The 576,716-nt window shown below is 35.1% G+C and overlaps 5 protein-coding genes and 1 long non-coding RNA gene across 25 annotated transcripts in view; 3 read left to right on the forward strand and 3 right to left on the reverse strand.

The window, feature by feature from the left end:
- Positions 1 to 6,932: 6,932 nt before the first annotated feature.
- Positions 6,933 to 142,664, reverse strand: LOC138707365 (sodium-coupled neutral amino acid transporter 9 homolog). 6 transcript variants are annotated; one of them, XM_069836659.1, is made up of 12 exons: positions 142,483 to 142,664; positions 118,762 to 118,863; positions 107,491 to 107,626; positions 96,923 to 97,020; positions 53,681 to 53,838; positions 53,124 to 53,291; positions 52,638 to 52,697; positions 48,992 to 49,177; positions 42,343 to 42,554; positions 36,570 to 36,674; positions 36,245 to 36,483; positions 18,674 to 21,868 (listed from the first exon to the last, which is right to left on the reverse strand). In XM_069836659.1, the coding sequence occupies exons 1-12, from the start codon at positions 142,647 to 142,649 to the stop codon at positions 21,703 to 21,705; spliced, it is 1,797 nt and encodes a 598-aa protein (XP_069692760.1). In that variant the 5' UTR covers positions 142,650 to 142,664; the 3' UTR covers positions 18,674 to 21,702. The 6 variants fall into 6 exon arrangements, with proteins under 6 accessions (XP_069692764.1, XP_069692760.1, XP_069692759.1 ...); XM_069836658.1 differs by having other exon boundaries at positions 53,109 to 53,291; XM_069836660.1 differs by lacking the exon at positions 53,124 to 53,291.
- Positions 142,665 to 151,189: 8,525 nt separating this feature from the next.
- On the forward strand, positions 151,190 to 299,250 carry Pgm1 (phosphoglucose mutase 1). Of its 4 annotated transcripts, none has more exons than XM_069836685.1 (12): positions 151,190 to 151,611; positions 178,139 to 178,304; positions 180,993 to 181,111; positions 190,905 to 191,061; positions 198,761 to 198,951; positions 214,284 to 214,438; positions 217,351 to 217,461; positions 232,278 to 232,418; positions 236,394 to 236,577; positions 239,890 to 240,024; positions 246,647 to 246,738; positions 299,232 to 299,250. In XM_069836685.1, exons 1-11 carry the CDS (start codon positions 151,369 to 151,371, stop codon positions 246,734 to 246,736), a joined length of 1,692 nt encoding a protein of 563 aa, XP_069692786.1. In that variant the 5' UTR covers positions 151,190 to 151,368; the 3' UTR covers positions 246,737 to 246,738; positions 299,232 to 299,250. The 4 variants fall into 4 exon arrangements, with proteins under 4 accessions (XP_069692786.1, XP_069692783.1, XP_069692785.1 ...); XM_069836682.1 differs by lacking the exon at positions 299,232 to 299,250 and adding an exon at positions 265,158 to 293,592; XM_069836684.1 differs by lacking the exon at positions 299,232 to 299,250 and adding an exon at positions 266,218 to 293,592.
- Positions 296,940 to 311,198, reverse strand: Drep4 (DNA fragmentation factor-related protein 4). 2 transcript variants are annotated; one of them, XM_069836686.1, is made up of 2 exons: positions 310,976 to 311,198; positions 296,940 to 303,781 (listed from the first exon to the last, which is right to left on the reverse strand). In XM_069836686.1, the coding sequence occupies exon 2, from the start codon at positions 303,393 to 303,395 to the stop codon at positions 302,397 to 302,399; it is 999 nt and encodes a 332-aa protein (XP_069692787.1). In that variant the 5' UTR covers positions 303,396 to 303,781; positions 310,976 to 311,198; the 3' UTR covers positions 296,940 to 302,396. The 2 variants fall into 2 exon arrangements, with proteins under 2 accessions (XP_069692787.1, XP_069692788.1); XM_069836687.1 differs by having other exon boundaries at positions 310,698 to 311,198.
- Positions 311,199 to 311,289: 91 nt separating this feature from the next.
- Positions 311,290 to 380,471, forward strand: LOC138707368 (zinc finger protein OZF-like). 6 transcript variants are annotated; one of them, XM_069836676.1, is made up of 5 exons: positions 311,290 to 311,378; positions 327,179 to 327,326; positions 330,993 to 331,255; positions 357,223 to 357,297; positions 377,660 to 380,436. In XM_069836676.1, the coding sequence occupies exons 2-5, from the start codon at positions 327,206 to 327,208 to the stop codon at positions 378,905 to 378,907; spliced, it is 1,707 nt and encodes a 568-aa protein (XP_069692777.1). In that variant the 5' UTR covers positions 311,290 to 311,378; positions 327,179 to 327,205; the 3' UTR covers positions 378,908 to 380,436. The 6 variants fall into 6 exon arrangements, with proteins under 6 accessions (XP_069692777.1, XP_069692779.1, XP_069692776.1 ...); XM_069836675.1 differs by lacking the exon at positions 311,290 to 311,378 and adding an exon at positions 316,979 to 317,678 and having other exon boundaries at positions 377,660 to 380,431; XM_069836679.1 differs by lacking the exons at positions 311,290 to 311,378; positions 377,660 to 380,436 and adding exons at positions 317,023 to 317,678; positions 362,752 to 375,790.
- LOC138707372 (uncharacterized) lies at positions 358,802 to 361,689 on the reverse strand. Its single transcript, XR_011334203.1, has 2 exons — positions 361,477 to 361,689; positions 358,802 to 359,319 (listed from the first exon to the last, which is right to left on the reverse strand). It is a non-coding gene; the product is annotated as an uncharacterized lncRNA (long non-coding RNA).
- A 24,001-nt stretch (positions 380,472 to 404,472) lies between the features above and the next one.
- LOC138707373 (exportin-T-like) overlaps positions 404,473 to 576,716 on the forward strand; it is a 222,958-nt gene continuing 50,714 nt past the window's right edge. The window contains exons 1-15 of one of the 6 annotated variants that reach the window (XM_069836688.1): positions 404,473 to 404,607; positions 424,702 to 424,778; positions 437,794 to 438,003; positions 452,845 to 453,033; positions 473,971 to 474,087; positions 514,956 to 515,225; positions 519,335 to 519,414; positions 525,115 to 525,259; positions 531,460 to 531,605; positions 535,866 to 536,067; positions 554,435 to 554,685; positions 566,416 to 566,578; positions 570,703 to 570,945; positions 572,260 to 572,445; positions 573,037 to 573,312. In XM_069836688.1, the coding sequence (XP_069692789.1) occupies position 404,607; positions 424,702 to 424,778; positions 437,794 to 438,003; positions 452,845 to 453,033; positions 473,971 to 474,087; positions 514,956 to 515,225; positions 519,335 to 519,414; positions 525,115 to 525,259; positions 531,460 to 531,605; positions 535,866 to 536,067; positions 554,435 to 554,685; positions 566,416 to 566,578; positions 570,703 to 570,945; positions 572,260 to 572,445; positions 573,037 to 573,312 (2,556 nt within the window). In that variant the 5' untranslated portion in view covers positions 404,473 to 404,606. Of the gene's footprint in view, positions 404,705 to 424,701; positions 424,779 to 437,793; positions 438,004 to 452,844; positions 453,034 to 462,596; positions 462,855 to 473,970; positions 474,088 to 479,469; positions 479,684 to 514,955; positions 515,226 to 519,334; positions 519,415 to 525,114; positions 525,260 to 531,459; positions 531,606 to 535,865; positions 536,068 to 554,434; positions 554,686 to 566,415; positions 566,579 to 570,702; positions 570,946 to 572,259; positions 572,446 to 573,036; positions 573,313 to 576,716 lie in introns of those variants that run through there. The other 5 variants (XM_069836689.1, XM_069836690.1, XM_069836691.1 and 2 more) reach the window with 5 other exon arrangements.

A 576,716-nucleotide genomic window follows, 5' to 3' on the forward strand; every position in this document is an offset into this window, starting at 1 on the left:
TTTGAAGATATTCCTATGTCTAAGTTATGATTTAGAGGCACGACACTGAGATCACTTAATCAAACTGGTCGTGGAGTGTCTTCATTTCTCAGGTTGATAATCAGATTTTCTACCTGCTGCTCTGCTACATCTTTCTCAGCTTTATTTTTCTCATGTGTTACATCTTGGTCACAGTTTCTTTGATCAGTTGCAGCACTTTAGCTGGTGTGAAAGGTGGTAGTGTGCGTTTTTCCTTGCAACTAATTCTTTGACATGTTTCCACAGTAATGCAATAGCATTATAGTAGCAATGATAAGGTGGAATGCGAACCACAGTGTTGTCTGCTTCCTGCACTATACTGTCCATTTCATATACTGGAAATTTCTGTTTTGAGATGTTAACCAGGAGAAATGTACTGCCTTTTATGTACAGGGCATATCTTGTCATTGGAGCCTACTGATAATGTCCATTTTTCTTGGTGACAATCTCAGTAGTTTGTGAATTTGGGTGGAATGATAACTGACATTGCCTATTAAAATTACACTGGGGAACAGAGTTTTCGTTGAGTTAGATCTGACACTTATTTATTACTAACTTTTGCATTGGGAATCCAAATATGACCTCAGTTTTTTTCTATCACGTCAGCTTTTTAAGATACAGGGTGTCCTCCAAAAAACGTAAAAATTATATACTTAGAATGAAAATGAAGAAATATAATTACCTAAATGTACTTTATTCACTATTTTGTTCATACAAAGGATATATTGCTTCTGTACTTCAAATCTTGTGCACGTCATCCCAGTTAAGGCGTAAATTTGTGCTTATAACTTTTCCTGGAGTGTGGCAGCTGTGGACAATCCCGCCGAATGTTCCAGCAATAGTCGGCGTGCATATGTTGATCCCATCTACCATAATACCGTGTTCTCATAACCTTCAAATCTTGGTGGAATTGTTCGCCTTGTTGATCACTGATGGCACCAAGATTTTCCAGAAACTTGTCTAGATGGCTATGCAGAAAATGCACTTTGATGCTCATGTGACAACCAAGCCCTTTATCTGAGTCCAAGAGTTTCTGGACTATTTCGGTGTAATTCTCTGCTCGTACATTTCCAAGAAAGTCTTTGACAATGGCCTTGAATGATATCCAAGCATTCTTTTCCAGTTCTGACATTGTCCCGATGAAATGTTGATCTCTGATGAGCTGTCGAATCTGTGGACCATCAAACACACCGACCTTTATTTTTTTAAATGACAGACTAGGAAGTGCTGTAAGGAGGTATTTGAAACAGTCTCCTACAATTGCCAAAGCTTTCACCAACTGCTTCATGAGACCCAGTTTCAAGTGCAAAGGTGGGGAATATTATGTTTTTTCTATCAACAAGTGGGTCATTTATAATGTTTGGATCACCTGGTTTGAGGGTAGATCGTGGAGGCCAATTACTTTCTACCCAATGCTTCTCACGTGCTCTGCTGTCCCACAGGGATATTTAGTGTACCTGCGTTGCTGCCTAAGAAGAAACACACCACTTTAAGATCAACACATATGACCCAATTGTGTTCGTGATATTTCAATAACTCTATGACTCTATGTCTCCATATTCGTCACAAAGAGAAATTGAATGACCAATTGGGACTGGTCCTAATAAATTGCCATTGTGAAGGAGGACACACTTTAAGCTCCACTTTGAGCTATCGATGAACAGTTGCCATTCAGTTGCGTTATACATTTCAATTCCCAATTCCTCCATTAAACCTCGTATGTTATGGCAATATACAAAACCACTAACACTTCTAAAGTACTGCAGAAATTCACATTCTCAGGTTCGAAAGTATGATACCTTAGTTCCTTTTTCAAGCAGGTTTTCCTCATGCAGTCTGGATGCTAGGAGTTCAGAAGCCTTTCTCGATAGTCCCAAATCACTCAACTCGTGCCGATCAAATCTTCAATAACAAAATCGCTATCACTGTTATCAGACACTTCATCACCATGTTCACTGTGTTCAAGAGAGGGTAGTGTAACGAAAACTGGCACTGGGATTTCAGCTGAATGAGGCACTGGGCGTACTGCTGATGGTAGACTAGGATACTCCATGTTGCATTTATTTTTCTTGTTATATTCTGATGTTTTCACAGTGCAAAAATAAGTCATCTGAATGATCTCTTGCCTCTCGCCAAACCATTGGTATTCCAAATGACATCTTATCACGTGTTCCTTTTGTCCACATCAGTAAACCCTCCTACACTGCTTGCACAAGTAATGAGGTGCTCATGGCTTATCCTGATCACCAATTTTAACTTTGAAATATGCAAAATATGTTTGCTTAACAAATGCACTGATGTTCGTCTTCTAACTGGGAATGGTGAAACTTCCACAGATATAACAAAAGAATCAGGGTTGTTTCTGCACTTCCGACGAGAAACAGAAGAGGCAGCCATGATCTGAAGGAATGGAAATATGTGTTTAAATAAAGCAAGATATTGACAGTCATCTTCTCACCACGCTGCCCTGTGGACTCATTTCTCTACAAGGTCTTCCTCCCTCCATTCCCCCTCCAGGCTGCTTCGTTATCGGCCAATAGGAGAACACTAGTACTCTCCTCCATCAAGGATACAGTAAATTTACTTGGAGATAACCGATAATGAGGGGAAAAGGAACTGGCCACCCTATGCCATTATCTCCTGGTTTAGTTGCCTCATAAGTGGTGCCTTGTTGGTATCATTTGTGAGGTTCAACCCTGTCTTCGGACAGTTGACTAAACAACAAATAACAACCGATAGTGAAAAAACCTGATGTGATAGAATAAAACTAACAGCAGTTTCAAAATCAGCATATAATCACTTGGAGGTAGGCTATAGAGAAAAAACCTGACGTGATAGAAGAAAACTAACTGCAGTTTCAAAATCAGCATGCCTATTTTAGTCAAAATCAGCTGAAAAGTCGAAGTCAACAAAAAAAAAAGTTCAAAATTGTTCCCCAGTGTTATTAGTTGTGGCATGATATTCGGAAGCAGTTTCTCTTAGAACCAATTAATATAATTAACTGCATCCATTTCTTCCCAATAATTTTTCATTTTTTAGACTGGAACATCCATAATGCACCATCCACAAATCCAGCATGACAGTTGATTATTCTTCCTCTCTTTCCCATGGGTTGTGTAGAGTATAAACTGCTGTGTTTCCGATCCATAGTTTTCATTTATCCAAGTTTCACCCATAAAATTAAACATTTTTCGAAGTCCACACTTACAATTTTTCAAAGGAACCTACAACACCATATTACAATATTTTGTCTTCTCATTAGAACTTTTCCACCACTATACTTCTTATAATTAAAGTTAAAAGGGTGTAAAATAGTGGAGAGCGACGTCTTTTTTCCCCATGAAGAGAGAAGCTTCCTTCAGTGAAAACATTAATTTATTTATCGTTGGGATTTCTCCTCAAGCGTAATACTGGTATATGTGTGCACATATCTCATCAGAATTAAAAGAATACATCCCTGTTACTGGTTTTGCTTTCTTTCTGTATTTGCCATTGTTCGAAGTTTATTTTCTTCTTTACTGTCTTTTCCCTTGTAATATGCAGCAGGTAGATTTGTTTACTTTCTTCTGTTCACAACTTGTGTAACTGGTAGAATAATACCACTATTTTCTCTTTCAGTTTTAAAAGTAATCAAAATTATCTCTATGCTCTGTGTTCTATGTCTGCTGTTACTACCACCATTATGTCTATCACTAAAATAAAACATTAACTAGTTACATCAACTTTTATCAGAGCACAACATGCTGTGCGCATACACACTACCCTAGCTATGATGGCTCCTGCACAAATTCGACAACCGTGCCTGTACATGACACCAGCGGTGGATGAAGCTACAGCAGTTGTACTACTACTACTACTACTACTACTACTACTACTACTACTACTACTACTACTACTACTACTACTACTACTACTACTACTACTACTCCTGCTGCTGCTGCTGCTGCTGCTGCTACCAGAGACGTATATTCCAACTGCATACCCAGTGGAAATAGGATACTTTAATGACTTACTCTTTTAGTTGATACATTTCAGTACTCTCGTATGCAGGCCATTCTGTATGTTACTCACCTTAGAAGCAGGAATGTGTATGAGGGAAGTGGGAGTGCTTTGATATCTTCTGCAATATATTTACAAACTGGGTGAACATAGCACTTTGTGAGGGCATTCAGTATGATGACTGCTGAGCTGAAAACCAGTCAGATGGCAGCCGGGCTAGTGTGAGGTTTTTAATTGTGTGTGTTCAACACTTCCATAGTATGATAGCATTGTAGTTTATTCAATGCTATGACGAAATATTACTGTAAGAGAACTGTTAGGAAAACCATTTTCGTTATCACCACTTCACGAGAAATTAGATATGCCATTAGTGGGAAAAGATCGATTGTCCTACCATTACCCAATTTAGAAATCCAGCACATAAGCAAAAACAAGCAATATACTAGGTATTTTTTTTTTTTTTTAATTTTAAAATATGATGTGCAGTAGTTGATGGGATGTGAAATTTCAAACAGATTGTTTTGTTGGCTGGAAAAAGCAAAGTTTGGAATAAACAAGGTTCTGCAGATTCCAGTATTCAGCAAAGTCATTCTAAGTCGCAAACTCACGTCCATTGTTTTCTACAGAGAGCACTTCGGAAAACAGCAATCAGCAGAGAAGTGGCATAACAAGGTGGTTACAACATTCCTATTTCGAATTGGGTCGTTTACAGAGTGCTTTTTGAAGCTCATTCTGTTTCCAAGTTCACTCTTGATTTGATGAAGTCATTAAAAATTCCTAGTTTCGACATAAATAAAATTCTGAAGCAGATACTAAAAGATTCTGTACAAACAGTTTGTAATTAACTTCGCATTACATACGTTATTTTATTATTATTCATCTTGTTATTTATAATTCTTTTCATGTTCTACTTATTTTTCTAATTTGTGAGTCGACTTGGTCAACAGAGGGTTTTAGTATATCAATAATATAAAAGCTGTTAAAAACAATATTCCATATTTGAGAGAAGGTAGTGTGCACCAAAACAAGAAAAAAATGTCTAACAAACATGGGTCCTAAAACTCATACCTTAAGAGCTATGAGCACCTGTTCACCATCACTAAAGAAGGTGCTCAGTGTTATGGCCATTCATATTAATGCATTCTTCTGTACTGCTTCTTAGAGAATCAATCACGCTTTGAAACACTCCTGGTTGGTCTGAGATGTGTTGGTAGACATTGGTGATGCGATCCTGTATTGCTTGTACATCATTGATGGGGGTTGCATACACCAAACCCTTCAAGTGCTCCCACAAACGAAAACTCAAGGGATTAAGATCAGGGGAACAAGCAGGCCAATGTACTGGACCTCCCTGATCAATCCACTGCCCATTGAATGTCTGTCTTAGATGTTCTCGGACATTTCGGTGAAAATGGGCCAGTGCTCCATCATGCATGAACCACATCTCTAGCCTTTGAAGGTAAGACACTTCCTCCAGCAAGACAAGCAATTCGTTTGCTATGAAATTATGATATCACGCCCGATATGGAGAAGTGAGTATTGCAACGTTGACCCCCATCAATGATTCTCCTGATTGTGGGCTTACTTATCATTTCATTGTTGCAACTAAAGTTATTGCTATGTGTAAGTGCTTATGACAGTACTCAGTTTTTGAAGAACAGGACGTTGAAAGTTTCTGTGCCACATTACATCAAATATATTGTGAGGTCAGTGATAGGCTAATATCAATTCATGCCTGTAACTTAAGACCAACCAGTTTAAACCTCTTGTTGTTGTTTAGTCAACTGTCCAAAGACAGGTCTGAACCTCACAAATGATACCAAGAAGGCACCAATTATGAAGCAACTAGAAGAAGATAATGGGATAGGGTGGCCAGTTCCTTTCTCCCTCCTTTGTATACATCGCCGACTAGCTACATATTACACTATTAAACCCCTTACTGTTAAATAGGTTGAGGAAATGAAAGCTGGACGGTTTATATCCAAATGTTTGTATAGTTAATAGGATATTCTACACAATTCTAGTGGCAGTTGCTGACTAAAAGATCTTTCAGCAAAATGAAGGAAATAAAATACAGATCAACATTGTGTCAAGAAAGACTGAATGACCATGGTTTGCCCACTTGGAGAGTGAACTTTAAATTACGAACACATAGTCGACGATTTTGCATGAAAGGAGTCAAAGAGAGTTGTATTGCAACTATAGTATTCAGAAATATCGCCGAACTTTGAGGAATTGTGGGAAGAACAAGCCCAAACCATTGTTTAAAGAACAAAATACGTGATCAGTGATTGATGCTACACAACGTCAAACTTCCCATTGTGATGTCTGGTTTGTTGGCAAGAGTCTTTGTGTTCTTATAATGTACAGTATTTGACTGTAACGTGTTCTGTTCCATTTCATGACACCTTTACTGATATAAACATATGTAGCTGATCAAGTAAATTGCAATATTTTTTTTTTTAATTGTGATTCATTACATCGGCGATGACATGATGCCTGAATTTCTAACAAAAATTACATTGTTTGATTATTCTCTCGAATTCCTCAAAATTTGATAATACACATCATTACACCCTGCATAATTTAAATAGTTAATTTATTATTTTATGCTATATTGAGTTTTACTAATCTTACTTTTTATATTGCTGATAATAAAAATGAAGATTAGGCCTGGGCAATTCAGTAATTTTTCACTATTATTTTATATGAAATTTATTCCGTATCTCTGGTTAGGCCCAAATGTTTTCTATATAATGAAAACTGTATAATATAATTAAAAGTGGTGAAACCTGACTCGACACCTAGCCCAACTGAACATCAATTTATACCAAAATCCAGTGGAACAACTCAACACCAGTGAAAGTAAACAAGTGTCTTACTTTATTTTCCCCTTCAAGCACATACAGTATAGCTGATAGTTTAGACACACCTTTCTGTCCAACACTCTTAACAAAATCTGTGTTATTTTTCCAATTTCTAACAGAACATTTATTGAATCACTTATCTTAAAGAAACTGCTGCATCCATTCACCTTAATGCACGTTTCCACCTGTACTTCTTTTAAGGCCTCCAGAACTCCCCATATGTTAGGATGAGGCAAATAAAATTGTGTGTTATAATGTATGTGAAAGGCTTCAGGGTCATTTTTTGTGGTTCGCGTGTCTCGTGAGTGGTGACCGATCCATACTTTGGGAGGGAACGGATCGTCGTCCTGAATATAATTTTCAACCGCATAGTCCATGAACTTTTCAACTCCAGAAGGGACTTCAGACATTAATTGTACAAATAAATCGCCCACTTCTGTTGGCGCAACGTAAGAAAGTCCAAATAAACTTTTCAACCAACGACCTACTTCAGTTCCACCATTGTATTCCTTAAACAGCTCACTACATGTTTGCAATTTACAATACCATGCCTGTCCGAAGTGGGATTTACAGCCCAGTACATCACATTCTGGAAACATGGTTCTTAGTGTATTGTGGGATGCCATTTCAAAATCCACTCTGAAGCTTGATGGTTGAAATGGAAACTGTTTGAACCTGACAGAACATGTGCAACACAAAAAAGTCAAAGCTTAGATGTAGATTTCTGTGCACTTCGAAAAAGAAAGTATACAAGGGGCATGTACAACTCGTTCTTCAAACCGTAAAGTGTGTACATTTGCTAAAATACTTTGGAGCATATGTAAATGCATCACATAAAATGCAGAGATTTGCATCACATATTATCATGACAATATTTTCATCTACGAACATGAAACGCTCTTCTTTAATGTAAGCGTGTCAATTGTTTTTTCTCCAGCATTTCAATAGTCTCCTCCCGTGACTTCAGTTTAACTGGCAAGACAGACTGATGTTTCTGATTAATTGTTTTTCTTACATATATCATATTCCGCTACAGTTCATCTTATTATTTTGTTTGGCCGACAAGTCAAGTCTTCACTGGCTTTACGTTTCACAGCAGTCAGGTCAGTAATTGTTCCTGAAATAAAACAGAATTAAACAAAGTTGACAACAATAATAAAATATTTAATTCTAATTTTCCAATCTCATCCACAGTCAATGGACTATGGTTGTGCTCTCTGCGAAACTAGTAACTTGCGTAATTTCACTGTTAGTATTAATGATCACTGAACAAATTTTTAATGTGGTCACAACACCAAACAATGTCACAACTTTTCAATACTTTACATTTTATATACAGTTGTCAAAAGAAAAGTGGCCGCTCTCTAGAAGCAAAGTTCCCTTCGGGTATCTTCACTACTATTCGGAGACAGGCGATGTTACATGTTGTTGGACCATGTTGCCTTATATTTACAGTTATAATTAAAGTATTCCTTGTGTTACTTTATAGTGTAATGGTAGCGTTCTGGCCTGGTATTCATGAGGTCCTGTGTTTAAACACAACCTAGTGATTTTATGTTCTTTTTTGTTTTAATTGCTCCTGTTTCTTTTATGATTATTTTAGTAATTAACATCAGGTTCATGAATGTATTATGCCGTGACATTATCATTATTTATTATGACATAATGGCTGCAAATTGAAAGAAAAAAAAAAAGATTTTATTCTCAACAAAAAATATCTTTCGTGGCATAAACAAAACAAACTTACTGGCGTCTACCTTACAACATTCAAACAATTAAGCATTCAAAAAACAAAAGAAAAAATCACGATTCAATATTTAGTCTATTTTCCACATAACTCGATCACATCTTGCAGTCGAGTAGACATGGATGGAATCGATGGGACTTCACCAAAATTCACCACAAGGGTTAAATATTGGTTCCATCAGGATTTTTGACCCGATCAGAGACCGGGAAATCCCAATAAATTAGCCTTGTCCTCCCTGCATCATGGACGAGTTTCTACATATCATCAGAAAATCTTGGATGGGGATTGGGCCAATTTTTCCAGTGTTTCTATACTTGTGCCCTCATAGCTCAGTTGGAAGAATGTCGGAATTTAGATGTCAACGTCTCAGATTCAATTCCTCATCACTTGTTTTCATTTTATTGTGTTTCAAGATAGTGTAATATAATAATATAAAAAGATAAAACTAACACCAGTATTATGCAACTGTGTTGTTCCAAATCTAATATTATATTTATATTATTTATATTGCTAAAGAACGATAACAATATAAATAATAACTTGAATATTATTTATATTACTAAAGAACAATAACAGAATATAAATAATAAATATCGGTTTGTTTAATTGATGCAAGAAGTTATATAATATATAATTAATTATTTAAATAAAATAACCTATTTTACAAAGAAAAATGGTTATTTATGTTATAATAATTACTTATATAAAATATAGATTATTTATATCGCGAAAAAACTAAACAGCATATAAATAACTTGAATATTATTTATAACATTTGAAGACCACAGGAAAAGAACGTGCTTTGTCCACATTTTTTTTTTTAAATGAGTTGTGCATGCTGTGTGGAGTAGAATTCTATGTAGTTTATTGCTATGAATAAAAAACACTGTTAATGTGAACAGTCCAATTGCTATGACAGATGGTATACATGGAAAGAACGTACTGAAGTCAAACTTTAAGTAGCTCTCCTGAATAATTTGCTAACGTGGGCAGAGCACATACTTTTCCTATACTCTTCAATTTACGTGACCTGAAAAATATTTATTTAGCATTTCAGACAAAAATGTTCCTCAAAGATGTTATATCCAATGAACCCAATGGCCAGAAATAGAGATTAGAATGCCACATTACTTTAATTAGAATGACTGAGAAGACAGTGGAAGGAAGTCGTTTGAAGTGTAAGGCTGTTCCTTCAGCCAGAACAAGAGCGACTAAAGTTCAACATGCAGTCTATTCAAACAGATTGTGTTGCAGAGAAAGCAGAAGTGCAATATGTTTTGCTTCCTAATGAATTTCATTCTACTTTAGAAATGAACTTCAAAGTATTCTTAGTAAATGGATGCATTTCTAAAAGAATTTACTTCTTTCCTTCAATACTGCTTAGGAGTCAATCATATTCAGAATTTCATCAGGTTATCACGCTATGTATTATATTTTCCCATGGAAATGCAACAGTAGAAAGTGGTTTATCTATAAATAAGGGCCTCTTGGTAGAAAATTTACTCGCACAAATTCTCACTGCACAGAGAAGAGTATAAAATGCAATCAAGCACTATGAAAACATTCAACAGGTTTCAATAACCCATGCAATGTTTGATAAATTAATGTTATAGCTGCCAGGAGAAGATACGAAGAATCAGAAAAGGAAGAAAGGAAAAAAACAGAAAAAAGAAAACTTACTTTGCAGATAAAAAAAACTAGAAGAGGAGAGGAAGATATTAAAACTGCAAACTATGAAAGAGGAGGAGGCTATAAAACAGAAATTCAGATGTTTAAACGAAAAACATCAACAAGAATTAACTTCTGGATTAAAATTTTCTTGTATTAGTTTATTGTGGTATGTGGTGACTTGTAATTGCTTTATATAACTTAAAATTCCTTTTATACTGAAAACAATATTTTGTATAGCTCTTTTAAGATGCTTTTTTATGTTGTTTGTTGTTATTATTTCAATATCTGATATGATTTTTTAAAATAAATAATAAAAAAAAGTGTTAAGGACAGTGTTGCACAGCTATTGGGATAGTGGAGGCCGATAAAAAATATGTTACATTTATATATATATATATATATATATATATATATATATATATATATATATATATATATATATATATATATATTTTAAATCTATTCGCTACTTACCCTTTAGAGTTTTGTGTAATGTTTTTCAGCCCTTTTTCAGTGTATTTTTCAATATGGCATTATTGTTTGGGGTGCAAATACAAATATTAATCTTAATCCAGTAAATTTACTACAAAAACGAATAATTAATATTTGTTTAAAAGGTAGTGCGTCTGCCTCCAGACTAGCCAGCGTGGGTTTGATTCCCAGTGGGGACAGAAATTTTCATATAAAATTTCTACTTCGAGACTAGGAAAGATGGTGGTGCACAACCTCTAATAACTAATATTATTATGATGTACCGAAGTACATATGATATTTCCGTGCAGATATCCTGCGTCATCATATGATGAAAGATGAGTGGAACAGAGAAAAATTCTCTCCGGCACCGGGATTTGAACTCGGGTTTCCAGCTCTATGTGCTGATGCTCTATCCACTAAGCCACACCGAATTCCCATCCTGATGCCGGATTGAATCCTCTCAGTTTAAGTTCCACCTCTTGGGTTCCCCTTAGTGGCCTACCCTCATGCACTGCGTCATAGACGTATGACAATGGCACAATGTCCATACATGTGCAGAGGTGCACTCATTATGAGTGACTAAGTGGCCGGGATCCAACGGATTAGAGCGCCGTCTTTAAATCACAAAGTGATTATTTTTTCGCATATCATATATTATTACTATATTTATTTATTTATTTATTTATTTATTTATTCTGGTGTAGTTAAGGCCATCAAGCCTTCTCTTCCACAACACCAATTATTGTGATGTACCAAAGTACATATGATATTTCCGTGCAGCACATAGAGCTGGAAACCCAGGTTCAAATCCTGGTGCCAGAGAGAATTTTTTCCGTTCCACTCATCGTTCATCATATGATGATGCAGAATATCTGCACGGAAATATCATATGTACTTCGGTACATCATAATAATATATGTTATAAGAAAAAAAAAATCACTTTGTGATTTAAAAACGGTGCTTATTCCGTCGGATCCCGGCCACTTAGTCACTCATAACGAGTGCACCTCTGCACATGTATAGACACTGTGCCATTGTCATATGTCTATGAAGCAGTGCATGAGGGTAGGCCACTAGAGGGAACCCAAGAGGTGGAACTTAAACTGAGAGGATTCGATCTGACATCGGGATGGGAATCCAGTGTGGCTTAGTGGATAGAGCATCGGCACGTAGAGGTGGAAACCCGGGTTCAAATCCTGGTGCCAAAGAGAATTTTTCTCCGTTCCACTCATCTTTCATCTAATAACTAAATTGTGTATCAATATGCCAGGATTAAATCTCAAATCTCTCCGCAGTGCATATGAAGAGAAGGCATGTGTCACTACTGATAGTAATTCGTCTGTCAGATGGGGACGTTAAGCCTGGCGGCCCCCTTGGTGCTATTTGACAGGAGTAGGCTACTTCCCCTTCTTCCTTTCTCATCTTCATCATCATCCTCACTCATTCCCTACACATACACTCTCCCCAGTACACGACATAACTCTTCACAACATGCCGAAGTGGTGTGCAACTTGAAAATGAGTCACAGTCCTGTCCCCTATTCACAGAATGCGGAATCCGAATCACACAAGTGAAGTGGATAGGGATTAGATACATACATACATACATACATACATGTTTGTTTAAAGAAACGTTTTGGTTACCCAAATAAATTAATTTATTCTGAATTTAATGTATAAAAATTGAACAAATTATAAATATACGCTGTTAAATTTTATCATAAAAATTTTAATAAGTTTATATTAAAGGCCATTCCAGGTCAGTTTGCCCACAGTCATATAGTCCATCTTCATTTGGCACACAGACATTTCGTCCACTTTTTTTTTTTTCTCTGTAAAAGATTCATCCATTTTCAGTATTGTCCGTTAATATTATAGGTCCACATATTTTGTCCATTTTCTTTTGTCATTTTTTCTAAAGTCCATATAAAATTTTCTCTATACAACTAAGTACAAGACAAGTTTAATTACAGTTAATAGAAAACAATTTCATCATTATTAATGTACTTTTTTATGGTTTTAATGGTACTGTACTGAAATCCAATTCAATCTATGCACCAGAACTCTTAACGAGGAATCAAATTTATACAATATAATTTCAAAGACGTCATAATGGCATATTTACTTTCTTGGTCTAAAGGCAAGGATAAAATAACTTATAACAATTACATATCAGTTCCACTCATTCAGTCGTATTGACAGTGCGAAAGTCGTGATATATGCAATTCCTGTTGTGTCACAAATAGGAACGTACCGGTACATGTTCGTATCCAGGTGAGCACACACATGTTGGGAATAGAGCTGAAGTTGGTGTGAAAAACGTTATGGCAGGAATCAAAAGAAGGGGCGAACAACACCCAAGTGAGACTCCCTCAGCTGTAATAAGGGAAGAAATTCAGGCCATTGAAGATCAGAAAATGCTACTGAATTTACCAGAAAGAAATTCATTGTTACGAACTCTCAACAGAACACAAAATGTGCTCGATTTATATTTTCATACCATCAGCTACAGATTAAAATTATACAATACCGAAGAGAGGGATGAAGAGGAAAGTAGAAACTAATTAATATGTTATTTAAATTTTCTTTTTTTTTTTTCCTTCTAAAATTAAATTTGTAGTTGAATTCATTGTATACGATTCAAATAAAGTAGCCGAATATAATTCTTAAATAATATATTACTCCTAGAATGGACCATAAATATTGTATACTAAGCAAAATGGACTAAAGGTATATAAAATGGACATTTCAGTGTGGTGGACGAAATTATACAATGGACGATTTTTATAAGTTGACATAAATAGGTGGACAAAATTGTTATGGACATAAAATTACTGTGGATTAAAATTTATGGTGGACATAAATACTATGGACGAAATATCACTGGACAATCAGTGTGGGAATAATTAAAGGCATGTAAATATGGTACCGGTACAAGACGAATTAATAATTTAACATCAGTAGAACCAAAATATTTCACATCTGCTGGTCTAAACATGACATTAATTCTGTAGCAAAATTACATCCAGAACTTCTAATAATCTGACCCATTAAAGTATAATAAGACAATTAAAAGCAAGTTAATGTCTTCAGTTTAATTAAGTAATTTATATGTGTACAAATCAATATTCAGTCTGTAATATATTTGTGGTCTATAATTTCGGATTTCTTATAAACATATATACTGTACATATATCTTATTTATTTCATTTCTCTTATCATAATTTTCCTGGTTGATTGACTTCAAAATTATGTAAATTCTTCTATGTGTTAATATCATATTATGTCATTTCATTATCGGTATTTTGTATTTATGTGAATTTTTTTGTACATATTTACAACGTGTAAGTTTGTATTTACACAATGTAAATAAATAAGAGAATTAAAAAAAAATAATTAATTATAGATATATCATATTATTCAAGCACATTGAATACAGTTTTTATCAAACTTACTGACTTATATTCTTATTAATAGAAACATGGTAGATTGGATTATTTTAATATTACACACTGCAAATAAGAAAAATCATATCATTAATTGCTGTGAAAAATGAAATCAGACATATGAAATAGACTTACCACAAGATTTTCAGTGGGATGTTTGATATCTTTGTTGTGAAAAATGAAACCAGTTTTTTTTACACTTACCATAAGGTTATCAGTGGGATGGTTGATGTTGTTTTGCGAAATCTGGCTCATTTGTAGATACTGTTAAGTCGCAAGTCTACCTCAACATTAAGTTTACTTCTGTATTTGTTCTTCAAGAAGATGAGAGCAGAGATTTACTCTCACACAAGTATAATGATGCAAATGGCATTAAGTGTTTTATTGCAATTCGAGATATCCTGATCAAGATTGCAACAGGGACGTAGTAGGAAACACGATTTTTAAGCTCGAATTCTAAGTTAATTCTAACAGCCCCTCTTTGTTTTTGATGGATAAACTATTACTCGCCACAAAGTAGGATCGTTCTATGGATCCCTACACAGAGACAGAGGTTACTGCATGTTGAGCAGTTGCCTTTTGAAGTAACACAGTCCTCGAACTTTTTTCTGTCCACGCGAGGGATGGGGTAATCTCTGTTTCAAGTTTCAGTATATGTTGCCAATTCTCCCCTGAATGCTAACACTGACTGCAGTCTTTCTTGAAGATTCAAACTCACATGTGTTTTTATTTGCTGTTTGAAATTCTTCTATAATTGTAAATTACTTAGTTTTTTAACAACTCAATTTTAATAATTGCAAAACATATGAAAAACTACACTCTGGAAGCTTCTAATAAAACTCGGGTTTTGTTTCCACACTTAAAAGAAAGAAACAAGCTGTAATGGAATTTGCATGGATAGTCACTTGGTGTTAAAATTCATAAAATGTCTCCATTAGTTGCGTTTTGAGGGCTGCAGGATCGTATACTTAGACGAAATATGGTTCGATATCCATAATATGAAGAAAGGATGGGATGATGGAACTCACAATTGCATCATGAAGACACCAAGTGCATCCAGTGAGGGTTGGGTAGAACATTGAGGACTGCAAAGCTGATAGCCATGATGAAATGACAGCTCAGGTTTTCAAAAACTGGTTCAAAAATCAGCCAAGAGATCGAAAATGTGTAATTGTGATGGACAATGCAAGTTATCATTCACGGTAGCTGATTCGATTTCCTACAAGCAACAACAATATTAGACATAATTAACTTTATGAGGCACAGTACCCACCAAGGCAATTATGTTGCAGGAAATCAAATCAGCCCATATTAGTAAGAAATATGTAGTGGAGGAGCTCACAGCCTCATATGGAGACGAAGTGTTGCGACTTCCTCAATACCGGTACCACTATATTCTAAATTCTTTAGAAATGATCTGGACACAACTAAAGTCTTATGCTAGGAAAAACACCGAAATTATTACCCCGACACCGAGTGCTAGTGTGGTGGAGCTGCAACAATCGGCCCTCTTGTATTCATGCAATTAAAACGGAAGAGAATTACATGAAGCACGACAGGGAAAGTGACAGTTGTGGTTCACTTAGGAGAGAATGACGAGGAATAGAGGTAAGAGAAGCAAAATGCTATTATATTGTATTACGTCACTTAAGTTCTGCTGCGGATTTGGACATGAAATACAAATTCATATTATCTTCTTTCGGTGTTATTATTTTTTTTTAAATTGATACAGGTCTGGAAATATTGTATGTTAGTTTGAATAAATTGGCCGTATAATGGCTCCTTATACACACAGTTACTCAAAATTTCCTAGTCATTAATTCACGATTGAATGAATGAACAGTATGTTGTATAGAAATAAATATACGACTGTTTTATACCCACATAACGAAGTCGATGTAAAATGTGACATCTGCACCCCTAGAAATTTTCGCATGCATCCCTTAATCACCGGAATGGTCAGTGCGGCAAAGTTCTTCTAGCAAAAAAAAAGAGACCAACTGGGAGTCCTTTGAAAGAATTGTTTTTTCCATTGCAGAAACGATAATAGTCCCTTAATTTTAATGTCCATCAAGGAAGGTGTTTCTTTATGTTTTCAAATATATCGAACGAAAGTTCGTCATATGTTGCTAGAAAGGCAATGATCAGTTCTCTAGTGATAACTCAACGAGACCACAAGTTTATTTTTTTTATTGTTTCACTTTTATCCTGAATGGTGGACACAGTTAGAAAGTCGGACCCTGAAGATTAGAATAGGATAGGTAAACCGGACTTGCAAGCCAAGAAAAGTCCGCCATAGGAACTCGTACTGGCACCTGTTAAACCCTTTGTCTAAAATTCTGATATGAAAAAAAAAAAAAATTATTCCAGCAAGCTGATGAAATCAAAGAGCATTATAAGGTAAAAGCTTAGTTGAAATACCATTTTAAAACATTCCCCTCCAGGTTGGCAACCGCTGCTATAGCATACTGTGTTGGGGAGGGGATGGTAGGTAAGTGAACCGATCGGGGCTATGGGTGGAAGTTAACAGGAAGAAAAAAAATTATATTCTGTTGTATAAAAGTCGAAAATGTTGAGGAATAACTGGTTGAAGTATAATGTATTAATATGTCATATACAGTAATTATGCTCAAATCATATAAAAAATGTTGTTACACTGTGGCAGTCATGGTCCCGTATGCATTTGCCTTCTTGGCGACTCTGGTTGAAGATTGTTCATCTTTCGGTGGTTAAAAAAGAAAAGACAAACCAGCTACACTTTTTGTTAAATCGTGTATTTTTTATAACATTTTTTAAATTTATATTTTATAATAATGATAATTTTCGATAAATAGTTTTCTATGAGCATAATGGCCCAGTAATTTCTTACAGTTTATGAAGTTGGCATTACCTCGGCTGCCACTGATCAAAAGTAGATGTGCTGCAATTCATATCAAGTGTGTTCACACCAGGTGTGGTGGTGGTGTAGAAAGAGTTGTTTCAGTTTATTAATTCTGTCATCTGTAAACTTCGATTGGTCCAGAGATTAAATTAATGTGGTCAATTCCAGGAACATAATCATCAGAAATGTAGTTTTCTCATCTTTCTCATTCTAGTGGTGGAGGACCATCTCAGTCATTCTTACTCCTGATCTTTCTGCCATTTGCCATTTTAAAGAATAGAAAAAGAAAAATGATCGGAAAATTCATCACTGTAAACATCATTTCTGTTAGATTTTGGGATGACATTTTGAGATTCGAAACAGAAATATTAGCAACACATAACTTCAAACTGAAAAATTAAATATACTGTATTTTACATTAATGTCGATGTCACATGGACAAGAACTTACCTTTAAGAAATGTTTGCCATGAGGATATGTGTCTTACAAGTATTAATTTATTCCATTACATATAAAATGTACCTACAGCAGCAAACTCGTGCCTTGGCCACAAAGCAGCTGCTGATGGATGTTAACGTTTGAGGGCTAAATTAATTCACTTCATGAAATATTCACATTCCACTCAAAAATTCGTTCTTAAAACACACAAATCACAATAATGCTGAACTAAATACACACAGTTACTGAAATGTCCAGGGCTTGAAACACATTTGCTGAATATTTGATCACTATATAATCTACTTGGAGGATTTGGTGAAGAACTGTTTTCAGAACATGGGAGGGATAGAAGTAGGAGGAAGAGGAATAAAGTGCATAAGATTTGCTGATGATATGGCATTGTTAGCAGAAGAGGCGATGATACTAAGGGATATGCTACTGGAGTTAAATGACAGCTGTGAGCAGTATGGGATGAAGATAAATGCAAATAAAACGAAGACCATGGTTGCCACAAGAAAAATAAAGAAGGTAAACTTACGAATTCTAAATGAGGCAGTAGAGTAAGTGAATAGCTTCAAATACTTTGGATGTACTATAAGCAGTAATATGAGCTGCAGCCAGGAAGTCAAAAGGAGGATAGCAATGGCAAAGGAAGCTTTTAATAGAAAAAGGACCATCTTCTGTGGACCTCTGGAGAAAGAACTCAGGAAGAGACTAGTGAAGTGCTTTGTGTGGATTGTGGCATTGTACAGGGCAAAAACATGGACATTATGACGAAGTGAAGAGAAGCGACTAGAAGCATTTGAAATGTGGATAAGGGGAAGAATGGAGCGTGTGAAGTGGACAGAGGCAATAAGAAATGAAGTTGGAAAGAGTGGATGAAGAAAGAATGATGTTGAAACTGATCAGAAAAAGGAATTGGTTGGGTCACTGGCTGAGAAGAAACTGCGTACTGAAGGATGCACTGGAAAGAATGGTGAACGGGAGAAGAGTTCGGGGGCAGAAGAAGATATCAGATGATAGACGACATTAAGATATGTTGAGCATATGCGGAGACAAAGAGGAAGGCAGGAAATAGGAAAGATTGGAGAATGCTGGGTTTGCAGTGAAAGATCTGCTCATGGGCAGAACACGTATGTATGTAATTTTTTATTTGCAAGATAATAATAGTACACTTTTGGTTGGCACTCCCGATTAAACAAAAGCTTAACATGAATCTTCATTTTTCTGTATACACTTTTAACACTTATACAGGGTGATAGTTTTACGAACACAGAAACTCTGACTCTTCTCATCCCAATATTAACAGATTTGTTTCATGGTATGTTTGAAAAAAAAAATAGAATATCCTTGAATATACAGGGTGATTCACGAGGATTTATCGTCCCTTACGGAGCTTATTTCTGAAGACATTCTTAGCAATAAATGTCATATAAACATATGTCCTAACCTCAATATTTTCAGAGTGCTACTAATTTGAAGTTGTTAGTAAAATACCTCTTTTCTTTAGTTTTAAGGGTAAAAGAATATTACGAATAGAGAATGAACTATTCAGGAGTATCATTTCTTTAATTGGCTAATATTCTGAAGCTAAAAATGTGTTGTTAATTGCTTTGTACAGATTTTGTTTTTCAATTTTTAACTAAAAATTACATTATTCTTATGCGCTTATTACAAAAATTGTTACAAATCATATTACTTTAGGAACTTGATTCTTTACAGTTTAATTATGTCTCCTAATGTACAGTGTTGAAGAATTTACAAGAGTGGCGTGATTTGTAACAATTGGGTGACAAATGCGTAAGAAAAATATAATTTTGTAACAATTAGGCTAATATTAGAGGAGAAAAATTTGCTCCGGCACCGGGAATCGAACCCAGGTCCTTGGTTCTATGTACCAAGCGCTCTTAACATTGAACTATGCCGAAGTTCAATCCACAGCACCGGGTCAAACCCCCCCTCCAATGTTTTCCCTTTTGTGGCCTGACTACAAGTTGGGCATGTATGTTGATATTTTATATTAAGTCAACTGCCATTATACAAGGAGATGTATTTTGTAGGACCAAAAAAATTAATAATCTTTACCTAGATTCTTCGAGGAATATTGCACATTACTGTACAGATTCTGGTGCATGTTACTGTGGAATCCCAGCCACCAAGTCACTCAACTGAGTGCGCTCCTTGTATAATGGCAGTTGACTTAATATAAAATGTCAACATACATGCCCAACTTGGAGTCAGGCCACAAAAGGGAAAACACTAGAGGAGGGCGGGTTCGATCCAGTGCTGTGGATTGAACTTCGGCGTAGCTGAATGGTGAGAGCGCTTGGAGAACCCGGGTTCGATCCCCGGCGCCAGAGCGAATTTTTCTCCTCTAATATTAATTGTTACCATAACAGATGTATTCTGTAGGACCCAAAAAATAATCATCTTTACGTGGATAATTTTGTAGTTAAAAATTGAAAAAAAAAAAAATTCTGTATGAAGCAGCTATTGAATTTACAACACAGTTTTATCTTCAGAATAATAGATAATTAAAGAAATGATATTTCTGAATAGTTCATTCTTTTCCTGTAATATTTTTTACCCTTAAAACTAAAGAATAATGGTACTTTACAAACAACTTCAAACTAATGTAACTCTGAAAATATTTCAAATGGGACACGTGTTTATATGACTTTTTTACTCAGAATGTCTTCGGAAATAAGCTCCGCAAGTGACGGTAAATCCTCGTGAATCACCCTGTATATCACTGATTAAATTTCCAACTTCTTTACTGTCGTTATCTATGTTGCTGTAGCTGTGATTGGAGTTTGCCATGTGTTGAAATCAAACACTTTACAAAGAATATATCACAGCCATAACCAAACTACACAACAATTCAACCTAAGCAAAACACATCACAAACTCCAATCACAGCTACAGCAACATAGACAATGACATGAAAATACTACACATTCAGCCAAAAAAACCAGAAACTTGACACACTAGAACAATATGAAATTTACGAACATACAAAAAAACACTCACATCACATCATGAACACTCAACTCAATTTCAAAACACGCACACTTTTCGACACAATCACGAACACACCCCACCACAACAGGAAACCAGAAGATAGCGCGGGATCTCCACTAGGCTTTTGAATCCTAAATATTAACACATAAAGAAGTTGGAAATTTAATCAGTACTTAACATGAGTTGTAATATGTTTCAGTATGCAGCAAATTTTAAATACCAATACTTAAATGTGAATTAAGTTATTCTCCAATTCTTTTTTTTTTCCCCCTGTAGAAAACATCAGAACAAAGACCTGGAGCCCCCAAGAGAAAAATATCTTGACAATATGTAGGTTAGTCCTCGACTTCAATTGCATTCAGATTGCTTATAAGTTGTTGTACTTAGTGTCATCAAGGTGAAGAATGGGTAGAACGGAGAAAAATTCTCTCCGGCACTGGGATTCGAACCCGGGTTTTTAGCTCTACGTACTGATGCTTTATCCTCTAAGCCACACCAGATTGAATCCTTCTCAGTTTAAGTACTGGTACATGAGGGTAGCCACCAAAGGGGAACTTACACTGAGAAGGATTCAATCCGGTGTGGCTTAATGGATAAAATGTCAGCATGTAGAGCTGTAAACCCAGGTTCGAATCCCGGTGCCAGAGAGAATTTTTCTCCTTTCTACCCATTCTTCACCATATGGAAATGCAGAATTCCTGCACGGAAATATCATGCACTTCGGTACATCACAGTAACAGTGCATCAACCTTAAATAAAGTAAATGAAACTCTCGACTGAGTCACATGTCTTCAGAAGGATAATTAAAGCATACGTGTTGTTACTTGTGCGGTATATTTTAACTGAAACGAAAAGGAACCATTTTAAATTACACAAGTTTATTAATTTATTTTCCTAAATGTTACTTAAAATATGGCATACTTGACTGATAAGGAATTGTAGCATTGTAAACAAAATAAAGAAATCTTTCTCACTTTATGTGCAAGCTTTTATAAAATTAAAATATGTGAAAGAACTGGAAATGGTGAGTAATATTTGAGTTTAACAGAGTAAATAAATTCCTTTATTTGAAAAACTGATCACAGGGAAAGTTTAAACGTTACAGTTTGCAAAGAAACATACATAGCTACATATTTTTCTGTCATACAAAGAACTGTGCTAAAAGATTTATGGCTCCTATAACTGGGATTATAAGATGTAAAACAGTAGATATCAATGATGCCTTCCCACTTGCACGTTTTGATGCGAGATGTAATAAGATGGGTAGAGTAAAAATGTAAAGGAGCCCACAGAGTGCACCAGTGTACCTGAAAGGAAAGACCATGTAGGAGTTAAAATGAATTAAAATGAATCTCAATTCAGAAGACCCAAGATTTTATCATTTTAGTTTCTTGAAAGAGGGAGAATACTTAAAAGAAAAAGTACAAGTTAATAAAATTAACAGTCATCTTTACTATACATATCACAGCATTGAGAGTGAAGTTTATTAATTTTAGAGATATATTATTGGAATTATCTCAATTGTCTTTTGGAGGGGGGGATGTTCAATGTTCCGAATAATTACTATTTTCGATTGTAGTAAATTTGAATAAACAAGTTTCTTTCATACATCTTTGTTTAAAAGAATGAGACCTTGATGAATGCTAAGCCTAAGTTGAAGTGAGGTAGTGATTACTCTTTCAAGCTGACATACTCTTTTGAAATTCACTTCAGACATGATTTTCATGTTCCACTTTGTATGGAAGCCTGATGTATGAAGCATTCAAAGCCAAAATAATTAACTCCATTAAGATTCAAAGAAAATACCGGTATGGATGTTGAAAGTCTCTGCAAATATCTATACAATGATCAGTGTAAAGAAAGGTTTCTGCAATTTTGCGCAACTATAGTTGAGCTAATCGCTTTCAGAATAGATATATTTTGTCTTTATGATGCATTCTAACTATGTAATTTGCATAAAATTCGATTTCCTACTTAATAAAAATCTACTGATTTCCAAATAGCATGCTATATAGTTTTTTTTTTCGAACTAAATTCTGTTTCCTTAAATCACTGGTGGAATCAACAGGTACATCAGTGTTCAAATTAACATTGTCAAAATAAACCATAGTATGATGTGTATCAAATTTAAACTTTTTAGTTAGGTTGATGACTTCTAGACAATTTTTTTCTACGCTACTTTAGCAAAAGTTGGTTTTGCTGCTATAAAAGCATCTGACAACACATGGGTAAAATTTATGGTATAAAGTTTAGCTTTGTGTTGCAGTAACTTGTTAATTTTGTTTGTTTGTTTATTTTATCAATACCGTACTAATAAAAATATATTCCCTCATAGCTGGTGAATACCTTCCAATTTTAATTATGTAGGCCTACACTGTTTTTTCATTGTCGTTGCTGAGTTTCTTTCAGAATCTAACTCAAGTGTCTTGTTGTGAAAATGGAGACTTAAACAAAAAAAGAAAAGAAAATGAGGCAAAAAAGTCTAAGGGCTTAGACTAGTGAAAAAAGTAGTGTGGACAAACAGGGTGTGACGAGCTTGCCAGCTTACCTGCTGCATTCCCTGCCTGTAGCTAAATTTGACGTACCAGTAGATTTTTAATTGACCTAAGATGGACACCAAGATGAACGTTCGCTTGAAATCAAAGGCCAGCTCATATCCAAATGCATGTGCAATCGGAATATCGCAACTGGCCGATAACTTCCTAAAAGTAATTAATATCTTTGCAGATTTCTTCAGTCATTGAGAAAGGAACAGCAAGAGGAAAATCAAAAGAAAATAATATCTATCATAAAAGGAATTACTTTTGTTACAAGCAAGAATTCATTTTCGAGGCATAACCGACTCTGGAACTGCTTGTAAATTATGGTAATTTCCAGGTTCTGAGTCCAGAGATAGCCTATATATCTTTCGGAGCATTGGAGCTACTTTCCAGAAGAATGCCCTCTGCATTAACTCTCAGATCCAAATGAAATAATTGACGTCTGTGGTGAATTAATTCAACGTAAGATAATCAACAAAGTAAAGAAAACTCGATTATTTGCTATTTTCGCTGATGGAATAACAATGTGGAGTAAGTCTTGTTTTGCCCATGATAATTAACTCGGATAATTCTAAGCACCACAGATTTAAGGAGATGATCCTTCAGTAGATTGCAACTATTAACATCATAAGGTAAGGGCTCACTCTAAACATGGACTATAGTGTTCCTATGTGGTTATGTATTTTCGCCAAGAATTTTTCCCTTGCCCTTTACGTGCACTACAATGCCAACTCGTGATCATGCAGTCTGCTGGCACTCTGCTCAATGCATTGCCATTTTTAAAAATAAGATTCGAGAATTGTTGCCCACTGACCACCAAAAGAAGTTTACCTACAATGTGCGAAACAAAATGGATCCATAAACATAAAAGAGTCATATGTTTCAAGGAGATTTACTCAGCCATCGTGGAAACATAGCAACAAGCTCTCCAAATGATACACAAGTTCACTCTTCGAACTCTATTATATGTTTAATAATTGAAGGGTGTAAACAACAAAGGTTGCAAGTGTACAGAAGAAAATTTTTCAGGAGAGACATTTTTCTCCATCCAAATCATATATTATTGGTGACATCTGTGACTGCATACATTAACTAGGGCCTTCTTCCACTTCCAGTTTCAACATACGACTTTTGTAGGTTATCAGACTTCACACATACAACTAATTAGTGTTAGTTGGGAGGCCGAGATGTAGATGGGAGGATAATATTAAAATGGATTTGAGGGAGGTGGGATATAATGATAGAGACTGGATTAATTTTGCACAGGATGAAGACCGATGGCGGGCTTATGTGAGGGCAGCAATGAAGCTGCGGGTTCCTTAAAAGCCATTTGTAAGTAAGTTACACATTATCACTATCAAAACAGCTGCAAGCAACTAATACCAATCTAATCGCAGCATCAGTCATGTGGATGCCATTTATATCATTCATCAGTCATTCCCATATTTCTGTTTTCTTGGTAAAGTCATATAAATCCCCGCATGAAAAGTCTGAGTTTTATCTTATACTAAGGAAAGAGCTGGAGGTGTAGGTAGACATTGTTCCATTGTAGTTGAACCATAACCTTCGATGCGCTGTGGACGAAAATGCGTCTGCCCCAGGAGTGGGGGTTGATTTGCACGTGCTGCCACTCTATGCTGTATGTACTCTTTAGTATATAGATATTTCCTGTTGGTGTACGAGTGAATAATTGCATACGTTTGTGTAAGATTGAAATGCCGCCAATTAGTAATAAAGTAGGTAAAGGCACAGTGCTACACAGTTAAACTAGGGAAATGATATGAAATGTTCACAACTTTATGAAGAAAGAAGCGGAAGAAGCAGAACCAAAAAACTTAAAACAAGTGCAGTTAAAAGTAAGTGAGGCGACAGATATTTCCAGGAGCTCCTCGCAGAGAATTCTAAATGAGTGCAAGAAACATAATAATGAAGTACCTGCTACTGAGGATGTGAATAATGAGGTGGGCCCATCTTTTACTACTCCCAGTAAAAAGAGGTCTCATAAGAAACCAGTTTCAAACCCAGATGGTTTTGATCAGGATTTATTACGGCATAGAACAGAGAATAAATGGGTGACATTAAAAAAGCTAAGAGCAAAGTTAGAGAAGAGTAAAACTACACTCTAGAGGATAACTTCGTAAAATGGGATTCCGATGGCTTAAATCTGGGGACAATATAAAGGTACTGGGGAAGAAAAGTGATATCAGATCAAAGAGAACTCCATATTTACTACAGAGAAAAGAGCAGGCCAATATATACACTGATGAAACATATTGCACCAATTTCTAAAGGCCAGAGAGCAGTGATGGTTCACACATGAGGAGAGGGAGGGTTTGTTGAAAACGCACCTTATTTAAGTCTGGTCGAAAAACTGGAGACTATCACGACGACATAAATTTTTATAATTATTATAAATGGATGACGGAAAAATTAATTCCAAACCTGCCAGAAAACTCTGTCGTCGTTAAGGACAATGCATCCTATCATAATGTTGAACAGCAGTGGTTGTCAGCTATAGGGATATCATTTTCATTGTTTTCTTTCAAGCCAGAACCATATGAATTAATAAAAACTTCACAAGCCTCAATATAAGGAATACGTATTAGATTCAGTTCTAGGAGATACGGTAATGGACACTGTGCTTTGCGACTTCCCCATATCATCCTCAACTGAATCCCATCAAAAAAATTTGGAGTCTTATTAAGGGATGGGTCGCTGAGAAGAATGTGGCATTTAAGTTGGACGATGCAATTAAACTAGTTGAGGAGAAGTGCAATAGTATCGCTACAGATGCGAGGTTGTCGCAATGCCAAAATGCTAGGGACTGCGAAGCAGAATATATGGCAATAGAAGTGTTAATAGATATGCAGACTGAGAATATTATTATTAATTTGCGAGAAAGTGACAGTGAAGACAGTGAAAAAGGTGAAAGTGCCACTTCCAGTGTGCAGGAAGGAGCAGAAATGCAGAACAACGTCCACATCTGTGGAGTAACGGTCAGCGCGTCTGGCTACGAAACCAGGTGGCCCGGGTTCGAATCCTGGTCGGGGCTAGTTACCTGGTTGAGGTTTTTTCCGGGGTTTTCCCTCAACCCAAAACGAGCAAATGCTGGGTAACTTTCGGTGCTGGACCCCGGACTCATTTCACCAGTATTATCACCTTCATATCATTCAGACGCTAAATAACCTAGATGTTGATACAGCGTCGTAAAATAACCCAATAAAAAAAATGCAGAACAACATCAAGGACAATTGTCAACTACATATATCAAAATAATTTTCCATTAACTTTTTTAAAACTATTATTAGTTTAAAAATTCACTCTAATGATAAAGTGTCTGCATTCCGTAAAATGCATTGTATTTTGCATAAAGTTTTTCTTTATCCTATGGCATTAAAATTCATGTATGAGTCAGGACTAATGTTTTCAGTACAGTTAGTAGAAGCTTGCCTGAAGTCACCACGCAAAATAAGTAGGCTTCAACTATGGTGCAACAGCTTCTATCAAGGCTTAAATTTGAAGTGTGTTTTATATATATATCAGTGGCGGCTCCTGCATATTTCTTAAGGGGAGGAAAGAAGTTAACAGCGCAAAATTACAGTAGCATGCAAATTAATCCGAACAACGTAATTACTTATTCAAAAACACTCAAACGGGATAAAAAAAAAAGATCTAAGACATACCTCAGTAATCTATGTGGCCTCCCTTGTTCCTAATAACAGCTCTGAGACGATTTGGCATGGATTCCACTAATTTCCCACAAATATTCTTCATCGCGAAACCATACACCAATGAGAGCAGAAATCATGTATGTATGTATGTATTTATTTACACTGCAAGTGGGCATGCACCCTGTGGCAGTGATATACACAATATAAACAATACACAATACAATTATACAATACACAATAGGCCTATAATTTTATACACAATACAAAAAGAATACACAATATAATTTAACACAATAATAATAAAACATCAATAAAATACCTAATTTTACATTACAACCTACATTATTATGTATAAGTCCTACATAAGTTTCAATAGTCTTTCACTTTACTCTCATCTCACTCACTGTAGTGGCACTATGACGCATTTCACTGACACTTTAGCACACATTTCACTGACACTATAGAACACATTTCATTGACGCTATAAATTATCACTGATCAGAACTATTCACTGCACTGTAAAACCATAACTTCACTGACTCACATCGCTTCACTGATACAATAGTTCAAATAAATGAAATAATTACACTCTTATGCATACTGTACTTATAAACAGAACTACATTTAAACTAAACATTTCTAGTCTAAGATCCTCTTACACGCTATTTTTAAATAATTTACAATTCAAACCAAGGAAGTAACTCGTCAGGCTAAATAAATACATGTCACCTTAAAAAATTAAATGTTAAATGTCGCCTTAATTTTAATTTGCACTTTATACAAAACTTTTTAAATTATTCTTGAATCTCCTTAAGGAAGGACAGCCCTCAAAGACCGCTGCAGGTAGGTCATTCCAACCATTTATAGTTCTATTTAAAAATGAGAATTTACCTACATCCGTTTTCTGTTTCCTGCATTTGATTTTAAAATCATGATCTTTCCTACCATAGTACGTTGGCTTTTCTAACCGAGCCGTTATGTCTACCCATGCTTTCTGACCTAGATGTGCTCTATACAATGATGTTAGTCTAGTTTTCCTACGTCTGTTTTCCATCGTTTCCCATTTAAGTTCTTTTATCGTATCGTTTCCATCTTCTCTTTTACCTTTAACAAATTTAGCTGCCCTATACTGGATTCTTTCTAAGGAATTTATCTGATATATTCTATAGGGATCCCAACATGTAGTTCCGTATTCCATTAACGGTCGCACTAATGTTAGATATGCTATTTCCCTCGATTTGGGGCTAGCCTTTCTCAAGATTCTCATAATAAAGTGAAGTGCCCTCCATGCTTTACCCGTAACATTATCAACATGCTCTCCCCAAGAAAGTTTGGAGTTTAAATACACTCCTAGGTATTTACAACATTGTACTTGCGGAATTACAACACCACTGAATTCGTAATTAAGACTAGTTTCCTCTAGGGTTTTACAAAATATTATAGATTTACTTTTAGAACCATTTACTTTCATCCTATGCATTAACGCCCAGTTATAAATTTTATTCAAGTCTGTTTGAATAGCATCTACATCTGAATTATTTCTAATCTTTCTATAGATAATGCAGTCATCTGCAAATAGCCTCACATTTGATGTAATATTCTGGCATAGGTCATTTACGTATATTATAAAGAGTAATAGACCCAGAACGCTGCCCTGTGGCACCCCTGAACTTATATTTCCAATTTCGGATATTTCATTACCTACTCTAACTCTCTGGGTTCTACCTTTTAAGAATTCTTGGATCCATAGCACCACTCTTTTATCTATTCCTAGCCTACTTAACTTATATATTAATATGTCATGTGGCACCAAATCAAATGCTTTCGAAAAATCAATCACAACTGCATCGATTCTTCCGCCTCTATCTACCTCTTCAGCTAGATCCTGAACCAGCGATGTAATTTGACTATCACATGAGAAGCCTTCCCTAAAACCATGCTGGCGGTTATAAAACCAGTCTTTCGCATTTAGAACATGACGAATATAATCCGATATCAAATGCTCCATGACTTTACATATGACAGATGTAAGGCTAATCGGTCTGTAGTTTCCGACATCTAATTTATTTCCACCTTTATGTATGGGTACCACTATAGCTGATTTCCAGTCACATGGAATAGCTGCATTGTTTATGGAAACATGAAATATATGCATTAAGTATGGAATTATGGCCTCGGAATCTAATTTAAGAATCTCTGTAGCAATACCATCTGGTCCTCTAAACTTCCGACTTTTTAATTTCGTTAGTCTCTCTCTAACCCCTTTGGAAGTTATTTTGAATGTCGAATTTGGTTCATATTCACGGTCTGTGACACAATCACTCCTATCAGCGGGATTATTATTATTATTATTATTATTATTATTATTATTATTATTATTATTATTATTATTATTATTATTATTATTATCATTGAAAACCGAAATGAAATAGGAATTTAACAAGTCGGCCTTTTCTTTGTCATCAGTTATACTTTCTCCGTTTTGATTTCGTAAAAGCACTACTCCATTTTTTCCTTTTCTCCTGCGTACATAATTATAAAACTGTCTCCAATTGCTACTTTCATCTTCTTTTAAAATGGTTTTTAGAAAATTTTCCTGAGTATCCTTTTTTCACACTCAAGTTTCTTAATTAATTCGACATATTTTTCCCAACGCTCATGGCTTCGTTTACGTTTACTAAATGCGCGCCTTGTCTTTTTCTTTAAGTAGCGAATATAATTAGTGTAATATTCAGGGTCCGGATTTTTCTTAATTATTTTAGAAGGTACACATTTTACTAATGCCTCGAAAATTATGCTCTTAAATTTATGCTATACATTTTCCACATTTCCTTCAGTCCTTAGAAAGTCATCATGCTTTTGTCGTAGAAACGTTTGTAATTCATGGACGTCGGTTTTGTTGAAGTTCCAGACAGACACTGGACTTGACCTCGGATTTACTGTGTTTTCCCAGAAGATTTCTAATAAGACGCTATTGTGATCACTTATTTTATGAAGACTTTCAGAGTTGACAAAGAGAGAGACAGGTCTTAGTAGGTAAACATCTAAGATGGCATTGTCACGCGTCGGACCATTTACTACCTGCGTGAAATCTTTACGCCAGATCAATTCATTAACAAGGGTCTGTGCATCTGAATTTGTACCTGAAATCCCGTTCCAGTTAATTTTCGGGAGGTTTAGATCCCCAGCAATTACTACGTTTCGGTCTTCTGACACTGTATTAAGATATTCATTTAGTTTGTGCAAAGTTAAATTGTTTAATTCACTGGGTGGTCTGTAACATGCTATTACATCTAAGGTTTCCCGCCCATTTCTTATCTGAACATTCAATATTTCAACTTCCTCATGTATCCACAGAAGATTGCTACTTATTTCTATCTTAGTACAAACGAAAACTCCCCCTCCCTTTTCACTTTTATCCTTTCTGAAGACTATAATCCGGCCTAAAAATTTCCGAGTCATTTATGTCTTCCCTAAGCCATGATTCCGTCCCAATTATTACATCTGGATTATAAACATCGACCAAGTTCCAAAACGGAATAAGTTTATTTCTAATACTTCGGCAATTTACCTGCAGTAGTCTTAATAGGCCTGTCCTTACTTGAACATTCGGAATCCCCGTGGCACCTGTTCGTCACTGCTGGTCTTCGCCGCCCGCTGATAGGTCTTCGACCGCACCGCCCGCTGGTAGTCCCTCGACCCCTCCGACCGCTGGTAGACTCTCACCCCCGCCCGGTAGTCGCTCTCCCCCGCCGTCCGCTGATGGTCCTTTGGTCCTACTGCCTGCTGAGTCCACGATCCCGCCGCTCCATGTTGTAGTGACTACCCGCGCGAAGAGGGAGCCCATGTCTGCAGCCCCCCTCCGATTCTTCTTCTTTGTAGAACAATCCATTTTTTGCATTCTTCTTTTGCAAATTGACCACAAGTTCTCAGTGGGGTTGATGTCGGGTGAGTTGCCTGGCCAGGGGAGTACCTGAATATTCTTCTTGTTGAAGAATTCTGTAGTTTTTCGAGACGTATGGCATGGTTCCAGGTCTTGTTGGAACACACCTCTGCCATCCGGAAATGATTTTTGCAGCTGGGGTACGATTCTGGTTTCCAATAAGTGAATATATTTGTCAGAATTCATCATTCCCTTGATAGGTATTAATGCTCCAGGCCCTTCATGTGTAAAACAACCCCAAAACATTACTTAAGGGGGGTATTTTGATGCTTGTTGGAGATGAGCTGCTGTTACTTTTTCGGATCCTTTCCGTACGTAAGAAACACGGTGGCCATGGACCTCGAAATGAGACTCATCGGAAAAAAGTACATTCTTCCAGTCATTCACTGTCCAGTGTTGATGTAATTTTGCCCACATTAAGCGTTTTTTTTTTTGCACATAACAGGGGTTAGCAGTTGCTTCTTAATAGGCTTACGAGCCCTTCGTCCAGCTTCCAAAAGCCTACGCCGCACTGTTGTGACGTGAACATTCGCCCCAGTGGTAGCCAGTAACTCGCGGGTTAAGTCGACAGCAGTTAGTCTAGGATTTAATTTACTTTTCCTGACAATTAAACGATCATCTGCAGGTGAAGTCTTCCTTTTCCGGGCACAGTTTCCTTTTTCTCTGGGGTGTGATGGATCCAGTCTCCCTGTATCGTTTTATGATCGAATTAACAGTAGCCAAACCGATGTGACATTCTGCAGCAATTTGCCTCTGTGTCATAGAAGAATGCTCTGCTAATGTTATAATTTTAGACCGTTTTCGTGTAGTTGTATCCATTTGTGAAGACGACAGAATGTACACAGGATTGCAGTATTAAGTCTTCAACACAACTGAAATGCTTATAAGTACAAAACGACAGGCAAAATGTCACATATCATAAAAAAAAAATAATGACAGACCTTCAACAATGGAATTACACGTACTACAGATGTCAATTAAAGTGGTATGAGCAGCTGTGAGGCCAACAATGACAGAAAATGTAAAAATATGTCGTGTTCGGATTAATTTGCACGCTACTGTACACATTCTTGAGAGAAACATGCTACTTATTAGCCTACATGCATACATGTAAGACCAGGTAGTGTTGGGGTTGGCCTTCCTCCCTTTTGTATAGCAATAATCTGTTTTCGTAAACTGAGTTTCCAAAATTGTCAAAAATATAATATGTTTTCACTTCCATTCATTGTTGAATAATTGCACAAATTAACAATTACAAGGAAATTTACAACCTCACAGTATTTTTCACGCACACTACAGCATCACACGTGTTGGAAGAGACCAGCTACTAACACGTAACCGGAACCGTTTTACGGAAATGAGAATGAGAAATAATCTGTTAGAAAAGCGAGAAAACTGCACCCACCCACGTGGTCCGTGTTGTCACATGTACATTTTACAAGTTCAGTATCACATGCTTTTGAAGAATGTCAGTTCTTGTAAAGTTATACTACCATTATTGTTCAAAGCTGCCGGTAGCCGATTAATTTTTTTATGTTAAAAATAATGTATTTTGCAGTACTTTCAATTTCAAAGATATTTGTGCAAAACTGACAACTTGGCTGTTGTCCTGTCTAGTAGGCAATGAATGGAAGTGAATTTCAGGGGCCAAAAAGATCTGCGATAGGCCTACTAATGTAGAACTACTTCCTCTTTGTTTTAAATAAATCCAACTTCAACTTTCAGATATCCTCGAAAGTTTCAAACCATGAATAGTAGCTTTTATGAAGTGCAATGAATAATATATTTTGATATATAATTTAAATATATAATATGGAGTCTTTCATAGCTTTGCGTTAAAACTGCTTTTATTGTGTCTCCTCCTAGATGTGTTATAGTCTGGTTGAATGCAGCATCGTTAGATGGCAGCGGTAGCGAGTTTGCTGCCAGAGTCCGTGCAAGACCAGTCGGTTTCTATTTCCCGCCCATGCGCTGATTCAGAGGAGGATCTCCTCCCTCTCCGTTCATTTTCTTGCTTTAAAACTCTGCTTCTTTCTTTGGCCGCTAGCGCGCTGTTGTCTATGTGTATTAACTGCAGTAAAGGAGGAATGGATTGACATTCCTCCACACAACAATCTCTCATCCTTCTCACAGTTTTCTAGTAGCACATGAGTGCGCGTCGTTAAAAACTCGATCAACCGAGGTTTTCTTATAGCTGTGAACTTAAAAATTATCGGATCTTCCTCGAATTTCAAAGCATATTTTTCATTTGGTATTTACATTCAACAGAAGAAAAATGTGAGAAGGACGTTCCTCCCTTCCCCCCCCTGAGGAACCGCCACTGATATATATATATATATATATATATATATATATATATATATATATATATATACACACACACAAAAATGAAACATTAGTGAAGGTGGAGCTAACATAGTAGTAGTAAAAGTATAAGCCCTCCTTACTTTCAACATAAAATACTCAGAAGAAAGAAGAAACACAAATAATCGGGTGGAAGACGTGACGGATCCAATAAATAATCAATAAACTGCACTGCACTGCACTGCACTGAATTTCACGAAAGAAAAACGCAATCACTTCCACGTAATATTTTATCTAACTTTGTGCGCCACTTTATTATTAATGCTGCCAACAGACTTGTGATTAAATCTTGGGTGCGATAGTCGCAACAATGAAGACGGAGGTATGGAAGAAGGCACTGTCCACATATGCAACAAAAATGAAGTAATAACAAAAAAAAAAATTAAAATTGTTAGATTCTATCTAACAGCGCGAGCGATCACCAGTTAAACTACCCTAACCTGTCACAGATTCGTATATGCAGGAGATATGAAAGGCGGTCATCGTGATATTAACACTTATAAAAATTCGAGTGTACACTAGCGTGAAACTTTCGTAATGTCACCTAAGTTATGTTGGTATGACTGAGCTCTAAAACAGTCGTTTGTGATATGTGGTCGAAGGTTTCTCGGCACACATTTCACATTACACATTTCTCGGTATAGTGTGTAACTGGCCTAAGGGGAGTACGAAGGAAGAACCTATTTCCTAGTTTAGCCCAGTTAAATTTGTTTCTAAATTTAGAAGTAACCATTATCAACATTATTTCAGTGATCGTTTTTGTGATGATCAGTGACGTCGCCAGGATCAGGGCAAGGGGGGTGCGGATGAGGTACGAGATTTAAAAATGGGGTGCGAGTTGTAAAAATGTGGTACATAAAAAAATCCAAAATATTCTCTCATGCACTTGCGCGCATACCATACAGCTGTTTATTAATATTACTATGTATTATTATTATTATTATTATTATTATTATTATTATTATTATTATTAGTAGTAGTAGTAGTAGTAGTAGTAGTAGTATTACGAGGGGGATCCAGGAAATAACGACCGGTTTTTTTTGTAATAATTAAAAGTATATATTTATTTGAAAAAACAAAGTCTGTTACATAACTGAAGCTTCCTTTACTTCTCTACATATCACCACCTACATTTAAACATTTGTCGTATCTGTTCACTAGCTTTAGATTTCCCGTGTTATACTCCTCCGCCGCCAGTTCATTAAGCCAGGTGTTCACTGTCTTCTTCAACTCTTCATCACTTCCAAAACGCGTACCACCCAGAAAGTCTTTCAGCTTAGTGAAAAGGTGAAAATCGCTAGGAGCAAGGTCTGGACTATAGGGCGGATGATCAAAGATTTCCCAACCGAATTGATCCAGCAATTCTCGAGTTGAAGCAGCAGTGTGCGAGCGGGCGTTGTCGTGAAGAAGCACAACTCCTCTCGAAAGCATTCCTCGCCTCTTGTTTTGGATGGCTCGCCGTAGTTTTCGTAAAGTCTCACAATAACGATTTGCATTGATCGTAGTGCCTTTTGGCATGAAATCCAGCAAAAGAACACCTTTGCGATCCCAAAAGACAGTAGCCATGACTTTTTGTGTTGAGAGATTCTGTTTGAATTTTCTCGGTTTCTTGGGTGATGAGGGATGATGCCACTGACGTGATTGGCGCTTGGTCTCTGGGGTGTTGTGAGACACCCAGGTCTCATCACCAGTCACAATTTGATCAAGAAAGGCGTCTCCATCTGTGTGATATCGCATCAAGAATGTCAATGCTGAGGCCATTCTCTGAGTTTTGTGTTGGTCACTCAGTTGCCGTGGAACCCATCGTGCACAGATTTTGTGGTAGCCAAGATGTTGCGACAAAATTTCACCAAGCAAAGAACGAGAAATGTTAGGAAAGGCAATATGCAATTCGTCGAGTGATGTGCACCTGTCTTGCAAGATTCTGTCGTTCACTTTAGTCTTCAGGTCTTCTGTGATGAGTGATGGGCGTCCGGGTCGAGTTTCATCGTGGACATTTGTTCGCCCATTGTTGAACATTTCGCACCATTTTCAAACATTTCTTTCATTCATTACAGTATCACCATACACTTCTTTCAATTGCCGGTAAATTTCTGCAGGTTTCAAATGTCGGGCATTCAAAAATCAAATCACACTCCTCACCTCACAGTCGGCGGGATTATCAATCACGTTGTTCATTTTGAAGTAACACAAAATGCACAATGGCGACTTGTTGCAACCAGTACTCACAACATTATGAGAACACATGTTAAGGAAGCCAGTTGACCTTCAAACAAGGAAGGGGAGTCAGCTGCGCGGCGGGTATGCGCGAACGGTCGTTATTTCCTGGATCCCCCTCGTATTATTGTTCATCATGTCCATAACGATACATTAAGGGACGTAGTTTTTTTCACATTCAAGAAATTGTTTATTTTTTGTTCTTCAAAATAACTTATGCCTAGTATTTTTTTTATAAATTGCCCTTTGTAGTGCGGAAAGGGGTGCTCCGATTTTTATGAGGTGCTTGCGCACCCTTTCGCACCCCCTAGCGACGTCCCTGGTGATGATCGTCACTGTGGATGTGTGCTTGTTAAGTGATCAACGATTGCAATGTAGGCCTATTAATATTGGATACATTTTTAATAAATACAACTGCAGTGAACGGAAACAGAATAATAAACTGAGTTGTAATAGTGGTAGTAAAACTAATATCTTATCTTCATTGTCGCTGCAAGGACTGACGAAGAGTGAGCAAAGCAGTGAAAGAGAAATATAGTGTGCAGGGGCTGTAGTTTTCAACCATCATAGGTTTAGTAATTTCCATGCGTATTATATGAAAATCAGACGGTTATTTTATGAAAAATATGTAAGGAAATTTTTTAGAAACAGCAGGCCTAATTAAACTTTCTCAGACTTTCGTGCAGAGTCCTGTCCCCTCTCAAAGAATTTGGCATCTATGATTCGGTACTGAAAATCTTGCACTCGTCTCCCAAAATTCTTAAGGTAGTATAACTACTTTGTCTCTATACTGTGTATGACTAAAAAGTAAAACATAAAATCTAATATTCTTTATGAATAATATTCTGCTTAGAAAAGTGTGCATAAGCAAGGAGAGTCCATAATGTACAGTATATTCTTTACGGTACGGGTACTGTAAAGGTTACAAGGAGAGTGTTGTACCCTTACCTGATTATGGTACCAATGCTAGGTAGAAATACGGCAAAAAGAACGCATATTGTGACAATAATAGCGTTAAAACCCATCACATGGGAAAACCCTGGATATACGTCTCTCGTAACAGCCATGAAGAATTGTGATCGCAACATAAAAGCAATGAGTGGATAAACCGTGATCAGTTGGAAAAAGAGGAAAGCTCTTGCTATCACAGTCATTGGATCCCAGTTCTGAAAGTTGTTTAGTAAATTCTGTGAACAGTAAGAAAGTAGATATTAGGAAACTGTCAGTGTGGTTCATTTCTGGTGAGTCAATTTACTGTATCTAAGTTACTTACGTCAGAAATACAATTCTTCCGAAGAGGAAAGCAGATGTAAAAAATTATTCCAATGAAAGCATAGGTTGCAGTCACTAGCATGTATGCTATGGATAGATCTCGTGTCTGAAAATCAACAACAATTTATTCATAAGATATTGACACATTTGTGGGAACCGCCAGGGTTAAATTAGCTCGATTTGGACAGGGTACCATACAGGGGTAATGGAAAATTCGCATTTTGGTATTTTGTATTCAATAGTGACAATATTGATGAACGTATTTTTTATGTGGCGAGAGAGGTTTTGATATGCTATGTATAATATTGTACTAAGCTATGTTATGGCACTGAGTTGTGAAAATACGATGATCTAAGTGCTGCGCCATTTTTGTATTGGGAATATAATAGCACAGTCTAGTATACACAGTCAATTAAGCTTGAGTTGTTGAGGGTACTAGGAACAATAGACTGTGCCGGTACTATTTCGCATTGTCTGTAAGGAGGCAATAGTAGCGATCCTAGTGGTTAGCAACTATCTAAGGATGCATATAGGATATATATATATATATATATATATATATATATATATATATATATATATATATATATATATAACTACAACGTCTTTGCATATTTCCTACGTATTGAGCTTTGTGACTGTATATACTACTGGGTGTTCATTTCAATGTGTGTCATGACGTCACTGTTGTGAGTCAACGATTTGAAGCGAGTTTCAGCTTATATGTCAGAGAAGTTGCCTATTAATCAAGGCGTTCAATCTAAAGTTGAGAACGTGTATGGTATAATTTGAACGTCGTAGCAACAGATGGCGGTCTGTACGGTCTGTGTGCTACCATAACCTCTTTCGAACTGTGTTTTGCGCGGGCAAGTCGTACGCAGGGTATAGGCTCATTCACAATGAAAATTAAACATAACGTAAGCGTTAACTTAAAAATGTAAACGTAACGGTAAAATCAAGAACATTCACGATGGGAAAATAACATAACCGTTAAGATACTTGGTAATCATGAAAACATAACAACGACGCCATTTACTCATTATTCTGTCGTATACATCAGCGCTCCACGATTGTGTACTGTTTGCAAATCACGTAAGCATAAGCATGAAAGTTTGGAGTTTTCAAACTTTCATGTTAACGTCTAGCTGCAATATTTATGTCAATGTTTACATGAACCATTGCGAACGATCTCATTTGATAACCTGGCAGCAAACTTCTATGTTTGTGTTACGGTTATGTTTAATTTTCATTGTGAATGGGCCTTATTTGTTATCATTGGTTGCGTACGGCAACATTCCACAGTACAAGTCAAATGCTCCGTGTCTATGTTGACCCTCGAAGTTAATATCAACAAATACGTAAGTAATCGTCTTAATCCTCTCCCCATATCCCGACAGTAACAAAAAAACATCTCAGTACGTGTTTCCAAACAGTTCACATTCCTGCCACTACTGGCGTTACCATACGTATCGGTAAGTACTCTTCAGAATGAATGCCGTACTTGCTAGGCAACTTCTCTGGCACATAGGTAATACGCCTCTAAGTGTAGGAAGATTGAATTCTCTAGGCTCATTGGCTAGCCACATGGCGACATACAGTGAGCCATGACACACTTTGACCTGAACACGCAGTAGACTGTGAAGCCCAGTTCAGACGGTGCTATAATCTTTTCGCTGTAAGAAAAATCCTAATGTAAACAATGCACGTGACTGAAGTGAGGCTTCATTGGCCGCTGTTTGGCGCCATAGATTCTCAGTACGTGTTCCCGCCTACTATAGTACATTCTGTTTCATGTTAAACATTTCCCGTTACTCGTCAAGTAGATCTAACCTCACTACTATGCATTCGTTTGCTTAGGAAACATTTATTTTATAATTACTGTAATTAAATTACTTTTAAGTCTTATGTCTTCACAATGAACAGTTGAGGATGCAAAAGCCATACTACAGTACCACGTGCTTACGTAAACAACTACGAGCTCAAGATTCAGTAGCTGTTCTTCCAGACCAATTGGAGATCGATAACGCAATATGTGACGTCACTCACGATGATTATTTGAAAATATGAATGAAATTGGGGGCTCCCCCCACTTTCTTTCTCTCATCCTACACCACTTCACTCTCTTTCTCACACATTTTTCTCCATTTCATTCTCTATTTACTTCATTCTACAACTACTTCATGTTAAATTGGAATACATGATTTACCTTTGAACACGCCGGGATTCGATCCTAGGACCTTTCGTTTAGTGAATCACCATCATAGCCATTATTCGACGAATTTGTTGAAGAACAAACCCTTAAATATTATATTTAGACACAATTAACATGAAATAATTCCAAAGGTATTAAATATACAAGGTCATCATTATATAACAACTGAATTCATTAGTTTGCTAGTACCCTAATTACATCTAACCTCGCAAATAAATTACAAATTAATTAACTTTTTCTTTAGTTTTAAGATTTTTATTATTATTATTATTATTATTATTATTATTATTATTATTATTATTATTATTATTTATTTTTTTTTTTTTGCCTTTTACAAAATAGATTATACAAATTGAAATATAAATAGTGTGACAGCCGAGAGTCGATCGCGCGTCCCGCAGAGGGCAGGGAGTGTGAGAGACGTGCAGCGCGGTGAGGAAGGTTGCACGCGCATCTGGTGTGGTGTGGTACGAAGCAAAGGGGACGCAAAGCTGCTGGTGCTTCGCTGTGCGAGGTGAAGGGGGACGAAACCTCCCGAACAGAATCGTCCAGGAAGAAGCAGCGAGAACAGAAGTCTGTAGAAGTAGAAATTTTGAGCATCATAGTTTCTGGAAACTATGGTTTAGTGATAAAAAGGAGACGCGAAGAAGGAGCCAGCGAGTAGTTGTTAGTTTTGGACAGCGAGTTCAGCAGCACCCAGGAGTCTAGGGTTCGACACCTGAGTGAACTTGAGCAGCGTCCAGGCGGAAGCAACGCGGTTGGAAGTCTTGAGTTCGAAATTCGGTGGACTGTCTCTGCAAGTCTTGGGTTCTATATATGGTGAACTTGAGAGAATGAGCTAGAAGAAGTAGCTAAGGCAAACGAACTGTGAACTGAGAACTGACAGTTTTATGTTATAAATAGTGCTTTGTGAACATTAGTTGAGATTAGGAGTACATTATTGTTCTCAATAATTCAAGTGAACTGTCGTCTTTGGAGTGCAATAATGAATACTGTGTTGATGTGTGGAGTGAAATACCCATTGTTGACGGGAGTGTTTAAATTCAATTATAAAAAATTATTATTGTTGTGACAATAAAAGTTACATTATTGTTTGAATTAAAGTTACAATAGGTTACCATATATTAAAGAAAATTGATTAATAAGACTGTCAAAGACGGAGGTATAATTAACCTGTATTATACAAGCAGGACCTCCTATAGATACAAGTAAACTAATATGATAAATATCGAAAAGGTGGCGCTACTTCACTTATCTACTATCAATTGTCTTATTTACGTACAGTATATTAAATCGATTCAATACACTACTGAAGGCTAAAGGCCACAGACTGTAAAGGCTTTATGTATTATATTTGCTTCTCTTACATATTCCATGCGGTATAGTTAACACTATGTTGTGTAATCAAAATGTATAAAGGCTTTAGTATTCTAGTAATCTTACGATGTCTCGTGTATCTCTCTCTCTCTTTCTCTCTCTGTCTCTCTCTCACACTCTCTCTCTCTTCCTCTCTCTCTCTCTCTCTCTCTCTCTCTACCTGGCCACATTATTATAATCACTCACATTTTTACTATACTTTACATATTACTTCCTCATTTGAACTCTGGTTTCCTTTCTTAAGCAGAATTCACATTACATATTTAATTTTTAAACATTATTAAGTAAAATTACAATTATAACATTGTTAATTCAAGAAATATTGATAAATAACTAACCACACCTCATTTTTACAGAAATTTCAGTATTTCGTACGACCTCTTTTGGTTTTAATTACAGCTTCAATTCTCTTTGGCATGCTTACAATACACTTCTGTATTATTTCCTGGAGGCTCTCATTGTGATTCCAAACATGTATCAGCCTTTCAATAAGTCGAACTCTGGTAGTAATAAATTCCTTTGCCATCTCTCTTTTTACGAGTTTCTAGTCCAGTGAGTTTCCTGGCCCTGGCAAAAGTGGAATGTTTTTGGAAGCCAGAAACGTTTTGACTCTCCTAGCAGTGTGGCAAGGTGCACCATCTTGCATAAAAATATATTTCTTCCCATTTGGGAACCATTCGTTCAGCTGAGGGATAAGCCTGTTTTCCAATACCTGGATATATTGACCTTGTTTCATTGTTCCCTGAACAATGTAGAGTCGTCCTGAACCTTTGCCTGATATCACAGACCATATCATGACTGATATTGGGTGTTTAACTGTGTTAACCAGGCATCCAGGAGCAAAATTTTCTCCCTTTCGTCGTCGAACAAACATTGCTTTGTCCATCAAAGACTGAAAGGTTGATTCATTGGAGAAGCAAACCTGAAAATTGTCAAAGAAACTGATAAAAACTCTAAATTTTGTCTTTAAGTATTAAATAGTTCATTACTGGTTAATATTAAGAAATTGCATACCCTTTTCCAATCCTCCACGGTGAAATGTTTGTGTTGTTTTGCCCAGAGAAAGCGTTTCTTCTTCATAGCATCGGTCAGTAAGGGTTTCAAAGCAGCCGTTGGCACTTGCACCCCATTTCAGATACTGTATCTTTTCCTTTATCTTAGCCAAATTCCAGGAAGTTGGCTCCTCTCTCCGAGATTTGCAGGGCAGTCATTGAAACAAGGTGACTAATTTTTAAGAAGTTGTGGTGCGAGTACGGTGAATAATATTTAAATGTCATTTTCTTTTAATTTCCATGTCATTTCTCCATTAGTTTAAGGGCATTTTAATGATCATTTAAGTAGAGTTTTAGGTCATCAACATCCGCCCCCTATTAATAACATTTACAGGATTAACACAATCCATGTCTTTTATTTCAGTAAGTGAGAGCAAAAGTTAATGTTTAGGAAATATAGAGTAAAAGGAAAAAAACAACCCTGCATAATGGCAACACTTTACAGCAAAACAGAACATTAATAAAACTCGATCACACAAATACTGTAAATAGATATAATCAATCTCCAGCAACAATTGCGAATCAACTGTCCTTGGGATGAAACTTCGCACTTCAAGCACACTGATCAGCTCAAGAATCATATTTAAGGTCATTTTATTTCGTAAATGAGGAAAAGTGAAACATATGACTATTATCACATTTCTTAACAATCCAAAATCAGCTTAAATATCCATTTTCATAATCGAATTACTTTAACCCTAGATGGTTCACTTATATGTGAAATGTAATGGGAGAAAACAAGGAATGTCCATTTTCAGCGATTTTAAGGTACAGCACATTATATAGGTACCGGTAGCAACTGGGACTACAGAACTGTCAAATTACAAAAAGTTTAAAAGTGAAAATGTTCGTATAAGGTAACGTTAAACTTGTGGCACACTGGTTAAAAACCAGGAATGTTTGGGTATTAAAACTTGTTTTTCTCAATAACGCTGTTTTGTGAAATTCACTGTTTTTTCCCGACACCCTTCATGTGTGTAGATACATACACATAATATACTTGCACATGGTGCAAAAAAAGTGGATGAGTGATAGACTTCTTGCTGTAGTCGATGAGATTGAGGTAAATAATAATTTGTAACAAATGTTTATCATCATGTACTGACTAATTATAAACTTCGTGGTAAACTTACATTTTTCTCCTGGTGCCTGTTGTTCCTCATAATTGTAATGATAATATTATGGATGAAGAATGATAGAGAAGCCATGCCAGACAAGGCTGGAAATGATGCTTGAAACACTGGTGTAAAGTGAATACTTGCTATATTCCTGAAGTCAACATTGACACCAAAACTTGCAGACTTGATTATCACAAACACCAGTATATACATTACTGAAAGAGTACCTAGGGACAAAATAATGATAACTTAATCAATATTAATAGACATAATTTCTGTGAAGAAACATGTTACACATCTTGGAAATCACCAAAATCATTAATATTTAATCAGAATCTGATATATAAACTATTCTTATTGAATTACTTGACAGTTTCGAATACGAGTGGCACATGTTAAAAAGGGTCATATGCAACAATAATGTAGGCTGACCAGACATCCCCGATTTCCGGGGACAATCCCCGGTTTTGAGTTGCTGTGCCCGGGGAGCAAATGTCCCTGTTTTTGCCCCCAGAAGCTTTGATTTTGTTTCAATAACATTTTACACGTAAATATTTAAATGTCGTGATGGAACTGCTGCAATTCATGCACATTTCTGAACGGATCTCAGTATAAGATATTCTGTACTCTTTGAGAAGAACATAGCACCTCTGTCTTCATTCGCATTGCATGGAAGCGTTAGAATTGCTGCTGCATCCATTTTTAAGTAATGCAAAAAATGAGGAATTTTGTGACAAACCAACAAGTGAAAAATGGTATAATTTTTAACATAAAAAAATCCATTCCATTTGAAAATCTTCTCAAAATAGTGTCATTAATCATGTGTCTTCCATGCAGTAATTCATCACTTGAAAGACTTTTCTCCACAATGAACTCAATCTGGACTGATGAAAAGTCAAAAATGAAAGTTGAAACAATGAATATTTGTTAAAAGTGAAAACAAACTTTCATTTCTCATGTGAAAAATTTAGTGTGAGGCTGTATGGGAATAAAGAGATCATTAAAAAGATAAATTCTTCAGACAAGTACTTGTAAAATGTGTGTGTTAGAGTTCAGTGTGTACAATATTATGTGAAAGACTTCCATGCATGGATCAGTACTGAAACTGAATTCCTAGTGGCTATAATTATGTATAGGAGTTATGTGTGTGTATGATTTAATTCAAAAAGTTAAGATACTCTACAAATTTAGTGTGCAAAGTTCTATCATTATATATAGTGTTACATGTATTTTCTGCAACAATTCAACAGAGAGTGGTTTTTCTTGAAATTGCCGAGGTCCCTGCTGGATCATAAAAAACCTGGTCAGCCTACAATAATGCATCTCATCACATTCTACTAGCTAAAAAATAGAAATATTCGTTGGAATAAAGATCTCTGTTACAGTCACACAGTGTAAAACACGTGGCCATTAGCCCTGTATCTACTACCTTCAGAGCTGTACTGTACAGTGTAGAGAATAATTATGGAGTCTTTCGGAACAAATGTCGATTCCCTGGGAAGTAACAGTGGTGTAAACATAAAAACAAGCAGGGCACGATTTCAGTTTTTGCTCATGGGGACAAGATTTTTTAGGGAAGAGCTTATAGAGTTATTACTTGGCATAAAACCTTCCTCTCTATTCCTCCGAAGTGAAGTAGGTATTTTCCATGCCATAAACTGGGTAAACATGAACATAAAAAAAAGAGATTTAAATCATGATATCAGATGCTCTGACCGTATTTTTAAAGCTCATTATTTTTTCTCTGTTCTTAAGTATTTTTTATTATTTTAATTCACAGACAGGCTGATATGGTTTAGTTTCTTTTTCGTGGTCAAGTTTGTCCCACATTGCAGTATGTTTCCAGTTTCCACATATAGGTCTAGTTTTAATTTCTTATTTATTTGTACTTATTAAGTATGCACTTCCTGTTAATATGATGTAGGCGTGAACAAATAAATGCACACAATTTTATTGATAAAGACATTTTAAATATAATAGGCTAATTGTGCTTTCATTTAGCATAGATTACAACCACTAATGTAGCAAAGGGTAATGCCTTGGTTTCGTTTAAATAAAGTAATTAAGCTCGACTTTTATTTCTTAAGATTTTGTAAAACCAGAAATTCTATTTCACTAATGTTAGCTTCACCAAAATTTGAACGGAGCCATCATTTTCAGTTCATGTCTATGCTGTAAACAAATGACGATTGCAAAGTATGTTTTATATTACCTTGAAGAATTTGCAGTTTGAAATGTTGACAAACTAAGAAACAAATTGTAGGGAGGTGATAAAAACAGACGAAAGTATATAAAGATTAGAAGAAATAAAGCACTCAAATACAGTAAAATAGATATTAATTGACTTACTGAAATTCTATTTCACTAATGTTAGCTTCATCCATTGAGCTCTATACTAATGTTGTGATCACTGGCTTCACCAAAACGTTTGAACAGAGCCGCCATTTTCAGTCGACTGTCTATGCGGGAAACAAATGACGATCGCAAAGAATGTTTTACAGTACCGTAAAAATTTTACAGTTGAAATGCTGGCAAACATAGAAACAAATGCTAGGGTAGGGATAAAAACAAACAAATGCTAGGTAAGTGATAAAATTAAACAAATGCTAGGGAAATGATAAAATTGTGTGATAAGCAGCCATGACTGGTTGAAAGATGTCCTTTCGTACCGTTTTATTGGTCAAAAATAGTATGACGTAGTAAAAGTGTAATAGTAATTTCTATACAACTGGTATTCATTTTGTTATGAACTTTGAAAGTTGTTGAGGTCAAAACTCTTAATATACTGGTAGAGTTGTAGTGTCTAGTGAAGAAGGAGAAGAACTTTGAACGTTATGTTCGGTACATTTAACGAAAGTTAAAAAAAAATAATATGAAATAAACCCATAAGGAGCTGCACTGAAATTGTATGTGATTTATAGCTGCTATCATAGAGTGAATTCATCTACACACTGAAAACTTTGATATTCCATGCATATCTGCTATGCCATGATATTGACTACCAGCACCCAACCAATGAAGTGTATTTAGTACCGGTAACTGATGCTTAACTGATAATGATTTACTTAGATTCGTTAGATGTTTTAATCTACATATCGTCTCTTGCAAGGCAAAGTAGGTATTGTAAGCACCACTTTTACCGAAAAATGTGTTAAACTGCATCTACACGATTCAGTTTTCCATGTGCGCATGCATGCAATCTGGGATGAATAATGAAAGAATCCAGTTTAAAACATTCGTTCAATGAAGATGCATGAAGATTTTGTGTCTACATGATGCGACATTTTGAACGTCATTTTCACTGCTTCATATATAAATTAATATTAAATACAAATCTTGCAGTCAGCCTGGTTGGCGGAATTGGTATAACGCTGGCCTTCTATGTCTGAGGTTGCGGGTTCGATCCCGGGAAAGTTAGAAAACAATCCAGTAGCGACAAAAAAGTAGAAGGAAACTGTAATTCACAAGCATCGGAAGAAGAGATCATATCCGATGAAACTGAGGATGCAACTGTTTCAGGTATTGCTATTGATCTGTTCAATAGTAGTCTGCAGGTTGCATGAGTCACCTATTAAGAAAAAGCGACTAACAGAGAAAATATATCCCAAGAAGAAGATAATGGATATAGTTCAAATGCAAATGTTAAATTATGAGTTCAGTATTAGTGAATATGAGGAGGCACCTGAGAGTGATGATTCAAAAAAATTACAGGACATACTTTTTTTTTTTAACTAAAGATAATACTACGTTGCTAACATAATTTAAAGTGGCATGTGGACTTTTGAAAAATATAAGTGGAAATTTTTGTTTTTTTAAATAGATAACGCATAGTGGATAAAGCATCAGCACGTAGATATTCCAAAAATCTGAAAGTTAGAATTTATAAAACAATTATATTACCGGTTGTTCTGTATGGTTGTGAAACTTGGACTCTCACTCTGAGAGAGGAACATAGGTTCAGGGTGTTTGAGAATAAGGTGCTTAGGAAAATATTTGGGGCTAAGCGGGATGAAGTTACAGGAGAATGGAGAAAGTTACACAACATAGAACTGCACGCATTGTATTCTTCACCTGACATAATTAGGAACATTAAATCCAGACGTTTGAGATGGGCAGGGCATGTAGCATGTATGGGCGAATCCAGAAATGCATATAGAGTGTTAGTTGGGAGACCGGAGGGAAAAAGACCTTTAGGGAGGCCGAGACGTAGATGGGAGGATAATATTAAAATGTATTTGAGGGAGGTGGGGTATGATGATAGAGACTGGATTAATCTTGCACAGGATAGGGACCGCTGGCGGGCTTATGTGAGGGCGGCAATGAACCTTCGGGTTCCTTAAAAGCCATTTGTAAGTAAAGATAATACTATGTCAACGTTCATAGTTATTTAACAGTCTAGTTCCGAAAATAGAGTCAAGTTGATTCTTAATCCAGATTATTATATTGTGCTGTGTGATTTTGCAGGAAATTATTCCTTTATTCTAGAAAATGAGGTTCAGGCATATCATTGGAACAATGGGCAAGTTACAGTTCATCCCTTTGTTATCTATTTAAAAAAACAAAAATTTCCACTTATATTTTTCAAAAGTCCACATGCCACTTTAAATTATGTTAGCAACGTAGTCATATCGGACTATTTAAATCATGATACTTTTATCATGTGATTGTGCAGCACAATATAAAAATAAAATGAATTTTATAAACGTCAGCTCTCATCAGAAATATATATTATTTTAATGTACCGAAGTACATATGATATTTCCATGCAGATATTCTGCGTTATCATACGATGTAAGAGTAATGGAATGGAGAAAAATTCTCTCCGGCACCGGGATTTGAACCCGGGCTCCGATTCTCTCCGACGCCGGGGTGGTATCCGGTGTGGCTTAGTGGATAAAGCATCAGCACATAGAGCTGAAAACCCGGGTTCAAATCCTGGTGCCGGAGAGAATTTTTCTCCGTTCCATTACTCTTACATCGTATGATAACGCAGAATATCTGCATGGAAATATCATATGTACTTCGGTACATTAAAATAATATATATGATATGCGTAAATCACTTCGTGATTTAAGACGGCGCTTATTCCGTCGGATCCCGGCCAGTCACTCATAATGAGTGCACCTCAGCACATGTGTGGACTTCGGTCATACGTTCATAGACATCTATGACGTAGTGCAGAGGGCGGCCATTAGAGGGAACCCAAGAGTTGGAGCTTAATCTGAGACGATTCTGTCCGACGCCGGGGTGGTATCCGGTGTGGCTTAGTGGATAAAGCATCAGCACGTAGAGCTGAAAACCCGGGTTCAAATCCCGGTGCCAGAGAGAATTTTTCTCCGTTCCATTACTCTTACATCGTCTCATCAGAAAGATTTTGAAGCGTATTCTGAATGGCATTATTATGCTACATCCCATGAAAAAGATCCATGTGATGGTATTGCTGGAACGATTTAATGTTCAGCAGCACGAGCTAGTCTACAAAGATCATTTAGGGCCATATTCATAGACATTCTTAGCGCAGGCTTCCAGTGGATGATAAGCTAACTAACGTTTTTCGTATTCATAAATCAGTGTTAGCGATATGATATGATATATGAATCCTGTACAAGTAATCAGTCGATAGCCAGGCCTAGTTTAGCACGCTGTAGCGCAGGCTAGCAAAATGTCTATGAATAGCACCCATAGTGACCAAATTATGACAATCCTTCAGCTGTATGTCTGGTGTCTAGGAAATGTAAAATCACGTGACTTTGAATATTCGAATACCTCGCAAAACAATGAAGAACAGCAACTTCTGCAAAAAATATTAAGCAAATTACGTACAATATCAGGAACTCAAAGGTTTTATGCTTTCATTTCCAACAATGCAAAGAGTTTGAGAACTAACATTTTTTTAAATTAAAACTTTCATAGATGAAGCGTTAAGAGTGTTATAATTTTAAAGAGGTTATGTACAGTTACCACAAAAAAGAATGAGACGACTCTTGGTTGTCGAAAGTTAAAGTTCTAGAGTGCGGTTCACACGATATCGACATAGCCAGGAAGATACCTGGTCTTGCATATGTAGACCTATTTTCATTCTACTCAAAAGTACACACGAGTGCAAAATGTTATCAGTTGTCTGTCTGTTTCTGGTGTAGGTCTCTTTTTACGTCCTTGATGGTTTACCTTTTATGAAAGTTTGAAATATACTGGGTAACACGAAAGTCGTTTTGGCGAGATTTTTCAGTTCTTCACATACATGATAACGGCCTTGCAACTCACTGACCCCAACAGAAGGTTTGCAGCTGATCTCTTTGTCCCAGGGGGTTGCAGTTGGGAATGCAGCTTTAGGAAAACCCCCTTCCCTCAACCACTAGCAGTAGTAGATAGCTAGCGCATTCAGTTTTTTCAGGGGTGACCTCGTCTTGAAACTTTTTGACCAGACCTCATATCACCTTACAGCTCATCGATAACGAGGTGATAATATGCCCAGACCCCACTACTGCGTATCCACTTAAAATTCAATAAAGTTTAATTTCCTGTAAGACAAGAGGATTCATTCAAATTCGATGTGAAAATGTGAAGACATTAGAATTTTATTTGAAAATTCCTCATACTTTAAAGAAATCTTAAAAGAGAGATATCAGTAATAAGTAGGATGTAAATTTGTAGTGCTACTTACCTAGAGAATTGAACTTCGTAAAAAAGGTGACACTTCTGAAGTTGATGAGTGGACCAATTACAAATACAAGGAATATCGGAACTGTTGTTGTTAGATTCCATACTCTGTCAAAGGTTGTTCTTTGCCCTTCTGAGACAGATGTATTGTATGGTACCTCATTGTAAAATTGGTAAAGGGGGCACAACACTGCAACAAAAGCATTAAAATGTTATATTATTATATAGTTTAGACTAAATAAATAAATAACTAAATAAATAACTGATAATAGATCTGTAATAAGGATGTAGGGGAAGGTGCTGTATCTAAGGACACATTCCCACTTTTATTTAACCTTCTCTACATATACAGGGTGGATGGTAATCGCTGCACCAAAATTTAAGAGGTGATTCAACATGTTAAATATAACAAAACATTTATTACACTTTCCCTTTGATGAAGCATCATTAAGCAGGAAAAAAATAATCTTTGCCCAATGCTTGCAGTGCTCTATTGCAGTAATGGCCCGAGAGAAATGGCTACTTGCTATACAAGCAGATAGGTAGAAATAATCTGAACAGTTAATGTCTTGAATCTATTTTTGCGAATGAAATTGTGTCACCATAAATTTAAATTGAATAATAGAGAAAATCGTTTAAATAAATCCTGCAACACAGAGCACGTCGCATATTATCCACTGAGTACAGTAGAGGGGAAGGGGAAGGTATGGAGTGCAGATTGTGCTTGCTTAGAGTCATTGTAGCAGCTGTGGTATTGCCAAATGCTTCATAGAAACATAACAATTTCCTCTAAAACAGTGAATGTTAGAGAAAAAACTTACTCAGATTATTCAAATCTCTCCTCATTATCTATCACCAGTTTCATTTTGGTGCAGAAGTTACCATCCAACTTGTGTCTATATATATATATATATATATATATATGAACAGGTTATTTGAGAAACCCCTCATGTCCATTTTTTTTTTCAAAATTGAGATATGGATCATATAATATCTTTAAGAATCGATACATCGTTTTATGGAGAAACCCCTCAAGTTTAGTCATTCTTGTAGCATATAGAGCCCATTGAAAAATGCATATATTTGAGAAACCCCTCAAGTTTAGTCATTCTTGTAGCATATAGAGCCCGTTGAAAAATGCATATATTTGAGAAACCCCTCAAGTTTAAATAATTTCGAGGGAAAAATTGTTCCGGGGCCGGGTATCGAACCCGGGACCTTTGGTTAAACGTACCAACGCTCTACCAACTGAGCTACCCGGGAACTCTACCCAACACCGATCCAATTTTTCCCTCTATATCCACAGACCTCAAAGTGGGCTGATAACCGTCAAGCAACCAACATTGAGTGCACACTAACTCTGTGTGACTTTGCATAGCGTCCTAAAAATGGGACGTGCGTAAAATAATGATTTCTATGGAACTTTTTCTTGTTTAGTACAGTTGGAGGCATTGTTTAAAGGTAAATTATTACATTGTATTATGGTGTTGCAGTATTTGAATTCCGCGCGAACATTTGTTCACACCAGCTAATTTTTTACAAGATGGCAGAATAACAATATTTTGTGCCGCACCACGTGTAAGTTCATTCTTAGTTACTCTGTAATGGTGGTACAGAAATCTGATTTTTATTTTCACATAATGAGTTGAATACTTCAGTTTTCATGTGGTATATAACAACAATAAAATTTTCTTGTATGTTGCTAGGTACAAGGTGAAATAAAGTGCCGTCCTAAAAATAGGACGCCATGCAGTGTGCACTCCTGTAGTATTCTATAATATGTACAGTATATGGTTTCCATTACATTGTTTTATTTCCAGTCTAACCGTGAGTGAAATTCTGGGGTTAATGGAAAATCAAAATAATAATAATAATAATGAGAGTCTAATATATGGACCCCTCCAGAAGATTTCCATTATACAAATAAATACAGTGATAAATCGGACGACGAGCATGAGGCTTATTTGAATAATCTTGGTGGTAAAATGCTACTTAGTAAAGCGGAATTAAAAAAAAAAAATATATATATGTAATGATGATAATGAAGATGACATTGTTGATGAAAGTATGCCAGAGTCTTCTAACATAAAAGCTGCAACAAATGATTTTGAAAGTACATTAGACAAAAAATGGAGCTGAGGTTTCTCGCAAAAGTTATTGCCGTCCGAAAAGAAGGAAGCTAATATATGAACATTTCCAAGACAGGGAAGGTAATTCCAGGTAGAAGGCCATCATACTACTACAACTACAAGTACTATTATTACTACTATAACCACCAACGTACCGTGCCGTGGCATCGTAGTATAAGGCATCCTGCCTCGGACTCGCATTACGGAATGCACGCTGGTTCGAGTCCTCATGGGGGAAGAAATTTTCTCATGAAATTTCGGCCAGTGTATGGGACCGGTGCCCACCCAGCATCATCATGCATTTGTGGAGCTATGATAGGTAGCGAAAATCCGGTTTAGGAAACCAGCTATAACGGCTAGGGGGGAATCATCGTGCTAACTACACGATACCTCTATTCTGGTTGGAGGATAGTCCACCTCTGTTTCGGCATGTGGACGTGAGACCAGCAGCAGGCTGGTCGGTCTTGGCCCTTCATGGGCTGTAGAGCTACGAATTTTTTTACAATCACCACCATCAACACCAGCGCTAGCAGCAGCAATAGCAGCACCATCACTAGCAGCAACAGCAGTACCAGCGCTAGCACAGAAACAGCAGCACCAGCGTTTGCAGTACCGATATTAGCAACAGCGGCAACAACAGAGTGGTGGTCCATCTTCGCTTATTTTCTTGATGTTGCCGTAGTAAATGCTTTGTTTCTGTACAGAAAAATGAAGCCTCAAAACTCTTCAGAACCGCTCCTCAACTTTTGCCGTCTCCTGGCTTTTACAGTACTGAAAAGACATGGGGTGAGTTCCCACTAAGGAAAAATTGTTCCCATTCCATCAGGAGACATAAGATTTGATGGTCAACACCACTGACCAGTTGAAAATGAAACTCAGCGAAGGTGTGCTAATTGTACAGGGAAAGCAAAGTTCATCTGCAGCAAGTGTCAAATTGGACTCCACCCTAAATATTTCTACCCTTACCACACAAAACAGTGTTGTGCAATGCGCAGGCTTGTGTGAGGAGGGCAGTTGAACGACTGATTCTAATATGTGTATATGTATTTGCTACATAATAAATACATAAATACTATTTGAACTAAGAGAGGGGTTATTCTATTCAGCTACTGTGTCACTGACCACTATGCATAGCGTCCTATTTATGGGACGGTCTTTAATTTTTATCCCAGAAAGTAAATAAAGATAAAAATGGTAAGAAAGCATTCTTAAGTCACCAACTAGCAAACCTAAACTCAGAAACGCATTTTTCAAGTCATTAATAACTTTATGCAGTAATGGGTTAAATTGTGGTTTTCTGTTAACGAACAGTGACGTATATTATGCAAATCAAGCTTTCAGGTATAACTCCATGTGAAGTTGATTTGATACACGCAGTGTCATTTCAGGTGTCAGTAAAACACCTTTCACAAGTTCACTTGTTGCAACGTTTAAAATGGCTGACGTAATATTGTTGAAGCACTGATTCAGTAGACAACTAGTGGGTTATTATTTTGTTCTAAAGTCTCTGAGATAACTCACCAGAAGGCGGGGCCTCAGAACCGTTTTGTGGGCTGAAATCTGCAGTGTCTGTTACAGTCTCTGTAAGACAATAATAACATAACATGTTTAATACATTGCTGTATTCTTTCAAAGTGAAAGTATTGCCAGACAAGAGCATGCCATCATGTGTGTTCGTGTATTATGTCAGAGAAACTCTAGGAGGAGGAGAGCTTTACACGAGGGAGTGAAGTCCTATCGAAGCTATATTTTCAATGAATTTTCTGAATTTGTCACTCCTGTTGTATATTTCTGAATTTTATATTGCACAGACTTTTGATTTAACTGTCCTTCCTCATTCCTGTACCCCTTTGTGATTCCCCTATGACCTTGTGAACTTCTTTTTATTTCATCCTTTCAAAGTCTAAAGCCTAACTACGAGTTAGAACAACATTAAATTTATCCTTATAAAGCTGGATTAATAACTTGTTAATTTTATAATACATGGTTTACCATGTTGTACTTTACCATATATGTAGTCTACAGAATGGTACAAGAAGTTACTCATGAGGACCCAATACACTATTACAGCTCCAAGCAGTACTAACAGTGAGAAAAGCTTGGCAATATATCCAGCCCACTTTCCGAGCAACTGTGTTGCCAATTCTGCAACCTCTCCATCAGGGTTTCCTTCCCCTGGAAAAAAAAATCACATGATAATTAAGGAGATAGACTGTGAAAGGTAGAAAATAGCAAGAGTTGTGATTACTTCTTTTTTTCTAGATCATTGATTCAGCTATTGAAATAATTTTCACCATTTCAGATATTTTGGTGTTGAACATTGCCACATCACAGGAATAATTTCCAATGTTTGTCTTTCCCAGAAAGTGAAACCAATAAAAAAAATAATTATAAAATGTTTGGTCATCAAAAGTAGTACAATTTCATAAATTCGCATTTTTAAAACAGAACAGGTCTAACTATTAAATTAATGCCAAACTAGAAATAATTCTCTATGTAAGAACTAGGAATATGTGTACCATCTCTCATGGTGAAGCAAACCCAAATATCATAATGAAGCCTACCATGATGCATTTGAACCTGAAGAATCTTGTGAGCTGTGTAAAGGCACAACCCGCCCATAGCAACAATAGTGATGATGCCCATTAGCAAGCCAGCATTTTGCATGCCCCATGGCATTGTTAAGAGAGATGAGCCCATAATGGTGTTCCACACAGCAAAACTATAAAAAAAAAAAAAAAAAAAAAGTGAAATCAGTCATCAGATTAAATTTCAGATTTGCGCAACTAGCAATAAATTCTTTGTTGTATCAAGTCGAATGTATTCTTTGACAAAACAACGCATTATATCTGAGTCACTGCGTCAGTAATGGATATAAAATCAATCCTTCTTAACAATCCATTCTAATTTTGGTTGGTTATGTAGTGCAACCATCGAATTTATTGATTTCCAGGTATTTTTTTGCTTTTAGAAGATAACCACCACTGATATACAGATAATTTATGTGCCAACCTTAGTTGAACCTAATGAATATTTTTCAAATTCCTGTTGTGATTTTGGTTGCATTAAATTGATCAGATTAATGCTGTGTTGAACATACAGGCTTACTTTTAAATCATAGTAAAGATATATTTGATAATTAGTTAGTTATGGTAAAAATACTTTGTGCGAGATCGTGCGTATTTGCTTGCTTTCCGCACAAAACCAATACACGGTAAGTGTGAAATACCATATTCAGTATTCCCAACGTAACACACATAACAATTTCCCTCTTCTTACCGCTTAAGCGCCATATTCATTTTACTGCTTTAGGCTTTTAACATATTATTTTCAGAGACGTTTAACATAGTAATAATTATAAATTGGAAACTTACCACTGCAATTTCACCTAAATTGCACTGTTAATTATTGTTTTTAAATATTTGCAAAAATTAAGTAAACTCTACAACACCACAAAAGTTACTGCATTTGTAATGCAAGTAACATTAAGGAAGCCGTGAAAAAATCAACAAGATTCTAGATGCCGATGTTATTACTGCAATATGTTATATAACTAATATTGTTAAAATATTAAAATGAAAAATAAATCATTACATAAACTTACCGTTTGTTTTAAGTTCGCATTTATAGACTGGGGGAAAAAAAAAGACAGACGTATATCACGGCCTGCTGGAATATAGTAAACACAGAAAACATTTTATAGCAACAATGTTGAAGATAGATATTTTAGTTTTTAAAAGTTGCCGTCATTGAACAGAAACCAAGATGGAGATTTCATTGCAACTAATTAGAAATTCCTCTTTCAGATATGTAATAAACGATCTTCGCACAAAATAGTGTACGGTACACGAGCGGTATGTTTGTTTTCATGTTCTCGGAAATTAAAAAAGCTCAACTACGTTTCGCTTTTTCAATCTTTTCCTCGAATATGAAAACATCAACATACCGCTCTTGTAACGCATATTACTATTCCATTGTATTTCTTGGAACAGAAGTCGAAATGTAGAACCTTGGAAAGCTGGTATAAACTTGAATCTTATAAAAATGTAAAGTTTTGTCAAAATGTATAGGCCTAATAATAATAGTAATAATAATAATAATAATAATAATAACGTAATATTTCTCTAAATTATTATAATTACTGGGGTAACTATACTTACTTACTTACTTACTGGCTTTAAAGGAACCCGGAGGTTCATTGCCGCACTCACATAAGCCCGCCATTGATCCCTATCCTGAGCAAGATTAATCCAGTCTCTACCATTATATACCACCTCCCTCAAAGCCATTTTAATATTATCTTCCCATCTACGTCTCGGCCTCCCCAAAGGTCTTTTTCCCTCCGAACTTCCAACTAACACTCTATATGCATTTCTGTATTCGCCAGTGGCGTAGCATGAAATTTTGAGCAGGGGAAGCTAATTCAAGTTGTCTTTCATGCAATATGAGAAAACGTATTACAAAAATACAGTCTTAAAATAAATAGTAGTCAATGTCAAGTCAGCAGTCGAAGATTGGTTGGAATCTCGTAAGTAACACCAATAAGGCATGACCTCAAATGGTGCGTAGTAAAATATGATTTCACGGTTTACACATCAAATAGACACGTATAGTATAACACTAGCTGACTCCCTGTCATAGTTAGAGGAATCACAATATTAACGGTCAATGGATACAGTACGTAAGTATGCGTCTGTCTTTTGGTTGTGTCCTTCATTGACAGCAAGGGAGTCGGTCATTTGTTTTTTAGATCACACTTTTGTTCGTAAGTCAATCTTGATAATACAATTGTCCTAAAAAATTCAAGTAAATTGGTGTCAGGAACTGTTATGTCACTCATTATTTATTATGTCAGCCACAATGCACACTAACACTTCAACTGAACACAACTGACGAAAAGGGATAACTCGGAAACTACTTATTTTGAATGTTAAGGCTAGCTTCTTGCTACCCTTGCGACCAGGACAGTTAAGTTAGAAAGGGATGGAAAATCTGCGGGGTGGGTTACACAGAAGAATGAGTGTAAGAAACCAGTCTGCTTGGAAGCTGGTGTGTGCAGGCTTCTTGTTTACTGCTGCATCACAAATCATCCTGAGCTGCCGCATCACAATATTTAACGCGTAAATGTAAATTCTATTAAAATTAATAAATAATTTTGTCCATAGATTGCAGGTTTATTATGAAATTATTATTAACTGGGGAAGCTGAGCTTTTTGGCTTAAAATGACGCTACGCCACTGGTATTCGCCCATACGTGTTACATGCCCTGCCCATCTCAAACGTCTGAATTTAATGTTCCTAATTATGTCAGGTAAAGAATACAATGCGTGCAGCTCTGCGTTGTGTAAACTTTCTCCATTCTCCTGTAACCTCATCCCTCTAACGGTACGTTTTCCTCGGTGCGACTGTTGCGATGATCGTTCAACGATTATTGTTGAACGATAATCGTTGGTTACCATTTTGCTGCGATTTGCTCATTTTTCACTAGTCGTGTGTTTTATTCGCAATCGCATCGTTCTGGAGCAGCCGCGGCGAAAATGTGATCGTGCGCCTAGCCACTGTGTAACCTGCAACGTGCATAACACCTATGGAGGGAGGCGGACACCCGAAGGGGAAGTGAAGCAATTGTCTGACTTATTAACGGATTTTCATTTTCCTTAGTCAAGCACTCAAATATAATTTTATACAGTACAAGGCTACAAGCTGATGTTTAGTACGTGTAACGAAGAAAGAAATGAATAAGAAAACAGGCCACATTATCACAACCTAAAATTAACTATCTTCAGAATGTCTCCGCGACTAGAGTTTCAAAATCAGGAATTATGTCACTTACTGCCAGTCGTAGTTGATCACGAAGGTATTTGTCTGTCAGTCGTGATCTAAATTTGGTTTTTACTGTTTTCATTGTTGAAAATAATTTTTCACAAAGGTAAGTTATAGCGAACATGGTTTCAACAGAGCAAAAGAATGAACGAAGCTTCGGATATTTATATTTTTTTGGCAAAGATTTGAAACGTTTAACATTTTTCAAGTCCTTACATGTAACTTTTATTTAACGTTACGTTGTAAATCTATGAGTTTAAATTGGAGATCTAACCGTATTATTCGTACATCTGCTGAAAAATGATCGACGTACAGAGGTAATAATAATAATAATAATAATAATAATAATAATAATAATAATAATAATAATAATAATAATAACAACACTTAACCTTTTAATGTTTCATGAGTAACATGTAGTATAATGCCGTTTTATGTTACATAACCGTTTTCCTCGTAATACTTGTGAACAAATCATACATTTAATATTCTCATCATATTGGCAGCAAAAAATTCGTCCTCCCACCCTACTTTGAAACTTTCGTCTTTGTAGAGGTACATGGTTTCGAAAGAGTCATTGCGACGATACGCCACTCGCAGGTCAGAGACAAATGCAAATGGAACGGAGTTTGACTCCAGTGAGTGAGAGGGTGGGGGTTGGAAAAGGTAGAAATCAAGAGAAATGCATAGCTATCATTGCGAGCCACAATGTGCTCGTGAGTCACATTTTCGCCACGGCTGTTCTAAAGGAAGACTGTGTTTAGCAGAATAAGTTTAATAAGTAGACGTAAAAGATTACTTAAATGTCTTTGATTGAGGAGATGGAAGACGACGAAATATTTCTCCATACGCATGGGATGAAAAGAGCCAAAAAAACACCGTCTGCTTGAGCTCAATAGGTAATGAAGAGAGACTGTATCAAAATTTAAACAACTTAATTTTTCAACTTTATTGACAAACTCAGCCCATATATTGTCCTTGACCCTTTGTAGGACGCATGTGACAGCTGCCACAGTGACGGATGATTCGCCACTTCCTCGAGAAGAATTTCATCATCAGCGTCAGAAAACGAAGGAGCCATGATACACGTCTTTCTCACAATAAACGTTAGCGACTGACGATTATATTCAACCTTTCCCTGAACGACTATTCAAGACGTGCGATCGTCGTTAACGACTCCAGCGGCATCGCTCGGAGGAAAACAGCTCCATAGGAAATACAAAGAAATAGTTCTCAACGATTATCGTTGCGCGATCATCGCAATAGTCGTACCGAGGAAAACGTACCTTTAGCCCCAAATATTTTCCTAAGAACCTTATTCTCAAACACCCTTAATCTCTGTTCCTCTCTCAAAGTGAGAGTTCAAGTTTCGCAGCCATACAGAGCAACCGGTAATGTAACTGCTTTATAAATTCTAACTTTCAGAATTTTTGACAGCAGACTAGATGACAAAAGCTTCTCAACCGAATAATAACAGGCATTTCCCATATTTAAGTGTTCGCGTAGGCTTCCGCGGCTGGTGTACATGGTCTGTGGATAAGTTTCGGGGCTTCTACCGCGTTGTCTTGGTGTTGGTGGCTGACGTTTCGACCGCTGTGTTGTGGTCATCTTCAGAGCAGTTGGATAACGACCATATGAGGGCCAGTATTTAATATGAATACTCCCCTCCATACAGACCTCAACCGGATTGGACAACGAAGGACCAATCAGATGCCAGAAGGAGAACCTACGACCTATCACCGAAAGTACTTCCCCCAATCGAGACTACGATATATATATATATATATATATATATATATATATATATATATATATATATATATACACGAACTCGCAGACTATTTCCTTATCCACAGACCATTTCTCATATTTATTCTGCGTTTAATTTCGTCCTGAGTGTCATTTATATTCTGGGGTAACTATAGACCTACAAAATTACATTATTTATTGCAGCTTGGAAATAGAGACACAGTGAAAACCACGTACGTTTTATACAAGGTGGGGCGGTAATATCTTCCCCTTTTCAAACAAATAAAAACAAAAATATTAGAATCAGGTATGATATTGCGATACAGATACTTACGCAGCATGCTGATGGACTGCGCATGTGCACTGACCTATAGTTTGTTACTCACGAGATGAAGAGCAGGTCAGGCGGCAGAGAGAGGAATGTTACTGATATGAATACATTACATCAGCCGTGGCGAAAATGTAATCGTGCGCCGAGCCACTGTGTAATCTACAACGTGCATAGCACCTATGGAGGGAGGCGGACACCCGAAGGGGAAGTGAAGCAACTGTCTGACTTATTAACGGATTTTCATTTTCCTAACGTCAAGCACATAAATATAATTTTATACAGTATAAGGTTACGAACTGTTTAGTACGTGTAACGAAGAAAGAAATGAATAAGACAACATAGGACACATCACAACCTAACATTAACGATCTTCAGAATGTCACTGCGACAGAGTTTCAGAATCAGGAATTATGTCACTTACTGACAGTCGTAGTTGATCACGAAGGCATTTGTCTGTCAGTCGTGATCTAAATTTCGTTTTTACTGTTTTCATTGTTGAAAATAATTTTTCACAAACGTATGTAAGTTGCAGCGAACATGGCTTCAACGGAGCTTCGGATATTTATTTTTTGACAAAGATTTGAAAAGTTCAACATTTCTCAAGTCCTTACAATCATCTAGCTTTCTTCTAACATTACATTGTAAGTAAATCTGTGAGTTTAAATTGAAGATCTAACCGCATTATTCGTACATCTGCTGAAAAAGGATCGACGTACATAGGTAATATAATAATAATAATAATAATAATAATAATAATAATAATAATAATAATAATAATAATAATAACAACACTTAACCTTTTAATCTTTCATGAGTGACATGTACAGTAGTATAATGTCGTTTTATGTTATACAACCGTTTCCTCGTAATACTTGTGAACAAATCATACATTTAATATTCTCATCATATTGGCAGAAAAAAAGTGCGTCCTCCCATCCTACTTGAAACTTTCGTTTTTTAGAGAGAGACACTGCGACGATACGCCACTCGCAGGTCAGAGACAAATACAAATGGAACGGAGTTTGACTCCAGTGAGTGAGAGGGTGGGGGATAGGGGTGGTAGGAAGCAAGAGAAAAGCACAGCTATCATTGCGAGCCACAATATGCTCCCGAGTCGCATTTTCGCCACGGCTGCATTACATTATATGATACAGTAGCGATACTTCTCATTAAAAAATATACGGACTTACGAGTGTCCGGTGATTGCTCTTGTGCTTAGGAAATGAGAAGTTAAGCTATTAATTGCAATTCGTACTACATTAAGCAATTATGAATAGTTACTTTATTCAAATAATTTCCATAACCTTACGCATATTACGTATTACTAATGTTTGCGGCATGAGTAATAACCTGGCTACTGGAATGCTTATCATACATCATTACTGTGTTGTATACACTCGCAAGGTCATAATGCTTGAATTTAATTAAAATGCATATTTAAGCTAATTTTCGTTCATTAAGAAATGTGGTGATAGTCTTTTGTTTCCCTATTTCCTCGTTTGCGAAATATGACGACTTGAAAATCGATACTAATTATGCTGCTTCTTGCGCACACTCAGATCCTCTTAGTTCCGCGACACCGTATCACAGCTCTCGCATTAATGATTTAGGCTATTTTCTTTTTCTCTTAACTCACATTAATACAGTACTCTTGCTGCAATACAAATTCAATTTGAATTTAAAATATGAACTGTACACGGCAAAAAGGATGAATAGAGTTGCCGGAACATTCAGCGTCATAAGACGTTGTTGTATGAAGCTTAGAAGGCAGACCGGTACATAAACACAGAAACAAAGCGAATACAGTGTCATTCATTCTACGAGTATACCAGTGGCGTAGCGTCAATGTAAGCTAAAAAGCTTAGCTTCCCCAGTTAATAATAATTTAATAATAAACCTGCAGTTTATGGACAAAATTATTTATTAATTTTAATAGAATTTATATTTACGCGTTACATATTGTGATACGGCAGCTCAGGATGATTTGTGATGCAGCAGTAAACAAGAAGCCTCCACACACCAGCTTCCAAGCAGACTGGTTTTTTCTGTGTAATCCACCCTGCAGATATTCCATCCCTTTCTAACTAAACTATCCTAGTCGCAAGGCTCGCAAGAAGCTAGCTTTAACATTTAAAATAAGTAGTTTCCGAGTTATCCCTTTTCGTCAGTTGTGTTCAGTTGAAGTGTTAGTGTGCATTGTGGCTGATATAATAAATAATGAGCGAAATAACAGTTCCTGACACTAATTTACTTGAATTTTTTAGGACAATTGTATTATCAAGACTAACTTACGAACAAAAGTGTGACTTAAAAACAAATGACCTACTCCCTTGCTGTCAATGAAGGACACAACCAAAAGACAGACGAGTACTTACGCAATGATACTAATATTGTGATTTCTCTAAGTATACAGGGAGTGAGCTAATGTTATACGTATACGTGTCTATTTGTTAGAGATATGTGTAAACCGTGAAATCATATTTTACTACGTATCATTTGAGGTCATGCCTTATTGGTGTTACGATGTTCCAACCAATCTTCGACTGCTGACTTGAAATTGACTACTTTTTATTTTAAGGCTGTATTTTTGTAATACGTTTTCTCATATTGCATGAAAGACAACTTGAGTTACCTTCCCCTGCTCAAAATTTCATGCTACGAGACTGGAGTATACGAGTGTATGGTATACGTTCACGTGCAGGAAGAAAAGACACAAAATTATCAGAAAGTTTATTTTCAAGGCGTGGATATTCAAATAATGTTAAATCTTTAGTATTCATAAGACACATTTCATAATTATTTTTTTTGTGCTGAGAATGTCGAGAAGATGGCGGCCAACTGAGCGTTGGTAGAGCAGCTGACTACGGACTGGAAGGTCCGGGGTTCGATCCCGGGTGGTGACGGGACTTTTTCTCGTTGCCAAATTTTCAGAACGGCCCCGAGGTTCACTTAGCCTCCTATAAAATTGAGTATCGGGTCTTTCCCGGGGGTAAAAGGAGGTCAGAGCGTGGTGCCGACCACACCACCTCATTCTAGTGCCGAGGTCATGGAAAGCATGGGGCTCTACCTCCAAGTGTCTTCATGGCATGTGACGGGGGTACCATATATGTATATATATATATATATATATATATATATATATATATATATATTCTATCACATTTGACTGACCAGAATGCACTTAAGACTTGGGAACAGACAACATTGTGTTGATTATCTTGCCACTTGTACTTAAATTGTCCTTTTTCTTCTACAACATGATGTCTTTCTGGTTCTTCCATTTTGGTACTAACTGTTAGAAATAACACAACTTTAAGCAAGTACCTCTGTCTTTGACGGTCTTATTAATCAATTTTGTTTTAAATATTATCTACTTTTTTTTTTTTTTTTTTTTTTTGTAAAAGGCAAGGGTCCAAATAGACCTGGTTCTTACAAAACAATATCTTAAAGCTCAAATTGAGTGAAATACCAATTAACGGGAACTACAAAACATGAATGTAAAATTTTGCACTGAAATCTAACTTGCAATTTCCCTTATTGGTTTATACATTATAATTATAATATAATTAAAAATGTATAAAAGAGTCAGTACGAGGGCCGCGTGTTGGACACGCTGTTTTGTAATATGACGTTCCATATTCTGCCTGCCACTAGTGACAGTTTTCCAGGAGCACTACAATATCAAACGCAGCCATAACAAAAAAAACTAAGAAAATGAAATTCACCGACAACAATATACAACACGTGGTCGCGTTTAATTCATTGTCACGGCAGGACTGTTGCAAAGCTCTTCTTGTGTGTGACGGAAGCGCTAGTGACGGTGGCATCACGTGATGACACTACTGCGCCATTATAATATGCATTACGTGGTGATCTACATGCCAATTTTGTTTTGAGTTGTCACTGAGACATTTAATATCTGTTTATCATACAATTTATGTTCGTGTGTTTAAAACATTCTAAACATTATACATAACACTTTAATAAAATGTTAGAACGAAACATGTTCTATAATATAATTTTTTACTAAACTCAAAAGAACTATGTAATTGCAATGAACACTAGAAATAGTATGTATTTTTCACTAAATCTATAACTTAATATTACAAGGATTATATTGTTATGCGCGAATATAATTATTTCAATAATATTAGCTTGTGAGGACCAAGATTTATTACTTGAAGACGGATTATCACTAAATATTTTCTTCTGTAGGTATTGCATCGAACTTTTACTCTCCACATTTTTGCGCTGGATATTTTAAAATAATTTTCTGCATGCTCTTCTCATAAACTTCGGCACTGAAATGTTACGAACATTGTCTTGCTGAAAATGAAGATACTGAAACCGGCACTCATATACAAGGAGAGTAAAAATATTCTAAAATGTAATTAATTGAATCCTACTTTACCCTGTGAAAGAATATGTTATTAAAATTTCAAGTAATTTCTGAATCTGTCAAGGGTACTTGGATGTAGCTAACTGAACGTTAAATAGCTTGCAATAGAAATACTACTATTCACATATTGCTGTTACATAATAGTATAACAATTTATTATTTAATAGTGAAGTATAAAATTCTTACAGGTTTTATTCGTTGGAAACATAACCCATTTCATGTTAACTGTAGTCGTGTTGATTGCATCCCTTCTTTTGCATGCAGATGGCCATTTGGATAAAACTTTCCATTTTTCGGGAACCTGAAATATTTTATATCACTCTCTTTCGTTTTTCTATAGTGATTTTGGCAACCGTAAACGGTACAATGTGACATAGTGACATACAATACTGTGTATCAATACAATGCAATGTTAAGGTCTCACTTCGTAGGCCTAATGAATCAGCAAGAAATGCAAAACAAACGTCCGCCGCTTAAGTTACAGTCCAAATGACGTAATAGCTAGTGGAAAGAGATGAACATGCGCATAGGTTCATCTGTTTGTCTTCCTGCCATGGTCGTGATCCTTATTGCGGTGCTCATATTCGTTGTTGTCTTTGTCGTGCACATTATTGTGGTCCTTGTTGCCTTTCTCACAGTCTTCATCGTAGTCACTGTTATTGTTCTTCTAGTAATCCATGGTTATCAAACTCGTTACGACATTCAAATCGTAAATAACTACTAGAAGCTAGCTTCTTCTATAGATGTGCTAAATGTGTGATATTGCGTTACCGGTACCAGTTCACAAGAGAGACCTGCTTTCTACGGGTTTTTTATTTGGAACTTATAACCTTTTTTCATGTCCAGTCTTTAAATTTATCATCCGTGACAGGAATAAGCAGAGTTCGAATTGTTCATCACCTTCATCGCATCTTAAACATTTCCTTCTAAATTTTCGCCTTCTTCAGAATTGCGCAGCCCATAAATTGAACGGTATTAAGCTTAAGCTTGAGATTGGCTCCAAAAATATTCTATATATAGGAGTATAAACACTCAAAACTTCAGATATCCAACCAAATTTGAAAATAATGCAATAAAATTATTTTGATTCCAGAGTTCCTTATAATGTTTGAAGTAATATATAATTAAGTCCAACGCCATACATGGACAGGAAATCAAGTATGAAAAGAGGCGAAGTGGGTTTCTCCGTGGGTATCCCTGTATCAGTTTTTACATTACATAAGAATTCTTCTTTCGTATCGTGGCCTGAATATACTGTATTTTATCTGTTCTATTGTTAATTTTTGATTAATTTTAATGGTGCGCTGTCGGAGTATAGGAGAGAGAGATTATGAGGAAGTTGAACCGTCTCGCTGTCAGATGTCCGTAGCGCGGTCAGTTTCCATAGCAACCGTCTGGTTACTCGTCGAGGTGAATGACCCAGTGTTTTGTACTATTCTCTAAAATATAGAACGACTCTTCCCTAACGAAGCCGTTTGTTTAGAATTTTCCTGGAAAACGGTACAAACAGAAAGGGAAGAACTTATTGCTGTATAAATACGTAAAGATCTAATTACGAACCTAATGATAAAGTAGAAAACGTGAAATACCAACTGCACCGTAAGTTTCTGGCATTAAAATTTATACCATATTAATTACGTCACCATAAAGTTGATACAAACTGTATGGGGAAGAGGTCTGGAAGACTGTATGATAATGAAATTTATGAATGCAGACGTATAATACCATATAATGTTGTGACTAAGTTACTTGAAGGATTTTTAAATTCAAGTTTCGAGTATTTCGTTGTCAGTATCCATATGGATAATGCAAGTATGTGAAGGATGTGTTCAGTAGCAAAGCATGTATGCAGTGTATTTAAGTAAGATTCATGACAGTTTAGGAATATTACATACAGCGCTTCCATTCAGTGGCAGGAAAAAAAAAAAAAGTACTTAATATAGGCTAATCAAAATTAATTTTGTTTGTCATAACTAAATATTTCGCTCTGGAAGATACATATTCGTCAACTTGTCGACCTGGTTGGCGAGTTGGTGTAGCGCTGACCTTCTATGCCCAAGGTTGCGGGTTCGATCCCGGGCCAGGTCGATGGCATTTAAGTGTGCTTAAATGCGACAGGCTCATGCCAGTAGATTTACTGGCATGTAAAAGAACTCCTGCGGAACAGAATTCCGGCACATCCGGCGACGCTGATATAACCTCTGCAGTTGCGAGCGTCGTTAAATAAAACATAACATTATTCGTCAACTTTTTTTTCATTCGTATAAACAGAGATTTTCGATGTCAATTATTTAAAAAAAATAAACGTGGATTTATTTGCATCGAACAAGTAGGCCTACATAATCGAATTGTAGAAGATACTGAACTGAACTCTGTTCCTGAATAATTGTTAACATTGATAGTACATTTGTGTCCTATTTCTGAACGTGTTGCTTTTTGAGGATGGATAAACGAAGGCACAGAAATCAGTTATTTGTAATCGTCTCTAAAGTATTGTTTTTTTTTTACAAATATTCTGCGACTCTCAATTTCTGAAAAAGGGATGTGACTGAAAGATTATGATAAACTCGAAATCTATCCATTTCTCATCATCTCAATCTGAAACCTGTCAAATCAGATATAATTTTTAATGAATGGTTGGCACACTAGTAATTGAAAGTATTTTAAATGTCTCCTTTAATAATGCTAAACAAAAAGTTATGAATTTCGCTCAGATAGCGACACTGAAGCACACTGTGGGAACAGAGCTGCTGCAAATAATAATGAAAGTTCGTCTCGCAGGCTGTCATTGTTGGTCCTTCTATAGTAAGTAATTGTTCGACATTTCATCGTAGAATCACACGTCCTTACTTTCCCCACAGTCACCACATGGAGAGGGTTGACTTCACATTGCAGAGGATGATGTACGGCTAATGCCGAAGTGTTTAAATAATCTGAGTGGAAACTGGAGTACCCTGAAAATTTCTGGACTGAAACTTTTTTTTATTACAAAAATTCTTTTAGACTCGTTGGTATCTACATTCATATTTCCGATGTAGAAAACTGTTCTGCTGACTATCCGTAATACTGTTTTTTGTTCGTTTGTATTTGTCTCGGGGTTCATGAAAACGGGATTAGGACAGGCAGACAAAACGACACATGGTAACTGTATACATCTGTAAAAAAAAAAGTGGCTGCTCTCGTGAACAGCGAATATTTTCTAAGTCCAATTTGAATCACGGTGATGTTACACGATGCATGCGCCTGTAGAAGCAGTTTCGGAACTATGGAGTCATTCGAGATTTGCATCTCATAGAGCAGCGGTAGAGTGCTCGCTTAATGATTCGAAGGTTGTGACTTCGAGCCTTGTTCAAGTTATAATTTTATTTTATCGTTCTTTAGCAATATAAATAATATTCAAGTTATCATTTATATTCTGCTATAGTTCTTTAGCGATATAAATAATATTGAAGTTATCATTTATATTCTGTTATCGTTCTTTAGCGTAAATAATATTCAAGTCATCATTTATATTCTGCTATAGTTCTTTAGCGACATAAATAATATAAAAGTTATCATTAATATTCTCTTATCGGTTTTTAGCGTTATAAATAATATTCAAGTTATCATTTTATTTTGTTATCGTTCTTTAGCGATATAAATAATATTCAAGATATCATTTATATTCCTTTATCGTTCTTTAGCGTTATAAATAATATTCAAGTTATTTTATTTTGTTATCGTTCGATACCGATATAAATAATATTCAAGTTGTCATTTGTACTTTGTTATCATTCTTTAGCGCTATAATAATATTCAAGTTATCATTTGTATTCTGCTATCGTTTTTTAGCGTTATAAATAATATTGATGGTATCATTTCATTTTGTTATCGTTCTTTAGCGATATAAATAATATTCAAGTTATCATTTCATTTTGTTATCGTTCGAGAGCAATATAAATAATAATCAAGTTATAATTTTATTTTTTATCGTTCTTTAGCCATATAAATAACATTCAAGTTATCATTTATATTCTGTTATCGTACTTTAGCGATATAAATAATATAAATTTAATCTTAAATTTGGAACAATACAGTTGCATATTACTAGTATTTGTTTTTTCTTTTTATATTATTACATTGTACTATCCTGTAACACAATAAAATGAAAAGGAGTGAAGAGGATATGAACCTGAGACGTTGACATCTAAATTCCAACTTTCTTCCGACTGAGCTACGGGGGCAAAAGTAAATAAGCATACACGGAAAAATTGACTGAATCCCCCTCCAAGACGTCGTGATGATTTGTGGAAGCTCGTCCAGGTTGCCTGGGATGCCGTGGCTGGGAACTGTCGCTATTTGAAAAGACTAGTCGATTTCATGCCCACTCGACTGCAAGATGTGATCGAGATTGGAGGAAGATGGACTAAATATTGAATTGTGGCTTTTTGTTTTGTTTATTGTTCTTAACTTTTAATTGTTTGAATTTTCTAGGGCAGACACCAGTATGTTTGTTTTCTTTATGCCACGAAATGTATTTTTGTTAAGAATAAAATCTTTCTTTCCATTTGCAGCCATAATGTAATAATAAATAATTATAAAGTAACGGCATAATACATTCATGAACCTCATGTTAATTACTAAAACAGTCATAAAAGGAACAGGAGCAATTATATTTTCTCTCTCTCTTAAAAAAAACATAAAAAGCAGTAGGTTGTGTTCGAACGCACGACCTCACGAATACCAGCCCGAATCGGTACCGTTACGCTATAACAGTAGCACGAAGAACACTTTAATTATAACTGTAGATATCAGGTAAAGTTGTCCGACAACTTGTAACATCGCCTGTCTCCGAATTGTAGGAAAGATAGCCTACGCGAAAGGAACTTGGCTTCTAGAGAATGACCAATTTTTCTTTTGACACCTGCACAATTTGATATCTATAGAATTCAAAACTACAAAGGAAATTTTGCAGGATGTTTTTCGAATGGAGAATAACAGAATCCCTCTGCAAATAATGTATTACATACAATCCTACATGTTGGAGACATTCCGGAAGACCTATGAAAAGACCTTTAAGTTGAGGCCGGCATAGGTTTGTTTGGCCCTAGTTCGTAAGGGTTGCTGCTGCTAATGATAATGATGTTGATGATGTGTTTGAACGACTGCAAGGAGTATTAAGTCATGAGGATGCAACATCTGTACGAGTATAGCCTATCTAATTTGTGAATGACAGTTTGATTATGTCTTTGTTAACGACGATAACAAAATGGAATGTGACATGTCACGACGCGTTCTGTGGCATGAAATGCTTTATGACTTAGTATGCGATATTTTAAAGTGCAATTTTTGTATGCGTAGGAATGTACTGTCAGTGTAGACTTTTTGACTAGAACGATGCTGCGTCCCGCGCCGTGGCGTCGCGGTCTAAGGCATCCTGCCTAGGACTCGCGTTACGGAATGCGCGCTGGTTCGAGTCCTCATAGGGGAAGAAATTTTCTCATGAACTTTCGTCCAGTGTATGGGACCGGTGCCCACCCAGCATCGTGATGCACTTGGGGAGCTACGATAGGTAGCGAAATCCGGTTTCGAATGCCAGCTATACTACACTAACCACACGATACCTCCATTCTGGTTGGATGATCGTCCACCTCTGCTTCGACATGTGGGCGTGAGGCCAGTAGCCGGCTGTAGCGCCACGGAATTTAATTTAGAACGATGCTGCTCTTTGAAGTGTGCTTCGACGATATTTCTTATTGTCAGACATTTGAAGTGAATCTGCAACTCAAATATTGTATCCTCATTGCTGTCAGGCCTTTGTGTAAATATAGATCATATTAGGTACCTACTTCGAAAATATATTGATGACCTAGTGTTTTGGAAAATTATAATAGTACGATCAAACGGTTTGAAGTTTCATACTGATAGAGGGAGAAAGGGATGTCGAATGTCAGTATTTGTGATAGTAATGACAATGTGAAGTGCAGCACTAATAGAATTGCTTGAGGAAGTAGAAGCTGCGGGACAATGTTAGGCGTCGTGAGTATAGGTTAGATCAGTGGTTCATATTCAAGCCCGTACGGGCCAGTGCGCGCTGGATACTTTTCTTCCCCTACTACAATGCATCGATATCGGTAGCGGTGCAAAGGTTGTCCATGCATAGTCTAAGTAGAGCAACGATGTATAGAACAAGGAGATATGCAGCTCTTAATATGTGAAAAACATTACATTGTTAATAAAAGCACCATTCAGAGTTAAGTGTAAATAATTTAATTCAAATATTAGAGCTCTTCTGTCACTCCCATGCCTTTAGAGCTGCAGCGAAAATTAGCCTATTATGATTTTGAGCAGCACAGATGTATCGGTATCGGTAGGTTTTCATGAACCTAACGAAGCCAGTATTGAGAACTAAGCTATTCGATGATGGCTAGCTCTCTATTCTGAGATTTTCTTCTTTGAAATAATATTTTATGAGACGTAATAAGGCTGGTGGGAGGCGGAAATCGAATAAGAAATTCTGGCTAATTTTCATCTTAAAAGGTTTATTTTCGCATAACGGCATTGATATTAAAATGATGCGACACTCCAACAGTTTTGGACGTTGCTTACATGGACACAGTTATTGTTAAGTTATTCGTTCCATATTGTAATGTACAACTAATTTTTTAGTTAAAAATCGTACATATAATATCTGTTATGAAATAATTTTATTGCATTTATTAAAAATCCGTAAAGAAAAATGTAAAGAGTTACTGCATCTCTCCTTCATAATGATAATTTTTTCACCCTTGTCTTTTCGTTGCTGCCATCTGTGTAGCAATATAGCAACCAGGTAGCACGCGAAGAAATCGAAGGTGGTTCACACGCTACTTGTTTATACATTCTTGGGTTAGAGCATTACTTAGTCTCTCGTGACCTCACTGTAGGCCTAGTGGATATCCGCCGGTTAGGTTGGTCGAGAGTCTAGCCGGCCAAAAATCATTTCTCGAAAACTAATAGCTCAGTTTTCATAACATTTGGTATGTACCATCAATTATTGAAGCGAATAAGTTTTTAATAATGAAAATGAAAATAGCTACTAATTTTACAAAATAAAATAAAATAAAATCAGCAATATTGTAAAAAAAATGTTCATAATGTGGAATGCGCTCAAAATTGAAACGATGATACGAAGAAATATTGATACATATCATACTCGTTCAGAAGTCAGATGCATCTGGCTAGGAGAGTAACTGCAGCACTTCTCTTGAAATCGATCGCGATTTTCTCTCCTTAATATCTTAAGCTGGTGATGTAAAGGTCCAAAGAAATAAGTAGCCTGAGCATAAGATCGGTATTGTTTTTCTTGATGCTTTTCTTGTGAAGACTTCTCTGAAAAGTCTGTTATCTTGTTCCTCAGATAGTTTACCAGTAGGTATGATAGTGTCCTGTGACCTGTCCATGAGCAAGAGTTTGTGAATGTTTGTAGGCGTATAACATAATTCCCTTGTCTCCCTCGCATACATGCCAAATTCTCGTTTATCAATATTGCAAACCCACAAATAAAAGTTTCTAATATTATATATATATATATATATATATATATATATATATATATATATATATATATATATATACGACTTATGAGATTTCTATCTATTCCCGTAACATATGCAGAAGTGGAAACATCCCTGAAAAATCTTCTTGCTCATTTTCATCGTTTTTATTGCGATTGCTTTGTTTTGTCATGTTAACAAGTAAGTCCCTTTTCCTGACTGAACCTATCCTATCTCTAATGTTTCGCACATAATAATATGGTGGATATAAATGAACTGTTAGAAGATTTTGCATTTCCCTTAATTCTTTGTATTGATTAGAGGTCAACACTAAATCAGTAATCAAAACGAGATCCTTATTACGTGACATTGTTGGTCGTTCCTGCAAAACCAATTTTCACGTTTATTTTTTACTTTTTATTATTTTTTTACTTGTTTTATTAATTTTTTCCGCACGTTGAAGTAATGCAAGTGAAAGCTTTCCTGGCCGCATATATTTTCTTAGAAGTTCTGAAACTCATCTGGGCAGCAGAAAGCTTTTCTTTTGGCGACCTTTCTTCAAGAAGTGTACTATTTTTTTCTCCGTGAACGTCCTCGAATGCTTATACTGGCAGACTCAAATTGGAATCGTTTTGTAGTAGATAGCATTATATATTTCATTCTCAGACTTTGCATCTTGGTTCAAACATAGCGCATTCTATATTTTCAAAAAATGTTTCCCATTATTCCCATCGTAATCGAATTTTCGAGCATAGAAATCTAATTCATTTCTTCATTGACTGTAAAATGTCTTCAGAGCAATCTTTGAGTCCAGAATGTTCAATTATATAATTGAGATTTTCACTTTTCTCTTGCCCTTACTCCACACCTCGAAAACAGCTTTCTGGGTTACGGAGCGCATGGTGTCAAACATAATTAATAGTTATTCTGTATGATTCTGGTTGCAGAAAAAAATCACGACGTCTTGTTCAGAAAGGCATAATGAATATCTGCACAAAATTTGATCGAGGTAATAGAGGGCTACACATTTAAAAATTCAACTCAAAATAATGTAGTAAGATAGAACTTCGACTCTTTGCACATGTTTATTCACACACTTATCCTAGACAATAAGATATAATTTTTAGCAAAAGAATTACTTTATTAATTGTAAGTATATACCTTCTTATAATATATCCACACTGTGTATTAGAGAAAAATATTATATTAACTTCCTCATTTTGTATCATCCAAACATAAACTGCGCGCCTGCTTCTTATCGGAGACATGCAACCTTCTATCTTTTGTACTGTAAGCATCTGTATACACTTGGATATTATATTCTGTAGTGTTATAAACACGTCCATATAAGAATTTAGCATTAAATACAGGTGTGTGGAAAATGATTTTTGGCCAGCTAGCTGCTTGAAATTACACACTGTGCGACGTAGTCAAGATCTGCTAGCTAACCGGTTTCATACGCAGTTTCACTCATTTATAGCTCTGTGCGTTGATTGTGTAATATTGTGAGCATTTCATATACGTTAGAACAAAGAATATTCGTTGTGAAAAAAAAAATCTTACAAACCCTGCAAGAGGAAATTTCGTGCATTACGCAAAGTGTTCGATGACAGAATAATTCGAAAGTGTTTGTGGCCTCCTAAGTCCCTTCGACTGTTATTTGCGGGCTAACCTTAAAAAAATGTACACAGGTAATCCGCGTAATTTGAAAGATTTGAAGGAAAATATTCAAGTTATTTTTGTAATATAGTAAAATTAATTCACGCAATTTACGACAAGATTGAAGCTTGTTTAAGAGCAGCGATTGTCTGATGTAATGGGGTTATTCCTAATAAGCGCAGGCAGGAAGATTTGCATATTCACATAAACAGCGCATAGTGGCATTCTGTGGAGTCATGAATAATTTGAAGAATATTGTTATTTATATTATATTTTAGGTTCTGAACAAAGTGAGCTATTCTGTTATTATTGTATTATTTACGTAATGTTAATATTATGCATGATTTCAAAAAATAATCTCATCTGTTATTAAATAATTATGCAAACAGGAGTGTGTAACACGTTTATTTTTTCCCGGATTATTCTTCGTTAAATGTTGACGTCTCGTGCTGCCATGCATTCGGTTGCGTTACAGTCCAAGTTCAACATCGGAATTACAATAGGAACTTCCTGTCATTATAATATAAATGAAAAATTTTCTTGAAACCAGTTATGGGTATAATACTGTGTGCCACGTACGAGATACACTATTAGATTCACAAAGTAGTTGTTCACCTGATGATAGTAAGAAATACTGTATCATATTTCAAATTTGCTCCAGTAACGTTTTGTGACGTAGAAGGAATATGTTCAGTGTACAAATGTTTCTTTTATGAACATAAAAGGAATATTTCTTTTTATAAAATGAAAATGTTCATTGTTATTTGTTATGTGAGGCTAGAATCAAAATTGTATATTTTGTATGTTTTTTTTATATGTATGGGTAAATTATTTTAGTTTGGGAATTACGAAATTTATAATTACAAATTATTGTTTTTTATATTATTTTCTTGTTTTAAGACTGCGGACGATTGAAGCACATGTTTGTCGTTCTGGTTCACTGACATTGAGAGATACGCTATTACTTTTCATTGTGTAGAGATATAGTCCAAGCTCACACAACTTAACAGTTTTGGTACCAACTTCCATAGCTCGAGTACCGGTAAGTTAGCAATAACAGCGCTTTGCCGGAATAAAGTGTTAGACATACACACGTTACAGAATGCCAATATTCTCACGTTTATAGATTTGTGATGAATTAGTGACAGTCTAGTACGCCAATATTACTGATATATGATGCCATTTCAAGGACACAGATTACTGCACTATGTATTTACGCAATCAGCAACACTTATGTAGGCCTATATGTTACGTCGAAATCTATAAAATGCCTATTTCACGTAATAGGAAAATTATTGTTATGAATAGGCCCTATTGCAACTCTGTTGCAGATTTTATGAAATAGTCTGGTTTATTGTTGAATTCATGAATTCGACATTTCTGTTCATGAAATAAGAAACTGCACGACTGGCGGGTATTTGTACTACAGTTGTACAGCCGCGTCGCTTCGACCCCGCTATGCACCACGTAGTACTTCAGTAGTTCAAAATTGTAGCAGACCGGTCCACAGCCACTGATCAGTTCATAGGCAGGATGCCACAATGTTAACACTATAGTCCAAGTCAAACCTATCAGTCAGGAAGCGTATATGCAAGGCATATCAAAACCGTGAACAAACCAAATCTAACCTGTCATTGATCCTCGACCTTACGAATACTCACTTTCTATCTATCCACCTACCTACCAAAATGCGTATATACAACTCATACCAAAACCTAAACTAACCAAGTCTAACATGTCACTGATCCTCGACCTTACGAAAACAAGCTTTCTCTTTACGTAGGGCTTACTTATCAAAAAGCGTAGCCCTATGTTTAAGGTCTACGAAAACCTGAGCAAAACAAATCGTTAATTTTTATAAAAAAAGACTGACAGAAAAAGGAAAAAAATGCCCCAGAAAATAGCCTACAGAAACTATGACAAATTTGGTGAGGTTATCTTCTGTTATTAGCGGCCAACGGTGAGATTTTCCTGCAAAAAGGATTGTAGAACCAAAAATTGTGTTTCAAATACGGTGCAATTCAACATGTCATACTGTACTGACATCACTTGTGTGAAAGTGATAAATACTGTCGTATGAAACATTTCTTTGAGGAATAGCGATAGAAATAAAATTATTTTGCTTTCTCATTTCAACAATAAAATACAGTAATAATAATAATAATAATAATAATAATAATAATAATAATAATAATAATAATAATAATAATGAAAGTAGTAATTGAAGAGTAAGCGGGAAAAACGATGAATGTCACAGTTTTCTTAAAGTTGATGTCATTATCTAATTCAATGGATCGCTGCGAAATTTAATGTTGTTCTTATGAAAAATGGTAAAAAGGAGAATTATCACCACGAATACAGTAATCCTTTCCTTTATTTTCTATAGAAACAGCACTACATCTTGCAGTTATAGACTCAGTTAGATCATTATCGAATCCTTAACAGAAATGTGACATTCATCGTTTTTCCCGCGAACTCTTCAATTGTTTAACATAAGTAAGTTACTGTACAATATTCGTAAGACATTCTTCAGATTATCAGGAGATTGTTAGTTTATAACTTCTTATATTGTGACATCATAAATCACCTTACTCTTACCTTCTCTTCCACACTGTGTTCTTTGTTCTTAATATAACAATAATACTAGTCAGTAATTTCATATGTTATCGTTTATAATTATTTACCTCATACGATATCATATTCTTAGCACTCAATCCAACATAAGGGAGAATGGCTCACTTCTGAAATAGTCAAAAAAATAAATTACAAATTGCCAATTTCATTAATTCGGCAATCGTTGTGCTGACTTCGTGAAATGAGTAATTTTTTTTTTTTCACGAAATAGAACTTTCATATATTCGGCGTAACCTAATATATACAGGGACATCATTTTATTTTTACTTCAATTTTTATTGTACCTGAGTTTTTTAATGTACTTCACTCCCACTCCCTCTACTAGTGAACTTCCAACTGTCCTCCTCATAGAACCAAGCGTATACAGTCAAAGTCGCCTTAAGTTCGCAGTAAACACAAACAGTATTGAGTTAGTATAGTACGTTCCAGAAATATGTTCGTGTTTTCCAGTGACGAAAGAGCTTTCAATATTGAATCATATTTTCGCACAGGTACTGTCGTCCGTTTGCCTACGTCGCATCCCGATTTCCCTCGCCCGCAACTGTTTAAAATAACTTAAATAAAAGTAATTAACTGTCACGCGATTTCTCCCCTTTCTACGATTCTGCGACATAACCACTTGGACGGACAGTAAATAGCATGTCTGAGTAATGTTATCTTTTCGGATCGGGCAGAAGTGAAGATTGAATTTACAGTACGCAAGGTACTCTTTTATATAATAGGTGTAGAATTATTTCAACATGAGTTACTAGTACGAAGGACGAAACTGGTAATTGGAATTAGATGCAATAGTCTATAGTGCGATAATATGCACGAAAGAACTGAAGCCTGTATCTAAATGAACGGCCACCATTTTCAAAAAGTGTTTAAATATCCGTATTATGATTATTTTTCAATTTAACTTCATTCTCTATATTGTACGCTAATGTGCTGTAGACAGTATAATATACACTGCATAATGAATACGTTCACATGGATAACTCAGTTCGTGAGTAAAAACATTTACTGTTAATACTGTACTGTATTTTGATTCAACAAAAACCTAATGAAAATTATAAAATTCAAAATTACGATATCTCCTAGTTTACGTAAATGGATGAACTACTTTTCTTCCCTCCTATACTTAGTGAAGTGATTTGTTTGTATTTTACGCCAGAATCATCGAACTTCAATCGTGGAAGGGGGTAGCGAACGGTTTTTCCGGCTCTGAACCTTTAATCCAAAGGTATAGCCGCTTAATATTAAAAATGTTAGTAAAAATAAAATGATGTCCCTGTATATATATATATATATATATATATATATATATATATATATATACACACACACACATAGCATGTTTCCAAAATTATCAAACAATAATGATAATAATAATAATAATAATAATAATAATAATACCGGTAATAATAATAATAATAATAATACCGGTAATAATAATAATAATAATAATAATAATAATAATAATAATAATAATAATAGGTCTATTACAGGAAATAGTATTTAGTATGTTATTTAACGACACTGTGGCAACTACTAGCTTATATAGCGAGATGGAGCTGACAAGTGAAGTTAGAAGTTTGATGGCGAAGTGTATCAACATCGGTTAAAAACGCAGTAATCGTAGATTATGAAACGACGGTTAAACAGGAACAGTAGTTAAAATGTAATTTGTGTGCACCATAAATAATCGCCGATTACTTAAACATGGCTAGCTGACACCTCATTTAACCAGAGTAAAGTCTATGATGGTACACTGTTTCTACAAAATGACTAAAGAAAAGCATCCATACCGCTGCAAAGATAATAGTCAACGTCTAAAAATGACTGCGCTCACTCCGTTCTACATCGAAATGAACGTGTCCTACATTTTCGCTTTGCATTTGTTTGCCTTTGGGCGCTGTTATACTTGCGAGTTGCATTTCCTTGCTGTTAGGTTAAAATCGTACAAAATAGAAAATTGAATGCAAAAATGATTATATCCCATTGTGTGGTTGAAGTATCGCTAGACTTAATTACTAGAATTTAAATATATTATATAAACAGATGGAATATCTATAAAGGAAAAGGACGCAGAAGATTAACAGGAATGTGTATACGATCCAGGACCCTGTTTACACGAGGGAACTGTTCATTATCCTATGATCCATCCATAACCTCTCTTTGTTCAGCCAGTGACATAGAGAAAGAGCTATTAGAGTGTTGCCTCTTAAAATACAGAAAATAACAGTTACATAGAATCGTAATATAAGCAGGCGAACCATAGGAGAAATATGACTTTTTGTGTTATTTCAAGTGATCCATTTGTAGATTTTGATAAACGAAATTCCTCCTGAAATTTTCTGTCACTTAATTCCTCCTAAGAATTCTCTCTTTCCACTAAAGAACCTTCACGCTCACGCTCTATCAAGTAATTCAAGTACTGTATTATAATAATAATCGTCTTCGAAATAAACATCTGTGGCTCTGGCCGCCATTTTGCTTTATTTGCTCTACTAATCACTGGTTATCTCCTTTAACCGCTTGAATATGGCCGGTTAGAGATTACTGTGGTTAACCTCCTATTTAAGTCGTAACAGAGGTCGATCCACTGTAAAAATGCTTAACCAGAGGTTAGGTGACAATTTTAACCGGTGTTTACACTAACCGACGTTGATACACGTGGGCATGAGACGATTGAAGTCCTTCAGGTGCTTGAACAGTCAGCCAGGCATTCGCTCCATCACATAGGTATACAGTATTTCAGCAACGATAATCGACCTAATGGGAATTGTTAGTAGAATTTGTTTAATGCAACGAACACAAAACCCTGTTTTTCTCAAAACAAGGTTTATTCACTTACACCACTCGACGACCAAACTCACATAACAGTTTAGATAATCAGCCCAAGCCGCAAGCAATAAGTACACTGTGCTACTGTTTATCAAAATATGTATAAAGTTTATTATAGAAATCTGAGAAAAATGTGGCCGCTTTTATTGACGGAACCGCTGGTGCGCATTAATGCTAGACATTAACATTAATAACATGTTCATAGAATGTTTTAGGCCTTATCCCTTATCTTGTCATTTCATAACGTCTCCTCCAATTCAGAACAGACTGCAATTTATTTATGAATACTTTCAGATCGTGCAGACTGAGTTCGTAAATGAGCCGGCGATGCGCTGTTGCCAAACTACGCATAATAGATTTTCATTTTAATGTATTCTATGAGTTATTTCACTTCCACCCATTGTATGGTGTGTGGGTTGCCAAATTATGCAATCCCTGTAAAAACAATACATCGCATTTCTACTTAAATGACTAGCTTCCAGTTCCAACTGTTGATAATCGTTTTTAAAATTCACGTTGTTTTCTAAAGATCTGATACAAAATTTCAAGACAGCATATTATCGTAGTGTGCGTCTAGACCCGAGGTCGCAGTTTGAGATTCTCTCATGTCCCATTGTTAGACATAAATATGGCGGAGCTGGTCAACGAATTTCAGCTCAGTCTGATGGTGTGGTATCAAATGTAGTCAGCAATAAAAGCGATTCTTGCTGCGAAATGACAGGTTTAGCTAATAAAGCGTTTTCTAATTAACGCTTGACATATTACCATTCGATATAAAATATTTATTGTAATCCTTAAAATCCAGTTAGATAAACGTAAATGTAAGCAACGCCGCGTCAAGGGATGATGTTTTATGCACGGGGTGTAGAGCGAGACTGGGGGCGGTGCTGCACATTGCCCGACTGTCTGCCTGAACCGAAAGGGTTGCAAAAATGATCGTAGTCTCAACTCACATTCGCTTGGGAGAGGCTGTGGCTGTCTTTGCGAGACGTAAGTACATTGCAGTGCTTGCTGTTCCATGTTGAGGTGTTTTCTTACTGATCACATGCATTTAGCTGCCTTCCGCCATTGACCTCTACTGACCCAAAGCTCTACTTTACGATATTCACTTTTTTCTTACAATCGATAATTTCTTAAAGTGGATCTGTTCATGCTTACATAAATTTGCTGTTTTCTTCTTGTCCGGCATGTCTTTACTTAATGATCTATAAATCAGTGTCACAATTGAAATTCTGAAACTGGAGTAGTGGTAGCTTACGTCAAAAATGTGTAGTGTTCAACAATATCGTTTTGTAAATATTATTTATTTTATAAGCCAATAAAGTTTCTAAAATAAAAATTATTAGGATTCTGGAATACATAATAATATGTAATACGTATTACGCTCTGATGTCGATGCACTAAATTAAAATAATATTTTAATTAATAAATGTGACAGAAATCTAAAACACAATATATATGTTTACTGTCTGTCTTTATGTAACAATTACTAGAGGGGTCACTTGTTCATTAATTATTTGTATACCTGACGCATCATTCGAATTTTAAGTTATTGGAAATAGCCTAGTAATTTACAGTACAGGAGAGGAAAATTATATTTTATTCGCGAGTGGAAAGTTTAGCACCCGAGGCGAAGCTGAGCGCATAAAATCTGTTTAGGCCTACTCTCGTGTGCCATTCAATATTTGAGTCGTCCAGTTGTGAAACCCGTTTTGTCAATGAAAAAAGAATTAAAAAAAAAATCAGGAAAAACTGTCATTTGCTTATGCCGAGTGTTACAAGGATGAGTCTTCTACCGTTAACAGCAGAATATGGTTCTTGTATGCCAACAAATCTCTGACTCGTACATTCTGAGATTTTAAATAAAATAATTTGGACATAACGTGCAACAGTATCATGGATAGGCTCCGTGTTCCAGCTACCGAAAGACATGTTGGGTATATAGTACGCCGAACAGGGGTAATGGAAAGGATAAGGATATAATTAGTCCCGTCGAGTACAGTTCTGAAGCTATACTAGTAAACACATGGTTGAGCCGTGAAGTTCATTTTCGTCGTGATCTTTGCAATGAATAATAACGTGCATTCGTAAGTTACGGAGCTTGAAGATATGCGGATGTCACTTGAAATGACTTTATATTGCAAGAAATTCTTTCAAAAGCACATGACGTTATTGGTGCATGATGTAGTACAAAATAATCATTTTGTCTGATATTTTTTCATGTTTTTTATTTTATTTTATTGGGTTATTTTACGACGCTGTATCAACATCTAGGTTATTTAGCGTCTGAATGAAATGAAGGTGATAATGCCGGTGAAAAGAGTCCGGGGTCCAGCACCGAAAGTTACCCAGCATTTGCTCGTATTGGGTTGAGGGAAACCCCAGGAAAAAACCTCAACCAGGTAACTTGCTCCGACCGGGATTCGAACCCGGGCCACCTGGTTTCGCGGCCAGACGCGCTGACCGTTACTCCACTTTTTTCATGTTCCATTAGGATATTGCATATGTCGCTCATCACTGAAAATCCACTAATTTTCTGTGTAATTTTCTAGAAATTCTCTAAAATGTTGATTGTTTAATTTATTTATTGGCATATTGACACTGAACATCATGGTAGACTACACAAATCCATGCTAAACTTCGAGTTAATATCTTCATAATTTTCATATTGTGATGCTACTGGTTCTTTTAGATTACGCTCAATACACTTTCTGTGTCTTTTGGTATTGCAGTGTCTTTCAGTACTTTCAGTAGGCTACACTGTTTTTGTCACTTTTATGTTTATTTCACACAATTTATATGTAATGTTGTCAATATTGACAGTGAAAATACTAGTTTAAATATCCTCAACTATGCCCTGCAATATTACACGCTTGAGCGTCTTACCTAAGACATTTTACCTGTGCAATGAACCTTCAATCAACCACAAAGATGTAGTTATTTAAATAATAGGACTAGTAAGAGCAGTGATCGATAAGACTACTCACTATGACTGCGTCCCGATTTTGACTTACGAGAGCAGTGGTGTCAAAGCAAGCGCATTTTTCTGACCTTGACGTCGTGCGCGGGCATCAACCGCTAGGTATGGAAGGAGAAAGGATTATGTATATGAATAAGTAGCCTGTTGGATTAAGAAAACAGTGGTGCACAAACTTCAAACGGAACGTGAAATTTTATGTTGTTATTTTTATATGTCGTCTTTCTGTTTGATATTTTATTTATTGTCTGTAAAACAAAAGTACTAACACCAATTTCTTAATATTGCAGTTGTGTTTTAAATGTTAATAACATAATAAAGAGTTAAGAAGGAAAATTCACCTAAATTATATAGTAGTACATTCATACTAGACTAAGTGAATGAAACACATCATTCATAAAGAAAGTGATATCCCAAAGAAGGATATTGAGAATGACATGGTAAGTTGGAATTTATATGATGGTATCTTTAGCCTTATAAAAGTAAACAATAAACTAATCAAAACAATATTATAGTACAAAGCAAAGTTACCTAGGTATATGTTTTAACTGTAACTAATATTACGTAACAAAACTCTTATCGCATTATGCTTTTAAGGTGATATAAAAAAGGTCGCGCCAGGGATTTTGGCAGATGGATTTTCTTAATGTGAACTGGAGAGCGAGTTCCTCCCCGCTGCAAGATCGGCTGTTATCTCTGTCGCAGTGGAATGGGTAGGACATAAGAGTAAACATGCACGCCCAAGTATTTGTGCACTCTGGACAGTCACCTCCAAAAACTAAACAAATATTACAGTAGTCTATATGTATTTGGTATTCCCAAGAAACTTGTTCGATTAATTAAAATGTCTCTCAATGAAACTTACAGCAGAGTCCGTATAGGCCAGTTTCTATCTGATGCTTTTCCAATTCACTGCGGGCTAAAGCAAGGAGATGCACTATCACCTTTACTTTTTAACTTAGCTCTAGAATATGCTATTAGGAAAGTTCAGGATAACAGAGAGGGTTTGGAATTGAACGGGTTACATCAGCTTTTAGTCTATGCGGATGACGTGAATAAGTTAGGAAAAACTCCACAAACGTTTAGGGAAAACACGGAAATTTTACTTGAAGCAAATAAAGCGATAGGTTTGGTAGTAAATCCCGAAAAGACAAAGTATATGATTAAGTCTCGTGACCGGAATATTGTACGAAATGGAAATATAATCTGTTATATATATGGAAATATATATGTATATGGAAATATGTTAATCCTTAGTAAATAGATAAGACTGAGTTTTACGAAATACAAACATTAAGGGATGGAAAATGGGAGGCAGTAATGATCAAAATAATTATACCGATTTATTTTTTTTAAACAGCAGACGTGTAACCTTTAAATTTAAAACAAAGATTCACTCACAAAACTGGGTTAGACTATTCATCTCATCTCTCAGAATTGTTTCTAAAATGTATAAGGAAAGTAAAAAAATTCAATTTCATGTAGGCTACTCCCTTGAAATAACTTCAGTTTTTTTTTTTTACTTCCGAGCAGAGAGGAGAGAGAAAGAAGTCGACGATTTTAAAAATTCACTAAACTATATTTAACTAGAGACGTAAAATTTAAAATGAAGGTTACTCTCTACAATATTGGTTTAACATTCTTAGATTTTTTAAATACCATATCCTAAGGTACTGATGAAAAGGCAGAAGGGAGTGAGAAATCTCATGTCATCCGATCTCGATGAAAGTCGATATCTGGGGATCTTTGCGATCACAGAATACGAATAAGGTATTATTTAGTCCGACTTTGTCACTAAAGTGGTGGAGTGGGACAAAAATGGGTGAAAAATTAAATTAGATATCTTAGGGGTTTTCGAGACGAAAATTACGAATAATACAATTTGTGCGAATTCAATATGGCAGTTTCAGTACTACGAATTATATTTAAAAAAATTAAACATCGGATATCGCACACGTAACACATGTACAGTATTTAAGGGGGTATGTAACACCTTTTGATAGTAGGCCTATACATTTAGTAAAATCCAAAGTGTAATTTCTACATATTCTGAATGAATGTTGTGCTAGAATTTAGTATAATCATCAGCCAATACCTCTAGATTAATAAACAACTTTTTGGAATCCATAAAATACAGTATTTATTGTGAATGGTAATTATATTTTTCAGTTGGTGCCATTTGTGCAGGGAAAATTGGTTTCTCCGATATTTTGTACGATTTAGAATATTTTAAAATGCTTTCTTCTCTGTTCTATTAACAATGTGCGTGTGAAGAAATTATTGCCCTTGTAATATCCATTACAATCCTATTTATTATACTCTTATATAAACCTAACTTCCGCAGCATGCAATTTTACCCAATTAACCAAATTATATTTTGATTATTAAGAAGAATCGTAATTTTATTAACTTGAATTGTTGCACCACCAGTAGACGACCCCTTGATTATTGCTGGACAAATCTTGTATATTGATCTGGTAAGGGTAGGATTATATGCTTTTTCCTTTTAATTAAGAGTTAATTTAATTTAGAAAATGTAGGAGACGTATTGTAAAATCATTGCGAACGGAAGTCATTTACATTTATTAAAGGTATTCTTTGAGTAGGACTGTACCGTGGTGTGTTTCATAATAAGGATAATTGATATGAGCTGCTGTTATGAAAATATGAACGACACAGAATGTTATCGCATCTCATTCTCGCAGCTTACACAAACAATATTGGCTCGCCTACTGGAAATGTCATCGAGGTCATCTGCCAAAATCGGTGCCTCCGACTATACTGGTGCGCAACTTCCTATCATCAGAATATTAAATTATTTTCTCGAAATCTGCTAAGCTATAGAGCTGACGTTTTTACAACACATTGGCACATAACTTTTGTTTATGATGTAACAGTAGTTGCTTTGTTAATCCATTTCCTTACAAACATTTTCCATGTGAATATTTTCAAAAATTTCAATACACTATCTTCAATATTACGTATTTACGATAGATTATAATTACGAAAACATGGTTTCAGTACCTCTAAAGCTACTAAATAAACATATCTGAAAATTTTACTTTTTCTGTAAAAGAAAAGTTGAGAAAATATTCATTTTGAATAAAAAAGCAAACTTGCGAAAAATGAGCATTAAAATTAAAACTTGCATCCTTATAATGCACTTATACTTCTCAGACAAATATAAAAAATTAACATGGATACAGTTTTAATAAGTTCTCTTCCCATTATCTATTGAATCAGTGCTGGCCATTCCCTGAGCTCGACCAAGCGGCATATACTACCTCTTTTGTCTGTCTCTTTCCTTTCCGTTGTAAAGCTCGCGCTTGCGCTTATGGGCAATAGTTGACATGACTGTTCTAGAGTCAAGAGAGCAGAGGATGCGTAACTATTTTGTATACGAACGTACCTGTACCTGCGCTGTGACGTCACATATACTGGAATACGGAGCCTAATCATGGAGATAACGAATTTTGCAACAGTTCAGATTAGCGAGTTATGATTTCAAGTTCTAGCAGTGGCGGCTCGTGAACTTGTGGATTGGGAGAGCTGCAGTAGATTTTGGTATATACAAATTTAACTTTTTGATATCATTATTAATAAGTATAGGACAAAAATAAATGCAGTACATATCGAGAAACCAAATTTCCTGACTTAGTTGGGAGATGTCTGTGGCATCATTTGCCATGATCGCTAAAAAACTAATATACCATCCATCGATTTCAGTCTGAATTTCAGATCGGCAGATAACATGCAATCGACCAATTCAATCTAAATTGTTTTAGAATTACCTTTAAACAGTGGCATGTTCCAAATGATTTTTGAGGGGCTCGTTTAGATTACTCGCGAACTGTAGCAACCCACGAAATACACCAGGGTTCTTCGAATAATTTTTTTCATCAAGTCCCCTAAGGGGAAGTTCATATTGGCCACAAAATTTGATACAGTTAATATATATTTTTAACAATTTTACGATTTTTTTCTCACTTCGTTATGTTTGAGAATGTTTGTTCTGTACGCTTCACTTAATTGCGCAGCAATATTAGTTTTGCCTAACATAGCCAATGAAACAACATTTTCAGGTGAGATTGCGAAGATTCGTGCTTTTTAATTTTTAGGGGCAAATGTCCTAAATCTGTCACACCACTCCTAGTCCATGCAGGATCACCACCGAAGAGGAGGCAAGGAAAACAAAATACAGCATTTTTTTTGTTCACATCCACGTAACCACAAATGCTTAGCGTAAATTTCATTGTTAAACTTCCTTACATATATGCACTATTTCGGCTGGATGAAGCTTGAGTAAGATTTAAGTCGGGTAACGGACGACCCTTTAAATTCACATCAATCTCCTCCGCAAGAGAAAGTTGAGAAAAATAAAATTAATATTCTGTAATTCACACACACTCATGCTTGCACATTTGCACTGGTTAAGTTACGGTACTACTGTCACACCAAAGCAACATTCAGATATACTGATGGTCAACAATTTTCTGAAACTGGAAAAGAAGTCTCTTTCGTATTTTACGTGCTATATCAAAGGGATTCTACTCGTGCAATCATTTTGAGTTAAGGCAAATATTAGGTTCTGCTGGAGGCTGGATATATACGTAATAATAAGGCAAAAGAGAATATTAATTTCGTTATATTAACTCTATAAGATTCTACAACAATAAGTATATGAAGAGAAAATAAAAATTTTACCATTTAGTTTAAAGGGAATATAGAATCCATTTTATGCAGCATTATAATAGCGATGTGAGAGGGGAGGAAAGATCTTCCCTTGTGGCCTGGCTCTGCAAGTCACTGCAGCGAAATATGAGTTTTAAACAGCGGCAGTTTACCTCTGCCTCCCTTCACCTCTCTACCTCCCTCCTGACCGTGCAAGAAACACTCACTATGAGATGTTCCACCCTGCAGATCCCAAGACGGCTTTGAATGCAGTGTCAATTCCAAAAAGATTATGCATAAGATAATAGTACACATTCCCGGCCAGAGGAAATATAAAACAATTTACCAATAAAAGTTGTAACAATTCTTCTACTAATTAAAATAAATAGGTATTATTTTTATTTATAATGTTTTTTACAAAGTTCCCAAAATTTCTGAAGACTGTCTTTCTCTTATTTGCACAACTTGGTACAAAATCCTATCAGCAACTGGAAACCATGTTAGTTTAGGTTTGTGGATGTCATCTGAACCACCGTCAGATTTTATGGTTCTTGTTATTTTTTCCTTATCTCCAGAGTGTACGCATCTCGTATGAATTTTATTTTTGCTTTCACTTCTGCAATTCCGAATCCATCAATTTTCATTGTCCTTGCCATGTTTTTGTAAGCCTCTATTCTGGCATATCTATTTTTTTTTATGAAGATTAGAGTTCAGATCCCACAAACACTCGTGTTTTTCATATACGTAAAGAAACTTTGTGACTATTTCAGAATTTCACTTACTCATTCTTATAAATCAAATTTATACAAAACTTGATGCAAAGACATCAACGGACTACGTACTGTACAATAAACTCCATGTTTACACGTGCAACAGAAATGTCCGCTTGCGCATGCGTCGCCACTGGCGCATTGAAAAGTTAGAATGCCACTAACTTTTCGAAACATTGCATGCAGTGTCTAAACTTGCACGCCAATAAAGGTTTACACGTGAAAGTTGTTGTTTTTACTTGCGCGCCAATAGCTATTGGCGCCAGGGAATCCATGCACGTGTAAACCCACCATAATGGAATGTCAGTCGAAAAAACGTGGGTCTGAATCTAGATAAACAGGTTGAGTCTGTGGAGTAGAATAAAATATGACTTTCTATAAATCCAAAATTTCAGGATGATATGAATATCAGAAAAGTGCCCTGGCCCCGCGGGCCTTGAAAAATGGTACCTTGGCACTGCCAGGGCCACCAGACTTGCTTTGTGTGATGGGCCTATTATCAATTACGAAGTGAATACTACAGATTCCTTTCATATTCTTTCACCTTTGACGTTGATGCTTTCTGGCGACAAAGCTGCAGAGTTCACGTTTGTTGACCTGTAACATAGAAATTTATCCTTCTTTCTGCAATCGTCTACCGATTCATGGCGTCACTGTTCTAGAGGTCTGCTATCTGCATTGACCTTACCCTAGTTGATCGTTCCGCAGTGTTTATGTTTTCTTACAAAACAGACTGGACTCTTCAGCATTTCCGGAAGCCTCGGTCGCTAAGAATAATAGTAGACTAGTAGTAATGATTAGGGCCCGGATTTTTATGTGCTAAAAACTTACAAATATTTACTTTTATGAGCTAAATTTTGAAAAATATGTGCTAAAGCTGAAAAAATATTTTCTGAAAATGAAAACAAAAACATCAGGATGTTCGTAACTTACAAGAAAAAATCATATTGAAACTCACCAATTGAAGCTAAACATCAGATGTAAATTGCTGACTGCAGTCAGAGTGCACAAGAATTTATTAATATCAACTCCAGATTGCGGATCACAAATCCTTGCCTATTATCCGAGAACAATGCCTTATATTGAGAAAAGGAACGTTCTACATTACTTAGTCTTAACATTGCATATTTGAAGAAGAGTATATCACTAACACACATGATCAAGTTAAATAAATACTACTACTACTACTACTACTACTACTACTGCTGCTGCTGCTGCTGCTGCTGCTGCTGCTTTCCAATTCTTCTTGATTCTTAGACTCGCCTTCCTTGCTGATATACGAATATTTTCCGAACACTTAAACACTTTGGATAGTAGTTTGCAAGACCATTATATTAACATAATAGGCAGAGATAAAGTCCACGAATTTATAAAGAGACGTGATTTTTGATCGACATCACTTGACAAAAAAAAAAGAGATTAATTCCAGGTTATTAAAGAGCTTATGGAAAATTTACCTATGTACCATATGCTACGACACATAGTGTTTGTATTCGCGGACATGCAGTAACATTTTGCACAATCTTAAATAACAATTTTTTAGAATTTTCCGAAATAATCTCAAAACAATAATATGACAGTAACAGAAGGATACTGAATCCGTTTTTAGACAATTGCGCCCAACTGGCTCAGATGCCAAAAATATAAAAGAAAGACTAATTAAAATAGGTATAGTCTTAGAAAAAATATTGTAGCATAGATGAGTCCCAGAAAAGAGACAGTGCGCATGATCAGAGGTCGAGCGACCTGGTTCACAAGAGAACGGCTAGTTGAGGTAATAAAATTAGTTTCGTTTCGTTGTATGTCTGATCATGCGCAATGCCTCCTTTGTGAGTCTTACAAAGTATTTGTGGAACAAAACTTTTTTCTAAGGCTGTACCTACTGTTGGAATCTTGAAACTGTTTTTTTTTTTTCGTAGAGCATATACCAGTTTGGATCAAAAGAATGCAAGAATATCTCGAGTTTACAAGAGAACCTCTTAAATTTTTTATAACTTTTGCAACCTCGTAATTTATGAAAAATAAGTTTCTCGATTATGGCTGCGATCAAAACAAAAGCGAGAAATGTCCTTGAAATTTATATATATATATATATATATATAATATCTCTATCTCTCTCTGGCTCTCTCTGTCTCTGTCTATCTCTCCGTGTCTCTGTCTCTCTCTGTCTCTGTCTATCTCTCTATGTCTCTCTCTGGCTCTCTGTCTCTATCTTTCTCTGTCTCTGTCTATCTCTCTGTGTCTCTGTCTCTCTCTCTGTCTGTCTATCTCTCTGTCTGTCTATCTCTCTGTCTGTCTATCTCTCTGTCTGTCTATCTCTCTGTCTCTCTGTCTCTCTCTCTTTGTCGCTCTCTATCTCTATCTCTCTCTGTCTCTCTCTCTCTCTCTCTCTCTCTCTATATATATATATATATATATATATATATATATATATATATATCATATTTGATAAGCTACTTTCTGAAAAAACAGGCATAGGCTATTGTGGCATTATTATGTTTACCTTATAATTTCTGAAACACTTTTTGATTTTTATTCTCAACATTGTTTGTTTATGTTTCTAAATACAACATGGACCACATTCTGCAGAAAAGAACCAACCCTCAGTTAATGCTATAGTATTACTCCTGACCTAGTCCTCCATGTTCTACAGAAAGAACCAACCCTGTTTCTGCCTTTGAATGCTGCTTATGGACTGACCAAGAAATCACTGGCACCAGTTTCTGAAATCTCTATTCTGAGGAATGGAACCACGTGGGTTGGTTTCTTTTAGCAGAATGAACGAAGCATTCATCGTGGGATCAACTGTTTGCTAAATTTTATAGTATTGAGAGATTATGTCTTTGTTGCGTATTCTTGTGCGAATAGAGTTTCAGAATACCTTATTTGAGTAGAGGAGAAAGGCTTGTACATGAAAATAATGCATTATTGTGTTCAACAATGAAGACACGCAGACAAAAATTCCCCTATAGTGACAGAGATAAACAGTTTCTTGGAATATCCCAATTGGAACTCACAACGTATAACAAGAAGGTTGATAAAAAAAAAACAAACAAATGGTTTCGTGAGTAGAAGCTAGGGAAATAATGTTAGACAAAACTAAATTATTTTAAATTTTTAAGAGATGATCTTTTGAAGGAGAATATGCTGAAATTGATATTATGAGAAGCAAAATTTATCGACCATCATTAATAGATCTACGTGATAAGCTAATTCCTTAGTAACTCAATGGTAAATCAATAGCTTCGCAATCTACAATCAATCTGATACTGTAGAGTATGATGTTGATGGGTTATCAGGAGAGCTAGGCTTTGAAGTTGAGTAAATTATTAATTTTGTAATAAGGACAGAACTGTTATCCTTCTTTATTATGTTGTTTTCTTCTATTGTTATGATGATTCTGATGATATTATTATTATTATTATTATTATTATTATTATTATTATTATTATTATTATTATTATTGTTATTATTACTCTATTTTTCTGTGAAGTATTGTATTATTTTTGTCGTTTTTAAGAAACATATGTGAAAATTTGCTATGTATACAATTAATTCATGTAATTTGCCTACATTAATACTAAACAAATTACATAATTATGAATGTAGAAAGGCATTTGTAAGTAAATACGATCTTTGTCACAAAAAATATTCTAACAATACTGCGTCAATGGAAATATATGAGTTGGATAATTTCTGTAGAATATCATTTGCACCATACGTCATTTTGCAGAATAGAGCCAAGCTACAAAACCATATTATATATTTAAAAATATAAAGTTCATGAATTCAGTACTTGGGTAAAATATATTCTGCATAATACGACTTTGATAAATACGAGAACCAACTGAATAAATTTATTTATGAATTTTTTTATTCCATTTTAATTTCAATCAATTTCACTCAGCGTTAGCACTGTGTATGCTAAGAAGGCGCTTCTTGTTTCATCACCTCGCGATCCCTCTCAGCACTAATCTGATTTATTATTGTGCTGCCAGGCAATCAGTCCAAGCTGGAAAAGCAACTACACGCGCTACCGCCTAAGCTACGCCGGTGGCAGCCTAGTGTAGGCGCTACCGGTGTTAAGCCCGGTCTAGACGCAACAACTTGCTTGACGTTTTACTTGCACATGCAAAACGTTGCGAGTAAGAAGGAGCGTGTGGACCGTAAAACTGAGCGATTTGTAGAACTCAACGAAGACTGAACACTGAGCTCCAGAGCATCACAAGCAAGCCGCTCTCATGCCTCGCTCAGTTGTAAAAAGAGGAACAATTAAATAGACAGTAAAATTGATGTTTGAAATCTCCGTACACGCATAAAAGTAGACATAACTACTAGTGCCCTGCAGTGAGGCAACAAAGACATCACAAACTTCGTCTTATTTCATATGAAAAACTAATCGCAAATCTGTGCTAAAATCCTTAAGAGGTTAAAATATGAAGAGTTGAGAGTGGAATACAATTAACAATGTGGAACACAAACGACGGCCTCCTCCTGCAGAACGAACATCGGTGAATATCCAACTTCAACATACTCGACAAACCTGAGCCTGTAATGCACGACGCTAATGGCTGCACTGAAGAAACTTCCACTGAATTCGAAAGAATGAGCAAAGATGGAATGGAAACCACTTACTTAGTTTTGGCTTTTCGAATTTTTTGACGCAACGAATTCAATGATTTTAAAGAAGAATTTGGAGATTTCTTTTGCCATTAGGAATCTCGGAATATTGGTAGAAAGGATGAGTTAGGATTTTCAAGAATTATTGAAAAACGTCTTTATTGTTTCCTTATACTGCCAGGTTTAGTGGTTTTTGTAGAAATATTAACATGAGGGGGAAAAAATCCTGCAATGTGCGAAAAAATATTAAAGCTTTTATGAAATATGAACATTTCACCAAAATATTAAAAAATATGGAACATTTTTGGAATGGTTTAGATTGTTTAGAATACGAAAACCCTTGTCATACCGCTAGCAGGAATGGTTCAGATTGTTTAGAATATGAAAATCCTTGTTGTCATACCGCTAGCAGGAATGGTTTAGATTGTTTAGAATATGAAAATCCTTGTTGTCATACCGCTAGCAGGAATACCGCTAGCAGGAATTATTTAGATTGTTCAGAATATGAAAATCCTTGTTCCCATACCGCTAACAGAAATGGTTTAGAATATGAGAACCCTTGTTCCCATACCGCTAGCAGGAATGGTTTAGAATATGAGAACCCTTGTTCCCATACCGCTAGCAGAAATGGTTTAGAATATGAAAACTCTTGTTCCCATACCGCTAACAGAAATGGTTTAGAATATGAGAACCCTTGTTCTCATACCGCTAACAGAAATGGTTTAGAATATGAGAACCCTTGTTCCCATACCGCTAACAGAAATGGGTTAGAATATGAGAACCCTTGTTCCCATACCTCTAGCAGGAATGGTTTAGAATATGAAAACCCTTGTTCCCATACCGCTAGCAGGAATGGTTTAGAATATGAGAATCCTTGTTCCCATATCGCTAGCAGGAATGGTTTAGAATATGAAAACCCTTGTTCCCATACCGCTAGCAGGAATGGTTTAGAATATGAGAACCCTTGTTCCCATACCGCTAGCAGGAATGGTTTAGAATATGAGAATCCTTGTTCCCATACCGCTAACAGAAATGGGTTAGAATATGAGAACCCTTGTTCCCATACCGCTAGCAGGAATGGTTTAGAATATGAAAACCCTTGTTCCCATACCGCTAGCAGGAATGGTTTAGAATATGAGAATCCTTGTTCCCATACCGCTAACAGAAATAGGCTAGAATATGAGAACCCTTGTTCCCATACCGCTAGCAGGAATGGTTTAGAATATGAAAACCTTTGTTCCCATACCGCTAGCAGGAATGGTTTAGAATATGAGAATCCTTGTTCCCATACCGCTAGCAGAAATGGTTTGAATATGAAAATCTTTGTTCCAATACCGCTAGCAGGAATGAAATTCCATATTTTGCTCGTCTCTATGGCGACTCTGCATAAGCCATTTCCTGGGCGAACTAGATCAGTGTATGCGCTTTATAGATGTACTTCGCCTTTTTACAGTGAGAGAAGACGCTAAAATACGAAGCAACATTGCTTCTTCCAAAGTGGATTCGTCAAAACTGAAGAGGTAGTCTGTGCGGGCACTGAGCTGTGTGGCCCGATCTTTATTTGATGTAGTCATGTGGCATGGTGAATTAAGGTTAACGGTTAACGGGTGTACTAAGAGTGTTTTTCTCTTAGTCTCGTGTCGTAGCTTGAAGTAAAGGTCATGTAATGACATCACTATCGGCGCCATAGTAGTTGTTTGTTCGTGCAATACATAAGGAGCCTTATCGTATTATTCACGAAGTATGATTTTTATAATATTATGTAAATACGATATGGCCCGTAATGAAGTATTCCGAAACTAAACTGAAGCCTAATTCTGAATCCTATTAGCTAATATTCATTCTTTATACCGTATGTAATGCATGTGATGTCAGTGAATGGGCCTACTGCATCTCTTATCTGTGTAGAAGCGCGTTCAGGATAATCCACATAGGCCTACACGCACCATGAGGTATGAGATCAGAAGAGTTTTCAGAAAAGAGATATTCTACAGGATGTAAGGGGTATAAATGCCGTTCTTTTCACAGTCTTCGGGGACGGTCTACAGGATCAAAAAATGTTCATACAACATAGGGCCAAAACTTTATAGTTTTCCCAGAAAAAATAATCGTTTTTTATTTTATTTTAGTTATACTCCTTATATCGTTAGTAAAATTACGTAAACAATTACATCAGTAGGTATATGTAGCAAAGAGTTAATATTAGTTTAAATAAATATTTGTGTTCTGTTACGTTTTCGTGAAATTAAATACGGTAATAATAATGCATGCTTAAATTTGTTAATATTCTGGCGTGAGAGACGTGGCAACATGTTCAGCAGAATTCATGCAGCTGAAGTACTCTGCACAGATGTACAGCTCAGCTGAGTTCAAGCTCCCTGTCCATAAGGTTCCTGAGCGGATGGCAGATCAGTACAGGTATTCGATCAATAACTTACAATGTCATTCACAGTTCAGGAACATAATATGTTAATATTAATTATGGAGAAAGTCGTCGTAATTCAAGTGCGGCAAGAAGGATGTACCGTTAACGTTTTCCGCAAAGAAGGTTACCTAATCGATGAACTTTGTAGCAGTTTCTCAACGAATATTAGAAACTGGGAGTATCTTACCCCGTTTCAACAATCACACAATCAGAAAATTCTTAAAAATTACGTTGCTTTAAAATTCTGCATTAGGGAAAAAGTTCGTGTGATTTTATCCAGTATATCATTATTATTTATTTTTTTATACGTACAATAAAAAAGTGGAGCAATATTGTTAAGTAAAATGGAAATTTACCATAATATTCTATTAATGAGAATGAAAGTTTGTATTTGCTGCTCGTTTTAAACAAACAATTATTCTGGTCCGCCCCTGCATTAGAACAGAGCATCTGTCTTGTACCTGTATCTCTGTACCCGCTTGACCTGCACTGTGTACTTGTAAACCCTCTCCTCCCATTTTTGTCAAACGTTTAATATTGTAAACTTTAATAATTAGTTAAATATTGCAATTATAAAAAAAATGTGATGACATTTTTTCTTCCTTATGACATGAATAATCATCAATTTAAAATAATGGCACTTATACCCCTTACACCCTGTATATTTGAAAACCTTCCCGGGATAAGGATGTAACCAAATAAATTTTAATTCATATTTCAGGAGAAAGAAAAATAATTTCTGGGACATATTTCATTACGCCTATATTTACTATTATAGCCATTTGACTAAACAAGGATATTTTATTATTATTCAGCAAATTAAACGCAGTAATTATTTATTGTTATAACTGAATGCTTTAAAATTACTTTTTCCACTTACACCATGTTTCAAGAATTTTATGTTACATCCTTCTTCATTTGTGAAAAGCAGCCGTCCTGGATAGTCTAAGTGTTGTAATTCTCTTGCAATATGTAGGGTATCACCACTGCAGGTGGAAGGAATATGTCTACTGCGATAAATTTGGCTGAAAAGTCAATTCGTAATACCTTTCCTGGTCCACAGTTACACGATTTCTATGCTCATGTCGAATGAAGTTAGGGCGAAAGAAACCATGTCCTGAAATAGCGTTGTTGCGTAACGTGCTCGACTGTCCTGCCCATCTAAAGAAAGCCTGCACAACTTTATTATCTTTGGGGTCAAAACCAATTTGGCCGCTTGGCCAAGGTCCAGATAGCTTCGGACCTTGAATCTTAGACTAGTCCAGTCCGGTTGTACTTACAATGGATACCATTTAAAATACCGAACATATTTCAACGTATCTGAATATAAAATGCGACAGGCCCATGCCATTAGATTTACAGGCATGTAAAAGAACTCCAGCGGGACAAAATTCCGGCAAACCGGCGACATTGATATAACCTCTGCAGTTGCGAGCGTCGTTAAATAAAACATAATTTAAATTTAAGATCACGTCCGCAAAAAATATCCTAAATATGATTTTAAAAGGTAAAAATATGCACAATATGGCCAATATTGAGAAAATTTCCTAAATATGCAAATATATGACACATCAAACATCTCTGAAAGTAACCATAAACGTTTAATTCATGTTTAATTCAACACTAAGAATGAAATGAAAGCCAAGAAAAAAAATGGCATGTCATAAACATCCGAACCCTACTCATTACCAAATTGCCTCTTCTTACAACATGCAAACTATTAGTCTATCAGTTTTAGTATTAGATAATTCGGGGGAAGATGCCAGATGGGGGAAGACAACTTTGTTTGCAGTTCTTTTATGTGTCAGTAATTGAGAGCGCGGATCCTCTAGTTTGAAGAGTGTTGACGGGGTGGACACGTAGCGTGTGCATTTGTCTCACTTTATCGTCTTTCATCGCCGTTATTTTGGATCTTGTGAGCATATAGTCTGGTGAGTACACACTTTATAATATTTCGTTGCTTATATTTAAGGTTCATAGACTGATGCTTTATTTTAAATGGAACAGGCTATCTGCTATATACGTGAGTTGTGCATTTTGTTACGGACACTAGACATACAGCTACGGCAACAACCTTGCGGCAGTAGGCAAGTAAGTGTGAGTAGCGTCTTCCCCCTGTAACTGGGTTAACATGGTTAAGAAATACATTACTTAACCCATAAATTATGTTGTGGAAAGGTTATTATTTGATCATATTTTACATTATATTATTTTACATATTCTCTGATACTTTACAAAAGGTATCAATGATTAAAAATGTAATTCACATTTATTTTCATTTCTATGCAGACGATGACTTGAGACTGGAAAATAAAAACAGATCGGACATCTTAGTCAAAATAAAATTTAATTTGAGCTGCTGAAGATGTAAAGTATGGACAAAAATCGTCATGGGCTGCAGCGAGGATGTGTGGCATTCCATACAGAACTCTGAAATGACGAATGGAATCTTCAAACCTTACTAAATGTTCACCAGGTCCTTCCACTAGCGGAGCATGTGGCAGTTGACCTACATCAATAGTTGGTTCCATCAGAACGGATAACGGGATTTCAACTCTGGAAACAATCAGCCCTATTCCTCAAGTAAAGAAACCTGAACCCTCTGGGCGTAAAAAAACAAACAGCGGAGGTCTCAACTACACCGCAGAGAAGAGAAACTATGCGGGAAAAGGCCAGAAAAAAAGAAACCTTCCCAACCAAGAAAGAAAAAAGAGATTTGTAAGTTCATCTTCCTCTTTCTGGTGACGAAATTAGTCACGATGATAGTGGTAATAGTTTTGATGAGGAAGATGATTTTTGTTGTTTGTTCTGGACACTTTTACGCTAAGAAAGGTTCCAAGTGTGACTGGATTCAGTGCATCGCATGCAAGAAATGGTTGCACGAAGATTGCAGTGGTGATAATTCGCAGTGTATGAAATTTAGTGCAGGCTCGTAATAACATTCAGAATTGTGTCCTAATTAATCAATTTTTGCAAAATTATCATGAAACAATTTTATAACTAATTTCATAGATGTTTCTCTGTAGTTGTAATAAAATACACATAAAATATTCCAATGTTTATTTTATGTATGCCATTTACTGTGTTGTTGCATCTTACCCCATACCAAGTGGCATCTTCCCCGTATATATGGGGGAAGATGCCACCCTGACACGAGTTCTTTTAACATGAAAAATTGTTAACAATATACGCACTTGGAAGGGAACCAATCATTATACAGAGCCAATTATAATTGTATTGCCTTATCACTTCAGGTTTGAGTTGTATAGCCAAGAAATACCTTACAACGAAGTATGAGAAAAATTATGAAATAAGAGGTGATCAGGTAAACTTCTGAAGTTCTACAAGATGCAAAAAAAAAAAAAAAAAAGAAAAAAAAAAGAACAAATTGAAATCTTTACTTACATAGTGACAAGACTCCCCTGTTTTCCGTCTCCTCTTGACTCTGTTCCAGAAATGTACGGCACAAAGTAAGTGAAAGGCACTACATGGTTAGGGATGATCTGAAAATTTTAAAGATTGACATTAGTTTAGGAAAAATATAGCATTTGTTGCGTTAAACCAGGGATATCGCCAAGATGAAGGGATACGAGTTTGTATGGACCAAGGATTGTAATATGTTTGTACGTGAAAATGAAAGTAGAATTAATTCAATCTCTGACTTAGAAAGATTATGAATTCATTACCTCATCATTATTACATTTAAAATAATGTTATTCTTATTGTTCCTTTTTAATACTTTCAACAATGGAAGTAAGCGGCTATTTGGAACAACTTAATTTATATTGTGACAATAATAATATAAAAACAGCCGTCTTTAACGATTTGTAACTCGCTTCATGATTTCAGATTTACTTATTAATTTAAACGTACTCAGTATAAACAGACTTCCTGGAATGGTGTGCATTATTACAAAGCTTCATTAATGATTTTTAATATTATAACTTGAACGGAAACTTGGTTGTCATGACTTTGGCTATGATATTAATGGATATAATATATTAGTAACATTTAATAAGTATAATAATTTCTTTTAAAAGTAGCATTGATATCATTGTAATAGAAACTGACATTAAGCACTTTAATTCATTTCTTTTTAAGATTAAGCTTCATAAAGCCATTTTTACCTAAAAACAATGAACATGATTTTATAGACAATTTAGAGCACTATTCATCCAATTTAAGCTATAACAATCATATTATTGTTGGAAACATAAACATAGACATATTAGAAAATAATAGGCCTATAGACTTAATCGGCAGTATATATATGAAAGCCCTGCATGAATATGACTTTGTAAAATATTTAAATGTCATCACTAGGACTTCTGGAACATGCATTGACCATATATTTTTAAAAGCTCAAAATAATTGGAGCTTCATACCTACCGATCACTATATTGTTTTAGTATATTAAGAATTTCGAACAATTGATACAACTCCAGGCTGCATGTTACTCTTTCATCACAAAATACGTAACAAATTAATTATTCTGATTTGTAAAAAGGAAACCTTGAAATCGGTTTAAAATTTTAACAATGCTATTGCCTGTTTTCACATTTTCTACAATTTAATAATCAATTATATAGATAAATGTACGTTTATTAACAGTAATCGGAAGATTTCAAGTAAATCCAAGAAAATTAAATCCTGGATCTCGACCGGCATTATTAATTCTACAAGACACAACATTGCTTTAAAGTTTAAAAAATAATAAGTTTAAGTAAAGTACAAATAAAAAATACTTTAGAGTATATAGAAATACGCTAACGCTTGTCATTAGAAAAACGAAAATTAAATATTATGAATCCAAATTTTATAGATACAAAGTGACCCTAAGAAATTCTGGCAAGTTATAAATGAAAATAGAGATATAAATGCACCAAGCAAACATTCAATCTCGGACGAAAAGAGTGAAATATTAAATTACCGAAAAAATATTGCAAACGAATTTAATAATTATTTTTCGGAGATAGGACACAAGGTTACTTCTAACATTAACACGTCGAAATTTAACTCTTCTATACAGAGCAATTCGCGTAGTTTTCCGATACCAATGGAGCATTTTCCTGAAGTGGTTCGGTACATATTTTCCTAATAAAGTTTTTTCCTATCTTACATAATTCAGGAATAATCATTGATTTTCTAAATATGTTTGTGTGAACAGAGCTCTCAAATGTCAGCACATGCGATTACTTTGCAATGCATCGAGAGTCATTTGTCGCATGTTCAGTTGACGGTCATACATTGTTAAGTTAGCAGCTTGTTAGTTGTCTCAAGATGCCGTATAAATTTACAACTGATGAATATGCCGATATGGTGTGTGTGTGAGGGAAATGCAACAGCTACGGCCGAATATCACCGCCGTTATCCTAATTGTAGGATTCCCTTAAGACTTAGACTAGAACATTTAATACACTAAGGCAAAGTGGTTCACTCCCCAGTATTCATATCTAGTATGAAAAACGAGAAGAACATGATGTAGCAGAAGAAGAAAACAATCAACTTACCAGCGTCCCCCAGTTCAGGTACTCCTACTTTCAATCATGGACGTAACTGCAGCAGTCTATATTTATTTGAATTTTGCGTGCAAAAATAAACGGAAACAGAGGAAATGGTGGCAAACACAGTTCCATATTATATACAAGTAGAAATAAATGTGAAATGTGGTGATTCAAATTTGCTGGCTGACTTGAAGTTCAGAACAGTTGGTGGACATTATAAAAATTTTACCAGATTGTCACCTACAGACTTTGAATATTTGGTAGGGCCTAAGATTGCAAAGAAGAATACCACATTCCGTTCAAGAAAGAGTGGCAGTGACGGTGCGATTTCTGGCAACCGTACAATAATATGCAATAACATTGCTGAATCAACACACCAGACTAAAATTAGGTTAGGAGTCATAAATGAAGAATCTTTAAAGTACTTTGAAGATAAATTAAAAAATGAAACCTGGAAATCATTATATGTTAATGAAGATATGAATAGTAAATTTAATGCGTTTCATAATACATTCTTAAATATCATTGACTTCAGTTTTCTTGTAAAGCACAAAAATTCTCAAACATCTAAAAATAATTGGATTACACAAGACATAACAATCTCATGCAAAACAAAGAGAACTCAATATATTTAAAGTAGAAATAGTAATGACTGCAAATTAATAGGTCTAATTTCTGTAGTACAATTTTATGATTAATACAGATGAAGGCTTTGGAGAGATCCAGAATGCCCCTCCTACTTGTAATTTATTATTAATTGCTTCCAGAATTTTATCAGTTAAATTAAACACAAAGTAATCTTAAAAGCCAAATAACTTTACTTTAAGAATTTATTCTAAACTTGAATAATAAAATCAAAACAACTAGGAACATTACTTACTTACTTACTTACTTACTGGCTTTTAAGGAACCCGGAGGTTCATTGCCGCTCTCACATAAGCCTGCCATTGGTCCCTATCCTGAGCAAGATTAATCCAGTCTGTACCATCATATCCCACCTCCCTCAAATCCATTTTAATATTATCTGTGTATCTAATGCTTACTCACTTCACTTGCGTGATTCGGGTTCCGCATACTGTACATAGATGGCAGGACTGTGACCCATTTTCAAATTGCGCACCACTTCGGCGGGCCACGTTATGCATGATGTGTATCTATGAAGAATTATGTCGTGTACTAGGGTGAGTGTATGTGTAAGTGTAATGTAGGGAATGGGTGAGGATGATGATGAATGTGAGGAAGGAAGAAGGGGAAACCCGGTGCCGGCACGTAGCCTACTCCTGTCGAGTAGCACCAAGGGGGCCGCCAGGCTTAACGTCCCCATCCGACGGACGAATCACTATCAATAGGGACATATGCCTTCTCTTCATATGCAATGCGGAGAGATTTGTCATTTAACCCAGGCATGTTGGTGCACAATTTAGTGATTAGAAGTTGTGCACCACCATGACTCCTAATCCCGAGGTAGAAATTTTACATGAAAATTTCTGACCCCGCCAGGAATCGAACCCGGACCGGATAGTCTGGAGGTAGACTTGCTACCACAGAACTAACTCGGCGGGTAAAATTTGTATGCATTCAAGCATAAAATTTAAAGGAGAATCGGAATATGTAAATTTTAATATAGGGTATCATTAAAAATAGTTAAGTTTACTGTCACACCCTTTATGTCTGAATATCTAACTTTTTTCGAACACTGGTATAATATTTTTTTGTATAAAACTTTTTTTTGTAAAATTTAAGAAGTTATTAACAATATTCCGTACTTATTGTTCACTCTGTTTATAAAAGCGTATATCAACATCTTGATTGCTACAATATTCTTATTTCAGAACAATAATATGGATTCAGAAAGAATAAATCAAGTGAGCAAGCTTCGTTTAATTTAACTGATAAAATTCTGGAAGCAATTAATAGGAAATTACAAGTAGGAGGGATATTTTGTGATCTCTCCAAAGCTTTCGATTGTATTAATCATAAAATTCTACTTTAGAAATTAGAATACCATGTTATTAAAGGCATAGCATATCAGTGGTTTGAATCATATCTCCACATTAGAAAACAAAAGTTGAAATCAACGTATTCAGTGACACCTTTAAACCTACTTCAACATGGGGAAATGTTCATACAAGGGTCTCGCAAAGATATCTATTAGGGTCTCTTCTTTTTTTAATTTGTATAAATGATCTTGGCCTCTTAATAAATGGAACAGATTATCCTATACTATTTATACGTGACACAAGTATCATAATTATAGACAGCAACTTTGCCACAGTCAAATATAAAACAGAAACATTTCTCCTTAAAATTTATGACTCGTGTACAACCAATAAACTAGCTTTAAACATTAATAACACTAACATAATTCAATTTAAAACCTCTTCAAATTTAATCTCTGAAACATGAGACACAACTATCAACAATATAATTCTACCAGAAACATCAACAACCAAATTTATTGGTTTTAATATTAATAATAGGTCTACATTAAACTGGAAACATCATATTAATGAAATAACCCCGAAAATTAGCTCAGTATACTTCGCAATTAGGTCGTTACAACAGTTTGTAAATAGTAGTATCTTAAAGACAATATATTTGCCTATATTCATTTCATTATGTTCTACGAAATAATATTCTGGGGAAATTCTGCTGATAGTAAAAATTACAAAAAGAGAAATTAGAATAATAGTTGGAGCAAAGGCTATAGAATCGTGTAGACCATTTTTTTTTTAATTAGAGATTCTGACATTAACAAATCAGCATATTATACTCTTCAATAAATTTCCTCTACTGTAATAAAGAAAAATTTCCAACTAATTTAGCCATACATGTAAAAATACCCACAGAAAGAATGATTTTCAAACGCCATCATGAAACTTATCATGCTATCAAAGGGAGTACCTTGCATGACAATAAAAGTTTTCAGTAGTCTTCAAGACATTGGCCATAATCAAAATCCTGCATTATTTAAAGTAGAACTAAAAATTACTTAATATCTCACACTTTATATTCTGTAGATGAATTCTTGACATTTCACATATTGGTAGTGTAAATATTTTAATACCATGAAACGGTAAAAAATATTCTATTGTATAATATGTTATTGTCATTGAGGTATTAATTCTGTATATATTTCATATTTGCATTTTTATATTTTAAACGAAAGAATTTGACATGTTGTTTATTCTGTACTCTAAAGCAACTGTAAGAATATTATGGAACGAATAAATCTGTATGTCTGTCTGTCCGTCCATCTATCAATTTTAATAATTGTTACATTACATCTGTGGATAATATTAGGTTTCTTGAATTTTTTTGTCGACAACACTTTACAATGGTAGACCTATATTGATTTTATTTAAAAAAAAAAAGCTAAATACCGTCAACTTAGCTATTTTTACAGCTTAGGTCTCTTATCTATATATTATTCTCATTTTAACTTTGGTACCTTTTAAGGAGAAATTCTGTAAATATTAGCAGAGTCTTTATTGCTCATAAACGAGTTATTAGAACGATTTTGTTATTTAAAGTACAAAACCTTGTATTTTGTTTCTTAGGAATATAGAATATTGCTATTTCTTTGTATAACCTATACTTCTATTTATAAATGTTTAATGCTGTTTACGCATGACGAAACTGAATATAATAAAATATTACGAGTGAATTGTCATGATTATAATACACGTAATGCAGAACTGGAAGAATAGAAAGTCACAGACAGAAGAAATATGATATGCCTCATTATTGTAGTACTTCTTTGTTTAATAAGTTAAAATCTAGGGAGTTGACCACAGTAATTGGCGGTGATTTAAACTCATTTCCTGTCGGTATATTGAATTACAGTATGTTCAATTAACAATTGAGAAATTGAGAGTGACTTCAATTTTGTATTCCTAAGAAGTGTTAATTACTTTTTAGTGTTTGTGTGTATTTAATTTTTGATAAGTAATTCATTATGGCGTGTGTTTGAGTGAAGTGTAGACATCAGCAGTATGTATACAAATAATTGGGCTATTATTTATACTTGCTAGTATAATAACATTATTGAGATATTTTTACATGCCAATAACGTTATACTTACTGATTATTCGTATTATTGACAGTAATATTTTGTGTATTGACAGTGATTTTGGTTTCCGAATGTGAATTAACATAGATGTTAAAATTTTGGATCGTATTGATTGAATAGGACGTCTCTAAATAAATTAAACCACACTAAACTTGAAAAAATAATTATCCTGTGAGAAGGATTACAATATGAATTATTATATCCTTATTGACTGCATTAGAACAGTCATTTTCTACGGGTTATTGCATAACCAATATAAATTATGAAAAACTTCGAATCAAGAAATAATACTACAATAAATCAGGAAATAATAAGTGTCAATAAAATAGTCGTACTAATATAAATGATGGTGATAATGATGATGCTAATAATAATAATAATAAAGTTAAACATAAAATAATCATAAATAAATATAAAAAGTATAAAGCATGAACATGGTACTGGTGCAGCATGGTTTGCTGAATTTAATAATAATTCGGAAACAATAAAATTCAAATTGCAATCATTAACATCCCAGTGAGACGTCAGCATGAGCAGAACAACGTATTTGTGTCAGCGTCCACACATACTGCGACTTGAGAGCTCTGGATCCTTTGAATGTTAAGCAGAAAAACCGACAAGCCATGGATCGCAGCGCGCCTCGGTCCGCAACGTTCGGTCGTAACATCGTAACATCAAGGTCGCCAGCTGCCCCCAAGCATCGTTCCTTAAACTTCTGTTAAAATTCCTTGTGGTGTTTGGGATTTCACAAAATTTCTTTACCTCTGTATAATTTCATAAAGTGCAACGTGTTTTGCTCGGTCCATTCCATGTTCACTGCACACACAGACAGACGAATGGGTGTTGATTGATTTGTTGACTAATTTACAGGTGGACTATCCTTCCTTGGCCCTGCAGGTAAGGTTTCATCATCTACTGAGGAGCCCGAATAGAACCTGGAGTCTCAAGCCCTTAGAACCTAGATTAACATCGGAAACCCGTACTTGCCATAAGTGTAGGGGTTGAATCATTTTGCAACGCAACTTATTTGCGTACATATTGCGAGTTAAAAGGTTTCATGGGTTAGATGAGGGGATAGATAAGCGACATAAGGCCGAGGAATGCGACAATGTTGGAGTGGATTAGATGAGGGGATAAATAATGTGAGAGGAGACATACTACGTACGAACTAAAACCCCGCTCGCATTTTCTTTTGTTTCAATATGGTCGAATGTGCTTTTCGCTTCGCTAGTGATGTATTTTTGTAGTAGGTTATTTTACGACGTTTTATCAACATTTATTTATTTATTGGGTTATTTTACGACGCTGTATCAACGTCTAGGTTATTTAGCGTCTGAATGAAATGAAGGTGATAATGCCGGTGAAATGAGTCCGGGATCCAGCACCGAAAGTTACCCAGAATTTGCTCTATTAGGTTGGGGGAAAACCCCGGAAAAAATCTCAACCATGTAACTTGCCCCTACCGGGATTCGAACCTGGTTTCGCGGCCAGACGATCGACATTATGGTTATCTAGCGTCTGAATTCTATGAAGGTGATAATGACAGCGAAATGAGTCCAGGGTCCAGTGCCGAAAGTTACAAAGCAATTGCTCTTAATGGCTTGACGTAAACTCCCGGAAAAAACCTCAACCAGGATTTGAACCCGTGCCCGCTCGTTTCACGGTCAGGCAAGCTAACCGTTACTCCACAGCGGTGGAGGCTAGTGATGTTTCTAGTCGCCCACGGTTCTGATGATAATTTTTTAGTAAAATTGATAAGCAGTGTTATCAAAGCAATAATTAATTTTATGGCACCTGAACGTTTCTTTCGTAAAGACGAGCTATTTTCTCTGAACCAAAAATACAACGCCAATGCGGTAATAATTACGTAGCCTAGATAGCGCTTGACGACGATTGCCACGAAATTTGATTTCGTCGATTTCAGTAATATTTCCTAAATCACATCATATTCACATCATAATCAGTTTGGTTTCCGCAATAATATTTCTACTGATGATGCTCTTATTAATGTTACTGGAAAAATTATCAATGAACTAGATATCGGAAACAAATGTTTGGGTATTTTCTTGGATCTACGGAAAGCTTTTGACACTATCAATCATAATTTACTTTTGGACAAACTACATACTATTGGAGTTAGAGGTATAGTTTTAAAATTATTCCAATCATATTTTAGTAACAGAAGGCAAATGACCAAAATTGAAGATCAATTTAGTGAATATAAATATATTGATATAGGTGTACCGCAAGGAACAATTTTGGGACCTATTTTATTTCTAATATATGTTAATGATCTGCTAAATATAAATTTAGAAAAATTTAATGGATCTATATATTCATATGCGGATGATACAGTAGTTATTTTCAGTGGTTTTTCTTGGCAGGAAGCATATAGAAATGCTAATATAGGTGCTAACATTGTTAAAAAATGGCTTAATTCCAACTTCCTTTCTTTAAATATATCTAAATCAACTTTAGTTCCTTTTTCGTTAACAGCTGCCAGTGTTCGAAATTTAAAATTTAGCGATAAATATAGACTAATAATACACAGTGAAAATTGTTTAGATCCCAAAAGTTGTAAATGTCCACCTTTGAAAGAAGCCACGTATGTCAAATATCTGGGTATCATTATTGATCAGAATTTAAAATGGCCTCATCACATTACTTATCTTTGTAAGAGGCTTCGTAAAACAATTTATAAATTCGTTAATCTTCGATGCTACTTACCTATTAGAGTTCTACGAAATGTTTATTTGGCCATTATTCAGTCTATCATTCAATATGGTATAATTTTTTGGGGTGGAAGTACAAAAATTAATCTTAGTCCGTTAAATTTACTACAAAAACGAATAATTAAAATTTGTTTGAAGAAACGTTTCGATTATCCAACTAAATTAATTTATTCTGTATGTAATATATTTAATATTGAACAAATTTATAAGTATACGCTGTTAAAAATTTATCATAAAAATCGTAATAAGTTTGTATTACAGACACACAATTATGACACAAGACGAAATATTAATTCAACATTAGTAGAACCTAAATGTCTCACATCTGCTGGTCTAAAGCATAGCATAAATTTTGGCCCTCGGTTGTACAATGCTTTAACTAAATTACACCCAGAACTTCTAACATGTAACCCACTAACATATAACAAGAAAATTAGAAACGTGTTAATATCTTCAATTTGATTAAATAAATTTATAGCCTATGTGTATGAATTAATCAACCTATATTATATTTGTATTCTATAATTTTGAAATATATATTAGTCCTACTTTTCACGTGCGATATTATTCTTCTATAGTGTTAATATTATATTATATAATTCCATTGCCGCTGTAGTTATATTTTAGTTCCTATTTTATTTTACTTATTTATTTATATTATTATTTTTTATTTTAATATTATATCTGAACTGCGACCGAGCACGAGCGCTGCTCATTCGGTCTCAAATTTTTTTAAATACTACTGTATCTTCTTTTTATATTGCTTGTATTATTTTATTTGTATTTCTCTTTGTTTGTTTTGTAATTATATTTCTTTATTCTGTATATTTGAAATAAATAAATTGAAATTGAAATTGAAATTTCTCCTCCTGATATAATATCTCACTAAATCTGTATTTTCTTCTAGTGCATTCAAAAGACCGCCGTTATACTCCGTAAACTTTGCATTTAAATAAGCTTAAAGAATATAGTCGCGAATTTATTAGCGAAATTTCGATTGTCTTATTTCGGTACGACCAGGTCACTAGTGGCGAGCTTTATCTAGTTGTTCCGAGAGATGAAATGAAGGAGAAGTGAATTGTTGGAATGAAAGAGGGAAACAGAATACCCCGAGAAAACCCTTATGCAACGTCTATTTTTCCATCATACATTCCACGCAGACCGAACCCGGACCGTCTTCATGGAAGGCCAGTGCACTAGCACTGTAGCCACACATGCGGCACGATTGGATGTTACACGTCCAGCTTCCATGCACGTCCACACTTACTGCAACTTCAACGCTCTAGATCCTTTGATTTTTCCTTGGAATAAACGACAAGTGGTGGAACACAGCGCATCTCGGTCCGTAACGCTCAGGTTGCGGGCTCAGGTTACGCGCCGAAGTTACGAAGTACCGTTCACTGTCCAGATAGGAACGCAGCGCGGTTGCGTTACGATGTTCTGTTGCAAGTCTGGACGCGGCTTAACGCTCAGGATGCGGGCTCAGGTTACGCGCCGAAGTTACGAAGTACCGTTCACTGTCCAGATAGGAACGCAGCGCGGTTGCGTTACGAGGTTCGGTTGCAGGTCTGGACGCAGCTTAAAGTACTGTAACAGCAAACCTGTTTCATCGGGCAACAAGTTTCGCTCTCTGTTGATAGATACATGATATCTTGTTGAACTCACAAGTGCGTTGTCGTCCAGAGCGTAAGCGCGCAGTTTGCTGTAGTACTGAAACCGGTTGTATGTGATGGCAGACATCTGGTCCTCCCAGCTGCTGTCGTTCTTGCGAAAATTGTCGACGGGATATAGGAACGGTCTCCTGCAGAAGAAAGTCCGGATTAAATATGGGCTCTCAGATACCGGTATTAGAATTAGAGAAAAACAGAAAATAAGGCCTAATGTAACAGAAATAACTGGCGTTGGTAAAAGAATAATGATAGTATGGTGGTGGGTTAAATGGGAAAACTTGTTGAAACACCGTCTATTCCACCCAGTGATCTCAACATTATAAACTGGATACACAACTCCAGAACTCCTGTAGACAAATGCTGAAAAATCGTGACGTGTAACTTCCGTACTATTGGCCGTTGCTTACGAGATGATATACAAGCTGGCGCATAGGATGATCAAGAGTGAGTCTCTGAGCGTCATGGCAATTTCTGCCGCTAGGTTCGCCTCTCGTTCTATTAAATGATGAATAGTTCCATTACTAAGCATTGTGTATCGTGAAAATTATTTGATTAATTTTGCATTACTGATGGAGTACGAAGATTACAAACATGCCAAGCATATTACAGTCTTATTTGAGAGTTACTGATGACTAGTTAAATAACAGTATACAGATTTTCAGCGTCATTTAATGGAATTTACAATTTTGTTTCCCGAAAGTCTGAATTTGTTCACATAAAAAAAATTTGCTTTCAAACCACATTCTTCATCTGGTTCATTTACTTTGGCAAGTTGATTGTTTTCACTTCCGTGTTTTTCCTTCATATTTCTTTCCCTCTAATTTTTTATAATAATTATAATTATTGCTGAAAATGAACCACCGGTGTCTTCTACTTTCAAACATTATTATTATTATTATTATTATTATTATTATTATTATTATTATTATTATTATTATTATTATCATCATCATCATAATCATCATTAAACTACTATAGTTCTTAGTTTGTCTTGGCTTAAGACAATCAGTAGCGTTATTCGAGGGAAAGAATATGATTAAAATCATTTATAATGGCGAAATATTCCACGACAATTTTTAATTATTACTGCTGAATATTGACACATATACGATTTGCATTATTTAGGCTACAACATACGCAGCAATGCGATACAGTGCTGCGCGTGCCGAGTTTAGTGTATCGTACTCCCCTCATCCTCCAAGCCAAATCAAATATTATTACGACATTACGAGTAATAAATAAATAATAATTACTAAAATCATTCGTTGTGATAAAGTACAACTATCACTGCATAGTGTACCGAAGATTGTACTCTATGTTTTCATTAAAGTGACATGTCATGAGTGACGACAGAAAACAGCTCAGGGGAGCGAGATGCAGACATTACTTAAAAAAAAAATGGGGATCGGGGAGAGCAGATGCGCATGTGCCTATGGGCGAGAAAATTCTTTTAAAAAATCGTCCCTGAGATTCCTGAGATATTTCTTTATGTTTTGGGAAATCGTCAAATGCGGAAAACATTTCTAATCACATATATTGCAGACTAACTTCCTAATTAATTTAATTCTAACTCCTAATTTAAAAACTGTTTACACACTAAAATATCATAGCATTTGAAGGGCTATTAGCAATAAGGGGGAATGTCCACTTTTGTCAAAAATTGAGATATTAGCACCATCCGTTTCTTTATTCGACGTATTTTGTTTCACTAACGTTTCCAAGCAATAACTTGCACGGTTACAAATATATCAGGTCATGTTGTTTTTTCTACTTTTTTAAAAGAAGGGGGAATGTCCAAAGGTTTATACTGAAGAAGGGGGAATGTCCATTGATATACGATATGTTGTAAATGTTGCAATCTTGTAATTATAATTAAGCTAATTATTCTTTCCAGATGCTTCAACAATGTACACATTATTTTGTTTCGTTTAAATGACTGTGGAGTTTGGCTTAATGTTTAAATGTGAGTTAGTTACACATTATTACAGAGCTATTAAATTTCAACGTAGAAGTTTGTGAAAAATGTCTTCCAGTAGTGAGGAAAGCCAGGCAAAATCTACACAGGCCAAGAAACAACCTAGACTGGGTAGATTAACTGATGTTAAAAAAAACTCCTAGCTCAGAGTAATGAGACTGGTGAGGATTGTAAATGTGTAAGATATAAGTGCTTTCAAGTTATACCGAAAGTTAACAGAGACCAGATTATTAAAAATTTCAACAAGTTAACACACAATGAACAAAATTCGTATCTTAGTGGACTTATTACAGTAAACTCAATAAAACGCAGAAGACCTAGGAAACCTGAGGAAGATGCTATATTTCACGACAATTCTTATGGTTACAAGGTACGGGTTAAGAGGGAGGATGCAGTGATTGAAGTCCCTGTATGCAGCAAAGCTTTTGTGTCGGTGCATGGAATTACCAAGAAGAGGTGAGAAGTAATTCAGAGGTACTTGAAAGAAGGAGTCTCACCCAAAGATCGCCGAGGTAGCCACAAAAACAGAAAAAATCGTCAAAGTGAGGATACGTTGAAAGCTGTGTGTGATCATATTTCGTCATATAAAGGGAGACAGAGTCATTATAGTTTACATGATTCCAAACGCATATATCTTCCAGAAGATTTGAATGTCACTAAGATGCATAATCACTTCAGAGAGCGGTATCCAAATCTGAATGTTTCTTATCAGAAGTTTATTGCAATATTTAATGAAAAATTTAACATAAAGTTTGGTTATCCCAGAACTGACACCTGTAGTGTATGTGATGAGTTTGTAACAGAAGTTGAATCTCTGAAGAAAAAATTACTTAATGTTCCAGTGTCTCATAATGAACATAAATTAGTTGAGAAGAAAATACAGGATCTTACCACAGCCAACAGAATCCATAAATTGAAGGCCGATGTTTTCTATACAAGGAAACGAGCAGCTCGAATAAACAGTGAAAAATGTTCGGAACGGGAGGCAATAGCTATGGATTATCAAAAAAATTTGAATCTACCTAATGTTACGTCGAATGATGCATATTATCGCAGACAGCTTGGATTTTACAGTTTTAACATTCACGTTCTATCGACTAAAGAGTCATTTTTTTATGCTTATGACGAAACCATTGCTAATAAAGGTGCAAATGAAGTATGTTCATTTTTGCATCACTTCATCATGTGCCATATGAATCAAAATGTTCGATATCTTGAGATATTTTGTGATTCAGCTTGTGGCCAGAACAAGAATTGGACTGTTTTTAGACTAATGCATTACATTGTGCATCACACTCACAGATTGCACTCAATCAAAATAACTTTCCCAATACGTGGTCACTCGTACTTAGAGTGCGATAAAAATTTTGGGCTAGTTAATCAGCATAAAAGAGCTGAACTGCCAGACGACTGGATCCAGGAACTACAATGAGCAAGACAAAAACCTTGCCCTTTCACAGTAACACAGGTGGACCAAAGCCTTGTTCGATACTGGTCAGCACTTCTGGAGAAGAAATATCTTCGCAAGTGTCCCTTCGCAACACGACCAGTGAAGGAAATTGTTGCAGACCGATTACATCCTAGATTTCTGAAGTATAGGATCACCTATAAAGGAGCATGGGAGGAGAGTGTAGTGAACACCCCTGGATCGCGATCACAAGTTGCTTCTTCAAATTGCAGAGAGTTCATCTTACCAGAAAAAACATACAAAGGTAAGTGAAAGTTTTTTACTGAAATAAAAACGAGAATAGTTATTGCAAACATTTCATGCTCTTAATATTTCGTTCTGTTCTTTTTTTTTAGGTCCATTGCCAGTTTCAAAGGAGAAGTACAAGGATCTTCAACAACTCAAAAAATTCTGTGGAGAGGAAGCAAGAGGATTCTATGAGAAATTGCCGAGAAAGGATTGATCGGTGTGAAAATGTGATATTAATTCTGTAGTGCTCGGGAAAAGTGGCACAAGTCAAAAATGTTAATTTTACATTAGAGGGAAAAAAACTGTCTTCACACTGGTTAATGTCAATTTGATTTTTTTCTGTATGAATTATTCTAATGGGAGAAATACTTATGTCTCTTTTCCCAAGAGATCAGATGTTCCGTAAGTTGTCAATAAACTAATTAAAAAACTTGTGGAAATTGACTTATGCCACTTTTCCCAAGCATTGCAGAATTGATAAGAAAATTAATTTCATTCCATGCTAAGTTTATATAGTTAACATGATTTCTAACAATTAAACAATATTCACTCTTCAATAATGCAGTATATACGGACATTCCCCATTTTTAACATAACAAAATGTGAGTTTGGGTTCTATTTTTTATTTAACTAATAAGGAATGTGTATCAAGACTATAATATACTGTTCCAGATATGTACATTTGATAAAGGTATAAGCTGAAAATAAATTCAAAAATAAAAACTCATTTTATAAAAAAGTATAAAAGATTTAAACTTTAAAATCTTAATATCTCAAAAGTAATAAAAATGGACATTCCCCCTTTTTGCTAATAGCCATTCATTTGCTATTACTATCCACTACAGCTTAATCAGCAGGCCTATTAGATATTTATTTCACCACTGCAAGGCGTGCAAGAAAAATCGCACAAATGTACTAATCGTGTATTGTGACTGCAATTTCTTTTAGTAAAAATCATAACAATTCAATGTCAATATATTTTTAAAAAAGAAAGGCAAAAGTTAGGCCCACTTACAAATGATTAAATTATGAAGTCAGGGGACTAGTAGATAATAGAGTACCTTAATTCACTGGAACTTAATAATAATAATAATAATAATAATAATAATAATAATAAATACGTGAAAAGGGTAGACTACAGTATTCATGTAAAATGTATTAAGTTTCTTTATTTCCGAAAAGGTTCGGTGTATGAATTGAACAATAGGAAGGTAGTACCTTATTTTATAATATTGTGACAACTGCGTCGGGATTCGAACGCGTGTCCGACAGGGCGCGCGGGAGACGAAACGTTGGTCGCTGCGGTGTGGCGCGACGTAAGGGGAACGACGGCACGCTGGGCCGCGGCAGAGGGAGGGAAGTAAAGCAGCCGCGACGTCTGGGAGAAATCCAGAGAAGTTTCGGGAAGCGCCGTCCTCTCGGCATCAGTAGATTGTTCGCGAAATCGTAATTTCTCGAAACTATGGTTTAGTAATAAATACAGGACGCGAGGAGAAGAGAGTTCAGTTTTTGGTCAGCAAGCCAGTCAGTCTTGTGTAGCAGTGAAGCCAGCTTCGAGATCGGAGTTCGACTTGAGTGTGTGTCCGCAACTGTGCGAGCGTCCAGGCGAGTTCGAAGTTCAGTGGACTGTCTCTGAAAGTCTTGGGTTCGAGATACTGTGAACTTGAGTCAATGAGCTAGAATAACTAGCCAAGGCAAACGAACTGAGAACTGACAGTTTTGTTTTGTGAACATTAATTGAGATTAGCAGTACATTGTTGTTTTCAATAATCCAAGTGAATTGTCATTGTCGTCTGTGGAGTACAATAACGAATACTGTGTTGCTGTGTGGAGTGCAAATCCCATTGTTGACGGGAGTGTTTAAATTAAATTATAGAAGGTGATTATTGTTGTGACAATAAAGTTACATTCTTGTTTTGAATAAAAGTTACAATATGTAATAGTCTATCTTTTAATATCAAGAATGACAGCCATTCATTTTAATATAATTGAGACGTAAAAGTTTTGAAATTACGTCCATTGACCATGAAATATTGTACGAAGCATTTAATAAGCAACGGTGAGTCCTTTAAATGTCCCAAATGTCAATATCATTTAAGTGTTCTGCTATGAATATCTAGAACCGAACAGCGCTCCGAGAGGCGGAATTGGCATTACGCGGGGAACCACTTCAGACCCGTATTTAAGCGCTATGCGCCAGCTTGTATAATTTCGTAAGCAACGCTATTGCACACCTGAAGCATATCTCTCTCTCTTTCTAACTCACAAGGGAATGGTTCTTTTGTTGAAATAAGCGCATATTTTAATTATATTTCTTTAATTGTGCTGTTATAATGGTGAATACTGTGCATCATACGGCTGTAAACAGTTACAAACACCACGAAGTGGAATTCAGTTTCACAGATAGGCTAAGCTATTTGCATCAAAATATGAATTCGAAATTATAGTATTGGCCACCTCTCTAGTCAATGATCTGATCACGATATGATATTATATCATTATTACATTGCGGTATATTATCCTATTTATAGGTGAAACGTCGATATTTCCCCACGCTACATAGATAACAGTGCAAATAAATCATCAAAAGTCTCCAGCCAATGAGTCCACTCTTTGTTAGCTGAATCAGAATGATGATCAACATCAAACTTTTCTGGTACAAGATATTTATGCATTGTGAATATATTCATTTAGTTGATTAAATTGTAATGAAAATACCTAGGTGTTTAAGTGTTAATCAAAATTGTTCTTTTTTTTTTACACCAAGTGTTGATAATTCGTTCTTCTACTTGGTCACAAAAAATGCTAACTCAGTTCTGAACAGTTTTGTACAGGGACATCATTTTATTTTTGCTAACATTTTTAATATTAACCTGGCTATACCTTTAGAGAACCGGAACACCGTTCGCTACCCCCTTCCACAACTGGAGTTCGATGATATTGGCGTAAAACACAAATCACTTTACTAGGTACAGGAGGGAAGAAAAGTAGTTCATCCATTTACGTAAACTAGGAAATATCACGATTTTGAGTTCGGTAACTTTCATTAGGTTTTTGTTTAATCAAAATGCAGTACTGTATTAACAATGAGTGTTTTTACTCACGAATTGAGTTATCTATGCGAACGTATTCATTATGCAGCGTATATTGTACTGTTACAGCACATTAACGTACAATATAGAGAATGACGTTAAAATGAAAAACAATCGTAATATGGATATTTAAATATTTTTCAAAATGGTGGCCGTTCATTTCGATACAGGCTTCAGTTCTTTTGTGCATATTATAGCACTATAGACTATTGCATCTAATTCCCATTACCAGTTTCGTCCTTCGTACTAGTGACTCATGTTGAAATAATTCTGTACCTACTCTATGAAAGAGTACCTTACGTACTGTAAATTCAACCTTCACTTCTGCCCGACCCGCACAGATAAAATTACTCAGACATGCTATCTACTGTCCGTCCAAGTGGTTATGCCGTAAGATCGTAGAAAGGGGGGAATCACGTGATAGTTAATTACTTAACGAGGCCCTTTTATTTAAGTTAGGGCCTATTTTAAACAGTTGTATAATATTACGTAAACGTCCAATTCCTAACAGAAATTAATGTTTTCAGAAAAGAGCTAAGAGAGCCCAGCTTTTACAGAGGGGTGTGCAGAAGCAGGTGGGGGAAATCGGGATGCGACGTAGGCAAACGGACAGTACCTGTGCGAAAATATGATTCAATATTGAAAGCTCTCTCGTCACTGGAAAACGCGAACATATTTCTGGAACGTACTATACTCACTAACTCAGTGCTCTTTACTTTACGCAGCCTTGATTCTGTCTGGAGAACAGTTGGAGCTTCATTAGTAGAAGGGGTGGGAGTAAAGTACATTCAAAAACTCAGGTACAATAAAAATTGAAGTAAAAATTAAATGATGTCCCTGTATATAATACAATTTGTAACTACAAAACATGATGGTATAGTTCATGTGAAATAAGCGTATTGTCTGTTAAGGATTTTGTTGTGAATAAAATATCGATTATAGTTACGTTAGTTTCATATTAAGCCCTCGAATTTGAGTATTGGTAGTATAAGCAAACTGTTCCTAACAGTAGGCCTGTCTAAGACAAGTACCGGTAACTAAATAGGCCAAACAAATCCGGACATAGAGACCAGGGCCTCTAGGCAGTTAACGGAGTAGGGTTTATTTAACATAGTTTGAAAAGCAGACTTAGAAATGAAGTAAACAAGTACCAACTATACTTTTTTACATTTATAATTACAAGATTACTTCTGATTGAGGTTCTGGCTGACCCCCTGATCACAAATACGTAATGAGGGCTGATACGTACAGTATATACAGGGACATCATTTTATTTTTACTAACATTTTTAATATTAACCTGTCTATACCTTTAGAGAACCGGAAACACCGCTTGCTCCCCCCTCCAAGACTGGAGTTCGATGATACTGGCGTGAAACACAAATCACTCTACTAGGTATAGGATGGAAGAAAAGTAGTTCATCCATCTACGTAAACTAGGAAATATCGCGATTTTGAGTTTGATAATTTTCATTAGGTTTTTCTTTAATCAAAGTACAGTGCTGTATTAAGAATAAATGTTTTTACTCACGAAGTGAGTTATCCATGCGAACGTATTCATTATGCAGTGTATACTGTCTACAGCACATTAGCGTACAATATAGAGAAAGAAGTTAAATTGAAAAATAATCATAATATGAATATTTAAACACAATTTTGAAAATGGTGGCCGTTCATTTCGATACAGGCTTCAGTTCTTTTGTGCATATTATCGCACTATAGACTATTGCATCTAATTCCAATTGCCAGTTTCGTCCTTCGTACTAGTAACTCATGTTGAAATAATTCTGTACCTACTCTACGTAATGTGAATTCAATCTTCACTTCTGCCCGACCCGAAAATATAAAATTACTCAGACATGCTATCTACTGTCCGTCCAAGTGGTTATGCCGCAGGATTGTAGAAAGGGAGGAAATCACGTGACAGTTAATTACTTAACGAGGCCCTTTTATTTAAGTTAAATTAAACAGCTGTATAATATTACGTAAACGTCCAATTCCTAAGAGAAATTAATATTTTCAAAAAAGAGCTAAGAGAGCCCAGCTTTTACAGAGGGGCGAGCAGAAGCAGGTGGGGGAAATCGGGATGCGACGTAGGCAAACGGACAGTACCTGTGCGAAAATATGATTCAGTATTGAAAGCTCTTTCGTCACTGGAAAACGCGAACATATTTCTGGAACATACTATACTCAGTAACTCAGTACTGCTTACTATCTGCGGTCTTGGTTCTGTGTGGAGTTGGAACTTCCTTAGTAGAAGGGGTGGGAGTGAAGTACATTCAAAAACTCAGGTACAATAAAAATTGAAGTAAAAATAAAATGATGTCCCTGTATTTATTATAAGGCAGTACATTCTACTTGACGAAATGTATCAGAGGAAGAACAATTGTTTGTATACATCTGAAGTTTGATTAGTGAAATATGTTATTAGTTAGCGATGTATGCAATAGAGAGGTAAAGGAGATGGACACCCTATCCCATTATCTCCTGGCTTACTTGCTTCATGAGTGATGCCTCATTGGTGTCACTTTTGAGGTTCAAACCTGTCTTTGGACTAAACAAGAACAATTTATTACAAGATTATATTGCCACGCGAATGTTATAGTGTCCAACAAATAGCACTATTATTATTATAACTAATTATTATTATTATTATTATTATTATTATTATTATTATTATTATTTTCCCTCGCCGGGGTCCCCTCCAAACTTGGGGCCCTAGGCCGCTGGTAGTATGCTTAGGCAGAAGTTCGCCGCTGTCCCAACATAATGTTTGTATATTTCGTATTTTTCAAGTGCAGTATACTCATTTAACTTTTGACCTTTTGATGCAATACCGGTATGATGTAATATTTCGTGTGTATTGTTATTTTGATAAATTTGAATTTTGAATGTAGGGCCTACCGTTATTTAGTATTTACTATGTTTATACTTGGCTTTTTACTGATATGTATTTCTGTTCATAAGAGAATACATTTTAACAGGAAACTCAGCTCTTATATCACATACAATTAAGTATAACTGGTTTTATATTGTAAGGTCAAAGTATAGATACCTATACAAATCGGTAAATTTAGTTAGGTTATTTATAGTAATTAAACTCGTGACAAAGCCAAAAATTATACAATTTTAATGGCAAATAAGTCATTCTAATTCAAAATATAACTTTCGGTTTACTACAGTACCGGTAGGCCTATGTTTAAAATCTCTATGAATATAATTGTGTGTTTTTCTTGTACCGTATTTAACTTTTATTTTAACTTAATCTTCACTATTCCTAACCCATATTTATCCGTCTGATCGGGAGTAGTGCATGTAAATATGTGGCCTGGAACAGCGTAATAGATTGTTATGTTATATTTAACGACGCTCGCAACTTCAGAGGTTATATCAGTGTCGCCGGATGTGCCGGAATTTTGTCCCGGAGGAGTTCTTTTACATGCCAGTAATCTACTGACATGATCCTGTCGCATTTAAGTACACTTAAATGTCATCGACCTGGCCCGGGATCGAACCCGCAACCTTGGGCATAGAAGGCCAGCGCTATACCACCTCGCCAACCAGGTCGACCGCGTATTAGATTTCTTGTATATATGTGTCTTTAGTTTTGATATGTTTACATTGGTATGTATTTTTTTTTAGTTAGAAATAATGTGGACCACTGTGGTAACTTCACAGTCTAGTATATACAGTCGCGAAGGTCAATACGTAGTAAATATGCAAACATTAGATAGTTGCTCACCACTAGGATCGCTAATATCGCCTCATTACAGGCAACGCAAAATAGTACCGTCACAGTCGGTTGTTTCTAGCACCCTCAAAACTCAAGCTTCGTGACTGTATGTAGTAGACTGTGGTAACATCGTGCAGCAACTGTGTTAGAAAGAGACAGAGATTCCCTCACCAAAATGGCGGCGTGCGAACCCAGTGGCACGATATTTTAAAGTACGGTGTTTGTTTACTCCATTTTAGTATAGAGCGCAATGATTCCACCACCAAGTTCTGTTTGCGCTTGCCGGAACCGTAATTCTGGTTCCCATTGTGGAAGGTCAGTCCTCTAATATGCATATGGAATAGCAGTGTAACTTATGTTAGCATTAAACGTGATTCTGCGTGATTCTGCTGAAATTCTGTATTATATCTAAATAATGAAGATACGTTTTATAATAATATAAACGTTGAGTGAAAATTGTTTTTATGTGGAAATACATTTTTTTTTTCATTTTACATATTATTTTCAAGGTCACCTAATAATGAGATGTATAGGAACAACCATTTATATTATCAACAGATACTTTCTGCGTGTTCTTTGTTGGAAAAATCCATATTTACACAGCATTATTGGAAACGTAAATATTATGTATTTTATTTATAATTGCTGTGAATTATTTCTTCACTTCGCTGTGTTTTATGATAAAGAACCTTTCGTGTGTTTGATGATTTGTCGTGTTGCTAGCTAATAAACATGGAGGAAATGACATAATCCTCACTCTGCACTACAGACCTAGCCGTGTTGTAGAATTCTGGAGACCTCGGACGTGGCCTGACAGGTGCCGCCGACTCCAAGTCGCTGGTTTCGGAATCAGGGAACATGAAGGCAGTAGCTCTGTGGAAGAGAACAGTTTTCGTTAGTCTTCAATTGATGTAAGTCCATGTTAACATAATAATTAACTTTATGACATTGACGCAACCAGAATTTGGTTCTGGAGGGGTTGAAGAATGTAAAAAAATGATTTTAATAGGTCTATAAACCGGTACCAGTACCGTAAGAAAGCTTTAATGTGTCATTACTTCATAATTAGAAGTCTGAACGAAACAGAACGTCTCATTGGACTAAATAGGTTACCCACTAAAGCAAACAAATCCATTTGCTGTTGAGTTCACATGGCCACAGATGGAGCATATTCTTTGCCGGCAACAATGCGTTATCACGGCATGCCAGTACCGTAAAAATCCTTTTCGAATTTAACTTTCACACCAAGTATCACTTATTGTGCTAATGTGTAAACATGAAATGTTTTTTTTTTCTCGCTGTAGTTCATTTCGTCGCATTTTACCCTTAGGACATAGGTTTTATTTCATCTGCACTTCATTTAATGTAGCCACTTTTAGAATTCAACATGCTTGGTTTGGCAACGCAGTACAGTGTGCACTACTGTAGCCTGTCTCGTAAGGCAGGGTAAGAGTGTCTTTGCTTACAAGTAAACCTTCAGGTGGGATAAAAAAACAGACTTACCTTTATCACCATTCGATTAAGCATTAAAAGCAATGAAAAATACGTAAATTTTACAACTCGAACGCAATGAACACCAGAGATCTCGACCAATCAAGATCAAGTTGACATGGGCTATTTAGATTGCAAACAACTATACCACGCTGCAATGCTAGCCGCGAGAGCGAAGACTACTGCTATAGACGCGCTGTCAGCTAGTTTGTACCTTGCAGTTCATTGTGTAATGTTATGTGCAGTGAGCTGAAGAAGATGAACCCAGTGAATATAGTGATTAAAATTTTGGATAAACTAAATGAAGAGGGTTATGAGACAGTGAAATGTCGCGGAAGGAACTTGGAATTGTTGATGATATATATGACTTATTAAAGAGTCATGAATCGGAAGCAGTTGAAGAAAGTCATACTCTGGACACTGATGAAAATGAACCACGAAATGATGACAATGCCATGCCTCATGTACGAGAATAGGAGACTGAAAAAACAAATACTACGTCAGAAGAGGAATTAAGTACTTCACAAAGTTCCGGTTCTCAATACACTCCTTCCCCTCCCAAAACATCCCGAGTCATTGACTTTGAAAAAAAATGTGAAGTAACAGAGTATTGGATTCTGTCAGATGTACCGACAAACAAAAAGAAAAAGTTTAACCATAGGTCATGGAGCAGTATGAAGCATAAATTCACGTGGTTAACACACGAAAGTCAACTGTCAAAAGATTGCAACTCATAAGTCGTATTTGGTGGCATGATTTTGGACAGTTTGGACATGTACAATGTTTAAGTGTTCAAGTGTTTAATACAGACAAATGTGGGTTCCATAAGGAAATGCCTTTCGGCAGAACATTAGAACGTCAAGGAACCAGTAAAGTGTACGGTGTCGTTAAATCCAAGGGGGCAACTACACATTCCTACACTATAACGCAGGTGGTTTCTAAAGCTGGAAAACTGATGCCAAAGTTGCTACTTATTCTCCAAGAACCGAAAGGTATAAGTAAAAGATATACGGAACGCATTTTCCAGAGTGACAACCTTGTAGTAAAATGGACTTCGTCGGGAAAAATGACCAAAAAAATATGGATACAATTCTTACGAGAAATATTTCTTCCTAATTCTGTAACTTGCAATCTTTTGCTGTTGGACTCGTATGGTGTCCACTGCGACGAAAATACAATTAAGCAACTGTTAGAAGAAGGGACTATGGTCTTGAAAAACTAGTAGTTAAAATCATACCGCCAAATACGACTTATGAGTTGCAATCTTTGGACAGGTACTTTTTTCGAATGTGTAAGCATATGATTTGACACATTTCTCATAATGTAGATTTTGATGATTCATCTGATACATTACAAAAACGCAACAATATACTGAAACTACAGTCACTTGTTTACCAGAAGTTTCCTTTTCCACGATTCCAACAGGCGCATGAGTATGGTTGGGTGTTAGCTGAATTGGGATCCAGAAGTGAACAACGTTTTTAAAACACTACAGAGTACTGTAACCGAAATGCACAAGGAATATGTACGATTTGTGCAAAATTCAGCCTGTATAAAGTGCGGGTGGTGTACTGAATATTTGTGTTTCCAACATTTTGCATTAGCTATCACTGTTGTGCGAAATATGTTTCTGGATAAAAACAAATCAGATTCTGGAATACGATGCGTTAAGTAACATGATGACCACATCATCGTTTTCCTTCTTATGCATTAATCGGTAGTTGAAAGTTTGTTTTCTTGCTGCTTGAAGCCTCGTGTTCTGCGCTCTGTATCGCACTTGATAATTGCAGTCGAGTTACGAAATTTTAGGATTATTCATATTTTATTATGCCGATTCCAAAAATATAAGTTTCATTTCCATTGTTTTTTACCTCAGGTGAAGCTTTACTTGTTAGTTTTGGTGATAGTGTACATTTTGTATAGCAGTTAGGGAATTAATGTGGCTTCAATAGAGGCCCAAAGCATGTTAGCGAATTTATTTTTATTTATTTTCAGGGATTTAAATAATTGTGTATTTGAACGTGTTAATGTTTTTATAAACAAAAGTATTTTTAATACTTTTGGAGTTTTATATAAGTTGTGTATTTTAACGTGTTAAGATTTTATGAACATGGACTTTGAAATAATGAAACGTATCAGAGGACAAGACATGGAATTATACAGTGAAATATACCGTGAGAAATATAACATTTTAAACGTTGATACAACAGGGTTTCATGACTTGAAAATATTTCATCATATTTAATTTTAAAAAAATCGTACGGCATTGAAATGAAATGCAACATATGATTTGAAAACCCATGAAGAAAATAATAATATTAATTTTGAGATTTATTTTTTTATGAAATTGATCAGTTCAGGCAGGTTTCCTCCTGTTCCTTCTTCCATGGATGAAGCAATAAGGCCGCTTCACATTATCTGTACGTTCCGTGCAACTATAGAGGATTTCGCGTCAAGAAAAAAGCATTGAATATATAGGGGGCTGTTCCATCAACTATTTATAAATATTTTCTTGAGAATTTGGAATTAATTAGTTCCCTTTAATTCATTGAACACAATTTAATTGAAAACTATAGCGATTTCGTGTGCTAAAATATTGTTACGCCTCTAAAATTACCATATATTTAATTTCCTAATAACGGGGTAACAGCTAAAAAAGGTGGAATAGCCTACCGATTTCTTGCCAAACCATCCCTCTGTCGACTTTAACAGACAAGTACAGTTGAGGCCAAGATTTCATACTGTTAAAACACGTACAACATTGTCTGCGATGTTTAGAAATACAGCATGTAATCCGCAGGAATAAAGTAACACTGCTGAAGTAGCTGCACGTTTTATATAAAATGTTAATATTTGTAATGGGCTTTATGGTGTGTAATGCCTATTTCCCCCCCATTATGAGTTATTTTAAGGTTTAGAGTAAAAAATATCTATTTCTATTTTGCTAGTTTGTGTGTGTAATTTTTCGTATATCACTAATAGCATTTATTAAACATAAAATGTGTACAACTATCACCCATTTTGTATTTGCTTTTGTGGGCTGGCTCGGGACTCTTAGAATGTGGATGTTGAGGAGTATTGGTTGAATGGTGATGAGAGGAAACGGGAGAACCCCGAGAAAAATCCCGCGCGCTCGCTTTGTCCACCACAAATTTCTTCCTGATTCAGATGGAATCGAACCCTGTTCGCCACGGTGGCTAACCACTCCAACACGAGCGAAGTATTTTTAGTGCAGCAATGAAAGAGAAAGTCTTGGCTCAAAGGCATTGTAATAGTTTGGTAGTAGGAATGAAAAAATTCCTGGAAAGTAACAGGTTTTTGGAGTACTTGAGCGGCCAGTAGGAATAGTGGAAAAATAGAACCATTTTATAAGCGCAAAACTAACAAAAAGCAAAGTCTCACAACAGAAAATTAGCCTATATGATCATTATGTCCTGTAAAGCCAATTATGAATAATGTGTTAATAAAATTTAATTAGTTTAATTGTATTATTGAGACGTACCAGCAGCCATACAGAGCAGTGAGGCCAATGAATTCATTAATAATAAGTGAATTATTCATAATTTAAGACATAATAAAATGAAGTTTCTAACCATAATATTTTTTACTCTTTTTATCACGGTATAGCGTAATACTTAATATTCACTAATTATTTGCATCGTTATATTATTGTAGTTTCAGCGAGTAAAAAATACTTAGGTGCCTAAAATCATATTTCTAGCTGCCTGGCATTGTATTTTTATGTGCCTAAACTGTATTTTAATGCCTATTTTTTATTACTTTATAGCCTACTTCAGGTGCCTAAAAGTTGATTAATGGCGTAAATGTCTGAAGTCTAGTTATAATGTATACAGATATAATGTATGTTTTTCGGAATCATTATGGCATTAATAGGTATTTAAAAATCATTTGGGCGGATTCGACGTGCGATAAACTTGTGATAAAGCTGTACGTTTAGTAAGAGAATGAGACAGAAATACTATACCACATTCTTTCTTGTAACGCAGATATCTTGTGGCAACAGTGTACTAGGCAAGGCCCATAAGACAGTGCTTTTTTCTTAACGTGGAATCCTCTATAAACCATTAGTATTGTACGTGGCAGCGTTGCAGTCCCCTCTACCACCCTCTCTGCCCCGAATCAGTTTAATCAACAACCGATGTACATACAGTTCCCCAAAAAAGGAATGAGACGACTCTTGGTTGTCGAAAGTTATAGAGCTACAGCGCGGTTCACGCAAGATCGACGAAGCCAGGAAGACATCTGATCTTGTATGCGTAGGTCTATTTTCATCTCACTCTAAGTGCACACCTTGCAAAATGTTATCAGTTGTCAGTCTATTTCTGTTAATCGTTTACATTTTATGAAAGTTTGAAATATACTGTGTAACACGAAAGCAATTCGCAGAGTGGGAGAACAATATTAATTTTGAAATGACAAATGTGGACCCACGGCAAAAACAGCAAAGAACATTGTAAGGACCATGACAAACAAAACAAGGACCATGATAAGGACAAAGATCAGGACCACGATAACATATTACAAGAAACACGAAAAACACCACGAGAAGGATTATGATAAATACTATGGTATATTTCACGATAAGGATTACAAGGACCAGAACTACGAGAAGAATTATTAGAAAGACAACAAGAACCACGATAAGGACAAAGGTCACGACAATATACTACGACAAGAAACACGACAAACACCACGATAAGGATTACTATAAATACCACGACATAGATCATGATAAGGGTTACGACAAGGACCAGGACCACGAAAAGGACTATTAGAAAGACAACAAGGATAACGATAAGAATCACGACAAAGATATCAATGATCTGCATAAGGGCCACGAAAAGGACAAAGATATGAACTACAAGGACCACAATAACGATCACGACATGAACCACAGTAAGGGTCCACACCTGTGGAGTAACGGCTAGTGCGTCTGGCCGCGAAACCAGGTAGCCCGGGTTCGATTCCCGGTCGGGGCAAGTTACCTGGTTGGAGCTTTTCCGGGGTTTTCCCTCAACCCAATATGAGCAAATGCTGGGTGCTGGACCTCGGACTCATTTCACCGGCATTATCACCTTCATCTCATTCAAACGCTATATAACCTAAGATGTTGATAAAGCGTCGTAAAATAACCTACTAAAATAAAATAAAACCACGGTAAGGAAAACGATACGGATCACAACATGGACCACGACAAGAAGCACGATAAGGACAACGACAGAGATCATGGTAAGGATCACGACATAAAACACGACAAGCTTCGAAATAAGAATCACAATAAGGACCTCAATATGGACCACATAATGTTCACGACAAGGACGACGATAAGGATCACAACATGGACCATGATAACAATCACGATAAGGACCAGAATAAGGACCACGACATGAATCGCGACAAGAACCATGACAAGGATCACAGTAAGGACTCCGACATAGGTTGCGATAAGGATCACAGATATGGACCACGATTAACACCACGATAAAAATCACAACATGAACAACGACAAACAAAACAAAGATCACGGTACGAACCACGATATGGACCACGATGAAGACTTCCAAATTTACTAAGATAAGGACCATGACAAAAAAAAACAAATACTATGAAGACCATAACAAGGCTAACAAGTGGAACGATAAAGACCATTACAATGGCAACAAGGACCATGGAGAAAACAACAGGGACAACTCTAACGGCTGCGATAAAGACAAGGATCACGATAACGATCACGTAACATGGACCATGATAAGCACCACGACAGCTATAACGATAAGGACACGACATGGAGAATGGTAAGTATCACGATAAGGATCATGTCAAGAACCATGAAAGAATCACGAAAGACTAAGGAAAGGATCGCGATAAGGACTGCGTCAAGATAACAAGGACCACGACAAGGACAAAGCAAAGACAAGGATCACGGTAAGGATGACGATATGGGCCACGAAAAGGACTTTGATAGGGATCGCTATAAGGACCACGACAATGATCACAAGGAGGGCCACAACAAGTACAAAGACAAGGATAACGATAAAGGCAAAGACAAGAACCACGATGAGGGTCATGACATGCGCCACGACGAGCACCACGAGAATGAACATGGAAGGGACCATGACATTGGGCCATGATAAAGATTGCGATAAGAACTATAAAATTGGCAAGGACGACTATAAGACCAGACAATAACAAAGACAGGGATCACAATAAAGATGCCAACATAGAACACGACAAACACCACGAGAATGGTCACGATAGGAACCACGACATGAGCCACTATAAGGATCACAAGAACCATGGTAGAGACCAAGACCACGATAAGGACAATGACAAAGATTTTTTTTTATTTTAGTAGGTTATTTTACGACGCTTTATCAACATCTTTGGTTATTTAGCGTCTGAATGAGATGAAGGTGATAATGCCGGTGAAATGAGTCCGGGGTCCAGCACCGAAAGTTACCCAGCATTTGCTCATATTGGGTTGAGGGAAAACCCGGAAAAAACCTCAACCAGGTAACTTGCCCCTACCGGGAATCGAACCTGGGCCACCTGGTTTCGCGGCCAGACGCGCTGACCGTTACTCCACAGGTATGGACCAATGACAAAGACATCTAATACCTAATAAGAACCATGACAATAGCAGCAGGGAAGACGATAAGGACTATTACAATGCCAACAAGTCCCACGATGAAGACAACAAAGATCACGATAAGGGACATTTCAAAAAAGAACCACGACAAAAAATAAAGACCGTGACAAAAAGGACCAATATAAGAAACGCTACATGGACAAAGACAAAGGCCACGATAGTAATTACGAAATGGATCACTATAGCGACAAAGTTCATGATAAGGATCACGACATGAACCACGATAAGGACCAAGACCACTATAAGAATCATACCAAATACAACAAATACCACGATAAGTATCATGATAAAGGCAACGAGAACGATAAGGGTCATCGCAGTGACAAGGATCTTGGTAAGGAACACAACAATGACCACGATAAGAAACATGACAAAGACAAGAGTGTTCATGATAAGGACCGTGGCAAAGACAACAAGGATCATTATAAGATCTACGACAACGATCACGATAAGGACAATGACATGGATCACGATAAGGATCACAAGTACCAAGATACGGATCATGACAAGGACATCGACAAGGACCGTGATTCACGTCGTGATACTTAGGCCTATCATGTTTCTTGTCGTTGACCTTGTCGTAGTCCTTATCATGGTCTTTATTGTCTTTGTCAGGGCCCTTATGCTGATCCTTGTTGTCTTTGTCGTGGTCCTTACTGTGATCCTTGTCTTTGTCATGGTCCTTATCGCGACGATTGTCTTTATTGTGGTCCTTATCATGGTCCTTATTTTCTTTGTCAGGGTCGTTATCGTGACCTTGTTCATTATGTGATCCTTATTGTGGTTCATTTCGTGGTACTTATCGTGATCTTTATTGTTTTGCTTGTCGCAGCTCATGTTGTGATCCTTGTCGTCATCCTCGACTTTGTCTTTGTCGTGGTCCTTGTTTTTGTCATGCTCTTACAATTGTCAATTCAGATAAAAATGTTTCTCCCCATTGACAAGTGACTATTGTTTCACATGTTAGATAATGTCGTCCTCAAAGCGGGGTCTTAAGATGCCGTACGACACCCTGACCGTTCACAGATTTACTCAGGATATTTTCTACCAAGCGCCAAGTAACTAATTTTGAGGTAAGTTATAGCATAGAAGAGGAGGCAAGACTTGTCCTGTGACCTTGTCATGTGCCGTGGCTATATCACCTGTTATGCCCCAGGACTTAACACGCCCTGTGCACGATTTCTGGTTAGGTATTAAATTCGAGACAATCCAGGAAAAATGTCAGCAGAATACATCGCCTTAAGCAGAAACGCAATGCAATCCCAGCTTGCGAAGTAGATGCCTAGCCAGCATTATGAAGTTAAGTCGCGCGTGCGGTTGATCACCGACTACGATAGAAGTATTCTTACGCCACGAATCACAGCTGGACTAATCACATTGGTCTAGTGGAATAAAGCATGCATTTTAATTGGTTAAATTAAAACACGCATTGTTTGAACTCTTTTCTTGCGCGTAGTCTCATTAAAGCGACTTATTACTGTATTACACTAAATCGAACTAATTGTAACAGATTTTTGATTAAGACAACATCCTCAAGCATGTATAAGCAAAAAGGAAAGCCCAACTCAACTGTTGGATAGCGTGAGGACGTCTCCGTTGGGAAGCCGGGGAGAAAACATAAAAAGCAAGCGTTCGGTTGGGAGATGTGGGCAGTCATAGTCAGAGTCTTGGTGAAGAATAAGTCGAAGGAAATACACATCGTGATGGCGTCAGCTCCGACAAGAAATATACCATGTGAGTAATTCATTATGTAAATTTGTATATATTTAATAAATCAAGTATATTTACGTTCATAATTAATTCAGTCTAGAACCTAAGTTCAGTAACCATGTGGTTTTCCTATATTATCCTGAGAGCCTTTTCCATTATACAGTACGTATAATGGTGGTGTCAGAAATCCAGATACATGTGAGCGGGAGTCGAACGCAGTAGTCATCCACCTAAGTTGTCGGGCACATCACCATTGGGAAGGTAGATGAACTTTCGTGTCAGTAGATTCGTATAATATTAACCATCATGAAACAATCTGATACCTCATTCTTTCCCCTGACACACAGTTCATAATATGCAATATCTCGCCTCCTCATCTATATATACTACAAAAATTTGTACAATTGTAATCTTACAAAATTGTGACTCACTCCACATCTTAAAGCTTCAGTGCTAATGTAAGCTCTATGGAATATAGTAAATGAAATGAAATGAAAAGAAGAACTTGATTTAAAGCCTTCTCGAGGAGGGGAAGTTAGCATCTCACGCGCATGTTTCCCTCTTGGGACTATTATAACGTCTTTGCTTGGGACGTGTTCCTAAATGGCACGGCCTATAATATTCTTTGTCAGTATTTTGTATGCTATCCTGCCTGCGGTGAGACTAAAAGCTGGATAAATGTCTGTCTCTCCATCTTGTATCGGTGGCTGATACGGTTAATATTTAAATGTAGTTATTTAAAATCAATTTCTTAATGCTTGTTGTTAAATCATTTTACATATTCCAATTTCATTGCAATTGTTAGTTTTTAATATATATGAATTTACACTGTATATATGTGTGTATGTATAATATATAAATGGTGTAAATGAATTCATTAGATTAACGGTTATAATATTATAATTTGTAATTTTGTATTGTCTGTGATCATTAACACTTAATCTCAGGACTCTGTAAAACTCCATTTCAACCTTATTCAGACAGAAAAAACCGTTGGTGTATACTAAGAATCGAACTCACTTTCTTTTGCACAATACGCAGAAGACGTAGCATCTGAGCTATTGACACGACACGAAAGTTTTCATTTTTGCGCGGAGTGTCGATGTAGTCATGAAGGTTCAAATGTCGATTTAACTACACGATTTATCTATATATTTGTCTGTTATTACGTCATATTACCATATTCTTTTTGCAGTTTTTGAAGAGAATTTCGAAACGATACCAACAAGGAACCAAATAGTCTGAATTTAAGTAACTCAAATATTCGTTATCTTGTGTATCAGTACTCTGGTCTCTGATCATGCGCAGTGTCTTATATCTGAGACAAGAATATTCTATCGTCTCATTCATTTTTTGGGGAACTGTATATCGCACACTGAATTAATTTAGCCTAACTCTAGTTACTCTAGCAGTAACGCGAGCAACGTGAACAAGAGTAGTGCAAGTACGAGACGGCAATAATTAGGGCTTTACTTTACTTTACGTCTATAGAGCAATCCAGCTTAAGAAAAAAGCATTGGTCTTGGCTAATACACTGTTGCAGCAAGATGCTCCGTTAGAAGAAAGAGTGAGATACAGAATTTCTATCTCACTCTCTTCCTAATACGTACAGCAGCCGTGGCGAAAATATGACTCACGAGCACATTGTGACTCGCAATGTTAGCTGTACATTTCTCTTACCTCCTGCCTTCCCCAACCCCCACCCTCTCACTCACTGGAATCAAACCCCTTTCCATTTGCTTATTTGTCTCTGACCTGCGTGTGGCGTATCGTCCACTGTTTCTCTCGAACCAATGTACCTACAAAAACTAAAGTTTCAAGGAAGATGGGAGGACGCATTTTTTGCTGCCAATGTGATGAGGATGTTAAATGTATGATTTGTTCACAAGTATTACGAGGAAAAGGTTGTATAATATAAAACAGCATTATACTACATGTCACTATGAAACATTAAAAGGTGAAGTATTATTATTATTATTATTATTATTATTATTATTATTATTATTATTATTATCTCTGTACGTCGATCCTTTTCCAGCAGATGTACGAATAATGCGGTTAGATCTTCAATTTAATTAAACTCGCAGATTTACAATGTGATGTTAAATGAAAGCTAGATGTCAGGACTTGACAAATGTTGAACTTTTCAAATCTTTGCCAAAAAATAAATATCCGAAGCTTCGTTCATTCGCTTGCTCTGTTAAAGCCATGTTCGCTACAACTTACGTTTCTGAAAAATTATTTTCAACAACGAAAATAGTAAAAACCAAATTTAGATCACGACTGACAGACAAATACCTTCGTGATCAACTACGACCGGCAGTAAGTGACATAATTCCTGATTTTGAAACTCTGTCGCAGAGACATTCTGAAGACAATTAATAGGTTTTGATAATGTGTCTTATGTTTTTTTGTTCATTTCTTTCTTCGTTACACGTACTAAACATTAGTTTGTAACCTTATACAGTATAAAACTATATTTAAGTGCTTGACGTAAGGAAAATGAAATCCGTTAATAAGTTAGAAAATCGCTTCACTTCCCCTTCGGTTTATCAAGTTTATCAAGTTTTATTACCATTTAGTAGCCGTGTAGTATTCAATGAGGTGGGCGAGACCTCATACAAAATTAATATGTGATTTATCAAGTTTATCGCACAAGATAGGTACGTTGAATCCGTTGAAATGATAAAACAAAAATTTTAATGCCATAATGATGTGTGAAAAACATTGTATATTATATTTTATATATTATAACTGGACTTCGGACATTTAGGCCATTAACCGACTTTTAGACACCTCGACTAGGCTTCATAATGATCGAAAGTAGATATTGAAATATAGTTTCAGGCACCTAAAGTTACTGCAATCACAAATAATAATACCAGTAATAATAATAATAATAATAATAATAATAATAATAATAATTCATTTGTTCATACTGTTCTGCCCAAGTGCAAGTCTTTCACTGCAAACCCAGCGATCTCCAGCTGTACCTATTTTCTCCCTTCCTCTTTGTCTCTGCATATGATCCATATATCTAAATGTCGTCTATCATCTGATATCTTCTTCCGCCCGAACTCTTCTCCCGTTCACCATTCCCTCCGGGGCATCTTTCAGAAGGCAGTTTCTTCTCAACCAGTGACCCAGCCAATTCCTTTTCGTCTTTCTGATCAGTTTCAGCATCATTCTTTTTTCATCCACTCTTTCCAACACAGCTTCGTTTCTTAATCTGTCTGTTCATTTCACACGCTCCATTCATCTCCATTTCCACATTTCAAATGCTTCTATTCGCTCCTCTTCACTTCGTCGTAATGTCCATACTTCTGTCCTCATAAAATGCTACACTCCACACAAAGCAGTTTACTAGTTCTTTCTCCAGAGGTCCGTAGAAGATGCTCCTTTTTCTATTAAAAGCTTCGTTTGTCATTGCTATTCTCCTTTTGACTTCTTGACAGCAGTTCATGTTACTGTTTATAGTGCACTCCAAGTATTTGAATAATAATAATAATAATAATAATAATAATAATAATAATAATAATAATAATAATAATAATAATGGTACTTGGCACATAACTGGCCTTTATAGAACAGGAGGGGTAACATTAGTAGCAAAAGAACTAGCTAGATATAGAATAGACTTCGTGGGAGTACAAGAGGTTAGGTTAGATGGGAATGGCATATCAAAAATAGGAGATTACTTGTATTGTGGGGAAGAAAACAATAATCACCAATTAGGAACAGGATTCTTTGTTCATAAAAGAATAAAATCAACAGTAAAAAAGGCCAAATTTATCAGTGACAGGTTATAGTAGTTAGTACTTAAGGGTAGAAGGTGCGATATGGTAGTTATAAATGCTCACGCTCCTACAGAAGAGAAAGATGACCATATAAAGAATAGATTCTATGAGGAATTGGAATACACTTTTGATCAGCTATCTAGATACCACAAGAAAGTTTTATTGGGGGATTTCAACGCTAAAGTAGGAAGGGAGGATATATTTAAACCGATTATTGTAAAAGAGAGCCTACACGTAAATAGTAATAACAATGGAGTTAGATCAGTCAACTTTGCGACATCAAAAAATTTAATTGTCAAAACTACATCTACCCATAAGGATATACATAAATATACTTAGACTTCCCTAGATGGATTGACACACAACCAAATAGATAACATCTTGATAGATAAACGGAGAATTACTAGTATAGTAGATATTCGAACGTTTAGGGGGGCAGACTGTAATTTTGACCATTATTTGGTAATTGGAGAATTTAGAGGAAGACTACCAGTAGCCAAGCGAGTAGAGCAACAAGTTAATATTAGTAAATTCAATATTCTGAAAGGACGAGGAAACTAAAAACATTATCAGACGAAATTTCAATTAGACTTGCCGCATTAGGATGTTCCGACGGAGTTGGGGAAGAATTAGATGTTAATAGCGTGTGGTAAAATATCATGGATAGTATCAAAACTGCAGCTGAGCAGAGCATAGGTTATTATGAAACTAAGAAGAAGAAACCGTGGTTTGATGAAGATTGATCCATGGTAGCAGAAAGAAGGAAACAAGCAAAAATTGAAATTCTTACAGGATCCAGTTGAGGAGAATAGAGATAATTATTTCAATGAAAAACGGGAAACAAGTCGTACACTTAGGAATAAAAAAGAGAGTACTTGAAGAAAAAACTGAATGAGGTAGAAACAAATAGTAAGAATAAAGACATTCGAGATTTATATAAAGGTATAAAGGAATTCAAGAACGGATATCAGGCAAGAGTAAACGTGATCAAGGATGAGAATGATGACTTTCCTCCAGATTCCCATTCAATGATGGACAGATGACAAAACAATTTTAGACAACTACAGTACTAAATGTACAGTTTCCCTGGAAAAGGATGAGACGATTGAATATTCCTAAGTCTCAGATGTAAGACACTGCGCATGATCGGAGACCAGAGCACTGATACACAAGATAACGAATATTGAGTTAATTAAATTCAGGCTATTTGGTTTGTTACTAGCATCGTTTCGAAATTCACTTCAAAAACTGCAAAAAATATGATAATATTACGTAAATAAAAGATAAATATATACATAAATCGTGTAGTTAAATCGAAAATGGACCTTCATGACTAGATCGACACTCCGCACAGAAAGGAAAACTTTCATGTCGTTTCAATAGCTCAGACGGTAAGATTTCTGTGTGTTGTGTAGAAGAGTGCGAGTTCGATTCTTAGTCTACACAACGATTTTTTTTTGTCTAAATAAAGTTGAAATAGCTAAGTAACGTTGAAATAGAGTTTTACAAAGTCCTGAGATTAAGTGTTAATGATCGCAAACAATACAAAATTACAAGTTATAATATTATAAACGTTAATCTAATGAATGCATTTATACACACATATACAATGTAAATGCATATATATTAAAAACTAACAATTACAGTAAAATGATATTTAAATATATATATATATATATATATATATATATATATATATATATATATATATAATAGACAAACTTTTACAAAGGTTTAGAGTCCTTAGGCTATGTCATTTGTTGAGTAATTATTACAATATTTTATTAATAGCTTTCCCATATGTGTAAGAAATGCACTCGCACAAAACAATTTTTGTTAAAAGTATGGCTTTGGATTATTTTATTCTCACACCTTCAGTTAATTTTAACTATTTTATCTACGTGTTTACAATAGTGTTTAATTTAATGTGCATTCAATTTTATTCATGTTATGATTGAATGAAAAGCACTGTTGCAGTTATTGACTAATTACATATATTAATACTAATTATTAAATGCATCTGTTAAGTAACCAATTGCAGTATCTTTTGCAAAATCTTGAATGTTTAAGTTGTCAATAATATTTCTGTACTATACACTATAATACGTTAAAAGAATTTGCAATAGATTTGGGATCCTCTACTTTATAATCATTGGTTTTAATGAAAAAATATTTGCTTTCTTAGGATATCTACAAGTTTAAATTTAATAATATTCCGAATAGGTTTAATTGCATTATCTGAATTTTGTACTTTTCTATTCAAATATATTCTATTTCCCTCTTTCATAATTTTTTATAAATTACACTGTACTTCTTGCAGTATTTAAGAACATGAGGATCATTACATTGCAACTCATTACATATAGATTCTTCTTTTTAATACATGAGATTTAGAAGTCCCTGCGTTATCTACATGTTTTTACTTTTGAATTTTTTCACAACATTGAGTGGAGAACATCCACTGAAGTGATTATGATATTAAGTGAAAAATTCAATACATTTACTCTTAATATCAGTAGTACCAGTATCATATATGTTTTTCCAAGATTCATTTTGTAGACATAAATGTAAATAATCACTAGATACAGCATTTACGATCCTTTCTTAGTTTTTCAATTAATATTTTGAAATTGTTCAGTGGCATTGGAAACACTTAGGATTTGTTTATCATGTTCAGATAAGCCATTGATTATAGGTTCTGTCGAATAGGAATTCAGTCTAATTCTGTTGTACAAAACATTTATCAATGGCTATGCTACTTCAGCTTAGATTTAATTCGATTAGTTTCGCAACAATTGGACTTCCTGTTATATCCTGTCATTTAGATATTTAATTTAGGGTTGATTTATTAACTTTTACTATGCAGGATGCCTGTTATTTCAATAATTCTATATCACGTTAAATAGTCATTGTCTACACAAAAGTATTATCGCCATCCCTCATTTCTCATCGTAATGGCGAACTGACGTGACATGAGACAGCGAGTTATAGCTCTAGTTGAGGCTGGATATGGGGTTAGATCTGCTGGCCGTTTCGTCGGTGTTCCTGGAAGTACAGCCGCGAGGTGGGTTCATCGTTACCAAAATTTAGGGGATGTCGAAAATCGTCCTATTCCTGGACGTCCGCGGATTTCTTCATTGGAAGAGGATGCTCTCTTATTCGATACAGTTCGACAGGACCCCTTTCTGACTGCTAACGAAATAAGAGCAGCATCTAACTTTCCTGGCTCTTCACAGACTGTGATCAACAGGTTGAGGAACCCCGGTATTGGGAGCCGGAGGGCTGCGCAAATGGAAATATTGGGGGAAGCACAAGCTATCGACCGTCTTGCCTTCGCTACCAATCGAGTGGATTTCGATTAGAGAAATGTAATTTTCTCCGACGAAACAACCATCTCGAGTGATTACGAAGGTTCTGTCCGTGTCTATCGTGAGGATGGTCTCCGACATGACCAGCTCTATGTGCACCGACGTGAAAGATCGGGGCGCTTTAGCATATCGTGTTGGGGGTGGATGTCTTACGATGTACCTGGCGTTATAGAACGCATCGATGGCCGGTTTAATGCGGGAACTTACGAGCACATTCTGGAAAATATATTCCTTCCCTCCACCCGAGAACGTTTTCCCGAAGGAACATTGCTGTTCCAGCAGGATAACCATCCCGTGCACTATGCTGCAAGCATTCAAAGATGGTTTCAAAGGAGATCCGAGATCGAAATCATTAATTGGCCTCCGAAGTCACCTGATTTGAATGTCATCGAAAATTTATGGGCGGAATTGAAAAAGAGAAGGATAGCCACCTATGCCCACCGACGCCCTCGAAATCGAGACGAATTGTGGGATCAAGTTGTTGACACCTGGGTAGATCTCGCCGGGTATCAGAACCTATTCCACAATCTCGTGACATCCAAGTCGGATCGACTTAGAGCTGTAATAGAAGCTGATGGCATGTGGACAAGATTTTAAGTTAACAGGTCTCTTTTTGTTTCTTATGATTTTTGTTTGAGGAAGAATACTCTTAACTTCCAAGTAAGATTTATTTTTTTGACGAGGTTCAGCCCACTTGTAAGACCCAGAAATTGGACATAAATTATTCCATATTTTTCGACAAATTAGACAGTCGAGGAACTCTGAACAAATTAATTACACCTCAATAAAAAAAAGTTTTACCCGGGATCGAACACGAGACGTTTCGGTTATACAGTTGAACCGACACGCTACTATATGAGCTACCGAGACAAGACAGTGACAGCAGCAGTCCAGAATGTAGATCCCTTAGCAGGCATTTACCATTCGGTACAGTGAAGCAATGATATTTTGTGACTCGAGCTATGTTGTGAAATCCTGGCCTTGAATGGCTGTCTTTTTCGTGATCCTTATTCTGGTCCTTGTCCTTGATGTGGTCCTTGTAACAATTCTTGTACTATTTGTCATGGCATGTATCGTTACGTCGATATCAAGTGAACAGCGCTGCAGAACTTTAACTTCCGACGACCAAGAATCGTCTCATTCTTTTTAAGGGTAACTGTACATTTAACGGCAAAAAGAATGGGCCGACTCTTGGTCGATAGAAATGCTAAGTTCTGTCGCGCTTTCACTCGTGTAAACGAACTGTACTTCAAAACACTGCTGTGGTGTCTCTTCATTGAAAGTCGTCCGTCTACAATGTAAATAACCTCACTAGCTGTGTGTGGTTCAGTTGTATGATGTCTGACATCTGTAGCAGAGGTTGTGAATTCGCTTCCCAGTACGGTAAAATAATATATTTTTTATTTTAGTTTTTAATTAATTTATTAGTTTAAATGTGAAATGGCATTTGCTCATAAACTTCGTTATGCCTGCCTTGTAAATATATATTATTGCCCATAACTTTTGCGGTATATTAATAGGCGGGACCTGGCCTGTATAAACAAAAATACTTGTTTCACTTCCTAAAAAAACCGGACGCATATCAAACATAAATAAATAATTAAATAACCAAAAAACAAAATAATTTGTTAATAGATTAACAAAAAAAGACATGTGATGGGGACTAGTATCTCGTCCACAAACCACCTACGTCAACAAGTGCCCTCATTCTGCGCGGCGTGGAGTCCACAAGATTATGCAACATGTTAAATTCATTGCCACCTCTTCCCACGCATCTAGAACTTTGTCCCACAATTCGTCAGCTGTCCGAACGGGTGGTTGTTCTGCCCAATTAGAGCGTAGGATCCGTTTGACTTTAGCCCACAAGTGTGCAATCGGATTAATATCTGGCGATTTTGGCGAACAGTCGACCGCCACCTCGTAAACCATCTTTGAATCCGGTTGATGGTGTGTACCAGGTGATTATCCTGCTGGAAGAAAAGTGTTCCTTCTGGATATCGTTCTCGGGCGGAAGGAATCATTACATTTGTCTATATGTGTTGGTAAACTTCTGCCGTAAACTGACCGTGGATGCGTTCCAGAAGTTCTGCCTCATCGTATGACATCCACCCCCAACACGCGACGCTCACGCGACCTGACCTGTTAAGTCGTCTCACGAAGCGTTCATCGTATCGGTGGCCATCCATACGATAAACTAGGCCAGGACTATCGTTGCCACTGGAGACAATTACCTCGTCGGAGAAAATGACATTTCTCCAATCGAAGTCCTGTCGGAGAGTAACATACGCTAGAAGGTCCACGGCATGCTCCATCGTCAAATTTTATCTTCTCACAGCTCGACGATATCGTATGATACGCTCTGTAAAACGTCTCACGGTGTGTGAGAAACCTGGAAATTTGGACGCCATCTTGAGTTGAAAGGCAGTTCTAAAGGGTAAGTTCTCAACTTCTCTCAATAACATGGCGTCATCTTCCCTATGCGCGGCCGACCAGGAATGGGACGATTTACAACTTCATCATTCTCAATAAGAAATTTAGCCCACCCCTTAACAGTTGACAATGGGACTTCAATTTCTCTGGCCGCCATCAATGCAGAATAACCTACGAGAACCAGGGCCTTGTTGACGGAGTTGTCTCTCTGCCATCTTCAAGCGTAATGACGGAACAGAACGTTTTATTAACAGACAGGAGTATATTGCTTGACAGAGGGAGGGAGAATTATTATTTATTAGAGTTTGGGCATCTTTTAGGAGATATCGCGACATAAATATAGCTTTGCGAGACATTTATGTCAAATTTGTAATTTAAAAAAAAAGGAAGATTGTAGGAAATTCGAATCTTGAGCTATTTCTTTTAACTCACTCAAGAGGCCAATGCCGTAACGACTTACGCTACTGAGACTGGTAATACACTTTCGGTATAATACGTTCTTTTCCTGTTCATATTCGCTTCGGTTGACTTTGAATTTATCAATGTTATTATTATTATTATTATTATTATTATTATTATTATTATTATTATTATTATTATTATTTTACTCTTCAGAGGCCCTGATGTATTTAGAATTAACTCTCTATTCGATTTTATAACATATTTTAGACTCTTGAACAAAATGCAGCAAATTGAAAAGGTTTAATTATGTGTTATCTGGTGAACTACGGCTTTCACAAGACTAGCATGCGCAATGTTATGTGTCTGGAACTTGAGAAATTGTCGGCGGCCCATTCTTTTTGCCGTTAAGTGTACATAGGCCAAATGGAAATCATCGGGCCGAAATTGAAATACAAATTGATGAGCCATTTCAACCCGAACCCACACTTTCTGAAGTCGAAATTGCAATAGAAAATCTTTAAAAGTACAAGTTTCCAGGTATCGACCAAATTCCTGCAGAATTAATACAAGAGGGTCGAAACGCATTATCTAACGAAATTTAAAAGCTTGTACTTGCTATTTGCGAATAGGAAATTGTACCAGAACAATGGAAGGAGCCCATAATTGTACCTATTTTTAAGAAGGGAGAAAAGACCAACTGTATTAACTTTCGAGGAATATCACTTTTATTGACGTCGTACAAAATTTTGTCCAATATTCTTTTGAGAAGATTAACTCCATATGTAGATGAAATTATTGGGGATCATCAGTGCGGTTTTAGGGGTAATAGATCGATTATTAATCAGATTTCTTGTATTCAACAAATAATGTAGAAAAAATGGGAGTATAAGGGTACAATACATCAGTTATTCATAGATTTCAAGAAGGCATATGACTCGGTTAAGAGAAAAGTTTTATAGAATATTATTATTGAATTTGGTATTCTGAAGAAACTAGTTCGATTAATTAAAATGTGTCTCAGTGAAACTTACAGCAGAGTCCGTATAGGCCAACTTCTATCTGATGCTTTTCCAAATCACTACGAGCTAAAGCAAGGAGATGCACCATCACCTTTACTTTTCAACTTCGGTCTAGAATACGCCACTGGGAAAGCTCATGATAACAGAGCGGGTTTGGAATTGAACGGGTTACATCAGCTTCTTGTCTATGCGGATGACCTGAATATGTTAGGAGAAAATCGACGAACGATTAGGGAAAAGACGGAAATTTTACTTGAAGCAACTAAAGCGATAGGTTTGGAAGTGATCCCCGAAAAGACACAGTATATGAACACTACGTACTGAGTTTTGCACGAATGAACATTACATAATTATAACTATAATATTATGCTACTTATATAGACATAGCCTAAGTACTGAGTTTTGCACAAATGGACATTACATAACTATAACTATAATATTATGCTACTTATATAGACATAGCCTAAGTACTGAGTTTTGCACAAATGGACATTACATAACTATAACTATAATATTATGCTACTTATATAGACATAGCCTAAGTACTGAGTTTTGCACAAATGGACATTACATAACTATAACTGTAATATTATGCTACTTATATAGACATAGCCTAAGTACTGAGTTTTGCACAAATGGACATTACATAACTATAACTATAATATTATGCTACTTATATAGACATAGCCTAAGTACTGAGTTTTGCACAAATGGACATTACATAACTATAACTGTAATATTATGCTACTTATATAGACATAGCCTAAGTACTGAGTTTTGCACAAATGGACATTACATAACTATAACTATAATATTATGCTACTTTTATAGACATAGCCTAAGTACTGAGTTTTGCACAAATGGACATTACATAACTATAACTGTAATATTATGCTACTTATATAGACATAGCCTAAGTACTGAGTTTTGCACAAATGGACATTACATAACTATAACTATAATATTATGCTACTTATATAGACATAGCCTAAGTACTGAGTTTTGCACAAATGGACATTACATAACTATAACCGTAATATTATGCTACTTATATAGACATAGCCTACGTACTGAGTTTTGCACAAATGGACATTACATAACTATAACTGTAATATTATGCTACTTACATAGACATAGCCTAAGTACTGAGTTTTGCACAAATGGACATTACATAACTATAACTATAATATTATGCTACTTATATAGACATAGCCTAAGTACTGAGTTTTGCACAAATGGACATTACATAACTATAACTATAATATTATGCTACTTATATAGACATAGCCTAAGTACTGAGTTTTGCACAAATGGACATTACATAACTATAACTGTAATATTATGCTACTTATATAGACATAGCCTAAGTACTGAGTTTTGCACAAATGGACATTACATAACTATAACTGTAATATTATGCTACTTATATAGACATAGCCTAAGTACTGAGTTTTGCACAAATGGACATTACATAACTATAACTATAATATTATGCTACTTATATAGACATAGCCTAAGTACTGAGTTTTGCACAAATGGACATTACATAACTATAACTGTAATATTATGCTACTTATATAGACATAGCCTAAGTACTGAGTTTTGCACAAATGGACATTACATAACTATAACTATAATATTATGCTACTTATATAGACATAGCCTAAGTACTGAGTTTTGCACAAATGGACATTACATAACTATAACTATAATATTATGCTACTTATATAGACATAGCCTACGTACTGAGTTTTGCACAAATGGACATTACATAACTATAACTATAATATTATGCTACTTATATAGACATAGCCTAAGTACTGAGTTTTGCACAAATGGACATTACATAACTATAACTATAATATTATGCTACTTGTATAGACATAGCCTAGGTACTGAGTTTTGCACATATGAATATTACATAACTATAACTATAATATTATGCTACTTATATAGGCATAGCCTACGTACTGAGTTTTGCACAAATGGACATTAAATAACTATAACTGTAATACTATGCTATTTAAAACTGATATTAATATTGAGAGTGTATTGCTTGTGAAATAACCAGAAGCACTGTGAAATCTAGCCGTTGATGATGAAGTTGTAAATTTGTAGGCGTATTATAATTTATATAAGTTATCCGCTTTTATGTGCAATAATTAGTGATGGAGGATGCTCTGTCTTGCTGCCTCACTCAGTAGCGGCTCGTCCCTGAAAAAGTAGGTGAAGCACAAAATTGTTGCAAGGTTTTCAAAGCCCATGCAGACTAGTTGCATTGATAATCGGAACTCTATGTAACTAAAGTAATTCTCTCCCATAAATTCCCACGATCTTCAATAGTGAAAGCGATTTCACTGTGCAAATCGTAAATAGTTGCCGTGGAATAACTTTCGTTAAGTTTCTACAGTATGTGTAGCCTACTCCAAGAAGACGTTATTGGCATGTTCGCAGCCCTGAAGGAATGGAGGATGAACTTAGTATACAAAAGATAGGTAAACAATAAGCATATCTAAATTTACATATACCGGTAAGTGCATTGATAGCTGGCAGAAATAAATACAATGAAATCATGAATAATTTCGAGGGAAAAAGTTCCAGGGCCGGGTATCCTGCTTGCTTAAATACAAAGCATAACATGTATTGTATATATTCAATATATTGCACTAACAATAGCCTGGCATTTTCTTTCAGAATATTCCCAATAGTGTTCATATTCTTCTGTAAATGTTTGAACTGCAGCACGCACTTTAAATGTTCCGCCTAATTTTCATGTTTTTGTAGAGCACGACTAACATTATTTTAGAAAATCACTGAATCCAGTTTCATTCCACACATTTTTTTTAACTCCAAGTAGTAGGCATGACTAACAAAATAGTATTTCAATGTAGCGGCTCCCACACAACCTCTCACTGATGCTTGCAGTACCATGAAGTCTTAAAATTAAGTTCGTATGGTTTACCAGCTTGTGAGTTTAACATTTTACAGTTTATGTCTAGAAACATTAGGTAGCGATTAAACGAGGTTTGACTTAATGTATACGCTGTGTCATTTTCACATTGCAACATGATGATACAAAAGCTTATATAGTAGGTCCTAACACACTTATTAGAAATTCAGCCGACTTCGAGTAGGCAGGCTACACAGCCATTTAATTCTTGTATTTGACGTGCATCATTCACCATAAATTCATCCTTAGACATTGAAATGAACAAAATAATCCAGTCGCTTATGAGAAATGTTATACTTAAGAGCATGCGGAAAAACCACTTTTTTGTTTCCCGAATTGCTGGAAATTTGTATTTTAGTGAAAATCATGAAACCGATGTTGGCAACATAACAATAATTTTCCCTTATACTTCATATAAACACAAACATGAAATACCAAGTAAGTCAGTGTATTGAAATAGGCCACGACGCCTTTCTCTTTGTCAAGCCATAGTCTCATCAAAGAGATCTGGGCTCGATTTTCTGCGATTTGAGACCGATGCGCTTTTATTTACTCATATCAGAGTGAAGCTGCATTATACGTAAAATGCAATGTTAAAGAAAACATTGATCTGCCATATAACCTCTTCTCCTCGGTACAGAGGACATGCACTTACCCGAAACTTGTGTGGCTCGTTTGGCTGGTGTCGGATGACATCAAGGGGTGCGACTCGCTGCCAGAGTCATAGTCTGAATAGTTATGGGGCTTCCAACCCCGGTACTTCTGGCCGGCTCTGTCGAACATCTTCTGACGGACTGGCGGGGCATCCGTCCCTGGACCCATCTTATAATCCGCATGGCAGTGGGCCAAACGGTTTGATTGACTGATACTGAGAAAAACTCACCGATAAGAAATACGAAATATTTTTAAGAGAATATCTCACAAAGATAGTTATTTATAGGCCTGCTCTAGCCATGTTTCATAATAAAGTCTTCAGATCGTTACAACTTATGAATGCCAGTGCCATCGCCGTCCTCTTGTCAACTGGGCAAAGGGCGATTTCGCAAATGTTTTAAATCTGCAGTTTTACTAATTTTCAACGACAATGAAAGAATGTATCATGTAAGCCATATATTAAATTGGATTAGAAAAGTGTGATTATGTTCGTAGCCTATTCCAGAACTTGGTAATTGTTACAATTTCACATCTCAAAATAAATAAAGACTGTTTTACGAATTCCAAGGATATTTTCAGTTTCATGCTTACACTTACTACTGAACTAGAAATTTTATAACCATATTACATTCGAATGGGTTTATAAGCAATACAAAGACATTTACATAATAATTGAAATACAAATAAAACTAAATGTTCGACTATTCCAGTTTGTCTGGAACTGCTTTTGATATGTTGCCTATTGTCACCTGGAATGAAATGAACAAGTGAATCACACTTCCAAAATAAATAATATTTTTGATTATCCACTCATTAAAGCGACTGAAGCACTTTCTTCCTGGCAAACTAAAATTAATACTTGTATAAACACTCGTGATGCCACACTTCGACAACTGAGATGTTATATTAAGTAACCTAAATGCAACTTTGAGCAGCAGGCTACAACGTGTGCATAATGCGTGCGTCCGTTACATTTTTAATATTCGTAAGTATGATCATGTTTCCCCGTCTTTCCAAACTCTATCTTGGTTAAAGCTAAGGGATCGACGAGTCCTGCATTCTCTTATTCTCTTATTTCAAATTCTGCGTACGGCTAACCCAATCTACTTGGCTTCTCGTTTTTTTTTAAATTTAATTTAATTTCTTTTTTATTTTTCCGCATATCATCAGCTAAGTACCAGGTCTCGTGATAACAATTTACTCATTATACCTCACCACAAAACATATTTATATTCTTCATCCTATACAGTTTCAGTGGCTAGAAATTGGAACTCGCTTCCGAGTGATGTAAGGGTTGTTGGACAATAACTTCATTTAAGTCAAAATTACATAAATTCTTGCTTAACAGATTAATTACTAATTAATATTTGTTCCTTATAATGAAACTAACGTCTGTCCATTCTCATTATTACCATTGATTTCTCTAAATCGAATACAAAAACCTTTTAAGGAAAAACCTCACTACATTAATATTATTATAATTATATCAATATATTTTAGATTTATATTTTGCTCCCTATAACATAGTTATAGTAACCTTCTATTAAATTAATTATCATCATTTAACCAACTATCTATTTCAACTTAATTATAATTCTTTACATATTGCTTATAGGCTGAATTGAATTACATTAGCTCATGCATTAAATTATTACTTTTTCTTCAACGTTTTATCTCAGATCAAATCTGCAGTGCCTGGGAAAATTGACATAAGTCAGTGCACGTTTTCCGTCATTAACTGTTCTGTTAAGAAGATTATAATACAGATTTAAGTTTATGTGCAGCACAAGTTTCCCGTCATTAATTATTCTGTTAAGAAGATTATAATACAGATTTAAGATTATGTGCAGCACACGTTTTCCATCATTGACTGTTCTGTTAAGAAGATTATAATACAGATTTAAGATTATGTGCAGCACACGTTTTCCGTCATTGACTGTTCTGTTGAGAAGATTATAATACAGATTTAAGATTATGTGCAGCACACGTTTTCCGTCATTAACTGTTCTGTTGAGAAGATTATAATACAGATTTAAGATTATGTGCAGCACACGTTTTCCGTCATTAACTGTTCTGTTGAGAAGATTATAATACAGATTTAAGATTATGTGCAGCACACGTTTTCCGTCATTAACTGTTCTGTTGAGATTATAATACAGATTTAAGATTATGTGCAGCACACGTTTTCCGTCATTAACTGTTGAGAAGATTATAATACAGATTTAAGATTATGTGCAGCACACGTTTTCCGTCATTAACTGTTCTGTTAAGAAGATTACAACAGAGATTTAAGATTATGTGCAGCACATCTTTTCCGTCACTAACTCTTGAGAAGATTATAATACAGATTTAAGATTATGTGCAGCACACGTTTTCCGTCATTAATTGTTCTGTTGAGAAGATTATAATACAGATTTAAAATTATGTGCAGCACACGTTTTCCGTCATTAACTGTTCTGTTAAGAAGATTAAAATACAGATTTAAGATTATGTGCAGCACACCTTTTCCGTCATTAACTGTTGAGAAGATTATAATACAGATTTAGGATTATGTGCAGCACACGTTTTCCGTCATTAACTGTTGAGAAGATTATAAAACAGATTTAAGATTATGTGCAGCACACGTTTTCCGTCATTAACTGTTGAGAAGATTATAATACAGATTTAAGATTATGTGCAGCACATCTTTTCCTTCATTAACTGTTGAGAAGATTATAATACAGATTTAAGATTATGTGCAGCACACGTTTTCCGTCATTAACTGTTGAGAAGATTATAAAACAGATTTAAGATTATGTGCAGCACACGTTTTCCGTCATTAACTGTTGAGAAGATTATAATACAGATTTAAGATTATGTGCAGCACACCTTTTCCGTCATTAACTGTTGATAAGATTATAATACAGATTTAAGATTATGTGCAGCACACGTTTTCCGTCATTAACTGTTGAGAAGATTATAATACAGATTTAAGATTATGTGCAGCACACGTTTTCCGCCATTAACTGTTCTGTTGAGAAGATTATAATAGAGATTTAAGATTATGAGCAGCACACGTTTTCCGCCATTAACTGTTGAGAAGATTATAATACAGATTTAAGATTATGTGCAGCACACGTTTTTCGTCATTAACTGTTGTGTTGAGAAGATTATAATACAGATTTAAGATTATGTGCAGCACACGTTTTCCGTCATTAACTGTTCTGTTGAGAAGATTATAATACAGATTTAAGATTATGAGCAGCGCACGTTTTCCGTCATTAACTGTTCTGTTGAGAAGATTATAATACAGATTTAAGATTATGTGCAGCACACGGTTTCCGTCAGTAACTCTTCTGTTAAGAAGATTATAATAGCCTACAGATTTAAGATTATGTGCAACACACGTTTTCCGTCATTGACTGTTCTGTTGAGAAGATTATAATACAGATTTAAGATTATGTGCAGCACACGTTTTCCGTCATTAACTGTTCTGTTGAGAAGATTATAATAGAGTTTTAAGATTATGAGCGGCACACGTTTTCCGCCATTAACTGTTGAGAAGATTATAATACAGATTTAAGATTATGTGCAGCACACGTTTTCCGTCATTAACTGTTCTGTTGAGAAGATTATAATACAGATTTAAGATTATGAGCAGCGCACGTTTTCCGTCAGTAACTCTTCTGTTAAGAAGATTATAATAGCCTACAGATTTAAGATTATGTGCAGCACACGTTTTCCGTCATTGACTGTTCTGTTGAGAAGATTATAATACAGATTTAAGATTATGTGCAGCACACGTTTTTCGTCATTAACTGTTCTGTTAAGAAGATTATAATAGCCTACAGATTTAATATTATGTGCAGCACATTTTTTTCATGATTAACTTCACACTATAATCAAACAAGGACTTAAGTTACATATCTAATAGCCTACATTAGTTGTTTTGCTGACAGTTAAATTTTGTGTGCTTTATATAATAAACGCATTCAATATTGTACGTGTTTTAACAGTGTGAAATCTTAGTATCAACTGCACCACCCCTATTTATCTGTTAAATTCCTCAGCGGGGATGTTTGGCAAGAAAGCGGAAGGTTATTCCACCAATTAGCTGTTACCCCATTATTCGTAAATGAAATATATGGTAATTTTAGAGGTGTAACGATATTTTAGCAAATGAATTCGCTCTAGTTCCATGATTTAAACGAAACTAATTAATTCTCAGCCCTCGAAAAAAAACATAAATTGTTGATGGAACAGCCCTCATATGTTCAGTGCTTTTTTCTTACGTGGAATTCTATAGTAACAAGTTGTATGTTTAAAAGTGGCCATCTGCGATTGTTAAATTATGAAATCTTAAGTTATTAGTATTATTAAGTTCGAATGCGAAAAGGATTAAGTGAGACTGAAAAACAGAAAACAATCAAAACTTAAAATAACTAGAAAAGAATGAAAAAGAGCTTAGGTAGTAAGAGACGTAAAATCGAGTTGCAAAATGAAACTGAAATATTCTTTAAAACCGATGTGAGTGTATCTTCAGTGTTGTGTGGTACGACTACTAAACTAACAATAAATAGTATGATAGTGAAATTGAAATTAATGGCAATATCTATCAGCACTCATGTAATGAAATTAATGACTGTGATGAGTGTGGAAATGAGACCTAAATAAAATTTATTAGTGATGATCCAGCATTCTGGGCAATAAACGAAGCAACTAGAGACTATTTCATCAGTCAAGAAGTGAGACATCTAGAAGATTTCCAATCCAAAAAAAAAAAAAGCAGGACTGTATTCGTTGAAGGTACTGTAGCTATAGTAGGCCTACTACATTATTGATATTTAAAGTTGTATTTAATTATATTTCTTGTGTATCATTTCCTCTTTTTTACTAATTAATTCCATTTGAATATTGATTATTCAATTCTCTCTTCGTTTAGACTAAATTTTCGTGTATCGTTATATATGTAGAGGGCGGCATTCTTTTAGTTGTTCGTGGCGGCAAAAATTATAAATACGGTACAGTCCTGCTTAAGGCACTGAATTGTATCGGGACCAGGATTTTTTTTTTTTTTTTTTTTGAAAAAATTCATGGAACTCAGCCGTTTCGAAACTTCGAATAATAAATTATACTAAACTTGTATACGAATCATCTGTTACCAGACGTGAAAGTGTTAATACTAGTCTTTCATGAATAGGTATTGCTTCTCGCCAGTCATTGTTTTTCTTGCAATTTTTTTTGCCTATTTTGCATAGTAGATTAACATTTCAAAGTCTGTTCCTCAAATTCGACAGAAGCCCTAAAACTATCAATTGAATTTAACGTAAATCATTAAACAAGTCAATGCCTCTATTCCATACCGATCGTGACTTTCGCATAGTGACTTTTGTCACCATCGCCTTTTATTTTCCAACTTCATTTTTGTTAGGCTGCCTATAACAACTGCTGCACTTGCTATAATAAATTTTCCTCTGCCATTATTGCGGATAACCAGCTAACGCGAATGTTTTCTGACCATTTGTTGGTTATTTGTATGTTGCTTCAAACAACGGAGATTCGCTTCGTCATTCGTTCGCTACGTGTGTACGCACCTTTACTATTGATATGACAAAATAATAGATCACGCATTAATTAACTTAATAATGTACAAGGAACTGATATGATATTGTATTGTACAGTATTTATTTACATTCCATGGTATTCATAGGCTACATTGCTTCACAGCTAGGATAATTATGGAATATAGATAAATATCCGAATGATGGCGTTACTACACTTATCCACTATCAATTGTGTTACTATACGTATATTAAAGCGATTCTTTACACTTCTTCCTTTAGGATTCTATTAATCTTATTGAGGTAAGTTAAATTGCCACATTTTTATTAAAATAGTTTTTCATACTTGCAATGTAATGTGCGAACACACGTGACGTCATAGAGGCCTATTACGTCATCAAACTTATTGATCGAGGAAATAGCGACTCTCCCTTGGATTCTATCAAAAATTGTAGTGAATGAATTGATATTTGATGTATATTTACTTTACGAAATCTTTCATGATCTTCACGAACTTTTTTGTTCATATTGAAATATCTTGAAGCAACAGTATTTGTAAAAGCGTAATGTAGTCCAATTCTAAATTTCAGTTTGCTTAGATAATGCAAATGTTGGAAGAAATTCCTTATTTTACTCCTCTTTTGCGTCAAATTATAAAAATAAATATTTCATTATTAAATGTGAAGCACAGGAACGCCATTTCATAATTTCAATTAAGAAACACGCCAAACGAATTATCTTTGCACCAAAAAATGGATGCTCCCTGGACCAAATTATCATCGTATTTTATAATTGTTTGAATGCAACAGAAGTCAGAAGTCTTGCTAAACATGTTAATGCTAAAGCACTACGAAATGCCACTGAACGAATATTTCACACTTTTATCACTGCCAATGTTGCACTATAAACCAATTTTCGGCAATCTAATGTAAAAGACTGCCTACAAATATTTGGAAAGTTTAAGAGAAAATACACAAATTCAATCTTCTGACACGATTTTTTATTTTTAAATTAAGTAATTTGCTGGGAGACATCGTTAGTTATAGGCCACTCTTACACTAAACCTGGAGTAATTTAAGCTTATTAATCAAATAATATGATTCTACTTAGGCCTACTGTTTTTCTTATATGCTCACCTGTATGTAATTTCTATTTTATACATATTTCATTGTTATTTTCCATCCGAAGATCATTAAGAACGCTGAATATTACTTAATATCTCCTATCTTTCTTCAAATAGTGTTTATATGTTATGTCTTTCGATTTATTTAAAACATACATATAAATATGTGAATAAAACATATTCAAACAGTTTTTAAGAATAATTATAGTACAACGCAAATTGTCAATTACAACAACATATTTGACTAATCATAAACTTATTTAAATATATATTAGGTTAATTCAAAAATACGTCAGCATACATAGGTCTATATGTACATTTTTAATACACAGTAATAAAAGTAAATAGGTATATTGTATTCAAATAGTTTGTGCATGTATAATGCCTTCAGTATAATACAACTAGCACAAAATAGCAACCATATTGAATCATACAATATACATCCATATCCAAAATTATTTACTTTTTATTACTTTGTTTACATTTTGCGAATATACAAAATAAACTTTAATTCAATTTTGAAATTAAATTAAACAATTGAGTAAGGAACAAACTAGAAATTAGCAACAAAACTAAAGGATGCGAAAAACTGTCTACAGCTCTACACGAAATAAAATATTTCTTCCATCGATTTAGATTGTGGAAAGGTCCCCATAACACTTATAGCGTTCCCTCGTTGAATGGCAATACTAATTCTTTGGCGGAGGAAAGCCGTAGAGCGAGAGTCACCGTTAAGTGCATTCATCCGTCTGTTTCCGTGAAGTGCAGACGTGTTCATCATCATCAAGCATCATCCATTATTCACCTAAGTTAATAATTTGTTAGTCACCTCAGGGTGCGTTACTTCGGTACTACGAACACAATAGAATTGAATTTGAAGTAACTTAATTACGAAAACGAATGTAAAACGCGAATATACATTCAACGTTTTGACAAGATTACTACTTGAAAACGAACTTTTTTCAAACGACACACTGCGACGCAGAGGTTCGACCGGATTGGTTAGCAGTAGCGTCATTAAATAAAAACGCAGTGAAGTGAAGTGACCGTTAAGTGCTGATAAATACTTGCCGATATCAGAAGTTAACAACTTCGCCTCGGAACACCATGGGCCCATAGATTCTACGGCGAATAATTTTCATTTGTTTTCATAAGTTAACAATGATGCACATTGGGAGCAACATATGAGAAATTATTTTCCTACACAATCCACGCTATATTCACGTAGTTTTGAAATGATTAATCGAAGATGGTTTGTTTATTGTTTGTTACACGCACATTTGTATGTAATTTCTATTCCATACGTTTTTTTTCTATCCCAAGATCGTTAAGAATGGTGAATAATATTCATGCTTGTTTTCTGTATTTCTTAAAATAATGTTATGTGGCATGTTAGTTTTTATTTGTCGTTATTTACGTAAAAATGATGCGCCAAAAAATAAAAAATAATAATAATTTCGTACTCACTCCACAGCCTATATATTCACATTTGTTTTTCAGTGATTTATTAAAGAATGTACCGGTATTTAAAAGACTAATAATTTAGAAACATGTTACATAAATCATCCTTGTGCCAAAAGAGAATGCTCCCTGGACCAAAATATCGTATTTTGCAGTGGTCGTCAGTACTCTTTGAAATGGGTAATAATATAATATAATTACGTTGTACGTAGCAAGCGGGGGTATCGGGGCTGCAAGCCCCGATGATGATCCGACGTGTAGCACATGATGTAAAAAGCGGGGTATCGGGGCTACAAGCCCCGATGATGACCCGACGTGTAGCACATGATGTAAAAAGCGACAAGTTATACTAAATATGTTTAAGATTGGTGTAAAACTGGCCCGCGTCTCTCACCCGAAATGGCGTGCCTGTGTTTCACAATTACCATTTTATTTTGGGTTCGACAACTTACACCAATTTTCATCTATGAATAAATATAGTTGAAACTTCCCGCTGCTTTTATAGGGAATTTGTGTTAGCCAGGGAAATTATTTTGGTATTGGCTGCCCTGTGCTCTCCTCAGTTTGTCCTTGGGAATTATGGGTAGATCATAGGAGTTGAAAGGACAGTGTATATGTGGTTGTGGTTACTCTGTGATCATTAAGGGTTATTTTGTAATTTTAATTACATATTCCAAGAGACGACGGGTCTATCACTGCAAAAGACACTAACATTGTACTCAGTCACAGTTATACTGTAATTTAACGTCATATTTATATAAAAATGAATTTATTCGTGATAAGGGTTGCTACATGCCCGTTTGAAGATCAAAAGCCGGGTACAAGTGGGCTTCGAAAAGAAGTGAAAGTTTTTCAACAGGCGAATTATGTTGAAAATTTTGTTCAGTCAATTCTTCGAGCCGTAGAAAAGGATTTTAAAGATGCGGTTCTTGTTTTGGGTGGCGATGGCCGTTACTACGGAAAACACGTTACGAAACTTATTATAAAAATGTGTGCAGCGAATCAGGTTTGTATCAAACACTACCTACAGGTACAAATTCCAGTAGGTAATTCTTTCATCATTAATAATTTTTGTCAGTAGTTCCTCTTTATATGCATGAGGACCTATACGACTTTACAATCTTAATCTTATTTCAAACAAAGTGCGCTTTATTGACCGTTTAATGTACTACGTTAGTTTTCATACCACATCTCAAGTTCGGATACATAGGCTACACAATTCGGGTTACATATTCCCTCCAGTGATGAACTGTGTATTGCTTTGATATGCGTTAATATTGCACTTTGTTGAGAAAAGTGTCGAATGTAGAATTACATTTGTGATAAAGTAAGGCTAATGATGTAGACGAGTCTAGACTTTGGGGTAGGTTTCTTATATTCAGCTATTCTTTCATTGATAGTAAAGTTGTAGATTAATTTGTGCATTATATTTTAGTTATTGCATATTGTCATGTAGCCTACAATATAGATGCTTTGTTTACTGATGACTAATTACATCATTACGATTACAAATAGGCCTTTTGGGTACAGTTTAATGTTTCATGTATTTTGTGAATTAAAAACAAATTCTTATCACAAGGTTTTTTCTCCTTGTTAAGCTTATTTATCACAGTTCTGAAGAAGGTAAAACACGTATGTAAACTGTCCTGCCTTCATATTGTCTTCACTTCTTTTGCTTATGCATATTTATAAATTACGTCGTTGTAAACACTTGAAATGAAATGAGAGCTGAAACTTAATATCTGTTGCTGCCACCAGTTCCCCTATAGTCGCTTACTAGTAATGCACATTCGACAGCCCGTAAAATAACACAGAAGCAACAGGTAGTAAGTTTTTTTTAAGAAAAACATCCACACACCTGTTGCTAGGGTGAAATAGAAGAAAACTTAATTGTAGAGTTAACAAGACAGTTTAACAGTGTCCGTACGTAGAAAATCTAAACTTTGATTTTTTGTCTCTCCCCATTGCATATGTCTGATATGTGACCTAGTCCGTAATTATTAAGTGGTAGTGAAAGCATTGTAATAAAAAAAACCCTTGCGTGTAACGTAGATAATGGTAGGAAATAAGGTAGTAGCCTAAAGTAATTTGTACAGACCACTTCACAGAGACTAGTGTTGCAGAAGTGATAGGCTGTGTTAAACGTGTGACGTTTGGATGATGCAGTCCCATCAGTCCCCAGATTTGAATTCAGTACAAAAGCAAGGCTCCTTTTTCTCATCTACGTCTTGTTTACAAATTGTGTAAGTAAAACGTTGTTGCAGATGTAATGGTTGTGATTATGACAAAAGGTTAAATGTCATTATGGTAGTGAAATAGGACTTTCAGATGATGTTCTTGTAATAATATATACAGTGAGGTTATTTAAAGTGATTGTGAATGTTTGGCATTTCGTTTTAAAGTCACTCACTTGTTGACATATGCTTCAGGTACTCCTTTAATAACCCATAGGTAAATGTACAAGTTAATAAATCTAGTAAACTACAATGCAGCTTGCAAGTTGTTAAAACAGAATCCTGCTAAGTTTGATGGATCACATATCACACCTTTGCGAGTCTATTTTATTATTGCATATCGACACTGAGTTTGAGAATTTATGTTGGCCAGATTGGAGAATGGATGATGTCATAAGATTGACGTCATCGATTACTGTGATTAGTTTTTTGTGTTTGCCTGAAAATACTGAACATTTTATAATGCTGGTTAGTTTATTAGGTTATTTAGGTGTCTGTGAGATTACACTGGTTAGGTTGATACATGTGTAATTTTTGTCGATGAGTAGGCCTGTTAATGTAGTAGTTTGAATTATATACCAGTATTGGTAAGTCATATTATTTCTTGTTATAATTTTATTTATTGTTTCCTTGATTGATTATGAATTCCATTGCTGGTACTGGTGGAGTGAGCATTGAATTCCTGATTCGCCTTTTCATTCCAATTCAGAATCGTCTTTGACTAACATGAACCTGGTGTATTTGCAGAGGTGAATTTCAAAGTGTCCTGAGTAATTTTTTTTTTTACTTTCTTTTTTAGATTTTAACAGAATGTAGCTTGAGAATTATTGTTTCACTTTCTGTCAAAGGGACATAAACATACATACTTACTTTCTTACTTACAAGCAGCTTTTAAGGAAACTGCAGGTTCATTGCCGCCCTCACATAAGCCCGCCATCGGTCCCTATCCTCTGCCAGATTAATCCATTCTCTATCATCATATCCTACCTCCCTCAAATCCATTTTAATATCATCCTCCCATCTATGTCTCGGCTCCCCAAAGGTCTTTTTCCCAACTAACACACTATATGCATTTCTGGATTCACCCATACATGCTACATGCTCTGCCCATCTCAAAGGTCTGGATTTAATGTTCCTAATTATGTTAGGTGAAGAAAATAATCCGTGCAGTTCTGCGATGTGTAACTTTCTCCATTCTCTGTAACTTCATCCCTCTTAGCCTCAAATATTTTCCTAAGAACCTTAATCTCTTTCTTCTCTCAAAGTGAGAGTCCAAGTTTCACAACCTTACAGAACAACCAGTAATATAACTATTTTATAAATTCTAACTTTCAGATTTTTTTTGACAGCAGACTAGATGACAAAAGCTTCTCAACCAAATAATAACAGGCATTTCCCATATTTATTTTGTGTTTAATTTCTTCCCGAGTATCATTTATATTTGTTACTGTTGCTCCAAGATATTTGAATTTTTCCACCTCTTCAAAGGATAAATCTCCAATTTGTATGTTTCCATTTCGTACAATATTCTGGTCACGAGACAATCATATACTTTGTCTTTTCGCGATTTACTTCCAAACCTATAGCTTTACTTGCTTCAAGTAAAATTCCCGTGTTTTCCCTAATCGTTTGTGAATTTTCTCCTAACATATTCACGTCACCCGCGTAGACAAGAAGCTGATGTAACCCATTCAATTCCAAACCCTGTCTGTTATCCTGAACTTTCCTAATGGCATATTCTAGAGCGAAGTTAAAAAGTTAAGGTGATGGTGCATCTCCTTGCTTTAGCCCACAGTGAATTGGAGAAGCATCAGATAGAAATTGGCCTATATGGACTTTGCTGTAAGTTTCACTGAGACACATTTTAATTAATCGAACTAGTTTCTTGGGAATACCAAATTCAATAAGAATATTATATAAAACTTCTCTCTTAACTGAGTCTTATGCCTTTTTGAAATCTATGAATAACTGATGTACTGTACCCTTATACTCCCATTTTTTCTCCAATATCTGTCGAATACAAAAAATCTGATCAATAGTCGATCTATTACGCCTAAAACCTCACTGATGATCTCCAATAATTTCATCGACATATGGAGTTAATCTTCTCAAAAGAATATTGGACAAAATTTTGTACGACGTCAACAAAAGTGATATTCCTTGAAAGTTACCACAATTGTTCCCCTTCTTAAAAATGGGTACAATTATGGACTCCTTCCATTGTTCAGGTACAATTTCTTTTTCTCAAATAGCAAGTACAAGTTTATAAATTTTTCTAGATAATGCACTTCCAGCCTCTTGTATTAAATCTGCTGGAATTTGATCGGTACCTGGGGCTTGTACTTTTCAGATTTTCTATCGCAATTTCGACTTCTGAAAGTATGGGTTCGGGTACAAATGGCTCAGCAGTTTGTATTTGAATTTCGTCCTGATCATTTCTATTTGGCCTATGTACATTTAGTAGTTGCCCAAAATAGATTTTCCATCTGTTAACGATTGAATGAGAATCTGCAAGCAAGTCATCATTCTCATCCTTGATCATGTTTACCCTTGCCTGATATCCATTCTTAAATTCCTTTATACCCTTATATAAATGTCGTATGTTTTTATTCTTACTATTTGTTTCTACCTCATTCAGTTTTTCCTTCAAGTAACCTCTGTTTATTCCTAAGTGTACAACTTGCTTCCCATCTTTCATTGAAATAATTATCTCTATTCTCAAATGAATCCTATAAGAATTTCAATTTTGCTTGTTTCCTTCTTTTTGCTACCATGGAACAATCTTATCAAACCAAGGTTTCTTCTTCTTAGTTTTATAATAACCTATGCTCTGCTCAGATGCAATTTTGATATTATCTCTTTCCACATGCTATTAACATCTAACTCTTTCTCAACTTTATTGGAACTTTCTAAAGTGGCAAACCTATTCGAAATTTCGACTGATAATGTTGCTTAGTTTCCTCTTCCTTTAATTTAGAACATTGAATTTACTAAATTAACTTGTTGCTCTGCTCGCTTGGCTACTGATAGACTTTTTCTTAATTCTCCAATTACCAAATAATGGTCAGAATTACAGTCTGCCCCCCCCCCCCCCTGAATGTTCCAATATCTACTACACCGTTTATCTATCAAGATGTGATCTATTTGGTTGTGTGTCAATCCATCTAGGGAAGTCCAAGTATATTTATGTATATCCTTATGGGGGAATGTTGTACTTTTGACAATTAAATTTTTTGACATCGCAAAGTTGACTAACCTAACTCCATTGTCATTACTAATTACAGGTAGGCTCTCTTTTCCAATAGTTGGTTTAAAATTATCCTCCCATCCTACTTTAGCGTTGAAATCCCCAATAAAATTTTCATGTGATATCTAGATAACTGATTAAAATATGTTCCAAATCCTCATAGAAGCTATCCTTTATATGGTCGTCCTTCTATTCTGTAGGGGCGTGAGCATTTATAACTATGATATCGCACCATCTACCCTCAAGTACTAAATATGATAAACTGTCACTGATAAATTCGACCTTTTTCACTGCTGATTTTATTCTTTTATGAACAAAGAACCCTGTTCCTAAATGGTGATTATTGTTTCCTTCCCCTTAATACAACAAGAAGGCCTAATCTCCTGTTTCTGATATGCTATTCCCATCTAACCTAATCTCTTGTACTCCCACGAAGTCTGTTCTATATCTAGCTAGTTCTTTTGCTATTAATGTTAGCCCTCCTGTTCTATAAAGACTAGTTACGTTCCACGTACCAAATCTCATAAACATACTATATTACATAATATAGTGATGCTGTTTTACAGTCTCAAAGAGAACATAAGAGAATAAGAATTTGACTGGTGTGCAGATTGCCTAAGTAGGGTATGCGAGAAACAGTTCAGTTTCAGATGTAAGGTGGAAACCTATCATAACCTGTTCTCTTAAAGAAACGAGATGGTTGTAATGTCAGTAATTTGAAAAATGATGACGTAAAATATTTTTAAAATAAATCTATAGAACAATGTGTGAACAGAATAACTGTTTGATGAAGTTTATACTGTATGTCCTTCTGAAACCAAGACAAACAGCAAGAGCTCGTATTGCAGTCAAGTATTCTGTTTGATAAGTTAATGCGTTAATAATCACGGAAGAAAATGAATGCTTTGTGTAGTTATTTTATGAACTAAGGTCGCAGGAGACCAGAAGGAAGGGGTGGTAGCAGACAAACTACAATGGATGTGCACGTCTCAGATTCGATCATTGCTTTTATTTCGAAACTTAAATGTTTGGAGAGCCATTATAGCAGGGGAAATAGTGTAAGAAGCTATCTTTCTCCCACAAGTTCAGTGTTAACCCTTAGAAGCCAGGAGACTTATGTCACTGTTGCAAGAAAATGTCTAACCCTTAAACCAGGGGTTTGTATGCCTGCAAAATCGGGTAAATTCGTGTTGGGTTCATTAGCCGAGCGGTTTAAGGCATACAAGATATGTCTAGCCAGCATATTGTGCCTAAGATCGCAGGTTCACATCCCGGCCACTGCAGTCAATTGAGTCTGTTGCAAAGTATGGGGAAGGCCCATGTAAAGCAATCGGTGCAATGGTACACGTGGAAGCTGACAGGGTTTCAGTTGACTGCAGTTGAAATCATTTTGCTCCTTTAAAAAAAATATATTGCTTTAATCAAGTGCAATGTCCTTAATGTTATATGAAATTAAAGAATACCAAAGTATTTTATATATAATATACAATTTATAACATATATCACGTCATGACCATAATACTAGCTGGCCACTATAATGGATGCATGGCTTCTGAAGGTTAAGGAACTATGACCTATGTGGGGATGTGAAGGGAATGATTCAGGACATAAAATTTGCTCCTAAAAATTTTTGAGCCGTTTCATTCACATTTTAATTTATCTGTTGCAAGTCCTGAGTGAGTTTATTTTCCAGACACTCCAAAGTCTTCACTTGATCCGTTTAAAAAACACTAAGTTCATTAAATCTATGTAACAGGAGGAGTGACACAAAATACTTCAGAGAAGAATGAAAATAATGGAATAAAATAAGCGGACACTAGAAGTGTCAGATTTTTAAAATCGGTTTTTGTCATATATCTTAGAACTTGCCAGTTTGGAATCCACGTCTTCATTATACAATTACGATTTCTTTTTGTTTTTTGGAGGGTAATACTTATGCATAACGGTTATTTTATTTATTAATTTGTAGGTTTTTATTTTTTTGGTGCTTACATGTATGAGCATGTATGTGGATATATTTATTGTACCTTTTTATTCATATTTAATTTGGGGTTTTAAATTTGTAAGAGGACTGCGGTAGGAATTATTTTTGCGAAGGATTGAAGGTTAGCATTTTATTTGTTTTATTTTTGTTTCCATTATTTTGTTATGTATTTCTGTGATTACTCAGAAGAAAGAAGTTAGATTTGGTTTATTGAAGTTTTTGGCATGCAATATATATATATATATATATATATATATATATATATATATATATAATACGGTCTCTGATATATAAGTAGGCCATATAGGCACCGTGCACACTCCTCTGGTGGCGACTGTTGTTACTAACTGCAGGACAGCAGCGGTAGAGTTGTGCTTGAAGCGTATGATATACTTAACTTTTCAGGTTAAACGATTAGAAAAAAAAAAGCGGAAAGGTAACGCAAATTGCTGTGTTTTTGGGTGTAGTAATGCTTATAGGAACACACCAACCGATATTGTTTTTATTCATTCCCAAAATAGAAACCTGAAACGGAACGACGCTAATAATTGTGGATCCAAGCAGTACGCAGACGAAAGTAAGTAGGGCTACACTGCTTGCAATCATAGTATTATATACTAATGTAAAAAGCAGAATGTATAGGCCTACTGTATATTATATTTTGTTTATAAATAACAATTTAGTTAACAACGACAGGAATTTATAATTTAAATTCCAATGCTGTATGTGCTATTATATTTAAAAGTAAAACACAGTACATAATTACAGAGTTCTTTACATATATATTATGCAAAATATTAGCAACAATAAATAATACATTTATTTTAAAATGTATTTTTGGAGTTAATCGTACAACTATAATTATGATGTATTTTTACCATCACTTTAATGTTGTTAACATCCACAATGGTTACTGTAATTTTGGGTTTTGGCCTAGCAGAGAAAGTATTCAGGAAACAATGCCCGCAATATTGAAAAGAAAGTAGACTACCCAAAATTCAGAGTGACAATTAATTGTACTGAAGTTAAAGCGTAACAGCCACCATCGTGGATCAAATGGTGACCTTCAAATCTAAATGCTACGGTGGCAGATCGAGTGACACATTCATAACAACTGATTTCGGATTATTGACTCTATTAGAAGGTGGTGATGAAGTCAGGTTTTCCCGGAATAAAAACAAACCTCTCCGATAAAGGGATCATTGTTGTTACTTCACCTCATGATTGCAAATTAAGAGCTGAAGAAGTCGAAACTACTTCCAGCGTTGCCAGTGTTAGAATTCATGTTGAAAGATGCATTTAGCGAAAATATATAACATTTTACACAAACTATCAATTGAACTGCTTCCGTATGTTGGTTTGTTGTTTAGTCAACTGTCCAAAGATAAGTCTGAATCTCACAAGTAATACCAACAAGGCACCAATTACGAGGCAACTAGGCCCGAATATCATGGGGTAGGGTGGCCAGTTCCTTTTCCCCTCCATTACATACATCGCCGACTAGCTAAATATTACACTAGTTAGACTTCATATGCATACAAACAATATTGTTCTTCCTCTGACACATCGTCAAGTGAGATGTACAGCCTGATAATAGATGTACATATCAGCCAGAACCTCGATCAGGGGTAGTATGTTGAAATGTTATACATGTTATGGTTTATTTAACGACGCTCGCAACTGCAGAGGTTATATCAGCATCGCCGGATGTGCCGGAATTTTGTCCCGCAGGAGTTCTTTTACATGCCAATAAATCTACTGACATGAGCCTGTCGCATTTAAGCACACTTAAATGCCATCGACCTGGCCCGGGATCAAACCCGCAATCTGGGGCATAGAAGGCCAGCGCTACCAACTTGCCAACCAGGTCGACGAGTATGTTGATGATATATGTGTTGTGTTTTAGCGAATTTGCAGTCGCCCATTAGTCAGGAAGTGTAATTAGGACTACTTTTAGAATTAAATCACATTAAAATACGTAATTTATAGAGACACTATACACATAAATATTACACACGTCATGACATCAAATATAAGTATATCAATTTTTCGTAATATGACTGTTTCCCTTCATTCAATGGTCTGAAATCTGATTTAAATGTCAAACTACTACACTGATATTTTAGGAACTCTGTAGTTACATTTTTACACTTCTCTAGCAGTACTGGACTTTCCACTGCGTCTGTTAAATAATTAAAGACTGGAGAGTGCTGGATTTGCAATAAAAGACCTCCCTTGGGCAGAACACTATGAATCCATTCTTACTAATATTACAACTTTTTATCGGCAGAAAGCCGCATGTAATTCCTATATCACACATGACTAGTGAATGACTGTGAGCCTGTAGTTAACTAGAAATTGAGACACTGCGCGGCTCCACCAGTACGATTTTCAGACCCATGCACGGTGCCTATATGAGTCATTCCACGTCAAATCGCACAAAATTATACAAATTTTGACCTTCATGTTTCTGATTGAGTTTATATTTTTTTTTACCAACTCTATGGGTCTAATAAACCAAGTGTATTTTTATTTCCTCCTAAGTCCACATGTTTTTAAAATATTATTTGTTAAAATTCGTTAAAAATGTCGCACAATGCAACATTTAAAGCGTCATGTTTCTGACGATATTGATGTTAAAAATTTTTTGAAAAATGCGTTTAAAAGCTTAAAGTACTGTCTTTTATTAAATATTTACTATCTAATTTTAATATAATTATTACAAATATTTTTTTATAATTCAATTTTTAAAAGTTATATATCAATGTGAAATAGCCCTATTAAAAATCTAAAACAATTCGTACTAGATGCACTGAAGTATTCTTAATAATTCCAGAAAAAATCAGAATGGGAAATTTAATTATTTACGACACAATGTGTAGCGGTCGGTGCAGCAGCAGTGGACGGGAAGCGTTAAAGCACTCTGGGAGGTTTATCGGCGCTGGATGATTGACTGAACGTTCCAACATTACATCCAGTATGGATTAAGTCACTCGAGGAAACTCTGTTAATTTACTTATTATGATATATTCAAATATTTGTACATTATGCTTTTTAAACATTTCTTTTCATTCACACTTTAAATTTTCATTCACCTACTTTCTTTCTTGAAAGAAAATTGTTTTACTAAATCTTCAGTTTTTGACAATGGAATGAAAGAATGTAATTTTAATGTACCAGTTATTGGTTTTAGATTGTATCTGGCCTGCAAATTTTTCAGTGTTGTTTTTGTGCTTATTCAATGGACAAAATATAAATGACACGTTAGAAATATTTTTTGTGACCAATGAAACAGTTTTTTTTTTTTGGTGTTGTTATAGGATCTTGTATAGGCTGGCTCTCGTGGCAAGCCTTTTAACAGTTTCTCCAATGCCATCACATGGACCTTTACCATGCGACGTTGCAAAGAAGTGTCATTCAGCATTAATTCCATAACTGTCTTCATGTAAGCAATTATTTTTTTTTTTATTTATTTTTTTTTTTTTGTATTGTGAACTTGATCCATTGGAAAAGTAGAGGATTTTTTTCACATCGTTGAATTCTTGCTTTAAGTAATTGATTGCTTCAGATTGAAAAAAGTGAAAGGGATCGGTGTCATGTTTCATGGTTTCTGAGATGACAATACTTTTGTGATGAATTTCTGTATCTGCTTTGAAATATACTACGAAAGGATGTATCGTGGCTTGGCATATGTTCCAATGCACACCTTGTATTGAATCTTGTATTACAAATGAATAATTTTCAGAAAAGTCTGCAATAACTATGTAATTTTCAGGTTGTACATTTCTTTGCATTCTGTCAAAAATTAAATATGGCTGACTTTTGAAGGGATGACAATGCATCTTCTACATGAAAAACTTTACATGCTAGGGAGCCTTTTACTTTTTGAAACTTTTCACAGGGGTATTGTTTTTGTTGTAGCTTTCTTTTCTTGATAGGGGATTCTACTGACATCAAACTCTTGTTTAATTCCTCAATATTAGTGATTTCTAGTACTGTATCCATAGAACTGCTAGAAGAAGAACTGGGATAATCACTTTCTCTGTCCGCACTTTCATTTGGTTCATGTTTATTAATATCACAAGAACTACCGGCTTCACATATAATTTCACCTGACCTATCCGGAAATTGATTGATTTTTACGGAACGAATCACATATTTGCACATTCAAAGACTCCTTTAAATTGAGCTTTATCAATAAGTCGCGACTTACGCGTCTTAGCGTACTTTTCTTTTTAAAAGCGTGATTAGGAATGTAAATGTATTTAAACACTTGTTATATATTACGCGATCTTTACCATCACTCATGTTGTATAGAAGTCACTTCACTCCGTGAAATTCAAACCCAAACTGATTATTTTTCTCTTCTATATTTTGTCTCCTGCCATCTGTTTACTGTCATAAAGTTTACTGCCTTACCCAGCCTTGCTATCATCAAACACTTGGCTATATTACAGCATAAACATGCAGCACTGTAAAGGGCTTCCCCTCTTAGCTGAGCTGACAATAATAGTACATTATGCAACGAGCCTATAATGATAGTAATTAAGAATGGAGTATGGATATTTATGAAATGAGCGCAAGCGAGTTTCATAATTTTCATATGAGCTTCTTAATTAACATTATAGGCGAGTTTCATACGACTTTTTATGCTCGACCATATTTCTAACTTGAAATTACCGGTATTCAGATTATACATTTTATTTGTAACTGACAAGATCGGAAGTGACCTTGTTCTAGGTCGTGAATTGTGAGATGTGCGCAGACGCGAAAGTATTGATTTTTTCCGAGGAACAATAATGTCATTGACCTTGATGTAGTCCCGTTAAACTTGATAATATTATAACCTTGATTATTGAATTCGACATTGAAAAACGAGATGACAAATTGAATTTATTTGAATATTATTTACAATTAACGCTAATTATTATAGTAACAGAACATAACCTTCTGCGACAGTATTGGATTTCCAGCCTCCGTGACTTTTCGCTAATTCTCTTTCGTTTGCATATCCGAGAATAATCGATACTTGCGGTTTTATAACGGTACAAAGCTGACTTGTCATTGGCTGAACACATGTAAGCTGAGTTATCATGGCTGAAGACCTGTACTTTAATGAGTAGGTGTACTTTAATGACTGCATTAATGGACTGCTACTAGATGTATAATTAGTACATTTCGGCATGGTCGAGCATAAAATAACTTTAGATAAGATATTTACTGTTCCTTAAGGTATTAATCATATGATGATTAAAGTGGTGACATCAGATGCAACGGGAAATTTCATAAAACTTTCCCCGATCAGCCTTCTAGCCTATGGCTGCAAGCGGTTCATTAGCTGGGTATCGCGAGCACGTGCATGCCTCCGGAAAATAAATTGTTACAAATGTATGGATGCCGATACCACATTTATAAATGCAGTAGTTTACAGATAATACATCAGCGAACAATTCTATATTTTTTTCAGATTTTTAACTTGGCTATTTAATATAGTAATTTTGCTTTGAAAAAGAAATGATTAAGAAAATAGGCCAAATTTTAAATGTATTTGTGATAGGCCTAAAGTAATAAAAAGTGTATTTAGTCTTTCATATGCGCCAAACCACAAATCTCAATTATATGTAGACACAGAGTTCCAAGTGAGTTTATGTAACAGTGCGTGCATAATTTGCGTAATTTCAAATAGTCATAACTACACAAAGAATTAATAATTGTGAAAATAAAACAATACGGGTCTCCTTATTTGATGTCTGGAATTCATGAAAAAAAAATTCGACCATTTCCGAGAAGGTCGTGTTTTATTGCTGTGCGATTTGACGTGGAATGACTCATATAGATAGTGTTTTCGTAAGGTCTGAGATCATAGAGAGGTTAGATTTGATTTGGCCAGGTTCTTTTTATGCATTTTATATATGAAGGGTACACGGGAATAACGAACAAGGTCCATTCAGAATAATTTTGAGATAAATGAAATTTAAAGTTTGAGGACTTGAAACAACTAGTTTATTGTTAACTTATTGTTATTTTTTATCACACAAGAATGTAGCATTATAAAGCAAATATGTGACAAAATATTGTTTTGATTTTATGAATTACAACAATGAAAAACTGCAAAAAGTCTAGTTTGCTACGTTTTATAAATGGGAAGAACGAACAATGTCACAGTTTAATTGAATTTTGTTGGAAATAGAATCAGGCATATTATTTTCAAACAATGTAGCACATTTTTACTTTCGTGTAGCTTATTGTTGTTAAAAGTTATAAATGTTGTTGATCCATTATAAATATTATCTTTGAGTGTTCATTGTTCCAAACAATTATTGAAATCAAATCTACACACTAATCTAATTGCACTGAAATTGTCACTATGAATGAATAGATTGAACTATAAATTCGTCTCATTCACAGTCACTGACTTCTTGTGACTCGTCATTGATAGGAAGAAGACTGAAATATTCTCTATCACTTGGAGAACGAAAGTTTTTCAAAATTTGTAAGTCCTTGTACTTTGCCTTGTAGCTGTTTACAGTTTACAATGATGAATGGTTCTGGTTTTCTCCTAGAATTCGCAGTCTCTTGCCTCCAGTCATCAGGTACTTCACACCTTGCTCTCTGATTGACAAGTCCCATGTTTTTGTCACATTCCAAGTACGAGTGGCCTCGAGTAGGAAATGTGATCCACTGAGCATCAAACCTCTTCTTAATATGTAGCTACTAAATAATGACAAAATCTAAATACCGTATAGTTCCTATTTTGTCCAGAACAAGAATCGCAGAAGATATCGAGTTCACCAGTGCAGCTTGGTACAATATATATACAGTGGTGCCATAACATAGAAGAAAATTCATCAGGGCCTTTACTTTGAAATACTTTGATCATACATCTAGAAAATAGATCTTCTTGTTGACAGCATATGTATGTTAAAAGAGTAAAAGGGCAAATGTCGACCTCATTAGTTGAAGTGTTTGGAACTGGCAATTTTTTTGGAAATCCATGCACATAGCCTCTTTACACTCTGACTTCCTGGATTTTAGACGTGCAGCCCGTTTTACTTCATAAAGCTTCTGTCCTTTTCTCTTGTGCAATTCATTCTTCAAAATCAAATTTTGTTTCTCCTTCTCAAAATTACCTAATTTACTTGCGTCTTTTTCATTGGAAAGTTCTGATTTAGTGTGTGAAATGTCAGCCGATGTTGTATTTAGTGACAAAAATTAGTCTGTATTGCTCGTAAGGCACAGGGTTCACAGGAAATTTTTCTAAGTGTAACTTATGCAGCTTAGAAATATTCAAGTCCTCTGGAAGATACAACCTTCGACTATCGTGAAAAGATTAGTGAACTTTCCGACCTCTAAGTGATTGAATGTGCTGATGAATTTTAGATAAAAGCTCTCCCTTCATTTGGTCAGACCTTTTTCCATGTTTCTCTTGTTTCTGTATGGGATTTTCCAGTAGTAGCCAATGACCTTTTTAAAGTGAATAAACGTCTGCCTGTTATTCCACGTAGAACAATAAATGCTTTATAGTAAACGGGAACATCAATATTTTGCCCATGTCTCTTCATTTGCATTTTATATCGGTAAGAAAAATTATGAAAATCAGTTTCATCTTGTGTTTTTCTGGATCTTCTTCTTTGCACATTAAGTACTGAAATCAGTCCTGAAAGGTGAACATTTTGAGTGTCATATGATGCTAATTCATTGAAATGTTTAATAGGATCGCTTCTTTCACTTAGGCTTATTTTCTGAAAACACTCAAAACGAGAACATTTACAATCTTCTCCCATAATATGACTCATAGCACGAATTATTTTATGCATCTGTAACACGTCCTGTAACTTTTCTCTTCTTTGAATTGACAGAACACGGTATGGGTCCGGATAATTCATCTTATCTAACATCAGACATTTTTAAAATAAATTGCACTAACTACAAACACTACAATATGCACTATAACAGTATAATAATGAAAATAATTAACACCCTATCACAGACATCTGAACACTGAAATAGTACAGTTGTTTGTATTATGATCACAAATTCTAATGAAAATTAATATAATTTATTATGACATGGAATAACAGCTAAACACCCTACAGCCATTTAATAATATTATTATTGTATAATATGAAACTTTTATTGACATATTATCTAAAAATAAACTAACCAACAATGTACTATGACTGTAAGATCAAGACTGTAATAAGTGCCTGTATTGGTTTCTGTGTTTAAAATGGACACTGTTCGTTCTTTCTTGGGATGGATGTGACATTGTTCATTCTTCCGAAGTATACAGAAACTTCAACGCATAATACTGAGGACAATTTTCGTTCTTACATAATACCAATGCAGCCACATGAAAGTACTCCCCTTCTACTATCAGATGGCACTATTAACTCGATTTCGATTTTTGATGGACCTTGTTCGTTATTCCCGTGTACCCTTCATATAGGCCTACGATTTTTGATATGTAGGTGTATAGATAGTTTTCTTAAGGTCTGAGATCAGTGAGAGGTTAGATTTCATTTGATCAGGTTTTTGGTATGCATTATATATACGAGTTTTCGATATGTACACTGCAGGCCAAGTTTCGAGACACCTGGAAATGTCTCGTTTTTTAAGGAATCGTGGGAAAGGAGTACAATTCTAAGAATATTTCACATTCCGTTTATTGTATTAATAAAAAACACACTTCCAAGTAACATAGATCACATTTATCCAGGAAAAATAGGAAATAAACTTCATAATTTCTTTACATAAAAAATCCACCCTTTACTGCAGTTATACTTCTATCATTGGCATTTGTTTCACTAATTTTTTTTAAAATTGTGGAGGGAATTTCACTCCAGACAGTTTCAAGAGTATTCCACAACCTTTCTTCTGGAAGTTGGACATACTCTCTGCACCCTGAGATCCAGTTCTTCTCAAAGAATCTCGATTGGGTTCAAATCGGGAGACTGAGGTGGCGAATCCATGTTTAGGAGTTCTCCTTCTTCCTCTTTCTTCTTTAAATAAGTTTTGCCAAGTTTTGACGTGTATTTGGGGACGTTATCTTCCTGTAAAACAAACTCACGTTCAATCAGATGGTAGCATAGACAAATAACAGAAAGATCTGCAGCTCAATGCTAAAACGATGCCAACATAGGCTGCCAGGACGACCGTAGAGCCATCTGTAGTCTTGTGTAAACAAAATCGGTAACAGAATTTTTACCACCCTCCTCTACTGCTCTGTCGGTAACTACATTTATTACTATACCAGCCCATTCTATTTACTAGTAGGTACAGAATGAATTATTTCTTTTAAAACACTTCACTTTCGGTGAAAATGTTTGTATGCAAATTTTATTGTTTTTCATTTTTTATGATATACAATATTGCATATATACCTTGTAAAAGGCAGAGGTCCATTTGAAAAAAAAAATCACAACAATGTACAGCACTATTTATATTGCATTTTGATTATAACTTTATCCTCCTTTCTCAGCCCACCCACCTGTAACAATAATCAAAGTTCTCAGCTTGGTATTTCAGTTTGGGAAGGAATGGAAAGGAACCTTTAGGGATTTAAATTTCCTTCTTCTACTTTTTTTAAGCTAGCGACTTAACTTCTGCATACAGGAACCTCTTGTTATTAGTATTGATGTCCCTAAGTTCCATCAGTACCAGTTGAAAAGTTTAGAGTTCATTATTTTATTTTCACCTATTTTAAAACATATCTATTGCCACAAAATAGAAGTTACTGGTCTGACAAAAAATTGACATGCATATAATTTAACAGCAGAACCATAATTTGAGTTTCGAATATATGGGTGACCAGAATGCAGTGAGTTAAAAATCTTTAATTCAATTTTTGTGTCTGACTATATATTTCACTTATTAATTTTGAAAATATTTACTTTACCCAAAAAAGTCTCAGCAGTGTTGTTAACCATACTTGGCAGAATATGCCGTAAAAATGTCAACATTTTAGCATGAAATCTGTTGAAGCCTGTATTATTTGAATCAGGAAATGGAGTAAAAGTAAAATGCGAGAATGACTACCATCACAAAAATCTGTTTGTAATTGTGAAACTACAAATTGTATTTTTTCTCGAAATTTGACCAAAATTTCACCCATCTCCCTCCACAGATCCATACTACTCTCATATTTCTCACAGCCGCCTCCTCCTCTACAGCACAATATGTATCGAGCTGAGCAAGCGTAGGTACAAATGAATACAATAGTCACAATACTGTTACAGAAATATTTATTTGTAAAGTAACATAAAAGAATGTGTGTGGAAGAAGCACAAAGAACACAAAATATATTGTACAGGTATTATTACTAAATTATCAAAATAATAAGGAACAACTCTCAGTGATCATTATTACTATTATTATGCATTCGTCTGGCTTTTAAAAGCCACTTTATTCATGCACTAATAGGGCCATTTTTGAATAGAACATACTTAAAATGTGGATCACAGCATCTGCACACTCTGTGAGTCTCTGTAGTGATTCTTTTACGTTTACATACTTCTATTAATATCAGAAATACACAGTACATTGTCGATTACACAGATCAATTAGGGATTTTATTGCTAGAAAAATGATTTATCTAGCCTATGTATGAATTGCTATTTTCTTACAATTATATATACGAGGTAGAGCAGAAAGTAACGCACAATAATTTTTTTCTGCATTGGTATTGCAGCTGGGATGTTGACATTTCACCGAGATATTGTTTGAAGTTTTTGCTACAGACACAATTTGTTTTGCATGTGCAGCTCTAGCAAGAGAAGCATGAACTACGCAATAAAGATGGCGCGCATGTTACTGTCGTCAACTTGTGAAGAGCAGTGAAGTGTTGTGGGATTTTTGTGAGCTAAAGGACATAACCTGAGTGAAATTCACAGGGACATGTGTGGCATGTACAGGGAAGACTGTATGGACCGTAGCAACATCTCTTCATAGACGGCCGCGAGAACCTGTGTGATTCGCCACATTCCGGGTGGCCGGGAACAGCTGCAACCCAGTGATATGTTGAAATGTCACAGGCATTGAGGCATCAATTTTGAACAACCGGCGGATCCATACACCTATACTTTCTGCTCAATGTACAGCCCTGTAAAATGTAGAAATATTAATTAGAATTACCAGTAAATAGAATTGGCCTACTCTAGTATCGCACAAGCTTGGGTCTACATATATTCTGGGGTATTTAAGAACTACGAATTTTATGATACTGTTCGAAACTCTAAATTCATGTATCATACAGATCGACTCTTTCTAGGTCTATGATTATGTTACTAGCAAAGTATGCAATTAGGTAGTTACTTTGTAGAATTTCTAGGCATTTTTGACAATGCCTGAAAGTCCTAGGCAAAGTACGAAGTAACACACTGCTTAGAAATTTTACACACACAATGCCGGCTTTGTTTTAAACAACAATTTGTGAAATGGGAGTAGTCCAAGTTTGAACATGCAAATGCAAAATAACTGTTGCGCATTCTCAGATACTTTCATTTGAAGTAGGGTTGTCTACCGACAGTGACCCTTTTTTATATTAAATATGGTATTTTTCCTGAAAAGCTACACCAAAGGAGGCACAGTTTCCTCTTGTTTCACTGGATTCTGTGTGATTTTAGTTTCCACTCACAAATAGTTTCAAAATAAAAATCCTATGATATCTCTTTATACTTATGTATTGTTGTAGCTCCCACCCCTGTATTTGTTACAATGTTACTAATTTATTAGCAACATAACATGCGAGAGGCCAGACTTAATATGTTACTAGGGAAATTGTCTATTTCTCTAGCATTGCGTCCTTAAACTCTCTAGTGTTATATTTGTAAGAAATGGAGAGAGGGGCTACAACAATGCATTAGAATATACCGTACAGGTAAGCATTAAACGATTTTTATACTGAAAGTATTTGTGGCTGCAAACTAAAACCAAGTGTTTTACATTATATAAATAAATATAAAATATAATTATAAACCTCACGGAAACCTGTGAAGCAATAGAAGATTGCACTTTATTTGGTGTAGCTGATCTGGACAACTACTATTGATATTATTATCATAAAACATGTTTGAATATTGCACAGCTAAGCATATGTTTAAATGTTAGGTTAGGTTTTTGCATATAAAAAAACTCACCCAAAAACATTGCGATATTACTCTCTGTAGGTACAAATACAGGAGTAATTCACAGAAATATAAATTAAGTAAACAATATTACTCACAGATCACAAACTTACCTCTCAACGTTTTTCGGGAAGCAGAAAAATGATAAGTTCGGATCCCTTCTATTTGACCCCAGAGAACCAGGCACAGAGCAAGTTTTTACACTGGCTGGGGTGGTTTTCTGTGACATGCTGGAATGATAGACAATACTACAGTGATTTTTCTTACATCCCTAATAAGTAATTAAGTAATAAATACATATTATGTATTTAATTCTTGCATTGTTTGCTTGAAATGTATCAATCATGTCACTTCACAAGAACTTCGATCACAATGTGTTAAAACTACATTACAATAATTATTCATTTATATTTATAATTTCAGTAAATAAATCTCCATTTGTAAAATAATAAGTAAATAAATATAAATTCCTTCCCCGAGTACAATAGATGAACACGTGTAACACACGTTAACAAAAGACACGAATAATACATAAAAACAACACAATAATTCTCATTATGTTTCACTTATAATCTCAGATAATACATTTCCATTTGCAAAATAGTTACATAAATATCATCTTACCTCAAGAGAAGAAAACGTGTGTAGCACAAAACTTCTGAGTGATATTAACCAAACCACATTGAAATAGGAATGAAAACATATGCAAAACATATAAACGCAGAACTCGACTCACAGATCGATTTGTTGATTTGTTTGCCATCTATTGAGTAGTTATTGAAGGAACGAGGAAATTTTGCTTACACCCCTCGGTAGATGTCTCTCATTGCAAGTTGTAAGTACTCCTATAAGAGCTGCACCCCCCTGGATAGTAGTGCACACCTGAAGAGGATGCTGTGGTACCTGTTCTGATTCCCTTTATGCCCTGAAGTGTTCCAACACCATTAAACGCAAAAAATCTCCAAACCATTATGGAGCTACGTCCATGTTTGACTGTTGGAATAATACAGTCCAAAGCACACGTTTCTAGTTTTTAAGTGTCCACATTCTGTGTTCTGCAGCTCATTTCAGTCTCTTCTGTTCATTGGCAGGCCTCAGTAAAGGTTTCTTCACTGTGATCCTTCGATATAGGTTTGCTTCTCTTAGACGGTGTGTGACAGTATTGAGAGAAATTTTGGTGCCGTGAGCTTCCTGTTCCTTTTGCTGCACAATATGACTGACTGATCCTCAGCTTTGGTAGTGATGTGAGGTGTCCCACTTTGCTTCCTGTCCTTGATAGATCCAGTTCCTTCAGTCTCTGAACTGTATCATGAACAGTGAAGGGTAGTTATAAATTTATAAATTTATTTCAAGGTTTCTCAATCATATGGTTTATCATTTATTGCAAATTATTATTTGCTAATACATCTTACAGAAGAAAATTTATGAACGTTTTCACCTATGCAGCATCATCAGATATTCAGAGTGTTACAACTATATCTAAAAAGTAAGTCCAATAAGGTATTCACAGTAATAAGCATAACAATGATTTAAGTAATTGATCATGAGTTATATGTAATAAGAATCTGATATTGGTGAAAAAATGCTCAATTTGACTGATCTGTGTATAGTTTTGCCAACTTGCCAAAAAGTGAAATATAAAAAATATAAAATATGAATGTAAATTACATAGAACTCGTGTTACACAGACATAAGTACAAATATTTTACATTTTATCAATTTAACAATTTTTATACATATAATAACTTAGTGACATTCAACAAACACAAAATATGTAACATGAGTTCTATGTAATTTACATTCATATTTTATATTTTTCATATTTCACTTTTCGGCAGGTCAGCGAAACTATACACAAATCAGTCAAATTGAGCATTTTTACACCAATATATGAGATTCTTATTACACATAACTCATGATCAATTATTTAAATCATTGTTATGCTTATTATTGTGAATACATTATTGGACTTATGTGTTTATCGTATAGCCTGCAAAAATAATTTAAGGAAATTCACTACTCTTATCAGATAATGCTAGATCCCAAAATTCATTGTAATGATATTGCTAATAGAGCTACATGTATTATTTTGCATCAATATGGCTTGCTACTAATAAGATTATTCCGTTACGCAAGGTGATTCAGTTACCAAGCTTTATTGTCTAAGCTGTCATTAAATTGTCTGTTTTAAATTTACAGTAGTGTTCAGTTAGAAAACTTAGTTTTGTACACAAATTTGGAAAATTAAACTCGCAATAACAGAACCTGTACAATAAAAAACCTAAAAAAATGTAATGGAATCACCCATACAATCACATGGTTTTTAAGTGCATCTGTTTCTGATATCTCTTACTTTCCATGGATATTAATGCAATGTATTTATTTCTCATACATTGTGGATACTTAAGCTATAGTCAAGACCAATATTATTACACAAATAATGGAGTTATTTGATCTACAAGATGAAAATACTGTCTGTACAATTTACACTGGCAGCCATCTCCATTTCTCCACTCCTGTCAACTTAATAACTGCTTTCTGTTTATGAAATATTTAGTTTCATGAAGTTTGGATTCCAATATAACAATCAATAAAGAAATTTGAGCTCTGCAGAGAGATTTATTTTTTAGGGTGTAGGTTGACATTTTCATGGAATTGCCCATATGGGTATGTTTTGTTTAGTCAACTGAACTGACTAAAGACAGGTCCGAACCTCATAAGTGACATCATAAGGGACCACTCATGAGGCAACTAAGCCAGGAGATAATGGGTACGATGGCCAGTTTTTTTTTTCCCTCGCCATTGCATACATCACTAACTATTTAGATATTGCACTACTCAGACTTCAGATGTATACAGACAATTATTCTTCCTTTGACACATTGTCAAGTGAGATGTACTGCCTGATAATAGATGTACATATCAGTCAGAACCTCAATCAGAGGTAATATAGGTATATAGATGTTAGGTTTGGTTTGGTATGCATTATACGCCTATATACTGGTACTGTTTTTGATATATAGGTGTGTGAATAGAATTTGGTTTGATCAGGTTTTTTTTTTTTTTTTTTTTTTTGTGCATTATATATAGGCCTTTCCCGTGTGGTGACCGGGAAAGAGAATAGTTCCACTGTGAGCTCATACAGATCGTAAAAGGCGACCAAATGAGCACCCAGAGCCTGGGGTATAGCTGGGTCACTCTATCTTCTGGGGACATAAATACAGAGACCTGGTCCTCCAGGTTGGGGGTTGGTTCGTGGGGCTGACACCCCCACAACTGTAAAAAAACTACTTGTTGAGAAGCCTCAATTGAAGCCTCGGAATTGGTTGAAACATGGGCAGCGAATTAAGCGACTGAACATGGTCTTTGAGTTAGGACATTATACAGAACAGGAGACGTACAGTCAGTTTTAGCACAAATTAAAAGATACGAATTACCTGTAACTGCTGTTCAGGAGGTTAGATGGCATGGTAATGGAATCCAAGATATAAAAGGATACACCATTTTGCATAGCTGGAAGAAAGAAGGAGTACATGAACATGGTGTGGCATTTATTGTTAATCCAAGATTTAAAAACAGCATAATAGGATACCAAGCTATCAATGAAAGAATTTGTGTTTTGAGATTGAGAATGATAAGTGTATATGCGCCAATGGAGGAGAAAGATCCTATTGAGAAGGATGAATTCTATAGAGTATTGGATATGATACCATCCAATGATGTTAAAGTAATCTTAGGCAACTTCAATGCCCAGATAGGGAAAGAGGAAGAGTTCAGAAACATCACAGGCAGGAATAGCTTACATGACATATCTAATGACAATGGAAGGAGATTGATTGATATAGCGGAAAGCAGAAATATGATCATAAGTTCAACTCAATTTGAGCATAAAGATATCCATAAACAAACATGGAGATCACCAGATGGAGAGACCACCACACAAATAGACCATATATTAATAGACAAGAGAAGAGCCTCTGGAGTTCAAGATGTGAGATCATTTAGAGGATCTGATGCAGACTCGGATCATTACCTTGTTAAGGTGAAATATTTAAGCAGGATAGACAGTACATTTAATCAGAAAGCAGAAAGACCTCTTAAAATAAAAGTCGAGGCACTTAAAGAAGAAGAAGAAATAAATAAATATCAACAAGCTCTAAGTAGAGAATGTGTAATTCGGAAAGAGAGATTTGAGCAAGGAATAGAGATCTGCTGGGAGGAACTAAAGGAAACCTGCAGAATAGCAAGTGAGGAAGCAGTAGGATATAATGAAAGGACTATGAAAAACGATTGGTTTGACAGTGACTGTCAAAAAGCACTAGAGGAAAGGAACAAAGCAAGGAAAATTTATTTAGACCGTCCAACAAAGAACAAGTACAATGAATATCAAAAGAAACGGGAGGAAGCAAATTATATATGCAGACGTAAAAAGAGAGAATTGTGGAATAAACGCATTATAGAAACGGAAAACAACTTCAAAGAGAACAACCTCAAAAGTGCTTATAGAGAAGTGAAATATAACAGAAAACGATATGTACCGAGAACAAATTTACTTAGAAATGGAGAGGAAATTGTCAGCACACCACAAGGAGTTCTACAAAAAGGGAAAGAACATTTCCAACAATTACTGAACACAGAGGTAAATGAAGAATCAAATGAAGTTAATCTTTCAGAGGAAGAGGAAGAAGAATTAGAGCCACCAGATGAGTTGGATGTAGCCCTTGCAATTGACTCGCTGAAAAATGGTAAAGCTCCGGGTATTGATAAAATACCAGCAGAGCTAATCAAAGCAGGAGGGAAAGTTATGGTAGAGACAATATACAAACTGGTGAAACAGATATGGCAAGAAGAAATGCCTACTGAGTGGAAAGTTGGAATAATCTGCCGAATTTATAAAAAAGGAGACAAATTAGACTGCCAAAATTAGAGGCATAACTCTCCTATGTACAATGTACAAAATATTCACTTACATTCTCCGGAAAAGATTGGAGAAATACTACGAGAATATCATAGGCGAGTACCAAACCGGCTTCCGTGCAGGAAGGTCGACCATAGATCAAATTTACACTATTAAAGGCATGACAGAAAAGTTCTAGGAGTATAAGCTCAACTTATACCATTTGTTTGTAGATTTCAAAACAGCTTATGACAGCATTAATAGACAAGGATTATACAAAATATTATGATTCATCAAGGGATACATCCAAAGATAATCAGACTCGTCAAGATGACCATGGCAGAAACCATGGCTCAAGTGAAGATATATGGTGGTTCAACAGAACAATTTAATATTGATAATGGGCTGAAACAAGGGGATGCTCTAGCACCAATGCTCTTCAATCTTGCTTTACATTGGGTGATAACACAGACAGGTATAGATCTTAACAGCACTTTAGTTTACAAAAGCGTTCAAATAGTAGGATACGCAGATGACTTGGATGTTATGGGACAGTCGTTGACAGCAATAGAAGAAGTGTATAAAGACCTGGAACAAGGAGTCGCTAAAATCGGGTTGCAGATTAATGCAAGTAAAACCAAACGGATTACACAAATAAGAAATGAACAGAATATATACAACCCTCCTAATCTGACGATAAACATGTTTGAAGAAACTGAGAAGTTTAAATATCTTGGAACAGTAATGACAAGTAACAATAACGAATTAATTGAAGTACAGAGTCGAATCACTGCAGCCAATAAGGCCTATTTTGCATTAAGCGCAATATTGAAATCTGTGTGCACAAGGAAACAAAACTTAAAATATACAAAACAATTATTAGAAGTATTCTCTGTTATGCAAGCGAAACTTGGACATTTTCTAAGGAGACAGAAGCTAAACTAGGTATATTTGAACGCAAAATACTCAGAAGAATTTTTGGGCCGGTGCAAGAAAATATGCAGTGGAGAATACGTTACAATAACGAGCTATATAAATTATATAGAAGTTTTGATATTGTTACTTTCATCAAATTAAGGAGGCTTGAATGGGCCGGACAAGTCTATCGGATGGAAGGGAACAGAATACCAAAGAAGATCTTAGAAGGGAAAATACATGGTAAAAGACCAATTGAAAGACCCAAACATAGATGGATAGATGCAGTAACGATTGATTCTCAGGACTATCTCGGAACAACTGCCTGGACGAGATTAGCACAGGACAGGGACAGTTGGAGGAAGAAAATTGAGGAGGCTAAGGCTCGACTTTGGGCTGTGATGCCATCGTAGTAGTAGTAGTATATATATAGGCCTACGATTTTGATATGTAGGTGTATAGATAATTTTCGTAAGGTCTGAGATCAGTGAGAGGTTAGGTTTGATTTGGTCAGGGTTTTGGTATACTTTGTATATGTGTATTTTGGTAGAGATGTATTTTGTTGGTGATTCATTCATAGTGCTCTGCCTTTATGTCTTTCACTGCAAATCCAGCATTCTCCAATCTTCCCTATTTTCTGCCTTCCTTTTTGTCTTTTCATATGATCCATATATCGATAGCTGAGAACCAGACTGTTCTAAGTCCAACTTTTTATAAGAAAGAAATCTGTGTTTCATTGTGTTCCAGTTCTTGTCTGCATATATGAATGGAACAAAATTATAAATATTCCTCTCTATAAGGTTCCTATGAAGTGTATTCCAAATTTTTTCATGGAGCTTTGAATGTTAGGAGCTTAAAATAACTCTCCTGAAAAAAAAAAATAGTAAAATGGACTTGGAACAGTCTGGTTCTGGGCCATCGATATATTAATGTCCTCTATCATCTGATATCTTTTTCTGTGCTGAACTCTTCTCCTGTTAACCATTACTTTCGGTGCATCCTTCAGTAGGCAGTTTGTTCTCAGTCAGTGACCCAATCAATTCCTTTTCCTCTTCCTGATCAGTTTCAGCATCATTCTTTCTTCATCCACTCTTTTCAACACAGCTTCATTTCTTGTTCTGTCTGTCCACTTCACACTGATATGTTTTAAATAAGAATGGATGGGTTCTTTTTTAGAATGGGATGTGGTTAAAGTGTTGCTGATATCCATTATCAATAAGAGTGGTTGTGTTCTGTTTTGTAATGAGATATTGTGAAATTGTGTTGATATTTTATTGTCAATGAGAGCAGATTGGTTCTGTTCTGGTTATGTAATAAAGAAAATTTTCCAACTAATTCAGCCATACATAGTATAAATATCAGCAGAAAGAATGATTTTCATACGCAATCAACAAATTTATCATGCTATTAATACATGGCAATAAAAATGTTCAATAGTCTTCCTGAAGACATTAAGAATCATAAGCAAAACCCACCATTATTTAAGGTAAAACTAAAAAAATTGCTTAATATCTCACAGTTTCTATTCTGTAGAGAATTCTTGACGTTTCACAGTACTGTGTAAATATTTTAATATTGTTAAATGGTAAATATCTGCATTGTATAATATGTTATTGTTATTAAAGTATTAATTCTGTATATAGTGTAGTTCATATTTGCATTTTTATATATTAAACATAAGAATTTGATATGTTCTTTATTCTATGCTATAAAGCAACTGTAAGAATATAATAAAATGAATAAATCTGTATGTTTTAAAATGAAATATTCTGAAATTGTGTTGATATCCTATTGTCAGTAATAGTGGATGGTTTTTTTTTTTCAAAATGGGATATCGTAAAAGTAAGTGTAATTATAGTTTTTTTCTTTTTATTTTTTGATAATTTTATTTACTTGTATTGTTTTACATTGGCCATGTTGTCTCTAGAATATGGAAAAGTTTCTTGTATGTCAATTCATTGGTGCTGTTTAAAAATACTGACAGTTTTTATTTTATATCATTTTATTATTTTATTGTAACAGGATTTTAAAGTTGCAAGTATCATTACAAAATATATGACATGCACAAATATTTACAGATTAGGTATAATTTTAATCTTTTTAAAATGTTCAATGCATGTTTTTGTTGCAGAAAGTGAAGGGGCTGATTGTTGGACAGAATGGTATCTTGTCGACTCCTGCAATTTCAAACCTGATAAGACGACGTAAGGCTGATGGCGGGATTATTTTGACTGCCAGTCATAACCCCGGTGGTCCAGACAAGGATTTTGGAATCAAATACAATATAAAAAATGGAGGTAAGAACCATTGTATGATGACCTGTTTTGCATGATACCAGGGAGTCAAATGAAAACTGTAAATTTTTATTTTCATGTAATTCGAGTTGGTGGTAGTGTACCCAAGTTTCGTCTCCAGTAACGATTCTCGCAAGGAAGCCATCACCTTCTGCTTCAAAGTGCCGCAAATGTTCTTCACAGGTGTCAATACGTCACTGTTTGAGTTCTGGAGTGAGCTGCCGTGGCACCCACCTTGCAGACACTTCGTGAAACTTAAGCACATCATGAATAATGTGCTGAACCATGACTAATGTTCAGATTTGTGGCTATTGAATCCATCGTTACATGTCGATTTTCCATCACTGTGGCTTCAAATGCTGTAATTGACTATGGTGTCACAACGCGGGGATCATGTCACAGAAGTCACGCCGTTACTGAACTTTCTACTCCACTCATACACTTGCTGCTGTGATAAACATGCATCACCATATTGGACCTTCATTCTCTGATGGATTTCAAGGTTTCACACCTTCACTGCTCAGAAAACGTATGACAGAACATGGTTCTTCGTTAATGCATGTCGCAAGAGGGGCAGCCATTTTTAAACTCATATTGTGACAGTGTTGCGCTTGTCTGCACTACACTGCCATCTGTAGGGCATTGTTAATAGCAGTGGTAACAGTACTGCCAATTTGCAGGACAATGGCGCGAAATTTCGAATGTTTGTTACATTTTAAAGGTTTTTATTTGATTCCCCTTTGTGTAATGAATATAAACTGGTAATAAAAAAAATGTAATTGAAATGAAAGACGTATAATTCACATTCTGGTAATTTACCAAAAAGTGTCTGTGACATCACTGCCCGTCTCATATGTGAGTGATGTCAGAAATATTACTATGAAATACCAATGATTTTTTAACGACTAATGTCGGATACTTGACTGTTCGTCATTCAGCAGTATGAAGTCAGTTGTGTAGACCTATTTACCAACAGTCATTGTGAAGGGTGTGCCATAGTAGGCTGATTTACGTTACACATGCGATGAGAAAAGTTTAGAAATTTGATTTGAAAACTCCTGTGTTACCTGGACCAACACATATCCAGTGATATAGTAGCGGATATTTGCATTATTTGCCAAATGGTACTCGAATCTAATGCATACCTCAATTGTTGAAGGCCTGAAATAAGAAAATGTTTTCTGGCAAATGTAATGTGCAGCTGGCGCGAAATTTAATTTTACTTTACCCATCTACCTATCTACACTTACTAGTCACAAGGAGCCCATTTTTCCTCCTTTTCTTTATGAATTTCAGGATGCCTTCCTTTTCATTGGCCAGTGAACTACTTTCTCATCACTTTAGAGCAAATATCGCCATTCTGTGTTAGCGCCATAAGTGAATGTTGGTATCTGCTACACCGAATTCTCTTGCAGCCTGCCTTTTTTCATAATTTTCAGCATAAAGTATAACCTTTCGTTTGAAGCTTGCTTCATACGACACCCTTTGCTTTTTGTCTTCTATTTCCTGATCAAGTCGCCCTGGGTAGCACAGGCGGTATAGCGCTGGCCTTCTGTGCCCGAGGACCAAATTCCGGCACATTGGCGATGCTGATATAACCTCGGCAGTTGTGAGTGTCGTTAAATAAAGCATGACTTTAATTTCCTGATCAAGTACAACTCACTTTGGAGTTTTTACCGGTATTAACAACAATGAAGTGTGCAAAGTGAGGAACATTGAGGAATGATGAGTAATGAAAGCCGAAGCAGAATTTTCGAGTTTGCATACAAATCTAGTGCGCCATCGATTCTAATGCGCACCCGAATTTTGGAGACTAAATTCAGCTGAACAAAGTGCGCATCAGATTCGAGTAAATACGGTAGTTATGGCATTATTGTGTGAAAATAATGAGTACTCAAATGTTATTCTAGAAGGTCCAATTTGTGAATTTTCTGATTCACCAAATCCTGTATTCCTTTGGTTTGAAACCTATTTTCACAATCTCTGATGCTGCGATGTATGTTGTATTCATTAACCAGAATTTGTGTAATAATGAATTCAGTATTATGGAATATTTGGTTCTACAATTCTTACAATTATTTCTGATTTTAGTTAGCCACTTGACTATTTTGAGCACTACTACACTCTACACACATTTTTGTCTGTCTTGAAGTCAGTAATTTGTTTTTAATACAAAATTCGAAACTTCGATTCATTTCATTTCACTGAGAGATACATCACTACTTGGTTCATATATTACTACCACTATCTATTGCATAATTTGGCGGCATCTACATTATAATTGTTTTAAGTTACCTTCAAATATAACATTTCTCCCTTCACTTTTTAACTTCGTTTGATAGGTTAGATGATAAAGGCAACAGCAGTGGAACCAGATCAGATCAATTCAAGCTACACGTAAGTAATTTAGTACAGTATCAGAATATGTATTAAAATAATAAAATAAGAAGAGAAAAAAGAAAAAGAGAAATAGGAAAATGAGCATAGAAGTGGAAAAAAGAAAACATACAAAAATGAGGGAAGTAGGAGAAAAAGAAATTGAAGTTATTACATCATCCATGATTTAAGAATTTCTCCACCCAAAAGTGACATCAGAGACACTTTCTAGGAAATTACCCACATTCTTATGCAATTATCACTTCATTACATATTTTAGCAGAATTAAAAATGCAATAAATTGTTATGTTTTAGGACCAGCACCAGACAGTGTAACGAATGCAATTTTCCAGAACAGTCTCAACTTGACAGAGTATAGTCTTGTTCCTGATCTCGATTGTGACATTGAAAGACTTGGAATGCAGTCATTTGTTGTGAGTAGGCTATATCTAATTTATGGCAAAATAAAATTTTCTTGTTATCATTTAAAATGTACCAAAATGCAGAGTTGTTAGTTATCATCCTGATCTCGTTTGATTACCATGAAATTACTTAGTATGTAGACACTATACAAATATGAATTTGTGCAACATTTCAGCTCTCTGTACAGAGTGTTTCAAAAGTGATGGTCAATAGTTTACAGACGAAAAATACAAACTGAAAGAAGCAAAAAAAAAAAAAAAACTCTAATAAACATTGTCTGGAAATTAACCATTCATGTGATATTCCATTGGCAGAGGAGGACCTGTACCATTGCCTCCTAGGTCACCAGATTTAAATCCGATTGGATTTCTGTGTTTGGGGTCATGTAAAAAGCCAGGTTTACACTTCTGAGATCAACACACTTCAGGAATTGAATGTGCCTTTCAGCGAATGATTCACAGCTCACTACAGAGAATAGCACAGTGTTGCATGGACACCTTCTCTAGGTGAAATTCAGTTAGGGATATCTGTACTTATGCTCTTAGTCAGCTAGGAATCTCAACACAAGATGTACATTATCTCGACAATGGTTAATTTGTGGACCAATGTGTATTGGAGCATATTATTTTGCTTGACTTAGTTTGTACTTTACATCTGTAAATTATTGACCTTCACTTTAGAAACAATCTGTATATTTTATTTTGAGCAACAGGGAATCGAATTGTTGACCTTTTTTTTAGACAAAATCTCTTCCATTAACTAGTATAACATTTTTGCTGATTATCTCGCTGTATTGTGAGTGGTGTTAATCAAATCTACGAGAGTACCTTTCAATTGACATGCAATAAAACTATGTTTATGATTTAGTATTCAAGTTGGTATAATTTTATCTTAGACCTGGATTTACTCTAAACAAATGATGTAATTGTTGTTTATTAACCCTACAGTGTCTGAGTCTGCACATGAATAAAAGTGTATTTATGAGTAATGATGTATAAATTTTGACTTACAAAGACAAAAACACTTTCTAACTCTCATTTCAAGGTACATGTAATGATTATAAACAAGATGAATAATAAGAAGAAACAAGATTACACATTTCAGCCAACATATTTGTTTTCCAGTACTTGCATGTTCCAGTATTTGCTACATTTCTATTTTTTTTTTTGTGTCACAGTACGCAAATCAACCTTTCTCCTTCTTGTTTTCATTTGGAATTGGTAGTTTCCGTGCTTCAATTTTGAATATTTCATAGTTTCTTGATTGAATGTTAGCTGGTAAGCTGCTTATGCCATCTTGGCCTTCCACATGTTCTGAAACAAGTTCATAAGGCAACTGGTGAATGAATTCTCTCCATGCATTGCAGTGATTGTGTTGTTAGTTCTATCACCAGAGAATTTATATCCCCAATCTCAGATATGGAGTAGAATATGAACCACAGGCCATTGGCAAGTGTATCCCGCACAGTTACGGTGAACCATGTTTTATTGTATGTAACTATAATTTCTGCCTTAGGTCCACTGTTTTGAAGTAGTGGTCAGCATGTCTGACTGCTTTCGAATTCACTGCGGGCTAAAGCAAGGAAATGCACTATCACCTTCACTTTTTAACTTTGCTCTAGGATATACTATTAGGAAAGTTCAGGATAACAGACGGGGTTTAGAATTGAATGGGTTACATCAGCTTCTCGTCTATGCAGATGACGTGAATATATTAGGAGAAAATTCACAAACGATTAGGGAAAATACGGGAATTTTACTTGAAGCAAGTAAAGCTATAGGTTTGGAAGTAAATCCCAAAAAGACAAAGTATATGATTATGTCTCGTGACCAGAATATTGTACAAAATGGAAACAAAAAATTGGAGATTTATCCTTTGAAGGGGTGAAAAAATTCAAATATCTTGGAGCAACAGTAACAAATATAAATGACACTCAGGAGGAAATTAAACGCACAATAAATATAGAAAATGCGTGTTATTATTCGGTTGAGAAGCTTTTGTCATCTAGTCTGCTGTTAAAAAATCTGAAAGTTAGGATTTATAAAACAGTTAATTTATCGGTTGTTCTGTATGGTTGTGAAACTTGAACTCTCAATTTGAGGAACAGAGATTAAGGGTGTTTGAGAATAAGGTTCTTAGGAAAATATTAGGGGCTAAGAGGGATGAAGTTACAGGAGAATGGAGAAAGTTACACAATGGAGAACTGCACATATTGTATTCTTCACCTGACATAATTAGGAACATTAAATCCAGACGTTTGAGATGGGCAGGGCATGTAGCACATATGGGCGAATCCGGAAATGCATATAGAGTGTTAGTTGGGAGACCGGAGGAAAAAAGACCTTTGAGAAGGCTGAGAAGTAGATGGGAGGATAATATTAATATGGATTTGAGGGAGATGAGATATGATAGAGTGGATAAATCTTGCACAGGATAGGGACGGATGACAGGGTTAAGTGAGGGCGGCAATGAACCTGCGTGTTCCTTAAAAGCCATTTGTAAGTAAGTTACTTCATTTCATGTTACATTCTTTTTCCGAGGAGGCCTTCAATTTTTTTTCACTATAAAGCTCTTGCACAAATTGTTGCGTAAGGTGCAAATACTCGTAACTCTCAAAATGTTCGAAATTGAGTTCTTGGTACCATTGAATTAGTCTTAGTGATGTGCATCTGCCTGTAAAATCTCATAAAATTTCTGTACCATGTAAGCCGGCAATTAATGGTGACAAAGATATTTTTTTTTTTGCTCTCCTGTAAAATTATGATGTTGTGGGATAGAAGCATTTGCACCTTAAGCAACGAAATTGTAATTACTGAGTAATCATTTAGACCAGGGATGACACGATATTAGCTTGCAATCACAGTAGAAGAGCTTGGACTTGATTATGAGCACACAATGTATGCACTACATAGTGTCTGGAATAGACCCATATATACATTAAATGAAGGCAGTAACTTTCAATACCTGCAGAATTTCTGAATATGTATTATTTAGTATAGAAATCCATGTAAACATCTCAAAGGAAGGGGTTTTTAAGAACCAAAAAGAGAAGGAGGGATAAATTAATTATTTGTAAACCATTTATTTTACTTTGAGAATAAACTTTCTTTTTAAAAGATTTAAAATTAATATGTATTATGTCATAATTTTGGTGCATTCTACAAATCAATTTGAGAAAACTCGGAATACAACCTGATGCAGAAAATAACAACATTAAATTATGCTATTAAAGAACCATCACTAGAATTTTGTCTGGTTCTGTTTGAAACTATTTTTTTCAGTACTCGGAATTATAGAATTTTTGGTTAAAAGTCTCAAAACTCATGTCAAATTACCATCAGGGCTCGTTTCACAATGTTTACAAATTAACAATGTAAAAATCACAAGTGAAAGATTACAAAATCTTGCAAACTGTGTTTCACAATGCAGTCTTATTAACTTGTAAAGTTTAACGAACTTTACAAAATCAGCTAAAGAAATTTACAAATAAGCAATATTGCCAACGACAGTTTACAAAAATTGCTAAGGACCAGAGCTAAAGTGGCTGTGTTTTTATCACTATTGATAGACATGTTTATATTAAAAAAAAAAATTGATTATTATAAGCTTGTTGAGTCATATTTCACCAACAGAAAATATAAAATATTGTTAAGAAAATTTAAAAGTATCTAGATTTTGATATATTGGCGACAATGGAGTTTAGTGTTATGTGATCTGTAGAGTATATCAATGCGTTCTTGACCATAGAAAGTGCCAAATTCAGTCAGATAAGTAAATAACGGATTTGGTCCACGTGCAAACATACAATTGATAGAATGGTTGACCTGTCAATTTACAAGATCAGTTTCCTTTTGTGTTGGTTCATCAATATTTAGGCTATTGATATTCCATCCACAACCCACAATCATTAAGGAACCCAGCAGCAGCATAAAAATCTTGTGCCATAGTAAGTACGTACATTTGGTGATCAATAACCTCCCTCAAATTTTAAACTGTGTACAGCATCACTTCTGCATGCTGAATCCTTAGAAATTCCGTGCATATCTGCTGCTGCATAGAGATGACAGGCAGTATCCAACCAATGCAGAGCTTTGAGGTTTGGGCACCCCTGATAGTCTGTTTCCCAGAGTGTTCTTTGCATCGAGGAAAAAAAGCCTTTATTATTCACATCTGTACATGCTGTCAAACATTGTAACTATTTCTGAAATGAACTTAATTAAATGTGGATACTTTGATGGCTGTAACATCTTATAGAATGATATTATATCTACTTTATTATAGATTTGTTTTAGTTGCCTCCTGCCAGGTCGTGTCTATTAGTTCAAGTTGCAAATGTGGTGGCACATTCAGAGGTTTAGTTTCAAGGGGAAGACTAAAGATGTCGAAGTTGGAATTCATCAAAATGAAATCACTTCATCTTGTATTGAAGTTCTCTTAGAGATTATTAGAGGAAAATAAAGAAATTCTTGACAAGCAATTTGAAACTTCTGTCTTAAAATTCTGAACTGTATCAACCATCTCAAAGATAAGTTTAAATTATATTTATCGTAATTAAAAAGAAGAAATAATATTTATAAGACTAGTTTGAAATACATTTATTTCTATCTACATTCGCATTTGTGTTGTCTCATACTGATGTTTGACATGCACAGAACTACATAAAAACTAAACTTGCCATTCCTCCTTGATTACATACACCCTTTAAATAGCATTGTGCCTCGGGTAGGAAAGTGCCGCTTGTATCACATCCCAACTAAACAATAATATTATATTCTTATACATTCTTTTTACGATTAATCACAGTAAAATTTATTGAAAGCCAGTTATATGAATCCAACTATATCTTCCTACACTCACTACCGGTTATTGCAAATCTGATCACCAGTAATGTAATAAATTGAAGTGTATGTTGCGAAAGCTTGGAAAGTAATATTAGATATTGTCAGTTTGTGATAAATACACATGAAATAACACTTAAGTATGTTAATGAGGAAGCAGTTACTGGTATTCATAAGTTGGATTTTTGTTACTGTATTCTGACACAAGTGTCAACTCGAAGTTCATCCAAAGATGAAGTGAGCACAAAACTAGGCCATCTAGTTCCTATTAGTTAACATCGTGTAAGAGGAATTCAGAAGACTTATTCCTCTGTAGTTTTCGTGGTTTCTTCTATCTCCCTTTTTAAATATGGGAATTACTATGGAGGCCATAGTAATTCCCATTCGTCTATTTGGAATATAGTGTCTCCAACACATTTTCAAACATTAGAACAAATTTAATAGAAATGTTTCAGATGCATGTCTGAACAGGGCAACATTGATATTGTCTGTTCCTACAGGTTTTTTATTTTTACTACTACTTTCAGCTCTTCTAAAGTGATGAGATCTACAGTTGGGTCTTTTCCTGTCAGAATCGAAGGCGAGTTTTATTTATCTCTTCATAGCTCTTTATAGTATTCTTCCTATTTATTCAGTGATACTGGGTTTAATTGGGGGTATTTTTTTTATTCAAACAATGGTTCAGCATCTATCCACATAGGACAGCTGACAATCTACAAAACAACGTGGAGCGGAACCAGCAGCCCTCGCTGAAGGGTTGATACTCGGTGAAGCTTAGCACTTAGTTGATGAAGACAAGAAGGAAATTCTACCACTATGCAAAGAAATATATGAGAAAGACGAATTGCCTGAAGATTTCACAGAGACAGAGTTGTTGTCAATAGCGAAGAAAATTAATTAAAAGAAAATAATGTAATGACTTCAGAGCTTTCAGCCTGATATCCCACTCGGTGAAGATTCTTCTTCATATACTGAAGCGATGTCTATATTCTGAGATGGAAGAAGAGCAGTTTGGCTTCAGGAAGGGAAGAGGTACAAAAGATGAAATTGGACTGCTGCGAACAACCAACAAAAGATAGTTAGAGAAAAATGAAGAAGTGTATCAGCAATTTCATTATTACTGATGGGACAGTTTTACAGAATTAGCTTTATGTATCTGGCTTGACTAACATTTAAAAAATTTGAAGGTTAGAGCAAAACTGTTTCGATGAAATCTTCACCCTCTATTTAACTGTGACATAAGTAATGAACTTATATACTGATTTGTTAATGGTAATTATGTAAAACTAATTTTATTATGGGTGGGTCAAACTTCTGACCTGTGTTTCTTTGCAACTATAAACATATAGAAAGTTCTGCTCTGTTTGAGCTTCAACATTAGACTTTTTTGATTAAACAGTCATATTAAAAAATCGCATTTGTATATTATATAATGAATTAACATAAAAGTATTTTGTCACCATTACAGGTGGGACAATTACGGATGGGACATAAAGATTTCTTAAACATATCTGTCTGTTATTTATTTTATTACGAAATCAAGATTTAGTTTTCAAATCTTACACTTTTAAATAAGTTCACAAAGAATACAGATTCAAGATAACATGCCATGAATACTGAATATAGATCTATTAATTTTGAAACTATCGATATAAGAAGCAACAAAAAGTATAAGCAACAGGATTATGAATATTACCCTGACAACCTATAATTAAGTACTGTTTACACATTGAGAGAAATGTACATATCTTAAACTCATTGATGAGCGGTTGGGGAAAGGGGTGTAAACGTGCCAAAAATTAAATTTCCGCTTTTTCCTTTCAAAAGTGATATTAGGCCTCATGCCTACACAGTGTCATCAGTGCAAGAATTTGACTACACAGTTGATAAAACTCCATCAGCTGCGTCCATGGAGAATGATTCAAGTAGCAGTTGTTGATGTTAACTTTTTGGCACTTACACGCTTTTCTGCATATTCCTACATACTAAGCATACCAACTAAATAAAATGACAAGAATTAAATAAAGCTGGATTGTATTTCATTTCGCATTGACCTGTAACATATATGACAACTGAGCTCAAACATCAGATCTAACTATCTAAAAGCTCCTTGAAAAGCATGTGTTCCCTGTTGTTCACTATTTTAGTTTCTGACAGGATCTTTGTTATTACTTTATAATCTTCTGTTATTCTTTCAATATCTTCCTTATTTTGAGGCCACACTTCCACTTTTCTTCATATACTTCACAACCACCCGAGAATGTTGAGAAACAGTTTCTTCCAATATTCGTGTTCATCTGCACACACTGTGTAGCATTTTAGCACAATTTAATACGAGTGGGGATTTGAGTTTAAAAAAATTGTGAATTTTACGTTAATTTCAGGGTATTCTTGTATAAAAAGGTCATATCATTCTTTTATTGTCATGAGCATGATACACTTCTGTTTAGAGCTATTTTCACCGATTACATTATCATGCACAGAAATCGCATCTCTTTTACATGAATCTTTTCTATTGTATAATTTGTTATTGAAGGTCTTCCAGATTTTAATTGTCAAAATTCATTTAATGCTAGTTTTTTATGACTTTGTGTTAATGGCTTTTTGTTTTACGTACAGCCTTGCTAAATGTGTTATTTGAACTGTAACCTCCTTTCTCTGGAGATATGTTTGTATTTGGTTCAGTGTTTTAGGACTTCATTGTTTCAGTTTCTCCCTGCATTTCCTTTTATGCTCTGTTTCAGACAGTTTCCTCATTTTTAGCATGATGGTACTGCTTGAACATTTCGATGTCACGTTCACTCTCTTTGCCAAGATGTGCAGTATAAGACTCAGGATCTGTTTTTAATTACTCTCGAAATTTCTTCGCCCCTTCTCGGTTCAGAGATGCTGAAGATGGCATCTAGAAAAAATATTGTGGTTAAAAATCATAATGAATGGATTTAAAGAAATAATAATGCCAATCAAATGATTCTCAATCAGATTGCATAAGAACGCAATGAATTGTGCAATATCATTATACCTCGTCTTTACCCATTTATCATTTATTATAATGTCCCACCTGTAAGGGCCCTGACCCACTGACGCGGCTAGCCGGGTGCATTTACATATGTGACTACGCATGGCAAGAATTCTTAATGGAGTTGAAGAGATAGCAACCTTACTATTCCATCATGTTTGTCGTCACAATAAACATAGTCGAGGGTGTTGCATATGTCCCATGTTCCACAAAGGTGCATTCCGTGTGCCCTATTATTTATGCAAACATGACAATAATTTTTTCAACTACTCAAGAATGAGTGTGAAATATTTCGACCAACTGTTACATGTACAATACAGAAAATAAACGCCCATCTTGTTATTTGAGTGCTCAGTAAATTAATTAATTTATACACATAATACATAAGATAGATCGAGATAATAAATTGCTAACAGGTAAATCACTGATAACATTGTAAGGCACGAAATTGTTGAAAAAAACTCGTCACTTAGAAGTAAGAGAAGCACCACGCTTTTCTCACATAGGGTCATTTAAATGGCCGGAAAATATGGAAAACAGTGACACGTGAAAGTTAAACAAATAAACGTGTCAGACATACATAAAACCAAATTTTGCGTTTTTCATCATATTTTTTAACATTTCGTATGTGCACTGCCTGTAATCTTTAACACATTTATTATTATTATTATTATTATTATTATTATTATTATTATTATTATTTATTATTATTATTATTATTATTATTATTATTATTATTTATTATTTATTTTTTTTTCGCATTAAAATTTTTTAAACAATCAAAGGACATTATGGAGCATGTTGATTTCACAAAACGCTTCCACTCTGTTCTGTCGTTTGATAGTTCCTCCCAGTTTGTAATTCCCATTTCCATGCATTCCTTCTGAATTTCATCTTTCCATCTACTTCGAGGTCTTTCCAGTAGCCTTGTGTTGTTAAAGGTGTTCATATATATTTGTTTCGCGCTGCTGCAGTCATCCATACATATAACATGCCCTGCCCAATTAAATCTTTTGGTCCGTATTACATCTAAAATTGATGGTTGATTATAAAGTTCGTGAATATAAGGCTTTTAATGTTATTTGAAAATCAAGCAAATGACCGTTCAGACACTTAAATATTCGCATTTTTGCAGCCTGCTTGGCAATATGTGCAATAACATTGCTATGCGCCTCCTTCTGTCCTTCATGCTCACAACTTTGTTGCTCACTGCTTTGTAGGACTACGTAAGTTGGTCATCACTGGTTTACGATGTACTGTAGAAATGGTTGAATCCGATATGGTATTGTGAAACTGACCATTTACGTTTTTTTTTTTTTTTTTTTTTTTTAACAAACAATGGTGAACAGATGTGGCTAGTAATTTGAAAACATTGTTGACACACATGTTTCTAGGAAAGATAATTTGTCAACAACAATTGATATTTAAATCATATGCAACTCACTGTGTTCAGTAGCGAGGATTCCAAGGTGCCCAACATTTTTGTGTTGGAAAATTCTTGTAGAAAATTTGTACTGCACTTCACTACATATTTTGCTAATAGGCTAAGCAGCACAATATTTAATTTCATAGGAGTCTCTTAAGGTTTAGAGTAAAGTGTTAGAAATAAAATCGTATTCGTTTTTATTTTATGCCCTTTTCAATGTAATGTGGCTTGTATGTAAGGAAAAAGCTCGTAATTCATAATTTTGCTCCTTTACTTAATTTTTGCTGCATCATAGGTTAAATTAAAAAATTTGGGTAAGTGCATGCAAAGAAGCTAGGACCAACAAAGTGAAATTATCTTTGTAATGCGGTGAAAGCTTTAATGTTAGGGAAATTGTGCATTAAAAGACTTTGGACGATCTGTGGCATCTGTGTAACACCCTCTTCATGTGTCGACTTTACTTCTCAGTAGGCTCTAGTTTCCCTTATTGAAGTCTCTGAATTATTCTGTTCATTTATCAGGTGGGAGATCGAACATTTACAGTGGAAGTAATAGATCCAGTGTGCGATTATGTACGTCTGATGAAGGACATATTTGATTTTGAGAGTATCCGGAGTCTTATAACAGGTGCTGGTGGTAATCAGCCATTCAGAATCCTCATTGACTGCTTGAATGGAGGTAAGGTGAAACTTGATAATCAGATAAGTATTGTAATGCTTAACATTAGCTATTATAACATATGTATTTTCACTTCATTAATATCGACAAGTGCCCTTGTAACATTTTTTAAGAGAGAGAGAGAGAGAGAGAGGGAGATTTTTTTTTCAAGGTCAGGGTACCAACCTTGCTGCAAATAATACCCACACCCCAATTTTCAGCTGCCAATTTTTGGAAAAATGATATGGGAATTGTGAGAGTATATATGATATGTTTGATATGTAGTAGAAGACTATTACACCAAGGGACAATGTTTTGTATGAATTACTTTTCAGATAGTTTGGCATCTGTTATTATGCGTGTTTATTTTTTTGTAATATAACTGTGTTGTTTTAATTCATAACTATTAAAATTTGACATTAAAGAAATATTTAAATTTAACACAGTAAAGATATTGAATATACAGAGTGTAAAAAATATGTTACAATGCTCAGCGGTAGATATTACACCCCCAAGTTAAACTTGCATCCCGTGAATGCAAGAGATGAGCGCTAGTAACTCTAATTACTCCAGCTGTTAGTGTACAACCTACTGTTTCGTTTGCGAGTGAGGTCATGTTACAAGAGATGATGCAATGAGTAAGGTAATATATGTAATGTGTGTAAGAAATACAGTGCATAATATTAACACTTTCGCAATATTTGTACGGGTACAACACTTTCAGCACCTCCTATACACTGTATTCACCATTATCTCATACGTCTCGCTGGCACCTCTTTATCAGCTCATAGGTCATAGGGAGAGGGAATGGTGATTCACATTCTTTTCAGACGCAGATTTAACTTGGGCATGTAGTAGATGGTACCATGTGATCATATTTTGTTAATAAACCCATGTCCAGAAATGCTTCATGTGCTTGCGTCTCTGAAATGTGGAGGAGGACGTAGGCAGTGCGGATCACAAAAGCTAGGAAAGAAGTAAAAAAGGCAATTAAATACTGTAAGTAAACAGCATTTTAATCAACTACAGAAGGTGCTCCAAATGGCTTCCACCAACTTCGATACATTTTGTTCATTGCCTGGTTATATCATGTCTAACTCATCAAAAGATTCGCGGCATATCTCGGATGACTCCAGCTGCTACTTGAATTCGTGCTACAAGATCTTGTTGTGTCTCCACGGCACTCTCTTACATCACACTTTTCATGTATCCCCAGAAAAAGAAATTCAGTGGTGTCAGATCAGGTGAGCCTCCATGTCCAAGCCATCTGTTGCGAAAGATGTCATTCAAGTGGCAATGTACCTCAGGATCGAAGTGTGTTGAAGTGCCATCATGCTGGAACCACATTGCATGACGGATTTCCAAAGGCAACTCTTCCAGCAACTCAGGTAAGACTTGGACCATTAAGACCCAGAGGTATGAGGTATAGACCTATTAGATGGTCATCAATGATACCTGCTCACACGTTTACAGCTTTTGTGAAAGCACGTAAACAAAGCGTTTCTGGACATGGATTTATTAAAAAAAAAATAAGCTCACATGGTACCTATCTACCTACCACTGAGTCTTGTAACATATATTTTTTTACACTCTGTATAGAGATTAAGACTACAGAAGATGTGGAATATATTGAAATAAATGCGAACATAAACTGAGAATGTTAGATATTTGAAATAAAATGCAAGGGAATGGGTTTCTGGAGAGAAAGATAAAATTGAAATGCAACTGGAGTTGTATTGTCATGCTATTTGAAAGAAATGCACTTAGTGGAAACAAGGAAAACTAGATTCGTTGAGTGAGTAATAAGTAATATAGTAAGTTCATAGATAAAATTAAAAAAGAAATCGTGAACGGAGTGGCTTTGTAGTATAAATTAATACTGGCACTGGAAGCTTTGAATGAATTGATAGGCAAGAAATATATATAGTTTTAGTGACCATGTTGCAGACTTTTGGAGCTGGCAAAGAAAATCAATTTTAAAACATAAACCCCCAACCAGAAATAAATTTTTTGTTTGTTGTAACACAAAATAGTTATCAGAGCCCATATGTTTGGCAAAATGCCTTTTTACTGGGTGGAAGTAAATCATTATTTTCATAGATATAAATGTGATTTAGAGTAAATCAAAGTGCTAGGGCCAATTTTTATTTTGCCTATTTAAGGTAAGAAACACTAATAAATGCCTTTTTTGTCATTTTAAAGCAGTATTTCTTGTTTAATTGCAATTTTCTAATTAATTGTAATGTAATGTGTATGAAATTTAAATATTTGACACAACTTTAGTAACAATAGTAAATAAAAGTAATTTATTTCGGTGCTTAATCTGCTAATTATCGTCCTTTAATACTATTGATGTAATATGAATAATGATTGACAGTTCACAGTTACAAATATAATATTGTGATGTCCTCACGATACCAACAATCAGCTTTATAATTTTAAATATTAAGCTCATTCTCATAGAAGTTGTCATGTAGCATTTCCAATTGTTTGCTTTCATATTTTCAAATCTTAATGTTACAATTTTGTGCTACACGTGTTTATTATTGTAGGAGAAAGAAATTTGAATGAGGAACAGTCAGTTATTATTGAGTAACAGAAGGTATAAGATCGGTTAGCTAGAATGCCTAAATTCAGTAAACCATTTAAAAGTAAACTTCATGCTTACGTTAGTGAATTTGGTGCCCATGTGTTTTCAACCAATGGAACAATTTTGTTATGTAAGGTTTGTGAAAAGACAGTTAATCACGAAAAAAAGTCTTAAAGTCAACATGTGTCTCCTACGAAGTAAATATGTGAGTTATGTTAATATTATTGAAATGTATTGCTAAAATACATTATGCCTTTTTAAAATTTATAATGTCTTTTTCAAAGATTATTGTGCCTTTTTTTACGTTTTTATTGCCTTTTCGCCTTTCTATTTTAACTGTTATAAATGCCTACACATCCAGGCTGTAGTTATCATAGTTAATAGTACAAGAGGTTTTGAGGTTATCACTACACAACAGAGGGGCACTCAAAAGATCGAGTGCTATTTATTAGACTGAATGTAATAAAGTGCGCTAACAAATATAAATATTAATTACAGTGGTGCAATTGATGTTACATGACTTAGCTTATCATTGTTATTATTAGATGGGACAAAATGTAGTAGCAATGGGGTAAACAGATTTTATAACCGAAACATGAACTATACATTGAAATTCATTTAATACATAGGTTGGATAAAAAGTAATGGCAACACTGCTGTCACGTGACGATGGTGTATTCGAGAGCTGTCAGCTGTGTGGACATGAACAAGGACTGTTAGATGAGTTAGTGCAGCAAGCGGCGACAGTACTCTCAATCTACTGCAGTGTGTAGAACGTTCACTTTCATAGGGATAGTGCGAGTGCCCTAAGACTACGTTGACAAAACTAGAGCAACGTTCCTGGATCAAAATTGAAGTGACAAGAGGTCGTAGTGCACAAGAATGTTTTCAGGGAGTGCATGAAGCATATGCCGATGCAGCGTTGCCATATCGCACAGTGGCATGATGGGTTAAAGCGTTCCGGGAAGGCAGGGATGTGAAAGTGATGTTCATTGTGGCATATGACATTGATGGGGTAATACTGCACCACGCTGTACCTCCAAGGCAGACAGAAAACGCGGACTACTGGAACATCCACCGTACTCACCCGATATGAGTTCATGCGATTATGATCTTTTCACCAAAGTGAAAGAACCACTGCGAGGGACCCGGTACAATACCAGAGATGAACTTATCCGTGCTTTAGTGCGGTCAATACGGAACATCAACAAAGATGGATGTGCTGATGGTGTACCACGCCTTCCAAACATTTGGCAAAAGGTAATAAATAAGGGGGGCGACTATATAGAAGGTACGTAAATGTTGTACCCCTGTGAATAAAGCCATGTCAGAAATATCGAACTGTTGCCATTACTTTTTATCCAACCCATGTATGCAGTTGAAGTGTAAGCATGAACAAAGTCAGTGATGTCTCCTTCTTTTCGTTCATTCACTTCTAGCTTCTGATAATAGACGTCATTGAAATTCAGAAAATTCTCAAGTGAAGTGAACTGTGATATAATTATTTGTTTTACAGCTGATCTATTTCCAACTACACTTTATTGTCGAGAAACAGTAGTGTACAATCTAGTTTTGAAATTTATTTCACTTTAGTTATACATTGTGATAAAATATTTAGCAATTTCATCTGTGGAACAAGGATCTGTTGTCTCACAGTGCATATCCCACAGTTCTGCACGTAACAGTGTACTTCAATGTGCCTTTCCTCAAAATGTGTGGAATGTAACCTAAGCTCTTGTTTGCAGTTATGCCAAAATTTTCAGAATTGAGTTGTGAGGGAATTGAGAGTAATTGAGCATATCGCCTAACGAGGTGGTGTTAATATCAAAATGACAAATACTTTTGAGGATCATGGCTATGATTGGTTTATATAAATCAGATTCTTAAACGTTAATGGACTACATCAAATGATTGTAATAGTAACTAAAAACCAACGAAGCCAGGCAAACCTTCATGCAAGGAAGCAAAATTTGGGTACCTATCACACAGGAAAAGTGAAATTCTGAATTTTCAATAAAGTACTGGAGTAAAATCCCTCTTATCCAGCACCAAATGGGCCAGGCTAGTTCCGGATACGAGATTTTGCTGGATAATTGAATAAATACCGGTATATACAAAAAAGGTTCGTATTGGGCTATTCCATGTCAAATCCCCACAAAAAAGTGGACTTTTCAACCCGACCACCTCAGATTTTCATTAAATTTGTTGGGATGGTAAATAACCTTAAGTTAATTAATTATGTAAAATTTTAGCCCTCAATAATGCACGATATCCATACAGCAATTCTGTCAATACGAGAAAAAATGTACAAATGTCGCATACTATGTCAACAAAAATAATTCATAACTTCTCTTCTAATTAAGGTAGAATCTTAAACTTGGGCTTATTTTAAAGCTAACGGATCATACTTTTCATTAAAAATAGGTTTGCATCAAAGTAATTAATTCTTTATTGAATGGTCACGTGAAACACATTTTAACGTTGAATATCTATAAATTCGGGACATAAATTATTTCGCGATAAATGTGTGTTATAGAGGTAAGAGTATTCTCCCCTTGGTGTAAGTTTCATTTTGGAAACGTTTCAGGAATATCAGTAAAAAAATATATCAATGTATTGGTTTGTAGCACTTAAACCCATCTTACACCAACACTGCACGCACGCGAGTTTGTACTTGATCTGCGTCATCGTTCTGTCAGGCCGTCATGAGTCACAGTTGATATAGGTCTCGCAAGTATGGATTACCACCTTATTGTGTTATACGACTTTGCTGAAAACTATTCTTTCGTAATCCAAGATGAAATTCAGTCATACCACTGGAGTAATGTGCAGGCAACCATTCATCCTTTCGTAATATATTATAACGAGTCATCATCCGATACAGTATCTATTAAAAATCTGGTAATCATTTCTGACTGTCCGAAACATGACACTACAGCTGTACATCTGTTTCAAAAATATCTAATAGAATTTATTAAAACAAACATCTGTAATTCACCACAAAAAATTATGTATTTCTCCGATGGATCGGCTGCTCAGTATAAAAATAGAAAAAATTTCCTGAACCTTATATTTCACGAAGAAGATTTTGGATTTCCAGCAGAAGGGCATTATTTTGGCACATCGCATGGCAAGAGCGCATGCGACGGTGTAGGTGGGACACTTAAAAGGTATGCAGCTCGTGCTAGTTTGCAGAGACCATCCGATAAACAAATAACTACACCCAGGGAATTGTACGACTGGACAAGGGACAATCTCCCAAACATTAATACTGTTTATTTGTCTGAAAAAAAAACTATGCTGAAGAGGAAAAAATGCTTGCTCCTCGATTTACGAAATCTACCATAGTGCCTGGAACACGCAAGTTTCATACAGTTCTGCCATTTAGGATGGGTATTATACTTGCTAAGCAGTTTTCAAATGCAGCTGAAACAACGCAGCATCCTGTCTGGAAAGATGATCAGGTGATTTCATCTCAACAATGAAAGGTAAGCATTTCTTACAAAACTTCAGGTTTAACAAAATCCATGTGACAATAATTTATTTGAGGTAATAACTGAAAAAATTCTAATTATGTACTACATGTTAAATTACATAGCGACATTCAAGAGTATGATCAAATATAATGAAATAACGAATGTGTGGGACATAATTATCGCAAGCTGTACGGTTAACGTACGCTTGCAGTAACATAATAATTTTTATCTTTGTAACCTACGATGTTTCCAAGTTGAAACTTATCAGTTCATTATATGACTATCTGAGGCGTACTATATATTTTTTTCTTTAAAATAGAAGATCCGCATTTTTAAATATGAATATATGAAAACTGTTTTACCATGTTTTTTTGAGTATACTTGAATACTTGCAGAAAACTATATAAGCAATAGAAATAATCACATATTAAAAATATATCACCTAATTTTTGTAAATTTATCTGAAAACGTTGTTGAGAGATATAATTTTAATTGATGCGGCGTGCTTACAAAAATATGATTTTTCTTCATGTTTGAAACGCCACTGACAGAAAACGAAAAGGACAGGAGATGTGAAACTAGGCAGTTTTAGTTAGCTCAGCAGGTAAAACAAACCCTCAAATTTTGAAAGAAATCTGAGTCTGTCGGGTGAGCGCCTTGGTGATTTGATATGGAATGACCCTATTTCATGGTGCCAAATGTTGAAACTGCGGCCATGTGAAGCTTATTTCTCTATCACTTGCTCATAACTGAATAAACCTAAAAACTGCGGATTTTCCTTAATAAAACACATCACACAACACAAATAATACACTAATTCCAGAGTTATATATTCACTAAAAATTAAAGTTTGTGCGATCTTCCTAATGTGGCAACACTGACGGTCCGAACATAACTAAATGAACTGTGTGGATTTTCTTTATTGAAACACAACACAATTTTAGGTTTGGATATTCACTGAAAATGAAAGTTCGTGTGAACTTCCAAATGTGGCAAAACTGATGGCTCAGATTGTGACAATGTAGAAGATTCAATCTTTTTTTGCCCCAGCCATAAGTGCCGTTGTTTTGGTATTGCCGGTTATTTGGGTGCTGGTTACAAGGGATTTTACTGTAGTTGTACTGTTAAGATATTTTCGATGAATTATTAATTTTGGAAGATTAATTACTGATATGCTGGTAAAGTTGTCATGGGCGATTTTCTTCCCAATTTGCATGCATTTATTATGGTTTGGCTGAATTCATTATTATCAATTATTTTCAGTTACGTGTCACAACTGAGCATTTCTCGGTATGAGGTCCTGGTCTGAAATTGCTTCAAATAAAATTTGTGTTGTAGTTGGTGAAACATTCTATACATGAAGGGATGAATAAGAGGGATTTCAAGTTAGGTTGTAAGTAGAGTATAATATACAGAATTTGGTAATATATCCTTTTACAATGCAAGTTCGTAACTGTGTTGTACTTGTGAATGTTGTAAACTATATTCTTTCTTACCTAAAGCTGATATGTTGGAAAAAGATTTGTACGGATACGTGTTTCCAAGGAACAGTATATTGCGAAACTGTTACTTTTTTAAAGTAAAATTTGAGTTGTCATAATAAATGTGAAATAAGTTTCCATTACATATTGTATCTAATGTGCATTATGTACAGTTACTGGTCCATATGCGAAGCAGATTTTTGTGAATGAACTTGGAGCACCAGAGAATAGTGTTGAACATTGTGTACCTCTTGAAGACTTTGGTGGCTTGCATCCAGACCCAAACCTGACATATGCAGCTGGACTAGTGGAGAAGTTAGCCAAAGGAGAACATGACTTTGGGGCAGCATTTGATGGAGATGGCGTAAGTGTCGCATGCGTGTAGGAGCTTCCACATGTAATGAATGAAATTCTTTTTCATTTTCACCTGTGGCTTTCTTGTTAAATTGTGTGTGGTCCATGTTTGTGATTTTTGTAGTATGAAATATTTTATTTTTCTGTTCTATTCTCTTTTATTTTACTTTCTTTGCCATATTGTACTTTGATTGTGCAGGATTTTATTAAATAGTGCAGTACTGTTTACTTGACTCAGTGTAGCATTGTTGTTAGTACTTTAGTTCATACTTTGAATATGTTAAGTTTATCATTTATTAATGCTTTATTTGTTATGAAAGAATTTTGGACATTTAAAAAAATTGCATTTTATGTAAATTGCAATTTCATTGTAGCTGTATTCCATGGTACTCTGTGAAGTGTAATTTATAATTACATTATAGTTTCTAAACAGTGACAAATTGAGCTGATAACAATCCACTTGATTTGTACGACTGGTAATATTTTATCATCAACTTTTATCATGTCAGTAAAATATTGGCCATCATCAGTTACTGTCATGTATTCAAACAAATGTTGAGCCTAATTATACACCATGTAATGTTTTTAAAATTGAATTATCTATTTAATCTGACAGGATTAAGACCATAGGGCCTTCTCTTCCATCCTACTAGTTAGCACATACAAATATCACAAATACAAACTGACAAAAATTATAAAATTAGTTTTAAGTGCAGTAGGTCAACACTTTAGAGCACTTGTTAAGCTAATACAAGGAAAAGAAAAAGATAGTTGAAATAAGTGATAGCAATGATGATAGTGATAATGAATACATTGCACATTAAGGGTAAAACTGACAATATGAGTTTTTAGTATAGTTACAATATTGTGTCTTATGGGTTAAGCCGAAGTTGCGAAACCTGACAGGTGTTTAACAATTTAATTTTCTTTAATTCTTTAATTTGGATTTGAATTTTGATATTTCCGACAGTCTCTGACATGGTCAGGGAGAGAATTCCAGAGGCGTGGAATCGATATGCTGAGAAATGAGTAGAAGGATGTTCTGTACAGAGAAATAGAGAGAAGGTACATGTTCTGAGTTCGAGGTAGTGAAAGGCAAACAAAACGAGATGCTAAGTAAGAGGGTGTGGATGATTTTAAATAGTAAGAAGTGGAAATTTAATATTCTTCTTTCTTTAAGTGGATTCCAAGACAACAGTTCTAGTTACAGTGTTACATGATCTAGTTTTCTAATGTTACAAACAAAACGAACTTAGATATTGTGAACAAGCTGTTGTTTGTGGACAAGAGAATCGTGTATAGAGAATCTCAATAATCGAAATGGAGCATCACTAAAGTTCGAATCTTTTTGAGGCTAAGAGGTAGAACATTGGTAAAGTGTTTGAAGGAATTAATTATGGAAAACGTTTTCTTACATATTAGGTCACTTGACTTCGAAAAGTTAAATTTGCATCTAAATATACTCCTAAATTGTTGACTGTTTTGCTGTATACTGGTATTATTACTTACAATTGAGGGGCTGGGTGCAAGAAGGGCATTTTAGAGGATGTGCCCTTTTTGAATAGAACGCTTTATTGTGTTCTCTGATCTGTCATGCATATGATCACCAAATTGTAGTTCAGTACTGTGATCATAGAGATCAGGAGTACCCAAAATGTAAAGGCGTGCATATGTAACATTATGACAGTTTGAATTTTCAACATCAATTTTCTCAAAACTTGCATTTGAGAGAAGTGCCTTTCTTGCACCCAACCCCTCAATTGACTCTTAAGGAACCTACAGGTTCATTGCTGCCCTGGCATAAGCCCGCCATCAGTCCCTATCCTGTGCAAGATTAATCCACTCTCTATCATCATATCCCACCTCCCTCAAATTCATTTTAATATTATCTTCCCATCTACGTCTTGGCCTCCCCAAAGGTCTTTTTCCCTCTGGTCTCCCAACTAACACACTGTATGCATTTCTGGATTTCCCCATACGTGCTACATGCCCTGCCCATCTCAAACGTCTGGGGTATTATTTGATATAGTGGCTAGATCTATTTTGTTTAATGCTCGTTGGTGTAATCACATCTCTGCAGATATGGTTAGTTAACAAATTTTTGCGTGTGTTTATATCAGTCAGTATGTAGTTAGCTGTTTTTATTGAAGTTTAAGGGTACTTTTAAATGTTCTGTGTCTTATTTTATGTTGATCTATCTGCAATTAATAGTAAAATTTGATCTTTAGGTTAGTGTTATATCTATACACATTGTAGTTATCTCAAGCTGGTATAAAATAATGAATTTGAACCAGCAAGAGCTATGACACCTTAAGCGAAATATGAAAGATTTTGATCGCTTGTGGGTGTCAGTATTTGTCTCTAAGGAATTTAAGGGAGAACACTAACGTTTAACTTGACAGGAAGTATTTTGAAGAAATCTTGATCAAAAATCGACCTATCAAATGTACTCTAAAGTGCTAACAGTATGTTTGTACCCTAGACTGCAAACTTTCGACTTAACAATGAACACTTCATGACCACTTCTTAATTGGATCATGGTTTTTTTCCTCTTTCATCACTGTTAATAAGAAATATTTTGTGTTTATATGCCATTTTATATTAAAAAGAAAGAAAAGAAAATAAAAATTGCAGATGAATCTTTAAGCTTGCCATGGGATTTATGAAATTGTGTTCTTGGACATGACCTCTGTCTTCTTATTAAACTCATATCTCTGATATTAGATGCAGTTAATCAATCAAAGGACAAAGGATGCTTCACTCTGTTCTGTCTTTTGCTAGTTCCTCCCAGTTGGTAATTCCCATTTCCTTGCAGTCAACTCCCAGAAATGTTCATAGTAACCATGGATTGTTTTCATTTCAAGTTGTGTAATCGCATAATATTACATGTGTGTGGAAATGAAGTATTGTCTTGAAAGAGGTATTTCTATTTTGTGAGACCTTCATCAAGCCATGCTCAGAGAGGAAGTGTTGCAAAAAATTTTGTAGGAATTTTCCAAATTTTACATTTCCTGATATAACAGTACACAGATTCAAGGAGAATGGTACTGCATAGCACAGCAGACAGACAGGAGTGTCATATTTAACTTCTTAGAATGAAAAAAATATATGCTTCACGAGAAGAAATCTGCTTGGCTTCAAGGAACACCCAAGAAATGCAAGGCATTTGTATGAAGTATGGCCATCACCTACTTTAAATAATACAGAGATGAGTCTAGCCAGTGGAGAGCCGATGTGTGAAGTATGTTAGTGTCTGTGATATATGCAGTAGAACCTGATTATCTGTCACCCTATTAACCGATTGTCGGATTATCCGATTTTTTCTAGCTGCTATTTTTCTTTCCTTTGCTGCAGAAAAAATATGACATACTGTATGTTTCTATATAGTTTCTCTACAGAGGGTTATTACAAGCCTTTACCCTTACACAGTATGTCGTAGGAATGGTTCACTGTCAGCAACCAAAATAGTTACTTGTAAAATATTCACTAACTATTTGCAAAGAAATTACCCCAAAAACTTCCACGAACTTGTACCATTATGTCCTTATCTTTACCGTTCGGATGATCATACTGTTTAACTTTATGCAAAATATCTTTCTCAGTTGTCAAAAGAAAGCTACAAATAATTGAGAGGTTTCGGAAAGGAGAATCTGTGGTTAATGTTGCTTCAGAGTAAAAGATTGGCATTACAAGTGTACACAATAAAGTGTGTGAAGTATGCAAATCTACAGCGTAAGACTTTTACTATTCCTATCTTTCTGCAGACAATCTTTAACCATCTACCCTTGGCCATTAAGAACTCATCATTGACAACCAACTACATAGCACATTAAACACAATACCACGAAGAAAATTACGAAATTGTAGGCCAAAGTATTATGCACTTAATTTATGAAAATCTTTTATGCTATGGATGTTGGTTAACCATTCAGTTCAGCCCCTTCATTGCCACAGATAATAGAGATTCTAATGTAGTGAAATTTGTAGTTGACAAAGAGAGTATCGAATATGACTTTTTTAAGGACTTCATTTTTTCTGCCAATTGCATGCCAATACGGCCTTGTTTGCATCATAAAAGCACACTTAAATGAAGATCTGATTGTTATCGTGAAACATATGCTTAAATTAAATCTATATGATTTTTCTAGTTTCCTACAGTGATGTTGAATCTCATATCAGTAATCGATACTACTAACAAAATTGATTTTTCTGCGATCTATTATGAATTACGAGTGATACAACTAGTTAGTGCCCAGTAAGGAAATGTCATCGGAACAATATCATTTAACTATCATTGAGAATACTGCTGAAACCATGTGCCACAATTTTAAATACATTCTTCATTCTGCTTAAATGGATTGAAGAATGATGCAGCTCATCAGATATGTTTAGTCTGCCTGTGTGCAGCATTGTGCCATGTGGTAATGTGTGGTTTATCATCATAACTGTCATTGAGTGCAGTTGCGTTGTCCTGATGAAATGTTTAATCATTTGGTTGTTGAAGATGGGTTCTGCAATTATTTTATCTCGAACATATAAAAATTCCAATTTTAAACCTCGTAGTGGCACCTTGTGAATTTAATGAGAATTGTCTTCACATCTCTAGTCATGAAGGTGGAGTCAAACTTCATCTAGGGAGAAGGGGTTAATATCAGGGTCAACAGCACCGTTCCTTACAGATTGGATAAATCAATACCTGAATTATATTCTTGTTAGCACAGTTACTTGAAAGAACTTTGTGAATCAAATCTGGCACTAAGTTATAAATTATTATATTTCACTTCTGTAGCACAGACTGTCAATTGTGCCTCATAAAAAATAAGCCCAATAATTTGGTGTCAATTAACAGCATAGCCTATCCCGAACTTTTTCATTGTGCAATTCAAAATCAATTCAATTACAAGATCTGTTTCCCCTCCCCCCCGTCTTTCACCTGTTATTTAAGGGAACATGTCTCTGTAAAGAAAACCATGCTCCATAAGAAAAAAAATAATTTTGGAAGAGCCATTTGATAGTGTGTTCTAGTCCACACCTGTGGAGTAACAGTCAGCGCGTCTGGCTGCAAAACCAGGTGGCCCGGGTTCGAATCCCGGTCGGGACAAGTTACCTGGTTGACGTATTTTCTGGGGTTTTCCCTCAACCCAATACGAGCAAATGCTGGGTAGAGCCTGGACGAGAAGTTATGGCATCGGCGCGAGGGACGCATTTTAGTTCGTTTGCTTGGACTCGCCCTCACAGTAAACTGGAGGGGTGTTGGGTTAGTTGGTTACTAGCATTCTGGGTGTTCAGATCGTTCTGCTACTACCACTATTGCTAATACTGAAAACATTGTCCTTCAGAGCGCCCTCATTATGGCATTGTCTAGGATGTGAAATCATGGAGTAGTTCATAGTCAAGGACATGAAATAGTATACAATGTATGGAAATTCATGTCAGAAGAGGCTGTAAACGGAATACCAATTCCATTGAAAAGCGTGTGTGCAAGAGTACTGGCTGCCACTGGTATTTCAAAGCGAACCTTGGCAAGAATCAGGAAAGAAGGAAAAAATATTGAGGCAGGAACAGCAGATTCTTTCTCCAGTCTGGAAAAATCACAGCCGAAGAAGAAGATTGTTGCGGCTGTAGACAGTTTTGATGAGGAAGTCATAAGAAGACTCATCTATAATTTCTACGCTACACATAAGCAGAGGCCGACTCTGCAATCGCTTCTTCCAAGAATGGATATCAGTGTATGATTATGTGAAGAAAGTAGAGAACAATTACATTGAAAGTGAGCACGTGATGGACAGTATTTTGGAGAATATTACCGTAAACTTAGGGACATCTGATTCCAGCACAGACCAGTCGTCTGATTCTGTCGGAGAATAAGAATATAAAGATGGAATAGCGGGCGTAATTTCATTAGGTACCTTCGAACTCTGAGTAGGAAAGTGGTGATACTAAGATAAGACTAATGTTTTTGGAAAGAGAAGAAACGGATATGCCTGCCGCTCTGAGCTTGAGAACCGTAACCCAAACAACCCCCACTCCTCTACCCTGCTGGCCGGCAATTTAAAACTTCGCGCAGGTTGGTGCCATAACATCTCGTCTCAGCTCTTTCGGTGCTGGACCCCGGACTCATTTCACTGGCATTATCACCTTCATTTCATTCAGACATTAAATAACCTAGATGTTGTTACAGCATCGTAAAATAACCCAATAAAATAAAAAAAAGTGTGTTCTATTCTTTTTGCCAGTCTCTCGTAATTTTTTTGTAACAGTGTGCCATCTTTTATGTTTTTTGCGACCATTTATTGAACCTGTCTGAATTTTTTTTAGCAAGTTGTCTTATTGTACTGCCACTAAGCACGGATCTGTTTGGGAATTTTTCTCGAAATTTTTCTTGTACAGGATTTTCTGTGTCTTATGTATGTATTCTACAAATACTTTCATGTAATGAATATGGATCCCCAGGCGTTATCACAAAACACACATAAACTGCACACTAAACACTTAAGAATTACTTAAAGTTTAAACTTCCACCATTAATCAACATTTAACTCACAACTGATTTGAAAACTGCCATGCATCGAAGTGAAAGTACCTATCCTCTCTACCACCAGATGGGAGTCTGGCAACTAGGAACATGATAATTGTTTCTACTTGTCTGTGTCTGTATGTGCGTACACATACTTTAAACCACTGTGACACAGTGATGGAAAATTTGTACTTCCTTAGTACACCCCATCAAATAAACAATAGCTAGAGACCACAGAAGTTCGCATTAATTTCGAAAAGAAATCGTGATAAAAATATATTTTGCATTTTATCGCTAATTAGGTGTAAGATTATCAACAGTAATCTCACTAGAGGTTTTGATTTATCTAGCGAAAATCAAAACTCGAGTGTGATTTAATTGAATATTACACGATTAGAAGAAAGTATATAAAGATTAGAAGTTATGAAGTACTCTAGTACAAAAAATATTGACTTACGAAAATACTGAACTGTCTTCAAATGCATTGTACCATTGTATTCCACTAGATGGCAATAGTGTGTTATGATTAGCTGTTTTCTTGTTATCAGTTGTGTCAACTATAGAATCTTCATTGAACATTGAATTCTGTGGAGGTTACTAGTCAAGAAGGCTTTGTTGATTCAGTTTCATTTTTATTAAAGAGTCATTCAACCTCAAATCTCACAGCAATAAAACACGACCTTCTCAGAAATGGTCGAATTTTTTTTCATGAATTCCAGACTTCAAATAAGGAGACCCGTATTGTTTTATTTTCACAATTATTAATTCTTTGTGTAGTTATGACTATTTGAAATTACGCAAATTATGCATGCACTGTTACATAAACTCACTTGGAACTCTGTGTCTACATATAATTGAGATTTGCGGTTTGGCGCATTTGAAAGACTAAATACAACACTTTTTATTACTTTAGGCCTATCACAAATAAATTTAAGATTTGGCCTATTTTTTTAATCATTTCTTTTTCAAAGCAAAATTACTATATTAAATAGCCAAGTTAAAAATCTGAAAAAAATATAGAATTGTTCGCTGATGTATTATCTGTAAAGTACTGCATTTATAAATGTGGGATCGGCACCCATACATTTGTAACAATTTATTTTCCGGAGGCATGCTCGTGCTTGCGATGCCCAGCTAATGAACTGCTTGCAGCCATAGGCTAGAAGGCTGCCTGGGGAAAGTTTTACGAAATTCCCCGTTGCATCTAATGTCACCATAGTAATCATCAAATGATTAATACCTTAAGGAACAGTAAATATCTTATCTAAAGTTATTTTGTTATTGTCAGCTCAGCTAAGAGGGGAAGTCCTTCACAGTTCTATATGTTTATACTGTAATATAGCCAAGTGTTTAATGATAGCAAGGCTGGTTAATGCAGTTAACTTTATGACAGTAAACAGATGGCAGGAGACAAAATATAGAAGAGAAAAATAATCAGTTTGGGTTTGAATTTCACGGAGTGACATGACTTCTATACAACAGGAGTGATGGTAAAGATCGCATAATATATAACAAGTGTTTAAATCCATTTACATTCCTAATCACGCTTTTAAAAAGAAAAGTACGCTAAGACGCGTAAGTCGCGACTTATTGATAAAGCTCAATTTAAAGGAGTCTTTGAATGTGCAAATATGTGATTCGTTCCGTAAAAATCAATCAATTTCCGGATAGGTCAGGTGAAATTATATGTGAAGCCGGTAGTTCTTGTGATATTAATAAACATGAACCAAATGAAAGTGCGGACAGAGAAAGTGATTATCCCAGTTCTTCTTCTAGCAGTTCTATGGATACAGTACTAGAAATCACTAATATTGAGGAATTAAACAAGAGTTTGATGTCAGTAGAATCCCCTATCAAGAAAAGAAAGCTACAACAAAAACAATACCCCTGTGAAAAGTTTCAAAAAGTAAAAGGCTCCCTAGCATGTAAAGTTTTTCATGTAGAAGATGCATTGTCATCCCTTCAAAAGTCAGCCATATTTAATTTTTGACGGAATGCAAAGAAATGTACAACCTGAAAATTACATAGTTATTGCAGACTTTTCTGAAAATTATTCATTTGTAATACAAGATTCAATACAAGGTGTGCATTGGAACATATGCCAAGCCACGATACATCCTTTCGTAGTATATTTCAAAGGAGATACAGAAATTCGTCACAAAAGTATTGTCATCTCAGAAACCATGAAACATGACACCGATCCCTTTCACTTTTTTCAATCCGAAGCAATCAATTACTTAAAGCAAAAATTCAATGATATGAAAAAAATCCTTTACTTTTCCAATGGATCAAGTTCACAATACAAAAAAAAAAATTTTTAAATAATTGCTTACAGGAAGACGATTATGGAATTAGTGCTGAATGACACTTCTTTGCAACATCGCATGGTAAAGGTCCATGTGATGGCATTGGAGAAAGTGTTAAAAGACTTGCCATGAGAGCCAGCCTATACAAGATCCTATAACACCACCAAAAAAAAAAAAAAAAATCTGTTTGATTGGTCACAAAAAATATTTCTAACGTGTCATTTATATTTTGTCCATTGAATAAGCACAAAAACCACACTGAAAAATTTGCAGGCCAGATACAATCTAAAACCAATAACTGGTACATTAAAATTATATTCTTTCATTCCGTTGTCAAAAACTGAAGATTTAGTAAAACAATTTTCTTTCAAGAAAGAAGGTAGGTGAATGAAAATTTAAAGTGTGAATGAAAAGAAACGTTTAAAAAGCATAATGTACAAATATTTGAAGATATCATAATAAGTGCAGCGTTTCCTCGAGTGACTTGATCCGTACTGGGTGTAATGTTGCAACGTTCAGACAATCATCCAGCGCCCATAAACCTCCCAGCGCGCTTTAACGCTTCCCATCCACTGCTGCTGCACTGACCACTACACATTGTGTCGTAAGTAATTAAATTTCCATTAAACTATTGGAGATCCCATTTTGATTTTTTCTGGAATTATTAAGAATACTTCAGTACACCTAGTAGGAATTTTTTTAGATTTTTAATAGGGCTATTTCACATTGATATATAACTTTTAAAAATTGAATTATATAAAAATATTTGTAATAATTATATTAAAATTAGTTACTAAATATTTAATAAAAGACAGTACTTTAAGCTTTTAAATGCATTTAAAAAAAAAATGTTAACATCAATATCGTCAGAAATATGACGCTTTAAATGTTGCATTGTGCGACATTTTTAACGAATTTTAACAAGTAATATTTTAAAAACATGTGGACTTAGGAGGAAATAAAAATACACTTGTTGGTTTATTAGACCCATAGAGTTGGTAAAAAAATATAAACGCAATTAGAAATGTGAAGGTCAAAATTTGTATTAATTCTTGTTCTTGAATGCCAATGCAAGTCATATTTGAAACTGCTGTGCATCGACTGGAGTGGTTTGTAATTTTCTGTATTTTGACGTCCAGACCAGCTTTTTGTGCAGATAACTTAGTCCATTTTGAAATTTCATTTTGCCCAGCAGAACAGTTTTTATACCAAACCCCAGAAATGTTATATGTAGGGTTGGGAGTAAGGAAAAAAGATCAGTTTTTAATATTGCAGTGGACTTACGTTTCTCTGTTAATAATTCATAAAGTCTTACAGGACATCTGTCTGTGTTTTCCTTATTGGGAATAAGCCACTTCGTGTCTGCTAACTTGTGGTCACCACCTTGACAAGTTTTTGAAAATATAGAGTTGTAAGCGATTCTTCCTGTTGGAGTGCCATCTTCCTGGAAATGATGTGTAAGACACTTCACCGCTTCTCCTCCATGCCAAGCTAATTCCAGTGATGCAATGTGAAAAAATTTCTTTTCCAAACCCAATGGAGTATTTTCGTCACAAGTTTCTACAGCACTTTTCTTTCTTTTTTCGGGTAGGTTCTGAAGCTGTCTTCTTTTGGTATTTTTGGCATCTCTGGCACGCTTAAATTCTGTGTCAGAAAATGGGTTGAACTTACGTTTATATCGTTCATAGTAAGTTTTGCTGTAATGTTTCATATGGTTTTTACAGAGTATTCCTTATACTCTTGTCCATCTCCCTTTCGCATATTGATGGCCCAGTCTTTCATAATTGTAGCGATCTGTTCAACTGGAGTGTCACCTAGCAGTTTATGTCCCTGCTGAATACAAAATTGATTAAACTGGTTCCAAATACTGTTTCTGTTTCTCTTTGTGTTGTTCGGTGTCGTGCTGTCTATCATTTGATCTATTTCACTAATGTTAGCTTCACCAAAACATTTGAATGGAACCGCCATTTTCAGTTGACTGTCTATGCTGTAAACAAATGGCGATCACAAAGCATGTTTTATAGTACCGTAAAGAATTTGCTGTTTGAAATGTTGGCAAACAAAGAAACAAATGCTAGGGTAGTGATAAAAATAAATAAATGCTAGTGAAGTGATAAAATTGAGTGATAAGCAACCATGATTGGTTGAAAGACGTCCTTTCATACTGTTCCATTGGTCAAAAGGAGTATGACGTAAAAGTGTAATAGTCACAATAATTTTGTCTAAATTGGAAAGCGTTTTTTACGTGAAAAAAAATAACACTATATTATGTATTGGGGGTCAAAATAATGATAGAAATGGTTTTATACATAATTTATTCTACAGTAGACTACACATTAAAATTAAAGATAACTTTACAACACAGAAGAGAAAACATTATTTTTATTATGTAACATCTCCTGGTTTTATTTGTGGAATGAAAGCATAGCAGAAGTCACAACATTATTTTCTTTCATTCTGTCCTACGGTCACTAACAATTAAATTATACTTGGAGAAAAATCGTTCTGCATCAACAGATGCACAAGGAACCCAGACACATTTCAGCACAGCAGATGTAAATTCAGGGTAATGCCTCAATCACGTCAACTTTAACTTTGGAAGTATTGGATGATTGTTTCAAAACTATTTCTTTCAAAGTAAGAAATGCAATACTGCAATCAGTATTTTTTATATCCTTGAAATAACTGATTGTTTTGACCCTTTCTGTGAGTGCTTTAAGATTGTGGACATTTATCTGTACAATATTTGCTGGATTGAATAATTCATTTAAATTTACAAATAATGAATATGAATAATGTAACTCATATTTTTCAATATTCTCGATCACTAGTTTACTGACATGCTGAAACAATTGTTGTATTTCAGTCTTTATGTCCAAACTAAAATGGTCAATTAATTCGGCTACAGATTCCCCTACATTGCCAGAAATTACTATAACGTGACTGTAGGGATATTCACTGCCTTCTAATGTCTGAAACTACATTTGCAATAAATTCACAATTTTCATGTACAAAAGCAGCCTGTGCTTTTACTAAGCTACAAAATCTTTCAGAATCTACCTTTTTAAACCAATTTGCCACAGGTGCACTTTTGAAAGTCGACTGAGCAAAAAATGTTTCGACAACATACTGTACAGATTTAAATCAACTGCCCCATCTAATTAGAACTGGTTCTGGCTACAAAGGAATTGATTCTTCACCATGGTTTTCATCTAGATGTGAATCGTTTCGTTTCTTTCGTTTATTTTATTCCATAGATCTTACATGAGCAATGAAGCTTTAAGATGTGGAACATGTCAACATTTTACAATATTACAATTACAATTTTTACAAATTTTTATAGTTTTACAATTTAGTAATTTTCTACAATTTTTACAATGTTGTACAATTTTTTTACATTTTGGCGAGATGTAGTGAGAATGGTACAAGTGTTTTATTTTCCTCGACAAGTGAAAACAGTTTTTGGTTTGGGATACTTTTGAATTAAACTCACTTAAATTCTGTTGTAAAATATCACCAAAAATACTAAATTTGTGAGCCCAACAAGTCACATGTACCAGGTGATCCCCCATGATTCCTTTCAACAATTCAAAACATTTTATCATGTAGGAAGTAGAATCTGTTACAGAATATTTCACGTTTTCGTAGTCACTTGAAAATGTCTCTAATGTCTTGAGGATAGTCTATGAACAGGTCCAACTATTTGCAGAGTCTAAAAATGCACAGTCTAAAAGATGGATTTCTTGATAAATGAAGCATCTTGGGTTTTAACTAAAACAGCAAATATGCAACGACTTGCTGAATCTGTTTCATCACAAATTATGGCTAAATCTTGCTTTCCATTTAAAGATTTTTTTATTTTTGCAACCATCTCTTCACTGCAGCGAGGAACATACTCCTGTTTGAATTGATTAGTCGAGGGCAGGTCCCCCGACCCTATGCAAATTTTAAATAATTTTTATTAATATACAATAATTTGAAAAAATACTGAAAATTAGCTTTAAGTATGAAATTAACGTGATTTTGTAGGTAGATGCGCTGAATAGTTTAGTATGATGGAACAGTTATTTTAATGGGATTACCAGTATTTGCTTTATGAAAAAGCATGTAAAATAAAAGTAGTACTATTTTAATACTAACAGTACAATACGTGTGCAATAATAATTATGATTATGCATATCCTAATTATACTGTATATATTAAGATAAATACTCACCCGGAACAAACCAAGTTCTAACTGCTGGGTCATCCACCTTTTCAATAGGTATATTTGCACTCAAAAACATTTTCATAGTATCCATTACAACCTCCTTTTTTTCTTGTTTGGCTTTCTTCTGACGATCGAACAAACCTTAGATTGATTCTCGTCTTTTAGGAGCTACACTTTTTTCTTTAAGATGCACATGCTCTTTATTTTTTAAACAATGTTTAGACACTGTGTCTCATTTCTCCCAGTCTATTCGCATATTACAAAATTTAAACATTAAAATGTTAGTCTCGGATACATAAAGACCCTCACTATCAAATTCTTTAGCTCTGGAATGAACTGTAACTGTTGACGTTCGACCCATCTTTACAACTTAATATTGAAAAAAGGCTTTGGCCTCACTATTTTGTATAACACCAGAAAAAAAAGTACCTTTCAAATAGACAGTAAGCTACCTTCTTTTCCCTTTGTCAATTGTCAATGACCAGGTTTGGCAGTAGGGGCAATCTCTTAATCTCCTTTGGAATGTATGTTTTTCCAGTTCCAATTTTCAGCTCATAAGAAGACTGGATGTTATGTTCACAAGTTAGAAGTGTTTAACCCATGAAGCTAATTAAGTCACCCAGCTGTGAGACTAACGTAGATGTTCATTGTTACACTGGTATTCTAGTTCAGAGTTAACTTTCAAAGTTCTCGCGTGGTTTGTGTGACTGACTGCACCTGGGTACTAATGTTACAGTAATGTTTATAAAAGTAATGAAATTCAAATGTTTAATCAATTTCACCTTTTTTCGCCCAAAATAATTTATTTCACTCTAAAAACATATCTATCACGAAAATTCGCTATAAAAATATTGCCATTTTCGCTGTTGTTAGAGGCATATTTGTAAAGAAAAACAACTTTCTTTATAATCAATGACTTGTCGCTTTTATCACTAGTGCGAAAATCTGTGGTCTCTAAAAATAACTCTGTTTGTCAGGTAGTGGTTTAGACATTTATAGACAAACCAAGAATTAACTTGCTTCCATTGAGAATTTCAAGCATAGGTGGCTGCTAATCTTATCTTTTATTAAACCAATATTATTGCCAGCACAATTAAATGCCCAGTGACAATGTAAGGTAATGCTCTTATTATAATTACATGGTAGGCTTCAAGAAATATTTTTACCTAACTTGTCAGCTGTAATATTAACTGGAACTAATATAGTATGTGTGTGTTTTGTTGCGTATATTTAGGGAAATGCAAGGACATTTATGTAACTCTTAAATTACTTCTGACTCGTGTAGTTGGAGTTGATTTGATTTAGATATTAGAACTTGTTTATTGGAAGTCTAATTTGACATTTGACCACAAAAGGAATTTTAACCCATATTATATACAGCAGCGAAGTGTGTCAGAATTTCAGAAGTATTAATGTATGTGCACACTGGCATATCCACTTGTGTGTCAGTCCATCTTATGTTTATTTCACATTTTAAATGCAGTCAAATATAAGAATGACAAATTGTGCAACAGACGACATTAATTTATTGTAAGTAAATTTGGTTAACATTGACACTCTTTAGTTGAAGACTTGCAGTTCTCAAACACAGTCTTAGTTACTGAATCCCTAAACGATTCACTGTCAGTAATCAGTTTATTACATGACAGTAGTAACTTAGAAGGCTCGTGTTGCATGTGCAGGAGCTCAACAGTTTATAAGAATCTTCGATCATTTCCTTCAATCACAGGCTGCGAAAATTGTTGGGTTTGAACAACAGTTAATAATTGTGGTACCAAGCATTTTTTTTTTTTTTGTGTAAATTTTACATGAAAGGTTTTCCAAGAAAGTTCTGTCGTCACTATTGTTCATCATTTATTAGCAACTTTTTCTTTCCTATTTTAATGCGCACTCATAGAGTGGTATGAATGTTGTTAGAATAGCATTTATTACAGCATTATTTCACTGTAGTGTAACTGTTTTGGTTAATATTAATTAACTCCAACATTAATGCAAATGACAGAATTAAAATCTATGGCAGTACGTCTGTTATAGTTCACAGAAGAAATCTAGACAGATGGGACTGTTGCCCTTCAATGCTACCACAATCCATGATTTATCTCTTGATATCCTATAAAGTCATTCAAAGGTTCCATTTGAACATCTTTCGATCCTCAAGCTGAGTGCGTACAGTGCACTGAAAATAAACAGAAGGATTACTTGCTTTATCTGTCTATGTTAACGGTACATTGATGAGGAAGTATACTATGTACAGTTTGTATATATTATTAGTCTAAAATCTTTGTACCAATGCTAAAAATAAATTACAGGACAGAAATATGATTTTGGGAAAAAAGGCCTTCTTTGTTACTCCGTCTGATTCGTTGGCTGTTCTTGGCGCACACCTGGATGAAATACCGTACTTCAGAATTACTGGAGTGAAGGGTTACGCAAGGAGCATGCCAACAGCTGGAGCTATAGACAGGTAAATACCATGTAAGAATTCTCATGGTGTTGAGCTTAACTTGCTTTATCATTATAAGCCACTAAAAATGGAACTTGATCACATGTATTTAATTAATAATGGCTCCTGCACATATTATTTGCCTTTGGATTACGAAGTTCCTCAAACACGAGATGCGGTCTCTGAGACCAGAAATAAACCGGTTTTAACCACTTTACAATTGTGAATTCTTGTGTACTTTCTGACAGGAAGCCGGTGGCGCAGTTCACTTAGTGGTATTCAGTTGTTTCGTTAGTACTGGAGATATTATTACATATACTGGGTGTTCAGTTCAAAGTGTGTCGTGGCTCGCTGTATGCCGTCATGTGGCTAGTCGATGAGCCTAGAGAATTCAATCTTCCTACACTTCCGCAAAGGCGAATTACCTATGTGGCAGAGAAGTTGCCTAGCAAGTGCGGTGTTCATTCTGAATAGTATGTACCGATATGTACAGTAACGCCGGTAGTGGCAGGAATGTGAACTGTTTAGAAACACATAGTCTACTGAGGTGAGTTTTTTTCTTACTGTCGGGATATGGGGAGAGAGTCAAGACGATTACTTACGTATTCATTGACATTAACTTCGACGGCCAACATTGACACGGAGCATTTGATTTGTATTGTGGAATGTTGCCGTACACAACCAATGATAACAAATACCCTATGTACGACTTGCCCTTGCAAAACACAGTTCGAAAGAGGTTATGGTAGCACACAGACCGTACAGACCGCCATCTGTTGCTACGACGTTCAAGTTATGCCGTACACATTCTCAAATTCAGATTGAACGCCTTGAATATAGGCAACTTCTCTGACATATAAGCTGAAACTCCAAATCGCTGACTCACAACAGTGTCGTCATGACACACTTTGAAATGAACACCCAGTAGTATACTGCTAGCATTTGCATAAGTTGGTGTTAGTGATGAAAACTTTGACGAGACAGAGCTTGAGTGGATGGATTATGAAATTGACTGCAGGTGAACAAGATATCGTCCTTGAGAGTAATAAAAAATGATTGCTTGTTGATAGTGTACCGTATATAAAGTAGATAGTTTTTTGAATATTTCAATTTTTCGCTTTAAGCATATATTATTTCAGTTAATCCCTGTAATCATTAAATGTATATTATTCTGCTAATTTCATTCAAAACTGAACATTAATACGTATTGAGTTTTGATAGATGCGTCTATATGTGTACTCATGTATTTCGAAGCAGTATTTGTCATGATATTGAGCATTTATGATATTATAAATACAATATGGCAGTGTATTACATCTCTGCTTTTTTAATTAAGGGAAGGGTTGTAAAAGAACACCACCCAAGTTATTTCACAACCATTGCTTTATTCTTTTGCCAAAAACAATATTAATACAATAGCAGTATTGGAGACCACATGTGTTGACAGCTTACATTATGCACGTCTGTTGTTGAGGGTAAATGAGAGTAGAATTTTAAATAAATTTATTAAGAAACACAAATTTATCGCAATGAGATTGTGAGAGTCTAAGCCAGGTTTGAACTATTGATAATCTTGGCAGAACAGATGTCTCACTCGGACACTGTTGCCATGCGCATTTCTTTGAGCTATTGTTTATCATCTTAAAGTTACTGGCTTTTTTAATTGTTTGGGTGAAGTAAAATTAAAAGAAGAGAAAACAAAACAAAAAAAAAAAATCCTGGCAGGCATTTCTATTCTCAACAGAACAAAGATACTAACAAAAAGTAGCAGAATGGGTGCTGATTGGAATAAAGTTAGATGAAATTAGAAATTTCTTCACTGATTTTCAGGCCAACTGGCTTTTTATAATTATGGGATAATTGAGAGAACAAATATAAAATTTACTCCTGGTTGCTGATGAACTGTACTTGATTTTGGCTCAATAATTAATTAAAAGAAAATAAAAAGACTTGCAACCATACTGCCTGATTTGTTGCTGGACATATGCAACACTTCAAAGGAACGAATGAACTGAATTGCTTCTAATTGGAAACATGATCCTTGTAAATATCTACAGTGAAAATAGGATTTTTTAATTATCTGCACCTATTCTCTCGATCATTAGCCCAGATAATCAGGAATACACTCTATGCCATATGAGTACATTTTGCACACATTAGAAGAAAGTTTCTTTTAACCTCCCCACAACTCCCTCATATCAGTTACGCTTAGGTGCAACTGATGAGTACATTTGTTAATTCGACCTTTGATATCTTCTTTTGATTACTGTTGTTAATCCAATGATCTCTTTAATATCTTTTTTTTTTACCAAAAGTTAAATAGTATGTTTCATCATTGCTGCTTGCATGTTATTGCATAGCTAAAAGAATGTCAGAAGCTATAATTAGGTACCATCACAATCAGATAACAAATGAACTGAATTTGAAAGTGTTGTTATATAATTTCGATTTTTTTATGTCAGACGATTTCCACTTTCTAGATTTTACTTAGAACCTTTGAGTTTGATTGTATCTGTTGAAACAAGACTGTTGAGCTCTGTTACTCCCCTAATCAGCACATCCAAAGTGACAGGAAAGTGTTGCAGAAATGAGGGATTTTCACTGGGTAGTCCTGATATTGGTCATTACATATAAAATATGTTCATATGATCACATTGTTCAAAAATCGTTTCTGGTTAGTTGGTTTACATTGTATTCTATCATCACTGTGCCTCCAAAATCTGCTATATTTTAAAATGATTTTGCAGGAGACAGGAAAAAGCATTGTCGCTGTTAATTCTCTTAATTTCATGATTTTTCTTGTTATGATTGAAAGTAGCTTTGAAAATGAAGGGAATTAAAATTGACAATGCTTTTTTCTTTCTCCTGCAAAATCTAGCCGATTTTGGAGGTGCAGCAACCATATGCTGATTTCTCTTTATTTTAATTTTCAGAGTTGCTTCCTCAACAGACACTCCATTAAGAGAAGTACCAACTGGTTGGAAGTATTTTGGAAATTTAATGGATGCCAATTTATTGTCACTATGTGGTGAAGAAAGTTTCGGGTAAGTAAGCACTTCAGTTTTCAATGACATGTCGTATACCGTAGGTATGTGCCGGTGGCTGGTGGTATTTGGACATTCTGGCCATGTCTGTGGCCCAGGTTCGATCCTTAGTTAGATCATTAAGGAATTTTTTTGTGAGGAGAAAACTTGCTAGGCTTTCCTCAGGATACTCCTGTTTCCATCTATCATTCTATCAACACACACTTTATGTACTTGTCTGGTTCTGCCATTGCATATATATAAGCTAATGGAAGCTTAAGTGCACGCCCAAATTAGTGTCCATTAAAAACAGAAATAATGGGAATTATATCCTTTTTAAAACAAAATTGGGATGTTCCATTTCCTCCTCCTCCTCTTCCTCCACACACAAAAAAAGCACACGTACACACACAACACACACACACACACACACGTGCACATGCGGAATTATCCATAAGTTTCTGATTAGGCTAAAGTTAAAGAAACTAAATAACCTGTCAAATTACGACCAGAAGTTCAGATAATGTGTTGCAGAGACAACTAACAATGCAAAGGGGAAAGGATGTTCGTCATCTGATAACCAAATAACATAGAAGAAAATGAGGGGCCCGCATTCTCAGATCTGTGCAACGAAAATCTTTGAAGGCAGAAGGCCGACCAGCCATCATCCAACCAGTCAACATCATGATCCTAACCCAACTGTTACAGCTGGTACCCAGTGTATCTCCTGGGTAGGCACCAGTCTCATACACTGGCTGAAATATCATAAGAAAATTCTTTCCCCTTGAAGACTTGAAGGAGCACTCATTCCATAACACAAGTCAAAGCCTATGATCATCAGCAAATGGGCATTACCTCATCCTCGGCATTAAGCATCCCTATCTCTTCTTCAGTAGCGACTCTTGGCAGAAGCTAGCTGCAATGTTAAATAGAAATAGTATATCTCAATGGTCGTTTCCTTCAGGAGGAATTTCATTCACGGTTTCAAGATTTGGACATATGGAGTCAGATTTTAAGATTAATAAAACTAGTGTTGGGAAAAGTCTTTTTTTTTTTTCTGGAACTTTTCTAGTGTTCCAGTTTCAAGAAAGTACTAGTTCCAAAATAACAAGCGTCTGACACAACATAATAATCACGAAAATATTATATTGTTTCGGAACTAGTTCTGTTTCTAAAATCTCTGATCATAATGCAATTTGAACAACTACAGCAGTCGTATGTAAGTGCACTATAAAACATTGCAATGGTTTGATCATTCCTTCTATTAAATAAAGGATTTTACTACTATGTTATATTATTAATCTGTATTAAAGCTTCATTATTTTATTTGTGACAAACATTGTGATTAGTTGGGCTACATTTGCACTGTTATGTTGCCATAAATACAAAATTTATAACAGAATACAATACAGTATATAATTTTTTATAATGTTTTTCTTCATTGGATGTAATAAAACAATGACTTTGGAAAAATAATAATAGACATAATCTTACAATCTGATTTTTTTTCTTGTTGCTATATTAATGGCAAATTATGTAACTGAAGCTGATTGGCCAATCAGAATAATAGTGTAATATTGAAACGTCCCCTGTGAATTCATTGGAGTTAAAAATTTCGTTTTTCCCCCCCATCATACTCACCTGTGAAGGAACTACTGTACATTCAAGAACACTTTGGCTGAAACTGTTATGATCTCTTAGAAAGTACCTATAGTGTTCCAGAAAAGATATGTTATGCAGTACTCCAGTTCCCATGAGGAACAGTCCACCAGAAACTCCTACTGCTGTTTTGGAACAGTGTGTTTCGACCTATTATTATTTTTTTTTGGAACTGTTCTTTTCACGAAACTGTTCCGAAGGTACAGTTATTTTCCTCATCATAGACCCATTCACTGTGGATATAGATAATACAGACTTACAGTGTGACAGTGAAGGGTCATTCCACAATAAGTTTCATTAGTCACAGGACATTCAGAATGTTATGTATCTAAAACTAATAAATATATTCATGTCCGGTTTTTTTAGTTTTATCCAGCTCAAAATCTGCTACTAATTTCATGTTAGCTCAGTGCAATATTATTATATTAAGATACAGTGTTAATCACTGACCCTGAACTGAAGGCGAAGTATAAAACTAGGAAAATGTTCATGTAATTTTTTATTCTTCCATAAGTCAGATTTCTCAAGTTCATCAGCACGCTTTCGACATACTGTGCACATACATAAGCTTTTCATTTGACTCCCCCTCATACATCCCCATCAATGTACCGAACATAGGAAAGAAGTTGTGCGCGACCACTAATGTCGGTGGACTCGTCAATCTGAAGTGAGAACTTCTGACTGCTCTTTATTTTCTCCTACATAATGTCTTCAATGTCACTAGACATGTCACTAACTCAGCGGCTGATTGTATCAGCAGAGAGAGGAATTTTTTTAATTTCACTTGCAGCTACTGAACCCAGGATTATTTTGACCATTTCTTTACAGGCAGGCATTAACGTTTCAGCTATTGTGTGTGTGTTTTTTTGGCCTTCACGATAAGTTCGGCTTCCTGTACTTTTGCAAAATACATACTGACGTCGTCACGAGCGTCACTTGTTTTTTATTTTGTTCCAACAACCGACAAAAATAATTCGCATCTTTGTTTGACAGAAAGGAATGTTTTGTTAACAAATGTCGTTTCATAACAGCATTACTGAGTTTTTCACCGCACAGTACTCTCGGGGATTGGGCATGTTTTGTCATCACAAGAAGAAAACTTGCAAGATAAATAATTAGCACTATATTGCCGGTGCACTACTTGCATTTGCAGATCGAACACTCCATTTGAAGAACTTGTCCATGTTGAAAGTATAAAATAGTTTAATAGTAAAAAAAAATAGTAAGACTGTCTAACAATCACAATTTTACGACTACTTCAGAGTACAACTGTGATAGAAATGAAATAATTGTAATTATTGCTTTGAGACATAAAATAATTGGTGTCTTGTGATTGGCCATCCAAATGACCAAATCCTATTTGTCCAAAAATTTTCTTGTGCCGCTTTCTAGCAAAATTTTAAATTTGAAAAAATCATGCCGAAACATTTCTTGAAAAATCCTCTGCTAAGGGTAATCTGACAGGTTTTATTGAACCCGTACATGACATTAAGAGAGTTTAGTGACTCAGACATACTGTCTGCAAAATTGTAAATGTTTTTAAAAATGTCAGAGAGGGGTCGGTTATTATAACAAATATCTAAAGGTTGTGAAGTTGTCAGTTATTATAAGAAATGGGAAATTTCAAACCTGAGTCAGGTCAGTCATAAACACATGTTATGCTCCCAGCAGCGGCAGGCAATAAAGCAATAAAGGCCTGGGTATGGTACACAAAACGTACGAGAAGTATTACAAAGAAACCGCTCCATAGCTGGCACAGCAGTAGAGGCAAGAATACAAAGATTAATATATCAAAGCAAACAACAATACAACAACAATGTTGAGTAAATAAATTATATTTAATTTCTTTGACGACATAAAATTCGTGGCATGTAATAAAGAATAGACATGTACCATCTTACTTAAATTTGATTAATTTCTCACTATAATAGGTAAAAGTTCGCGTCACACCTTTCACCTTGTGGAGGCACACTCACACTGGTTGTGGAGCAGTGCTCTACTCATCCCTGCAGTTTGTACGTAACTATAATGATGAAACATTCTGTATAATGGGTGATTTAGTAAAACATGATAGTGTTTAAGCAGTGAGAAACAGTGTACGAAATTAGTTCCATAATTTTCACAGAATGACTACCAGTGACTTTTAAGAACTTGTTTGTCTGATCGGCTCCATAATTTCAAAACTAAACACTAACTTCCCCTGACAATACATACAATAAACCCGGATAAGACGCTGTTCAAGGGACTGGGTGTAAACCGCGTATTAGGCGGGTATACTAATTTTGACTTATATGTCCACACCTGTGGAGTAACGGCTAGCACGTCTGGCCGCAAAACCAGGTGGCCCAGGTTCGATTCCCGGTCGGGGCAAGTTACCTGGTTGTGGTTTTTTCCGGGGTTTTCCCTCAACCCAATATGAACAAATGCTGGGTAGCTTTCGGTGCTGGACCCCGGACTCATTTCACCGGCATTATCACCTTCATCTCATTCAGATGCTAAATAACCTAAGCTGTTGATAAAGCGTCGTAAAATAACCTACTAAAGTTGACTTATATACAGTATCTATTAGCATTTTTCTTTATTGAAATACATGATTCATGAAAGATAATACAGTATTATTCCATTATGTAATTACTGTACTGTACGTCAAAGGCGTTTACAATATATACTGTACTAAATTCTTTCGAAAAAAAAAAAGTTATTTATAGTTGTTTGCTATGTGCGTGTACTCCAAGTCCTCATGTTTACCACACTTCAGTTTCTGTGGTTATATCCTCCCGACATCGCAGCTGTAGTGATTGAGTCGCGATTTTTTTATTATCGTTCTTAATGTCGATGATGCGATTTCTCATGAATCAGAGAGTTGTTTCTGATTAAGGATACTGTTCTCATCATACTTTCGTAAGATTTCCAATTTTTTCGACACAGAAAGCGCTTTTTGTTTAACACTCATTGTAATCACATTCACAGACACTTCAATACACTAAAGGACAACAAACTGCCCAGCAAAAATTTCCAGAATTTTATTACGGCTGAGTGAGGAATGCTGTTTGAGAGAGGGGGTTAGCAGGAGGGTGAGGTATTGTAACTGTATGTAGGCTTTAACCACGCAGATGAGTCGAATAAGAGAGTGTAACAAGAGGGTGGGGTATACTAAGGTATGAAGTATGAAGGTTTAAATGTGAAGGTAAAGGGTCGAATACCAATACTTTTCAGGTTAATGGCACCAGTGAGTTCAATGACCAAGATGTTTCATTGCTGTTACAGTACATTGCTGAAAATTACATCGAAAATATTCCACAAAATCAGCGTATTATGCAGGACTTGAGCGCAACAAACGGGGTATTTTATAAAGGCGTTATATATTAAATGTGCAGGGACCGGACAAAAAAAAAAAAGCGTATTACAAGGGATAGCATAATAAACGGGCGCGTCTTATCGAGGTTTTACTGTATAATGAAACCATTTCCTGGTTATCATGAAAAAGGATAAAAAAGAATAAGCAATTTTCACTTCAGTAGGGGAAGAAGAATAGTAGAAAAATGCGTTTGGAATTTTAGCTTCACTATTCAGAGTTTTCCAAAAACCACCACTTCTACAACACCACACAGCAACAAAGGTGCTGCTGGCTTGTTTACATTTGCATAATATATGCACTTCTGTAATGTATACAATTCAGTGGCAACATTTGACGTGGAAGACATTTATGAAGGGAAAATAATTCGAGGAACATGGCGCGAGGAAGAATCTAATTTGAAATAATTTCGTCCCTTAACCAGATTAGCAAGAAAGTCTCCTCACACTGCCAGACTTTTTTGTTTCAACTTCTTACTTTTCCCTATAAAATGATGTGAGGCTTTTAAAGATTCCTTTCAACTTTCTCCTTATGAATTACTGGTACATCCAATATTAGTCTTAGAGAGTCATTTCATTTTTATTTTTATAGTTGTTATCAGTAGTGGCTCTTACATATTTAATGTCTGGTGTCCAAATCAGTGGCAGATACAGGATAACCTAGGGGAGGGGGCAGCTAAATCTTTTTCCTACTATTTTCTCCCTGGATCCGCCTATGGCCAAAATCAAAGATGAGAAATAAGCAATAATAATAATAATAATAATAATAATAATAATAATAATAATAATAATAATAAACTCACCAAAATTTATACAACTGTAGCACTTCAACAGTTTTGTTGACCAGGTTAATATGCGCAATAGATAAATTCAATTTGCTGATTCTTCTGACTTGAAAACAAATCCATGACTTTTCTGTTGAAGTTGTCTATTTTGCAAACAAAACTTTTCTCACACGACAGTATTCCCGATGCAGTTCATATTTCCTCTTTCATTATATTCCTAAGAAAAGTTGTAATCCTTTTCAGCATAGAGAAACACCGCTCTGCTTCCGATGTTGACATTGGCATTGTTATTAACATTTTCAAAAGTTTTGATATTTCCAGGAAAACATTGTCCAAAATTAAGTTCAAAAGTGTTACTGCACCAGAAACTGTTCTTAGCTCGGGTCTTGTGTAGTATACTTCCAATTCAGAAATGTACACATTTTAACAGTTTCACTAAGGTAATTGTTACGGAATCATCTTCTGTAGTTTTCAAATTGTTCAACTTCAAATAATTTCTAAGCTATAAGGTGATCGGTAAATTGAAACCAAAACTTTAAGTATATGGTAATTGCGTCACAAAATTCTACTGCTTGCCTTCTTTTTGGTGATGTGGCATTATCTCTGTTTTCGGTCTCACTTTCAATGGCACTAATGATCTCTTCAATTTTATCCCTAACTAATTGTATACATACCTCAAAATTACACAGGCCTATATTTTGTCAAACTTCAATGGGATCATTGCTTTTCTTCTGCAGCTGATTGAAAATGATTTCTGCATGGAGCATAATTTTGTGGAGGAAGGTTAACCAAAAATACAAAGTTTTCCTCATTTAGCAAGAATTTGTATGCATTGACTTGGCGTAGGGTGGAATCTAAGGTTACGTCTTCACAGGCTTTGATTGTTTCTATCACTGTAATTAATTCCTTTCTGTGTTCATACACTGTATTTACCCCATGAGAGTGAAAATTTCACCTGGTATTTGATGCCCTAGGTAATCTGTACGATTTCATCTAAAATTTGCGTTATTTGGGATGAATTAGAAAAAGAAAAACAATGTTTGTACACATGAGAAAAAAATGCGTGCTTAATGGTTGGTACTTGCTGCTTTGGACACTATTAAGTTTATTTGATGTGTGTAGCAGTGTATTTAATTAGCATTTTGGTATTTGTCGTATATTAATTTTTGTACACCCTTCAATTCCCCACACATTATGGAGGCACCATTGTAACTCTGAGCTATCAGTTTATTTGGATTGTTACCAATTATTAATGGTTCAAATTCTGCTAAGCATACACTTTGAAATAGCAAGAGCATCATGACCTTCAGGATTTAAGAATTTCCAGAATCTTTCTAGAGGCTTTCCATCAACATTGTAGTGTAATAGTAAAACGAGTTGAAATTGACATTAGTTTTATCATCAGCAATGATAGAAACATAGTTTACACTGTTGTTTTGTTACTTCTTCATGGTACACTTTTAACATGCAGTCAAGCAAGTCATTCTGGATGGTTTCAGAAGTACCCTTAAATGCTGTTGATTTGGATTGATGTTTTTTTTTATCCAACTTGGAACTGAAGTGAATTAATTCACGAAACACGCCCTTATTTTCCAAGTCTGATTCATCGTGCCCACCTAGTGCTAAGTCTAATGTCACACAAAATCGTATACATTTTATTATTAAATTTAATACATATCTGTTTTTATCAACTTGCTCATTGTGTTTTGCAATCACGAGTCTGTAGTGTGAATTTTAAGTGATTTTCAATGTTCGATTTAACCAGCATAGAAAAACTGAAGACATTATTCATATGAACCTTCGACTTTTGATGTGTTTTTATTCTATCCCATAAGTGTACTAAATCTGTCACACCCACTTTTGACCAGTGAAGTTCACCTCCAAACAGAACACGCGGGAAACAGAAGAACGCATTTTTCACAACACTTCCACATAACAAGTTGTTTTTTTTTTTTTGTTTTTTTTTTTTTTTTAATAAATATCTGGGTTGAATTTGCGAGACCTGTTAACTTTAGCACTTTGCTGCTTTGATGAGTATTTAAATGCGATGTAGGTCTACCTAATTCTTTAACACGAAGTTTGTTGTCATATGTTAATTTTGAAAATGGAGATTTTAATGAAGCACCAACTGAATTCATTTTTTCACATTACACATCATCATGACACGACTTAACAGGTTCACACTACAATTAGTACTGTTGGTAGAAATAATAAAGTGAAAACTCTCTCAAGCTAAGTTTTCAAGAAACCGGGAGGGATTTATTATCTTATTGTTGCAAGCTTCACTCTAAGAAAATGGAAGGACAGACAGAGCGTAAGGTAGTGAGGGATTGGCATATTCAGTTTTCCAAGCATTTCGAATTGTGCCTGGCATGTTTTAGATGCTAGAAAGGACAAGAGAACATGAAGATTGCATGTGCATCCCAATATATTTATGGGATGTAGTGCCTGGCACAGATCGAGCCTGAAAACTTGTTTTGCTGCAAAGATCATATTGACGGTAGAGTTTGTATAAGACAACTTGTTTCTCTCAGGTTTTGCGCAGACAATATGAATTCTCCTTTTCTTTCTGTATTCTGGTAGTGCTATGGCATGATGGCACTACGTCTAAAGCTGTCCCTGATCAGTAGCATTCCACAAATTTCTGCCCTTTCTGAAAAAAATCAATCAACTGGATCACCATTTAATTGCACTGTTGTCAATAGACTGTGGTCGTAAACAGTCATTGAAAGGTGATGTTTTGTAGCAGAACAGGAGCTCTTTCTGCGAAAATCCTTCGACTTTTACCACTCCACGGCTGCAAACTCTGGAAGGTGTGCAAGATTGTGAGTTCATCCACTAATCTGGCACATGCCGCCAGCCAGTCTGATGAAACCCCATGTTTAGAGCTAAGCAGTAGTAAATGGACTTGCATTAACACTGCAGTATTCAAGATGTAGTAAATGGACTTGCATTAACACTGCAGTATTCAAGATGTAGTAAATGGACTTGCATTAACACTGCAGTATTCAAGATGTAGTAAATGGACTTGCATTAACACTGCAGTATTAAAGATGTAGTAAATGGACTTGCATTAACACTGCAGTATTCAAGATGTAGTAAGTGGACTTGCATTAACACTGCAGTATTCAAGATGTAGTAAATGGACTTGCATTAACACTGCAGTATTCAAGATGTAGTAAATGGACTTGCATTAACACTGCAGTATTCAAGATGTAGTAAATGGACTTGCATTAACACTGCAGTATTCAAGATGTAGTAAATGGACTTGCATTAACACTGCAGTATTCAAGATGTAGTAAGTGGACTTGCATTAACACTGCAGTATTCAAGATGTAGTAAATGGACTTGCATTAACACTCCAGTATTCAAGATGTAGTAAGTGGACTTGCATTAACACTGCAGTATTCAAGATGTAGTAAGTGGACTTGCATTAACACTGCAGTATTCAAGATGATGTAAATGGACTTGCTTAACACTGCAGTATTCAAGATGTAGTAAATGGACTTGCATTAACACTGCAGTATTCAAGATGTAGTAAATGGACTTGCATTAACACTGCAGTATTCAAGATGTAGTAAATGGACTTGCATTAACACTGCAGTATTCAAGATGTAGTAAATGGACTTGCATTAACACTGCAGTATTCAAGATGTAGTAAATGGACTTGCATTAACACTGCAGTATTCAAGATGTAGTAAATGGACTTGCATTAACACTGCAGTATTCAAGATGTAGTAAATGGACTTGCATTAACACTGCAGTATTCAAGATGTAGTAAATGGACTTGCATTAACACTGCAGTATTCAAGATGTAGTAAATGGACTTGCATTAACACTGCAGTATTCAAGATGTAGTAAATGGACTTGCATTAACACTGCAGTATTCAAGATGTAGTAAATGGACTTGCATTAACACTGCAGTATTCAAGATGTAGTAAGTGGACTTGCATTAACACTGCAGTATTCAAGATGTAGTAAATGGACTTGCATTAACACTCCAGTATTCAAGATGTAGTAAGTGGACTTGCATTAACACTGCAGTATTCAAGATGTAGTAAGTGGACTTGCATTAACACTGCAGTATTCAAGATGTAGTAAATGGACTTGCTTAACACTGCAGTATTCAAGATGTAGTAAATGGACTTGCATTAACACTGCAGTATTCAAGATGTAGTAAATGGACTTGCATTAACACTGCAGTATTCAAGATGTAGTAAGTGGACTTGCATTAACACTGCAGTATTCAAGATGTAGTAAGTGGACTTGCATTAACACTGCAGTATTCAAGATGTAGTAAATGGACTTGCTTAACACTGCAGTATTCAAGATGTAGTAAATGGACTTGCATTAACACTGCAGTATTCAAGATGTAGTAAATGGACTTGCATTAACACTGCAGTATTCAAGATGTAGTAAATGGACTTGCATTAACACTGCAGTATTCAAGATGTAGTAAGTGGACTTGCATTAACACTGCAGTATTCAAGATGTAAATGGACTTGCATTAACACTGTAGTATTCAAGATGTAGTAAGTGGACTTGCATTAACACTGTAGTATTCAAGATGTAGTAAGTGGACTTGCATTAACACTGTAGTATTCAAGATGTAGTAAGTGGACTTGCATTAACACTGTAGTATTCAAGATGTAGTAAGTGGACTTGCATTAACACTGTAGTATTCAAGATGTAGTAAGTGGACTTGCATTAACACTGTAGTATTCAAGATGTAGTAAGTGGACTTGCATTAACACTGCAGTATTCAAGATGTGGTAACTGGACTTGCATTAACACTGCAGTATTCAAGATGTAGTAAGTGGACTTGCATTAACACTGCAGTATTCAAGATGTAAATGGACTTGCATTAACACTGTAGTATTCAAGATGTAGTAAGTGGACTTGCATTAACACTGTAGTATTCAAGATGTAGTAAGTGGACTTGCATTAACACTGTAGTATTCAAGATGTAGTAAGTGGACTTGCATTAACACTGTAGTATTCAAGATGTAGTAAGTGGACTTGCATTAACACTGCAGTATTCAAGATGTAGTAACTGGACTTGCATTAACACTGCAGTATTCAAGATGTAATAAATGGACTTGCATTAACACTGCAGTATTCAAGATGTAATAAATGGACTTGCATTAACACTGCAGTATTCAAGATGTAATAAATGGACTTGCATTAACACTGCAGTATTTAAGATGTAAATGGACTTGCATTAACACTGTAGTATTCAAGATGTAGTAAGTGGACTTGCATTAACACTGCAGTATTCAAGATGTAGTAAGTGGACTTGCATTAACACTGCAGTATTCAAGATGTAGTAACTGGACTTGCATTAACACTGCAGTATTCAAGATGTAATAAATGGACTTGCATTAACACTGCAGTATTCAAGATGTAATAAATGGACTTGCATTAACACTGCAATATTTAAGATGTAAATGGACTTGCATTAACACTGTAGTATTCAAGATGTAGTAAGTGGACTTGCATTAACACTGCAGTATTCAAGATGTAGTAAGTGGACTTGCATTAACACTGCAGTATTCAAGATGTAGTAACTGGACTTGCATTAACACTGCAGTATTCAAGATGTAATAAATGGACTTGCATTAACACTGCAGTATTCAAGATGTAATAAATGGACTTGCATTAACACTGCAGTATTTAAGATGTAAATGGACTTGCATTAACACTGTAGTATTCAAGATGTAGTAAGTGGACTTGCATTAACACTGCAGTATTCAAGATGTAGTAAGTGGACTTGCATTAACACTGCAGTATTCAAGATGTAGTAAATGGACTTACAATTGTGTGGCTCTTAGCTTGAGCAATCCTACTTTATTTCGTTATTTATGACTTCTTAAAAAAAAAAAAAGGGTAAATACAACAGATGTATATAAGCCCGAATTGACACTTGTCGTTTTTGACCAAAATTGAACTTAACACCACTTTAGCTCTGAGGGATAGACATCTAATAGTAAATAACTAAAGTTATATTAAATTTTAACATTTCCTCATACACCGTGTTGTTTCCAGTTTCTAAAGCTGCGGCAATACGGATTATCTTGACCTTGGAGTTGACCTTTGTTTTCCTTATTTCTGGTCCTGCCCAGAGGGGGTAGCAGGTAATTGGAAGAGACTGGTAATGACCATGGGTTTTGAAGTACCAGGTGTGCCCATTTTCTTAATGCAAGATGCGAGAAAAATATAATTCAGAAAATATGCCCTAAAAATCTTTGGTGGGAAATTACGCGAGTAAATACGGAATATCGTGGCAGTGCCTTTGAAAGCTGTTATGTGGTTAAAAGTCAATTTTACGGGAGATTGAAAAATTTCACAAAATATTTATGTTTATATCAATGTGCTAAAATAGGGGTTGGCAAACTACGGTCTGTGGATCAAATCCAGCCTGCCACCTTTTTTTTGTATGGTCCATGATCTAAGAATGAATTTGATAATTTCATATTCTTTAAAATTTCAAAAAATGCTCTTTACCGTCTGACTGTCGAGTTGAGGAGTGTGTGGCATACGCACAACCATCTCCACCCCTTCCCATCACGCATTTCAGTAGAGATTTCTGTGCCATATGTATCGTTGTTCTGCGACATTGTGTTCTTGTTTTATAGCCATTGTATTTTCATCATGTCTTTGTCGAAACCAGAAAAGAAAAGTGGACTTTGAATGCCGTGCTTTTAAAGCAGAGTGGTGAGTAATAGAATTAGATGACAAAGCAGTGGCAGAGTGCAGTATACATTGTCATTACCAGACTAAGCACAGCAGCGATCAGCTTTGAAACTGAATATTGCAACACAACATAATTTGTTCACTAAAATTAAAAAAGAAAATGAGGCTCCAACTAAAGTAAATTTTCAAGCAGTTCACTTGTTAGCTAAAGAGGGGAAGCTATTTCCTGATTGTGAAATAATTAAATTCTGTTTGATTTTTGCTGCTTAAGAAATGTGTCCTGAGAAAATATATTTGTGTAAGTCTATCAGCCTCTCCACTTGAAGAGTTTCTCGAAGAGTTGAGGACATTGGGACCAATATCAACAGTCAATTAAATCACAAAGCAAAAAATTTCGAATGGTTTTCCTTCGCTCTTGATGAGTCGACAGATGTCCCTAGGACTGCACAATTGCTGGTGTTTATTCGAGTTAGTGCTGAATTAGCTTCTATGAATAGTCTCCATGGAATAACTACAGGCGAAAACATTTTCAAGTAATTTGAGGAAACATTAGCAAAGTAGAATCTGAAGTGGAATCAGTTAAAATGCGTGACAGCTGTTAGTGGTAAAAATGTGTCGAATAGAAAAAAGGCTGAGTTGGAAAACAGGCTTGTGAAAATGCTTTAGTTATTCACTGTATTATACACTGACAGGTACTTTGTAAGAAATATCTGAATCTGTCGTGTGTTGTGGATCATTCGCTTTCATGGACTTAACCATCGTCAGTTCAATGATTTTTTGTCGGAAATGAAAGCTGATTATCCCGACAGCAGTTCGATGGCTCAGGAGAGGTAAAGTTCTACTAAGATTTTTTGAACTCAGAACAGAGATTGAAATTTTTCTCACGGAGAAAAAACACAGTCTGCCAATTCTACCACTATTATCGAACACTGAATGGTGCTGTATGTGAAACCTACTGCGTTAAATTCATATTGAGTCACAAACCGTTCCAGACTAATGTTAAATTGAATTGGGATCGTCATGTAGATTTACTTTGTGTTAAATTATCTGGAGTCAATTTTTTGTTAAGACAATTAAAAACTTTGGTATCCAAATCTTATCTTAGAATATCTTATTTTGCCTTTTTCAACAGCATATTGTTGTATGGGATTCGTATTTGGGGTAATAGCTCTGGTATATCAAAATTACTTATCTTGCAAAAAAAAAAAAAAAAGAAAGAAAGACAGAAAAGCTTAATGTATCCTTACGGCTGCCCCCTTTTAATGCTCATCGCAGACTGTTATTTAAACAAGAGAAAATACTGACTGTAGTGAATATATAGTTGAATGTTTACTTAGGGTAACTACAATATTGGATGAGATATACATAATTATAATACCAGGTCCAGTTATCGTCTACTCGAACTGACAGATTAAATAAATCAAAGTGTTGGCTTGATTCACTGTCTCTAGAGTTATTCAACAAACTATCTTATGAGGCTCAGTGTTACTTTATCTAGATTTCGAAGCGTTTTACGGAAATGGCTTTTTGATAATCCTTTTTATAATGTGAGTGAATATTTTGAACAAGCAGGAACCTTTCACTTCTAATTTTAATTTCAGTTTGACTTTAAATTGTTAACTGACTGGTCTTTTAAAGTAATTTATTTTTAGGTGTGCTTTAATTCATAGCAGACTAGATTCATACGAGCAATCTCCAACTGGCAGGAGCCCTTAGGGTTCTCTTCTGCATTATTGGATTATCAGGCAATGCATCCATGATAAGAGAAAATTGTGGCATAGATATATTATTAGATCCTATCGAAGGGAATGGATGGAATCAAACTCAACACCATTGAATACAACCCTAATAATAGTGGTGCCATATTCGTGATTATTTTTTACCTAAATTATATCAGAATTTGCTGTTTCAATTCCATGATTAAAGAAAAATAGATTTTAATAACTATAATAACTTATGCCATACCTGTGTTAACAGTCAGAACATAGCTGAGATATGAACTGACTGTCATCTGATTTGTTATCCATTTTCCTTTTTCTTTTATCTGTGTCTAATAAGAATAAAATAACGATATTATTAATTTTATTATGCTTAAAACTGAAACTGAACCGTTTTTCTTTATTTTCTGAGAATATCACACCCAGTTGCCACAAATTCATAAGGCAGCTTTCGTACTGTAGCAGATATGCAGTATTTCCCACATACCATGCGACTTCAGATAATTGGTATTGTACTCTCTTCTTTGTATGCAGATGACAGTACAGGTACCAACTGTGCAGATGTCTTTAATGTTAATTATTAAAAGTAGTATATTGACAAATATAATTAAAATTTGTGATTTCACAGGACTGGATCAGACCACATCCGAGAGAAAGATGGCATTTGGGCTGCTCTGGCATGGCTGCAGATACTTGCAGCCACAAAGGAGAGTGTGCAGCAGCTTGTAGAATCTCATTGGTGCACCTTTGGAAGAAACTTCTTCACCAGGTTAATGAATTGAGAGTTTATTATTGTAATATACATAGTATGCAATATTTTTAAGCAGTTTGCGTCTAGAAATAACGTAAGTTGTAATGACAGTACTCATTGATCAAAGGTTCACTACAATATTACCATTCAGCATTTTTTCTCTTACCTTGCACACTTATACAAAGACAGAAAATGTTGTAATCAATTTATATTGATAGTGAACAAACAATACATGCAACCATAGAAAATTACTACGGTGCAGGAACTAAGACTTGGAAATTGTATATCAAAGCACAGATTATGTGACTGGGTTTTAGTCAAAGCGCGTGGTGAATAAATTGATCACAAATCCTTTGTTTCTATAAAAGGTTTAGTTTCATTTTCATTGGTATGTAAATTCCCAAAACAAATATTTTAGAGCAATAAAGCTGAGACCCTCTTTCAAGTGGGTACCATAAAGTGATTTCATTATGGTAAATTTAAGTACCATATTAAAGTAGCAGTAGTGGCAACAACTTAATTAGGGGTCAAAAGTTCCTATATACCTGATTGACAGGTGAACTTCACTGACAGAATGGTTAAAGTTACTGAAGCATGGGACAGTTGCTCACAATTTTATTTTGAAATAATTACCCTGGCATCACATTAATTTAAAGCTCTACTGAAGGACATTGAATGTGAATATGGTGATATGTATTTTTGTGAAGTTCGATGGCTCAGTAGAGGTAATATGTTAAATCGCTTTTTTTATTTCTTGGACGAAATAGGTTTATTCATGGAAGTGATAGAATGTCCCGTCCATGAATTTACTGATTGTAAATGGATTAATGAATTGGCATTTCTCATCGACATCATATCCCATATGAATAAGTTAATCAATTACAGGCATTTGCAGATATTCTGGAGAGTCGAATTCAAGAATTTTCTGTCAGATTTCGAGATCTACACGACTTGTCAAAGTCTTTGCTGCACCCTATTGAACTACTACAATGATGCTGATCTTCATTGCGAGTTGCTCATAATTCGATATGATATGAATCACCAACAAGCCTATCACAATTTTATGAACATTTTTTGCAAACAGATTTCCTAAATATGCACAAAATGGCTGTAAAACTGTTATCAATATTTGGCTCAACATATCTGTGTGAGAAACTGTTCTCTCTAATGAAGATAAATAAATCAAGAAGAGCTACTTTGATGAAGATCTCACTGCAGTTCAAGTTGCGAGTGCAAGATCGATCACACCAAACATAACTTGTCTTAGTCAGCAAAAAGAGATGCCCTTCTCATCATCAGCTGAACGAAATTTAAGATATGCAAGAACAAACTTTTGTTTATGATTATTGATAATTATTAATTTATTTCTGCATTTAACCTACAGTTTGTTTGTCATTCATTGTTCAGGCTGTATTTCTAAATAAGCTTTTGTGTACTTCTATGTACAGTAGTGGCAAAAATAAACGGAACGACCATTGTAACTATTTCAGAGCCTTGTTCACTCCAAAGCACGATAGACTGCTAACTAAGACTTTCGTGGTTCGAAGCCTGCCTGGGAAGGAAACCTTTTTTGTTCCTTATTCAAATTTATTCCCAATACATTTCGATTGCTGGTGAAATTCATGTTCTGAGAATAATAAGTAGTAAAATATTGCTGCAATCAAAATCAGCTACAAGGGCCGGTCCGGTGTTTTTTGCCATTACTGTACTGTATTTCCATGACTATAAGTATTAATTAGTCAAAAGAGTATTTAGTTATTATCACATCTGAAAATAATTTATTTTCTTTCCTAATCATAACCTAATGAAATTCATATAACTAGACATATTTATGTAGCACGTATCATTTGTATTTCCTAATCATAAGCTGATGAACTGAATAGAACTAGATGTTAGGTACATTAGTTGTGACTACTGCTCATTGAACCAAATTGTGCCTGCCTCTGATTTAGATCCTTAGTGCAAGCCCTATTACTGGGGTTACTTAATTAAGATTTTATTGTCACCTGGCCCCCTTGGACATTTTAAAAAAGGCGTATTTAGATTTTAATATTCTTTTTTATCCATAATCGTTTACCCTTTTCTAATTTTTCACTGTTGAAGTAACAAAATCTACATCGACATAAGGCATCGTCTCCTACTCCTCGGCCCTCCTTCAATATAATCCCTTTGCTTGATGCATATAAACATCACATTATCATTAATTCTAAGCAACCACAAAGCTCAATTTTACAATTTTTTAGCAAAAAGTCGCATAGTGGTTGGTATTGTATGTTTGTATGGTTGATATAATTACCGGTCCTGCTATGGTTTTGCATTGTTTATTCCTTATTGACATCATTGTTGGCAATAATGTACAGTATATAATTCCTAATACAGTAATATCCCTCGTATCCAGCACCCAAATAACCGGCAATACCAAAACAATGACACTTTTGGCTAGGCCAAAAAAGAAAATAGTCATTCATGCGAAAGAGAAGAGTCTGACGAAGATGTGAGTGGTTTTCGTAGTTCGCACATACCGCATTTGTGTTTACTCTTTACACTGTTCACATGTGAAAAAAGACAAAAAACCCGTTATGTCCCTGGAATAGAGGGTAGCATTAGTAACCTGTCACTTGGACGTTGCAAACAATGCATAGAGACGATCTTTTCAATTTAAGTCTTGAACTCGGTTGTTTCGAAGGGGTGTTGGATGAGTCTAAATACGAAAGTGTGAAATTCTCTGTTCTTACGGCATGTGAAAATTTAATTCGATTGATGGATAGCATCATGGCTATTACCGCTAAGTGCTGCAGTTGCACAATGGATTCTGCAAAACTCAAGCGAAATGTTCTTACGCTCAAATCATTGAGTGCTACTTCATAGTCTTTATAGTTGCGACGTTGACTACACTACTCGTCACATCACATGACTCACATGACCGCAATTTAAAATTGTCATAAGGTTACAAAAACTTCTAGTATTTTTTACGCTATTATGTATTACTGTATTACAATAATTATGAACTGATGAATGTAAATTACCGTATTCAGCACTAAACATAAACATAGTACGTATTTCAAAACTTTATTTTTAATTATCTATATGACAATTACTAAATTTCAAAATGGAAAAAATATTTGTGCAGTACAGTGTGTCTTTACATAACCTATAAACGTATTTTCCAATTATCCAGCGAAATCAGTTATCTGGCACTGTCTTTGCCCCACAGTTGCCAGATACAAGAAATTCAACTGTAGTTCTAAAAATCAGCTGTTTTCAAGTACACTAAATTTCAAGCTTGCAGTAAAAATTAATAATCATTAAATTGTGAATTATACCAATGTCATTGTTATTATAATTATATATTATCACCATCATAATCATCAGTTTGATCGCCAAAATCAATTTTAATATTTGTGACATAAAAAGACAAATCATTCTGGTTTAAGAAGCCTTCAACAATCATTGTGACTCATTACCATCCATTTAGGTCGGAGCTTTATGCTGTTATGAAAGAGAGATGAGGAAGTGCTCCGAGAAGGCCTGCTGGCATTCTTATGTATTATAAAGGTATAAGAGATGGATCATATTCCTTACCTACGACTTTTGGGATTATAATGACACATGATAAATGTGTTTTAAAATTTTGTCATGTGAATAACAGTTCTTTAAACAAAAAAGATTGTTAAGAAATGTAGCATTTAAGGATCTACTGTACTTACGTATTACCCTCCCATCTACGTCTCGGCCTCCCCAAAGGTTTTTTTTCCCTCCACTCTCCCAGCTAACACTCTGTAAGGATCTTAACAAGCTTAATTCAACATGTATTTTCTGTTTAAAAGTACCAACATAGCTTTGAATACTTTTTCAAAATAAGGTTGTAATTAGTGTTAATGAAACTTGAGAAATATTCATGAATAATATAGACTGCAGAAAATATATGAGTTTGTGTTTCAATTTCCATTTATTGCAGCATTATTGGTGATATTTTTTTCCCCTGTCACACAGGTACGACTATGAAGAGTGTAATTTGGTTAGTTGCCAGACGATGATGGAGGCACTGGAAGCATTGGTCACCAAGCCTAGCTATAGAGGCGAAAAGCTAGAGAAAGGTGGCAAAACTTATGAGGTGAAGCTTGGCGATAACTTCAGATATGAAGATCCTATTGACGAAAGTGTTGCTGAAAATCAGGTACAAAATAGATGCTTACAATTCGGTATTTCTTGAAATGAACGAGTTAGCTATCTCTATGAAAACTATTCCATTACAGGACTAGTTTTACTTCACCTTGAATCTGAGAATCCCCACCTCAGTTAATAGACCAATTGTTAATTTTTATTTTATTGTTGTGCATGGTGTCTGCTCATGCTCGTGTACCTCATTGTTTTAGTTGCCTTCAGTGCTGAATAGAATGTCTGAGAAATATAAATTATACTGTATGATCTCATGTACAAAAAGTAGTGAGAATGATAATAAAGGAAGTATACAGATTGTGAAACTGTGGCAGTCTGATGAAGAGAAACAGCAGTTAGATTTTCTTGAAGTAGTGAAGAATATTTTTACAGCTTTTGCTCACAACTTCCAGAAATGCTGCTCACTTCGGGAAGATATCACTATTGATGAGATATTAGTGAACTTTAGAGGGAGATTCTGTTTCATCTAGTGTGTTCCATGAAATTCAAAGAAATATGGCATAAACAAAATAAAAATTTGTATCTTGTTTGTTACCAAAGTCTTCTATTGCTAACAACCTTGAAGTATATGTCAGAAAAGAGCCCAATGGACAATTCTGCATCAGCAACAAGCTCTGAAGCATTTGGAACATCAGTGCAGATTATAATATAGTGAAAGGGAAGTTATCTTCATTGAAAAAAAAAGTTCAATTGAATTTGCCACAATGAAAGAGAGAGACCTTAACGTTTTAGAATGTTTGAGTTTAGAGATAAAGCCACTGTTATTTCGTATGTGTCTAAGAAAGAAAATAATAATCTCGCAATGTTCACCCAACATTCGATGATGTCACTGATGAGAATTCAGGCAGAAAGCAAAAGTCAGAAATGGTAGCGTCTGGCCTGGATATGATAAACAATATAATTATGTCACAAGAAATTGTCACCTGTGTCTTTTGGTGATGGTGATGGCATACTATTGTTTATGAAGCTAAAGATTATTTAAAAATTTAAATTAGCATTTTCTTTCATAGAAACCGGTTACAGGATTGTAAATAATTCCTGTTGCTATTAGAATTTGTCAAGTGGAGTTTCGTTCCCTTTGTGTCTATGTTATAGAAATAAACAATTACAGGTCTTTATTGTTAATTAATGATCAGATCACATGTTGCATTTATATGGTTGGAATAGGACCTTTTTTTTTTAAAACGAAATTTGTTTATAATACGAAAATCCTTTGTAATTTATTGTGAAATAACATTTTCTGCTATTTCCATATTTATAACTGAAAGTAACTTGAATGGAACAAGCTGCAGAGTGTAGTATCCAATCTGATTGTCGAATTGATTATAGAGGATTCCATGTTAAGAAAATAGCATTGAACATATGGAGGCGTCCACACTTGCGGAGTAACTGTTAGCACATCTAGCCGCGAAACCAGGTGGCCCGGGTTCGGTTCTCAGTCGGGGCAAGTTACCTGGTTGAGGTTTTATTCCGGGGTTTTCCCTCAACCCAATATGAACAAATGCTGGGTAGCTTTCGGTGCTGGACCCCAGACTCATTTCACCGGCATTATCACCATCTCATTCAGATGCTAAATAACTAAGATGTTGATAAAGCGTCGTAAAATACCCTACTAAAAAAAATATGGAGGCTGTTCCATCAACTATTTATAAGTATTTTTCTTGAGAACTGGGAATTAATTAGTTTCCTTTAATTCATAGAACATAATTTCATTGAGAACTAGATCGATTTCATTTGCTAAAATTGTGTTTCACCTCTAAAATTACCATATATTTAGTTCACGAATAACAGGTTAACAGCTAAATTGGTGGAATAGCCTTCTGCTCTCTTGCTGAACATCCCTGCTGAAAATTTCAACAGACAAGTAGGGGTGGTACATTTAAGGCTAAGATTTCACACTGTTAAAACACGTAATTGTCTGTGCTTATTTTAAGAAGTTTATCTTAATTCGGCCATGGTTGTCTGTACAGTATATTGCGCATTGACTCTGGTATTATAATAGGTTTCTTGTGATTGGATAATTTGAACATGAATAGGACGCATGTTATTGACCCTTTAAGAAAATCAATGGTCGTCTCCAAAACTCTCAAGTAGATCGGATATACATCAAAGGAAGGTCTGTGTTGGAAAATCTGAACAAATATGAAAATTTGTACGAAATATTATGGAATATGAAAAAATAAATACTCCCATTTCAATTATACTATGACGAAACATAAAAATTATGATTCCCAGTACTCGGTGATTAATGGTGTAAAATATGAAATTTCATATTTTTCCACTCTAATTATGATTCGATATGTCCTTTTAATGATAATGAGCTTCATTACAGAAGAGGATGTTCAATGTGCTAGAATATTTCATTGATAACAGTGAGCCATATAGGATAATTTGTTCTACCAATTTTTAAAATATCCTAAGGTGTGTGTTGTATACTTGATCCAAACTGCCTATTGTTTGCATGCTGATTGTTAAAAATATGGCCAGTGTTTTTGTTAATTATTTGACAATTAGTAAGAAGTGGACTTTTTATTGAACTACCTACTCAAACTTATGCATGAAAGGTTTGCTATTCTGTGACCAATAATGATGTCTGTGATAAAAAAAGTACTCTCTTTTGAAAGAAGTGAAATTATGCAGAATGTGCATTATTCACCAGTGAAATGGTTCATTTCGGCTCATTGTTCAGATACACAGCAATAATTACGCAAAGTTTGTTCAGTTCTTGTCTAATAATGATAGTTGGCACTCCATTCTGAGACATTGTGTTGAGTGAAACTGTTAATAAAACAGTCCAACATCTTCATTTTCAATTTACACAGAAGTGTATGAGATTGTTGAATATGTAAACTGATAAGAACTTAAAAATTGATACCGTACTTCTTCTTTTACAGAGTTAAACATAAAACAGCTTTGTTTATTTTTAGAACGACCACAGAAATTGTTGCTAATATTTTACTGCAAACTTATGAAATATGCGACATATATCATTTTTGCTCAAAAATTGTTGCGTATTGGTTTATTGCAATCTTTTGAAGGATTAGTCAATTTTTTTAGCACAAGACTACATTTTCATATTTCTTCATAAGTCTGCAAAAAATAATATGCAAATATTTGTTTGAGCACTGTACATTAACATCTCTTTAAGTACAGATAAGGGTATCTGTGTGTATCTTTAATTCAAAATATTTCTGCTTTCGTTTCTTTATTAATTGGTTTTCATTTCACATGTGAAGCTTCTACTATGTGTTGGAGAATGACATTTGGGTTTAAGATTAATTAATTCCTATATTCTGCATTTTCACTACAGGGAGTGCGAGTGCTGTTCGTGGATGGCTCTCGGATAATATTTCGCCTAAGTGGCACAGGAAGCAAAGGTGCAACCGTTCGAATGTACATAGAAAGCTTCGAGGATGATGCAAGCGTGATTTTCAAGGACTCTCAGGTACACGTATGTTGCATACTCATTCATTTTATTTTTCAGTAATTTCTCTCTCACAGAAATGCACAGAACTCTTGACTGAGTAACTACAAAGATCATGAAGTGAGTTACAATCGCTGGTAATGTTACACCATTCACTGTTATGTGTGTTTTCAAAATTGCCGCATTTCAGTGATGTTATACCGTAGTTTTAAGAAACGGAGAGAAAAACCTTAAAAGTTACTTCTACCATCGTGACCTGCACAGTGCTACGCACTTTTCACATCACAGCTCTTTGAATAAGAGAACTTGATAAAAATGGCTGCATTTAAGTGATTCCATGATCTACAGAAGGAAAAAGTTGCTCAGTTGGAAGGAGACAAGTCTACTGAGTACATCAGATGAAAAACTACTCAGACTTTATTGTTTGGCTAGATCTTCGTAAAAATGGAAACATGTTGTGAGATTCTCAGAATTAAAAATTTCAAGAGTCCAGATAAAGGACACGAGTAATGCTTCAAACTCTGTCATATGATAGAATTGTTCTGAATGTTTACTTTTCCCCATGAGAGTTTGCACTTCATGTTAATACAGAGTGAGTCAGTTCATGTGCTTTAATGAATTGGGGAACCAACCATATGCAGATATTCGGTTCCTTCAAATTCTTGACTTTTATTTGCCATATAGTTTCCATAGTAACTCCCTAATCATCTGCATTCTTTCAATGAGATTTGGCGATGAAACTATTCTTTCTGAGTCCAAGTGTTAAGTGCTTTTTAATTGTTTCCTGTTGTGAAAATATTCTTGCCACTGGAATACAATGAAACCTTGATCAGTCATACTGGATATATCATTCAGTTTCTATGTTCCATGCACAAATTCTGTTTAAACTACTGGAATTAAACCCAAATGAATCATTCCTGATCGTTTTTTCTGCATTGTTAATCCCGAAGAACATTAATTCCAGATTGATCAATTTAATGCAGAGTAACACTAGTGCTGCGATACAGAATAACAGAAATATTCCCACAGGAAGAAATTTATTTTGAAATATTCCCAGGCTGGGAATTTTATTTACTATTCTTAATTTTCTTTACTTTGGCAAATGTTACAAATTGCAACTCAAGGAAAACATGTAATGTAGTGAGTATTGACAATAATCACATGATTATAACAGGAGATTGTTGAACTGTTGACTCACTTGAATTGTGAAGCAGAGAGTCAGTTATCTGACTGATGCATGTGAAAACAGTGCAATCATTTATTAGGTTTAGATTTATTTAAAATAGTACTTAAAAAAATCCATCCCTTTGCTCCTTTGCTGCCGACATAGTAGCTATGTTTTCCTTTGTGCACAACTGTTTTTGAAATTTAAAATTGTATAATCCAAAAAAATTATCCTGCTTAAGCAGACGAAAACTTACTTACTCTATCACGAGTAGCCATTTGTGAAAATTATATTCGATGTTTGTGACAGTAAAAATTCTGGTAAAATGAAAGAATATTGTTTTTCAGTGTAACTATTCATATTATGTAAATTATGAATAGTTCAACAAAACCTGAAGAATATGACATTTTTGTGCACCTCTTCTGAAACATTACATGCCTCTTCTTTCTCTCTGATGCTGCTTGTGTTTAGGACGTTGCATTCAGTTATGTCACAACTTTTCATGATAACGATTTTGTCGACATCTGATGTTTAGGTGTCTTAGACTGATCTCTGCAGGGTTGTTTTCGATCTCTGATAACGAATTTGAATGATATCATGTGCGTCAGGAGTCACACGACAGCTGAACTGTGGCACTAGGTGACAGACCAATAGGGAGTGATTTCATAGAGTGCACGGTGACTCACAGCAGAAATTGTCTTTTTGAGAGGGATACACAACAACCCTTTCCAATGCCAAGTACAGTTAAGTGAAAATAAAAGAAGCTGCAATAAACGAGGTTTCGTTATTTCCAAGAAAGGCATCTTCTATGTACTTCATAAGATTGGTAAAGCTTGAATGGAATTAATTTGTATCATCTCGTGGGGTGTGGCGACTTGTGATGGGGGGGGGGGGAGATTTGCTTGCTTTTTCCATTCTGGAATTAATCCCATCCGGGTTTTTCCAGTCTTATTAGGTATACACAAGATGCCTTTCTTGGAAATAACGAAACCACGTTTCTTGCAGGCTCCTATGCTTTTCACGTAACTGTAGTTGGCATCGGAAAGGGTTGTTCTGTACCCCTCCCAAAAAGGTTCGATTTTCTTGGGCATTGCTACTGTGATATACCGTTCATTCTGATTATGAAATCACTCACTGCTGGTCTGTCACGTCTCGCCGCAATTTAGCTGTCGGTGTGATTCCTGACGCACATGACATCATTCAAATTCGTTATCACAGATCAGAAACAACCCGTATATTAGCCATAAAATTGTTGATTAATTGAATTGTGTTTCACATGTGAATAAAGTCTATAGTCAACATAATTTTCACTGTGATTTCAATAATACTACTTTATTTAATATTAACAATCTTTTCCATTTTGGTGATGGAATTTTTCGGGGAATATTCCTGGAAGTCAACAGTGTAGCTCAAACTAAAAAATATACATTCCTGATGACAAAGTTACCAGGAATTTACTCATCACCAAACGTCATACGCTTATAGGTAATAGTATCAGCAGTTGATGTGTTTGAAACATGGTGTAGCAAGTTGCAGTTTTGGACTTTATTTAGCTATGCACGCAACTTATCTGCCAAATAATTAGATTCAAGGATTGACGAAAGCCTGGTTCAGCTCAGAAGACCTGCATGTATGTTAGTGTGAATCATTTTACTTTGCGTTTTCGCCTAGTTGTGTACACAATTCACCACATGTGTTCAGTCCTCTACAGTGTTTCTTTGTTAGTGTCATCGTTATATTTTAAATAAATTTTGTCCCATATGGGATTTCCTGTGTAATAAGTTTGGACGACTGCTCATCATAGAAGTGGTAGAGAAGAGAAGCCACTAGGTCTGCCACCTTGCGGGGAGGCTGATAAGTATGATACATCTGTGACCAAACAGGAGCAATATGAATTGCTACAGTCTGGGAAGAATGCTGCTGTGGGCTGTAATTTCGTGGATCTATGGTTCAAAAAACTTCCAAGATATCTATAATACTGCTTCCTATGCTGAAAGGAGAGATCTGCCATAGAGGAAATGGTACGAAGAATTGATTGATAGTGCTATTGTGTACAAGAGTGGTGGATCAGATGATGTTTAAAAATACAAAGAAACTACCTGTGACCTATTGTGCCAACTCATAAGTATGGATGACGTCAGACTAAGTAGCCATGTTACATTTACAGTATATTATTTTTGTAAAATATTTAAAGTACTTAGGTGATTTTAAACACATTTTAAATTAATATAACAAATTGTAGAAATGTTACATTAGGTAACTCACATTATACAATTTCTATGTTCTATAAAATAATGAAGTTATAATATTACAGTATATTTTTTGCAATGTGTGTAATGAATTTCAAGTTTACATTCTTTGCAGTTACACAATGCATGATATGAGAGACAAACCGTAACAGTATGCTCTCCACAGATTGCTGCTTTGCATTTGATACACTTTACAGTCAATTTCCTATTCTTTCTTTTTGGGACAAAATGAACATTTGACTCTTCCTTTCTTTGCTACTGGTTGAGGAGTAGCTTCTTCCTGAAGCCTTAAGTGACTGTGTATTCTCAACTTCTGGTCTGTTGGATGATGCTCTGACTTCCATGTGATTCTTGAACTACTTTTTCTGAAGTGTTGCAACACAGAATTATCTCGTTTTATGGCACCGGTGTTGAGAAAACTGAACAAAACCTGCATCCAGCATATCCTAGCTACAGAATATTGCGGCTTTGACTCATCCACAATGTCGACACCTTCTTCTGACATGTTATAGAAAGTGATTACACTTGGTTTTCTTTGATCCCCTGAAGATTCATCAATGTCATCGGAATCCTGCATACTTCATATCATTATGACATTCCTATGCTTCTTTGGGTTTGTAGGACACCAACATACACTCTTCACTAAATGCAAACAGACTGCTATGAATTTCTCTGTCTGGTTTCAGTCATTTGATGAGGTATCTCACGCTTATTTTTCCTCATAGTTGCTACCGCAGTAAGGTTGAGATTCCTTACTAATTCATTTACAAGTCCTACAGATGAAAACCAATTGTCAATGGTCACATTTCTTCCAGATCTGTTGTACCATTCTTTTCACTATACTCCCTGGGCTGTTGTCTACAAAAAAAATGGTCCCCTTGGCTGTACTGTATACCAAAGTAAACCTCCAGTTTTAATGTGTTAAACATCCTTGCATCTACCATGGCAAAAACTTGTATGCCATATTTGGCAGGTTTGTTTGGCATATACGAGTACTACCTGCCACCTACATTGCCCATGAAACGATTTCAACATTTCATCTACTGTTAAGTATTCTCCAACACTGTAGAATTCCTGATACCGTTAGCAAATTCGTTGAAAATATCCCTGATAGGTGCAAGTTTGTCCATAGCCCTTTTAGCATTTGTAGTGGTCGAATCATCAAAGCTAAAGGCTCTTAATAATAAATAAAAACGTTTGTACATCATATATAGACGAAATATTTCAGGAGTCGTTCCATTGGATGCCCACAAATCTTCAACATTTTTAGTGTTTGACAAAGCTCCAGGTGGATGGATGACTATATTTCTCTTTCTTCTATGTATTTCTTGTGGTGGTGGATATATGTTTCAAAATGTAACATCAACAACTGTGGTGAATGTACTGACGACACAGGGTTTCCTGCCACTGTCATGATCACTATTCTGTGGAGTTTAAATATCCGAAACTTCTGAATCATGGTCACTAATATCACTTGACACTTTGTGATGTTAGTTTCATAATCCATTGCTAATATATTTCTGTATTACAAAATTTTAACTCCTAGAGGAGAGACACGACCGGTCACATAGATAATAGACCTCACGTCTAGCACACTGTGCAGGAAATGGTGTTACATTCCCTAAAGCAATTCATGTATCGCAACAGTACTTATTCCTCCATATCTTAATTAAAGCTGGACAGCTAGACTGATTTGTAAATATTTTTTACTAATTAGGTCTCAAATAACAAAATAACAAATTTCTATGTTAGCATTGTGCTCATATTGCGACCAATGGTGGGTTAACCTAAGAAGTTGTGTTCTGCACAGTCCATTGTTATTATGTCACTTAAATGAGTTAGTATTTTGACCTAGAAAGATATTCTGCACAGTCCATTGTTATTACATCAGTTAAATGAGTTAGTATTTTGACTCTGCACAGTCCATTGTCATTATGTCAGTTACATGAGTTAACATTTTGACTTAGAAAGATATTCTGCATAGTTCATTATTATATCAGTTGAATTTGTTAGTATTTTGACCTAAAAAATATTCTGCATTGTTAAATGAGTTAATATTTTGACCTAGAGAGTTATATTCTGTATAATCCATTGCTATTATATATGTTAAATCAGTATTTTAACTGAACAAGTTGTATTCCATATCAACTAATTTATTTGGGATCTTAAATGTTTCCTGTTTATCATATGTTAATCTAACAAGGAATCTCTGAACAGGTGGTTAACAGTGATTCCAAATGTTTTGGTCATTTCTGGGATTTATCAAAATGTAAAAATTCGATCTTCTGCAGATTTACCTTTACGAAAATCACATTGTTAATTATCTATAATTTTTTCTGGCTATGGTTAAATTCTTTTAAAAAAAAAAATGTCCAGATAATATTTTATAAGAATAATTCAATAAACTAGTAACTTTGTAATTTGACCTTATCATAATAAGATCCCCTTTTTTGTGTATTGAACATGTTAATACTTTCGCTCCATTTATTCAGTTATCCAAATTTGCTCAGTAATGCTGCGAATACAATTTATAAGCTCGCTCTCTTCAGTCTACAGTTTATTTATCTGAGCCTGGAGATATATTTTGTTTTTTTAATTTCTTCCTCAGAGTTGGTCTTCGGAAGCACTAATATCTGAACAATACCTGGAAAGTTACAGGAATACCAAGTGAATCGAAAAAATGTATTTAAAAATATTGTTAAAATGAATCATCGTGCTGACCACAATGTTACTTCTATGCTGATCGGCTGGTTGGCTTGGCCAGGGTAGTTATCATAACATCTTCTTGGGGTGTAATAAAAGGGGCATCGTTTTATTCTTAAGCAGATAATCGAGGTGATTCTGTCTTAAAATCTATAAAAAGATGTTTGTAGTTTTTGTTTACCTTAGAGCCAATCCCTTATGCATTGCCCTTATCATGACCACTATAAAGAACTGTTCAGTTTTTCTTTTCAATAGTTCCTGTACCAATGCAGCTCACCTACAGTATACTTGCAGTATCTACCCAGTACTGATCCAGCCCATTTAGCAAAATTTGCAGAGCATTACATATATAAGAACATTCCAACACCTCCAATATATATTTACTAGAAATGTGTCAAGCCTCATTGTATGACAGTGAATTATACAACCATGGAGTTCTTAATATCTTTTAGAATTACTGTTGGTATGATGTATTTTATGTGTGTATAGAAATAAATTTATTTATATTTATATATTTTTTTAACAGGAGGTTTTATCTCCACTTGTCCAGATAGCCCTACAAATCTCAGAGCTGGAGAGCTACACAGGACGCAGTGCTCCTACAGTTATTACATAATGGTAAAGTATGATGTGTCTGCATCTTAAAAACATTATAAATGTTAGATTGCATGATAGTAAATATTAGATCTTAATTTAAGAAGAAATAATTTTGAGATACATGATGAACATACTCTTGAATTCTTTTTCATTATTAACCCTCATTTTGGTAATTCTACAGTGAAACTTCATTTATATGTTTTTATGGTGTCTGACGAAAGAAAACGCAAATGAGAAAAAAATATATTACTGAAATGGCATTTAATAACGTGTGAAGTAACATTTGAGGACTACAGAAAGAACAAGTTAAGTCAATCTAGTAGTAAAATTTTTAGTTGAGCTATCTTTGAGTCTATAATACAGTACTCGGTTTATAACACACATCTTTGAAGAATGTGGAATTGTTTGTAGAAAATTTCAGCTGCTTAGAACCAAAGCTGGCTGATATATTACATTTCAAATTCTAATCCAAAAATTTTACATTGACTTATTTTGTTCTACCGGTGTGATCTTCATTTAATAACATGTTATTACTTTACAAAAAAAAATAAATAAATAAATTATTTGGACAGTTTGCTCCTAAGGAATAAACATGGCCTCAAGTTGTGGCAACTCTTCAGTAATTTGTCCAATTACGAGGTGCGTCCATAAAGTAACTTTCCCACTCGTCCCACAGCTAGCAAACCATATGTTGCGCGAAGCGACTGTGTGTACGTGGTAGAGTAATGTCCTGGCATAGTTCATGTTGCGCGAAGCGACTGTGTGTACGTGGTAGAGTAATGTCCTGGCATAGTTCATGTTGCGCAAAGCGACTGTGTGTACGTGGTAGAGTAATGTCCTGGCATAGTTCATGTTGCGCGAAGCAACTGTGTGTACGTGGTAGAGTAATGTCCTGGCATAGTGCATGTTGCGCGAAGCGACTGTGTGACATGGTAGAGTAATGTCCTGGCATAGTGCATGTTGCGCGAAGCGACTGTGTGTACGTGGTAGAGTAATGTCCTGGCATAGTGCATGTTGCTCAAAGCGACTGTGTGACATGGTAGAGTAATGTCCTGGCATAGTGCATGTTGCGCGAAGCGACTGTGTGTACGTGGTAGAGTAATGTCCTGGCATAGTTCATGTTGCGCGAAGCGACTGTGTGTACGTGGTAGAGTAATGTCCTGGCATAGTGCATGTTGCGCGAAGCGACTGTATGACATGGTAGAGTAATGTCCTGGCATAGTGCATGTTGCGCGAAGCGACTGTGTGACGTGGTAGAGTAATGTCCTGGCATAGTGCATGTTGCGCGAAGCGACTGTGTGTACGTGGTAGAGTAATGTCCTGGCATAGTGCATGTTGCGCGAAGCGACTGTGTGTACGTGGTAGAGTAATGTCCTGGCATAGTTCATGTTGCGCGAAGCGACTGTGTGACGTGGTAGAGTAATGTCCTGGCATAGTGCATGTTGCGCGAAGCGACTGTGTGACGTGGTAGAGTAATGTCCTGGCATAGTGCATGTTGCGCGAAGCGACTGTATGACATGGTAGAGTAATGTCCTGGCATAGTGCATGTTGCGCGAAGCGACTGTGTGACGTGGTAGAGTAATGTCCTGGCATAGTGCATGTTGCGCGAAGCGACTGTGTGTACGTGGTAGAGTAATGTCCTGGCATAGTGCATGTTGCGCGAAGCGACTGTGTGTACGTGGTAGAGTAATGTCCTGGCATAGTTCATGTTGCGCGAAGCGACTGTGTGACGTGGTAGAGTAATGTCCTGGCATAGTGCATGTTGCGCGAAGCGACTGTGTGTACGTGGTAGAGTAATGTCCTGGCATAGTTCATGTTGCGCGAAGCGACTGTGTGTACGTGGTAGAGTAATGTCCTGGCATAGTGCATGTTGCGCGAAGCGACTGTGTGTACGTGGTAGAGTAATGTCCTGGCATAGTGCATGTTGCGCAAAGCGACTGTGTGACATGGTAGAGTAATGTCCTGGCATAGTGCATGTTGCGCGAAGCGACTGTGTGTACGTGGTAGAGTAATGTCCTGGCATAGTTCATGTTGCGCGAAGCGACTGTGTGTACGTGGTAGAGTAATGTCCTGGCATAGTGCATGTTGCGCGAAGCGACTGTATGACATGGTAGAGTAATGTCCTGGCATAGTGCATGTTGCGCGAAGCGACTGTGTGACGTGGTAGAGTAATGTCCTGGCATAGTGCATGTTGCGCGAAGCGACTGTGTGTACGTGGTAGAGTAATGTCCTGGCATAGTGCATGTTGCGCGAAGCGACTGTGTGTACGTGGTAGAGTAATGTCCTGGCATAGTTCATGTTGCGCGAAGCGACTGTGTGACGTGGTAGAGTAATGTCCTGGCATAGTGCATGTTGCGCGAAGCGACTGTGTGACGTGGTAGAGTAATGTCCTGGCATAGTGCATGTTGCGCGAAGCGACTGTATGACATGGTAGAGTAATGTCCTGGCATAGTGCATGTTGCGCGAAGCGACTGTGTGACGTGGTAGAGTAATGTCCTGGCATAGTGCATGTTGCGCGAAGCGACTGTGTGTACGTGGTAGAGTAATGTCCTGGCATAGTGCATGTTGCGCGAAGCGACTGTGTGTACGTGGTAGAGTAATGTCCTGGCATAGTTCATGTTGCGCGAAGCGACTGTGTGACGTGGTAGAGTAATGTCCTGGCATAGTGCATGTTGCGCGAAGCGACTGTGTGTACGTGGTAGAGTAATGTCCTGGCATAGTTCATGTTGCGCGAAGCGACTGTGTGACGTGGTAGAGTAATGTCCTGGCATAGTGCATGTTGCGCGAAGCGACTGTGTGTACGTGGTAGAGTAATGTCCTGGCATAGTGCATGTTGCGCAAAGCGACTGTGTGACATGGTAGAGTAATGTCCTGGCATAGTGCATGTTGCGCGAAGCGACTGTGTGTACGTGGTAGAGTAATGTCCTGGCATAGTTCATGTTGCGCGAAGCGACTGTGTGTACGTGGTAGAGTAATGTCCTGGCATAGTGCATGTTGCGCGAAGCGACTGTATGACATGGTAGAGTAATGTCCTGGCATAGTGCATGTTGCGCGAAGCGACTGTGTGATGTGGTAGAGTAATGTCCTGGCATAGTTCATGTTGCGCGAAGCAACTGTGTGACGTGGTAGAGTAATGTCCTGGCATAGTGCATGTTGCGCGAAGCGACTGTGTGTACGTGGTAGAGTAATGTCCTGGCATAGTTCATGTTGCGCGAAGCGACTGTGTGACGTGGTAGAGTAATGTCCTGGCATAGTGCATGTTGCGCGAAGCGACTGTGTGACGTGGTAGAGTAATGTCCTGGCATAGTGCATGTTGCGCGAAGCGACTGTGTGACGTGGTAGAGTAATGTCCTGGCATAGTGCATGTTGCGCGAAGCGACTGTGTGACGTGGTAGAGTAATGTCCTGGCATAGTGCATGTTGCGCGAAGCGACTGTGTGACGTGGTAGAGTAATGTCCTGGCATAGTGCATGTTGCGCGAAGCGACTGTGTGACATGGTAGAGTAATGTCCTGGCATAGTGCATGTTGCGCGAAGCGACTGTGTGTACGTGGTAGAGTAATGTTCTGGCATAGTGCATGTTGCGCGAAGCGACTGTGTGTACGTGGTAGAGTAATGTTCTGGCATAGTGCATGTTGCGCGAAGCGACTGTGTGTACGTGGTAGAGTAATGTCCTGGCATAGTGCATGTTGCGCGAAGTGACTGTGTGTACGTGGTAGAGTAATGTCCTGGCATAGTTCATGTTGCGCGAAGCGACTGTGTGACGTGGTAGAGTAATGTCCTGGCATAGTTCATGTTGCGCGAAGCGACTGTGTGACGTGGTAGAGTAATGTCCTGGCATAGTGCATGTTGCGCGAAGCGACTGTGTGACGTGGTAGAGTAATGTCCTGGCATAGTGCATGTTGCGCGAAGCGACTGTGTGTACGTGGTAGAGTAATGTCCTGGCATAGTTCATGTTGCGCGAAGCGACTGTGTGACGTGGTAGAGTAATGTCCTGGCATAGTGCATGTTGCGCGAAGCGACTGTGTGACGTGGTAGAGTAATGTCCTGGCATAGTGCATGTTGCGCGAAGCGACTGTGTGACGTGGTAGAGTAATGTCCTGGCATAGTGCATGTTGCGCGAAGCGACTGTGTGACGTGGTAGAGTAATGTCCTGGCATAGTGCATGTTGCGCGAAGCGACTGTGTGACGTGGTAGAGTAATGTCCTGGCATAGTGCATGTTGCGCGAAGCGACTGTGTGTACGTGGTAGAGTAATGTCCTGGCATAGTGCATGTTGCGCGAAGCGACTGTGTGTACGTGGTAGAGTAATGTTCTGGCATAGTTCATGTTGCGCGAAGCGACTGTGTGTACGTGGTAGAGTAATGTTCTGGCATAGTGCATGTTGCGCGAAGCGACTGTGTGTACGTGGTAGAGTAATGTTCTGGCATAGTGCATGTTGCGCGAAGCGACTGTGTGTACGTGGTAGAGTAATGTCCTGGCATAGTGCATGTTGCGCGAAGCGACTGTGTGTACGTGGTAGAGTAATGTCCTGGCATAGTTCATGTTGCGCGAAGCGACTGTGTGTACGTGGTAGAGTAATGTCCTGGCATAGTGCATGTTGCGCGAAGCGACTGTGTGTACGTGATAGAGTAATGTCCTGGCATAGTGCATGTTGTGCGAAGCGACTGTGTGTACGTGGTAGAGTAATGTCCTGGCATAGTGCATGCACTAGCGGAATTTCCCGAGTGCTCTCAGTAGCTTTGTTGCATTGGTTGAAAGTGGACGTTCCTTTTCCAGCTCCCGCCACGTGAAGTGCGGACAGTGATAAAGTTTTTGAATGCACAGGGCATAGCGCCAATTGAAATTGATCGTCAGCTGTCAGCTGAGCCTAACGTCATGAGCAAGCAGATGGTGTGTTGCTCCACAAGGTCGTCTGTGATGATGGTTGGCCTCCCACTGCGCTCCTCGTCATGCACATTTTGGTGTCCTGCTGAAAATTGTCTACAGCAGCAACGCACCATCTGCTTGCCCATAGACCTGGCACAGCTGACGATCAATTTCAATCTGTGCTATGCCCTGTGCATTCAAAAACTTTATCACTGACCGCACTTCATGTGGCGGGAGCTGGAATAGGAACGTCCATCTTCAACCAATGCAACGTAGCTACTGAGAGCACTCGGGAAGTTCTGTTAGCGCATGCGCCATGCCAGGACATTACTCTATCACGTATACGCAGTTGCTTCGCGCAGCATATGGTTTGCTATCTGTGGGACGAGTGGGAAAGTTACTTTATGGACGCGCCTCGTACTGCATGATGTATTACATTATGTTTCATTGTTCCATAACAGCGTTATTATAGGACACAAGATTGTTGGAGGCAAGCATGAGCAGCTTTGAGTTTCCACGAATTTCGAAATGGGCCACATCTTAACAATGAACACGTGCTATATTTATGCTTTATTATATTTTCACAGGAAAACTAATTTCGATAAAAATTTATTTTGAATATATAAATGTTGCTTCATATCTCCTGAGGTTTAAAATATGTTCGTATGTGTAAAAAAAAAAAAAAAAAAAAAAAAAAACATAAACGAAAAATGTATAAGTGAAATAAATTAACATGCAAAGTATAGCAATTTTGCCACGACTTCAGAAAAAGAAAATATAAGTGAGAAACATTTAAAAGAAGTTTTACTGTATAATGCTTTTAATTCATTGATTTTTTCGCATATGATACATGGCACCATCATTGAACCTCTTGAGGTGAAGGTAAGGAGAAGGCTAGGGCTTACCTGTTTTCATTGGCTAGTGAAGAAAAGATAAGAGTGTAGATTTTTATTGGTTAAAATAGGATGTGAGAATTATATAAAAATTGGGGAAAAGGGAAATTCACCTTACTGTCTTATGTATTGAGCCTTTCGACAATTTCCAATTGAGAAAACATTTTCCTATTGCAACCGAAGTTATTCTCTGGAAAAATATGACAAAACGACAATGATAGGAGTGGGATTGCTACTCTGTGACAGGTGGATAACCAAATCAGAGGAAAGTTGTACTTGGACTTAAAATTGACTGAAATAACACTAATGTGATTTTTTAGAAACTCATTCACCAAGAATTACACTCTAAATAAGTAAATATGAGTATTTTCGTTTCATATAACAACCTAGAAAATCTCCCTATTTGATTGCTTATACTGCAGTGAAGTTAATATCACCCAAGGAGTCAAAGGAGCCTCTAATAACAAATTTAGTGTCCTGGACATATGTGAAGGGATCATATGACACTGTTTAAAAATATAATCTACTAAGGGCTGGTTTCTAGAATGTATGATTTCTATTACATAGCTTTATCCAATGGATAAGTGTTGCCAAAATGTGAGATAGCGTTTATCCAATGTATAAACCTTTGGATAGCTTATCCCTGAAAAATGAAGGGATAACTATTTATCCACTGAATAAGTTATACAATATGGCGGAAGTGTAAATATTACAAATTACTATTAAATATTGTATTAATAGCAAGATGAACATTTCTTCATCATTATCTTCCTCGTCAGAAGAAGAAATGTTAATGTCGATATGACAGCGACAATTTCGTGACCGAAATAACCCTTTTCATGTACAGGGTTAGTTAGAAGTTCCGCACCATCTAAATAACTTTTGAAGCATATGGTTCAGTGACATGAAACTTGGTGTGTAGGGATAACCATATACTAAGAAGTCAATAATGGTATTACCGAGTTTTTCTACTTCCAGTTTAACCAGAAGTAACTCCAACTTATTTTATTTTTGAATAATGCTCATTAAGAGCTTTTCAAAAAGTACCCACACTTGATAACTTCTGTTCAAATTAAATGTTGCTAAATCAAGAAAACAGAAAAGTGTAGGTCTAACGAATAATACTGTACAAGTAAAATGCTGCTTTTGTTTTCACTGTGATTTGACTGTCCTTTGTTTATATCCATGGAATACTGGTAAAACGCTTCTTTTGTTTGCTGTAATTTGATTGTCCATTGTTTATATCCTTGGAAATATGTTTATTGATATAGACATCTTATTTAAGGAATTGAATCTGACATTCTAGTGTGTTAAATAATTCTGTCTGATATTGAGTGAAAGGGAAAGAATTCAAGAACTCAAATTTTAATGATTATTGGCTATGGAGACAGACAACAATCTCATCTAGAGGCAGCAAATATATTTAATGGTATGCATCCAGATCGCAATCCAATTCCACATACAACAGTGACAAGGTTCGTAAGGAAATTCACTGAAACTGGAAGCATAAAGGACTAATCAAGATCAGGTCACCCGAAAAGTGCAACTGATGATAATACTTCATTTGATGTTCTCCTCCGTGTGTAAGAAAATCCAGAAGTATCTACTACAAATTTGGCGTTAGAATCTAATATAAACCAAAGTTCCGTGATGAAAATCCTTAAAAGTGCCAATGCTGGGTAACTTTCGGTGTTGGACCTCGGACTCATTTCACTGGCAGTATCACCTTCATCTCATTCAGATGCTAAATAACCTAAGCTGTTGACAAAGCATTGTAAAATAACCTACTACAGTTCAAGCCCCACACAATTTGGTTCGAAACATCGCAGATATGGATGTAACACTGTAAGAAACATGCCCTCTGGTATACTGTACTGTACCACTTTCAAGCAATAATGGGGGGAGGAGGTAAATGATGTTCCCCATAACCCCATTATATGGGGAGTCTATGGTTTTGCTTTGCCTCCCCCCCCCCCCCCAACAAGGAAACTGCTCTCTGTCCGCCTACGGCTCTACTATATTATCATCCAAGAAACCATAAACCTAAATCATATCTGCGTATTCTGCAATTGAAAATCTAAATGGCATCTTGAAGGTGCTGTTAACTGTCAAACTATGATGAATGACTGATACAAATTCGAGTCATTTGTCTCTTGAAAGGCGGTGAATGAAACTACACGTACTACAAAAACTTTGAAGTCAAAAGTCCATGATGTCAGAGCATTGTGACGTCATAGGACACCTATGCAAGTAAACAGGCATGCAGGGTTCACAGTAGATAACTTAATTAAATGGAAAAATAGATGTAGATCTGTAATCATTGCAAATAGGACCCGTACTGAAGTTTTGTACAAGTTTGGGGTGCAGTCTTAGTTACTTTCAGCGTTCCACAAGAATTTCTAGAATATACAGAATAAGTAACGAGATGAAGGTTCAAAATTAAATCAGTAATAGACTTCATAACAAACAAGCAGCTAAAATGGTGTGGACACGTGAAAAGAATGGCAGAGCATAAATTGCCAAAGAAAATACTGCAATGGTTTCCACGTGGTAGGAAAGGAAGGGAACGATCTAATATTACATGGAAGGAAAGAATTTTCAGTAGGAGCTGGAGAATGAGGTAGGATGTTGGGTAAAAGCAACATAACTTCAGTTGGGCTCTGCAGATGTTAATCTTGTATAACCTGTTACATAAAATCAGGTGATTAAACTCTTCGTAAAACATAAAGCATTTAACTATATATATTTTAGTGTCATGCATTACAGATGCTATGTTCAGTTCAAGTTTGTCAAGTATGGCAAAGTCCGTTATTCACTGATGTTTGCTCTGCAGGAGGAGGCCTGTCATGTTTGTTCTACCTTGATATAAATATATTCGCTGCCCTTCACAGCCATCCCTTTTTTGTTTTAACTGGTTAAGGATTTTGGTACAGATCTTGCTATTAGTTTTTCATATGAAATAAGACGAATTTTTTAATGTCTTGGTTGCCTGTCTCATGTTCGAACATTGCAGGACAGACCTTCAAAAAATGGACTTCTTCTTCTTCTTCTTCTTCTTCTTCTTCTTCTTCTTCTTCTTCTTCTTCTTCTTCTTCTTCTTCTTCTTCTTCTTCTTCACAACAGCCTTCTTAGGCCAAAACCACACCAATAATTCTTGTCTATTGACTCCTATCCCATGCTTTTATTTTCCCTTTGCTTTCTTGGAAATTTCAAAATATGAAGTCTGGTAACCCCGAGTTGAAATATTAGAACCTGAATGTAACTGTGTTATATGAATAGATACAATGTCTAATTTTTAACCCACTCTCCTTTGTAGTTTCAGTGTTGCAATTCATTTACGAAATAATTACTTTACTCTATGTATTTCTGTCGTTGACACGAATATTCAATTAATTTTTTTATTCTGTTAATTTTCTTCAATAATAAAAATATAACATTTGTTTGTAAAATAGTAACGGCTTATTTTTTTTTGTCTCGGGATATTTCTCTTATATTCCTCTTAACTACTGTCTCATCTCGTATGTTAGATAGTAGAAAATGCCCAGGGTGTCTGACTCAAGCCGTTCATAAATTGTTTTAGGCATCATGCACAACATGACTAGGGGTGGACACTTTTCGTGGTTTTAATTCACTAATTCGCAGTGCTTATATTTTAGTTTTAATAATGATTGCAAACAGTTAAAAATAATAAATAAACATAGATGGATGGACTGATTAATGTATTGATTCATATGTTGTGTTTGAGGAAAGAAACATTCATTTCTGATACGCAGATCTCTCAAGACAGTTCATGGCTCTCAGCTAGAATAATGAGTTCTATGTATATTTCAACTCCCTGTAAGGGTTCGATCTCCGGTTCTTCTTTTCATACTCTTTAATTTCGAACTCCGGTTCTAGGTGAGTCTATATTCTAGAATGTTCTAGATAAAACTACTTTAAAATGGAAAAATGTTATCTATGAAGCATCTTATGAACCAAAATGTTCCACGGAAGTGCCTGTAAAAGCTCGAATCCTGCCTTTGGTAATCATTCACGTTTCGAATCTCTGAAACTCGTGACAGCAAAAGTGAAATATAGCGAGGGAAGAATGAATATAATATGTTCCAGCAAGCAGAATATGTCAATATGGTCTAATTCTATGTGAGTTATCATCGATGTATGTCATAGACCATTCTGAATCCACGTTTTTATTGTTTTACCCAGGTTATGACGTTCTGATGGTAGTGTCGTTAGAAGTGACATACTCAAAATATCTTCAAATGAATTAGTAAATTGTGTTAAAACTCTATGCTGTCTGTTCTTTAAAGATACTTTTTTTTTTTGTTAGGTCCGTTAGTTATTCCGAGTGAAATAAAACAAATTAATCTGTGAGACAAGAGATAACTTTAACATTAAGAAATAATATTGGGACTATAAGAAGAGCAAGTGATTCAATAAAACACTATCCAATGATAAACGCGACTGTAAGAAACATTGCAAAGCTGAAAGAAAATAAATAATTAACAGATGAACTGCACATCATTATCATACAAAGACATTAACATGGACGTTAATGTACACCCAGCGAAACTATTAAATACATTCCACATTCTGGATTGGACTGTCTAAGCAAAACTGAACGGATTACATCAGACACCCTGTATAAGGAAAATAAATATCCAGGGTATTACATTAATATGTATTTTTTGTTTTTTTGTTTTGCAGCTGCATGAAGCAGTGTTGGAACTCTTAGTGAAGTTATGTTAAATTGCAAAAGAATTTGATCAAACCCATCTTGTTATAAATAATATTGTATATGGTATGAATACTTGTAAGCATGGATGTCCAGATTTTTAGTTCTTCTTATATATTAATTGAATGATAGATATACATCTTCATGAGATGAAATGGCTGAAACACGCATTAATTTGTATAATTGTATTAGTAATTAAGATTTATCTGAATATTTAATTTCAGATATTTTCATAGCAACGTTGTTGCATCCTTTGTGTTGGTATAATAGTGAAGCCAACACGATAATACTGAATCATCCTTAAGTTCTTAAATATTTGATAAATTTTACTAACAGAAAATGTTACACATCTTGTTTCATGAACATAACCTAACATAGAGTAGTGTGTTTAAAGGTATTGTTAAATGAAGATGTCACCCTTAAGAAACATTGCCAGTCTTGTTTGAAGTATCATGTTACTTACACGTATAATTTGGCAAGCAGCAAGATTGAAATAGTCAACGTGAAACTTTGAGTGTTAAGTGGTGACATATTTATTGGTGATATACATCAGACATACACAAATATTCACAATTGTCATATGGCACTTCATTGTTTATCTGTTGACTTGTCATCAGTCATTTGAATGCCATACATGTCCAGACTATAAAAACTTGAAAATTGGGACAAATTGTTTGTGGTAAGAGCAAACATAAAATTAGTAATATGGGAATAATTTGTATACATTGTAGTCAAAATAAATTTCTTTGCAACATAAGACTTTTCAAACAAGGGTTGGATAATCCATCATCAGTAGCGCACAGATAGACAAAATGCTCAGACAAATTGTGTTTACCTGAACTGTTGCGAATAATGTTCCTTGAGAACCTTCAAACACTGGAGTTGAAGCGCACTTCGTTGCTGTACTTAGAGTGCAATTATTTCTTTGTAGTTTTCTAACATAATACCATTAGAGAAATATGTGTTCATGGAGCTGTGACATTTGTGAGCTGTTACATTAACTCGGAAAGAAAAATTATTGAAATTGTTTGTTTAATCAATTTTCTGTAATTGTGGAGAGGGGGTGGGGAAAATCCATCACTGACATGAAAGGAGAATATTTAAGTAATGGTGAATTACATATAACTCCATAACCACTTTTAATAATAATAGTAATAATTTAAATAAATACAAATTTTTAAGTAGTTAATACTTTTTAGTATTGAATAATGACGCAATTTCTTTCCAGTCTCAAGATGAACTCATTCCAACAATTATAAGTTCGTGTCTTTATCCTTCGTCACTATTTCTCAGAGCCTCATCTATTTATAGTATGGTTCAATAATCACTTTTCTCTTTTTATTTTTAGTCGTCTGAAAATAATTTAATAATAAGGATAAAGGGCATTTTGAACATTCAGCATGTGGTAAATTATTGTGTAAGAGAAAATTGACTTTTGTGCCTACTTCTCTAAAAATACACAAGATATCCATATATCTAGGAAAGGAATTGCAAAATTTATATCCTTACGTCGACAAAATTTGCTTAAGTTTCTCTGTAATTCTGATACCAGTAGTTCTTCATGGCACTGAATGACACTATCCCAGGAACAATTGAATCGCTTATTTCAGAAACCAGTCAAGCGCCAATTTAACCAGTTGTGGGGAAATAAAAAAACTATCTAGCATCAAAATAAATGGTTTGGTAGTGGTTTTAATATTTTTTTGCTGAAAGTAGTATATATTTCAGTACTTTTATTTAAGGAAAATTATTTTGTGCGTTTTAACTTAGCAGTAAAAAATACAAAAAAGTTTTTCGCTTGAATGGTTTCTGCAACAAACATATTTTTATGGCATAATTCTCGAATTGTTTAGGATTTTTTAAAGGAAATGTGTAATGTCTTTAGGGGTAGTATTTTCAAGCAATAACTGACAAATTCTCCCTAATCTGTTATGTGAAATACCATGGATTTTCATAAACACATTCTTGCAAACATGTTTCAGTACACCACCAGTCCTTAAATTATAATTGTAAGAATGAGATCTTTTAAAAGTGCCTTCATTAACATTTTCGTTGCCTAACTCTTGCTCTGGACCTTGCTTTTACGTATACGCTTAACTTCAGTAACCTCAACCAAAGTCTGAATATAGGTATTTTAAGAGTTTCTATTTTCAAGAGAATGAAAATACCTTCATGTTTTAATTATCACTTCCTCATTAATGTTTAAATCACATTTCGCATTGCACTTGCAAGTGAGAATGTTGGACCTGCTTTTCTGAGGTACTTCCCTGCCAGAATAAGAAACATAGCCTTCACCTTTTATCCTTGCATTGCGAATAGTATTACGTTTATAAGCATTTTCGTTTACCACTCCTTGTTTCCTTTTAGGTACAGGTTCGTCTTCCGAACTTTGAGATATTTCACTACGATATAGGTCTATTGCAATTACTAAAAAAACACTACGCTAACCACAAAACACTTTTTCACTCAGTTGGTCACAAAACTATGAACACAAAATGTATCTGCAGTTTACTGCAGAAACCAGCCAAGCACTGTCGTTTGACTGGTTTCTGACCTAAACACGAAATTCAACGTAATGCCTGGCCATTACAGGACGGTGGCATTTGACTGTTTTCAGCACTAAAATGTACGTATACCCTTATAGAACATTATTCCGCCATTAACTCATTTTTTCTTGTTTTGGCATTTGACTGGTTTCTGAAATAAGCGATTGAATTACAAAACTTGATTCTTTTGTATACTGAATATAAATGGCTGCAAATCATGAATTATGATGATATGGTCACTGTTTTAACAAGATTGCAGAATAGCACTTCCTGATGCAAGTTAAGTCTGTTAAAAGAAAACTGTCGCTTCTCTACATTTATCCAACTCACCCAATAGGTGGTCCAGCTTCTTGTAGCTCATGTCCTCTTTCAAGAGTTTTATTTTTGATAAAAGTCTCCTTTTTTCCTATCCTCTCACACTTGAGTTCCATGTGAACACAGCATACATGAGGATTTCCAAGCTTCTCTTCATCTCCAAACAGCGACCAATTTCTGTGTCAGAGGTTGTATAATATCTGAAGTTAAATAAAAAAGTTACATGACCTTAAAAGGTTCTGCTGCCTGCTGTACCACCAGATTCAATGAATGTGCAGAATAAGGGAGACAAATATTTTTAATTTGTTGCTGAAGGCCGTGTTCGCAGCATTATCATATTTTGTCCTCTGCAATCTGAGAGTTTCAAGATCGCCTAGAACTTCTTTGGCTAACTTACTTATAAATGGCTTTTAAGGAACCCGCAGGTTCATTGCTGCCCTCTCATAAGCCCGCCATCAGTCCCTATCCTGTGCAAGATTAATCCAGTCTTTATCATCATATCCCACCTCCCTCTAGCTATGGGAATAAATCCAAGAACCCTTTCTATAGACTGATCATCTTGCAGAACGTGCCTGAGTATGATCTAGGTGAAGAGTTAATGGTTAGTATCCTGTGCTTCTTTTACTGTGTTTTTCAAAACTGACTTCCTCATTAATTTAGTGATAGTGAAGTGTGGCCTTTCTTATAAAAGCAGGTCACACTCTGCAATTACCTCCAGAAACATCATCAATATCTCAAAAGGAAAGACCACTTTCAGACTAGTACCATTCCTTTTAGTACATTTTCAAGTACTGTACTGTAGTTACTTCTTGATCGTAATGTGCAATAAGATTTCGATCAATCCTTTCCAATACCTGAGCCCTCTTTTTCATTGAAATAATACATGATATACGATTTTAAAAATTCTCATGCTCTGTAATAGGTTCACTTCCATGTTTTCAATTGAAATACCAAAAATTGCAAAGAAACATACACCTCCATATACTCTCGTCTCCACAAGTAAAGAACCCTGGTCTCACACCACTTCTGCACAGATGACAGTGATTGACAGGCCAGTTAGGGGAAGCTGTTACCATGTTTGCTCTTGGCTGGACTCTTTAAATGTATTTTCTTTTGCAACTGGTTGGATTCTTTCAAAAATGGAAAATTCACAACACAGCATTCTCGGCAGTCTCCTGGAGGTATCTTTGTCCACAGTTTCACTAATTGGGGGAGCGTATCAGTCAGATTTATGGCTTCCTGAACCCAACCCTGCAACGAAGGTTCTTTACTTGTGAAACCAAGAGTAAGCGACAAGGGACACAGAAAAGAGAACCACTCACTACTGGTAGAGTCTAAAAGATATCACCTCGAAATAGATTTCCCATTTACTAGTCATACAAATAATGATTTAAAGAAGTACCTCCAACGATCACTGTCCTGTCTCTTCATTGGTCTGAAGTTCTTTTACAGCATGAGTAGTGATAAGTTATTACACCATGTGAATACTGAGCATCATCTAAGAGTGAGGAGATATTCACTTCATTGTAACACCTTCACTAACTTGGAAATACGATTTTAAATTTTTTTTTATCTTGTTAAAATTTAAGTTTTGACCTTTATTCATTTTTAGTCACAATTGGAAGTTTGTGCATCTTAACTTACCATTTATTTTTTGTTGACGAAATTTTCTCACTGCCGAAACTTCCAGAATCGCCATGGAGTCCATTGAGCCTCCTGTTAAATTGAGTGGGCCCTACTGGGTGTAGATGGACTGTGATGCCGAGGTCATGAAAGATGGAACTCTGCACCTTCTTGACCACATTTCATTCCCCCCCCCCCTATTTCATTTATTGTATTTCATAGATCTTACGTTAGCAATGAAGCTTTAAGTTGTGGAACAAGTCAAAAAGTTTACATTATTACAATTTTACCATTTTTTGGCGAGGTGTAGTAAGGTTAGGTGAGGTGCCTAGCCTAGTCTAATAGTTGCAGATTATGATTGTCTGATTCACTCAACATTCCGTATATAAGTACCGTATCTGATATACTACCATTTGCATTTTTCATTTTATTAGAGAGAAAACAAGATGTGACAATGCAGAATGCTACAGATGACTGTTAAGTCAATAATGTAAATTGAGAAGGTACACAGAGGTATTATAAGAACATGGATTTTTACCAACTAAAATACACTGTTAACACAATGGAATGCAAAATGATTCTTGACTGTGTAATTGATTAACTAAAAATTTGGGTAGGAAAACTAGTCTTTTTCAACTTAGCAGCGCAGGAAATATGAAAGAGAGAAAACCCTGTCCAACGAGGTTGAAGTGAACTGTTTATACAAAGATCACATAAATATATAGTTGTTACAGTACAGAACATAGCAAACAAATTAAACAGTTACTTTTACAGAGGGAATACACAGCTTAATAATTGGAATATTATTAATATTGTGTGCAACAAAGAAGTGTGATATAGTTACAACCAATCTTTCTGAAATAAAACCTCTACATGTACGAAAGTATTTGACCAGCGATTCTTTTTCATAATATATGGCACATAATTTTTAACATCTAACAGATTAAGTATAAAATAAATTTGCCACCCAGGGCCATAACCCTGGCTGACCCATGTGTAAATATGTCCCTGCCTCTTCTACAGAGTTTATATATTACCTGGAGTGCAGCTATGGCAAGAAAACTGCGTCAGTATGTTGTTCCATTCTGTTTTATTGATATATGATGGACACAAATGCCACATTGATACAAGGCTCATTGAAGCAGCTGTAGAAGAAAATGTCACTATTCTCACACTAGCCACTTTCTCCAACCATTGGTGTGGGATGCTGAGCTTGTGCAGTGGCAGAATTGAGCTTTCCAAACTCATGGGAGAAGCTTGACTCAATATAAATGTATGTATGTAAGTGTTTTAGTGTGTATAGACATGTCTCTTCATTTGTTTTCCATTGTACTGTGTATCACTCAACAGTCTTACTTGGATTAAAATTTATTTCATGAATTGATTTTGTATTATAAGCTCTTTAGGACTTACCTAATTTGTCAAAAAAATATTAATTCTACCTCGCGAGGGTTAATATTTAATAACTCCTGGTCAAATACACATATTTAAATAAAACGAAAACTGACTAATTCAAGAAAAGGAGCTGTATACACTTACCCCAGGATAATTCCATGAAAATACAGTATGACGCAAAACATTAATATCTCCAAATTTGTCAAAAATTGTACATTCAACTCTTTATATATATATATATGTGTGTGTGTGTGTGTGCGTGCGTGCGTGCGTGCGTGCGTGCGTGCGTGCGTGCGCAAATACTAAATTAATGTTCATGGGTTTAAGACTGTAAACAGTTCTCAAATCAGAAATTGGAATAGAAAATATCAATGATTTAATGCTGAAAATACATATATATATATATATATATATATATATATATATATCGTGTACAAAATTATGTTTGCTACAGCTACCATTTAAATGTAATGGACAGTTAAAATACTTTTATTTGAGCACATAGGCCTATTTTCAATTTGTTTTCTGACCATAAGAATAAATTCATTTTTTTTATTAATTATTTATTTATTTATTTTTTTTTTTAAGATATTGTTAGATAGCTTACAAAAGAGGTTATTAAGATACTATAATTCAGTGCAGTTCTGAAAATTGTGTTTAAAGAAATTTAAAAATATATTTAAGAAGCGCCATTACATAAAATCGAATACTTCAATTCACATAAGAAAAACCTTTTTCTTTAGGCTGTCAAATTTTCATAATGGGACTTTCAAAAATAAGGAAGTTATAAATTAAAGTAACTCACCATGTAAAAGGTGATCCATGCTGCTGCATCACTGTGACAAGTGTCTCTGCATTGGCGACTGGTGCACGTCACACATCTGAGATTTCAACTAGTTTCGGTACTTCTTGTGAAGCAGAATAGGATTTTATTGTTAACTTTCCATTAACTGGAATCACACAGTGAACACTTCTTGTTCTGTGAACAGTCTTGAGGCTGGCAAATCTTTGAGAATTTAGATTTGTAAGTACTTCTTCATGTTCTTCAATGAATGTGAATGAAACCATGACTATCTGTACATTGCATTTTCACCATTCATACAGTTGTTTAGGAGTTGAAATTAGAGTTCCTTGCAGAGAGTCACTTCATTCTACCCCCTACACCGTCACTGGGTCCTTTACCATGACTAGTTGCAAAGAAATGCTACTTCGCAGGTATTTGAAAATCGTGTTCATGATTGAGTAGATTAACTTTTTTTTTTTGGCTAGCTGCTCGGTTACTAAAATAATATATTTTACATATTTTGGTATGTGTTTGTTTCATCACTTTCCTTTGAAAAACATTAACTGTTGCACTATTGTGAACTAAGTATTCCGAAATTACTAAAAACAAAGGTTCTCTAAATCACCACCAACTGAATTTCTGTAATATACTGTGAATGGGTGTATTGATGCTTGAAAGGTACTCCAGTGATAACCTTGTGTAGCATCCTGAATAATGAAACTGTAATTCTCTGAAAAATCACCAGTGATAATGAACTCGCCAGGCTTTATTTAATTTTTCAGCTGCTTTAAATAATTTGCTTGGGACTTTGCAATGAAGTTGTGTATCTTGAATTTTTTAAGCCAACCAATGAAGTTATTAATGAAATTTACAGAGTCACTTTTCACTAAAATCATATTGGCCCTGTCTGTTGCCGTCCATTTCTTATACTTAAGTTCTTCAACTAAATTTCTCTGTAACAGTGACATCAATATTTCTCACAGATTTTCACTACTGGGACATTTTTTTTGCAATTACTGAGATAACAATTTGGTGATGGGTTATTGCAGATCATTTTCAGCATTAAATCATTGATATTTTCTATTCCACTTTCTGATATAAGAACTGTTTACGGTCTTAAACTCATGAACATTAATTTAGTATTTTCACATATAGTGCAAACACAAACGTGTGTCCGTGGTTGCCCAGCCTAATCGCAATCTTTCAGTCTCAGAGACACAAATCGCGAAAATCCAATTTTACAATTTGGTTGCCTTACCTATTAATTTGAGAAAAATTACTTCCAGCGCCAGGAATCGAACCCGGGACTTCTCAGCTCTGTGCACTGAGCGCTCTTCTCAAGTGAGCAATACCGGGACCCGATCCACAGCACCGGCCGAACTCTTCTCTTTTATATCATTCCTGCATTTTAGACATATAAGTCATGTATGCAGGTGCGCATATTTAAATGACTTTATGGCCATTTTTAACAACAGTTTATTATTGAATACTGTTAACATAGATATATACATATATTCATATGAGCCCTTGCCGTTCTCATTGAATAATCGAGACCACCTATGTAAGTAGTCAACATGTAGATACCTATTAATTTGAGAAAAATTTGTTCTGGCACCGGGATCTCTCAGCTCTGCTCTCTGAGCACCTTACTTTAAATTATTTATAGAGCTCTTTTAAGTTTGATAATAGTAGCCTCTTTTGTTGTTTTACTCTTTTATCCCCTTCCTGGACAGATTTAGTGCCTTTGATCCTGGCATTATCTTCTTCATAGAAATTTATCACAACTTGAGTCATGTCATCAGGGAGGTTTAGTTGATATTTTCTATCTGGAAACGACATAATACCTTTATTTGTTTGAGGTACTTTCGCAGTGTGTGCTACGTAAGACAACACTCCGAATTCAGATATTATTTTATATTCTCTCCAACTTTTTGGAAGGCAAGTTAAAAATCATGTACTTTTCATTTGCTGATTTTGCATGTGTAAATTTTTCTTTAAATTGATTGATCATTTCCTGTGCTTCATTAGTCATGCCACTAGTAATTGCTTCATTCACAGAAGTTGCTTTTTGCTGAGCATATGATTTAAATCTCTAAAGCTACTGGCCTAGCGGTGTAATTACTTGCATTTATGTTCAGGAGCATATTCTTCTTCACTTATTGAATTTCCCGCCTCTGTTTGTAAACATTCTTCTTTGCTTGTTGATTTGCCGACCTCACTTTCAGTCCCAGCAACTTCACTAATTTCAATTTTTGAAATCTTATGGTGACAGCATTCGCAAATAGCATCACCTACCTCTAAATGCGGGACCTTTTACACATGCTACTTGTTACTTTTCTGTTACAGACTTGTGATGAATGTTTTTCAAGTCCAAGAGGGTTGTAACAGCACAGATCACTCCAACTTTTCGTCTTTAATTTAGGAATATTGAACACTTACAACTTACAATGACAGAACAGGACAAAATCAACCTCTAAACTGAAGGGAAAAACTTGGGCTGAGATTATTACAGGACGAAAACAAACCCCCATGTGAAAGCTATTAGCGACTCATTGAGCGAGTGTCATAACAGCGGGCATTTGTCATATCGATTGCCAAGCACGCGTGTGGGTGGTCTGGTATGAGCATGTGACGTAATACACTACATGCAACTTTGAACCTTAATGGCAACATTTCAAATTCTGGTTTATTTAATAGTTCCCAAAGTTTTAGTGATGCTTTCATAATTTTTTTTATAATCGATTAAAAAGTTGTTTATCTCACTGTAAAAAATAGAACATAGTATAAAAATATTAATATTTCTTTATTTTACTGCAAGTTTTAATACATACTCGAAGTAAAAATCCATAATAATCCAAAAGTAAGTTTAAATAAACCTGTATATATAGTCATCATTGTATTGGCACAATTTTTACATTGATACAATGAAACATGTCATTTTAACAATAGTCTACTTGTCAACCCCCCGAATATTTCTGTAGTGCTTGGGAAAAGTGACATAAGTCAGTTTCCACAAACCTTTTTTGATAATTTATTGACAACTCACACTGGTTTACGTCGATTTGATTTTTTTCTGTATGAATTATTGTAATGGGAGAAATACTTATGTCTCTTTTTTCAAGCGAGCAGGTGTTCTGTAAGTTGTCAATAAATTATCAAAAAAGGTATGTGGAAACTGACTTGTGTCACTTCTCCCAAGCACTGCAGATTTCATCCTTCATTACATTTCAACCATTGATGATATGAAGTTCATATTAGGCCATTTAACTATTTATTATTATGACATTCGTTTACTAGAATATTGAAAAAATTCAGAACTTGACATTACAAAATTAAAAATTTTATATGGAATGAACCCCCCTCCCCATTTTCCTGCAAGCAGTTACACAGTGACAACAAGCCAAGTATACTCTTGCCCAAATGCCAGGGGAAGTGTGACCTAATGTCAAGATGATATTAAAATTGAATTAACGTAATTCCAGATAACTATGTAACATTTTTTGTTACGTGCTTTCAATACGTAATACTATGAGAGTGCAATGTAAAAAAATTGAAGGAGTTAATGTCAATTCTCTTTTTGTTAGAACTAATAATAGTTGATCTAGTAGAATTTTAGGTCACACTTACCCCATCTCGCCTTACTTAAAATTAACCAATGTCAGACGAGTTTTATAACAGATTGATTATTGTGTAGCAGCAGAAGGTAGGGTATTTTTCAGAATTGTGTGTAATTTGTTATCATTCATGTATATTGATAATCTCATTGTTATTTCGTAAAAATAAATTGCATGTTAATCTCAGTCATTTGTTTTCTCTCTTTCATAGTATAATAATTTCAATCATCCATGGCCTACTCTAACATCTTTCATGAGAATTGTTATAACAACTTATTCATTTTTACTTCTAACACATGTTGTCTCAAATTACTACATTGTAAACAGTATTTGCTTTATGATTACCATACATTAAAAATCAGTGTAATTCTAGTGCTTACAAATTCTGTTTCAGTGTTTTAGAATGAATGGAACAGAATTTTTTTCTGCAAAATAGTTTAATGACCTTTTCCAGTAAAGCAAAAGGAGAAGTTAGTATTTCAGTATGTAAAATTTAACATTGGCATCTCTATGGTGCATCTCCTAATTGGACACCCAACACATACACACGTGCACAAAGTGAGATAGTGGCATACTGAACAAAAGTAATATATAGATATCCTTTGGTCTTGTGGTTACTATGCTCGCCAAGTGCAGTAGATGTTGAGATGAAAAATCCTAAATATAACCTCAATTGCATGAAAAAGTAAGGCTATTGACTTAAAGAATAGAAGTAGCAATTAACAGGCTCAAAAGCAAAACAAAGAAGTAGGCTCACAGGCTGTGGCATCCAATAATACACCAGAAAGTTTAGAAATAAAGGAAATACAATTAATGACATCAACAGGCATGCAGATAGTTTTGCAATGGATCCAGACACATGAAAATGAGAGGAACAAGAATTCTACAAAAATGACAACACAGATTTACCACAAACAATCTGATACGAAGGATAAAGACGACAATAGGTACAACCTAAAACAAACTGTGTTCAGAGTTAGCAAGAAAAGGAAAGAAGCCAGCAACTTAACAATGTACACTGGACCTGACTGCCTCCCCCATTGTAGTGAACTTCACAGAATGCTATTGGGAAGCTAGAAGAAAAGCAGAATATTTTCAACAAATTGGCCATTAGTAGTAGTAGAAGAAGAAGAATACATTAAATTTACTGAAAGTAAAATAAACATTTGTTCAATAATAAAGGAAAAATATCCTTACCTACCACTACTTGTTTCTCAACTGTTGGTAACACAGCTCTGACAGAGACGAATGGAAACATGTTTATTCAAAATCATATACATCTTGATTACACAAATTTTAACACTATATCACTTCAGAATATAAAGTATATAATATGCTTTCACGTATTAATTAACTAGGTTACCTTGTTGACTAGTTTCGGGCAGTGGGCCGTCATCAGAACTGAGTGGTTTTCGCGCCTTCTGTTGGCGTTTCCCGTGGAGGTGTGTTTGTGTAGTGTAATGTGGAGTCAAAAATGTGTGTTCTGAAATTGAGTTGTGTGTTGAGGATTTGATATGGGTGTGTGCCTGTATATTTCGTATTGTTCTAGTGTGTTTAGTTTCCGGCTTTTTTGGTTGGCGATGTAGAATTTCCATGTCTGTGTCTATGTTGCTGTAGGTGTGGTTGGCATTTGTGATGTGTTCTGCGTATGTGGAAGTGTTTTGTGATTTGGATATGGCTGTGATATTTTCTTTGTAATGTGTTTGAAATGATCTGCCTATCTGTTCTATGTAGAAATTGTTGCAGGTATTGCATTTGAGTTTGTATACACCTGTGTGGTTGTATTTGTTCGTGTGTTGAGATGCTTTTGCAGTGTGTTTTGTGTTCTGTATGCGATGTTGTAATTTATTTTCTTGAATGAGGATGCAATCTTGTGTGTATTTTTATTTTCGTATCTTAGTGTGATGTATTTTTTGTGTTCTCGTGTTTGTGTTGTATTCCTATGTTTTTTTTTTTGTAATTCTGTTTTGGCCCTTTTATTATGTTGTATATTATGTTAGGGTTGTATCCGTTTTCTTGTGCTATGTATTTGATTGTGTTTAACTCTTCTTTTAATCTTGTTGGCTCATTGGTATGTTGAGTTGGAAACGCAATCAGAAGGTGCAAAGACCACCCAGTTCTGATGATGCCCACTGGCCGAAACTAGTCAACAAGGTAACCTAGTTAATTAACACGTGAAAGCATATTATATACTTCATATTTCAACATCTTACTAGTTCACAGCTTTCTCTGTGTAATACCTGCTGGCATACTTTTATGACATACACAAATTGAAAATGAGTCTCAATTAAGCAGGGATCGGTTAGAAAGGGTCAGTGACTTATTTGAACTGCCCCACTGTAATGGTTATATGAAGTTCATTTAGGAGCAAGGTGTGTCAGTACTGTAATTGATTTATTTTAGTAGGGGTTAGCAATATCAACATATGACATGATTTCACCATACGTATATTACAATTGGATGTAAATTCCACTTGGTTTCTGGAGACTATGAGACAAAATAATGTCGTAAAGCTATCTTCTATGCATTACATGAAGATGTGGGGTCATCCCATGCAAAAAAGTATGTTTTTGAACCATGATGTCTCAAAAGTTAAAAATATTTTAGTAGGATATTTTATATGTTCTAAATATGAATTTCAAGCAATATTATATTTATATCTTTCATAGTTTGACAGCAGTCAGAATTTAAAATATTGGGTTAACAAAGAACACAGTTTCATTCAAGGAAGTATTCTTACTATGTAAAGGAAGATGGAAAAGTGATTTCAATGCAATTCGAAAAAGGAGAACCTTGTTTATAAATGCCCTTAAAATGAAAAAAAAATATAGAACACAAAATGCAATTCATTTTTACAGACGAAAAAACATGTGTTTAATTCTTTAGGGTATTGTGATTCCACTGTGAAAATGTCAGAATGCTGACTTAAATATCATGTCAGTTTTTAATAAAAATAACTCAACGGAACAAAGGAGCTCAGCAGGTAGGCTCTCCTATCATACAGAATGCTGCGCAATCAAGGTCAGGGAGACGGACGTTTGAGATTACTCATCGTTATGAAGTCTCGTGAACGCTCTGTCTGCTACACATAGCAAGCGATTTTCAACCGTCGAAACAAAAATTAATAATTTTATTAATTTAAATATTCACAGGTTTTTTGAGATAAAGTCATGAAACATGGGAGATGGATTAGGAATAAGATTTTCTTTAATACAAATGAAATTCGCATGAATTTAATTTGTTGCACTCGAACATAAAACTATTTCTTTTTTTCAATGAGATGTTTTTATGAGCATGCCTTAATATTATTCGGATTAGTCTTTAAGGTATTAAAATACGGTCATTCAGGTTTACAATGGCGTCTGTTCAGTTTCGATGACACTTCATATGGTGTGTCTAGAATATTTTAAATGATGGATAACGTGTAACTGCCATCCATTTTTCAGTCATCCGTATGACTAAAATATTAATGATACGACAGTCATAGTTGGCAGTTTAATTTATTTTCATAATAACATTATTATATTAAAAGCCCAAAAAAATTCATGACATCGCTGGCATATTCTTAAAATGTTGTATGGAATGACCCTGTGTGGAGATAAAAATCCCATGGATGGAGGAAGGTGAGTGTTTCATTCGCCCGTGGCTTTGAAAATTAATAGCAATAATGAAATGTATCGCTTCTTTTCTTCCAGTCTGCAGCCTCATTGCATTTATTAATCTAATATTCATTACCAAATCTGTCATAGTATTAATCTGCAATTAAAAGGTGTGGTGGTCATTAGTAAAATGGTCTTTTACTGATTAAACCCATTGTGACCTGCTTCAAATCTCATGAAGGAAATCCCACATAAATTGAAAATTTTGCTCAGGTAATACGTTATCTTTGATATGCAATAGAATGAATGCATTGGTTTTTAATCTGTGCGAATGTGAGTTCTGTGCAAAGTTCATTTTGTTCTATGCATCTTATCATTTCTGTAATTTACATCCATCCCTATCAACCTCTGTATAAAAGTATTGGGTGATGCAAATTAGCCACATTAGAGCAAGTATATATTATAGTGATTGCAGTGGCTTATAGAAATAAAGCAAATGCATTCAGTAGATTTTGTTAGCTGTTTTAAAGGAGGGAATTGAACATTTTCTTTAAATGTATTGTAAATATTTGTATAGACTGACTCTCAATTTAGCTTTCTTTGTCAGCTTTAAGGTATTTGTTGTCATTGTTGTGCATTGTAATATTTTTGTTGCTTTGGACTAATATACTTTTTATAGAGATGGTAAGGCATAGAAAGTTTCGGAAGGTAACAATATAGTGATATATGTTTTATATAACATGATTATATTTATTGAAGATGTTTATTTTTTTATAACAAATGGAAATCCAGTTTGGGTGATAAAGTAATATGTGGTGACTTCATAACTGTAACAGATTGAATTTGTATGTTAATGTATAAATAGTTTTTTCTTTCTGTAATGAGAGGCATTTTATTTGAACATTACTATATTGTAAAGTAAAGGGCTACGTAATATATATATGAACAGTATTGTTTTCAAAAGTCAGATGTTAATTCCAGGACACAGTGGTATACCCAATATTTCTGAACACAAGAATTATCGTGAAAGCCTAAAAACTCAGAATTGTCTTATTTGATGAAAAGTGTTGTTGAATTTTTGAAGTAGGAAGACAATGTTGAAACTTGAAAGAAAAAAAAAAAGACTTTGCGGTAAATGTGTATGTTAAATGTAGTCTTGCCTAGAAGTGTTATAAATATTGACTTTATATTTAAGACACACTTCCAGTGCAGTGTATTAATTTTGAAATTGAATTGACACCTGCTAAATGTGGAAGCATGTTTCATTATTGTATCTTGAACTCCACATAATTCCTGTTTTCTCACCCAGTTTGGATTTTCTGTAGAAACCAAGACAGGATGTTACTTTTTTATTCTCGATTTTTCCATGTACATTACCAGAAAAAGTAATGGGCCAGATCTTGGGTGTCATTTCACATGATATTGGCATGCTGCTAAGATGCATGGTTTTTTGTCTCGTCTCAGGAGCTCAGATGGCTCAGCTCTCTGTCATTTCGAAGGGCGCAGGTTCGAGCCTCATCCCAGTGCATGTGTGTGTGTGTGGTTTTTTTTTTTTTTTTTTTTTTGAATAATGTTAAAAAGGAGTTTTACAGTCTTGAGATCGATATTTCAATTTGTTTAACAAAAAGTGGAGTAATTACTACCCAACTCCTATCATTTATTAATATATACTGTATATCCATCTATTGTTTACAGCAAATCCATTTTCTTTGCATCTTTTCAAGTGCCTTTCAGAAGGGGTTAGAACAAATTTCAGTAACTCCACTAGCGATAGCTTGTGTCTCTGGGACTTAGAATATTCAAGCAGCCCATTACTTTTTGCTGATACTAAATAATTACACAAATAAGCTTTCATATACAGTTTGTTTGTATTAATGGTGGAAGAGATAATTATAATACTATAATAGTAATGGTTTAAACTTGAACAGTATTAATATTTCATAGATGTGGAAACATATAATGATTTGAGCCCCATTGTCAGGGAAGAAGCCAGATATTCATGTTCAGGTGGTTTCTGGTTAAGAAACAATGATAAATTTTCTTTTTCTGTCACCCTAAAAATAGCTGATGATGTAGCAGAAGATAGTCTTCGTTGCTCCTTCTCTCCCTTAACTTCATATTCTTGGGCCTACAAGTTTGAATATGAATTTTGACATAATATCCAATAAATTGCACTATCCTTGTTTCCTAGTTTCTCCGTATTTTTCGTGACCTTTGTAAATGATGACCATTAAACCTCATCCCTCCCACTCCAGTCCTGGAGAGCAGCGCTTGGCAATGAATCCATGAAATATGTTCCCCTTCTATTCCCTGATAATGGGATATACATGTGAATGTTTCTATATCTGTGATAGTGCAAGAATTCAATGGAATACATTATGACATCCAGACTGATAATGAAAGCAGAGGTAAATTTGATGTCATGCTAGCCTAAAGAAGAAGCAAAATTGCTTTCTATGTATGACTTTCTGTTGCGAAATTAATACAATTTTCTTTTCTAGAAGATAAATAGTTTCTGTGCAAATAACATACATTCTTGTTTTAGAAAGTAGAAATACCTCTCATTGTAAATAAATGAATTCATTATCTTGTATGATTTCGCCCATCCTAATTTATAACATCCTTTCTTGAGTTTACATTTTTGTCAGAGTGATTAAAGCATTGAGGAAGTTCAGTGAAATAAGCTGTGATCGTGGGGCAGTTCAGGTGTGCCCACAACAGGATTTTCCTGGCAGAAATTCACGAACTCTCATTGTACTTCTTCTCATGGACATAATGCTGTAACCTTTGTCTGTTTATATCTTCTAATTTTAGAAATGCGTAACTGTAATTTTCGCAGGGTCATCCAAAATAAACTTGTAAAATACATTGATAAGTTATGCAACAGATAAAGGTTATGCTTTTAGTCACAGCTTGGCATGGTTGAATTAATGAGTAAAAGTGTAGGAAGTATGAAAAAGATATTTTATATTATTACAAATTCTAAATATTGCAGTGTGCAACATTTTTTTTACATTCACAGTGAATACAAAATATATATTTTACAATACTAGTATATGTTGAAAGTAATAATATTATACTCCTTTGCAAAATAGTTAGGAATTAATGTTTCAGATTAGGATATAATATACTTTGCACCATAAGTATTTTTCTCTATTATAAAAAGTGCCCTTTCTTCAGTTTTCCAGATTTCCTAATGCATGACAAAAATGTAGCACTTTTTAATGTGCACCATAGTTTAAACTTCCTGCACGAAACAAATACTTGCAGAATCTTGTTCCCAGAAGGAATGCAAGATATTTTTAGCTGGCTCTGCATGTTCAAAATTGAAGTAGTTTCCTAAAATCTGCAGAACTTGCCCCTAGCCAGCTAGAAACTTTCTCTGCCTGTCACTGCAATCTGTCCTAAGGTGCAGCTTGTTGGATATAAATGTAATATAATAATATATATTTTTCAATCAAAAATAACAATAAGTAAATTGGTGAGAAATGCATGAATGCAGATGATAATGTACAGTAGCACAGTATTGCTAAGAAACATTTGTTGATTGATAAGAAGGAGACCTTCTTTCAAGCCTTTGACCATTTTTTCTTTCTATAGTGCCTGATTATGCCCCTCCCATATGTCTTGCACTGTGACCAACAAATCTGTCGGTAAATTGGTCTACATAACTCCTCCATATGGGTGAATGACGAACAGTCAAGTACCCGCTATTAGTTAAAAAAAGAAACTCTCACTTTTGTAGAATAAATTTATTTTAATTTAGGATTAACTTAAAAATATCATTTTAATGTCCGTTCTTTCACCAGAGTTAATAGCAACATTGTTATTATCGTTTAATCCTTATTAATTCAGTTTTACTTCCATTGTTGGTGGAAACAGATAGGTTCTTTGGTCATTGGATTTCAAGAATTTCTTCCTTCCAAGAAATAAAATATTTAACAAATTATTTTGCTTTACTTGAAGGCGTATCATAAGAGAAACTAGATAAGAAATGTAGTACATTTAAATTTTAGAGAAATTGAGACTTATTAGTTGACATGTGTATTGCCGTAACTGTCAAAACTCAGGTCCAAAACACACACAATGAATCGGGCTATATATCTCCAGCAGTAAGTTCTCAAGAATCTGTCTATCCCAAGTTATCTTGTTCTCTATCGATTTTGTCTATTTTTTTCAACAAAATAGATATTGACTATTTCACTATTTCTAAGATTCTCGTTCGTAATTACATTGTATTTTCACGTCATTCATACTGACAACAAAGCAGAATATGTAATGCATGTTCATCGCATTGTAAACCATTTTACACCTGTGAACAATAATTGAAACTGTAAATTTATATAAGATTGATAGAATCTCGTGATAATGAGAAGTATACAGATGTGTCGGTAAAGTTTATGTCTTTGAATCAATTTTATTTTATAATCTTACAATTAGAAATTTAAATAATGTATTTTCTAACACATTTTTTTTCATAAATACAGAACTACAGAAAAATGTTATTTCTACATTTTGGCTATTTCTTCTATTTTTAAGCTGTTTCGATCACTGCAAGTTAAATTGGAGAAATGATTGAAAACAAATTTAAAACTTCGTGACACTAACAAACAGATGTTGAAGTATCAAATGTGTCAAATTCTATGATTTTGATAAATTTATACAGTGAACACTCGATAATTCGGACCCTGATATCTTGGACTTTGGATAACTCGGACCAAATTTTTCGAAAATAAAATATAAGAAAATATATAAGAAGATTGACAACTTTTTCAAATGTTCTGCTGGGAAAAACAACAGTACAGTGGCAGATCAATCACCATCATGCACCAATCGAATTACAGTAGACTCTGATTAATGCACTTTGTCCACTACCTGTGTTATTTGTGTTTCCGTTTTACCTGGTATGTATTGATAACCTTGTTGCATTAAAGTTCAGTATAGATAACATGTGGTCTTAGTGTTCATTCCTAATGTACAACTTTATTTCCCTTCGATAAGATGGGCTTTTTGTAACTGACAGATCTCCACCCCCTTTAGTACGATTTATCGAGCGTTGACTGTATACATATTGAAGTCTTGAACATTTGTCATTCCTTGATAGAGATCTTGTTATATTGTAATATTAATTATCGTGTTGTTGTTGTGTTAATGGACCAAAATTAACACTAATGTTCATAAAAATCTACGATTTCAAACACAACCATCTGAAATAAAACAAATCAAATAAAAAGAATACTTCACAATTCATCTGGCTGAACTTGAAGCCCAAGAAATTTCCAGATTAATAAAAATTATACAAATTTTTTATTGCATACCTTTGAATTTCAAAATACCGACATCAAATTAGATCTACAGGAAATAGTTTCAAAACTAAAAAATCAGTCAGAAGTGATGAAGGCAATAAGTTTAGTAACAATTGAAAGAAGATATCCAACATAAGTTCGATACAGAATACATATTAATGGTTCATGTACTAGAAACAAGGTGACAGGGTTTGGAATATATAGCACAGAATTTTGCAGTACACGCAAATAATTTTGATGGCAAACACAGTAGAAAGAACCCTGATTAATATTTTATAAAAAAGGAAATAGTAATTCTATCAGATTCCAAGGCAGCAGTACAGAGTATATTAAACAATAACAGAGTATCAGAAAATCTGCAAGAAATAAGAAAATTATACAGCACAAAACATCACACGTGTGCTCATTAGGAAATGAAATAGCTGATGAATTAGCTGAAAAGAAATAAGCTGCTTGGGTGTTGAAGGAAATACTGTTTTTAATATAGAAACTTGAACAAAATATAAAATGAGAAATAGACTTTGAAGTTTCTACCATGCACTGGTGGAATACCCAAAAGCCTGTTCTGAAAGCCTAAATGTAAATTAATAAAGTATCACTTCAGAAAATTAGAACTAAATAACTATGTAGAATTGAAAAGCAAATAGAATTAGCGGGGGGGAAAAAAAAAAAAAAATATATATATATATATATATATATATTTATTTATTTTGACAAAACCTTAAAGACGAGTGGTTGCACATTTCTGACTATTTACTGTATGCAGTTGCCTTGGTGAGTACTTCAACAAATTAAAATTAACAAGGTAACAAATTACATGATATGCACAAAAATTAAATTTAAATAAACAAATATCTTCTACTAAATTCTCAAAATAAAACCAACAATAGTACCGGTACTGAGTTCTATTGAGAAGCAAGACTAACAACAACACATTTTCTTGAGATAAATATGCATCTTGTTATTCTTAAAATTGATGTATTCCACTCTGAAGGGCTGTTCATGTTTGTGTAATAGTAAGAAATGTATTTTGAAGTTTTTAATGTATAATCGTATAGCAGTTACACACAAGTCTGAGGTTTTAGTTAAGTTCCAGATCTTGGATCCTCATGCGTGGTCTAGATTGTGTTTTGGAACTGAGTGTGACATGTTAGTGCAGCTGCACAGAGCATTTATTTGTTGGCAATGTTGAATTCAGAGATTGATAGAAATATTCTGCAAGAGAGTAGAGAGAAGTGATGTGGATTGAAGAAAAATAGTTTTTAATTTTTTTTTTTTTTTTTTTTTTTTTTTTTTTAACTTTGAGAAGTATGAGGTACCTTGTACAGGAAAATGTCACTGCCAATTTTTACAGAATGATGTAAAAAACTGATAATATAAAAAAAGAAACAGAGAATTCTATTTTTCATTAATGTCGTTACTTGAAAAAAAAAAACGAAGTTTTGTTGGACCATAGGTAAATTCGCTTTGTAATTGTTTTTTCCTTGACTTGTATCTATTAATTTCTAAACAAATTAATTAGGTACAGTTTTATCTCATTATAAACTGAATATAATTAACTTGTATTCATAATGTATATAATCCCCAGTAGTTCTTTGGTGAGGTACTTTTTTGTGATAAATTACTAATATATTTTATCTACAATGTACTGAATAGAACCATCCTTTATAAGACTCACACCAGTTAATGCAGGGATGGGAGCTGTGGCAATGACGCATGCACATCCTTCTTTAGGAACTTGTAAGATGGATGAATACAGTAAAACCTCGTTAATATGCTCCCGCTTATAATGCTGTGTCATTCATTACACTTTCTGTACGATCCCTGGACACTTCATATATAATCCTGTATTATGTTACCCTCTTGCAATGCTTCCAAATCCCACTTGTTGCACTTTTTTTTTGGATCACAAGTGAGTAAAAAATTCCTTACAAATTGCGAAACTTTTAATGTTTTAAAAGCATGGTGAAGAAATATGTTGCTGTGACTATGCTAAGGGCATTAACCCACGAGTGCCTGGAACAGGCTCGTGTCAAGCCCGCATCGAGTTGTTTGTCGGGTTTCAGTTGTCTCTGCTTTATCTGCTAGTCCTCAGGTTTTGGGTCAGCTCGGGTTCAGATCAGACCGTGCCGGGCACTATTGGAAGTTGCACTTACTGGTACCTTCTGTAAAATTTAATCATCCTTTGAATTCTGTGGAGAGTGCAGTAAGTTTGCAGTGCAAAATGACATAACAACCTATGAAATGAATGATAACGAGGATTAAGCTGCTGTACAGGAAAAATTGAGGGAAGTCAACATGGAGGATTGTGTGTCAGTTGACTTCAGAATTCCACTGTGTCGATGACATGATTGAGGATCATGCAGCTACTTCAACCCCAGATGAGGAAATTAAATCTGTCCTCACATGAAACGAAGCCCTCGAAGCAGTAAAATACATTGTGGTGTATCTGTAGCTACTTGAACCGCATAGAAAATGTTGTCATTCATAATAGCAGTACAAAAACACTGCAAACAACAATCAATTTTTTTTTCCATATGAAATGAGCTCTTATTTGCATTTTTAATCATAACTAACGCACAATTTAATACGAATATGTTTCCTGTGAAGTGATGTCTGAATTATTTTTTCCATTTCATAAATCAGTGACACAGCCAGAATTTGGTTTTGGGAGGGGGAGGGGGTTACAATTTTTTTTCCCTGCAAAAACTGACTATAATACATACAGTAACTAAAACTTTAATGTGTCGTTACTAATTACAGTTTGAATGAAACAGAACTTCTCATTGAACTAAATAGCTCCCCAAATAAAGCAAACTGAAATCCATTCAGTACCATTAAAAAAACTTTGGTTTTATTTTTCATGCCATGTATCACTGTGCTTACGCATAAACATGAAATGTAAATTTTTCTCGCTGCAGTTTATTTTGTCTCATTTTACCCTTAGGGCAGAGGTTTAATTTCATCGCATTTCTTTTATTGTAGGCAAGTTCAGAACTCAACATGCTGTATGGTGTGCACTACGATAGCCTCTCTCGTTTGTTTAGTGTATAGTAGCGCATTTGCTTTCTTGTACAGTGATTAGAGTATAACCCAAAGCATTTTAGCAAATGTATTTTAAACAAATGCTCTTTTACAGACCTAATTAAGTGTGTATTTTAACATGTTAAGATTTTATAAACCTGCACTTTGAAGTAATAAAAATAACAAGAGGACAAGATGTGGAAGTTTACAGCGAAACATTAGAGAAATATCAACTTTTAAATGTAAATGTTGATAAAGCAGGGCATCATGACCATGAAACATTTAATCATATCTAATAAATTAAGGAACAAAAAATTCGTACAGTATTGTAGAAAGACAAATGGTGACTTACATGCATTAAAGTTGATTAGGGCCGAAATTTAAAAAAAAAAGTTATTTTTTATTTTATTTTATTTTTTCTGAAATTGATCCATTCAGACAGAAAATGTATAGGAAACTTTGTAAAATGGTTCCTCTAGTTCCTTTTTCCATCAAAGAAGCCTTATAATGTGTGTCTGCCGAAAATGTAGTTACATCGTAGAACAGTTATGTGGACGGCAACAGTAATATTGTCTTAACTTGTAAAATAAATCTACACCATACATTCGTGTGTTAATGATGTCATTATTCCTGTGGTGACTTGTTTTTTTGCCAAAAGCTAAAACTCAAACATATAACAACATGTGGTGCTTCCTGAAGAAATGATATCTACAACTATGTGGAAGCAGTTAATCATTTCAAAGCTTATGAACTTGCGTCACACAATGCTGTCAAAATTGATTTTCCCAGTGTTAAGATTACAGAATGTAAATTTCACTTAGGACAGAGTTGAATTAGGAAAATGAAAGGAAATGGTATATCAAACCAGGAGCACAGAAACAAAATATTTGAAATTCGAAAATGGTTAAAAACTTTTATTTTTTGGTATTTTCTATTTACCACCATTAGAGGTATCAGATGCTTTGCAGAACTAACATCAGAAGCCCCTCCTGTTAGTGAAAGTTTTGAATTTTCTCATTATATTCTAGAAAACTATATTGAAACATCAATCTTCTCCCCTGAATTATGGGCTGATGCACCACAATTTTGAACTGTACTAATAATAGAAGTGGCAGAATGTCACCACAATGGACTGCAAAATGAATTTTGTAAGACATCCACCTATCTTCATGGTCATAAATAAAACATAGACTACATATGAGTTGCTAAAAATGCGAGAAACAGAAATGGGAAGGACGGTAACAAAGAAAAAAACAAATCAGAATGCACAAACACGTAAGGAACTATTTATCTTGAATCAGTATGAACAATTCACTTCAAACGAGATATCCCATTTATAATAAGTTACTTGAGCATGTGATATCAAGAATAGGTGAGCACAGATTAAAATTTTCATTACAGTGTTGCCATGCGACAAAATTAAAAATGTTTGTATTGAAAACAAATTATAGTACAACGAAATGACCGATGGCTATACTTCTTTTATTATACTTTTAAGCTGGACACTGTGTATTCCAATCTTCTGCACTTGTAGCTAGTTCCTTGAGCACATAATTTTCATTCACAGAAATTTTCTCGTGTATGTATGAATGACCTTACAGAAGTACGAATAGTTACAGGGGGAGTTGCCATTATTGTGAACAGGTTGTGTATTACTGGAAGTAAGTCACTGTTACAATGTTGAAGAGTTTCAGCAGCATTTCATTTTTTTAGGGGGAGGGCTCTGGGGAGGTTACCCCCAACCCCAAACCCCCCCTCCCTGGGCCAGTGCATAAATTATTTCCCGTTTATAACACTGTCCAGATTATTTCCCCTTAAGGCCACAGTCCCTTGAGGAATGCATTAACGGGGTTATACTGTATTTCAAGAAGGGAAAAAAATTATCATAGCCAGAAATAGAGAAATCAACCGAAGTCTCTCTCTAATTTAGTCAAATAATGGTATCACATGGAAATCGCCAGATATTGATACAGTAGGGAAAGCAATATATTCCTCAGATTGTAAGAATGCAGTAGCGAGATTCTGAATCCTGACTGGCACATCATCTGAAAGAATGAATATAATGGAATCAGACACCTGTGTACTATGTAATGAAAATGACGTAATGAATGCATACTATCTACTTTAATGCACTGCTGAAAACAAAGTTAGGCAAGAGACAAAAGAAATATGTAGGCTATTTTGGGGAGCTAGAAGAAAAGGGTTGTAAAAACCAAAGTCTCAGCCATTGAAGGAGGAAGAAGAAGAAGAGTGAAAATTACCATCCATACCAACAACAAAATGGTATTATCTGCAGGCCACTGGCATGGCTCACTCGGCTGAGGTGCTTGTCTGTCGATTCAAAGTTGTGCTCGGACAGGGGTTCGATTCCCGTTTGGACTGAGTATTTGGTTGGGTTTTTTCGAGGTTTTTCCCAATAAGGTGAATATCAGGTAATCTGTGGCGAATCCTCGGTCTCATCTCTCCAAATACCGTCTCACTATCACCAATTCTATCAATGCTAAATAACCTAGTAGTTGATATAGAGTCGTTAAGTAACCAAGTAAAAATAAAATAAAAAAAGGTACACCCCATTTAAATTTAATTCATTTGAAGCATTAGAGCATATAACAAAAATGGACAATTGAGAAAAATCTAAACTATATAGTGTATGATTTTGTGAGGAATGTTTCAATATACCATGAAATGTACAAATGGCCATCATTGCTGACACACATAATAATATTATTACATTGTAAGAATGTGGCTGTTTTTCTCTTTATTTTCCACCACATAATACCAGATACACTAGGAAGACCTTTAAAAATATGGCTTGAGACCGTAACAGGCCATTAGGTTCAGTACTTGTTAGGATGATGATGATGATGATGATATACCAGGTCAATTCTAAGCACTTCTGGACAATATTAATTGAATACAGTCCTAAACAATGCAGTCACTTGTGACATACGTGCAGCAAGTATGAGACTTGTACAGCTACAGTTGCACTCAAACCTCCTGACGTTTGGTGAGTGCCAGTAACATGTGAGCACGACGTTGTCACAAGTACTCTCTCAGTGGCAGTAGTTTTAAAACTTTGCAGTGCGACCCTTTACCTGAGATTGGTTTGACAGGGAGATATAGAAGGTTTCTTAATAATAATAATAAAAAATATAAATGTCGTCAGATTGCATCGAATGAAATTAAAAGCCACAAAATATAGAACAATTAGTTGAGTCAGACGTAAATAATCATACTCGCTGAATTTATATCAGTTTTTGTTATAGTTTTACTTTTATAAGGGTTAACAAAGGTGTCGAATAACACAAAGGCGCAATGTGAGCAAATAAATTGAATGCTAGGCTTAATCTGAAATAGTAATTTTCTGTACAAATGAATTGACGTGGCCCTAAATAGCATTATGTCCATTGTGTCAAAGCATATTCTTGCAAAAATAGCAGTTATTATATGCCTGCACATTTCATGTATAATGCCTTTATAAAAAGACCCCGTTTGTTGCGCTCAAGTCCAGCATAATACGCCATGTTTGTGGAATATTTTAGAAGTAATTTTCAGCAATGTACTGTAACAGAAATGAAGCATTTTGGTCATTGAATGAAAATTTTTGCTTGTCAGTTTGTTGTCTTTTAGTGTATTGAAGTGTCTGAGTGTAATTACAATGAGTGTTATACGAAAAGTGCTTTCTGTGTCGGAAAAATTGGAAATCTTACGAAATACGATGAAAACATTACTCTTAATCAGAAAAAAACTCTCTGATTCATTAGGAATCCCATCATCGACATTATGGACGATAATAAAAAATCGCGACTCAATCACTGCAGCTGTGACGTCGTAAGCGCAGGAAAGTGAAGTGTGGAAGCATGAGGACTTGGAGAACATGCACACAGCAAGCAACTATAAATGACTTTTTTTTTTCCTAAAGAATTAAGTACAGTACATATTGCAAATGTCTCAATAATTACATAGTGGAATAATAATGTGTTACCTTTCATGAATCATATATTTCAATAAAGAAAAATGCCAATAGATACTGTTTATAAGACAAAATGACTATACCCACCTAATATGCGGTCCCGGTTAATACGCGATTTACACGCTGTCCTTTGAACAGCGTCTTATCGGAGGTTTACTGTATTTACCCATAAAATTCGAACCGGTGGGGGTAGAAATGTGATTTTTGTTTGTGTGTTCAGGAAACATTAAACATGCAGGGTCCGTACAACATACCAATTTTCCGAGCGCTCTTGTTATTCGATCTTGAGACTTTCTAAGCGGCGAGTCTGCATGCCCATATATTGCAACGCAGCACTGCCACTATTGGCTATCACCAATAAGCGGACACACCTGCAAACATCAGGAGGTTTGAGCGCGACTGTAGTGACGCCTGCTAAGGCAAGAAATCTGTTATTGTAAAAAATTAGCTAACATCAATTCGTTTTATTCTACCCCAGCAAAACTTGTGTGCGAAAAGTGTTAAGTTCTAAAGTAAAAGATGTTCTGATTGTGCATCTCATATTGAAAGATAAATATAACAATAGAAGAGCTTAAGTGATTTTTATCATTGTTTTCAGCATACTAAATTCTCAGGACTGCATATACTTGCTGCACGTATGTTGTGTCTGTTTGAATCAACATACATGTGCAAACAACTATTTTCTCTAATGAAAATGTAACTTACTGTTAAACACTAACTTAATGCTTTTATTTTTGTTGTTTTGGTTTTTACAAAGAAAATATTATTGCTTCTGTATTACTGTGAATAATATGTACCGTTGCATAAATGGCTATATTTACTGTAATAAAAGCCTTATTATAATTAAATGCTACTTACTATTAGTTATCCATTACAAACTTCAAACAGTTTCACTACTATTAATTTTATTGTATTTGTGCTTTGTCTGGATTAACTTGATGCATGCGTTTTACAGTTTGAGTTATAATTTTAGTCTCCTGGACAGCATTTAGTCATTACATTCGTGTGTACTCTAGCAAGCTGGAGCACATTGCTGTCTTTCTCTGATCTAGTATGCAACGAACTTTTTAATCAAATATAAGTTGTTTGGTTTGAAGAGGCAGGTGTTGAAATGTTGCTTGAAGAAATTGATACGTATGGAGAGTTTTGAAAATTTAAAATGCATTGCAGAAATTCGCTGCTGCTGCAGACATCAGTCTTACATATTAAACTACAAGAGGAGATAATTATATTGTATTAAATATTATTGCATTGATCTTTCTGAAGAACTATGTTAGGGGAGAAATATGTACTTTAATTCATAATTTTTTCTTTATTTATAAAGGTGAATACAAGCTTACCTTTGAAATTAATGGTTGAATTTGTTTATTATATAGTACATATGTATGGCCAATTCATTAAATTGAAATTTAACTGTTCATTTTATGTAAAAGATAGTCTACCGAAACTGCAAGGAGATATATTTTCTTACCTGTGGTCCAATTTATAATTTGAAAGAAAATGTAAAGAAAAAAATGAACTATTTTTGATGATGGTCTGAGGGTAAATAAAGTTTGTGCTTTGCTCTTTCCATTATTGAAGTGTACATTTTACCTCACATTCGTAGGACTATACTTCTGTTATACTTAGGTTAAATGTATGTGAAGTGTTAATTGCATTATTTTCGAAACTGAATACTTTTCATGCTTAAATATAAAAAGTTCACCTTCTGTTAAATAAGTGATTTTTCTGGCAAACAACAATGTATGTTTGACGAGATTCCTTAACATGTATGTTGCAAAACCGTAGATGAACATTGTATCTGCACGGTGATGGAGTTTTACAACCTTACTGTATAGAAACTGGACTTTCATTTTGTGTGTTCATGTTATATTTCTCTCATCCCTTCCAGTAATCTATCATATCTAAAGAGGATTTACAACTCACTGTCTCCATGAAGTTCGTGTCGAGAATGCTTCTTTGAAAATTAAGAAACCAGTGTGGTTTCCACAACATGTCTTCATTTTTTCCACAATTTCATTTATTGTATTCCATAGATCTTACATCAGCATTGAAGCTTTAAGATGTTACATCTGTTTCTTAATCACCTTCACATGAAAAAGTAGCATTAAACATGTCAGAATTGTAATCAAAATTACATCTGATAGGTTACTACAGCCTAAGTTATTTGTAGTTTTCAGGAATTAACACATTTTAAGTAAATACTTAAGTATGAAAAGTTTCTTTTCCTCCTCCTTTTAGAATATTCTTTTTAAATTCATCAAACATAGTGCACAATTCAGCGACCATCTCTTAAGGATATTGCACCTACCATAGTTATTCAACAGGATATTAGTTTGTTGAAACAACACTTTCTTATATGTGCGACTACTTTAAATTAATGTTGAAAGAGCAGATATAATATCCTTTCTTCCCAAAATGGTAGTTTATAATATGAATTTGAGAGAGCATAAACAATATTTTTACATACATTGTTATATTTGAATCTTTTGATAAGTGGAAAGAAATGCATAATCTAAACAGACCACCATCAAATATGAAATAATTACTGAAAGCAAAACATACAAAGCAACAAAAAAATAAATAAAGCTTGTAATTTCATCACAGAGAATTACAGGATTCTTATTCCACTTCTTTAATGTTCATTAATAGTAATTGTCAATCTTACCCAAAATGAAATGTGCAGCCTGTAATTCTTGGATGAAAGATTTGTAAATAATTGCAAAGAAAGACTATGGGGACCTGATAGAAACATTTTTTTTTTCCGCTCGAACTTATGGTGATGCAGTTTGCATCGTTTTTATGTCGTCTTTTTGTTTTTATTTTTGTTCTAAGTTTCCGAGCAATGGGAAGAAAAAATTCTATATGCGACCAGCCTTCGACTGCCTGACTGTATGATATATAGATGGAAAGATCTTATTGTAATAATGTAATATACTGTTATTGTATGTGTAAATTATTCCCTTCTTCTGACTTGTCTTTTCAAGTCATCTTAAGTCTTATCTGTTTTCAATGTACTTATAATCATAAATGTTTCTTGCTCTTCAGGCTTTGAGCATCTGTTTGGTACTTTCATCATTTTTTTAGTTTTCAGCTTCTAGAAAGAAAAGAAAAGGTGTTTCTGATATTTTCTCAACATAAGCAAATTAATTTCTCTAGCAAAAGACGTGGGGAAAATATAGCTGATGTTGACCAAGTGTTAGATGCTGTATCTCTTCTTTTGCATGGAGTTGAATGCACAAAAATGTGGAATTTATGAGGGCACCATAAATAATGCAGCCATACACATTATGTGACCAGTCCACTGTTTGGAAATGGAGTGGTATTCTTAATTGTTTTCAGATTTTGAAACGTGAGGTTGCGAAGAATCATTAATCATTATTGTTTTCCCTCTGTAACAATCAAATGAAAGAGTGTCTTCAGAGGTAAAGTAGTTAGGGTAAACATTTAATATTGTTTCATTTTGGAGATGCCGATAAGCTCACTGTATTATAATATCAATTTTTGTTTACCACTTGTGCTTATCTTAATATTTGGATTTATATGAACGTTTTCGACACTCGGTGTGTGTCATCTTCAGATATGGGGCCTATGTCATTGTGTGTTGTGAAGCCCTCACACAATGACATAGGCCCCATATCTGAAGATGACACACACCGAGTGTCGAAAACGTTCATATAAATCCAAATATTAAGATAAGCACAGGTGGTAAACAAAAATTGATATTATAATTTAATATTGTGCAGTGCCTCTGTGCATGAAGGTTTTCTTCATTTGAAGATTTTAATATAACTGCTTGAATGAAATGTGTAAGGCTGCATTAAAATGAAATTTTGCATAAAAAAATTGTGTACATATGACTGTAAATCTGTGTTTGCATGTTGGTAGATAGAACTGGAATGTTTGCATGCGAGAGGTGTGAAGAAATGGAAAGTAATGTATCATAACCTCTAGAACTTTTTTTATTTGGATACAAAACCGGGGCTTAGAAGAAAATGTTTTGATTTCACTGTAGTTGAACTTCTGTAGGAAATACTTTAAATTTTATAATAATTATTTATTATAATTTTTGCTTTTGTGCAGTATATTTGTTCACACATTTGAAGTATACTCAATTGTGGATAATATTCCTTTTGGCATTTTATTTATTTTTTAAGGGATGAGATTTTATACCCTCGTCTTGTCCAGTCATCTTTACCTATTTCAGAACAAAATATTTTGCTTCGATAGAACGAAATCATGACTCTTCACATTTAATCAGTTTCATTTGTGTATGACCACCATGTTTGAATTTTGTTAACACATTAACATATGTGCTTCGTTCTTGTAGCCACATAAAAGTCGTTAATTTTTGCTGCAGATGAAGTAAGATGTAAACATTACTAGATTCATCGTTAGTGTACTTGTTAGGAACAATTAAGTGAATTCATTATCATTACACTTCAGTTAACAGGGCGACATGGAACCATCCTTTAAGCACCACAACCCACTGTCTATTAATATGGAGTGTGATTTCGAGATAATATGCTATGTTTTAACAAATGTTGATGGTATAATCCATATTAAGACTTCGTTATTTCAGTCCAAGAAAGTAATTAAAAGTCCCAATTGTTAAAATAATTAATGTATTTCTTATGGTATCAGAGAAATAATTCCTCGAAATTGTTCTTTATACTTGACTCATATGATAGTTTTTAAGATAAGCTGTATGATTTTATGGAGGAAAAAAAAAACAAAAACAAACAAAAAAAATGCATTCGTTGCTTCAATCATATTAGTTGTAAATTTTATTTTCCAGTTCATTAAAATGTTCATAGCATAATTTTCTCAATCTAGATAAACTGCAAATTAAACTAGTGTAGAACATTGATGGAAAACAATAAGATTAAAGAGGAACATTTAGGAAACCATTGCTTTTCTAAGCCTCCTTTGAAAAATTGAATTATGTTTGAAAAAATGTAAAAAGAAAAAACTAGTAACTGAGACTGTATAAAAGATATTAGAGATAAAACTGATGTGGACAACATATATCAGATGCAGCAAGATTTTGTTATGAATGTTCATTGAATTACATCTTATGTATATACTGTAAGTGTCAACTCAAATTTCACCACGCTAAATGAGACATGCAAAGTACTAAAACGAATACATTGTGTGAGAAATGTAGCCTACTGTTATTACATGCCTCTGCATCTGGCACTACTAACGAAGTAAAGTCTCATCAATTTTTCATCACCCGAATTTCCAAATATTTTAACAAAGGAGCAGAAGGTGATTATTTCTTAAATTTTTTTTTGTTTTCCAACTTTCTTCCTTACTTTGCACTTCAAATATGACCTTCTCTCCAGTTCATTTTTTTTTTCAATCTGTCTTCTTTTCTTATGTTTCCTTTAAAAGTTCAACCAATGGTCGTTTTAACAGTGCTTGGAATTTTCTCAATTTTCATTCAAAATAATTTTTTTGTATTCTGGTCAAAATGTTCCAAAGGTAAGGATGTGATCACTCTAATAAGTGGTAATTTTCACCGAAATTCTAAATTTAACACATTAAGTGAAATGCTTTAATTTTCATTATCTTTCTGGAGACTTTAATTTCTTCTGTATATAGATAATCAATTCGAAGTTTGTTAGATACTGGTAGAACAGTAGTAGTTAGAAGCCATGTTCACTGTATCCATTTTTCAGATGGCTGCTGCTAACCAACACCACCATAGAAACAAGATGGCCGCCTGAGTAGGCAATGATTTGCACTAGTAGTACAGCGAGTTTCAGGCTTTTAAAGTGGATTACTTAATATATCTTAATAAATATGTTATTCAAACATTGCTATTTACTAATTAGACCATGACTTACATATTTACAATGGAAGTATCAGCTTAGGTATATACAAATTAATAACATATGAATGAAACTTTAAAAATTTCAGATACTTAGCTCAGCAGATTCCTGACCAGGTCTTGCTTGATCATTGCCTTTGTCCAACAGCTGTCTGCATTAATCTCGTCCATACTTATTCTCCTTTTGATGCTTGTTGCAGGCCATTATTTAAAAGTGAACAAATTTAACAAGTCAGTATGTTTGTAATAATGTTCTTAACATTGAAAGGGATAAAAGATTTCAGGACTAAATCCGATGTCAGTAAATATCCTACTAGACAAAATTATCATTTGGTTGAACCTTATGTCAAACTAACCAAGTCGAAGAGTTGGCTAAATTCGATGGCCATTTTACTATTTAATAAATTGTCTCAAGAAATGCACACTTTAAATTTTAATGTATTTAAGAATTTGTTGTACAAATGACTTGTTGGCAAGCCGTTTTACAATATTAGGGAATATCTTGATTTTAGTGTCAATAATTTTAATTAACGAAATTTATTTTGTTTGTATAGTAGAACTCTGATTATCCATCACCCTATTAACCAATCAAATTATCCAATTATCTTTTTCTCGCTTTTTTTTTTCCTGCAGAAAAAAATATGAAGTATTGTGCATATTCTAGAGAGGGTTATTACAAGCCTTCACTATTACACAGTACTTGCAGGAATGCTGCCGCTGTGTGTCTCAGTTTGTAAAATAATCACTACCTGTTTTCAAAGAAAAGACTCCAAGAACTTTCATAAAATTGCAAACCCGTCTTACTTGTTCGAGTGGCAATACTGCATAGCTTCTACGCAAAAAATCTTCCACGATGTCAAAAGAAAATATGTTGTGCTAAGCGTCGAAAAAATGTGCAAATAATTGAAATGTTTTGGTGAAGGAAAAAAACAAGGACATTGTATAAAGTATGTAAATCTGTAACACGAGACCTCTCTTCTTCCTAACTTTCCACAGACAGCCATCAGGAGGAGTTTCCTTGGCCCTTAAATTCTGTCTTTGACAACCGGACTTAAATTAGCGAACTTCTGGTCCACTATGTTGCATATTAAAGACGAGATCATGGAGGAAATTACGAAAATGTATTACATACTTAATTTATGAAAATCTTTCTTGGTACAGGTTATTCGATTTTTTCGATTAATCATTTCAGTCATTAACACAGATAACACATTTATTCTTATGGTCGGTCACTTGGTAGCATTTAGGTTTACTGCTGTTGTCTTTCATATTCCAGCCACTAGTGAATGTGTACTAACCCCTGTTATACCTTCTTATAGCCACAGGGGGGAAGTAATCTGTATATTATGAGCAAATATCTCAGCGAGCACTTGTTGACATGGCTGTAACTCGTGCTTTACTAGTACAGCCTCATCTTACCGAAAAACAGCCACATCCATTGCCCGAAGAGGATTTTAAAATGTTACAAGCTTAATTTCAAACATTCTCAAAACTCCTTGCATGTATGAGATGTAATGGAAATTCTTAAATGAAAATTATAGATGGAAAATATTTTTAGCAAAATACATAGAAGCAATTTGTGAATTTTACAATTAGAGGACATGATTGGGTAGTACATAGGACACCAATGGAAATGGTAGCTATTCTTTTGAATTTGTTCTAATGAAAATGGTTAAGCATTTTTCCTAATTCGAGTTTACATATTGATTTCAACATTTTCAGCGCTGTTGCCTAAGTCCACCACTATGGAGTAATGGTTAGTGCATCTGACTGTGACATGAGCGGACCCAGGTTCAAATCCTGGTTGGGGTTTTTTTTTTTTTTTTTTCGGGGTTTTCTCTCAACCAATTGAAGCAGAATTGCTGGGTAACTTTCGGCATTGGATCTCAGACTCATTTTACCACCATTAATTCACATATCATCATCCATACCATAGCCTGGGTTAAGTTCATGGTGCGGCGTGTTGTACTTGTACAAGAGCATGGCCGTTAGACTAATCAGTCATTGACAGAATAGGAGTAGTAAGCACAATAAGCCTCAGGCTGCAGTGTAGGCCTTCAGGTCCGTCCTCTGTACAAGAGAAAAACAAATGCAGGCATATTTACCATAACTACAACAACTTTAAGTTAATTTAAGGTAGTTAAATATTATTTATATTAATAAGGGGTTCACTCAGTTCAAATATTTATGAAAGTGGCTTGCGAGTTGAATAAGTCTGGGAACCACTGGTCTAAATCAGCGTTTTTCAATATGTGGCACACTAAAGTTGTAATTTAAAATCCTGCTACACACACATTTAATCTAAACCATGGGTTCTTAACTAGAGGGAATTTTTTTCATAAAAACAAAGTACGATATTTCTTACACTTGTAGCGGAAAAGATCGAAGTTGGGGTTTGTCTCAAGGTTCTCCAATACTTTTTTCACTTTTTCATAGGATAACCTTTACTGTTTTCATTTTTTCGTGGAAAACCAGCAGTTCATTCATGGCACACTGCTGTGCCGCAGCACACCAGTTGAAAATGGCTGGTCTAAATATAAAAAAAAAGGACTTGGAGTGATACAGTGAAGTAACATGTTAATATTATGTTAATGTATACATATTATTGTATTTAATTTATGTTGATTACAGAGTTGTTGTTTCAGCCATTTCATTAAATGAATGTGTAGGTGAACAGTTTATAATGGTAAGACTTTGAATAATTGGAGAATTTAGATAATTAGCAGGTTATATTTTGTAAACTATTTTATGTATTGTCCTTGTTAGAGAACCATAAACTAAAAGTGTCTTAAATCTCCAGTATCAGTTGAAACAGTTAATGCATCGGTTTTTAAGATATTATTAATAGATAAGCTAGATGACATTGATTTGCTTGATTTTCAGTCTTGGCTTCATTCTCATCATTTTGCTCATATATACAGTGTCTTGTAATTTTGAGATTTCCAGTTTAATAATGAGATCTGCATATGATGATATATATGTGATTAAATACTATCACAACATAAGGATGGTTTGGTGGAGTGCTGTTGGAGCCGAAATAGTGAAGATCTGTTCTCCGTCCACCGTGCCATGTGTGAACATCCCTCAGATAAGACTGCCTTATCATCAACCTTCCTAAATTGTGATTTTTTTACGTGTTAAGTTACTAGTAATAATTTAGTTTAGTTAGAGTTCCTTTCTTTTGCTTTCTGAATTTAGTGAGCAGGTAGTTATTGAGGGTGATACTGGATTCTGCGTTGGCTTCCACAACTGAATTTAAACATTTGTATAATGAGAGTTCAGTTGATTGTTTACAGGATTATAGAGAAAGAAAGCATGGAATCACTTATTTCAAATTAGGCTGGGTGAAGAAATTTGACGCAGTTGCTTGATTGGAGAATGTGTGAATCTTTTTGGAGACACTAATGTATAAATGTCTGAAGTTTAAAATTTTAGTTTCAAATAAAATAGGTATGTCATAGAATGATAGAAGTTACATTTAAAAAGTAGTAGTTGAAATTTTTTCCTGAAAACAATCACTTTACTAAAACAGAATTAAAAATATATTAATAATTTACAAATTGCAGATCATAGAGGTAGGGATGATATGTACAGTATTCAATAATCTGTAAATAGAAATAGGTGTTAACGACACTAAACGTTGTAATTGAGAATATCAGATGTTTGATATAAAAATGTTCCTACATAACATGTAATATATAATTTATTCCTTAGAGACAGAAAGTATGTGAACAGATAATGTACTTTAAAATACAAACTTTGGAATATAAGAACATAATCTGCTCTATAAACAACAAATCTCTGTACTGGTGCAATGAACATTTCTAATAAATTATTCTGAATCCTAGAAAATGCCATTGAATCGTATGTAGTGAATAGCAAAAGTAACTGTTTTGTCTTTTGAAGAAATAGAAGACAGAGTAAAATCATGTCATATTTTCCTGTAACATTAAATTTGACTGTACTGTCAATCTTTCCTTCATTTAAATCTTATACACCTACTATCAGTGTAGAAAATTAAATTCAGTTTTCAGTGGGTTCAATCAAATATGAAGAGGCATTTAAATTCGTTTTACATGGTGACTGGAATAATCATTAGCCAACAATGCTGACAAAATTTCAAGGAACATATCAATTTTCAGTATTGATAAATCCAAATAATCAAAATAGTTTGTCAGAGATTTCTACCAAAAGCAATATTATTTATGTATGCATTCTAGATGTTTACATTTTGAATGTTACTTTCTCATTTGCTCCTGGAGAGTTCTGTCACATTTAAGTGAAGTTAATTAAAAGAAATCTGTCCGATTGTAAACCTTGTTCACATTACTGTTTGTGCAATAAAGTTTCAGTTGATTATTGAAGAAAACGAGTTTTTAATCATTACCACAACCATCCAAGAATTGAAGCATTGAAACATCAATGGTACAAAGTACCAAAGTTGAATCTGCATATGCTAAAAGGGCTTCAGTCAAGAAAGATGGAAAATTGAGGTATGCACATTTTCGTTGTGTGTAAAGACCTCAGTCAGATGCAACAGAGCATGGAGTTACAATGTTACATGCTATAAGACATCGGTCAGTGACTGAAGCTACTGATCAATGCTCAACTTCATCGTGTATGACATGCTTTGGCGACATCGTTAAAAACTTCAAATTGGGAGATTCATGAGGAACTACATTATGTATCATCAGATGGTTCTTTTAGACTGGCAGACATTATTGCTATTAACAGATGCTTAAAACAGGCTCTTGTTCTTGGCCCTACTATCTGTTTCGAAAGGAACATAAATCAGGCCACCAAAGTTGATATTGAGAAGAAGTCTATATATGAAACTTGTCTGCCTTACCTTTCTCAAAAGTACAACATCCCTCTTAAACAATGGTCTGTTATTGGTTTGCTGTTTGGCAGTAGAGGTTCTATTACAAAATTCACATGGAATTATCTTAAGGAAGGTCACAACCCTTTTAATTATGTAATGTCTATTCTTATAAATGAATCGGTAATTTTAGAAACAACATAACTCCACAAACATAAATTTTTCACAAATGACAAATAACTAATTTATCAAAATATGCAGGTAGCTACTTCAGTGGAATTTTTTGTATATTTAAAGGAACTGTTAAACAGATTATTTAACATATAATGCATATACAAAATGTAATATATAATGTATTTAATTTAAGCCCAAAAGTTCAGGAGTTACGTTGTTTCTAAACTTAACACAAAATATCAGACAAAATGTTTATCTTATATTATAGTTTAATTAAATTTCAGATTATAAATAATAAATACATAAAATAACTGTTACATAAGATACTTTTTTACATTGTAACTGTCAATTACCAGACAAAATTGAGATTATTACATATTTGACATGAATGTTCTCATTTTTATACACAGAAAAAAAATTGTGCATGAAAATTAATTCAATATAGTTCAGGTTTAATTTAGCGTTCAACACAAAAAAACACACTTACTTACTTACTTACAAATGGCTTTTAAGGAGCCCGCAGATTCATTGCCGCCCTCACATAAGCCCACCATCGGTACCTATCATGTGCAAGATTAATTCAGTCTCTATCATCATACCCCACCTTCCTCAAAACCATTTTAATATTATCCTCCCATCTACGTCTCAGCCTCCCAACAAACACTCTATATGCACTTCTGGATTCGCCCATACATGCTACATGCCCTGCCCATCTCATGTCGGGATTTAATGTTCCTAATTATGTCAGGTGAAGAATACAATGCGTCCAGTTCTGCGTTGTGTAACTTTCTCCATTCTCCTGTAGAGGAGATGGCCTCCAGATACGGAGGGTAGCTGTGAATATATTGAATAAGCAGTAGTGGACAGTCGATAAGGGGTGGTCCTCCAGCTTGGGGGTTGGGCAAAGGGCTAACAACTAATCACGGTAAAAAAAAAACAGCTTGTTATGAATTCCATTCAAAAAACACAATACTTTTATTATTTTCCAAAATATCAGTACAAAATGATTTTTGTTCTTCAGGAATATACTGCAAGATTTTCTTAAGGTCACTCACTTTGCATCATTTAGTTTCAGTTCATCTCTGTAATCCCTAGTTCATGGCAAAGTAACATTCCGTTTACCAGTGCCTCGAAAAATGAATGTGTGCTCAAAAATGGCCCCAATGGTGCTGTTACAGTTCCAGGGAATTCTTTTATGTATCTTCTTATGAAAATGAGGCAACCAATCTTTGAAGTTCATTATAAGGTCAGTGTCTACCATAGCAACAGATAACTTTCAGGAGAAACTTGCTTTTACTATTATTTCATAAACATGTTTTGCCAGAAGCCTTTTCACCACTCTGAAATACCAGTCATTGGGCAGAAAAGAATGTCCTCATAATGGAAAGAAATCCTTGATTACATTGAAATGTTCGGTTTCTGTCATTGCCATTAAGAATCGAATTAGAGTATGGTTCCGTTTCTGTTCTGCCCCCGCAACTATCTGAAAGTAAATGCAGTTCTCTGACATCTTTGGACAATACATTGTATATGTAATGTAGGAGGAAAGACACGACTTCATTTGAGCCCTTGCCTCCTTTAGTTTCATCATAGATGTAAAAATGAAGTAAAAGTACTGCCACTGTTAACAGTATAAACAACAGAACTACAGGAGTTCCGTTGTTTCTAAACTTACCACGATTTTTCACTGGCAGTATGTGCAAGATAATAGGCGAAAGTTGCGTTCTTTCTACACAGAAATATGCAACTATGTCCAGTGAATGCATTAAAACAGAAAACTAATTTTGTGAAAAAAGTGGATTTACATTGTTTCTAAAATTACCGATTCAAATATTATCAAGGATTCTCTTCAAATATTACATCATCATCTCTGTTTCAATAAATTCACTTATATTTGTTCAACAATTAACTTTCTTTTTTCTTTAATGTTTCAAATAACACATTATGCTTATTGTATTCAGGACCCTTGTGATCACTCAAATTCTTTGAGCTGCTGTCTTTAATGAATAAATAAAATAACCAGACAGAGGATTTTCAATCCCTACAGAGCGATGAGATGTCTCATCCCTTGGTGAAGCAATGAGTTCAATGACCTCCCTGCAACTGACGTTCAAGTATCAAGACGAAAAAACTGCTGTCTGCTTATAACCTGTCACGTTGGTACACCTGATAGCAAATAATTGTTTATTCATTGTAGCAGAAAACAGCTGAAGCTAATACATTAAAACTTTATTAATAGCATAGAGTGCAGTTCGTATTGCTTCATACATTTTATTGGTGAAAGTTGGAAGATGAGATGAAAGCAGAATAAATTGAAGATAATATTAGGAGGAAAGGAAAGGGAAATAAAAGTTTATGGACCAAAAATAAAATCAGAATAACCAAAATAAAGGAAGAAGAGTATATTGCTTATAAAGGAAACACCATACAGGACCATCATGCAAGTAAGTACATAAATAGTTTAATTTAAATCTTCAGAATATGTATTACATGTCTTTCTCGTGTTAAATATTACTGTACCTGGTTAACATGTTTCAGTCTGTTATTGACCTTCTTCAGAACTGGTTGTTGCTGGTCTTGGCGCCTATTGTTTTATTTCCTGTGGGGGTGTGTTTGTGCAGTGTAATTTGTAGTCAAAGAGTGTGTGTGTTCTGAAATTGAGTTGTGTGTTGAGAATTTCATTTGGATGTGTTTTTGTGTGTATATTTCGTATTGTTCTATACTTGTTTTTTTGAAAGATGGGATGTGACAGTTAAAGGCCCAAGCTTGGAACTACAGTGCCATGTTGCCAATATGAACTACCATGCTGCCAGCTGATGGAAGCTAGCAATTGTTGTTAAGATGACTGATGTTAAAACACTCATTGACAATTGACACGAAGGTAAGAAAACAATACAAAAATCGACAGAGGATCAAAGACGAAATGTACCAATGCTAACATTGTGTGCACAATAAATGTCACCGAGATAGCTATTAAGCACTCGCCACGTGGAAACTGTAAGTTTGGCAACTCAAACGTTGTTACCATAGCAACAGGCCTACCACGCTATGTGACATTCAGTTGTTTTTCCGATCGCAACGCTAATGTCATGTCCCATCTTTAAAAAAAAAAACAAGTATAGCAGGTTTAGTTTCTGGCTTTTTGGTTGCATGTATAGAATTTCCATGTCTGTGTTGATGTCTCTGTAGGTGTGTTAGCATTTGTGATGTGTTCTGCATATGTGGAAGTGTTTTGTAATTTTGTTATGGCTGTGATGTGTTCTTTGTAACGCGTTTGAAATGATCTGCCTGTCTGTCCTATGTAGAAGTTATTGCAGGTGTTACATTTGAGTTTGTATATGCCTGTGTGGTTGTATTTGTTTGTTTGTGTTGTGTGTTGAGATGTTTTTGTAGAGTATTATTTGTTCTGTATGCGATGTTGTAATTTAATTTCATGAATGAGGTTGCAAACTTGTGTTTTTGTTTTCGTATGGTAGTGTGATGTATTTTTTGTGTTCTTGTGTTTGTGTTGTATTCTTATGTTTTTTGTGATTATTTTTGTCTTTCGTATATTGTTGTCTATTATGTTGGGGTTGTATCCGTTTTCTTGTGCTATGTATTTGATTGTGTTTAACTCTTCTTTGTAATCCTGTTGGTTCATTGGTATGTTGAGTAGTCTGTGTACCATTGTTCGGAATGCAGCTTGTTTGTGTTGTGTATGTGTGTTGTTGTTGTTGATTTTCTGTAGACTTTGAATGTGTCTTTGTTGTCGACTTTTGTTATTGTGATGTCTAGAAAGTTTATGGATTTATTTTTTCAATTTCTAATGTGTAGTGTAGCTTTGGGTGTATTTTGTTTATGTGTTGATGTAGGTTTTGGATCTGTCTTTTGTTTCCTTTGTATAGTATTAGTATGTCATTACGTATCTGTGCCAATATATGATGATGTCTGAGTGTTTGTTGTTGTCTTTGTTTAGTATGTATGTCTTTTCTATGTGGTGTATGAATATTTCTGCTAGTATGCTGAAAATGGGTGATCCCATGGGTAGGCATGATAGATTCTACACTGTACTGTAATCATATTCTAGTAAAACTCGAAAGTTCATTGTGAAGGAAATTGATACTACAGACATATTGGACTTCGAAAGATGTGGCAACAATTTTACAAGAAGATACATCCAACAGAAATGTTCAAAAAGACAAAATACTTCAGTCTGTAATTAGTAATTTCGTGCATTTTACTGTATTATTTATGGAAGGAACTGTGGGAGGTCCTATAATGCATACCGCATGTGCAGTTAGTACTACCCTACATTTAACACCTCGGCTTTTCCAGTATTTCTTTAGTTAGATATGGCATGTGGTGCAAGATCAGCCATCGACAAGTGAATATATGTTGCGAACGCCTCCAAAAAGGAGAAATCATCAGTTACAGTGGTGAACGTGCTATAATAGCAAATGTTGCGACCAAGAAAAAGAGAGAAGTAGTTCATTAGTATGTCTGAACAACCCAACAGAAGGAACTGCAACATAGATGGGAAAGAATGCAAGTTCTATTAAAAGGATAAGAAGATAAAGTACAGAGAATCCTGAAGGGGCACATTCTACCCCAGAAAAGCAAAGTACCGTACATTATTTTCATAAAATTTTAACGACAGTAGGTTTGTTAGGTCGCGTCAGTAGCACAGAAACACGTGAAATTAACTTAATTGAAGTAGGCCTACAGTATAGCGTACAGTGCTAAGAATTATTGTATATTGCTTCCGAAGCTTATAATACAATAATATGCCGCAATTTTTTGAGCTCATTATTAATGTACTTTCACACTGATCTGAAATCTTCTTAAAATGTCGGTGACACAGACAGGGTCTACTGTTTATAACTATATGGTAAAACATTTGCAATTTATATATTTTATTACAGTGAAAACTATTCGATGGCAGTGACATGGTACTAATTTTTTTTCTGTTGCGGACAGGTATCTGTATTATTCAGTTTTGAAGTTAAAATGGAATATTTTATTATTTTTGTAATTAGGAACAAGATCTTTGGGCCATCCGCTGAAACAATGGAGTGAGACTGTAACAGGTCACCAGGCAGAAGAAGAAAAAACAAAACAGCATTATGGAATAAATTTAATCATAAATACTGCACATAGTTCGTTGTGGAGTAATGGTTAGCATATCTTGATGTGAAACAAGGGGGTCTGAATTCAAATTCTTGTTGGAACAAGTTACCTAGTTGAGGTTTTTTCCTCAACCCAATAAGAGCAAATGCTGGGTAACTTTCTACACTGACTCTGGATTCATTTTGCTGGCATTATCACCTTCATCTCATACAGATGCTGGATAACCATAGCAGTTTATAAAGCATAGTAAAATAACCTACACACACAAAACATATAATATATAGTGCACATAAACATAATTTTCTTACGAAATAATAATCATGAGTATTGTAATATCGGACTGTTGAAGGGACAATTACAAAACTTAATTGCTTCAGTATAAATTGACCCATGCATGATACATCTTTATTTTTTAAAGTATCATACAGTTGAGATTTCCACAACTGAACTTAAACATTATTTCTCATACACTTCGTTTCTTCTAATCCTTTAACGAGAGTCTGTACACCAAATTTTGACGAAAAAAATTAAATTTTGTCCCATTTTGAATCTTGCGTACACTACTTTTAACACTTGAATATAATTAATTGATTAACTAGTGGACTTACTAGTGTTAATTATGTAAGATTTGTCCGGCTTACAGCTGTTTCAGTGCTTCACGCACCATCCTCAGAGCCTACTAGATCACGGCGTCATCTCGAACTTCTCTGCCTGTTATGTGGGTGTGTTTGATGGTTGAAAGGTGTTGAAGAGTGGAGTCAAATAGTGTGTGTGTACTGAAATTGATCTGTGTGTTGAGAATTTGATCGGGGTGTGTTTTAGTGTGTTTGTATATTTCGTATTGTTCTAGTGTGTTGAGTTTTTGGTTTTTGGGTTGTATGTGTAGGATTTCCATGTCCGTATTTATGTTATTGTATGTATGGTTAGCATTGGTTATGTGATAAGTTCTACATAGGACAGACAGGCAGATCATTCCAAACATGCTACAAAGAACACATTAAAGCACTAACCAGAGGACACAACCAATGCTAACCATACATACAATAACATAAATACGGACATGGAAATCCTACACATACAACCCAAGAACCAAAAACTCAACACACTAGAACAATACGAAATATACAAACACACTAAAACACACCCCGATCAAATTCTCAACACACAGATCAATTTCAGTACACACACACTATTTGACTCCACTCTTCAACACCTTTCAACCATCAAACACACCCACATAACAGGCAGAGAAGTTCGAGATGACGCCGTGATCTAGTAGGCTCTGAGAATGGTGCGTGAAGCACTGAAACAGCTGTAAGCCGGACAAATCTTACATAATTAACACTAGTAAGTCCACTAGTTAATTGATTAATTAAATTTTGGTTTTTATCGTTTTTCAGTATTTAATATGTGTAAAATGATAACATGATTTTATTTCTTCTAATTGTCAGCTTTTACCCCTATCTTCAGCAAAAATACTGTAGTAATTCTTAATGCAAAAAACGTTATCAATGAAAAATTTTTTCTTGCCAACTACTCAGTGGAATTTTAAATTTATTTAGTCGGTTGTATATATAAAAGTATGTTACATATGTATCTTTTATCACTTCTGAGAAAAGTGCACCCAAAATTGAGGAATTTAACATTGCAAGATATGGAAACTTTGACACCATTTTTCTGCACTTATTTCTTGTGACATTGGTACAGTTTTCTCAGAAAGTATTGTACCCAGAAGGCTGAAATTAATATACAGTCTCAATGTGATGGCATGTTACACAGTATTTAAAAAAAATTAAGTTTATTTCCATCTTCACCAAAAATAAAAAATAATTTGCAGTAATTCTTAATGCAAGAAAAGTTATCAGTGAAATGTTCTTTTGCTCAGTGGAATTTTAAATTTATTTAACTGGTTGCATACATAAAGGTATGTTACATATGCCCTATTTTTTCTGCATTTGTAGCTTTTATAACTGAGAAAAGTGCACCCAAAATTGAGGAATTTAACATGTTAGACATGGAAGTACAGACTCCCCTTAACTTGATAACTTTTACTTTACCATGTAATGATAGTGCCACATTTTTATGCGACATTTTTATCACGAAATCACTACACTTGCGCTCTGCTCAGCCACGAAAAAACACTTGAGTGAAGCTTGGTAAATCTTTGAAAAGTTTCATCTGCCTAGCCAACAGGGAAGTGAAATTTATGACTGTCAGCCCTGTGCAACTGCACCTTTGAGCATGTGAACTACATGAAATGATATAGTGTGCCGTAAAATGGGGTGAATAGGGACGAAGTTTTATTATTTTTTATTTCTTTGTGTCAAAGATTAATTATAATAATAAGAGTGTTTATGTTTTCATTCATGAGTGAACAAATAAACTATATTTACTCTTTGACACAAAAAAAATAAACAATAATAAAACTTCGTCCCTACTCATCCCATTTTATGGTATCATTATTATTCATATTATTATTATTGTTCACATTATCATTATTAATATTATTCATGAAATTTAAATTATTATTGACTTTTATGTCCGTAATTTTTATATACATTTTGTAGTATCCACAGAGTATAAAATAAAATTTAAAAATCATGTAGGACTTGTGGAACCCCAGGAACACTGCTTTATGGTAATTCAGCTGTTGACCAGTTGGGATAGTTAGTTTGTTGATGTTCAAATCCATATTGCATTCTGATGATGCTAGCCATAACACACCAGCAATTTTGTCCTGTGATTTCGAGCTTAGCCATGGTATGGATAAAACTTTGGGAGATACCCTTCGCAACGCCGTAAACTAGAATTTTATGTACCGGTAATATTTATATCTTTCATTGAGACACCCAATATTTTGGAGGTGAGTGGAAAACGTAATGTCAGGACTACCTGATGTTTTTAATCTGTATCCTTTGCGATGTATAGTAAGACAATACTGAAGATTCATCATGGATTGCCTGAAATCCCCTTATGGGTGGGGAAAATATTGATATAAACCCAAGTGCAGCTGTACTTAGCAGTGCTGCTCTCTCTTCTACAGTTAACCCTATTGTACAGAAATTTATCTCAGACTATTTAGTAATGTACTTCACTGAATCGCACCGTGCACTGTGTGCACCTTTGTCATGGCAAACAATATGCACCAGCTTCAAATTCTCAGTTGTAAAAAGAAGTGTATAAAAGTAATTGCTATTTATAGCACAATTGTTAACAGAACACTGCTTCCCTGCTTCCAGCATAGCAGGTATAATACTTCTTGATCTTTCTATAACATGATCAAAATTCCATGTAGAGAAAAGAATTCTAGCTTCCCTGCTTGCATATGGATTTATTATGTGGTGGTTAGTAACCACACCTTCATAACGGCATTGGGATAGATCCCACCGGCCCCCGCATTTGAAGTTACCTTCGTAATCACAAAGTCTATCTGACACAGCACTGCGATCAAAATATCCACTAAAATAGTTTTGATTCCTTAGTTGCAACCCCATCTTCTGAAGAGCATCTGTTATTTTCTGCCGGAATATTTTATCAGTCTGGAAAAGTCCAGACTTCTTAAGATCATCTTGAGTCTTGTACAAGTAACTTCTAATTCTCTCTTGCGCACGTCTAGCCATGAACTCCTCCTTTGTGGTCGATCTCGAGTCCAGACCTTCAAACCAATTAGGATCATCCAGTTTTTTACTGAGGTGTACACTTTCTAACTCAGTAGATTTATTAACTAATTTTGCTAGGGTCATCACCTTCTCTTTCACACCTTCTGTAAAAAAATTCTGAGCCTCCTGACCAGCTTTGAGATAGTCCATGTTGACAGTTTGTAATGCTTTGTACAGAATTTCTGCTCCCGTGATGGCACTTTCGCCAGGTTTAAGGAGAATGAACACAGTCTGTGAAGACAACGTCTGAAAGTAATCTTCGTCATCTATGTAAGTGCCATCTTGAAGTTGTATTTTTACATCTTCTTTAATACCTAATTTATTGCATCCTTTTTGTTTAAGTTCCAGAAATGTTTGACATGCCACACCTATCATACGATTACGTTTTGCATCTGTAACCTTATAACCTTTCATGATCTTTACTATTACACCTGTTTGCTTGCTCTAAAATATATTTAAAATAATTCTTTCTCCCTACTTAAAAAGTTCTATCTTACATCACTTTGCATTACTTACACATATCTTGGCTATAGCCACATACGTTAAAACACAGAAGTAAATAAAAGTAAACTAACCACATCTGTTAAAATACACAAGTAAACGGAAGCAAATTAATCCCTTCCTTTAAAGTTGTCTATGAGATGCTTCTAATTATAAATGCAGCGTGGCAGTAGTTTACTATACACGGAATAGACTTAATACTGATATGTATGTTCAATGATTCTCCATCTTCATTTCCTCATCTGAGTCTCTGTTATCTATGTTATTCATAATTCATGTCTCCCAGAAAATAGTGATGCCTGTAAAGAAATAAAATATTAATTTGAATCTGTATTTGTTGTAACATACACTTAAAATCATAGTAACGATAATAGTCTAATTAAAAAACAGGTTTTGAGCTAAAATTTGGGACAGATGTAACAAACTTTTCTGTGAAGTTATAAATAAAATGAATAGAACAATGAAATTGATTAATAAATATGTAAAGCTTGGCATAAAATTCCTGCTAGTCTTAACTGCACACAGCCCTTCTCATTTCATTCACCTCGATTTGCTTTATGAAGAGTTTAACCTAGCTGTCTGCAGTGAAGCATAGACTGTCTAATACGGTACTGTTTTTCTCATAAAATCAACTTTCACCTATCTCACTAATTCAAACATCTGATTAATAGTTCAGACAAATATTAAGCTCTAAGTAACCTCTGCAGAACACTGGGTGAATTCGTTATGAACACTTTGTGAAAGATTATGTGTTGGTTTTTCTGCTTCATGACAGAATCAGAAACTAAAAGTAGTTTCAATAAGGCCAGGAAACAGTGATGAATTCAGGGGGTGACCTGGGGAGGGAAATTTTCCCCCAGATTCCAGGATTCCCTGGAGATTTAAGAATTTTTTTACTGAAAAATATTATTTATAGAGTATATTTCAATTTGAGGACTTTTTAATAACTAAAATAAATTCTACTATGTAAATTTTCAGATTATTGTTTCCTTGAAGTTTGGTGGTCCACAGGTCATTTTTGATTGGTTGAAATTTAAACCATCTGAATTTTCAGTCTTGTTTGTTACAATTAAGTCAGTGTTCTGTGTTTTATTTCCGTAGTTTTCAGTTTTAGTTTTGTTTAGCAAGCACAATCATTATTCCTCCAGGTTCTCTAAGTACAACCATTCTGTTTCCTAAAATAGTTATAGCATACACAGTAAATATAAATATTTCAGTGTAATTTTGTAAAACAAGAGACGTTGTTTTACTTTGCTAAAAAAGAAGATATGTGTTGAGGAGTCAATGGAAAGTGTATCCATTGCATTTAATGAAGAAAATTCTCAATTGGCTTCAAGTGAAAGTGAAACCTGTGAACCGGTAATTCTATCTTCATCTAGTGCTGTTAGCAGTGAGTCAGTAAATAAAACGGTTGGACATGAAATCAAATATGAAAAACGATGAGAAACTAAGTATGATTGGTTGTATTTTGATCATACTCAGGGTGGTGCATTTTGTAAATTGTGTGAACTGAATTTTAAAAATATAAAAACTCTTAAAAAAATAGGTGGGGTATTCAGATCAGTGTCATTTAAAGAAATACTGAAAGACTCATTAATCGGTCAGTAATTAATACTTGTTATTTAATGCCAGCTTTATGGGACAATTTTACACAGAAGGATAGTTCATATTCACCAAGTTTTGCATAACAATATTAATATTTTTAAATTAATGCTCAATATTATTTAGTAGTATTTAAAAAGATATATACACAAATGGAAACCCAATTTCTATTTATTGATTCCATTTTTCTATGTTCCCATTTACATAGACTGCCTCTACTGTTACATAAAATGTGAATTATTGTTTCTTTTGCTGTCGATTCCACCTTCTCCCAGCATAATGTAAATCCCCTGAAGGGAAAAGGTTTCGATTCAACACTGCCAGGAAATTACCCTGGCCCCACAGAAGCAGGTTTTATGCTTCAATGAAGTATTTTACGCCACTTTTCCTCAGAATTTGTGTCTGAAGTTCTGCATCAATTACTCTTCTGTTTTCAACTAAATTTCTTTCAATTTTGTGAAGGAAGTGTGCTATGTCTTCGCATTTTTATGAACGCTTATTCTTACAGGCCCTTTCTAGTTCTTAAATTCTGTTTACTGTTTCAATACAGACTCATGATGTTATGAGAAAAAGAGAAGGAACCAAAAACAAAATGCCTGCATTTTTAAACGGAAGATGGACCAGTCATGAGACAATGATTTCCTCACCATGACCATCATCACCTAATTTCCATTTGAACTAATATTTGTTCATATAGAACAATCGTTTGTCAGTGCACCTAGCCGTATTATTTATGACCTCCTGTGTTATTGCCTAATTGGACCACATTATGCAGAAAGGAACCACAACACAATGCTAAAGGTGAGTAAAATTGAAAGTTAAAGGAAAATAAAAAATTCACAAATGTACAGTTGGCTCTCATATTTATCAAATTCGTATTATGTGAAATACCTTTTGCTCAAATATTGAATTCATAAACTTTACATTTTTAAATATATAATATATTTTCGTGGTTTGGTTCCTTTCTGCAAAATTACATTCTGCAGAAATGATGTAACTCATATGTTTGTATTGATGCAGTATTGTTTGAATATTTTTAGAACAATCATTAATTTTAGTGTTCTGCCTAAGAATAAGACTTTCACTGCAAACCTACTGTATTATTTTCCAATCTTTTTCTATTCCCACCTTCCTCTTAGTCTCCGCATATAATCCATGTATCTCAATGTTGGTTTAGTGCCAAAGACTTATATTAATAATTATGCAATTTGTTTAATATTAACATAGACACATTGCGTAAATTATTATGAAGCAAAATATTAAATTTATACATATCAATTTCCATATAATTATGTTTCTTTTAAACCACAGACGTGGTGGTGGTGGTGGTGGAAGCAGCAGCGTTGTCATCAAATAGAGCAAGAAAACAACATAAAAACATACCGTAAAATGGGGTAACTTTGCACCATCTATGAAAAACTGTTCATGGTCACAGAATTTGTTTATGGTATTTCTATACCTTAACAACAGAATGTGTGCATGATTTGATTGAAATATAGATCAAATTAATTATTTTTCATCACAGGTGGTGTGCATAATCTCAAGATAAGTTATACATGTGTCTGTTCCTTATTCGTCCATTTAGAATTTCTAGTTCTGTTTGTGCAGCTGTTTTGTCGGCAAATCGTGTTACAGAATAATTTTCTAATGAAGGTGAATTTGAGGCTAAATTGGGGTTACTTTCCACCATAACACAAACGAAGATTTTTTAAAAATTTAATTGCATTATTTTGATTTGAGGAACTTCCATGAAGTTTAAAAACGCTTACTGTAATTCACAGTTCGTATTACAGCTAAATTACTTGAATTTGTTTTTCTTTTTATTACATATTAAAGTCATACATGGTCTCTCACTGTCAAACTTGGTAACAATCTCCAAATATGCCAAAGGAAAATGCTGAGAAGGATACAAATGCAAATGACCTGAAAGGGAGGATATTATGGAATATGAATGGGAGGATGTAATTAGGAGACTAAATCCACTCAAAAAAGGGCTTGCTTATATTGCATTCCAGAACTAGACACAAAATAATATGTATAATTTTTTACAGTTATTCACGTGCTGTTGCCTCGACTTGTCATTCGAAAGAACTGAAAATATTTTTGAAATAACATTTTAGAAGAATGTGACCACTTGTATTGAAATTTTGTGTAGTTTTTTCAAAAAAGTTTTGTCAGTGTTACTATTTATAGCCGTTTTTGAATCTGTGTTTCCATTTTTTCTGTTCCTGATACAGTATATTTCATTGTTTAACACGTGTATGGTGCAATGTAACACCAACAATGACAAACTTTGCACCACCCCTCTTAAAACTCTGGCAGTGCAAAATAACCCCCAACTATGGGTAACTTTGCACCAATTTTTGGCAGATTATAAATTTCAAAAGACATTTATTTTAGAAGATATGACTGGCTAAATACATTCCCGCATTCCCCTAGAACGTATAAAATAAATGCCCATCTCAAAATTAGACATTTAAAGACCACATACAGACTGAAAACAAATTTTTAACTAGAAAATGGTGCAAAGTTACCCTCATTTTACGGTATACAGTTCTGTCCCTATTATAAAATATGCATCATCACCATCTACATGTGAGTCTGAAGTCAAAACAGTTTATTCTTATTTATTTATTTTTTACTTTTATAGGTGCCCTCCAACAAATAAATTTCAGATTACACAACATTTAAAAACAGCTGCTTATGAAAATAATGCAAATGGGAAAACCATATCAAAGGTTCAGACAACCTTAACGTCGGCATTTTCTGTAAGAAATGATGAAAATGATGTTTCCTCCAACAGATCTGTACAAGGCAATAGTGTCAACTAACATTCCTCTAAACAAGTAAACAATTTAGACTTTCTAAATTCAAAATAGAATACCATATAATTTACAAATTTCTGTCCTATAATTGAGATACTGGCTGATATGTAAAACTATTATCAGGCAGTACATTTCACTTGACGATGTGTGTCAGAGGAAGAACAATTGCTTGTATACATCTGAAGTCTGATTAGTCTAATATTTATTTATTTATTTACTTACTTATTTGATTTATTTATTTTTCATAGTTTGTCCAACAATAACAAGGGTAAACTACTTACAAAGAACAAAACGGTAGCAATTAAATCTATAAACTATACTAATTAAATTAAAATGCATACAGATTGAGCTTTTTGTATTATGGTAGATACAAAAAGTACTTCTAGAACAAAAAATATCACAATTGTTAAAATACTTATTGTAATAGTAACAACTTCTATATATAGTCTTATTTATACCATAATTTGTCCGGGGACACTGCAAAAAAAAAGAAGTTTATTAATCCTATTATTATAATTAGGAACTTCAAGTTCGACTGGATTAATTGATTACAATTACATTCATTTACAATTGAATGAAGGAACATAATGTCGTAAATAACCCTACGTAATTTTAAAGTATTATAATTGTAAACTTTCATAAGCAATGGAGGGGGAAATGAACTGGTCACACTACCCCATTATCTCCTGGCCTAGTTCTCTCATAAGTGGTGCCTTGTTGGTATCACTTGTGAGGTTCAGATCTGTCTTCAGAGAGTTGACTACACACGTCACTTTTAAATATTTCACGTTTGATGAACACTAAACAATTTATTACTAAATATAAAACAATACATATTTTTCTTTGTATGTTTCAAATAGTTTACTGACAAGACCGAACTTGGTAAATATATTTTATATTACGGTAGAAGCTACCAGAATATTTGCACTTATAAAAGAAAGGCTACCAAAATAAAAAATATCAGTCTTCTTGAACTTCGAGAAACAAGGTACTGACGACCGACAAGGACACTTGTCGGCACTTCACTTGTCTCCCTTCCTTTGGTTTCCATTACAGTATCAACTAATTTATTTCAAAAATATATTGACGTTTTAAAAACCAGTAAGCTTGTACCTGAAGTCAACCATTAGGCCTACCAAATTATGGTGGACTATACTTACTTACAAATGGCTTTTAAGGAATCCCCAGGATCATTGCTGCCCTCACATAAGCCTGCCATCGGTCCCTATCCTGTGCAAGATTAATCCAGTCTCTATCATCATATCCCACCTCCCTCAAATCCATTTTAATATTATCCTCCCATCTACGTCTCGACCTCCCCAATGGTCTTTTTTCCTCTGGTCTCCCAACTAACACTCTATATGCATTTCTGGGTTTGCCCATACGTGCTACATGCCCTGCCCATCTCAAACGTCTGGATTTAATGTTCCTAATTATGTCAGGTGAAGAATGCAATGCGTGCAGTTCTGCATTGTGTAACTTCATCCCTCTTAGCCCCAAATATTTTCCTAAGAACCTTATTCTCAAACACCCTTAATCTCTGTTCCTCTCTCAAAGTGAGAGTCCAAGTTTCACAACCATACAGAATAACTGGTAATATAACTGTTTTATAAATTCTAACTTTAAGATTTTTTGACAGCAGACTAGATGACAAAAGCTTCTCAACTAAATAATAATAGGCATTTCCCATATTTATTCGGCGTTTAATTTCCTCCCAATTGCCATTTATATTTGTTACTGTTGCTCCAAGATATTTGAATTTTTCCACCTCTTCGAAAGATAAATCTCCAATTTTTATGTTTCCATTTCGTACAATATTCTCGTCATGAGACATTATCATATACTTTGTCTTTTCAGAATTTACTTCCAAATCTATCGCTTCACTTGCTTCAAGTAAAATTTATGTTTTCCCTCATTTTTTTGTGGATTTTCTCCTAACATATTCACGTCATCCGCATAGACAAGAAGCTGATGTAACCCGTTCAATTCCAAACCCTGTCTGTTATCCTGAACTTTCCTAATGGCATATTCTAGAGCGAAGTTTAAAAGTAAAGGTGGTAGTGCATCTCCTTTCATTAGCACCCAGTGAATTGGAAAAGCATCCGATAGAAATGGCCTATACGGACTCTGCTGTAAGTTTCACTGAGACACATTTTAATTAATGAATTAGTTTCTTGGGAATATCAAATTCCATAAGAATATTGTATAAAACATCCCTCTTAACTGAGTCGTATGGCTTTTTGAAATCTATGAATAACTGCTTACTATACCCTTATACTCCCATTTTTTTCCTCCAATATCTGTCGAATACAAAAAATCTGATCAGTAGTCGATCTATTACACTTAAAACTGCACTGATAATCCCCAATAATTTCATCTATGTACGGAGTTAAACTTCTCAAAATATTATATATATTGGACAAAATTTTGTACGACGTCAACAAAAGTGATATACATCTTGATTACACAACTTTTAACACTATCACTTCGGAATATGTATTATATGTATGAGTTCTGAAGAAGGTCGATAACAGACCGAAACATGTTAACCAGGTACGATAGAATTTAACACGAGAAAGACATATAATACATATTCCGAAAAGTGATATTCCTCGAAAGTTACCACAGTTAGTCTTGTCTCCCTTCTTAAAAATATGTACAATTATGGACTCTTTCCATTGTTCTGGTACAATTTCCTTTTCCCAAATAGCAAGTACAAGTTTATAAATTTCGCTAGATAATGCGCTTCCACTCTCTTGTATTAATTCTGCTGGAATTTGATCGATACCTGGAGACATTTTTTAAGTTGGTTATTTAACGACGCTGTATCAACTACGAGGTTATTTAGCGTCGATGAGATTGGTGAGATGAGGCCGAGGATTCGCCATAGATTACAAGGCATTCACCTTACAGTTGGGAAAAACCCAACCAGGTAATCAGCCAGTTGAATAATATGCACATCATTCAGATCATTTTTAAAAAAGTTAATTGTTTTTAAATTCATTTTAAGTTGTGTTGTTATAAATCACAATACTACACACTACACTTATACCACTATCAACTTACTGTTTCATTGAAATCACAGTTAAATAATTGTACACTGGCGTTCAAAGTATCTGTTCTGTACTAAAATCTAGATAAGAAAAACATTCAGGTAAACAAACATTTTAACGCGAAATGTGTTTTACCGCTGTGATTCGTAACGTGATGTCATTTTATTGCAGCGCGCGAAGTCTCCACGTGCTTTCGGTACAGTCTGTTAATATGGGAATTAGTTTCAGTTACTTTGAAGACACGCATTGAATTCTGTAAGAAAATGCATTTGTATAACACTTTGTCCGTGATTAGTCCGATTTTTTCATACAAGAACGATGTGGAGGTAAATAAACATTTTATAATTGTATGAAAATTGTTGCTGTTGCCTGTGCAGAGTCCACCACGATACATCACACACTCCGGTCTCTCAATGGCAAGTGATTGTGTTCGTTGTTTATGTTCAGTATAATATTAATCATGTTTATATTGTGCTTAGGCACGCACAACAGAGCGACACTTTGTAGGGTTACGAAAGAGCAAGCAAGTCTCGACATTACATACGAAATGGTACAGGTTATGTTAGATTGTTCGCAGGTTCTAGTTGCATGAAATGCTACATTAATAATAAGAAATGCGCACAAGTGTGCAAGAGTTCATTGTTATTCTTTACTGTATTCGCTAATTGACTTGATTCTGTTCTTGCATTTTATGAAATGCTACATCAAAGGTAAGCGTTCACTAAATCGTATTGCACTCATCGGACGAATCGGCAAATCCGTCCACGTTTCTCGGAATCGGATGAGCAACATTTCCTATGCGTGCGATCATAGGCTTCTTTAATAAATCAATTTTAATTGGTTAACTGTTACCACAGTCTAGTATATACAGTCACGAAGCTTGGGATGATTTTTTTGCAAGTCTCGCTATAGTTGCTAGCCGCTTGGATCGCTGTGAGTACTAGGAACCAACGAGTTAGAAAGAGAAAGATATAGAGTGGTCATTGCGCCGCCATGTTTGAAGAAAATTGAACGACCGTCGGTAATGAACATATGCGCCCAAAACAAAGTGGGCGTGGTGATAACTGACATTAGAATAGTCAGCTGTCTTAATTTCGTTTGCATAAATCAGTTAAACTGAAGTGGAAAAACCTAGTATTTCGTCAAATACGTGCTAGGAACTTAATCTAAACTTATGTACGCTAAATTTAAAACACTTGAGCTATTCCTAGAAGGAATGCTTAAAAGAATAACCTAAGCAAAATTGTCATGTATGACAAGAAGTCCTAGCAAATATACTGAAGAAAATGTTAATATTCCTAGGTTCTTTTAAATGCGACCTGCAAGATTGCCTATAAAATGAACGAGTATGATTCGGATGATTTTATTAAATTGTTTTCCCAGTCTCTACACGTTGCAAAACTATTTACTATACCATAAGATATAGAATGAAAGTAGGCCCTATCTGTAGTAAACAACCTTTACCTCCAAGCTTGTAATGTGGGTGAAACATGACAAAACACGCTTTCAGTTTTTTTGTTACAGTAAAGTATAATTATTATCGAAATGTGAACGTGAGGCCAACAGCCGGCTGGTCTGACTGAGCCTTTCAAGGGCTATGGCACCACAGATAATTATTAGTGTACAATTGAGCACCCACGTACAATAATGGGGTAAGTAGTTACGAAATATATTCATACTTACCCCATTATTGCACGTGGGTGCTCAATTATGTTCTTTCATGTCCTTCCAGTCAAAATACTAACAACAATACGACCTACCCCAGAGTTTTGCGTTATTTTGGATGCGAGTGTCGAAATACAATTTTAATATTTGATTGCTATTAATAGGTTTGAAACGGAATTGTAGCGGTTTTATCCATATTTAGTTTAACTTTATTACTAGTGAACCATTTATTTGATTAATCGTTTGTCTTCGAAATAGGCCTACTTCTTATAAGCTACAGCTCATTGTCTTCTTGTATAAGCAGTAAGGACAGAAGGAGCAGAAATAAAGGATGCCGGTGTCGAAATACAGTTTTAATATTGTAATGCTATTTGTTTTCCACTGGTTCTGAAACGGAATTGTATTGGTTTTATCCGTATTTAGTTTAAGTACATTACCAGTGAACCATTTCTTTTGTTGATGCCGGGCGTTGTTACACATTTATGCATGAAAAAAAATGCTGCTAATTAACAAAACTATGGACTTAACTTCATAAAATTTACATGAAATATGATATATCAGTTGTCTTTTTCCTTTTGACATTGCAGTTATATGCAGCACACACAACAGGCATGTTTTTTCTTCGTTTTTTTGTACTTCTTACCTCCATTATACAACATTGTAAGCAGACGAATTTTTACAAAGGTGGGCGCTTAGCTCAGATCTGCCGTGTTTCGCGGTGGCACCACAGTCTAATAGATACAGTCACGCAACTCATACGTATAAAATATGCCAACATTTGACAGCTGGCGCGACAGTAGCCCTCTAGCGGCAGGCAAGTTAAAAGTGTGCACACTACATATGATAACACATCAGAAAACGGGTTTCGCGTAAGTTATTTTATATTTTTATGCTATACAATAAGTGTATATGGTTCTTACTAATTCTACTTTAGAATCCTGGAAGAATTTCACATGCAGTTAATCTACAATTAGTTTCAGAAGCTGGGAATAAACGTAATTCTTTCTGCTCCTTACAACTGAATCATGGCCCTGATCACATATCATGGTTTGAAATAATATAATTGTTTGTACGTGGACGGTTAATTCAATTCATTCCTAAATATATTTATAAACCATTGGAACTCTATATTTCCTGTGAGAAGAGTCAAAATTGTAGGGCATATCTCGTAGGGTACATCGCGTGGTGAACTCCTCTCCCTATTTCCTGAGAAATTACTGTAACTATTTTCCATACCGCAAATTGGGGTAAACTCGGCCGCTGAGGTAAACTTAAAAATAAAAAAGGGGAAGATTTAAACCTTAATTTGACAGACATTGATTTATGAAGTTCATTATTTTTCAATTTTTTTATTATTATTTTGAGTCGCTAATAGTGCTGATATTATGGTTTAAATTTTTATGGAAAGTTTACCGCATTTTACATTACATTTCCAGTTTTCACACATAAGCTTAATTTTAACTTACTCTACCTATATAATACGTAATTTACATGCACTTACTGTTATTATGACGTAGGTGAGAACAAATGAATACACAACTTTGTTGAAAAAATTGTAACTTCAATTAACTCAGAAAATGTAGGCCTAATTTTATTTTCAGAGCAGAAGTGATGTAAGTCAAAAATGGGTAATGAGGGTTAAAGTAAACATTCTGTAAAATACAGCGCAAAGTAGTAGTTAATATTGAATTTATTTAAACTATTAGTAGTTAGTGAATATCACGAAGGATATATTAATTGCTACTTTGCGCTGTATTTTACAGAATTTTTACTTTAAACCTCATTCCTAATTTTGACTTATACCACTTCTGCTCTGAACGGCTCAAATAATCACTGGTAATGTAAAATCAACACCAATAACAGTCATGCAAATTATTACAGAAAAGATTGCTTTTTATATTAAATTTAAAAAGGCTCTTTTAATTCTTGAGAACTTAATACGTCTGCCACATGAATCTATACCAACACATCAGAAATTTATCGATACAGTCTGGATTTATTGAAGAAGTGAATATTTTGCAAAAGGATTATAATACGCCATGAATTCTTGAAAAAAAAATAACACCATAATCCCTACTTGAATGCAATATAACATTCAACTTTTGAAAAATATAAAGAAAAAAAACACGAATACAAAAATTATGGAATTACTTGCATTAAAAACTGTAGATACATTATCCAAAATCGGAATGGTTACACATTTACACATGATCTCTGCAAAAGAATAATATACTGTAACAGGTATTTACTTTGTTTTTATTTCAACTGTCCTTCCTGACACACAAATAGGTAACTGATAACTACCTACAGCGTGGATTATAAGTTATGACTCAGTTATGATTTTCTCTTGGTCTTTAGGGAATCTGAAGAACGTCAAATTCGGAGATTTAAACTTGTTGTTACTGCAATTTTCGTCATTGCACGCATGATTAAAACGTTATTACAACATCTCGCATACCTTTAAAGCACGTGCTGGCTGTATCAACCCTATGACCAGTGTCTTGCCTGCCGCTTGAGCGCTAGTGTCGTGAATGTTGGCAAAAAAAGTGTTGAAGTTGCGCGACTATATATATTAGACTGTGGTGGCACCGCAAAGAGCGCTGTACAGGACAACATGGCCACTCTATAGTCTTCTCTTTCTAACTCGTTGCTGTGCAGCGATGACACGTTGAGTATGGTGGGCGGAGGGAGAAAGGAGAACGGAGCTTTTCATTGGACCTCACGTGAAAATGTCGTCTGCTAACGAAAATCTGGCAACGGAATCACGGAGACAGTGTAGCCAAACTTCCCAGTTCCTTTGGAGTACCACGTGCATTAAGAGTCGTATTTCGTACCAGGGTCATTAGCTCGTGCTTTCTTAAAAACAGTAATTTTAATTACTAATATTGTTGATAGTGTTATCGAGAACTATATACAGTAGTTATTTTAAACATGTCGGTGACAAACGCTGAACATGCTTTGAATCTCGCGCCACTACGTGGCAATAGAGCTCAGAAAGCGAGGAACAGAACGTTGCTTCCGGTTTAGTCGGTTCATAACCTGGCTTTTAGTATAGTTATAATAATATTTTTTTTTACATTTCAGATATAATAAATTATATTATAAAATAATATAATACATTATAAAATTATGTATCAAATTTGTTTCATATTTGTATATAATATAATATAATATAATATAGGTATATGGTTTTACTTCTCTTAAGAGTTTTGTTTTTCCATTTTGAGTGCTATCAAATATTTACATATTTTAATTGTTGTTGGGGTCAACGTCTCAACTCTCATTATAAAGGAACTCTAGAGTCTAGACATTACAGTTAATGACGGACTTATTATTTTATGGATCCAATTTATTTTATTTGAGTACATAATGTACCTAGGTGTATTAATTATGTGTTATATTTCCGCTGTGTCGACTGCTAGCTGGTGTGATATCAGCGCCAACTCTAGGGAGAAAGCAGACTCTCACGCTCTAGCTGTCTTGAAGGTCATTGAAATCAGTCCGGCTACATCAAAGGTACCGACGCGAAGTGTCCATTCTTAAAATCCCTATTCGCTGGTCTGCCTTACGGCCTGTATTAGATCACGATGGCAATGGCACAGTTATTGTTCCTAGTACTCACAGCGCTCCAAGCGGCTAGCAACTATCGCGAGAAATGCGAAAAATCATCCCAAGCTTCGCGACTGTATATATTAGACTGTGCTATTATCACATCAATTTACATTACTTTCACACTTTTCACTAAAAACACCCGAGACAAAACAAAGGACAAATCCACCCTCACAAGTACAAACATTGTAACTCACTTTCTTACATTTTTCAGGAGATGAAAATGAAGTTTTAAAATGGTCGTGTAAATTGGTGTACACAGATATGTAGAATAACAATAAGATTTTACATACAATTGGGGAGGTTTAGAGTTACATTGATAGTACTGGATGAAAAAGAAACAATTTAAGACCATATTAACTAGGATAACTAAAAACCATAAAAATATTGAGTTACAATGTTAGTACTTGGGAAGGTCGAAATATGACACTATCACAGTCTACTATATACAATCACGAAGCTTGAGTTTTGAGGGTGCTAGAAACAATAGATTGTGCAGGTACTATTTTGCATTGCCTGTAATGAGGCGATATTAGCGATCCTAGTGGTGAGCAACTATCTAATGTTTGCATATTTACTACGTATTGAGCTTCGTGAGTGTATATATTAGACTGTGACGCTATCGTGTTTAGCGCTCTGTTTCTACCAGTAACTTGGCGGCGTAAACATGCGCAGACTGGTTTCAATTTTGGACAGCACACCAGCGCTCTGTTTGAGTCTATACTTGTTTTTTTGAAAGATGGGACATGACAGTTAAGCGGCCGAGCTTGGAACTACAGTGCTATGTTGCCAATATGGACTACCATGCTGCCAGCTGATGGAAGCTAGCAACTGACGTTAAGATGGCTGACATTAAAACATTCATTGACAATTGACGCAAAAGTAAGAAAACAATACAAAAATCGACAGAGAATCAAACACAAAACGTACCAATGCTAACACTATGTGCACAATAAATGTCGCTAAGAGAGTTATGAGCACTCGCCATGTGGAAACATTAAGTTTGGCAACTCAACCGTTGTTACCATAGCAACAGGCCTACCACGCTATGTGACATTCAGTTGTTTTTCCGATCGCAACGCTCCTGTCATGTCCCATCTTTCAAAAAAAAAACAAGTATAGTATATTATATAACGTCTTTGAGCTTAACTCGTTGGTTTGTAGACCCTGACAGTCGATGTCAGAAGTGTCTTAAAATAAAAAATGAAGAACAAAACAGTTCATTAATGTTTAAGAAATGGTGTAATCTAAATAAGTGAAAAGTGAATATTATTTTATTGTTAGGATAAATCTTTCATTCATAAATATGTGTTACACTTGTTACAAAATATTTAATTTTATTACGAAGTGTGTAGGTCTACCTCACTTAAATTGTGCTCGTCAAGATTGGATTTTAATGAGAGAGTTCGAATGCATTAAGAAGTACGGATATATTGATTTAGGTTAGTTATTACTAAAAGTTGATAATGCAATACATTTACAGTATGCATTTAGGCATACATCAAGATTTATTTTGTTTTCAATCCTGTACTGTTACCTTGAATATCAGATGGTGGTAGTAATAATCCTGCATTTTATTCAAAGCTTAATTAAATTTTGGTTAATTAGTTTGCATGCATGTAATTGTTATTCTTAAGCAATATGCAGTACTGTAAAATTTGTGGACGCTAGGGTTGATATATGTGGACGTTGTGAAAGTAAATAGGCTTTTGTTTTTAATTGCGCTAAATATTAAACACTGCCAAAAAGCACGTCAAGAAGTATTGTTGAAAAGTTTCCGGGTGAACATAACCTAACTTCGGGATAGTGAGAGTTACTGTAATCTACTCTAAAGTATAGCTGAATGGAAATCCAGGAAGAAATGGTCGTGTCAAATACAACCTAGTTTCGCAAATGATATGATTTTTTTTATAAAGCCCACATAGATCAGGAAACGCGAGGTTTTGGAGAATTGTAAGAAATTGTTTACGAGAAATGTATTAGTGGGTTTACCACAATATCAGATGATGGACACGTCAATTTGATCAACAACAGGAAATGTACGCATTTCTAAGAAACTTATACTGTATTTAATGTGAATACTAAATATACAAACTTACAGTTGTCGTAGACCTAATTGTGCATACAAAAATATGGACATTTTTGTTTTCTCAGAAAATTGGGAATATTATTTGCATTCAAGAACACTGTGTATAAAATTGTACCTGTACATAAAAAATTAAAAGCGAAACTGAATATAATATCATAATCCAACTCTCATAAAATTAATGTCCTGTTGGTTATAAACAGATAGGCTAGCCTGATTAATTGAACCATGCATAGCATCAATTTTTTTATATCATTCATCAATCATTATGATAGGCGTACTTTTGGGAGGAGGGTAATTACTTTAGAAAAGTAGTGTTATCTTTGACGAAGTTATAGAAATCCACGCATTAAAGCCCTGAATTGACTTCAATTTGAAGCAATGCTTTTACCGTTTTTTCTTGGATTCTATTTCTTTCAGGTGTCCAAATGGTTTTCATGAAAGAAAACTCTATCCATAAGCGCAGAAGTTACTGAGAGACTACACAAGTTCAATAACTTTCTAAAAATTGTTACTTTTGTTTCATTTTCTTTTAATTTTTTTTTAAATTTCAGGCAACATATTTACACTTTCCAGTTCTGTGTTCGAATCACTTCATTTTCTTCTCTCCTTCTTCACATTTTCTTTGGCCTTTTAAAGCACAAAATTCACGAGCACGGTCTCATCAAAAAGTTTGTCAAAGTTCATAGCAGCATTAGGAAATGGGCGCATTTCCGCACAGAGGCAGTGGCATTTCTTTTAAGGTTAGAGTCCAGTTTAGGTATGTGTGTATTAATCGAAAATTAGTGGCTAGAAAATATTGAGAATAGGACGCATGTTTATGACATTTTTTTCGATTAATACACACACACCTAAACTGACCTCTAACCTTAGAGGAAATGCCACTGTTCCTGTACGGAAGTGCGCCCAGTCATAAAAGTTCAGAATGTTTTCTTCGGAGCCCTATTTCGTTTCACCTTCAGTAATCAGTATTGCCAGTTCCTGTGGTATTTATTTTAGCAGCAGACCATTGACCTTTGTGTATCACCACTCTGTTGATTCAACCAAATAATATAAAACTAATTCATAGTGGTAATGCTAGAGATAATGTCAATGTTATGTAACTTGTTCTGGTAAAAAAATATATGGAAATAGATCTAGAAAATTATTAAATACGGTCAATGTTACTTATGTCCCGCCCACTATAGAGACATAGGCCAATTTTACACATATTTAGTATAACTTGTTGCTTCTTTGACAGGTTAGGTTTGGTTAGTTTAGGTTTTTGTTATAGCCTACCTTCCATATACGATTATAGCGCAACATTGGCAGTGATAAAAGTGAAATATTCGTTCAGTGGGCGTTGGATACTCTACATTCACCATTCACTGCATTTTTAGATGTTTCATATTATACTGTATCTGTACCTCTGAGGTTCTGGCTGATACGTACATCTATTGTCAGGCTGTACATCTTACTTGATGATATATGTCAGAGGAAGAACAATTGTTTGTATACATCTGGAGGTGATTAGTGTAATATGTTACTATACTAGGGGCAGAAAAAATAGGCGGGTATGGCGAACCTCTCATTCACTACCCCGACTCCTATAGCCCTCAGAACCTGTTTGGTGCGTGGTCCTGTCTCAAATAAATTACTCCTCCATTCACACGTTTTGCACTATAGGGAAACTCAAAAGAACAAGTAAAATGATAACTTTATTTCTAATAATTACAAATACCTGATTTACTGAATATTGTTGTTTTGTTTAGTCAACTGTCCAAACACAGGTCTGAAACTCATAAGTGACAACAATAAGGCATCACTCATAAGGTAAATAAGCCAGGAGATAATGAGTTATGGTGGCCAGTTCTCTTTTCCCCTCCATTACATACATCACTGAATAGTAAGATATTACACTAATCAGACTTCAGATGATATTATCATTTATAATATTTTGCAAGTGAGCCATCTCACAAGTGTAATAATTATTATAATGTAATGTAAACCGAATACAATATATAAAATATTTCGCTTTATACACAAGTATTTCATTTTTATGTGTTTTGAGAATATTGTATTGAAATAATAAATACTAAATAATGTTTATACAGTTATCAACTTTGTGAATCATGAGAAAATTAAAAATCAAAGTGCAAAAATTTAATATATTTTTACTGTGTGTAGAAAATATACACGTTATTATAACGTGAACGAGTTTCGTAATAAAAAATACTTATGTATTAGAAGCACATTTAAGATTGACTTATTTTAGTAAAACAACACAATAAGTATGACTAAAAAATTGTTCTGCACAAATTCTCTGAACCAATCATAGAGAAACACGCCTTGGCAGTGGCTGTCTGCGTTGATGATAGGACACTTTTAATGTCCTCACAAACTTTAAGTTCTTTCAAGAATCTGTAAACTTGATAAATAATGCCTTTAGTATGACTTCTGATACCAAGACTCGACTGAGACATGATAGTGATTACTTGGATGATTAGTATTTAAAAATACTGTTTATTATGATGTAGGCCTATATTTGCGAACAAGCTATAACACAGTAATATCACAACTGAAGGGTACACGGGAAAAACAAACAATGTCACATTTCCATTAAGGGTGAGATAGTGATCTATTTCGGTATATTATTGCAAAATTTATTGATGTTTCTACTTGAAACGAAGGGAATGATGAGTGTATCTGTGGTTTTAATTCTCCTTTACCACTTTTGATAAAAATAACACTAACGTTTGTATTAATACAGTGAATTAGATAATGACATCACCCTTAACAGCATTGTGACAGTGTTCGTTTTTCCCCGTGTACCCTTCAACTAGCATTAGGAAGGTGTGAGTAGTCTCCGCACAAGACCAAAAATCCGCCTATTTCTTCTGCCTTTACTTTAGTCAGCGATGTATGCAATGGAGGGGGAAAGGAACTGGCTACCCTACCCCATTATCTCGTAACTTAGTCTCCTAATGAGTATTGCCTTATTGGTGTCATTTGTGATATTCAGACCTGTCTTCGGACAGTTGGCTTTTAAACAACCACTCTATCTACAGTATTAACATTCACTGTCTTAAGCAATAATCTGTTCCCTGAGCATTCATCAAAGAAAATGCTTTCAATGTTGGCATGAAGTCCAGGTGCAGAGAAATAAACTTCTACAGTTTTCAGCAACTCTTGCAATTTTCCAGATTTTTGTCCATTGCATTTAAATTGTGGACTTCTGTTTTTCGACCCACACTTACTTTTGAAGCGTAAACTCGCTGACTGTCTGCAAAATCTGTGGCATATGGCAACTCTGTGCTTGAGTGAAGAATTGCAAAAATATAAATATAAGTGTAGGCCTAATGCAAATTTCTGTGTGAAAAATAATACTTTTTTAATAGAATATGACTCATTATTCATGTTTGAATATGTTTGACTTAAGTGGTTTCTAAAAAAAAAATAGAACAATTTTACAAAAAGTTTCCTTTATTCTACAAAATAAGACGAAAATTTGCATGTATATAAAAAATACCAAATTTTCTTTCAAGATCATTATTTGGAAGATGACTTCAGAGTTTTTGCTTAAGGTGAAAAACATTTAAAATAATCTGTATGTGGAACTTCACTAAGGATGTATTTAATAAAGTTCTACATGGAGTAACATTCTAATACAGTAACAGGACCTACATGACACCAAAGGGAAGACAATATGACTTTGGAGAGTTTCTTTGTATATGTAGGGAGCTCAGTCGACATAGGCCTATGTTGAGCATATTGTAGATGATGATGTAATACTGTATGCGAACATTTTCCCTTCTTCTACACATGGTATGCATTAAACTGAAATATCACTCCATAATTAGGTGTCTTGTTCACTTTTTGTATGAAATTATGTCCATTTACAAAATTAAATTTTCAACCTCAGATACAACCTTGTAGCTTTACTTCCTAAACATGTAAGCAATTAATAATAGGCCTAATTAAGAATTCTGATAGGTTTGTTTTTCATAACAGATTTGGTTGAGCAAGTAACTAAATAGATGTAGCCTATGTAAAAATGAAATTATAACTGAGAATATGTTTGCACAAAGAAAACTGACGAAAATATTCATAAATAACTTACAACTTACGAATGGCATGTAAGGAACCCAGAGGTTTATTGTCACCCTCATATATGCCTGCCATCAGTCCCTATCCTGAGCAAGATTAATCCAGTCCCTACCATCATAATCCACCTTTCTCAAATCTATTTTAATATTATTCTCCCATCTATGTCTTCGCTTCCCCAAATGTCTTTTCTCCTCAGGTCTTCCAACTAACACTCTATATGCATTTCTAGATTCACCCATACATGCTACATGCCCTCCCCATCTCAAACGTCTGATTTAATGTTGCTAATTATGTTAGGTGAAGAATACAATGCGTGCAGTTCTGCATTGTGTGACTTTCTCCATTCTCCTGTAACTTCATCCCTCTTAGCCCCAAATATTTTCCTGTGCACCTTATTCTCGAACACCCGTAACATCTGTTTCTCTCTCAAAGTGAGAGTCCAAGTTTCATAACCATACAGAACAACCAGTGACACAACTGTTTTATAAATTCTAACTTTCAGTTTTTTTAAAGCAGACTAGATGACAAAAGCTTTTCAACTGAATAATAACAGACGTTTTCCGTATTTATTGTGCGTTTAATTTCCTCTCGAGTGTCATTTCTGTTTGTTACTGTTGCTTCAAGGTATTTGAATTTTTCCACCTCTTCAAAGGATAATTTTTCGTTTTTTATATTTCCATTTCGTACAATATTCTGGTCATGAGACATAATCATATACTATTTCTCGGGATTTACTTCAAAATCTATCTCATTACCTGCTTCAAGTAAAATTTCCGTGTTTTCCCTAATAGTTTGTGAATTTTCTCCTAGCATATTCAGGTAATTCACATAAACAAGCAGCTGATGTAACCTTTTCAATCCCAAACCCCCTCTGTTTTCCTGGACTTTCCTAATGGTATATTCTAGAGCAAAGTTAAAAAGTAAAGGTGATAGTGCATTGGTTTAACCCGCAGTGAATTGGAAAAGCGTGAAACAAAAACTGGCCTGCGCTAACTCTGCTGTATACTTTCACTGGGACACATTTTAATTAATCAAACTAGTTTCTTGGAAATACCAAATTCAGTAAGAATATAATTTAAAACTTTTCTCTTAACCGAGTCATATGCCTTTTCAAATCTTCGAATAACTGATCTACTGTGCCCGTATACTCCCATTTTTCTGCAATATCTGTCAAATACAAAAATCTGATCAATAGTCGATCTGTTACACTAAAACCACAGTGATGATCCGCAATAATTTCATCTACATAAGGAGTTAATTTTCTCAAAAGAATATTATGGCTCAGCAGTTTGTATTTGAATATTAAACCAATCATTTATATTTGGCCTCTGTAGATTTAGTAGCCCAAAAAAGTTTTTCCATCTGTTCAGGATGAAATGAGAGTCTGCAAGCAAATCACCATTCTCATCTTTGATCACGTTTATCCTTGCCTAATATCCTTCCTTAAATTCCCTTATGCTTTTTTATGTATACTCTCATGCAGGATATTGTACTTTTCATAATTAAATTTTCAATGTGGCAAAGTGACTAACCTAACTTCATTATCATTACTAATTACATGTAAGCGCATCCTACTTTATCATTGCTCGTTTCTTGGCTGGTAGACTTTTCCCTTTCCTCTTACAATACGTTAAACTTTCATTTTGTTGACCCGGTTGGCGAGTTGGTATAGCGCTGGCCTTCTATGCCCAAGGTTGCGGGTTCGATCCTGGGCCAGTTCGATGACATGTAAGTGTGCTTAAATGTGACAGGCTCATGTTAGTAGATTTACTGGCATGTAAAAGAACTCCTGCGGGACAAAATTCCGGCACATCCAGCGACGCTGATATAACCTCTGCAGTTGCGAGCGTCGTTAAATAAAACATAACATAACTTAACTTTCATTTTTTCTGTCATCTTGTCACATTGTATAAATACTTTTGCTTTGTAGTTTCAGCAATGATTCCCTGCTTTTGCAAGAATCCATATTTGAAATAGTTGATGTTAGCATACCTATTTTTCCATGTATATTGCTACCGTAGCACTTTTTGTTAAGAAACCTGATTTTCCATTGCAAATTTAAAAACCAAAGTAACATACGACATAAATAGCACTGCCCAACAAAAAAATGTGTCATACCTCTGTGATAAAAATAGGTGATTCTTAACGAAAAAGTTGCGCTGATTTTGAAAATCGCCATAGAAATCTATCACTTACTTACTTACTTCCTGGCTTTTAAGGAACCCGGAGGTTCATTGCCGCCCTCACATAAGCCCGCCATTGGTCCCTATCCTGAGCAAGATTAATCCAGTCTCTACCATCATATCCTATCTCCCTCAAATCCATTTTAATATTATCTTCCCATCTACATCTCGGCCTCCCCAAAGGTCTTTTGCCCTCCGGCCTCCCAACTAACACTCTATATGCATTTCTGGATTCGCCCATACGTGCTATCACGTCAGGTTAAAAAGATATAAATACATTTAGACTCTCACATATGCGGTTTCAGATAAAATATTATTTTAAATTAATTCTTATGATAAAATGATATATTATATAATGTGCTCATGTTAGGTTAAGATTAATTCACACATGTAGTTTTATATGCATGCAGTAGTATTTGGGCCATATTTTAAGGGAACTTGCCTGCAACTTTGCTTAAAAATGTTTGGTATTATGTGATTTTCTCTTGTACTTCTGTCTGCTCTCCCTCACAATAAACCAACAGTAATCCCCTATCATTACGACCCTAATACCTCTTCTTCATGATGAACATGTCTTGATGAAACTGTTCCCCTTGTTCATCACTAACATCACCCAGATTTTCCAGAAAAAAGTTTAGATGTGAATGAAGGAAATGGATTTCAAAGACATTCGACAACCCATGTTTTTGTAGCATTTCAATAAATTTGACACCAAGTTTTATAGTTTTCTTCTTTTGTGTTTCCAATAAAACCAAGCACAACAACAAATGATTGCCAAGCTGTTAATTCAACCATTTGTCAATTTTTCTCAAACATTTCATCCGCCATGAGTTTTCTTATATGAGGTCCAATAAAAATCCCTTCTTTCAATTTTCTGTATGTTAACTGTGGAAATATGCAAATCTACTACCATCCTTGTTGAGTGTCTTAACAAAATTCTTCATCAGTCCAAGTTTTATGTGTAAGGGAGGAAGAATAATCTTATCGTGCTGAACCAAAGGTGTTTCTTTACATTACTTTCTCCCAGAATATATTCCTGCCGCTTGTCCCACTGTTGTACCACATAATGTTTTTCTGTAGCACGGCTGTCCAACAAACAGAAAACAATATTTTGTGCAAATCAAGCAGCAAACCAATTACTTTAAGGTCACCGTGTATCTTCCAACAATGAGCCTCATGTTTTAAAACACGCACAATCTTAGTATACTTTCATAACTTTCTTTAAGACCTACAGAAAGGAAAACAAGAACAGATGGAAATTCATTGTAATTATGAAGTAACACTGCTTTTAAGCTAAACCTAGATGAATTTATAAACAATCGCCAGTCGTCTGGACACTTATTCTCACATAAGTTACATCACGTTTTATGTGGGATATATTACTTTACAACCCATTAGAAATGCCAGACCTGGGTTCTCTCCTTGCTGTGTCTACTTCCAGAAGAAAAGACAGATTTATTACTGACGAAGGCTTGGTTAGATGATATAACAAATAACACAGTTTCATCTTTACATTTTGTAAGTAACTTATGTAAGTAATTGTGTAGGACGGGTAGCCAACATATGACATGCATGTTACCAGGTGGCATGCAAACTGGTTTTCGATGTGACGTGACGTGATGTGGCATTTTAAACATTGTTTTCAGAATCTACGCGTGAAAATGGACTAAAAACATGTATTGTCTTCACGGAGGTAAATTTCATGTTGGGTAGTGTAGCATATTTTCATTATTGATTCCCAGTAATATCAAACAAATGTACAGACACAGAAACAAAATTTGGACCACCTGAGTTTCCAAGTTCCAGTGATAACATACTGCGCATGTTTATTGCACAGTTCCACTATTTTAATAAAGAAATTTGAAGTCGACATGAAAAAATGTATACGAATGAACCTTTCCTTCTTTTTTTTAACAAACAAAAATTTAGACCTAATCAGTATAGGATGTTATTTATGCAATGGAAATATTTTAATTAAATTAAAAAACTCAGTATTAACTCAAAAAAAAAACTTGGGCATTGGAAACATTTTGTAAACAGATTTGAAATCAGTGTGAAGACTCTATGAGAAGCTACCATTAAAAGACTAAGAGTCCTCTATCAAGTGAAAATGCTAGTTTGTTTAACTTGTCATAACTCGAAAACTGGTAGAGGTAAGTAGCGAGAACTTTTAAAAGTAATTTCCATTCTTTATCAATATTTTTGTCACTTTGACCCTCTCATCTAAAGTGAAAAATAAAAAGTTTGTTGCTTATCAACTTTTGTAAATGTCTATTCTATGTCTATTCTGGACAGATCACTTCGAAGTTTAGTTTTTTTTTTTCACTTTAAAAAAAGAATTTGATTTCGAATTTATTTCTATCCTTTCCTTAGATATTGAACTATCAGTAAAAAAAAAAAAAATTGCAGCGGGATAGGTTCGCTACCATAGGAGCTATGCCATGCTAAATGTTTGACAGAGCGGGAAATATTGTCCTCGTTGCAAACTGCAACTGGCAAAGAAAGAACCAAAATGTTAGATGGTTACACCCACTAACATAGAGCCTTAGGGAAATGTAACAATGTTGTATTGCTTGTTTTGCCTCAGATTGCTGTAATGTGATGCAGAGACTGAATGCCTAGATCAAAGAAGTTCTTGCAGGAGAATTGCGAGGAGAGGGAGAGACAACAGCGTCTTATAGAAGCTCAGAAAGCAAGGGAAAGGAGAGCAAATCAGACTCCAGAAGAAATTGCAGGTAGATCCTATTTATAATTGAATGAAACGTTTGTTTATTTTTTGTTTAAGTTTTCGTCTTCTGGTGGGATTGGTTCTGTTGATAGAGATTAGGTTTTTACATTTGTATTGGGATTGTAGAAACATACATTCATCTTATTATAGAATATATGTGATATCTAGAAGAATTATCTGATTGCGGACTGATATATTTTTAATGCTTTTTCTTTTTCTTTTTTTTTATTTGTGTGTTTACTTCTTAAGTAATTTTTTATTTTTCTCATTTGTTCAAGTGGCGTATTCTCATTCATTTCCTGCTCCTATGGGCTTATACCAGGCCAGCAATGGTTTGACATTTCTTGAAGATGACTACCACAATATACATATTTAAACAGTAGGGACACTTTGGCAGTTTTCTTCATGCTATGAATGTGCGCATACACATAGCTTTAACTCTATAACTACAAAAGCAGACAGCTTGGATTGGGTTTATAATTTGTAGACTTTAAAAGAAATATGGCTGTTTTAAGTAAGAACCACATTGTTCAGCAGTGAATTGTTAAAAAAATAATGGAAGCAACTCCGAATTAATTAATTTATTATTATTATTATTATTGTTGTTGTTATTATTATTATTATTATTATTATTATTATGTTTTTTACTTTTCCAAAGGAACTAGAAAGACAAGTACGAAATACTTCGTGCAATATGATTTCTGATTTCGCTTGTAGCCTACTGTCACTTAATAATGGGTGAGGCACAGCTCCATGAGTCGTATGAGAAGTTTCAGTGCTGACATAAATCGTGATACCTGTATGATATACGCCTCAAAAGAGGGCATGTCAGCAGTGACATAGTCGGGAATTTAAGATGGGGGGCCAACTTTTGGGAACATCACTTGACAAATTTGTCCATAACTTACATGCAACATCTTTAAAAGGCAATTATTATTATTATTATTGACAGAATAAAAAATGAAGCTGTGCTAGAAAGAGTGGAAGAAGATAAAGCTGAAACTGATCAAGAAGAGAAAAAGGAAGTGCCTGAATCACTGGCTAAGAAGAAACTGTCTGCTGAAGGATGCACTGGAAGGAATGGTGAACGGGTGAAAAGTTTGGGGCAGAAGAAGATATCAGATGATTGACAACATTAAGATATATGGATTGTATTCAGATTAAGAGGAAGGCAGGAAATAGGGAAGATTAGACAATGCTGGATTTGCAGTGAAAGACCTACCCTTGGGCAGAAAATTATGAGTGAAAAATTATTTTTATTTAATGCCATGAAATTTAAAATCAATTTAGACTTTCCAATAATATTTTTATAAAACAAAATCCAATCTAGTTATTGTGTTGAACTGTAGCTATATATATATATATATATATATATATATATATTGTAATCATGGCCAAATTAAAACAACTTGTGAGCAGAAATATAAAAGCTTTGTTTTAGCATGGTTCATAATCGATTCTGAACTGTGCATTCCAACAGACTAGAACCGATTCTGATCTTCCAGTTTCCTGTTCAAATGTACTTTGGAACACATTCGGAATGAGTGAAATTTATTCTCAATTAATAGCAGGAACTGCTGACGCATGCATGCGTTGCTTAATCTGAGGCTGAGGTTAAAATGCTTCGAGACTGGGCAGAGTAATATAAAAAAATAATCGATTGTAAGTGATTTGGAAGGTGACAGTGATTTATTTTATGACGAATTAAGTTCAGAAGATGAAAATAATTTTAACATGAGAAGGAACTCGGAAGTCCATGAAAGAACAGTTCAAGAAATGTCCCAACAACATAAAATCCCGAACTATTTCTGAGAATCTACTCAACTAGGGCATGTGTCGAAAGATGTTCGGTATTAGTTCGTAACACATTCTGAATTGCCTGCTGGAACAAACCTAAAGGATTTGTAATTCTAAATATTGGCCATTGTTAGTAAAAACAGTCAAACAATATTTTTCTTTCAGTGTTGCACTCACATCACCAATGGTGGATTGTTACTTCATGCTTTAAATAAAATAATTTTAAAATATTTTTTGAAAATTTGGGGGGAGGGGGCTTCAGCTCGGTGGGCCCCCTATGCCTATGCCTATGCCACTGATGTCCGGGGAAAAAAAAAGACATCTAGTAACTGCAGATATTAATGGACAGGAGAATGAAAAGGTGCAGTAATTTGTACCACCATATCTTATTGAATAAAAAATCACTGTCATTCGCCTATTCCGAATGTTCTCTTTCGACACATTTTGTCATATTTAAATGAAAGTGTAGAAGATGGAGAAAAGGTAATCAAACTGATTTTGGATGCAGAAGTAAACAAATTAAATTTGATAATGAAATCTATCCTCATATTGGCCTCCTTTAAAATACTTATATCTTTATAATATTTGTTATTTCCTGGTCTATGAAAACAATATACAGTATTACTGTCACGAATATTAAATACATTATATGGGGAAAAGAATTTGTATTAGTCACTAGTGTCATCAGGTTTCTGCTAGCTGGCAAGTTGGATAGGGAATTTAACACAGTGTGTGTGTATATGTATGTATATTATTAATGATGTGAGAATTTATTATTTCTAATGTATAGGCTTTGTTGTTGTTTAGTCAACTGTCCAAAAATAGGTCTGAACCTCACAAGTGATACCAAGAAGGCACCACTTATGACGCAACTAGGCCAGGAGATAATGGGGTAGGGGGTCAGTTCCTTCAGATGCATACAAACAATTGTTCTTCCTCTGACACATATTATCGAGTGAGTTGTACGCCTGATAATAGCTGTACATATCAACAAGAACCTCAGTGGAAGATAATATAGGCTTTTGCTTTTGTTAATTTTTACTTTACCAAATTCTCTACATAGATAAATGTTTTACATTGACAGCTCGAGTTACTAATAAAACTACTTTCTTGAATGTATGAAATGTCTTACAAATTAGTTCTTCCTAGATATGAGCTTGTGGTTACTTCTGTTTGTGAACTGTTCATTTGGTATGAACTGTGCTGCTGGTATAATATTGTCACAGTTTTTAAGTTCTTTGATATATTTGTAAAGTGCATGAAAGCAACTACGAACATCTATACATACACAATTCTTTTCAGGACACAAGGAGAATCCAATATTTGTGTATCATGTACTATCTGCCAGTGTTCTGTTTATAGATTAATAATTTAAATTTTATTTGAGATATTGAATTTAAAAAATTTTAATGCATTAGAATCTTCTGTTTAGCCACTATGGTAATCTAGTGGCTAGAGCGCTAGACTCATAATTGCGTGGACCCAGGTTCGATCCCCGGCATATCCCTGATTTATAACTTGTGGTGGGCAAGTCTGTGGTTCAGGTAACACAGGGTTTTCTCTGGGAGCTCTGGTTCCTCTCTGGCATAATTTTATCATGGGTGTAACGTAGACCAGCCTCCTGTGGCACACCCTGAGCAACGACTTTGTCAATAAATTGATCTACATAACTGTCTTTATATGGGTGAATGACAAAAAGTCAAGTACCTGCCATTAATCAAAAAATTTTTTTGTAGTGTGTAATAAAAAAGAACACAGCAAGGCGTAATCCTAGTACCAATTTAACCTTCGTAGATTGCGATCAGCAAATAAAGTTAAGTTAAAAATGTTTTTGAGGTGCTTAGTTTGGGTATGTGATGAGTGTCATTTCTTGTAGCTCGTAGGATGAGAGATGCACAACGTGCTCGGGAAAGAAGGGCAAGGTTAACACCAGAACAAATAGCTCGGCAAAGACTTAGAGATGCCATTCTGAAACGAGAGAGAAGAGCAAAAGAGTCTGAGGCTGAAAAAGCAATTCGTAGATCCCTTGAAGCTCAGAAGGCAAGGGAGCGAAGAGCAAAGTTGATGGGCAGGAAGCAGAGCGTTACCAGTATCTGCACCGCTGCTGCTGCTGCTGCAAGGATGGGTCTGTCTCATTTTGTAAGTTGAAATAAAGCAAGAAATCATACAACATTTTCTGTATTGCATACTTATTGTTATCGAACATCTCTGATTAGGAAATGAACTTAGTTGCAGGAAAATAAGATGACTATAACTTGTCTTAATAAAATACAATTAATAGAAGCATGCAGCCAAACAGGGGTTCTTTGTCATGTTAAAGTGTTTCTGAGAGAGATACGTTTAAAGCCAGGACACTAAAATATCAGCCGTGTGACTTGACTGCACGACATAGACCCTTATTCAACTGCACTTTCATAATAAGTTTTCTGGTTTAGTAATAGTAATGATTGTCATTTCCATAGCGTACTATTTACCTTTATTATATTCAAGTGAATTCTAAACGAATATAACTTAGTGCACTCATAAAGCACAAAAATAAATAATAAAAAATAAAAATGAAAGGCTGTACTCCTGCCACCACAAAATGTAGCAAGTTGACGAAAATAATATTCTACATAATACAGTAGTGCTATCATAAAGTCTGACACAAAACATAATATGAGGGCAATTAGGACCTTGATAATTGCCAGTGCGTTTTAACATGGTGTTCATACAGCTCATAAAAGGTTTTGTACTCTTCTTTAATTCTTGGAATGTAGGCTTTCACGGCTGGCGTCATAGTTATCCGGGCTAAAGGACCACACCACTATCGATGTCTCCCAACAGACCACGGCCCTTTAGCCCAGATAACATCGATCCCTATACCTTGGTGATTGGTAATCTGCTTATGACACTTGACTTTAGGGTTAATCTTCTTATGTGATTTTCTAATTTTTTGAACATTTAAGCCACATGACTTCGGTGATTTTTATCCCAGAATTTTTCAGAAGAATGTTTGTTCTCTGCACTGCGGAAACCTTTAAAGTCTTTAGTTTTAATTTCTACGATGTAAAATTTCATGTTTATAAAAGAGTTGGTGATAAGGATAACATACTTCCACTGCGAGGGAACAAAGACCTCTGACACCCATTTCTGATTTTATATTAGGACAAAATCCCTGTCACAAGGCAGGAAACTATGCCCCAAACACAATAATTTCTGATATACCTCACTGATAAGTCTACTAGAGACCAAATACAAATATTTTCAAGGTGTAAGAAAATTTTGCAAGAAGTTTGTTGCAAATTCTCTTTCCTGGCCTTTCAAACTAGTTGTTTTGCATCCACAGACTTCATAAAGAATAGTTTGCTCATCATAGGAAGGTTGGTACTATTCTTCAATTGAAAGTACTTCTGAACAAGACCTAGAGCAACCACAGACATAATCATATCAAGGTCCCTAATCCACTGACGCGACTGATCTCGCAACTTTACACATGCGGTTGAAGAGATAGTAACCCTGCTATTCTATGATGTTCATCACAATAAACAAAATCGACGATATTGGATTCATCCCATGTTCTTGAAGCATTCCACATATGGTACATTCCATACGCTCAAGTATTATTTTTGCAAACACGATGATAAGTTTTCCACAATACAAGAATGAGTGTGAAATCTTTCGACCAATGTTACAATTCATCAAAAAGGAAATAGAAGAAATCGATACAAATTTTTGCCAGAGATTACACCATGAAGAAAAACTCTCACTTTAAAGTATGAAAAGCACCGCACACAGAGACATTTAAATGACCGAAAATATGAATAACAAAGTGACACATAAATGAATAAGCATGCCAAATATACATAAAACCAAATTTTGCATTTTTCATCATATTTTGTGAACATTTACATGTGCATTTCCTGTAAACTTCAACACATGTTTTCCTTGGGACATTTTGAAAAATGTATTTTAATATAACTTACTCTAATACAAAATAATTGTTTTTAACTAGTAACTGGATCGCAATAGTCAGAAACTCCACATGTCCATTTTTTTACGAAATTGAGTTATATATGATTTAATATTCTAAATATGTAGACTCATGATATTATGAAAAGAAACCCCCACATATTCCCATCAACATTCATTTCAGCTAAAGTGTTAAGACAAAAATAATAAGAGCATAAATCTAGGATCTGAGATGTTTTTTGTATCTCCTGAAAAGTTTGGTTTTCTAGACACATGGCATTTCTCAATATTCCAGTTCAACTAGGGTCTGGATAATTATTTAAATACATATTTTTAGTTTACTAGTGAAGCGTATTAAAATTATTTGCAAATTAGGTAGGCCTAATATTGAGTACCCTAGTAGATTTTAAAGACATATTTTGGCTTTCAGAATTCTTGTTTTAGTATGATTACTTGCATATTTTCTTTATATTTGAAGAAAACATTAGTATTCGTGAAGTTTAAAACTGCTTTTTACCAAATGTTGAGGTGCTGTAAAATTTTAAGAGAAGGGAAAAGAATGTCTAATCTCTCGTAAATCACCGCAACATTCAATGATAATTCTACAAAGCCAAAAATATTAGCACTTCTATAAAGATGTGTTCATTTCTTTTCTTTTCAAAATATATTTCTTTGAAAGTACATATTTTTTTTCTTCCTTTTAATTTCAAACTAAGGTATCCTTTAATAAAAAAATGTATAAACCGCCGGCGTGGCTCAGTCGGTTAAGGCACTTGCCTGCTGGTCTGAAGTTGCGCTCGGGTGCGGATTCGATTCCCACTTGGGCTGATTACCTGGTTGGATTTTTTCCGAGGTCTTCCCCAACCATAAGGTGAATGCCAAGTAATCTATGGCGAATCCTCGGCCTCATCTCGCCAAATACCATCTCGCAATCACCAATCTCATCAACACTAAATAACCTCATAGTTGATACAGCGTCGTTAAATAACCAACAAAAAAAGAATATACGAAAACTTTCTAATTAACCCCTTCACAGCAGTTAAGTGAAAAATATACAATTTTATTATTTTACAGGACAGATCTCTCAACTCATAGTATTATTTTAAAATATTATGTTATAAATAGGCTATGTTTCATCTTTTAGTTGTACCTTAGGGCATAAAGGTAAGGTTTAAAACTCCTTTTTACTCAATGTTCGGATGGCGTAAAAAATTGTGTTGATAAGGGAAAAACATATCTAGCCTTTTTAGTAGATCCTTCATCCACAACGAACTATTGATTATTAGTGACAAACAGTTGCCTGTTGTAAAATTGACACAGGAATAGAGATTCTTATGGCATTGCTATGAATCACCTTCTCATAAACATTAAAATAGCATGTGGCCATAATGTAATAATGTAGGGTATCCAGTCCTACGATAGGTTGTAAAAATGAAAATAGGATAAGGAGAGAGGAGGTGAAGAAGAAAGAGTGGAATAAGTGGGCATAAGAATAGGAGGACCTGATCGGTATAATTACCTAACTTTCACTAAGTAATATTTGTTCACTGTTCTTTTATGGAGTAATAAACATGGGCTGTTCTCACATGCGACTGACCATGTCAGTGAGTTTTGTACATTGACATTCATTACTTTGTTCACTTGGCTGTGCTTCGTGTTTGAAAACTTGGCCCCGTGCGATTCGGCAGCTGCTCCACATCAGTGGGTTATACTCCATACAAAGTAATGCAACTAATGGCCATGTGTGATAACAAGCAACTAGCAGCTCACTACCAGTCGCGTCAGTGGGTTAGGGCCTTAACACACTCCTTGCCTGCTTCTCTTCCATTTCACATCCTTCCAGTTATGTGTGTCAATTTTTATATATTTCGTCTTATTGATAATGGCTTATATCACTTTGTGACAGTGTATTATCATCATTCTCTGTGTTTACATTTACACCACTGTTACTCCCAAGGGAATCGACATTTACGTCTAAAGACTCCATGTTCTCTACACTACACAGTACAGTTCTGAAGATAGATACAGGGCTAATGGCCATATGCTTTGGACTGTAACCTTTATTCCAACGAATGTTTCCATCTTTTATATGAACCTGGTGGGGTTATTTTTATGCTTAATATGGTAAATTATAGAAGTAGAATCAGAAACCTTTATTCCACTATAAACTCAACATCAGATAAAATGTAACGTGGGCTCTTATACAGGCACATTGTATTGTATTGTATTTATTAACATCCATGGTATTCGTACATTGTTTCACAGCTAGAATGTGGAACAGGTGAAAAAACTTAATACTTCTATAAAGTCTTAATTTACAGTCACAGTCTAGTTGAAATATATACAGACGAGGTTTACAATGTAGTCTACTAGTACAACACTAAGTTTTAGTATCAATTTCATGAAGCGTTGTTGCATGTCGTGAATTCACCAACAGAATAGAAGGCATGAGAAATTAGGTACTTCTTTAATTTGGCCTTAAATAATCTTATGTTTTGAGTTTCATTTTTTATATCCATAGGGAAGCTATTAACAATTTTTACTGCCATATAACTCACTCATTTTTGTTAGCATGATAGACTTGCCAATGGAGTATGAAAGTCATTTTTGTAATGCGTATTTATGCTATGGACTGTTGAATTAGTTACGAAGTTTTCACGATTACATATGAGGAAGATTATTAATGAAAAAAAAAAATATTGACAAGCCATGGGCATTATTTGTAGTTTTTTTTTTTTTTTTTTTTAAAAAATAGTCCTACACAATTCCCTAGATTTGACACCTACTATTATTCTAATTACTCTTTTTTGTAGTAGGAATATACTTTTACTATCTGCGGAATTTCCCCAGAATATTATTCCAAAACTTATTACCGAGTGGAATTATGTACAGTTTTTAAGGTATTGATATTTACTATCTTTTGCGTAGATCTAATAGCAAAACATGCTGAATTCAGTTTGGAAGTAATTTCTATAATATGATTTTTCAATTTAACATATCGATTTTTAAGCCAAGAAATTTGGTTGTTGTTTCTAATAGAGATCTATTGCTAATTATTGCACTTAAAATTTTCAAGATTGAATTTGGACAGGATTTAAACTGAATGCTTCAATTATTAATATTTTCATAGCCTTTGTAATGACTACTCATTTTAATTTTGTTTGTAATTTATTCGTGTGTTGAGCATAATCATAAACTGCTTGGTTTAGGCTCTTTTAGCAGGGAGATTGTGGTCTGAAAATAATGTGTTCCCTCTTCCTTGTTTCAAAAATGGAAGTATTGACACATCATTAGGTTGTAACATTATCCAGTTGATAATATAAGTGCTGGAACTTCAGAATTGGGTATATTATGAGAACTGTATATGTATGATTGTTTTTATTAGAGTGACTGTACTTAAACTATTAATCAATTAAAGGCAGCAAGCGCAGTTAATACAATGTAAACTCTGTTGTAAGCAGTACTTGAAGAATTCTGGTAGTTATTCAATACATTCTTCAAAATGATAAGGCATATTTCCTGTATTGAAAACCATATTTGTTAACAGATGGTAGGACATCATTCCATAATGTGGCTCATTAGATGAAAATTATAGAAGTTAATCATAACTGTTTATAGCTTGTGGGATATGTAAATTAATGTGGAAGACGTATGTACAGTTCCCCTTAAAGAGAATGAGATGACTCTGGGTCATCGAGACTTAAAAGTTCTTCAGTGCGGTTGTATTGTATTGTATTGTATTGTATTTATTAACATTCCATGGTATTCATACATTGCTTTACAGCTAGAATATGGAACAAGTCAAAAAACTTAATACTATTATAAAGTCTTAATTTATAGTCACAGTCTAGATGAAATATATATACAGACGAGATTTTACAATATAGTCTACTAGTACAACACAAAGTTTTAGTATCAATTTCATAAAGTGTTATTGAATGTCATGAATTTACTTACAGAATAGAAGGCGTGAGAAATTAGGTACTTAATTTGGCCCTAAATAATGTTATGTTTTGAGTTTCATTTTTTATATCGATAGGGAGGCTATTAAAAAATTTTACTGCCATATAACGCACTCCTTTTTGATAGCATGATAGACTTGCCGATGGAGTATGAAAGTCATTTTTTTGACGTGTATTTATGCTATGAACTGTTGAATTAGTTACAAAGTTTTCATGATTACATATGAGGAAGACTATTAATGAAAAGATATACTGACAAGCCATGGGCATTATTTGTAGTTTTTTGAAAATAGTCCTACAAGATTGCCTAGATTTGGCACCTACTATTATTCTAATTACACTTTTTTGTAATAGAAATATACTGTTACTATCTGTGGAATATCCTCAGAATATTATTCCAAAACTCATTACCGAGTGGAAGTATGCAAAGTATATTGTTTTTAAGGTATTGATATTTACTATCTTTTGCATAGTTCTAATAGCAAAACAAGCTGAATTTAGTTTGGGGGTAATTTCTTTAATATGATTTTTCCAATTTAACACATCGACTTTTAAGCCAAGAAATTTGGTTGTCGTTGTTTCTAATAGGGATCTGTTGTTAATTATTGCACTAGAAATTTGCGAGGTTGAATTTGCACAGGATTTAAATTGAATTATGTTAGTTTTGTTACAATTTAATACCAATTTATTGACTGAGAACCAGTCACATATTTTGAAGAGAATTTCCTCTGTTGAAGATTGGAATGTGTTGGAGTTATTGGCTGTAATTACTATACTTGTGTCATCTGCAAATAATATGGGATAACCTACATCTTTTATTAGGGGGGCAAGATCATTTATAAACACTAGAAAAAGTAGGGGACCTAATATTGATCCTTGAGGAATTCCATTATTAATAGTTCCCCATGTCGATGCAGATTTCATAGTTGTATTGATTTCAACTTTCTGTTTCCTATCTATGAGATATGAGTGAAACCATTGGTGTGCAACACCTTTAATTCCATAATAATCTAATTCATCTAGCAGCATTTTATGATTTATACAGTCAAATGCTTTGGATAAATCACAGAAAATCCCTCCAACTTGTAATTTTTTATTAACTGCCTCCAGAATTTTGTCAGTTAAACTAAATGTTGCGTTTTATGTGCCTTTATTTTTCCTAAATCCAAATTGTTCTGGGACTAAAATGTTGTATCTTTCTAGATGATGATCTAATCTTTTATACAGAGTGCGTCAGAAAGAACGGATGGATTTCAAACTATTGACATGCAGCGAGGGGAGGGATATAGTGAGGGGGACCACGACTGTTGGGTCAGCGAGAGAATGCAGTTTCAGTTGAGAACGTGGTGTTGGTCTGGTGTACAACGTGCTTTCATCGCAGAGACATTTTTGAAAAATGAAGAGTCTGTGATCGCCACTTAGGACTCTTTTCGACATCGGACGTCATGCTAGGATAGGATTCCAACTCGGAATACAATTTTGCGGTGGGTGGCTTCATTTCGTACCACAGGTTCAACATTAAAGAAGAAATCACCTGGACGACCACGGAGCGCGTGTACACCTGCAAATGTGGAAACAGACAGTAGGTTGTCCGGCCACCTCAACGATCAGCCCGTAAACATGCTATTGCACTGAGATTGTCCGAGGTTACGGTAAGATCTCGCGCCCTGCGAGTTCTTTCTTTGGGACCATTTGAAGGCATAAGTAACCACATACACTGGATGAACTGAAGACGGCGATTCGTGAAGAAATCGAGGCAATCCCACCAACTATGACTGTGAAAGTGATGGCGAACTTCAGAAAACGCCTCGATGCCTGTATCGAAAGCCAGGGACATTATATGGATGATGTTGTATACCATAAGTAAACTGCATATATTGGTGAATCTGTTGATAACAATAAATTTTTGATTTGATGAATCCTTAAAATTTTCTTGCCCTGTGAAATCCATCCGTTCTTTCTGACGCACCCTATACATTACTTTTTCAAAGATTTTGGAGAAGACTGGTAGAAGTGATATGGGTCTGTAATTTTCTGGAGACATTGTTTCTCCCTTTTTGAAGATAGGAATAACCACTGAATATTTTAATCTCTCAGGAAATATACCATTGAACATTGAATAGTTACATAAATAACTTAATGGCCCAGCTATAATATGTGAACTCGCTTTTAATCTTTTGCTTGTTATTTCATCATACCCTGAGGAGTTTTTTGACTTTAGATTTTTAATAATTGCAATTACTTCTTGTTTGTTTGTTTGTTTGTTGGAAATATTTGAATATTTGGGAATTTTGTCGGAAAATATTGTGTTAAAGAATCTAAACTGTTAGTAACATTATCTTGGGGGATGTTGAGGTTATCAGTTATTGTAAGAAAATATTTGTTAAATATATTTGCAATTTCATTTGGGTCTGATGTTTTTGTATTGTTAGATATAAGGGTATAGTTTGTTACTTTACTTTTTGATCGTCCACTTTCCTTTTTGATTATGTTCCAAGTTGTTTTAATTTTATTATCAGAGTTTTGTATTGTTGTATTATAGTGTAATTCTTTAGCTTTTTGAATTACTTTGTGTAATATTTTTGAATAATTTTTATAGTGTTGTTTTAAGTTTGTATCATTACTATTTCTGCTCTGTATGTATAATGATCTCTTGGTTTTGCATGAGATTTTAATACCTTGTGTAATCCATCTATTGTTACATATTGTTTCATTTTTATACTTTACAGGAAAACTGGATTCAAAAATATTTAGAAATGTTTTATGAAACTCGTTGAATTTACTGTTCATATCACTTCGACTGTATACTGATTCCCATGTTTCACTTTTAAGATTTATTTCAAAATTATTTAATGATTCCCTGTTTATATTTCTGAATCTCACTTTAGTTGGTTTTTTTGATGATGTGTTAATATTTATACTTAGGAGTTGAGCATCATGATCCGAAAGACCATTAATTATTGGGGTTGTTTGAGATATGCCTATTTTTTCTTTTCCGATGAATATGTTGTCTATTGCAGTAGCTGAATCCCCTTGTATTCTGCTTGGAAAGTTTACTGTGTGTATTAAATTGAAAGATGCTAGCAATGAATTTAGTTGATCTTTCCTATTGCTTTCTGTTAGATAATCGACATTGATGTCTCCGCAAATAATGCATTCACGTTTCAGTTTTTGTAAGTATTCTAGTGTCTTTTCCAATAAATGAATAAAATTTTCGTAGTCTCCAGATGGTGCTCTATATAGACATATTATAATGAAATTATACATTTCATTTTCTAATTCAACAGCACAAATTTCTAAATCCCTGTCTTTGCAAAAATGTGAAAGATCAATATTTTTGAAATTAAGGTCAGATTTGAGAAATACACTCACGCCTCCATCCTCAAGAGATTGTCTGCAGTAACTAGCACCTAATTTATATCCTTCCGGTGAGAGAGACAATATTTCCTATTGTTTCATATGGTGTTCGGTAATACATAGCACATTCGGATTTAAATGTTCGGAATCTAAGGATGCAAGGAGTTCATCTTATTTCTTATACTTCTTATATTCTGATGGAATACACTGAATGTTGATTGTTTTATGATTTGTTGATTCTGTTTATTATTATTATTATTATTATTATTATTATTATTATTATTATTATTGTTGTTGTTGTTATTTTGACTTTTTTTATTTACTCTAAAAAAGGACAAGCCCTATGACGGATTACAACAGGAATTTTATTGTCACATTTGTCATGGTCACACTGAAGACTGTCAGCAATGAGACGCATTAGCGAGTCCTTGCCTCGAGAATTCAAATGCAGTCCATGAGTAGTGTATTCCTCTCTTACAATGGAGGATGTGTCCATAATATTAATGTGGGCCATGTCCCTCTCCAACTGAGCCAAGTCAATCCGCAGATTTACACTCTCAACCCTCCTATTCATCCACGGCTTGTCATGCCTCTGGAAAAGTTTCACAAAACCCACATTTGTATGGCCACTCTTCTGTGCAATGTTGTGTATATCTCCATCAATTGAATAATTGAGGTTCCTGTCTAGGCTGTTTCCTGCACCCCCCACTATAATTACATGATCTTCTTTATCAAGATCTTTAGTAAGCGCAGATAGATCCCCTACAACATTGGACAGAGAAGCGTTGGGTTTGAAAAAGCTGGTGACAGCATATTTCTCACCCAATGAAGCCTGGAGCCGTTGACTTATTCCTCTGCCATGGCTGCTACCTAACAAAAGTATCTTCTTCCTACGCTTGGGCTCCGATACTGAGTTGGAAGGAGCATCAGATTCAGGTTCTAGAGAATCCAGAACAGAGAATCTGTTGCTCAGTTCCACTTCAGTACTAGAGGTAGCAGTGGCAGTACTAGGGACACTGAAACTCTTCCCTTTACACTTCTGATCAGAGACCACCTTAAACTCTGGTGATTTACTTCTAACTTTAGGCCTTATAGATTTCAAGGCTGCAATTTCCTCATTAGCAAGCTCTAATTGTCTGCGTAAATGGGTGATGGTTTCTGCCTGTTCCTTTACAATATCTAATTGTTTACAATATTTCCATTTCCATTGACTATTTACATTTTTGGCATTAGTATTTGCACAGTCCCAATGAAACCATATATTACATTGCATACAATTAACACCTTGACACACTTTCCTTCGACATGCACCACACTTATCTGACATAATGCACATTTTCACTTCACTTTCACTTCACTAATGTTCTATTACTCACACGTAGCACATACACTTTTAGACTTTACTATACTAAATTAAATTAAGCCTAAACTTTAACAAGACACGAAATTATATTATTTTTATATTTAACCTTACCTCTTAATATTTCACTTCACTTCACTTCTTCACTTCACTTCACTTGTATTATTCACACGGCACTAGCACATATACTTCTAAGCTTTACTATACTAACCTAAATTAGGCCTAGACTATAATAAGACACAAGATTATTCTTACATTTAACTTCAACTCTTACCTAATATATTTTGCTCTTTACAAGTATTTACACAACAGTTCAAGATTACAAAATATAAATATGTACAGCAAAAATAAAATTAATTCACTTAATATCGACATGGCCAGGAAGACATCTGATCGTGCAGGCATAGGCCTATTTTCATCCTTCTCCAAAGTGCACACCAGTGCAAAATGTTATCAGTTGTCTGTGTATTTCTGGTGTAGGTCTCTTTTTACGTCCTTGATTGTTTACCTTTAATGGAAGATTGAAATATATCGTGTAACATGAAAGTCATTCACCAAAGTGCAAAAACAATATCAATTTTGAAATGACAAATGTAGACATGCAGAAAACACAGCAAGGAACATTGTAAGGACCACGACAAGGACAAAGATCAGGACCATGGTTACATACAAGAAACACGACAAGGATTATGCCACGACATAGACCACCATAAGGATTAAAAGGACCAGGACCACGAAAAGGACTATTAGATAAGGACCAAAATCAGGACCATGATAATATACTACGACAAACACCATGACAAGGATTACGATAAATACCACGACACGGACCATGATAAGGACTTCGAAATTTACCAAGATAAGGACTATGACAAAGACAACAAATATTTATTAAGGACCATGACAAAAGCAGCAAGGAGGACGATAAGGGCTATTACAATGCCAACAATGGCCACAATAAAGACAACAAAGATCACGATAATGGACATGTCAAAGACAAGGACCACAACAAAAATAATGAGGCTCACGATAAGGACCATGACAAGGAAAACAAGAACCAATATAAGAAACGCAATATGGATAAAGACAAGGGCCATTGTAATAATTACGAATTAGACCACGATAAGGACAAGGTTCATGATAAGAGTTACGACATGAACCATGATAAGGACCATGACAAAGACAACAAGGATCATTACAAGATCTACGGCAACGATCACTATAAGGACCATGATATGGACCATGGAATAATCACCATAAGGACTTCGTCAAAGACAAGGACGATGTTTAAGACCCATGACAACAACAAAACACAGACAAGGACCACGATAATAATTACATGTGTCACGACAAACACTATGATAAGTGTCTCGATAAAGACCATGACAAACACTACGATAAGGTTCATAAAGACCAAGACAGTGATAAGGACTATGTGAAGGAGAATACGGACCACTATAAGAATTGCGATAAGGATAAAGATGAGGACGACAATAAGGATCACGACACTGTCCACGACACGCAACACAAGGTTCAGAATGATAAGAACCATAACATGAACCACTTTAAGGACCGCGACACTGACTACAATAAGGATCACGACAAGGACTATGATAAGGACCAAGACCATGACGAAAACAAGGAGTAAGATAAGGGCTATTACAATGACAACAAAGATCACGACAAAGACAACAATGATCATGATAAAAAAATATGACAAAAAGAATGAGGATCATGATAAGGACTATGCCAGAGACAACAAGAACCAATGTAAGAAGCGTCACATGGACGAAGACAAGAACCACGATAATAATCGCGACATGGACCACGATAAAAACCATGACAAAACAGAAAGAATGATAAGGGTCATTACAATGACAACTAGGACCACGATAAAGAAATATGACAGGGGCAACAATTATCACGTTAAGGACCCCATGCTAGAGACAATTAGGACCAATATAAGGACGCGAAATGGACAAATACAGAGACAACTACAAGAATCACGACATGGACCACGATAAGGACCAAAGCCACGATAGGGACCATGACAAAAACCATCGAAAAAGACTATTACGATGGAAACAAGCACTGTGATAAGGATCCCAACAAAGCAGAGAATAACCACAACAAAGACAATAATGCCCACGATAAAGACCATGGCAGAGACATCAAGGACCACTATAAGGACCTCGATAAGAACAAGGACCAAGATAAATATCATGATATGGACCATGACATGCACCACGATCGCAATAAGACACCATGGCTTGGACAAAAATAATGACCATGACAAGTATTACGACAAAGAAACAACGACCATTATAGGACCACGAAACGGACGAACACAAAGACAAGAATAACGACCACAGTAAGGATCAGGAAATGCAAAACCAGGTGGCCTGGGTTCGAATCCTGTTCGGGGCAAGTTACCTGGTTGAGGTTTTTTCCACGGTTTTCCCTCAACCCAATATGAGCAAATGCTTGGTAACTTTCGGTGCTGGACTCCAGACTCATTTCACTGGCATTATCACCTTCATTTCATTCAGATGCTAAATAACCTGAGATGTTGATACAGCATCGTAGAATAAACCAATAAAATAAAAAATAAATAAAAAAAAAGGACATGCATTGCGATACAGATAACAATCAGGACTACGACATGGATACAACAAGGACCATGACAAGCATTACGACAAGCACCAAGGCCATGATTAGAACAATGACTAAGACAACAAGGACCATGATTAGGATTACAATAAAGGCAACACGATGACGATAAGAATCACGAGAAAAACGACAAGGACTACGATAATGATGACGACATGGACAATGGAAAGCACCACGACAAGGATTACAATAATGACTACTATATTGTTCACAACTAGGAATACGAAAGAACCACGATTAGGACCAAAACTACGATAAGTACCATAACAAATAAAAGAAGAATTGTTACAAGGACCACAACAGGGACAAGGACTAGAAGAAGGATCACGAAGAAGACAGTCACTTACAGCCACGATTTCAGAACATAGCTTGGGTCACAAAATATCATTGCTTCTCTGTACCGGATGACAAATGCCTGCTGTGGGATCTAAATTCTGGACTCTTGCTAATGTCACTGTCTTGTCTCAGTAGCTAATACGAGTACAGCAGCGTTTCAGTTCCGCTGTATAACCGAAACATATCCTATTTTTTTAACAATTTATAGTATATAGTAGATAAATATTATTGACAATTTAAACATTCAAGAGTTTGCAATTTGTTATTTAACAGATGCATTTAATAATTAGTATTAATATATCTAATTAGGCAATAACTGCAACAGTACTTTTTCATTCAATCATAACATAAATAAAATTGAATGCACATTAAATTAAACACTATTGCAAACACGTAGATAAAATAGTTCAAATCAACTGAAGGGGTGAGAATGAAATAGTCCAAAGCCACACTTTTAACAAAAATTGTTTTGTGCGAGTACATTTCTTACACATATGAGAAAGCTACTAAAAAAAATATTGTAATAATTACTCAACAAATGGCATAGGCCTAAGGACTCTAAACCTTTGGAAAAAAGTTTGTCTGTGTGGCTTAGGAATATTTTTTAATTTCATTCTAATTGTTAGTCTTATATATAAATAAATGATGTAAATGCATTCATTAGATTAACGTTTATAATATTATAATTTGTAATTTCGTATTGTTTGCGATCATTAACACTTAATCTCAGGACTTTGTAAAACTCTATTTAGACAAAAGAAGAATCGTTGTGTAGACTAAGAGTCAAATTTGCATTCTTCTACACAACACGCAGAAGTCTTAATGTCTGAGCTATTGAAACGACTGTGCGGAGTGTCGATCTAGTCATGAAGGTCCAATGTCGATTTAACTACATGATTTATGTATATATTATGTACATCATATTACCATATTTTTTGCAGTTTTTGAAGTGAATTTCGAAACGATGCTAGTAACAAACAAAATAGCCTGAATTTAAGTAACTCAATGTTGGTTATCTTGTGTATCAGTGTTCTGGTCTCCGATCATGTGCAGTGTCTTATATCTGAGACTTAGGATTATTCAATTGTCTCATTCTCTTCTAGGGAAGGGTACATACAGTAAGTGCAGATTTATCCGAACACGACATATTTTTACATTTTCTGTCATTGTTGGCCTCACAGCTGTTCATACCGCTTTAATTGACATCTGTAGTACGTGTAATTCCATTGTTGAAGGTCTATCATTATTTTTTTTATAATATGTGACATTTTGCCTGTCGTTTTGTACTTATAAGCATTTCAGTTGTGTTGAAGACTTAATACTGCAATCCTGTGTACATTCTGTCGTCTTCACAAATGGATACAACTCCACGAAAACGGTCTAAAATTATAACATTAGCAGAGCATTCTTCTATGACACAGAGGCAAATTGCTGCAGAATGTCACATCGGTTTGGCTACTGTTAATTCAATCATAAAACAATACAGGGAGACTGGATCCATCACACCCCAGAAAAAAGGAAACTGTGGCCGGAAAAGGAAGACTTTACCTGCAGATGATCGTTTAATTGTCAGGAAAAGTAAATTAAATCCTAGACTAACTGCTGTCGACTTAACCCGCGAGTTAATGGCTACCACTGGGGCGAATATTCACGTCACAACAGTGCGGCGTAGGCTTTTGGAAGCTGGACGAATGGCTCGTAAGCCTATTAAGAAGCAACTGCTAACCCCTGTTATGTGCAAAAAACGCTTAATGTGGGCAAAATTACATCAACACTGGACAGTGAATGACTGAAAGAATGTACTTATTTCCGATGAGTCTCATTTCGAGGTCCACGGCCACCGTGTTTCTTACGTACGGAAATCCGAAAAAGTAACAGCAGCTCATCTCCAACAAGCACCCAAATACCCTCCTAAAGTAATGTTTTGGGGTTGTTTTACACATGAAGGGCCTGGAGAATTAATACCTATCAAGGGAATGATGAATTCTGACAAATATATTCACTTATTGGAAACCACCCGACATCAACCCCATTGAGAACTTATGGTCAATTTGCAAAAGAAGAATGCAAAAAATGGATTGTTCTACAAAGGAGAAGATGATTTCTGTCCTCATTGGTGTATGGTTTCGCGATGAAATGAAGAATATTTGTTGGAAATTAGTGGAATCCATGCCAAATCGTCTCAGAGCTGTTATTAGAAACAAGGGAGGCCACATAGATTACTGAGGTATGTCTTAGATCCTTTTTTTTTTATCCCGTTTGAGTGTTTTTGCATAAATAATTACGTTGTTCGGATTAATTTGCACGCTACTGTATTTCATGGTAACATTTTCCCATTGTTTAAAGAAATTTTTTAAGTTTTTATCTCGCCATGACACAGTACTTTTGCTGAGATTAGATACACTTTCATCCAGCATTAGATCTTTTGTGTATATTTAACATGGATGCATGTTATATTCACCAGAAAACTTTGTGAGCATGTGCTTGAGCTCGCAATTTTTTCTCAAAATTGGGATGCTTGTTATATTCGATGGCATGTTATAATCAAACAAATGTATACAATATGTCATCAATCATTACATCCTTCACTGGAGTGAAATTTTGAAGATGAATTTAACATAAAGAGACCCTGAAGCAACACTCACTATTCTACTTTATACAGTTGAACCATGCTAATTTGGACTTCATTAATTTGGAATTCATGGTAATTCGGACAGCTATTTTTTTACACAACTGAAATGTGTGAGGGTGTAACATAAAGAACAACACAGACAACACCTGTCTGAAAATCCCAAAGCTAGTAACTCTATATGCAATAATTTACCTGGATTAAAGAACATGTTTTGTGTTCCATGTGTGTATGTTTAGTCGGTAGTCTGAAGATTGGTTGGAACCTCATCAGTGACACCAATAAGGTGTCACTCATGAGGCAAGTAATCCAAGAAGTAATGGGGTAGGGTTGAAAGTTTCTTTCCCCATACTTTTCATACATTGCTGACTAGTAACAGTTCACTAGTCAGACTTGAGTTACATGCAACAATTGTTCTTTTTCTGACACATATCATGTGAGATGTACTGCCTGATAATACATGTATCAGACAGGACCTCAGTCAGAGATCATTGTGTTCTTTTATGTCTGTAAAATAGAATGATTATACACTAAGTTAGTAATTCAACAACTATACAACATCATTACATCATTATATTTTTTTCAAATATCTAAATAACTCAATTCCAGTATTAACTAATTCAGACTGGATTTTCCCCCAATTAGTCCGAACTAGTGTGGTTGTACTGTAATTCTATAATTCACCAGCACAGCGAATGGTACTATCATACGATTTCTTCTTCAGCAGAAATGTCTCAACTAGAAATATTCATTGTATGGATGTTTGTGTATGTAGGCCTATTTATTCTCACTGCAAATGGGTATATACCCGGTGGCAGTGGTACCTAATTACACTCAATAATGACAATTAATAATAAACACAATTGATAATAAATTAATAATAATAATAATAATAACAATAACAATAATAATAATAACAACAGGGAGCATCCTAAATTAAATCACTTAAAATAACACAATCACTTAAAATAACATTTAAAGTAAATCTAACTTGTATCTTAACCCTAAGTTCGAGCTAAAACCCACGAGTATGATATGTTCATACATGCACAAGTACCTTTCAGCACTACACTCATTTTGCTGACAACTCACTCACTGCACTGGAACTACGACACATTTCACTGATTGTGCGATACTATACATCACCATACTGATAGCGAACAGAATTTTCAAAAAGTGTAGTAATGTGCACTCAACAAACACTGCACTCATCAAATAACACATCATATGCTTTCTGCTGTCTGTGCACTCCATCCCCACCACTCGGGAATTTTGGCCTGCTGTAATAGGAGTATTTTAACATTTTTAATTAAATGCATAAACACACGTAACTGCTATACATAATTATAGCCACTAAGAATTCAATTTCAGTACTGATACATATGTGGAAATCTCTCACTTAATATTGTACACACTGAAATTTAACACACACATTTTTCAAGTACTTGTCAGAAGAATGTATCTTTTTAAGGATCTGTTCATTCCCATACAGGTTCACACTAAGTTCTTCACATGAGAAATGAAAATTTGTTTTCACTTGTAACAAAGCATTAACTGTTTCAACTTTCATTCTTGACTTTTCATCAGTCCGGATTGAGTTCATGGTGAAGAAAAGTCTTTCAACTGTTGAATTACTGCCTGGAAGGCACATGATTAATGACACTGTTTTGAGAAGATTTTGAAATGGAATGGATTTTTTTTAATGTTGAAAAACATGATACCACTTTTCACCTGTTGGTTTGTCACAAAATCCTCATTCTTTGAACTACTTAAAAATGGACGCTGAGGCATTTCTAACACTTCCGTGCAATGCGAATGAAGGCAAAGATGCTATGTTCTTCTCAAAGTATGCAGAATATCTCATACTGTGCTCTCTGGTTCTTCTGTCTCTTACTGAGAACCATTCAGAAATGTGCATGAATCGCAGCAGTTTCATCACGATACTAAATATACTTGCGTGTAAAATGTTATTGAAACAAAATCAAAAGCTTCTGGCGACAAAATTAATTTCTGGGAACAAAAACAGGGACACTTGCTCCCCGGGGACTGTCCCCGGATATCAGGGACGTCTGGTCAGCCTATACTGTAATTAAACTGAATGCCTGCCAGCACTGCTACAGCTGACTGGTGAGTCATGCAATGGTTTGTTCCCCAACATCTCCTGCATAGTGCAGCCACTTTTCGCTGCCTCTCTCTGTAGACGTCGTTAAAATGATTTGCAATTGATTATTTAATTTTAATATAAGTAATATTTTCTTTCTTTGAATATCGATTAGTTTCATTTTTAATAATATCCCAAACCGTTTTAATATTGTTATATGAATTTTGTATTTCTTCATTCAGATACATTCTATTTGCATCTTTTATAACTTTTGACAAAATATTACATTAATTCATATGGTAGTTAAGAACATGAGTATCATCACTATTCCGACTCATTAAATATATATTTCTTTTTGTAATACATGATATTTCAATTCCCCCAATTAATTTGAATTAGTGTCGCAATGTATTTCTACAATTCAGGCTGGAATTTCCCCCAGTTATCCCAAACTAGTGTGGTTGTACTGTATTTCTATAATTCAGATTGAAATTTCCCCAACTAGTCCGAACTAGTGTGGTTGTACTGTATTTCTATAATTCAGGCTTGATTTTTCCCCAATTAGTCCGAACTAGTGCGGTTGTACTGTATTTCTATAATTCAGATTGAAATTTCCCCAACTAGTCCGAACTAGTGTGGTTGTACTGTATTTCTATAATTCAGATTGAAATTTCCCCAACTAGTCCGAACTAGTGTGGTTATACTGTATTTCTATAATTCAGGCTTGATTTTTCCCCAATTAGTCCGAACTAGTGTGGTTGTACTGTATTTCTATAATTCAGATTGAAATTTCCCCAACTAGTCCGAACTAGTGTGGTTGTACTGTATTTCTATAATTCATGCTTGATTTTTCCCCAATTAGTCTGAACTAGTGTGGTTGTACTGTATTTCTATAATTCAGGCTTGATTTTTCCCCACTTAGTCCGAACTAGTGTGGTTGTACTGTATTTCTATAATTCACATTGAAATTTCTCCAACTAATCCGAACTAGTGTGGTTGTACTGTATTTCTATAATTCAGATTGAAATTTCCACAACTAATCCGAACTAGTGTGGTTGTACTGTATTTCTATAATTCAGACTTGATTTTTCCCCAATTAGTCCGAACTAGTGTGGTTGTACTGTATTTCTATAATTCAGATTAAAATTTCCCCAACTAGTCCGAACTAGTGTGGTTGTACTGTATTTCTATAATTCAGGCTTGATTTTTCCCCAATTAGTCCGAACTAGTGTGGTTGTACTGTATTTCTATAATTCAGATTGAAATTTTCCCAACTAATCCGAACTAGTGTGGTTGTACTGTATTTCTATAATTCAGATTGAAATTTCCCCAACTAGTCCGAACTAGTGTGGTTGTACTGTATTTCTATAATTCAGGCTTGATTTTTCCCCAATTAGTCCGAACTAGTGTGGTTGTACTGTATTTCTATAATTCAGGCTTGATTTTTCCCCAATTAGTCCGAACTAGTGTGGTTGTACTGTATTTCTATAATTCAGACTTGATTTTTCCCCAGTTAGTCCGAACTAGTGTGGTTGTACTGTATTTCTATAATTCAGGCTTGATTTTTCCCCAATTAGTCCGAAATAGTGTGGTTGTACTGTATTTCTATAATTCAGATTGAAATTCCCCCAATTAGTCCGAACTAGTGTGGTTGTACTGTATTTCTATAATTCAGATTGAAATTTCTCCAACTAATCAGAACTGGTGTGGTTGTACTGTATTTCTATAATTCAGGCTTGATTTTTCCCCAATTAGTTCGAACTAGTGTGGTTGTACTGTATTTCTATAATTCAGATTGAAATTTCCCCAACTAGTCCGAACTAGTGTGGTTGTACTGTATTTCTATAATTCAGGCTTGATTTTTCCCCAATTAGTCCGAACTAGTGTGGTTGTACTGTATTTCTATAATTCAGGCTTGATTTTTCCCCAATTAGTCCGAACTAGTGTGGTTGTACTGTATTTCTATAATTCAGACTTGATTTTTCCCCAGTTAGTCCGAACTAGTGTGGTTGTACTGTATTTCTATAATTCAGGCTTGATTTTTCCCCAATTAGTCCGAACTAGTGTGGTTGTACTTTATTTCTATAATTCAGATTGAAATTTCCCCAACTAATCCGAACTCGTGTGGTTGTACTGTATTTCTATAATTCAGACTTGATTTTTCCCCAATTAGTCCGAACTAGTGTGGTTGTACTGTACCCAGTCTTGCCATAAATACTGTTACAAACTAATTAATTGAAAACTCGGAAACGGTTTGAAATATTTTAATGATCTTTTAGTATGTTGTACTTACATGTTTTTGACGCACATAGCACTAATCAGTTTTCAAAATGACCACCTTTTGCACTCACACAGGCTCTAAGTCTTTCTGGCCATTCATCTATTGCAGCACGCATAGTCTCCATTGGGAAATCCACCACTGCTGCCAACAACGAACGCTTCAAACTTTCAATTGTGGGGTGCCTCTTCTTACAGACGATGCCCTCAAGGACTGACCACAGTTTGTAGTCCAGGGGATTGAGGTCCGGGCTGCTAGACGGCCAGTCTGCGGTAGAAATGAAGTCAGGCACATGTCGCTCAAGCCACTCTTGCGTTGACCTCGCCTTATGGGCTGGAGCAGAATCCTGCTGGAAACTCCAATTTTGATTCCGGAACAATGTCTGGTTTAAGTCTTTTACAATAGGCTCCAATACCGTGTTTTCATACACTTTTGCGCTGGTTTTAACCCCCTTTTCACAAAAATGCAACTGGGTGGCTCCAGAATAACTCACCCCCACCAAACCATAACTGAGGAGGGATGATGGCCCCTCTGAACTTTCGGAGCTTTTTCACGGGCTTCCCGAGAGCAAGATGCATACACCCTATCATTTTGGCAGTTGAAACTCTCTTCAATGGTGAAAATTTTCTCATCGGTGAAGAGAATTCTTCGGTGTCCATTGTTGACGTAACGCTGCAGCAGGCGTCTGCATTTCAGCACCCTCAGCTTCTTCAACCGAGCATCGAGGTAATGTCCGGTACTTCGGCGATAACCTCTAAGTCCAAGGTCCTCACTAAGCAACCTGGACATTGATCTTTGCGACATGTTGAGCTCCCGCGCCATGACTGAATGCTTCCGGACAGGATTTCGGCGTATCCGAGCCGCCACTGCCTTCTGCGCCGCTGCGGTCCGTACAGTTCGAGGCCGACCCTCCCTTAGGCGATCCTTAACAGACCCGGTTTCAGTGAATCCCTGGATGATCCGGTGAACAAACATTCGACTAATCTTTAGTCTTTTTAAGGTCTGGAAAATTTCACTAGCAGATTTTCCAACCTTATGCAACGCTATTACAGCGACACGATTTTCGTAGTCTCCCCATTCCATGCTTAAAACTGCTGGTATGTGCTTCTTCTGTCACTGACGAACTTACAATGAACCAGGGTGGCAGTTAACGCAAGGGTGGTTTATTACCCCTAAAACTGGTTGTACAGTGTGAGTCAGAAGTTTGTAACAGTATTTATGGCAAGACTGGGTATTTCTATAATTCAGACATGATTTTTCCCCAGTTCGTCCGAACTAGTGTGGTTGTACTTTATTTCTGTAATTGAGACTTGATTTTCCCCCAATTAGTCCGAACTAGTGTGGTTGTACTGTATTTCTATAATTCAGATTGAAATTTCCCCAACTAATCCGAACTAGTGTGGTTGTACTGTATTTCTATAATTCAGATTGAAATTTCCCTAACTAGTCCGAACTAGTGTGGTTGTACTGTATTTCTATAATTCAGATTGAAATTTCCCCAACTAATCCGAACTAGTGTGGTTGTACTGTATTTCTATAATTCAGATTGAAATTTCCCTAACTAGTCCGAACTAGTGTGGTTGTACTGTATTTCTATAATTCAGATTGAAATTTCCCCAACTAGTCCGAACTAGTGTGGTTGTACTGTATTTCTATAATTCAGGCTTGATTTTTCCGCAATTAGTCCGAACTAGTGTGATTGTACTGTATTTCTATAATTCAGATTGAAATTTCCCCAACTAGTCCGAACTAGTGTGGTTCTACTGTATTTCTATAATTCAGGCTTGATTTTTCCCCAATTAGTCTGAACTAGTGTGGTTGTACTGTATTTCTATAATTCAGATTGAAATTTCTCCAACTAGTCCGAACTAGTGTGGTTGTACTGTATTTCTATAATTCAGGCTTGATTTTTCCCCAATTAGTCCGAACTAGTGTGGTTGTACTGTATTTCTATAATTCAGGCTTGATTTTTCCCCAACTAGTCCGAACTAGTGTGGTTGTACTGTATTTCTATAATTCAGGCTTGATTTTTCCCCAATTAGTCCGAACTAGTGTGGTTGTACTGTATTTCTATAATTCAGGCTTGATTTTTCCCCAATTAGTCCGAACTAGTGTGGTTGTACTGTATTTCTATAATTCAGATTGAAATTTCCCCAACTAATCCGAACTAGTGTGGTTGTACTGTATTTCTATAATTCAGATTGAAATTTCCCTAACTAGTCCGAACTAGTGTGGTTGTACTGTATTTCTATAATTCAGATTGAAATTTCCCCAACTAGTCCGAACTAGTGTGGTTGTACTGTATTTCTATAATTCAGGCTTGATTTTTCCCCAATTAGTCCGAACTAGTGTGATTGTACTGTATTTCTATAATTCAGATTGAAATTTCCCCAACTAGTCCGAACTAGTGTGGTTGTACTGTATTTCTATAATTCAGGCTTGATTTTTCCCCAATTAGTCTGAACAAGTCTGGTTGTACTGTATTTCTATAATTCAGATTGAAATTTCCCCAACTAGTCCGAACTAGTGTGGTTGTACTGTATTTCTATAATTCAGGCTTGATTTTTCCCCAATTAGTCCGAACTAGTGTGGTTGTACTGTATTTCTATAATTCAGGCTTGATTTTTCCCCAACTAGTCCGAACTAGTGTGGTTGTACTGTATTTCTATAATTCAGGCTTAATTTTTCCCCAATTAGTCCGAACTAGTGTGGTTGTATGGTATTTCTATAATTGAGGCTTGATTTTTCCCCAATTAGTCCGAACTAGTGTGGTTGTACTGTATTTCTATAATTCAGGCTTGATTTTTCCCCAATTAGTCCGAACTCGTGTGGTTGTACTGTATTTCTATAATTCAGATTGAAATTTCCCCAACTAGTCCGAACTAGTGTGGTTGTACTGTATTTCTATAATTCAGGCTTGATTTTTCCCCAATTAGTCCGAACTAGTGTGGTTGTACTGTACTTCTATAATTCAGATTGAAATTTCCCCAACTAATCCGAACTAGTGTGGTTGTACTATATTTCTATAATTCAGACTTGATTTTTCCCCAATTAGTCCGAACTAGTGTGGTTGTACTGTATTTCTATAATTCAGATTGAAATTTCCCCAACTAGTCCGAACTAGTGTGGTTGTACTGTATTTCTATAATTCAGACTTGATTTTTCCCCAGTTAGTCCGAACTAGTGTGGTTGTACTTTATTTCTGTAATTGAGACTTGATTTTCCCCCAATTAGTCCGAACTAGTGTGGTTGTACTGTATTTCTATAATTCAGATTGAAATTTCCCCAACTAATCCGAACTAGTGTGGTTGTACTGTATTTCTATAATTCAGATTGAAATTTCCCTAACTAGTCCGAACTAGTGTGGTTGTACTGTATTTCTATAATTCAGATTGAAATTTCCCCAACTAATCCGAACTAGTGTGGTTGTACTGTATTTCTATAATTCAGATTGAAATTTCCCCAACTAGTCCGAACTAGTGTGGTTGTACTGTATTTCTATTATTCAGGCTTGATTTTTCCCCAATTAGTCCGAACTAGTGTGGTTGTACTGTATTTCTATAATTCAGATTGAAATTTCCCCAACTAATCCGAAGTAGTGTGGTTGTACTGTATTTCTATAATTCAGATTGAAATTTCCCCAACTAATCCGAACTAGTGTGGTTGTACTGTATTTCTATAATTCAGATTGAAATTTCCCCAACTAGTCCGAACTAGTGTGGTTGTACTGTATTTGTATAATTCGGGCTTGATTTTTCCCCAATTAGTCCGAACTAGTGTGGTTGTACTGTATTTCTATAATTCAGATTGAAATTTCTCCAACTAATCCGAACTAGTGTGGTTGTACTGTATTTCTATAATTCAGGCTTGATTTTTCCCCAATTAGTCCGAACTAGTGTGGTTGTACTGTATTTCTATAATTCAGATTGAAATTTCCCCAACTAATCCGAACTAGTGTGGTTGTACTGTATTTCTATAATTCAGACTTGATTTTTCCCCAATTAGTGCGAACTAGTTTGGTTGTACTGTATTTCTATAATTCAGATTAAAATTTCCCCAACTAGTCCGAACTAGTGTGGTTGTACTGTATTTCTATAATTCAGATTGAAATTTCCCCAACTAGTCCGAAGTAGTGTGGTTGTACTGTATTTCTATAATTCAGATTGAAATTTCCCCAACTCATCCGAACTAGTGTGGTTGTACTGTATTTCTATAATTCAGGCTTGATTTTTCCCCAATTAGTCCGAACTAGTGTGGTTCTACTGTATTTCTATAATTCAGATTGAAATTTCCCCAACTAATCCGAACTAGTGTGGTTGTACTGTATTTCTATAATTCAGACTTGATTTTTCCCCAATTAGTCTGAACTAGTTGGTTGTACAGTATTTCTGTCATTTGTAGCACATAGTTTGTTGTTAAAGCTCCGAGAATAGAAATAGTGGAGTCCAAGGCAAAGAATTTGGAAGATATTAAACTGTTTAATATTAATAATAATTCAACTTTCAAAAAATTCTGACTAAATGATATGAGCGCATCAATAAAGTAACTTTCCCACTCATCCCACAGGTAGCAAACCATATGTTGCGTGAAGCGACTGCGTGTACATGATAGGGTAATGTCCTGTCATGGCCATGCTCTAGCGGAACTTCCCGAGTGCTCTCAGTGGCTTCGTTGCATTGGTTGAAGATGGACACTCCTATTCCAGCTCCTGCTGCATGTGAAGTGTTTAAATGCACAGGGCATAGCGGCGATTTAAATTTATCGTCAGCTGTGCCAAGTCTATGGGCCTAACGTCATGAGCAAGCAGATGGTGCATTGCTGCTGGAGGCAATTTTCAGCCGGACGCCAAAATGTGCATGACGAGGAGTGCAGAGGGAGGCCAGCCATCATCACAGATGAACTTGTGGAGCAACACACCATCTGCTTGCTCATGACGTTAGGCCGATAGACCTGGCACAGCTGACGATAAATTTCAATCGGCGCTATGTCCTGTGCATTCAAAAACTTCATCACTGATGGCACTTCACATGCAGCGGGAGATGGAATAGGAGCGTCCATCTTCAACCAATGCAACGAAGCTACTGAGAGCACTCAGGAAGTTCCGCTACTGCATGTGCCATGCCAGGACATTACTCTACCACGTACATGCAGTCGCTTTGCGCAACGTTTGGTTTGCTAGCTGTGGGACGAGTGGGAAAGTTACTTTAGGACGCACCTCGTAATTTCATTGGAGAAGAGTAGACCTATTTACCTTTGTTCCTAAGAATATTCATAACACTGAAATAAAGTAAAATGAGACAGTGGCTAGGCTACTCAAAAACATTATCAAAGATTCAGTTAATCTAATATTGTGGTCAGTAAAAACTTAGCTGTCCTGAAGTGTTTGGTTTCCCACTACTTCATACATGATGTCACATCATTATAGTGTTATAATACAGTAATTGCTTGTACTTATTTTATAGATGGATTTGGCCGAACGGACTGATCTGAGGTGTGACCAAAACGTCAACGATCCTCTGAGTGTGCCAACAGAATGGGTAAATCCTACCACATACATTGAGCTTCAGTCCCTAGATCCATATGCCTGAACTGTAGAGTTTCTGGTACATATTTTGTACCTAGTTTACAACCTTTTTTGGCATAGATTTAAATAGGAATTTTTTTTTTTTTTTAATTACAAGGAGTCACTCACTGTAGTTACTTTGTTCCCATATACTAATCATGAAGAATTCAGTCAGTTGTTGTTTTGAGTAAACAGATGTGATATTGATATTTTTTCTTTCCTCTTTTATCGAATTAATTTTAAATAAGTAGAGTGTATGCTTTGAATCTTGAAGAAAGTGGTAATGGTCGAAAAATGTACAAATATCCCTATAAATGGATGAAAAAAATTAAAAATATATTTGATAATTTATACATAAATTGAAATTAGTAATTATCACTGGTCTTAAGTCAGCGACTTTATTTATTTTATTATTATTGTTGATGTCTACATATTTCTATTTTATTTTCATTTCTGTGAATTGAGAACTAAAATTTACAATACAAGTATGCCTGTAACTACCTCTCTATCATCTCACGATATTTCACGTAATATTTATCTGCTTACAGTTTGTAATGCTATTGTTGTTGCTGAGCACACAAAATTGTAGTACAACATTTTAGTTTCAATGTAACATATTGTATGCTAAATATTCTGAACTATCACACAGGAGTTGAGGAATTCAATGAAAAGAAAAAAACATTTTCCATTTTCTAGTCTTGTAAAAAAAACCCTTGATGGTAAAAGTATTAAGTACAGAAAATAAGCCTAGATTCACCATAATATAATCTTGGCTTGCTACTGAAGATCATTGTAATGACGTCTGTAAAATGAAAATCAATGAACTTGTTATGTATATAAAAATGTGAATATGAAATATTCGCTTAAATTTTACATTAAAGTTTTTTATATTTAAAGATAGTTTGTGGTTATTTATACCTTCCAACTCTTGCGTCATTACGATTACACATAAGAAAACTTCTTCTTCATATATTTTGCAATTCATTCTTCTTCTTCAAAACATATTAATTGAGCTTTTAGTGGCCTGTGCCAGTTCTTTCCTTTTCATTTTATGATAAATGCGAAACACTTTGTAAAGGCTGTAGCCTTATAGCTGAGTGTTAATTCAGAAAGAAACTTGGATATTCCACTGTTTCCTGGAAATTAACATTTTCAACGTTTGGTAATTACATACAGGTTCCACATTCGAGGCAAGTGGGTATGACCATAGAGGACACCTACCGTCTTAGCTCGTTGTGTTTCACTACTCCAAAGATAATACTTCACTATTGCTTATATAAGACAACTAATTGCTGCAGTCAAATGCAGCGCACATGTATCATGAACATATACCTACAGTACCGGTATATTATAATATTGGGTACATTGTCCAAAGACAATTCAAATACAAACAGAAAGAAAGAGCACTGAATACACTAAATACATTAAAAATTAGAAGTGGAATCAAGCGAAAATATGAGCTCATTTTTGGCCCATGAGTTGTAGTTTCCCAATACTGGTCGCTTTCTGTTGTCCTATTTAAAGCCGGAGGCAGAATATGGCCGCTGCTTCTTTTCTCAGTCAATAAGGTGTAGAAAGAACGATGCTAGCCCACTGTTTAGAAGACGTCCTGTTGCATAATTTTTTGAGATTGATGTGTGTAGTGGCTTGACGGACATGTATTGTGATAGTATTGAAATATATTTTTTCATATTTAGTAGGACAATGTTAGTGGCTTTCTTAGCCTATATATCTGCCTGTTCATTGCATATATCTTGCAATGGCCTGGGATCCACTGTAAGAAGACTTGAGGCATCCAGTGAGAGAGTGATCTATGCCAGAGTTGAGTGGAACAGAGATATCTAGAGTTTTGTATTTATTTCAATAACTTTAAAAAATTTCAAGTTAGCATACATTGTTTTATTTTCCATCTTGAAGTTGACATTTTAAAGTATCTACAAAAATTAATTTCAGTGTTCCATTTCAATATTTCTCCACTGCCTTAGGCCCCTTTCTCCTACAATGAAAGAGAATAATGTAACGTTACAATATGCTTAAAATATAAGAAGTCGCATGTCGTTAACTTTTGCTTTACTATATTCTAGTTCTTACACAACCACATGCCAGATCAAGAATCAGTCTGTCTGTCCGTCTGCCTTCCTTCTTGCCTCTCTAGCTCAATATCTAACTCGTATCTGTTTTCATCATTACTGTCACTATGAAGATTTTGTATCTTATGATTAAAATATTTTGATCTGCACTTCAATATGGAACTCATGCTGAAACAAACGTAGAAATCTATCATTTATTCTCAGTACCTTTAGTTGTCTGGATCGTCCTCGACTTCCTCGGCTGCAGTCAAATTATCTGGCTGGAGGGCGTAATACACCGCGTGGTGATTCTGTGATATATAAGGTAGGAGAGACATCAGATCCTTGTGTTTTTTAGCACTTATTTTTCTTCCAGCAGGATACAAACACTCCATATTTGATGGAAGAAATATTTTTCGCAGTGTTTCTTGGGATGGCATTGCCAGATTTTTACCTTTATTAGGTCTTCCAGCTGGTTTGTAGAAAACTTGCACTTCCTCCCATGGGCAGATATCGGAATATTTTGTTTTGTACTGCAGGATACCAGGTTTAGTAGCTTGTATCCTGAGAATTGCAATTTTTCGCAGTGGCATTTTTCTACCCAACGCGTTTTTTTGGTTCCTCACAATAAGTGATGCTGCATTATGGAAATTTTTGAAATCTTCAGTTCCCATTCTTAAAACCTGGAAAGGATTTTTCAATCTCGAATTTTCTACGAGACGAAACCAATCATCTGGTGTAAATACATAATCCGTTTTTCTGATTTTCTTTTCAATTACACCAAAATCACGGTTGGAAGGCAAAAATGTGTGTCCAGGAACTAGATAATAATGTTCTATGCAATCAAACATTCCCATCATCACAAGAGCATAATACATGAAATAGAGAATATTATTTTTGTTCTGTGCAGAACAGCTGTCAGAAAAAAATCGCAACTTGCGCTTCCTTAACGTATTTTCAGGCACACTTAAAATCTTAAATAGGCATGATGCAATCTCAGAAGCACCTCGAGATGCAATATTTTCGGGCCACATACACATGAAGGCATTTTTTTTGTTGCAAACATGAACACCTAAGTTATACACCCAGAGTTGTCTTAAATAGAACACTAAACCTGTTGGTATTTTAGGTGTTGGCAGAGCTTTCTGAAGATCATAAGTTATCAGACAATAATCACAATTTTCCTCTAGGCATTCAGATCGAAACTTAGAAAGAAGACTGTATGCTACTGTTGCCTGTGTTTGATGTAGTCGTATGTCTAAGGGGATAATATCCTCCTCTTTTGCCAACCATGCGTCACACACTTTGCATGTATCTGTGTGAGGCATTTTGAAGCCTATATTGAACCGTATATTAAATATGATTCTGTAAATGTCGTAACTCACACTATTCAGATTTAGAGCCTCTCTCTCTTCCTTGTAAAGCCTATACATCTCAGCAACAGATTTAACAGCCTTAATATACTTTTTCTGTAATTTATTTCTGCAATAATGACTTACACACAGAGGAAATTTCTTAATATGCTCAATCACTGATTTTTCATCGCTATCACTAGTTTTATGTTTATAATTCCCATGCTTACCTCTGCGATCAACAGGGGGTGAAACTTTTGAAGTGTTACAACCTTCCTCCTCATCTTCTGAATCGTTTCCATTAGATTGGTTTATATTTACCTTCCTATCTCCTCTAGCAGTGGAAAGGCGTCTTTTCGAAATTCCGAAAACATCACAAAACCCTTGCTGCATACCCTATTCAACTGTCCATGAGAGTCTTTCACACGGTATATGAACGACACGTGACGTCTACTAGAGTTTTCGTTCTTCCTTTTCTTCAAGTAAATGCCACTACACTCTTGTCGACTTATCAGTCCAAATAAAAAAGCATTTTGCGCATTATAATCCCCAATTTTATAAAATTGACAATATTTCATCCCTCTCATTTTCTGTGAGCACGTGATATTTACACCAATTCACATTAGCTGCCTCTGTTCTGCCGCTGCAATTACACCTAACACCTTCCTGCTTTGCTGGAACAATCTTACGTGTTTTGTCACTAACGTATTCTAATCCTAAATTCCTACACACCTTAGCCCGTTTTCTTTTCCATTTTTCATCATTTCTCACTCGTTTTCTCGATTTCTCACAGCTGCTCGCTTCTAACTCTCCTTCACCGTCCGCCATGATATCAACAACTATCACGTCACCAGTAACAGACGTGGCTATTGGCCTGTCTGAACAGTCGAACAGAAACAGACGCGGCAATTGGCTATTCCATGCAGACGACAGGTTCCGCAAATCTTTTTCCGCCTGGCATAGATCACTCTCTCGCCGTAGAAATGCGACTGAAGTAAATTACGAAAATTAACTTTGCAAAATAAACTGGGAAGGATGTCACAGAAGTTAATAATATTATGTATACAAAGAGAACACTTTGTGTACTTCATGAAAGTACCAATAACACAAAATTGAAAATTTTCGGCATAGATCACTCTCTCACTGGATGCCTCACTTGCTTGTAGAATAACTCTTCTCGGGTTCTCAGCCAGGTGAGTTGGAGATTAGCTTCCAAGCTTTTGACGGCTAGCTCTGCCATCTTCTTCAGGGATGAAGTGATGTGGGACCACGTCTAGCCGGTATATATGCAAAGTAGGGCTTCCCGCTGTGGGCCAATCAGGGGCTAGTTCCTAGTCTCGACTGCCAGGCGCATTCTGGTTGGTGGAAGCGGCAGCCAATCAGGAGCTACTTGCTGGTCCCGACTGTCTGCCATGTGCTTGTGGTCTAAGCGTATTGATGGCAGGTTTCCATGCTGTACTCAGCTGTAGACCCCTGTCCTGTTGAAATTATTGCCATCTAGCTGGATTTCGATTTCCAGCGGTCGGGACTAGAACTAGCTCCTGATTGGCCCGCAGCGGGAAGCCCTACTTTGCATATATACTGGCTAGACGTGGTCCCACATCACTTCATTCCCTGAAGAAGATGGCAGAGCTAGCTGTCGAAAGCTTGGAAGCTAATCTCCAACTCACCTGGCTGAGAACCCGAGAAGAGTTATTCTACATCAAACGCTGGGAAAGCCTCAAGTCATACAAGACTTGCTTGTTTTTGGACTTAATTTGACATTCAATGAAGGAAGGGTCTGCAGAACATACGGGTTGAATAGTGGACTAAAAGTGCAACTACACGGTTTAACTTTTCTTTCAACTTTACGCATGTGCAATGAATGCAAGATTGATATTTAATATTAATTAATATATTTACGTAGTGAAGATGACGTTCAAAATGGCGCACCATGCAGACACAAAATCTTCATGCATCTTAATTGAACGTGCATTTTAAACTTGATTCCTTTAATATTCATTCCAGATTGCATGTGTACACGCATGGAAAATTGAAGCTTGAGAGTCTGAAGATATCACCACACTTTTGAACTTCGTGTAGATTGCTTAGCTGGGACAGTGCTATTCGGATTGCAGGAATTTCGTCATTTTATTATACAGTGAAACCTGTTCAAATCAGAACTTGAATAATCCGGAATCCTGTCTATTTCGGAACAATTTATTGGTCCCGGCGAAATTTGTATGCATTATGTGTAATTTTTCCTGAATAAAAGGGAAACTGTCCAACGCGGAAATGGAAACTGTCTGCTACTGTTCAAAACGGAAACAATATTTTGGACACACACTATATTTTGTAACTATATTTTGAAACAGCGTGTAATTTCAAGGAATATACGAAATATGTAGGTCACTAAGATAAAAACAAGTTTTCTTTGCAAAATTCTAGAGGGTGCGAGGGTGTGTTGGCCTGTCAGTCATAAATTTTATTACCCTGTTGACTAGGCAGACGAGTCCCTTCAAAGATTTTCAATGCTTCACACCCGTATACTGTCGTAGCTAAACAGAGCACAAGTGTAGTGATTTTCAGGTAAAAAAAAAAAAAAAAGTTGCATAAAATGTGGCATTAACATTAAGTGATGAAGTAAAAGTTATCGAGATAAAGGAAAATTAGAAACAAAGTCTATATGAAATAATATTGAAGTACAGTTGTGGAAAACTCAGGTGTGACACTTTAAAAAATAAAGATCATAACGAGTGAGTGGCGTGCGGCCAATATTGGTGACACAAAAGGAACCAGAAAGCAACTATTTATGTGGAAATAAACGAACTGTTGTGGGAGTGGGTTCTTCATGACCTTTCAAAGAACAAGCCAATTTCTGGATCTGTTTTGCAAAGCAAGCTATTGAACTGGGAAAGAAATTAAATAAACCAGAATTCAAGGCTTCTAATAGATGGCTCCTAGTCCAATTAATTGATAATGTGCAGTGATATGCAGTACAGTATTAGAGTATAGTGTTAGATATTAAATAGAATGAGATTAGTAAACTTTAGTAATGTTTAATGACTAATGAGTTAGTTACATAATATTTACACAGAAATTGAGATTTTAATCAAGATGATTCACCAACGTAATAAGCGACAGAAAGCTGATTTAATGTGATGAGTGTTAAATGGAATATTTTGTACTTCTTGCAGTTTGCGGCATGCCATTTTGTTTTTCATGTATATGAATGACAAAAATTCCATGTTAATGTCACACCTGAATATACGGAAACCTGTCCACAACGGAAAGAAAAATTAGTACCATGTCACTTACGTCTTGAACAGGTTTCACTGTATTATAATATAAATGTATGGAAAAGAGAACTGTAAATAATTTGGGGCTTATAAAACTAATTAATATTATTATTGATACAAAGAAGAAAAATGTAATTATTTTCTAAAAAATAAGTACAGGTACCTATGGTGCAATCAGTAACCTATAAGTGAGTGACTGTGCAAACCAGTAAGACAATAACAGCAATGAAGAGAAATTGATAAATAAGTTATAGCCGAACTAAGTGCATTTCAAATGTTAAATGTGTTGAGTTATTACACGCATGTAATTGTTCAGAATGCATATGAAGACCACATATAAAAAAGGATCCAAGTGTTTTTTTTTTTTTTTTCGCTGCCATCAGGTACTCCTTGTGGTTTGTTACATTCTAACCTAACATGGTTTATCTGAAACCTGATCATAGTCCAAAATCTAGAGCTTTGAACAGTAATACCGTATGCAAGAATGATCAAAGTAAATGCATTGAGAATCCCTACAGTTATTTTCTTACAGAGGTTTCGTTTTTTTATCTAGTCCTGTCCTCTGATAGCATTTTCAAAGAAGAGTTGGATGGAATCTGTAATGTCAGTGAGTCCGTGCTGCTGGTGGGAGCTGTAAATGTTTTGAAGTTTTACCAAAAGAAGGAAGGAATTGTATTATAAGTGAATTTAACCAACTTTCAGAGAAAGAAGCGCAAAATCAGCATTTAATGGGGCTTATAACCATGAATCCTGTTTGCAGTAGAAGACTCTGGCAGAATGAATTTGTTGGTTCATTCTCATTAGAATAGAAGGATCGAAGTTCCAGTTTGCCATGCAGGATATCGAAGCGTAGAAGAGATATTTGTAATACAAGAGGGAAGCATAATAATAGATCTAATGGAAAATTTGAAGAAACTAACGAAAATTTGCGCAGTGATATTGCATCACTTAAGAGGTGAAAGGCTAAATACAGCACAAGAGTCTACCTCAGAGAAGAATTAAAGATGAAAATGATGTGTCAGTTCTTCGAACTGTGATCAGGACATTCATAAAAAACGAGAGTAACACAGTAGAAGAATTAGAAAATGTAGCCTGAGTATGTGATCCCACCTTTCTTTGTTATGTTACTTAGCATCTAAATGCTGTAAATACATATTTATAAGGAAGAAATCATAACATTATGGAAATGTTCAACAGTATTGAATTCAACCTCATCTTCTGGGTGGAGGAGGTGGATGTATACTATACTAGGAGGAGCAAAAGCAAAACAAACAATAATTCACATCTTGCAAGGAAGGCAAAAGAGAATATAGGAAATTAAAGAAATGAAGCATTCTTTCAATTTCGATTATAATTACTTTAAATGATAATACAGGTATTAACTTGAATATGAATTATCTTTCTGTGTAAAATTGTCCCATAAAGCCAGTGTTAAGTATCATTTATACATAAACCGCATAAATTTAGTAGGTCTACAAGTAATAAATCACCGATTAAATTATACAAATGCTTCTTCCAGTAGCTTTCCTAAAGTTTTAAAGGGCACTTATATGAATACCCCACCTGTTTTTTTAAGAGCTTCGAGGTTATTTTTTTTAAATACATTTCAGAGTTATGCAAAATGCACCACCCTGAATATGATTGAAATACAAACAATCATATTTTTTCCCATCGTTCTTGATATTTGATTTTGCATCCAAATATTTTATTCATTGACTCACCACTAACAGCACTGTATGAAAGGAACAAATATGGAAATATGTGTTCACAAATATCACTTTCACTTGAAGCCAATTGGACAGAGTTACACAATAATGGACCAACCGACAGTTTGAAAAAAAATGAGATATTTGCACAGATCTGTTGATGGCAGGCTAATTTAACTCTGAAAAAAAATAAAAAATGCGATATCTGAATTTTGCTGCTATTTATAAGCAAAAATTCCTTTATTGCATAAAATTCATTTATTTAGTTTGCTTTGAAATATTAATTCAACTGCTGGTCTGTTATTAAAAATCAGTTAACCCTTTTTGGTATTGTTTGTGCCATTTTTTGTGATAGTATGAATGTTATAATACTTCTTGCATAAAATGTTTTATAAAAAAAAAAAACAGATTTATTTCAATGGCCAATATCTCGAAACACGTTTTTGGCGCTCGGATCACTATTGCTAATCACCGTCCAATTGACATTTTCTTCATTAAATGCAATGGGTGTACTTTCCATTGTCTCATCAATACATCTTTTCTTTTTAAGAAAAGTAAACAGTGTCTGTTTTTTGCCATCATGCACTGAAATATTTATATGTACTGTATATGCTATAACTATTTTAGTAAACAAAATTATTATATGTGTTAAAAAAACTAACTGTAACAATCAAGATTGAAAATTCAGGTGGTTCAAATTTCAACCAATGAACTTCAGCCAGCAGTCCACCAACCTTTAAAGAAACAATTACCTGAAAATCTACATAACAGAATTTATTTTAGTTACTGAAAATTCTTACCAAATTGAAATGTAATATTGTATAAATTATACTTTTTAGTTGAAAAAGACTGACATGTCTGGAGGGTGGGAGGGGAAATTCCTTCCCATGTCACCCCCTGAATTCATCACTGCAGCTCAGAATTTGGTTAGAAAACTTGGTCCGTGGATCAAATATCTGAATACAGCTGAACTTTTCTAGTGTCCTTGTTTAAAATCTGTGGTAAATGTTTCTCAATAAAATGTATAGAATTATGTAACATTGCTGGAAGACCTAATAGTAGAATTTACACATCAGTTCTGTGATTTCAGGGACCATGAAAAGAGAACGTCTTTTTCAATCCCTTGTCTGTTGAAATGAAATCTGTAAGAAATTAATTACAAACTGAAATCACTGATTTGCAAATGGATTTAAATTTTCAACACAACATGCAGTGACTTAATTTTCAAAGAGGCTGACATAAAGAAAATAATGTGTAAAACAAAGTTCTCTATGCTTAAAACTTTTGTTGCTAAGATATTTGGGTTTTTTCTTGTACTTACTTATGCGAACAATTGTTTTCACAAGTTACAGTTAATGAAACACAAGAACAGGTCCAGCTCTATAGACGAAACTCTTATAGCACAGTTGATATTCCCCATGTCCAACATTTAGCCGATCTCTGTTTCCTTTTTGGAAAGATTTACAGAAAATAATTGAGTGAAACGATTTTGTTTCAGACATTAAAATAATAAATTTATGTTTCAAAGTGGGTTTGGTTTATTTTTTTATAACTAATCTTACAAATAATGAAGTTTGTTTGTTTTCTCATTAAGCCATTAATGCATTAATATTAAACTATTTGCTACTTTGCAATAAAGCTATCTAAATATTCTGCATGATTATAAAAAAAAGCACATTCTACCTAGAGATAGAGAGACAGAGAGTTAGCTACGGAATGACCTCTTCCTTCACAGGCTGTCTCTTGCATGTAATCAGTGCCAGTGTAAGTTCCTTCATTCTTTGCAACTTGGCATAAGTATTTCATAGTCTCTCTTATCCAGATGTTTACAAGTATTTGGGACCTTGTGGCATTATTTGCAATGGTGCGCCAGGCTTCATAATTCGTATCTCCTGAATACTTTCGTTTGTTTCTAACTTTGCCATCAGCTTCCGACTATGACTACAGCAAGAACTTTGCACTTTATTTGAACATGTCTACCAGACTTGCTTGTGACTGATTGATTACTGCTACTAAACTAGTTCCTACTTGTTCTGTACTCTTAAGAAACCATGAAATTAGATTGGAACAGCAGTTCATTTATGTGCACTAGAAGAAAGTTTCAGACTTATACTTGTAGTGCAAAGAACTGAGCCGATTGGAATTTGGGCTCACACATATACTCTTGATGGTTGTCACACATAATTCTGCTGCACTGAAAACTTATTTTCATTTGGTAATTTTTTCATTTCAAATTGATGATTAGTCATGTCTGTCACAAGACGTTCGAGTGAGCCTTCTTTGATTATCAGTTATCACTTACATTCGATTGTTCTCATTGTCGCTGTCATTAATATTGACTATAGCTGCATGCCTGGGTGGGGAAGGGATCTTACTCACGAAGTGCTGCCTGCTGCTTAGATTAAATGTAAAGCAGAGACTCATAAGTATTTAAGTGAAAATTATGAAGAGTGATTAAATATCAGAGGGATGTGACCAACATGATTTTATAATTCAGTTCATGTTACTGAAATTTTGAGGATAACATGTCACTCATCATTCACCTCCTACTTACACGGAAATGCAAATAAGTTCAGCCCCTTTCGACTTTCATTGCCTTTCCATGTGTTAATTTTTTTCTGCAAAAGAGAGAGGAGGAGGGGAGAGAGAGAGAGAGAGAGAGAGAGAGGGAGGGAGGGAGAATTAAGTTATCTTAATTCTTTCTTCCCAATATTTGGACGTAAGATTCGCAATTTGCCAAGTGTTGCATGTCCATATTCTTTTCCTTTGTGCATAAAAAACATTTGGGAGAACTCAGTAAGCTGATTCGATGAAGGTATTAGTGATGCAATCATCACCAGTAACCAATCTGAACATGGCCACAGCGAATTTTCGACATAGATCAGGAATTAATTTGAAACTTTCAATGAATTTTTCCATTGTGAGTTTCGCTGTTCTATTACTGAAATATTGTGGTGGTTGGAATTAACATTTCTTTTTAGCATCATCACCGTTCTAACAAGTATTGGGTCTAATGGCCCGTTATGGTCTCAAGCCATCATTTTAAAGGTCTTCCTAGTGTTTTCTTCCCTCTTGGGCAGTAGGTAGAAATGTGACGAAGAATGAGAGTCCTTTCCATGCAATGAACATGTTGCTGCCAGTTCTGTAACTATAGATGTAATTCTTTTTATAATCCTTTTAATATACCCATATGAAAACTTGTAGTATGCTTTTATATTGATTTTAATTCCTTTCTTGTCGAACATATCAGCTTTCTCATTACCATTCAGCCCAGAGTGGGCGGGGATCCATTGGAAAACTGTATTATTTAAATTTTGAATTTGTTTTACCATGCAATGGATTTATTTATTTTTTTCCATTTAAGGGGATGTAGTTGAACTGATGGCCTGGATTGCAGCTTTAGAATCCGACAGGAAAACTAAAAACTTTCTTAAATTAAAACATTAAGTGTTAAACAATAAAAAAAAGGTAATATACGTTAATTAGAATCCGACAGGAAAACTAAAAACTTTCTTAAATTAGAACATTAAGTGTTAAACAATAAAAAAAATAGGTAATATACCTTAATAACCGCTTTAGAATCCGACAGGAAAACTAAAAACTTTCTTAAATTAAAACATTAAGTGTTAAACAATAAAAAAAAAGTGATATACAGTAGCGTGCAAATTAATCCGAACAACGTAATTACTTATGCAAAAACACTCAAACAGGATAAAAAAAGGATCGAAGACATACCTCAGTAATCTATGTGGCCTCCCTTGTTCCTAATAACAGCTCTGAGACGATTTGGCATAGATTCCACTAATTTCCAACAAATATTCTTCATTTCTTCATCGCGAAACCATACACCAATGAGGGCAGAAATCATCATCTCCTTTGTAGAACAATCCATTTTTTGCATTCTTCTTTTGCAAATTGACCACAAGTGTTCAATGGGGTTGATGTCGGGTGAGTTGCCTGGCCAGGGGAGTACCTGAATATTCTTCTTGTTGAAGAATTCTGTAGTTTTTCGAGACGTATGGCATGGTGCCAGGTCTTGTTGGAACACACCTCTGCCATCCGGAAATGATTTTTGCAGCTGGGGTACGATTCTGGTTTCCAATAAGTGAATATATTTGTCAGAATTCATCATTCCCTTGATAGGTATTAATGCTCCAGGCCCTTCATGTGTAAAACAACCCCAAAACATTACTTTAGGGGGGTATTTGGGTGTTTGTTGGAGATGAGCTGCTGTTACTTTTTCAGATCCTTTCCGTACGTAAGAAACACGGTGGCCGTGGACCTCGAAATGAGACTCATTGGAAAAAAGTACATTCTTCCAGTCATTCACTGTCCAGTGTTGATGTAATTTTGCCCACATTAAGCATTTTTTGCACATAACAGTTGCTTCTTAATAGGCTTACGAGCCCTTCGTCCAGCTTCCAAAAGCCTACGCCGCACTGTTGTGACGTGAATATTCGCCCCAGTGGTAGCCATTAACTCGCGGGTTAAGTCGACAGCAGTTAGTCTAGGATGTAATTTACTTTTCCTGACAATTAAACGATCATCTGCAGGTGAAGTCTTCCTTTTCCGGCCACAGTTTCCTTTTTTCTGGGGTGTGATGGATCCAGTCTCCCTGTATCATTTTATGATCGAATTAACAGTAGCCAAACCGATGTGACATTCTGCAGCAATTTGCCTCTGTGTCATAGAAGAATGCTCTGCTAATGTTATAATTTTAAACCGTTTTCGTGGAGTTGTATCCATTAGTGAAGACGACAGAATGTACACAGGATTGCAGTATTAAGTCTTCAACACAACTGAAATGCTTATAAGTACAAAACGACAGGCAAAATGTCACATATTATAAAAAAAATAATGACAGACCTTCAACAATGGAATTACACGTACTACAGATGTCAATTAAAGCGGTATGAGCAGCTGTGAGGCCAACAATGACAGAAAATGTAAAAATATGTCATGTTCGGATTAATTTGCAGGCTACTATACCTTAATAACAGACAGACCTGTTTCAACACTGGTGTTATGCCATCATCAGTGTCCTTCGAACTGCTGTGGCTCCAGCTGATCTTGATTTCTGGCGATTGCTTTCGTCAGTTGTGGGGGTGTGCTACTCTTTTGGTGGGGGAGGTTATTTGTATGTCGGATATTATGATATCGAATAATGTGTGTGTTGAATTGTAATTGTGTATTAAGTGTATGCTGTAGATATGTACAGTATATTGTGTGCTTGTATATTTCGTATTGTTTTAATATGTTTAATTGTGGACTTCATGATGTGATGTGTAGTATTTCCATATCTGTTTCTATGTTATTGTAATCGCGATTGTTGTTAGTGATGTGTTTTGCGTAATTTGATGTGATGTATGGTTTACTTTTTGCTTTAAAGTGCTCATTGATCTTATTTGAAATGATTTTCCAGTCTGTTCTATGTAAAAATCTGGACAGCTATTGCATTTTAATTTGTAAACCCCAGTTGAATTGTATTTATTTGTTTGTTCGATGTGATTATTTAGATATTTCTGTATTGTTATTTGTTTTATATGTTAGCCTGTATTTTAGTTTTCTGAATGGAGCTGCAATTTTGTATGTATTGTGGTATATTAATGTTGTGTATTTATTTTCGTGTGTTGTTTGTGTTAGTTTGTTATGTTTTTTTGCCCTTTTTTTTTAATTATTAGCATGTCTATTATGTTAGGGTTGTATCTGTTGTCTTGTGCTGTATATTTTATTGCATTTAGTTCTTCAGTGTAGTTGTCATTGTTCATTGGTACATTAATTAATCTGTATATCATTGTATGGATAGCTGCATGCTTATGTTGTATGGCATGGTTTGATGATTTTGTGTGCGCGTGTGTGCATGCGTGCGCGTGCATGCGCGTGTATTTTTGTGGTTGTAGTGGGTTTTCTGTATATCTTAAATTCGTGTTTGTTTTGATTATTGTGATGTCTAAGAAATTTATCGTTTGGTTATGTTCTATTTCTGTTGTATACTTTAATTTGGGATTTCTTTTGTTGAGTTGTTGATGTAGGTTTTCTACTTGTCTTCTATTGCCATTATATAAGACTATTATGTAATTTACATATCGACGCTATTACATTATTTTCTCTTTGTGTTTGTTCTATATTATGTATGAATATTTCACCTCATATGCTTGATATGAGTGAACCTATTTGTAATCCTTCAGTCTTTGTCCACAGCCATAAGAGTAGCTAACAGAAGCAATCGCCGGAAATCAAAACCAGCTGGAGCCACAGTAGTTCGAAGGACACTGATGATGACACCACACTAGTGTTGAAATGAGCCTGTCTGTCATTAAGTTATATTACTTTTTTTTTTTTTTTTTTTTTTTTTTTTAACAGATTTTTAACACTTATGGCCGGTTTGTCCAAGTATTGTTAGAAGACTTAACGACTGTTAAACCTTCAACAGTTTGTTAAATACAGTTTTTCCATTTGTTCAACACCAGTTTGGCTTAACAGATTCTTAACCGTTTGTTAACTTTAAATGTAGGATTTCAGGCCGTTAACTCATTTAACAAACAGTTAAACATGGCGGATAACACCACAGCTGTTCAGACAAAAGTTGTGAAAGTAACATGTTATGTTTCTCTTTGAGGAATGTTTAGAGTAAGGGACGGTTTCACCAAGCTTCAGTAAATCAGTCCAAATGAAACATTAACTAATACTGAACATTGAAATATTTACACGATTACGTTTGTATGTGAGCTGTGTCCGTAGACTTCAAGCCTAGCAGCTATATGTGCCTCGTCGCGCTTGTTACGTCATGAATCCCTGATGGTGTAGTCAGTAGCATGTTGGCTTACCATCCCAGGGGCCCGTGTTCGGTTCTCTGCGATAACTTTTTTTTTAATGTAACTAATTTTTATACATGTTACCTTTCTTCATTTTTTAAATTTTGTGTAGCGGAACTTATTATTTCGCAACTCTGGCTCTACTAGGAGAATTTAAAAAACTCTTGGGAGATCAATTTTCTTCCCGAAATAAAACAAAGATAAACAAACAAATTAAAGAAAAATAAAAGAAATACACATGTGGATCTAATACATTGTCCACATGCCACTGGCGTCTATCACTGCCTGGCATTTTCGGGGCATTGAGTCCACCAGATCGCGGAAATAGTTCTGGTCCTTAGCGAAATCTTCCCGGGTAACCAGAACTTGATCCCAGAACTGATCTGGATTTTGAGGTGGGATGTCTCGATATTTGTCAATCCTCTTTTTCATGCTTTTCCGTGAACCGTCTTTGAACGCTTATGGCGGTGTGCGCGGGGTGATTATCCTGCTGGAAAATTAAATTTCCATCAGAAAGAAAACGATTATAAATTCCAAGAATCCAGCTCTTTCACTTCTGTTTTAAGCCAGTGCAAACATATCTTATCGCTAGCTATAATATAATTCTAATAAATGAAAGTTAATATACCAATTAAGTTTTGTTATATTTGAATGCACATTATGTATTAATTTACTAATATTTCTTAGGTACCGGTATGTAGTTATAATAATCACTTTCATGTCTTAAAATAAAACTCAGTTGTATGTTACCTAGTTGAAATAGGCCACTTGTTCCAATTCACTAGCTACTATTAACTCTAGATTCTATGTCACTAGCTGTTCAACTATAGCCGATGTCAATAGTGCTTCAAAATACACAGTGAGTAAATAATAAAATGTTTCAGCAGCAATTGCTTCTTTAGGACGAAATTACATATAATTTATACATGAACCTAAATTAGAGAATTTTATATGATACGGAATTCTCCTCGGGGTTTTGTGTACAATTGACTACACACACATTCGTGTAATTATTGTCACCTGGTGGTCATAATGCTGAGATTTTTCTAAACAGAAATTCATATTTAGCATTATAAAATGTAACCATACATAATAATTATTATTATTCAATAGCAGTCAATGCAACTTTCATTTATCAATTCTCTGTAATGTATGAATCATGGCTACTGTAATAGGTTACGATTTTACACATGTTTCATGACTTACCCCATAGTACAGAATTTAAATAATAATATCAGCCAATAAGAAGTTGTCTTATATATGCAAAATCATTACCAACTGCTGTTGAGTAGTTAGAATAGTATTAACGACAGTTAAAGTTAAGTGCTGGTTATTTTAAACAAAATTATGTTGGAAAAATGGAAAACATCTTAACAAAACATTAAAAATAAACCAGCTGTTAATTTAACATTTGTTAAGCCAAATTAAACATTACTTGGAAAAACTGGCCATTAATGTTTTAATTTAAGAAAGTTTTATAGTTTTAACATATGTGTTAAAGGGGACAACACAAAACAATGTATGGTTTTGCTTTTGTGTACCCAAACAAATATATTTTGGCAACAAATAGCTCCTGCTCCAGCTCCATCTTGGTCCTGTGTAAATGTTTGGCGAATCTTTTAAGGATGTCTTCTGTTAATTGTTTCAGGATTTATATCTCTTTTGTTGAAGATATGATCAAGATCAAGGCAACAGTTCACTTTTAAAATTATTATTCGGATTATATTGTGATATCAAGTTTTCTTTTTCTCTAAGCTTTACTACCTCTTGTATGAATCCATTTTGTGTCTTTAATGTAACTGTAGTCTTCGAATCTACATCGTTTTTCGGAATTTGGAAGCTTCTTAATTTTTCATAGGTCAGAAGGGCTTGTGTTTCAGGATCTACCATACTTGATCTATTAGAAGTGTTTATAATTAATTGATGAACTAATGGACTTACTCGTGTTAAATATGTAACAGCTGTAAGCCGGACAAATGTTACATATTTAACACGAGTAAGTCCACTAGTTCATCAATTACTTACATTCAAGTGTTAAAAGTGGTGTACGCAAGATTCAAAATGGAGAAGTGTTTACTTGCATAGCTTCGATCGGAATAGTTTTGATTGCACCAGTGATGAGAAGTAAAGCTTGTTTTATGTTTATTAGTAGTTGATGAGGTTATTATTACTTCGCCACAATATTTTAAAATAGACTTTATATACGTGTTGTAGGTTGTGTTTAGTATGCTCTTTGAGCTACTCCATTTTGTTCCTGCAAGTCTTTTTTAATAGATTAAATCGTTCGGTTGCCTTCACACTAACATGTTCAGTGTGATTTCTTCATGTAAGCTTATTATGAAAATGTACACATAGATATCGTGCATTGTCTGTTTTTCGAATCTTAGCATCTTCATAGTTTAGGTTTATTTTAACTGGCTTCTTTTGTAATGAGAAAAATAAGAAATAAATCTCTCTTGTATTTACTAACATATTAGTTGAACACCAGGTTTTAAGGGCCGTTGATGATGACTGTGTGGTAACTTGCAGTTTTGCAACTGTGTTTGATTTTTTGAAGTCTGTTCAGTAAGATGACATTTATAAGTACATAAATTGTTGTTAGGTCATTTCCTCTTCAAATTGAGTGAGATGGGAATTCAGTTATAGATTTCTTTACATACGCAAGCATGACATGCTGGCACTGCATTATCTCACCATCTTAGTGGTGACTGTTTCTTTATTTAATATACTGACATATGTTTTCTCATGCAGCTCATGACTGAATTCTTTAACCTTCAAAAAATTGGTTCATACCAATCTAATTGAAAATATTCCTTGTATTAATATTAATATTTGTTTTTGTCATATTCTATTGATTAAAATTTACACAAGTACGAGTGTATATTATTCCTTGGAAGTAGATTCAAGGAAAAAAACAATAATCCGAGTAAAGTTGACTTACTGGTACAGTATAATAACATAATATGTTGTATTTTGCCTACTGATATCTGACCGTGGAGTGACAAGCTGTGAAACTTCAGAATTCACGAGCTGGTACATTTAGTGTTGCATTGTTGTGTTTTTTCCTTCTTCTGAATTTGACATTGTATTTAAATCTTGAGTTGCTTAATAATTTTTACTGTGAAGTACAAAATAGTGTAATGTACATCTTTGTGTTGGATTCCAGAGGGTGGAGGATGAGAAAAGTTCAATCTTGTCTCTGTGTGTAGCATGTATACAACAATTAAATACAGCATTTTATAACTAACGATTTTTAGAATCTTGACGTCCAATCTTTACATTTATCCTACTATTCGCATATTGCAGTAAGTAATAATTATTATGTGAAATTTCTGGTGAAAAATAATTTTTTTTTCATTATCTCGTAGTACTCTCATTTGCTATGCCGTAAATAATTAATGATCTGTGGTTATGAAATGTTTAAGAGAGCAGGACCTTAACAGTATTCCAAGGGTACCATCATGATAAAGACAACACCTCACCTTTCAGGAAGACAGAGATGAGTAACCACCAGAAATATACTCACACAGAAACTGTAAACTTGTAAAAAAAATATGATGTGACAGTCCATTACGGTAGGCTAGTAAAAACATGCTGTAAAGTGGTGGGTATTTGTGCTGGTGGCAGTGGTGGAAGAGACAGTGGTATTAGTGGAAGTGGGAGTGGTGGTGGCATCGGTGGGAGTGTTGGAGCTCTGGTGGCAGTAGTGGAAGTGGTGGTCTCATTGTTGGAAATGGTGTTGCTGGTGGTGGCATTGGTGGGAGTGTTGGACCTGGTGGCAGTAGTGGAAGTGGTGGTCTCATTGTTGGAAATGATGTTGCTGGTGGTGGCATTGGCGGGAGTGTTGGAGCTGGTGGCAGTAGTGGAAGTGGTGGTCTCATTGTTGGAAATGGTGTTGCTGGTGGTGGCATTGGCAGGAGTGTTGGAGCTGGTGGCAGTAGTGGAAGTGGTGGTCTCATTGTTGAAAGTGGTGGTGGTGGTGGTGGTGGTGGTGGTGGCAGCAGCAGCAGCAGCATTGGTGGGAGTGTTGGAGCTGGTGGCAGTAGTGGTCTCATTGTTGGGAATGGCGGTGGTGGTGGTGGTGGTGGTGGTGGTGGTGGTGGTGACATACAAGTGTAAGATTGATTTGATAAAGTGTAAAGGATAATGTGTATAAAATTAATCTATAATATTGCATTAAGTGTTTCACAATACAATGTATATAAATGAATATGTAGCTTAAGTATATTTTCCAGGGAGCCATTGTAGGCAAATGAATTTATAGTAGTTGGTGACCAATGCGGTTCAAATCCAGCTGACAGCATGGCATTTAGGAGGGAACGTAAGCTGTGGGTCACATTTCAAAGAAACAGAGGACTGACCAGAACACTGCAACTAGTAACAGAAATAGTTACTGGCTATTACTACCATAGTTGCTGCTACTGCTGCTGCTGCTACTGCTGCTGCTGCTACTACTACTGCTACTACTACTACTACTACTACTACTACTACTACTACTACTACTACTACTGTCACTGCTGCTGCTGCTACTACCACTACCACCACCACCACCACCACCACCAGCACCACTATTATATTTATTTTAACCATTTTTCGCCAGTATGAAAGACTGTATTGTTAGTATTTCGTATACACATACATATTATTTAAGGTGATAGATAGAACATAATAGTATAGAGCGGAATGCAATTGTAAAGGGGTTGTTCAGGCTGTAACTGCCTCTCGTAAATGTTATGACATACCAGTACTGTCTTTTGATATTGTCAGCCACAGAGACTTATTCTGCTCTCTCTGTTATCAGTCACAGTTGACAAATCTCATTCTCGGTCTTGCCCATCTCTTTAAGAGTATTTCAGAGGACTCTGATCAATAAGAATACCTGTAATTGTCCTTAACTCCTGTTTATCCTTATAGTCCTTTGCTGAGAAAAATTCTTTCCATTTCAGGTGATAGAAATAAATATTCCCATAATATTGAATTCTACATTTTATTTACGTTAATAGAGAGCCTTAAAGATACTGTGAAATAAAATTGTTCTTTATATAAGTTAAGATTGTATTTGTTACTGTTTTCTTTCCTTCTTCTTTGCCTTGGATTCTCAACTCATCACCCGCAGATAAAGCAGGAAGTGGATGAAGATTTCTCAGAATTTTGTGGGATGGTCTTTACTAATATTCCAGTGAAAATTGAACTTCGAGAAGATTTGTCAATAGCATGTGAGGGCGAACCAAGGCTTCTCAATGAAACCATTCCAACCAAGAAAGACGGACACTCTGAACAGAGAGGTGTAAAAAATGAAGAAAGTGTTTCGTTGAGTGTTTGTGATGCATTTGTAGAGAAGAGCAATGGGTATGTTGTCAGGCAGTTATATCAGAATGCGGGTGACAGTGCCAAAGAAGGTTCATGTCCTTATCAGTGTGATATATGTGGAAAGATATTAAGTTCGAAAGGTAACATGCGACTCCATAAAATAAAGAGGCATGGGTTGAAAACACCATTTGTCTGTAATATTTGCTATGCCCTGTTTGATTATCGAAGGGATGTGGTCCGTCATCGGAATGAGGTGCATAGAAGAAAATCTGATGGTATGTTTGAGTGTTTGAAATGTGGTAAAGTATCATACGAATTTCATAATTTTATGACACACTTTAAGATTCATTCTAAATCTGAAAATGAATGTGATGCTATGTCAGAAGAACGAAAGAAACACAAGAAAACGTTGAAAACTTCTCAAGCTTTTATTTGTGAGTTGTGTGGTAAATCATATAAAAGGACAGACTCATTAAAAACTCATAGAATGATCGATCATCTGGCAGATGCCAAGTTCAAACTTCAGATGCAAGAGAAGAACTATGTCTGTGATACATGTGGGCGTCGTTTTGCATTTCGCTGCTTGTTGCGAGACCACGTCAATATGCATTCTGGCATGAAACCGTATTCTTGTTCAGAATGTGACAGAACATTCGCTCAAAGAGCCTCTCTCAAGCAGCATGTTAAAATTCATGGAGACCACAAGCCTTTCCCATGTCCGGAGTGCAGTCTTGCATTTTATGGACGCGGGGACTTGAAAAAGCACATGAGGAAGCATACAGGTGAGCGGCCTTTTATGTGTGATGTGTGCGGAGAAGCTTATGTGCAGAGCAGTCACCTCAGCGTTCATAGAAGATCTCATACTGGGGAAAGACCATTCAGTTGCGATATGTGTGGCCGGGGGTTTACTAAAAGTAGTGATGTGATAAGACATAGAAGAATACATACTGGTGAACTGCCCTTCTTATGTCAGGTATGTGGTAAAGGATTTAGACAATCGGCTCAGTGTGCAAATCATATTAAAAACCATCATCCAGAAACAGTGGATCTGTGAATGTGAATGTCGTCATAGATTTTGTTAATCTGATTACTCTTTATCGAAAGAACATAGGCTACCTAAAAAATAAAACATTCATATAGGAAGGAAATACTGTATCTACTATCCAATAAAGTTATAATAATCTCTCCATGAAATTATTTTCATAATTTACATTCGAATATTTCTTACAGTTTGTGAAAAAGTCCCAAAGTGTTTGATTTGCAAGTATTGGAATATATTAATTGTCTGATCTAAAAACAAATTGTGTTATCTTGGAAACCTGGGTGACAATGCAACTGCCAGTGTGTAGATGTTTTGCATGAATGAAGTACTTTTATAGAAGCTGAAAAGATTTAAATCCCAACAATTATTTCATTTGACATAACACGAAACCTAATGAAACTTAACAACCTTCAACATGACAAGACCTTATAAGTCCTGAATTTTATGTTTCACCAGTTAGACTATGATAATATACATCATCACATTCTTGGGGAGCCATGTTTCTTATGTATTGTCCAATACAAAAATGGATGTCAGTTATAGGTGTATGTATGGATTTCAGTAAAATGTTTCGACTATAAATGCTCATGCTCTTTTAAGGTGAAATTTTTAATTGCTAAAATGACTCATGTATTTAATTAATGTTGGATGATTTCTTAAAAAAATATGTTTGAGTTGAATTCAGTAGCGGCATTATGTTACGGAATGCGTACTGGCTCAAGTTCTCATGGGGAAGGAGTTTTCTCATGAAATTTTTACCAATGTTTGGGACTAATGCCCAATCAGCCTTATGATGAATGTGGAGAGTTATAATGGCTGGAGGGGCCATTGTGCTAATCACATGACACCCCATACAGGTTGGATGACCATTGATCTCTGCATGAGGCTAGCATTCGGTTGGTAGGCCTTGACCTTGGCCCTTCATGGGCTGTAATATTCGGGTTGAAACCAGTTCTTTTAAGATAATATCATTGAACTGATAAAATTTGTAATGCATGAATCAGAGAGATTGCAACACCTGAGACATTTACAGAAATATGAACATATAATTTGCCCCAAGTATTTAAAAAAAAAACTGTAAAATATCTTTTCTTTTTGTTTGCTTTTAATTTGCTCTGATACAAAATCTCGAATAAGAGAAACAAATTTGCGTGTATGAAAGGAGCCAAGAAGGCTTGAGATGATTGTCGACCTGTATTTTGTTAAAATTTCACTAGAATTGTGTACATCTATAAATAAGATATTCACCTTCCATATGAAGAGTTTCAAGCCAAAGGTGACTAAATCACAAGGAAGAGGTTTCGAGATATTGAAGGCTAAAGGAAAAAAGTAATTGTTAAATCCACAGCAAGTTCTTGTATCCACGCAAGATTTGTTTGGAACCTACAAGCATCAAGTAAGAAAAATAATTCCTTAACTAAGAAGTCTGGTTTTTAGGGCACTGAAAATGTTAGGCATAAAACAGAATGATATTTTCTTTTCAAACTAGAGATGTTAGTTATGTATGGCATGAAACAGAATGATATTTTCTTTTCAAACTAGAGATGTTAGTTATGTTAGGCATAAAACAGAATGATATTTTCTTTTCAAACTAGAGATGTTAGTTATGTTAGGCATAAAACAGAATGATATTTTCTTTTCAAACTAGAGATGTTAGTTATGTTAGGCATAAAACAGAATGATATTTTCTTTTCAAACTAGAGATGTTAGTTATGTATGGCATAAAACAGAATGATATTTTCTTTTCAAACTAGAGATGTTAGTTATGTTAGGCATAAAACAGAATGATATTTTCTTTTCAAACTAGAGATGTTAGTTATGTATGGCATAAAACAGAATGATATTTTCTTTTCAAACTAGAGATGTTAGTTATGTATGGCATAAAACAGAATGATATTTTCTTTTCAAACTAGAGATGTTAGTTATGTATGGCATAAAACAGAATGATATTTTCTTTTCAAACTAGAGATGTTAGTTATGTATGGCATGAAACAGAATGATATTTTCTTTTCAAACTAGAGATGTTAGTCATGTATGGCATGAAACAGAATGATATTTTCTTTTCAAACTAGAGATGTTAGTTATGTATGGCATAAAACAATGATATTTTCTTTTCAAACTAGAGATGTTAGTTATGTATGGCATGAAACAGAATGATATTTTCTTTTCAAACTAGAGATGTTAGTTATGTTAGGCATAAAACAGAATGATATTTTCTTTTCAAACTAGAGATGTTAGTTATGTTAGGCATAAAAGAGAATGATATTTTCTTTTCAAACTAGAGATGTTAGTTATGTATGGCATAAAACAGAATGATATTTTCTTTTCAAAGTAGAGATGTTAGTTATGTTAGGCATAAAACAGAATGATATTTTCTTTTCAAACTAGAGATGTTAGTTATGTTAGGCATAAAACAGAATGATATTTTCTTTTCAAACTAGAGATGTTAGTTATGTTAGGCATAAAACAGAATGATATTTTCTTTTCAAACTAGAGATGTTAGTTATGTATGGCATAAAACAGAATGATATTTTCTTTTCAAACTAGAGATGTTAGTTATGTTAGGCATAAAACAGAATGATATTTTCTTTTCAAACTAGAGATGTTAGTTATGTATGGCATAAAACAGAATATTTTCTTTTCAAACTAGAGATGTTAGTTATGTATGGCATAAAACAGAATGATATTTTCTTTTCAAACTAGAGATGTTAGTTATGTATGGCATGAAACAGAATGATATTTTCTTTTCAAACTAGGGGTTTTAGTTATGTATGGCATAAAACAGAATGATATTTTCTTTTCAAACTAGAGATGTTAGTTATGTATGGCATGAAACAGAATGATATTTTCTTTTCAAACTAGAGATGTTAGTTATGTATGGCATAAAACAGAATGATATTTTCTTTTCAAACTAGAGATGTTAGTTATGTATGGCATGAAACAGAATGATATTTTCTTTTCAAACTAGAGATGTTAGTTATGTATGGCATGAAACAGAATGATATTTTCTTTTCAAACTAGAGATTTCAGTTATGTTAGGCATAAAACAGAATGATATTTTCTTTTCAAACTAGAGATGTTAGTTATGTTAGGCATAAAACAGAATGAAATTTTCTTTTCAAACTAGAGATGTTAGTTATGTATGGCATAAAACAGAATGATATTTTCTTTTCAAACTAGAGATGTTAGTTATGTATGGCATGAAACAGAATGATATTTTCTTTTCAAACTAGAGATGTTAGTTATGTATGGCATAAAACAGAATGATATTTTCTTTTCAAACTAGAGATGTTAGTCATATCTGGCATAAAAAATAAACATATTTTTTTCAAACTGAAGTCAATGTCACATAATTTGTTTTTTAGCATACAATTGTTCAAAAAATAAATTTATTTTATGAAAATGTAAGAAATATGAAGTTTACTATTTCATTTGGATTATAAATGGGGACATCTTCAGTGTTGTCACTTCTAAGTTTTCTATAAAATTCATGATGAATGTAGTGGCACAAATCCATCAGATTTTTAAGGGAGCCCTATAGACAAAAATATTATATTTTCTTTGGGGGGGGGGGGGACGTTTTTCAGTAAATCGTTCCTAATAGCATACTCCACACGTTTACAAAGTTTGAAGTGCGTCATATGAATGGAAACCCTCCTAATGATGTCATAATTAAAGGTGCATAAAGGTCCGTGCCCTTGAAGTGTCAACTTTAAAGTCATTTTCTCCGCTATAATGTTTTGTGCATTTCTCTTTATCGAAATCACTAAGGCTTCTCCAATTTTTTTTTAGCTGAGAATCTGATTTTTTTCTGTATTCACAGTACCACACTTAATTTTGCGAATGATTTTTTTCATACCTAACTCTAGAAATTTTAAAGGAAAAAAATATATACATAGCATAAACAAGATAATTTAAAAAATTTTGTGGTTATTTCACAATTACTTTTTTACTCTGTAATCTGGGATTACTTACTTGTGGCTTTTAAGGAACCCAGAGGTTCATTGCCCCCCCCTCACATAAACCCACCATCGGTCCTTATTCTGAGCAAGATTAATCCAGTCTCTACCATCATATCCCACCTCCCTCAAATCCATTTTAATATTATCCTCCAGTCTAAGTGTCGGTCTCCCCAAAGGTCTTTTTCCCTCAGGCCTTCCAACTAACATTCTATATGCATTTCTGGATTTGCTCATACATGCTACATGTTCTGTCCATCTCAAACATCTGGATTTAATGTTCCTAATTGTGTCAGGTGAAGAATACTATTTTAAAAAATGAATGCATAATTCTCTATCTAACATAGCAGTGGAACTGTGTAAAATATTCAGATTGACTAAATGGAGTTTGTATGATAAGTAGAAAATTTGGTCCCCTCTTTTTTTTAAATTGAATAACTGAAATAATAAGCATATGACGAAAGTGAAATTATGGTAACTCTATTAGATTGGTAAGATACATATGTGTACCAAAAATGAAAGCTGTATCTAAAGAATGTAGAAAATGTCTATTTTCTATTTGCATTATCCTTCATACTGTAATGTGAATGGTACGATGGAAATTCATTGATGAAATCACATACAAATTGATTGTCCTCTTAACCTGTTTTATTATGAGGTTCATGATGACGCGGAGTTGTGTTCCTTTTCAAGGTGAGGTCAATTTTATCATCAGAAATCTGTACTGTTTGTTTGAAAAAATTTTGCACACAACAGTGTCCCCATCATCAAATGCTGGCAGCTTGTAGATTCTCTTATAATTACGGCTTGAAGAATTACCGTACCCTTGATATAATATTTCTTTTTATTAACAGATTCGACATGACTCATAATGAAAGCCGATTTAAGATCCCAATTCAGTTTGTAATATTCGTTGATGAATGATGGATCCATAAATACTTTTTAGAGACAAGTTTTCCTCTAGTGTTACCATATTCCTCACCTGTCTCTAATTTACGTTTTTTTTTCTCTCTTTTATTCGATTCTCAGTTCTTTCTCCTTCCTGTTTCAGCACTCATAATTTCAAAATATAGGGTAACTATCTCTTATAATAAATACACCAGTACTCTACTCTTAACTTTTTGATTCAGATTTAGTAAACAACCAAATGACTGTTGATTCCCATGCATTTGTTTTTTCATGCCCTTTGAAATTATTCACAAGATGTTTCTGGTTGGTCCTATGTGGCTTGATGGGATTAGCATTTACTATGTTGTGCCTATCAATTTCACAAAGTGCAACACAATACGAATAAAAAACATGTTGATTGTAATTTGCATAGGATAGATCTTTGTCTTGAGAACTGATTAAAATAATACCAGTATATATTTTTTTAATTTTGAGGGATAGTCACCTTGGCTTGAAACCCTTCATATGGTTCAGTGATTGTGGTATTATTCCTTAAAGATGTAAGATACGTCTTCTTAAATGAATTGTTGTTATTAATATATTTCACCCTTCGTTTGCATTTTTACTATTGAATTACACTATTTCACAGTGCAAGGTTGTGCCCAGATGGTAATTATTTACTGTTACTGAAGATAAATGAAACACATATGAAAAGGTAATGAATGGTATTTTCTGGAGTTAGTCACATTTTAAAAATGAATAAACAGTATATTTAATGTGTTTTTCTGGTTGTTGGCTAGATGATGTTATGAGTCATGGTCGTCAGAAATGCTGTTAAAAGATATCAGTAATATATTTAGCTTATTTATTTATTTATTCATTCATTCTCTTAGTCATTCTTTCATTCATTCCTTCATTTATTTTTTTGTTGGGTGAATTAGGATTTATTTATTTATTTTTGTTATTATTTTAAGTGTTACCTCTGATTGAGGTTCTGGCTGATATGTACATATATTATCAATCAGTACATCTCACTTAACGATATGTGTTGGAGGAAGAACATCGTAACTTGTATACATCTGAAGTCTGATCAGTGTAATATCATACTAGTCAGCGATGTATACAATGGAGGGGGAAAGGAACTGGCCACCCTACCCCATTATATTCTTAGTTGCCTCATGAGCGATGTCTTATTGATGTCACTTATGGAGTTGAAACCTGTCTTCGGACTAAACAACAACAATGTTGAGTATAAGAATTTAAGTGTGAAGTTAATATAAGACTTGAATTTCTTTCTCAATCTGATATAAGCATTGCAATATTGATTAAAATACCGTCAGTTAGTAGTAAATAGGCAAAGAACAACTGTGACAGAAAGTGTGTAAAATTTGTATGCACATCAGGCATTATCTAGAGAGAAGACTAAATGAGTGGATACCGCTAAGTTGGAGAGGCTAGAATGTTGCATTTCTTAATATTACTTACAACAATAGTGCAGAAATAAATTGTGTAGGCTTGTGGGTACAATGGAAAACATTGCAAGACTGTATTATACATGAGACCAGACCATAAAGTCTTCAAGAGTTTGGAATGAATTGTTGCAGATGTATAAACTAATCTTGCTCATTGGAGTTTAGTTTAAGGACTAAAAACTGAAATAAAGTTGGAATTACTGTATAATGTTCGTAAGATTACGGAAGAAGAACAATATTTCCACTATTCAGTCAAGTCTAGATAGTTCAATGTGGTGGCTAGATAACTCAGCTACATACAGACTGAAAGATTTTTTGGTTCAGTCCGGTGTGGTGGATGGATTTTTCTAATTACCAAGATTTCCATTATGTCTCCAGAGTCCATTCAGGCTTCTGCCAAAAAGAGTTCCGGGTCTTTCTTGGGGTGAAAAGTGATCAGAGCATGGTGCCAGCCACACCAATGTCATGTAATCATGGCAAGCTACTTCACGTGTCTGTAAAAGAAATGCAATTATCTTTGCTTTTAGTTCATTTGAGTTTGGGTCCAAGAGTTGCCATTGCGCACATTTTACAAACTGAAATGTCAAGAAGTTACATGTCTTCTGGTTATCTCAGACATTGCATTAATTATATTGTAAGGCCTTAATAATGTACAGAAATATTTATCAAATTACCACAAAGATACTACATTGTATTGGGTGCAGATGCTACGTCATCATTGAGGACATATGGAGCAGAAATAACCCATGCCAGGACAGCGTATTGTGGGCCTGCATGGGGCTAGATGATCCTTCCGATGAATTGCCCAACATGTTGGACGTGAAGCGTCTGCATTTTTATCATTGTTGGTGCACACGCTCGTCATCCTGGTTCAGACGGCAGCAGCATTTGGATTCATGTCTGGAACGCCGCATCAGACAAGCAGCCATCGCTGATCACAATGCCACTGCAGTACAGGTTTTGGCCTAAATCATATATAAAAAATGTTATGTTTCATTTAACGATGCTCGCAACTGCAGAGGTTATATCAGCGTCGCCAAATGTGCTGGAATTCTGTCCCGCAAGAGTTCTTTTACATGCCAGTAAATCTATTGACATGACCCTGTCGCATTTAAGCACACTTAAATGCCATCGACCTGGCCTGGGATCGAACCCACAACCTTGGGCATAGAAGGCCAGTGCTATACCAACTCGCCAACCAGGTCGACTAGATCATATATACCCGAGATAGGTCGGTCTTATAGGCTTTGACGTTAACAACTTTTGTCAGGTTTACTACACTGCCATCAGAGTCACGTCATAATTCCCATTTGAATTGCATTAGCGACTGTACTGTCATCTCGTGTTCGTTTACAGCAGATGGGTGGTGATCCTGGCAGTTGTTCTCTTCAAAGTGCAAACGATTTTAACATAGCAATGACCTATCTGTTACATATATGATCTAGGGTTGGGGCCACTGTTGCACCCAGGATGTCAGCTAGGACCATGAGCAACTGTTTGCTGGAAACTCGGCTACGATCAGTGGTGTCGCTCACCAGGCTTCCTCTCACACCACATTGCCTTGGATGGTGTCGCGAATGCTGGGTAACTTTCGGTGTTGGACCCCGGACTCATTTCACCAGCATTATCACCATCTCATTCAGACGCTAAATAACCTAAGCTGTTGATCAAGCCTCGTAAAATAACAAAAAAAAAAAAAATAAAAAAATAATAATAAAATGGTGTCGCGAAAGACGCAACTGGAGGGAGGAATGACGCGGAGTTATGTTTAGTGACGAGCAGATTCTGCCTTGATGCCAGTGATAGTCATTTGCGATTGCGGCGTCGATCAGAGCGGCAACGACCAAAGTGTATATGACAGCATATCCAGCACCAACTCCTGGCATGTTCTGGGGAGCAATAGCCTACAAAGACCGTACGCCACTGATTTCTAGAGGGAACAAAGAGCAGTCCATGATGCATACAGAACATCACTGTATCCATTCAGTTGCAGTGCCTACAATGTCAAGGAGATGTGGTCTTTCAATAGGACAATGTCCGTTGATACACTTCTTGTATTACCGAACATGCTCTCTGAGATGTTCAACTCCTCTGGTCAGCACGATCAACAGACCTACCCTCCATTGGTAATGTGTGGGACATCATCTGGTCTGGTCTGCAATACCGGCAGCAAACCTCCACCAATTACAGCCAGCGTATTCTGAATCTCACCGGACCAGTGGACATCAATGACGTCACGCTGTAGCGAAATAGGAACAAAACTGCTGGAAGGTTCATTGGCTATCATGGCAGGTGTACAAGTTGTTGTATGTGCTACGCAAGCAAGATTTTGCGAAATTTCCATACTGTCATCTCGTTCAAAGAAAAGAGAGCATAAACAATTTATTTCTTGAATCAGTAATAATACCTGATCCGTTGACACGTTCGTTCATAAGTCATTAACATATATTTTTTACGTTTGACTTATTACATACAATACAGAAGAACACACCGCCATGACACAACAGTGCACAATGAGCGTATTCCGAATTTCAAAGATGATGTCACTGATGCTCCACCAGTGTCGCACCAGTGCCATCAGCTTGCAGAGGTGGTGGAAGTCTCCATCAGTGAATCTGTAAATTTGGGTCAGTAAATATAACCTATAATTTCAACATATCTAAATATCCGTGCGGTGCAACTGAAAATTATTGAATCGTGCATAAATTAATGTATTACATGTACTGCATTAATATACAGGGTGTTTAAAAAATACGGGGCATAATTTCAGGTATTTCCCACATGTAGACAATCAAAATAGTTCATTACAACATGTGTCCGGAAATGCTTTATTTCCGAGTTATGGCCTTCACAACATTGAAATTCACCGGAACGTTTTTCTTTCCGCAGGTCGTTGCCGTCAAAGGAGACATTAAGAGGGCACTCTGACAGTTCATTCCGAGGCGAAGGTTACATTCAGTGTTGTGTAGGCGTTAGACTGTGCGACATGTATTCAAAACAAGAGCTGGCAGAGATACACTTCATGTACGGTAAGGCGGATGGCAATGCTGCACTGGCTCGTCGTTTGTATCAGGAGAGGTACCCACAGCAACAATGTCCAGATCGGAAGACATTTGCACGTCTCCATTACCGTCTGTGCGAGTATGGAAAATTTAACTCTCCTGGTTTGGGAAGGGGACGACCAAGATCTACAACTCCAGAAGTACAGGAGGAGATTCTGGAGGCTATCAGCACACGAAGGGTAGTGTTGCAAGTCAATGTTCCTCATACGACTGTCTGGAGACTGTTGAAAGAGTATCAATTGTATCCTTATCATTTGCAACGTGTACAGGCCCTGTCACCAGCAGATTACCCTGCACGAGTTAGGTTCTGTCATAGGTTCTTGCAGCAGTGTGGTGTAAATCCGAACTTTCCTGCCTTAGTATTATTTACAGATGAAGCACAGTTCACACGAGATGGCATAACAAATTTCCACAATCAGCATGTATGGGTGTATGAAAAGCCACGTGCAACTGCTCCATCTCATCACCAGGTGTGGTTCTCCCTCAACATGTGGGCAGGTATCAGTGGTGATTGATTAGTTGGACCCCATGTACTTGTAAACAGACTTACGGGGCAGGCGTACACAAACTTCCTGGAAAACACCATACCTCATGTTTTAGAAGACACTCCACTGATCAATCGTCAACACATTCACTTCTTGCATGATGGCGCTCCTGCACACTTCAGTCATACAGCTCACCGGTATTTGGATCGAAGGTTTCCTGAGGCGTTTTTAAAAGTAATCATAATCATAATCATTTATTACATCCACTGACCATACACATAATATGGGACATGTCATATTTACAAACTAATAATTAATTACATAATATATATAAAAGTAATAACTATAATTAAATGCAACACAAATACAAATATAAAAAACTTGGAACTTGATTGAAGAAAACTACAGGTCTGTCGATTTCGGCTATAAGTCCCGTTTGCAATATTTCTTGAAGTCAGGAGTCAATTTCAACCATCGCGTCTTTCATGAGAAGACCTACTTCTCGAAGTCAGGATCTGGAAAAGAGGAAGTAAAGTTTTTTTTTTTTTAAGTAAGGTGTTCTTTTTCTATTCAGTTATGACAATTTTCAATAAATTCATTCATACTGTAAAAGCAATTTTTGATTAAAATTTTATAAAGAGCTTTCTTAAATTTCTGATGTGCAGATATTTCTTTAAGATAATTTGGTAGGCTATTGTACATAAGAAGAATTCAAAATGCTAATAAAGCATATTTTGGATTATTGAGGCACTTTAAGTCAAGACTTCTTACAAGGGAAACAAAATGCAATATTTATAATGTTTTGGTAAAACCTGTATCAACATATGGCAGTGAAACGTGGACCCTCTCAAAGACTCATATGTCAAGATTGAGATCCTTTGAAACCAAAATTCTAAGGAAGATACATGGCCCAATATGTGATAATGGAGAATGGCGAATAAGATAAAACTTTGAACTTTACCAACTATATAAGTCCCCTGATGTGGTTACAGTCATTAAAATATCAAGATTACGATGGGCAGGACATGTGCAAAGGATGGCAGATCATGAGATACCCAAGAAAGTTATGGGGAATAAATTTGAAGGAAAAAGGAGTGTAGGACGACCAAGACTGCGATGGATGGATGGAGTGTTAGAGGATCTAAAGAAAGTGGGAATTAAAGGATGGTGGTTGGTTGCCAGGGACAGAGATGCATGGAAGAGAGTTCTAAGGGAGGCCGAGGCTCAAATTGGGCTGTAGCGTCGATGATGATGATGATGATGATGATGATGATGATGATGATGATACATAAGAAGACCAGCATGAATGAAACTGTTTTTATATAGAGTTGTGTTAAAACTTTCAATAAAAATATTATCTTTATTTCTTGTATTGTACTGGTGTGTGTCTGAATTTGTAGGAAAGCTATGCAAATTATATTTGATCAAATTTAAGGTTTCATAAATATAAATACAGGGTAATGGCAAGATATGTAATTTTTTTTAAGAATGGTCTGCAGCTGGTAGTTGGAGACACTTGAACTATGGCTCTAATAGCTCTCTTTTGTAGTTTATAAATATCTGGATTGCATTGGGTGAATTGCCCCAAAAGATTATACCATACTTTAGGATAGAGTGAAAGTATGCAAAGTACAATGTGCGAGCAGATTCAATAGATGATGCTCTTATTTGTAATCGCAAGGCAAAGCAAATTTTACTTAATTTTTTCCCTAGTTCCTGATGGTGTACGGACAATTTTAAATGCTCATCTAGCCATATACCAAGAAATTTTGTATTGTTAGAATATTGAATTGTTTCATTTTGATACTCTATGACCGGCCACTCAGAATTATTATTTTGTGAATGATGAAAAGAAATGGCTATGGTTTTCGACTTATTGATTACCAGTCTGTTTCTCTCAAACCATTCCACTAGTTTATTTATTGTCTTTTCTATAAGAAAACCCATTGTATTGACATCTTCTCCTGATAAAAAGATGCTGGTATCATCTGCAAAGAAAGTTGGTTCTCCATGACTGATGTATGACTCTAAATCGTTTATTTATATCAAAAAGAGAATTGGTCCAAGAATTGAGCCCTGTGGAACACAATACCCTATGCGCTTTTTTTTTTCAGACAGATAATTTATTATTTTACCATTTTCTTTACAAGTGATCTCTGTTCTTTGTTCACGGTTTTCCAGGTAGGAAGTAAACCAACTGTGTGCCAAGCCTCTAATTCCAATAGTTTTTAATTTTTCCAACAAAATAGTGTGATCCACTAGATCAAATGCTTTTGACAGGTCTAAAAATAATCCTATTCCTATTTCTTTCTTGTCGATAGATTCATATACTCTTTTTAAAAAGTTTATAGTTGCCGTATTAGTTGATTTACCCTTACAAAATCCATGTTGGTTTTCAACAATTATATTATGTTGGCTTAAAAATGATACCAATTTCTGAATACTAGTTAGGACAGAAAAGCAAATAATAGTTAAGTAAGCTTTCGCATGAGTTTCTTAATAATGCGAACATAACCACAAAATATTGAGAAGTCAACACGGAGATGGAAACCTGCAGCAAGACTGCGGCTGCAAAAGTAGCGCCTTGTGTGTTATTTGTCTATGTGTGTGAACAGACTCGCAACCTCCAGTTGCAACTTTTGCAGCACTCGGGTTGCGCAGCACAAAAAGGAGCGTGCAGCGCGCTACTTTTGGCTTACGTGTGAACACGACACGCAACTTTTGCAACTGCAGTACAAAAGTAGCGACGTGTGACCGTATCTTTATGATGCCATATAGAAATTATAGGTTATGGTTACTGTATTTACCTTATATTGCCATATTCACAACTATACATTGTAATTAAGCATAATGTCATGTATGATACTCCCGCACATTCAATTTGTATTTTAATTTATTTATTTATTACGATACTGGGTAGTACTGAATTATATTTATCGACTATCTACGAGGGGAAGTAATATAACCACAGTCTAATACTTACAGTCGCGCAACTTCAACACTTTTTTTTGCCAACATTCGCGACACTAGCGCCCAAGCGGCAGGCAAGGCACTGGTAATAGGGCTGATACAATCTCGTTCAGCCAGCACGTGCTTTAAAGGGATGCGAGATGTTATAAACGTTTTAATCATGCGTCGGAACAAAGGCAATGTGCGCAATGACGAAAATTGCAGTAACAACAAGTTTAAATCTCCGAATTTGTCGTTCTTCAAATACCCTAAAGACCAAGAGATAATCATAAATCAGTCATAACCAATAATCCACGTTGTAGGTAGCCTACGTAATGTTTTCTATAAAACATTTATTAGTTATCAGTTACCTCTTTGTATGTCAAAGTAGATACCTGTTACAGTATATCATTTTTTTGCAGAGATCATATGTGTAAATGTGTAACCATTCCGATTTTGGATAATGTATCTACAGTTTTTAATGCAAGTAATTCCATAATTTTTGTATTCTTGTTTATTTCTTTATATTTTTCAGAAGTTGAACGTTATATTGCATTCAAGTAGGGATCATGGTGTTAATTTTTAAAGAATTCATGGAGTATTGTAATCCTTTTGCGAAATATTCACTTCTTGAATAAATCCGGAATGTGTCGATAAAATTTCGGATGTGTTGGTGTAGATTCATGTGGCAGACGTATTAAGTTCTCTAGAAATAAAAGAGCCTTTTTAAATTTAATATAAAAAGCAATCTTGTCTGTAATAATTTGCATGAATGTTATTGGTGTTGATTTTACATCCCCAGTGATTATTTGAGCCCTTCAGAGCAGAAGTGGTGTAAGTCAAAATTAGGTAATGAGGGTTAAAGTAAAAATTCTGTAAAATACAGCGCAAAGTAGCAATTAATATATCCTTCGTGCTATTCACTGACTACTAATAGTTTAAATAAATTCAATATTAACTGCTACTTTGCGCTGTATTTTACAGAATGTTTACTTTAACCCTCATTACCCATTTTTGACTTACACCACTTCTGCTCTGAAAATAAAGTTAGGCCAACATTTTCGGAGTTAATATTGAAGTTACAATTTTTTCAACAAAATTGTGTGTTCATTTATTTGTTCTCACCTACGTCATATTAACAGTAAGTGCATGTAAATTACGTATTATATAGGTAGGATAAGTTAAAATTAAGCTTATGTGTGAAAACTGGAAATGTAATGTAAAATGCGGTAAACTTGCCATAAAAATTTACACCATAATATCAGCACTATTTGTGACTCAAAATAATAAAGGAAATACCGGTTCTTAAGAAATGGAAAAATAATGAACTTCATAAATCAATGTCATATTAAAGTTTAAATCCTCCCCTTTTTTATTTTCAAGTTTACCTCAGCGGCCGAGTTTACCCCAATTTGTGGTATGGAAAATAGTTAATTTCTCAGGAAATAGGGAGAGAAGTTCACCACGCGATGTACCCTACGAGATATGGCCTACAATTTTGAAGCTACTAATTTTGACTCTTCTCACAGTAAATATAGAGTTCCAATGATTCATAAATATATTTAGGAATGAATTGAATTAACCGTCCACGTACGAACAATTATATTATTTCAAAGCATGATAAGTGATCAGGGCCAAGATTCAGTTGTAAGGAGCAGAAAGAATTACGTTTATTCCCAGCTTCTGAAACTTGTAGATTAACTGCGTGTGAAATTCTTCTAGGATTCTAAAGTAAAATTAATAAGAACATATACACTTACTGTATAGCATAAAAATATAAAATACATTACGCAAAACCCGTTTTCTGATGTGTTGTCATATGTCGTGTGCACACTGTTAACTTGCCTGCCGCTAGAGGGCTACAGTCGCGCCAGCTGTCAAATGTTGGCATATTTTATACGTATGAGTTGCGTGACTGTAAGTATTAGACTGTGATATAACCGTATGTACATTTTATAGGAGAGACTGGTGAATTTTCTACCTACAAGCAAGGAAGGTAACTGTGTTCTGAAATTTATTTTATTATTTTACGACGCTGTATCAACATGTAGCTTATTTAGCGTCTGAATGAAATGAAGGTGATAATGCCGGTGAAATGAGTCCGGGGTCCAGCACCTAAAGTTACCTAGGATTTGCTCGTATTAGGTTGAGGGAAAAACCCCGGAAAAAACCTCAACCAGGTAAAGGCTGGTTCACAATAAACCGAGAAGCAGAGGATGTGAATATGAAAAAATTTTGATTCACAATAAACCGAGAACGTAGACGACTATGCATAACGATATGTAAAGTCGATATTACGCTTTCTGATGTTATTTGTGTATAATTGACCAATGGCGTTCTCTCATGAGTACAAGGCAGCCAACATAAACACAAGTTAACCAACTTCGAAATTTCAACTGAAACATATCATTAGGTACGGTACTATAAATATGCCCGTGCATCTTTATTATCACAACCTATTTTAAGTCTACCATAACGTAAAATAGAGAAGAAATATTTGTAATAGAACAAAAATGAACACAACAGTAGTTATTGAATTGAAGCATGAATATGTAGTGTGTAATACAACCAATACAGTAATAAAATATGATTCACTTACGCTCGGTGTTCAAAGATGCAGCTATTGAAAGCCGCATATTCTCCTTCATTTTCTCATCTTTATACGAGGCGCGCCGCTTATCGTAAACGTGAGGATTTCCCTCAAAACTCAATATCAGAATCTCATTAAATAACACTTGCTCCATGATGCACAGCACAGAACAAAATAATGCATGGGTTATGTCACGGTCTTCTTGCTACAAAATATACGACGACAAAATAGCTTTTAGATGGCAATAGAATGAATCTAGTGGGCTGTGATCGAAAACGTGAACGCCAAAGTTGAAACTTGGCCAACTCTCCGTTCCCGATCCTGGGCTCCGGGAAGCTTTTCGTTAATTGTGAAGGCTTACATTTAAATGTACACATTTTAACAATTTTACAGTTTTCGTTTTCGTTCCGATTCTCGTTTCCGGTTTATTGTGAACCAGCCTTAACTTGCCCCGACCAGGATTCGAATCCGGGCCACCTGGTTTCGCAGACAGACGCGCTGACTGTTACTCCACAGGTGTGGACTCTGAAGTTTATCCTAGATATATTCTTTATTAAATCTCAAAATAGCTTTCGTTCTCAACTTAAAATGGTGACGCAAATAGGTTATGTTAACATGGTGAATTCTCTTCACATAAAAATAACACAGTTTTATACTATTTCTGCAACATATTATGCAACAAATGGTGAAACGAGCGTTGAGCGTCTTCCGCCGCTTTTGGAATAGACACCGACGCACTTGAACTGCCAACAAAGAAAACAAAAAATCACACTCAATCGCTTTCACCTTCATCTTGACGGGATAATGAAAGCCTAAACTAACCTAATCTAACCTAAGTGCGTCGGTGTCTATTCCAAAATCGGCGGAAGTCGCTCAACGCTCGTTTAACCCTGAATTGTATTTATCTAACCTACCAGAGGAAGTAACACACTACCGTACGTACACTAATTTCATAGGATGGACTGTGGTAAATTTTCTACCTGCAAGTAAGGAAGGTAGATGTGCTAAATTAAAATCACAATATAAATAATATTCTCTTTATTAAATCTCAAAATAACTTCCATTCCAAACTTAAAATGTTGATGCAAACAGGTTATGTTAACATGTAAAACTCCGATCACATTTAAATAACACACGGTTTTGTATTTATTTTTGCAACATATTATGAATTAAGAAGTGAATGGATCTTATGCACACATTACACTAAATAAAATTGAGCACTGACACGCAATAAAGTAATATATTTCACTGAGCTCCCTATACTCAAATTACGAGATTATACCAGCTGGCGCATAGCGCTTGAAATATGAGTCTGAAGCACAGTCTACTATATACAGTCGCGAAGCTTGAGGTGTTTTTTTTTGCAAATCTCGTGATAAAGCGCTCCAAGCGGTTAGCAACTAGAAACAATAGACTGTCCATGGTCGACTTTGGACTGTGTCGTATTTCTATCGAATGCTAGCTCGTTGGGTATTTCACATTGATGCTTGTGAAATGTTCGTTATTGGTTGTAATGAAAATGTTAATGGCTAAAATATAATACTTGGAATAATAATATGGGACAAGGAGGAGACGTTTGTAGTGCTATAAATTGTAGCAACAGTAAGAGAAAGAGGCCAGAGTTATCCTTTTTCCGATTTCCGAAAGATTCAGAAAGGTTCCTGGGTTTCCACAAGAATGCTGTGCAGAAACAAAACTCTTAATTTTGAAGTTCTTTGTGACTGTTAGAATACATTATATCCTTAAATTTCACAGTGAAATGTTTCAATCTAACCGAAAGGACATTAGATACCGGTTAAAGTTCTGTCACTTAGGCTGCTAAATTTCCAGAGAAATAAAGGTTAGGTCTACTTTTCTTTTTCAGAGGATATATTTTTAATTGTAGCTATTAGTTTTGTTATTATTTTTATGTGTTATTTTACTAAAGACGTAGAAAAATTAAGTTCGTTTTAATGAAATTTATTGATCACGTTTTATTTTCAATTCTGGTGGGATTATTATTGCTTAGGCCTACTTTTTTTTCAAAGGATATGTTTTTAATTATAGCTGTTAATTTTGTTGTTATTTTTATTTGTTGCTTTACTGGAGAAGTAGAAAATGTCTGTTACAATAAAATTTATTGATCACGTTTTATTTCCAATTCTGGTGTGATTATTATTGCTTAACCTCATCCCACTTTGTTAATTATGTAAGCCTACACTACAAGTACCGGTATACGTAAGTTACTCCATTAGTTCATATTTCCATTATTGTTGTAAAGAGAAATGCAAATTAATAATTAATATGTATTGGTTTCATAGTTAATTATCGCTATAATCTTGAATGAGTGAAGCTATTATAGTAAATTTCAGTTCGTTTTGCACTAACAAAAATTATATTAACTTATTTCTTGCACTTATCTTCGAGTTTATGGTGGAATTTAATATACTTCATTAAAATAATAAATTAACTTTATGCATTTAATATTTCAATAATGGAAGGAAGGTGTTAATTGCATTTAATATTTCAATAATGGAAGGAAGGTGTTAATTTTTCCAAAAGAACACGACAACGAAAGTATAACTTATTTTGTCGTTTGCAATGAGGCGATAGTAGCGATCCTAGTGGTGGGCAACTACCCATTTTGCATTTTTACTACATATTGAGCTTCGTGACTGTATATAGTAGACTGTGGTCTGAAGTGGTTCCCTCGTAATGCCAATTCCTCCGCTCGGAGCGCTGTTCTATCCTAAATATTCATAGCAGAACACTTTTAAATGATATTGACATTTGAGACATTTAAAGGACTCACCATTGCTTATTAAATGCTTCGTACAATATTTTATGGATAAGAGACGTAATTTCCAAACGTCTACGTCTCAATTATATTACAATAAAAGGCTGTCATTCTTGATATTAAAAGATATTACATATTATAAACTAAGGTACTACCTTTCTGTTGTTCAATTCATACACCGTACCTTTTCGGAAATAATGAAATAAACTTAATATATTTTACACGAACACTGTAGTCTACCCTTTTCACGTATTATTATTATTAATATTATTATTATTATTATTATTATTATTATTATTATTATTATTATTATTATTATTATTATTATTCCAATGAATTAAGGTACTGTATTATCTTCCATTTCCCTGACATCATAATTTAATCATATGTAAGTGGGCCTAACTTATCCCTTTCTTTTTTAAAAATATATTGACGTTGAAGTGTTATGATTTTTACAGAAGCAAACAGCAATCACAATACATGATTAGTACAAATGTGCGATTTTTCTTGCACAACTTGCAGTGGTGAAATAAATATCTAATAGGCCTGCTGATTAACCTGTTATGCTACGTTTACACGGCGACAGTCCAGAGAAGAGAGCTAGAGATTATAGTTGAGTATCACCGTGTAAACGATTGTGAGAGCAGGTATCTCGTTGATTCTAATATCTAAATAGAGAGTCTAAATAGAGCGGCCTTGAAAATTGCTCTCACCGTGTAAACACCCTGAACAGAGAACTCGCATATATTGTCAGCTCTCATTATAGCTACTCTAAATTAGTCAGCTAAGTTGAACTTTTTCATTAACTCTCGCTACTGTTGCGTACGAGATTATACAAGCTTGCGCATAACTCTGGAAATACAGGTCTAAAGTAATAATCATGCTACGTTTGCACGGCGACAGTTCAGAGCGAAGTTCTGAAGAATCAGGAGAGCTATCTAACGGAGTGTTTACACAGTGACAGAATATAGCTTCTCTAAACCCATCAGCGAGCTCTCATGAGATTTATATAGCTCTAAACTCTATGTTACTCTCCGGACCGTTTGCATGGTGAAGACAGTTTAGAGTGAGAGAAAGTGTCGAGAGAGAGCATTTAGAGAAGAATAGGCTGGTCAGTGCGTTTTCATGACATCATCACCCATCTAACTTCTGAGCAGTGTGTCAGCAGTTGTGTAACCTGACCGCGCATAGCACTTGCGTTACTAATATTGTTGGGTGAGTCATTATTTATTTATTCGTATAGAATACTATAATTGCACGAAGGACGGAGTTGATAGTCTTGATCAAAAATGTGCAAATTATAGCTCAATTCGGCACACATGCAATTTACATTCTATGAATCAGAGATGCATGAAAATAGTATCAATAGTAAGAGAAACTTAAAAAGTTTAGTTGTGATAACATTGTTTCCCTACTTGATAACACGCCTCATAATAGTGCATATAAACAAATTTGTTCATTGTTGAGGCGAAATGGCTGCTATAGATGACAGAAGAGCTTAATTTTCATGTGAATCAGTCGGTCATTAATGTGCAAAAGCATTACCGAACAAAGTTTGGTGCAGATCCACCCAGTGGGCATGAAATCCGTAAATGGTACACAGATTTAAAGGCACGATTCTTCGCAAGCGGTTGCGACTCCATCCATACCTACTACAGTTGCTGCAAGCCCTAATACCAGTGGACAAAGTGCTACGAAGAAATTTTTGCACAAGTATGTAGATTTTAATTGAAAACGATGATGAATTTATTCGTTCCGTGGTGTTTTCTGAAGACGTCACTTTTCAACTTTCTGGTAAGGTGAACAGACATAACCCCAGAATCTGAAGATCGGAAAAGCAGCGTACCTACGTGGAACTTGACTATAGCCTTGATGCGTGCCGTGTTACTAACGGGGGGGGGGGACACATTTAACATCTTTAAGTCAAGAAACTAAACGTTTGGAGTTTCTCTTTCCATTGGTACTATTTTCATGCACCTCAGATTCATAGCACGTAAATTACATGTGTTCGAAACCGGTAAGGTCTTTTGTAGGAACGCTGTATAAAGACTATTTTCAGGCTTCCTGATATAAGAAAGTCAACGGATGCAGCTGAAGAAGATGTACTTTGTGCCCCCCAAAATTAAAGAGGAAAAAAAATATTCTTGCTACAAGGGCAAAAGTACAATTTACCTCCAATTTAAAAAAAAAAGTGTGCAGAATTTGCGATGAAAATGACTGATTGCGTTTAAGCTCCTCAAAAGAGACCGAGTGTTAAAAAAGAAAAAAAAAAAAACAATAATTTTTCACATAACATTGTTCATCTTCTTTCATTACATTGTGTTTATAATGGTTCTACTAATACAGTGTAATAGTTGTGCCTATTTCGTTTTGTTAAATTATAGCTATATTCTTGTTAACAGATACCGTTACAGACCCCACTGTACCAGTTATGTGATTTGTTTGTAATGTACTAGGTGAGCAATTAATTTGATGCATTATCAATAGTATTAAAGGAATATAGAAAATATTCCACATCAAGTGAATGGTGATAATTGCACAATAATAATAATAATAATAATAATAATAATAATAATAATAATAATAATAATAGTGATAATAACATAATAGTGATGAAAATAATAATAAAATAGTGACATTATTATTATTATTATTATTATTATTATTATTATTATTATTATTATTATTATTACAGTTCGCACTTACTGGAGGTTATGGACATTTCGCTGTACCTCCTCCAGCAAATAATTAAGCAAGAATAAAAACCAACAAATTAATTAACAACTAAAGCAATGGACCTTGCTAAAATTAGGGCCAAATTACAATAAATTAACAAAACTAAAAGCCAAATTCAGACGCCTCTACAGTCTCAGCTACTTTTGACAATGCCTGATTTCTCAAGGTCCTTATTCTTGTAATTCTTGTTAAACACATTCCACAAACAACTTTCTAATTCATATGCTTCAATCAATCTTCGTGTCTTCGACACTCCATTGTTTTTGGTCGTCATTTATACTGCTTCTGTCGCGAGAGTTTATGAAAAAGTTCAATTGAGTTGAATAACTTAGAGTAGCTATAATGAGAGTTGAGAGCATATGCGACTTCTTTGTGCAGGGTGTTTACACGGCGAGAGCAGTTTTCAAGGCCGCTCTATTTAGTCTCTCTAATATCTAATTAGAGTCAACGAGATACCTACTCTCAAAACCGTTTACACGGTGATATAGCTTGAAAGGAAACTGGTGAAGCTTGACCTTGATGGAGAAACCAGTTCTACGGGCGGTTAAGGGTGGAGGGGTAACGCTTGTTCAGTCTCCCTTGCATCTCGTCACATAACATCGATCCCACACCACAATACTGTTCTCTCCCTCCAAATTTCGCCAAGTTCCCCACGAGCTATACTCAGCTATAATCTCTAGTCTTCTCTTCTCTAAACTCTCGCCGTGTAAATGTACAGACGCAATTCCGCCGCTCAGAGCGCTGTTCGGTTCTAGATATTCGTAGCAGAACACTTATTGACATTGACATTTGGGGCATTTAAAGGACTCATCGTTGCGTATTAAATGCTTCGTACAATATTTTATGGTCAATAGACGTAAGTTCAAAATTTCTACGTATCAATTATATTAAAATAAATGGTTGTCATTTTTGATATGAAAAGATATTACATATTATAAACTCAGGCACTACCTTCCTGTTGTTCAATTCATACACCATACCTTTTCGAACATAATGAAAGAAACAATACATTTTACATGAGCAATGTAATCTACCATTTTCATATGTTTATTTATTATTATTATTATTACTATTATTATTATTATTCATAATTTATTCTGTTAAGAACAATAAAATAATGTGTTCAGGGTATAAACCTGTTGCTAGGAAGCGTAATGTGACCAACAGTCTTTCCTTTATACTAATGACAATCCCCATAGTTGTGTCTTTTTTGCCAATTACAGGTCCGATGTGTAAGCTCCATGCGTGTTCCAGCGAGATATCCAGGGTTTTTCCCCACGTAGATCTATTTCTCCTCTGCCTTCTTCAATTCAGAAGAATTGCACACTACACCGGCCGCAAAACGTTGTGTTTCTGCCATAGTTGTAAACGCACTGACCAGCCGGTTCTTTTCTATATGCTCGTAACACTTTCTCTCACTCTGAACTGTCTGCACCATATAAACGGTCCGGAGAGTAACATAGAGTTTAGAGTTATATAAATCTCATGAGACTCGCTAATGGGTTTAGAGAAGCTATATTCTGTCACCGTGTAAACACTCCGTTAGAGAGCTCTCCTGATACTTTAGATCTTCTCTCGCTCTAAACTGTCGCCGTGTAAACCTATCATTACTTACAAATGACTTTTAAGGAACCCGCAGGTTCATTGCCGCCCTCATATAAGGCGACCATCGGTCCCTATCCTGTGCAAGATTAATCCAGTAGTGGGTAGTAATAGCAAATGCTATGATACGGAGTTAGGATTCAATTAATTAGGAAGTTAGACTGCAATATATGTGACTAGAAATGGTTCTCGAATTTGACCATTTCCCATAACATAAACAGATATCTCAGGAATCTCAGGGACAATATTTTTTTAGAATTTTCCGCCCATAGGCACATGCGCATCTGCTCTGCCCCATCCCCATTTAATTTTTAGTAATTTCTGAATCTCGCTCCCCTGTGCTGTTTTCTGTCGTCACTCATGACATGTCAATTTAATGAAAACATAAAGTAAAATTTTCAGTACACCATGCAGTGATAATTGTACTTATCACAACGAATAATTGTAGTAATTATTTATTTATTTATTTATTTATTACCCGTAATGTCGTAATAATATTTGATTTGGCTTGGAGGATGAGGGGAGTACATTACACTAAACTCGGCATGCTCAACATTAAAATCGCATTGCTGCGTATGATGTATCCTAAATAATGCAAATCGTATATGTGTCAATATTCAGCAGTAATAATTAATCATTGTCGTGGAATATTTCGCCACTATAAATGATGATGTAAATCATTCTCTTTTCCTCTAATAACGGTACTGATTGCCTTAAGGCAAGACAGGCTAAGAACTATATATTAGTTTGATTATGATGATGATGGTAATAATAATGATGATGATAATAATAATAATAATAATAATAATAATAATAAATTCATCAAATTCAGACTTTCGGAAAAAAAAAACTTGTAAATTCCATTAAATGATGCTGAAAATCTGCATACTGATATTTAAACAAGTCATCAATAAATCTCAAATAAGACTGTAATATGCTTCTTATGTTTATAATCTTCGTACTCCATCAGTAATGCAAAATTAATCCATGAATTTTCACAATACACAATTAATGGAGCAATTCATCATTTAATAGGATGGCGATTGGCGAGGCGAACCTGGCGGCAGAAATTGCCATGACGCTCAGGGACCCTCTCTCGATCGTGCTATGCGCACTACAACCCAAGAGCCCTCTTGCTACAACCACAGTCTAATATATACAGTCGCGCAACTTAAACACTTCTTTTTTTTTTTTGCCAACATTCACGACACTAGCGCTCAAGCGGCAGGCAAGGCACTGGTCATAGGGTTGTTGATACAGCCAGCACGTGCTTTAAGGGTATGCGAGATGTTATAATAACGTTTTAATCATGCGTCGGAATAAAGGCAATGTGTGCAATGACGAAAATTGCAGTAACAACAAGTTTAAATCTCCGTTGTTTTCGTTCTTCAGATTCCCTAAAAACCAAGAGAAAATCATAACTCAGTCATAACCTATAATCCACGCTGTAGGTAGCCTACGTTTTGTGTTCTATAAAACATTTATTAGGTATCAGTTACCTAATGTCAGGAAGGAGAGTTAAAATAAAAACAAAGTAAATACCCGTTACAGTATATTATTGTTTTGCAGAGATCATATGTAAATGTGTAACCATTCCGATTTTGGATAATGTATCTACAGTTTTTAATGCAAGTAATTCCATAATTTTATTTTTTATTCGTGTTTTTTTCTTTATATTTTTCAAAATTTGAATGTTATATTGCATTCAAGTATGGATTATGCTGTTAATTTTTTCAAGAATTCATGGCGTATTATAATCCTTTTGCAAAATATTCACTTCTTGAATAAATCCAGACTGTGTCGATAAATTTCTGATGTGTTTGTGTAGATTCATGTGGCAGACGTATTAAGTTCTCAAGAAATAAAAGAGCCTTTTTAAATTTAATATAAAAAGCAATCTTTTCTGTAATAATTTGCATGAATGTTATTGGTTTTGATTTTACATTACCAGTGATTATTTGAGCCCTTCAGAGCAGAAGTGGTATAAGTCAAAATTAGGTAATGAGGTTTAAAGTAAAAATTCTGTAAAATACAGCGCAAAGTAGCAATTAATATATCCTTCGTGCTATTCACGGACTACTAATAGTTTAAATAAATTCAATATTAACTGCTACTTTGCGCTGTATTTTACAGAATGTTTACTTTAATCCTCATTACCCATTTTTGACTTACACCACTTCTGCTCTGAAAATAAAAATAGGCCTACATTTTCTGAGTTAATTGAAGTTACAATTTTTTCAACAAAGTTGTGTATTCATTTGTTCTCACCTACGTCATAATAACAGTAAGTGCATGTAAATTACGTATTATATAGGTAGGGTAAATTAAAATTAAGCTTATGTGTGAAAACTGGAAATGTAATGTAAAATGCGGTAAACTTTCCATAAAGATTTAAACCATAATATCAGCACTATTAGCGACTCAAAATAATAATAAAAAAATTGAAAAATTAATGAACTTCATAAACCAATGTCTTTCAAATTAAGGTTTAAATCTTCTCCTTTTCTATTTTTAAGTATACCTCAGCGGCCGAGTTTACCCCAATTTGCGATATGGAAATAGTTAATTTCTCAGGAAATAGGGAGAGGAGTTCACCACGCGATGTACCCTACGAGATATGCCCTACAATTTTGACTCTTCTCACAGGAAATATAGAGTTCCAATGGTTTATAAATATATTTAGGAATGAACTGAATTAACCGTCCACGTATAAACAATTATATTATTTGAAACCATGATACGTGATCATGATTCAGTTGTAAGGAGCAGAAAGAATTACGTTTATTCCCAGCTTCTGAAACTTGTAGATTAACTGCGTGTGAAATTCTTCCAGGATTCTAAAGTAGAATTAGTAAGAATCATATACACTTATTGTATAGCATAAAAATATAAAATAAATTACGCAAAACCCGTTTTCTAATGTGTTATCATATGTAGTGTGCACACTTTTAAATTGCCTGCCGCTAGAGGGCTGTCAAATGTTGGCATATTTTATACGTATGAGTTGCGTGACTGTATCTATAGACTGTGCTACAACGTCTTTGATGGTGAAGAAGAAGAAGAATTGTAAAAGGGAAATTTGACCTTGTACACTTGTGCGCATTTCTACTATTATTTTTAAGATGGCTGATAAAATGTTGGCGTAGACAACGTGGTTTATGGACTACTCACTTTGGATCTAGCAGCGCAAAAAGTAAAGTGACATATACGTACTTCACTTTCGTTGTGAAAACATTTTAATAATTCCTTAATTTTTATAGATCCTTTATAAAATAAGTTGTAATTTTAAGGTAAATTGAAGATGCAACGTGAGACTACTGCAAAATCTGTTGGTACCCTTTAAGAAATTATTTGTATATTGGAGTTAGCTTATTTTTTTATAATTGCTATTTTATTGTAGAGGTTATTTTTTTTTTTATCGTGTTAATGAAATATTATTTCCTTTGTGACTCCGACAGCTGTTTATGCAAGGAATTGTACAGCGACGTTATTATTCGGGCACTTCAGAATTCATTTAAATAACAGATGATTCAATAAGAAAGCTAGAAATTTTATTGCTGTTTTGCAAATTGAATCGCAGTGATGGATATGAATTGTTTCTTCATTTTCCACAAGATAACCAAGGAAGAAGTGGTCTTTGTCATTTGTCGCTAATGGGACTAGTCAGGATCTCTGTGTATCTAGATTAAACATTTCAAAGAATCTAATTTTAGGATTAGAATTAAAAGAAATAAATACTCCCTTACAAGGTATCATCCACGTTTGAGAATTTTCGAAAACATAAGTACATTTCTTCACTTAAAGGCAGACAAATTGATAACTTGGGAAATTTCAGTATAGGATAACTCAAGAATTCCCAAAGTTATTAAATTGCAATAAAAAATAACTAGGAAAATTAGGAAAGAAATAAGTTTATCGGAAAGTTAAGCAGCCATTCTTTTATAGTGGATGTGACATGTACATAGTTTTAGAAGCTAATTTTAGAAAATGTAAATAGATTTTTTTCGAGGTTTCATTCTCACGTCGTCACCTTGCGGTCTTTGTCAGACTCCATTTGAATTTTCATTATCGTTCTGAAGATTTTCATTCTGTCGGAAATTTTTTGCATTGCAACTGATGTGATAAACTGTCACTGTACCGTATTAATTATATCAATTACCACTTATTCACGTAATTCTGGAAAAAATGCACTGTACCTGCTTTAGAAAAAATATTATTTTCTTTGATGAAATCATAGAAATACACGCATGAAAACTCTGAATTGACTTTAATTTGAAGCAGTGCTTTTACCTTATTTATTTGGAGTGCATTCCTTCTAGGTGTTCAAATTATTTTCATTAAAACACACACACACACACACACACACACACACACACACACACACACACACACACACTACAGGTGCAGGAAGTTCTGGAAGACAGTACACGAATTCTAAAATTTTCTCAAAAGTCTTAAATTTCATTTTACATTCTTTTAAATTGTTGAAAACTTAAATACTTAGATTTACACCCTTCAGTTCTCTGCGTCTCTTTCTTCCCCGTCATACATCTCCATATTTTCTTCGAATTTCTGAAGCATAAGATTCACGAGCATGATCTCATCAAACAGTTTGTCAAAATTCATGGAAGCATTAAATTATAAACGAGTGAATTTATAAACTCAACTGATTTCTCGCCACTTCTCCAGTGTAATTCATAACCTGAATATATTTGAATCCAAGAAAATTGCTGAGCACCCTTTAAACTTCTCTCACTGCTTCGAGATTTGAAATGCACTAGTCATAAAAGTTCATAATATTTTCTTCGAAATCCTCTTCTTTCATTTCATATTCAGTGATCAATATCGCCAGTTTCTGTTTAGCTGTTTGGGGGATAAATTTATATTTTCTCCAGGAAATGAACTTCGTAATCTGTGAATGCAGTGCAAAACAGAGGCTATTGACATATACTGTGCAGTGCGTGCCATCTCTTGAATGGTGTAGGATATCAATTTCCTTTCTGAGTCCGAACAGAAAATACGGACTTCTTCTTCACTCTTTTATTTGTACCATATGGACACAGGTCTTAAAGTACAAACTCCAAAATACGGACATAGACTATTATTGCAACCCTAACCATAAGACACTTAAAGATGTTATTTGAAGCTTATGAAACAGACTTAGAGATGTTGCATAACAATGTAATGACCTTGAACTACACTTGAAAGTGACATGTTCAAAATTTTGACCTTGAATTTCTCAAACATGGTACAATTTTAAAATTATGGAAAAAAAAAATAATACTTCACATTTGTTAAATCGCTCAGAAATTTCCAGGCTGGAACACTACATAATTTCCAAGTAAATTAAATATTTTCTTCCTGCCTATAGTAATGAACAGTAGTAGCTAATAACATTATACAAATTTCTCCTAGCCTTGAAAAATATTGAATTATCTTAAAATAACAATATAAACTTTGGTAATGCTACAGAGGTCCAAATCATAGAAATAACTGGCAGTACCCATTATGTCATGACTGTGTTGTTATTCTAATCTTTGGTTGTGTTTGAGTTGAGAGGGTTCATCATCTTTCATATTTCAAGTTAGTTCAGAATGATTATTATTCTATGATAATTCATTAAAATTCAGATGACATTAATTCACCATCATGAGTCTTCATGTATTAGACCCCAGTGGCTCTGTTACGGTCTTGTGCCAGTGGTTTTTAGATTGTCCTAAATTTCTTCGTGCTCTTGAAACATAAGGTGTGTTTAGGCCATCTGGTATGATCCATCCTCTTGACATGCTCTTTCCATTGCAGTCTATATTGCTTTAGATCAGCGTTTCTCAAACTTTTTAGAAGTGGGGACCACTTTTTTAAGTCAGAACAGTTCTGCGGTCCACCTTACACGTGTTCCCTTCGAAAGAAAATTTATGATTTTTGTAGCATCTTTTAATACCAGTATACTTGTATTTTAAAACAGAATTAATTAATTAAAATTAATTTAATTCAATTAATTTTATATTATTAACTAATTAAGTTGATGTTATTAGAAGAAAATTCATTTTTGTTTTTTTAATAATTCAAGGCTATTAGAGTTTGGATAATTTTTAACTGATAATTTTTAACTTATTAACTAAACAAAATAAATAAATAAATGTTGGTACTGACATTAATGAGATGGATGCGCCTGCCAATTCTTGTACAATTGTTATATATTTGGATGTATGCTGGTAAGCTTAAGTCAGATACATTGAGTCGATCTTTGTACTTGGTTTTTATTAGAATTAGTGATGAAAACTCTTTCCTCACACAGATACAAAGCACCATTGTACAGTTCACTATATTCTCTTTTTACTTGTGACGAGGTCCACAAATTAACCATGCCTTCCGCTTGGAATTTCATTTTAAGTCTAATGTCATTCGAGAGTTCAATTAACTGTTCTCTTTCACTTAATGAAAGTTTGTTAGTTTCACGAACCCATGAAAATTCATCATATTTAAAAAACTTAAAATTGTTTAACGACACGTTAAAAGTGTTAAAATTTTTAAAAAAAGTTTATGCACCTTAGACGGTCCATTTCGACGCCGGTTCTGCATCATCTTCAGTGCCATATTTACTTGGAAAATAAGTTTCAAATTGTGACCTCAGAGTTTCAAAATGCGAACTTAGTATGTCACTGCATAATTCTTTTCCAATAACGAAATAATTTTGAACCAAAAAAGAGTCTAGGGCTGGGAATGATGGAAAAGTCCTCTGTTTTACGCAACTGACCCACAAACCAAATTTTCTCTCGAACCCGTATATTTTCTCATGCGCATTGAGAACAGTCAAAGAATTACCTTGTAGACAGAGATTTAGTTAGATTAGTTTTGAGAATACATCTGAATGCACTTGGCCACATGTCATCAGGGGAAGATGGCGAGAAACACCGCGTTCATAGTGCTTTAAATCCCTTTGTTGCTTTGTTGCTGAGAGTAGAGTGGGAAGTCGGTAGACGAGTAGGGTAAAATGTCAGTAGGTACTGGGAGAAAAAGTGAAAGGCAATTGACATGTGTCACTTTCAAACTCAGAGATTTTCAACTATAGTGTGATACGCAATTCGTTTGAATTTCATTTTTTCTTCTATCCTTTTCAAAGGACTGAATTTTATTTTTTCTTCTATCGTTTTCGAAGGACCAAAAGGGCAGACCTCGAGGACCACAGGTGGTCTGCGGACCATAGTTTGAGAAACGCTCTTTAGATAATTGACGGTAGGAACAATTTTAAGTTCTTTGAATGTCTTCAGTCTGACAGTGGTCAAGTAATGAACATCAGGTGCAGTTCTTTGCATGAATTGCATTTTGGCTGTTGTTAACCTGCCGGCCAGCCGCATCCTGCGTGGTTTTTGCCGAGTGCATAACCATTTCTCCGGAGCTTCTCCAATATATAACAGTACTAACAATAAATGTTGAATAATTTGTACTTACCATGCTCACAGTCGTTGCTGAAAATGGCCCCCGTTTGCTGCCACACACAATGGACATTTTCTGTTAAACGAATGAACAACACTCTGAAGTTCCAAATCGTTGATAGCTTGGATTTCTTCTTGTATATAGTCTTAGTTCATCTGTAGAATGAGAATTTTTGCTATAAACCCTACCTTTTAGAATTCCCCGTAAATAAAATTCACAGAGTGTTATATCTGGACTTTGTGGAGGCCACAAATTATTATTGATTAGTCTAGTACCGAAAATACACCTCAATTCCCTCATTGACATGGCAGCTGTATAAGCAGTGGTGGCATCTTGTTGGAAATAAACTGACAATCATTCCGCATAAGAACACTACGTTTTCTGCTTGATTTTCGATTCTTCACTCAGCCTGTTTCTTTAAATCTTTCTGTTTTGGTAGAAGGCACAGGTCTGTTTGGAAACTTTATTCGAAATTTTCGTCTTGTTTTCACACACGACTTTTTGCCTTTTATGTATTAATATTAAAAAGCCTATTTTTCACCATTTTCACTGGCAATACCATGTATTCCAGAACAAGCACTGTCATTTCATTAGAATATAAACTCACTAAATAGCAATACATTAATATCTGAAAAATTATTATAAAGAAGACATGTTACTAAGTTTGTCTAAATGCAACCCTCCCTTCTGTATTGGGTTAGTTTCTCTTACACAAATGTAATGAGAGTTTCTATAAAAACAAATATATTATCTGTAACTACTGTGCAAAGGTTCGTGAAAATCTGTTACACAAGAGAAGGGTTACTAATTTTTATGTGAATGCAACCCCTGTAATAAATGCTCCCTCTTACACAAATGTAATGAGAGTTTGTATGTTATGCAATAGAGCATGTAGCAGAAAGTTTGGAAAATTTTATTATTTTTCTTGTGGTATATGACATTTAAATCATTTTAACATATCTGATGATACTACTATCCCTTTCTTAACTACAAATGAGCACAAATGCTACTTAGGTGTAAATTTTTCTGACGTTTTGTATATTCGATTTCCTAACCATTTCAAATATCATTTTACCTTTTAGGTATGTTTCCAAATTATATGTAATATACTTTGTCAAATCTGGCAACCTTTTCATAAGGGAAGCTTAATTTATATTTATATATAAATAAATAAATACGTTATCTTTAACTACTGTACAGAATTGCATTAACATCTGTTAGATATGGAAGGTTACTAATTTCATCTAAATTCACCCGTATAATGGGGTAGTTTCTTTTACACAAATTTCATTATACAAGACAAATATGTTACCCCTGTAGCTACCATATGTTTGATGAAAATTTGTTAGAGTTGTTAATTTTGTCTAAATTCACCCTCTATAATGGGGTATTTTCTTTTACACAAACGTAATGAAAGTTTGTATACAAAACAAATATGCTACCTGTAACTACTATAAAAAGTTTCATAACAGTCTATTAGATAGTAGAAAAGTTATTCATTTTGTCCAGCTACATTTATGTTTTGGACCACTGTGCATTGATATCAGTCAATTTCATCGCCTGCAATATCTTCTGGTGGTAAAATTTTAATTACTTTTGGAATAAATTTGACAGGTGCGAGTCATCATTGCTCATTTTTGTAATCACATGCTGAAGCTTTCAATTGGTATATTGAGACCTCGGTTATTCAATGCATAAAATTTTCATGTTGTCAGTACAAGCAGTTGCTTCTCAGAGACATGTAGTTTGCCTGCAATGCGCAGAAAGATGAACTGCCTTTGACACACATTAGATGTTCTGCCTTAAAGATTTCATATGCGTCCTGCATAGTGATGGATATGAATCGTTTCTGAATATTTTCTTTCCTGAAAAATCCTTAATGGAGGTGACTGCCAATTTATATAATCTCGGAGGAATTCGTCAATTTGTTGTGCAGGATGTGTGTATCAGTTTTTCACTGGGTTTCATACTCATGGAAGATGTGTGCATCTCCAACCGCTGGCTTAATACTGAAACAACTTCTCATTGTTTTCAAGGACTCAAAGGCAACACTTTTGAAACATGCTTCACCTCTTGTCCTAGTTTTGTTTGCACTTATGTGCAGATGTTTGTGTCGCTTGAGTTGCTTCAGTGCTTGAAGATGGTACAGCTCCTTCACTCTGTTCTGCACTTCTCTTTTCTTTTTCAGTTCACGATGATTTTCAGATGAAGAGTCCACTGCAAGAATGACGGATGTCATTTGGAATACATTTTGCAGGAGAAGCAATTGAAAGTTTGAAATGCTTAGCGCTCAAAGCTTAACTGTGATTTTCCGATCATTACTGGACAATGACTATCAGTGTTAATGCCACATAACTCTGTATGTACATTCTATATGTCTTAAGCTATGCATTGACACTCTTGGTTCATTTTCGACAAGAAAGTGACATTCATCATTCTTGCAGTGGCTCTTCAGATAAGATTTAATTTTCTCACAGGGTAACCTCAGTTCAGAAGACCTCATTTTTCTTTTTCTTTCCTTCAGCCTTTCGCGTTGTTTTTGCTTGTAATTTTCATCTTTATTTTTTTCACTCCTGATATCTTTTAGAATGTTCTGCTGGAGTAAAAGCCATTCTGTATATTAAAACACTCTGTGTAAGTCTAAATAAGGATAGTCTGCAGTGCAGTGACAAACACCTAAATTATTCACGAACCATGCATCTGACATTGTGAGACTGAAGATCTAGATGTGGTATATACTTCGCACGAAAACATGACGACCTTCCCTCATCCCCTTCACCAGTTAACTGCAGGCACGCGCAAGGGATAAACCCTTAGCCGAGTTGCCAATTCTTGAAGTCATTGTGATTTGCGAACGTTTTTCAGACTGTGTTCCGTGAAACTGCGATTTTCAGAAAGACTATATTATCTTTGTAAATATACCTTAATTTATAATTACTAAAACAAAATTGGTATAAAAATGAACAAACTTATTTCAAAAACACTTTATACTTATATTTTCACTAACATGTTTTGCCTAAATAAACAAAAAAATGCAGACTTCTATAATAAGTGTTAAATTCTCATGTTATTGAAGTTCCAGAATTTTATACTTAATTAAGAATGTTGCGCCGGTAAAATTTTCTGAAACTGTGATCATTGAATAGTTATAGAATTTATAGTACAAAAGAGTAAAGTTAGATTTTATCAGCTTCGCCTTGGGTGATAATTTCCGCGAACGCATAAAATCTGTTTACTCTAGTATGCTATACAATATTTTATTCATTACTAGTATGTAAATTTAATTTTAAATTGTAGGGCTTTTCTTTGTACTGTGTTGTTGGCGAAGAAGTTCATATATATTCATTTTACTATTGCTAATATGTTGGTTGTCATGTAGAGTGATTTAAAAACATTTAATTCACTGTTGTAAGTTAGAAAACTTTTAAGCACTGCTGTGAATAATGTCATTATTTAGGTTGCTAAGGACGGTGTTGCTGTTGGCGATATCTCTTTCGCGTGCTGTTCACATACTGTTCGGCGAAGTAAATCACGTATAAAATCGTCTATCTTACCGAATTCTGTTTTAATTTGTTTATTTTCTCTTTAGTTGGTGAACCGTAATTCTTAATTTCTATGCCCATATATCCATCTCCACCGGTTGCGTCCGATGTTAAGTGATTAAGATTTATACTTATTAAACTGCCTGAACTTTCGATTGCTTTATGGATAGAATTTCTAACGTTAGACACAATTTTAACACTTTGTTTTCTTAGCTACGCTCCTCTGCAAATAAGATATTCTGTTTTCTTCGACGGTGTTATTTGTTGTTTTTGTCGTGATGGTCCTGGATCTTCAGGTGTATCAGAAGGCCTGGCTGCGGATCATCTGCTCCAACACTCATTAATCATGGCCGGAATAAATTAGACATATTGAAGCGCACAACGGTATAAAACAACACGTCGACAAAGACACTGAGAATGGGTGAAACCCAACAGGTAGAGGCAATGCCTGCTAGATTTGGCAATGCTGGGATCTATTGTATTTCTGCCACGTGGCTAGGGGTTGAGTAGAGGATGGGGGGTTTATGAGAGATTACCAATTCCAAGAAGAGAGGCCGTCATGTTTCCGAGCCAAGTATAACACACCCCTATTTTCATCATCCTTTGTTCTGGTCCTTATAAGTATTTTAACTCTGTGTCACTATGGTGAGATGTTTGTGAGAGGTATGAACAGTATAAAAAAGTCGTAAATCAGTTACTATTTACAGGTAGTTGATTCTTCTCATAAATATTTCTCTTACACATGTGTACGACTGAAAGTTTGGCTATTTGTTGTATAGACTCAAAAACAAAATTTGGGCCACCTGAATTTTTCCCAGTTATAACATACTGAGCATGCTCAGTAGGCCCAAATTTTGTTTCTGAGTCTGTACAACCTTACAAAATAGTCATATGTATGTATGACAACTCTGCTTATTGGTGTTATCTTTGACAGTGTTTGGAGGTGCTAAATTGAAATGAACAATGGTTAAATTGATTTAGTTTTCTCCTTCCGCATTACTAGGAATTCAAAACTACTGCATATTGCATCACGTCAGTATTGTTTTTTCTATTTATAACTGGAAGTTCTAATAACGAAAATATTAAAGTAGTCCTCATGGAAAGATAAATTGGCAGTCTAATTTCTCTGCAATCAAAGTTAAACCACGAAGTTGTGGTCATATTTTCCTATTGATTTTCAATCTGTATTTACAGCTTCTTTCTATGCTTGATGAAATTTTAATCTTGATAAAAGGACTCTTCCTATTAAAGTTATTTCTGTAGAACAATGATAATATAATGAAATAAAGATGATAAATAATTACTTTCAAGAGTGACAATGTCAATCTACACCAGGCCTGAGCACTAATACCTCAGTCGAGTCACTGCAGATTTTCCCTTAACTCTCCACTGTGAGTAGACAGGAAGGTAAGCATTGCCCAGTGACGAATTTTATAAGGCAGACATTATAGCTTTAACGAACTTCCGGCCCTCTCTGGTTGCCAGATATCAATCACTGATGCACAGTACTGTGCATTTGTTTATAAAGCAGTGTAAGCGAAAAAGACATGGACATTTCCCTGTTGTGCCCAAGGCTGAGCTACATGGCATTTCATATGAAATGATTGTCTACACCTCATGGTGTATTGGCTAAAATACGGGTTGAGAGATATTCAAATTCCATGAGGATAAAACATTTTAATAAGTTAATTTTTTGTCTTCCATTCACAAAGTTATGAAAATAAAATTGATAGAAAATTTCAGTAATTATTTTCAAGTAACATAGCCTTTTCATACACTTTTAAATTTTAATTTATTTGTCCACCTCTTGGAGTAATGGTAGGCATTTCTGACTGCAAAACTAGTGGGCCCAGGATCGAATCCTGGTTGGGAAAATTTGACTGATTGAGATTTTTTCTGGTGTTTTTCCCTCAACCTAATAAAAGCAAATGCTGGGTAACTTTCGGCAATGGACCCTGGGTTCATTTTTCCGTTATCACCATATTCATCCATTGTCCCTGGTTCTTCACCATTATCACCAAAGTGCTTGACCCCAGACTCATTTCACTGGCATTACCATCTTTATTTCATTCAGATGCTAAAGGGCCTGAGAAGTTGATACACCATCGTAAAGTAACCGACAAAAAATCACCGAAAATTAGGCAGAAGCATAAATGGTCACACATCAATATATGTGGAATTCAATTCTTTTATTTGATATTCCATCATTGAAGTTGTTATAATATTAAAATTCTGGAATAATTCAAGTTGGACAAAATGCAGAATAGATTATGAGTTTCATTGGAAGAAAAACACATTTTAGCTGGGCTCTGTAAATTACTAGTCTATTGAATTTACGACGAATTTATTTAACTCCATTTTAAATATTTTGACAGGACTTCCTTTATGGGATGCACCTCGTGATGTATTGGCTAAGGTACTATACTATTCCCGTGTGTATTTTCGATGTTCTAACTCCATTAGGATCAAAATAAATATATAATGAATAATGTTTTGTTTTTCATTCATAAAGTTATAAAAATTATTTAAACAAAGAAGTTTACATATAAGGGTATAAAGGAATTTAAGAATGGCTATCAGGCAAGGGAAAAAATGATCAAGGATAAGAATGGTGACTTGCTTGCAGACTCCCATTCAATCCTGAACAGATGGAAAAACTATTTTGGGCAACTACTAAATGTACAGTTCCCCTAAAAAAAGAATGAGACTCTTGGTCGTCGGAAGTTAAAGTTCTACAGTGCAGTTCACTCGATATCGACATAGCCAAGAAGGCATCTGGTCGTGCATGCTTAGGCCTATGTCCGTCCTACTCCAAAGTGCACACCAGTACATAATGTTATCAGTTGTCGGCCTATTTTTGGTGTAGGTCTCATTTTACGTCCTTAATTGTTTACCTTTCATGAAAGATTGAAATGTACCGTATTACACGAAAGTCATTTGCCAAAGTGCAAAAACAATATTAATTTTGAAATGACAAATGTACACATACGACAAAGACAGAAAGGAACATTGTAAGGACCACGACAAGGACAAAGATCATAACCATGGTAACATACAAGAAACATGACAATCATCACGACAGGGATTATGCCACGAAATAGACCACTATAAGGATTAAAAGGCCCAGGACCACGAAAAGGACTATTAGAAAGACAATGATTATGATAAGGACCATGATAATATACTATGACAAGAAACACGACAAACACCAAGACAAGGATTACGTTAAATACCAGGACATGGTCCATGACAAAAACAACAAATACCTAATAAGGACCATCACAAAAGCAGCAAGGAGGACGATAAGGACTATTACAATGCCAACAATGACCACTATAAAGACAACAAAGATCATGATAAGGGACATATCAAAAACAACAAGGACCACTGCAAAAATAATAAGGATCACGATAAGGGCCATGACAAGGAAAACAAGAACCAATATAAGAAACCCGATATGGATAAAGACAAGGTCCACGATAATAATTAAGAAATAGACCACGATAAGGACAAGGTCCATGATAAGGGTTATGACAGGAACCATGATAAGAACCAAGACAATGTTAAAGATCATAACAAAGACAAAAAAATACCACGATAAGGACCACAAAGAAGACAAGGATTATGATAAACATCACAAAGACAACAGTGACCACGATAAGGACAGTGGCAAAAACAAGGATCATTATAAGATGTTTTATTTAACGATGCTTGCGCCACCGGTGTACCGGAATTTTGTCCCGCAGGAGTTCTTTTACATGCCAGTAAATCTACTGACGTGAGCCTGTAGCGTTTAAGCACACTTAAATATCATCGATCAGGATCGAACCGCAACCTCTGACATAGAAGGCCAGCACTATACCAACTACGCCAACCAGGTCGACTCATTATAAGATCTACGGCAACGATCACGATAAGGACCATGACATGGACCACGGAATAATCACCATAAGGACTTCGTCAAAGACAAGGATGATGTTAAGACCCATGACAACAAAATAAGGACAAGGATCACAATAAGAATCACGACATGGGCCACGACAAACACTAAGATAGGGATCATGATGAAGACCATGACAAACACTGCAATAAGGTTCATAAAGACCAAGCCAGCGATAAGGACTATGTGAAGGAGAATACGGACCACTATAAGAATTATGATAAAGATAAAGACGAGGACTACGATAAGGATCACGACATGGTCCACTACACGCACTACAAGGATCAGGATAAGAACCATAACATGAATCACTTTAAGGACCGCAACACTGACTACGATAAGGATCACAAGGACTACGATAAGGACTAAGACCATGACAAAGCCAAGGAGAAAGATAGGGGCTATTACAATAACAAAGACCAAGACAAAGACAACAATGATCACGAAAAAAATCATGACAAAGAGAATGAGGATCACGATAAGGACTATGCCAGAGACAAGGACCAATGTAAGAAGCGTCACATGGACGAAGACGAGAACCACGATAAGAATCGCGACATGGACCACGATAAGAACCATGATAAAGACAGAGAGAACAATAAGGGCTATTATAATGACAACTAGAACCACGACAAAGACAATAATGTTAACTATAAAAAAACATGACAAAGGCAACAATTATCATGGTAAGGATCATTCTAGAGACAACTAGGACCAATATAACGACGCTACATGGACAAAAACAGGGACAACTATAAGAATCACAATATAGACCAAGATAAGGACCAAGGCCACGATAGGGACCATGACAAAAACAAGATCGAAAAAGGCCATTCAGTGGAAACAAGCACTGTGATAAGGATCCCAACAAAGTAGAAAATAACTACAACAGAGACACAATGCCCATGATAAAGTCCATGGCAAAAACATCAAGGACCTCGATAGGGACAAAGACCACTATAAATATCATGTCATGGACCACAACATGCAACACGACAGTGATCGCAATAAGACACCATGGCATGGGCAACAATAATGACCAGGACAAGCACTACGACAAAGAAACAACGACCATTACAAGACCACGACATGGACGAACGCACTAGAATAACGACCACAGTAAGGATAAGGACATGCATCATGATACGGATAACAATCAGGACGACATGGACACAACAAGGACCATGACAAGCATTACGACAAGCACAAGGCCACGATTAGAACCATGACAAAGAAAACAAGGACCATGATTAGGACTACAACAAAGGCAACAAGACGACGATAAGAATCACGAGAAAAACGACAAGGACTACGATAATGATGACGACATGGACAACAGAAAGCACCACGACAAGGATTACAATAACGACTACTATATGGTTCACGACTAGAAATACGAAAGAACCACGATAAGTACCATGACAAATACAATAAGAATTGTTAAAAGGACTACAACAAGGACAAGGACCAGAATAAGGATCACGAAGAAGACAGCCACTTAACGCCACAATTTCACAACATAGTTCGAGTCACTAAATATCATTGCTTCTCTACCGAATGGCAAATGCTTGCTGTGGGATCAAAATTCTAGACTGCTGCTAATGTCACTGTCTTGTCTCAGTAGCTCATATGCGTACAGTAGTGTGTCGGTTCCACTGTATAACCGAAACGTCTCGTGTGTTTTTTTAACGTCTTACGGTCTTACTAATAAAAACTCTATATACAGACATTTAACTGTCTTATACTTATACAATGAGTAGCTCGTTTATAAGTCGTGTGTAAATTCCTTACTAATAATCACTACATACGTCGTGTATAACAGTATAACTGTTACACAGCTACGTCATAGTTTCGTCATTACTTCGTTACGAAAGGTAATAGAATATCTGAGGTTCTCTACTGGATCCGGTAGAGCACTCTAGTGTGGCGTGTTAAATATCGATAGTACAACTGGCTCTAATCGATTACCACACTACATTTTGGCCAAAGAGTACAAGCTACAGCAATATTATTCTAATAATTCTATGATCTTTGGTTTGTTCTTCTGTGGTTACAAGGTAAACATCATCATAAAATGACAGTCAATACGAACAGCTGTTAAAGGGGCGGCCATTTTTTCCCTATATACAACGCTTAAACAAGGGGTTTCGTGTATATAACTACTGCAAAGCAATTCCCATTGCATAGTTACAGCCTGTTTATACGTCCATAGCTTATTCACGGTTTATTAGTAACGTTTTCTGTCTCAACTCTGCATAAGTCTCTTATAAAAACTATACACGGTTTATTAGTAAGACTGTTATAATATATAGTACATAAATATTATGGACAACTTAGACATTCAAGATTTTGCAAAAGATACTGCAATTCGTTATTTAACAGATGCATTTCATAAGTAGTATTAATATATCTAATTAGTGAATAACTGCAACAGTTTTTTCATTCAATCATAACATGAATAAAATTGAATGCACATTAAATTAAACACATTGCAAACACGTATATAAAATAGTTAAAATCAACTGAAGCAGTGAGAATGAAATAGCCCAAAGCCACACTTTTAACAAAAATTGTTTTGTACGAGTGCATTTCTTACACATATGGGAAAGCTACTAATAAAATATTGTAAAATTACTCAACAAATGACATAAGCCTAAGGACTCTAAACCTTTGGGAAAGTTTGTCTGTGTGGCTTAGGAATATTTTTAAAATTTCTTTCTAATTGTTTTTAATATATATGCATTTACACTGTAAACACGCACTCACACACACATACACACACGCATTCTCTCTATCTCTCTCCCCTCTCTGCCCTCTCCTCTCTCTCCCCCTCTCGCTCTCTCTCCCCCCTTCCTATCTCTCCTCTTTCTCCATCCCTCTCTCTCTCCCGCCCCTCTCTCCCTCCCCTCGCTCCCCTCTCTCCACTCTCTCCTCGCTCCTCCCCTCCCCTTCCACCTCCCCTTCCCTCCCCCTCCTCTCTCTCTCTCTGCTTGTCCATTTGCAACCACAATGTCATAATAAATAATGATGAAGTCATTGCATAATACATTCATGAACCTGATGTTAATTACTAACGTAATCATGAAAGAGACAGGAGCAATTATGTATATTTTCTTTCTCTCTTTAAAACTTAACAAAAAAGGACAAAAAGCACTAGGTTGTGTTCAAATGCAGGACCTTATGAGTACCAGACTGTAATGCTACCATTACGCTATAAAGCAATACACAGAATATTTTAATTATAACTGTAGGTATCAGTCAACGTGGTTCAACAACATGTAACATCGCCTGTCTCCGAATTGTAGCGAAGAGATCCGAAGGGAGCTTTGCTTCTAGAGAGCGGCCACTTTTACTTTTGACAACTGTACACTTGGTCAAAATGAAAGTGGCTGGTCTCTTGAGCAGCAACAATTTCCTGAGTCCCTTCAGGTGAGTGCACAGTTCACTGCGCCACTTTAGTTAACTCTGTAATACAAGGAGCTATTTTGGGCTACCTCCACAGCATGCTTTGAGTCTCCATAGAGAATGTTTTGTTTTGTACTTTTTTTATTTTTTACAACTTCCTTTAGTGTAATATAATCAAATAATTTTTCTTATGTTAATTCATGTTACTTACAGATAATTACAAATTTGGTGAAAATTTGTGGTTATAATTCCAGGAAATCAATATATTTTATCTACAGAATTATGATTTTTCTTCTTGTTTACAATTACTGTGTTTAGGCCCTGATGATCACTGATTTAGATTAGTATAATAATCTTATTCCCTGTAGCACAACTTGCAAATTAATTTTTGCCAATTGTTTAACCATCAGCATATTTACTGAATGTTCCTTAGGCAATAGAGTGCAAAGCAGCAGGTATTAATAAAATAATTAACACAGCATTTTAATATGAAAGGCCCTAATTGTCGTCTCTAGTGTTATTTCCATCTAGCGTCAAAAGTTTCGAATAACACGAAAAAGAATAATAAAGGGAAAAAGTATTCTTATGGCTGGTTTGTCCAAGTATTGTTAGAAGACTTAACGACTGTTAAACCTTCAACAATTTGTTAAATACAGTTTTTCCATTTGTTCAACACAAGTTTGGCTTAACAGGTTCTTAACCATTTGTTAACTTTAAATGTAGGATTTCAGGCCGTTAACTCATTTAACAAACAGTTAAACATGGCGGATAACACCACAGCTGTTCAGACAAAAGTTGTGAAAATAACATGTTACGTTTCTCTTTGAGGAATGTTTAGAGTAAGGACCGGTTTCACCAAGCTTCAGTAAATCAGTTCAAATGAAACATTAACTAGCACTGTCTCCGCAGACTTCAAGCCCAGCAGCTATATGTGCCTCGTCGCGCTAATCACGTCATGACTCTCCGGTGGAGCAGTCAGTAGCGAGTTGGCATGCCATTCCAGGGGCCCGTGTTCGATTCTTGGCGGGAACAATTTTTTTATTAACGTAACTAATTTTTATACATGTTACCTTTCTTCATTTTTTTAAATTTTCTGTAGTGGAACGAATTATTTCACAACTCTGGCTTCACTAGGAGAATTTAAAAAACTTTTGGGAGATCAATTTTCTTCCCGAAATAAAACTAAGATAAACAAACAAATTAAAGAAAAATAAAAGAAATACACACGTGGATCTAATACATTGTCCACATGCCACCAGCGTCTATCACTGCCTGGCATTTTCAGGGCATTGAGTCCACCAGATCGCGGAAATAGTTCTGATCCTTAGCGAAATCTTCTCAGGTAGCCAGAACTTGATCCCAGAACTGATCTGGATTTTGAGGTGGGATGTCTCGATATTTTTCAATCCTCCTCTTTTTTCATGCTTTTCCGTGAACCGTATTTGAACGTTTATGGCGGTGTGCGCGGGGTGATTATCTTGCTGGAAAATTAAATTTCCATCGGAAAGAAAACGATTATAAATTCCAAGAATCCAGCTCTTTCGCTTCTGTTTTAAAGCCAGTGCAAACATATCTTTTCGCTAGCTATAATATAATTCTAATAAATGAAATTTAATATACCAATTAAGTTTTTTTATGTTTCATATGCACATTATGTATTAATTTACTAATATTTCTTAGGTACCGGTATGTAGTTATAATAGGCTAATCACTTTCATGTCTTAAAATAAAACTCAGTTGTATGTTACCTAGTTGACTAGTTTCAACTTTGTCTCAGCCGTTTTTATGATATTCTAACCTATGATCAGTTTCTTCTAAAATTTTGAGTACCGGTATCACGATCTTCGTGACGTGGTATCTTTTGTGAATTTTTGTGTCATTCAAATTTTCAAAATGATCGGTTTTTAAATTGTTAACATTATCTCCATTTGACTCTTAATTTTCGAGCAGTTCCAGATATAACAATTCTGCGTCGAAAAGTTCCGCCATTTTATATTGCAACTAATGAATAATTAAAAATTTAAAGACTGAAATTTCTATCACTAAATTTAATGATAGTTTTACTGGTTCGTTAGGCTAAAGATGCTTGGTGAGATATAAAAATGATTTAATGAACCAGTAAATACATTAATGAATCATTAAAACCTTAATGAAGCTTTGTGAAACCTGCCATAAGACTGGTAATATACAATTTAAAAGATATTTTGGAATATTAATATACGGAAGATAATCTTTATAAGTCAACTGATTATCATACTGACGCTTATTTCGATGCTTAGCTATTATCCATTTAATATTGAGGAAATGTGCGATCTCAACGTGGCAAGAAATTGAAGTCAGATTTGAATATCCTACAAACAGAAATAAGCCACTTGTTCCAATTCACCAGCTACTATTAACTCTAGATTCTATGTTACTGGCTCTTCAACTATAGCCGATGTCAATAGTACTGAATTCTCCTCGGGGTTTTGTGTACACTTGACTACATACACATTCGTGTAATTATTGTCACCTAGTGGTCATAATACTGAGATTTTTCTAAACAGAAATTCATATTTAGCATTATAAAATATAACCATACTTATAATAATAATTATTATTCAATAGTAGTCAATGCAACTTTCATTTATCAACTCTCTGTACTGTATGAATCATGGCTACTGTAACAGGTTACGATTTTATACATGTTTCATGACTTACTCTACAGTACAGAATTTAAATAATAATATCAGCCAATAAGAAGTTGTCTTACATATGCAAAATCATTACCAACTGCTGTTGAGTAGTTAGAATAATATTAACGACAGTTAAAGTTAAGTGTTGGTTATTTTAAACAAAATTGTGTTGGAAAAATGGAAAACATCTTAACAAAACGTTAAAAATAAACCAGCTGTTAATTTAACATTTGTTAAGCCAAATTAAACATTACTTGGAAAAACTGGCCATAAGAAAAAAAATGACGAAAGCCTGTTATATTTTCACTGATGCATTTAAAAGGCAACAAAAAAAAAGTTCAGTAACTCCACGAAGATTTAAACTTATAACCTCACAAGCTATTAGCTAACACTATACGAACTACACTAATGGCCAGATTTACGGGGCAGGCGTACACAAACTTCCTGGAAAACACCATACCTCATGTTTTAGAAGACACTCCACCGATCAATCGTCAACACTTTCACTACTTGCATGATGGCGCTCCTGCACACTTCATTCGTACGGCTCGCCGGTACTTGGATCAAAGGTTTCCTGATCGATGGATAGGTAGAGGTGGCCCAATTGCTTGGCCTCCACGCTCACCTGATCTGAACCCTCTGGATTTCTACTTGTGGGGCCATTTAAAATCATTGGTTTATTCGTCTCCAGTGCCTGATTTGGAATCCCTTTGGAATCGAATTGTGGCATGTTCTGAGGACATATGCAATACTCCTGGAGTTTGGGATCGTGTTCGCAGGTCAATGAGACATCGATGTGAGGCCTGTATTCAAGCAGGAGGTGGGCATTTTGAACATCTTCTGTAATGACAACGACCTGCGGAAAGAAAAATGTTCCGGTGAATTTCAATGTTGTGAAGGCCATAACTCGGAAATGAAGCATTTCCGGACACATGTTGTAATGAACTATTTTCATTGTCTACATGTGGGAAATACATACCTGAAATTATGCCCCGTATTTTTGAAATACCCTGTATATTAACAGTGAGAAGTTGAATTTAAATAGGCCTTTGATTTCAAATACAAAGGACTATTACTCATATACAGTTTTTTTAAATGAAGTTTGACAGTTTTTAAGGTGCCAGAGTGACTGGCATAACTCTGTCGGCTAAGGCGCTTGCTGCCGATGCAAAGTTGAGGTCGGGCGCGGGTTCGATTCCTGCTTGGCCTGATTATCTGGTTGGGTTTTTTCCGAGGTTTTCCGTAAGGCAAATGTCAGGTAATCTATGGCGAATCCTCGGCCTCATTTCGCCAAATATCTCACTACCACCAATTCCATCGACTCTAAATAACCTCTTAGTTAATACAGCGTCGTTAAATAACCAAGTAAATGAAAAAAGATGCCAGATATTTGTAGAAAATGTTTTTCAGTTTCCCTCTCATTTTAGTACGTGTGACTTTTCATGTGATATTGTATGCTCTTACACTAGCCTACATTTGTCAGATGTCCCATAGTGGATTCACATAGAAGGAAACACTCCTAGTATTTAATGAAATTCGTTTTACTCATTTGTTAATTTATTATTATTATTATTATTATTATTATTATTATTATTATTATTATTATTATAGGATAATATAAAAGTGGTTTTGAGGGAGGTGGGATATGATGGTAGACTGGATTAATCTTGCTCAGGATAAAGACTGATAACGGGCTTATATGAGGGTGGCAATGAACCTTCGGGTTCCTCAAAAACCATTTCTAACTACTACTGCTGCTGCTGCTGCTGCTGCTACTCCTACTACTACTACTACTACTACTACTACTCCTGCTGCTGCTGCTGCTGCTGCTGCTCCTGCTCCTGCTCCTGCTCCTACTACTACTACTACTACTACTACTACTACTACTACTACTACTACTACTACTACTACTGCTGCTGCTGCTGCTGCTGCTGCTGCTACTCCTACTACTATTACTACTGCTGCTGCTGCTGCTGCTGCTGCTGCTGCTGCTCCTCCTCCTCGGGCTGATTTATCTGGTTGGGTTTTTTCCGAGGTTTCCTGCAACCGCAGGGCGAATGTCAGGTAATCTGTGGTGAATCTTCGGCCTTATCTAGCCAAATACCATCTTGCTATCCTCAGTCCCATTGACGCTAAATAACCTAGTATTTGATACAGCGTCATTAAATAACCAAATAAAAATAATATTATGATTGCTGCTGCTGTTGTTAATTTACAGTTATAATATTTGCCTAATTTTGTGCTAGATTTATGGTAAACATATAAGGACTTGTAACTATCATTTTCAGTGTTTGGGCCCCATGTAATGGAGGAGGAGGTGTTACAGAACTTGGAGCCAAAATCGGATATAGTTGCGCAACAACATGTAAGTTTATTACAATTAGAATTTTAAGGTCCTGTCAGAGTTCATAGAATATTTATGTCAAGCTTACAGTAGCGAAATTTTAAAAAGGAGTACCCTTTTTAAGGGAATTTCACGTGAAGTTTGACCAAATCATGTTTTATGTCCAATAAAATTGTATGTTATTTTCGGATCAAAAATATATAATAACTTATCTAGGATTGGGAGGGTTGAAATTGAGTCTGGTGAAGAGAAGACAATCTCATATTAATAAAGAGTATTGTAGAAAGGTATTTTAAAATTAATTCGTGAATTTCATTCTGTGTATAGGCCTCCCCACACCAACGCGAAATATTCGCAGCCGTGGCGGCGACGAATATTTCGCGTATACAGCGGCAACGAAATTCGCACGTTACCCCACACCGACGCGAAATATTCGCAGCGCTGACAGACACCAAATTTCGCGTATGCAGAGGAATATCATGTCGTAGTTCCTATGATAGTCAATCAATGGCAATGTTATTTTTATGATTGGCAGGTCAATGTCTGAGGAAAGCATGGAACAAATTTTGAAATCAAAATTGTTTTTAAAACGCGGGGGAAAAAGATACTAATTTGGAAGTGATCTGTTCAAAATAGACATTTAGACCTTCAGAAGTCGTTAGCGGTAAACTTTTTTATTTTTCACGTTACATGGGGGGTCAAAGCGAATGAAATGTTGAGAAAGAATGGAAATTACTTTTAAAAGTTGCCGCTATTCAAAATCTTTACTGGTTTTCAAGTTATGGTGAGTTAAAGAAAAGAATATTTTTTACTTGGCGAAGAACTCAAGACAACCTCATGTCTGCTAATACAGAAATCTTTGCTCTGATTTCAAATCCGCTTACAAAATACTTCCATCGCTTAAATTGTTTTAATTACTTGTATGTGTTTTGAAATTTAACAATAAATATTAAAATAAATACAATTAAAATATAAATAATGCAATTAAAAATAAATGTAATCACAATATTAAAATAAATGTAGTTACAATATGAAAATAAATGTAACTGAAATATTAGAATACATTTAATTAAATTATTAAAAGAAAAGAATCAAAATGGCGAACGATGATACCTAGTATTTAGCCTTAGATGTTGTGCTTGCGGTTGCAAATGTTGTCAAAGAACTTAGAGCTCTGGAGGAGAGAACACATAGAAAAAAGAAAGAAGTGCAGGTGAGAAAGTGAAGTCCACATAGAAAAATACAAAAGTGCATCAGAAACAAGAAGTTAAAGATTATCTGAATATCTGAAAAGATAAATTACCTGTGAAACGAATATTCAGAGAATCCCTCATAACATGAATTACCATCCCAGGATGTATAAATAATTCAAAACAGTGAAATGAAATAAAAGATCCTTTATTGGTAATATATCTTTTATTCCTACACAGAGAGATGACATTGGAAGATTCTCGGTCATTTAGCAATTTTCTAGGAATTGATGAGAGTACGTTCAACAAACTCCTAACACGATATAAATCATTTTAGTGTCGTGAAATCAATACATTCACATTGGAAAACAATTATGTATTATATTTTAATTGTACGCGTTTCTATTATAATGTAATATAATACGTCTAAACCCCCTCAATAACATATTTTTCATGTTTTTTTTATCATTAGATAGAAAAAGAAAACCATACTGAATTTTATTAAACTTTTTAGCAAACTGATACTCCCTTGAATGTATAATGGCTACATTCACTAAAATGCGCTCTCAACCCAAAAAGTATCATAAAATTCGTACAGTATTTGCAGTTCTAAATATATGATCGTGCAAAAAAACTGATACTCCCTTGAATGTATAATGGCTACATTCACTAAAATGCGCTCTCAACCCAAAAAGTATCATAAAATTCGTACAGTATTTGCAGTTCTAAATATATGATCGTGCAAAAATAGTTTACAATACACGTGTGTTAAGTGCGTAACAAATCTCGAAAACAGAAGAGACTCTACTTCGTCTCGTCTTTTCTATCTTTTCTTTGATTCTATTATAATGCGTCCATTAAGAGAAGGAAGACAAGAGATGATGCCAAGTCTAAAATGTGGGAGGTTTGTCCCACAAGTAGTGATATTCGCGTATAATTAATAAAATTATCCCGTTTATGTGTAAGTGTGAAGCAGTATCTGCTAGGTGTATATTTTTCCTAATTTTTTTCGACGATGTATGAAATGGAGGGGAAAAGGAACTGGCCACCCTACTCCATTATCTCCTGGCCTAGTTGCCTCATAAGTGGTGCCTTCTTGGTTTCATTTGTGAGCTTCAGACTTTTTTTCTTCGGAAAATTGACTAAACAACAATCCTATAATATTGTATTTAATATTTAAAAATTAATTGCAAGTCGGTTATTTTAACATTATGTAGACAAATATCGCATAATAACATAAAAATATTAGCCTAAGTCCAAAACATTGATTATTATTCATTGAGTTGTAGTGACACCAAATGCGAGTACTAATGTTAGGAGATACAGCGCGAACCCGTAAGGTTTAATGAAAACAATTAATAGGCCTATTTATGTTTATTGAAACAACTCTTCTGTATTAGCTAATACAAAAGTTCATAGAGTATTTCATAGGACTAAAATATGAATGAGATTAGTTTTGACAAAATTGCTAATAAATATAGGCTTATACGTTTGCTTTTAAGAATGAAACCTTTCCTAAACTAAGAAAATTATTAACTCTGAACTATTAAACCTTAGTAAGATGTATTTTTTTAAATTTTTTTTATTTGGTTATTTTACGATGCTTTACCAACATCTTTGGTTATTTAGCGTCTGAATGAGATGAAGGTGATAATGCCGGTGAAATGAGTCCGGGATCCAGCACCGAAAGTTACCCAGCATTTGCTCATATTGGGTTGAGGGAAAACCCCGGAAAAAACCTCACCCAGGTAACTTGCCCCGACCGAGAATCGAACCCGGGCCACCTGGTTTCGCGGCCAGACGCGCTGACCGTTACTCCACAGGTGTGGACTAGTAAGATGTTAAATGACGCAAAGTTCATATAGGTAGGTTCTCTAGAAATATATTTCTTTACTAAGCAATGCTACGATATTGTGAAGGACGGATAAAAGGCAACAAAGATGCGAATATGAAATCATTCCTTATAGACAGGCCATATGTAGGCTAGAATTTTTCTCTTAAGATATGTTAAAGATGTGAATAACTTACCACTTTCATTAAATTCCAGTTGGATTGCAACTCATATTGCCCTTTTTCTTTACTTACTTGTAATCCTCTAGAACAAATCGTATAAAACTGGCTGTTTCCTTACAATTTCTCACAGAACACAAAAAAAATTCGCAGCAGCGGCAGCAAAAAAATCCGCGCAGACAGCAAATCTAAATTTCAACGCTGCAGATTCGCAGCCGTCCAGTGATACTTTCGCGTCGGTGTGGGCACACTCATATACCGCAATGTACACTGAGGCAGTGGCAACTTTGCGAAGCGAAACATTTGCCACCAGTGCGAATATTTCGCGTCGGTGTGGGGAGGTCTTATAAGTGAAACACTCCTAAAAAACGGTGAACGCGAAAAAATTTATGCGTTAATTTGAAAATGGTTCACTTCCATGAAAACCCCTCAAAACTTGTGGGATGGAGTGAGACTTGAGACATCCTGATTCACTTGACAATATGAATATATGCTCACTCGGTAATAAAATATGCTCAAACTGTTCATTAGTGTGTTGGAAATGTGGCAAAAGTTAAAGAAATGCACATGTTACATTACTCTAAAGTAACTTCAACAAAATAGTGAAAATAATATTGTTCCAAGTTCCAGGACGTGGTGGAATACCCATAACTCTGATCACAATCACCATGGAAGCCAAAAAGCCACCGGCATGGCTCACTCGGTTAAGGTGCTTGCCTGCCGATCTGAAGTCGCGCTCAGGTGCGGGTTCGATCCCCGCTTGGGCTGAATATCTGGTTGGGGATTTTTCCGAGGTTTTTCCCATCTGCAAGATGAATGCCAGTTAATCTATGGTGAATACTCGGCCTCATCTTGCCAAGTATCTTGCTATCACCAATCTCGACGCTAAATAACCTCGTAGTTGATACAGCGTCGTTAAATAACCAACTAAAAAAAATCACCATGGAAGCCAAAAAAACTCTTAAAATACTGTCATTCTCTATATACAATTTTTAAGATTAAATTAACTTTCAAACTGTGGTACAAAAAATTACCGTGAGTACTCCAGAGATTTGAGAGATAAGCAGTAGCAATTTGTTTAAGGATAGGACAATCTGCTGTGTACGTTTTCACTTTGGCACTGTTCATAAATTTTATGTAATGGCCTGAGCAAAGGAACTTGTTATTTTTCTAGAGTTGCTCTGTGTCTGTCTGTGTGTGTGTGTGTGTGTGTGTGTTTGTGCGCGTGCGTGCGCAGATAATCCTATTGATGTCCCTGTAGGGCAATGGCCTCCTGTTAAGTATTTAGTTCTTATATACCTAATGCAGTGACAATTCTCGGTGTTAGTTTGGACACTGTTCAGGCTGTTCCCTAGAATTTTCCACTCTCCTCTTCCTCTTGCTGTCCTGGACCATTGTCGACCTCCGTGTTCTTTGAAGATGTCTGCCCATCTTCTCTTTGGACTGCCTCAAAGCTGCCTGCCTGCTCTGGGGTCCCACATGGTAGACTTGTAGGTCCATCGGTCGTCCTCCATTCCTGCGACGTGGCCTCCCCAGCTCCATTTACTTTTAAAAGCTAGATGTGCAATATATTATAATATATCATCATATATCAATCAAGTCCACTGCTATGGAGTAATGGTTAACGTGCCTGACCATGAAACAAGTGGGCCCCAGTTCAAATCCTGATTGGGGCAAGTTATCTGGTTGAGGTTTTTTCGGGGTTTTTCTTCAAACCAATAAGAACAAATGCTGGGTAAATTTTGGCATTCGACCCTGGACTCATTTCACCAGCATTATCACCTTCATCTCATTCAGAAGCTATATAACCGTTGTGGTTGAAAAAGCGTCGTAAAATAACCAATTAAAACAAAAAATCATATATCATATCCTGTTATATCATATCATGCCAATAAATGTAAGGAGTTCAGGACTATCAGTCTAATATTGAACTCAGCGAAGATTCTCTTGCGAATACTGAATTGACGTTTATATTCTAAGATGGAAGAACAGTTGGAAGAGGAGCAGTTTGGCTTCAGGAAGGGAAAAGGTACGAGAGATGCAATTGGACTGCTATGGACAATCGGTGAAAGATACCTAGAAAAGAATAAAGAAGTGTATGCAGTATTTGTGGACCTAAACAAGGCTTTTGACAGAGTGGAATGGAATAAACTGATGGGGATCCTAAAGAAAATTGTTGTGGATTGAAAAGAGAGAAGACTGTTCAGTAATCTTTATATGAAACAAGTCAAAGTCAAGATAAGAGAAGAAATGTCAGAAGGAAGTAAAATTGGGAGAGGAGTATGTCAAGGATGTCCTTCATCACCTACCCTGTTCAACATCTACTTGGAGGAGTTAGTAAAGAACTGTTTTCAGAATATGAGAGGAGTGATAGTAGGAGAAAGAAGAATAAAGTTCATAAGGTTTGCTGATGATATGGCGTTGTGTGTGTGATTGGTTGCACTGCTGTCGTGTTACAACAGAAGCAGTACACCTCCAGTATTTTTTGATCACTTTTATTATGTTTTCTGTTTAACTCTTATTTACACAACAGTGCCCAAATTATCTAATAGGTTTTTATTTTCCTGTTTCGTAAAAAAAGGTACTTTTTGGTGAAAATTTAACTTAATATGGCATAGTATATGTAAAGAAGGCTGCTCTGTCTTATTTTTTAACTCTTATACGAGGACAAATCGAAAAGTCTTTGCCCCTATTTTTTTAAGCCATGATAATAAACATACATATAATAATAAGAGAGAAATGCGCACGAGTGTGCATTGTTAGAGTTACTAATAAATATCACTTTTTCCTATGTCAGTTATTGATTTCTCTGCCCTCTTACACGTTAGTATGTGATATTGCCGACATAGTTCACCACATAATTTTGCACACGCAATCTCCGTCAGCAGTATGGAAGCCTGATCTAATGCACAGTCTGTGGTGGTAGCCATGGATTGATAGTCTTGTCACCACATGCCGTAATGGTTGGTTTGGTCCCATCCAGTTTCTATCATGGCCCCGGTGCTGTAGAACTCGTCCAGAATCTGGCATCTTTTCTCTTCTCTTTCCGTTAGAAGCTGCTCATAGCCGCTGGTAGATGGCAGCAAGTAGTCCATTCTGAGGTCTTCTATCAGGAAGGTTTCCCTTGAAAGTATATATATCAGCCTCGACAGTGCATATTTTGATGTTTCCAGAGCTCTTTTCAGGAAGGTGTCTTTAACACAGTACTGCCAGATAATTTGAACCCCGTACATCAGTACTGGGATTATCTTCGCCCTGAATAGCTTCATTGCTGTTTCCAACAACAGTAATTTTAGGTGCTTTATGTTGCTTATTGCCCTGACCCCTCCTTTACATGCATAGTAAAACAGGTTCCTCATGTTTGGAAGGTCACTCTGAGGTATCCGAACGAGTTAGTGGCTCTTCGTTATGCTGGATTATATCATTCCTCGTTATCCGACCTCCTCTGGGAAATATCATAACCTTAGTCTTTTATGTGTTTATATGCAGTCCGTTGTTATTTGCCCAGTCATTCAATCTATCGAAGCATGATTGCAGATCCTCCACTTTTGCTGTTATGGCCATGTCGTCCGCATACACGTATATGTCCGTCTGTCCACCTCCGCGAACTGCTTCTATCACGTCCGCTGTGGCTGATGGGATCTCCCTGCAACACACCATTTGTTTGCGTGATGGACCTTGATGTCCTTAGGTTGTCGCTTATGTTCACCACATTATACTCGAACATATTCCTTATTATGTTAGTGAGATAATTCCGACCAAACTTGGTCTCCGGCTTTGTAACTAGTATCTGTCTATCTAGCAGATCGAAGGCCTTTTTATAGTCTATGAAAACTACGTATCTTTCTCCTTGTGATGACGTAGAGCTTCCTCAATTACGTGTAATAATTTTGTGACAGCTTGAAGCGTTGATCTTCCTTTCCAGAAACCAATTGCTCTTCTGGGATTATATTTCCTGCAAGTTCTAAGAGTCTTTGTGTGATGATTTTGGTGAAGATCTTGAAAGCAACATCCTCTAGAGCAGGGCCGGGCATGAGAGTGGCTCCATTTAGTCGGCAAGAGCTGCTCTCGCTCTGCAAGGCACTTCAATTCCAAGCCAGAGCAGAATGCTCATGCAGTGGCTGACTCGCATTACAGCTACCTTCTCTGCATTAATATAACAAGAGCCACGGTTGTTCTAGTCATTCAGTCTGTCAGTACATAATAGGCTAGTTTATAAGGATATTACATCAATCCATTGTACATTACAGAATTTATAACACTCTTATTAAGTTAATGAAATAAACTTCGCTCTATGCACACACACAAATTATTAGGCTTATTTACATAACCCATACGCACATACTGCAATCTCTTCACCATGGTTCTACGAGACAGGCGTATGGCTTCCACTTCCCCTACTTGCTGTGGACAGAGTTCATCTGCCAATATAATTAAACATCGCTTGATGAATTCACCTTTGTTGAATGTTTTCAATTCCCTTGCAATTTCGTAGCAAATTTTGTAGCTAATTCTCATAGCCAATTCACTAAGTGCATTATTGTCATCCTGTTAATACATAATATATAATATAATATAAGATATGATATGATATGATGATATGATATATGATATATATATATATATATATATATGATATGATACGAACATAAATTAATACAACTTAAAGAAAATGTTTCTCAGGTACATTATATTAAAGTATCTATTCGATATTTATATTGCATTATAAGTTGTTATACATTTAGTAATATATAATTTTAAATTATACAAATATTATGATATATTATGATATATACCAGTCCAAGCATACCCTGTTGCATCGAATGTATATCTTGGTTACTCAATCACACTAATATTTTGGCTGAAACAAAATAGAGGTAAAAGCTTTTAGATTCGCCCTCGTATATGCAGAGCATTCAGCTCAGCTCCTGGCCGTGAACACACTTCTCAGACATGCATACATGGCTGGCGTATGCTGCCTTATTTTCTTTCCATAAGCTCATGTAACTTTGATTAAGAATAATGTGTACATAATTATATAACAATTACTAACCTCTGTTACAGAAGTTGTCTGTCTGCATTCACACATTTCTGGCATATTTTGGTGAAATTGTTGTTGACACAACAAAAAAAGCTCAAAAAAATAAAGTATAATGGGAAATGCATAAGATTTGCTGATGATGTGGCGTTGTTAGCAGAAGAGGAGATGATACTAAAGGATATGCTACTGGAGCTAAATGACAGCTATGAGGAGTATGGAATGAAGATAAAGGCAAACAAGACGAAGACCATGGTTGTTGCAAGAAAAATAAAGAGAGTAAACTTGCTAATTCTAAATGAGGCAGTAGAGCAAGTGAACAGCTTCTAGTACTTGAGATGTACTATAAGTAGTAAGATGAGCTGCAGCCAGGAAGTCAAAAGGAGGATAGCAATGGCAAAGGAAGCTTTTAATAAAAAAAAGGAGCATCATCTGCGAACCTCTGGAGAAAGAACTAAGGAAGAGACTAGTGAAGTGCTTAGTGTGGAGTGTGGCATTGTATGGGGCAGAAACATGGACATTACGATAAAGTGAAGAGAAACGAATAATAGAAGCATTTGAAATGTGGATATGGAGAAGAATGGAACATTTGAAGTGGACAGACAGAATAAGAAATGAAGTTGTGTTGGAAAGAGTGGGTGAAGAAAGAATGATGCTGAAAAAGATCAGAAGAGAGAAAAAGAATTGGTTGGGTCACTGGCTAAGAAGAAACTACCTACTGAAGGTTGCACTGGAAGAAATGGTGAATGGGAGAAGAGTTCGGGGGAAAAGAAGATATCAGATGATGACATTGAGATATGTGGATCATATGCGTAGACTAAGAGGAAGGCAGAAAATAGAAAAGATTGGAGAATGCTGGGTTTGCAGTGAAAGACCTGCCCATGGGCATTGTAATGTATGTATGTATGTAATAGGGATAACCCTCACTCTGTTGACGAACTTCAAAACAAAATAATATGTGAAGAGAAATTGCAAGCATTACGGAAATAACGTGGAATGATCTGTATATATCTTGCTTAATTGTGGAGACAAAAATTTGAATTAATCTTGTACTGTTGCACTTTGTTTTCATTTGATTAGAGAAATGGAAAAATTTTTAATTCCTTTATGGAAGAAATATTTCTACTGGAGTAAAACTACTTAAAAATAATGACATGCAACATGAAATTAATCGTCATGTTTACAATTTACTGTAATTTTAACTTTTGTTTTATAATCCGGTTAATTTCACGTTTTGTCTCACTTTTACCCCTCCTGACCCTATTTCATTTCATTTTTTTCAGTCTTTAAATATATATCCAGGTGACATTGAGGTGACTTCAGCCATTTAACGTATCTTTTAATTAGGTCTATTCATTTTTCTGAAAGTTGCTTTGTGCATTAAAAATATAAAACTCCGAAAGTTCTTGAGAGAAGAATGTGAAATCTTAGATTTTCACTTCTTGTAGTGCTATCTTCAAAATCAGTGTAATCAAACATCTTAACTGTACATACAGGATGATTTAGGAGCAAAGGGCCATTCTTTCAGAAGTGATTCTAAAAGGAAAACCATTATATAAACACGTCTTGTTCTCAGGGGTTTTGGAGAAAACCAATCTAAACCATAGGAACAAGAAGGGTGCAAGAGATTGCTACTTGTATGTTGTGTTTAATTGTCCGTTCAAAAATTTCACCGTCAACTTCAATACATTTTGCAGCCCAGGTAGCCTGATGCTATGTTGCAAATTTGAGCTGGTTCTGACATTCTTTAATGTGATTGCAAGCATTTATAATGCAGACAAACAATTTTTTTTCAGAGGAGGCTAACACCAACTTATATTGGGATGATTGTTGTAGTCCTTAAGACCACATTCCTGTGTGAACGTGATTCAGTGCTTGGTGTCATTTTACTTATTCAGCTGCAGAATCCAGTTCTGACAGAGTCTGTGCATACACAGGAATATCCCTCTACCTCTCTGTTGCCTCCTCAGATTGAAGGCATCTGTCCGCATGCCCTACTGCATCAATTGATTTGAAGATCATGACACCAAAATTCCACAACTCATCAAGGTGCCATCTATTCAAGTGAGCCGCACTACATGATTTGAGTAGCTCCTCCAGACAGATGACATCACAGTACCATGTCTGTCCTGTCTCCTGTTCGACCTGAAACAATTGAAGATGATAGTTGTTGTTTAGTCAACTGTCTAAAGACAGGCCTGAACCTCACATGTGATACCAATAAAGCACCACTTATAAGGAAACTAGACCAGGAAATAATGAGGTAGGGTGGCTAGTTCCTTTACCCCTCCATTGCATACATCGCTGATTAGCTAGATATTGCATTAACAGACTTCAGATGCATACAAACAATTGTTTCTCCACAGACACACATCGTCTAGTGAGATGTACTACCTGATAATAGATGTACATATCAGCCTGAACTTCGATCAGAGCCATGTTACCATTTCTTAGCTATGCAGCATGTCCCAAGTGGATTACATAATGGAAATGACCATCACTCCATCCGTGAAACATTTGTCATGCATGATTAGGGGGTGGATGTTGATGAAAAATCAACATCTTGTTTTTCACATTAGGACGATGCCTATTAATATAGAAATCCTTTCTATGCTAATATCAACGTAAAAAAGTAATTTCTTATATTATATTTTTTGCATTTTTTGAAGTTTTTGAAGTAATAGATCATTTTTATATCTTCTGAATTTTTTGGTAATTTTTAATACTTTGAAAACTTTTATATCATTTGGAATACATTTTACTTTCTTTGTTACCGATAGGTCCGTTAAATCATTTTCTAACCAAATAGGTCACTAGTAATTACTTACTGAATAAGTGAATAACAGTTGTGAAGTTTGAGTTTTATAGTTGGAACAGACTCTAAAGCCCATCCCTCATTCCACTGAAGGCTTCACTTCACACAACGGAAGTAATATAAAATGTTTGACAGCAGCTTAGTTTAAGTGAGAACTTTGACTGCTACTGTTCTTTTGTCGGTACGAGGGTGTCTTTAGAATTTATGTTGAAAGGGGGGAACTTTCACCATGTCCTGGACAGGACTTTGTGTCCTCAACGTGGATCGGAAGGGATGTCTACTGTAGTAGACAGTATTTTTAACACAAAGATTGCAAGAATGCACGCCCACAATTTGTTTTGTCATTCGCATTCCATCATCTGGAAGATATGGTAACAAAAGTGAAGCGTGGAAGGAGGAGGAGATGGAGAATGAAGGCACTAACATGGACCACCCCTGATTGAAACACGTTGTAAACCCTCGTTAAAATCTATAGTTTTCCCTTAAAACCTTCATTTTGTTGCATGTTCTTTTCCTTTATCTTAGCCAAATTCCAGGAAGCTGCCTCCTCTCTCCGAGATTTTCAAGGCAGTCATTGAAACAAGGTGACTAATTTTAAGAAGTTGTATTGCGAGTATGGTGAATAATATTTAAATGTCATTTTATTTTAATTTTATATCATTTTTCCATTAATCATCATTTTAAGTAGATTTTTAGGTCATCAACACCCGCCCCCTCATCATAACATATGGTAATTAAATGCAGCTCAAGTTGAATTTTGTAAATATATTAAAATAGTACTCACCCATATTAAGAATATTCAGCCATTTCAGAAAACGTGCTGGAATCTAAGTATAAGTGACACCTCTTTAAAGTATTCTAATGTACAGTCTTAGACACAAAAAATGACCGCTCTTCTGTAGCGTGAATTTATCTTTCAGGTAGTGCCTAGTTCACATGACTAAGTTGCACCTAATTTACTTCTTAAATATATCTTCGTTATAGATTATTCTTTACACTTGACCTATAAATAGACACAAACAAACTAAACAAATTCCTTCACGTGTAAGTCTAATCAACCAAAGTTTTTTGAAGGGGACTTGGCGTATGGCATACCAATGTTGCCTTTATTTTCTCTTAAATTTTGAGAATTGATCTTGTACATACTGTTCTTTAAATTCCCTACATGTGGAAATCACATGGTGTAAAACCAGGAAATGGATTTGTAGTACCATCTAACTCATCCTCTGATGATGTCCCCTTTCTAAAACAGATCACTATTGAACTTATGTTGTACGAAATATTGTTCTCTTCAACAACAGTATCATATTCAAAGCATTGATTATCAGCAACTGATTAACTTGTTTTTCATATCAAATTGACCTAGAAAAATTATTCATTTGATATATTCCTTAGAACAGTGGTTGGCATTTCTTGGCTCCCACACAAGCAAGGTGGAGGGCTAGGTCATGATCTCTCTCCCTCTCCTTAGCCATCACTTGTTCATTCAAATTTGCGCGTTGTTCAATAAACATGATAGGATCAGTTGTAAAATCAAAAAGAATTTCACAGATGATAGACTAACATCTCGTTGCTCAGTTAAAATTTGCTACATGCAGCTTGAGTTCTAATTTTAATTAGTTAAATGACACATTCAGCTTAATGTTTAAATTGTGTCTAAAATAAAAGGAAAAAATAAATAAAATCCTACAAAAATGAAAAAGGACATAAACTTAATTGAACTTTTCCTTAGTTTGGGTATGTTCACTCTTTGTTTCTGTGCACCCGAAACTTGCAGTAATGAGGGTATTCGCGACTTCTCTTATACCTCCCTCCTTCTACTGTCCCCATTGCTTTGTTTTGCAGGCTGCATTTCATATGACGTCATCTTTGCCGACTACTGCTTTAGATGTATGCTACAGATTATTCGATGACTTGTTTTGCACTGTAGTACGAGTAATTGGCGACTTTATTCAAGTTATAACTTTCTGTTTAATTGTTTAGGCACTTGCATACCTGGAACAACTGAAGAATTCTGAGGTAGGATGGCAATTCTGCATGAGCACTCTCACCAATAGTAGAACTCAAGACAATCAGCTTCGATTCTTTTGCTTCCAAGTGGTAGAGAATTATATTAGGAATCACTACAATAATGAGAATCTTGCAGAACAACAACGAGTAAGAGACTTCCTCAGCTGCTGGATACAGCTTCAGGTAATATTTGAATATATATATATATAGGAATAAAATAATTATATCTGAAATTCTGAAATTCATTACACATTTAGCAAGACAGTGTCATTGATAAATATTTTGTTTCCTTCGGTTTTACTTATTGAACATAACACATGGCATATATAAGTACCGTATATGTGCTCTTCATAAAAAAGTTAAAGTTTCCTTGCCAGTGCCGTGACAGCAGAAGTTAAGGGGATAGTCCACTACAAAATTCAACTTTTTGTCTATTGTGTGTACTGAAATCAGTTTTGACATCATGTTTATTAGGCAAAGAACTATCAAACCTTAAAGTTTCATTTCGAAGACTTGTTTGGTTTTTATTTTTATTTTATTTTTTTATTGTTTTGAATTCTTTTAACCCAACTTTTCACTGGAAAAAATCAGCTTCTAAGGTTCTAATTTTTTAGTTACATTAAGGAGACTTATTTGTAACAGTTTTGTGCATTAATTTGGCAAATTATTTTATTAAACCTAGCCTACATGCTTTTAATAAGTTTTTTAAATATAAAACTTATATTTTCTCTATAATAATTAATGCAAATAATGAATAAAATAAAGGAATAAATGCATAGAAACATGCACCTGCCTCATGAATAATTGCTGTAAAACTTCCTTTGAGATTGATTGATATTTAGTACCGGTATAAAAAAGCTTGGTATTGAATCAAGAAAAACGAATTAGAGAAAATGGAATTGTAACAAAATTAATTTTTATAAAACATATGCTCATTAAAATTCTCCTGCACCATCCGTTTGTCCTTTTTTGTGCTGTAAAACGTATTTTCTGAGGTAGCCTTTCTCTTTAATTTCTTCTGTTTAAGTCTGCATTTTACATTTTGCTTTACTCGTCATGACAAGGTGAAGGCAATGCAAAGTTCAGGAAAAACTGCTTGCAAATTAAGTTTGCAGATTTCCATTCAGTATAACTAGTGGAAAGCCCTTGCTTTCAGATATTTGGTCACATTTGAAAAGATAGCTTGGAAAACAGATATGTGAACATTTTAATCTCATTGATCAATTATTTTTCATTCATGTTTTCAGCATATTTAGAAATTAAATGTTCTAGTATAGTCTTTCGGTGCTCTGTAAGGATATTTATCTTCAGAATTGCTTCAAAAGTCTCACATATGTTGAAAATCGCCAGAGAACTGGAAGCTAGCTAACACATATTGTCAACTATAACATCAAACAATCTTTTCTTAAATCTTTCTTCTGGTGTTTCCTCTGAGGTTTGAGAACGTCCATCTGAGTCGTCATTACTTTCATTTTCCCCTCTTCCTTCCTGTTCCTATTTATTGCTATTTTATGAGAATTTTTGGGGATTCTCTTCCCATTTGAGTCATTTTCCTGGTCCGCTCTTTTCTTTAGAGCCTTAATATTGTTCCTCTCATCTAGCTCCCTGTGAAGCAGACTTGGCTACATTCATTTTAACTGTAGAATGCTGTCATCATTGAGTAGTACTGTATTGCTAATGATACGTAAAAATGACGTTATAGGAGAAAAGAGTGTTGAAGTTTCGAGGAGGAAGTTATAGTGGGAAAGAAGTGATGATACGTATAATGAAGCAATTGCTGTGGCAATGTCGAGAGATAGGTTTGAGTTCATTTTCTCAAATCTACATTGTTGTGACTATGACAATTTAGATAGAAAATAGGACCTCTTCCAAAAATGCTGAATGAAAACCAATAGAAACTTATGTCCATTCATTACACCAGTCTTCCACTTGTAAACAGATCTTGCTGTGCAAATCTGGCTTTCAGGTATAGGTCCCTATGAAGCAGACTTGAAACTTGAATAATTTCAAGGGAAAAATTGTTTCAGGGCTGGGTATTGAACCCGGGACCTTTGACTTAGTGCACCAATGCTCTGCCGACTGAGCTACCCAGGAACTACACCCAACACAGTCTCAACTTTTCCCTTTATACCCATACACTTCAAGTGGGCTGACAAGAATCCAGAAACCCAACTTTGTGTGCGTGACTTGAATTGTGGTTTCCTCTTAACGTATAGCCAGATTTGCATGATATTTATGTCACTGTAGAAAACCACAATTCAAGTCACACAGAGTTTGTGTGCACTCAAAGTTGGGTTTCTGGCATCTTGTCAGCCCACTTGAGGTGTGTGGAAGAAAAAGTTGAGATGGTGTCTGGTGTAGTTCCTGGGTAGCTTTATCAGCAGAGCATTGGTGTGCTAAGCCAAAGGTCCTGGATCGATACCCGGAACCGGAACAATTTTTCCTTTGAAATTATTCAGATCTTGCTGTATTCGCAAAGCATTGCTATGACTTTGTGTCTGCTCTCCACGCGCAACAAATTTGTCACCCCGTTCCTAGTCCCCTTCCTCTTTAAAAAGGCTATGCTGAGATATTTCTGCTCCTGCTGCAAGCTGTGAACCAGATAAGTAGGTGTTACATGACGTTTGTCCCCTGAATCCTCGTCTGTTATGTCTTTAGTGGCATTTGTAGGCAGCATTATAGCGATATGTCTGTATTTCAGATGAAATTTCGCCTGTAGCATAATTTTCAAACATAGATAGCATTTCCTTTAGGAAAATCCACTAAAATTTGCAAATTTGAAAAAGAGGGACAATTTCAAAACGTATGGGGATATTCGTACTGTGCTTTTAATGAATTCAATTTTTTTTCTGTAATTGTGGATACTACACAAGATGTGAGCAGAAAGGATCATTTAATTCAAATTTTCAGATATGTTCATATAGTTTAAGATTCTTTTGGAAAACCTTATAGTCTTTATTGTTTTATTTATTTTGCTAATAATTGTAACATATAATATAAACAGATGAAACTTTAGCTCATCCCTGAAAGAGTAGAACTCGTGCTCAGGGGCAGATTCCTGAAGTTAAATAAAGAAGTATATAATACACTTTGTCTTATGACTACTACACAATAAGAATATATAAATTCAAATTTACAATTTTTCATTATTTATAAGATCCATACACAACTTTTTAAATTTTATACTAGAACTATTAGAATTGACAAGATTAGGATATTTAAATATATATTTGTTATATATTCTTGGGCCTAAATTACTACTATGATTAAATACTGTAGCAGTGTTGCATTTTGGTTCAAACAATCTTAAAGAATTCATACCTTTTGTTTCATAACTATGAGAATACAGTTCAAAATTATTTCGATTTTTATGTATGGATTTTATTAATACAATATAATATGCTGTGGCCAAGGTTATGGTGATTACTCTTTAAAAAAGCTTTGTCCTATCGTTGGTCATCAAGATTTGATTCAATAAAATTTGTAAAGCATGGTTATTGAGATGTTACGAAGGCACTAACTGCAATAGTGTTATAATCAAAAAATACCAATGACTAATGAGGCCCGTGCTCTTAAAAACCAAATGGAAAAATTTGAATTTGTTTTTCAAGTTGTCCTGCATTCCAAAATACTTGAAGCTGTTAATGTGGTATCAAAATGACTGCAATCTAACGACCGTGATCTTTCCCGAGCTTCAGTGTTACTTCAAACCACTGCGAATTTGCTAAATTACTACAGAAATAATTTCCGGGAATCATTGTTGTCCAGCAAAACAATAGGGAGTTGACGCCAAATTTGAAAACGAGAGATTCCGCAAAACTAAGAGGCATTTTGATGAACTGACTCAAGATGAATGTCAGATCCTGAAAAATATTTTCAAGTAAATGTGTTTCACATGACATTAAATATCATTGTTAATCAAATCAAAATTGGGTTCAATTCTATGAAATTTTTAAATCATCTGTTCAGTGTACTAATCCCACAGTTTCTGATTATTGCAAAAGACGAATTGCATAGTAAAATAATAATAATAATAATAATAATAATAATAATAATAATAATAATAATCCAAGGCATGACAGCCCATGAAGGACCATGATCGACCAGCTGGCTGCTGGCTTTACGTCCACATCCTGAAGCAGAGGTGGACGATCATCCAAATTGCATAGTAAAGCACAACATTTTTTCAATACAATATGTTGAAGACTTAACAGAAGATTTCTCATTTCATTACAGTGCTTCGAAAGTGCATTAAAAAATGAGATAAAAGACAAATCGTCTGTTCTTGAATTGGCACACCTCTTGCTAATCGAAAATTACGCTTTAGCGTTAAGTATAACAGATGTTAGTACTGCTTTCATTTTATATCTCTCTCTACCTGTAAATGTTGCATCAGCTGAGCGAACCTTTTCAAAATTAAAACTAATAAAAACATAATTACATAGCACCATATCACAAGCGCGATTGAGTGGACTCAGTATTTTAAGTATCGAGTATGAGAGAACACGAAAAATTGACGTGAGTGAAGTAGTGGAAACTTGGAACGTCTTCACCGCTTCCAGTGACCTTAAGGTTTCTACATATTACAGTGTGCTAAGCGGTGTATCTAGGAAATAATACTACTTTATTTCCCAATTGCTATTAGTATCAACTATTCTCTAGCAAATCTAGCTCCCTGTGAAGCAGACTTGAATAATTTTCATAGGGAGCTTTACCTGAAAGCTAGATTTCCATAATATATATGTTACTGTAGGTACTTTAACAGAAAACCACAATTTAAAGTCACACAGTGTTTGTGTGCACTTGATGTGGGTTTCTGACGTCTCGTCAGCCCATTCAAGGTGTGTGGATATAAAGGGAAAAATTGAGATGGTGTTGGGTGGAGTTCCTGGGTAGTTAAGTCAGTAGAGCACTGGTACATTCAGCCAGAGGTCCCAGGATTGATACCAGGCCCCAGAACAATTTTTCACTCGCATTGCTCTTCAGAATAATATTAGTAATAATAATAAAGAAACAATAATAAAATAACAACGTAATAATTTGTTAATAATGATACTGATAATAATAATAATAATAATAATAATAATAATCGTAAATTACAACAATGACATTGTCTGCTTTCATGTAAGCATACTATACAATTTTTCCTCAAAATGTATGCTCATTTGTCTATTGTCCTTTACAACTAGAATGTTTCCATACCATACATGTACTTCAATTATATACTGCATTAAATGTGATTTGTAAAATACACAAAAATTGCAAAAAAATATTTCACGCATATCTGGGTTAACTAAAACTGTAAAATATTGTAGACATCAAATGTATGCTGATGATTTACAAATATACAACCATTTTCATCCTGGTCTGACGAAATGACTGACACAATAAAAAGACTTAGTGAGGACTTGAACTTTATTTCGATGTGGGCTTATAAATTTGGATTGAGACTGAACCCACAGAAATCTCAGGCAGTAGTGATGGGTCATTGTCTTCTTAGCACTGTAGACAGCAAGAATTTGTCAACCAGGGGCGTATTTTGCGGGCTACCGGTGGTAGCCCAAGGAAATTACAAAAGAAAAAGTTTATAATATAACATAATATAATAATTTTGTATTATTAGTTTTACCATAGTAATTAAAATTAAAGTAATTGTTAGATATATTTTGTGTAATAATAGGGTCAGCGGTAGCCCAAACCCTTTAACCAGTATACGCCACTGTTGTCAACCAAGCTTAATGATGAAATTATTGGCCCATAAGAATAAAATTGAAGGATTTCCTTCGAAGCAAGAGGTTGAAGTACAAGGATGTGCTTCGAAGCAAAAGGTTGAAGTATAAGCATATGCTTCGAATTGTAAGAATAACCTTTACCTTATCCTTTGACCTTTTGCTTCTAAGACAGGAGCATGTGCTCCTGAGTGTGTCATGTATATTGTTTGGCGTTAAGTGTTTCACTACTGTGTATTTGTCCGCGCTCTTTGTCAACTGATAACGAGCATTCGGTTTCATAAAGGAAAACGATAAGCTGCAATGGTAAGCCTCTCGATAGCATAGCAACTTTCATTCTGATGCTAATAAACCATGGTCACTTCCATCAGTACTGGGTAGGGATTCTGTGTGTTTAAAATGGAGTCTTCCGATTCAGACGACGGTAGCTCTGTCCCTCTTGAAAATACAATGATATTTCTAGCGACAACTTTAGGAAAGTATCCAGAAATATTAGAAAAATCACAAGTTCCGGAAATGTAAAGGAAAAAGGAGGCAGTAATTAAGGATATGATAAAATTATTCGAAGAAAATTTCGGCACGCCAATAAATTCTAGGCAACTACTAAAAAAAAATTAATAACATGAAAACAAGGCTCAAGAAGAAAACCGACAAGAATAGAACAGGAAACAAGCCAATAATTTTGAATACTTGGGAGAAAGAACTATTCACTCTGCTATAGGGTGACACAAATCCTGTAATCAGCAAAATTCCAGGTAAATGTATACCATCTATTACCATGTTTTTTTAATCGTTGATGTAATTATTTTGTAATCTATATATTAAACGCATGTGTATTTAAAGTCAAAATTACATTTTAAATTAAAATTACATGCCGGTAAGTCTACTTATATTTTTTAATTTGTTTTCAGGAGCTGTAAGTGTGGAGCCTTGTCCATCCATTTTTTCTTCTTCTTCTTCTTCTTCTTCTTCTTCTTCTTCTTCTTCTGCCTCATCAAACCTGAGTTTACATCTTTAAAATTACCAGGTAATTTTAATTACAGTTATTCTGTTGCGAAAGTTGTATTTATTGAAAAGGGCTAATTGAAAGTAATTATGCAATAGGGAACCACTTTATTGCAATTTTACGTCTGTTGGTTTAAGTGAAATTAAATATAGACTAGCAATTAGAATTTGAATTCTGAAACAGCTAATCACATATTTTATTGAAACATAGCATTGCAATATAATTTAACATCAATATGAAGTTTTATTTCATTCTTACATTTTTTTCACATCTCTGTTTGCAGGCGCTACAAATCATCCTCTTGTACCTCTAGATTCAAGGTCATCGTCACCAATGCCCAGCGAGGTTTCATTTACCAGACCGCCACCCACAAAAAAACCTAAATTAAATTTACCAGAAACAGAGGAAACAAAAATACTCAGCACTAATGATTTACACAGGCTTGTATTGTTGGAGCAGTTAAAACTGACAAGAATTCAAACAGAGAAGGAACGCATGATAATAGACATTCTTAACCAGAAGATAAGCGAGGAAGCCAAGCAACCGCAGGAAGATAGGTCCAAGGATGAAAGTGCCAAAATATACACCATCTTGTAGAAATAGAAACCTACAAGTAGGCTATAAAGAAGAAATTCAGTAGTACTGTACCTATTTACGTTTACAATCTTGCTTTGAGAGAAATCACAATTTCCTACAGTAATTGAGTGTTATAACAGTGTAATATTCACCACACAGCGATATTTTCAAGTTTATTTTTTTAATTGTGTTTCTCGTTAAATATGTTATAGTCAGGTTACAGTCTACAACTATATCAGTACCAGTATACTATATTACTAACTACAACTCAGTGATAAACAGTTATTATTTTACGTGAATCTAAATTCCTTCTAATATCTACGTATATTGTGTATTAACAGTGTCTATAATACTGTATTTTATATTAAATATGTTGCAAGTGTGAGAAACAGTCATATTTTAAGTTCCTACGCTAATTTGTATGCAGTGACATTACATCGATATTATAACTGTACTATTCTCCACACAGTGATATTTTCAAGTTTATTTTTTTAATTGTGTTTCTCGTAATATATGTTGTAACATATCAGATTACATGTCCACATCTATATCAGTACTGGTGTAATATATTACTAACTACAACACAGTGATAAACAGTTATTATTTTACGTAAATCTAAATTCGTTCTAACATATGTATTGTGTATTAACAGTGTCTATAATACAGTATTTTATATTAAATATATTACGAGTATGAGAAACAGTGATATTTTAAGTTTCTACATTAATTTTGTGCACAGTGATTACATCAGTGAAATACGTAGTACCAGTACCAGTGCAGTGCAGTGCAGTTCAGTGAACACATTTAAAGTTCATTTCCTATTAGAGTTGCAATTTGTTCCCTTTTCTCACGTCCTCTCATTAAAATTTCCCTTTCAGTGGTACATTCCTCTTGCTCTTCATCACTGTCATCTTCATTTAAATCCTACGTATCGTCTGTAAAGTCATCATCATGTAGATACTTCGCCACATTGTGCAACACAAAGCAACAAACAATGATGGTTGGAACGTTAGAGGGAGCAACTCTGCAGACGTATTGTAGAATAGGAAACCTCCTTTTAAGTTGACCAAAGCAACGTTCTATTATAACTCTTTCTTTCTTTAAAAGTCTGTTGAAATTTTTGTGACTATTCTGTGCAGCATTTCGATATGGTGTCATGAGCCATGGTTCTAAGCCGTACCCTTCGTCACCCAACAGGACAGTGTTCTTAAAACCACTTAACACATCACGCACTGATGAATTTTTCCATATTCTACAGTCATGAACTCACCCTGGCCAACTAGCTACAACACTCGTAAAACATTCTTTTGCATTGCATGTAGCTTGCACGTTGATACTAGCAAAACCCTTTCTATTAACATACTCATCACCATGCTGTGTTGGTTTAGGGATACGCACATGAGTGCAGTCTATTACACCGATAGCACTCGGAAAATTGAATTTCTGTAACCATTCAGCCTTTGCAGCAGTTATGTTTTGCAATGATGACGAAAACTTGATCCATATGTTAGCTTTTTCCATGATTTTCTTAGATACACTAATAACAGTTTTACTCACAATTGTCTGATGTATACCCATCTCTTCTGCAATACCTGATTGGAACCCTGGATCAGCCATGTACCGCAGAAAAATCTTCATCTTCATTTCCGATGATAGTGCCCCTCCTCTTCTCTCCTGTGTTTCTTCTAGAAAATGAGATGCAATCCATTGAACATTTTCTTCAGTAAATCTATATAAGCTCTTATAATGCTCACTAGCGGCACACCGACGTAATTTGTAGCACTTTTGACGACGCAAAAAGACTGGTAATTGAGCCATGTCAGTAAACCACAGAGATGAGTCTGCTACTGACCAGACTTCACTTTTCAGAAGGATGTGCTTCATAATTGAAGGATATGCTTCACTTTATTCTTATCTTTTTTCTAATTTTGAAGCAAAAGGTTGCGCTCGAAGCAAATGCTTCTTCCCGTGAAGCAAGTGCTCTTTTCCTATTACGTCATCAGTAGCAGAAGGTTGTACTCTGCATTTTATTCTTAAACTCTGAAGCACATCCTTCAAAATAGAGGAGGAAAAGGATATGCTCCACTTTATTCTTACGGCCCATTGACTAAAATGAAACAGTATAAAATATTGGAATTTTTATGCATAATGATCTTAACTGGAACATTCAAGTTACTCATATTATATGCAAGAAAATATTGTCCCTGCTCCATCTTTCGAAGCAATATTCAACCAATTACATTAAAAAAGAATCTTATACAAACACTTGCGATGCCCCATTTCTATTACTGTGATTCCTTTTTAAATGTAAGTTCTAACTTAAATGAAAGATTGCAATGTGTTCATAATATATGTGTAAGATTCGTCTGTAATACTCGGAAATTTGACCAAGTAACACCATCTCTTCAGCTCCTCTCGTGGATTCGTCTGCAGGAGAAGTTGCTAGATTTCAATTCGTCACTAAACCCATGTCGAGTTAAGAGTGAGATGTCCACTGCTGTGGAGTAATGGTTAGCACATCTGACTGTGAAACTAGTGAGCCCGGGTTGAAATCCTGATTGGAATAAGTTTTTTTTTCTCTTGTACGCAGAAGGGACCTGAAAGCTTACACTGCAGCCTGAGACTTATTTTGCTTATCACTCCTATCTCCTATTCTGTAAATGATTGGGTAGCCGAATGGCTGCGTTCTTGTACAAGTACAGCATGCCACACCATGAACTTATCCCGGGCTATGCTATGGATGATATATGAATTAATGATGGCGAAATGAGTCCAAGGTCCAATGCCGAAACTTACCCAGCAATTCTACTTCAATTGGTTGAGGGAAAACCCCGGAAAAAACTCTAACCGGGTAACTTGTCCCAACCAGGATTTGAACCCAGGCCTGCTCGTGTCAAGGTCAGACATGCTAACCGTTACACCACAGCGGTGGACTTGGGAGAAGTTACTTGGTTGAGGTTTTATCTGGGGTTTTCCCTCAACCCTTTAAGAACAAATGCTGGGTAACTCTCGTCATTTGACCTTGGACTCACTTCACTAGATAGATAGATTTATTGATATAGTTCACAAAAGTACAAAACTTAATAATTTAACAAAAGATGTATATACAAATGTAGTTCTACATAATAAATATGCAATTTCCTAAACTAATTAATCTATCGCAAATCTCAATAATTTATTGGTTCAAACTTGCACTTATGTCTTGTTTTAGTGCATGTTTAAACCAATTGTGATAACCCTTAAGACTTTAAACCTTATTTATTTGCTCCTTTTCAAAATCTAATTGTAATATTTAGGTCTTATTTTACATAATAATTTATTATTCCAATTGACTCACTTCACTAACATTATCACCATCTCAGATGCTAGATAAACATAGCAGTTGATAAAGCATCGTAAAATAAACAACTAAAAAGAAAGAGTGAGACCCATATCATTTCTAGTCCCCTTTTTACTGCAGTTTCGCATGACTGAATGTTTTCATTCTGATTAGTTTTGTAAAGCCTGTGGAATCCCTGACTATATAAAACCGGTTAATTGAGCCATGCTTGACAATATATAATTTTTCCGTGTGTAGAAAAATTCTTGTCAGCCCCAATCCACTCTCACAGTTGACCTCTTTCTTAAAGATTTGCATTTAGGTGTGATCCCTTTTGTATTACCATTGAATGATAATGCTCACATCTCAGGTGGCTGATTTTTCGCTCATGATTGTTCAATATTTGACATGCATTATTTGTTTCTGAAAATTCACGTGTAATGTATACTATGCTATTTTTCTGCATTTTATATTTTAAGTAATTGATATTCTGTGCCCACTTGCCTAAGGACTTCATTATTATTATTATTATTATTATTATTATTATTATTATTATTATTATTATTATTATTATTATTATTATTCATATTTACGTGGGCTGTCCATGGGATTTCTTTTGCCTAGAGTTAGTGAGATTTCTCCATAGTGTGCCAAGCAGGTGAATCACTCACCCCTGTGGAGTGATACCAAGGACAGGTTGTGGCCTCATAAATGTATTTGCTGAGCCCTTCTTTACTAACCTATTGGCAATTTTATGACCTCTGAACCCCGTATGTCCTGGTACCCAACATAGTGTTACAAGGCATTGTGAATAGAGAAGATCAGTGTCCTCTGGCATTGCCATACCAGTTTGTTTTATACGCATCTCCAATGAAAGGATAGTCTCTCTTACACAAACGTAATCATTGTTTATACACAAAAAAAATTTTATTACTTGATCAAGGTGAGTGGAGCCGCAGGCATAATGTGAACTATCGTGATTCAGTATTATGAACACAGGAACAGTAGTGTCACGGTTCTGGGCTGTAGGACTCCACTGGTCTTGGTCGAGTAATACCTGTAACATCTGCACGAAATTTCATAAAACTCTTTTAGATAGAGAATTGATTAATTTTGTTTAAATGCACCCCGTATAAAGGGGTAGTTCCTGTCACACAATCGTAATGAGTAGAATCCAAATTTTTATGTAATATTGATCCTAAAAGTAAGTACATAAATATCTAATTAAAATCCTCAAAATATGTAGGCCTACTAAATATGTAATATCAAATTTGCACATGCAATTAAACGTTATTTATTTAAAAGAATAATTGTATTTTTAAACAGATAAATAAGATTAATTTTATATATATATATATATACACACACACATATATCTCTATCTCTATATCTATATCTCCCTATATATATATATATATATATATATATATATATATATATATATATATATCTCCCTATATACAGGGTGTTTCCGGGCTGGTGTTACAAACTTTCAGGGATGACGGGGAAGGGCACATGCATCAATTTGAGATAGGAACCCTGGTCCGGAAATGACCGAGTCGAAAGTTATCAGCAAAAATAGTTGTGTGGAAATCGAATTGTAATTTTGCACCACGTGCCCTTCTTCCCTTAACCTTTGGAACAGTCGTGGAAAGATGGTATGGGCCGGATGTCTCCTATGTGGGTACTTGCCCGATACAATCTGTGAGCTTGTCTACTGTTTCCATCGGCTCATCCATATTCGAAAACCAGGTCTGCATATTCCGCTCTCGTGTACTCCTCCATTTCACTAGGACTGATCAACTGGACACTGCAACTTGTACACATACACTGCTGTCTACAGACGTGCATATCAGGACTGACCATGTTCGTTACACATTACACTATATGCATTGCTTTAGTATAGTTTCCTGTCCCCATCCCACAGACAGCACACTGAATGAAATACTGTAAGTGGACAATGTAAACAACGTCAGATGAATACAGGATGTGTAAGATGTACAGATAAATATAAATATACATAAATAAGGTGTACAGAGGAATAAAATTATTTCATTTCTACACAATTATTTTTGCTTGTAACTTTCGACTCGGTCATTTCCGGACCAGTGTTCCTTATCTCAATTTGATACATGTGCCTTTCCCCATCATCCCTGAAAGTTTGTAACATTAGCCCAGAAACACTCTGTATATATCTCCTCCTGTATATATATATATATATCTCTGCGAAGTTATTGGTGCCTATTTAAACAAATGGAGAATGGATATGGCTGAATAGCAATGTCTTCTGGAGGATTCAGTGTTTCTCTGCTGAGGATCTAGCTCAGGTGGTGCAGTGAGACCTGTCAATCATCTAGATTTTCTTAGAACAAATTGCAAGACAGCAGAGAATTACCAGGTTATACTTGAGTGGTTGTCCTGTCCTGAATGCTGAAATAATGTACCTATTTCATTAAATACTGGCAGCTTTGAGTTAGAAATTCTATAAATATTTTTATAATATCGTTTTAGTTTATGCTGAAATATTGATAATTTTCTTTACAAGGTGTTCAATTAAACGACATTTGGCATGGATGTTACTTTTATGTAAAATTATGTAATTACCTTAAGAATATGTATTATTGTGCAAAATATGTAAAAATATGTAGTAATAAAATTAAATATAAAGGCCTTGGTAGCCTAATTCGCAAACAAAATGAGTTTCCAGACAGATACATACTAAGGAAAAAAATACGTAATTACATAAAAATCCGGACTCTAATAATGAGAGTTAGTATACAAAAAAAATGTTACCTACAAGTTCTGTACAAAGTTTCCTCATAATCTGTTGGATGGGAGAGAAGTTATTAATTTTGTCGAAATGCACCCCCTATAAATGAGTAGTTTCTCTCATAAATTGTTATCCGTGTTTGTACACAAAAAATATATGCTATCTGGAACTCCTGTACAAAGTTTCATAATCTGTTAATAGGGAAAAAGTTATTAATTTTGTCCAGGTAGTTTTGAGTTTTGGAACACTGTGCAATCCACTCACAATTGTTGTAGTCATTCTCTCAGCAGATGGACGGCTGTAATCACAATAACAGAAGTAGCAGGGAGGTTCTAAGTGGCGAACCAAACTGTGCGAATATGATATTTTCTATTGTTAAATTTACTTACACCAGATTATCATTTCATGAGAGGTATTCAAGGCCTTCTCAATTACCAGACTTAACTGTGACTGGAGTGACAACTTTGCAGCACCTGCACCTGCACAAGTCACTCACCTGTGTTTTAAGATTTCTTGAATGCCCCGTTGTATCCCTATTAAAATCTTTCTTTTTTCTGTTGAATGCCACCTGACTGAAGAAATTATATTGAAATGAATAAATACAGCATTGATTTTCTGCATTGTTAATTGAAATAGTAATATCCAAATGGTTATTTTCCATTATGTTCTTTATTTTCACTAAATACGATTGTTTTATATAGCTTTATAGCAGAAAATTCGTGGGACCTGGAAAAAATTCCCTTATGGACAGGTTTCCATTTATTGCAGGCTCTGTTATAGACAAATTTTACTGTGTTTATGTTGAACACTGAATGCAAGGAAAGAGAAACTCTAAGTGGGAACCTCACGTCTGTACACTGACTGCATGATGGAAGGTGCAATGAAGCAGACCACAATATTCACTCCCAATAACTTGATAATCTTTGTGTAATTTCGCTCTGCTTTACTTTCTTTCACACAGCTTTCATTCACGGCATCTTGGTTGTTGGAAAAATTATTGACATGACTGAAAGTTAAGAATAGTTACAGTGTAATTTGAACTTTCATCATACCTGACTGTATTTATTACCGATGTCCACTTGACTGAACATGCCTCCGGTTAGAAGTGATTTTTACATAATAACATGATTCGTTCGTTAAATTCTTGTGTAACAGCTAATCACTGTTATTAAAGAAACTCATGATTTCTATAGACAGATGGACAATTGATAAAGAAAACGTTGGGTGCTTTGCTCGAGTTTCCACATGTCATTGCCATGTTTTCATCTCTGTTGCACTATGTGCAACTTTATATGCAGAATAGGTTAATAGAGTGATTACAAATATAAATGGGTGGATACATCGTATTGCATTCTTAAGTTTCATTTTGTAACTTTCATGCAGGAGAAAATAAAACAGATGTCATTGAAATGAATGAGGTACTTTTGAGGAAGACGCAGTGCAAACTAAAATACATGTTTAAGATGTAGGGAAACAGTCTGAGTCAGTCAGTTCAGTCCCTGTATGTGTAGAAATTTAACAAAACAAGCTACACTTTGATCACGGTTATTTTATTTTTGTATCTATTATTTAGGAAACAATGGCAAATGTATATGATGTTACTGAAATATTATTTCTCTTCTAGTGTGCACATCTCGAGAGACAAGAAGCAACATTTATTCGTAACAAAGCAGCTCAGGTATTTGCACTTGTTTTTGTTTCTGATTATCCACTTCATTGGGCTGACTTCTTTGGTGATCTCATCAAGACATTAAACCTTGGACCACAAGCTGTAGACAACTATGTTAGAGTACTGAAGGCTATTGACAGCGAGGTATGTACTAAGATTATGAGTATAATAATTCCTAAAATTATTTAATTCTTTATATACAAACAACAGGAATATTTATGAAATTTGACCATCACACCTTAATGATCTTTTCTCTTAGTTCTGGAAGGACAAGAGGTTTTTATTCCAAAGTTATTTTTAAAATTCATGGTTGATTGAATTTGATAAAATATTTGACAGATTCTTTGTCCTAAATGAAGCTAATTAGGATTTCAGTTGAGTGTTAAAATTACTTACAAATATTAAATGTTCAATTTACCTCAACATTTTAAGCAGTGTAATAACAGGAAATATATTATAATAAAACTATTTTGTGAGAAAAAGGAAATATCATAAAATATGTTTGACTCAGCTTGGGGACTCCTGCAATACATCCATATAATACATATCGATGGCTAAGAAGTGATATCCCGTATCTGCAAATTTGAAGATGAATAAAAAAAAACTGTATCAAAAATTAACTTTTCTCAAGTTACACGAACTTTTTATATATGTTCCAGTGTAGCACTATCTCCTACTCGAGGACAGAATATTAGTTAACTGTCCAATTTTGTGAATAATATAATAATAATAATAATAATAATAATAATAATAATAATATAATTAATCTAAACTATATGACCACTTTTGTAGATACAAGATATCATGTCTTAGCCATCGATACAGTGGTTGGATGTAAGGTTTGCTGCTCCTGGGTCCCATGTCATATACTTCTCTGTCTACAATAGCGTCACAGCCCAATATCGGGCTTTAGCTTCCTTTATCCTCTTTCTCTATGCTTCCCTGTCCAAAGCCATCCTCCTCCATGCTATAGTACCAAAGAATTCTCTGGCGTCAGTCTTCACAGCATCTATCAATCTATCTTTAGGTCTTCCAACTGGTCTTCTACCAAATAATGTCCCGTCCATAATTCTCCTAGGTCTTCTTTGATCATCCATATATATAGATACATTTTTGAACTCTTCTTAATGTGTGTAATCAATGTAACATGATTAAAGTATTAAAGTATGTAGCTAATGCTATTTGAAAAATTGATGACGTCACATGTATCTTGTACCATAATGTAGTTACATGCACCAAATCACCACACTCATGTTAGCCCCTCGTTCTAACATAATGCTCAAAAACAAACATTCCAATACCTATCATGAATGAAACTGTTTCAAAATAACAGTTTCAAAGAAACAGTTTCATAAGAGTAGTGTCAACTGTTCCAACTTCTCATCTGTTTCAGGAACATGTTTCAAAGACCTTGAATTATCTTAGATCAGCTATTATGATCAGCTGTATTATAACAACGAAAGTCATTTTTCGTAGTTTACTGCAGCGCTATATATATAGAAAGCAAGAGCATTGGGTCAGGTAACACTAAAAACGGTGAAGTGGAGGCCTACGATACAAAAGCACATGTTGGTGTTACTGTCGATTTTCAATATAAATGAATGTTATAACAAGTGTTATGTTCGCAGTCGTACCAAACATACAATAAAAGCGAGACAAAAATGAAAATAAAATGGTTGCAGTCTTTGGCAATTTTTACGATTAATGATGACGAAGTCTTTGACATTTCTTCTAGATTTTAAATATTTTGTAAACTACATTTTTATAGTCTTAGTTGTGGTTTGTGGTGTATCAGAATTCAAGAATTTTATTATTGTTTTAGCCAAATTGCGGGGTCTCACCTGCTTTATATGTCAATAAAGTTACTCCGTTGATTTTCAAGTTCATTGCAAACCGCTGTTTTCTGATCCCATAAATGTTGCAGTTTTGTTAAAGATTGAGAATGCCTGCTATATGTCAGAACTATTTATAATTTGTAGATGCACATACTTGCTTTGTTGGTTTTCAAGGTTCGTTTATTAATATTTTTTTTGTCATTAGTTATAAACATGTTTCTTTTCACTTCGTATTTACAGGATTGAGTTTACGCTAATTGGCACATACTTTATAGATAATGATGTGTTTTGTTACGTATTATGTTAAAGGTATGTTTCTGCATTTTTTCATAGATCTTTATAGTTGGCCTAACTGTATATAGACCCTCATACTTTATTATAATATAGGTATTATGTCAGTAGTTTCCTCTGTTTATATATTTATTTTATTTGCATAGTTTACATTCTTAACTTGTTTTTTGTAGTTATGTTTATTTAAAATTTTATTTTAAAAAGTTTATAACAAATAATTCAGGACAACAGTATTGTTGTGGTGACTGGTCAGGTTCAAACCAAAACTAGTTTCCTAGGCATCTGAAATATTTATAGCAAAGCATGACAGACAATCACATGAGATTAAAATGTATATGGTATCGTAGACTTTTTACGTCAGAGGTGAAACAACATAAAGCAGCAAAACACTGTCAATTTACTAGCTACATAATGGTTAATTGATTGGTATAGGGTATTGCTAAAGTACGTCGTTATTTTATTTATTTTTGGTACAAGTAACATTTCTTTAAGTATTTATTTATTTTCCCTTGTACAATCAATAAAAAACACGTATTTGTTTTAAAGTATGCATGTACGTATGCGGTATTCTGAAACTCGGATTACATTCATCAATACACTGAATTTTGATCATATCCACATAAATGAATGTCGAAAATTTACTGAAACCAAAGCACTATAACGTCAAACGTCATACCTTATTTCACCTCCACTCAACATTGCCAGTGTATGCATGCTCGAGTTTGTAACTGAAACTGAAGATGGCTCTGATTACTGTTAAAGAGTACAGTAAACAACTACAATTAAAAATGAATCGATTGTAGTAAAAATAACGAATATAACCCTAGGAGAGTTTAATAACGATAAGACATTACCAGGTAATATTTTTTGTGGTATATTAACACCATGACAGGGCACCATAAACATATTCTCCATCAATGTGCAGCTAATAATTATTAATGTCGGATTTATTAGGGAATGTGATTCGTTCAAATAAATTGCATGGTACTGCATGAAGGCCATGTGGAAAATCTATATTATATCTTCTTTTGATTGGAGGTTGATGATAGTGCTACACGTGGCCTTTGCAAACAGCAAAGAGGAGGGAAACTGTTTAGAAATTGAACTGTCTATCTCTTGGAACCATGTGGAACATTGCAATGATCACTGGAGCAGTGTAACACTCTTTGGAACAGTTGGAACAGGTTATTTCACGAAACTGTTTCATACTGAAACTGTTTCAAAAAAACTGTTCCAGCTATTTTTACCCATCTCAATTCCTCATACAACTCCTTATATCTGATTCTCCATTCCGAGTTATTCACAGCTCCAAAAAATTCTTCTAGGTACTTTTTCTTCAAATACTCCAAGCATCATCTCAGTTTTCTTTGGCAAATTCCAGGCTTCGCTTCCATAGGTAGGAATACTCCCAACAATAGTTTGATATCTTTATTTTAGTTTTCTGATGTACAGAGTTAGGCTTCATAATCGCTATGAGTGAAGAATGGGCTTTATCAGCTGCTGTAATCTAGCTTTGTATCTCAATTTTCTCGTCGTTATGCCTGGCTGTCATGCTACCTATGTATTTAAACTTTTCTAATTGCTGAAAAGTAGCTAACATCCTACCGGGCTGTGGTAAGATTTTTTCTTGACCTCTGGTTTGTATCATACTTTTGTTTTTTTCCATATTAATTCGCATTCCAATTTCGCAACTCTTCATATAGTTCTTTTATTGCTATTTTCGTCCTTCCCATAATACAGTGTGTTCGTAGCTTGGCCGGACTGTTCCATGGCAGCCTTAAACTGGGTGAAGATGGCGCGCCTGCTGCCAGAGTTATACATAAACGCCTGGCAAGTCATGGGTATGGAACACTAACTACTCTACTAATATTAGGCTTACCTGCATCACAACAGATGTTGAAAGTGATGACCTTCAACTGGAACACATTCCCTATATCTCCGAAAACAATTCTGGCTCACTCGCACAGTTCATGTTGACTGATTGCCTGTATTTCTCTCATGATGTTGTCCTTCAATTCTTGTAATGTGTGCGGATTTGATGCGTACACTTTATTCTTTAATGTTCCCCATAAATAAAAATCGCATGGAGATATGTCGGGTGAACGAGGTGGCCACAATCCTCAACTAATTATTCTGTCACCAAACACACTTCGAAATTCATGCATAGAATTCGCAGCAGTGTGCACTGTAGCTGAATCCTGCTGAAACCAGCCACTCAAGTGTTCATTTCTTGTTAGTTGCGGAAAAAAATTATTTAAAATTGAAGTTACATAAACGTGTGAATCAACTGTTGTGTCGAAAAATATGGACTCGATAATTCTGCTCACACTCACTGCACACCAAACCCCAACCTTTGCAGCGTGGTGAGGAACTTCATGAATAATATGGGGATTTTCGGTAGCCCAGTATCTATTGTTCTGAGTAGAAACATGACCGTGAAGATGAAACCATGCTTCATCAGTGAAGAACGTTAAAAGTGGGTCCACGTCGCCATTATGAATGGACTGCACAAACCAATTACAATAATTAACCCTACTTACAGGATCTTGTGGTTGTAAAACATGAACTACAGTTACCCTGTATGGCTTAAATTTCAGAAGTTTCGTTGCCACAAAAGCTGACCTTGGAAATGTTAACCTCTTGTGCTAAATGTCGCAGTGATTTGCAGGGTGAGTGCTCTGACCGGCCCTACTTCATCAAGCTTTTCTTCTGTCAGTACACGGCGTTGTTGAACACGTTTCTTGTTCAAAAAAAATCCTGTACATCTGACTTTATTGACAAGGTCATGAATAGTTGACCTGCTAGGAATTCGAACACCTGCAAACCGATGTTCAAATTCTCTTCATCACCTTCTTGCAGAAGAGTATTTCACATACGCATCATAGAGAAAAATACGTTGTTCTAAAGTGTACTCATAGACACTTTATCACCACGAGACAACACAATTTTACTCACAACACGCGCACAGACGTTTTTCCCTCACGACAGATCCAACTCGACTGACTGGCGCGTCAGCGGTAGCTACAGCGCTACTCTGGCGGCAGGCGCACCAATCTTCCCCCAGTCCAAGGCCGCCGCGGAACGGTCCGGCCGAGCTACGAACGCACTGTATCTAGGTCATCTGCATATCCCACAATCTGTGTGCTTTTATAGAGTAAAGTGTTTTGGAGATCTATATTGGTTTGTTTGACTACCTCTGTTCTGCCAAAATTTTGTATAGCATATTCCGATTAATACTATTATATGCATTTCTAAAGTTAATGAATAGATATAGGTGTAAGCCACATATCCTTAACTTCTCTGCCATGCCTTTCACAGTGTAGATCTGATCTTTTGTCGACCTTCCTGATTGGAAACTTGCTTGATATTACCCAACAATGGTTTCATAATACTTCTCTAATTTTTTCTTAAGTACATTTGTGAATATCTTGTATACAGTACTCAGTAGCATAATGCACTGCAGCTTTTGTGTGTTGGACATGTAAATCCTATTTTCCATTTCTTCTTCCTGCCAAATCATTTTCATATTATTTCTTCCATTCTTAATTAACTCCACCGGGATGTTATCTTTATTATTCTTAAGAGCAATTATTGCTAAGAATATGTCTATTGTATCCTGTAATTCAGTTTCTTTTTCTACTACTACAGGTATAATTTTTTCATCTATATCACTGTTATTCTCATCATTTAGCAGTTCCCTACAATGAATTTTCCATACATCTAAAATTTCTTCTTTGGCATCAATAGGTTCATTTCGTTTTCTAATTAAATCAGTTCTAGGAATGTATCTTTTCCTATTAAAATTTACTTATTTAAAAGGTGCTCTAAGGTTATATTTAAAATTATTTTCCATTTCCATGAAATTTTGGTTCCATAATTCTCTCTTCAGCTACTCTATGCTTTTCTTTATATTCTTTGGGGTGACTTAGGTAGATTTTACATGCCTTATTTCTTTCTTTTAGGGCTGCTGCACATTCATCGTCAAACCAGTCATTCTCTTTCTCTTTTTCTTCATATCCCACTGCTTTCTGGCTTGCTATGTTAAGAGTATCTATATCTTCTTCAAATTTCTCTTTCTGGTTCTCATTATTTGTTGGTATTTAGTTCTTACTTCTTGTTCCTTCAGAGCTGCAACTTTTAACTCTTCTGTGATATTGAGCTTTCTGTTTGGGTACTCTACTAATCCTACATATAAGTCATCCCTCGTCAATACGGACAGTTTAAAGAGAAAAATGGCCTTCATGATTCCAATTTATATGAAACTTTCTTAAGCATTTATGAGTGAAAATACACACAGTTGTTTTTATTGTTCCCAAATTCCTTTAATTTAATAGTTACAAAATATATAAATTTCCATAAAAGTCTGCACATTGTTTCATATTAACTTTAACCTGTCATTCTCGTGACACTGTTTGTTGCGCACAGTGCTACTTGTACTCAATTGAAGAGAGATTATCTTATGTAAATTATAAAATTTATTTAAACAAGTTGGAGTTGATTAAATCTACTACATACAGTAAAATGTCAGTTAGCCGAAGCCCCATTAACCATGAAGTTACCAACCAGACTTTGAACCCAGACATGGTCAGAAATGCTAACCATTACTCCACAAAATGCTATTATTAGATGTCAACTTATAAATTAGAAAAAAAAAACGCACAGCACAGCATTTTAATAATGTGGTTTGTCGCTCAATGAAGAAAATGCTCAAATTTGTGACAGAGCTGAAAAGAATGGTTAAAAATATAACGAATGCGATCATTGTTGAATCTAATCTAAGGTCCAAAAGTCGGGTAGAATGAGCGAGAAAATTGTACTAGCAGACATTGCCAGTTTTACACTGATGTTTTAAAAATGTGAACAAAATGCTCATTTAGCGACAAATGGCAGGTTAATATCTCATATTCTAATTGTCATAGGAGCACTGTTCTAAGCTCGTTTTAAACCTAATTAAACACGCTTTCGACATATATGGCATTGGAATAGGTAAAATGTAGCAGTTTGTATGTAAACTATATTTATATTTTAAAATTTTTAATTTAAGGAATTTCGCTACTTTAAAACAATATGAAAAAATATACGTGTATCCTCCATTTAATTTACAGCATGTGTGCAAAATGTCAGGATGGAACTAGAAGTCCATATAAAATTAATTGATGTTATGCAGCCGCTGCACTGTTTGTAGAGTACATAAGCACTGTGCAGAATCAGTTCAGAGTACCACTATTTTCTCTTAATGTGAGGCAGAGTATCGTTTTATTCCTACTTTGTTGAAATGGGAATGGAAGAATGCAGTGGCGACTCATACTAATAATACCGAATTGATAAAGAGCTTACCTTCATTGTTGCAAACTTGTCCATCACACTCTCATTAAAACGTGGAACATTTTCTATCATTTCCTTTCCTGTAGACAGCATAGCAAGTACAGTCAATCGATCTTCTCCCATTGTGTTTCTGAGGTAAGTCTTAATTGTTTTAAGTATAGAGAAACAGCGTTCAGGTTCACTCTTTGTTAAAGGCAGTATTATGGCTATCTTCAAAAGTTTTAGCACTTCCGAAAATGTCGAAACAAGACAATGAGTTCTAAAGTATTGGACCAAATTTACACAACCACCAATGAGATTTCAACAGAGAGTCGATTTCACTAGTGTATTTCAATAATCCCACGAATATGTGATCCTTGAGATCCTTCACTCCCATTATGCCCTCTTAATGCTAATTTCAAACAGTTAATTGTTTTTTAAAGTGTGTCCCCATTTTTCTGGACTTGAGCATTGTGGCGTTTGCACATTTACTTAACCGAGCATATCAAAATTAAGCATATTGGTTAAGCTTTTTTTTTTTTTTTTTTTCTTCCGATTTTTCATGTTTATGACTTTTTTCATACAGCCTTTTTAAGTTTGTTATGCCTTTTTCAACCCATGCTATATTCTGCGTCATCTTTGATTCCAAACAAAAGACAAGACAAGCAGAAAAGTGCACTTTTTACTTCACATCCGCATATCCACTCCATATTTATTGTAAATTTCAGCAATGAAACTTCTAGTGTACTGTTTCTGGCGGCTTGATGCTGTCTTGAGATATTCAATATACGAGTAGGTGTCTGTCTCTCATGTGTTTTAATTTCACATTTTTCGTGTAGTGTTAAAGTATTAAATCATATAGATTTTAAATATTGCAGTGAATTATTCATAGCGAACACACACACTGTTCAAAAGATGAAAACACATTAACAAAAGAGCTTCAACATGTCACTAATAGAAATACATTTCCGTTGGAAAAAATTTTAAACGTACAACTTTGCACATGCTTAAAACATACAACCTATACAACTTCTTCATCGCTCGTCTGCAGACAATGCAGGCCGCTGAGAGCCAGTTCAGCTGGTAACAGGAGTGTGGGAAGAGGAGGGGAAAGGAAATGGCATTATTTGCTTGACCAACCCAGACCAAAGAACTGAGCGAAGCGCATAAGGAGTGGACTTCAACTCATTGTACCGGAAGGAAATTTGAAGTTTGCAGAGGTGGAAATGACATTATTTGATTGGTGTAGCAGAGGAAAATTTGAAACTCGGAACGTGTTTTGAAAACTAAGGGAAATAAAAATAATAAATAGTACATACAAAATTTATCTGGAGGGGGGGGGGGGCTAATGTCCTACAGCCCACCTGCATGAGGCACTCCTGGAAGAATTTATTGTTAGTGTTCCATTCTGTTTGATAATTCTCGTTGCTGAAGAATTTGAAGGAAATGCCACTAATATTTTTCACAGCCCATGCGAACAATTTCTTGGATGTTGTGATGGGATGTTGAAGGGGATTAAGACTCGCTCTTGCAGCAAGCCTTTTATTGCTGCCACCAATGCCCTCACAAGGGTCTTTAATGTGAGATGTTGCAAAAGAGAAAGTGCCATCTAAAATCCCCTTCATGGTAGCATGTGTTTACAAAATTTTTTCTATTCTTATATTGTGCACTCCTGTCGTCAGAAAAATTAAATCATTCCTCCTTTAGAAATGTTATTAAATAACTTTGAAAAATATGAACTGCTTTGGTTTCATGTTTAAGGCACTCAAATATTACAACTAGATTCCAGTGTTTCACTTCACATTCTTGTGTGAAATAGTTTAAAAGTGGGATGTATTGTGGTGTGTGGCTTGATCATTATTCCAGTGAACACCCTGCACAGAATCTTGAATGACGAAGGTATAATTATCCGAAAAATCGCGTATGACTGAGCATTGTCCTTCCTGGATGTTTTCGTTCTCTGAGAAATTGATCTTGCAGCAGTGAAATAAATGCATGGAGTGCAAGAACATCTAACTTTGTGGACAACTTTTCTAAAAAAATTCTCATCTTGTGACTGTATTTTCCAAATTTGTTCTATCAACTGTCAACCATTCCTTGTAAGTAATTTCCTCAATAATGGTTTCATCATCAAAATTTTGTAAATTATTAAATAAGACTCCTTTCTGGAAACATGTGTTATATATTTTTAAGTATTTTTCTAAACACGCGGAGGCAATACAATATCTGAAGCAGCTGGAAAACTGATTGTTTGTCACGAAATAATCTGATTTGTAGGTGGGGTCCATGGCAAACCTTTGCAATGAGGCGTGATAACCTAACAAGGAGGTCGTGTGATGGTGTCACTAACCCAGAGAAATGTGGAAACAATGTTTGATCAATCAGTTTCTATTACTGTCTGCTGCCTGTGCTGTGCGACATGTGTGCAAACTATAATGGCTAGCCAGTTACAGGCCTAAAACATCGTAGAGTCATAAGGAGAATAAGGAGAAACCTTTAGATACAGTTCGTTACCTGACGTGGACACTTCATAATGTAAGTACAGCCCTGTAAAAATTCCACATGCATTGGATGTTTCATGTTAGGTTGTTAGTTTAAAATAATTGTCTGTTATGTCACATCATCTGTCCTTGCTCCCCACATGTCGATGTATGCCTCATTTTCTGGTGTGAACACAGAACCAGTCATCGGTTGGGATGTGGAAAGATTTTGTGGTGTGTTTGTTGAAATGTGAAGTCTTTATGTGCCTATGGAATGAGGATTAGTGTAATTTTTCGCAAGGAAGTGTTTACTCAACAGCATTGATGAATTCTTTTATGATGGTCAAACTATATCTCTTGCCAGATCCTTATCACTGAGCAGAGCTTTGCATTCTACAAGTACAGGCAGTGCACGCACTTTCTAAAATATTTGTTTGCAATTCATTTTCCGCAGTTCCATCTTCAAATTGCACATGCATTGAGAAAATTAAATGGGAAAATAAATTGATTTATTTTTTTAAATCTCGCGAACATGTTGAAAATTGAACTTCAAAAATATATTTGTATTAAAAAAGGTAAAGGTATCCCCGTAACATGCCATGAAGGCACTTGGGGGGGCATGGAGGTAGAGCCCCATGCTTTCCATGACCTCGGCACTAGAATGAGGTGGTGTGATCGGCACCACGCTCTGACCGCCTTTTACTCCCGGGATAGACCCGGTACTCAATTTTATAGGAGGCTGAGTGAACCTCGGGGCCGTTATGAAAGTTTGGCAATGAAAAAAAATCCTGTCACCACCTGGGATCGAACCCCAGACCTTCCAGTCTGTAGCCAGCTGCTCTACCAACTGAGCTACCCGGCCGCATATATTTGTATTAGTGATGCGAAATAAAACTACAATTCTTAAACTTTGAATTGAGCCTAAGATGTGCAAAGCTATATGCGTTTGTATCTATCAATGCACGCCCATTTCTAATTTTTTCAATTTTGATTTTTATTCCAAAGAAAAATTTGGCTGAAATAAAAATATATAGGGTTTCTTTTTAACCCCCCCTAAACACACACAACAATTTTTGTATTGTTTCGAAACATCAAATTCACAAGTCTGTTCGATTTGATGTAGAATGTGTCATATGGGTCATTTCATTGTTATGGGTGTGACAAATATTTAGTTATATTCAAATTCAAATTCAAATTTATTTACAATTTCCATTTGAAATGAATACATATGTATGGATACCCGAAATGAGCATATGCTCGTGCTCGGGCACAGTCCAGACTAAAAGATTTAAGATTATGTCAATTTCTTTTCTTGTAGGCTGTTGAAAAAGCTATGGTATATACCTCTAATTACCTAGTTGTTGATCCACAATTGAATCAGTGAGTGGAAGAAGGGAATAACTACTTTGAACCCAACTTTTCAGGAAACAAAAAAAAAAAAACTTAAATTTTAAAACTTATTTCCTTTTTCCACTCAGTAATCATACATTTATTTTATTAGCTTCCTAGCCTCTCCTCCAGCTTTTTTCTTCTTTAAAAATGTATATAAATGATTAAATAGGTTAATAACGACTTCCACATCACAATTTTATGGAAAAAAATATACAGGGTGAATCAAAATTCTGGCACGATATAAATATCTTCCATATGCTTGATTTTCGATTTCTATAGGTGTTACCAGTATTTGTAAGACCAAATGCTCTACCAGTGACACATTGGAATTCTAGCTCTCAGCTATCTCAAAACCGCCATTTTGAATGCAAGTTTGAAATTTTAAATGGAAAGGGGATCATGTAGGTACTCAAAATCATGTGAAATTTTCTGAGAAAAACAATGGTGCAATCCGTTTTGAGATATCTCTAATCGTTTTCAAGTTACTTAAAAATAACTGTCATAATGACACAAACATTAGTTACTGCATCTACAGATATTTTGTAACATGGTACGGTACTAAGGAGGCTTTGGAAAAGGAGTTTTTATGCAATTCTGGTAATTAACTTTTCTTGCTTTACGGTTTGGTTAATCTGTGACAGTTTCAATGCATTGTTGTGATTATTTGAAGCTTTCTTGTAACAAATTTCTTGATGGCATTATCGAAAGAGGAAAGAATTGATATCATTCTTCGTTCTGGAAGTTAAGCCACAGAAATGTTGCAGCAGACTGAACAAACAGTTCCCTGGACATTGGATTGGTCGACGTGGACCAGTAGAATGGCCGTTCAGGTCTCCAGATTTAACACCTCTTTATTTTTTCTTTTGAGTTTACATAAAGAGCTTGGTAGGATGAAGAGAAAATTGAAAATGTGGAACATTTAAAGAACCGTATCATTGAAGCCTATGCTAAAGTCACCCCAGGAATGCTACAAAATTTTCTATCCACATTCTCAATTTTCTCTTCATATATCAAGCTCTTTATGTAACCTCCCAAAAAAGTCACAAAGGGAAACATCGAAGGAGGAGAATTCGATCCGGTGCTGTGGATTGAATTCGGTGTAGCTCAGTGGTCAGAGCGCTTGGTATGTAGAACCAAGGACCCGGGTTCGATCCCCGGTGCCAGAGCAAATTTTTCTCCTAAAATATTAAGTGTCACTATTACAGATAAATTCTGTAGGACAAATTAATATATCTAGAATATTCTCTTAGCTAGCAGTGCATAATAACTGCGGATTCCCGGCCAACAAGACACTCAGCTGAGTGCGCGCCTAGTATAATGGCAGTTGACACTGGATACATATCAACATATATATGCCTAACTTGGAGTCAGGCCACAAAGGGAAACATCGAAGGAGGAGAATTCGATCCGGTGCTGTGGATTGAATTCGGCATAGCTCAGTGGTCAGAGCGCTTGGTACGTAGAACCAAGGACCCAGGTTCGATCCCCGGCGCCGGAGCGAATTTTTCTCCTAAAATATTATGTATCTAAAGGGTTTCTCCTTACGACTCTACGATGTTTTAGGCCTAAATTACCAGTAGCTGGTTAGCCATTATAGCACAGGCAGCAGAGAGTAATAGAAACTGATTGATCAAACATTGTTTTCACATTTCTTTGGGTTAGTGACACACCATTACACTGCGTCCTTGATTGCATTAAGGCTGGTTGAGTGGAAGAGAAGGCCTTATGGCCTTAACTCTGCCAGTGAAAGTAAAACATTCTATTCTATTCTCCTTGTTATCATGCCTCATCACAAAAATTCACTATGAACCCCACCTACAAATCACATTATTTCGTGACAACCTTAACAGGTTGACTGCCAGGCCGAAATTTAAAAAAATATCTCTCTCAGGCCAAAATCAGTACTGTACACAGTGGGACAGATTGCGATTCTAGCCGGAACAAAATCAATTTTCACATGTTCTCATTTTTAAGCGTGTCCTATCTCAAGTTGTTGCTAATGAATCACAGAATGCTTATCTATGAGGGAGAAGCTTTGACACTAAACATACGGACGTCACACAATGATGTTGACGAGGATTCCCCACAGTAACGAGTTTTATTGCTCAATCACGCTGAAATAGTGTAAGAAGCAAGCTTGTTTTCTGTGATCTGTGAGTCAAATATTTTGTGACTCTGAAATGGAAAATGAAGAACAAGGTTGGTAGATAATTATTATATAAATTTTATGTTCATAATAATTTTGAATTTTTAGAAACGGCATGTTAACTTGAGGGCAGTAAATGCGATTTTTTAAAACTATTTATCAAAGTAAACGTTGACTTATAACAGCAGGGTAACATAGAGTCACATTTATTTTTATGTCAGAATGCAGGTTTAAGTATGCATTTTATGACTAACCTAGTTTCATTTGCTCCTACTGACCGCTCTGCATGTGGTTAATTTTTTTCAGACTCGGAACCGCTACCGGTGATTTTGCGCTGTGATCTATTTCCAATACTTGCCAGTAAAAGTGACGACTTAGGTGAACTATATAGATATGCTTTGAACAAACCATGCATTGAAACATGTGATTAAAATAATGAGAAGTGTATTCATAATATTTTGAAAAAAAATTCGAAGTAAACAGACGTTGGATGCAGTGCCACCATGAAAAAGATTATTTTCTTTAAAAACATTGTTCTTGGCAGGTCAGAGGCAACAACAAAGATATTTTTTCAGCTAGAAAGCAGGAGATTATTTCTAGATTTCGCTCTCAATTAGGGCTTCTTATTGACAAGCCGAAATCTGGTGGCCCTGGGACATCAAATGATGGTAATACTGCACGTCGGTTTTTTGAAAACCCACAAATTACAGCCAATATTACGGGCATTAGTAAGATCTCATTCACAGATTTTCTGTAATTTTATGCACCATTTCATGTGGATATTCAATATACAGTATATTGAGGCGTTTGAGAAGTAAGCTTACACCAATGATACAGCCCATTTAGCCTATATGTACAATTATATCCATGGTACTACATGGCATCCAGCGTACATAAAATACTGATACATGGAGGAAAGATTGCAGAAACTGCGATACTTCCTATTGGGATGTTATCTGAAGATGCTCAAGAGGCAAGATAAAGATTTACGAAAGTACAGGTTAGATCACGCTAGGAAGTGTTCTCGTGAGAGAAAGTCAGAAGATATCCTACACATGTTGTTAGTAACTTCTGATCCCATCATATCCCAGATCAGTCGGCATCCAAATCCAAGAAAATCAAAACTCTCAGTTGAGGTAATTAAACTGCTACTAATACCAGCGAGTGCACTACTCAACTGCAACCCCAAGATGAGGAAGACAGTAGCGCTAGCGGGTCCGACACTTCTGGAGGTACAACAGGCACTTCAGATTTCTAAACATGAGTCATAAAATTTACTACATATTACTTTTCTCTTCATAATAGTGTGTGAAATAACTTCCTTTTTACTTTAATTTTTTATTCCCATTACTTGTATGCAATTTGTATTATTGTATGTTTTTTTTTAACAAATAGAGGTTCTATACTAAAATAATAATTCTCATAAAAATATTTCATCAAATGTCATAATGATTTACCTTCATCTTGCTATTTTCAACGATTCAAAAGGAATTTATCAATATCAGATTTTGTTCCGGCTAGAATCTCAATCCGTCTCACTGTGCTATGTTGTAAATTGGTTTTAGATTACTATATATAGTTTTTTTTTTTAAATAAATATTTAGCTGGGAATGAAACATTTTTCAGAGCGGACACCAGTGACCTCTCTGGTCTTGAGCATTAATATTTTACCTTGCACCACACTGGTTGAGTAATCTTTTGTTCTCTTTTCATGCTCTTTGTAAACTGTAACCTTTCCTTTTGCAATCAGCCAACATTGTAATCATTTCGCGCAACAGCGTGAAATAAGATGCTTATTTTACTTCAGCTTTATTTTGTGTACATGACTTGAGGTCTGCTTTCAGTCATTAGTGGCAGATTGTAATAAAGTTTAAATTTGTGATTCTGAGTTTGATCTAGTGATATTTTGCATCACTTTCAACAAGGTAAGTGTTTACTTCATACAGATATGTTGGGAATCTTGTAACAATTTACTACTTAGCATTCGAACATTATTTAGTACAAGCGGGATTTCTCGTTTAGCTCCTGGAATGTCGAATATATTGGAAAACGATTATGGAAGTGGTGATTCTATGCAAGACCTAGATTATCTTCATCTGAATCTTCAGACCCTGACTGGTCTAATGATGAAAATATTAATCTGCCTTCAGCTGATGCCAAAAAATCATACATCATGTATCTGTTGCTGGAGAAACAGAGTACAATATATTCCAACATATGTATTGCCTCATTTGCAATATATGACAGGCATCTGCACCCTGTGCTTGCATTGGTATAATGGGACATTCTAGAGTTCTTCAACTCAGAATAAACAGTTTCCGAGTAAGAAAACTGTCTCAAATCTCATTCTGTAGTATGTGGTAGCTCAAATTTTTTATTTCCATTACTTAGGCCTAATCTACCAAATATATGTCAAGAAATGCAGGATATAAGCTATGAAAGAGCACATAACTATTGGGAACTCTTCGAGGAAACAAAAAAGGCAATCCACATGAATTCGTCAGCACAAGTTTGAAAAAGAGTTAGTGGATAGCTATGGAAACTAGTAGAGGTATTACCATTTTCAAATGGTACAACAAGCAAGATGTCACTGTGCTTACCACTTGTCACTCAAATGAAACAGACTGAGTCACCTAGCAGCAAGACACAGTTATGAAACCAAAAGCTTTTATTGACTACAATTTTGTATAAGTCTTCAATTGATCTGTCAGACCAGATTTCAAGTTACGCAACATCCCTCTGATGGACTATCAAATGGTTCAGAAAGATGGCGATGGAAGTCTCAAACAGTACAGCGAAGTACTCGAGGCACTACTGCAAATACCACTTAGTCTAAAAAAGAATCTTATTCAGACGCTTGTAATGCCCCATTTTGATTATTGCGATTCCTTGCTAACTAATATAAGTTCACTCTTAGCTGAGAGACTACAACGTGTTCATAATGTGTGCATACGATTCATCTGCAATACTCGTAAATATGACCATATAACACCTTCCCTCCAGTTACTTTCATGGGTGCGTCTGAAGGAACAAAGAACATTTACATTCACTGTCTCTTCTGTTTAGAATCATGCATACTTCTACTCCGAATTATCTGTCATCGCGCTTTCAATTTCTTACAACTCTTCGAAACCGACATCAAGCACTTCTTTCTATCCCTCATCATAGAACGTCTTTATACTCATCTTCCTATACTGTAGAAATACCTCACCTCTGGAATTCGTTACCTAATGACGTCAGGGACTGCCGGACTTTATCACAATTCAAAATTAAATTGGAAAATTTTGTCTTAGTTAATGTTTTTAGGTATTGCTAGAAGTATTGATTTGTGTTTTTTTTTTTTCCTTTTTCTTTTTTAATCTAGATTAAAATTCCAAGTTTCTTGTTTATGTTAGTTAATTAGTTAGGATACAATTAATTATGATACTTAATCACTCATTTAAAGTTTGTGTGACTGCAACCTGTGTATATTTTTTGTGTGGCTTTACTTTGTTTATAGTGTTTTTTTCCTCTCTCACTCTCTCTCTCTCTTTATTTCTTATTTCTTGTGTAGCTTTATTTTGTATATAGTGTATTTTTTTCTGTTTATTTCTATTATGGTATTTGTATTCCTGGTCTTGTGGAAGAGAAGGCCTGAGGCCTTAACTACACCAGAATAAATAAATAAATAAATAAATAAATAAATAAATAAATAAACTAACTAAATAAATAAACTAAATTTCTCAGAGAACGAAAACGTAGAGGAAGGAGTCATATGTGATTTTCTGTAAAATTATGCCGTCGTCATGCAGGGTGTTCACTGGAATAATGATCAGGCCGCAGACCACGGTGCATTCATTTGTAATATTTGACACAAGAATGTGAAGAGGAAAACAGGAATCTTGTAATAGCTGAGTGCCTTAAACTTAAAGTCAATGCAATTCATTTTTTTCGAGATTATTTAATCATGTTTCTAAAGGAGGAAGTAGAGACTGTTAATAAAATTTATTTTTCTGACAGTGCGAGTATACAATATGAAAACAGAAACAATTTTGTAAACACATGCTACCATGACAGGGATTTTGGAGTGGCACTGTTTGCAACATTTCACATTAAAGGCCTTTGTGATGGCATTGGCGGCAGCACTAAAAGACTTGCTATGAGAGCGAGTCTTCAGCTACTTCAACATCCCATTACCCACCCAAGAAATTGTTCAAATGGGCTGTGAAAAATATTAGTGGCATTAAAATGGTATGGAAAAACCAAACCACTATGTGGAATACTAACAATATATTCTTTCATTCCCATTTCAACTAACAAAGCAGTGCTAAAAGAGTAAAGAGTACTCTGTCTCACAGGAAGAGAAAATAGTTGTACTTTGAACTGATTCTGTATAGTTTATTTTCCTGTAGATAACATTAGTTTAATGCAGGAGATGTGTGCTAATGTACTATACTCTTCTGTGAATGATGTTCATCTGTACACTGCTCTACTATTACTGTAGAATACGTGTGTGACACATTGGGTGCGTAACGGTTTGCCAATTTTATATTAACTTTTTCGAGTTCAATCCTGACATTTTGTACACATACTGATAATTAAATGGAGAATGCAACTGTATTTTTTTCATATTGTTTTACAATAGCGAAATTCCTTAAATTAAACATTTTAAAATATAATTATAGTTTACAAACAAATTGCTACATTTCATCTGTTCCAATGCCACACCTATGTGTCGAAAGCATGTTTAATTAGGTTTAAAACGAGGCTAAAATGGTGCTCCTACGACAGTTAGAATATGAGATATTAAAGTTAATATGAAACAATGTGCAGACTTTCATGGAAAGTTACATATTTTGTAACTGTTAAATGAAAGGGTTTGGGGGCAATAAAATCAACTGTGTGTATTTTTACTCATAGAATGCTTAAAATAGTTTAATAAAAATTGGTTGCATGATGGTCATCTTTCTCTTCAAACTGTCCAAATTGACGTGAAATCACTAGTATAATAAAAAAGATACTTCTACCAGTAATTGAAGGTGTGTTCCAACTCTGTAAAGGCACTTAGAATACCGAAATAACCACGATGCAAATGTCTGACATCAAAAAGAAAATTTTTATGCTGACCATTCGATGATGCTTGAAACAGTGGAAAAGGTTGTTTGCTTTTTGGAAAACTGAGGCAACTGCACGAGGAGCACCTTGCAGGAATTTGCATGTAAATATGTGTTAAAAAAACTTTAAATTTGATTTTACATAATTTTAATTCTTACAGTTTTGTCCCACTTTTGCATAGTATATATTACCCAATTCTTGTGAAATGTTTATAGTTCATTCAGACCATTCTTGTCTACAGAATCAAGAATACGTTTTGCAAAATATTAACTTGTACCAAAATAATAAATATATATATATATATATACACACACACACACACACGCACACACCCCCCCCCTCTCTCGATAAGACGCGCCCACTTATTACGATATCCCCTGTAATATGCTTTTTTTTGTCCGGTCCCTGCACATTTCATATATAACGCCTTTATAAAATATGCTCTAGTCCCGCATAATACGCTAATTTTGTGGAATATTTTCGATGTAATTTTCAGCAATGTACTGTAACAGCAATGAAACATCTTGGCCATTGAACTCACTGGTGCCATTAACCTGAACAGTATTGGTATTTACCTGCGCATTTAAACCTTCATACTTCATACCTTAGTATACCCCCCCCCCCTCTTGTTACACTCTCTTATTCGACTCCTTATCTGCTTGGTTAAAGCCTACATACAGTTACAATACCTCACCCTCTTGCTAACCCTCTCTCTCAAACAGCATTCCTCACTCAGCCGTAATAAAATTCTGGAAATTTTTGCTGGGCAGTTTGTTGTCCTTTAGTGTATTGAAGTGTCTGTGAATGTGATTACAATGAGTGTTAAACAAAAAGCGCTTTCTGTGTCGGAAAAATTGGAAATCTTACGAAAGTACAATGAGAACAGTACTCTTACTCAGAAACAACTCCCTGATTCATTAGGAATCTCATCATCGATATTAAGAACGATAATAAGAAATCGCGACTCAATCACTACAGCTGCGACGTCGGGAGGATGTAATCGCAGGAAACTGAAAGTTTCTTCTTCAGTTCCATGATTTATCCTAGATTGTTGCTGCTTGATTATAGTTGTTACTTTCTATATATTTCACGTTCCATTTCACGTTGTATACCGAATTCTGACAAATTGTTATAAAGTTGTGCGATTCTTCTTCCTGATATTCATCTGTTAGAATGTATTTTACGATATTTTCGCAACTAACTCCACAGCATTGCAGTATTGCTTCATGTGATTAATTTCTCCTCCTCCTCCTCCTCAGATCAGCACTGTATTCTTTCTTCCTTTGTAATGACGAATCTAATAATTGTTCCTGTCTCCTTAAATGCACAGGAGGAATCACAGCCCTTTTTGAAATTCTGGGTTATTTAGTTTGAAATAAAATGCATTTTAAGAGGTGGGATTGAATTAACAGAGCATGCATGTGCATATTAGTCTTTGTGATTAATCGTATTCAGTAATTCCAGAGATCTTTCTCTATTTGGGGATTTATCAAAACTAATAATATTACTTCTCTGATGATGTTCAGAATGATTTGTGCAACCGAAAGCACTGCAGATCGTCATAATTTTTGGAAGAGTAGATACAAACGTAGCATGTTAAAGGAAATAAGCAAGCAGTACAATCTAACAGTGTATGTTGGGGCTCAGCTAACATCATCGTCACAGGAGGAGTGCTAGGGAATGAATCAACTTACAACATTCGGGTTTTCTTTGCAATTTTTTTGAGAGCGTTTGTTTCTTTAGTCGACTGTCCGAAGACAGGTCTGAACCTCATAAATGACACCAATAAAGCGTCACTCATGAGTCAAGTAGGCCAAGAGATAAGGGGTAGGGTGGCTAGTTCTTTTTCCCCCTCCATTGCATACATCGCTGACTAGTAACATATTACACTAATCAGATGTCAGGTGTACTGGTATACAAACAATTGTTCTTTCTCTGACATATATCGTCAAGTGAGATGTACTGCCTGGTAATAGATGTATATATCAGCCAGAACCTCAGTCAGAGGTAATGTGGTAATGTAATATCTTCAATTATAAAAACATGAAATTTAACGGGACAGGGCCTTAAAAATAACTCAGTAATTCTTCAGTGGTATGTAGGTGTTGAGTGTAATCAAGAATGAAGACTGGAAAATATATTTTTTCCTTCTCAGTCCTCATAAGTTTGCAACTTGAATGTAGCTTTACGGCCACAGAATTTAAATGTATTATTACTTCTGGCAGTGGTGAAATAAAATAAAAGTAGAAATTTCATGCGAACATACTTTATTCACCCTTTTGTTTACGATGTATTGGATAATACAAGCGATATTTAGCGTTACATATGAACATTTTGAAAATGAGTCAATCAGAAAATATATTGAACCATGTTTGTTTTGTGTTAGAATTCATCAGATTTAGGAATTATGTATCTTAATCATTGAAGATTCTGTAAAATGTGCAGAGATACTGGCATGTACTAAAGTTACTGTTTTTGTTTAAACATTCAGCTATAATTTATTTTTCAGATAGAATCATGTTTTATGTTATTATTTTAGGTTGCTGATCGTGACATAATCCGTACACAGCAGGAAGTAGAGCGAAATACTGTCATAAAAAATGCTATGAGAGGAAGCTGTGTTGAGAAATTAGTAGAGTCCTGGTATCATATTCTTGTAAGTATCAGTAGTTCATTTTCTTATTCCTATTTACATATTGAATTTAAAATTAGAAAATAATTCCCAAAGGAGATATTCCGAGAAAACGAGAGATTCAAGATTAATTGAGGACTTCACCCGAATAATGGCATATACGCCTATATGCCAGTTTTCCGACGATCAAGAGATTAGATAGTTGAATGAGTATAGTAGACTGTAGCAAATTTTCGTACGTCTAGCTTCCTGTAACACAGGACACAATGTTACACATTTATGTTGAACAAGTGAACGCACCTACTACAGTGGCAGTCACATGCTGTAGCAAGCCGTACTGTAGTAGGCTAGTTTTCGATGTTTATGGCTACTTCTGGTTGTCAGTTGCAGCAGTGAATCATAATCGAAAATATGGGAAAAAAGGAAACTTGTGAACAAAACTAAATGAAAAACCGAAGAAAGAAAAATAAATAGAAACAGTGGCAAGTCATAGACAACTTGTACAGGCAAGGAACTGGAAAAGAAGTCATTTACACCGCTAAGAAGGTGACGTATGAACATATGTACACATGAAATTTCAAAGGACGATCAACTCTATTTTTAAACGCTTTTGGGATATGGGTTCAAAATTGGAACAATATCATTTTATTATTTCTTGTCTTGAAAGAGTGAATCTAAAAGCAGAGAAGCTTCAGTCATTCAAGAATAGGGGTAATGTGTGGAAATATGTTTTCTGTGATGGGGGTTAAAAAAAATTGATGTGTGTCAAAACTTTCTATTGAGTCTATTGCAAATTTCAGAGAAACGATTAACAACAGTTCAGAATAAACTGGTTCCAGTTGACATCCTCAGTGATAAAAGGGGTACACACTTAAATCGTCCTCATACAATCATGATGCAAAAGTGTAAACAAGTGCAATACAGTACATCAGGGGTATTTTCAGCTTGAACCTCATAATCTGCATCATTTGTTTCCTTCAACATTTGAAAGACGAGAATGGAAGTGTCGCAGCTGAAACTTTTGACTCCAACACAAGTGAACCCAGTGCCTTTGGACCCTCCAAGGTGAAGGACTTAAGAGACCTCTTACAGTTTTTAGATGAAGATGGCCAAAGTTGGCTGAACTCAATGCTGAATAAAGTCGGGACATCATCACACAATGGTGAAGATGACTCTAGCAACAATAGTGTGATGTATAAAAAAGAAAAAGACATAAGACCAAGAAAACCATAAACTGAAAATGTAAAGCTATTTTGTAGGCTTACTTGTGTAATTACTAAATAATTTTATATAATATGTTATGGTAAATGTATATTTTATTTTGTTGAATTTATTGTATTTTACTTTTTTCAGACAAAATTATTAATAAAGTACAAGATGTTCCCATATATAATTAATTTTCATGCGAAGTTAGACACCTAGAACATCAGAATAATTAAAAACACTACTAAAACATATTGTCGCCGGAAAAAGGGGGTATACAGAGTTCCATATTATATTTATTTACTAATAGCAGAACATACTATTTGCTGTTACGTTTAAATAATTTTGTTTTAAATATCCTCGAAAGTATTTAACAGCGAAGAAATCTTTTTCGACACAACTGTGATGAACCTGACAGCTTACAAACATTGAAATTAGTTTATATCAGAACTACATTTTGCTGTATACGCCCTTATTTGGGTGATGTCCTCAATTGCTCTTATAAATAGTGTTCTTGGAATTGCATCATTTTAGCATCATTTTCAATCCGATCTTGTCTAGTTTAAATTAAAGTTGGTGAACATGTTACTTTATGTGAGAAATGAACATGTCCACTTGGTCAAAATGAAACTGGCCGGCCTCTAAGTCTCTTCGGGTGAGTGCGTAGTTCACTACTGTGTCACTTTAGTTAGCTCCATAATACAAGGCACTGATTTGGGCTACCTCCACAGCGTGCTTCGAATCTCCGTAGAGAATTTTTTGTTCTGTCCTTTCTTTTATATTTTACAAGTCATTTTAGTGTAATATAGTCAAATAATTTTGCTTATGTTACTTTATGTTACTTACAGATAATTACAAAATTGGTGAAAATTTGTGGTTATAATTCAAGGAAATCAGGATGTATTTTGTCATCAGAATTATGGTTTTTCTCCTGTTTACAGTGACTATGTTTAGGCCCTGATGTTCAGGGATTTTGGTTAGTATAATAATCATATTCCCTGTAACACAAGTTGCAAATTAATTATTGCCAATTATTTAAGCTTCAACATATTTACTGAATGTTCCTTAGGCAAGAGAGTGTAAAGCAGCAGGGATTAATAAGATAATTAACTCAGCATTTTAATATGAAAGCCCCTAATTGTCGTCTTTAGTGTTACTTCCATCTAATGTCAGCAGTTTCTATTAACACAAAAAAATAAATAAAGTGAAAAGTATTCTAAGGATTAAAAAAATGACGAAATCTTGTTATATTTTCACTGATGCATTTAAAAGGCAAAAAAAAAAAAAAAAAAAGTTTAGTAGCCCCACGAAGATCTGAACTTGCAACTTCACGAACACTTACCTAACGCTCTACCACTATGCTAAGAGTACTACTGCATTAAGAACGGCATTATAACGAGCATTGGTCATACTCCACTTGAGAACCTGTTATACAGTACTGGTGTATAGTGTTTGTGTTATAATATTCACTGTTTAAACACTCTGAACGATCTGTCTGTTTTAAATCTCGTATATGAATTATTTTCTCGGAAGATTTTAGAGATTAATAGTTGTGTTCCCCATTATAACTACTAGAAGAATATATGCAATCTTTTGAACAAAGCCTGGCTGTCCCGAGCACTCACGGAAATATCCGATTCGAACTTAGTCTCTCAGACGCCAGCCACTATCATTTTGACCAAGTGTACAAAAGAATAGACCTCTATAAGTAAAAGTTTTTGAGTTATTGCTTGGAAAAAATTAAAAAAGTTGAAATTTTGCACATGCTATTACCAAATGTCATAACTCAAAAACAAATGAACATACAAAAATAGAGTTGGGTTTACCTAAAATCATATAAAACCAGATTTCTTCAGTATATAAATACAACGTAGTATCTTCAAAAATAAAATGTGCTCATGAAAGATATATAAACATTTTCACTTAAAATAAAAAAAAAGGTACAATTTTTAAATAAAAAAAAAATGATATAAATTTGTTTACCATACCATGTAAGTTTGATTGTGGAAATCTTAATATTTTTTGGTGTTTTATATATATATATATATATATATATATATATATATATATATATATATATATATATATATATATATATAGACGACATGTTCTATCACATTCTGGAGGTTGCAGACTGTAAGTTATTTCTTAGTTGTTTGCAAATCAACTTGCATCAATACTGCCTGCCTAGGTAATCTGGTGTCAGGTCTTGCAGGGTAGGTTCACTCGATTTGATTCTACTTCTGTGTGTAACACACATTCAGTCCACCAATTGCCCCTGTCATTAGAGGCCACAAATTCACATGTGCTGTCATAATCAAGCTCATCATTAAGGACAACTTAATTCTTAAATAATTCTCAGTTTTTTTTTGTTGATGGAATGAAAGAATGAAGCCTTTGAGTTCCTGATATTGCACTTGATTTGCTGAATCTTTCTTGCAGGAGTTGTTGTTTTTTCTTTGTTTGTGAGGTATTAGAATATTCAGACACACAATATTACATTTTCTAGATGTCAGACAGCTGAAGGGGAGTCATAACTTGGTTACTGTATATTCTTTGTAGACTAGCTCATGCTGCTAAAAGTTCTATTGTTCCAGCAAGACCATCACATTGACCTTTCCCATGAATGTAGCATAAAAATGTCATTCAGCATACACTCCAAAATATTTCTCATGTCAGATAAGGTTTATAAATGTATTTTTATCTTTATATTGTGCTGCACAACCATCTGAAAAATAGTAATTTGTTTAGGTTTGACTTGGAACTTTCTGATCATATGTGATATTAATAATAATAAATAATAAAGATGCACAGCTGCAGTATCATGATTTAAAAAGTCTGATATGACTACATACCTAACACTATATAAAGTGCCATATAGACTTCAGAAGTAGATGAGAAAGAGGTGAATCGTAGCTTGTATATTATTCCAATGATATGACTGAACCTCATGTTCTAGAATAAAAGAATAATTTTGTGCAAAATCACATAATACAATATATTCATTTGGATTAAGAATCAACTTGAGTTAATTTTCGAAGTTAGACTGTTGAATAACTATGAAAGAGTTACTTTAGATTTTCAAAGAACATGTCCAGAAAATCGTCCGAATCATGACACAGGTGCCTCATCTTCATTAACACTTAATTCATAATTTATCATCCTTGTTTGAACTACATTATCTTGTATCTCTTTTTTGGATATCTTTTCTGTCAGCCACTGTTTCTTGATAGGTGATTCGCCTTCAACCTGGAGGCTATTATTCAACAAATAAATAGCAGTAGCCTACCTGACGCAATTGTATCCTAATTTTCACCTGACATGACCACTTTCTCTGATGTCCATGGCACACTGTTTCGTTCTACTTTGTTGTCACTACCGGAGTCTCTTCTAAACTTGATTTGCCATTAAGAAGACATTTTTCCATTGATATTATTCCCTCCTATTAAATTTGCCACTCATTGTTGAATAGGTCGTAGATTTTTAGAAACATAGGGAATTTTTCTTCTAATTGTGTTAGAGCAGAAATTTCTCGCTTTCACACTCACTGTTCGAAACTAAATTAAATTTGATAATGAGTTAATGTAATTTGAACTTTTTAATGAATTATCATAGAATTATAATTATTCTGGACTTGAGGAATAAAAGATGATGAACTCTCAACTCAAACACAACCAAAGATTAGAATAACAGCTGAGTTATGATGGAGTGACTAAAGTCATCTGTAGTTAATTTCTGTATTCTAAGAATAGGACCTATTTGGGATTACCAACATCATAATGACATTTTAAAATAATTTACTGTTTTTCAAGGATCAGAAAATCCTATATACTGCTGTTAGCTAGTACAGAGTGGGCCATAAGTCACGATTGGATATGTTATGTTATGAATGGCACAAGTTACTTAAAACGTTATTTATTGAACTCGCTAATATTAATGGATGGAAATATGCAAAAAAAAAAAAAAAAACAACAAAAACAAAACAAAAAAAAAACTTACTTGGGCTTATTGGTGTCATTGTCAAATGTCTAACATTTTGGTATGCGTGCCATTATTTTCCATGCACAGTTGGATGCGTCGCCATGTGCATCTGCTTGCCCGCCTGAGCTTTTCGGGAATGATCATCTTAAGATTCAGAGAATCTCTCTATTCAATTGTTCAACAGAATTCATCTGAATCCTTCCAAGATTTTCTTTTAAGTAGGACCACAGCCAGTTGTCGTACGTCATGAGGTCTGGGCTTCTTGGAGGCCAATGAGAGGTCGACCTCGTCCAATCCATGAAGGAAAGCCGGTGCTCAACCATTCCTGAAGTGGAGTCCACTAATGCCCTGGGACTCTATCCTGTTGAAGAACGATGGTGTTAAGAAGACCAACTGTGTCAAGTTCCAGAATCAACCATTGAGACAACATTTCGAGGTATGATTCGCCAGCCACAGATGTTTTGAAGAAATATTGCTCGATGATAATTTCACTGGTAACTCTGACCCACATCATGATATGAGGGAGGGGGGTGTGTTGAAGTTCTTCATAGAATTGAGTGTTATGTTTGGCCCACAAATAAACATTATGTGAACGGGAGCTGAGATACACCACACATTCGTCAGTCATCAAGATGTTGCGACGATCCACTAAGGTGGGAAAAGCAGAAAGTAAATTTTCACATGCGTCACGTCACATATCCATATTCCTGTCACTTAATTAATTTATGGCAGTGGGCTTATATCCATGATAACCTGCATTTTTCATCCAACGGCACGAGGTTCTTGGGATCTGCATTTCTGCTGATTGCTTCCTTGTTTATTTCATCAGTGAATGTTCCATTGATTTATTCAGACGGTCATTGACATCATCATCGAGATATTTTTAGGTCTTCCTCTGCATTTTGCATTCAATACAGAGTCTGTTGTGAAAGTCGTCTTTTCCAGTTTCCAGAGGTTGGCTTCACTTGGAGCTGCTTTATTAAAGCAATGGAAGAAGTTTTCTCTGATTTCTTCATACGTTTCACCAGTTTGTAATTTTCATGAACCCGCACACTAATGATGAGACATTCGTCAATCATATATATGCTTGTATCCGCCATTGCTTACAACACAAAGACAACACATTTTAGATCAACTACCGGTAATAAACGTGTGCACTGGAAAAAATCTGGCTTGTAACCATAACATAACCACAGGACACACAGTTCTGAAGATGGCCGATGACAGGCTGAAACATGTTAATGAGGTAATGTAAAATTTAACACGAGAAAGGACACATAATACGTTTTCCGAAGTGGTAGGGTAGTGTTAAAAGTTGTGTAATCAAGATGTAATCACTCCCTCTATCGGAAAAGTGACAAACTATTGCCACAAACAGTATACGAAGGGGAAAAATGTATCTCTCAGCCTAGAAATTGTTTTTAATTAGTTTTTGCTTGCGACAAATGTTTTATTTCAATATAAACAATATCCGATCATGACTTCTGGCCCATTCTGTAGTGCTCGTTACTATAGTCAGGAACGAAATATTTAATTTCTTGAAAATTATTTAATGTTCCAACCTGAATTTTTCTGGGTGTGTTAAGCAAATATAGGATATTGATGTGCCTTTTATTTTTTATTTTTCATCATATTGAAATTTTACCATGTTTGAGAAATTCAAGGTCAAATTTTCAACACATAACCTTCAAATATTGTTCAAAGTCATTTCATTGTTGTTATGTAACATCTTTAACTCTATTTCATAAACTTCAGAATGACATCTTTAAAAATCTTGTGGCTCAATCACGTTAGATATTTAAATCGTAACATTAAGAAGCAAGGCGAAAATGTCTTATTTTTTGTACTGGTAATTCAAATATTAATTTCAGAAGTAGTATTCTGCAGAAATATTAATTTCTTCACAAAATAAATTAAAAGAAATCTTTAAATTTGCGAAGTTTCATGACTATCCAAAAGGTCGGGTTTTGGCATGTGTTGATTTGACATGTATAGGCCTATAATCTACCGAAAACAAATCCTCCTTCACTTGGAGTGTACTGCTTATTGTTTTTTTGCGAGATCAATGTCTCATGCATAAAGAGGGATTAATGTCTCACATTCTGTAGAATCATAAGGATTTGGTTCTTATTGAAACAAATTTCATGTTTCTCTAGTATGAATATAATGATTTTGGAACAAGTAGGAACGTGGTAGCTGTAAGCTGGGTGAATGTTGCGTGCACATGGCCTCCCAAACATCGTGAGACTGACTGTAATAGGCTGCTGCAAAGTATGAAAAGTAATGCGAACATTTTTTTATACAAAACATCTGGTTTTAACATTGAATTGGAATATTTACAATTGCTGTCTGAAATTTCTGATGTGCGGAACATGTGACTAAGCCTTGTAAGGATCGTTCCAGAATTGTTATATCCACCTCTTCCATGTTCTTATTTTCTTAGAATTATAATATATTGCAGAATGTGGTGTTCTTCCATTTGAGTGACGTGTTCATTCCAGCTATTTCTATATTGGAGTATTTTTTCTGTTAATTTGAAGATGTTGAGTTCTCCACTGATATCCTCTTTTTCTTATTCTTATCCAGTGAGTTATATCTGATAACACATCTATAAAATCTCATTTCTGTAATGATTTTTCGTCATTCTTGCTTAATGTGCTGTACAGGCGCTTAGCCAAGGGGGAGCTGAGCGGGCTTTAGCTCCCCCCCCCCCTCCATTGGACTACTGCATACACTAGATAAAATGCCAATTCAACACTTTCAAGTAAAAATACTTTGTGTTCAGTTTCGTAGTTCATAGTACGTCAGTAAATGGCCAATGCATCATGCAAAACATACCATTTACCTACAATACTATTTGACTTCTTTAAATTCAGTACATACCATTAAAAATGTGTAATTAGTCTGTGAGCCAAGCTAACCACCTCTCAACATGCCATTTGGAGCCTTTGCAAGCTCAGTACCTCTTATTTAAAGTTGTTGAGTTCTTGAAAATCTATTAATCAAACGACAGCAGAGCAATTAATGTTTTAATTGATAAGGATAAGGCAACAATAATCTAGGCAAACAGAAAAAGATAGATTCCAATAATAAAAACAACACTGTTCTCTGCTTGGCATATATTCACCACTTAAAGGCCATCGTGACAATGATCCATTCAATGTTATTACCTTAGTCCTCAGTCAAATCACTTCTCTTAGGTACTCTAGACGTTTTTCGAGGTCTTCTAGGTTTTATAATAGGTGCAGTAGGTAATGTAACGGATCACCATTAACGAATGTTATACAAATTGTACAGCTGTCAAAAAAAATAAAAAATAAAAAATAAAGTGGCTGCACTCGTGAACAACGAATATGTTCTAAGTCCACTTCGGATCACTGTGATGTTACATGATGCTCGCGCTTGTAGAAGCAGTTTCGGAACTATGGAGTTATTCGATATCTGTGTCTTGTAGAGTAGCGGTAGAGTGCTCGCTTAATGTTTTGAAGGTTGTGAGTTCAAGTTATCATTTTATTTTGTTATTATTCTTTATCGATATAAATAATATTCAAGTTGTCATTTATATTCTGTTATCGTTCATTAGCGAAATAAATAATATTCAAATTACCATTTATATTCTGTTATCAGTTTTTAGCGATATGAATAATATTCAAGTTATCATTTATATTCTGTTATGTTCTTTAGTGATATAAATAATATGAATTTAACGTTAGATTTGGAAAAATACAGTTGCATAATACTAGTGTTAGTTTTTTCTTCTTTTATTATTACATTATACCATGGTGGAAACATAGTAGAGGTGTGGGACAAGCTGTGCGTGTTTTCGTTCAGTCTGCGCATGACGTCACCTTTACTGCAGGCCGCACTCGAATGACACAGTCAACATAACAGATTGTTGATGGTTAGATCTGCGTCCATAGATTTAAATGAATAAATAAAAATCATGGTTTGTGTATTCAGTAAATATTGACAGTATAGGCTATAATAGGGTCTACCTGAAGTGATAACATTATAAAATAGAGAAGAATAAATTAAATTCAAGAGTCAAGAAATAATGTAATACGGTAGTGCAACGTTAATAATTGCCTTCTGTAATATACACATACTTTTATAATAATTATAATACATTATGCTACAAATATGCACAAAATTAGGCCCATATATCACACAAATTATATTACACATGAAGTCAAGTACAATAGGAACTACCTTGAAATGATAACGTAATAAAATTATGATCTATTACATATTAAACTCAAGTTTCAAGAAACAATGTGATATGGCAGTGTGTCATTAATAATATTGCCTTCTGTAATATACACGTGGTTTTATAATAATTACAATACAATGTGTAATAAATATATACATACTTAGATCTATACAGTTATTTATAACATACATTATTTTGTACATGAATTCAAATACTTTTGAACCTTCATTAACATATGTATATGAATTTCTTGGAATAATTTGTCATTATAGTAAACAAATATTTTTATATATTCAGGCTATTGGAGACATAATATAGTCTACTACATTATTTACCTTATTATTCCACACACGACATAATATAGTTTCACCATTATAAATCCCACTCTGTTAAGTGAATACTTATTCTTATGCAATCTTTTTCATTTTCTTTATAATATTTCTCTTTGAAATTCCAGACATTTTTATTATTTTATTAATTTCTTTAATTCTAATAAATGTTCTTGTTCTAACCAATGTCGTAATTACTTCTGGCGGAAGAGGAGAACTCATTTCTGCTTCGTTTTTCATGGCAGAATTAACCAAATTTAGTCTTTTTTATTATAAATTTCTCATGAGAAACAGAATCTCCGTGCACATCTGAGAATATACTTCAACAAGCATGGCAACCAATTGTAGAGCCTTAGAAGGGAGAATTAAGTTTCCACGGGACACTGTAGTAATCCAGTCTTTTTGATTAGCAGAAGTTGACAATTTTGTGGGAATTCCAAGATTCGGGTATTGCTCCATATGTTTTGATGCAGCATATCCTGCAATATATTTTAATCCTTCCTGGGATATCCGCTGTCTTGCAGAGATTTCATATATTTTTTCTGGGAGGCCTATATTTTCTTCAGGATCTCGATCGTTGGTAAATTTAACCGGTTTCAGAATGCCTTTAAGAAATTCTGCCGTTGCACATAGTTCTTTCTGCAGATTATCATTGACTTCTGATTGGCTTGTACTAGGACCCACTATTAATGCCTCTTCTTCCGAAAGCAAATCGGAGGTGTTTTTGTTCTCACAAAACTGAGATAATGGATTTCGACCTAGTCTGTTTAAAATCTAAAGCAGAGGGATGATCGTTTGTTCTACCCATGCTTCTAATTTCCGAAAAAAAGTTTTCTACTAGATCTTGGTTAAGTTTTCTTGTGATGATGTATTCAATTTTGTACTTGTACCTCTTTGCCTCATACAACAATGTTAATGATTTATTATTTATTAGAATCCCCTCCTGATAAGGTAATTTCCTGTTTGCTTCTCCTACTTTAACTGTGGTCATGAAGTCATTCATTTCTGAGAGTATAATATTCTGATCTTGAAGGTTTATTCCGTAACTATGCAGCCCACCGTGGGTACCGAATTTAGAAACGGTATTAAATAAATCAAACCAATCATTAGTTAATTTTATTGCCTTTGAAGTTTCTTTCCATTCATTTGATCTCAACAGCTCGTTTTCACCACACCATTTCAAAGCCTTTGCAACTCTGTTGGAAAATAATTGTGCTGCCAAACTAACCTTTTGTCTTTGGGTACCACGGACACTTAAGTGTAACGGAGTTAACTTTTATGCTAATTTTGTATCAGAGGACGAGGATGCACGTAAAAGTTCATAAATTGGTTCTGATGAAATGTCCAATCCGTTCAAGTTGAAACCATGATCTAGAAAGTGATTCCTGTGTAATTTCAATAAATGTGGAGCGTCTGAAAAAAACAAATATTTCTCGAGTTGAATCATTTGGATTAGGAAAACTGCAATTTAGTTTGGTAGAAATTTTCAAATCACGCCACAATTTTCTGTTACTTCCACCTAAATCGCTAACTGTGGCCACAACTTGAAAACCACTGCCTTCTAACTGGCAAATTATGTCTGTTAGGATTTCTTTTGTCATTGTCTGATCATATTTATAGTATACGGGCTGCCTCTACCTTGCAAACAAACCACGTGCAAAAACAACCTGCACTGCCTTATGAGGTCCAATTATTTGTTCTTCCCTACTGTCAAAAGAAACCTCATTTAAATACATTTCATCAAATGCTAATACTGTTACACGATCTAACTCCGACATATTTGTAGCTCTCGCCTTCATTAATTTTAAGACATCATGAAGTACACCTTCCTCAAGCGATAATTGTTTTACTGCCCATTTTCTTAGAGTTGACAAATCAGGTAACGGGTAATTTAATTTTGTTCTTAAATATCGGTATGTTTTTGGACTTAGGTTTCGAAGTGTTATTGCAGTACCGTAATCTTCTACAGACCATTTCACCCTACGTTTTTTATTCAAAAGAGAATCAATTTGCCCAATAGTGAAAAATGGTTTCAAAATTTCAGCCACTTTAGATTTAACTTCTGTTTGTCTAATGTTTTTCAATGAAATTACATCCTCATGTAATTTTCTTTTGTCTTCTTCATGTTTCCTGTTGGCAGCTGTCAATTCCTTAATCCTCGTTTCTAGAGAGTAATTCTTCTCTTCTAATTCTTGAATTCTTTGTATTAGTATTTGGCATTCCTCTGTGACAGTAGACTCAGTGGCTCCGCGATTTTCCATTATTACATTAGTGCTGGATGCTCCTGTTGCGCTGAAGTGAAAGAAAGTTAATAGGTACAGTAGCCTACATGCAATCAGGGGCATATTTAGGCCTCGGCAGACTAAGCAGCTGTCTAGGACGACAGATTTGAGGGAGCGACTTTTAAGCTATTACTGTTAATTTTTTTAATGTTTTTTAAATTTTATTCATAACTCTTTTAAAGAGTACATGAACTTAAACGCACAATGAAAAGGATATGAATAACATTGGCAACAATCAGTTCAAATTATGTATTGTAATTAATGTCTAATTAGGCTTATTAAAGAAAATGTACTCAACGCAATGAGCTGCGATCGCTGTCTGCAGTAAAGATGACGTCACACGCCTCGGCCGCTATCGCGACAGCATGCGCAGTCCCACACCTTTACTATGTTTCCACCATGCATTATACTATCCTGTAACACAATAAAATGAAGAGGAAAGACGAGGATTTGAGCCTGTGACGAAATCGGAATTCAAATGTTCTTCCACCTGAACCACGGGGGCACAAGTAAAGAAGCGTAATAATGTGTGGAAAAATTGACCCAATCCCCCTCCAAGATCTCCTGATGATTTGTGGAAGCTTGTCCAGGACATGTCCACTCGACTGCAAAATGTGATAGAGATTGGAGGAAGATGGACTAAATATTGAATTGTGGCTTTTGGTTTGGTTTTTTAACTTTTAATTATTTGAATTTTCTAAGGCAGACGCCTGTATGCTTGTTTTGTTTATGCCACGAAAGATATTTTTGTTCAGTATAAAATTTTTATTTCTTTACTTTTGCAGCCATAATGAAAATAATAAATAATGATAAAGTCATGTCATAATGAATTCATGAACCTGATGTTAATTAGGTCTACTAAAACAGTCATAGAAGAGACAGCAGGATTTATATTTTCTCTCTATCTTAAAAACAAAAAAAACATTAATAGCAGTAGGTGGTGTTCGAATGCATGACCTCATGCCCGGAACACTACCATTACGCTACAAGTGTAACACGTAGAATACTTCAAGTATAACTGTATATAGCAGGCATCGTGGTTCAACAACATGTAACATCGCCTGTCTCCAAATTGTAGCAGAGATACCCGAAGGGAACTTAGTATCTAGAGAGTGGACACTTTTTCTTTTGATAGATGTACATCATTTTGATGACAATATACATATACATAATGCAAGAGGTAAAGATGTACAGAATCGCTTTGAGAGAGCAAGTCTCAATTATACAATGATAAGCCCTACTATACAAAATGAATTAATTTTATCTATTAGGAAGTTACTTGCACGATCATAATCAAAGACATTAATCATGCGAAAAATTGTTCAGTTTTATGTGATGAAACCACAGACGTCAGCACAACAGAGCAGATGATATTGAATCAGATATGTGAATATGGCGACCTTTGTTATGAGACAAGAATTTTTTTATTTTTGTGTCGAAGACCTCGACAAAATGTATAAATGCGATAATTGAGCAGGAATTTATTGAAGATCTTGGGTCTAAACTACAATGATGTTCGTGGACAAGGATATGATGGAGGTTCGAATATGTCAGGGAAGTCGGATGGCTTGCAGGTTCTCATCTTAAAAGTTCAGCCATTGTCCCTCTACACACATTGATTTAATCCTTCATTCAACCTGTGCATTTCTAAATCCTACGATGTGCCATACATAAACAACATGAAGGGAATACTGGGTTCAATTTCTACATTTGTGTCAGCATCACCCAGGAGAGTGGCTATACTTAAAACTATTATTTCTGAAGCAGACACACTCTCTCCACCAAAAGAGACAACTGAAATCACTGTATGCTACAAAGTGAGTTGATAGTCATGATTCTTTCATTACCAAGGCCAGCGCTTGGTCACCAAGTGAAGAAAACAGGTTAGGTGTGGTATGGGGTATATAATATTTTTGCTGTAAGAAAAATCCTAATATAAACAATAGCACGTGATTGAAGTGAGGTTTCATTGGCCGCTGTTTGGTGCCATAGATTCACAGTACGTGTTCCCGCCTACTATTGTACATTCTGTTTCATGTTAAACATTTCCTGTTACTCGTCAAGTAGGCCTAACCTCACTACTATGCATTCATTTTCTTAGGAAACATTTACTTTATAATTACTGTAATTAAATCTCACTTAAGTTATTATATACATTTAAGACTATTTCTTTTTCTCTGCTTTTGAGAGGGTTTCTACTCTTCTGTTTAATAACCATTCCTATTCCTATTACAAAAAAGAGTAATTAGAATAATAGTAGGTGCCAAATCTAGGGAATCTTGTAGGACTATTTAAAAAAAAACTACAAATAATGCCCATGGCTTGTCAGTATATCTTTTCATTAATAATCTTGCTCTTATGTAATCGTGAAGACTTTGTAACTAATTCAACAGTTCATAGCATAAATACACGTAAAAAAAATGACTTTCATACTCCATTGGCAAGTCTATCATGCTTTCAAAAAGGAGTGCGTTATATGGCAGTAAAAAGTTTTATTAGCCTCCCTATCGTTATAAAAAATGAAACTCAAAACATAAGATTATTTAGGACCAAATTAAAGAAGTACCTAATTTCTCACGCCTTCTATTCTGTAGGTGAATTCATGACATTCAATAACGCTTCATGAAATTGATACTAAAACTTTGTTTTGTACTAGTAGACTTTATTGTAAATCTCTTCTGTATATATTTCATCTAGACTGTGACTATAAATTAAGACTTTATAATAGTATTAAGTTTTTTTGACTTGTTCCATATTCTAGCTGTGAAGCAATGTATGAATACCATGGAATGTTAATAAATACAATACAATACAAACACACCGAGGATGCAGAAGCCATACTTCAGTACCACGCGCTTTCGTGAACAACTACGAGCTCAAGTGACTCCAGCCACTGCTGTCAACAGTTGTTCATATAATCCCCTAGAAGGCTTTCGAAAACCCGCGATTTTCTAACAAAAATCTCTAGATTTTAATGCGTATTAATTACTACTATTCAAAATAATAATAATAATAATAATAATAATAATAACAACAACAACAACAGTAATAATAATAACAACAACCATAGGTCTAGGTAGAGTATCCACCCACCAATGTAACGAATATTGCACAAAAAGCAATTTTGAACACTTATCACAGTCACAACAGGTTTCAATTCTTATTGCACTATAAGTTATAAATATGGAATTATCACTACATCAACACATTCATTATTTTACAAAACACACTGAACGAATTAAATGTAATGAGTTCGATTCCTGGTCGAGGCAAGTTAACTGGTTGAGGTATTTTCCTGGGTTTTTCCTCAACCCAATATGAGCAAATACTGGGTAACTTTCAGTGCTGGACCCTGACTCATTTCACCGGCATTATCACCTTCATCTCATTCAGATGCTAAATAACCTAAGATGTTGATAAAGCGTCGTAAAATAACCTACTTAAAAATAAATAATGATAAGAGTTTCTCCCCGACATCACGATCCACTTTCACTAGGTGGCACCCGACACGGCATCTAGCAGGGATGGCAATATATGCAAACAGAATGTTACTACAGGTGTGTATTATGTGACAGATTTGGTTAGGTTAGGTGTAGTATTATATGAGAGGTTAGAGTAGGTGTGTAGTATTATTACTATTTTGGCAAGACTGAAACCCCTCCATTTTCTCCCTCAAATACATCACATTCACGAAATATGGCCGTGTTCTTCATTTACGCACATCGATTTTATTATATAAATAAGGTATGTATTTGGGGCTAGTTGGGTGGGCATACAGCTCTCCCAGTAATCATATCTAATTTCCAGTACTCCATACTAAAAAAATCTATGGTATTTGCAAGGTATTTTAGCAATGTCATATAATGCCAGATACATAAGTAACATTCACAATAATAATAATAATAATAATAATAATAATAATAATAATAATAATAAAAATAAAATAAATGTTATAGCGCCCAAGTTTAACTTTCTCAGAAGCTGGTCTATGGAGCTTTCGTTTCGGCACAATGTAAGACATTCAATTTTATACCCATGCAATTAGTATTGATAAGAAACATGTAATTTAAAAATCACTCACTCAAGTTAGCAACTCCTCCGAAGCATCTCCATCTGAATCTTCTTCTAATGCTGTGACTGTGAGGTCCCTGGGGTAGTAAGTTATTCCTAGCCTGGACACTTTCCTTTCTACATAGCCAAGGTACATAATATTTCCTCCAAAATCTCTGGTGGTACCTGATAATTCTTGCAACACTTGTTCACATGACTCAGACCTGCCCCTATTGCCAGAATTGCATTCATTAATTGTCCCCATCCGTTTTCGTAGACTTCACGACATTCATCATACTAAATATTCTCTCCACTCAAGTGAAAGGATTTATATTAGATGCGTTCCTATTACTGGCTAATTCACCCCAGAATTCAATTATGTTTGTCTTTAAGTTGCACTTCACGTAGCCACTCTTTAAGAAATCGTTGCTGATACTGAGGCCACATACGGATAAATAACACAGAGAAGGATTTAACTATATTGTACCGGTACATTTATAAAACGTGTAATAGTTAACACTGTCACGGCACACTTCTTACACAAATAATATTCTTTAAGCAATTGAATTTAATCTGTCTGTAATCTCTATATATAAATATATATACTGTATTACAGTCTTTGTTGATCATGGGAAGCAGTAGTGTACCGCGGCAGCATATGTTCGATTTTTAACGTTTGATTAGAATGTCGCCACACTTACAATTTATTACTGTCCGATTATTAGAATTGACCAGTATTAAACTTGCAAAAACAACAATAATGCTAATATGAAATTTCATTTCAGAAACTTTAAAGATTAAAAACCGTTAGTATTTCTGCTAAGTGGGATAATATAATTTTACCCACGAGATGGTTATCCAAAAAAGCTAGATTTAGCGGGAAAACCGCTGAATTAGCAACACTAATGCCAGCTTGTTACAAGAACAGACTATCTCAGTATTACTGTTGGTATTCATCCGCGTTCATAGTACATAACAAAATATAAAAGTAGCTTTTCTTTTACATATCGTTTTACATAAGAGTGAAGTTATATGTTTCATTGTATTTAACAACTAGAATTCAATTTTTTATTTTCAAATAATACAAGATGATAGTTTGCAAATACGGACTATATTTTCCTGCGTCGTGTGTGTTTTTCGACTGTGAGCCAATCACAGGTATGACAGCCACGTGCTTGTGTTTACATTAGGATTTTTCTTACAGTGAAAACAGTATAGATGATAGTACACGCACATGGGATATCGGTATAGTCAGCGCAGAAGGTAGGAGTAAAAGAGTTTTGATCGTAACATGGATAGTTGTCGATTATTTGCCTGATTGAAACCGTTTTTGCCAACTTGTGTAGGAAATTGGAACATTACAGCCACGTCATAAACACACAACCCATCCCATCTCACCTGACGCCATTAAAAAATTAGTAAAGGGTTACATGTTTTGGTGAACGAGGATCATGCCAATACACACATTTTATGTATGCACCAGTAACTTCTTCTGAAATAAGAAGTTTCCCAAAGTACTATCATTCCTTATCCCAAAAAGGAGAACATTTTCGTTCGAAAATTTTGAAGTGCACATAGTCATTCATTGTAGGCTTAATAGATTTAAAGAGGCTGCTGAATATCACAGTCATGAAGATTATTGTTTTTATGTTTGTTGTGAAAGTCTTGCAGTTACAATTATAATTTATTTTTTAAAATTATATACAATCATATACGTTTTTCTTATAATATATTCAATAATCATTTCCTAAAACAGAGTTTTGCAGATGAATACACTAACTTTTTTGTGAGCTGACTGAAGAAGTTTATACATGCTCAGTATCAGTAATTAGATCCTTACCACACAAAACAGTGCAGAGCTTAGGCAGTTCAACGTGATCATACACTGGTACATTTCCTTATGTTATGACTACGCTTGTAGAAATGAAGTTTGACCATGGTACTGATACTGCAAGCATAGTTGCATGTTTCAATTCTGCGATCACACGAGGTGATTTGGTTGCATTAGAACTTGTTCACTGCTTCTCCTACACATTGCAATTAAGGAACAACTTGCAATGTCCAAGTCAGGATCTTCCAGCTGTTAACTGAAATTATTGAAACGTTAATAAATATTTTCATAGATATGAGAAGCAGTGCTGGAAAACTTTTAAGTTCATTTTTGCTACCCAATGAGCCGCTTCAGAATCAACTGATATTACCATACCAGGACTATGCAGCCGGCAAATCAGTCGAGTGAATGTCACATTAAATAACCTTGAGGAGTGGTTTAGCATGACAGTATTTATGCCGTTTGTTGACCAAGTTGTTATAGAACTGAAATGTAGGTTAATTTTCGGAAACATTGTCACTTGCACTTTTTCCTTCTAAATTCGGTAAACATGAGAACATTTTAATTGCAGTACATATTTACGACAGCGATCTGATGGCAAATTCCATGACAGAACTAAGAGCTGAACTCGTTTTTGGCGAAAGAAGTGGGATGGAGTTACAGACATTCCAAATACTGATGTCGAATCCCTTATAAAAATGTTGTTACACCTTTCAGCAATTTTGCCAGTATCTACTGCTACAGCATAGAGAAGTTTCTTTACATTATGAAGACTTAAAATCTGCTTTCCCTCAACAATGAACGAGGAGCATCCCAATGGCTAGAATTGCTAAAATTCATAAAGACATCAAAGTTGATGCCAGTGAGATTTTAGTTTTAATGATCTAGTTGACTAGTACCACACACAGTAATATCGTCTAAGTAAGCATATACTCCATTTAGTTTTTCATTACTGATAATTGAATTAATCATTCTCTGGAAACATGCCACGCCATTTGTAACACCAAATGGAATTCGTAGAAATTGATAAAGTTGTCCACAGGCTTCAAAAGCTGTATAAGATCGCTCATGTTCAACAATGGGTATCTGATGATATGCACTCTTTAAATCGACAGTACTGAAATATTGATATTTGGCTACTTCTGAAACAATGCTTTCAATACTAGGAAGAGGATATGCATCAAGTAGTGTAAATTTATTTATGGTTTGTGAATAGTCAACATCCATTCGCTTCCTGTGATTAGTACTCGAAGTAACAAGAACTTGTGCCCTCCACGGCGATGTACTCTTTTCAATTATGCCTTCACTTAAAAGGTTGGCGATTTCAGATTCTATGAATTTGTTGTCTTCTCGTGAATGTTTACGAGACTTTATAGCAATAGGATGACAATCCTGAGTGAGATTAGAAAATAATGTCACAGGTGATATGGAAGCAGTAGCAAGCCCACAAACATAAAGGGGTTCACGAGGTCCCCCAAAAGCAATTTCAGTAGAAGAATGAAGTTGGAGTATATCATGCCCAAGTACTGTATCAGCACACAAGTCATCTATAATTAATAGCACGACATCTCGATAAATGTGATCATCAAGTTCTATAGTAGCATTGCAGCTACATCTCACATGAGAAATGAGTACTGATGATGCCATTGCAATCTGCACATTAGCAGGTGTTATTTCAAAATTATGCCTGTTTACTAAGGAACTGTTAATGAAGCTAGTGGTACTTCCTGTGTCAATGAGAGCTTCAGCTTGCACTCCATTAATTTTAACTGGTAAGATAAATTTATTTAAAGGAGTAGTTGAAGCCCCACAGAGAATATGACTTGCACTAATGCAAGCATCTGAAAGTTTATTATTTCCGGCTGTTACAGCATCATAAACTTTCCTTTTAGATTGACATACCTAAGCAAAGTGTCCTTCCTGCTTGCAAGTATTACAAATAGCATTTAAAGTGAGACAATTACTTCTCATATGACGATTAAACCACAGAAGAAACACTTGTTGAATTGTTTTTGCGCAATGGCTAGTACACTATCAGGATAATGTGATGCATTAGATTTCTTACTTATCTCTTGTACATTATCTGATGCTGCACTGACTGATGACACATTATTATACCTGGGCAGTATTTGAAATACATTTGTATTTTGTAATTTGTAAGGATTTTCGAAAGTATTTTGTATTTAAATACATAAAATTGACGTATTTTGTATTTGAAATACTCAAAATACTTCCTTCTTCTTCTTCTTGTCCAAGTTTTGAATTTAGATTTGAAGAATGAACTTTTGTTTTATTTGCCTACCCATTTCAGATGTGCTAGTCTTACACTTATGGCCGGTTTGTCCAAGTGATGTTAGAACACTTATCGACTGTTAAACCTTCAACAGTTTGTTAAATACAGTTTTTCCATTTGTCCAACATCAGTTTGGCTTAACAGATTCTTAACCGTTTGTTAACTTTAAATGTAGGATTTCAGGCCGTTAACTCATTTAACAAACAGTTAAACATGGCGGATAACACCACAGCTGTTCAGACAAAAGTTGTGAAAATAACATGTTATGTTTCTCTTTGAGGAATGTTTAGAGTAAGGACCGGTTTCACCAAGCTTCAGTAAATCAGTCCAAATGAAACATTAACTAGTACTGATCATTAAAATATTTACACGAATACGTTTATATGTGCGCTGTCTCCGTAGACTTCAACCGAGCAGCTACATATGCCTCATCACGCTAGTTACGTCATGACTTTCCGATGGAGCAGTCAGTAGTGAGTTGGCTTGCCATCCCAGAGGCCCGTGTTCGATTCTCGGTGACAACTTTTTTTTTTTATTAACGTAACTAATTTTTATACATGTTACGTTTCTTCATTTTTTTAATTTTGTGTAGTGGAATGAATTATTTCGCAACTCTGGCTCCAGTAGGAGAATTTAAAAAAACTCTTGGGAGATCAATTTTCTTCCTGAAATAAAACTAAGATAAACAAATTAAAGAAAATAAAAGAAATATACACGTGGATCTAATACATTGTTCACATGCCACCGGAGTCTATCACTGCCTGGCATTTTTGGGGCATTGAGTCCACCAGATCGCGGAAATATTTCTGGTCCTTAGTGAAATCTTCCCAGGTAGCCAGAACTTGATCCCAAAACTGATCTGGATTTTGAGGTGGGATGTCTCGATATTTGACAATCCTCCTCTTTTTCATGCTTTTCCGTGAACAGTCTTTGAACGTTTATGGCAGTATACACGGGGTGATTATCCTGCTGGAAAATTAAATTTCTATTGGAAAGAAAACGATTATAAATTCCAAGAATCCAGCCCTTTCGCTTCTGTTTTAAAGCCAATGCAAACATAGCTAGCTATAATATAATTCTAATAAATGAAAGTTAATGTACCAATTAAGTTTTGTTATGTTTGAATGCACATGATGTATTAATTTAGTAATATTTCTTAGGTACCGGTATGTAGTTATAATAGGCTAATCACTTTCATGTCTTAAAATAAAACTCAGTTGTATGTTACCTAGTTGACTAGTTTCAGCTTTGTCTCAGCCGTTTTTATGATATTCTAACCTATGATTAGTTTCTTCTAAAATTTTAAGTACCGGTACCACGATCTTCGTGACGTGGTATCTTTTGTGAATTTTTGTGTCATTCAAATTTTCAAAATGATCGGTTTTTAAATTGTTAACATTATCTCCATTTGACTCTTAATTTTCGAGCAGTTCCAGATATAACAATTCTGCGTCGAAAAGTTCCGCCATTTTATATTGCAACTAATGAATAATTAAAAATTTAAAGACGGAAATTTCTATCACTAAATTTAATGATAGTGTTACTGGTTCGTTAGGCTAAAGATGCTTGGTGAGATATAAAAATGATTTAATGAACCAGTAAATACATTAATGAATCATTAAAACCTTAATGAAGCTTTGTGAAACCGGCCATAAGACTGGTAATATATATGTTAAAAGATATTTTGGAATATTAATATAGGGAAGATAATCTTTATAAGTCAACTGATTATCATACTGACGCTTATTTCGATGCTTAGCTATTATCCATTTAATATTGAGGAAATGTGCGATCTCAACGTGGCAAGAAATTGAAGTCAGATTTGAATATCCTACAAACAGAAATAGGCCACTTGTTCCAATTCGCCAGCTACTATTAACTCTAGATTCTATGTTACTGGCTCTTCAACTATAGCCGATGTCAATAGTGCTTCAAAATACGCAGTGAGTAAATAATAAAATGTTTCAGCAGCAATTGCTTCTTTAGGACGAAATTACATATAATTTATACATGGACCTGAATTAGAGAATTTTATATGATACGGAATTCTCCTCAGGGTTTTGTGTACAGTTGACTACACACACATTCGTGTAATTATTATCACCTGGTGGTCATAATGCTGAGATTTTTCTAAACAGAAATTCATATTTAGCATTATAAAATATAACCATACTTATAATAATAATTATTATTCAATAGTAGTCAATGCAACTTTCATTTATCAACTCTCTGTACTGTATGAATCATGGCTACTGTAACAGGTTACGATTTTATACATGTTTCATGACTTACTCTACAGTACAGAATTTAAATAATAATATCAGCCAATAAGAAGTTGTCTTACATATGCAAAATCATTACCAACTGCTGTTGAGTAGTTAGAATAGTATTAACGACAGTTAAAGTTAAGTGTTGGTTATTTTAAACGAAATTATGTTGGAAAAATGAAAAAAATCTTAACAAAACGTTAAAAATAAACCAGCTGTTAATTTAACATTTGTTAAGCCAAATTAGACATTACTTGGAAAAACTGGCCATTAGTTTTCTTGCCACAACTGATTTCCTTAATACAAGCAGCCCAGCCCAACCAAGACCAACACTGCTTGGCGCAGCCGCTTCCTAGACCATCACACTGGGTTTCGCAGCCTGACTCAGAGCGGTGACGTCATCCCACCAGTTGATTGCATTCTACTGTTTTCCTGCTTGTGCGCATTAGTTGTGCTTTCGCTTGGCATGTGGCCTGAGCGTACCGGACACAGTACAAAACTAAAATATTTTCCACTGCTGTCGAACACAGATTTAAAAACTGTCCCTATGGTACTTTTTAAAATTTTCATCAGACTCCATATTTTTAAACTTTCTAGCAGCGATTTTCTCCTTCACCACTTTTTCTCTAGAGAGCACTACTTTTTCCCTAGAGAGATTGTATTTTAGAAAGTATGCTTTCACGGCCGGTGTCTGTGATGAAGTTTTTCCGTGCTGCTATTACACTATCAAAGTTTTTTGCAAAGATCTTTTTATAAAATATATATTATACAATATATGACAGTGTAATGGGTTTTCTTTTGTAAAAGTTCCTTTGATAAAAGATCTTTTATTAAATGTAACTGCAGCTTGTTATCTTTGATAAAAGATTTCTATACCTTGAAACAAATATGGCGGAACGCAAATATAACTAGACTGCTACCACAAAAATTCTGATATCAGAGTATGAAGGAAATGAAATGTAAATAAATAATTTTTATAATATAATATTAGGCTAATATTATTTGGGGGAATCCAGAAATGCATATAGTGTGTTAGTTGAGAGGCTGGAGGGAAAAAGATCTTTGGGGAGGCTGAGACGTAGATGGGAGGATAATATTAAAATGGATTTGAGGAAGGTGGGATGTGATAGAGACTGGATTAATCTTGCACAGGATAGGGACCGATGGCGGGGTTATGTAGGGCGGCAATAAACCTGCGGGTTCGTTAAAAGCCATTTATAATAATTTGTATAACTTTTCAAGTCTTCTCATTGTAGCTCTTTCAATAAGTTCTGATGTATACCTCTCTTATCACGTCTTGCAATCCATGGTTTAACCCCTGGCCACATATTTGTATTGTGATCAGGAGTTTAACCCAAAGGCGTTTCTTTCTCAGTAACATGCATATTGTAATAGCCTAATTGAACTAATTGCAGCTAAACAAGCATAATACTGTTCTTTATTCATGATGTTATAAACTTAACGCGTAAATATTAGTATCAATTAATCCACGGAACGCATGTTTTAAAAGATTTTATGTAGTGTAATATACCCCAAATCCTATCTTTCATCAAAGATCTTTGATGAAATATTTTATCATATTATTCTTTGTCAAAGAACTTTGATAGTGTAATAGCAGCCTCACAGAGACTGTATTTCTTTGTGATGCACCATTATTTGGACTCATCTTGAAAAACAGAAATCAAAAATGAAAACGTTTGAAACAGTAGCTGAGCGTTGATCGAACTACACACACAAGCACAAACCCGCGCCAACTGAATTCATAAGTAACTGATAGAAGTGAAAGCTTGGGCTCGATGCTTTGATACAAACAAGTTCACCGCACTAAACCGCTCCACAAAGTAGTCCGCCACGACCCGTGTGGTGGTGCAGAGTGACGTCACAGGCTAGTTCTTTGCGACACTGCTTAGCCCAGTGCGGTCAGCGGTGCATCAGCCCGTGGGCTTGGGCCGATCTGCACGACTCTGGCACCTATCCAATCTTCAACAGAGGAAATTCTCCTCAAAATATATGACTGGTTCTCGGTCAATAAATTAATATTAAATTGTAACAAAACTAACATAATTCAATAGATCTAGATTCATTTTCCGGGCTGAGAGGCCGTGGTCTATTGGTTGGTTTTATACCAGATGTTTCGTCTGCAACTGCGGCAGACATCTTCAGTGGAGTGGTATCCGAGGTCGCAAAACTCTTCTCGGCGTACCTGAGGCAACTGATCCTGTGGCTGGTTGTGCGGGCGTATTTATAGTGCAACTAGCAGGCCGAGGCCTGTTGTCGCTGCGGTCTGCGCCGCTTTGTTCGCTGCTCCCGTTCTGGGTTCCGTCCTTTTGTTGTAGTGGCTTCTTATCTGTTTGGTTGCAGACGAAACGTCTGGTATAAAACCAACCAATAGACCATGGCCTCTCAGCCCGGAAAATGAATCTAGATCTAAAGACTCCGGCCGTGAAAGCCTACACTACAAGAATAATTCAATAGGTTAGGATTAAATAGGTCTGTCTAATGCTTATCTATTAATATTGTATTGATATATTACAATTTATTGATCATGAACGTTTTCGGCACATATGTGTGCCATCTTCAGATGTTAAAAGATAGTCTTAATACATACTTGATAATGCCATAATGGTAAAACATAAGTAACAGTGACACAACCATTATATACTATTCAAGTGACCTTATGATTACAATGTTCACACCGTTATTAATTACACACTATCCCTTCATAATGAATTAAGCACACGTACTGAATAAAACAATTAAAACAGAGATTTAAAAACATTAGCTTTGGCAATAGCAGATAATGCTTGATAGATTCAAAATGAATGTCATTAATGTCAATCAGTTAATTGCATTATAACGTTAAGATAATTAAATCTGATCATAATAACTAAAACAGAATATAACCATGAGCTTTGACATACTGGCAGGTGATGCTCGATAAAATTGACAAATAAATGTCATAATATCAATTACTTTTTTACATTTTAATAAAACACGTTGAAACAATTAATCCCAGCCAATGTGGTGCTTACGTAGTGTGGTTTCAGTCGTTAATAGTTTGAATGCAGTGATGTTATTATCTGGTATCAGCTTACAATGTTGAGTTTTAACAATTTCATGTTGTTGCTTCTCGAGTTTCAGAGTAGCCAGGTATACTGTGAACACGTGAAGTATTGGGACGTTGTAAGTTAATGCTTTTTGTAATTTCTATATTTGGAAAGAAAATTATGGAAGTAACTTACGTGCAGAAGCTTGGTGAATGATGTGTTCATGTCGGTGTTTCGGCTCAGACTGAAAGTCGGGAAGTGCTCACATTAAACAACCTTAGACTAATGGACATCTGGCAGTACCGGAAGTGGGGTTAAGGGTGGGAGAACCTGTATGGAAGTTTGCCTTGTTTGTTTGTGTGGAATTAATTTAAATAAGTTAAATAGAGGATTGGAAGTGTTACTTATCTGTTCATTTATGATGGAATTCCCCTTATTATAACTTTTAGCAATGTAATATTGCTCAGCCGTGTCAATTAAAGAACTATTATTAATGACCTTTAGGACTTTTAACATATCTGTTATGTTGGTTAATTCATGTCCTTCATCAATAAGGTGTTTTGCGAATTTTGATTTGTTTCTATTATATTTGAAATCTGTTGTGTGTTCTTTATATCTGATTTTAAAGTTTCGGTGAGTTTGACCAATATACATCGTGAGGCAATTTTTACAATTTAATTGATAAATACCACTGTTGAAGAAAGGTTCAATATTGTTTGTTCTATTAGGGATATTGTTATGTAATTTGTTATTGGTTCTTGGGGCAATATAGATTTTCTGTTTTTTAAAGAAATTATTTAGTTGGTTAGAAATTTTTCCGAAATAAGTCATTGTTTGCCAAGATTTTTGGGTTTTGATTTTTCCGAAGTGAGTGTAGTAAATTTCTTTATGGACAATTTTGACTTCCTTTTATTAACTAGTTTTTTAATTAGGTATTTATCAAAGCCATTTTCTATAGCTAAATTTTGGATGTGTTTGTATTCTTTGTTGTAATTTTCTTTGTTCAGTGGTGTTGTGAGCATCCGATCTATTAAATATCTGAATTTACTTATTTTATGAGTTGTGGGGTGTATGGAATTTTTATCAATGGAATGCGAGGTGGCTGTTTGTTTTCTGTATATATCGAGGTCTATTTCGGGGGGTTTTAATTTGATATTTAAATCCAAGAAATTTATGCTGCCATTAGTACTTGTTTCAAGAGTAAATTTCAGGTTCTCATGTAATTTATTAAATTCGTCATGTATAGAAATATTTTGATCTTCCTTATCATCATAAAAAATCAAAGTGTCGTCAATGTATCTAACGTACATGGAAAAGTGGAATCGATTAGTTAAAGTATTAATATGTTCTTTTTCAAGGTTTTGTAGAAATATATTTGCTGAAAAGCCTGATAAGGGATCGTCCATTGCTAGACCTTTGGGTTGGGCATAGAATTTATTGTTAAATTTGAAGTAATTTTGTTTCAACGAAATTTCCAGTAGGTTAATAACTTGCTGAATTAAATTACTATTGAGTTGAAGTTCGTTCAATTTTGAGGATATTATGGCTAAAGTCCTATTGTACTTTGCTTATCGGTCAAAACTTCAACAAAATGAAATAACATAATTCAATTTAAATCCTGTCCAAATTCAACCTCACAAATTTCAAGTGCAATAATTAACAATAGGTCTCTAATAGAAACAACAACAACCAAATTTCTTGGCTTAAAAATCGATAATGTGTTAAATTGGAAAAATCATAGTAAAGAAATTACCCCCAAAATAAATTCAGCATGTTTTGCTGTTAGATCTGTGCAAAAGATAGTAAATATCAATACCTTAGAAACAATATACTTTGCATACTTCCACTAGGTAATGAGTTTTGGAATAATATTCTGGGGAAATTTCACAGATAGTAACAGTATATTCCTACTACAAAAAAGAGTAATTAGAATAATAGTAGTCAGTATATTTTTTCATTAATAATCTTCCTCATATGTAATCACGAAAATTTTATAACTAATTCAACAGTTCATAGCATGCGTCAAAAAAATTACTTTCATAATCCATCGGCAATTCTATCGTGCTATCAAAAAGGAGTGCATTATATGGCCTCTCTATCGCTGTAAAAAATGAAACTCAAAAAATAAGATTATTTAGGGCCAAATTAAAGAAGTACCTAATTTCTCACGCCTTCTATTCTGTAGGTGAATTCATGACATTCAATAACACTTCATGAAATTGATACTAAAACTTTGTGTTGTACTAGTAGACTATATTGTAAACGTCTTCTGTATATACTCTATTTCAACTAGACTGAGACTATAAATTAAGACTTTATAGTAGTATTAAGTTTTTTGATTTGTTCCCTATTGTAGCTGTGAAGCAATGTACGAATACCATGGAATATTAATAAATACAATACATTACAATTGATCGATATTAATATTGATAGTTTGATTTGCTCGATTCTTGAATCATGGCATTGGTGTTCTTGTAACTGCTGTTATGTTGTATCTCACTGTAGGTTATTGTAGTTGATTGAATATGTCTTAATTTTGTTTCAAGTGTTTTTTCGGATATGGAGAAGAAGGATCGAAATTGTATTTCTGTAGAAGAGAAGATGAAAATTGTACAATGTGCAGATTCCCATGTGGTAACGTGTGTTCAACTTCTGAAAGAGTTGGGACTGTCCGTATCTACATTGAACACTATAATCAAGATCCGGCTGAGCGTTGAACTTCTCTCGAGACAAAGTGGCTCTATGGCAAAAAAAAAATGTAAATACATTTGTAGTTCAAATTATGACGAGTTGGACACACTGGGGTAGCAGAATGGTTCGTTTCTGTGAGAGCATCAGGAATTCCAGCTGATGACACTGTACTCCGAGCAAAGACTGTGAATTGCATCAAAGTTAGGCATAACCGAATTCACTGCTTCCAATGGCTGGATAGACATGTTTAAAACCAGACACCGCATTGTTTACAATGAAGCCTGTGGGGTACCAGAGACTGTAAACTATTGAAAGCAGGGAATCAAAGAAGTCATTCTAGGTTATGAACCTAGAAAAAATTTCAATACTGATGAAACTGGGCTTTTTTTTATAATATTCTTCCCAGTAAAGCAGTGTGTTTTAAAGACGAGAAGTGCCATGGGGTAAACCGAGCAAGCAAAAATTAACTGTTTTGCTAATGGTGAACACTGATGGGTTGGAAAAGTTATCTCCACTAGTGGTGGAAAATTAAAAGAGTCACACGGTGCTTCAAGAACATTAAAAATTTGCCCACCACATATGAAGCCAACAGCACAGCGTCCATGCCCTAGGGGGCACAGCAAAGATAAATACTCTGCTGCTGCTGGACAAGCGTCTTGCAGCTCGAGAATATAAAATTGGTGTTCTGCCTAGCAAATTGCACCAGTAATACAAATACAGGAAGGGACTCGTTGAAATGAATGTGTCAGTCCTTGATGCTATGCATGGCTAAATGTTACTCCTGCAACTTTGTCTAACTGCTTCTGAAAGACAGGATTTTGTTTTGAAAAAGAACGAGTAGATGTGGAGGAGGAGCATCTGCATAAGGAGGAGCCCAACAACTGGTCCGTGGTAGCAGAGTCATCATTTGAAGAATACGTCAACATCGGTACTGACATGATTACATCCGTGGTGGGTACTGTAGATGACATTGTTTCCAATCAAGGAGGCAGAGCTTTGCATGCAATGGAGAGACAGGTGCAGAAGAAGCAAGTGTGAACAAAGATTTCACATTTTTTTAAATAATGTACAGTTAATTGTAATTTTTTTGTGTTGAGATGATTAAATTGTGGCCACATTAGATTGATTGACAATTTTGAACTTTTTAATTTATTTATTGCATTTCCTGTCATGTACACTTTCCTGTAATTTATATTTTTCCATCAGTCCTCTAAAATGTGTAAGAAAGGGGTTCCACTGTACATATTTTTCTAAGAAGGATGATCTTAGTTCGAATGAACTTATGCACCAGTTAAGTACAGTAAAACTCCGATAAGATGCAGTTCAAGAGACTGTGTGTAAACCGCGTATTAGGCAGGTATACTAATTTTGACTTATATACAGTATCTATTAGCATTTTTCTTTATTGAAATACATGATTCATGAAAGGTAATACAGTATTACTCCATTATGTAATTACTGTATTGTACGTCAAAGATACTTACAATATGTACTGTCCTTAAGTCTTTCGAAAAAAGTCGTTTATACTGTAGTTGTTTTCTGTGTGCATGTTCTATGTTCTCCAAGTCCTCATGTTTACCACACTTCATCCTCTCGATGTCGCATCTGCAGCGATTGATTTGCGATATTTTTTATTACGATCCTTAATGTCGATGTTGGGATTCCTAATGAAGCAGAGTTAGGAGTACTGTTTTCATCGCACTTTCGTAAGATTTCCAATTTTTCCGACACAGACACTTCAATATACTAAAGGACAACAAACTGACCAGCAAAAATTTCCAAAATATTATTACAGTCGAGTGAGGAAGTTGTTTGAGAGAGAGGGTTAGCAAGAGGGTGGGTTATTGGAACTGTATGTAGGCTTTAAGTGCACAGGTAAAGAGTCAAATAATAAAGGTATTGTACAGTATGAAGGTTTAAATGCACAGGTAAAGTGTTGAATATCAGTACCTTTCAGATTAATAGCACCAGTGAGTTCAATGGCCAAAATATTTCATTGGTGCAGTACATTGCTGAAAACTACATCGAAAATATTCCACAAAAATAGTGTATTATTTGGGACTTGAGCGCAACAAATGGGGTATTTTACAAAGGCGTTATATATGAAATGTGCAGGGACCAGACAAAAAAAGCGTATTACACGGGATAGCATAATAAGCATGCACATATTATCGAGATTTTACTGCAGAATACATTTTCCAGATGAGTGGCTTCTCTTCATTGACTTTTCTAAATCAAGTTTAAAAGCCATATTACTTCACAATGGGAACATTTATCTTTCAGAACCAATATCTTATGCTGTGAGTATGAAAGAAAAATATCAAAATATGGATGTCCTCCTGAAAACTGAGAGTTGTAGCAATCATAAATGGCAAATCTGCGAGGACCTAAAAGTTATTGGGATTTTATTTGGAATACAACCAGAATAAATCAAATCTTGAATAATTTCGAGGGAAAAATTGCTCCGGGGCCAGGCATTGAACCTGGGACCTTTGGTTAAACATATCAATGCTCTACCAACTGAGCTACCTGTGAACTCTACCAGACACCGATCCAATTTTTCCCTCTATATCCACAGACCTCAAAGTGGGCTGACAACCATCAAGCAACCAACATTGAGTGCACACTAACTCTGTGTGACTTAAATTGTGGTTTTCTGTTAACGAACAGTAATGTGTATTATGCAAATCAAGCTTTCAGGTATAACTCCCTGCAAAGTTGATCGGTGTCTGGTAGAGTTCCCGGGCAGCTCAGTTGGTAGAGCATTGGTATGTTTAACCAAAGGTCCCGGGTTTGATGCCCGGCCCCGGAACAATTTTTCCCTCGAAATTATTCAAATCAACTTTACAGGGAGTTACACAGTACCTGAAAGCTTGATTTGCAAATCAAGTCTTATTGCTTTTTATGTGAGTGGGACCCGGCAAAGGGTTAGTCATGATAGAGTGAAAGAAGTTCAGTACAGGTGAGAAAAGATTGAAATATCATCTGCTTGTAGATTCTGTCAAAATGTTGTTTTGACCACTCCATATTGGGTTAGGTTTAATGAAATACTTTGTCAAAGCAGTGAACAAAAATGGGGGTGGTAATTAGTACTTGAGAACACCTAGGACACCTAGTCACAGAAAATTGCGTATTTGGACTCAACTTTACTCTATTGAGCACTCCCTCCTGCAGTGTAGTATGAGGATTGAAAGGCTTCATTGGCTCTGCGTCACCGGATGCACTTCATTGGGATAGGTGGAGTAATGTCTCCTTGCTAGCCTAGATTCCCAGAATTCGCAGGTGCTGGTTACTTCTTAAAATAAAACAGTTATGTGGAAAAACCTCTCACTACCAAGCTACAGAGACACATTAACGAAATTAGAACAATTTGTGCAGTTTATGGAAATAAGTGGTAGTTTCAACCTTGAATGTGTTGGAAGCCAAATAAGTGTTATTTTCCAAACTTAAATATTGTCCATCTAATATAACTAAAAGTCTGCAAATTTCATTGAATAAGCCAGTACAGACTAATTTGATTTATAGTTTTGAAGAATGAACATACGTTACATAAATTTGTTCTATTATGTCATTGTAAGATTTTTTCATAAGGAATTAATAAATAAATAAATTCACTATTTCCTTAAATTTTAAACGTCTTTTAACTATCATTACATATTGACATGAAAATTGAGACCTCATAGCATAGGATATGACATCTCCCATGCTATATGGTCACTGTTTGAATCCCTGGCCAGAAAGTAAAGCTGAATTAGTCACCAAATACTTTTGTGGCCTGAGGACATTATATACTTTGTTAACAGGAATATAAGATTGCTCGGATTTATATAATTTTAAAATATGCACTATAATATGCAATAAAAATTTCGTAAATGTTTTTGCTTTTGAATAGAGTAAAAAGATGGCAGTTTTTTAAATCTCAATGTATGCATAATATGCTGAAAGTAGTGAAAAATCTTGTACATTGCAATAAAACAGAGTTAAACAGTTAACAGTTTATTCAAATTATAGAAGCATCTCTCTTCTTAATGCTGCTTATAAGATATTCACAAATGGTAATATTATCTAGAATTCGACCATATACAGATAAAATATTTTTAACGATGCTCAAGCTAGATTCAGAAGGAATCGATCTACAGTTTATAATACAGTTGCTGTACATGTGCTGTTTATTGATTTCCAAAACTCTTTCAGCAGCATTGATAGAGATTACTTTTGGGATGTTGTGATAAGGTGACCATCTGTCCCGATTTTCCTGGGACAGTTCCAAACTTAGACCCCATGTCCCGGATTTTTCTGAAGGCATTCCAGGATGCCAATTTGCCCTGGATTTTGTCAAGATGTTATGATTTATTCCCACTTAGATTTTTCTACATTCATAGTAAAGTGAATTGTAATGTTGACAATATAGTTAATCATTACTGCTTCATATGGGTGGCAGCCAATAAGAGGAGCTGGCAGAGCCACTTTTCCAGTGTGCTGTGATTCGGCTGGGAGATATGTTATAAGCCATGTGATTGGCTAAGTGACTAAAGTTTTCATTCCATGTGGTATGGTAGCCTGATGCTCCAAGATTGCATTTTCATATAACTCACGACACCACCATTCTGAGAATCAACAATTACATTAACAAAGCATAGAGCCTACAAAAAACAGTAAAGTTTTTTACAGTCTCAAGAAAGCTTGAGGGGACACAACTAGAAACTGGAAAGCACGCAATTGATGAAACTTCAGCCCTCCTTAAGAAGGGCTAACTAGCTCTCTCTCTGAAAAGAACAGAAAACTGTATATAATCATGACTCGTCTCCCAGAGGCAAAGAACAGACAATCTGTGGTTTTATGCTGAGTGCTACAAACAGAGAAAAGAAACTATCAAATTTCTGCACAAAGCATGAACAAATCTAAACCTCTATGCAGAGAGAAGGAAAGGATATGAAAAACTATTAAAGACCAAGAAAATTAACTTCATAAAAGAGTAAGGAAACAGATGCTAACAGAACCCTTTCTTGTCCCTAGAAGAAAGTTAACCAGCATTTGGGGAAATTCCAATGGAATCGGGGGGGGGGGGGAAATTCTCCTCTCTCCTCAACAGAGGTAATCTAACCACCACGAGAGTTAAATGACACACCGTGCGTTTTTTTTTTAAAGCAAGACGTAAAGTGCTGCAGCAAGACCGTTCTTTTATTACATTTGCTTCACCGTTGCTGCAGCAGCTCTGTAGCAAGCGTGCAGCAAATCAAAACTTCGCTTTACAAGTTTGCTGCACGATCCATCATGGTGGAATGTGTGTTTTGGTCTTTTGCAACGTTTATTATTGTCAAAATCGTCTAGTAATAATAATCCAATGTCATTATCATGGAAGTCGAAATTATTTAACATGTTTGGTTCTTTTAGGGTTAAATTTATTACGGCAGAAATAGAAGCCAATATTAATTGTCCACCATTTTGCAGTCAGTTGACCTACTTACTTTTTTTTTCGACCCTCATTTTGCTGCAGCAAAGGCATGAAGCGCTTAAAAAAAACGCACGGATAGAGGTGATAGCATGGCGAAAGTAAGAGCAACTGAACCAGTTAGAATTTGTAATTACTTGTAAACTCTCAAGAACACAGAATTATCAATTGAATTCCTTCTGGACCGATCTATGCAACACATGCAATCGATTTTAATATGTATAATATGTTATTTTTGTATTTTATCCATGTGTTGCAATAGTTTGCTTTATCATTATTGTTTTTATTTTGTACTTATATTTCTCATGTTACATGTATATAGATAAAAAGTTCAACATTCATTTACTATTGCACTTTGTGTGCGGTTTCGATTTTGGGACTTGAATATCTGGTCACCTTAGTTATGAAAGGATTGGTATCCATCAGAAATTAATAAATTTGTCGAAAGTGTGTGTATAGTAAATTCCAATTATAAAGTTAAAATACAGAATTGTTTATCCAACAATCTCGATGTTACAACTGGAGTTAAACGGGAAGATTCCTTGTCACCTGTTCTGTTAAATTCAGTTACTGAAAAAAATTATTCAAGCAATAAAATCTTTCTAATTTGGTACGAAGTTGGAGAGCAAAATGAATATATTAAGCTTTACAAGGAACTGGTCTTAAAGTAAATGTTGACGAAACGAAATATGGTAACCATAACAGATAATTCTGTAGGACCAAAGCTTAATCTTTACGAAGATTATTTGCCCAACAGTGCATATATAAGCCTACTGTGGAGTCCCAGCTACCAAGTCACTCAATTGAGTGCGCTTCTTGTGTGGTGACAGTTGACTTAATATAATATACCGTACTATGTGTCAGTTATATATGTTGAACATGGAATAAGGCCACTAAAGGAAAATACCAAAGGAGAAGGATTCGATCTGGTGCTGTGGATTGAGCCTCGGCATAGTTTAGTGCATACAGCTGGGGACCCGGGTTCCATCTAACCATAACAGACTGATAATTCTGTAGAACCAAAAATTAATCTTTACAAAGAAATATTTTGTGTTCACTTGTAATTTAAATGTAAATAACAACATGACAATTAATACAGATATGCATGAAGTAGGCTAAACGAGTTTTAACTATTTAGGAACATTAATTACTTAGAACAATAATGTAAAACAAGAAATAAATGCCCGTACATAGAAAAAAAATAATGTTACGCTTTATCAGATATATTAAGAGTAAATTAATTGAAAATAAAAATCAAAATTTTACACACACACACACACACACACGTGCACACACTCTCTCGCACTCGCACTCACACTCACACACTCTCTTTTTTTCTCTTCCTCCTTCCCTCCCTCCCGTTCCCTCTCCCTCTCCCTCCCTCCCCCTCTCTCTCTCTCTCTCTCTCTCTCTCATATTATGCCTGTTCTAGTCTCTGCTTTTGAGACATGAATACTCACAAAATCAGATGAGAATGAATTTTGAAAATTTTTGAGAAAAATATTGGGAGCAGTTCGAGATGCAGATACTTTGGAATGAAGGAAACTATACAATAAAGAAATTTATGATTTCTATAATGAATCTGATATTGCGGCCAGAAGTAAAGCAACAAGACTGCAATGGATTGGACATGTGCAAGAAGAGTGAAATGGGTGTTCACATAAACTCCTTCAGGGTAAAGATCACTGGGAAGGCCTATGCTTACATATTTGGACAATCTGAAGAAGGATCTACAAATTTTAGAAATTCATGTTAACTGGAAAATTGTATGTCAGGACAGAGTGCAGTAGTAAGTTAGCAGCCAAGAGCTTTCATAATTTATAAGGCTTTATAATAATAATAATAATAATAATAATAATAATCATAATATTTCCATCATTCACTCACATTAAAACTGAGGATTGCAGGAAAAAGTGAATGTCATCTTCATATTCTCCATGGTGAAGCTCCTATGCCTAAGAATGAGCTGTCCACATTACATGAAGTCAGGGATTCATGAGAAAACTCCATATTTCTTCTTGTATCAACTCCTCTTCTATTTTTTCTGCTTCACCACGTAACAATTTTGTTATCTTACAAACAGAATGATATCCAGAAAAATGTTTGTATGCACTGATTGAAGTTTTTCAGTAACTCTTTTTGTAACTCCATATGTTTCAGGAATCAAAGCATCCCATGTTGAACTAAGGGCGAGGACACCTTGCTTCCATTTTTGTTATTGTTTCAGATAGACTGATTCACGTGGTACTAAAGGAAATGAATCATGTGAAACATTCCTTATTCATTAAGCTTGGGAAATTTGCTGAATATGCCATTTTTTTTATAGCGAAATAGAAAAATCATGTGTGCGGTGTTACTAAATCTTAAAGTATGTAATCATATGCACTACCAAAGAGGTATTGAGTGAATACTTTTGTCATGATAATGGAAGAAAACTGTGTTTCCAGATGTTACATTAGTTTACATGCAATATGGCATTTTGCATTATGAATCTGGGCTCTAGGTATAACCTGACTTTAGGAATTTATACAAAATTTAAAAAATTCTTCCAGTGGCCACAAAAGTACAAAATTTTAGACAAAATCAATTTGAATTCAAAATTATTTGCAGCCGTTTCTTTATTGTAACGGTTTGCCCAGGAATTATTATATTAAGAAATGAGCATTTAAACGCCTATGAGATTAGGCTGTCCACAGAAGAAGTTAGTATTCTTTGCCTTCTAAGTATCTTCAATGAATTAGTTGTTCTCAGTGTGTTTGCCTAAGTACAATACTATTTAACCCGCATATGCCCAAAACATTTTTTGTTCTAAATTTCTACTGTACTTAAACAAAAGTATGTGTGGAACAGTACAAATAGTTATACAATGTTGCTGAAAAAAAAAAACAGTGATAATTTCTTTAGAAATGAATGTTGCGAAAATGTAACTCTAGGTAGATGTGTATGATTTTATATATCCTGGAATGGAATGATGGCTAAAATGTAGCCGAGACTAACGATGAATATTTTCATGGGTATTATAGTGAATATATAGCAATTTTATTAATCAGGAATGCCACTCTTTATGATTTTATAACATTCAAATTTACGTTTTCTGAAATAATATTGCAGAATACATAACGGCAAATAACATAGTCACACACAAAACAAAATTACAATTCGGAATTGAAAAAAAGAAAGACATTCAATTATTCGTGCCATAGTGTTCACATGAGACAGGGCAGACTTTTGCGTTTTCAGTAACAGACCCAAAATTCACATTATTTTCTAGCTTGCATGAAATGCAAAAAGCTACTGTACATTTCATGCAATGGTGGTTAGTTGTGGACCTGCAGAGTGCACATTTTGAGAAGTAGGGAGGTGGCTGTGGTTGTTAAATCTTGCATCTTCTGGCACTCGGGAAGCTGTTGGTGTCTCGGCTGGTCCCGTTTTGGATCTTGATGTTCCATAAATATTTAGAAGTATCAAAGCAACTTTCTGTTGGAATTCCAGCAAGTCAGCGATATTAGTTTTCACACCACCTGTTGTGCATGTCACTATAAAGTAGCAAGGCATTTTGGAGAATAGCATCAATTCCCCAGAGAAAAATTGGCCACCACTACTTTTTGACCAATTATTGGTTCTGTAAGTACTAATATTTTGATTGTAAGATTGGATAAGATGTCATGGCCTCAGTTCGACAAGGTTCTAACTAACAAAATTGGCAAAAATATGTTTATCATTTGTAATCACTCTTCATAATACTCTCTAGCTTATAAATACATTTCAGCACTATTTGTTGAAAAATGAACGAACTAACAATGTGACAGAGTTCTATCTGATGACAGCTTTTGGAAATATTTATTTTGACACAGTTCTAACTGCAAGCTGCTACTATTCTCCGCAAAGATCCAGGAATTTAATTTGTGTTATGCACAGCTAAGCATGATATATTTTATTTGTAATTTTCATGGCGTATTGATAAATATATGAGTAATGTGTTTAGATTATTGATAATTAATTGAAAACAAATATCTGTATAACGATACTTTTTTCCCATAAGAAACAGCTATCAGCACAATGAAAGTGGGATATCAGAGTTCTGACGATAAGTTCCGTGATGACTACCCTGACGATTAGATTCCTCCTACTTCATCTAATAATGACGATTATGAAGAAACAACCCCAAGAATGTAATTTCTTGAATTAGGTGACTTACTGTTTCACAGAATTATAATGCCAATAATAGCATTTCGATGGTCAAAGATTTACACCATGAAGAAAGTTTTGAGTATGTAGGACAGCCAAACATTACGTAAGATGATTTTTATGTTCAATCCCTTCGTTTTCCACTTAGCCATTTTTTTTAGTGTTCATAACATTTACACATCCCCATTACTTAGCATATACATTTTTTATTCGTTGGTGATAAATTTGATGACTACCTTCACTTTCAAGAAACTCCTTAAACCAATATTTTTAATTGTGTAATTATTTGTTTAATTTAAAAATGTAATATGATATAAAAAAATAAAATATATAAATACATTTAAATAATACAAGTGACATTGAAATTATAATAGGCCTAGTAACAACGAAAAATACATATGTAACTGTTAATTTCAGAAATACACCAAAAAAGAAGGTACAGAAAGTAGTGTCTAATCCACAGTCATGGAAATGCAATATTCGAAGTAGACATCCTCCACACATATAACAGAGATTGGATTGTTTTCACAAAATGTAATTTTAATTTCTGTAATTTATTTAATATCAATTGTTATCCAATTATAAATTAAAAGAGAACAATTTTTTTCAAATTTAAATGTTTTATGTAATGAATAATAACGTTTTAAGTAATGAATAGAAATATAGTTTGACAAAGTTCTGTCAGCACTTAGAACCTTGTCTCACCCTGAAAATTCATTATGGAAGGACATAGTTGTAACTGCAAAATTAAATATTCTACATGAAATGAATAAGTGGTCTAATTAGGCTATGAAAGTATGTAATTATAAGTTCAATGCTTTAAGATGCCATGCGTAACATTTCATAAGTAAGAAACTAAATGTTCATATTACAATAAATTGAAACTTTGATGCTCTGTATCTCAAAAGTATCGAAAAAGCAGTGTGGCTGACTGATGGCTATCTATTGAATATCTAGTTGCCTTCCCTATAGGAGCTATTGCATAACAATTAGATACAAGGGTCACAACATTGTTGCCATTCCATCTACAAACCAGAAGTCTATTATTATCACAGCAAAAATCGTAGGGTCAGCACTATCATTCATAGGACACATTTCTAATCTGTCGCTTCTCACTGTGCCCGAAATTATTGAATTTCTCCACTGTTTTCAGGCTCGTGAAATAATTATCAGCAAATATGTGGTGTGTATAAATCTTACCCAAATTGTTCTTAGGAAGAATTTCAGAAAATTTCAAAGGTACACTTCCACAAAGTTCAAACTTTTCTTTGTAAAAATTTTGCGGTCTTAGCCCCTTGACATATTTCAAAATCTATAAGATAACCAAGCACTTGATTCAGACACCAGACTTTACATCCGAACCTTACTGGCTTGCCTTTTATATGGGTATGCCGTTTCATACAATGCCAGGTATCATGGCGTCATCACAAGAGGACTCTTTTTCCCAAACATTGTGTTCAAGAAATGAATTTCTTAGTCATGTTAGGCATAGTCTCATTTTCGAAACTTTGTCATTCTTATCAAGTGCTGTGTTGTTATTCAAATAAAGAAAACGCATTATAGCTTGCAATCTGCTTCTCTTCAATTTTAGCATCAGGTTTTTCTTCCCAATACAGGAACAGGCATATAACCACTCACTAATAAGTTTGCAATAAAAACATTCAATTCATCAACAGGGAGTTCAAAATTTGTTTTTCTTTCCTGTGTGGCGTAAATTACACTCTCTTTTACAATCAATTCCAACAATGAATCATTTAAAAATAACTGAAAAAACTGAAGCAGTGTAAGGGATTGCTTAGTAAATTGGTGCGGATTGGAAACAGTGTCAGTGTGCTTCAATTTTTTCGGATATAGTTTTCTTCTGATAAATCCTGTTTTTTTTCCCCATTGACCACTTGACGATTACTCTTACCACTATTTCGAGATTGTTAGATTCCGGTACTGGTATTTCAGATTCTTTTTCAATAACACTGTTTGTCAAGATATTTTTTTCTCCACATCTAAAATGCCATTCTGCATCTGAAGACCGCTTAGATTATAGTATGTTCCACCAAAATCTTCATCTCTACTGTCGTCATCAGTATCTTCTTTGACATCAGAGAGGAGATGAAAGAAATTTATGCTATTAATATTATTAAACGTTTGAGTATCATCCTCTAGAATTTCAAGAACATTCTCTGAAATCATATTTCTGAAAACAAATTGTCATCCTATAGTGTGTTTGGTAAATGTGTTATATTAGCACAGTGTTGCGAAAACGCAACTAATACTAAATACAATATAAAATTATTGTTAAAAAATGTGATATTCTGGTTGAGAATTTACTTTTTACGTGAAATGATCCTCTATTTTTACTTCCATGATAACAGAAGGTAAAATTGAACCTTTCACCACTGCTTCCATTTCAAAACTGACAAGCAAGTTCTAATACAACAATACATTACCATGCTAATAGTAATCAGAGATGTAATAATTTCCATTGTTGTCTTACGTCTGTGCTAGTAGAAGTCAAAGAAACACACACATGTTAATTGTTGCGAAAAAGCAACACTAGACAAATATGGATTGCTAAATTCATGGGAATATTGCAATGTATAAAATTACAATATACACCAAAATTAATAATGGATTTTTCTTTCATTTTTCTCTATAACTGGAACAGGTATTTGAGCTTATTTCCGCAGCATATGTAGAGGAAAAGATTTGGTTTTGAATAGAACTGTTTATCCCTCTGAAATGTAGTATTAGTTGCATATATATATACACACACACACACACACACACACATAATGTACCAATTGTACATGCTGCCTCATTAACTTCTCCATACCAAACCTAACCACTTCAAATTCCAGCATTAATATTTTTTACAGTTCTTAAAAATTGCATTGCAGATTAAATATTGTTACAAATATGTTCAGGCCTAATGTGAATAGTGGAGTGGTGTGCATTTAAAAATTTAACACAAAGTTTTTGATTTGTATATGTAGTTCTAAGTACTTGTATAAGGAAATTAATTTCTTGTTACTTCACCCATTCCTTTTCATGGCATTGACTTTTTATTCCAGAAAACATATGAGGCATCCAATGCAGAACTTGTAAATCAATGTTTGGAAGTAATTGGTGCATATATATCATGGATTGATATAGCACTGATTGCAAATGATCGTTTTGTTGAAGTTCTGCTCTCTCTGCTGCGCACTGTTGAGTCACGTGAAGCTGCTGTCGATTGCATACATGACATCATAAACAAAGGAATGGAACCAATGGATAAATTCCAACTTATTGAATCCTTGGTTCCTGTGTTACAGAACTCGAATATATTGAAACCGTTTAAGGTAAAGACTTTTGAAGAAAAATATTTACATGTTACAGGATAACTATATTATTATCAGGAGTAATATGTATTGATTGATAATTCTTATACTTGGCCTCAGGTGTAATAGAATGTAACAAATTATTTGATTAGCACACTAACAAAGAGAAGTGACGATCCGTTTAATGACTCCCATAGAAAAATATACTCCAACACATCTAGATTATAGTGTAGACAGATAGATGCTGACAATTTTTCTAGAAAATAATTCTTATTATGATGATGATGATGATGATGATGATGATGATGCAAATCAATTACAGCTTGTAAATTGAAGTGTGCCTAGCTGGTTTGTAACAGCAGACACTACACTTTGCATGAGGTTCTAACATCTGCATTTTTTTTCATTTTTTTCTTTCACTTTATTTTTATTTTTTTTGTTTGGAAGTTTTCGTATTATCATCTTACTGTACCTCCTTTATTGAATTTCATATGTAAACATATACCTGCCATACATCAATTTACGAGACTTATTTTGGTGTACGTTAGTTGTGTGTATAATAGGGTGTATCGAAAAAAAACTTTTCTTGAAAAATGAAGGTGGCTAGTGCGGAAAAGTTGCTATTTGCGGCAGAAAGAACGTAGAAAAAAAGAAATTAGTAATTCGACAATATCCTGTGTCTCCGCATCAGCACTAAAGTTTTGTCTGTTTTCAAATTTTGTTTCCTAGTGCAACTCTTCGCCTATTTCTTTAAGTTTACACTCAAAAATAACCCAGGGCTCACTACAAGGAGGTGGTTGCAGTTCCAGCCCCATCCCTCCACCCACCCTTAGTAGTATACTCTGGTGTCAAATGTTGATTTACGCTGCATACTCAGACTTCATTTCGAAGTATGGCATTTCTCAGCTATGCACACTAAATTATGTGAAGGATTACCACAGCTCACACACAAGCGGAGAATCCTGTAAGCAGTTGTAAGTAATTGAGATTGAACAACTGGCCCTGGTTTCTTTCTTTCAAACTTTATCGGACGATAATAATAATAATAATAGTAATAATAATAATAATAATAATAATAATAATAATGATTTATTTAACCTGGCGGAGTTAAGGCCATACGGCCTTCTCTAACACTCAACCAGGAGTAAAAACTGCGTTACAGAAACACTACAAATTTACAAAGTACACACAAAACTGAATAAGATAATAATAATAAAATGTAAACAACAAGTAAGAAGAAATCAGACATAATATATAACATAGAGAAGGAAAGAAAAAAGCATAATAAAATGTGAACAGCAGGTCAAAAATAAATGAGGCCTACAAAGTATAAAAAAAATAAGACGATGGCCAGAATGAACGGCTTGGTAGATCCCCAGAAGATACTCCTGGTCAGTAGGCCTACTAAGATCGGAGATCCGTTCCACGTTAATTTTGTTGATTAGAGTATTTCAATGACTTTCAAATTCGGCATAATTTTGTCTCACAATGGAGTAACTCTTCTCCGATATGTCCAGAACATGTTTCTGAACCTGTAAGTGATACCAGCAATATGTTTCATGAGATAGCGGATTCGAAGTTCATTTGCATGGAGAAGACAAATTGTTCGTTGGAGTGGCCTACAGACTTCCTTTCCGATGCACATCATCGATCCGTTCTTTCTTCCTGTATTTGTAGGGGCTCTATCAGAACCAAGTGCTGCTAGGGGCGATACACTAATTTACTTGCCTTTAAAAATTGAAGCACGGCTCTTCCAACCTGATGTCCATGTCTAGAGAAAGGGGAGACATGTCGAATATACTTTGAATGTGGTTCTTCTAATAAAGTTATAATTATGCCCCTCTTCTTTTTCTTGGCGATATAATCGGTTGTCCTTTTTCTCCTGTGTTAGTGCCTTGTCCTTCGACCATCAAAATATACTGTTCGAATGAATTTATTATTAAATGTTTCTTCTTTCTGAATTTTATCTACAATCTTCATTTCTCTCGTGACCATCTATTATAAGACCCTTATTCCTAGTAGATATTATTCTCGTGCTTGTAGCATAGCTGTCGCAATTAGAGCCACATTTCTCCTCGAGGTGCCTATCTGAAGGCTGCTGAAGATAATTTTGGTAGAGGCAAGCGAGCCTGAGCAGCAGAAGGCTTAGATTCAAAGTCAGAATCCTCACTGCTTCACTGCTGTTCCTAGTGGTGCAAAGGCGAAGACTCAGAGCTTGTAACTGATGTGTATTTTTCTCTTCCTGGAATTCAAGTCTCATTTCCTCAGATCGATGGCGAATGGGCCTCTTTGCTTTTCTCTCTTCACTCTTAAATATTGTCTTCGTCGTCACGATGTCGATATTATCAATAATAATATTTCGTTAATTTTTCTGATCCATTAGAAAGGATACTCCTAGCAATGGAACTTTCCTACTTAACTCACATTCACAGAGACTTTCCGGGTCCGGGCACTTACAAGTGCATATATCAAACAATTTTCAACCTTTATTCATAAAAGCCTACTCATGCGCCTTGAGGTTAGCCCATTTCGTTAGTGCGATTTCAGAATATTCTGAAATTTACTATGATACAATTTCATCTTTTCCACTACTCTATGATTGCTGATGGTAGAAAGGCTTGCTGTTTTTCAAACCTCGAGAGTTTGTCAGCAGTAACATGAGCGATGTCTATTACTGAAAGGAGTTTTCCACCTAGTTCGTTTGTCTTTAACTTTCTGATCCGAAGAAAATGTGTTATCACATCCTTATAGGTTGGAAGTTGCGACTCTCTTATAGGTCCTGGTATATCGAACAAAGGACTCAGCAGTACAGTGAGTACGGAATTATTTTTTCCGCTCATGACAACACGATGCATAAGAACTATTGCATGTTCCACTAAACCACTGATATGACACAGGATTTCACAGGAACAACAGCGATACAAACCTGGCCAGCGTAGCCTACCAAATATGACTGATGGGCAGATACTACTCTGACTGCTAGCATCCCTCTCTTCTCTCAATCCACAAGAAGATACTGGTGCCAGATACTTCTTTTCTAGTACTATCTTTGCTAACTTTTAAAAGATATGGTTGACGGGGGGGGGGGTAGCTGTATAGGTATGCAGACTGAAGTTATAATAATTTTTATAAGAATGCGTTATAGAATCTGGCTGGGTAGAAGAGAAGGCCTACTGGCCTTAGCTCTGCCAGATTAAATAAATTATTATTATTATTATTATTATTATTATTATTATTATTATTATTATTATTATTATTATTATTATTATTATTATAAATTCGAATCTTCAGTTTTGATGCGGAGACACAAGATAATGATTAAATTTAATTTTCTTTTTCCTGCAGTCTTTCTGCCACAAGTCGCAACTTTTCCGCACTAGCCACCTTCATTTTTAAAAAAAAAAATTTTTTTTCGATACACCGTAGTGTATAACATATGTGAAGCTTAGTAAAACAGTATGAAACTACTGAAAAATAAAACACACAGAAATAAAAAAGAAAAACGAAAATTCCAACCTAGGACATAATCCATATTGGAATAATGTGTGATGTTGCGAACTTGGCTAGTTTCACTGTTTACATTCAAGGTACAACTGATGTGTAGTCAAGATACTGTTTTTAAAAGTGATTTATTTGAAAAATGATAGACTATCCTTTGCACAACCTAAGTATGTTGGAGTGTACCCTTGAAACCCTGAAAGTGTCATTGAAATATTTTGCCTTTCTAGTTCACGAATTTCTCTTGTAAGATATATGAATGAAAATCAGTGTAATTTCTTAATAAGTCTATAAGGTGCATTCACAGAATTCAGTGAAGTATGTACCATTATAAAATGAAAATGTTTTTCGGACTTGTTGAGGTCAATAAACCAATTTGTGTCAACAATTCTTTAGAAAAAACTATCAGAAATAAGATAAGTGCAGAGTGGTTAGATAATATTATCAGATGGACTAGAGACTTTTCGAGTTATATTTAAGAAATTCGTCTTTTCTTCTCATTTATCTATAGTTAGCATTTATATATTACTGGTACTACAACATTTAAGTATGCTACTGCTTTTATGCAATTTTGTTTTTTTTTTATGGAAATATGAATATGTTGGGTAAATTTGTACTCATAATATTTTCAGGATGATGAATCTGATTATACATGCAAACTGTCGCGATTGGTGAATGGAATTGGACTGAATTTAACTGAGGCACATCACAAGTAAGTTGAAATATTAATAATTATGCACTCAAGAGACTTAAGTAGTAATTGATCTCAGTGATGAATGTACGGTATTTTATTTTATCGTGCCGATAATTTCAATTGTCATTCAAAATATTGTAGTGTGCTTATGATTTGTAAGGTAGGAAAGAGTTTAAAAGGAAGTACTGAAAACTTGCAGGTATTTTGTTACATTGTTGTACCTAGAATACAGAAACACAGATGATGTGTTGAGATGAAATAGTGAGCCCTGACCAATATAACTAACACAAAAATACAAATTTCAGGGTGCACATAACCGAAAGAATACCGTCAATGGGGGTAACATTGGCCCATTAAGGATAACTTTGGCCCAACAGAGATTACATATTTGAATTGTTATATCTCTCACAAAATACTGGCAGGAGCTGCCATCTATACAGCACAGTTGAAGCTACTAAGATATACCACACTTTGTGGGAGATATAACAATTCAAATATGTATTCTCTATTGGGCCAAAGTTACCCTTAATGGGCCAATGTTACCCCCATTGACGGTACTGAATATTTCTGGAAATTTTTATGGAGAGACAGTGAGAATTTAGTATATTATTGAAGTTGCCTATCCTTTTCTTTATCTATTCGAAATCTGGTTGAAATGCAGTGAGGTTATTCAAAGTGGTGGTGAAAGTTCGCTGTTTGTTCTCAAGTCTCCCCTTGTCTACTGACACACGTTGCAGATAATAGCAAAAATTTTTTTGCATGAAATAAGGTCCTCCTATTCAGATTTTAGCGTTGAATTTAATGGTGCAATTCATTTTTCTCTCGCGCCCTCAGTTTTTTAAAAAAGGTCTGGTTTTGTTTTTTGGGCGGGCTATAAATGCTAACATTTCTTTGATACTAAATGATACAATAATGAAGAGCTAATAATGGTAATTTAACTAATTTCTTTTATTAATTTACTGCTTTAGTCAACAAGGACATTGGTGTGATAATATTTTTGCCCCACATGACATTATTTCATTTCAATGCCTCTTAAAAATTCAGTAAAGATAACATTTTCAAAGGGTCTAGTTTGTTTCCTTTTCCAAATCCTCTCATTTCTGTTACGATACAAAACTCCCTCCTAAGTATCCTTTAACTTTATGTATCTCCATTCCTTCTCTTGTTTATTGCACCAGTCTGAAGGCAAGACCATCCCAGAGAAATTTCTTCAACCCCTTGTTAGCAGACTCAGTCACTTACAAGTTTTACTGCTGTAAAGAAGTGTGTGATTGATATACATTCATCATTTAGCTTTGTGTGTAGTGTAGTGCATATTATATTTGTGTTTATATTGATCTATTAAATCAAAGTACAGTACTAGAACACAGAGTGCAAGTGTATTAGTGATTCTAACAATTTATACTGTTAAATCTTATAGAGAATAACACCACTAATAGAAAATACTTACGAATTATACTTTGATTGTGGGCTCCTCATGTGTGTTGTGGCCATCTAAGGGGGTGGTTAAAGAACAAACGGAAAGTTTCTATGCTTTTCGGAATTCTGATGGTATGGAGGGAACCAACCAAACAACCAACAAACCATATTGATGACTGTTATTTTTATATGACTAAAATAGGGGGGCTTATAGGAAAAGATTTAAAGAAAGTTGAATACCTAAATATTCCATCAGCCATTAGGCCTGTTAGTCACAGTGACGAGACACCGATTCCTATTCCTAGATGACGAGATTGGAAGAAATGATAACCCAGAAAAAGTTCCATCAAGCTCTGGTTCAGAATTTGAAGACACGGATTTGAATGTGCGTTATCAGGTAACTCATGGAGAGTCAAATGATCTGGTCCGAGATTTAAATCTTTCAAAAGCACAAGCACAACTTTTAGGTTCCAGGCTAAAAGAATGGAATTTCTTACAGATAGATCCAAGCATATCTATATTTAAAAAACGAGAGGAGTAGCTGGTTAAATACTTCAAAATGGAGGATTCCCTGTGTTACTGTTGTGATATTGGTGGTTTAATGAATGCTCTTGGTAAAATACACAACCCAGATTAATGAAGACTCTTCATAGATCCATCAGAGTTATGTCTGAAAACTGTGCTCTTACATAATGGAAACATACAACCATCTGTACTCATTGCTCATGCAGTGAAAATGAAAGAAAGTTATACATCTTGATTACACAACTTTTAACACTGTATCACTTCGGAATATGTATTAGCCTATATGTCTTTCTCGTATTAAATATTACTGTACCTGGTTAACATGTTTCGGTCTGTTATTGACCTCCTTCAGAGTTCTGAAGTTGTTAAAAATTACTGTACCTGGTTAACATGTTTCGGTCTGTTATTGATCTCCTTCAGAGTTCTGAAGGTGTTAAATATTATTGTACCTGGTTAACATGTTTCGGTCTGTTATTGACCTCCTTCAGAGTTCTGAAGGTGTTAAATATTACTGTACCTGGTTAACATGTTTCGGTCTGTTATTGACCTCCTTCAGAGTTCTGAAGGTGTTAAATATTACTGTACCTGGTTAACATGTTTCGGTCTGTTATTGACCTCCTTCAGAGTTCTGAAGGTGTTAAATATTACTGTACCTGGTTAACATGTTTCGGTCTGTTATTGACCTCCTTCAGAGTTCTGAAGGTGTTAAATATTACTGTACCTGGTTAACATGTTTCGGTCTGTTATTGACCTCCTTCAGAGTTCTGAAGGTGTTAAATATTACTGTACCTGGTTAACATGTTTCCGTCTGTTATTGACCTCCTTCAGGGAGCTGAAGGTGTTAAATATTACTGTACCTGGTTAACATGTTTCGGTCTGTTATTGACCTCCTTCAGAGTTCTGAAGGTGTTAAATATTACTGTACCTGGTTAACATGTTTCGGTCTGTTATTGACCTCCTTCAGAGTTCTGAAGGTGTTAAATATTACTGTACCTGGTTAACATGTTTCGGTCTGTTATTGACCTTCTTCAGAGTTCTGAAGGTGTTAAATATTACTGTACCTGGTTAACATGTTTCGGTCTGTTATTGACCTCCTTCAGAGTTCTGAAGGTGTTAAATATTACTGTACCTGGTTAACATGTTTCGGTCTGTTATTGACCTCCTTCAGAGTTCTGAAGGTGTTAAATATTACTGTACCTGGTTAACATGTTTCGGTCTGTTATTGACCTCCTTCAGAGTTCTGAAGGTGTTAAATATTACTGTACCTGGTTAACATGTTTCGGTCTGTTATTGACCTCCTTCAGAGTTCTGAAGGTGTTAAATATTACTGTACCTGGTTAACATGTTTCCGTCTGTTATTGACCTCCTTCAGGGAGCTGAAGGTGTTAAATATTACTGTACCTGGTTAACATGTTTCGGTCTGTTATTGACCTCCTTCAGAGTTCTGAAGGTGTTAAATATTACTGTACCTGGTTAACATGTTTCGGTCTGTTATTGACCTCCTTCAGAGTTCTGAAGGTGTTAAATATTACTGTACCTGGTTAACATGTTTCCGTCTGTTATTGACCTCCTTCAGGGAGCTGAAGGTGTTAAATATTACTGTACCTGGTTAACATGTTTCGGTCTGTTATTGACCTCCTTCAGAGTTCTGAAGGTGTTAAATATTACTGTACCTGGTTAACATGTTTCGGTCTGTTATTGACCTCCTTCAGAGTTCTGAAGGTGTTAAATATTACTGTACCTGGTTAACATGTTTCGGTCTGTTATTGACCTTCTTCAGAGTTCTGAAGGTGTTAAATATTACTGTACCTGGTTAACATGTTTCGGTCTGTTATTGACCTCCTTCAGAGTTCTGAAGGTGTTAAATATTACTGTACCTGGTTAACATGTTTCGGTCTGTTATTGACCTCCTTCAGAGTTCTGAAGGTGTTAAATATTACTGTACCTGGTTAACATGTTTCGGTCTGTTATTGACCTCCTTCAGAGTTCTGAAGGTGTTAAATATTACTGTACCTGGTTAACATGTTTCGGTCTGTTATTGACCTTCTTCAGAGTTCTGAAGGTGTTAAATATTACTGTACCTGGTTAACATGTTTCGGTCTGTTATTGACCTCCTTCAGAGTTCTGAAGGTGTTAAATATTACTGTACCTGGTTAACATGTTTCGGTCTGTTATTGACCTCCTTCAGAGTTCTGAAGGTGTTAAATATTACTGTACCTGGTTAACATGTTTCGGTCTGTTATTGACCTCCTTCAGAGTTCTGAAGGTGTTAAATATTACTGTACCTGGTTAACATGTTTCGGTCTGTTATTGACCTTCAGGGAGCTGAAGGTGTTAAATATTACTGTACCTGGTTAACATGTTTCGGTCTGTTATTGACCTCCTTCAGAGTTCTGAAGGTGTTAAATATTACTGTACCTGGTTAACATGTTTCGGTCTGTTATTGACCTCCTTCAGAGTTCTGAAGGTGTTAAATATTACTGTACCTGGTTAACATGTTTCGGTCTGTTATTGACCTCCTTCAGAGTTCTGAAGGTGTTAAATATTACTGTACCTGGTTAACATGTTTCGGTCTGTTATTGACCTTCTTCAGAGTTCTGAAGGTGTTAAATATTACTGTACCTGGTTAACATGTTTCGGTCTGTTATTGACCTTCTTCAGAGTTCTGAAGGTCAATAACAGACCGAAACATGTTAACCAGGTACAGTAATATTTAACACGAGAAAGACATATAATACATATTCTGAAACAAAGTTATAACGATATGGAACTACTCAAAAAAAAGAAGTGCAGTATGACAAGTACAAGTGGTCCATCTGTGGGGATTTTATTTCTTACTCTCAAAGAAGATAAAAAAATGTGATTTACTAAAAAACTGAAGGTGCTACATAAAAACTCAGCACACCAAAATACATAATAAATGATATATATTGTGCAAAGAAATGTTTTGAAGGTCAATTTTGTTCAGTGTAATATCACTAATGTCGAGATGCAAGTAATTAGCACTAGTAAAAACTTGTAACATAAATGATTTGAATATAAATAATAACATTGATTACAGAAAATGTTCAAAATCCTGCTTGTTGACATGAAAACATTCTAAAAAGTTGTCATTAAACATTCAAGTTACAACACAAATGTTTGGATTTCTCGCCCATACATTGCACACTAATTTCTCTTGTGCAAGGATTATATGAGATTTTTTCAAGTGAATTTTATAGTTTAGCAGCTAACTCCTCATAATTCTCTTCTGTTTGCGCTTACATTCAATGTAGACTCAGCTTGTCTATTTTTTTTTTTTTACTAATTTTTATGTCTGCATGAAACAGGAATACCTGGATATTTTGCGAAAACAGTCTTATACTTATACCTATCGTGCAGACTTCGTTTTAATACATAAAACATGTTAAAAACTTTTTCACTGTAGGCCCTAGTGTTTTTCTGATTGCCATAATTAACCAATTGCATGAGCATGCAAACAGTAAAATTAATGTAAAATACCACTTCTGAAAGAAAACTGCAGTACTGTTTTTTGTTTCGTGATATGATGGGTAGAGGGCGTGAACTAGCTGGACTTAGCCAGCATTTTAAATAAAATCTTTATATAACAGTATGGCAAACATTTCAATCACATTAGTGAAAACACTACTTATGTGATCTCCAATTGAAATATTGTATATTGATGGGTTTTTCGTTTTGCAATTTTGACAAAATTAGTGTGTGAGTGCTACTTGATAGTATTCAGTTCTATATTGAAAATATGTTTAATTACAGGCTTTCAAAAACAGGATCTTCTGAACAGATTACAATGTTACAGACGGCTATAGAACATAAAGTTCCAATTATGATTGAGTTTCTCAATAATGATTATGACGACGTTTCTGCTGCGGTTCTGGAATTTGCAAAGGAGTACATCCATGTGAGTAAATAAGAGCCTATTCAGTATGTAATACAATATTCTCGTACTTCCATCACATCATGGCCATAACTGAAATTTGTGTTAGAATCATAGATAGACAGATCACAATTTGGAATAACTCTTCCTGGGTTCTCAGCCAGGTAAGTAGGATTGTTGCTTTCAAGCTTTCAATGACTAGCTCTTCCATCAATCTGTGAAGAAGATGGCAGCGCTAGTCATCGAAAGCTTGGAAGCAACAATCCAACTCACCTGGCTGAGAACCCAAGAAGAGTTTATTCCATATCCAATGACAGGAAAGCCTCAAGTCCTGCATAGATCACAATTCATAAGAAAATGTTGGGTTTCACACTGAGTGTTAAGACTTATATTTCATTCTGTAGTACAGTAGAACCCTGCTATTTACGTTTTCCCGCCATTTACACTATTATTTTTCGGTCCTTTCAATTTTCTTACATTCATGTTATATAAACCTCGCATTTACATTAGCATACTTTCAAATTTCCTGCTGTTTACATCGCTGTGAGCGGACACAAAAATGACGTCTCAAATGCTAGGAAGTTAAATGGTGTGTTTATATCTAACAGATGCGCTTGGATTATGAATTTCAATATCGCCAACATTGTACTTTTACAGCCAACGGTAATACTGATCTCATTCTATAGATGTTTTAGCGAGTTGGAGATACCGGTCTCAACGATAAACACCATTGTTAAATCTCGAGAAACAATTGAAAGAAGTGCAACTGAGTGTGGACCCAATTCGGAAAAGAGGAAATATGTTAGATATTCAAAATACGATGAAATGGAAGAGCTTTTCAAAAACTGGTTCCAGAAAGCAAGGGCATCGAACATACCGATTAGTGGCGTTGTTTTGCATGAGAAAGCTTTAAAAGTGGCTGACATGCTAGGCATTGAGAACGTTGTTGCTTCTAATGGTAGGATAGATCACTTGAAGAAAAAGTACAATGCTGTATATGGGGAATCCAACAGTGTGGATGAAGATACAGTTTCTCACTGGAAGAACGCCAAAATTCGCGAGTTAATGAGGGGGTACAACCTGAAAGACATTTTCAGTATCGACGAAATAGGTCTGTTTTTCAACCTTCTACCCAACAGAACTCTATCGATGAAAGTTGAAACATGCCATGGAGGCAAGTATAGCAAAGTTCGTCTGACAGTGATGTTGGGGGGTAAATGCTGATGGAAGTGAGAAGCTACGTCCAAATGTAATTGGGAAAGTGAAGAAACCACACTTCTTTACAAATGTTAAAACCCTACCAACTGTGTATGTGAACAATGGTAAGGCATGGATGGCTTCTGGATTAATTTCTAAGCAATTACATGCCCTCAATGCAAAAATGGGGGTGCACAATATGAAGATTCTGCTTATTATTGATCAGTGCCCTGCCCATCCTCAAACCTTGCACCTAAGGAATATTCAGTTGGAATTTTTGCCAGCCAACTGTACAAGCAAATTGCAGCCTTTGAATTTAGGCATTATTCATGCTTTCAAGGCAAATTACAGGAAGAGTCTGGTGCAGAGGGCTTAACCTACATGGAATGTGGCAAGGATGCGAAAAACTTTAAGGTCCAGTTTATAGCAAAGCCTTGAGGAATGTGAAGCAGTCGAGCGTTATTTATCAACTGCTTCCAAAAAGCGGCATCTTTTCAAGAATGGCTGAAGAAGAAATGGTTGTGGAAGAAGAGGAAACAGGCCTACTTGAAAATGCAGACTGAGGAATTCTTCAGCCAGATGCAACGTTTTCATATTTCATATCTGTAGATGATGTCTTCACTACAGAAGAATAATCGTTGTAAAAAATGGTTGACCATTTTCAAACTGACAGTGTTGTGTTATTCCCACTGCAGGGCAGTTGCAGCTTTAGGAACACTGTGGAAATATCTTCCTGCTGCCAATGGTGATGGCACTATTTTTGAGAATCTGTATGAACTCGAAAAACAAATAGGGTCATTGCAAAATAAAAATAAACAACAAACCAAAATATCTGACTTCTTCACAAGAAAAAACTAACAGAGAAATGTAAATTCATTCTGTGGCTGAGTTTGTATCAAATAAATTATTGTAGTTTTTAATACCACTAAACTGTTTCCCTCAAATTACACTATTTTTTGCTGGTCCCTTGAAAAGTGTAAGAGAGGGATTCTACTGTAAATGGTCGCCTACTCTCTTGGGAGAATGAAGAATCCAAACAAGTAGACAAGCTTCAAGTGGAGAAAATTCCAGCACTGGAAACCATAATAGTGTAATGGGAAACATACAATTAAGTATGTTTCTATTTCAACACAATTTTATTTAATACATTCATTATTTATTTTTGTTAACTTCATTTAGTTAAACAGTGACATGGCTAAAGTAATTGATAGTATAATTAGGATTTTGAAAGAGCATAACTACAAGTGCAATATTAAAATAACACAAGCTGTTCAGATGGTACGCAAGAAATGTCAGGATTGGAAAGAAACAGTAACACTTAATACTCTAATAGAACATGAAGAGAGAAAATTATTACCAATAACTTGTTCACATAAGGAGGGAAAAAAGTCATCAAATTATTGAAAATGATCAGGAAAAAAACTAATGAAACCTTTTGGTCCATAGATTCATAGGAAGGAAAAAGCAATATATAACAATGGTCTGATAGACTCACGACCAATTCTCAGAAGAAGAAAGAACACAGTGAGAGAATCAAATCAAGCATATCGTTGATGTTTGTGCAAAATGTATTATGTCAAAATTACCAGTTTTTCAGGAAAGGGAAAAAACTGAATATTTTTGTTGGTTTCAGATCAATTACTTTGAAACTATAAATATTATCATAAAAACACATCTTTTAAAAGGTATTATCATTTTGTAACTGGTAACTGCCTCATATTTCTATTTTTGTGAACTTATGCCAATTTGCATTTCATTTATGCACTGATTTTCACTTATGACATTTTGCAAACGAAAATAGTTGGTAATAAATTACTTTACTGAACGTTCTACCGATCTCTAAAATGAAATAACTATTATCAGTGATAAAATGGAATTATTAGGTAAATGTGATTAAAAGGAGGGGAAGAATGAGTCATTATTCATAGGTTTTTCTTTTTCCAAATGTTTCTGAAGCCTTGAAGATTCCTTTTCCTTCAGGTTAGCCTGGTACTCCTCAGATGAAACAGTACCTAGATTGTATGTTATGCATAATTGACACTGATCTTTTCAGGTTGATAAATACCAATGTTGAACTTGTACATCAATCTACAAAATACTGACCAACTTGCTTTTTATTTATTGTTCTTAGAGCAGAAATTTTGAAATTCACTGAAAAGTTTTGCCTTATATTTCCACATAGGTTCGAGATAAACATGCTAGTGAATTAGTTCGCACTGCAGTCCATTTACATGAATAACGTAGCTTTAGTAGATTTCTTCAACTAATCTACAGTATATTTGCCATCTACTATCTTTAAACCTTTGTATTTTCCTCCCTCTCATTCTTTTCATTTTGTTTCCATTTATTTCTCAGCTCTTTGGATTTGACAACTCTTTCCTGCTCCTCTTCCTCTTAGTCTCTGTTTCTTCCAGTATTCCTTCAGGTTGGTTCTCTTTTCTATCAGCTCCAATGGTTCCTTGTACTTCAGATGCCTGCACTTCCGTTTGTATTTCCTCTTTTTGGTTAGATTTCCTTTTCTTCTTGTTTTTTTATGTTTTTTATACATTGATTCAGCACATTAATCACCTGGAGCATTTTGCGGTTCATAATCATCTGAAGATTCTAGTAACTGTTGGAATACTGTACTTTTCTCCTCATCACTTAGACATTCATGATGTTGATATTTTTTGTCAGTTATATTTTTTATTCTTTGTGCTTAGTTTTCTATTTCATAATTAACTGAATCTAAATCTTGGATTGTTGGCCTCTCTTCATCACTTAAAATATATTGGGATTGAGCCCTTAGATTATTTCTTCTGGTATTGTTTGTAGTGGATTTTTTAACGTACTCAATGCCTCAGCTCATCACTGTCATTACCAATTTATTAACATCTGGTTGCAATAGGGAACGAACTAATGGCAAGATGCACATAACTTAATGAAGAAATTCATTCACAATTAAAGAATACGCGAAGTTATACTTACGAACTCAACCTATTGTAAAAGAATAATAATAACACATAACCATTTATTACCAGTCAGTTGTAATTAAAGAAAATATATTTTACTCGTCAAAATATCTGAGAAATCGTTGCTACCACATGATGAGACGAGTTTAACATGAGACAATTTCCAGAAACTACTGAACAGACAAAGAACATGTGACGTTTTGTAAATGCTGAATTACTCGGCTCCTATTGATCAGAAACTTGTGATATTTTCCAATTACATGTGAGCACCAAAATAATGCATGTCTAGAAGAGAAAAAAAAATTCAATATATTAATATTGAAGTTAGTTAAGATAGCAACCATGGCTCGAACATTTTCTAAACTCGTGCTGAATTTTTTTTTTGATCTTCACAATATTTTCATAGAAGAAAAAAATGTTCTTCACTGAACATTATTTCCAGGAATTTGTGGAATTTCTTCAACTTCTGGAATTGCACATAGAAAATCATTTTATCTGAGAAAATTTAAAACATTTCACTCCATTTTGAGCAAAGAGTAGCATTTTTCCATTCCAATTTGCTATTTCCTCGGAAGTCACATATTTCTTCAAGCAAGAAATTTCATAAAATAAATTATTTCATCCAGGTCAAGAAAAGTAATGGAATGTCTCTTCAAATTTTTCTCTCAGCAATATACATTCAACAGGCATGAATACCGAAGACAGTGATATTCAACAGCATTTTCGTAAAATTATAATAATTAACACTTAAAATCTGGTAATGTCTGGGGAAAAATTATTAAATTCGGGGACATTCTGAGGATGAATTTTGTTTGGGGACAGAAGCAAAATTTGAGGACTGTCCCCAGGAAACTGGGGTGTCTGGTAACCTTACCTTACAGCAGCCGTTTAATAGATGAATTTCTCCCCTGATATTTTAAATCCTTCTCGGGCCTGAGGATTGTTCTCATGCACTTTGCCCTTAAACTTCCCCCACACATAAAAATCGCACAAATTCGAATCGTGATTTTGGAGGCCACAAACTATGACTCACAGTGGGATGAGTTAGCATTGGATTTATTCTTCATAAAATATCCATTATTATTTTCGTCCTTGGTTCTGCATTGTCGTTAATGTAAAAGTAACATATCATCTCTTAAAAAATACGCATTTAATAGTCCTGTGTGTACTGCAAAATGTAGGGGGATTTTTCATACTGCAGTATTGAGGTAAGAGAAGATTGAAGTGTGATCAACAAAATTGTGGATAGACTGCCAGTACCACTTAAAAATTAATTGTTGCAATATTTCCTACATGAAAATCATTGTAATAAATGCCCTACATATAAAAATTCGTTGTTTAAGACTGCACTAAATTCATTCTGATACTGGAAGTCAGAGAGGTTTGTCAGATAGTACAGTAGTGGCAAAAAAAAACCGGACCGACCCTTGTAGCTGATTTCAGAGCCTTGTTCTCTCCAGAGCACAGTAGACTGGTAACTAAGACTTTCGTGGTTCGAATCCTGCCTGGGAAGGAAACTTTTTTTTTTGTTCCTTATTCAAATTTATTCCCAATACTTTTCGATTGCAGCGATATTTTACTACTTAATTAACTTATTATTCCCAGAACATGAATTTTACCAGCTATCGATAAGTATTGGGAATAAATTTGAGTAAGGAACAAAAAAAAGTTTCCTTCCCAGGCAGGATTCAAACCACGAAAGTCTTAGTTACCAGTCTATCATGCTCTGGAGTGAACAAGGCTCTGAAATCAGCTACAAGGGTTGGTTCGGTTTTTTTTGCCACTACTGTACATTCAGTTGAGTCCTGTGGTGGTGTCAGATTCACCTTGTATAAATTCTGTACACCAAATTCTTAGTAATTAATAATGTTCATAGTTAGAGCATCGAATATATTCTACATAAGGAATCAGAATTAGTTGCTTATTTTTATTTTACGAAGTGTATTTTACAACACTAGAACTCTTCATGTTGTAGCCATCATTTACGTAATGTGTTTTCTAGTTTTAATTTTATACACTTTTATTCCCCACTTGCATAATTTTCCGTTCATGAAATGTAGAATGGTTTCTTTGCAGATGCTAAAAGTAAAGGTAATGCAAACAGAAGAACAGTTGAGTTATGCACATTCTGTCCTGGTAACTATAGTGCACAAGATGAAATATGATGAGTCATATCGCTTTGAACAGGAGGGTGAAGATGAAGCTACATTCCAGGAGTTTAGGTAAATATTTATTCTCACCAGGAATTGTTAATGGGCTTATGTCAATGTGTGCGCATAATTAGATCTCCACTGTATAGCTTTTTACTCACACGTGGTTTAATATTACATACCTTGTAATAGCATGAGCATAATTTTAACATTTCTGCATTTTACGAAGTAAGTGGGAGGAAGTCTGTTTCTTCAGAAAATTCCACACTATTTCTTATGAATCTCACAGATTGAGTTCCTTGTGTTCCTGATAAGATACAATCCCTTCTTCTCTCCTTCATAAGTTCTGGGAACTTTTGTAGCATTCCAGTATAATTCAACGACTGGCTTTCCTTAAGGAATATGCATTTCATATAGTAGGCCTACAGCACTTATATATTACATGATCTCTCTTATCGAGATGTGTAAATTTCATTGAGTCATATTGTACTAAATGCCAAATTTTCAATACATGAGTCTTTAAATAAATTAGTGTGAGATTTAATGTTGATGTGCAGGTTTTGTTTTCAGTTTATTTGGTTTAAAGCTTAGCTAGTTCTTATTAAATATTTCTTTTAACATAAAATAAAAGACATTTTTGGATGTTTATTTTCTGCTCCTTTCCTTGATAGCGTGCCTGCTGTTGCATTCTAATGTAGTTTTGTTACTTTCAGTAAATGATTAATTAAAGTATGAATTAGTTTTATTTTTGACTATTGAGTATCTGTCTGTGTTAAATCACTTAGTATGACATCTTCATTCTCTGGAGTATTCAGGGGCAATGTACAGTAGTGGCAAAAAAACCGGACCAACCCTTGTAGCTGATTTCGGAGCCTTGTTCACTCCAGAGCACGATAGTGGTAACTAACCTTTAAAGTGAGGATTGTCCAACGTTTTGAATGGAAAATTGCAACTTATCATCATTCGAAACAAATCTTGGCAGAAGTCATATTTCATATTTGAGGCGGAATTTGAACTTGAACCCTTATTTTCTTCTAACATTCGAGCAACATTTTTCATGTGTTTCTGTGTATTACAGTGATGTTCTATCGATTGTTTTGTTATCTTTTTTAATGCACACATATATAACCGACACTTAATTGTTTCACCAGTATCACTACACCATATTCCCTATGTTTTAACATCTGTTTTCGGGATTGTTATCACTTCACTGAACACAAATGAAGAATATGTTTATGTATCTCAATGTTCTCTGTTTACGTACGGACGAGGACTGACTGAGAATGCAGAGTGGCATTTGTTTTTGGTGTCTGCGTGGTGCTCTCTGCGGATGGCACAATGTTGTACCTACTTGGGATGCGTGCACACCTCATGCCATAGTCTATGCGTACAGTAAACCATAAACATGACTGTTATTTGACTTTTTTTCTGCTGTCTAGTGATAACAATATCAAACAGTTATTAAAGATAGTTTTTAATTGCAAAAGAAATGAATTAGCATTCTGTGTATGTACAGATGTACAGTAGAAACAAAATTTAGTAGCCCTAATTTTGTTTCTGAGTCTGTACAAATCTGTTACTCTTGGCATATAACAAACTTAACTTGTAATATAAGAAACCTTGTTAACACCATTTCCATTAAAAATTACAGATTGAATAAACTAATTCCATAAAATAGTAAAGCAATATTATTATTTCTGAAATTTTGAAACAATTCATGGTGCAGTACACATACAAATACAACAGTTGTTCGAATAATTAGTATATTTATATATTATAATCTGCGTGGTGCCATAGATTGGGTTTCTCACTAAAAGCTAGGTTAAAATTGTTCGAGTTTTTCGGTGAATATATTCTTCTTGAAGTTCACTTTATAACGCTTATTGTTAAAATAATATAAACCTTTGAAATTGTAATGGAACCAGACAGCACGTGTCAGCAGCTTATGATCTATAGCATCAGCTATGGCATTTGTGTTTTCTGTTTTGGTGGTAGTGGAGGTGTTTGCATGTTGCGTAGTACTATGTATGTGCGTTAAGTAATTGGATATTGAGTATTTGTTTTGGATATGTTATTGTGTGTTTATGTGTTTCGTGTTCTAATATGTTCAGTTGTTGACTCTTCGATGCGATGTGTAGTATTTCCATATCTGTTTCTATATTTTGTAGTTGCTGTTGTGGATACTTTGTAGGATTTTCCAATACTTATGAATGGTCCATTTTCTTTGCACAAGTTTTGTAATATTTACAGTGACTCTTCATTATGAATTTAGTGAAGATAATAAAACATTTAATTTCTAATATAATTCTACTTTTATGTCAGGAATATGTTTGAACTACAGTGATCATTTATTGCTCCTGCAGTTTTGTCTTGCCCAATTAGCTTACATTAGAGAACTATGTTCAAACTTTGTCGCACAGAAGTGCTGGGAGAAATCACTGCCTGATCCTTTTTGTTCATTTGGTCCTTCCTGCACTTTACTCCAGTACTAACTTTATGAGTATAGCACACTAGAATAGAATACCATGGCTCTATGTATGATAAAATAAATCATTAGATAGAAAATTTTATGAGGAATTTCACGATAAAGCTCAAATCAATAACCACAAAACAGAACATTTCGCACATATCCTTGCAATTATGAAAGATCTAATGAATATGAAGCGGTTTATATGTAACAGGTAGCAAGTAATCTGAAATGTATTTAATTTAGAAGCCATACACTACTGCGCTGAGAGTGTGAGATTGATTAGTGACTGCAGGTACTCACATTTCACATATCTGAATTACACTGTGCGTGCATATTAAAATTATAAATGCTGCTGTAAGTGTAATAACTTAAGAAATAACATTCTGTCTTGTTTATCGCAATGGTCTGTTTTGGTTGCTTTCAGTTCTTCAGGTGCCCTGTCACTATGTTACGTATAAAAAAACATGGAGTTTTATGGAGGAAATAATTAGCAACGATAGTAACAAGTGTTATATTTATGTAATATTGTGTATTATGAGATTTTTTTATTTTTAGCTCTTTCATGTTTCTTACTGCATTCCATAACGAATCATTTGTCTGGTTTACCATCATGTTCATTTGACCATTTTCAATTCCTCATTGCTTTCTTTTTATTTGTATACGACTTTACTTCCTGTTGTGTCATTTGAACACTACAGTATAAGATATGATGTATGAGGACAAAGGAGTCAATCTCTAGGCAAATTGGCTGGCCCAGAAATTCGACCTAGAGACTTTCCAAATGTAATTCTCAGTCGTTTCCATCTTAGATCCTAATTCGTTATTTCTTATGGGAAATGTAAGCTGGTTAACCTAATTCAACGACCAGTGAAGTGCCCGCCATTAATATATATATTTCGCTAAGAGTGTTTTTCATTCTTATGTAGAAAGTTTTCGTTTGTTTTATAGCGTGCTTTCATCCCTTAAAAATGACAACCACAACTTCCTGAATTCTCTATAATTAATGCTTTCAGAAAGGAATTCTATTTAGTGCTGTGCAATTGCAAGAAGCATTTGGTATTACTTGTTAAAATGATTTTGTGTTACATCTTTATGTGTAGTCAGATGTTTGATTATTCTACTTTTAGAGGATTTAAAATAACATCACGAGAAAAGGGAGAACTGTGATGAAGTACAAATCAGATAGAGAAATTAAGTATGACGATTTTGTGTGGTGCAATATGCAAATTATTTCATTAATTCTTATTGAAGACTGTCCCCACTTACCGTTGAATATGTTTTGAATTAAGTTAATAGCTACGATTTGCCTAGTTTCAAATACCCTATATTTTACTGGTTGATTAAGAAAATGGAATTACTAAGAAGGATGAAAAATACTGTAGTTCAATTGTTTGTCAATAGTGTGGAAGGACAACACCATGATGCTTTCCTGGTCTTAAGGGTCCATCTACTTGTAAACCTCGTATGTATTTTCTGGTAGTAAAAAGTGGCTCCTAATGTTCAGGTGAAGAGAACATGGGACCTCCACCTTATAGCTCGATATTATGTAAAAGGACTTTTAACATCTGACATAAAAATTTAATTATTTTCACCACTCTGAATAAATAAACTTTAAAACATAATTTAAAAACGAATTAAATTTTGTGCCCTTTTCATTTATGTCAGACTTCATTACTTTTTGTCTGAAAACTAAAAATGAAAATTACATGTAACATTGTATTTGAAAGATGGAATGTGTCACCATAGATGTACTCATAGTTAAAGAATTTCTGTCTCTTGGAATTTTTCATTTCAGTTCTCTTCACTTCTATTCTGAAATCAGTTCATATTACCATACTTATTTGATGTTATGTATTTTTCAGAAAACAACTTAAAGTTCTATTCGACAACTTGGCAGGGGTGAATAAAGATTTGGTGATTAATTATGTTAGCAAGTTTACAATTAATACACTGCGTGAATGGAGAACAACGTCATTCCAAGATGTTGAAATTGCTATTTACTTACTGTACCTGATGGGTGAAGCTATTCCAGCATCTGGTGGAAACCATTTTACTGGTGATCATGTAAGTGAAGATTGAACTAAAATTTTGAAGTATTTTTAAATTTATAGTAAACATAGTAGTCATCATCAAAGTCATACTGATTGAAGTTTAGGTTAATATGCAAATGCTTCCATATTTTTGATGATAGTGTATAAATGTGAGGTTCATGTGAAACGTGTCCGTGATACTTAGTATGGTTCATTCTGTGTTGGAATGTAAATTCGGAGGGTTTGTTTTGCGTGTTTTTGCATTAGAGATCCTTTGCCAATCAACTTTTTTCTCTGTTAGTTACCAACCATATACAAATAGTAACGAATTCTGTCATTTGAATATTCTCTCCCAGAAAATATTTCTTCACATTTGCAAGCTAACAAAAAATCATGGTTAATGATTAGTAGTGGTGGCGGTTCACTTTGTCACCTTGTACAGTCAGCGCAGTGGATAGTAAGCAGTTACGCATGTCGTGGTTCTGTAGGCTACAGCATAATTACATGGCTGGCTGAACATGTATTTTGGTGGGGATAGAAGAATATAACATTTGAGGTTGTCAGTTAAGCAGTAGAGCTTCGATTACTTACTTACTTACTTACTTACAAATGGCTTTTAAGGAACCCGAAGGTTCATTCCCGCCCTCATATAAGCCCGCCATCGGTCCCTATCCTGTGCAAGATTAATCCAATCTCTATCATCATATCCCACCTCCCTCAAATCCATTTTAATATTATCCTCCCATCTACGTCTCGGCCTCCCTAAAGGTCTTTTTCCCTCTGGTCTCCCAACTAACACACTATATGCATTTCTGGATTCGCCCATACGTGCTACATGCCCTGCCCATCTCAAACGTCTGGATTTAATGTTCCTAATTATGTCAGGTGAAGAATACAATGCGTGCAGTTCTGCGTTTTGTAACTTTCTCCATTCTCCTGTAATTTCATCCCGCTTAGCCCCAAATATTTTCCTAAGCACCTTATTCTCAAACACCCTTAACCTATGTTCCTCCCTCAGAGTGAGAGTCCAAGTTTCACAACCATACAGAACAACCGGTAATATAACTGTTTTATAAATTCTAACTTTCAGATTTTTGGACAGCAGACTGGATGATAAGAGCTTCTCAACCGAATAATAACACGCATTTCCCATATTTATTCTGCGTTTAATTTCCTCTCGAGTGTCATTTATATTTGTTACTGTTGCTCCAAGATATTTGAATTTTTCCACCTCTTCGAAGGATAAATCTCTAATTTTTATATTTCCTTTTCGTACAATATTCTGGTCATGAGACATAATAATATACTTTGTCTTTTCAGGATTTACTTCCAAACCGATCGCTTTACTTGCTTCAAGTAAAATTTCCGTGTTTTCCCTAATCGTTTGTGTATTTTCTCCTAACATATTCACGTCATCCGCATTGACAAGAAGCTGATGTAACCCGTTCAATTCCAAACCCTGCTTCGAGCTTCGATTATTGTCATTAATTCATTCCACACAACTGTGACACTTAACAAAACAATGATAATCGAAACATTAGAACCCAATTCTTTCCAAGAAATAAAACCTAGCCACATATGGATGATCTGTTCTTATTCTCTGCCAATATAACAGATATGAAGAAACCTTAACAATCTTTGTTAACTTTGAATCTGCATATGACAGTGTGTGGCAATGTAAAAAAACTATAGGAACTTCAAAATTTGGCCTTAGTAATAGCAAGTTCTGCTGGCTAGCATAATTATTAAGAGAAAGATTCTGTGCTAGGAAGCTTAAATTACAAACACACATCTCGGTATCTCAGTTGCCTCCTTTCTGCAGGTTTGTGTGTGAAGCAATGCTTTGTTTGATGTTTATATCAATGATCTTCCTACACTGTTTTGTGTGTGAAGCAATGCCTTGTTTGATGTTTATATCAATGATCTTCCTACACTGTTAACTACTACCCAGGTGAAAACAGCCCTTTCTGACGATCTGGTTATCTGGTCTTCAGAAACACAAGAAGTGTGCACAGTTAAAACACTGCATGGAAATATGTTTAAATAATAAACTACATGACTGGAGTGTAGCTAAACTGATGTGCATTACTCTGAGAGGGAGGGGGGGGGGGGGATTCTTGGAAAGAGAGAAATAATTTTGTATTCTACTACAGTGGTTCTATTCTGACAAAATACTAAAAGAGACATTTTTGTAACAAACTTTCATGGAATAATTACTTCAAAAAGTCAATAAAAAATTAGTAAATAGATTTAAAATTCTGAAATGTTTTTCTAGAATAAAATGGAGATGCTCAAGGAAAATATTAAACCCAACTTAATATACGTACATAAAACCTATACTTGTATATTGTCCTCATCATATTACCAAAATCTGTATGGGTCATTCCATATCAAATCACAAAGGTACTCAATCCAACTGACTCAAATTTCTTTCAAAATTTGAGGGCTTGTTTTACCTGTCGAACTAACTAAAACTGCCGAGTTTCATATCTCCTGTGCTTTTCGTTTTCTGTCAGTGGTATTTCAAACATGAAGAAAAATCATATTTTTGTAAGGACGCCACTTCAATTAAAATTATATATCTCAATGTCTGCAGATAAATTTACAAAAATTGGGTAATACATTCTTAATATGTGATAGTTTCTATTGCTTATATTGTTTTCTGCAAGTATTTAATTACACTAAAAAAAAAACATGGTAAAACTGTTTTCATATATTCATATTTAAAAATGCAGGCCTTCTAGTTTAAGGAAAAAAAAAAAAAAAAAAAAAAAAAATATATATATATAGTACACCTCAAATTACGCAGAACATATTGCTAACAACAATCACGACTACAATAACATAAAAACAGATATGGAAATACTACACATCACACCAAAATATTAGAACAATACGAAATATACAAGCACACAGTAGACATACCCAAAGCATATACTTAATACACAGTTACAACTCAATACACATACGTAGTCTGCCTGGGTGGCGCAGTCAGTATAGTGTTGGCCTTCTGTGCCTGAGGTTGCAGTTTCGATGGCATTTAAGTATGCTAAAATGTGACATGTCAATAGATTTACTGGCATGTAAAAAAATTCCTTCAGGACAAAATTCCGGTGCACTGGCAACACTGATATAAATTCGCCAGTTGCGAGTGTCATTAAATAAAACATAACTTATATTTTTATATATTTACACATATATTATTTGAACTCATAATACACGACACACTCTGGAAAGCAAATGCTGGAGCAGCAGGAGTTCAAAGGACACTGAAGATGACAGCACACTGGTGTTGAAGCACTTCAGGTTCTGAAAATTCGGCTGACTTGGGGCGTATGGACCGATAACAGATGCATGCATAGCACAAGCTCACTATCAAACCTGTGAGACATTCCCAATATTGTCTTGTGTGTAGCGTGGCTGATAGGTAACAGTGCAGCAATGAAAGCTTAATTTTTTGCATGCTGAGCATTAATGTTATGGTGGGTTATCAGTTACCAATTGTTTTTTAAAATGTGTGATCAAAGCAATTCTGATTTAATTGGCTTTTTATTAAATACAGGTTTCTCGTTCTTATCTTATGAATGAAAGCGCAACATGAAAAATTGAAACCTACTCCCTATTTAATGTTATGGTGGATTATTAGTTATCAGTTATTTTATAAAGTGTATGATCAAAGCAATTCTGATTCAATTGACTTTTTTTTTAAATATAGATTTTTCGTCCTTATCTTACGAACAGAAGTGCGACATGAAAAATCGAAAACCAACTCCCAATTTAAATTTAATTCAGAAGGATGGTAATGTGAACAGGAAACTCAAAACACAATGCTGTTCAAAATGGAAGTGGTTGACCGGTAGCCCAAATAGAAATAAATTGTTTTATTTTGTTTATGTTATGTTTGGAGGTGAATCTGAGTGGAGTAAAGATGTCATCTCGACAATAAAAAATTTTGAACATAAAGCAAATAAGCATCATTCTTCACAAAAACATTTAAAGAACAGTCGGAAAATTCGAGTCTTGCTGCCGTTCAGCACAATGGAAAAGTTGCAACTACTTACTTAGGTAAACAAGAACTCCCACTTCGTGGTCATTGTGAAGACGGAGATTCAGTAAACAGGGAAATTATTTAAAACTTTTAGATTTACTAGCTGAAGAAGAACAATATCTAAAAAAATCATTTGTACTCAAACTCCAGTTTCAGTGGTACTTCTAGTGACATACAGAATGACTTGATAGAGTGCATAACTGACGTGCTGCAAGAAAGAGTAAGGACTGAAATAGATGAAGCACAATTTATTTCTGTTCAAGCAGACGACACAATGGACTTCTCGTGCAGAGCTCAATTGAGCATTATATTCAGATATGCAATACAAGACAGAATTGAGGAAAGAGACTTAGGATTCTTTGATATCTCAAAAAACAAAAATGCAGAAGGATTATCGTCCATTATTATGGACAACTTAAAACTCTAGAAAGTAGAGAATAGACTCGTATGCCAGACTTACGATGGGGCTTCTACCTTAGCAGGAGGTCATGAAGGTGTTCAGGTCCTTGTGTGACAATCTTATCCACATGCAATATTTATCCATTGTTATATGCCCATCAAATGAATCTAGTGGCTAGTGAATGAATGGCTCGAAACACATTAAACAAATTAAATTGTTTGTCATCTCACTATGTACCACACATTCTTCAGTAGATCTACAAAACGAAGTGAACTCTTGCGGGAACAAGGTTTTAAACTTCCTCCCAACAGTGACACAAGGTTGAAAGCATTCTCGAGCCGCTGAAACAATAAGATCTCATTTCTCAGAATTGAGGCAGGCAGTAGAACATGTAATAGATGATGATGATGATGATGATGATGATGATGATGATTTGGATCTAATGTCAGTTAGTTGCGCTGGGGGTCTTGTTAGAAAATTAAATGACTCAACTTTTGTGTTTGCTGTGCCTTTTTAGAAAAGTGCTTTTGTTCACTGATAATAATCTGTTCAATGTGCTTCAGGAAAAAAGAACCTCTGACATAAAACTGTGAAATAATGAAGTAAAAATGTATTATGCAATTTCAAAGAGATGAGAAATGAAGCTACAGTCCTTTACTGTTGTAAGCAAGCAAAATTGTTAAATGACAGCATTGAGTATAAGACAAAGGATGTCACGAAACTGCGTATTCTCACATTTGAAATTTCAGATTCATTGATTGTTAAAATGAAAAATAAATTTCAAGATTTTGAGGAAATAGATTTTGTGGAACTGAATGAAAAAAATATTTTGTGGAACTGAATGAAAAAAAAGTTAAATGACTATAAATTAAGTTTTCCTCTCAGTAATGTTACAAAATTATTATCAGTACATTCATTTTTCGAAGACGAGCAACTGAAAAATGAATTAAGTATTATCTATTGTGATTCTGAGAAATATTTGTCACCTCTTAACCTTCTGAAATTCATTCACCAGAATGACTTGCAAGATATTTACGAAGAAGTGACAAAGCTTATGGATTTAGTCTTGTGTTTGTCTGCAACAACTGCTTCAAGTGAACGTAGTATGAGTGCTCTTAAATGCTCTTACACATTTTTACGAAATTCTATGACCAATGAACGACTATCGTGTATATCTTTCTTGGCTATTGAGAAGACACTACTGTCTGAGATGTCAAAGGATTCTCAGTTCAAAGACAGAATTATTGATGTTTTTGCAGAGAAGAAATCCCTTCATATCGAGTTAAAATATAAACGTATTTACGTGAGTGCCATATTTTAAAATTTATTTTTTGCAATATATACTTTAGAGTTGCAAAACAATATGCATATAAGTAATTATATGTTGCATGCAATTTAATTATATTAAGAAGTGATTTATGGGATTCAAAAATGTTTGGATATATATAGGCTACCCTTGTTATAAATATATACTTTGCCACTGCATAAGGCAGACCATTCCATTATGCAGTGTGGCAGGAGCAGGAGCAGAACGAATTCAAGAATTACAACAATTGGCCATTACAAAATAATGCAACAAAATGAAATTGTCCTTTTTTTTTTTCTGTAGGTAGGAAGACAAATGACATTTCTTTGATTTCACCAACTTAGCTATATCAGGCAAAATTGTTTGAGCAGAATGAATGCGTAACACTGCTTCCAATGCAACATCGACAAACATGACCTAGTTTTACTCTTATTCAGGTTCGTGACTGAGAATGTGTGTTCGCAAAGGTATGTTGAGCCAAACATAGCAATTAACTTGCATTTCAATGCGTGGATAAGTGGAAACTTTTTTTGTTCCAAGTTCTTATAAAACACAACGAGGCCGCCTGGAATATTGTAATACCTATCTTTCAAAACTGTGTGACACTGAAGCTTTATCAGTTCTCTATGGAATTTGACTGGAGCCTGCTCAACATTTACAAAAAATGGCGTCATAAAAATGTTCACAAAGTTCCTACATGCGGTGACAGATTGTTTGTGGAGAGAGGCTAATTGATTTAAATAATGTCACCAGGGAAGGACACAATAACTCTGAAGTTGAAATCATCCACTCCTTTACAAACATCCTTTCTGTAAAAGGCCGGCTACTTTTGGCGATATTTAGGGCAACAATATAGCTTACATGGACAGCTCTTTCGGAAGTTGGCTCAAAGTGCTGTGAAAGAAAGGGAAAAATGAATTTTTAATGACATTGTCACTATGCAAAAAATACATACGTAGTTAAACGGACAGAAAAAAACACTGAACATTGTTGTCAGATTAGACAAGATACAAGCCCTCCCAAGAGGGGTTGAATGCTGAACCAACTATCGATGCACTTCTATTCATTCTTATTCAAAACAGTTAAGCACAAATGATAGTACACCATATGGGTGAATGAATGACTGATGGAATGCATAATCTAACAATGCCTGCAGAATATCACCGAACAGACAAGAACAGTTGATGATCGCATGCATTCGTACACCAGCACAGCCTCAGCAACAGAGGCGAGAGGGGGGTCCGCCCTGGGCAGACACAGGGCAGTGTCCAGACGCCCTAGCCCTCATATGCTTGTTGGAATGGTCTGGCATAAGGCATGCACTTAGATCAGTGGTACTCATTAGAAATTAGAGGAGAGTCAAAAGTGTCAAGCAGTAATTTTCCGAGAGCCAATGCATTTCACAGTATTGAAGCTTAACAAAATGCGCGGATTTTTCATTATTAAATTATTTGGCCTATTATTATTATTATTATTATTATTATTATTATTATTATTATTATTATTATTAAAGCAAATCGTACACTTAGGAATAAAAAGAGAGATCACTTGAAGGAAAAACTGAATGAGGTAGAAACAAATAGTAAAATAAAAACATTAGAGATTTATATAAGGGCATAAAGAAATTTAAGAATGGATATCAGGCAAGGGTAAATGTGATCAAGGCTGAGAATGGTGACTTGCTTGCAGACTCTCATTCAATCCTGAACAGATGGAAAAACTATTTTGGACAACTACTAAATATACATAGGCCAAATAGAAATGATCGGGACGAAATTGAAATACAAACTGCTGAGACATTTATAGCCGAACCCACACTTTCTGAAGTCGAAATTGCGATAGAAAATCTGAAAAATTATGTCTCCAGGTATCGATCAAATTCCAACAGAATTAATACAAGAGGGTGGAAGCACATTATCTAACGAAATTTATAAACTTGTACTTGCTATTTGGGAAAAGGAAATTGTACCAGAACAATGTAAGGAGTCCATCATCGTACTTATCTTTAAGAAGGGGGACAAGACTAACTGTAGTAACTTTCGAGGAATATCACTTTTGTTGACGTCGTACAAAATTTTGTCCAATATTCTTTTGAGAAGATTAACTCCATATGTAGATGAAATTATTGGGGATAATCAATGTGGTTTTAGGCGTAATAGATCAACTATTGATCAGATATTTTGTATTCGACAGATAATGGATAAAAAATGGGAGTATAAGGGTACAGTGTATCAGCTATTCATAGATTTCAAAAAGGCATATGACTCGGTTAAGAGAGAAGTTTTATATGATATTCTTATTGAATTCACTGCTAAAGCAAGGAGATGCACTATCACCTTTACTTTTTAACTTTGCTCTAGAGTATGCCATTAGGAAAGTCCAGGATAACAGAGAGGGTTTGGAATTGAATGGGTTACATCAGCTGCTTGTCTATGCAGATGACGTGAATATGTTAGGAGAAAATCCACAAACGATTAGGGAAAATACGGGAATTTTACTTGAAGCAAGTAAAGGAATAGGTTTGGAAGTAAATCCCAAAAAGACAATATGTAAGATTATGTCTCGTGACGAGAATATTGTACGAAATGGAAATATAAAAACTGGAAATTTATCCTTTGAAGAGGTGGAAAAATTCAAATACCTGGGAGCAACAGTAACAAATATAAATTATACTCGGGAGGAAATTAAACACAAAATAAATTTGGGAAATGCCTGTTATCATTCGGTTAAGAAACTTTTATCATCCAGTCTGTTGTCAAAGAATCTGAAAGTTAGACTTTATAAAACAGTTATATTACCGGTTGTTCTTTATGGTTGTGAAACTTGGACTCTACTTTGAGAGAAGAACATATGTTAAGGGTGTTTGAGAATAAGGTGCTTATGAAAATATTTGGGGCTAAGAGAGATGAGGTTACAGGAGAATGGAGAAAGTTACACAACACGGAACTGCACACATTGTATTCTTCACCTGACATAATTAGGAACATTAAATCCAGACGTTTGAGATGGGCAGGGAATGTAGCATGTATGGGCGAATCCAGAAATGCATATAGATTGTTAGTTGGGAGGCCGGAGGGAAAAAGACCTTTAGGGAGGCCGAGACGTAGATGGGAAGTTAATATTAAAATGGATTTGAGGGAGGTGGGATATGATGCTAGAGACTGGATTGATCTTGCTCAGGATAGGGACCAATGGCTGGCTTATGTGAAGGTGGCAATGAACCTCTGGGTTCCTTAAAAGCCAGTAAGGAAGTATTATTATTATTATTATTATTATTATTATTATTATTATTATTATTATTATTATTATTATTTTAACATAAAGTAACAGAACTAAAACATATTACTGGTAGTTTAAAGTTAAAGTGCGGACTTTACTACTCTTCTGCAAAATCATATCAATACAAGTAGGTTGATTTATTGTTTTACTTCACCTGTATTCCTACTCTGTTTTGAATTTGGAAAATTAGAAAATAAAGTTTCACATACAGCTATAAGGCACTCCTCAACAAACTCTGCATCCATAAATGGTTTTTTTCTACTACATGATACGATGCTTTTGTTGTCAATTCGTTTTTATGTACAGTGAAATACATTATTTTCTGTTCAGATATTACGGACAATTTTAACATTTTCAGTTTTTCTATCTTTGATTGTGAATGGTTTCGATATCACTTATCAAAATTTGAATGCACGCTACTTTAATGTCTATTAACATAATAAAATCTTCATAACTCAGTATTATATCGATATGAGGCATAATACAAAACAAATACTTGTCATTGTTGAACACCTTTATTGAGTGTAATGATATGGGCTAACCAAGGTTTTCTCTAGTTGCACATCATTACAAACATTAAAAAATAATTCTCAAAAATGAGTAATAATAACAATATTTGTTCATGAGAGCTGTATGCAGCCCACACCACTGATTTAGATGCTCACATCACAAGGAGAGTAGGTCGGCCTATGAAATGAAACATTCAGATGCACTTGGATGCTTGACATTGTGCGACTCTAGTTATTCAGAAAAAAAGCACTGGTACGTGATTTAACAAAAATGGCGATAAGCAGAATTTTATGATATTGAATAGTGATGGACTGTTAAAAGAAATGACGACTGATGGCAATAGTTAGATTCACAGTCTCTTATCTGTTACCAAATGTTTAGAATGGAGAGGAATTTTCTCCATGAGGGAAGTAAAGTTTAGATGATGTGTCATATCCCTATCATCAACATCATCATCATCATCATCATCATCATCATCATCATCATCATCATCATCATCATCATCATCATCAGCATCATCATCATCTTCATCAAAGTGGATCTAATGACCAGTCCTATCTTTGTCTACCAGTGTCTCAGGATCCTATAGATATATAATGGCGTATTTTTCATCTGTTGTATTGGGTGTCTCAGCCACACAACTGGTTTTGTTTGTATAGTAACATTGCTACGTCTATTCGGGATGCAGCATGCTGAGTTTTTCAACCAAGAACATGTTGGAACTGCCTGCCATCCTCCGTTATACTTTTTTGGCACCTTCTTAATATGTTCATCACTCGCGCAAGTTCCTGTCGAGAAATAGAGAAAAACCCTTAAAGGTATTATGCCTGGATCTTCTAAGTTGCGTGGGTTTGCTATGTACATTTCACAGGGGACTGAGTGGGCCACAGATTAACACTAAAAAGTAATAAATCTGTCCTGGACACTGCAGTAATTTCTTTTAGGTAAACATTTGTTGTATGTGCGGTGGTGGGAATGCTGTTGAAAAAATGCATTATTGCATTCCATCACAGTCGGCTCTTGAAAAAAGGAATGTAAAATCAGAAGTAATTGTTTCTTTAAAAAGAAATGGTTTGATAATAATTATTCTTGCCCTGCTTATGGCACATCATACACTAACTTCCTCATCATGTACAGGAACCTCATGAATAGGGGGCGGATGTTGTTGTAAAGTTTTTCTCTTATTTTTCACATTAGGACGATGCCTATTAATATAGAAATTCTTTCTAATTCTATGTTAATATCAATGTAAAAAATTAATTTCTTATATTGCAGTTTTTGCATTTTTTGACGTTTTTAATAATAGGTCGGTTTTACATTTTTTCGACATTTTTTTTATCATTTTTAATATTTTGAAGAACTTTTAGATCATTTTGAATGCATTTTACTTTCTTCTTTACATATAGGTCTGTTAAATCTTTTTCTAAGCAAACAGATCAGTAGTAGGCCCTACTAGTAATTACCTACTGAATAAGTGAATAATAGTGAAGTTTGAGTTTTATGGTTTGGCACTAACTCTAAAGTCCATTCCTCATTTCACTGAAGGCTTTACCTCACACAACAGAAATAATATAAAATGCCTGACAACAGTTTAGTTTAAGTGAGGGCTTTGACTGCTACTGTTCTTTGTTGGTATGAGGGTGTCTTTAGAATTTATGTTTGGAAGGGGGGGAAACTTTCACCATTTCCTGGACAATAGGATGTTGTGTCCCCCAATATGGTTCGAAAGGCATGTACTAAAGTAGACAGTATTTTTCACTCAAATATTGCAAGAATGCATGCTACGCCCACAATTTGTTTTGTCATTTACACTCCCCATCTGGAAGGTCGGTAACAAAAGTGAAGAGTGGAAGGAGGAGGAGATGGAGAATGAAGGCACTGACATGGACCACCCCTGATTGAAACACATTGCAAACCCTCATTAAAATGTATAGTTTTTCCTTAAAACTTTCATTTTGTTGCATCCTTTATCTTAGTCAAATTCCAGGAAGTTGCGTCCTCTCTCTGACGTTTGCAGGGCAGTCATTGAAACAAGATGACTAATTTTTAAGAAGTTGTGGTGCGAGCACTCTGAATAATATTTAAATGTCACTTTCTTTTAATTTTATGTCATTTTTCCATTATTTTATTTTATTGATCATTTTAAGTAGATTTCTAGGTCATCAACATCTGTCCCGTACCCATGACTGGTGTCTGGTTTTCTAGTGTATCACTGCCATAACTTTGCGAATGTACATAGCCATGGAGATGAAACCAAGCTTGTCCACACCTGTGGAGTAACAGTCAGCGCGTCTGGCCGCGAAACCAGGTGGCCCGGGTTCAAATCCCGGTCGGGGAAAATTACCTGGTTGAGGTTTTTTCCGGGGTTTTCCCTCAACCCAATACGAACAAATGCTGGGTAACTTTCGGTGCTGGACCCCGGACTCATTTCACCAGCATTATCACCTTCATCTCATTCAGACACTAAATAACCTGAGATGTTGATACAGTGTCGTAAAATAACCCAATAAAATAAATAGAAACCAAGCTTTGCCAGAGAAGAAAATAAGATACAGGTTTATTTCTCCATCATGTATGTTATTCACACCCCATTCACAAAATGTACACCATATTCCAAGATCACATGATAGTTTCTCATGGCACAAAAATTTTGCGTGTTTTGATTGTGAACAATTTTACAGCTCTATGTGCAGAACAAGAAATTCCCATTTGTTGAGTGAACTGCCTAATGAATTTTTTAGAGAAATTTTCCAAGCCAGTGTTATCTAACGTTTCTTCCATTAAAACCCCTTCCTTTGTGCAATTCTTATCTGTAATACTTCCAGTCTTTTGAAATTTATGGATTGTTTTACGAGCTAGAACTTTCACTTTCGAACTTGACGACTAGACTGTATATATGTAAGAATCATACATGGACATATGATGTTCTGAAGAGAATCTAAACTCGGCCATAAAGAAATACCTACTGTGCTATGAATACACACACGTCTTGTTACAATGGTTGAATGGCTCAGACCGACTGAGAACAAGCGACATATGTGAGATGCACTTGCAACCAAATTGTATGTGTGTGTGCCAATTAGATTTGCTATTCTGTATTTTTTCGTTTAAGTTAAAAATTTTCAGCTCTTGTCTTATTATAATAATCCGTGGCGCTACAGCCCATGAAGGGCCAAGACCTACCAGCCGGCTGTTGGCCTCACGCCCACATGCCGAAGCAGAGGTGGACGATCATCCAACCAGAATGGAGGTATCATGTGGTTAGCACGATGAGCCCCCCAGCCGTTATAGCTGGTTTGCGTAACCGGATTTCGCTACCTATCGTAGCTCCCCAAGTGCATCACGATGCTGGATGGCACCGGTCCCATACACTGGCCGAAATTTCATGAGAAAATTTCTTCCCCCATGAGGACTCGAACCACCTCGCATTCCGTAACGCGAGTCCTAGGCAGGATGCCTTAGACTGCGACGCCACGGCGCGGGACTGTCTTATTATGTATCATTTATTATACTTCGTCTTGTAGACTATATCCAGCAATTTATATTGGAAATCTTATTTCATCTGTTTCTGTGACTCTCTTTGTTGTCGGCCATTTTTCATCTGTGTTGGAAGTGTTCCATCTCCTCCTCTTTATGCTCCTACAGCCATTCTTGAACATTGATCTTCAGAATCACTTTTCTCCATTCATAGCTATTGCAAATAACATATATTCGCAAATTTTCCGGATGTAACTCCGATAATACTGTACTAAAGAATTAAATTATTTTCTTACAAGTTGCAATCACTGTCTCAAAATTGCTGAACATGACCCTGAGTTCCAGTAACAAATTATTGTAATTGAAAATATATTAATAGTCCTTCAGGCTGGTAGCTTCATGATTTCAGGCATCTTTTGCAATGTCGCCATAGACTTTTCTTACCTTTAGTTATGCTTTATAATGCTTTGAGTGAAATTCTCGTTGATGTAATTCTGTTCACATGGGACAGACAGTTTTCTTTAAATTTGATATTTGATTGTTCATATTTATTCGTGGAAGGTATGGAAGTGTCTTTTAATTGACCTATGATGTATACTGCATCCCAATCGGAGATTCCAGTGGATGGGTTTGCATTCCAGAGACAATACATAGATAGGCAACTCTGCATGAAGGGCATGCCAACAGTGGGTGCAAGCTGCACCCCTCCATAACATGGAGCTATCGCAATGTGATATTCTGTGACTTTAAGAAGCAATGGGAAATTTGTCCCTTCACTAGTCATGTGCGGAAATTAGTGTCGTATACGTAACTTACACTTTCAAATAAAAATTTGAGTATATTATCTTTATGCACTTGATTGTAATGTATGTACGGATACGTACACACTGTATTTCACTTGGGTGGCCAGTGCTGCCAGTGACAGTGGCATGTAAGCATATGTTGTCTGCAATTATGCTAGCTGAATCCTGACTGTAAGGTTTTATTTGCATTAGTCTGCAGTGTTGAAAGTGATATTTTATCAAACATAATATAGTGTGATTATTTAGTTAATTTTATGAAAATTGTTTTACTATTTGTTAATATTGGTGTCCATATGAATTACTGGATTGCTGGGCCCACATGAAGGAAATAGCAGGCACCTGAAGCACTTCTAACTATATGCTAGAAAAGCATTTGGTGGACATAAATATCACAGCAGTATGATATAATAAAGCGGGGATGGCCTTACTCTGAGCACGAAATCCAAGAATTATGTTCGCCATTTCCAGAATCTTGGTACTCTTCTTTAAAATTGTTATGTTGCTGTAATTGTTGGTTGTGGATTTTATTTTCTTCAGTTGGGACGCGGATCAAGAATGGAATGAGTCACGTGAACAGTTTTATGAATTTGAAAAACCGACATGAAAATTGAATTTGACGATACCAGAATATATTTTTCCTTTAGTAATGCTTTGAAATTAAATGTGCAAAATCTTAGTTAAGAAAAATCGACACATTGAAGTCTGTTTAATTGGTGCTATTATCCCTAGATTCGCAAGAACTTTCATTCAGAGTACTGGTACACAATGAAACTCAGGATAGTGATAATAGAGGGAACTATGTAGAACTGTTACATTTATTGGCACTAATGTATGAATGCTTATCAAATCATGTAGAAACAGCAACAGTTTTCAAAGGTGCTTCAAATGATATTCAAAATAATCTCACCAATCTTAATGCATACAGAAATTGTAAAAAGTGGGGAAGATACCATTTCTTGCAGCTATTATGGATGAGATGGTTGACATTTCTAATAAATCTCAATTCTCGATTGTCTATGATGTGTTTCGAGTGGTGAAATCTGTGAAAGATTTCTTGGTACTCATTTTCAGAATTGAAAATATAAGACGCACAAACTGTACACCTATCACACTTGAACTTGATTCTGACACATGTACTGCTAATCCAAACGCCAGTGAACAATGTTAAAATTGAAGTACCCATGCAAGAAGATAATGGCATGCACTACCACCGTAGGAGTTACGAAGGAGGAAAATCAGCAATGTTGCAGATTTCAATTTGAATAAGCCTTCCACCTACATTTACTTCTAGATTTCAGAAAAAAAGTTCACGTGGTATTCGGAAAAATACGGGTTTTTGTCTTAGTATGGTTTTAATTTAAGTGTTGATTAATTTTTATTTCATTTTTATTGTATTTTTGGTCCAAGGAAAATATTCGTTTTAAGATAAGACAAGTGTTTTCGTAAAAGATGATTATTTCCCAGGACCAAAAATACCAATCCTTTCATTTAATTATAGTGGATGCTTCTTGTGCCCTGGTGGTGAATGAAAAGACTATTCTTGGCCACTTGATGGTAGAAATAAGAAGTAAGACGTAGGCAAACAAATAATAATAGTAATACTGAAAAAGATTTTATGGAGACAGTGTTGATTCCAATACCGAAGAAAAATAATGCCAAGAAATGTAAGCAGTTCAGGACTATCAGTCTAATATCGCACTCGGCAAAGATTCTCTTGCGAATACTGAATCGATGTTTATATTATATGATGGAAGAACAGTTGGAAGAAGAGCAGTTTGGCTTCAGGAAGGGAAAAGGTACGAGAGATGCAATTGGACTGCTATGGACAATCGGTGAAAGATACTTAGAGAAAAATAAAGAAGTGTATGCAGTATTTGTGGACCTAGAATAGCCTTTTGACAGAATGGATTGGAATAAACTGATGAGGATCCTAAAGAAAATTGGTGTGGATTGGAAAGAGAGGAGACTGTTCAGTAATATTTATATGAAACAATGAATGAAAGTCAGGATAGGAGAAGAAATGTCAGAAGGAAGTGAATTTGGGAGAGGAGTCCGTCAAGGATGTCCTTTATCATCTACCCTGTTCAATATCTACTTTGAGGATTTAGTGAAGAACTGTTTTCAGAACATGGGAGGAGCGATAGTAGGAGGAATAAGAATAAAGTGCATAAGATTTGCTGATGATAAGATGTTGTTAGTAGAAGAGGAAATGATACTAAAGGATATGCTACTGGAGCTAAATGACAGCTGTGAGCATTATGGGATGAAGATAAATACAAATAAGACGAAGAGTATGATCATGGGAAGGAAAATACAGATGATAAACTTGCGAATTCTAAATGAGGCAGTAGAGCAAGTGGACAGCTTCAAATACTTGGGGTGTGCTATAAGCAGTAACATGTGCTGCATCCAGGAAGTCAAAAGAAGGATAGCAATGGCCAAGGAAGCTTTTAATAGAAAAAGGAGCAACGTCTGCGGACTTTTGGAAAAAGAAATAAGGAAGAGACTAGTGAAGTGCTTTGTATGGAGTGTGGCATTGAATGGGGTAGAAACATGGACATTACGACGAAGTGAAGAGAAGTGAATAGAAGTATTAAATTTGAAATATGGATATGGAGAAGAATGGAACGTGTGAAGTGGACAGACAGAATAAGAAATGAAGCTGTGTTGGAAAGAGTGGGTGAAGAAAGAATGATGCTGAAATTGATCAGGAAGAGGAAAAGGAATTGGTTGGGTCACTGGCTGAGAAGAAAGTGCCTACTGAAGAATGCACTGGAAGGAATGGTGAACGAGAGAAGAGTTCGGGGTAGAATAAGATATCAGATGATAGACGACATTGAGATATGTGGATCATATGAGGAAACAAAGAGGAAGGCAGAAAATAGGAAAGACTGGAGAAAGCTGGGTATGCATTGAAAGATCTGACCTTGGGCAGAACACTAAATGAATGAATGAATGAATGAATGAGTGAATGAATGAATACAGTGTATCACTGATTAAATTTCTAACTTCTTTACCGTGTTAATAGTTAGGATTTACCTTGCTTGCGCGTTTCTGTATTAAATAACTTGTTTTGTCACGATTTTTCATTTTTCTATATACACTTTTAACACTTACATATCACTGATTAAATTTCTAACTTCTTTACCATGTTAATATTTAGAATTTCAAATAGTAAAGACGTTAGAAATTTAATCAATAATAATTTGCTTCCTCAGCAATCAATTTGGCGTAAGAGTTCTTACATTTACAAATACCTCACATGTTGCCACTCACTGGTTGGAAATCTCTTGAAGACGAACCTTGCTCCAGTTGGCTGCACACTGCAATTATGCTCAAAAGCTTTGAGACTTTGAAGAAACTGGTGAAAGAAGATAACCTTTGTCAACTTTCCTGAATTAGTTGAATCACCGTCCATCTCACCAGCGATGTACCCTCTCACTAATCACGAAAAAGCAGTCTGAGTAGACTGGTGCTGTTTTATGTTCTACAAATTTAATCAAGGTGAAAGTCGGGATGTCTGCAATACTGGCACAGGTCATAAAACGTGCATATATCATTACGATTCCGAAACTATACAACAATCGCATGTTTCGGTTATTTGAAGATGTACAATCAACAAAAGTGAGAGGAAAACAAAGTGTTTAAAAAAAGAAGCTTGCGTCTTTCTTCTTGAGAAAGGAACATATTGCTACCATTCCTGTAAAAAAATCAACGTATTTTCAATGCAGAATGGTACACAAATACCTGCCTGTCTAAGGTCTTCAACCATTTGATGTTGTGTGCTGCACCAGTCAATGCTCCTACATACAGTATTGCCAAGAACGCACCAGAGTGCTACCACATTCCAGACCTTGTCCCATGTGACTGATGTCAAGGAACAGCTGCACAGGAGTAATTTTCTTCAGATGATGAAGTTATTGTAGCTGTGAATAGCATAGCAGAAAAGATGCGGCAAGAAATGTTTTCCAAGTGATTTCTGAGAATGAATAAATGTATTTATGTTGGTGAAGTGTACGTTTAAAGACTGTCAAAGTGTTTTTCAAAATTGGTATGTTTTTAGGCAGTAGGCAACTGCCAAATTGATACTCGTAACTTTATAACTTTAACTTAACTGAAACACATTTTAAATGCAAACTAATTTATTAATAATTATTATCAATTTAGCAATTCTCATAAGCACTACCGGTAGCTGTAAATATAACACTAAGAACATTTCAAATGTGTACATGGGCATAATCTCTGCATAGTAGTTCTTAATCCTAGTAACAGTGGGACCAGTGACCAGTAAATGTACTCAGAGTGTAATTTAGAACCCAAAATTAAAAACAGTTTTCCAGAAAAAAGTGAAAAACTTCTACTGTTCCAGTGAATTAGGAAAATATGCTAAACAGGAACACTGACCTGCGGTAGAGGTGTAGGTACCGGTAATATTATTAATTTTGTATGTGTATTCTTCATAAACTAATAAACTCTATCTGTGCCTGTGTGTGTATATATATATATTTTTTTTTTTCCCTTCGTTCTAAAGCAATTGACTCTTACTCTGTACATTTATTCCACCATCACTTTTTTCAGACTAAAGTATCAGCCATGCAAACAATGATGCACATGTTGGTGACGTGTGATGTGAGCCACCATCCCCACCCAGCTGTAACACTTCAGTTTATTGAAACTGTTGTGCGTTATGAGAAGTTTTTTAGTACGGAACCAGAACACATTCCTTACATATTAACAGCCTTCCTGGATCAGCGTGGTATGAGGAATGTCAGTCCACTTGTTCGTAGTCGCTGTGCTTATTTATTTTCGCGTTTTGTGAAGTGCCTAAGGTATGTATTTAATATTATAATATCGTTTTCTTATTAGAAATTGTAAATAAAGTAAAGAGTGGCATTAAAAATCTTGAGTATAAAGACAGAGAATTGTGTGATCAGGAACCGTCTATGTAAGGTGTACTTTGGGAATATCAGGCATGTTCAGTGATTATAAATTTGTATCTCCTCTCATTCAAGAATGACATAACGTAAATTTCATAGACATGTTCATTCTTTCATTTTCGAAATTTGTACGTGGAGAATTTAAAATCAAATTGGACAAACACTTTAGTGTCTTTATACACATATACACAGGGTGTTTCACGAGGATTTACCATCACTTACGGAGCTTCTTTCCGAAGACATCTGAGCAAAAAATGTCATATAAATATTTGTTCTAACTCAACATTTTCAAAGTTACATTAATTTGAAATTGTGTGTAAAATATCTTTTTTCTTTAGTTTTAAGGGTAAAAGAATATTACAAATAGAGAATGAACTATTCAGAAGTATCATTTCTTTAATTGTGAAGCTAAAAATGTGTTGTCAGTTGCTTTGCACAGATTTTGTTTCTCAATTTTTAACTAAAAAGACGTCATTCTTACACACTTCACAAAAATTGTTACAAATCATATGACTTCAGGAACTTGATTCTTTACAGTTTAATTATGCATCCTAATGTACAGTTTTGAAGAATTTACAAGAGTGGCGTGATTTGTAACAATTGTTGTGATAAATGCGTAAGAAAATGTAATTTTGAGTTAAAAATCGAAAATATAATCTATCAAGTATGCAAATGCGTAAAGAACCTTGAATAGCAATAAACACTAAAATTGACATTGCATTCATATCTGTTCAGTGAACTCATACACACTTGCTTCCAAAGAATTCGGATTCATAAACATTTAAATCGACAGTCTATCCATCAGAGTTTCCTCCCAATGTCTACAGTGTTACTTGTGGTGTCTATCATCATAGCGACATATTGTGGCGCACAACCTTTGTATTATGCATTTGGAAATCCAGCATAACATGTTTCATTTCACTGCCCGGTTTCGCAGCTTCTTAATTAAATTCTTTCTCCAAGTAGAATCTTATGTTGATTTGAAATCCAAAAATATAGCTACCGGTATTTTACTAAATGCTATTACATTGGCAGTGTTACTTACAAATATTACTTCTGGTTATTTCTCAACTCATATGCTGGGCTTTCCCTTCTAGGCCAAGTGTACAGCCTCTGACAGGCTTTAAATGTCCCAGACATAGCATTATTAGAAAGAGGCTTGTAAAGATAATGTGTGCATCATTGAAAATTGATACTTGTTTCTTACCAAAAGAGTTTCTTACAGATTTATTAGGTCATTCCATGTCAATTCGTCCAGATCATGTCACCACTGTTTCCAATTTTGCTGAGATTTTGCACATGTGTTACATACCTCAGTGGATGGCTTCCTTAAAAATTTTATTGACATCCGTAAAGTCGTTGAAGCAGAAAATTGTAATATTGTTATGAATGTAGTCGCAAGTCAGCAGTTGAAAAAATTACAAATAACGCCACAGTTTCCAGTGTAATCATTGGAATTTTATTAATCCTGCTCTGTAATAGATTTATATTGGAGATTATAAAAATGTCATATTTCAACTACTATGACACTTTTACCCCATGTAGTGTGGGTCCCTATCATCACGGCATGGCGCGTCCTCAGGTTGCGGATAGAGGAGACAGCCTCCAGATATGGAGGGTAGCTGCGAATATATTGAACAAGCAGTCGTGGACAGCCGATAAGGGGTGGTCCTCCAGCTTGGGGGTTGGGCGAAGGGCTAACAACCCATCACCGTAAAAAAACAGCTTGTTACAAATCCCTACAATAAGTCTTGCACAGGATAGGGAGCGATGGCGGGCTTATGTGAGGGCGGCAATGAACCTTCGGGTTCCTTAAAAGCCATTTGTAAGTAAGTAAGTATGACACTTTTACCTTTTTTTAAGATTTTTTTTGTTTTGCGTTTGTTGGAAATTATTTATTTTTTCCGAAGTGCCACACCTTACAAAATGCAGAAAATTATGTATAGTAATGAGAATGCAGTGCTATATCTGTAGACAAAAAATGATAACAAAATGTGAACAAAATGTAACTTTTTTACAACTGAGACAGTTTGGCCTCAATTCTCTTGTAGGAATCTCGGTTTAAAGTATAGATCCTTCCTGTGGCTGTGCTGACATCAATTTGGCACAAAATGTTTGAAAATAGAACTTCACAAATGTCATTGTCAGGCCAATAAAATGATGGAGAGGGTCCATGTGGATGTATGAATTTTATTGTAGCATCACCTTCTTCATAATTAACTTTTTCAATAAAACCCACATACCACAAAGATTCGTACACACAAGCAACATAAGATTCGCCTTGAAATTTGGAATCACAACAATTTAAATATGTAAAATATCACACTGTAGTCTGTATCAGAACTTAATCGCTTTGCTCCAATTTCATATGTAGACAAAGGCACAAATTGAAGCATGCAGCATGTCCCAGGAATGGTTTTTGGATTTTCACACTGTTCAGTGAGATCATTTCGGACTTGAACCATTTCCTTGAGATTCTCCTTACAAAAGTTGAAGGCTTGTGATGCAGTGGTTATTTGTTCATTAAATGGCCATTGTAAACTGGCTTTAGTAATCATCCTATTCAAAGTACCCCCAATTCAATCACAAGGAGATTTTCCATGCCTAGTAGCAAAAAATGACCATTTACATTTCATGCCAAAGTCTGCTTCATGATTACATATATTAATGAAATTCTTGCGGTTCTTATATTGAGCAACACAAGTATCTGAGAAGTATTCTACAATTTTAACATGTGAAAGAGAGAGAAATTGGTTATGATCTTTTGCGTTTGGTAAACGAAAGATACATCATGATCCATGTCATCAGAAATTAGGCAAAAACAATTTCATCTTGTACTGTACTCATATTTCTTTTATTTTTCTGCATTCTCATTAAAAATCAACACAAACATAAAAATATAATTTTTCAAAACACCTTCTTTCCAGAGTGTGTTTTCAAAACTCTCTCCATTCAAAATAAAAATTTAAATAACTCATTAGACATTTATAGCTGATATTTCTGTACATAACATATTTCATATGTTCCCCTCAAACTGTAATCCACAGAAAATTTGATCATTTCTACCAATTAGGAAAGCAGCTAATAGTTTTTCGCAATTTTCTGATACTGGATGTAGACAGTTTTGCAAATGGAGGCTTCCCATGTAAAGAGGGAAGTACGGAAAAGGAAAAGAACATAATGGAATAATTTTATGTCAGAATTGGAAAGGGATATCATAAAACCACAATCTAAAACTTGCAGAATCTTAAAATTCATTAATCAAGATTAAGAGAATCAGCAAAGGTAAATAATATACCAATAAAAGATTATTTAGACTACTTTCAAAATTTATGGACACAAGTAAATTACACAAAAGAAGTTGAAGTAAATGAGAGTAATACCACAGTCTAGTATATACAGTCACGAAGCTTGAGTTGTGAGGTTGCTAGGAACAATAGACTGTGCCGGTACTATTTTGCATTGTCTGTAATGAGCAATGTTAGCAATCCTAGTGGTTAGCAACTACCTACAGATGCATATTTACTACGTATTGAGCTTCGTGACTGTATATACTAGACTGTGGTAATACCGAAGAAGTTTTCTCGACCTCAGAACTTAAATATATACTAAAACATGTGAAAAATAAAAGAGTACATGGAGATGATAACATAATACTCAGCTGCAAATTTTCAACAGAGATTTTTAAAATTACTGAGCAAGATATGGATAAATGCAGAATAAGAGAGACATAAAAAATTACCGCAAAATTAAGTTACTTAATATAGGTTATGAAATCTATGCTTCTTTAATAAAAAATAAGTTATATATATATATATATTATTAATAGAAATAAGACGAGATTTCTAAAAATAAACGCACCTAGCATTTTTAGGTTATAAAAGAAGCTTTTGATAAAGTAAATAGAAATGTTTTATTTAAAATCTTACTTACTTACTTACAAATGGCTTTTAAGGCACCCGAAGGTTCATTGCTGCCCTCACATAAGCCCGCCAGTGGTCCCTATCCTGTGCAAGATTAATCCAGTCTCTATCCTCATACCCCACCTCCCTCAAATCCATTTTAATATTATCCTCCCATCTACGTCTCGGCATCCCTAAAGGTCTTTTTCCCTCCGGTCTCCCAACTTAAAATCTTGCACGAATAGGAAATTCCTAATCAATTACTCCATGCATTAATATATATATATATATATATATATATATGATGATAACTTCATAGCAATAAAGGTTGAAGACAAAATATCTGGATAGAAATTAATTACAAAATGAATACGACAAGGATGCACATTTCCCCCCATTATTATTTAATGTTTATATTAACGACATTACAAAACATTGGAAGGCTAGCATTACCTATGGAATACAAATAAATAGAAAAAATAAATTAAATATACCTTATAACTTTTTGCAGATGATCAAATTTTAATAGCTGAATCTGAAGATTATTTACACAAACCCATTAAGATTTTGAGTGATATAATTATAAAACTTGAAATGGAAATATCTACAACAAGACAAAAATCATGCCATTACTTAACAAAATTGTAATTAATAATAAAATTTTAGAACAAGTGAATACTTCTAAATATTTGTGATGTAGCTACTTTACCTTATATTGAAGAAACAGATGCTTTGGAAAAAACATTTAAATTGATAAAATTTGCAGGATTTATAAACGATACTTTCAGATGCATATATTTACAAAAAAAAAAAAATACTAGAATAAGACTGTATAATGTTTTGACAGAACCAACCTTTTTATTTGGAAGTGAAACATGGACACTGAAACAACACTTACAAAGAATCCAAGCTTCAGAAATGCTTTTTATAAAAAAAAAAACTGCCGAATTTACAGTATACTAAAAAAATTGAAAATCACTCCAATGTTAGAACATAACAATAATTGGAGAACAAAATGGATTAAACATGTTTGCAGAATGAGAAATTTAAGATTACCTGAACACATCATCAAATACCGAGAAACAGGCAAAAGAATAATAAGAAGACTGAAGAAAAAATGGCATGAGAGTGGAAGAGGCCACTTGGCCTAAATCTCCTGATAGTAAGACAATGACTACTAGATGTGTCTGTTATTGTATAAGATGAGTTGCTATATACTTGTAATGCCTTTGACAATCTTTTCTATAAATCCAAAATTGCTGTATGCATTTCGTTTTACATCTATTAAACTTTAAAAAAATACCTTTGTATCATGCTTTCTTTCTTTGTCTTTCCAAATTTCAGCTCTTTTCCTAGCATCTTTACTTTAAAGAAGAATCTTTCTCGTTCTTTTGACCAGAATGGTTTATATGTTTTTTAACTCTGCCTTTGGGATAAATTTGTTTTCTGACTTAATGAAGTTATGTAGTTCCTTCTGTTTGTATCATTTGATAGAGTGATATTTCCTCCAACTCATCTGTATGTCTGTTGCTGTTGCCGTTGCCTTTTCTTTAAATTCCAAATAATTTTCAACCATAAATGTGTACAGGATCTTAAATAAGTCTTGAGCTTTTGTACTTAAAGTGATATTTTTGCAGAAGAGGTGTTCCACAACGCCATTACCATCTACAAACCGTACACAGCAAATCAAACGTGCATCCATATTACTGTTAATCAACATGAAACTCTTATTCCTTCCCTTTTACTTTTTGAATTAATTGATCTTAGAGATCCACCATCATGTACCGACATTTTCCATAACTATGGTCCTGGAACACAACTGTGGTCCACGATACAACCATTCAAATTTCGTACTCCATAATGTAGTACCTCGTTTATCTATATTTTTGCTGTATTGTAGTTTGAAATCAAGTCACTGCAGCTATCTACGAACGATCTATGTTACTTCTACAATGTTCTTTGAATGGTTGTATCGTGAACCATAATTGTGTTCCAGGACCATAGTTATGGGAAATGACAGTACTGGATTCTGCAGCTGATAGTATTGTTAGACAAAGAGTTTCCCCACAGACTCATCGATCATAATGATAACCATATCTACAGTAGTAAGCTTTTTACACTCCATGACATGATATGGAACCTTATATGCTGATAGAGTTGCTTGATATCGACACGTGCTGAGAAAACTTAACTTTTTGCGGTTCTCTTCATCATTGACATCAATTGATGTAAAGTCAAAATTCAAATAAGTCTGCTTCTTCACACAACTGCCTACAGCTTGTGATTATTAAAGTTCTGTAAAAACCTGAAGATAAGAACAACTTGAAAAATTTCACTTGATCTTGACAATATGAAATTGGTTCGATCTTGAATAAATCAAGGCCATGGAGACAGCTATTTATATACTGAAAAAGTTGGATAAATATCTATATTAATACAGTCACAAGATTTACATTGATGCACTGAGCAACACTCACATCTGTCTGTGTGGTGGATGAGAAACAACTGCCTTTTGCACTGCAGTGACTAGAATGATCCATAATTTAGTAGACTCTATTAATATTCTGATATCAAGAGACATCTACTATTAGTATTCAAAATTTTAGTGGCCATTACATGTCCTTCCTATCAACACATCAATGGTCTGATTCTAAAACCACATGTGTTAAGTGTTATTTCAGTGAAAAATATTGGAATGTTTCGTGGTGCTCCTGTAAGCTAGCTATGGCACCCCCACTGTTCTACGTCATAATCTGTCTGAGCAGGTACACAAAATCTTTGACCCTGACTACAATTATTCCTACTGCTAGTTACTTACTTATTTAACGGCTTTAAAGGAACCTGGAGATTCATTGCTGCCCTCACATAAGCTCACCATCAATCCCTATCCTGAGCAAGATTAATTCTGTCTCTGCAGTCATATCCCACCTCCCTCAAATTCATTTTAATATTATCCTCCTATCTACGTCTCGGCCTCCCCAAAGGTCTTTTTCTCTCAGGCCTCCCAACTAACACACTATATGCATTTCTGGATTCGCCCATACGAGCTACCTGCCCTGCCCATCTCAATTGTCTGGATTTAATGTTCCTGATTATGTCAGGTGAAGAATACAATACATGCAGTTCTGCATTGTGTAACTTTCTCCATTTCCCTGTAATTCATACTGCTAATCATATATAAAAGATCATTATTTATTATAATGTTAAATGGTATTCTAAGACATTTCTTCACGATCACAGGAAACATATTTAAGCATAAGTCTGATATTTGCTTTTAAAGTGCTGAAGCATTATTCACAGTCGAGGTGGGTGTGACATTTTAACATCGCAGCTCCAAACTCAGGAAAAATCGCTGTGACAGATAATAATGATTTTGCCACAGCGTGATTTTTATGTCCGGATGATTCTTGGTGACTGCGGGGCTCCGTTTTCTATTGGTAGATTTCCAAGCCATCTAGAACTCACTATCACTCTTCTGAATAAACCACAAGGAATACCCATGTTTCGCATCACGAGCCGACAGATTTGTATGTTTATCGATTTTCTGAAAATTGAATAGATATACCGGTGCCATGTCTTATATTAACATTAGTGATTAGTGCAGTGAGTATACTGAAAACAAAACATGCTCTGAGCTCTGTTATTGCTATGTGTGGATGTGTATATTCGCATGTTCGCCCAAGAATGTTTATGAATGATTAGGTATTTGTGAAATACTATAGCGAGTGCATAGCTTCAGTATCAAAATGTTTTTGACGTTAACCTTTTGAGTGGGATGGAAATTAATTAGATCCCAGTTATGTTGTCCTTCAAGTTCATCTTCTGACTTGCAGTTGTCTGTACTCTTGAATTGACACATATATGTATATCAATTGCCATCACTGTAAGTCACATATCAGGAGAAGTGACGATTTCTCGGAACTGTGATTTTGGAACTGTAGTCACAGATGAATCTAGTAACAAACTTGTTACAACGACAAAATCACGGGCCTTCAAATCACACACCATCACTAATTATGAATGAATGCGTCACAAAATTCTGAATGCAGCTCATATGATATGACTGAATCCACATAAAGTTCGTGCAGACTTCATCTGTGACTCCATAGCCCTAGTCTTGAGACAGAAACAGACTTTCCACCATATTTGAAAATGTTACATTTACATTAGAGAAATAACCCACCATTATATCTCTTGTAATAGGCAAGAAACAGCTTAAAGATAGTCATATTATTTTCCATTATTAAACACTAATTTCATAATTACTGAGGGCAATAATGTATGTGTGTGTGTGTGTATGTATGTATGTATGTATGTATGTATGTATGTATGTATTTATTTATTTATTCACACTGCAATGGGTATATACCCGTTGGCAGTGGTAACTAATTACACTCAATAATGACAATAATAAACTTATTAATTAAAAATACAATTAATAATAATACTAATAATTAATACTAATAATAATAATAATAATAATAATAATAATAATAATAATAATAACAACAGGGAATATACTAAATTAAATGAAACGATCACTTAAAATAACATTTCAAATATTCTAATTTGTATCTTAAAACTAAGATCGAACTAAAACCCACGAGTATATGTTCATATCTGCACAAGTACCTTTCAACATTACACTCATTTCGCTGTCAACTCACTCACTGCACTGGAACTACGACACATTTCACTGATTCTATCCTGATTTCACTAACACTTCAAAAACATTTCACTGTTCAAATTCTTTGCACTGCCACTATAAACTATAAAGCTTCACTGACAGGAACACGTTTCACTTACACAGCACACTTCACTGACAAGACATACTTCTTCACTGATACAACACGCTTCACTGACACAACATAATTCTTCACTGATACAACACTTCAATAACAACATCATTTACACCCTTTAAATACTGTGTATAATTACCGTCTATTAGTAAGGTCCTTAAGCCTATTTTTAAATGCATTTTTGGTTGTTGGTAAAGCCTTTAGTAAGTCTGCAGGTAAAGCATTCCAGTCCCTGATAGTATGATTGAGAAAAGAAAACTTTCCAGTGTCCGTCCTCTGCCTTCTTTCCCTCAATTTATATGAGTGGTCGTTCCTTGAAGAGTAATTTGGCGGCTGCAACCTATTTTTTATTTCTTTCCAGGCAGGCTCACCTCTGTATGTTTTGAACAGTGCACATAATCGAATTCGCTTTCTCCTGTCTGTGAGTGTGTCCCATTTTAATGGTGAATTTTTCCGACAACACTTAAGAGCCCGTTTTTGAATCTTTTCCAGTGTCTTAATATGTTCTAATCTGTAAGGATCCCAACATGCAGCACCATATTCCATTACTGGACGTACCAGTGATTTATATGCAATCTCTTTGGATTTATCAGAAACTTTTCTTAGTACCCTCATCACAAAGTGTAACGCTCTCCATGCCTTTCCCGCTGTGTCTGTAACGTGTTCCCCCCAGCCGAGATCTCTACTAAATGTTATTCCGAGGTATTTACATTTGTTAACTTCCGGAATGGTTTCACCCCCTAACGTATATGATGCGACTATTTTATTTCTTTTCCTTGTAAAGCTGATTGCTTTGCTCTTTAGAGAATTTATTTTCATTTTGTTGGCTATTGCCCAATCGTTTATTCTATTGAGGTCATTCTGGAGAAGAGTAGTATCTTCATGACTTTTTATTTCCCTGTATACCATACAATCATCCGCGAATAAGCGAACCCTAGACAAGATATTAACTGGCAGATCATTTACAAAAGCCAAGAATAGAAGAGGCCCCAAGACACTCCCCTGTGGGACCCCGGAAGTAATTTCAATTGGGTTCGATAATTCCTCCCCTACCCGTACTCTCTGAGTGCGACAAGTTAAAAATTCCTTGATCCTTGATTCCTTGTACCGAATTCTTGAATGAACACATTGTTCATAGTTTTCTGTAATGTATTACAGCTTATAGCTGCACTTATCACAAGAACTAGGTTTGCATGATTAAAATATTAGCCGTTCGAATGACTGTAGAGATTGTAATTTATCCAGTTTGTCTCTGAAGAATTTTACCGTAGATATATGATTTACTATGAATTTGAAGACACTGTGCAGGTGTAGTGCGAGAATAAAAATTTTTAGGAAGAAAATAAATGATTAACATTCCTTTATAGTTTGGCAGAGAATTAAAGTAATATAGGTTGTTTCTACCCATTTCAATGAAGGAAGGCCGTGATTATTCTGAAGTTGTACACTCATACTACTTTATTTTTACACGACCTCAATCCATGCCAAGACACAAACCTCTTTGTTCAGTAGTGGAGTGAAATGTAGAATGTAATAAGGCCTGCTGCTGCCCTAATGCCATCATTCACTTTGCTGTTGTAAACCTTGGACTTTATGAAGCCCCATGCAAGAGTTTAAAGGGTAAAAATCTGGTGACTCCCTATCTATCCATCTCCCTAGACCGGTTCTAGGTAGTCATGGACAATATGCGCAAAATGAGGAGCGCCATCTTGTATCCAATATGCTATTGTGTTGAACAGTTCTAACATATCTAGGTCGATATTACTTATTAGTTATTACTGATTTCTCTGTAATGAGAAATGGGCCATACTGTTTTGAGTTAGCCATACCCAATCTGGTATCATGTTTCTACTACAATATGGCATGTGACTGATCATGTGACCCTTTTTGGCAGTTACGTTTGTGCACTTTCCCCACACACATCAAAAACAGCTTCATCAGAGGATAAAGTGTTTTCCATTAATTCTCGTTATCTACAGCCTCCAGAAGGTCATAAGTGTTATAACACAATGTCCATTGATGGCGAAATCTTTGTCATCAAAATGATGCAAAACTTGGATGTAATAAGCATGTTTTCTTAGAGTGAAATGTACAATATTTGAAGGGTTCAGAGCCATAGTGGGCCAAGTGCCATTTATTAAAAACGGAGAAAGCAAGGGTTAAATTTAAGTGAATACCATAGTTTAATGAAGATTGACATATAATTTAGTTTTAATGTGTATATTTTATATTACTTGCTATATGTTTCCATTGAATTATGGTAATAACTTCATTTTAACCCTTGTTTTTTTACGGTTTTAGTAAATGGCGCTTGGCCCACTATGGTTTTGAACCCTTTATTTCACACTGTGACTCGAGGGATATTCAGATGCTGAGTTGATGATTTTGAACTGCTGCCACTGGCTGTACAGTTGAATTTTGTTTACAAGCAGTTGAATGTGTGTCCTTGTTTGGGCTGGTTTACGGAATTTACGGGTAAATTTGGCTTCATCATCCTTATATGACAATCCACATACAAACTATGGCTACCAGTTCTTCCATGGTAAACATCTTATGCTACATTAAATGCAACTGCAAAAAGAAGGGGAAAAAGTGTCAGCATTTTCATTAAAATGGACAGAGACTTTAGAGACACTAATTAATGTCAAACAAATGACATCAGTAAGTATACCATTACAGTTTTAGATGTTTAACCAAACATTAACAGTCATTTCTGTTTGCCTTAAAATTTATGAGACGGGATTTTGGAGACAATTTATGTTATGTGATGCTAAATTTTGCTAGGATTAACTAATTTCAGTTGTGCTTTCCTCTGAAATCAGAAGGAAGGAAAGTTTTCTAAAAGAAATAATGTCTCACTCACTAACAACATCAGAATCTATTAGGCGGTTGTTAATATTAATGTCAAGTTATTTTTTCAGGACACTAATACAGCCATATATAAAAGAGGTTTTAGGACCTCTCCAATACTTGCTGGTTTTGATTCCACCAGGAAATGGATCTAATGTTATTAGTGAAGATGATCAGCTGTATTTGTATGAAGCTGCTGCTGTGATGATAATATCAGGAGCTTTTGGCGCTCAGGTAGTCAAATATTATTTTTCTTTATTCTTTAGCCCACACAAAATGCCATTTCTTAAAACATGAACTGCCAAGACTGTCATTTTGAGTGCTTTTGTCTTTCAGAATCCCTTAATGAAGATATTTACCACTTGGGAGAAAAAAATAAGAGGACATATGCTAAGATTGAGTAGAGAGGTGATATATAGCATTGAATCGATCGTATCCATCCTGCTAGGTTTGTAATGAACTGAATGCTATTATTTGATAATGTGTGTTGAGTGTGTACAGAGTTCTGAACGTTTACTCAAAACACTTTATGAACATATTGAATGATTTTCAAGAGGGTGATTGAGAATCATTTGATATCGCAGATTTGCTTACTCAGTAGGAAAATAATAGAAGCAGGAAGACTAGGCCACATGATAAAAAATTATTTACAAAGTAAAAGGACTTCAGGACCTCATTTCAAACGTTGCTCACGAATTGAAACTCATGAACAGAACCACAGAATCAGTTTGTAGAGTATTACTATCATCCCACAAAGAAGATTGAAAATTGAAAATCCAAAATTCAAAGGATATATGAAAAAGTATTTTAAAGGGGATATTCTTTCTGAATCAACCTTACAAGGGAAGGCTTTTGACCTCCTGATGAGAATCGTCACGAAATTGTCTGGTGTGTACAAACATGAGAAAAAATAACTGGTGCCAATTGCGGCATTTTTCAATTATGAAAGGGAGCATTACAGACATAAAGTGTCGAACACAATTTACCTGGGAGATAAGAGACATGTAAATGATGAGAGATTATGTGCAACATCATAAAGTTGCAAATGTCGTATACATACCTCATTCCACGTCATAGTAATGTGGTGTGAAAAGGCAGTGTTGCAAGCAAAGTTGAATCCTGGACCACGAGCTGATAATGATGGCACTGGAATCAGAGTCGGGAGTAAGCGTGTGTCGAAAACAACTAAGAGGCATGTCCTGTGACCTGAATCCATTTGCTGTCCACGTATAGTGAAGTATAGGTTGGTATTGTGGTGCACTCAACTGATTGCATATAAGAGAATGTAACTTGAAAAAGAAGGTTCTGTCGTGCAGGTTAACGGCATTCTTGTCGTCATAACTTATATACGCTTCCATGCATTGTGCAAAACGTTTATACTGGTGAAAGAAATAGACGTCATGAGACTTGCAGTACTGCGTGGTTTTAGGTGGTGTGATCTTTGTCTGCAAATTTACGTCCTTGTTGCCAAAAACTTTGGTCGACACACTCATGTTGGTTTGACCGAACCACGAATCCAGCGCAACAGAAACAGTGCTCCATTGTGCTACTTTACGCATCACAGACAGTACAAGTGCTGTGGACATCTTACTACTGGTGCTGCAGTCATATTCCATATTTAAAGGTTGTTTACATTGTACTGTATTGGAAACACGTTTACCAAATTCACCACCTGTTTCCTGAAAGCAGATGCACAGTTTCTTTGTAAGGTGTCTAATGGTATAGGAGTGGGTAGTAGATGAAACACGTTGCACACCAGCTTCAGTCATCTTTTCCCCAGTCATTGATAATGTCCTCTTTGATGTGAGTTCATATTCAAATCCACTTTGGTTCGTATTGAACATACATCAACATCGATTTCATTAGCTGTAATGTACTCAGTAACTTCAACTCCAATGCTGTGGTCCTCAGGATGGTGTCAAGAGTAACGAGACTTGTGATCTTGCATGATGTTATTTTATAGGTTGTTTAAATTGGCTGGCTTTAAAATTGGGAATGCCCATTGAGATAGCTGCTTCTTTCGCCCAAATTTTAAATGCCAGTAGTGAATTGTGTGTCCCATGTCACGCGCATTCCGGAATTTTGTGTGCGTATGCAGTTCTGTGTTCTGTCACACCACCTCTCTCGAAAGCAGTTACTGTTTGCTGCACTTTTTCCGATGATGTCTTGAATTTTCGGGCAGTTGCTGCAGCCTTGACACTCATAGATGCTTTACATGCTTTTCCGTTTCACTTTAGAGAGTGACGGTTCATAGGAACTGGAATTGGTTGCCATGTTGTCTTCAGATAAAGTGTTTGATGTTCACCACAATGTCTGTCCCGCCAACATGACAGATACTTGATGTACATTGGAGTTATGTAATTTTGTAGCACCTCAGTCACCAGTGCCTAGGGTTACAAGCTATTTTGCAAAATACACAATAGTCTGCAAATATTCCACATACGGTATCCGTTAGTGTAGGAACAGGTCTGTATCCTGAATCATACTACTTAAGTACCTCTCATTGACGTACACAACGGACACCTGCCATATCACCTAATGACAGGTGAAATATGTTTGACACTGCAGACATTTCATGCACATGCTGCATGTTGTAGGGGTTATGAGTGATTACGAAATGATGCACTTGTCCACCCCAGAAAGTTTCGCTACTCTCATTGAGAGGTCAAAAGCCTTTTGTTGTAAGAGAAAAGCTACAGATATGCTTCCGTTACATGGTGTGATGTGGAGTGAAGCTTCCGATCATACAAAATAATAATAATAACAAATACCAGTAAACGATAGTCTGCTTCCTCAAAATGTAAGGAAATGTTTGCTTGTATATTGGGAATAAGTACATTAATTTGATTCTGTATTGTTATTTTAATGCTAGTAATTATTATCTTTTATGAATGATGATTACTTTCTGGCATGTACTCATAACTTCAATTAAGTATTTTATTATATTATTGAACTAAGTATATTTATTATTATTATTATTATTATTATTATTATTATTATTATTATTACGTTTTCACTTGAATGTCCATTATTTACTATTCGAGTATCAAAATAAAAAGCCAGCAGAAGAAAAGAAATTCATATTATTTCATAATTTTGTCATATCTGATTTCATATTCTGACAAATTCTTTCATATTTTTACTCACTCTATCTACTAGACTATCATTAGACCTACTTGTATAATACGTCAGATGCATTGACATACCTAGGTGCAGACTGAAATGTGTTGACTCCTATTCTCCTGTCAAACAAAGAGGAGCAAATCCCCCCCCCCACCCAGAAATTCTAGTATATTTGCATTTAGATGTAGAAGCACAAAGAGTTTTTGAAATAAAGTAGTTTTTCATTTACCAAGTGTCGAGCAATTTCATTGAACATTGCTGACGAAATATGAGTTTTTAGGCTTTTACAGTGACTGTGATTAGAATTAGGCTCTTGGGTATTCCACCGTGTCCTGGAACTTGACATCAGCAGGGTAAGACCAGAGAGGTCACTATTCAGTTGGACTTGTTACGTCTTATCTCAGTCTTCCAGATTAGCCCAACAGAGTAGGCGATCTCTCTGGTCTTATGTAGTTCCAGAATGTTGGAATGTCAAGTTCCAGGACACGGATTATCCAATCTAATTATCTAATAAGTGCTGACGAAAGTTCACACTGAACTGACTTTTGATTTATATACCCAAAATGCAGTGAAGTTTGTTGAGCCCAGATTATATAAAGAGTTGCGATGTGACTCTATATAAAATTGATACCAAATTTGATTTTACGGTGTTAGTTAGTCTTGAAAGCTTTGAAAAGGGACATCATAAACTAATATAAATTACTCCTATGAATTGAAGAGTGTTAATGGTACTTTGAAACTATTTTAAGTAAAACATGTCCTCTTTGGAAGTAAAATGAAATAAAAATATAATATAAATACATAAACCCTAGACAATAGTGAGAGACAAAATGACATCAAGAGATGAAAGTACAAGAAATTTCTCATGGTAGGGATGGTGAGTGAGTGTGTGTGTGTGTGTGCGTGCGTGCTTGCGTGCGTGCGTGCATCCTTCAAAAGTTTAATTCTGTTTAACTGGAGCACTCAACAAAAAGACTGCATTGGTGGTTCAGAGTAATAATTATGGCTTTATTGGCTTCAGAATTTGTTTCGCTCTTACTGTAATATTGTATAAGCATTTTAAAAGTATAATACGAACAAACTCAAAACAATTAGTTCTACACTTAATAAATATTAAAACAAAAACGTCAAAAAAACTAACACAAATCACATCTCAACCAAAATGCGAATTTAACACAAGTTAGTCATATCAAATAAATAATTTAAACTTCGTTTATTAAATATTGTGTTTTCAGCAAAAAGGACTGTTGATATCAAACATGCTGCTTCCTGTAATGGAAAAATTCAAGATATTGGTTTCCCAATTGCTAGTCGAAACAGATGAATATCAGCAAGAGTTGCTAGCACAGTCCTTATGTCATGCCATGGCTGTGACCAGTCGTGCAAGCAAGGCATTTTCAAACCATCAGACAATGAAGTCTTGTTGCTGTGTGCCTGTGTTTCTTGAAGCTACAAAAGTCTTTCTTGGCTGCCTGCAGGTAAGAAACATTTAATTATGTGACAGTAAATTAAACACATAAGTGATCAATATAATTCCTCTTTTATCACCTTGCCATGTTGTAGAAAAAGCCATGAGTTTCAGAGTCACATGCTCGCTAGGTCTGTTGGAGCCATTACCAAAAGCTATCCTCCAGGACTGAACTCAAATGCAATTTGGGGTGCGTCTGTTAGCATAGTGGAGAGTAGGGGCTAGGCAACAGGAAGAAGAGTTGCCATTTGTTATCATCTGCAATCATTTGTGTAGGCTTCTGGGAGGAATCGGAACAACCAACACAATCACAAATGGCTGTGGGAAAGGAAGAGAAGCGATAATCAGTGATCCATGTCAGCATAAATTGTGTATGACGAAGGAAAAGAAGTGTTACAGGTACCATAATATATCCAACATACGAGAACTACATCATAAGGACAGATAGGCTACTCCAACAGTGTAGGTACCGGTAATCCTTCAGATTATACCTATCTGCATTGATGATGGAATGTGTATGTAGTTCGGAAATATTGGAGAAGTTAAGTTTCAAAAGTCTACTTCTGAACACATTCACTGTCAAAGGCATTGTTAGTGATTGAGAAATAATACTGACCTTTCAATATCAACTTAAGGAAATAATGCACGTCCGTGGGAGAAAAATGGACTACCAGCTTCACGAAATTGGAAATCTTAATGAAAATAGACTCTCTATGAAGCAGGTGACATAGTGCAATATTAAGTAGTCCAGCAATGTTTCTTGCTTCCGAATATCTCATGTGCAGTGATGAATTGTATGAGTAGCTGTTCTCTTGCACAGATTTCAGAAATCAGAAACATTTAATTTTTAAATATTACATGTTCTGCATTATCAATTGAAAGTATTTTGAAAATTATCAACTGAAAGAATGTTAATAAGTGCAAAGTTATGAAATTAATTTATGATCAGTGTTAATAATTCCATTTTATTTCCTGGTTAAATTGCTCTCAAGAGGTTGTGACAGATTGTTGAATTGTAATTGATAGAAAGTTTACTGTTGTGTGGCAATTCTTCCTTCCTGTAAAAAGATTGAAACATTTTCCTGAAAAGAATTAGGATGAAGCTAGTAACCAGTGCATAAGTGCCAGAGTGAAATTAAATCTTTTAATTTCTTGTGTGTTTTCATTCTTTTAAAAGTAATATTGAGCTTCACTTATATCAATGTTAAAAATGAATGTTGGTTTTTAATTTCAAGTACTTGAGAAAAATATGTATGCCATTGAAACCCAGAGAGGAAAAGTTATAAGACGAATATATTTTCACTGAAATTCAATTTGTTCACAGATTACTACACAGTCAGCAATTCTGCAAAGTGGGGTGCGGCAGTTTCTCCATAGAATGGTTGTGTGCCTGGAAGAAGAACTGCTTCCTTACGTTCCACAAGCTTCAGAAGGACTTCTAAAGGGCAATGACATCCGCAGTATTCAAGAATATGTGCCACTTATTGTGCAAATTATTGCTAAATTTAAGGTAATTCTATGATCTGGTGGTATTTGAAATGTTTTCGTTCTTTCTAGTAAATGCAAACGCTTTGCTGCCAGAAATTTATATTTGTTTATTATTTGATTAAAATATATTTATTGTGTACTGCTGCTGCTGGTACTGGTACTGGTACTGGTGCCACTGCTACAATAAATCCTCTGTTAACCAAACTTCTGTTAACTGAAAATTGTTGTGGGTATACTTTGCACATTTCGGGCAGAGTTAGTGAGTTCATGAAAACTATAAACACTTACTGTTCTATAGTGAACAGAGAAACATCCATTACATTTACGTGAAAATCACAAAATAAATATCGTACTGACTGCCAGATCTAACAGGAAGTTTAACTCCCTTCAGTAGCTATTCTGTCCTGTTTTAGCTTATTCTTATTTCACCACACAGTTCTGCTTCTTGTTAATGACATAAAAGAGGCTTACTTTATAATAATGTACTAAAATCCATTAAAGTTATTTATGTACAATGATATGATGTATTGATATTGAGATGGTAATCTTCCTTAAATATGGCTCCAGCAAATTGTGTCATTGTGATTGGGGTGCACCACAACTGAATGTGCAGTTATCCTGGGTGTTTCAGAAAGAAGTTGTTCCTTTTCTACAACAAGTTTTCATGCCGATTGTAAATGCCATCTTCTCTGCACTTTCACTTCCAATTGAAGAAAATGATGAGCAAGGAAAGCGAGATAAACAACTGCTTCAGCGCAACTACTTCCAGTTCATTGCGGCAATTGTGACCAACAACATTGCAGAAGTGCTGAATGCGCAGGATAGTCAGTTTCTGGAGCAAGTGATGATGAGCATCATCCGTGGAGCTGTGGATTTCCCAGATCCAGTGGTAGGCAGAAATATAATTAACATGCCAGTTCATTCTTGTATATGTCAATAAAAATTTCAGCTTAACTGTAGAAATAAATAAGTACTAACATAAAATTGACTTCACACATGCTGGTGTGATCATAATAGTGATTTCTGAACTTATGATTTGCCTTCCTTTTGTCTCTTTTTTGGTAAGAATGACATGCGCGTGCACACACACACACACACACACACATGCCAGCAGTTATTTTATTTGATGTACTGTTTCTTTAACCACATGAATAATGTGTTTATGTATTTTATAACCTCAAATCAAGGTTGAAGGTGCTATATAATAGTATGGTAAATCCTTAATGTTTCCTTGCATGTATGCATGTAAAGTAAAAAGTAAATTAACGACGCTTGCAACTGCAGATGTTATATTAGCATTGCCGGTGTGCCGGAATTTTGTCCCACAGCAGTTCTTTTACATGCCAGTAAATCTACTGACATGAGTCTGTCGCATTAAACACACTTAAATGCTATCGACCTCGGCCGGGATCGAACCCATAACCTCGAGCATAGAAGGCTAATGTTATACCAACTACACTACCAAGGACGACTGTATGTATGTATGTATGTATGTATGTATGTATGTATGTATGTATGTATGTATGTATGTATGTATGTATGTATGTATGTCAGTGGCGCAGCGTGAGGTCGAGACCAAGGCATGCACTAATCATTTACCATAATTTCTCTTTGAAGGGACGGGACATTGGTAGAGATGTTCATTATTATTATTATTATTATTATTATTATTATTATTATTATTATTATTATTATTTCGTATTAGTTATTTAAAAGTAATTTCTATTTTGTATAATAGACGAAAAGTTATTTATTTTCATTACTCACCGCTCTATTTATATTATGAAATCCAGCCGGCGCTCCTTCTTGACGAATTCCTCAATAACTGCATCAAAAAAGTTGAAGTTGAGATTATCTAAATTGATTTTAACATCTCTTTTTCAATGGAGATGATGGCAAGTCCACTTAAATTGTCTTCACTCATCGTACTGCGGGCATAGGTTTTGATATGTTTCAGTGTGGAAAACGATCGTTCTACCCCAGCTGTTGTTACAGGAATGGTAAGAATGAGATTGCACAATTTATACAATTCGGGCAACACTTCTTGGAGTCCATTTGAAGTTATATGTTGTAGCATTTCGCGGATACTTTTCATGTTCTGAAACGTAGGTTTCTTAAAGATGACATTACACTCCGAAGAGAAACAGTGTCAAAACAGCTCCCGTACGTTTCTTGAAGGCTGGTTAAAGCAGACGTGGGAAACTCATTTTCGTACTGCAAGAACTTCGAAGAATCAAGAAGTTCAATGAATTTTTAGCGACGCAATATTTTGAAATCGAGTGTTCGTTTGCATGGTAATGTTGTCAAGAATTTCGACATAGAGTCTACAGAAGGAAAATGTTGGATCTGCTGGGGTGTCAAGAACAACTGCCCTTTTTTTTCTTGGCGGCTGCGGTGGACCAGTCATCACAACACTGCGATCATAGCAATCGTCGAAATTATTTCTCATCTCCGACAAGTTTACTCATTCCCATCATTTCCTTAGAGCAAAACTCAATGTCCATGTGTTTAGTTTGGAGTATCTTATAAAGGTGCTCCGTAAGATAAAAAATGTCGGAAAAAACTGTGAGAAGAAAACAGTTTGTGAAATCCTCTAAAAAAGCAAAGAAACCCTTGGATGCAACAACAGAATCACCATCCCAACAAGTTGGATTTTCTAGAATTGAATTAAAAACTGCAATGAAACTCTCATGGTCGCTTTGATTACCTTGATAAGTCTTTCATTATAGTTCCAACGAGTTGGTGCTACTTTGGGTAAGCGACGGCCGGAAATTACGTCCAGCAACTGGGCTGTATAGAATGTGAAAAGAAAGATGTTAGACCGCTAAGGATATTGAAAAATATTTTACACTCTTTTGTGTAGTTATTATCGCCGCGGTCTCATGCTTAACATTCGGTAGGTCTTTGAAATTTACTTCTATTATTGTTTTCAATTTCTTATGTCGCCACTCCAGTCACTCGCCTCATTTTCAATGTCGCAACCAATAAGCTGCTTCCTTTATAAAATGACATCTACTTGTCTAATCCACGTGGACTAAAACCGAGGTTGCAATGTCTTATCCTGAGGACGAACACTGAGGTATGTGATTAAAAATTATTATTAAAGAGTTATTATGAAGAGTTAATGTCAACGTACCCGTATATGAAACAACAATAATAATAATAATCATTTAACAATATAACAAATGTGCTTATTCTTATCGAGGAAGTAGATATGACAACGTGACGCTTAGAGTGAAATCTACAGAGCAACAATCAGTTGGAAAAAATTGTGTTTTAAAAGCACACCGCACTTATTGTATGATGCCGGCATGTTAAGCATGAGGCCGTGGCAATTATAACAGATTGAGTGAGAACTAGGTTAAGCCTATGGGCTAGGCAATGGACAAAGAGGGCATTTGGAAAAGACTGTCTAACCAACGCTTGTGTACCACCCAGCATTCCAGAAAATACTGCAGCCCCGTCATATGCCTGAGCTACAATTTTCTTGGAACAATTCAGATCATTAACTACTGCCGTGACATGGGTAGCTAACTGAACTGCAGAACGATCTTTACTTACGTCCGTATAACCCAGAAACCTCTCCTGAATGTCTCCAGATGGAGACACATATCTGATAAAGTAGAAAGCTGTGACTTGGACACATCAGAGGCTTCGTCTAACAGTATGGCTATAAAAGGAGCAGCTTGAATTTCCTTTCTGATAGTCCCTAATAAAACATTACAAACACATTGTATGATATCGTTTTGAATGTCGCTGGACATGCCAGAAAAAATTGTTGAGCTGCTGAGATGCTCAGCTAACAAATTGTCATACTCTGCTATCAAGTTAATGAGCTCAATATAATTTCCACGGTTAAGTGAATCAAGGTTTTCTAGATTCCCGCGAAATGGAAGTTCCTGAGATGTGAGGAAACACATGACATTTATTAAACGCTTCGGTACTTTGCAGTTCCTCTTCACTTTAGTATTGTGGTTTTCAACAGTCAATTGACTGTGTTCATTTAATTCAATATCTACACGTACTTTACCAAATTCTTTATGTGTAAAATACACATTAATATGACTGACAGATTTTTCACGTCTGCTGATGGCAGTGTGTAGGTTGTTGAGGTCACAGTAGTAGTAGTCGAACAGTAAACACGGCCAGCAAAATAGTTTTTTTAATCCTTCGCACCCTGTCAACCACTTGTGTTGTTCATAGAGTTCTGTGTTAAAATGATGGTTTATTCCCCTCTTATTACGGCTTATTAAGTTCGTTAATTTAGGTACTGGTCTGTCCCGAGAAAAAATA

Source organism: Periplaneta americana, chromosome 10 (genome assembly GCF_040183065.1).
Source record: "Periplaneta americana isolate PAMFEO1 chromosome 10, P.americana_PAMFEO1_priV1, whole genome shotgun sequence".
In the NCBI taxonomy this organism is placed as follows: Eukaryota; Metazoa; Arthropoda; class Insecta; order Blattodea; family Blattidae; genus Periplaneta; species Periplaneta americana.

Bases quoted from the DNA above. Each gene is read 5' to 3' on its own strand.
- LOC138707365 (XM_069836658.1), bottom strand. From the start codon at position 142,649: ATGGGTCCAGGGACGGATGCCCCGCCAGTCCGTCAGAAGATGTTCGAC. The intron at 97,021-107,490 runs GTGAGTTCAACA...TAAAATTTTCAG, and splicing joins CTCTGGACGACAACGCACTT to ATCATCCCTAACCATGTAGT. The intron at 49,178-52,637 runs GTGAGTTATCTC...CTTTTGTTGCAG, and splicing joins TTCTGAGGCCCCGCCTTCTG to TGTTGTGCCCCCTTTACCAA.
- Pgm1 (XM_069836685.1), top strand. From the start codon at position 151,369: ATGAATTTATTCGTGATAAGGGTTGCTACATGCCCGTTTGAAGATCAA. The intron at 178,305-180,992 runs GTAAGAACCATT...GTTATGTTTTAG, and splicing joins ATACAATATAAAAAATGGAG to GACCAGCACCAGACAGTGTA. The intron at 240,025-246,646 runs GTACACGTATGT...TTTTTTTAACAG, and splicing joins TGATTTTCAAGGACTCTCAG to GAGGTTTTATCTCCACTTGT.
- Drep4 (XM_069836686.1), bottom strand. From the start codon at position 303,395: ATGAAAGGTTATAAGGTTACAGATGCAAAACGTAATCGTATGATAGGT.
- LOC138707368 (XM_069836676.1), top strand. From the start codon at position 327,206: ATGCCTAGATCAAAGAAGTTCTTGCAGGAGAATTGCGAGGAGAGGGAG. The intron at 327,327-330,992 runs GTAGATCCTATT...CATTTCTTGTAG, and splicing joins GACTCCAGAAGAAATTGCAG to CTCGTAGGATGAGAGATGCA. The intron at 331,256-357,222 runs GTAAGTTGAAAT...CTTATTTTATAG, and splicing joins GGATGGGTCTGTCTCATTTT to ATGGATTTGGCCGAACGGAC.